The sequence below is a fragment of the Athene noctua genome, chromosome 1, assembly GCF_965140245.1.
Source record: "Athene noctua chromosome 1, bAthNoc1.hap1.1, whole genome shotgun sequence".
Classification (NCBI taxonomy): domain Eukaryota; kingdom Metazoa; phylum Chordata; class Aves; order Strigiformes; family Strigidae; genus Athene; species Athene noctua.
Genome location: NC_134037.1, coordinates 73,089,113 through 73,627,121, shown reverse-complemented (window position 1 = coordinate 73,627,121; position 538,009 = coordinate 73,089,113). Strand labels below are relative to the sequence as shown.

The 538,009-nt window shown below is 40.4% G+C and overlaps 4 protein-coding genes across 8 annotated transcripts; all 4 read left to right on the top strand.

Moving 5' to 3' along the window:
• The first annotated feature begins 41,372 nt into the window (after positions 1–41,372).
• On the top strand, positions 41,373–94,024 carry PPP1R14C (protein phosphatase 1 regulatory inhibitor subunit 14C). Of its 2 annotated transcripts, XM_074924665.1 has the most exons (4): positions 41,376–41,788; positions 81,747–81,830; positions 83,184–83,216; positions 92,724–94,024. In XM_074924665.1, the coding sequence occupies exons 1-4, from the start codon at positions 41,507–41,509 to the stop codon at positions 92,796–92,798; spliced, it is 474 nt and encodes a 157-aa protein (XP_074780766.1). In that variant the 5' UTR covers positions 41,376–41,506; the 3' UTR covers positions 92,799–94,024. The 2 variants fall into 2 exon arrangements, with proteins under 2 accessions (XP_074780776.1, XP_074780766.1); XM_074924675.1 differs by lacking the exon at positions 83,184–83,216 and having other exon boundaries at positions 41,373–41,788.
• Positions 94,025–156,944: 62,920 nt separating this feature from the next.
• IYD (iodotyrosine deiodinase) lies at positions 156,945–172,821 on the top strand. Its single transcript, XM_074924651.1, has 5 exons — positions 156,945–157,125; positions 166,253–166,447; positions 168,477–168,636; positions 170,577–170,733; positions 172,639–172,821. The coding sequence occupies exons 1-5, from the start codon at positions 156,945–156,947 to the stop codon at positions 172,819–172,821; spliced, it is 876 nt and encodes a 291-aa protein (XP_074780752.1).
• Positions 172,822–240,822: 68,001 nt separating this feature from the next.
• PLEKHG1 (pleckstrin homology and RhoGEF domain containing G1) lies at positions 240,823–371,210 on the top strand. Of its 2 annotated transcripts, XM_074896564.1 has the most exons (21): positions 240,823–241,149; positions 253,483–253,567; positions 262,931–263,078; positions 277,587–277,661; positions 323,326–323,864; positions 338,947–339,047; positions 345,150–345,219; positions 352,032–352,078; positions 352,556–352,706; positions 353,705–353,836; positions 356,128–356,310; positions 356,399–356,494; positions 356,604–356,690; positions 358,908–358,941; positions 359,948–360,043; positions 361,261–361,299; positions 361,775–361,797; positions 362,634–362,852; positions 364,375–364,491; positions 365,323–366,997; positions 367,967–371,210. In XM_074896564.1, the coding sequence occupies exons 4-21, from the start codon at positions 277,613–277,615 to the stop codon at positions 369,064–369,066; spliced, it is 4,758 nt and encodes a 1,585-aa protein (XP_074752665.1). In that variant the 5' UTR covers positions 240,823–241,149; positions 253,483–253,567; positions 262,931–263,078; positions 277,587–277,612; the 3' UTR covers positions 369,067–371,210. The 2 variants fall into 2 exon arrangements, with proteins under 2 accessions (XP_074752665.1, XP_074752666.1); XM_074896565.1 differs by lacking the exons at positions 240,823–241,149; positions 253,483–253,567; positions 262,931–263,078; positions 277,587–277,661 and adding an exon at positions 317,990–318,069.
• Positions 371,211–371,440: 230 nt separating this feature from the next.
• On the top strand, positions 371,441–528,926 carry MTHFD1L (methylenetetrahydrofolate dehydrogenase (NADP+ dependent) 1 like). Of its 3 annotated transcripts, XM_074896561.1 has the most exons (28): positions 371,441–371,599; positions 372,775–372,859; positions 375,657–375,707; positions 375,789–375,842; positions 378,458–378,582; positions 379,684–379,784; positions 380,718–380,842; positions 388,341–388,452; positions 393,324–393,403; positions 394,067–394,164; positions 398,626–398,799; positions 407,311–407,447; positions 408,660–408,706; positions 410,992–411,099; positions 411,974–412,048; positions 414,481–414,583; positions 418,045–418,121; positions 421,729–421,869; positions 430,602–430,670; positions 436,888–436,999; positions 460,749–460,888; positions 462,534–462,575; positions 463,644–463,744; positions 464,165–464,342; positions 476,557–476,664; positions 478,303–478,455; positions 522,282–522,390; positions 526,063–528,926. In XM_074896561.1, the coding sequence occupies exons 1-27, from the start codon at positions 371,484–371,486 to the stop codon at positions 522,369–522,371; spliced, it is 2,802 nt and encodes a 933-aa protein (XP_074752662.1). In that variant the 5' UTR covers positions 371,441–371,483; the 3' UTR covers positions 522,372–522,390; positions 526,063–528,926. The 3 variants fall into 3 exon arrangements, with proteins under 3 accessions (XP_074752662.1, XP_074752663.1, XP_074752664.1); XM_074896562.1 differs by lacking the exons at positions 371,441–371,599; positions 372,775–372,859; positions 375,657–375,707; ... (7 more) ...; positions 398,626–398,799; positions 407,311–407,447 and adding an exon at positions 408,098–408,206; XM_074896563.1 differs by lacking the exons at positions 371,441–371,599; positions 372,775–372,859; positions 375,657–375,707; ... (11 more) ...; positions 411,974–412,048; positions 418,045–418,121 and having other exon boundaries at positions 414,490–414,583.
• The last annotated feature ends 9,083 nt before the right edge of the window (positions 528,927–538,009 follow it).

Sequence of the window (538,009 nt, the reverse complement as noted above, 5' to 3'; positions counted from 1 at the left end):
AGTTGCTGCTTTCATATTTTTTTGCTTAAGTGAGTGCAGCCATGATTAGGTGGAAAGACAATTAAATGCATGTAAAAGACTGTTTTATTTCTGAACCTCTATGTTCAAAAATAGCCAAAGACTGTTCATAGATCTTCATGTAATTTTTAATAACAAAAGTGATAGCTTATGGCCTTGCCACATTTGTTTGCCTAGCTATTATTTTGTCAGAGAAGTAGGACCTGATGTATTTTCCTGTTGCAGGCATAAAAATTGAACCCATGATATCTGGAAAGATAAAAATTTTTTGTAGTCCGAAAGTGTACGAACAAGTGTACTCTCTGTCTGGCAGAACCGATCAGATAGCTTGCCCTCCCAGCTCTGAGAAAAGACTTATGGCTTTGGGTCATATTCATAATCTGCGTTTTTTACTTGCATAATTGGAATTTCTAACAGATATCTACAAAAGGAGAGCTGCAATAGAAAAATTAATTCATGTTAATAACACACTTTGAGGTCATTGCATTGAATAATTAAATGATGCAATTAAGAATATTCTTGTCTGGTTTTTCACTCGGTACAATACAGTTCCTCTTTTGCCTGTTAAGCTGACTGTGTTTGCCTTAAATTACTGTATTTGCATTTGTGGGATTTTTTCCAAGCACTCTGACTGTACACTTCTAGCAGTTCCTTTGTATTTCTGGCCATTGTCATGTTAGGACTGCTGTCACTGTTGCAGTGTACGTCACACACACAGATCTCACCAGGTGAAACCAGTGGTATGGTTTAGTGATGCTCCTGCTTTGCCAGTGGTGGAGAAATGCGTGTGATAACTGGCCTGTTTGTTAATTTGTGCTCTTAGATGAGTTTTGTCCCAAGCATTATCCTCATTTAAAAAATCTTTCTGGACTTCAAAGCAGGAGGGCTGTTAAATTAACTTAGATGGTTGAGAGAGTGGGATTTTCTTTAAACTGGGCTGCAAATCACACATTTTGTAGCAAAGCTCGAGTCAAAATGACTTGAATGCAGATAATCGTCCAATGTTCTTCTCAATGTTCTCCCATATGCATCTCACAGGACACATATGTTTCCTTGTAAGTGACAAACTTGGCTAAGCAAATACTAGAGAGGGTGTCAGCATGAAAACTCCCAGCCATTGTGTCTCAGTCATCTATAATTTAAATACAGTCACAGTATATAAATTGTAATGGGGGGATATCTGGATTTTGGTTAGGCTCAGGTACAGATTACCCAGGGTAACTGTGCAATCAAGATGCACTGGTTGCATTAACCAAAAGAGGTTCTAAATATGATACAAACTTTGTTTCAGGAAGTTTAAGTTTCCAATTTTCCCAGTGCTTTGGACTGTATTATTATTTAATAAGTACCCAGAGCTTGAATGCATATGTGAGCTATTGCGTATTAATGAATTTCCAGAACTGGCTGGTAATATTCTTGAAAAATGCTTTTAAAATAATAGTTAGTGTTTTCTTGCTTCAAATGTGGCCTGGAAATATTGTGATCACGAACATCTTCTTGGCGTTTCTGCACTTGGACTAATCTGGAAACTAGCAGTGAAAAACCATTTATTTCAGACCCTTGGAAGAACCCCCTCTGCTGAAGCTCAGTTCTGGCAGGAGGTGAAGATTCCAGCAGGTTCATGGTTTGACCAAACCAGTTTGTCCCTGCTTGTGTTTCTTTTAGAGAGAGAAAAAGGAAATACTTGGACTTGAGCAATAGGAATTTTTTTAATATATATTTGATTACGATACTATATTCCTACATAACCAGATGTCCTTCAGCCAGTACAAGGGGTGGTGAATGAGTGCAGTTTATATGCATTAGGCAGTATGCTTTTCACTCAGGAGGTTTTCTTGTTGCTAATATTGCACAGAAGTTATTTATATGTTAAATTTGGAAACTGTGATTAGAAGCAGCGTAATTCACAGTGAGCGTGTATCTGATTTGTATCATGAAGCCATTTTAAGAGGCTTTCTCTGCACGGTCAGGTTATTGTGTAGTGCATATGTGCTTGCTTGGCACTTCTGGAGTTGAAAGCCTGCCCATATTTTTACATCTCTAGCAGCCACAGAAAAACCAAAGGACTAATCCTGAGACCGTATCACCAGTGTAACTAGTTAGTTCTCTGAATGAGATGTGTGTGGCTGGTAACTCATATTCCTGACTGGAAGTCACAGTTCATATCCCGAAGAGTTACTGAAGTGTTGCTATAGGATATTGTGGTATTACTTGACTGTAAAACATTATTATTATTGCTTGATTATAAAACATGCATACGGTGCAATAGCTCATTTCGATAAAACTACTGAATTTATTTGTTCTTCTATTCTAAGTAAGTCTTGTAGAAGAGATCTTGCTGGATCTCCGCCAGCAGGGCCAGACTTCAACCTCTTGCTATCTGCTGATATATGGTATACAAGCGTTTGCGTTTGAGTACTTACTTAAATGCATACTTTTTGTTTTTCATTCTCAATTCTCTCCGTAAGAACCTAATGTCTTCTCCAAGGGCCAAGAAATCTGGCTATGCATGGAACAAGTATCCAAATGTATTGCTTAGTTAGATCAGCCTCACAAATCACACTGTTAAGCCCATCCAGACTGGAATTAGAGGAATTTTCTCAGGTTCTGTGTAAACTTCCTGCCAGATGGTATGGAAAGTTTGGGTGCTGTGTGGGATTGACAGTTTACTTGAGAGGCAGATTAAAGTGGTAATGGTATGTGCTATAGGGTTTTCTGGTATCTTTGAACACCTCTCGGTAAAGCTTATGTGCTTTGTTTAATGTTGTTTTTAAAAATCTCTCCTTTCATTCTTTAGATTTTTCATTTCTGCCAACAACTTCTTTATTCCAGAGGAGGCAAGAATGTGTTTACCCTCTCTTTTTTCCAAGAAGAGGGACAGGAGAATCATGTAACAATGCTTATATGAATTAGTAATTTAACTATACTGTAACAACATTTTATTTATACAATTGTTACTCAGCTCCTACTTTCAGGAAGAAAACAGGTAAAATAAATTTAAGTCATTTCCATACTTTGTAGAAAATTCTTTCAGCTCCTCCAGCAAAACTCTCCTCTCCTTAGTGGAAATACCATTGTTATGAGTGAGCATCCTCCTGGAAAATACTGTTGTAATATTTTTTCAAGAATGGTGCCATTAGTCAGTTCATGTTTTAGTTACAGTGTGCATGACAAAGAGGGAATGACTTTACTGTTATTTTGTCAGCTATGATATTAGTAGATCATTGCAGCTTTGCTTACTCAGTCTTCATGAGCTGTTGTTGAAATTTCAAGTCTGAGAATCAATTCCCTGATATTACTTACTATTCAGTATGTCCTGAGATGGAATGTCATCTCAAGGTAAAGACTTTTTAAAATCTGGTATTTGACTCCATGATGTCTGGGTCTTCCATGGCTTCCTATGAGACTTGATATTTGCCCTTTGTCTCTCCAGTGGTCTGACACAGAAGGGAGTGGCAGATATATTATACATTTAAGTATTGCTTGAGCATCTGTAGGCTGTTCGGTGAATATATTATAACACACCTACCTGTAGGCAGGCATTGCATTCAGTCAAGATACCACTTAGTCACATGCCTGTTCTTAATGGAGTTTGGGATCCTGCCATATTTTGCATCATTTGTTACTTGATTACAATAAATTTGTCCTCCTATTCCTTTAAGCCATTTCAATTATTTATTAATCTGTGTTTCTCTTTGAACAGCTTAGCAGTACCCTGCATGAATACCCGGTATAACTTTCTCCTGTAACAAAGCTGCCAAATCCTTGCAATAGATTGCTCAACTGTCACCATGCAGCGCCCCAACTAGCTCATGGCCTTTAACAGCCATCCAGCCATGCTAAACCAGGTTGTCTTTCCAAACCCAGAGACACTGAGACCATGCCGGCACAACCCTTCAGCTTTAGAATTTGAGAAATAGCATGTTAATTTTTTGTTTATTTATCTGAATTTTTTTTTCAATTACAGGATTTTGCACTTGTTTCCTTTATGCTTATTGTCTAATATCTGCTTAAACAACTTCCACATTCAACAGTTTAATGGCATCACTTTTTTTCCAAGTGAATTCCCAAGTACCTTTCACATCCTGAAGGCAATCCTCAGTGCAGTTGTTGCAACAATTTTCCTAGGATATCCCAGTTCCAGATCAGGACACTGTGTAAGTGGAGCCTGGTCAGTTGGAAGGGGCTGGCCCCGCACATAGAGATGCAGCTTTAATTTGTAGTATAAATAAATTTACATTCCTCACACCCCAAGTCCACATACTGAACAATTGTGCTCTGTTCTCCCTCCGTAGTTGTATGCTCTTTCTCTCTTGAACAGGACACAAGCCTTCTGTACCTTCTCTCCTTTCCTACCCTGGGCGATATCATACCTCTGCTCTCCCAAGCAGAACACAACCATTTGATTGCCTTTTCACCCTGCCCTCCCTTCCACTGTCGCCCACAGCACATGCCACCTCTCCCAAACAGGACAGAATCCTTTCATCCCTTTTCCTCTGCCTTCCCCTGCACATTGGGACCAGCTCTTCCAACCAGACCACAATACTGTGCACCTCTGATTCCTCTTCCAAGCCTGTAACTGCCAGCTAAATGTGATCTGTTTTTTTTTGTGTTGTGGGTTTTGGTGGGTTTTTTTTTTTAAACCCACCTTGTTTGATTTATTCTGGTTATGCAGAAGGAGGAGAGAGACTTCCTGGGTGTAAAGCCTTTATTATATACAGTACAGTGGTAGGTAAGGGAGTATATTAACATACTTACCAAGGTCATGAAAAGGCTGTTTTGCCTCCTTCCTCCACCAAGGTTCCAGGGGTATTGCACTGTTTGTTTAGCTAAGACAAGTTCCTGCATCCTTCTGAGCTTTGACTACATTAAAATAATGGGGTAAGAATTTAGTAGTTTCATTTGATAATTTGCCATACCTTCTATTGAAACAAATCTTATGATTCATTTGGGGAAGGACAACACAGCACTTTTATCTTGGTCTGCTCTGGAGAGAGGGGAACTCTCAATCTGCTTAATAGACATTACAGATTGAGACCAGAGTCTTCTGCATCCTTTCTCCTGAATAGGATGTGGGTCAGGCTTGCCATGGGGTGGTGAGGTGCTTGAGAAGACTTCAGTTAAGTCTGACCATCCTCAGCTCAGTCAGGCTGAAGGAAAGGAGCTGAAGCAGCTAACCAGGTCTTAAGACTTTGTGCTCCAAATTCACTTTTTTGCACTGACCCATTCATGTCACACAGCTTACCCCAGCTCTGCCCCTTAGCCTGCACCTAAGCATCCCCTACAAATGTGCACAGCCCCACCAGCAAACTTTCACATGAAACCTGCACACTGTGCCCCCGATGCCACCTAGCACTACCTCCACACAAAGCCACCCTGTCCTCCAGCCCACCAAAACACTCCAAGAGCTGGGGCAGCGTTATGGTTGTCTGCACTGCACAGTCGTGTTGTCATGAGTTAAAGTAGAGCTGGGTTTGAAGGCTGGGTGTGAGTGTGACATTTTACAAAGCAATTGGGTTCTCGCTGGGAAGAGAGCAGGTATAGGACCTGATCGGAGACAGAGAGAAGCAGCCCTTCTGTACTCTGAAGGTGAGGGAAAGGAACAGACTCTCTGTTGGTCGGTAAAATCTTGCAATCCCCTTGCTTCCTCTGCAGTTTGGGTGCTGCAAAAAACCTACAGGTTTGGGACAAGATTAAACACCTTGTAATCGTCACCCCAGAGCATGGTTCCCTGAAGCCTGCAGGCAGCCTAGAACTCTAGCTCAGAGTTGTGCCAACCTCTCCCTTTTTAAAAAGGTGTCCTCTTCTCCACGGTCCGTGGTTCTGGCACACAGAGAGTAAGTGCTCCATTACGCTTGATGTGGCTTTTCATTTTACTTTCTTCGTAGTAATATCCAAGCACAAACTTGAAGTGATGGATCTACTATTTGCTCAGCCTCATCACTCTCTGGGGGAAAATTGTGTGTTTGGACTAATGCTTTGTTTCAATAGGGTTTTGTTTTTCTTTTAATAGGGTATTGGTTTTGGTTTATGTGTATATAAACTAAACATACATATATTTGTATGTATCAACCTACATAAATGTACTAACTTTTTTTTTTTCAGAGAAGGCAAGGCTCAAGAGGAATGTCTTATTTGAAAGATAGAGCATGGTAATATTTAAGGTGGTTCTTGGTGGCTGCAGGAGTTCATTCTTTAACCTTAGGCTCTGTCCTGAAAATTCTATTAACAGGTGGGCCTTATCCTCACAGTGGAAACTGTCACTTTATCTCAGGAATGGAGCTGTTAACTGCAGTCCTTATGTCTTACACAAATGCACAAGAAACTATTCTATCCCTCCCATCTGCTTTTAAAGAACAACAAAACCCCTCAGAATTATTGTTAAAAAGTCTATGCCCTTGATAACCATCATCAGCTGGGATGCTGCCAGCGGTCAAAAGTTATCAGTTAGCTCCATTGATAGGCTGACTTGAATCAATATTAGTTGAACAAGTTCCCAAAAAACAAGGCAGATTTGCATTCGAGGCACAAGCTACCTGAGAGTGAGAAAAGATTACAGTAATATTTTAAAAGAAGTGTTTCCTATCTGCCCTCGGACATTGTAATTAACCTGTATGAGGCCAGAACTATGTATTATAAATGAGTGGAGAGCATCCAAGCTATTTGTAGACCAGGCAACTTATCTACATTACCAGCGGTCATGCAGCACGTAGTGCAGCACCTCTAAGTATAGACTTTAAAGCCCTTCATTTTAAACAATAGTTGTGTGATCTGTAATTGCAATATACTGCTATAACCCTACTCTGTGTTACCTCTGTGACTGCTTGTTCCTCAGTGGGCTCTGAAAGAATAATTCAAATTCTTCAGCACAATAATATGCCATGTTACCAGGTTAGCAAACACTCCCTGTTTCCTTTCTTTTTGTAGAAAAAGACTGAACAGGTCCTAGAAGGTGCCTTCCAAATCTTATAGTAGTCCCTGCATCTTCTAGTATTAATAATGTTCCCTGTTCATTTCCAATTTTTTTCTCTGTCAATCTCTAGGTTTGCAATCACACTCAGAGACCTTTTCATAACTTCTGAGTTGGGCGCTGCTTACAATCCACTCCCTTGGGAAGTTACATTTTGTGCATATGATTATGTCATACAATATGTGCATATAATACTTTTATCTCCACGGGAGATGAAGCTGCAGATCTGACCCAGACTGTGTGCACTAACTATAACGTTGAAATTGCTTATCATTATCTACAAATGGAAGTGTGAAATTACAGGAGTCGTAATTTGCATTACACTGGAAGGGCATATAAAGTGGGTGTAAGTGTAATGAGAAACAATAATCAATAGTGTTTTTTCCTTTATGCTTAAGAAATATGGTTTAGAAATACTTTTATTTTTAGATAGGCCATTTTGTATACCATGTTTTGGATAAATGAATGAAAATCAAAAGGTGGCATCTGTACATCTCTGAAGTTCTGGAGAGAAATGATATGCAAAAAGCCCTGCTAGCTTGGGAAAGTGTCACAATTGTGTAGATACTCAGTCTTGTTAGGAATTAAGATACAATCTGGTGTGTAAGGAGCATGCAGTGTGCCTTTGTATCTGCTTATCTGTCTTTCTGTAGAATCCTGTTCCTGACACTACCTCCCTGAAACCCCAAGCCATGCTCATGAAACCCATGCAAACATGTTGCCAGACTGTGCTCTGCCCTGTGGCTGATGGGTTTTGGGAAGGGGAGACTGCAGCCAGAGACAGCCAGCTGACCTATACAATGACACATGGGTTATTTCTTAAGAAGACTAATAAAGGTAGAACCAGATCTATTGCCAGTGAAGAAAAGCTGTATGGTAGGGAGTAAAGAAAGGCTAAACTCAGTCAGAGTAGGGAGCAGATGAGTGGTGAAATGCTTTCATACATAGGGATGAATCTCCTCAGACCCACAAAACTTGGACTTTACTTGGTATTGCAGACTGGGCAGTGGCACACTGGGGTCTGAGGTGACTTCAGGTTCCCATTGTATTTCAATGAATGGCCATGGTTGTATGGGATGAGGTGGCACTGTCCCCCAGGGCAGGTGTGCATGTGTGTCCAGGCAGAGAGGCCCTGCGTGTGCAGAGGGGGGCTTAGGCCGCGTGCACTGAAGGGGCAGGCATGGCAATGGTTCCTGCGTCAGCAGGTGGCAAGGAATCCTGATGGTTTTAGGGGTGCATGTGGGGACAGACAGGGACTGTGCAGCCTCTGACTGACAGAACACCCTTGCTTTAGGGATGGGCAGGGAAAGCAAAGCTTGCTGGAGGTGCTTAGCAACTCTTCCAGGATGCTTCTGTGATTTTAACAAATATAATTGCCCCCAGCACAGCCCCACTGTGTACAGCTGTACATTTGCATGCTGCCCCACAGCAAGATGTGCCCTGTTTCTAAGTTTTTCTTGCATTATCTAGTCTTATGAATCCCACTTGGGTTTCTGAAGACGCCATGGATTTCCTGGAGATCTAGGGTAAGGAAACAGCCCAATTATGCCTTAACCACAGACTTTGCATAACTGCAAAACACTCAGGTGTAGATCAAAGACAGTGATGGAGAGACACCAGACATGTGCCAGTGCCAAAACAAAGGTGAAAAAAACCCTGTGTAAGAATTATGGACAAAACCTGAAGAGATCAGCATCGCCTGTGTCAGTGCATCTCCTGTCAGTACCTGCCATCACAAGCTGGGCAGATCTTGCTCTACAAACCATCTCAGGCACTTTGTGGCTGGTCTGAGGGTGCCTCCCCAGCACAGGCAGCCGAGCCTCCATCGTCTGGGGTGCCAGGAAAAAACACACGGGGCCTCCCCCACAGACAGGCACATGGCTTTCCTTCCAGGCAGCATCCAATGGGAAAAACGCAGATGGGGCAGGCACTGAGGCCTGGTTTTCAAAAGCCAGCCAAGGAAACAATGAGCAGAAGACTCAGCATCTTCCACTAGTGGGTCCCAAACAAAAAGATAAACCAAAGTTTGCAGATAGCAAAGTTTGCATATAGTCTGCAGGTAAGCAGATGGGTATTTGTTCACATCTGCTTGGTGCATGATGCCCTGGATATGAAGGATGAAGTCAGAGACCCCTCTGTTTTCTCCCCCTGGTTTGTGAAAGTGAGGGGTTCATCACAGTATATGAAGTGGCTGAGTCATGAATCAGAAGACTTTAGCAGCAGATTATAGCAATAAAAAAAATAAAGTTAAGCACTTCAAGACTGTTGCCATCTCTGAAACAGGGACTTTCCAGAATGGTTGTGAGTCTTCCTTACTTATGCTGCACAATTAAATATTCAGTATTTCCTGCTAAATTTAGGTTTATTGAAGTAAACAATGATGCATAAGGGCAGAACTGGACAATTCCATTTTTAGGTATTAATAATTCAGAACCATATTTGAAAACAACAGAGGGATATGTACAATACATCATAGAGGTTTTTATTATATCCACCCACTGCCTATCCACCCACACAGAGATCTGGGTGCTGTTTCTACTTGGAAACAATATAGCATCATCATATCTTAGGCTTGTTTAAGTATACAGATATACAGGATGCGTTTACAAGAATGCAGTGTTTTATGTGCAGCCAGATGAGTCATTCTTTTTTTTCCTGCAACCAAATCAGCCTCTTATTCCTTAAACGTGGTATTGACAAACATTCATGCTGAGGATAACAGAAACTGTGTTTATCAGATTACAAAAAATTAGAGAAACTGCATTCTACAATGTGAAAAACACTCTTCTAGGATAAAGCTCTGTCACTGAGCTCTCCATTTTAGTATTATGTTTAAAATCTGAATACTTTTGTTTATCACATTGTTGTTATTTATTTTGCTGTCACTTTAGGGCATGTAAAAAGCTTTTTGCTTTGGGATCTATCTGATAAATTCCTTGTGCAACACTGGGTGTTACCTGTGTGCTCCCTGTCACCGCCTCTGACACCAAAGCAGCCACAGTACAAAGAACTACGTGGGGTGCCTGCAAAGGGCAAGAGAAGAAAAGGAGAAATGGTGTATGCATCTGTTAGGGATATATTTTTACTGCAGTCTAGGGTTGTGGTTTTATTTAAGGATTAATACCTAGCTGGCTTTCAACAACTTCAAGAGCCATTTAGCTCAAGTGAAAGAGGTTTCAATGGTGCTGAGCAATGCCTGCAGAGACATGAGTATCACTCCTGCCTTGTTGGCCTCGGGACCTCTTTACCCCAGCTGCCACCCCCAAAATGCACAGGGCTGAGAAGAGGTGTGTAAGACTGATCGCACCTTCCTGGAGATCAGTCTAAATGCTGCTCCATAGACACTGTATAAGAGATGCAACAAGACTGCTTATAACATAAGGAGCCAAATTCAACCTGGAGGAAGGAGATGAATTTCCAGCAAGTAAATTCCAGCAAGGGGCCAAATTAGGCAAAGACCTAAGATATACCTCAAATGAAAGAGGTAAACAGCTCAGTCCCTTCAGTGACATTGTTTCAGGTTTATCCTGGTGAAATGGAGATCAGAACTTGCCTGGAGGGAGCTTGCTTTATTTTATAGCTATCTAGTTATTTTTTCTGCTGCCCAGACCATCTGTTCCATTGGTGGGTTTGTCATCATTCACACACCCACTGACTGCCAAATTAATCCAAGTCACACAGCTTACACCTCCCTTCTGACTTAGACCAAACTAAATTTTATTCCAGCATAAAATAGACATCAGAGCTAAGTTTGCCTCACTCACTTCCGAGGACGAAAGGGTGAGCTTTGGGGCTGACTCTGATCCCCTAAGGGGACAACCTTAAAACACTAGAACTTTTGTAGCAGGTCCCACCACAGCTCATCAGTACTGGGCAATAACGGATGTTCAGCGGGAAAAGGGATGCAGAAACAGAGCAAGGACACAGCCACACTGCCAGACCCCACTTACGCTCCCAAAATCTGCATCTTTGGGATACTCTCAGTCTTTGTATCCAGTAACTTTCAAATGGATTCCCTTTCCATGAATCTTTTAAGCCCACAGATTTTTTTTGTGCCTGCAGCCTCCTGTAGCAATGAGTTACACAGCTGAACTGTACTTTGAGGAATTACCTCTTTTTGCTTTCTTTAAAACTATCACTATTGATTTCATTTGATGTTATATTGGAAGACAGAAAACAGTTATTCACCATTTGCATCCTTCTAGCCACTTAAGATTGTTTAGACTTTTATCGTGTTCCCTCTTTGGGTTTCTGTTCTCCCAGACAAAGGCTCTTGGTCTTGTTGACCACTTCTCACATCAAAACTGTTCCAGACTTTGAAGAATCTTTGTTTTTTCCCACCCACTTTTTTTGAGCTGGGAGGATGGGGTTAGAACAGCACACCTATTCAAATGCAGTCACACTGTGAATCTGCACGGTGACATCATGATATTTTCTGGCTTGTTCTTCATTTCTTTCCTAACATTTGATTTGCCTTTTTAAATGCTGCGGAGCACTGAGCTGACATTTTCATAGACCTCTCTGTAATAACCTCAAGATTGCTTTCCACAGTGGTAACAGCTATTTTTGAGCCTACCATTGCGTATGTATAGTTGGGCTTTTTTCTCCTATGTGCATTACTTTACATTTATCAATTCAGCTGCCTGTTTATTTCCAAGTCACTCTGTATTATGACATCTGTCTGTAGCTCTTAGCAGTTGGCTTTAAATTTGAATTTAAATTTTAAATTTGAATAAGTCAGTATTGTCAGCAAACTTTGTTACTTCATCTTGTCCCACTTTCTAGGTCACTTAGGACTAGATCAATCAGTGTATTCCTGTGGGACTTCACTGGCGATCTTCCTCCAATGGCTTTTGTCCTTTGTGTCCTATCTTTGAACCATTTATTTCTCTGTGAGAGTGCCTTCTTTTTATCCCATTGCAGATTTGCTTCTTTAGCTTCAGGTTAAGCTTTGTCCCACTGAAAATGCAGCTTAATGACCTTGAGAGGAACTTGAACATTGGTTGTATCCAAAAGCAACCGAGTGGGATACTATGGAGGTAGGACCAAACTGACTCTTTTTTGTCAAAATTCAAAAAATGCCATCTCTCCTAGTGATCATGAAAGGGTGCCTGAGACAAATGGCTGCTGCACAAGCATGCCCCAAGGACATCCGTACACAAACAGAAGATGCACACAGACATCTACAGTAACAAAGAGTGCACCTGTTTGCAAAGATCTAGGTTTGCTCAATGTTTGATTTGGGATTCACAGGGATGTGCTGGAGCTTCCTGACAGTAGAAGAATATAACTAGCTGTGCTCTGGGGAGTGGATTTGTTGATCTGAGTTTATGTCAAGTGTGAGGGAGACTGTGGCCTGCAGAAATGAGGTCACTGAAATGTGTGGTTGGGAGACAGCTGTGGGAGCTGCTGGCAGATTTTCAGACCTGGGAAGAAAACAGTAATGATGGCCTTGGAAAGAAAGGGCAGTGGAGCCAATTACCAAGTGAGACGCTTCACATAGCAGTTTTGCACTGAATGCCAGAGCAGCAGTGATTTAATGTTAGGGGCGGTCAAACTAATGGCAAGAAAAGATATTTAAAAATACGGAATTGTGAAACTAAAGGATAAATGTGTAACTGTCACATAGGACTCATTGTTACAAGATATTACTGAAATGACGATTTCATCAGAGCTCAGATTTAGCGTGGGCTAAATCAGCTTGGCTGGTGACAGGTCTGTCTTTTCAACTGTGCTACTGATGTTGTGAAACAGCTTTCTCTAGTGATCATTCCTATCCGTCCCCCGTGTCTCCCTGCTGAGTCCTAATATTCTTTTTGATATGCCTGTTCATCGTCTAAAGTCTATATCCATTTCTGGCAGCTTTATTTCTTTTTCTTGAGAAAAAAATGTTCTATATAAATTTTAATCTTTTACTTTAAGAACTGCGAAGCATTGTGAGCATTCAGCTCTTTGAGATCCTCAGCTGAACGAGCTTCATCTCCTAGATCCCTGGGTTTATCAAAGTTGGCCTTTTTGCAGGGAAGAACCTTACTTCCACCTCTTTCTCTCTAACTTAAAAATAGGTCACTCTGCTCAAAATATTGATGCATTTAAAATAAAATGTGACCAGAACACACCAGGATTGAACTTCCCAAACTGGAGCATGAGTCAGGGAGGGTTAATGGTGAGTAAGGCAGGTAAAGGCTAACCCATTACTTGTAAATGAGCAGGCGCCTGGCAAGAAGCCATTGTAACCTGTAGTAGAAAGCTTCGAATACAACTCGATGGCTGAAAGGTGGGTTGTAAAGCAGAGACACCACCAGTGCGGAGGCAGGGAGCTCCGTCACGGGTGTGAAATAGCCTCCTGGGGCATGGCAGCGCAGGGTGCCTGTAGCCGAGACTGCCAGGGGTAGACGAGGAGACACAGAAATGGCCCTTTGGGTGCAGCTCTGAGAGGCAGAGCGGTGACTACTTCTGAGCCCAGGAAATGGGCTTTTTTTTTTTTTTTTTTTTATTCAGAGAGTCTGTGCGTGACAAGGAAGGTAGTCAGAAGAAAGCTGGAAACCCGATGGGGAAAAGGCGGGGAATTCCTATTACTGGAGCTGCAGGCGGGCGTGACGCAGCGCACCTCCTCACTGCAGCCCCCACCTCTCCACCGGCGGGGATGGGTGGCTGTGCAATAAGGGAGCAAAATATGTGTGTCTCTGAGAGGTGGCTGCTTCACTGCCTCTAGGGATTGAGTGTGATCCGCAGTGATCAAGTGTGTCCAAGCATGGTCAGGGCGTGCTGAGGGAGATGCAACAAAAGACCATCAAACGTGTCCAGATGAGAGAAAAGTCTCTTAGAACAGCAATTTGATCCTGCTCTCCTCCCCAGCATGGCTCACGTCTGGTGACTGCTGGTGATTCCAAGCTTGGGAAATTTGGTAGGTGTCTGTGGTGAGTCATGGGGATACACAAGGTGCCATCTCACTCTGCAAGAGCTGCAGGGATAAACAGCCATGCCTGATATCCATATGTTGTGCAGGCAAAGCCACAGATCTCTCCTAGAGCCTATGGAGCCAGGAAAACAGTGTTCCAGACTGAGGAGCTGACTGCAAGACACTGGAGTACAGTAACAGGACAGTACTTCAAGAGCAGTCTAACAGCTGGCTGTCTCCAGTCCAAATATTAGATTGAACAGACTTTTTTTGTCAATAGAAAGACAGGTGTTCAGATGTCTAAGTTTTTCACATAAGGCTGAGTAAAGCCTCTTGAACAAAAATATTTGCAGTTATTTCACACTTAAAGTATTTGTGTCCCTTTAGTTAACTACCAAGCTGCGTAAGACAGCAGGCAGAGAAGTTTCTTGGGGTAGACTTTTTGTCAGACCTTCTGAGTGAAACACAGTATGAAGCCATTTCCTGCTGTAAAATGGCCCTCAGCATTTTTTGTCAGCTTTGTCTATTCTTGCTCAGTTATCATCAGTGTTCCTTGCTGGCTGAAAGGATTTGAGAAGCAGATTGACACAGTGGAAGTTCAGCCAAGCCAGATGCACATGCCTGCAAGAGAGGTGATGAATCCTGTGTTGCAGGGACAAATGAGGTCAGGATTATACAAAAGAGAACTGGGTACCACACATCCATGGACATGCTGCCACTCTCCTTTGAGAGTGGTCCTGTTGCACTCTCCTTTAGCTTGAAGATGGTCCTACTGTTTGCTCTAGCCTGGACCAAATGCCACTGGATGTTTCTGGGAGCACGATGGAGGTGGAGAAACCTGTATGCTAGATTTTGCAAAGGATACTTGTTCCTGGAAACCTGTTCTCATCTTCTCATTTTCTTAATTTCATTGAATTTAGATGCCACTTAAAAGTTAGTGATCTCTATTGCCCCATTGAGAAGATGCTTTTTGTTGAATAACACCCTCACTTCCTATAGAAGAAAGCAGCATGGATGGTGAGTATCTTTCAAGCATGAATTCTGTGATTTGAGAGAGGAATTTACAGACATGTTGGAGAACAACATGCAAAAAGGGATTAGGGCCATTTTATGATCAGCGTTGCAACCTAAGCATTAGTCAGCCACTTCAGGGAACTGATCCACAACACTGCAGGCAGCAGGTTTATGTCTCACTGAAGAAGAAATTTTTACGTGTCAGGGATTCTTTGGTGGAAAAAAAGAGAAAATGCCTGTAGACAGAGAACTTTAAGCCCAGGGTCCTCAAAGTTTTATTAAAGAAGGGCCCTCAATGGCCAGAGCAGCTGGCCTCACTAAAGAGTGTGTAGCCTTTATGTTCAATAGATGTAACATTGAAAATGGACCTTGGGAAAGTTTGTATGTAAAATCTCCCAGGGGTTAATAAAGTCCCTTTATTGTCTAGTGATGTTTATGTGCTTCAAAATGGCTAACTGTAGGTTTCATCCTAAGTGATGCTAGACCACTGAAAGCAAGCAGTTCTTCTGCAAGCCTTACATTATCAGCACTCTTGTGCTTTTGGACAGACCAAAAATGGAAAAAGAATTAGAATTTTTTCTTTTTTTTTTTTTTTGTAATAAATGTCTCAGGGCTCTCCAAGCTGATTCTCAGTGGGTGGAAACAGGTAGCAGTGCAGAAAATAATTTCTTTCTGATAAACTGAATGAATGTAAATGTAGATGTGGAGTATAAAGGGTTTCTGGCAAATGTAGATAGAAATGGCGGCACAGCAGAGCAGAGCTGAGCTCCATCCACACAGGTGTGCCATCTCTGGCAGAAGCCCAGTATCAGCAAATTCATCCGTAGGAAGCAAACAGAATAGCTTCTGTCCCTACTTCAGTTTGTGTGTGAACTAGTAAGACTGTGAAGGGGGAATTATGCGATTCAAGCACAATGTAGAGCTGCCTGACAGATTGCAGACAGATGTAAGCTTGCTTTGCCTGTGCTCTGCACTGACTGAAGCTCAGCTAATATATTCTGTTTCTCCGTCAGGCTTATTGCATCAAGCTCAGCATTGTGCTGATAATGCAGTCATGTGGCTTCTGCATATGAACTGGCTTGCTTCCTACCAGCTTGAAGCAAACTTGCATCTGTCTTTGAAATATGATATAGTCATAACCTTATAACAGGCCAGCACTTCTCAGCCCGCATAACGTGGAGCTCGGACATGCTGAAAGCAGGAGGAAAAGGATCAGAGGTAGTCTAAAACTCTTTGACGTAGAAGGGGTTTGAAGATACATGGTAGTACATAGGCAACCTGGAAGGGGTTACAGTGAGTGGGAGCAGATGGTAGCTTGACTGACAAGTGGAGATGCTGAGCATCTAAGTATACTAAACTGAGTCCCTGGAAGCAGAAAATTGAACAGCGTGTATTTCACATAAGATTGTTACTATGGCTATTCCCTGACTAGCAGATTACACCCTGTATGTGATCGTCCCTCTTTATTCCTGTGATGTGTTCCCTATTTGTGATACAGAGCAACCAAGCAATTTGATTACTGCCATGCTGATACAGATGCTTTGAGATCTTTCATTTGGACACAAGATGTCATTTTGTTATATAAATGGAGATATTGATTGCTCCATAAATTATACTGATTATAAGTCAGAGCATAGCAGGGACCAGTGAGATGGCTAGAGAATGACAGAAAGAATATACCTACTTAATTCTGAGCAGTAGAAAATGTAACTCTTATTTATAGTATTAGTCACTATTCCTATATGTACCCACAGTGAACTCCTAAGTGCTGACTGCTTTAAATTTGAAACTTAAAGCAGGAACTCTTTGTTTTAAACTTTTTTTTTTCTTTTTTTTTTTTTTTTAAACTGGAAGAAAGAGCAAGATTCTAATGCTCTTTCATCCTCTAAGTGCCCTGTTCCACTATAAGCCCCATTTATTTTATGTTTGGAAGAACTACCTGTACAGCAGTTATCAAAGAGAAAAATATTGGTCAGACTTGAATTTCCCCATTTTCCTAAACAGTACTCACCATTCCTATAAAATGCAAATGGATCTTTCCACATTAGTTTTATCCTAATATGAAAATGTATATTCTTTCCTATACAATGGAGATGCTTAAGCAAATGCTGTTCAGTGTCAAAACGTGTATATCAACCACTTCCAGCTAATTTTCCAGAGAAAAGGATGTAATAAGTGAAAACATTTATAATCCTAACAATTGATGGAAATGACAACAGCAATTCTTGCTACAATAGAAGTGTGTGTGTGTAGAACCTAACCACCACTGAGAATATTAAATTATTCACTTGAATTTGTATAGTAACAGTGACACAATTTAGCAATTATTTTTATAATGTAAATATAAAGTTGCAAATGTAGTTATTTTTGAGGCCCTATATTTAATCTTGTGTTTATTTTGCCATTTACTGTTTAAAATGAATACCTTCCATGCCTCATAAAGCTTGTACACGGTTAAGCTTTCTCCAGGACCTTCACTCATTGACCAAAATGCCCCCACCCTGGCTTCCACTGTGGCAGGTTTGGCTCCTATGCCTTTTGCTGTTCTGAGATTTCTAGTCTAGAGATGCTGAATGTTTTTACCTCCAGGTGATACTTGTAACCTAATGTGTTGCTTAAACTAAAGGACCATTTCAATGAATAAAAGACTCTAGTGTATCAGACTTCTATGAAGTTAACACAGGTGGTTTGGGACCAAGGAGAGAGCATTCAGGTATAACTCTTGGGTGTTCTGCCAGATTATTACATTAAACTTTTTATCTTATTTCAATTTTTATGAAATTCTTGAAGATAAAGATCTAACTTGAGATAACTTCTCTGAAAACCCAGGAAGACTTCTAAAGACTCTGATGATTTTGCATGCGATATATAAAGCAAAAACTTTAAATTTTTGTTTTAATTTCCTTGAGTCTCTGTTGTGGTGTCTCAAGCATAGTAGTGCAGATTTATGGTTTCAAGACTTCAAAACCACAGCATAATTAGCTGTGTTTACTAACCAGCTGAACAAGTAATTTGCCACCTGAATACTGGAATGATTGTTTTTCCACTCAAGAGAAAGAGTGAAGGGTCCGTAGTTCTGTTGAACAGAATTTTTATCAACCAGTAAGTGGAAAGAAAGTCTCGTGTGTTGCAGCAAAGCAGGCTGCCGTAGCAACATTTCGCTGTGTTGAAGATATGCTCCTGCTTCTTCCTAGGAAGTTGCCATCTACAGCCTGTTGCCTTTCTCAGTGGCAAGAGATGGATGTTCTAGAGAAACACATTTAAACTTTTAATAATCTTAAGTGGAGACAACTGTAAATGCAGTGGATTTATCCCCTATTACTTCAGTTAAGCACTCCACTCCCTCCCCAGTGGATACTCCAGTGTTTAACTACCATTAACCATTAGAAAGATTTTCCTAAAGGTCATCTTAAATCCCTCATGCTATAGCATAAACCCATTACATTTTTCCCCTGTCTTCAGTCACATGGAAATTAATTCATTCAGGTTATTTTGCAATAATGTTTTAAATATTGAAAGACTTCTCACATCCCCCATTTTCTAGACTAACCAGCCCCATTTTTCTGTTTTTCTCATAACTTCTTTTGCCTTCCCTAGACTTACTCCAGATGATCTCTGTCTTTCCTAAAAAGCGTGTGATATGCACAACTGTACACAGTACTCCAGCTGAGTGCTAATATACACCTACCCCTGTCTCTATGAGACTTTCTTTATTCCTGAGGCTTTCAGCTCTGAAGCTACATTAGTAAAATACATACCTACATGGCCTAATATACAATAGATAACAAAATGTAAATAGGACAGCAAAGTAAGGTTCCATAGGAGTCTTCTTTGTAGGGTTTTTTTAGCTGATTTTCTAAAGGGAGTGTAGATGCACAGCTGACATCTTCCAGTTAAACAAAAATGTCACTAACAGATGAGATGTGTGGGAGTGGATGATGTGTATAGAAAAGGTGAAATGTACAAACTGGCTTTGACATAAAGCTGGTACTGAGCAAAACATGGCAGCATGTGGGTAGAGTTATAATGCATTTTGTAAGACCCTGGGGCAGGTATAAGGAAGTAGAATCTGATGTGGAAGACGGAAATGCAGCTAATTAAAGGACGATGAATTAATATGCCTACCTATTTAGTACTCAACCCTTTCAGAGCACTTTTGGTGCTTACACCCTGCAGCATGAAGAATTAAATCCTTTAGTCTTATTCTAAACAAAACTAAAACAGGTTGGCTGTATTTTCATTTTCTTCGAAGTGGGGATATCTAAATACTCAGGATTTCAACCATGCTTGCTGGAAAATAGCAGAGCTGAAGTGTAGAGAATAAGCCTCATGTTGCCTTGCAGCGAGTGTTTACTCCTTGAGACATGTTTTAGAATAAGTGGAGATCCCTGTGGTTCAAATGCTTCCTTGTACTTCATTTGGGTGTATGCTAGGAGATCCTAAACTCAAGATTTCCTGACTCCAAGTCAGGAGGGCAGATTCCTTTCTCTGTCACTGAACACTTGAAAAGAACCAGTAAATCTCAAGTACTTGTCTTCTTAGCCAAGGGGGTGAAATTTGAGCAATTAAGCAAGTGACCGGAGAGAGAAAGTGGTAACAGTGTTCTGAAAGGAAAAAACAGTGGTAAAAGCAAGAGGTAGTCATTTCACTTTTCCTGATTTCTTTAATGCAAAGCTATTTATGGAACAGGGAAACACAGTCTAGCGGAACAGGCTCTTATGCAGCAATAGTTTGCCTGAAAGGAATCCACTGCTTGCTTTCCCCAGTTCCCTTCTCTCATGCTTGCCTGACAGTTCACAGATCACTTCACTGCCATAAGAAATGGGTCATCTCAGCAGCACCGTAGCATATGGGTCATCTCAGCAGCGCTGTAGCAAATGCAGTAGAGTGAGAACTTGGGCTTCTGAGCCTTCCCAGCTCACTCCAGGCAGCAGCGGGCAGCCAGCTTTTCTCCTGGCACAGCTCAGTACCCATTGCTTTGGGGGCAGTGGTGGTTAGAGTGGCAATTGCTGAAGAGATTAATCCCTCCCTGTGTTTAAATGTCTCACAGATCAGGAACCCTTTCTGATTTTACCCCAGCTTCCTGTACTCCCCTTTGATTCACACTGGAGTTGGACTTTTTTACCTCCTCAAAATGGAAGCTTTAATCATCCTTGTGTTAGCTCTCATTGTAATTAGATCACCACAGACAAAAACCGAGCCTTACAATAATTTGACATTGTTACTGACCGCCAGTCAACTGACCCGCTGCTTTTCATTTCTTGCATTTACTCCAAAAACTCAGCAACGATCCAAGTGGTTTTGTGTTTCAAGGGTATGCCAAAGAAGTTTATGTAGACTTGTACCTACTGCCCTGTAATATTTGTCTTTACTGCAAATATCCAGTAGGCATATAGTAGAGCAGCCATAAATGTAATGTTCAATACATATGGCCAAAGGAAGTGTGTTTAGAAAGCATGGTTAATAGTGTAGGGACAAATTCTGTTTTGTTTCCCACAGATACAAAGGCTGACAGACTGTTAGTTGCATGATCATTAGCTAAAGTGAGCTCTACAGCAATGCTTGAGGCAAAATAATAATAATATGGTGGCAGATGCAGCAGGAGCAGCACAAGTCAGCAGCACCAGTTAGCAATTCTTTTGCTTATTAGCAGAACATTCAGATTCCAGCCAGAATTGTTAGGTTGGGTTTTTTTCTTATTTTTTCTTTCTGAATCCTTTCTATCTTCTGGTCTTACCCCTTTATTGACATCAGATTTTCAAAGCAATACCTAGAGACTATAAATTCCATTTTCTTTGAACAAGCATATGGGTGAGAGAAGTTTTTTATGACCTAGGGGAGGCTGTTTGCTTTATAACAGCATGCAGTGTTCAGGTTCCTAATTGCTGTTGCATTTAAAAAATAATTTATGCATGTTTATTATTAGTACTCTAAAATTATGATGTATAAATCTATGTCCTGGTGCCTATCCCTAGGATTGGAACACAAAATTACACCAAAAACCTGCCTGTAAATGTAAAACATCCTGCATTTTGTCATCTTCCTCCTTGACAGCCTGAAAAAAGAGGGGAGGATAATAAGGATTTAAATTCATTCTTCATGATCTGTATTTCTTACACCGACTCTGGTAACACTAATAGATTTTATAGGTTTGCTCAAAGTCAACCAAATGTGAAACAATCTATTCAGAGTTGTGTTTGGTCCCCGAGGGACACATCCGTGAAGAACCATGAAGTCATATTTCATAATGACATATCTGCAATGCATGGTTCAGCCTTCAGATTTCACAGGTGCGACAAGTTATTGGAATTTAATTCTATTTTTTACTTCAGTTCCCAACTGAAATCAGCCACTTCTCCACATATTTAAAATGTCTTCAGATACTGGCTGGTTTCCTGCTGCCCTCTCAAGCCTGAGTTCAGCAGCACCACTGTGACCATCTCAGTGTTGTGCTGCACTGGGAGAGACTTTTAAGACATCCTTCAGAATATGGTTGAAATAGGACTACAGAGCCCAGAAGACTATTCCAGGAGGTGGGTGTGTGCATTTAAATCAGATTTTCCCTTCAACACAACAACTAGATAAGGCACTCTGAGTTACCTAATTTTTTACTACTGCATAGTGCTCATAGATGTTGAGGAATTTTTCCCCACTTTTCTCTTTTAGGAGTGTGCTATTAACCAGAGTGCCTGCAGACTCATCTAAAAGGGCTTGATCACACCAAAAACCCCTCAATTTCTAGACTGGTCTGATTTTAAAGGGATGTCTGATGGAAGTGACTAAATAATGGATGCTTCTTAATTATAATACTAGCACTTGTGATTTCTCTCAAGATGTATTAATAGAAATTTTTCAACCACTCGTGTTTATGTTTTTTTAAAGTTTCTGGGCAATAGCAAGGTGCCAGCTATTTAAGCTTACTAGTCAGTAAGTCAGATGGCACCCAGTCTCCACCTCCCCCAGTCTCATTATAAGCTTCAGTTTTCTGGGGTCCCGCATGCCAGTAGACAGATTTAGAAGTGCCTGGAGGAAGTCTTTGGGATGTAAGCACACACTTCAATACTGCCCGTAATAGGGACGGAACTAGGTGGACACCTGCCTGCTCCCCTAAACTCAGAAATGTGTGAGCATTTCTATCAAGAGTAATTGCTAATGCAAAGCTCATTAACCATGGATGCTTGCTATATGCAGCTTCATAAGAAATGAAGTGTAAACACTGCTGTCAATCAACATTTTAATCACCAAAATGTTTATGGGAAGACAATTCATGATGATATGAACATGTTAAAAGTGAATTCACCCTGAAATTTTGGCACTTCGTTGTGAAAGTTTATGCAGTGCTGATCCGTTTCCACCTGGATTTTTTTAAAACACTCTGGAGCTTTATCATTGCTGATTTTTTTTCTGATTCTAAAATTGTTCTTTTAATAAAAGAAACATGAAATTTGCTGACAGATTTCCCAGGGAGCTAGGATGGGCTGAAACTGCTATTTTAAACACCCTTGTGAGAAAAGTGATTGGTAGTATATGCACTGAGCCCTGATTCAGCAAGAATTGGTGCAGGATCCCTGCTTTGTGTTCAAGCTACAAGAAACATTGAAGGGGAACTCAATTAATGGATAGAAAGATTGCAAGATGTTTGGAGAAGCAAGTTACTAATTTTGTTAGTAATAGCTGAAGATTACTCAGAAGAGTCCAGCTCTAGTCAGTCTCAGCTGATGAAAATGGTCAGAAATTCAATGAATTCAACAGGGTTATAATGATTTTACACTTACTCAGGATTTGATCTGACAACTGAATGTGAATTTATTTTAAACACAATTTAACCACAACTGCTGTCAGTTGAATACCGTTATATCTTGTTGTTTTGCGACAAAGACAAAACTATATTCCATCTTTGTATAATCAGCTGGTACTAACTGGGAAAACAGTGGAACAGGCAGTTGAACAGGCAGCCTAAACAAGGCAGGATAGCCATGTTTTGACAGTCTAAAAGCTACGGTAGATAAGAGACCTCTGAAGAAGATTTTTTTTTAATTTAATAGGTCAACTTTACCTCAAAGTTGAAACTGATTTTGAGGGTGATCATCCAGAATAGCTTCCTAAAATGGCCTGGGAAAGAAGGAGGTTTTAAAGAGTGGTTAGTAGTTGTGGTTACTGCGCTGCTGAGATCTGAAGTATACTGAGCTGAATTAGTTCCATACTTCTTTTCAGTTGAGGCTGGATTCCACTGGAGATTATCTCCTGGCATGGAATGAAGCTAAGTATGATTCAGAAAGACATTTTCTATAATAACTTCAGCGGTTTTGAGCTTACTTAATTTTATTTTGTCAAGATCAAATTAAGCCAATTGTAGTCCATTAGGGAGGTGTGTGCACAACGAGCCTGGGGATGGAGAAGGGGGAAGCAGCCTTCGGACTGTGTGGATGCCAGCCCTGACAACTTTCACACACTCTTGCCGGGAGGGGTGGAAAGAATGATGTAGCACAGCAGATTTTATCTGTGTGTGATACTGTTATTATAAGGGAATTTCAGGGCGTGGAGTTAACCCTCAAAAGTCTGTGTAACTACCTGTATATGTCACATAATATATGTCACGTAAAATACATTCAGCATTCTCTGGCGAGTCTTTCTCTTTGTCCTCGCCTATAATTGCTTTGATCCACTAGTGATCTACCCAGAGCTATTGCAAATGAAGAAGCTTAGGCCCTCTCCACACCCCAGGCTTTTCTCTAGCCCTCAAGAAGCATCTTCTTCAGCATCTTCCTGCTACTCTTGTCCTGTGATATTCCTGGCTAGTTGCTAGTTCTTCCTAAATCTTGACTTACACAGCAGCTGTATACCACTTACGCGTCAGTGTTTCATGATCGGAAGGAGTGCTTTTTGGCATGCATGCAGCCTTCATAGAAAACAAGAGTAATCTGGGATGGAAGGGTGTAAAATGAGCAACATCCAGTACAACACAGGCTTGTTTTTTGGTTTGTTTTTGTTTTCTTTTCTCTCTCTTTTTTTTTTTTTTTTTCACTTGGTTAGGTTTTTTTGTTGTTGTGCTTTTTTTGTCCTCTTAAAAACAGTGTATTTTACACCTTGAGGTATCTCACATGAATAAACTCTCCAGAGATTAAAAAAACCAAAACCAATGTGTGGATAATACCCTGCAGCTTTAGTACAGACTAAATGAGTTCAGCCTGAAAGGGTGTTTGGAGGGAATAGGAAGAGGCAAAGTTTAGTGCTTTACTTCACTGAGTTTTTCTTGCAGTAAAACTGCCATGCCCAGTCTCTCTTGCAAATTTATCACATGCCCATTATTTGCTCCAAAGTAAAGAAAACATCTTTTATTTTCTTGGGAAGTGTTAAAGACAAAGCCCTAGTCTCCCTTTCCAAGTCTGCCTGCCTTTCTGGGCAGCCTGCCCACAGTTCAGGATCCCTGTTTATCCCAGGGAGGGCAAAAAAGCGCAAAAGGCTTTTCTGACATCCGCAGCTTTCCAGGCGTCAGAGGCCAGGCCGTGCCTGAGCAAGGGGGGACAGTGGGAGGCACAGCACCGGGTCTGTGCTGAGCCCACAGCCCACAGCAGACAGAGGGGGTCCCCAGTGCAGCTGTGGGCAGAGAAACTCGCACCAGACATGTAGAAAGTGGGGGAGCAGAGTGCACCCCCCCCACCCCTGTAAAATGGCCCTGCTGGAAAAAAAAAAGAAAGTGTGGTGTCCTGCCTTCAGCAGCACAGCAGAGTCTGGGGTTTCCCTGCAGTCACCTCAAGAAGCATCCCTCCCTGGGCTTTTGCTGGGCAGTCCAAGTCCATCCATGCAGCCTCTTCTTGAAGGCTGTGGCTTACCATCTTAGCTAGATCCTAACTATATGTTTGATTCCGCATGTTGCCTTGCCTGCCAGAAAGTAAAAATCAAACCTCCATTTGTTTGTGGATTATTCTTTTTTTGATCTCTGGAAACTGTAGCCCTAAACTGCGTTTTCAGTAATTGCAAGATTTATTTTTGTGCTGTTGTACATTAATCATATTGGAATGAGTGGAAAGAAAAATAGAGAGGGAAGTGCATAATTATTGAACAGGAAGAATAAAATCAAAACATTCATATCTAATTTTCTAAGACTCTTGAAAACAATGGTGCAGTTTTCAAGAGTCTTAGAAAAAAAAAAAGGTAGAAAGAGCAAGCTGCCAAAAAAAGTACATAAAAGCAAGTTAAAACTGCACAAAAAGGCATGATGTTCCTTTAAAAAGCTATGTGTAATCACCAGGGTACCTGACTAACTGGTACATAACATGTTCGTCTAAGCGTAGTAACTCTCCCACTGAGAGAAACACTGTGAGCCAAACAAGAATATACATGCTTTGGAAATACTTTTCCAGAATCATGATGCTTGTTCCATTAGTCAATCTGGTGCACTTTCAGTGGGTAGAAGACCGCTGAGCCTTAAATGAAACAGTCACATAGAAAATACAGAGAGAAACTGGGGATCTTAGTTTTAGAAAATTCAATTTCTTCAGAGAAGAAAATATGAGGATGAGATATGTTGTTGGGGTCTGTCTTAGATGCCCTCAAAATGCTGCTGTAGTCCAAGGCATAGAAATGCCCACCGTTTATTAAGCAAAGATAAAGCTGCAATAATCTTGCAAAGAAAAGAACCAAAAAGAATAAAGGAAGAACTGAAAGCTGTAGCACTTTTGCAAAGAAATAAGTTTTCATGTCTTTCTAAATATTTTGGGGTCTGTTACGCCTGACTTACTGCTGCCTTTGTCTTTTCTGAAAATGAAGTCAGTTTTTCTGGATAATGTGTCTTAGTGGTGAAAAATAAATCAGCAACATAAAACCCAGCTCTGAGAAAAGGAGGGATTCAGTAAACATTCTGAATTTTTGCTTCCCCAGTAGTCAGTGCCATCTGTAAGCAGGGTGAGGACAGAAGGGCAAGAGCTTCGGCCCAAAGTCTCTGAGAAGCTGAAGTTGCCTGCTCTCTCCATCCTGCCACACTGGCAGGGCCCTTTGCCTTATTAAGTGCAGGAGAAGCAAAACAATCATATGAAACCCCTGTTGCTTTACAGGCCTCTGTGTTTGCAGGGGTGGCATTGTACACGGGGCTGCTGGGCTGAGTGGCAGCAAGGGGCAGCGGGAGCATCTGGCGCCATAACCTACTTGAGGCTTTGGTTTTGCTGAACAGGACTGGCTCCACTCCAAAGCCGCAAACTGAGCAAAATTTCCAATCCCTTTCTGAGTAAAATTGAATGTGTTGTTGATGGGGCCTGAAATATTGATGAACCATCAAGATTTTTGTTTCCCGCACTCTGATTGATTTCTGGTGCCCAGTAAATGTAAGAAAAGCCCTACAAATGTGAAGTGGTTCCCAACTAAATAAATGGGGGAAAAAAAATCTTAAAAGGACAATCGATAAAGGCCTGATACTTCCTCTGCCTAGCTAGCTATAAAGGCTAAATTATCAGGCAAATAAGCCTGTTCAGTTATTAATGAGAGCAGATGAAGTGGACCCAAAACATGAACAAGTGTTACAGAAATTCAAAATCTCTTTCTAGTGGTTGTCAGAGATCATGGCATGGAAGGGCAGATGTGAGTGACCAACATGACAAAGGCCTCACCAAGGGACCATACTGCCACAAATGGAGGAATTGTGATGAACTTACCTACCAAAAGAGCTCCTAACCTGTATATACCCTAAAGCTATCCTTGAGCTGGGGTCTCAGTTATATATTTCAGCAAATGCTAAGTGTTCAAGAAAGGAAACAGCAACAATTTCAAGGATTTTACTAGCTCTTGGACTAGGTAGCTGATTTGACTCTATGTGTTGCTCACTGCTGGCGAGGCCTCAAACAGGGAGACAAAGCTGTAGTTATTGAGGAACGTATTGATGGTTTTGATGATTTCTTCAGCTGAGATGCTTGTTGATTTTTGAATGCATCTGGGTTTTGAAATTATTTCAGTATACCTTGACAATGCTTTTTTTGTGGAACCACAAAGGGGAACTGAGAAACAGGGAGACACTTCATCCATGTTTGTCCTGTTCCTAAATAGCTACAAAAGGAGATGCTCCACTTCCTTGGGGTAATAAATCTGAGTGCTTCATTACCCTTATGAATTCTATAGTGAATCTTGTCTATGACTACTGGAATTAATATTGTGCTGGCTAATGATATATTACAGTCTGTAATGATAGATTACAGTCTTATCTATAACCTAATTTTTGTGAGGTCAGATATTATTCTCCAAAAACACAATGGATACACACACCTGAGTACATGACTTAACGATCACTTTACGTTGACTTAACCACTATCTACTTCCAGAATAGGCTATCTCACCTTTTTCTGCCCCCTGTCCAAATATCTCTGCTTGCTACCTCATGGGTATTCATGCAGCTGCAGCTGTATTGGGGTCAAGTCTTTCCTCCTTCCCTACCTCACCTGAGGAAGGGAAGTTTTCTGGTGGATCAGGTCCCTGGTCTTGATGACGGTGCAGCTGCAGAAGTGCTCACATTGGCACCATTAGCAGACAGAATATGCAGCTGAGTATCTGGAGGCATGGACTTAGCCAGCTCATAGTGAAAATGGCCCTTAGGTACAGCTCAGGTATTTGAATATCACGAGCCAGCTTCTCCTCCCTCTAAGATGCATCACATCAAAAAGAAAAATGGTTTTCTTTTGTTTCTAAGACTTCACACTGCTCAAAAGTTGCATATTTGCTCAGTCCTTTCCACAGATGCTAAGGCTGTGACATTGCTTTAAGAATGAGGAGACCTACTATGTGGCTCCAGGCATTTCATCTGCTCAGATGGAGTTTTGCTTTTGACTTCGGTTGGTTTTTATCCTATGGCTCTATGCTGGGTGTGGAGAAGAGTAGTGGGGTTAGGATGGACGTCTGAAGAACAGGCAATGGGAAGACTTCTACCAGTTGTGCAGTGGCCTGCTTGGGCCTCTGTGTCCTCCAGACATGCCAGCATGAAGTGGGCATAGGTGCAGTATTGTGGGGAAATAGCGATGCTTTGTACATCCGAAGCTGCCACATGGCTCTGCAGACAACACGGACATGACCTGCTTAACTGGTACCCTAGCATGGCTCTGCTCTGACCTTTCCCATGTCTGTGCTGGGAGAGCAAAACCTTTTGGATGTCTGCAGGAACGAGTCAGGAATGAGTTATAAACAGCTGCCCTGGGATTATTTCCTAAATTTCAGAGCCTATTTCTAGTTTTGATTTTTAATTTTTTTTTTTCCTTCCACCTGTTTTTAGCTCAACTTTTCACACTGTTCTCCCCAGGCCCAGCTTGGGGCAACCTCCAGGTCAAACAGGTGATGACACAGCCTTTCATCTCTGGGCAGTAAGGTCCCTCCTGCTGAGGGGAAGACCAGAAAAAAAACTTTCCAGGAGACAGAACTGTACTGTTAGATGCAAAGACAGGTGGCAAGCACAGACATGGATGAACACTGTAGAACTTTAGCCACAAAATCAACATGAAGGTTGCCAAAAAAGAATAGCAAGAGAAAATGGCTAGTCTGCAAAGAAAACCACAGAAACCCAATTTAATTGCCGAATTTGAAGTCCCCTGCTAAATAAAGATAGCTCTGTAATTCTCTAAAGCAGCTCATAACTGCAAAAGGCTCAGAAACACACACACACAAAACTGTGTGGGGAATGGAGTACAAGAGAAAAAGTCCTTGGAATAATCACAGAAATGATTAAATGAGCATTTTTCCGACTTGGGAGGTAAAATTAGAAAATAATAATAATACCAATAACAATAATACTTTGCTGTATTTACTGAAATAACACCAAGCTGAACCAGAAATGCAGCTCCATAGATGTTGTGCTGAGGGATGACATGGCCCATACCCTGTACCCAGTGTGACCTGGGTCATGGAGTGGCTTCAGGGAGTCCCCTGACACTAGGCAGGCATCACTGCCATAAATCTACTTTTGTCTTCCTTCCTGCTATGCCCTCTGAGAAGCAAAACACAGCGTATGTACAGTTCCATGCTCCGAAGCGTGTTATCGAAAACGGGGCTTTTATAATGATCCTCAGGACTCTTCTGGCGTTTTTCTACATTGGATGGGTATGTTACCTCAGTATGGCAATTAATGACAGTTAAATATAAATTGAGAATGAGTAATCTGCCAACTTGATATGATGTAGCCCTAGAAAGCTTTTTAAGCTATTTCCAACAGGAATCATTATTCTTCAATTACAGTGTTTCAGCTTTGTCAGCTAGTGTATAACCTCTGTATGTTGTTCTTCAAATTAAAGAAAAGCTTGACATTGTAACAGAGAAGAAGCCCGGCATCTGCAATAGAAATACCAAAATCCTGGAAGCGGCTCCACAAGCATGAGTATTATGTGCAAAACAGATGGTAGGCAACTAAGCATGTAAGAAAATACAAGAGGTGTGTTTTGTGTAACTGTATTGCTACATTTATTTAAGGTAATTTTTTTTTCAATGCATGCAATACACTGGAATCCCTATTAAAGCACTGGCAGTGCTCTGTAGAACAGGTGCCATTCTTAGCATTTGTGCAATAATTAAAAGCTTCAGAAAGAGAGATTGTTGTGAATTGTAAGCATGATTTGGAAAGAACATGAAAAATGCTGTCTGTTTGGCAATCAAGAAAAGCTTCAGCCACTCCACAGGATGCAGTTTCCAACTTTCATCCTGTGTAATGAAGTGAGCCAGGTTACACATGTGACCAAACACTTACTTAATAAGTGTTATCATAGATTTTCCAAGTGCATTAGTAATCCAATAAAATAATTCCTGTGCTTCAATTAGATATGTGTGTATTTTTTCCTCCCATCTAATCAGGACAAGCTGAATTACATCAGATGGGGCCATCATGCCTGCTTAGGCACGGTCTGGCAGTTGTGAGATATCAGAGCCCTGCTTTGCTCTGCAGGCAGCAGACATTCCCATTGCAGCCACAGGATTATAACCTGTCGAGTCAAAGTCTTAATCTCTTCTCAGTCATGAGTCAGTGTTGAAATGGCAGTCAGCACATGCACAGGCAGCAAGAGAAAGATTTTTTTATGGCCAATGGGAACACTAAAGAAGAAAACACTTCAGCTGACTTTACCGAAAATTCGGAGGACTCCGATATGAGGAACAAACTTTAATGACAGTACTCATAAGAAAATTAGAAATAAACAATTTAGCCATGCTATGAGGAGAGTGGCTTATTTAAAACCTTCTATTAATTTTTATAAACGTACTGTAAATGCTTTGACATAAAATGAAACATGTCATGTCGTACTAATCTATGAACCTAGAGGATTCACAAGTCCCATAGCTAATGTAGGAAAGATGGAGATCGGCTGGGTAAAAACACTATCAAACAAACAGGTGGTTATTGCTGAATTACTTAATGGTAAAATAGTTACTGTCATGAATATCATATCTCTTATAATACTAATATTGTACAGTCTAATATGTTCGTCCAGGCATGGTGCAATATAGAGTACTATCAATACAGAATAAATTCTCCACCTACCTTCAGCCAGTAAGAAACATCTGTTTTTTCTTTCTATATTTTAAAATCTTTTTTTTAAAAGAGATTCCTAAAAATGTAACTCAGATGAGCACTGTGCTGCGTTCTTTTGAATGATGCAGGGCTGTGCTTCTGCTAGCAGGTATGTCAGACTAGAGATGAAGTCAGGCATGTGTTTTTCATGGAAGCATCTTTTTTTTTTTTTTTTTTTTTTTTTTTTCACTAACAGACCATAGCCTCAAATCCTATGGCCCAAAATCCTAGGGGAGAACTGAGAAAGCCTGGCAGGAGACACTGGCTCCATCTATGAAAGAGTTTCAATACTTCTGTTCACTTAAAAACCTGTGGAAAGGCTGTTTGATAGAATTTTTCAAGACAAGTGCTGGCAGAAGTGTTTTAGGGTGAGATGGGGGGTACCAACTGCTATAGAGGTGTAGTGAGCAAATGTTTGTTTTCTGCTGTCTAAATAGCAGCCGCATAGTTAGAGGACTCATGTAGAAAGCTGGAGAGGTTGATTCTAGGATTGCTTCAGAGTGACCCTAAAAAAATGCTTCCTCTAGCCACCCCAGTGCCTGCCAACGCAACCCCTAGGCCTCTGCTGAAGTCATGCTGTGAGAAGCGGGCTATATAAATCCAAAGAAAGTGCTGCAGTGATGCTGCTATGCTGCTTGTAGCTCTCGTTCAGAATCAGCCAAGGCAATTCTGAATGAAGCTCGCTGCGTTGGACTCATTTCAGGCATCTTCTGCAAAAGCAGGAGGTGGATCTTCTTAGCCGCCTCCTGCACTGTGTAGAAAATGTAGCTACCTATCTATGGGCTTGGGATTCAGCTCTGAAAGGGGAGAGCAGTCAAAGTGGATTTATTAACTCTAAAGATGATCTTTAAGGTCCTTTCCAACTCAAACCATTCTGTGAATCTATAGATGTAAGCAAGAAATTCTTCACTGTGAGGATGGTGAGGCCCTGGCACAGGTTGCCCAGAGAAGCTGTGGCTGCCCCCTCCCTGGCAGTGTTCAGGCCAGGTTGTTCAGGGCTTTGAGCAACCTGGTCTAGTGGGAGGTGTCCCTGCCTGTGGCAGGGGGGTTGGGACTAGATGATCTTTAAGGTCCCTTCCAACCCAACCATTCTATGATTCTACCTATAATTGCCTCATTTTGTAGTGCTACAGACCTGTACTATGTATCATTCCAGAAATAATTTAGATGGAAGAATACAAACACACTGTTGCTAGAAGAAATGCAAGTGTGAAGTGCACTTATATATCAAAAAATAGGCATAGATAGATAATTCCACAACAGCATGCCTGAGCTGAAAGACCATTCCACATAGCACCAAATGTTGGTCCAATCTTTTTCATATGCTCTGCCTCTCTATTTTTTTCAGTCACCTTAGGTTTTCTAGAACAGCTGCTTTAGATCCAGCCTCATCATCAGAAAGCACATAATTTAGCAGGTGTATCTTATCAAATTCAATTTCTGCCTGGTTTTTCTTTGATTCATTAATCTCCTTCTCCCATTCTCAGGATGATCCATGGTAGATTGCAATCTTTTCCCATTTACAACATACCAGGGACATTTTATTGTCTGTTCTTTAAAGATGAATTACTAATATACTAACCCACAGAAGCTAGCATATATCTACATGTGATTTCTTCAAATGCCAAGGGTTCTTTCTGAGGTCAATCTAGTGAGTTTTTGAGAATCAGTACAGAGGTGCTTAGGAACAAAAATCATTAGAAATGTCCTAAATGATTAATGATTAATTGAACGTTAGCTAGGATGGCATATTTAAAAGTAGTAACATACTACCCCTTTTTAAGTGCAAAGTTTTACAAACATACCTCAATACCATGCCTTTCACATTGCATAGGTCCAAAATACAAATAGAATGAATAATTATTTTTTCATAACTCACATCTTACATAGTAGTATGTGATGGAGGGGCATTTGCAGGCTGTGGGGCAGATGAAGATTGAGCTATGTATTAAAATTCATGCATAAATTACTGATGGTACCCTATCTAAGGCTAGTATATTGACTAACCCTCCTTTGAACATCAAACAGGTCAGTGTGCTAGGAGGTGACTTATCTAGCTGATACCTGTGGTGTTTTTCTTATGGTGGTTTGAAAGGAAAAGAAAATAACCCTGATGTAGATGGTGTTTTCACTACTGCGAGAAATACATGGGCCCATTTTGCAACACTTCTCTGAATTTCACTTTAGGAAACAGTTTTATGAAGTGCAGATACTGAAACTCTCAGTGGTGTTTAGAAATGTGCAAGGCCAGAATGACTGAACAGCTTTAAAGTTCACTATAGTTAAAAAGAGTAACTTGTGTTTATTGGACCTGTCCATGTTTCACTCTCCTCCCATTACAACAGAGAGTTAAATATAGGACAATACCTGTAGAAAAAACTCCTATATCATCTCTGTACTACCTAATTCTTTGAAGCTTGTTAAATAGAGGCAATCTAAACAGGCATTTAACAGATTAACCAATATGTATATTTGTACAAGAAAATTCAATTTTGAAGCAGACATATCTCTGTATAAACCTTACTGAGCTGAACCTCCTGGAAAATGACTTAAGCCTAAGCAAGGGAGGAAATGCTAAATTCTGCCTTATACTGAATATTACTGCAGACAATCTCAGTTTTACACTTTTAAAAATGTCCTTTATGTTACCAAATACCTTACATGATCATGTGGTTTTAACCTCTGCTCTGTTGTCTCAAACCATACTGTGTAAAGTTTTGGACAGAGAGTGTCTCTTGCTACAGATTTGTAAAGTACTTAGGATAATGGGACTTTCATCTTGGTAATATTGCAATGAATTATTATAACTATTTTGTATTTATTAACATCTTATAGTTACACATGGAATTTTTTTTTTCATATGTTATTTATACAGAGCTGCTAAGTGCAGCAAAATAGCATGAATGCCCCAGAGCTGGATGGTTGTTGTACACATAAAAGCTTATTCATTTAAATTGCACATATTTAGAGAGGGCTTTTAGATTCTCCTTGTTAAAAATAGCTTGGTATAGAAATACCCACAGAAATTAGGGCTGGAGGGCACTTTTAGGCTATGTCTTTATAAGAAACAGGGCAGTGACCTCTTCTTTTGCCCTGAGGACAAATACCATGGAGCAGTTGGCTACTTTTCTCTCTGAATGTGATAGCCTTGTCCATAGTGGCTGTTGGGAACAATCTGTGGAGATTAGGTCCCCAGGACAGTGACCAGTGCAGGGCTGAGCTCCAATACAGACGCCACTAGTGTCAGAGCAAGTAGTTGGGTACCAGTGCATGAGCTTGCTCCTGCTCCTGGAGAGCTTAGGGGGATGGGTGTAGCCTGAGAGGCTTCTGGTTCATCTCCTTGCCTTCAGGCTGGATAAACTCTCCCTGTAGATAAATAAACAACAGATATTTGCCTTTTTCTTTCTGAAACCTTCTGAAGATGTAGATTCCACAGCCTTCCTAGGCAGCATATTTTGACATTTCTCTACTCTTACCACTGGAAATTTTTTCATCACATTTAATCAAAATCTCCTTCGCTTCAGTTTAAACTCATTATTCCCTGCGCTCACCACATGAGATTGAGAGCACATTATTTCCCTCAGCTTTATTGACACCTCTGCATTTCATAAATGAAATATTTCTGGTTCCTTTAGTTTTTCCCTGTAGGTTATTACACAAAGGGCATGTCTTTTAGACCCCCAATCATTCCAGTTGTTTCTCTCCAATTTCTGCCAAAGTGGTCCAATCTCTTCTGGAGTCTCACACTCTTAACAGGGGCCTTACCCACAGAATCTCACACAGTAAAGTTACTTCATGTCTCATATGCATTACACTCTTCTTTATACATCCCACTGCGATGTAGCTTTTTTCACCACAGCATGTTCTGACTCATGTGCAGTCTGTGATTCGGATCCCCTTGGTCCTTATTGGTAGAACTGCTGTCAAATTCACGTTTTCAAATCATGTATTTGTGCAGCTGACTACTCCAGATAAATATGGAGTGTTTGCATTTCTTTTATTGAATTGCATCCTGTAATATACATATAAAACTGATGAACTAGTTTTGCCACTGCTCTACATTTTGCTGATCTCCTTTCTTCAATGCCTGCATCCTCCATGTTTCTTATTTACTAGATTTTGCGTGACAGCTTGGAATATCCTTAAGGTTTGAAAAATGTGTTTGGCACTCTTGTAAAAATCTTCCAGAAAGGCACCTGAGCAGTAGAGCTTGTTCTACTTTTGCTCCTCGTTTTGTTCTCTATTCAAGCCACAGCTGATAGCTTTCACCAACTAGCCCTCTTGACTGTTTATGGTTCCTCCATCAAAATAGCTTTTAGCTTGAAAGAACATGCACTGGAATGGCATCAATTACTTAATGCTTTTAACTATTCTGTGCTCTTGACATCTCTTGTTATAGCCAGAGAGACCACAGGCTCTTTCCATGCTAAACAGCCCGGTATCACTCTTGCTTTCCCAAAGGAGGTAACTAAGGACTTGGGAAGTTTAGCATATCTTTCTTGTACAACAACCAACAACAGTCCCAGGTTTTAGTTACACATTCATGCCAGTTTTTAGACAGTCTTGGGCTCACTCTTCATATATTACTCTGCAGAATGCTTTGAGGTGCAGGGATGAGAGAACATGAGGCAAAGCAGGACTATTGGCACCCAGATTGCTAAGTGATTGCTTTCTGTCTAGCTTTCCCTTTTTCCAGGTTTTTTGGTGTTTTTTTTTTTTTTGTTTTGTTTTTTTTTTTTTTTTCCACAGATCCAAGCACCTGAGTGCCATTATTCACTGCTAATTGCCAAGCAAAATGGGTAAAGCACATCCTGTCCCTCCTTTACAGGCTGGCCAAGCTATGCAGAATAACTTATTATCATTCTTCATTATTTCTTGAGTGCAAGTGAAATGGAGTGTGTAGCAGAGGTGACAGGTACCAGTCTGGGAGACGACTGATCCAGAATATTATTAATCTAGATATTGTGAGTGTTTCACTCTCTAACCAATCCTTTCTTTTCACAGTTTTAGTTGTCTCTTTTTACTTTATCTGTGTCACTCATTTTCTCCCTTTGTATAATATTTTACCAAAGGGTTAATACTTCTATGCAAGCAGAGTGGGATTCAAAGGCAAAACAACAATCAATATTACTAGAGGCTATGGGATGTTAATTGTCCAGTCTTGCTTCATGGTTTGTTTTGCTGTTGTTTTTTTTCAAATCTTTTCCTTTATCGATTCCCTACCTCCCCACCAATCCCTTCCAGAAAAAAAGGAAGGCTGTCCACATCTTTCTAAATACAAGTGACAGCTTGGGTAGTAGTGCTCAGATGAACAATCATAGGTTATTTGCGTCAGGAATTGCCAATATTATTGAGGGCAAGTACAAGTAAACAGAGGTTACCCACTCCTTTAGTTGCTACCTATCCTCAACACTAAGTACCATGACAGCACAGCTTGTGTATGCTCATATGACTGAACAGCATGCACCAGAGATGCTCAGGGATGTTGTACTTGATAGCTGGGAGTCCTCTGAATTTCTGGCTGCTTTCTGAGCCCCGAGGGCGGGAACCCAGATTGCCTACTTTTACAAACTGGAGCCCTTCCAGGGAGACCTCCTGCTCTAAAGTACCTGGCATCCTCTTTCCCTACTGCCACTGCAAGAGCAGCTGGAAGACCCAGAGACGAATGGCACCTGGGTCCCATGCAAACTGCCAAGATGTGCACTCAGGAGGAGCCCAAGGCAGGTTTCTTCCTGAGGACACTGGCTGGGCAGCCATAGACAGGACTGGGGGAAGGAGAGGAGGCTCCTATGGACAGCTGGTATACAGGGGTCCTAATTAGCCTTCTTGTCTGGGAGTGCCTACATAGAAATATTGTGTGGTCCTACACTATGCCTGTAAGGTGAGAGTTTGGAGGAATTCCACTGCAGAGGAATGGCCACCACTGGCAGGCTTCAGGGCATCGCAGTCTCTAGCCACTGCTGGTGTAGGGGAGAAATGAGGCTACAGTCACATCCCATGCTTGGATCTCTGCTCTGAAGTAGAAAGAAGTTGATATTGTGTACACTTACTTTGTAGGAAATCATGGATGTATGTGTACAAATTTATTTTTCCTATTCTTTTTCTTCCTCTCATGTAGTGTTTACCATGTAGCTTGGCCTGTGTAACTCACAAGCACCCAACAATCTCCTCTTGAAATGCAAGTTTTCCAGAATTTCATGATCAGAGAGTCTCAAGCTATAAACAGATTATATCATAAGCAAGAGGGACCAGAGCAAATACTCCAATGTAACAAATATTTGCTTTGTGTCATCATTTTATATTACTAGTCTTAGAATTACTGCTTTGACCACAGGTATTACAGCAGGGGGTTGAGCAATGAGCCAGTTTTAGTTTTAGTTTTAGTTTTACAAGAAAGGACAGAGGAAAAAGAAGCCCTCAGTAGCAAACATTTGTAAGAGTCAGACTCTGAGGAGCTTTTTAGTAAAGGCAGAACAAACAAAAAAAGTAGGGTTTCAGAGAATCAAAAAGATGACTGCAAGAACAAAATGTCAGCAGTGCTGAGAATGACAGGTTGACACAAGCACAGTGTCTTTGGAGTATGAAACATCAATATCACAAACAGATGAAAAGCACTTGAAAAAGAAAACAAAATCGTAATACATGTGGGGACACAAGGAAGTTACCAGTCGGAGGGAGGGTCATTAATTAGGACATGCAAAGAAGATCACTTAGAGACACAAAACCCGTTAACAGCTCATAGCCCCAAGCTAAATTCAAATAGAAGACACAAAAATGGCACTTATAGACTGACATGCACGGGCTAGCACTGTGATAAAAGCAAAGCGTAATTCTGCAGTGGTTTATGAACTATGGCAGCATCCCCCAGAACTGGTTTTGCTTATTGATGTGGAGGATGGCAACACTGATCCAGACAAGGCAATGCACAAGTGTGACCCCAGTACCCCACAACACAGGGGTGCAACCTCCTCTGAGCTGAGTGGGGTGTCAAGGTTTCTCATTGATGAAACACTTTTCTCACACAAAAATAACATGAAATAAATCAGGACAATGTCTTCAGACTCCTTAGATGCAGTCACGAGGCACAAGACAGACTATCTGATTGACGGAAGTTTCCAATAATTGTGCAAAAGAGAAGTCCTGCAACACTGAATTTCGCTAGAGTGCCTGGAGCAAAGTCTCACAGCTCACCAACAAGATGCCATGCAGAACTCTTAAATGGAGGGGTAGCCAGGAGGCAAAGTATTGCAAAAATAATGGAGCCTATCATTACACACGCAGTTAGATCCACTGGCAACTCCTAACTCAAGTATTTTGTTAACAAGCCAATGAATACAAGCGTGAAATTACTCCTATGATTCTGAGAACATGTAAAGGCTAACATGCATTTCAATACAGAAATAAAATCACCAGCTGGTCTGTACTTTACAGTTTTAAACAATTCTGCATTGCTGAAAATCTCCAGCTATGAGTCTTCCACTTGACCATAATCCTGAGCACATCATCATGTGAATCAGAAACCACCAAAATTACATACATGTGAATCCCTTAAAGAGCAAATGCCTCAGGAAAATAACAGATATTAAACTGAATGAAATTTCATGACACATGCTGGTTTATTCAGAGTCCGGCAACTTCTTATTTCCAAAGATGTTCAGAAAGGAGCATGGAAATATCTAAGAGAAGCTGCTATGAAACAGTGGAAAGCCATGGAGAGGAGGCAAGCTGCAGAGGTCCTTCCTTCAAGCAGCCTCCAGGGAAGGAAAACTTGTGGAGAACATCATAAAAAGGGGTCTTGGTTTTGGCCTGTGTAGTGACACAGCATATATGATTATATGACAGCATAGGAAAATGGGGATTGAAAGTATCACTGAAGATAACAAGCCTACAGATGTTTCCTAAATAGCGAGCTTGCCTAGAGAAGAACTTTTAGCCACAGAAATGAGTCAACACTGACATCTGTGGCCACCACTGATGGAAGTGTCAGTTGTTTAAGAAGAGAATATACCTGCTGTCAAACAGGGTTACTGAAGGTGAACAGGCAATTAATGCTCAGGGCCCTGAACCCTGAAGGGTCACTGCATAAGCCTCCTGAAAAATTAGTCCAGATGCTCTTTAATATTTTCTTTGACTGGTAAACAGGTTAGGACCATGCAGTATGTGCATGGGAAGTGAACACAGCTTCATGTTGCCTACATTCACAAGAGATCAACTATTTGGGAAAGGGCAGGTGCTGCCAAGTGTTCTTCTGTTTCCTAATTCAAGTTATCTGTTCTTTACTGATCCTGTCACACAGTACAGTGTTCCCGTGAGAAAGACCTGGGCATTATCACACTGAGAGCAAAATATTTCAGTGTTAGTGTATTTTATCCCCCCCTCGGTTTTATTGATCAGCCATTAGCTTTAGATGAAATGCAGCACTGTGATTTTGATTTAGCTGCTGGAAGATCCTCTCCTATGAAACTTAATCTCTTATGCTCTGAATTCATTCCTCAAGGTAGGTCTGAAACTGAGGCTGAAGGGTTGGGAAGAGTTGTTCCTCCCTCTGCCACTTCAACTCTTGTGTTTGTTATGGGTGTAACCATTAATGTTTCCATTGTCTATGGAGAAGTATTTGTGAGGAAACTTCTCACTCCAAGAAATGCTCTCATACGCCTCCAGACACTCAGGAGTAAAGTAGAGGTTGTGCCCACACAGGCCTGCATTGCTCATTCCCAGGATGTAGCAGATCTAAACGTTTTTGCTCAACTTTGACTTTTAAACAAATAGATCTTTCTTTCAAACGAAGCAAAATCGTTGCAGGAAAGATTCTTGGCAGCACTTTTTGCTCTGGCTTCCTGAGGAATGCACTTGCTTTAAAAACTGAATGAAAAACCAATAGCACATAAAACTGCCTTATGACAATGCTGGCAGTTCTACCAGTTTCTCATCCACCCACGTTTACCAACCACTATGCATTATGTTAGGATTGTAACTTTGAAATGATAACCTCTGAGGACATGCTTTTTAATCACCAGCACCTCATTTTCTACTTTAAGAGTGTTGTGGAAATGCTATTTGAATACAGGTGCCAGCTTTTAGATGCATGCAGTGATCATAATATCCCATTAATAATAGTGTTGAAAAAGTCCTTCAGCTGAGACTTTCTGGATTCTTACACTCAGGGTCAATGAGAATATTTTAGCCATCTGTACACCTGATACTTGCTACAGCAGGGAACAAAAATTTCAGTATTTTCCGGCCAGCTTAGGTCCAGTGTGGAACACCTCAGCATTTTTTGGCTCCAGAAAATATCCTATTATGGTGACAGCTTGGGTATTCCTGCTTTATATCCCATTGAACAGCAAGTATGATACTTGGTATAGCTTTAAAAAGCCTATTGTGCAATATTTACCTTCTTTTGCAGTAATCAATTTTTTCTCAGCAACCGAAAACGTAATCAGTCTATAAAGATGAAAATGCTCTAAACAAGGAAGTTTCAAGTTTTGTGGTTGAGAACGTCAGCACCAGACTTCCAACATGACATGCAGAGCTGAAGACCCAAATTATAGGCCACTCGAAACACAGAAGTTTAAAAGACAGCCGCTCCCCTTTTTCAAAAAGTCCTCTGAATCTTTATGGTTTCTTTAAGAACAAGTTGTTGACGATGGTGTTTTCTTACTGTATTTACCCAAGCCCAGATTTATAAGAGCCAGGCAGGCAGCACTAGCCAGCTGCAGCTGGAAGTTGAGATTTGCTTGGGTAATGGCAGAGAAGACTGCCTGGCAGATAGGACAGGCTCCTTGCAGAAAGTCAGACTTGTGAGATGTGACTTTCTTTCAAGCTCTGCCTGCAGCCCAGGCTTCAAGTGTGATCTACGCTGATGGCTAGCTGCAGTTGATCAGTATCTCTGAAAATGATGTGGTCCCTAAATATGGATAAAGAACTTATTTTATATGCTTTGCTTTGAAAAACTAGTGCTTTTTTAGATGAACATCTACAAGCTATCACACCATTTAAAACCAATAATAAGATTTTATCTCTTGATCACATCAGATTATGATCTCTTTAGCAGCACAAACCGATAGCTTGGTGAGGCTCAAATGCCTCATGCTAGCCTCTTGTTCGGTGGAGTGTCAAATGCGGAGGGCAGGAGGGGTTGAAATGCCACCACTACTGCTCAGGCACGCCAAACAGCAGCAAGGATTTGACTGAAGCAGATATGCCCGGACATTTACGGCCGGTGATCCATGTCCCCTTCCCCTCTGCCCCTGGCTGACTGGAGACATCCTCCCCAGGTCAGCGTGAGCAGGGGATGGTCCCCACAGCCGTACCCCAGCTTTGGGTCATCAGACACTTCCAGTCCCAGGTCTGAATGCGCGGGAGGTTGACTCCTGCCCTTGTCACAGACAAACCAACCTCTTTGTTACCGGGGAGGGTCCAGGGCCCTGCCTTGCGTTGGCGGCTCACTTGCAGCCATCGGCGCGTTCTGGTGTGTGATTTCACTCTGAGCCTCCTGAGACACACGAAGCTGCTGAAAACACTGATGCTAACCGGTGCCTTTTGGAAGGGCTAATGGCTAATTGTTACACTCCCTGCTGATAGCTCGAAATAGTCGCTTTCTATTTGGGTTCGCTACCCTGAAGTCATTCATCCCCCTTCCTGGAGAGAAGAGAATGATCGCATTCAAGCGGTTTACTGCTGCAGATACCCAGTATTTACCAACGCGACGGGGGCAACACTGCATTGCTTTCCAAAACCCAAAAAAAGCCCAGATCCGCCCCGCAGCGGAAGCGCCGGGGAGCGCCCAGGAGGGCCCTGCCGCGGGCACACGGCGCTCCGGCGGCTCCGCGCTCCGCTCCGCGCCGCGCCGCGGCGGGGCCGGGCCGGGCCGGGCCGCCCCTCGGCTGTCCCCGCCCCCCGCCGGTTTGAGCCCAGCCCTCCCGGCGGCGGGGCCGGCTGCGCCGCCGTGCCATGAGAGGCTTTAAACGGCAGGTGCGGGGGAGCCGGGCACAGGCGCAACCGGAGGCTGCTGCGGCCCGGCGGTAGCGGCGGGCGGGCGCCTTTCGGCTCGGCGGGAGCCGCGGCGGAGCGGAGCATGTCGGTGGCGACCGGGGGCAGCGAGGCGGCGGCAGCGGGCGGCGGCGGCGGGAACCGCGTTTTCTTCCAGAGCCCCCCGCGCGGCGGCGGCGGCGGCGGGAGCGGCGGCTCCTCCGGCGGCTCCTCCCGGGAGGACGCGGTGTCGGCGGCGGTGCAGGTCCAGCAGCGGCGCCACCAGCAAGGGAAAGTGACGGTGAAATACGATCGGAAGGAGCTGCGGAAGCGGCTGGTGCTGGAGGAGTGGATCGTGGAGCAGCTGGGGCAGCTCTACGGCTGCGAGGTGCGGGGCCGGGGTGGGGGGTTCCCCGGCGCGGCCGCCGCAGTCCCCTCGCCCCCGGCACCCTCCTCTCGCCCCGAGTCGCGTTTCGGCCGCGGGCGGGGGAGCGCTGTCGCCGCCACCTCCAAATGACATTCCCGGCCCGCCGCCCCCTCCCTGCCGCCGCCCCGCGCCTCCGCCGCGGGGGAGGGGGGAGGCTGGTCCCTGCCCCGCGGGGAAGGGGGGAAGGTGTCCCCCGTCCCCCCCGAGGTGAACGAGGGGGGACCGCCCTTTGGGGACGGGAGTGGCTGCCACACGGCCCCGCACGGAGCGGCCCCGCTCCTCCCGGGAGGCCCCGGCAGGTCCGGGGGTGCCAGGCGGCGCCGGGCTCTCGGGGGGGGTGCGTGGCCGGGAGCCGCTGTCCCTGCAGCCCGCGGGGCGCGGAGGCGCCTTCCTCGGACCGGGGCGGGGGGCGTTGTGGGGTGTCGGTCCCCGTCAGAGGCGAGCGAGGAAAGCGGTCTGCCGGGAGGGGCGGCGGGGAGGAGGAGGAGGAGGAGAAGGAGGAGGAGGAAGGAGCTGCGCGGAGGCGGCCGTTGTGGAGGAAGGACTCCGGTGCGGGTACGGTCCCTGCTGGACCGTGGTCTTGTGTGACCCCGGCCCGCAGGAGCGGGTGGATGCTAGCCAGGACGTTTCAGTGAGCAGTTAGATGATGGTTGGGATGAGAATCGAAAATACTGGGGGGTGTGTGGGGGGTGTTTCTAATCTGTAGACACCAAACCTGTCTTTCTGTTCTTCTGGGCAAAAAGTGAGTGTTGCCAGAATTATTTTTCTTCTGTAGAGGACAGGTGAACGGGAGGATTTTTCAGGATTATTCAGAGGAATAGTAACTGTTACCTTTCTTATATAAATGACAATGTTGTAAGTAAACGAGGCATAAGTACTTTGTTTTGTCAAAGCTTCATTAGAAATGTAGACCTTCTAGTCCCCAGGGGTTCCCACCTTCCTGCCACCTCGAGTATTTAATCGAAGGATTTACAAGGGGTCAAAATGTTAAGTCTAAACTGAGGTCCCACATACCTCCCGTCAGTAGTCTAATTCACTTTTATTAGATACTTCTGAAGTGAGGCTTGTTGAAGCCAAAGGTGAATTTTGCAGCATCTCTGGAGCCAACATCTCACCCCAGGGTCCCCGGCGGTTCTGGAGCTAGGAAGGCAGGAGTTTGACAGTCCGAGGTGTGAATGTCTCGAGTGGATGTGAGGGCCTAAATAACCAGGCCTGAGTATCTAGCATGTACATAATACAAATGCTTAAAGAAACTTCCTTTCATCTCAAAACCAGTTTATCAGCAGATTTGGCAAAGGACTTTCCCTCATGAAAAATGTGCATGTGACAAGTTAAACCTCCTTAACTATTCACATCTATGAATTAAGGTAAGGAAAGATAGAAATGGAAACTCTGGTTAAAAATAAGCAGTTGTTACTCTTCATCTTGGTTTGACGCGCCTCTCCAGCCTCATGATTTGTTAGGCCACATAGCCTGTAGGCTGCAAAGGATTTCTCTGAGGTCAGAAGTACTTACAGCTGTTTGCATGAACTGATGGTTTTGTGTCTGCATGAGCTGATAATGTAGTTAGTAGTTGCCCTACTGGATCTGTTGCCTCTGGTTTGACTCCTGTTGTTCAAAAGCACCAGGCCTGTTTGGCCTGCGTGCTTTTGACATGCAGGTGGAGTTGTTCATTATGTAAGAAAGGATGTAATATGTGGGACCAAACCAAGGTCCAGAGGAATTATTGCTGCTCTTCACAGTATTCAAATAACCAGATTGCTAGAGGGAGAAAAAAATCTTTCATTCTTTCTTATTGTGGCTGCCGTCTCTGATGGAAATGGACCTGCTTTAGAAGGAGGCTCCCCATTAATATGGGGACCATATATGGCTATATAAAAATAACTTTTTTGATTATTTGAGTTGAGGTGACTTTTAGGGGAAAATATGGTTTGACACAACAGATGAAAGTGTTTTTACCTTTGAAGGTTGAGGGCAAAATGTTTAAGTCTTCTTCTGCTCCTCTTTGCTGTTATGCATGAACTCTCTCCCGTGTCAGCACGGATGACAGTAGTGAAAAGGTCAAGCAATGAATATCCTATCAGAATAAAGTTAAAGGTGCATGATGAGTGTAGTGATTAAAGACAGTAGTAATTTAATGTAAGATGTGTTGCTTGAATTACTTTTAGGCTTACAGATGTAGCTCTCAGGCTGAAACTTAATCACCTATGCAGACAGTTAATAACCCTGTCTGAAGGCAGGTTGGGGGGGGTTGGGAATTGCTTGCTTTAACTTGGGTGGAAGGTCTGCCATAGCTTCCTCATGTTATGACACGTAAATTCTGAAACAATCTGAAATCTTCCAGAATGTCAGAAATAGCCATCGAATTGCTAATCCTGGAGGAGCTAACCAGTGTCAGTGTTTCATCGCAGTTCTGATTCGGAGCTCTGTTTCTGAGGAGCAGAGCAATGCACTCCATTCCTGGGAACAGCAGAAATTAGTAGAGGGTGGTTGCAGTGCAGCTCACTGAAAGTCTGCAAGAAGACCTGGTTGTCTCTTTGTGGGACTGCATACATGTAGTGCCTGCTCGCTGTTTTCCTTTTATTTAAAGCTTTCTATTATGTTGAGATTCATCAGTAGGGGGATGCTTGCAGAAAGACTCCCTTTATTGAAAGCTAAACATGTATTCATAGTCTCCCAAGTACTTGCAAGTTAAGTCAGCTATAAGCCTGTCTTGGCTTGGTGACAAAGTTTAGGAGATGCGGTTGGGAGTTAAGGAGACAGGTTTGTGTTCTTTTTCTAGTGGATCTTGTCTTTAGCGGTACAGTTTTAGTTTTAAAAAATGGATGCCAAGCAGGATAATGGGGTTGGGGGAAGAGGTTTAGAAGGAGCTCTCTGAGACTATTTTTAATGCTGACCACAGATCCATGATACAAAGATCAGCTTGAGAAAGGTTACTTCCACTGATATAGACTTTAGGTATTAAAAACCAATGGTAAATGGTTACTAAGGTAGAAAATTTTAGTAGGAGCAGACTCTCAGGCAGGATCTGTTTGGCACCAGAACCTGTCAGGCTAATGTACTCACGTCAAATGCTTCATGTAAGTGTCAGTCTGGCTGTTTGCTCCTGGAGCTACTTCATTAAAAAATGTTTGTTCTGGTTCATATGAATGCTGAAACAAGTTGTGGTCACAGATTAGTATATTGAAAGTGCAGTGTCTTCACTGCAGGATTTGAACTGACTTCAGTGTTGACCTTTACTAAGGATCTTGTTTCTAAAAATAGTTTCTCTACAGATGCTTCATGTTTTGGGCCAAGTCCATTATTGGTTAAGAATTGTTAAGTAATGCTGCACAGAACAACTTACATAATCACTATTCATTCCCTAATGGTTTGCAACTTGTAGTTCAGCATGAAAGTGATGACAGTCTAGTTTTCCAGATGTATGATCTATGTTGTATGCACCTGCCAAATTTGTACAACTTTATATATGGAAAAAAAGGGCACTGGATTTGTCCCCAGAAACCATTCAACTTTGCAGGTGAATTACTGTGCTCAGGGGTCCTGTCTACCCACATCTGTAACATTTGCTATTAATGGCAAAAAGCTGTTGGAATGAGCATATTGAGGGCACACAGATTTTTGCACCGTGTTTCTAAGCAGTGAAGAGAGATTTTGCTTCTGCTATGGGTTTGTTGCTCAGTATCTCTTAATGTAGAGCCTTGTACGTACCTTGTACATACCTTAGATTTTGCATTCTAAAAGTTGAGTATAAGACTTACATTTTAATATGAGATACTGCTGAGCTTAGTTGGATAATCAACTATTTTATTCGAGTATGTCTACTCATGTATGGAAATTGGTGCTTGGCAAAGGATATGACTTTGATCTGGAAGCAACAAGGAATTATGTCCAAGCTTACCTTTTTTCCATTCCAGGGCAAAATACCCTAGAATTCTGTTCAGAAATTAAGTGTACAAGAAAATACAGCTTGAAGAGCTGCCCTTAAAAGCCCCTCAAACGCCTTCTTTAAGAGTACAAAGCCGTGCCAGACGTGAGAATTGTCATATGCAAGAGTCTTTTCCACCTCCTGATATGGGTACTGCAAGGACGAGAGTGGCATGAAGCTCTGAAATGGATAAGGGATTTCAGGTTGTCAGGGCCGATCTATGGCCCTTGGTTTAAAAGAAAGGTATTGGTGGGGTGTGGGAGGGAAGGGAGCGATTTAACTTGGTCCTGTGTGGATTGAGCTCCCTTCCCCCTGGGCGCTCTGTGACCGCGGTGCTGGAGAACACTCTCTTTGGCCGATGTCCTGAAGCTCCTGGGATATGCTCATGGTGACAGCTTGTCCTTAATATAGTGTCAGGGAGTCTGTTGGTCTGTACACATTTCGGTTTGAACTGTTTGGTGCCAGACAGGAGGCTGGAGAGAGAGATCATGAAACTAAAAACTTCCTAGCCTTTCCTCTCCCGCTGCAGGGTGTTTTGGCCTCAGTGGTAAAGCTAGTGACAAGGTGTAAAAGGAATTGAGTGTTGTTGGGAAGGTGAGCTGTCGGTCTTGTGTCAGGCTTTCTGAAAAGGATGGCTTTTTGCAAGAAGGGTTCTAGTCACTTAAGCTTGAGCTCCAAACAAATTAGCTGCCTTGTCTGTATTTTCAAAATATTTTTTCAGTACTGAATCTAGTTGCAGTCTGGCGGCATTGGTAGTCTACCAAGAGCCGTGCTGCGTATGTTGAATAACTGGATGCTGTACGGGGCATCAGTTCCTCTGTGTGCGTTTGCATCCAAACAGGCATGTCCTGCGATCTGATGGACTTGGCTGCAGCTGCTTCTCTCCCTACTATTTGGGACTGCATTTATATGGGGCACTGACCTGCACAGTATGGACTACCTTCTCCAGCCCACTTGCTCATGGGTCAGTGGCTCTGCACATCCCACAGATCCTGTGTGTCTGAGACAGTTGCCATGGTTACCAGTGATCTGTTTTGCTCTGGGTTTGGAAGAATTCTGAATAAAATGGTGCAAGGACTTCAGGGCCAGACGCTTCCCCCCACACCCCAAACATCCTATCCTTTCCAAAACCGCCTGGTCAGCACGCTGCTACGGCTGCCATGTAGTGATGTGAACCCGATGGTATGATCAGGTACTACTTATTCCTCGGGCTATGGTGAGGTAATGTTTGAAATTCATTATTCATTTCTCAGAAAGGCTTTTGTTAAGGAAATCCACTGAATAAAACACTACAGAAACAAGCTTCTGCTGACTGTGACTCTTTGAATAGACTTCCTCTAACTGGGACTAAGATCTCACAAATGGTAGTTGCAGTACGGACTCCTTTCTAAATGGATCAAAAGTGAAAAGAGACTGAGAGGGGTCTGAGAATTAGAGAGTGTCACCCCTTAAAAGGGTGCAAGTCAGTAGAAAGTGTAACAAAGGATTTCTTTCTTCGGGAAATAGAGTATTACAGTCTAGATGTATTGGAGTAAAGTACTTGGAGGTCCATCAAATTGCTTAGAAATGTATTTGAGTTATTTCTTTTGGACAGCTATTACAGATGTGAGATCTCCACACGGTATGGCATGAACTCTGGAGCACTCTCTTGAGGGAAGGAATGATGCTCAACATACCTCTGTTAGTTGAAGAGTTGCTGTGATCAGACTTTCAAAGGACACGGGCAACACTGGTGTAGCAAAGGCTTCTTATTGTAGCAACCACAGAAAGGCACTTGAATCCTAAAAGTAGAAAATGGGAAGGCCCAGATGGCCTATAAAATGCATGTTGCTGTAAAACAACCTTGTAATGCATGCTGCAGCTTTCAGAGAAGGAGCGGGCTTAAATACCTGTGAGGGTGCCAAGCACCTGATGGCCGTGAGGCCAGAGCCTTTTGTCTCTAAATGCACTGCTTAAACTCTGATTTTAGGTTCTAAAGACCCTAATCTAGTAGGAAATGTACCCCCATTCAGCTACCTTCCTCCTTTTTACATGCAAAATTTGAACTACATCTCAAAGGAGTTAAAAAAAATTATTTTTCTACTACTTGTGTTTTGTATAGTCTAGATGTCATTTCTGCACTGGTCATCGTTCACTGTTTTATCTTGAGTAGCAGCAATATTATTGACTTCTAATTTAGAAGCTTTGCAGCATAGATCTTCATCTTCCATAGCAAATCTTTTGTCCCTTCTATCTCCTTTCAAGATTCAACTGGTCTCTTTGCTGAAGCAGTAGGTGTGGTTGTTTTATAACAAGGCAAAGAAATAATTGATTGCTTACATCACTTAAATTTTTATAATTGTACTTGTAAACAGTAGCTTCCAACCGTTGTGGCTACAAAGGCTCTTCTGCCTTTAGGCAAATTGCTTTACTTAAGAGTCAGTGCTTGATTATCCAGGGTAATAAGGGTGGGGAGTGGGTGGAAGAGAGAACATGGATACAATGGAAAAACGGTGGATTAAAAAAAAATAATTGTAAACTATGCTCAAATCATGCAGTGAACGTCTAGTTGAAAGAGGAAGACAAGGAATTGGTCGTTAATCTAGCACTTTTTCCCCCTGAAGTTCATCTCACAAACCCATCTATATTGCTTTTGGACTTCAGTCTAGCTTGCATGTGTCTGTACTTGTAGCACAATTAAACTACAGCATGGATGATCTATCCACAGATAGCAGAGAGCTGGTTATGTGGCTCTTTGTTGAAGACGCTGGGCTGACATGCACTGATATCAGGTCCCTTGTACCCCTGTATTCTGCCAGAGTGGGATATCTCCCATTATTCTCATAGCTTTGCATTAGCTGATCTAAACTGTCCTATGGAAGGAAATGCCTGAAACAAAAATAACCCTGTTTGAATGAGGAAAATATGTGCCTCTTTTTAAAAGACATAGGGAATGTTTCTAAATAGGTGTTGTATCTAAATAAAAAGATGTTCTACTTGAAGTAAGACTTCATTTCACAAGTAGTGTGATAGTTTAGGGTTGTCATGAGAATAAACTAATTCATGCCTTGCAAAAGCTGGCTGCACTCCTGTTTGCATTCTTGTAGTTCTCCCTTTAGATTAGCTTAATGTCTCGCCACTTAAAAGGCACTGTAGTTGGCCCCAGACCCAACCAAAAAACCCCTGAAGTTTTGTAGTGCATATTACTGCACATAATGTGTGAAGCAGTTCTCAGAGTACAGGAGATGCTGATAAAAAAAAAAATGCTGTCCTGTCCTCTAACCTGATTCAGTTAGAATTATAGTCACCTTGTCTCTTGTCACCACAGGTGATAAAGCAGCAGCACTATCAATCCATTCTTCTAGCAGCCTTGTGTTTTGCCTGCAGTATAAGAAAGCTAAGTTCTAATTTTTTCCCTTCCTTTTTTATTTTCCTTCCCTACATCTAACTTCAGAAACTTCTATTTGACAGCACAAATTGAGTAGGTTAGACATGGCCATCCATCTGTGTCACTGCAACTTTTGGCTGCCTGTCATAAAACATTGGCAGTTTCTTTTGCAGTCCCCCCTGTGTGACACATGGAATTATGGAAGTCAAGATTTCTAGAAGCTATTAATGTTGGAGAAGGAGGGGAGAAAATCTTAATTGTATGCAGTCCATACAGCAGCAATATGACTATATTTCAAAGGTAGAATAAATCTATCGTGTTAGAGATCTTCTTGGAACAAGGTTTGGGCAGAGGTGCATACTGAAACAAATGAAATCCTTGAAGTGATAACTGTTTAATTCTGAGCATCACATCTGAATAGCAGAACTGTTACCTTTTTTCCCTAGGGAGCATGACACCTATTCTAGGAACCAGTTCAACACTGTATCTTAAACTATTTTCAGGGAACACACAGATCACAGCTCCAGAAGGCATCTTGTATCTTTTCAATCCACATGATATTTCAGTAGTGCATATCTAATGGATCTAAACCTCAAGAAAAATCATAACATGTACTGTAGTTCTTTAATTAATAGAATGCTGGTAGCTTAATTTAGCATAATACGGTTCAGCATGTGGAGCAGAGCTAGTACAAAAGATGGCATTAGAGTGGCCTAATGGTAAATAAATGGCTAGCTTGTGCAGTGGTGCTAGTCTGGGTGACCCTTCCAGTGGTGACTAAGAAGAGTTTCCCAGTCTGAGTGTGCTGCCAACAAGGGGATCACATGCTTTGGTGCTGTGTGTTGGACTTTGTAAATGCAAATGATGGCACAGTCAATGCCTAATGAAAATCCTCTTATCAGACTGTCTTAATAGGATTACTTTCCAGAACACAGAATTGGGAAGGATCTCCTAGGTCATAGGGTTTGCTTTCTCATTTGCAGATAAGCTCTTTGCATTTTATATAATTTTTTAGTGGGGTAACTCAGTTACATGATGTTGCTTTCCATACTATTTCATAGATTTAAATAGACCTTTTAAACTTTTTAGACACTAGGCTCTTCCCCACCCCCTTCATAAATTATAGAAAGACATAGACATAAGACCAGTGCTTGCTTAGGATGGGCTTGCTTGGACTTTCACTCTGGGATGAAGTTTAGATTGTCAATGCACTTTACTGTCTGTCCTTACTCTGAGCATCATCAGGCTCAATTGATGACCGCACAGAGGGGCAAAAGTATTAACAGAGTGATTGTGCTGAGGTCACTGACTACCTGATAACAAAAATCTGCCTTTTGAGTAGATGCCTGAAGACTCTGGGAGAAATCTGCTGAATTAATTCTATAAGATATTAGTGAGCACTACTTGGAAAATATATGATGCTAGCTGGTCAGGATACTAACTTATTTTAGGACTTGAACGATAATTTCTTTGAAGTAGATATCTAAGTCTAGTGTGGTCCAAATGATTTGTTCTACTTTAGGTGACTGATACATAACATTTTGACACATTTACTTTAAACACAAAGAATGCCTTGAGCTTTTAACACTTGTTGCTTTATATTTTAAAAGATAATACTGGAAGGTCATAGTGCAATTTTTTGGGGGTCAGAAAATAAGTCCAGATGTTCTGGAATAAATTCTTGTGTCTTTTGGGTTTTGTTATGCTGCTAGCAATTATGCCATTTTAGGTTTACTGTCAAACTATGTATTCCTGTTTCAGGTGTACTGAGGGAAAACTGCTGAGTCTTCATTCTAATAAAGTTAACAGAACTCCCTAAATCTGGATTATGGTTGAATTCCTCCTCTTAATACTGAAAAGTGAATCCTTTCTGAGTGCAGAAACTAATGTGGGGAGGAGTGCTGGTGGGAGCTAGCTCACTGGCAGCCAGAAACATCTCAGTTCTTACTTCAGCTGTCACTGCAGTACTAATTTACTGGTCTGCTTAGCTAAAGATTTAATTGACTTGCTTATTTGTATCCAGCTGCTATTTGTTTATGAAGACCAAACTCTTACATGGAAGATTCATTTTAGTGTCTTGAAGTAATTCTGATAACCAAAGAATGCATTTATGTTAGGAAGCAAGGTATCAGTCCTTCACTTTATAATCTGGAGGTTATTTTGTCTCAGGCTGCATGCAACAAAGACTTCCAGGACTTCCGTAAAAGCAAACACACCTAAACAACTTCTCCCCTTTGTCATCTTTTTCAGTAGGTCTCTGAATGCTTTTTCTTGTTCATTTTTTTAAGTTTATATCAGATTTTACCTTTAAATATGTAATAACTACATTTGATATTAGTGTTGGTAGCTCTGACCCTGGGTTAGCAGCTTGCAGTGCATTGGATGTAGCAAGTGGGAGGAGGCAGGACTGTTTGCCAAAATTAACATTTTGGGGAATCCAACAGTGAGAAGCAGCACTGGAATCAAACAAGAGTCCCATACAGTCTTTAGCTCCCTTCTCTCAGGGTTTGTCATCCTTGGTGGGATAGTCATGGCAGATTATCCCACTTCATGAATCTGGAGATGTTTGTATTAATTTTAAAGATACCTCAGGCACTCGATCTTTTGTGGTCTAGGGATTTGCCAGGAGAGTGAAGCTGTGTGTCTGGCCCCTGGGTAAGAGGAGTGTCTGCTTTAAAGCATGATAGAACTCTTGCTGATATTTCTTGACAGCAGTGGACCAGAGCCAAAATGCATTGACTGCTGGTTCCATGCCTGCCTGCTGCTCAAAATTAGTGTCTTGGGGGAGGTAGAGGTCTTGTAGTCATCACTGTGTAGAGTACCCTGCTATGCCCAGGCACTGCTTGAAGGACTTGCTACAAACAACGTGAAGCTCTCCAGATCTCTTACAGACTAAATTTCTTCAAGATTTCGTTGCTCCTAGATTCTGCAGGATGTGAGAGCACTTGTTTTGGTACCACTGAATTTTTTCCCTCCACAGAAGGCAGACTTCTTGTCTCCCGTGTCAAATCTGACAGGACCTAATACTTCTGACTTAAAGAAATACTGGCATTTGAAAACTGTCTCTGTTCCAACCAATAACACTTTAATTGGCTGGTAAGGCAAAAATGTGGTGAGAAGACCATGAGTGTGTCAGATACTTGATGTACCCATGCTGTATGACTTTTATTGCAGAAGTCAGTTTACACGCAGCTTCTCAGCATAGAGAAAATCAATATTGGAGACTAACAGATTATTTTTACAGAACTGCTGAAGGTGAGGTGAGGAGAGGCATTTAAAGGCCTCATTATCTCAGGTGCTCTTTCCTTGTGTTCTTTCAAGTGATCTGATGGAGTAATTAATCCTTGAAGTGCCCAAGAGGCAAAGCTACTTAATTGTACTGCAGTTTAGCCTAAATTCCCAGAGTGCAGAGGACCTGGTGTTGATCCTGTTTGGTTGAAATGCTTTCTTAAAGTGTCTTCCTTGGGTCTTTTTCATCCCTACTTTTAAAAGAAAGCAGTCAGTCTCAAATTTGACCTAGTGTGGAGTGGCCCTAGTCATCAGGGCTCATGCTAAGAGAGCATGGCACCACCATGGTATGAATGAAGGAAAAAAAACTGCTGATGAATCTCAGGGCTCCTCTGAAGTGCTACGTCAGCACTTAGGAATTTTAAGCTAGTGCTGTGTGAGTTTTATTCCTTTCTGAAAGGGAAATGGATTTTTCCAGAGGCTAGAAAGTCAGTTCCAGGCATGGTATGTGCTTTCCAAGTAAAGCTGTATTAGCATGGAAATGCAAGGATGAGGTGTGGTAACTTGTAACTGTAGAAAATGCCCTCTGTGTTCCTCCTGTGTTGTCTAGCTATGGAGCTTGGAGCATATTCAAACTTTGCTTCTGTGTAGTGCAGCTTGCTCTCGCAAGCATCTTTCTTCTTAGACAAGAAGTCCTCTCTTCAGCTTCTCTGACTCACCATTGCCTTCCATGTGGTGCAACAATAGAGTATGGGTTTAGCTGTTATCAAATAATTACGTTCTTGCCATATGCAGAATTATGTACAAATTGCAGGGAAGCAGTCAGTGGGGCTTCTGTTGTTTGGAGTTGGAGAGTGACCTGCTACTGTGAATCAGGCAGATGTAGGAATGTCCTGTGACTGCTCTGTAGAAAGTCATTCCACTGGTGTAATCCTCAAAGTATCACCATTTAGAAAGCTCCTCATGGCTTAACGTCCTGTGCCTATCAAGAATAACTGTGTAACAGTGATTTAGCGTACAACATGTATTTGCGAATGCCAAACTATTTCTGCCCTGTGTGAAAGTGGATGATGACAAAAAACATGACGTGTCCTTCCTATCTGCTCTGGAGTGTTTTGTTTAACAGAGTGACAACCAAGCATAGACTTGGCATGTCCTGTTTTTTATATTGAGAACACAAGGCATTTGCTTTGGAGACAGAATTTGATTTTTAACAAATGTCCTGCTGAGATTGGATCCATGTCATGAGTATGGTTAGGAAGTGCTGAATGCTTTTCTCTTCCTCTGCTCAGTGTAGTTTGTGATTGATGACTCTTCTTCATTTAGCAATTTCACACTCTAGTGATTCCTTTAGACTTCTGTAGAGATGCACAAATTAGACAACAATTCCTTAACCAGCATGTTATGGATATTTTTGGATAAGCTAAAGTTAAGAGAGCAGTAAAATACCAGTATCGGTACTAAAGAAGGCTAAACGAATTCTAAACCTTATTGTGACTGCATGTCAGTTCCTCTGTGCTTACTAATGACACTGCAGTTGCAGAGTGCAAGACTCTTTACTTTCTCTGCATAATGAGCAGAGGTGGGGTTTGTTTTTTAAAGTAAACCTTATGGCTGAATGGAATGCCTGATGTGCTGTATTATTGGCAGTTCTTTTTGGGGAAACAGATATTTTGGTGTCCTAACATTTTCCCTGTAATCATATCTTCTGTGTTGTGATAAAGATAATAGAGAACTGCAGCCATTGTAATGGGGGATTGACTTTTATTGTCGAAGTTTTGGGCACCATGAGGTGTAGAGTTCTCACAGGACCAAATGCCATGAGATTCAGACTTTTATTTCTTGTGGTGCTTGTTTTCCATAATTTAGTAGCAGTGGCATGAATTCAAGAGAACTTGATGCTCTGCTTTGTGTCTTACCTACACCTCCACCTGCTGGCTACATCCCTGCTTTTACTGCCTGTGGCTCCAGTGTGATTTATCTTCTTAGGATGCATACCACAAGGACACATCTCCTGTCTTGAGAACTGCTCTGAAACTTAAGTGCTTGAGAAGATGGATTACTTGGGAACTCTTTTTGGGAACCCTTTTCCTAGAAAGTACAAAGGCTGCAGTTGTTGATAGAGCTCTGAGATGAGGATTTTCCCACCCTTCCTCCGCCTACTTCTCCACTGCCAGCAAGCGGAGGTCAAGTTCTGCGCTGACCTAAACACCATGTCTGACTAGTGGAGAACAAATACTCCTCTCTCCTAGAGCTTGCTTCAGTCCATCTCAGATAGGTGGTAGAAGGGTATCCACTGCCTCTGAATCTATGGGAGGTGTTGGGTTATCAGGGCCAGGTAGGAAGAAATTGGATAAGTGAAGGAGGAAATGGAAAATTGGGTGGACCTGGAGAGGCAGAAGTAAGAGAGAGATGGTAGAATGCATATAGAAAGTGTATGGTAGGCTGCCTGCCTTGTCTCTGTTTTTCCATTTTATTGATTTCACTAATGTGTACTTCTGATCCAGGTATATGGGTGTAGGTCTCCTTGCCTAAATAAACTCTGCTAGCTTGCTTCTAGCAGCAGGAGTATGGGCAGTAGAAACTGTCAATTTGATAAATATAAGTAATTATTCAGTAGCGTGCTTTCTTCCTGTGTCCCTGAGTCCCTGATACAGCTTGTCCCCTTCTGCCTTTCTCCTCTTTGTTAAAGACTCACAGAAATACTCACAATAGTGGAAGAGAGAACATCAGGGGTTATAGGGGCAAATGAGATTGACAGTAGTTTGTAAGTTTACTTCTTTTGCTCTGGACGTTGCTTTTCAGACAAGTGGGTGCTGGAATTTTCTATTTTAGGAAAACTTGTTTGAATAATGTTTAAAGCAATGCCAGTATTGGAGAGTCCACTGGAAGCAGATTAGAAGGAGCAGTAACATGATCACTATCAACAACTGTTGTCACTTCTACAATTAAGTGAGGATGTATGTGCATTAACTCTAAAGGCACACGATGTACCCAAATGCTTCTGATTAATTTGTCAATGTTTTTTGTAACTTGTTCATCAAACTTGAGCAAGTGTCTTCAGGTACACTTGTGCAGCTGCCACCTCACTCCAAGCCTACCACCAGTAGGTGAAATGGTCTTTGTAAATGGCTTTTCCTTAGACTTTTCTGGGTTGACAGGTGTTCAGTAAGATAAATTGTTAATGGCCATAAGGAGTTTCTCATGGAACAGGAACCACCAGGTCCAAATGTCTGAGGTACAGGCTATAGCAAAAATGAAATAATAGACAGTTTTGAGCTGATTTTCTGCACTCTGTGCCTCTCAGAGGCATGTTATGAGGCAGATTTTTGATAGAAGCAATTTTCCACTCGCTGAGCCCAGCTTAACACTTACTTAATTTTAGTACTCCAGCTATGGTACAGTTAGTGTTAGAAAATGATGGCCTTTCAACATTAATCTCAAAGTGACCTGTTCACCCTGTCACATTATGACATCTGCTGTTATTCCAGGCTACTGCTATTTTCTCATCCTTTTGACTTTAAAAAAAAAAAAAATCTTCAAAAAGGCAAATCCTGAACTATACACACAATTATTTCCACAGTGCTGAACAGGAGCACTAGGGATGTGCTTCTGAAACACTGCAGCAGACTGGTTGGCTATGCCTCGAAAAAGCAAGTTTCTTCCTTTCTGATTTTCACAGCTGCAGTGTTAAGCATAAAAGTAGTGAAGTTAGAGCATGTCTGACTCTGTCCTCCCACAATGGCTTGTTTTTCATGTTGAGTCCATCCTGTATGATTGTTTCTTTTAGCAGTCATCCAGGTTTCTGACTACTTCTGCTTTTCACGTGGTCGGTTAACAAATCAAGGTGAAGAAAGTTGCATTAAAACCTAGCCTGGGAATTTCTTGTCCCAAAAGACATTACACAGACAAGGCAAAAAAGAAGGAAAGCCATCTGTGAATTAGCAGAGACTGACTCGTGGGGGGAGCTGTGTGCTGAGCAGGTGGCTTTCAGCTCTGCTGCTGTAGATGATGAGAGTCTTTGCTTGCTGTAGTAAGCAGAAGGGGGTGTATTATAGGAGGGCAATTAACATATGCAAAGACATGACCATTTGGCATTACTCTGACTTAGTGTTTGAGATGCTGAAGAAAATGAGACATGGAGTGGAAGCTGGGGAAAAGGAGTGTGATGTCTTCTCTCCTCTCTCCTAGTTTACAAACCCTTCCCACTCAAATCTTATAGTGCTCAGTGTGGAGCAGCAGCGATGTTGAAGTTGACTTTTGGTCAAAACATGGCTGCAGAGCAGTGGTACTACTGACGAGGCTGTCTGGTGGTGAAGGAAGGAAGACTCAGGCACCCCTGAGAAAGGAGGAAGGTCAGCAGCAGCCCTCCAGCTGGGACCTAGTGCCAGGTGTTTCTTGTTTGAGCTCAGCTGGGGATGCCTGTGCTGCTGGCTGCAAAAGTAGTATTTGGTGAGAGATCTTGCTCTTCACCTTCCACTTTTTGCAGTGGCCTCGCAACGCTGTGTGGGTCCTGCAGGGGCTCAGGCACGGCGTGTGGCCCTGGCCTTGCTGCCAGTTGTCCTGTGTGCTGGTGTTGCACCTGTACCACGCAGGTTGCCTGGGCTGGGCAGGACCGGCGCTGGGGCTGGGCTGAGGCCAGGCGGGGATGTGGGCCCATGGCAAGCAGGGCTATGTGGAGCTGGAGACTGGCCCTGCTGAGGTGTTGCTGGGTGGGGGCTGACATGGGGTGCTGGGCCGTTTGGGAGCCCCGGGGGTCTGAGCGGGGACAGCCAGGGCTGGTGGTGCCCCCGGGGCCCTGGCATTCAAGGGAGCTTGGCTTTGGGACCCGCTTGCCTGTGAGCAGAGCTCGCTTTAGGATATTCTTATAAAAGCCTTTAGTGTCCTGGGTGCTTAAGTCTGCTGGGGACAAATGTTGGAAGTTTGGCCTTGCGGGGAGAGCTCCAGGTCTGGAAAACAGGCTGTAAGATAGGGGTGTGGGTATGCTAATGTGCATTTCAGACTGAGCCTTTGAAGGTGTTTGGTGCAGACCCAGGTGTGTTACTGTAACAAGAGCAGCCCTATGGACCCTGGTGAGAAGGTGCGTGTTGCACCATTAATTTAGCTGTTATGTAAAGATTTATTTTCTGAAGCATCATTGTTCAACCTTGAAGCCCTTTTAAATGTCAATTTCTGAAATGATGTTTCTTCTCTTAATTTCGTCATATCATGACCATTTTATATGCTGAGAGATTCTGGATGCCACAGACTCTTGGTGCTGGGGATGAAATAGCTGTACAAGGCAGAGTATGGTAAAGGAAGGGAGAGGAGGGAGCAGGCCAAGCCCGGAGTCCATGTTGTGTGCAGGGACTGTTGGGGACTGGGGGCTTGCTGGAGCTGTTAAAAGGAGGAAAGACAGTAAGAGCCCAAGTACTACTTATGGTCCAGTATTCCTCCAGAAGTCAGCCGTACAACCTCCTCCTATGACTGTCATGGAAGTGCAGTGGCACATAACACATGATAAAAGGAAGTACAGGAGCTGATGACTTTTCTAGTTGTATCTTTATAATATTCAGAGCACTACCTGACCTGCAAAAATTTCTGCAAAGGCTTATGTAGGTAAGGGAAAAAGGATTCAACTGGTTGGATGAAAGTGTCTTTGTAGCAATGTAGCCAGTCTTGGCTGCTGCTGTGTTAATGGTGTCTTAAAGAAAACTATCAGCCGGCTAATGGCAGCTTTGAAAACAGAAACTGACCCTGCTCCATCCTATTTGTCTCTGAAGAGGTGAACGTTTTCAGTCCTAGTGATCCATTTAACTGTCAGTATTAAACAGACATAATCTCAAGAAAAATTATATGCAATTAAAAAGGAAGAAGCTTGTTAATGTAACATTGAGGCTGTGTGATTGAGGACGGTCAAGCAACTGGTAGACTTTTTAAAAATAGGTTAGTTTTAATTTGACTCTTACAGAATTTTATTTTTCCTGTTTTCCAGGTAAATATTTACATTGCTATAATTCTGAAGCACAGTTGGTCTCGAGTGCTCAAAAGTTAATGAATAAAGCTTCAGAACTAAGGGCTAGCTAAGTATTTCCTCTGTCAGTTGGAAATGATCACTTTGACTTGCCCAATGTCACACAGTTCAAGACCACGCTTCCTTGTGAATCAGACTTCTGCAAGCCCTGGAGAGCAGTTGTGTAGTGTACAATGAGTATGGTGTTTAGTTGGCATGTTTCTTCTGTGTGCAGGATATCTTTGCATGTAAAACACAGCCAGATGCAGAGCAGGTAGGCTAACCTGGACTCTCAGGCCTGGTGCACTTGTAAACAGCATGGATCAGTGTATCTAGGCACTTCAGTCCCATATGCCTGTTGCTAGGACTTCTGGTGTCTTATTCCCATGTTTTTGTTTTTGTTTTTTTTTGTTTTTCTCCAGTAAACTGAGCTGCTCTTTATTTCTCAGTGAATTGTAGGAACTTGTCTGTCCTTGGGGCACGTTTTGAGGGGGAAGGGAGGAAGATAATGTGGGAAAGCATCAAATGACTGAAATAGCTTTAAGGCTGTAATCAAAGGGCTATAATCATCAAAAGGTGGAAGAGTACTAGTAAGCAGCAAGGGGGTTTTTGCCTGTAGCTCCAAATAGGCCAGGGAGTGGAGCCCTGAGTGCACTGTGGACTACTTGCATGTAGGAGCTCATTAGGACCAGTGCATGAGTAAAGGCCAAAGCTGACTTGCTATAAAACAAAGTGTTGAAAGAAGGCCAGAGTAACTTCCTATGAATAAAAAAAGTCAAACAAGACAGATACCATTGCCTTGGCTGCTAGGGCAATGTGAAGATGCTTGGTGTAAAACTGTGGCCCAGTGCTCAAAACAACTCTTAGCACCCAAGCCAGATTGCCAGGTAGAATGTATGGATTACATAAACCACCAACCTGGGTTTACCAAGAGATGAGTAATTTTTAACTGTAACTTTAACTTACTCTCACTTGTTCCTCTGTATATTTGGAATCTTCTTTGTAGATTGGAAGCTCAACCAGGTGTTATTTATCCCTTAGCTCTGAAGTATTTCAGAATTTCACATAAATATTTCCTATTTGAGTGCATATATCCTGAACTCTTCACTTACAAAAAAGTAGTTCTTTTTTTCCTCCGTATGTAATATTTCTTTATTTTTTAAGAACACTACCACATAGGAACTTAAAAATTCACCTTCTTTCCTTACCATCTGCATTAGTAGTCATCCAGAGCTACATTTGAAACCACAGCAGGAAATGAGTTCTGGTCTGTGTAGAAACAGGGTGAAATTTATGTCCTAATTTTTCTAATTAAGTACATAATTGTAATCCCTTTGGATTGGAAAATGGTGTTGCAAGTTTGTGTACTTTGGTTTTGAATATTTTTGTTAAAGTATCTTATGACTTGGCTTACCTTTATTCAGTGGTAGATGCCAAAAGCATTGCATGAAGGCTCTTTTAAAGGGGATCATTTTTGAAGGAGAATATACATGAGTACTCTTTGCACAGTTCATCTTCTGCTTGCAGCTGTAGGTAATGGGGATCTTAAATTGAACATAGCCAATATTCCTTTTAGTGAGTAGCAATGGATTCTGCCACTTTTTTAAACTCTTTATTCCATAGGCCAGTTAATCTTGGGTTAGGCTTTCTTCGTCATAAAATGCTCCCTGGATGCCTGTATTCTGCTGTGTGGAAATGACTAGGCAATGGCTGCTGCATCCATTCCATATTCAGATGTTTATCCTGTGAACTCTTGTAATAAGCAGTGCCCTTCCATAACGAATACAGGATTTATTAGGGTCCTGACTCCTGTGCTTGGCACTGTGTGTGCAGAAGTGGACCCTTTGTGCTTTATCTAAACTGCCTGCCTGTGGGAGTAATATGAGTACAGTGTCCTTTACATGTACCTTCTACATGCTGTGAAGATGGGTTTGAGAGAGTTGTTCCATTTTCTCTCTTCCAAACCATCTGGGTTTGGAAGAATTTCAGGATTAAAAGTAGCTATTTGGTACTTAGGGCAATAGTGAGAAAGTGAGGTCCTCAAACAGTGCTGAGATGTAGCTTCTTTAGAAACTTCTCAACATTTTTCTCTTTATTTTCAGAAAACAGTTCTCCCTCCCCCAATCCTTTATGTTGTCTTTGAGACAGCAGATTAAGATGTATTCAGTGGCCCAATCTGTCCAAGCCCTCTGTCACAGGAAGGAGTCAGACATTTCTTAAGATGTTGCTCTGATGGTGAAGTTCAGTGAAGAGGCATGCAGGGGTGGAAAGCGTGGTTGCTGCTGTTCCTGGAGGAATGTGTCATGTCTAACTACGTGCTCATTCTGGAGACATCCTGGAAGTGGTGAGGTGAACTTTAAACTCTGCTTTCATTGGCCATTTGAATAATTAAGAAGGTTAGCACCAAGTGAAGGCTGGTGGGAAGGAGCTGATGATGATACCACCTTGTGCTGACTGGTATGACCCTGTGTGAGCCAGGTCCTCTTCTGAGCTATGTTGAGAATGCTTTGCCTTGGTTTGCTGGAGCAAAGCTTGCCTTTGGAGGCTGCATGTGTGTGCAGCCCAGCTCCCCTTGGAGGAAAAAGCCTATCCAGGAGGTTGGATTCAGGCTAATTACTACATAAGAAAATTCTCATGCTGCTTCTGTATTTTGGTATGTTCACTCTCTCTGACCGGCTCTTGGAAAAGCACTAGTGTTTCTTTAGTGTTTGAGGGTGTCAGACTATTCTTCCAAACTTTTAATTTGAAACTGAGTATTCTGTTATTAGCTGTAGCCTGAAGTGATTTTCAGAATCCACCTGTCACTTTAGTTATGCTGACTTTTTCCTTGTTTTGTTTCCTTGTTCATTGATAAGAACAAATATTAAAGAAATGTGCATCCCTTACAGCTTGTGGCTAATGTGGTATGCTACCCTATATTAGGATGCCTAAAAGGAGAGTTTTAAAGAACTTTGGTAACATGCATTGGACAAAGAGCAATTGCATGCAATCATGATGCTGCATAGGAGGGTCCTTTAAAGCTCAGGCTTTTCATTGGGGTGGGGGGAAGATGTTTTGAGGCTGCCTGAGCACCGATTCACCACTACCAATTTGAAGAGGGTCCTCTTCCACTACAGGAAACCTTCTGAGCTGGTGCTACAAGGTACTTTAAAAGCTGAGCAGGTTATTTTTATGGGCACAAATGCTTTCTCCAAGCTCAGAACAGCTTGCTGAACCCATTCAAATACAAATCCTGAAAGCTGCTTCTGTGGCCAATACCAGTTTGGAGTACCACTAGAACAGGGTTAGTTGTATTTCAAAGGCACTGAGTGTATTCACTTCCATTATTAAGCTAAAATGTCAGGTTAAAAGTATTTGGCAGAAAATCCGTGTGTGTGTGTCTTCTGCCATGCTAACTTTTATAACACTAGCTTGAAATTGGCCAGAGAAGAAATGATATTGTAGCATGATGATAACTGTAGAATTTAGGGGCCTATTTTCACAAAATTTAGAGCCCCCTGAGTATCTTCACTGGAGGGAAGATCTTTATCTGTTACTAGATGGTAGTGAATCCACACAGGTAAACTGTTATAGCTTTCTGTATATTCTTAATAAGGGAAAAGCTTTATTTGGGCACCTGAGACTCAAGACATGAATCACAGGAAACTCGTGCTTCCTAACCAGTGTCATTGTTTCTGCTCCATGTAAGAACAAACATGAGGAATCCAACCATATATGTGGTACGTAGAGCTCTTTTGAGTAGCTCCTGTCTTGGTCTCCAACAGACCAGACGTAGATCTGCGTCTCATAGCAGGTCATAGTGCCATCTTTTTATTTTTTAAATTTTTTTAGTTTATGGGAGACAAGGTTCACTTTAAAGTGGATGTTGACTTAAAGAAAATTACAAGTAGACTTTGATGTGAAATTTATTTTCAAGCCACTAGTCATCCCTTGAACCTACTTTGTTGATGGGCCATTTCAGTGGCAAAGGGAATCACTGCTCTTTTGTTGTGCCACAATATAAAATTACAAACAAAAGAACAAAACAACCCATCTCAAAATACATCCCCCCTAGACATCCTATATGCTGCCCTGGGAGCTAGGTGAATACTCCCGTCTACAGGAGGTCTTGTGGAAGTCAGTTGTTTTGGGATACATTGGACGTAGTTTATGCTGAAAACTATTTTGACAACTGAAGTCTGTTAAAGTGGGGAACAACAGAAATATGAGACAGGAGCACTATGGAGCTTCCTCTCTTATCTTTTTTTCCCAGGGAGGGAAAGGGAGTGCCTGACTTTGATCTTATTCCCTTCCTTCCACCTGCTTCTGCGTGCGTGTTCATGCAGTTTTGTGTCTGAAAACTTGATTATCGTCTCTGGTGTTCCTGGAATGTCTCCCATTTGAGAAAATCTGTAGGTGGAAATACAAACAGGCCTGTGAGAATCTGAAGGAGTGAAGATTATGGGAGTCTTCCTCATGAACATGTTTATGTCCGGGCTGATCTCTACAAGTGCCTCAAACCATGGACTTTGTATGTTTGTAGGAAAAGCAGACAGGTAAAAATAACTTGATTGTTTGTTTAACACAGTATTATACCTTGAATTCAAAGTTCCTTTGAACTGGCTGTTCTGTATTAAACATAGTCTAGCACACAACTGGTACTTTAAGGATGCGCAGGAGTGCTTCTGGATTCCTTTTGATGGTATCAGTTCTGTGCTGTGACTGAGGTCAGAGTCAATGGAGTTTCTGTTTGCTGAAAGCATGTGATTACTTATGGCTGTAATTTTGTCCCTAGAATAGAAATAGGCTGTTGCAGATATTTGGTGTTCTGGAGTCCTGGGACACCTGAGAAGGAGCTCTACTGAAGGACTTTATTTTGGATTCCTTGGAGTTAGTTCTTTATCTGAGACCCATGGGATAACGATGTTATGTTTCTTATATGTACTTCAGTGCCACCCAAAGACTCTGCATTTGAATGTATATGCTAAGTACAGTGTGTCAGTGAGAACACTGCTGTCCTTTACATGTACCATTTTATTTTAAGTTGCAATGTTTAAGTGCTTGAAATTTTCTTCTCCTGCATTTCCAATTCTATCTTTGTTTTCAAAGGTGGAGTAATGTGAGAAGAATGCAAAGTAGTCAGCTCTGACTAAGGTGTGTTAATGAGAAAAAGTTAAATTGTGTTTAAGAACTGGAGCAGAATGGATGCTCAGATTGTATTACTACTTTTTTTGATCTGGAGGTAGAAAATAATTTTCTACAGAAAAGACTACTGTGCTATATTGAGTAAATTAATTAAAATCTGTCCAAGTTAAACGTTTAACTTGAGGCAGGCTTGGGTTTGTTTGGGTTTTTTTGGCACTGAAATTAACATTTGTTGGGTGGTCAAAGTAGCCAGCTGGTAGTGCCCATCTTTAGAACTTTTGATGTGTCTCATTTGATGTGCTAGTAAAAAGTTTAGTTTTAAAATACAGTGTAACAGATGGAAAAATTAAATTACATTAATTGTGAGTTGTAACATTTCTCTCTTGATGAAGCTGTATGAGTAACACAATCAGCCAGACTTTAAGACAGTCTGTCCTTAGTCTCATGTCCTGACTCAACCTTTACCAAGGTACACTGATTAACTTTATCAAGATCTGGAGGAGGGCATTGGCTCCAGCTCTCCTGGACTACAATAATGCTGTATGTTGCCTTCAGGATGAAGAATAGCCATAGTGAACTTCACCTATTCCTGTAACAGGAGAATACAGGTTTTCCATGCAGGTATGTGAGAGATACATTCATCTGCTGTGAGACAGACTTCTATAATTGTTTGACTCTCCGTTTACAGTCTCCTGTTATTTACTGTAGAAGGATGGCAGTTTTAGAAAGCCAGGTGAGAGAAATCCCAACTTGTGAGTCCTGGGCCTTGGTAAAAAAAGTCACTTTTGTAGCTTTGCTTTAAAATATTGCCCAACACAAATGATTTTGATCAGATGAAAGTCTCATTCTGGAAGATGGCTGCTCCTGAGTTAGGTATGTCTGTTTACATGCTAAGCAGCTTCATATGCATGAATTTTGGTTGTCATGTGATAGACTTGTGTGGTTGAAAGCAGGGGAGATGAAGAAAGGAGAAGACTAACCTCCAAGTGCTTCTGAGGTGCAAGATAGTGGAAGGAAAGTGACACTCACAGGAATGACTAGCTGAAGTGTGAATCCAAGTAAATTCTTTGAATGGCTTCTTGAAAGTCTGCCAGAAGATAGAAACTAGCCAGTGTTGTCCAGAAGGAGGAAGCCCATGCTGTTACAGCCTCACCTGATGCTTGCTCAAGCTGGTCTGGCTCCTTACTGTAAATATATTGTATTGGCTGAGCTCATGATACAGAAATTTTAAGCCTATATAGCACAAATCATGAGATAATTTAGACAAACAAAGTTGGTTTGTCTCTAGACTCCTTAATTTCTTTTGCCAGCAGCTTTTGAATGATGCCAGCAAACTGATGATTAAAATGACTTAGGCTGTTGCAGGAGGTTTTGCAAGATCAAGCAACTTAGAGCCCTACTGTGGCAAGCAGCTGCAAACACAAATGGGGATAGTACTGCATGAAAAATGTCGTGCTTACGTGTCTAGTGATGGTGACTGTAATGCACCCAAGTGATCTGGTGTAGGAACCTTCTAAAAGGTAGTCTGAAGTTCTCATCTGAGGTGGCTGGCCTCAAAGTAGCATGCTAAAGATGAGGGCCATTTTGGACCCTGAAAAGGTTCTGGGTGGCAGAAGGTTTAACTGATAGTATTTTGCTTGTGAACACAAAGGTGACTTTCTAAAAGGATGCTTCAAGAACTTGCCTTTCATGAGCTCGCAGGGACAGGGGCATCAGCTCACTGGACACCCTCTCAAGACTCTCTAGTAAAGTTTGCAGTTTGTCTGTTAAGGGAGACTTTCAATTACTTTAAATATAAATGTTGAAATGCAGTAAGAAATGGCATCATCAAACTAACTTCTAACTACAGTATTTTTGTGACACTATTCCATGTGTTCTGGGGCCTGAAAGGCATGTTTAAGCTTCTAGCCTCCCCTCATGATAGTTTATGGAGAACAGGGCTCAAAGCTTTTAAATCCTGAGCAAACTTTAGCTGCTTTAGGTAGATGTGCTGAAGCAGAAGGAACATCTTGTCCTTGGCCATTATACAGCCAAGGAGCAGTATGTGTAGTCATTACCTGGCTCCCTTATGGCCCAGGGAGCAAAACATGCTGGCATTGTGATAGTTAATGATACCCTACGGATGTGGGGCTGAAGCCTATGGATGTAGATGCATAAGCCTTCGACTGGTCAAAATTTTTGCCTTTAAATATGATAAAGCTTCACTTTCACCTTGTGCTAAGCCAACACCTTCATTATTTGGTTGTCTCTGATTAAGTTGTCAGTCTGTACTAGAGACTAATAGAAGTCAGTTGTTCTTAGTCTCCTGGTGTAGAGGTTCAGCAGCTTTTTATTTGGGAAAGCAGAACTTCCCATCTTCAGGTGAATTGAGACATACCTTGCTTGGGCACTATAGAAATATCAGTCTCTTTATTTGATGCTTCATTTCAGAAGAGCTCTGTGGAGCCCTGGGGCTGTATGTATGTCGTGTTTTGCTGGCCGAGTTCACTGCAGCGGGGACTAGGGCTGTCATAACAGTGCTCTGCTCTAAAATTGCCTGGTGTGCTTTTCCTTGGGTGAAACACAGAAGTTAAGCTTTACCACCTGAAGTCCCTGAAGGAAAGCCTGCTGTCATGGGAGGCGGTAGGGGAGGAAGAGGTATTTTTTTGTCAAAATGTGAACACCTGTCTCTGGAGACACCTCAGAACAAGGCCCCTACATGAATGTCTCTTGGTGAGTAGGCAGAGAGGCTGCTGTAGTGGTAAGAGGTGGATTTTAGCAGAACAAAACAAGTTGTAGCTGAGTGCCCTGCCAGAAACCTTCTCTTCTAACATGGCAAAGCTCATGCTGTTTGCTGAACCAGACTTCAACTCTGGTTATTTGTTCAGAGCGTCTGTCTTTGTTGTGAGGATCAAAGTACCATCTGGAGGTACATGTGAGGTAAACTGTCTGAGATGGTTTCAGAGTTTAAGTGTGACAACAACTTTTTTTGGTGAAGAGCAGAAAATATTTTGAGATTTGACTTGTTAACTGATGTGTCCTTTTAAGTAAGACTTCTGCTGTGCTGGTTTCCCTGTTTGGAATTCAAAGACTGAGGAGTTAATATTCAACTTCAATCCTCACTCTCCTGACTTAAGTGCTACGCTTATTTTTTTAAGATGCAAACCAGCTGATTTCATAAGTCGGTGGTTTCTTAGTGTAGTGCAGGTGATACTGGCTATTCTCAGATTTCTGTGCCTTTTAATAACTTGAGCATCTTTTAGCATGGGGCCTGGTGTGCTCAGAACTTCAACATTGGAGCTTTGGGAAAGTTATTAGTTGAACCTTGATTCTTTTGATGCCAGCTTTATTAGGAGGAGGAACTGAACGGAGGTTGCTAAGACTTATCTTAAAAATTTTGGAACTAGCAGAGAACTGTTTTGTGTCTCTTCACAATAGCTGGCCCTGACAGTTTAACAGAGCTTATTGACCATCTGCTTTGTCTAGTTTGCCACATGGCAGAGTAACAACTAAGCCAAAATACTGGCTGCACAGTGTATTAATTAAACAACTTGCTTGTGAACACTTCTCAAAATACTAAATTGATTGATGTACTTTAACTTGAAGAGTTTTGTCCTTTCCTTTGCTGCAGTTGCTGGGTATTGAACGAAAGAGCATAAGATAAGTAGTGAGAAAGGAGCCGTTTGACTGTATATTGGAGTCCCTATTTGTCTCTTTGCCCTATGTCTTCTGTTACTCATTCTCAACAGATGGGACCCGGAGTATATTACAGTCTTGTTCCCCTGCTGCTACTGCTGACTGCTGCTCTTTGCCTCTTACAAAGCTGGCAAAAGCAACAGCTGCTTCATAATTTCTCTGTTTGAAGAAAGAAATACATCAAGGGGAGGATGGAAGAAATGGAAAGACTAGTCATCTTGCTTGCAAAGGACTAGAGAGAAATGTTCTTGTCTCTTTTTCAAGAGCCAGTATCTCTTCTGAGAACAGATTTCATGTTCTTTAGTGTTTGTGTTCCTGGAAATACAATGTGTCTTTCTCTGAGGTGAGAGCAGAAGTTGAGAGCTTTAAGCAAATAGCATTGGTTATGTCTGCATATCTCTAGCTGGAGGAACCTGACTCTGGGCTGCTTGTTAGTGTGACTAATTCTGCTCAAAGGCACAGCCCCCTGGGAAAGCTGTTATTAAATCCAGACTGTGCTGGTGGCGGAGACATGTACCATGTTCTCTGAAAGGGATATGGCAAGACTTTGGCAGTATCTAACAACTGTCTGCTTGATCAAGGGACATGTTGTAGGTAGCATCTCTGCAGCTAGAAGCTGAATCCTGTTGAGCCCATTATAATGAACAGATGGCGCGTTAATATGCTCTGCTGTGCTATGGCAAGCTGTGCTTCTTCAAGGTCTTGCTACCTATACTTTCACTACAGAAATCTGCCTACAGGTTCTTTTTCTTCTGGTCACTTTCTGTAACAATAGGTAACTGTTCATACATATGTGTATGTAGGTGCATATTTGTGGTCTATTAACATGCTTCTGAAGGGTTAGTGTATATATTTATGTACACTGCATATATAGTGTGCTGTTGGATGGTGTAACATGAAATAGTATTACAATTCAGTGTAACATCAATCTGAATGAAGCTACTGTTTGGCTGTATCTTTAATATACCTAGGCTGCTGGAAATGCTTTATGTTTAGGTAAATAACTTTAGGAGAAAACTGAAAGACTGCTGTACTCATTTAGGTTCTATCTGAAAAGCTGTGTCTAGTTGGCCACAGATAAAGCCCCTTGTTTTGGCCTCTGAAAACTCAATGCTAACAAGAAGTATTGCTTTGATTGTCCTGGACTTTGAGGAGTTGCAGAGGATCTCCAATTTATATCAAATTGCTTTGGATCCCATGTAGTCCTGGTGTGTGCTATCCCACAGAACCAGAATACTATTTAAGAAAAGAGATCTTCCGTATGGATGTGAATTCTTTCCTTTCTGGCATGCTTTACTATTTTTGGTAGTTGAATGTTGTTCCTTCCAGCATTTAAGTGATACTTGAGAATATTACACTCCCCTTAAAACCTTCTTTGCCTCCCCACCTTTTGTTTTGCCTACTGTGTTGATGAACATACTTAAGACTAGTCTAATCAGTCTTTCCTTAACTTGAAAACATGAGGATTATAGCCTTTCTGCTAGGACTCCAACCCAGTACTGAAGGGGTAGGCTTGATGCAGCTTTTAAAAAGTCCTTTCCCAGAGCTGTACTTCAGTCATAGGAAACAGTTTAAGCAGTTGTTTTCTCTAGCATGTACATGGGAACTGTGCTGCTAAGAATAAAAAAAATTGGTGTTCAACCTTCAGCAGCCTGTTGGGGTTCTATCCCTTCAGTTCAGCCCAGCTGCAGTTTCTGTTCTTGATATTGCCAGTCTGTAAGTTCATCTAAGGGTCGTCATCAGTCCTGGACTTGCTCTCTTTGCCTTCATCATCTTTCAGCTATGGCAATTTGTGAGGGCTAGCAGCTGTTGTGTGAACATCTGGAGTTTTTAAGGTTGTGCAGGAAAACATTACCTGTTTGTGTATCCAAGGAGCAGAGGGACACTTCAGTACTTTCGGCCCCATTCTGTTTTGGGCTTGCTAACACTGTCATGATCATGTAGCTCACCACAAGTTTTCATTATCCAAGGTAAAAAGGTCTGCCACATGTTTGCTGCTGGCAAGATAGCATGTCCTGAAAGATATCCTGGCTCTAGCATTTAAAAAGTAAAGCTGTGAGTAAATGAGATGCTTCAGAATTACTTTGGTTTTTTGCTTTTATACCAAGCCAAAGCAACAAATATCTTGCCTTATGTTATACTTTTCTCCTTTAGTGTGCCTTAAATGACTCTTTGGGCTGTGGTTATGGAACCACAAAGTTTGTTTTTCCTTTAAAAAAACCCCCGTATCATTCATAACTCTTTAGTCTTCTGGAATGCCACTGGGAAGAGAAATACATTTTTCTTCAGCCTGTGACCATTTCCAACAATGCAGACGATGAGAGATTGCTGACAAGTCCTGACTCTGCATGTTTGTGTCTCTGAAAAATGGAGGAAAATATTTTAACATATATTTATGACATCTGCTTAAGAAGGATAGATCTTGGAAGTTGAAACAGGAGGAGAACAAGTTTTAGGCAGACCACAGCAAAGTGTGAATTCTGTTGAAAAAGTGCACTGTTTAAGGATTCTGGGAGCTGAAATGGGAGGTCCTGGTACTTTGCAAGGTAGCTAGGCCAGTATCTGTTCTTAAAACAGTTGTTGCAGATCATCTCCAGACTCTGTCAAATGATACTTACTTAGTTTGCATTTTCAAGATGGCAATACCATTTATAAGGTTGGCTGGCTGTTTGCTCACTGCCAAAGAATTACACTGTAAAGGTTTGTTTCTCTTTGGGACAGGTAAATGTGCCCATAGGGATGCAGGGGGCTTCTTAGGGAAATGGGTAGAAAAATAGGGGAGGAGCTGGGACTCAGAAGGGTTTGCTGGAAGCTTGTAATTTAGTGGTGCTTTGGACTTCTTTGCAATGAATTCTTCTCTTGCATTCAGTGCTTGGGTTGCAAGGATGTGCTCTTAATATGGAAATATAGTGCTTCCTTATAACCTGTTTTTCAGAGACTCTCAGGAAAGAGTGCATGTGTGTACTTGTAACTAAATGAATGGGAAGATGTTTTTGCTGGACTTTGAGCTTTTAAGTGGAGGTATCATAAAATGAAGGCAAAAGCCTAAATTCCTTTCAAATGTGCTACATTTGGATATAAAAGGATTTTGGAAGAGTGGACTAAAACTTATGGCAATTAGATGTTAATTAAAACAGGATGAGATGACATATAGGACCTGTGAACACATGTCAGGTAGTGAAATGGAGCTTTTGCAAGTGTGAAGGAGGGGTGATGCTGCAGAACAGAAATCCCAGTTAACAAACCAGCTGTGAAGACAATGTTTCAATTAAAGAAAGATAACTGAATGCTTCTATCAAAAATTCCCTTTTTAAAAGGAATTAATATGCCTGTACCAATGGCAGAAATTATAGCCTGAACTTCATGTTCAGCTTTCATCTTCCAGCACTTATTCTAGCAAACTCATATGCTTCATCTTCCACTGATACAAATGTCTCATCTGAAAAGTTTCTTAAATTATCAAGTGGTAGTGGTAGAGAAATGGAATTTTCCTTGTATATTTTTTTTTTTTACTAGCTTGTGCTATTTTGGCTGTAGATGTTAGGGAAAGATGCCTTTTTCTAACTTAGCAGCTGTGTCTGCCTTGATATCATGATGACTTTTTCTTGTAGACTAAGGCAAGGAATTCCCAGCCAGGACAGGAGAGTACAAAGAGGTATACTGCCTATTTGAGAGACGTGACCATGTTTCTGTTGTACTGGGCAGCTTCATCAGTGTCATAGTTAAAACCAGTCTCATTTTTAAGGGCTGTCACAATTTCTCTGAAGTTATCAAATTACCCATGTGGTAAAATAAGTGTAAATAATAAGCTGTATCTGACTCTCAACTTCCATTTTTCCAAATGAACCAATGAAAGTATTTAAATGAGTGATGAGGCCACAAATGAAGCAGAGATTGCCAAACTGTGTTTTTTGGCCAGCAAGGGATTCAAAGAAGCTGTTCTGTTCCAAGTCAGAGTCTATTTTGGTTTCTCACTGTTGGATGTTTTATGGCAAGTGCTTCCTAAACAGCTGCTCATACAAGAGCTACTGTGTATGGACAGACCAGAGTCGACACTGCAAGTGTGTGACCCCTGACTAGTGTTTCAGTCACCCATTCAAGCAACAGATAAATACCAAACTAAAAATAGCAAGTCCAGGGCCCAGAAGAAGTCTTTTCAGTCGCCTACATAATAGATTCTTTTGACACTTGTTAAAACACAGGATACCAAGAAACTAATTTGCTAAAACCACCACCTGAGTAATGTGTGTATGCATTTTTACTTTTACAAAAGCCCATTTAGCAGAGAATCAGAGAAGTTATTCCTGTTGTTTCTTTGCAAATCACTTCCTTAGCTCTCATATAATTAAAAAAAAGCTGAGAGGGTAAAAATTCTCAGAAGTGAGGAGAAGAAAAGTAAAAGGTTCTGTTATTTATTGGCTGAGGTGCCTGCATAAGCCTCCAGTGCTGTTTATGGAGTTGAAGGCTGCACTGGTACATACCGAGTTACTTCACTGCTGTGGATGGGAGAATGCAGCCAGTGAAATGTGGCAGCCAGCCTGTGCTGACTCTTAAGGGCATTTAAGTAAAAAGGCATGGCCTTCTGAAAGAGCACAGAAAGTCTTCCTTCCAGCCAAGGAAACTTGACGGGTGTGGTGGTGACCAACAGTAGGCAGTGTGTCTGCTAGGCAAGCCTGGCCTCAACTGAGTTGGCAGTGTTTGAAGTCTGATAAAACTTCAGTTTAGCCCTCCTAGCACATTATTCTTTCAATAGCAGCTTTGTGGCTCTGCTAGCAAGCAGAATGGAGAACTGTAGAAAAAGAGGATCAAGGCTGTTTCTGCAGAGACAGTTTTAGAGCGTGGTCTATAAACACAGAGGAGTTTCTGACAGTCGTGGTCACGTTGATGCTGAAGTATACAGTGAGTTTTAATGGCATTTCAAGTGGAGGTAGGCCGGAATTTATACACTGAAACAGCTCATGGAAATTCTGATGCAGTGTCTATTACAAGCTACTAATAAAATGCTAGCTTCAAGTAAATATGTCAACATTTTTTCAACTGCTTGCTCTTTTGTTGTGTGCTAAGTGATACCATGTTTTATTCCAAGCCTTATGTTGGCATAACTGTGTGATACTAAGACAGTTTAGATGTGATGTGCAGCAGAACACAGTAGCAGGAGAGTGGTCCAGATTTCTATTGCTCCAGTTCCAGAAATCTTTAGTTGTATTGCCTCTATATATTGAGTTGTCCTCTGAAATTGGCCCTGCCTCCTTTTCCCTGAGTAACTTCAGTGAATGGTTTGGCAGTACTTGTACCTGTCTCACTGTGCTTTAACTTAAACTTCCCTTTCCCCTCTTTCAGCTGATTTATGACATACTTGACTGTCTTCCTCCACCCCATAAACAGGGCAAAATGTCATACGTGCTAACCATGGTGTGATGTAGGACTTAAGCAGCTGACATAAATTCAGTGTTTGGTCAGCCTGTAGCTATAAGGAGTTTGTCTGGAGGAAATCACGCCATTGTCTTTCTGCCCTCTAGCCTTTGAACTGAAGGAAAGAAACTGCAGTGGCACCTGCAAAGGCAGCAGCTGCTTCTGTTGAGTGTCAATGTAGGCAGGCTTGTGTTCTGGGGGAGGGTGAAGATATTCAGGGAAGCTGGGTGGGGACCCATGCTCTGGACACGGAGGTCCTTTCCCTGTCCTCTTTCACAAAGGCTTGCCCATAAAGGGACCCTTCATAGGAATTGCATTGAGGGATGATGTTGTTATCTCTGCCTATAACCCTGATCCCTCTATGCTGACAAGAGGCACCCCAACTGAAGGAAGGGCATGATAAAGTTGCTTCTCTTCCTATCGCTGAAAGTGCCAGGATTGTGCTGTTGTCCTTTTGTGTGCTATTTTATAATAAAAATTTGGGCTGTGTTTACTGCTTTAGAGGAGCTGACTCTTTGAATGGAACTAGTAATTGGAATAGCATCTGTCCCCTTCATCTGCTCTGCAGACACTGGAAAGCCAAGAGGAGAGGCTGATCTATGGCAGTGCCAGCTTGAAACAAACAACAATGGTTTACAGTCAGTGAGGGAAGAGAAAGAGCCAGCTTGGGTAATGAGATGGAAGAACTTGGCTTGAGTAGGTGTTCTTCCCTTGCTTATTGAAAATATCAGTTGTTGTTAATAGCTTTAATGAGGTTCATAACTAGAATTTTAAGTGTTTTGTGTGTGCTGTATAGTCATTGTCCTGTTAGTGTATTTTTCATTTCCATTTGAATTCTGAAGCTACAGCTGTACCTAATTCCTGGCACATACATGGATATTAAGATGCCTTTATATTAAAGTGTTTCCTAAAGTTGTTTTAAATTTTTCTTGCACCATGTTTTTTTCTTTATAATCATTTCCAAGTAAGGAAGTTTAAGTTCTTTGCTATTGATAAGTAACACTAACATACAGGATTAGTGTCCTGGTTTGTCTAGGGTGATATATGGGGATCCTCCTACTGACGTTATTCTGTCCTGAATTCCCTCGTTCCTCCCACTGCCCAAAACCAAACTGCCAAACCTGTGACCCTCATGACTTATACTCTCTGGGCAGCTTGCAAGAGTACTGACTGACAAGTTACGTTGTTAGATAATGTAACACACATCAAGGGAGCATGTCCCTCTTGTTTGACTGCATCCCTTTAAAGTTTAAAATTCTCTAAACTTGTCATTGTGGATGCTGCTTAAGTCCAAACTCTGGGTCCCTCTCTTGCCAATAAGGCACACATTGCTCAAACTGGTCTGCTACCAGTATAACAGGAAATTATAAAGGGGAATGGTGATGGGTATGGAGGAGGCCAAGCTACTTAGAGGCTGCCCTTATACTTCAGCTATGTGTGTCTTCCTTTGTGTCTCACTTGGCTAACTTTATGCGCACTCATAGCCTTCAAAACGGAATAAGTGATCCTAAATATTCAAAACTCATAAGAGTCCCAGCCATTAAGGAGGCATTCTCACAGGATCCATCTCCTCTCTCTGTTTGTTCCATTTTGGCCAAGGAAACCATTTGCTTCAGATGCACCGTGGGCTAGTGTTTCTTTAACTAGGGTTAACTTCTTACCAAGCCTATAAAAAGGAACCATATTTTTCACCAAAATGCTTGCAAATGGTTTAAATGAAATGTGAGTAAAAGCCCTTCTCATCTCCAGTCTCATTCTCCCTTTGACTCTATATTGCTGTTTATTGGAGAGCATACTCTAGTTTGTTCATCTAGATGAGTGTGTTAAACCAACAGGTTACTGTCACCTTGTCACAGTACAGTTTTGCAACCCTGTGTGCTGCTTTTTTCAATATTTGCAGTTGACAATACTGTGAAAACTATGTGGTTCTTCACCAGGAATAATGACTGAGCTGTTGAAGCTAAAGAAGGAGCTTCAGTCTTCTCTCTTCCTTGCTCATTGGTGGTCAAGAGTGAGCTCCCTACTCTTTGAAGCTTTGACTCACAGGACTTGTGAAAACATGAGTCACTTGCTGATCAGCTGCTTAGTGCTGTGTATGGACATACTGATATATTGAAGGTATGTCTTATACAGAAAGTACTAGTCTGTAAAATGCAAAGGCATCTAGTTATTGTCATATCATCCGCTCAGTGTTGTCCTCCCAGACTTTGCTGACTTTTTAAATAAGGTTATTTCTGCAAATCTGTCTCTGTGTTTTGAAGTGGGTCTGTTAGAAGGGTATTTGTGCTGGGGTAAAACGAGGAAGAAGGAAGAATTCCTAACCCTGCTGTTTCACTGAGGGCTGGCTTGGTGGTGGGAGAGGCTTGCTCTTCCAATTGTCCAAGGAGCATGGTGGTATCCTTTTAACTTGTAATCCTGTGCTTTTTCTCGGTGTGCCTCTGGTTGGGGGCAACACATACCTAAGTTGCATACTGACATGGATCTGGGATGCTATTAGGTTACTCTTTAGACCTGGGAGCTTGAGAGTGTTCCCTGTTTCCCGAGTTCAGACATGAATCTCCAACAGGTCTTCTCTTTAGGATTTCCTTGGAGTAAGGTGTGTTCTTCCTAATATAAGCTTCAGGCTATTTGCCCATTTATCTGTTTAACAACATAGGGTGAACTGGCAGATACAGACAGGCTTTAGCTAGCTCTTTCTTCTCTGAGCCAGGTCAATGTGGGTAAGCTTTGGTCTGGAAATCCGATTGCTTCCAATAAACTATGGCACCTGAAAGTAAATGCTCTGCCAACAGGGTTTATTCTCTTGATCTGAAAGCTGCACTAATGCAGCTGTAACTTCTGGGCCATGCAGTTTGTGCACACTAGCTGAGCAAGCAAGGGTCCAGCTGTATCTGTCTGTATAGATGCTATACTGTGCATGTGTGTCTCTGTCCATCTTTCTCATCTGGCATAATAACCTCTCCCCACAGCTTTGTTACTTCCTCTTTATTGCCAGGCACTGATGATTCCTAGGTAAGCTCCCCCTCTGCTTCACAAGGTGTGTATTTCTCCATGCAGAGCCCCATAAGCATTGTTCTTGGCATTACCCTTGATTAAACAATTGGAAAACACACTTTAAAAATTGTCTAAATTAAAATGATCTGAGCTGAAGACATTTGCAGTAGGTGCCTGACTCAGCTGAAACATCTCTTAAAGATTTTTAGGTAAGAGTTCAGTTATTTCTGATGTTGAGACTAAAATTAGGAGGACAAAGGTGTTTTTCCACATTGCATGAGGACTTTCCACAGCTTAGTTGAAGCTCTAGTATGTCTGATCTTATAAATTTGGGAGGGAGCAGACTTGCTTTGTATTAGATGCCTGTGGCCAGTTTATGAAAGTGTTCTCAGTTTAATCAAGCATCTCCCCTCTGTTTCACTTGTGCTTGTCATGTGCCCAGACTCATTAAAGTTTGGCAATAAGCTCAATGACTGTCTTATGTGAACAAGCTTCTTCTGTAGGCTAGGAGGGGCTGGACTCTTGCTGTTCGTCTTGGCAGGGAGCCTGGCCACAGTGCCTGGGAGCTGGGAGTTACCCCTTTCTCTGCTTGCAGTGATCCTTCCTCTGGCTGTCAGCTGAGGAGAGGGGATACATAGGAAGGAGGTAGAAGCAGTACCCCAAAAAGTAGGAGCAGAAGAGGTAGGGTTTTACAGGAACCAAGCCATGACGGTAGAAGTTGAGGACTGAATTTTTAAGAACAGGAGCAGAGGGAAATGGGTACTTGAGAACAAAAATTGGGACTGCTTTTCTCCAGACCTGAGAACTCAATCTAGATCTCAGCAGACTTCCATGCTCTACCAGCAACTTCAGGGGCCCTTGCTGTGTTTGTAAAGTGTTACCTCCCTCTAGTGGTGTGTGTGTGAAGCTGTGGGCACAGTCCCTTGCGAGCTCCAGTGGTGAGGGTAGATCCGATCTAGACCATATAGATAAAACAGCATGTCCTTGACTTCTTCCCAGTCATTCATACGGTGTTATGTAGTTACAGATGCACTTGGTGTTCCCGTGAGATACTGGGTGACTTGCATAAGACATTATCTTGACAGGTGGATGCACTTAGTCTCCCTCCCTTCCTGGGTATATAACTGAACCCACATGAGGTCAGGCTTGAAGACAAACTCAGCACAAGAGAAGGTTTCTGTAGATAGCCACAGTGCCACAGATAAATCATGATTTTTTTCAGAAACAGTAGAATCATTGACTCAAAATGAGTGGACAAATCTGGTAACTTTGCCTTTAATGTCTCTGCACTTGTACTTAATGAACATAAAGAAGGGTAGAGTTAGTGTTGGTAGAAGAGGCTGCTGCTGTGGTTAGAACAGCCTGGGGGCAACACAGGCTTTTCTAACTCTTAGTTGGAGCCAAGACTGGATGGCAAGTGCTTGGGGCTGTGAGGCCTTCAACTCTGGTACATTTGAGATTTCACATTCAACTGATGGGTTGCTTATTAGGTAAGTGTCTGGTGGGGGAGGAACTAGCATGCATCTGCATGATAAGGATTGTGTCATACTGGGAGCAGCATCCTAAATCTGTTCATTGGTTATCAACTGTGCAAACTGTTCACTGTTGCATGAACTACTTCACCTGGACCAACAGAAATGAGAGTATCTAACATTAGATCATCATGGCTGCTACAGCGTTACTGCTGTTAATATTTTAGGGTTGGAGAAGACATATGGTCATTTAGTAATTGGGCTCTACCACTGAGGATTCTTGTTCCTACTGCAAGTGTCTCTAACCCTGGCCCTTCTGAGTCTCACTGTATTTGACATCCTTTCCTAATCTTCTGTTCCTCATGCCAATCAATAGACACTAGCAGCCTTTTTGTGTTGCAGACAGCTTTATTTTTAGCTGTTGCATTCTGACTCTCCACTTAACTAGGATTATCTTTAAGTCAGAACTTTCTTTGATTCTGGATTCATGATTTTTGATGACTTAAACTATTCTTTTTATTCTCATTTTTATCTACTTTTGCTCTGACCTGTAAGTCCCTCAAAATGATGGAATACTTTGAAATGAGGAACACATGGGTTTTTCCTTTGTTTCATACAAATGACTGTTTGGTAGTATTCTTTTACCTGTACATAGTGTAACCCATTCATAATCCCACCAGGTTGCATATGCAGCCAACAGCTTCTAGTCCTGGTAATTTATGGCACTTACATTTATCATCCTAAGACTGAAACCATTGTCTTGCATTGGGGCAATGCCATACATATCTGCAGATGAACTTGTTTAGGTCTGTGTTAGATGTCCAGCAAATATCTCTTTGCAGGGAAAAAAAAAATCATGTATTAAATGGATAATTCTAGAAGAACTGATCTTATTATTTTCTAGTTTGGTTTTGATCACTTGCCATCTTCAGGACTTTGAGAGAAATCCCTGATTCATGTAGTCTGAAACTTTTTTTTATGTCTGAATTGTCTTCATTCCCTCCTTTTCCTTCATTTTTATCTTGCCGTCCTTTCAGTTTATTTCCAAACTTGCTATACAAATGATGGCTTTAACTTTTCTTGCCGAGTTTAACTACTTTCTCTCCCAAACTTAAAATCTAAAGAAAAGACCAAACCAACCTATTTCATTATTTCCCAGCACTGCGAATGAGATGATACACAGTGAATGGACAGTGAGGATGAGGGATAGCTAGCAGGCTAGTTTGAGAGTGAAATTTATCTATAGGACAACTGTTGCCCTTTTAAATTTTAAAGACTCAGATAAATGTTGGTAAATACTTGTAATGATGTTAGACCTGCTCTTGCTGTGCTGGAGGTGCTGTCTTCGGGGTCAGCAGACTAGAGTGTGTGAGTGTTCTTCAGCTGTCCCTGCAAAATCCAGCCCTTTGGCTTCAGCTGCTCTGGGAGGTGGTTTCAGACCTTTCCCCTAGTCTCACTAAAGGATGCTCACCTGTTTCTGGTCCATTCACTGCTGGGTCTCTGACCACCTCTGTCAGAGGCTAAAAAGTAAACAGTTGGAGAGATTATAATGTCTTGAACTGCTATAGCTATTTACTAGTATAGTTCATGTCTGTGCCCCAAGGTCTTTTGTCAGTAGCCTGCAAAGGATTCATGCAACCTAAATAATCAAAGGCAATCTTCCAATGAAAGGCTGAATTTAAGTTACATTAAATAGCATGGAAACTAACTTGATTTTTTTGACTCCTGAATAGTCAAGAAGAAATCAGCTCATTTCCTACCAACATTGTTAATGCAAACTGGAAAGGGTGCTTAAAAAGAGTGTCCATTCTCTCCCTCACCTGTTTCAAATGATGGGTGTTTGCACCCACAAGCCCCACACCTCTTCTATTTTAGCTTTTCTGGGGGCTGCTCCCTGTCAGCATGCTTCTTGTGGCTTCTTTTTTTTCCCCATTTGCTGTTTGCAGATGATGACCCTGTTTCCCTCTGACAAGAGCAGAATATGGCAGTGCTTTGGTTTTGTTGTACAGCCTCATGGCATTAAGATGACCCTTGCAATACCACCCTTCAGATCTGCACAGCCCCTTTCAGGCTTGTCAAAGCCTAATGTGGATCTAGCTTCTTAATTGTAGTAGGTTCAACCACTTATCTTGCCACTAAAATCGGGCAAAAAAAATCCTTGTTGTTACAGCTGTTGTGTAGTGGTCAGACTCCTGACCTAGGCATATGTTTCTCATGCCTAATTTAAAACTCTTGAGATCGTTCAGGCACAGTAGTTCGATGGGGAAAAAATTGCTTTGATTATATTTGTTCATTCAGCCAAAAATAAGAGCAAGAGTTACCTTTTTTGGCTTCTCCCCTCCATTTGTGTTGTATCAGAGTTCAAATCTGCAGTGAAGTGATGAAGACACACATGAGCTTTTAAAGAAAAATGTAGCTTAATTGAACGGTGGGATGTCAGACAGAACTATAATCCCTCATTTCTGAAGTATTCCTACTTTAGTTTTTGTTGCATCTTTCCTTGATGTAGAGGAGCTGTGTTACTTCTTACACCAAAGCTTCAGTGAATTAGTGGTACAGTTGCCCTCTGGACTGATGGCAGTGTGAACCTTGAAGATGTAGGAGAAAGTTGATTTGAAGAAAATGAGTGAAAAGGGATAGAAGCAAGCATTTCTCCCACATGACTGGTACTAATCAGAGTAAAACAAATATTTCAGGACTGGTCAGCTTCAATGAAATGTGATCATAAAGCATTGTATACCTTCTAGGGAATTCTCCCTTGATGTCACATTTCAACATAATTTCAGTTTGCCAGAATGCCACTGCCACAGGCAAGAGTTCAAAATGCTTATCTGACAAAACATGCATAATCAGCACTTACACGGGTCCATGGATGTGTATTCTGATAAGGTTACAGTATTAATGGTAACTCCAGGCACCCTATCTTAACAGTATTTATAATGAACTGCTTAGATAAAACGTTCAGGAGGTTTACTGTCTATTTGGGGAATTTCTGGTTCTTAATGTGATATGTGAATAGTGTAAAGTTGGAAGTAAGCTACTAAGTGTACTACTGTTAGGGATTAATCTTTATCCTTTCCAATTCTGATGGCTTTTTCTGAATATCTTTGTAGTCTGTGGAAGACTTCTCTCCTCTTCCCTTCACTGCTTCCTAATGAGTGTATAGCGTTATGTTAAAACTTCTTTATTGCCAGATTGTGTTAGAATAACTAGTATTTTTATGGTTCGTCTCGACAAATGCTCGTCCTTTTCTAACTAAAATGCATGCTGAAAAAGAGTGAACCTGCTAATTGGGCAAAAGATGTGCTTCATGTGTTTCATTCATTGGGTCTAACAGAGCCTGCACAGCTGCACTGTTGTGTTCCTGCACACTTTCCTTCAGAGGTGGGGAATGGGGAACTTTATCACCCTACTTCTGCCCTTCCTTCTCACTCCCAAATAAAAGTTGAACAGTTGACATTTTAGCTGGAGTTTCTGCTATAGATAGTTTGACACTTTGATACTTACCTTTCTTTAGATTAACTCAAGCTAATTTCTTGTCTTCCCTGCTAATGTTTGGATTCTTCTTTTATCCAGTAGAGGAGTAATTCTGATGTTACCTGTGTCAGTTGCTATTAGAGTGTCTTTCACAGTTGTTGAAACTCTTGCAAATTGCTGCAACCACCACACTTATTTAAAGCATCTTGAAAAGGTGTTGGTGGGATACAAGAAGACAGCTGGTGCTGGGGATGGTGGTCTTGTTGCTTCAACTTGACTCTCAAATCCATCCTCCCCTTTAGACACTTCCAGGTCTCTGCTTTCATTCAGGAGGTGCCAAGGTGATTCAGTACCAGTGAGATGATTGATGACAGTGTACTTGGGGGAGAGGGCAGCCTTGCAACGCCCATGCGTTGGCTTGAGTGGAGCAGGGGCAAGGGGGGAGTTGTGTGTCTGTGGCACTGAGGCCACTGTGAGGGTGGGACTTGGCGCGAAGGTTGAGACCAGAGTGTTTTGTATGTGCAGTGAGGTGCTGCTTTACCATTTTGAAAGTACCTTTTATGGTGAGAAAATGCAAAGAATGTCCAGCAGAATCTTTTTTGCATAATTGTAAATGCAGTAGGTGGTAATATCTGTGGATGATGAATTCTCATTGGGATTCCAGAGCTCAGGGGTCCTTCAAAATGTGTGGACTGCTGCCCTGACTCAGGGAACAATGTGACTGATGTGCTGGTGATGCAAAGAAAGTAGTGTATGGGTGGAGGAGGCTTAAAATCTTCTGTAAAAACTCCATGCCTTTAGACTTCATACTTCACTGCAGGCACAGGAAATCTGGGCTTTTCTGAAGGGGCATGTATTATCATCCTTGTAACCCAACTTTAAGCAAGGGAGCTCTTCCATAGTGTAATAAAATAAGCAGTCCAGTGAAGATTGTTAGCAAGCCATTAAATTGCTTTGAAGTAGTTCTCATCATCTTCCTCTTCCCTGACCTCTTCTTCATCCTATTGCCCAGTACTGTGAGAATAGCATGACTTGTGCTGCTGGGCATGGGTTAATAACACAGCTCTTGGCTGTGTGGGAAGGGTTGCTGAAGAGCTGTCACCTCCTGTGTGGCCGGGGTTTGGCCTTCTGCTGGCCCAGGAGCAGGGAATCAAGTCACTACCCCTTACTGATTTCCTTCCTGGCTTCAGGCTGCTTTTGAGGCTAGTTAAAGGAAATCTCTGGACTAAGTGGCAATTCTTGCTTTTCAGGAAGAAGAGATGCCAGATGTAGAAATTGACATTGATGACCTTCTTGATGCAGCCAATGAAGAAGAGAGAGCTCTCAAATTACAGGTAATATTATTTTCTAATTTTGAATTGGACTGTGGCTGAATTAATGTATCTGTGTCTGTATCTTGTGTTTGACTGAATCCACTGTAAGTGCAGAATTAGAACTGTGAGGTTCCTAGGTCTGAATTTAGCATAATCTACTGGGCTGTAAAAAGGTAATCAAAATCCTTTAAGGATAAAAAAACCCTCTGGAAGTTAGCTGATAAAAGGCATAAGTACAAAGAATCTAGTAATACAGGGAGATGTGCTGAGACAGATTAGACATTTTAGTTTTTACAAGTATATAAAAGAACAGAAAACATAGAAAAATAAAGAACAGTCACACAGAAAAAAGATGTGGCTGAGGGTCAGTTCTGATGAGCAGATAGTTTGTGTGATTCCTAGCAGCAGCAGAAATATACATGCATGCATATACAGACCAGAAATCTTCCCTTGTCCTTAGGATGCTGGAAATTTTTTCTGCCTATACTAGCTAGAAATTGGAATCCATGGAGTTATCTTGGAGTAACTTGTTTGAAAACTTGTCTGAAAGCTTGAAGAAAGGATAAGATGGTCAGCAACAGGAATTAGTAGGGAAAGTCAGAAGCTGTCTACTGAAATTCTATAATTCAAACCATCTCTAATTCTCTGAATCCTGCTTGAAGTAAAAGTTAATGAATGGAAGAATGAAGGGGAAAGAAAACATCATTGTCTTAAGAGATACATGTATCTAAATCAGGATATAAAACCAATATGAGGGTCTCTGTTTATAATGTTTTCAGATGCACTAAAGGAAGGAGACCTGTCCCAGAGCAGTGGTTTGCCCTCAGCTCACTTCAGGGAGGTGCTTAGATGCACCACATCTGATTTGTAGTGCCTGTTGGTACCCTTTTCTCAGTGCCTGCTGCCTAGCCAGAGACATGGGGCCAGGCTGTTTACACGCCATTATAAATAGCTTTTCTGCTTCTGCCTAAACTGGCTGCTGCAGCTGCCCTGCTAGGAATGCCCGACCTAGCTAAAGTCTGTATTTCTGCATTACAAAGACTGATGCCCTCACAGAGAACTGTCTTTCATATGTGTATTGCTTGGAGAAATGTTCATGGATTCTCTGCTTCTTGCTTTTTTGGAGAGGGACTTTCTAATTTCCAACCTGGAGGAAGAAGCAATTATTTTTCTCCCCTTGAAAATCCTTATGATCTACCCAGGGAGCAAAAGTGACTTGCTATAATGCTCAGTCTTCGGTAGCATCTTCATCCAGTGATTGCTGGCTCTTTCTCCTTTTCTTTCCCCACTCCCTTGCCAGGTTTCATACTGTAGACTTGTTTGTGTTCACTGTTATTCTGTACTGGAACTGACGCTTTCATATTTTGCTTCTAGGAAACTCTTGTAGATTGCTACAAACCAACAGAGGTAAAAAGACTTTTCTTAAATACTATTCATGTGTGGAAGGTGTAGCTATATTCAAGTTAAAGCAACTTTTTTTATACTTAGGATAAAGTAAATATAGGAATATTAATGGGGAGTTGATAGGCTTGGGGCTTTATATCCTAGGAATGTTTGTGCCTGTCACTTGACTACAGTAAGAAAAGGTTTGGGCCCTGCAGAGGAACGGCTGATCATTCTAGCTGAAGTATCAATATTGTCTTCTGTAATGTCCTTACTGACTTTACTAATGCTTAAAGCTGTCATGTTACAAGAGAACTAAACACAGTTCTCATTAGATTGTTAAAACCCAACCATATTTTTATGAAATTTCAACTTGAGATGGATTGTGTACTTTTTCAATGTGAAGCCATTTGATTTGATCTCTGACAGTAAAATTCTTTGTTCTGGAAACTGTTATGTAGATATGCAGCTCAGCTAATTGTTTTTGTGAACAACTTAGAATACAATTGTGGGATAACCTGAACTAGCAGGATTTAGCTAAGAGTACGCAACTTTCAACTCAAATATCCATTAGCATGTCCAATGTCAATATAGACTACTACTCATAGTAAAGTGTGCTTACTAGAAAGAGTAATTGTAACAAAATTGGACTCATTGTAAAAAAAAAAAAAAGTAGTTTCTGGTTCAATTTATAGAGTCAGTGCTTTCCCACCAGTGGCTGCTGTGCAGTATTTAATAGAGTTGGGTGCCTTATAGGATTTTCCTAATTGGGGACCTTTCAGCTGGCATGACTAGAAGCCAGGTGTTTGGGTTTTGAAACAAGGCTGCATATAGCTGGGTTTCTCTTAACATCTGCAGCTGCAGCCACTTAAACTGCTGGGGTTTAAGGATATTCAGGCTGTCAGGAAGAACCACTGTTAAATAGACACTTCCCTGTCCATCAGATTTGCTCTTCAGGGCTTTTCCATTTTTATTGATTTCTATGGCAGGTTGGGAAAATTCTCCAGAATTGCTACTAGTTGTTGGTACTATGTTTTTGACAGTGCAGGGAATTGGCCCAGAAAGATTCACATGGTAACACTTGTATAGCTTGGTCTGTGTTGTATGTTGCTTTCTTTACAGCAGATAACGCACATCTCCCACTATGGAGATGACAGGCCAAAAAACAAGTCTTCAGATGTCTCACTGTAGTAATGCTACACTACAGGTGACCTCCATCAGCTTCCTGCAGCCTTCTCAGCAAGTGCTGTTGAACCTTGGTTCTTTTTCATAAGATGTGTGAAGTTTGGTACAGCATGTGGAGCCTGACATGGTTCTTGTCACAGGCTAGTGAGAGAAAGTGGGGGCCATGAGTGGGTGGAACAGATTGCCAAGAGTTGAGCAGCCACTCACATGCTGACCTCTTACCTCTGTATTATCTGAAGGCAGATGAGGGAGGCGTAGAATCAAATAATTACCCCTCTTCCTCTTTCACTGAACATGTAATACAAATTTTTTTCTCGGCTCTGAAGCTTGACACTTAATGCAAGGACAAATTTCAGAGGTCTGATAAGGGCAAATGACAGATGTGAGTTTTCCACTGGAAACCTTGGTCATAGAACTGCAGGGAATATTTGTGCTGTGCTGGTAAATTAAGTTGACGTGGCAGTTCACAGGAAACAACATCCTAGACATATGTGCCTGCCTGTCCTCAAGGCCCTTGGATCAAGGCAAGTACTTAAAGCCACTCTTCTGTGGGGATATTTGCCAGGACTTTTCACAACAGCAGCTTTTCTTCATCTGTAGCATAAGCCCAGTAATACTCCATGACTGCTAATTTAGGTCACTTAAAAATAGTGATTTTTAACCTGCATGTGTGGACTAAGAAGAGCATTTAATTTGGCTTAAACTTGCTGTATGAGGATCCACACCTTGTCTAAAAAATCTCCAATCCTTTCATATTTGCAGACCATTCAAAACTATTGAGGTAATTGGTTTGTGAACGGGTTTCTGGAAGATTTGTGGAGAATGGATGTGAGCTGATGGAATTTCTCCTGCCCAATCAAATACAGTTAATCAAGTGCACTAGGGATTTTGGCATCAAGAGTTATACAGTCTGTAAAAGGCGGTAATCCCTAACTGGGGAAAAACTTATGTAATGTCTCTACTATTCAGAACATAAGGACAAATAGTACAGACAGAAAGTTGAACTTGAAGCTCTTATCCCATCTGTTTAAAAAAAAACCCCAAACCAACCCAAAGGTGTATTTTTTAGTCAATTTTACTTAGTGTCTTCCACTTAGACTAAAGGTTAAGGAAAGACTGAGGGATTTTTAGATGTATTCTGGATTGGCTTTTTGTCAGAAGAAGCAGTGTTACTCAGGTCACTTGAAAGGTGGAAGGACGTCTCAGCCTCTTTAATAAATTGGCCAAAGATAGTAGCTGACTAACTTAAGAGGAAGTGCTCTGAAACCTTTCTTCAAAGGGAAATATGGCTAGACTGTTGACTGTGGTCTAAAATTTTAAAAACTTTTCTAAGAAGTTACAGCTGTTGTTTTAATTGGTATAGAAATATGCTTAATGTGGGAGCCTTGTTGTAAAAAGTCATGTAATTTACCCAAACAAGGCAACTAAAGGTTAATCAGGAAAGTGAACAGTGAGTGTGATTTTTGGGTGCTATTTAAGTTTATGTTAATGATACTTAAATTAAAATGTTGATTTGCTAATCAAGATTCATATGCAATGTGACTGTATCATTCAGTCATCTAAAAGTTAGTTTTGTAAAATGTGACATAAATGAAAAATAATTTCTTGTTTCTTGAAACTGTTTCAAGTTTCACTGTTTCAACAAACATAATTAAAAAAGAAAACCCAGCAAACCACAAAAGCAGTGGCTAAGAGATACATTTGGTAACTAGCATATTGTAAAGTATAGGATTTTTTATTGGTGTTAATCACTGCAGTATGTAACTTATACTTTACGTGCTTTTACTTGAGCCACAGTCTCCTGGCTCTGTGTAGTTAAGTTGTACCTGTTGAAGAGAAGTTGAGTAGCTGCCTGCCCTCATGTTATAGGCTTTGGGATCTCAAATGTGGACAGTGCTTTGACACATGATGGTCTTCCACCATGCAAAACTAAACAGTGCTAGAAGTATTCTTCAGACAGTCTACACTTTCTCTGCTTCCCCTTCTCTATTCTGTTACTGTCATACCTAGGTCAAAAGCAGTATGTGTCATGTCTTGACATAAGGCAGAGCTTGATGTGAGAGAACAACAATCAATTTCTAGAACTGCATAAACTTAAAGGGTATGCTATCAGCAAAATCAGTGCCATAACCAAATCTTGGATCTGAACCTTTTGTGGTTGAAAAGGAGCGGGGAGCAGCATCAGCATCCTCCTGCATCACCCATGTGCTAGAGCAGCCATTGCTTTGCTCAGTGCTGTGCATTGCCTCTGGAAAATCCCGCTCAGACCTTTGTCAAGTTGTTGTCTTGGTACTGTCTATGTGATGGAGAATCATAATGTAGGTTACAGGGAATTTTGTCTCATGTTAGCAGTGAATGTACCAAATTGAAATATAATTTGTAATCTTGATGATAGGATTTTGATACTTGACTATATACTCATTTAGAATAGGAAGACTGTGAGCATGAAATCAATAAGGTTTTGTCAAGACATGCACTTCAAAAAAGGCTGGCTAAAGCTGTGTTAGCGTATCTATGCTATTGGTAGCAGCAAAACCACCCATTTAGCCTGGGCTTTGGGGAAAATCTGAAATATTTGTGCCTGATATGAACTAGAGATTCTGCTGGTGAGACTGCCAAAGTGATGACAGGAGAAATGATAAGTAGAGTCTTTACTACAGGAGAGAAATCCAATGAGTGGGCAATTTCTATGTTTATGGACTTGAGCTACACAACGTCTGCAGAAAATTTATTTGATTCTCTTCAAAGATTGGTTATATTTGGTGTTTCTTTGCTTCTTTCTTTTCTCATAGAAATAGACGAAGCTTTAGGCAAATGGGCTGGAGATCTCTCCCACTCATGCTGGATTAAATCTGTTCAGACCATCTTGTTAGTATAATTCTTCACTCAGTGCAAAATAGGAGAAAAAGGAGATGAAGTTGCATCTTAAAAGTTATTTTGCTAAGAACTTTAATAACCATTTTAATAAGATTTCCAAATCAACTACATTAAATTGTTGTGCATATTCTCGGAGAACTTGGGCAGAGATTTAAGTTACTTAGGTGGCTGGACTATTTCAGCAGCTTTTAACACTTCCATCTTGAGAAAGGTAGAGATGCATTTGCTGAACTATGTTTCTCCCAGTTTAATTCCTAGTTGGAGCAAATGACAGGGTTGTGATGCAGCTTTTCAGAGTGGTACAGGCACTGTGGTTTTTAAAACTGGAAGCTATTTTTAGTAGTATTCAGACAATGTATATACTTAGTATGCAGACATGAATAGAAAGCTCAATCCTTCTAAAATGGAACCCCTAAATTTTTGAAGCATCATACTTTCTTTGGTCCTACTGTGTTATGAGTTATTTCAAGTTATTGTTACTATTTTTTAAATATAATTGCAAGGCAACAATATGTAGGATACCCATTTGAAGCAATAATAATTAAAGATGTGTTAAAGTGTCAGTGCAGTGTACTGCCTTACACCTAGATGAGCCTAGGAGCTCATAGACATTTATTGTAGCTTAGCTAATGGGTGGTAAATTATCAAGCCACAGTAACTGTATTATGTGTCTGTATTACTTGAAATCAAATAGGATACTTTGTAGAGAAAAAAGTTAAGAAACATGCATATTTAAAAGCCACGCAGGCAGGCATTTTTAGAGAAACATGATTTCTTGTTCATCCATTTGACCACTCTGAATTCAGTGAATTAAAACCATTTATATGCCTGCTGAGATCTGCCCTATATTGTACTACAATGTTGGAGGGAATTAAGCTTGCGTGTTTTAATTCTGCAGGTACTCATGAATACAACTTACAAATATCCATAGCAATAAGAATGGAGGAGCAAATGGTGATTTGACAAGGATAAGTTGTGCTTGTTTACATGCTGTGGAATTGTAGAATACCTGGATTGCAAAAAAAAAAAATCTTTCTAATATATAATTTTATATATATATATGGCTAAGCTTTGTGGTGTGTAGTCAGTGCCTTGTACAGGGCTCAACAAGAAGCTAAATTTCTGTATATTGTTCTTCTCTGGGCATTGATGGTGCTGTGGCCTCACTGGAGAAGCTACACCAGTGGGATTGTTCAGTAAGTCTGCAGAGGTGATACACCAGTTCTTGCTAATAAAAGGCCCCATTCTCTCAAAGCATGTGTGTCTCCTCAGTTCCCTTCTTCCTATATGGTCGGCTTCAAGTTTGAGCCTGTGGAGAAAGGAAGATGTTTGTCAGTACAGTTCCTTTTTTTTTTTCTTCCCATTCAGATAGCGTTTTTTAGCTACTGTTTAGTTTCTTTTCCAGTTAGCTGTGGGGATTGATCTTCAGGCTGACTTTACTTTTTCCATCCAACCAATCAGGCACTCTCCAGGAAACAGCCTTGGACAAACAGTCAAGGAAATCTTGATTTTTGACTTGGCTGCAGGGAAGTAAAGCTGTGGAAGAAAGCTGGTTTAGGATTAATTTCATGCTCTAGTGAAGCAGGAGGACTAGAAACCTTAAATTTTGGCTTAAGAAGTAGTCCTACTACATGTGTACTCTTTGTTGAAGAGAAATCTGGAGAGACAGTCTAATTAGTCTCCAGAATTAATTGGAAGACTTGAATAGGAAGCCTAGAATTCATTGTCTATTAAATGACCTCATTAAAACACTGAATCATACCTCCAAAGCAGAGAGTGATTTCCTTCCCTTTCCTGAATTATCATTTCACCTTTGTTTGTTGTCTTTATTTTTTTATTCTGCATTAGATGAATGCTTCTGCTGAACTGAATGCCTTTGATTCAAGGGAAAGCATTAGAGGAGGGAGAAGACAAATGCCTGAGGCTGAATATAGATGAGTTCAAATGAGCTATAGATTTAGTCTCTGTCTCTCATTTAAATTTGCCTTTAGAATTAGAGACACATTTTCTAGAAACAATGATTTTGTTTGTAAATTAACAGGACTCGGTACTTATATCAAAACTGTATTTAAAGGCGATCTTGCAGAAAATCTGTAAAGACTTTAAACTGAGTTTGTATATATTTTTGCTTTTTCATTTACCAAGGCCCAAAGTGCTGATATGAGATTTTTCTTCTATTGAAAGTAGATGTAGCCTATGTATTTCTGGCTGTAGCCCTCGAGAATAATTCATAAGTTCTTGAATCTTTAGCTGAATTATTGTTAAATCTTCTCCAACTCTGAATTAAGTATTATGTAAGTAGATAATCCAACCTGTGTTGCAGAACTACTTTTAGCATAGAATGGTGTACGCAATCCACTTTCAAGAAATGCATGATGCTAAACTTCAGCATATCTCTTAAAGGGGATTTCAATAAAATGCTCTGTGTAAAAGTGATTGTTGTGATGAGGCTGAGATAGATGTCACTATTAAGTCTTCTGTTAAGCCTTGACTCAAATGTCCACAAGGTATAAAACTGCAATTTTTGAGTGATGTTTAAAGAAAAAAAAGGGTATTACTGTCATAAAGCTGAGTTGGTTAGTTATAAAGTGAAGGCTTACTGAAATGCTGTGAAGTCTGTTTTCCTGCCTCCGAGAGGGAAAATGCGTATCTTTTCTAGAACGTGGCCTTTCCTTGATGGGGAACTGCAAAACCAGAAAGGCACAAGTGCTGGAGCACAACTATGTTAATGACAGCCAGCTCCATGCAAGTGTCAAATGCAGAATGGACTTAAATCAGAAATGTACTGAACCAATGCTGTGGTTTGCATGCCCATGGGATGTGGACAACAGCTCTACTGCATTCTGTAATGTGCCTGCTGCATACAAAATGCTCTTGTTGAATTTTACTGTTTGGTACTGCACACTTTTATTTCAAGCAAATAGTTCCTGAGGGGTAAAGCACTTTAAGTTTTTGTATGTACTTCAAGTGAATACAACTCCCTTCTTCCCTAAGAATAGGCTCTGTTACATCAGATTTGCTTAGGGGGTTGCCCTTGCAGTTTTATTTTGGCAGCACTAAGAAGTTTCTGGGTGATGTGAAACTTGCTTGAAAACCTCAAGCAAATAATCTTGTTTTGCAAAAAAAGGTGCTTGTGATACTGCTTCAGAGTGTAATGGAAGGATCTTTCCTCCCTTGCTCTAATGTTGTATTGAAAAGCAACTGACCTCTGTCTGTTTCATATCCAAGGGAAACTTGCTCCAATCTCTTCTGAGTTGTGGGAGAAAATGGACAGAAATGGCAGAGGTGCCTCTCAAACAGGGATATCCCAAATGAGTACAGTCAGAGTACCATAGATTTCCCTGTCCACTCTGCAGATGCCCCTTCAAGTCATGCTCTTAGCTTTCAACTTCTGTGAAGCAGTTAGACAGTTTTCAGTTGCAGTGTCTTGTTGCTGCCTTGATGGTGAGTGAGGGTAGAGTATTTGTGGCTTTAACAGGTGTAATAAAGTCTTCCAAATGGAAGAAACGAACTTCAGCCTGTTCCTTTCCAAAGCTGTCTTAATCTGATGTTTTGGCATGGGAGTACAGCTTTTTATGAAAAGAGCTGTTGAAAGGCAATATTAATTGCATTAATCCCAAGTAAAAAAAATCTTTTAAGATCACTTTAGAGAGTTTATTTCTATAATGATTTTGCTGCAGGGCTTCATTTAAGTTTGATAGTAAAAAATCCTAAAGTGTATTTATGTGTTTCAAACAGCACCATGCCACATTAGTTTTGGATTATCTAGCAGGTCTTTGCAATGATGAAAGGATAACACAGAACCAATGCATAGTGCATTGAAAACTGTAATTTTAGAGTGAATCTCCTTCCTTTTTCTGACCTCTGAATGGATAAGTACTGTATTCTGACAAGTTTAGAGTGGATATAGTTGCAGTGGCTTGGGCCTATGTGGAAGAAGAGAGCTTTTCTAGGACGGAGGGGAGGAGGATTAGGGGTCTTAACAAAGATGCTTTTCTGATCATCTCCTTAGGCTGTCTAACCAGATGGGAGGTGCAGTATTGATATGCATAGATGTATTCCTGTACCTGATCTTGATCTAGTTAGTTCAGGAGCAGAGGCCAGAATATAAAAGGCTCTTGGTGAGCATGTGTAGCCCTCACTGACATGTCTGCTACCTTGCCTTTGCAGCTCTTAGTTGAAGCCACAGCTAGTTAGTGTTGGTGCAACAATAACCATGGTGCAACAGTATATGCAGTACAGTATAGATGTGCATAACCTGTCAGGAAAGGAAATTGCTCTCCTGGGATGATACCTGCCAGGATTGTAGTCCCACCAGAAAAACCTGATGTCTTTCGCAAGTTAAAACACACATTTACAGGGACTTTTCTTATGCAGTGTAGCACCTGGATAATACATGTTTCACTGACTTTTTTAAAAGGTACTGTGTTCTCATTTAGGTGGTGACTTTGTTCACTGGAATTTTTAGCCTCCAGCATTAAGCTAGGAAGTCATACTTTTTGTCCTTTCACATCAACCTGACTGACTAAATTCATAATTACATTCCATTACATTCCATGTTGATAGCTAAATGATTTCATGGTAAGAACCTTTTTGTAGGTGTATACTTAGTACTGTGGGTAAACATTACTCTCCCAATGTGACAGTAAGGGGGTGATTTAGCTTTTAATGCATCTGCAGTTATAAGAAATTGTATTCCAACAGGATTTCAGATAATGGTGCAACTTCATAAGCTTCTGTCTTCCCACGATTTAAAGAGAGAAAATCTGCTGAAACTGGAAAATACCACTGTTAATAAAGACCTGGTCCATGAATATGTTTTCTTGGAATAGCATTGTTTACCGAGCTCCACAACAAGTTTCACTCAGCATAAGCCAGTGATGCTACTTCTGGCTCCTAGTCCCAGCCCTGTCTCAGACTGGCATGAATGTTGGTGTGGGGCTGAGTGGTGAACCTGGTCAGAGAGCTGAGCCAGCTTGGGAAGTACTGGGGCAAGAGGAAAAACAGCTGAGTTTGTAGCCAGTCAGCTTTCTGTTCCAGCTGAGTATGGAGCTAACCAAAATGCTAGTAGTGTCATGGAGAGGTAAGAGAAACACCTCTTGTGGCAGGAGTGCTGATTTCTGTGAAGGTTAAAACTCTGGAAGTCTGCCTTGACTATTTGCATTGTATCCAGCCATAGATTTTGCTTGATTCAGCAGTTGATAGAAGGCCCTGTGTAGTAAAAGCCTGAAAGATGGCTAGCAACTGAGCCTGAACACTCATGCAGAGGAAAAGCTAGTTGATCATACCTCCACTGTGTGATGAGAGTATGCATATAAGGTTCATGGAGATCAGGCCAGAAAAACTCCAACTTAGCAGTAAAAGCTTAAGTAAAAATGTACAGCTTGCTTTGATTTTTTTTTTTAACTCAAAATCATGGTATTATGGGATCATAAAAATTACTCATATTTTTCTAATCTTTTTTCCTAGGAATTTATCAAAGAGCTGCTAACTCGGATAAGAGGAATGAGGAAACTCAGTCCCCCTCAAAAGAAGAGTATATAAATAACTCGAAGTAGTAGCACTCTGTAAAAGACATGACAAGGGAAATGGGACTTTGAATACAAGACCTTTATTAAAATAGTTGTCTTTCTCCACAACTTTTTTGATTTTATTCAGTTTTGACTCAAGGAATTTCTTTTGTGTGTTTTAAGGGTTCTTTTTTAAGTGTAATTTTTTTTATCAAGAACATCAACAATTTGGATGCTGCTCAACTTTCACTTGAGGATTACTGAAGCAAGTGAAGAATCCAAGAGTTAATGACGAGGGGCAGCAAGCCTATATGGTGAACCAGAAGATCCTGTAAATTTACAGAGCTAGGAGACTTCTTGCAACTAGTTGGATAACGTTTTTAAGTTGGTTGTACATTTAACTCATGGATGTCAAGTTTCTTGTGCTTGTCTGTACATAAATTATAAAGTGGGTTGTGAATACTGTTTCACATGGATGGAAGGAAAAGTTTGTTACAGTAAATTATTTAAATGGTGGTTATTGCAAATTTTCTCCCAGAAGGTACCAATTTAGATTACTAAAATGGGTGCTGCCATTTTTCTAAATGCCCTTAAAGCAGTCCAGTGAAGAATATTATCATATTTCCTTGTTTAGACTGAAACGTATAAGAATTGGGAATTTTAATGGCTTAATTTGTAGACTTTAAATTATTTGACTCTGCTTTGCCAGATCATTTCCTCTCCACCTCATGGTGTCTTGGAACCGTGCTAACCTATAATGAATAAGGGCCTGCAGTGATGCCTAGAGAAATGTCCATCACCATTTAAAAGCTGCTTCACAGTGGAGGAAAGGCAGTGCTAAATTGCAAGCACTGCCTTGCATTCAGTGATGTGGTCTTAATTGAATGCAGATTCCTCTCCTATTAAGGTAGGCAAAGAATATTATAGTCTTTGTTTATGGCTCTGCCTAGAGAAGTGGGGAGACTTCAGAACTTGGGCTCTCTTACTTGTAAAAGCAAGAACAGAAGAGATTCCTACTCCCTTCTGGAAAATGTCCTAACTGAAATGTTCAATAAGCTACCATATGCTGGTAGGTGACGCTAGTCAGGCATTTTATATCAAGGGTGCTCTGAACATATTTTATTTTTCAAAAAAAGTACATGTTTGTGAATTTTATGTATACTGGCAAGCTTTTTTAATGTATTTAATTTTGTAATGTTTATCGATGATTTTATTTACCAGATATTTACTCAAATAAATGGAACAACTTGTGACTTGTTACATGTACACTTTACAAGACTACTGTTGCTGAGTAGGTTGGTAAATGGACTTGCTCCTCAAAGAGAAACCTGTGAGGTGGTAAGTACCTGGGAACCCAGCTGTATAGACCCTAATTGGCTTTTAACCTGACCACTGTCACTCAGCCCTTGCTCAGTATCACTTCAAATTCATGTAACCTGATGCACAGCTTTACTTTTGAAAGTTTTCTCCAGATGAGGCCTTCCTTCCCTGTGCCCTGGGGAATTTTAAAAGGGGGCGGAGGGGGGAAGCCTAGAAATTATTTCAGATTAATGTTTCTACTTTTTTATTTCCACCAGAGGTAAGTGTAGGGGAGAGCTTACACTGAGTGTCTCTCAGTTCTCTACTGAAGGTGTGGCAGACAGGGATCTTTCAGCAGGAGGCACTCTACCTTTCTTCTCTTCTGCAGTTCTGAATTCTCAAAAAATTTGAGCAGCCCTAAGAAAAGACTTGGTTGGTTTGCCTGCAGCATCTTAAATTTAAATCCCATACCTTGCTGAAGTTGCAATTCAGCTCTGATCTCCTAAGGAGTCTTCTAGTAAATTTTTTTAAAATTATGAAGTGAAATCTGTGCTCCAGAGAAACTGGGGGCAGCTTGTGATTTCATCTGGTTCTGTGTTGGGATGCCCCACTGTCATTGTTAATGTTATCAGTGGGATGTCTTTGGTTCTGAAAGAGGCCCACGTGAATGACCTGTCTTGCTACAAGAAGATTGTCTCCTTGGTCTGTGCTCCTAGCAGAGGAGCTGGTGTAGCTAGATCTATGTGACAAAGTTTGTACCAACATCACCCCTTGAAGGAGAGAGTTATAGGAAAAGCTTCCTAAACTCCTGAGGTAAGGGGCCTTTTGTTAGATTTTTTTTTTTTCCCACTCAACTCTGAGGGCAGAAATCAGTGGTGTTAATAAAGAAGTCTTAGTGACTAGCAAACTTCAGATATTTGACTGGGCAGGTATTTTCACAGGCCTTGTTCTGGAAAGCCTGTTGGTTTGTAAACCATTGAGAGCCTTTTGTGAGCATCAAGTTTATTATGTCCAAAATGGGGAAAAAAAAACCTTTTGATTTGAGACTTGTTAGCAATGTTTAGAGTTTTGAACTGGTGTCTGAAATGCTGTCTGCTTATGGGTACTGTTCCCTGACTCAAACTTATTCATGTACATTTAACACATGGGCTGAAACAACTGAGACCATGCAATACACCTTTTCAACTTCTGAGGTGGTTGCAGCTGCCTACATTTTGCAAGTGATATTTAGAAGCAACCCTGAGTCTGAACATTAAAGTTTCTAGGAATTTCCACATTCACAGAGGCATTCTGTGACTTCACTTATTTCAAATATAATTTTTCTCTGTTATAATAATGGTGTGCAAAATCAGAAATGTCAATAATGGTAACTGCACCAGTTCTCTCACCTCCTACAGCAAAATGCTACTCTGAAAATTTTTTCCTTCATGTTAGTTCCCTAAAAAATTCCTGCCCAACTGTGCGCATCACACACTTGCGTCTTTTGTCATATTCATCTTGTACTGAAGTAGCTGTGGAATATAGAAGTCTACCCCTTCTAAAACCAATTGGTTTGGACATACTTAGCAACAATGAAGACTGGGACAGTCCCTACTGTTGTAGGTAGGATGTATGTGGGTGGGACAGTCACTTCTCTGAGGGGCTTTCTCTTCTCTGGCTCTACATGTTTTGCTATCTTAAAGTGTCAGTGAGCAAAAACAAACTCTAAATTTATTTTGTTTGCAGTTGGCCTGATTTTACTGGAGACTTACAGGGTCTCATTCTTGCTATTTTTTACTTAATGGAGATACTCTTGGCCTTTGTGTAAGTGATGAGAGAATCGACCCATTCAATTAATATTTCATTGTGCTTGATGTCTTTATGCTGTGTGGGTGTTCTTGGCTCTGAGCAATGTTCAAGGGGCATATCAATAGTACACTGTTACTGAAACAACCTGAAATTAAATCTTACAGCCCAGGCTCTTCACTGCCTTGGCTGGACAGCTTCAATGAGAAGGGCCAAGTCTGGCTGCAATGAGAGCTTCCTCTGGGCTTTTTAAGTAGCTAATGAAAGGAACTGAAGTTCCTCCTTATAAATATGCAGTGAAGCTGTGGTTTTTGTTTTGGTATTGAAGTGCCTCTCCAGTGTACACAGATTGTCTGCAAGAGTGTATTTCTGGGGTCTGCTTTGTGGCATAACTAGCCTTTGCATGTTTTACAGCAGGAGCAGACAGTGTGATGTCTCCTGTGGTTGCTCTTCCAGTTGGCTTAGAAAGAGGAGGAAAGTGCTTGTAGTCATATATTTAGTGTGCCTTGTGAGGCTGCGGTGACAGGATAGTATATTCCTGTGGCACAGAAGAAAGGAGATGAGCTATTCTTCTGCCAGCCTTGTTGTGTCTCTGCCTTGCATTATTCCTGTGGTGGTTTTTACTCTTAAAGTTGCTGTTCATGCAGGGAACATCTGGGGAAAATGCAGGAGGGAAGCTTTCCCTATTCGCAGAGGACATGACCAAGAAAAGCAGGAGTGAAATATCTGCTCCTTTTTGTGCACTTAAAACTCTGAGTCTTGGTAGGTATAATAATCTACGTGAGATAGGAATTAATCTATTTCTGTGATGGTTTTGCTGATTTAAGACAGCTTTAATGTAAACATGCATCTCCAGGGTAAGAAAATCAGGTGGGTCACATCAACAGAGTGTCTGTTGCTTGAAAACTAGAAGGAACAGGTCTCATTCTGAACAAACAGTTTAACTTAAACTCTTGAAGTGCTGTAACAAAAGGATTAATTGCTGCTTGGCTACATAACATTTGTTATTGACAGCATCATGCACAGATGTTAAGCAAATACTGAATAACTGCATGCAATGCTTTTTAAAGGATGTTGAGATTTAGGGAGGGAGTTGGAAAAGAAATCAAGTACTGGGAAGTCTAGGAAAAAAAAACCACTAAGAAAATTACCTGTTATATGTTTAGCTATTGAGAAAGTTGAGGAGCGTCTTGCTTCGCTGCATATATTTCTGTGTGGGAAGAAAATGAGAGATACAAGGTTTTCATGTGTTGGAGAAAAATATAAGGAGGAGGAATGCCTAGAAGATAGATAAAGGAAACTTGAAGATAGAGCACCTTGCTGATGAGGGTGAGCCCTTTGAGCCTGCTACTGAGGGAATAGGTGAGTTAACCATCTATTAGTATCCCCAAATTGAAATCAGTTGTGTTTCTAGTTAAGTTCTCATTAGATGAGTTATTCAGTTCAATCATAATAATCAAAGGCCTTGAAACTCTAGACATCTGCTTCAAGTTTAGTTTTAGAATTTTGTAAGGTAGAAGAAACAAGTAAGAAACTGATTGATTTGTGTACTGATGTATTGTGGCCATGTTACTGCATGCTTATGTAGTGGTCAAATAAGATTACCAGTACCAGCTACATATATATATATATATATATATATATAAAATTCTACTATTTTTTTCTGGAATTCTATGCTGGTAGTAAGCAAATAGTAAGTGTGAATGTAATTAAAGTTGCTGTTGCAAGCTAGGGAAATTTGAAGTGGAGGAAATGTGCCTAGAAAGTACCTGGTGCAGCAAAATTTGTTATTGCCACTATAGGATTTTGCCATCAGTGTAAATACAGAGTGTTTCTGAAGTCTTAAAATTGGTATTTATAATAATCTTGCCTAGTGCTGATTGGATATTAGTTTTATTTTTTTGGTAGAACTAATGACCAAATTCTGAGGTATTAGCTTGTACTACTTGCAGACTTCTTTGTTTTCAAACAAAAAATGACATTAGCTGCTTAAAGTTAAAGAAAATGAGCTATTTGAAAACTTATTTTTTAAAATGTATCCAAGGCTGAAACTCCTTTTTGAGGTGCAGTGAACAGGTTTTGGTAGTAAACTCAAATGTCTCCTCTCACTGCACTGGTATTTTAGTTGAACTTTTTTCTTCTAAATTCAGATTTAAAAATATCCTGGGATAGCCAGTAGCAGAGGTTTCAGTCTAACTGTTTAATACTGGGTTGGACTTGAAGCATATAAATGATTACTAAAAACTGTAGTAGCTGCTCTACTTGGAGGACAGACTTGTCTGACCACCCCTTCTAGGGGGTGGAGGGGGCAGGAACACAAGAAGCTTTCCTGCTTCCTAAAGGAGGATCCTACATCAGTGTCAGCAGGACTCTTGCCCTGGCTTTTTGGATGGGTCTCTGTCCCTTCACATATCCCATAGTCATACCAGGGCTTGGGAGAATTGGAGCAGTGAGTACTGTCTGATATATGAAGAATGGGAGCATGCAGGTCTATGACAGGATTGTGCTTATCTAGGATTGGTGTTTCTCTTTGTGTTGCTTGACCTGAGACAAAACCAGGTTGGAATAACTTTTATTTTAGTATAGTGATCCTGTAGCAAAGAAGGAATCCCAATAGGAATTAATAGGTTGAAACTCCCATCAATATCTGCTGTCTCCTAATAAGAGAGGCCAATTTGTGACAGTGGTGGCTGTGCAGACCCTGCAGGCAGTTCTCCTCACAGCTCTGAACCTGGCTTTGGGTCAGGACCTGCCTTCCTATTTATGCAGCCTTTACTACCGCAGTAAGTATTGGGAAGCCTCATAAAGCAAATGAAAAGACTTCAGTGGATGCTTCAGACTTGTTCAGCAACCCGTACCGAGTCAGAGCCATGTCAAGACTACAGACAGTGTGCCATGATGGTGATTGAGCCAAAGGCACTAGAATTGACTTGAACTGCCACTTTGGTGGTCTAGATAAGTGGGCTTCAGCTGTGTCCTGAGAGTTGCCATAACAGAGAGGACTTCTGCGTGCTGCTTGTGGGTTGCTTCCAGCGTACCTGGACGACCCTGTGGGCAGAGTGGGACAGTGCGTTGCCTAATGCATGTAGAAATGTAGATGATCACGTCTTGACTACCACACCATACCAAAAATGTTGGACTCAACCTTTTTCTAAAGTGGGCCCTCAGGCAGTTTTGTACCTAGTTCTTGCAACTAGTGATCCTCAATGAACTGCCTTTTCTGTTGTCTCTCCAGCCTTAACTTCAGGCCTACCAAAGCAGTAGTTACTAAATCAGTTTTAGCATCCATTGCCTCCAGTACTGTCACGGTGAATTTGTCTACAGCCTGTGTTAATTTTTCCCTGTTCCTTCAAGTTTAACAGCTTGATTATTTCTATTAAGAACATTTTACTACTTAGTGGAAGTGGGAATGTGTCATCTGGTGCTAATTCTGCCACAGAGGCTCTGCTGCCAACACCTAATCAATTCAGAAGACTAGAAAGTATACTATAAACTTTAGTGTCTTCTGAATTAATGGCCTCATACTGCTGGAGCTTACTTTCTGCCTTATTTCTTTGCTTCACTTTCCCAAGTAAGTCTTTATCAGTGTGTGAATGCAACTTGGCCACATACTATAAGGAGAGAACAAAGTTCCTGGAGCTAATCAAACAATTTCTCTTACGTTGGAGGGGGGGGGGCCGGGGGCCAGTGGCCTTTCAGTGTTTTTTCTCCAAATACCTGGAAAGACACTCCAGTAGTGTTTGCAGGGCTGCACAAATGTTCTTGTTTAGAAACCTGAGGGTGTAGTGCAAGTAATAAAACAAGGAATAACTGGTGGCAGACACACAAACTTGTCAGATGGAGACTCCTTTCTGTCTTTTGGAAAAAAAAACCTATCTGTGTTTCCCAAGTTCAGCACTTGTCAGAGATTAACTACCGTCCATCAGGCTCCATCAGGCTTTGCACTGTGTCCAGGCAGTGGCCCTGTGGAGAGGTGAGTACTGGTTGTTCTGGAGTAATGCTGATTTAAGCACATTTGTGTAATCATGTACCAGCTAACTTGCCCAACCCTGAATCCAGTCTTCAGGCTGCTAATAAGCCAGCATGTCAGGCAGAGTATTGGTAGGATGTAATCATCCTTTTCCATTTTTCAGTGTCTGTGATGTGTGTAGTCTCTATTGCTGCTGCCAGTAAGGAATACTGCAGATTTTCAGCCTTGAAATTAGGAAAAAGCATGTTTTTCGTTTGGGAGGGACATGAGCCAACCCAAACATAAAAATAACTCTGATATATACATATACCTAAAAAGCAAGTCTTTCAAATAGGTATAGCTGTACATACGCTATGACCAACTGTCAGTGTCTGTTTTTGAGAGAAAATGAAGCTGTTTAATGTTCCTTTATCTGGACCCATTTAATTCCTGCTTCCTCAACTCCAGCTGTCCTTTTAATACCACTTTCACAGTCATCATAAATGCTTTAATATATTTATTTGGGGAGCTTTTCTGGTGCTAGTTTAGACTTAAAGCAAGCACAAAATGATCCCGTATTGGAAAAAGACTATGTAAGCTATAACTTGTTTGTAAGATTCCTCTCTTTGTACTTATTCTCAAAGGTATTTCTGTTTCCATATCAACAATGTACTACAGCAGTGCATGTTTTATAATGGTAAATCCTTGGAATTTTAATGTCTACCTCAAGTGTCTCCTCTTTCTTTTGTCCTCTGATGTGCTTTGGTCAAGAGCTGCCACTTAACATATTGTATTGATTATTTCTTCATCTATGAAGCTGTGCATTCAGCTCAGCACTTAATCACTCTGAGGCTGGAATTTCTGTCCTTGGCACAAGGACAACGTGTTTAAAAATATATGTCAACTCTTCAAAAATTAGACGTTTTAATGCCATGGTTGAGTGAAGTGATAATTGCTTAACTTTTCCCCTTCTGGTTACCTTTCAAATCTGAAAATCTGAGCATTTCCTGAAATCAGTATGACTTTTTCAATTCTGATCTTGTTAGCTGCTTCCTAATTAATTTAGTAGCTGTATTTCTTGCAGGTTTTTATTTATGGTTGCAGTTGGTATCTGCTCTAACAACTGTTTCCCCCTCTCTCGGAATTCATCTCTAGTGTTCTCTTCCCTTTTGCGACAGAACTTCAAGTATGTCAAAATTATGCCACCTCTACAGCACCAGCAAAGATAACTAGGCTGGGATTCAAGAAAGATCAAATAAAATCGGAGTAACCCACAATATTGCAGTGTCTTCTTTGCTAAATAAATTAGGCTATCATGCTTAGTCCCAATCTTGAGTTTCACATCTCTTTCATAAAAGCAGAATCACCTCTAGGAGAGTGGGTTTATTTTTTTTCTAGGCAGGAAGCACCTGAAAAAAACCCCAACCTTAAAACTCTGGGAGTTGGTTCAATATCTCAGATCAGGCTCATGTATGAGGTTTGCTTTCTAAACAAATAAGACTGGGACTGTTCAGAGCCTTTGTATCTAATCACTGACTCTTGTTAACTAGAAATTGAGAAGCAGCGGTCAAATATGCATCAAGGATGGGAACTCAGATCGAACGGCAGGTATGGTACAGGAATATGCTGACCTTCCACTTCTTTCAAAGTTTACTCCCCCTCTGAACCTTGCTAGTCTCAAATGCTCAAAAATTATGGGGTGAGTAATGTAGGCACTCTGAGACTATGGAGTCCTGAATCTTTTATAATGCATATTAAATTGTTTGATTGTTTCTTGAGATGCTTTTTCAGGGGTCACTTATAAGTTGCTCAATCTGTTGATGGAGGACTGAAACTTCCTTTCCCATCTGCAGTGATTTCAGGAACAGAAATCCTAGAAAGGATGCTGAGCTTGTGATAAAAACATTAAGGTCAGGGACAATCGGGAAAATAACATTTGTAGATGCTGGAGCTGACTGCTCCTGTTCCACTATAGTGCCCTTCTTGATACATCTGTGGAGATCCCCTTGTCGCAGTGGGACCCCAGGTCTGCTTGTGCACAGAAACCCATGAGGTAGACAAGCTAGATAAAATTAAAATATGCTGGCATCAGTTGGGTTTAGAGTTGATGCCGTTTACCTGCTATGAAATTAAATGCAGGCTACTCATTTTGTTTAACTAGAAAGCAACTGCCTTTAAGTTAGGCTAGTGAAAGGGGGCTTTCATATATCAATTCCATGCTTTGTTGTGGTACCTTGGTGAAAAAAACCCCAGTTCTTGGGTGGGTGCTAGGAATAAACAGCTTTTTTTATAAATAGTTGAGGACAGAAAGAAGCAAGCTGTTTTTTTTAAAACATGTTTAAATTGGAAGTGTGTTGCAGTGGAGCCTAGCTAACACCCAAACCAATTATACTTCCAAATTTTGCCCTTTGGGGACAGGAAAAGGCTGTCAGATGCGGGGCTTTCTGCGAATCATGGAAGTCTTTTGAGTTCTTCTCATTAAGTGCCACTTACTGAGAGCAAACAACTCTAATAAATCTAGTTGCTCAAAATTTGACAGAAGATTTGAGCTGTGTAATTTGGGAGATGGATTCACAGCTTTCTATGCCCTGTGTTTGTAGGTTAGGGCGGGCAAACTAAAATGACAACATTTTCATTATATCCTTTTTCTGCAAATGACAAATTAGGTGTGTGGTTCAGTTACCCACACATCTTTCCCACACAATCTGGTGCTGTTCTACTGCTGAGGGAAAGTCAGATAACCAGGGGTTGCTTTCTGTGCCAATCTTTGGACATGGATTATCTTATAGAAGGGTGTAAGTGCTGCTGGGAGATATTAAAAATAGTATGTTATTCTCCAGTTCATGGGGACACCCCCCGCTTTAGGGTAATGGAGGGAATGGGAAGGGTTCCCAGAGGAGGGACAAGACTGTGGGAGGGCCAGGGATCCCACCTGTTTATCACATGTTGGGCAACTTGGAGCTGAGCAGAGGTAAATGCTTACAACTCAATTCCTTGAGAGTGCACAAAAGACTTAGTTATTTACTTAGGGATAGCAAAGGAGTGAAATTTTATATTCAAAGTAAATACCACAAAATATCTTTTTCCCCTATTTGGCATTAAACTGCACTGAGTTCTCTCCTTAGTTCTAGTGCCCATTCAGCTTGTCACAGCCTGAGGTTTCTGTCCCATCCATCCTGTTCAGACCTAAGTATCTCTTAGTGTCTGCTGTTTTGTTATCTGAATGTCTTCTGCTTTGCAGATTTTGGAGAAATGTTTTCCACAAGAGGGTATAAGACAGCACTTTGCGTTATCCCACTGCCATGACAGAAACGGGCTGTTAATTCCTACTTCTTCCCCTATCCCTACTTGGATCATGACTATGTACTATCCATCACTGCTTAGGGAAAGAAGGGCTCCAGAGAGCACAACCTACCTACGTGTTCCTGTTGAGACTCAGGTAAAACATACAGATCTTCACATGCTCACACAGAGGCTGCCTAAAGTGGTGTCAGCAAGTCCCACAGCGTGGGTAGTGCTCCCTCCTTGTACAGTCTCAGGCAGGCATGTCAACCGGTGCTTAGTCAACAGCAGTGTCAAAAAGCAAGGAGCAGCACTTCCTCTCCTCTTCACGGGGCTCTTAACAGTCAATGTACCAAAAGCTTGTGTACTGGACAGTCTGTTGCCTGCAGGAAGACAAACGTGAACTCTTCTGTGTCTAATATCAGGTCACATTGTCAAAACAGATTGTGGTGATTCTCTCTGAAGAAAGAAAAGTCTTCATCATCTCAAGTCCTGGTGTCCTTCGTAGCTTTGGCAGCAGAGCTTCTTCTCAGGACAGCAATTTCCTAAACAAGATGCTGCTAGTATTTAACTGTATAGCAGTATTTTTTTCTTCCTTTATTCTAGTTTCCTAAAGGAGTGGAATCGGTCCTTTTAGTAGTTGACATGTCAAAAGCATCCACAATGAGACTACAGGAAGCTGGCGGTGACTTGGAAAAAAGAAGCAAATCTGCAGGGAGTATCTTGGCTGATTCGGTGGCTTTCTAACATCTTTTCCTCCCAGCTGGACCTGCCTCATGGCAGCAAAGGCCCTGTCTATGCTGAGCACATCAAAGGCAGAAACAGCACACTGACTTCTTTAATTTCTGAGGATTAATGTGTTTTACTGTAAGATGACCACCTAAATGAATGCTGAGTAGCCTTGTTCATGTTTCTCTTTCTCTATCACCTCTTCACTTGCTCACTGGCAAGAGTCATAAATAATGTAGTATTTTAAAAACACCTTTTGAAAGAAGAAAAATATTATAATTGTAACGTCTGTAGTATAAGATCACTTCTGAGGGTGAGCTATGGTGGATGTAACAAGTGAGAATCCTTGCTGAGGGACTGTTGTTGGTTGGGTTCATTTCAAAGGTTTAAATAGGATTAAGGTATTTACTATTATTAATGGGAAAATATTCCTCCAGAACACTAGGGATACACCTTTTTTTTTAATGCCACAGAAGAGTAGTCTATGGGTAAATATAGAGTTCCTGTAGTCTAAATAGTCTAGCTTGAAGCTTGCTCAGCCTCACCAAAGATTTTTCTCTTACTAACAACACACACTGCTTATTCTGCTTCAAGCTTTTTAAGAGCAAGGGCTGAGACATTCATAATTAACTGCTGATTTGAAGGTCCTTGATTTACCAGTTTTCCAGCATGGGGCACTTTAAAAGGACTATTATTTAAATAATAATGACTCTCTTAACAATGTTTCTCACCTGGAACACAATGAATTTGAGACTCCCAACTCACTGGCCATTCTTGAAAATCTTCTGGATATTGACAAGATGAATGACTAGTATACACCTATTCAAGTAGTGCCTTGTGACTGCTTGGTGCTATAGCAGTAAATAAATAATAAAAAGTCAGGTTTTATGGTTTTGTAAACTGCCTTTTTCTGACAGGATAATGTTAACATCTGATTTGTATAGCAGGCAGTAAGTGCTTTTGTCATATAAAAATAATGGGTTAAAATAAAAACCCCTTCCAAATCATCTTATGTTACATCAACTCTTTTTAAAATGCAGTGGATAACATTGTCAGCTGTTTGTTTAACACCAGCCACTGATTTCTCCTTTGTCCCTAGTGTGTATGCAGAACTTTGTGCTATTTGCAGGAGGGAGATGTGTTTTGGTGTGTTTGCATGACTCAGTTCAGGGCATACGAGATTCTCTGCTGCAGAGTGTGGCCTTGCTCCGCTCCACATGCTGGGAAGGTCATCTGCAGCAGGCTAAGGAAGGGAATAAATCAATGAACCAAGCAAAGGCAGTCACTGGTAAGTAGCTAAGAATAAAGAGAAAGGCTTGGGTATGCAGTATTCACCATCAGTAAAAAGAGCTTGAAATCCTTAAGCCAAATGGTGCATTTCTGAGCTCGGGGTGAGGCTTGGAGGAAGCCTGAGTTATCAGATCTTGGAATGCTGTGGCCTGAATGAAGGTCAGCTTCAGACAATGTTTGCTGACAAGTGCAATAGATGAGTTGCTTCGTGAGCTGGCTTTAATGGACTTGAATGAAATAAGAAACGTTGGATGCTGAGTGTTGTTAAAGAGTTTTGTGTAGGAAGCCATTAACTCTTGGTTTTGGAGCCCTGCTGGTTTTGCCTAGTGGAAAACCCTGGGGGGCTCTTTCTGACCCAGCTGGGAGGGAAGAAGAAACCTGAGTACCTGACTGCAAGGTTTACAGCCCAGTGGGCAGCCTGAAAAGAGCTGGATGATTCAAATGCACTATTAAAACAGTGCAGCTGCTCTGGGAAGGAAGTAGCATGTGTGGGGTTTCTTGGGTGCTTAATCTCTTCTTAGTTTTATGTATTGAATGAAATATCTTCTAAACTGGCTGCTCTGGCTATGTTAATGCTGCCTTGGCACGCCTCCTTTCAGATGTTGCCAGGGCTTGACCCAGCTCAGTAGAAAGGCTAAATAAAATATTCTTGACCTGGTATGGAGCAAGCCCTACGTTGCTCCTGCTGTGCTTGCCCCCTTGGGGCACTCCACTATGCCTGTACCTGTGGCCCCGAGGCTGTGGTGCCTGTCCTTCCCTCCCTTGCCCACACACCGACCCCTCCTGCTTTGGCAGCCCTTCTTTGCCTTACAGGGGAGGGCAGCTTGACCTGCCTCTCTCTGCACCTCCTCTTCTTCCCCAGGGCTCTGTTCAGCTGCAGCATCTTGGTGCTGCTCAATAGTGCAAGGAAGATGCATAGGTCTCGGGTCGAGCTGAGGGCTGGTGCTCACGGCCAAGAGGCTGCACAGCATCACCCTGTGAGAAATGACAGGGATCTCCCAAGCTATGACTTCTGTAATGTACCTGGGGGGTGTTCTGGGCATCTGACCTGTTCAGAAGGGAGGCAGTTGCAATACAGATGAGCTTGACTGCAATAAAGAAAACATGCAGTTTATCTTTTCAGCTCTGCAAACTGGGGTTTAAGCTAACAGCCCCCTGTGTGGCCTAGAGAAATGTCACTTCTGTGCATCAGCCCCCCCCCCCCCCCCTTGCACTAATGGTCCAGAGCTGGTTTTGTCACAGGGGTATTGTCAGGATAAATGCAGCTGAGGCAGGAAAGCATTGTGGTGACATGAGCTGCTTGACTGTCTTGGATCGAATGCAATAAACAGGATGTGTAACTCACACATGTAGTTTCACCTTGAAGTAAATTTACTTAGCTTGCCTCAAAACTGTATTGATATTTTAAATTGGAAAACAAAACCAACCCCAAAGTCCAGTGTATAGAGACAAGAAAGGTTATTTTTAACAGTGTGGGAAGTCCTGTAGTTACAAGGCTAATGCTACCCATGGTATGTGCCTTGTGTTTTGCTCAACAGAAGCAGAGCCCTCTTGGGTTACAAAGCTGAAGGGGAATAGCAAGCTGGTGTGCTAATAATTCCTGTTACTATTTTTAAATTTCTGCCTGTGTTGTTTGTAGTGTTGTTACCCAGCAGTGCCTTTTGATGCCAGGTTACTTGAGGCAAAGTTGGTGTTTCCACTTAAGTCTGTATTAATCTTCTGCCTTCTTGTTTGCTTTTTTTCACTTATGTTGTAGTCTTATGCTATTGTGCTTAAAAAAAAATAAATATATATATATATATATATATCTTGTAGCCAGAACTGAATTTGAGGACTTTTGTTGTCTGGTTCAGATACTCAGTTGTATTTGCAGATTCGCAGCACCCTGCCTTTGTGACCTTAGTTGTGGGTACACAAAATGACTTATATGACTTTTATGTTTTTCTGATGGCTTGATGCTTTCTTGGTTCAGCAGTGTTTGCACATAGAATTGACATGTACAGGCAAGCTGACAGGTCAAATAATTATACGCATAAAGGTTCTTCTTGTGTGTCTGTCCCAATCCCCAGCAGAAGCTTGCAGGGAGTCGTGATCTGCCGCTGTGGGGTTTGGTGAGCCCTCTGCACTGCTGGCAGAGCTGTCTGGGAAATCTGGCTCCCTTGCAAGGGCTCTGGTGATACATACTGACAACTGTGAGGATGCCTGTGGAAGGAGAGCTGCTGAACCAGCAAACAAGACAGCTATTAGCAGTAAAAGCTGAAACATTCAAGAGAATTCCCATGAAAGAAAGGGAATCTTCTGTAGGAGTAGGGAAGGTCAATGTACAGCTTGTCCTCTGCAGTAACTCTGTCTCTCACCCCTTCAGTGCACAGGGAGATGCCTGTGCATCCGATGCCAGTCAGCTTGTGGCACTGTGATAAAGCATCTCTTCTCTGGAGGCGGCAGGACTGCCTATCTGCTTCTGTGTTCCCGCAGTGACAAGCAGCCTTCCCAGGTGTGCAGAGCACGTAGAGAAAGGGACAGCTCAATTTTGGAGTCATGGAGGCAGATGGTGGAGAAGGAGAGGAAGGAGGTGTGAACAGGGAGGTCCTTACCTGTCTCACCGAAGTCTTAGAAGCCTGTTGCTGATGTCTCCTGTGTGCCTGCACACAGAGGTGTAATATAAAGGTTATACCAATGTGCTATTCCGGGGGGGGTTTAAATTATTAATGTGCAACACAGCAACAACTGAACCTGCTGTTAGATGGTACTTTGTAAGACCTTTTAAAATATTTAGTACTTACAAACAGAATGAAGCAAGCAAACAAGAGTGGCTAAATGGTTGAGGATGCACTTAATTTTTAAACAGTTAAAAACAAATTAGGCAACGCTTCAGAGGACAAGTGAACAAAGGCCGTTTGCCTTGTACTGAGTGGTCTGCCTGGCAATAGGGGACCATCTGCCTGATCTGGATTTCTGTGTGGGGCTCACTGATCAGTTCAATGGACAATGCTGTTAGAACGACGATCCTGCAGACTCAGCTGCTTGGCAGCTCCTCGATTTATCTTTTCGGTCAGCCACCATGGGAACCAGGCACTTTCCTTTCTAAACATGCATCTGCTGTGGGCAAATTTCGCTGTGGTATGTCCTTGTAGACCTGAGCTGGAGCTCTTGCTCTGCCAGCTTCCCTCTATTTTCCCTTCTGTGTGGGTGGATGTTGCCAGAGCCAACGGATAGCGATCACACTTCCCCCAGGCAAAGAAAATAAAAAATATTCCCCAGCAGCTTTCTTGATTCCTATTCTGAAGTCCTGTTTATCTTATCAATATTCATGGTGCTCTAGATATTTTCAAGGCAGGGGGAGATTAACTAGGTTCAGGGAAGTGCTGTTCTCGTTAGGGATTGTGAAGCAGATGAACAACTTGCCCGAGCTCGTGCAGAAAGTATGGGGTGGGGGCTTTGCCTCTGAGTTTGCTGGACTTACTGTTTTCCCTGGCTGCTGCTGCAGGAGCTCAGCATGGTGTCCCTCCCGCTGTTGCTGGTGGCATCCAGAAACAGTGAGGGGTAGATGTTTGTGCTGCTTTACAGCAGTTGGGTGGGAGGAGTGGGTATGACTTCCTGACTTCAGTCCTCCAGGAAAGGTTCATGACTTTTGCAGCGGTTAAAACAGTAATCTAGGGTCCCCGCAAAGGGAGAAAAACCCAACAAACCCAGCTCAGGCCTGGATGCAGGAGCAGCTCTGCTTAGAGCATCTCCTTTCTGCCTACTGAAGCCAAGGGGCAGGAATAGCTCTCCCAGAGCTCCAAAAGTCTGGTGGCTCTGTGGGACATGTTTGCACGTGGGGCTGGGCTGCCAAACTCGGGCTGCCCAGGACAGCTGCTGGCTGTGGGGTTGAGGTTAGTAGAGAGGGTGAGGAAGTGAACATGCCTCAGGGAAATGCTGCGCTTGAGCCTGGTCCCTCCCTGCACCAGAAGGGAAGGTAATGTGTGACACTGAATTGTGCTGGAATAAAATGGGTATGAAAGAGAGCTTGTGTGAAGTCAGAAGAGCTGTGTCTGAGAAGAAAGGTGAAGATAGGAACTGATTGTGTGTGAAAGAGATGCAGGGGAGCAGCATGTGTGCAAGGTAGAGGAGGGGAAATAAATGGAGAGGGAGCTTGCGAGGCAGGGAGCAGCCTGAGGTCAAATGAGAAAAAGTGGAACAGAGTACAGGCAAGTGATACTAGATATAATAAAAATCCAAATAGAACACTCAGAAAGGGCTAGAGAGCATAAAATGATGTGTGGCAGGGGAAAAAAGACTAAAATAATGAAAATAAAGTAAAAATTACAAGGGCTGCAGAAATAGCGGGAGATAATTAACATTAAACAGAACAAGTGCGCACTCATTTACTAGGGTAGATCAATGCTATATTTATTTAGGTAGCACAAATACCTTTCAAGGTGCTTAAAAGGATTCTATGGTTCTGGCCACTGCATAGCAGGTGCCAGCTGTAATAGGTGACAATAAATAATTATAGGTGGGAAGGCTAGAGTTACTTATCATTAAAATTTCCTGACCCTGCTCATTATAAGATCCTTGTTTCAGTTACAGCTCTAAGAAGCTATGACTAGGCTGTAATTTTTCCATACCAGCTGTCTGCCTCAGGTTGAATATCTTTGAAAAACAGCATTTCAAGATAACTGGGACAAGACTGGGAGCATGCAGGAGATGGAAGTGGGGAGAGAAAATAAGAGTATAAAAGCATCATTTTTGTGCTTAAGGACAAAATCAAGAAGACAAAAGCCCAGCTGGAGCAAAGACTTGAGACAGACCTTAAGGGTAACAAGGAGGAATCCTGCAGGTATGCTAGCTGCTAAAAGAAATTCAGGGTAAATACGGTTCTACTCATAGATGGGACAGGCAATCTAGAGATGATTGGAAAAGAAGAGGCTGAGGTGCTCAAGGACTTGAAAAACAATGTCAGAGATGAAGGACCCAAATCCCCCCCGCTGGTGCCAGGCAGTATATCAAGGAGCAATGCCCACAGACTGCACCATAGGGTGTTTGGATTGGACCTGAGAAAAAGGAGAGCGATGCTGCATAGGAAAAGGTACCCACAGGGGATCTGGACTGTTTGGGGACTGAGCTAGACAAATCTGCAACTGACCTGGTGTGGCTTTTCTAATTGCCCTGCTGTGAGTGGGGAACTACTGCCTCCCAGCCAGCATCACCTTGGTGCTGTGATGGAAAATGTTGCTGTGATTATTCTGGAAAAAGGTCTGGTGAGTTTTTATCTGAGAGGATTTAGTGTCTCTGTATTTTAGCCTTGAGAGGCAAAAGAGGTCAGTTTTTCTGCTCATGGGTAGAGGACCCAAAGCAGCCTTTATTTCTAAGCCCATAATAACAATCCAAGTTTTTCTCTTTCACTCTTCCTCTGCTGTCAGGAGGCGTGTGGGAAGGCCTTGGGCAAAATGTCCCATCTTCTTCCCTGGTGCCACAGATGATAAAAGAAGCAAACCAGGTTTGGCTCTCAGTTGTGTGTCTCTTTGAAGTGGCAGCAGTCAGCTGCGCATCTAAACTCTGGCACGTATTTTCCCCCATTTGACATCTGAATGTTTCTGACATGCTCAGAGATCTGATAGGGATGACAGACTTGAAAAAAGCAGGAGGCAGTGACTAATTCTTTCTCCAGAGCAGGGATTAAATTGTGTCTCATGCGGGGAAAGGAAGAAACAAACTATTGAATAACTGCAAAGTGAAACCCAATTATTCTGTGCAGTAAATAAGGGAAGAGTCCTGTGGAAAAAAGATGTGGTCACATCATAAAGTAAATGAAAACAACTGGCAGAGGTGATGTTTGTCTTCTCAGGTTTCGGTCACCTGTGTAGTGCTTGGTGTCAGACAGTCAGGTTTAAGCAGGAAAAGTCTCTGCAGCAGTCTTTCACACCAGGCTCTAGTTTACCCTGAAACCAGCATCTTGTAAAAACTGCACTGGTGTCTTTGTAGACCCCCTTTTAATTTAGCAAGCACTTAGTACGTGAAGAGTGGGTGCAGGAAAACAGGCAGTGTATCTGTATGTCTACTGTCTGCGGGGTGGGAACGTTACTGATGTAGTTACAGGAATTCAGAGACGTGGTTTCAAATGTAATGTGTGAGAGAGAGAGCCCAGCTGAACAAGGTGAAGACATGAAGCTTAGCACAGAGTAGGGGATGTTTACTTGCTGCCTCCCTCTTGGCCATCCCACAGGAGGGAAAATTCTTATGTGGGTTTAAAGTCAGGAACCAGGGCAGAAGAAAATGTGTGGTTCTTGCAGCAGAGGAGCTCCTTGGGGGTCTGTGCAATTCAGCAGATTTATATGTGACCTGGAAGAAGGGGGTCAGCTGTGAGCTGCCCAAATTTGCTGATGGCACTAAATTGTTCAAATTAGTAAGGAGCAGGACTAGCTGTGAAGATGTGTAGAAAGAACCTTGTAAGACTGAGTGACAGAGCAAAAATATTACACATGAAATTCAGTACAAATAACTGTTAAGGGATGCACATAAGAACAAAACAATTATAACTCCATATATATAAAATAATAGCGCAGATAAGTGATGAGGGAGCATGAGAATATAATTCAGGAGCTTGATCTGGGGTTATATAAAATACCTGAAAACACTGGCAGTGGTCAGTACTCTGTGATGGTTAAAAAACCCAACACAATAAATGTTAGGAGTTATTAACATGATGGGGAATAAAAGAGAACATTGTGCCACTGTATACTTTTTTGTACCTCCTTAAATTTTCTGTAGTTTTGATTCTTTCATCTCAAACAGGTTATGGTAGACCTGGAAACATTTCAAAAAAGGACATTAGGAAGATGCAAGATTAGAGAAGAGGCGTGTAAGGGTGGATAGGCTAAAAGTTTACAAAATCGTGGGAAGGGTAAATAAGGACAGAACTCAGCTGATATGAGAACAGAGAGGCATCAAGTGAAGATCATCAACCTAGATTCAGAACAAACAAAATCATGGGGTTCTCTAAAGAACAAGTTGCTGACCTGAAGAGCCAACTCTTTACCACAGGATGTTTTGTGGGTGCCAAAAGTCCAAGAGAGACTGAATGATTAATAGGAAGAGAGAATTACTGCCAAAAGGTAAGTGCTCATAACCCTCATACCTACCTGATTCAGGACAAGCCTGAATTGGAACTAGGGAAAAGGTGGGACAGTCACAGGGAGAAGAATCATACAAGCTCATCTTATTACTATGTTTCCCTAGACATTTTCTTATGGTGACTACTTGGAGAGGGGTTCCTGGGCCAGGTGGCTGTTGGTCTGAAGCAGTTGGTCTGATCTTACCTCCTGGAGAAAACAACTAGAAGGGCTGACCGTAGTGCCATCTCAGTGGAGTGTATGAATTTCTCATGTAAACCAACAAACTGGTTAAAGAATTATACTGAGAATTTTTATAGTTATATTTTAAATTTCTATTTTGAAATGTCTTAACGAGCTCTAAACACTCCTGACTCTTAAAAGCACATCTGTGTTGAACACTCATTTCATGACAAATCAAGCTGCATGGCCCCCGTTCCAATGTTATGTAGGCAGCAAATATAGTACTTTTACAGCAAATATTAGTTTTGGTAAACCAGCATTTTCTGCTCTGACCTTCACTAGACTGCTTTCTAAGGCTTTTTCTTGGGGGCTGGATGACAAGTGCTCACTACCTTTTTTGTCATTCCCTTATTTGAGAATGGGAAGGGCTAATACAGGAGGGATTTCTACACGTACACACATATACACCCCCCACCCACCCCCTGGCCTGACAGAAGAACTTGTTTCTCTGTCAGTAGAGGCCAATTTTGCACTGCGTAAAGGAACAATGTGAGCCCCCCAGTAACCACTGTGACGGGGAGCTCAACAGTCTCTACTCTAGTTTGTCTCATCCCAAAGACTTGTCAGGATTCATGTTAATTGCAGTAAGGAGGATACAGGTGAGAACTGACCTTATGGTGAGGTTATAGCTCAGGATGAGCTTAGGAAAGAGTGAGAATTTTCAATAAATTTTTGTGACGGACATACAGCTCATGCGAGACAGCTAGAAATGGTCAGATGTAATAAGGAGTTACTGGAAGAAGAGAGTTGAGTAGCTGTATTGGAAGAAATACTTGGAGGTCATTTAGTCTAACCACTTGCTAAAAGCAGAGTTAACCTCAATGTCAGATCAGGTTGGTCAGGGCCTATTTGTGATTAAGCAGCTGGTTTGTGCAGTTTCTTTTCTGGTGCTCAGCTGTAGGCTAGTCCCAGTGAAATGATCACTATGTGGATCACTGTGCCTTAGTCAAGGTTGTGAAGAAGTAACAGAAATCTGACCTTGCAAGATTCATTTTCTTGCATTCACTCACATTACCTGCTTTGCACTGGGGCTGTGATGTTGGCAGTTCATGCAAGACATTGGGATAAATGGACAATTAAGCTGCTTGTCTGAGTTGGGAGAGTCAATGGCAAATATGTGCTACAAGCAGAGCATTTCTGGCACTCGAGCCTGTTCCACTGGAGAAGTAATTGAGCAAGACTGACCCCCAAGACCCCTTGGCACTGTACAGAGCTGAGGAAAATTAGTACCTTGCCCAGCCATTGGATGGAAAGAGGACCCTGACTGGATCCAAACTGATTGCCTTGAGTGTCTTCTCTGGTTGTCATGGGAGTGTCTTCCCCAACAGACATAACCTCTGAGCCTTGCTGTCTCCCAGAGAAGCTGATCAGTATGTGGGTAGTAGGTGAAACTACTTACTGTGTTGGAAAAGCCAGCTTTTGCCCCTCATGGGTCATTTATTATCATCCTCCATTGCTGTTGTGGTGGCCACTGCTTCCAAGGGTAGGTTTATCTTGGGAGTGAGGGACAGTGTATGTGTGCGTGTGTGTATTGAGTGGGTGTTCAAATACAGTTAACACATGATTGTATCTTAAATACTTCTTCTGGTTGCTTTCTGCATGGTTTGTTGAACAGGATGAAGAAACACAAATGAAATCCAAGTATGCTGTTTGTGCCGTGTTCGTTCCTAGTCCTCCAGCTCAGCCTCCCAGCCATGTTTCTGAAGCTTCTTGCTGATGAGCCCTGGTCTTATGATCCTGAACATTAGCAGGCCAGTGAGCTTGTATGGCAAGGTCATGGCTGTGGATGGGCTGAGGACTGTGGCAGGACAGTGTCCCAGGGAGCTGGGCACAGGGGGCATCCCGCTGCCTGCTGCTCCCCAGCTTTGCTTTCTGCCACGGCTCAAACAGGAGCTTGAGGGCTGGTGTTAATATTTGCAAGCTTTCTGCCACCTGCTCGCAGAATGAAAAATTAATATGCTTATGTGCTGACTAAATTATGCTGTACTCTAATTCCTGAAGAAAATGTTGATAAGAGTGCTTTTGAGAAAGGCTTTTTAATATCCTTTCCAAGTGACTAAAGGAATTCCAATTAGACCTTACATGTCATTTTCATTTCCCTTGTTGCTGTCTAATTCTGAAAAATGCTTCCATCTCTACTGCTTCCATGTATCATCTGCTCTTATTTGTCCACCTGGCCATAATCCTGGTGGGTGACATGACAGCTATTTTCATCGCGAGAGCATTACAAATTCTAATAATATCTTTAACTGAAGTAGCACTTTTATCCCTGGTGGAGGTGTGCAAAATGAAGTTTTATATACATACTTTCACCACTTCATATGGTCTTCTAATCTCACATTGTGCAGCTCCTGGTTACCACATTTCATATAACTTGGACAAAAAACCCTATAACCCTCTTTTTTTCTTTGTGCTTCCGATTTTTTTTTAAAAAATATTATTTGGCTTGAAAGTAGGATTTATATAGTTTTTGGATTGGAAACAAGGCTATTCAGCATTTAAATATAATAAGAAAATGTCCCTTTGTGCTAGAATAGGCTTATTTGGATTTGTAAGTAAAAGTAAAACCCAATCCAATCCCTCTGAGTTTTAGCCAGTCAGCTTTGCATTTTATTACTGTTATCTCATGCACCTTTACTCTGGAAAAAAAATCTTTTTGTGCTGAAACTCTTATATAAAATAATTGTTTTCTCTGCTATTGAAAGGCAACTATTTTTTTTGAAAGACATGTGGCCAGTGCTGAACACTGTGCTGCAACATTGCACAGTAGTTTATGGGATGTGGTGGAGTACAATACCCAAGCATAAGGACAGTGAGGATTTGTGTGGGCTGAACGTTCCCAAGGCACTAGGGTTAATTCTCTCAGCACGGAAGACAATGAATTAGAGATCTTCCTGGTCAAGTGTCATGGCTTTAGTTCAGCACAGATGTGGAGGGAAGGTTGCTGCTGAATCACTAGCACTAGGGTTTTTTTGCAAGTACCTGTGATTTCTTTGTCCTTGCTAATGAAAAATTATGTCTGTGAAATGAAGGACTGATGAAAAAATATCCAATGACTTCTATGGGTGTTGGCTTAGGGCATAAATGATATTTCCTAGACTTCTCTAATAGTTCTGCTCAGTGCCTGAATAAGTGTTGTTTAAATTGGATAACTACTGCTGAAGCCTCCTGTCAAGTTCATTTGTTGAAACTATTCTCTACTACACTTGTTCTTGTACAATACAGGACTCACCCTTGGCTAGATTCTTATTTAATTGAAGTTCATCAGGAGCAATTTTATAGAAGGCAAAAGACTGACACTGCAAAATAGTCCCAAAGAGAACTTAGTCTCCTTGTGCATTACTTAATTATAGTATGCTTGAGAACTAAGAATGTAATTTGAGTCAGTAAAATGTGCAGTGAGTCATTGCTTCATAGCCCCATCAACTTCCCAGGGGTGGCTGTGCAATTTATATTTTGTCTCTGGAGAACCTGTGAGCTCAGTCATGTCCGAATCAGAAGTACTTAGTCATTTAGTCCATATTTAAGTTAATTTTTATTAATCCATGTTTAAGTATGGATTGCCCTGTACTCTGCAGTATTACATAATTTGAAGGAAAACTTTTACTTTTAGTTGTTCTATATATTGCAATGCGTAGCTCTGAATATCCCATAAAGGGGATATTTCACAAGCAATAAGTACATGCATCTTTGGAAGGACATACAGAAAAAACGTCAGTGTATGATGTCTTAAACCACCAAAATGTAAAGTGAATGGTCCATGAAATTCCAGGAGAAATCCCAGCAGGACCTGTCTGCTGCTGTAACTGGCCTTGGAGCTAGACTCCAAAAAAACCCCATGTGCAGCGGTTTAATGAAAAAGGAATTAATTGCACAACATATAAGAGTATGGCACAATGCACTGTGGCACTAGACAATGTCCTTGGTCATGCAGAAGAGTATTTTTGTAGGGAGAAGAATGACACATTTTCAAATTTATATTGTATTTGGAAGAGACCTGCAGAAATGGTAGCTGTTTGAAAAAGCAAAGCAAATTAGATGACACATTCTTCAGGAAGATTGCCTTCTTTTGCTGCTTTTGTGTAGATGCTGAATGCCTCCAAAAGCACAGAAGTTATCCTACAAAGCCCTCAATCAGTATACTGAAAGCTAAGGCTTTGAAGGACACATAATTATGACGTTAGAAAGTTATTTCTGACATTGTGTTTGAGATCCCTTATTTCATGCTTAAAACAACATACAACGTAAAGGTGACTACAAACCTCATGGCAAAGAATTTGTGGCTAATAATAAAATGCATAGCATATAACATCCTTGGTCTTGGGGATGTAAAACTTTCTGGAAATGGGTCATCAAAACTCTGATGTCAAACCCCAGAGAATTCTAGGATTCACCTAGGTTTGGGAACTTTTTCCCCCCTCTTTGCCCTGGTTAGAAAAGCTGATTCCTGCCAGAAGGTGTGTATTGGGTACAGCTCAGAAGAAAGCATCTGACTGCTTTTTCACTGCTATTGTAGGACAGTTTTAAGTTTGTGGGTTTTTTTTTTGTTTTTTTTTTTTTTTTTTAGTGGTCATATCTAAAATCAAATTGATCAAGTTGAATATCTCTGCTCTGAAAGAAAGTGTCTTTGAATTATTCTTTATCCTTAATTTCCTCAGAGGAACTACCATCTATTGTATGCTATAACTAGCTGTGCCAAGGCACCTTTTTGTTTCCAGTTTGGAATCTTTGCTGTTCCAGGGTAAATCTCATATTTCCAAGGAGCTCAGTTTTGTCACTTAAACAACAGGCATCTACTGCTGTTTGAGTGCCTTAGGGTTTATGATGGGTCTTGCAGCACTGGCAGATGTGACGCAGAGCCCATAACCTATGGGAGGTCAGCTGAAGTGGAGTGGTGTGAACTTGGGTATCTCAGGAGACCTAAGGCTCCTATGTTTAGACAGGAGAACTGGACCCACCCTATCCTGGTGTATTCAGCTGTGCAGGTGTCAAAAAAAGGACCACATGGATGGATAAAGCTTAGACTTTTATGAGGACCCTTGCCTTGCAATTTCCATAGGCAAGAGGAAGTTCCCTGCCTGGGTAATAAAAAGAGGAGAGCAAGTAGGGTCACTTGTGGTGCAGTTTTGCAAAGGAAGAGCGGAGGAAGAAAGGGGGGTTGGGTCCTGCAAAGCAAATAAGCTTGTTGAATTTCCATCACATGTGAGCAAGGGGTGTCCTTTGGGGGTGGCTGTGAGTTTTGGGTGGGTATATGGGTGGGTGCTGAGCTGCTGAGAGCTGTTCTGGTTGGCTGCTGCTTGAGGGTTTGGGCAGGATTGGAAAGTGGTCCCTTGGGTGTTGAAAAAGGGAGTCAGCACCTGGGCCTGGAGAGGGTAGAAACAGTAGCCAAGCAGATGGGAAGTGCAGTAAGGCAGTTGCTGCTGATGAGTTTCTCAGTTTAGTGTGATCCCTCATATTCATGTGGGTCCATTTTGCCTGTTGCTACCTATCTTAGGAGTACTTGAGAGTAGTAGTGGATAGAAAACTGACTATGAGCCAGCAATGTGTGCTCTCAGTACAGAGAGCCAGCCATATCCTGGGCTGCATTGAGAGAAATGTGATGAGCAGGATGAGGGAGGGGATTCTGCCCCTCTACTCCACTCTTGTGAGACCCCACTTGGAGTACTGTGTTCAGCTCAGGGGCCTCCGATGTAAGAACATGGAGATGTTCGAGCAGGTCCAGAGGAGGCCATGAAGGTGATCAGGGGCTGGAGCACCTTCCCTATAAGCACAGGCTGAGTTGGGGTTGTTCAGGCTGGAGAAGAGAAGGCTCTGGGGACACCTTCCAGTACTTAAAGGGGCCACAGGGAAGATGGGGAGGGACTCTTTGTCAGGGAGTATAGTGATAGGATGTTGGAGAATGGCTTGCAGAACAAGGTCATAGGTCTGTGCAGAAGCTGATTACAGCCATCTGAGGTAAACAAAGGGAAAAACCCAGGGCACAGTTATGCTAACAAAGAACTGTTATGTTAACAAAGAGAGAAACTGAGGTACACAACGGCCTTGAGTATGATGGAAAACAACCTTGGGAAAGAAAGCAAGCCAGAAGGAGGAAGATGTTGTGGTATACCTGAAATGCCACAAGGGGCTGGGATATTATAATGTAGCCTTTTAAATGTATCCAATAGATTTATGAGTAGTATGCATAATTATTGTAGAGTGCTTATATAAGGTGTGATTTCTTTCAATAAAGTTAAAGCTTATTCTATCATTCACATTGAATCAACTACTTGCTTCCTCTGTGCTCTGAAATAGGATGAGTGGTTATGGTTTTAAACTGAAAGAGGGTAGATTTAGATAAGATATAGGGAAGAAATTCTTTACTGTGAGGGTGCTGAGACACTGGAAGGGGTTACCCAGAGCAGTTGTGGCTGCCCCCTCCCTGGCAGTGTTCCAGGCCAGGATGGACGGGGCTTTGAGCAACCTGGTCTAGTGGGAGGTGTCCTTGCCCATGGCAGGGAGGTTGGGACTAGATGGTCTTTATGGTCCCTTCTAACCTAAACCTTTCTATGATTCTATGATCTTACTCTTGGTGCAGTAAGGTACAGAGAGAGAGCATTAATCAAAGGAGGGAAGCTAAATTTCTGTAAGTGTTCAAAACCAAACAGGCTTTCTTGCTCAACGTGCAGCAAGAAGGCCAGAAAGAGTGGTGGCTTTCCACAAGATTGCACAGGCTGCATTATGATCACCTCCTGGGGCAGCTTTTGTCAGTGTGGGGAGGCCATGGCCCGGGGAGCGTATCTTTCCTCTAAGTCCAGGCTGGAGTGGCTGGGAGCAACGGGGAGCTTCCTAGCTGATGTCTAACCCTGTAGAGTAGACCAGCCCTCTGACTGGCATCACAACTTGCTCCTATACCAAGGGTGCTCCTGCAACCCAGGAGACCTTCAAGGCTAGGAATAGGCAGGTGATAAAAAGCGAAAACCCTAATATGAAGCAAAATGACACCTGGGTCTGTGATGTCTGAGTGAACCATGGTGTAATCTGCCTGCTGTGCACAAAGATAGGGAACATCATGAGATATCTGAATATGTCACTTGGGGGTGCTGGCAGAAGCTAGTGGTTGTTTGTCCCTACTGGTAGTGATGAAGGCAGCGCCCATAATGTCCCTTTAGGTTGAGAGGCAGGAGACTGGTATCCGAGACCTCTGCAGTAGCACTGTCTGAAATACTGCCAGGGCCATAAATAGGGCTTAGGAGGCAGGCAAAGAGCCTCCACAGAGGAGGTGATGGGGCAGAAAGGTAGGATTAAAGCATTTTTGAAAATTAGGAAGCTTCTGAAACAAGAGGGACCTGTGCAGGCTGTCAGGCTATGCCACAGTTAAAATGAGACCAGGCTGTGCACCTCTGAAAAAGCTGGGAGGGAAATAAGCAGCCCAATTGTAATGAGCAAGGAAAATGAGACTGCCTGCAGTCCCCCTTGGCCAGCAAGTCTCAGCGATGGACCTAGGGCAAAACATACCCGTGCTTTTACAGCAGCACTTGGTGTTTTAAAAAATAGGATAGGAGAACAAGAATTCCTAGGCTCAAATGGCAACCCTAATGGAGCAGTCATCCAAGGGCCACGGTGGGAGGAGCATCAGTGTAATATGGTGTTGCCAGGCTACCAACCTTGTAGGAAGAGGAAGCAGGGACATAATGGTGGGGGAGTGATGCTGTATTTGAAGGATAATATGAAGTGTAATGACATAAAAATGTCCCAAGGAAGAGAGATGTGCAGTGGAACCCCTAGTAACAAGGTAGGATTGTACTGACGATCCCCTGTTCAGGATGGGGACTGATCATTGAAACATGACCAGGAAATGTTACATGAGAGGAGCTGCAGTTCTAAGACAGGCAGTAAAGTGGGTAGTTGTAACAACCCTGGATTGCTGCCTTTGTCAAGGTGAGTTGTAGAGGTAAAAAATTTTGACATGCTGTGTGACTGTTTCCTAGAACACACTGCAAGAGAAGATGCTGATCTGTGTTTGGTCCCAAGTGGTGCATGAGACCTACTTCAAGAGGTAGCTGTCTCAACATGATTAGATTTCAGCAAAGCAAGCCAAATGAATTTAGAACATAAATATTCAATCTCAAGAAAGAAAACTGTGAAAATGAGGCAATTTGTCAAAAAAGAAAATAAAACAACCTTGGAAACTAGAGAAAACCAGAGACTTCTCAAAATTGCTGTATTAGAAGTGTAGGTAAATTTTGCATTGCGTTTAAAAATAAATCATAAATCCAGTAAAATCCCTTCAAGACTTAGTTGCGAAGTTGGGGCTATCACAAGGAGAGGATCAATATTAAAAACCAGGATAATTTCCCAAATGAAGAGATACCATAAATTATAACAGGTAAATAAGCAATTAGAAGGACTAAAAAAACATCTGAAACTTGGAGAGCTTTGCAAAAAGATGCTTGTGTTGCTAGTGACAGCTTCTTCAAATGCATCAGAATTGGGACACCAGACATGGAATTGATGGGACCATTTGCTGGCCAAAGGTGAAAGATGCTTTCAGTGCAAGTGTGTGCTCAGTGCATCGTACCCATGAAGCTCACCGTACTCATGTTAGTCTTTGCTGCTGGGAGATTCCTACATCCAACATTTTCTTCACAGCAGGAAGGTTGTAGGAGTCAGATCAGGTTTGACCAAGCAAGTAAGTTAATAAATCCCTTGGACTAGATGGCATCCAGCCTGCACTTCTAAGGATCTGCAAGGTGAAGTTAGTGAGCTTCTGCCTGTGCAACACGTGGTTACAAGTAGCCACTGTGGCATCAGACTGGTGGATAGCCCATGGATGAAATTGGTCTGGAGAGGAGCCAGGATGTACAGAGCAGTGAGTCTGATTTCCACACTTGGCTGGTTAATATAAAAAAGAACAAAGTCACTGAAAGTGTGGATAAATGCAACTTGCTTGGAAGGTCTCCACCACTGCAGTGAGATCTTGTCATTCCGCTCAAGTTTTATATATGCATCAAAGAACATGGATGGAGAAGGTCTAGTTGGCACACTGTAGCTTGGATTTTCCAGGTTCAGCATGACTATTGCTCTAACCCAACTGGGCATTTCTTATGCTCTCAGATTTAAACTCCTGTGAATTTTTGCAAACAGAATTAATTCTATGATTCGGGGCACTGTGCAAAGTGAAAAGCTGCTGTGGGTTGGTGATATGACGTGGCAGTCTTTCTCCTCTTGGAATCTACTTCTCATAATGCAGGCAAATGTTTATTCTGCCTTTGTTCAATTTTGTCTGGACACTGGACAGATGAAAAACTAGACCTGATGTCTGAAAACTTACATCACATTTCCACAGACTGACAAATCGCCAAATGTAATTTCCTTGCTGCTAAGGATTGGCAGAGATGTTCCAGCAAAAATAAATTCACAGAATCCTTCACTGCAGGATGTGTTGTTAAAGGGGTTTTAATTACCCAGACATTTGTTGAAAACAAAAGGTGACAGAATACAGGTGGCTCATCCAGTTCTTAGTGTGCTGGTGAACAGGGCAGTGAAAGCAGCTGGGAGGGAAAGTCCTTAAAGATTTACTCCTTATTAGCAGAGAAAGTTGAGAAGTTTGTGTCGGAGAGCAATTTATATGATGATGATCATGAAATGACACAGTCCATGGTCCTCTGAAAGAGGAGGTGACAGGACAGTCAGAGTCCTGGACAACTAGAAAATGACAAGTGTGATACTGATAATTAAAAAAAAGGGAATCAGGAGAATTATTTTTAACCAATCACTTAAGTTCTCTGAAAATTTCCGAAGCAAATAGTTATGCAGGATTTTGTAGGCATCCTTGAGATAACAAAGTAGGTAGTATTCATTATGAATTTGTCAAGAAATGAAAGTGTGTTAAGCCGGTCTAAATTATTTTCATAAAATGGTAACACACCTTACAGATAGGAAAGAATCAGCAGAACCTGGGATTTGACATTATTTCACATGTCCTTATAAGTAAGCTGTGGAAAAATGGTCAAAATGAAGTTGTTGTCGTGTAGGATTAAAACTTATCGAGTACCCATTTTCTCAGATGGTGTCAAAGGTTTGTAGTCAAAGTGAAAGGACAGATCAAGTGGGGATCTGGGTAGTATATACTGTGTTTTCTTCCTTTTAGGATCCAAAAGCATTTTGATAAATTGAAGAAATTGCTGGGAAATAGTAGGAGACAGTTCAATAGTAACAAATGCAAGGTACTACCCAGAGGTAGTCCAGTGGAAGCAGTCAATATTTGCCCTGAGGCAGTCAGTCAGCGTGTGCATTAGTTGATGAAGGGATGGGAAGGGAGGTGAGTGCCAAGGTAGTAGCCTGCCAGAAGAAGGTCTGGGGCTTACGGAGAAGCACAGGCTGAAGATCGGCAGCTCTGTGTGAAAAAGGTGAACCTTGCAGCTGGTGGGGGGATGAAGGTGAAACATCAGGAATCAACCAGACACACTCTGCTTTTTCTGAATAGGCCAGGGCTAAGATTTGCACCTCATTTTGTGCGGTAAACTTAAAAAAAAATGAGGACTGCCTGGGATGATGAATGTGAAGAAACTGTGAGAATGATTAGAGGGCTAGAAAACATCACCTACTGGGATGAAAGAATGAGGCTGGTTAATCTGGAGCAGGGGGATGTATGAGAACAAGGGACCAGACCTTTAAATATGTGAAGGGCTCTTGCAAGGAGGAGAACACATTTACATAGTTATGTTAGCTAGGGCAAGAGGTAGCAGTTTTGACTCTAAGTGCAGCAGAGATGATTCAAATTAGACATTAGGAAAATCATTGTAAAATAATTATAGCAAAGGACTAGAATATGTTCCAGAGAGGCAGTGTAGGTGATGCTTCATCACTGGAACTGCTTAGGACAGGTTAGCCAAATCTGCCCTGGAAAAGATAGAGGTACAAGGTGATTCTGCTGTGGGACAAAATTGTCCTGAGACTCCATTTTCTTCCTATCCCATATTGTTCTGATTTAGTATTTTAAAATTCAAAACCTTTTCTGAACTGCTTTCCCTTTTTTTGTGCTGTTTGGTGTTCTCTTTGATGTGATACTTTCTTTGAATAGTGCCGCTGATACTTCCCTGCTCATCTGTTTTACCCAATTCAAAATCTTAGAATTGTTTGCATGATGCTTTTATTCCTAGTCTGCAAAAACAATCTGATACTTGATGCAATATTCAGAGGGACACAATTGCTTTGATGAAAAGCTCAATAAATAGTTAAGGAATTAGGAATGTTTTCCAGTGTTTGTTTTCTGAGTAAGTCTTGGTTTTTATAGGATTCTACCCCATGTATTTTATTCTTCATCTCTTCTGCCTACTCCTGTGTATTCTGTTCTCTAAAGCTGCTGTTTATTAGCAAGGCATTTCTTGTTTCCTACACTTGTGCAGTCCTGTTACTTCTCTGTAAGCAGACTTCTTCCCTTAGTGTTGTCCAGGCTAAGTAATGGAGGAAACCCATGTAATTACTTAGTGAGGTTGGAAAGATCTTTTCCATTGGTAACTGGGACTAACTTACATATCTGACAGATTTGTGTCTGAGCAGAAGGAAAGTTAGATGGATAAAAGGCTGCTGTCTGGTAATATTTTTCCTTTGGTTTTCCATGACCAGCATGTGCCCACCGGCTTTTCCTGTCTCTCTTATTAGGAGCAAACAGATCAGTGAGTCAACATGTTTCTGTCTTCTGTGGATAAGTATTATGCTTTCCAAAAGGCTTCCTGTCATGAAATAGGGTGGCGAAGCATCTGTAGCTCTTTCCGTCACCATAACCTGGGAGTTTCGCCTGGAAAAATTGCTTCCAAATCTATTCAGCCATTTGATTCTGCTTATGAAAAAAGTTTTCTACTGTGAGACATGGGGAACTTGTGTTAGAGCCGCCTGTTTACAGTAGACTATCAAAAAGCCATAAAAGCATGTCTCACCACTTCGATGGGGTGTTTTCAATTAAAGAATTAAATATGAGTGGAGCTGCCCATGAGCAGAAAGCACAGGCAGTCAGTACCCTGAAACAGGCAGCAAAACTGCATCTGCACCTCAGCTGCCACAGCTGCGTGCCTGGATGGCTTGTGCAGGTGTTGCAGAATGTGAGTGAGAAGATCTGAGTTGCTGGCACCTCTGGTCACCTCAGCAGCCCTGGAGAGGTCTGACTGCAGCTGTATTTCTGTGCTGGTGAAGACTATAGAAGACAAAATAAATTTGTTGAAAGGCAGATGAAGAGATTATAGTCCTGAAATGCTTGCTTTGACCATCTGTTGGGGTTCCTTGCCTCTGGCAGTGAGCAGGATATCCCTATGAGATTTGGCATAGCTTGTTTGTGAGAGCAAGTGAGGGTGAAGTCACCTCATGCTCTCTGCCGTCTCCAGCACAGAGGTGGTGGGTCCAGGGGAGGACAAGCAGACAGCTGGGCATAGTATAGCCAGAAGCAATTTCTGAACTGCTGAAGGCCATGAAAAAGCTTGCCTCTGTCCTGGATGTTAAATTCACCAGAAAGTTGCCTGATCATTGGTAAATTCCTCTGGAGCCATTGAAGGCAGCCTTTGCCTTTTTGTTTGGAGTGGATGGTTGGTCTTGCCACCCTTGTCCTGGTAAGGCACATTTTATAAAGGTGCACGTGGGCTGGAAAAGGGTTTTATTCTCTGGTTGGTCTGTTTGTTGCACAGCTACACAGAAGGCTGGCCAATAAAAGATTCAGCAGAGTGGCTTTGAATGGGGAAAGAGCTCTGAAGTAGATGTATGGTTGCATCTGCTTAGTCTTCACGCTGCAGTGGTAATGTTCATCAGGGAGTATGAACCAGCTCAGCAGATGCTGTTGTCTTGGAAAGAATAGTAACACTGATGCCTTTCTTATTGCTAATTTTGATCAATGATTTCAGTAATAAAGGAGGAATTGGTGCTTATCAATTAAGTTTCTGCTGTAGAGCGAAGTATGAAAGATAGATAATAGACTTTGATGGGTAGTGACCTTTAGTTTCCTTAATAAATGCAAATCAATTGTATTCCTTATCCAAAGGCAAGCTAACAGATAGCTACCAAAGGAAAGAACTCATATTCTTGCACCGCAGGGTGTGCAGAAAATAAGTTGGAGGTAGAACATGAGCACCCAGGTTACTGCTGGTGGGAACAGGGAACTGTGGGACCAGAATGGGGTGAGTGTGTTGATTGTACCATCAGGATGGGAGTACAGATCCCAAATTGGTACAATTTCTTGTGGAGAGAGGGGGGATTTTTGAGCACTTCTTTTCCAGGAGTTGGCTCTTCTGACTGTGGTTCAAGGAGGGGGGGCAGGGGGGATGATGGCAGTCAGGCAGCAGAGATTAAATTACAGCAACTGGTACAGCAAAGTAACATTTGACATGAACTCTGAGGCTGCGATTCTAATAGAGATCACAGCTGGCAACAAAACGCCTGAGCTTGGGGAAATGAAAAATATTTCTGTGTTGCTTAGTTCTTTGTGACAGGGAGTTTACTTCCTTACATCCTAAAAATAGACAAGACCTCTCCCCCACTTTGAACAGCATAATTTTAGCATAACATATTTCCCTCCACACAACCCTGTTTCTCAATGAATGGGTCTGCTTTTATAGATGACATTTTAAATTTACCATACAAGAGGCATGTTGAAGCATTTTTGCTTCTAACATTCATTATGAAATATAATTTGAACTGACTTAAGACACCATTCTGAGCTCTTTAGCACTGAAGCTTTCTGCTTCTCCCTCACTTTTTTTTTTTTGAGGGGAAATACCCCAGGTCATTCACGTGTTATAAGATGTTCATTCAATGATTTCAGGGAAGCAAGTGCCCTATTCTATGGTTTTGCTTTGATTAGCACCCATTACAATACTTCTATGCGTGAATGCGTTATATCTTCTTCTAGCCCTGGGGAGTCTCATGCTGTTCAGGCAGTGCTGTAAGATAGAAATGGACCTTTTCTTTCAGTGTGTGCATTGAACTAGATAGCAGTGATTTACAGTGTGCCTTAGAAAAAGCAAGAAGTCGAGAGACTCTGTGTATTGCATTCATAAAACCACTGGACTGGCACTTTGTGACACAGTGATCCATTGCAATTCCAGGCATAATCCCTCCTGCTACCAATGCCATCCTGTGCGATTTGACCAGATCTGCTCCTGTGCAAGGCTTACTTATGTCTCTGTTCAAATGGAACCAGGTGTCAGGGGTCAGATTTCAGTCTCAGGAGAGAAAGGGACTGGTGCAGGGTATGGGGCTCTACCTGTGCTCTGGGGCAGAGCCCTGGAGGGAAGCAGCAAGCCACTGCTGGGATCCAGGAGGGATGGGGAAGGGGTACGTGTATGCACATGCGGGTGGATGTATAGGAAACAGGGACAGCCAGTGATATTGTATGAGGACTGATGCACATTCAGAACTTGTCATACATTGACCTTGAGGTGCAGTCTGGAGGCTTTTCCTTCAGAAGAGATAACACAGCCAAGTAACAGAACAGTATGCTTTCTGTATGTTTCCTCACATTCAGACAGATGAATGAGTGAGGTGCTCTCAAACCTCTGCAGCAACTTCTGTCAGCTTAATCCACAAAAAATGATACAGAGCTTGTATTGCCTTGTTAGTAGCCTTTAGCTTCTCCTGTTTAAGTTTATGTATTTTACTTGTTTCTGTATTAAATGTGGTGCTGCGTTTTGCAACCATGTTGTTGGCCTATTCAGTGCATTTTTGTTGTGCACGAGAGCAGTGCTTTAGACTTAAATATCTGCACTGAAGTAATACAAGCTATGTATTGAGTCAATGACTGCTATAATAAATAATTGAGGGTGTAGTTCCCTTCACAGTAAGCGTGCGTTATTCCAAATTCTGCAAGACCATCTGTATGCTGGGCTTCAAGCTGAACTTAGTGCAGAATATGTTTGATAGACAATAGTATTATTAGTTAAATTAAATGCTAGCAGTAGGCTGTCATCTTAATTATGGTAGCTGTCTGCTCTTAAAAAAACAGTGAGTTATTTTGGATAGAAGTGTCTGTGTGATAACCTTTTCTGATTTCTTGCAGTTTTTGAAGTCAGTGCTGCAAGGCAGGAAAATGCCTGTGGCAGAGCCCTGCTCAGATGCCTTATTTCTGGGTTCCTGTTAGCATTTTCTGTTTTGACATGTGGAACAACCATTGACTGGTGCCATGGGATAAGCTCCACAACTACTGTGCCACAGCTCTCTGACAAGGCACTTGGAAATTCTCCGCTATTCAGTTTGCTTGGCTGTTAAGTTTTTGTTTTCTTTTTATCAACCAATTCATATCAGATGTCCTGTGTGTGAGCATGAGGCTTAAATGGAAAAGAAGCAAGTCTTGCAGGAAGCTTCCTGGAGATGGTTTGTACTCTCTGTGGGTACTTGAAAAATACACTTGTTCAAAAGCAAGCATGCATTTTTTTCATGGACCTGTGCCCTGGGATATGTTAACTTCTACATTCAGTTGCATCCCAGTCAAATCCTCCGTCTGCTTCTGAACAGTCTCTTTCCTTGTCTGCTTCAAGGACCTGAGACAGATTAGCTTTCTGGTAGGAATAACTAAGATCTGCAGTGAAGGCCATCAACAACACTGTGTTCCTCAATATGGCTACTAGTATAAGCATATTACACAAGTGTGTTGTATTCTACAGCAATGAGTATTGCTCTAGTTTTAAACTATCCTTGCATAAGGTCGCCTATTGCATTGCAAGACTGGAGTGAAAGCAGTAGCCAAGAGTCACAAAACCTGACTGGAATAGGGTGCTGCACCCTGCGGAGTGGGGAAGGCACGGGAGGCTCCTTCAGGCAAAGCTCTGCCAAGTCTGCTGGAGAAGGGGCTGACCTTGTGTGGGTTGCTGGACTGGCTAGGCAACTATGTGACCAGGCTTTTTTCTGCTAAACTCTCCTGACAAACTTTTATTCACTGACAGTGAGCTATGTGGTCTCTCCCAAACAGCTCTGAATGAAATCTCTCTGTCTTTGCCTCTTCGTTCCTTTTGCCCATTTCTGCAAAAACATTGGGTTTCTGTGGCCTTAGATTTCTCCCTCCTTCACTAGCGTTAGTTACTATGGGAACTGCTAATGGGAGAAAAATCAATGCTTTCCCCAAATACAATATGAAGTAATTTCAAATGTTATGTTCATGTTACACACTGAATATCCAGGTTCCTGAAGGATGGATATGTAAGTGAGAATTGTTGTGTGAACAGCTTGTAAATGCTAAGTATGTGGAGTGTTGTTGCCTTCAGTATATCTGGCTGGCATCATGTTCTAGTACTTTTGTTTCCACATGCTGTGTGCCGTATAGTAGAGGGGTTTCTATATGAAATCACATTTTTGCCTCAGATTCAAATACTTGTAAAATGAATATATATCACTTAATTAGCTGTGCTGGCATTTTTAGGGTGACTAACAAATCTTACTAAGTTTCAAAGAGGTCAACTGAACCTCTTCAAACATCATAGTATTTTAAGACAGTTTCTCCTGTCATGAACAGAAAACAGACCACTATTAGATATCCCCTTTCCCCTCCCAAGCATATTCAGACCTTATCCAATGACTTGTTTTGACCTGAAGCAAGGCAAGAGACAGATTCCCAATGCATCCCTTGAATGTGGTGTCAACTGCTTTTATGTGGAGGACACTCACTGATGGCACCAGGCATATATTCAGAAATCTGAAATTACTTTTTTTTTTTCTTAAGTAGAAGTTGCAGATGATCAAAAGGGATTTCAAATGCCAAATTTCCACTTTTGATCAGTGCATAAGATTTCCTTCCTAGGCGGTAGTGTAACTATAGAGGGCCAATTAAATAAAGTGAAGGAACTACTAGGACAAGTTTTCAGAACAGCCTGGCACTGAAGGTTTGGTATTTGACTGAGACTGCTGGTAACTCTTCTAAGGACTGTGGCTTCCAGGTAACCATTGGCTGTGTTGCCCCTGTGATCTGTTGAAGAGGAGTGGATGCAGCTCTACACCTTGCTGCCTGCTTCCTGCAGACCTGCACCACGCTGCCATGAAGCAAGGTTGAGTACCACCCTCTGTCTTTGGTGCCAAGTTTGTTCAGGTTCAGGCACTGATTTTGGAATGTGGTATGAGTTTGATGCATGCAAAGGGAGTTGAGGAGGAGAAAAAGGGATGTGTTATGGAGTATTCTGGTTCAACCTTCAGTTTGCCCTTGTGATACCTTAGATGTGGGCTTCTGGTCTAAATTCAGCAAATGCTACTTACATGGTTAACATGCCCACCTGCCTCCCCACCCGCCCCCTGCCCAATGTCTCCCAGAAAACACACACAGATAAAGAAAGGAGGGAGAAGTGAAGGAATTAGTACAGAAAGATTCCCCCCCCCTCCCCCAGTGCAACACCTGTATCAAAAAATGTGATTTGGAGCTTTCTTCCATCTAAGCAGAAAAGTATACAAGCTTTACCTGCTCTGCCTTGTTTCAGTTCTATATAGATTTCTTTCTGCTGACCTTTCCCAAGTTGGCATTTATATTTTAGGAGGAGTTTTATATCTCCTTGAATCCCTCATCTTTATCCTGTCTCCTTCTGTCACTTGCTTAACCATCTCTATGTGATGCGAACATGGAGTGCTTTTTACTCCTCAGATTAATGAAGAAGGAAAAGTTGGAAGTCATGCAAAATGCTATTACCTGATTTGAAATTAGTGGAGACAAGGCCCCACAGGCCAGTCTGTGTGGGGCATGATAACTACCTTGAAGGCCAGGAGAAGGGCAGGGTTTCCACATGGAAATGTCTGCTTTTTTCAGGGGGCCTGACAGCTGAGGCTGCAGCATTACTGATGTGGCCATGTCCACTGATGCAGGCTGAGGCGTTGTCCTCAGCTATACTGTGGGGTCCACCTGGGGCCTCTCAGTGTTTTGGTGACTGCAGAGAGGTTCAGACCTTCAGGGATAAAAACCTGCTCCATTCATGCAGAGTGAGTGTAGCCCAGAACTTGCATCTACATTTTCTACCAGTGAAAAGCTGAATTTTGTGAGAGCTAACCCAAATCACTCTCATATTATACATATGCAGTTCCCCTTCCCCAATCCTTTGGTGAATGATGCCAAATGCAGTTCAGCACAGGGAATTTTCACATCCGAAGTCATCCCGAAGCACTAAAATCTTGGTAGAAATATTTCATTTGCCCCTTTCATAATTGGAAGAGAAAAGATGCTCTTGATGGGGTTTTTCCCAGCGTGGGTGATAATTGAGCATATTCTGAGCTAAGAGCACTTTTATGATCCCAGCTCTGCCCAAATGTAGCTAGTTTGAAGGGCTCTTTCAAAAGAACTATGAGAGATGTTTGTGTGTTTTGTTGCCTTTTTTTAAATTGCATCTTGTGCAGAGAAACTTCCTGTTGCCTGCCTCTGTTATTGACATAAAGCTCTGCTAATGTTTTCTAAATATACAGTCTTTCACTTTTTATATATTGAATACTTTGCTTCACTGAACTGCAGATAAGATGAATGAGGAACTGCTGGCTAAGAAAAGGCTCTCACAATGGTTTAGACCTCTATGTCCCTAAGCACTTGATCTATTGATGGGTTTTGTAATGCTGTTATCCTGCTCATCTAGTTGCAGGATTTTACCTCATGCTGCAGAGCACCTGCAGAAGAAAAAAGGAAGGAAGGAGTAGTGGTGACCCAGTTTTTCTCACATGCGTGCGCACCGTATGTCCTGGTTGCCCTCCAAGTCATTTTGGTGGACAGTGTTCTTCACACTGGGGCTGGTCTCAGCGTTCATTACTCCTACCGATCTCCACGAGGAGAAAGCAGCAGGTCAGAGTGGATGGTATGCTCTGTGTTTGAAGCATATCTCAAAGTTTTATTTTGAAATGTCTACAGCTGTGGCCCTTGTATTACCTTGTAGTAGCTGAAGCTGCGTTTTCAGCACCACTTTAGAAACCTCCTCTTGAGGCTTGATGCTCCTTGGTGGGAGCCGTGCAGAGTGAGGGAGAGAAACAATTTTAACAGTTCTCTTTGAAAAATGTGGTGGCTAACCCTTGAAATCCTAATGCTGGAACTGCATTTAGCTTCTTCCAAATGCCTTGTCAAAGTATAAACTTAATATTCACTTGGAGGGAAACCAAAGATATTTTTAACTGGTAGAGACCAGGCTGCAGGGAAGGGGCATTTAGCCTGGGACTACAAGCACTTAGTGCTACTTCTTGGTTCTAGCCTCCCTGAAGGGAATAAAAGGCAAGTTGTTTGCCTTGTACTTGTACCGTTGCAGCAGCACAGTACTCGTAACAATTCCATTACCTCCTAGAGTTCTCCCAGCCTAAATATTTCTTTAGAACAGGGCCAGATTCCGAGTAATGTACCACTTCTTATCAGATATACACCCGTGTGGATAATTTACATTTCAAGTACTCTTATTACACATTTTTATTGTGTGCTATTCTTCATGAAACAACTGAGAGAAAATCCAAAATATTAACTGCTAGCATGATGTGCAAAATCTGTACAAATTATTAATGTTTTGGTCTTAAGAGAAACCTGGCCTCATTTCACAGGCAGGGGCTATACTGAGTCTGATCCCACTGTGCAACATGTGTGGAAAATTACCCATATCTGGCCTAAAGTAAAATCCTGTTCAGGTTAATGACAATCTTGCCATTGATGCCAGTGGGGACAAAGTTGCAGGGGTGAGGTGTAGCTTTCAGTGTCTTCTAAATTATTGGGGTTTTTTTGTCAAATGTAAAATGCAGTTGATACCTACCTCAGTGCCTTCAACAAGTTTTCACAGCTGGCATGTGAGCACAAGTATATCAATTCTTTCTGGTAACTCTGGCTAGCTGCCAAAATTGCTGAATACAGCTACAGCCCTGTTTGAATTTGAACACACATCTTGACTCCTCTGAGATGCTGCTAAATAAGTCATGAGCAATTGCAACATTCAAACTGATATTTATCTACCATCTTGAAAGCAATGCCTGAGTTCTTCAGGACTTCCCAGCACTCTAATTGTGGGTTTTCTGTAGGGCTTCTTGGTGAAATGTTTTTGCAGGGGGCAGAAAATCTCTACACAGTGTAATTCTGAGGCAGTGCTATGAGAGACAAGTATCTTCACAAAACATTTTGTAGTAGGAGCACTGCTTTGGTTGCAAAGCTGCACTTCTTTGAGTGTTCTTTTTTTTTTTTTTTTTTTACTGCTGTAAGAAATTGATGTTATCTGGGCTTAAGGTAGATGGCCAACAAGAGACACCTATCAGGAAACATTGGCCTTCCTGACCTTCTCTTCAGCAGTTGCCTCAGACATCCAGCTTTAGTGGATCAGGACATGGGAGGAATGATAAGAACTACCTGACTGGTCTCCATGTATTGTAGACAGAAATACTTGCAACTAAAATCAGAGGGTGAGGATTGCGAGGATAAGTCTCTGTCACTGGTATTACCTTTACATGTAGTAGCTTGCCTTATTCCCAAGGATATGGATGTATCGTAGCACATAACCAGATATTTGTGAATATATTTCGAAGTTGATGCTTGCCAAATATATGTCCCTTTCTGATCTAGACAGCAGCCTTTGAAATTAGAAAGAAAGCTGAACAAACTTTTCTTGTAAGTGGGACATTTTTTAGTTCCCTTCCATAGGGCTTCCCTAGTTTCTAATTGAATGCATATTCAGCTAGGGCAAGAAAATGTCTCTTTGGCTATTTATTGTGGCTATCTATTTTCAAGAAACTTGAAATAGCTCAAAATTACCGAACCTGCTTAAGAGAATTTTGCTCTTTTGTCAAATTTGGTTGAATTTGGCCTGTGGGTTTAAGAAACCCCTAGCACATACACGCTTACACACAGAGTGTGACTGCACTAGCTGTGTTTCCTCAAAAAAACGGATGAAGAAGGTCAACCTGTGTTTAGCCCAGAGGTCAGACATCACAGATTGGAAAATAAGCCCCTGTTCTTGATATAGTTCTAAATGAAAGATATTTGTTTCTCACTTCTAACAATTCCTAATACTGCTGTGTTTCCCTACTTTATTTAAGAATTTCTGCAATTAGAAGAAAATGAATAATGCAAAAATGGATTTGCAAATTAATGGGCTGACTTTATGGTGCTAAAAATTAGGCTGTATTATGAATTATTCATGTATACCTGGATGAACACTAACTTGTAATATGTCTGTGAGGTCCAGAGATTCAGAGTTTTTCCTCACCGAAATAGGCTTGTTTTGTAGTCAAAAATAACAGCAGCAAAATCACATGAGAATAACAAAAAAAACAACCCAGATGAAATAGGTTATATGAGTCACAGTCATTAAATATGTAGAAACACAATGATCTGTTTTAAATACAAACTAAATTTGAAGGAAAAAATAGTCTAAATATTATACAAATCAGCATGAATGTTAGTCTTTGTAGAAAGGAAATGTTGCTAGGTGGTGTCATGACACTTGTTCAGAAACTTGTGTTAAGAGATGTTTAAAAAGATTCAGCATATCTTATAAAAGGGCAGAAACCCTATTCCTGACTTAAGTGGCTAGGGACTTGTCACTGAGAAATTTAAAGTGTGTTATTAAACTTGGTGAACAGTCTTGATGCTGAAGAAGCATTTGCCTGAAGAGGGCGGCCAGTATGAACTGTGACAATTTTCAGGAAATTGAAGATGATTTGGGATTAGCTAAGGGAGAGAAAGAAATGCCATATGCCCAGTAATATATAACTGTGTCAGAACAAAGGGCACGAATAGTTGAATGAAACAGCCAGGTTTGGGATTCAAGTGCCCTGTGGACATCTACTCAGTACTTAGCTTCTCCAACTCTTCACATTGTTGTCTTTAGCTTGAGGCTCTACAACCATGACAAGATCTGACAGGTGATATACTGAGTCTTTTGACCTCTATCCTTCAAATTTGAAAGGGTAAATATTTAGCACCATAGGAATGTGACACATGAATGTAAATTTACTGACAGACCATCTTTATGTTTATATGTACCAGGTACATTCTGTTAATTAGTCATCAGCTGATCCAAAGGTCCCCACCTCAGGTGCTGCCCTAGTTAGTGCTCTGTTTCAGGGCTCTGGACCCGAGTGACATGGTGATACTATTTCTGAACTGCTGGAGGAGGCAAAAGGCCTAGAGATTTCTCCTCTTTTGCTTTGCACATGTGAAGGACTCTTGAGTTCATCTGTAGAGATCTCAAATCCTATAGCCTTCCAAATCACCCCTTAGGTTGCTCCTATTTAAAGCCAGATCAGCCTTACAGTCCTTTGGGTAGCTTCTGCAGATGCTGGGCTTGTTTAAACCAGTTTCCTGTGATGCAAAACCCCCAAATTTACTATGCGTTTTCTTTCTAGTAAGTAAGTGTCCTCACCTTCATCTCATGTAATCCCTCCCTCTGGGGCAAAGTGACTCACAGCTGCTACTGCTAGCAGTAATGAGCAGACCATTTGGACTGATAAGCACTTCACACTGATCCGATGCTGGGATAAAGAGCATAGACAACTCTCAGGGTGCAGACTAAAAATGTTCTTTACCCAAACCTCTTTCTTCATGCTGATAAAGGGAAAGGAAAAAGAAATGGTGGGAGGTTAAATGCTGTTCTACTTTCAGGTTCTGTTTTTTAAATACATCTTTTTCATTAGTAAACGCCATGCTATTTCACCAGTTATCTATACAGTTGTAACACCCCAGGCTTCTGTCAGTACTGAAGTCCCAGTTTGCCAGGTGCTGGGTAGTGGATGCCAAATTGTTTATAGCCTAATGAAGCCAAGATACTATGAATGGATACAGCAAACTACTGAAAAGAAAGGAGAAGCACGAATGGAGAAAGTAGCCATGGGAACAGATGTATGGTTGCAGGCCAGAAGCAAATGTAACTAAGCAGCTTTGACTGATTTGTAGTACTTCCATACAAATATCACCTCTCTAACTTGCTTTACTCACTTTCTCCCTGAATATCAACATGTGGCACATTGGATGCACTCTTAAGTGGAATTTTGTATAAAAGGACTTAAAGGGACTTGAAAATTATAAATTGGTTACCTCTGGGAGACTGTTTACAGCTGTTCGCACAAATACTTATTGACAGAGGAGTGTTTTCCAAGTGGAGAGAATTTTTGGTTGATGCTGAGTTCTTGCTCTGTCAACATCATGGGGATTTGAACAGCAGCTGCTGGTTGTACTTGAGGCTAGAAGGAGGAGAGAGTTGAGCAGTGTTAGCTCTGGACTGGGAACTGCTGAGAAAAGCAATAATTTCTAAATCACTCTTTTTTTAAAATGTGATGGCTTTGCATTAGAGACACTAACTCATTCTGAAACATCTCTGTGCCTTTTTCCCCTTTTATAATACTAACCCATTTCTGAGACACTGGGCATGGCTTTCTCCTCTCTCTCCCGTGATGTTTGTCAGAGCTTTTGCAGCCGTTGGCAGCTTCCCAGACAGAGCAGACTCCCTGCCAACAGAGTCCCCTCATGGCTCATTTCATAAAGGGCTGATTGCTTTGATGGATGATAAGGCTAAGGAGAGTGAAGGAACAAGTGATTTATCTTTTTTTTTTTTTTTTTTTAGAGAAAAAAAATCCCTTCCCTTGCTTCTGAAAGACACATTGTAAACAGAGTCAGTCTAAACCTTGCAAGTTTTTACCATGAGGGAGCTCATCAGGGGTAAAGGTTTTCCTGTGCTGCTCTGTGTGTGATACTGGGGGTGGGAGGTAGAAATATTAAGGCAGGAGAGATTAGGAAATTAAAAGAAAAAAAATTAAAATCCTAGGCTAAAAGAGGAAAATAATATAGTGAGTCAAGAGAAGAGGAAAATAATCAGTCAAAGGGTAGGGCCAGTACAAAGAAGGAAGAAGTTGGAAAGAAGAGATGGAGTGAGAGAGAAACAAAAGTGGACTAAAAGCAGAAAAGCTGAAGAGAAAGTGCTGGAGGAAAGCAAGGCTGGTAGATAAGCAACTGTGTGTGCACACTTGATTGAGAAAGAGGGAAGAACTGAAACATGGCTGAAAAAAAATTAGAAAAGGTAACATCTTAAAAATCAGGCAATAAAAGAGTGAATCCAATCGGAAATGAAACATTGGCTGAGACAGGAAACATCAAAAAAAATAGTGAAGGACTAATTCCCTCCTTACATCTGCAACCCCTGAAAAATTTACTTATAGCAGTCACTTGTGGACTTCTCCACAGCACCCATCTTTCCCTGCTAAATTTTCTGTGGGTTGCTGTGAGGTGGTTTGCTGCTTCTCATTAATACTAGGGCTGGTTGGGCAGCAACACTTAGTTTCAAGGCAACTTTTTAAACCTGTTTTCATTCTGTATCAATATGGAAACATATTTTTGACTCTGAAAATTCATAATTGTCCTAATTGCATATGATCTTATGCCAAAATTCCAGCTTTTGCATTCAAGAGTGTATTTATCCAGTGAGGGATGAAGGAGACTTGGGTACCAGTCCTTGCTCTCCAATTCCATTTGGAGCTTTTTAAATTTTGTATTCATCAGAGCAGGGATGTGCTAAACCCCTGGGAGTAGGAAACTGTTGCTCTTTTCCTGTACCCCATCTTTGATGAAACCAATAGGTTTCTGCACCTTGTTCACTAAAAGGTTTTTTTTTTCCAAGAGTGCTCTGACTACATCTGATGATGATTTGCATGTGCCTCTCAAAAGATATGTTATAGACAACATGTGCTCCTTGCTGACCTCCGTTCTCATCAGTCCAGCTTGTACCCTAGGAACAGAGCTGGTACCTCTCAAGATTGAATTTAATATTAATGTTTAGCTCTGTGCAGATATCTGGTTGAGCCTTAAAGGCCACAATTATATCCATCTTGTGGAGATTTGCTTCAGTGTTCATAGCTATTGCAGACACAGAACGAAAATACGTATTTTGAACTGGTCCAGTGTTTCCTTCATTTTATGTGTCCTGGTTGGACTCTGATGTCGGAAACTAGTTAAGCTTTGCTTATGTTGTTCATTAGCTGTTCACATCTTAAGAACACCAGCACAATGTGAACATCTCCCGTGGACTGTTTATCACATCCACTGTCTGCAGAAACATAAAATGGCACGTTCCCTTAGTGTACACATGATCTTGCAGCAGCATCAATATGTCACCTCATTTCCTTGATCATTTGAAGAAAACCATCTGTAGGAGTGCAATTACTCAGGACCATGCAAATAGCAGTTTAAGGGAGAAACCTTTACAGAGATCTGGGCAGAAGCAAAGCTGTCCTGTATGCTTGTGTAAAGTGTTCTTGGGTCCCAGTCTAGACTGGTTCATTACATACACCGCCTTTTCCAGAGGCAATGTACAGCATATTAACGGTTACCTTGTTAAGCTTTTTCTTATTTTCTTTTTTTTTTGGTGTTTGTTTGGGGGTTTTTTTAGTCTGTGTTTTTTTGCTTTTTTGTTTGTTTTTTTTTTTCTTTTTTGTTTGTTGTGGGTTGGGTGGTTTTTGTGGGTGTGTGTGGTTTTTTGTGGGTTTTTTGGATTTTTTTTTTTTGTTGTTTTGGTGGGTGAAGACTGCAGGACTATTATTGATTCCGTGTAACTCTGAGAGTCTACTAATAGAGTAATTCTGCCTTCTGGACACCTTTTTCTTCTACACCTGTAGCTATTGGTGGCATGCCCATCCCATTCACATTGACTGCAGTAGCACAGACGAGCTCTCTAAAAAGCATACATAAAACCATCTCTATTTCATGGTAAACTCTCTCTTTCTTTGATACTGCTTATTGCACCCTCTGTTTCCACACAGCCCGCAGTGTTGCCAGTGTGCCTGTGGCAGGCTGTGCTGTAGAGGTTGGCCCTGGCTCTGCCACTTCCCTGCAGGAAGGGCTGGGGGTCCCACTCTGCTGCAGGTGGCTGCAGCCCCAGGAGGGAGCAAATTCAGGAGAGGGGGATGTGGACATGGGTGCACTCCAGGTGACTGGAGGCTAGCCTGGAAAAGAAGGTTTCTACAAAAGAGAGAAACACAAAGTGTTTTCTCTCCCTCTCTAAAACTGGGTTGAAGCAAGCTGTGCTTTTAACATACAGTGACATTCTGACTTGTCCTGAATCTGGAAAAAACTCCCATTTGGTTTTTTTCTTTGGGTGCTGGTTGCACTGTCTGTTACAGTGATTAGATAATGTGTTTATACTTAAGCACAGTTTGACTTTTTTACCCCCTACCTTCAGGGTTTTGCCCCTGTTTTTGTTGTTGATCTACCCAAGTTTACAAATCAGTTTCTTTAGGATACACAGGGGCCTTTTGAGGTTTAAGAAGCAGTTACCTGCTTAGCCACCACTGAGGCTTTGTAGAACATAGGCACTGAGCCAGACTCTGGGCTTTTCAGAACAAGCCCCTGGTTTCTGGTGAACGTGGCAGGGGCTGGCTCACACTTTTGCACTGGAGGATAGGCATTCCAGCCTGTTGTTTGAGTTGCACATGCATGTAGGTCCTTCTTGCCACTGCCTGGGTGCAATAAGGATCATGTCTTACGGGATTATGCAGGCTTCAATTTCAGAAGGGCTTGATATGGCCATCTAGTCAGACCTCCTATACTTCAGGCTTGCTCCTATAGAGTAACCCTGAAGATCATGAACATAATATAAATGAGTTTAAAAGAAAACAAGAGTAGAAGTAAAATTCATTGCATTTTCCCTGTGTTTATTTTGTGGATCTTTGCTTCCTGTATCAATCAAAAAGAGATTAAACCCTCACTTGCTTAATACTTGGTTAAACATTATATAGTCCACTGACTCCAGCTAAAAATGTCCCCAATTACATGGAACTTCTACTAATAGAACTCAAGTTAAACAACAGTCATTGAAGTAAATCAGACATTCCAGTAAAGTGGCCTTCAGCTGGAGTTAGGTACAGTGTAATCATGGCCTTAAGGGCATGTGGCTTGATTGCTTACAGCTTTGCATGTTTCGTTCTATAAGCGTCATTTTTCTAAATGAAAAATGTCTTTTTTTCTGTAGGTCCTTTCAATTCATAATAAAGGACCTCAAGTACTCCTTGAAGCCTCCTTGAGGCAATTCTATATTTACTGGTATTTTTTAAAAGGAAACAAAAGAGAAAACAGGGAGAATTATTGTATTTTCCTCTTGCTCACCAAAATCTAACCTTGTCTGAACTCAGCAGTCAGAGTATATTCAAGCATCAGGGAAGTAGAAAATATTCAAATTTGTGAAATAATAGCCTTAAATTCAGAGCACTAAATATTGAATCATTAGCTGAATGAAATCTCCAGACTTAGAGGGTAGGGACACTAGCCAAACTTCCCAAAGGAAATGAAGCTTGTGCAGATATGCTGTCTTTCTAGGCTGCCTATCCCTCCGCCCCCCAGGAGTAATTTTTGAGCCCACTGATCACTTGAGCAAATCTGACAGAGGCATGGTGTTTCAAAAGATACTGAGCTCTTACAAGTTTTGTGAAGGTGATCGGTTGGAGGAAAGGAATGAAGAGGCTGTGCAGGAGTACAGCAGCTTCTCTATGCAGCACATAGGGCTCAGACCCCCTGCAGAAAGTGCTGCGCTTGCTTCAGCTGCCAGAGGGGAGCAGGATGAGGTAGGGGGACATGGAGACTGCCAGGAGGGTGTGGGGAGGCTCCAGTTGGTCACTGTGGTAGGGGGAGTACGGGCTGGAGGTGGTGTGCTGGGTTGGCAGATGTGCTCGCCAAGCCGCTGTCCATGATTTACCTGAAATCATGGCTGACTGGGGAGATCCCATTGGACTGGAGGGTGGCAAATGTGACACCCATCTACAAGAGAGGCAGGAAGGATGATCCAGGAATCTATAGACCTGTCAGTCTGACCTCGGTGCCAGGGAAGGTCATGGAGCAGGTCATCTTGGGCATATATCATATAATCATCATATAATGGGCAACCAGATGCTCAGGCCCAGTCAGCATGGGTTTATGAAAGGCAGGTCCTGACTGACAAACCTGATCTCCTTCTATGACAGGGCAACCTGCTCATTGGATGAGGGAAAGGCTGTGGATGTTGTTTACCTTGACTTTAGCAAGGCCTTTGACACCGTTTCCCACAGCATTCTCCTGGTGAAACTGGCTGCTCGTGGCTGGGATGGGCACACACTTTGCTGGGTAAAAAAACTGGCTGGACAACTGGGCCCAGAGAGTTGTGGTGAACGGAGTTAAATCCAGTTGGTGGCCGGTCACGAGTGGTGTCCCCCAGGGCTTCGTTTGGGGCCACTCCTGTTTAACATCTTTATTGATGATCTAGACGAGGGGATCGAGTGCACCCTCAGTCAGTTTGCAGATGACACCCAGTTGGGTGGGAGTGTTGATCTGCTCGAGGGTAGGGAGGCTCTGCAGAGAGACCTGGACAGGCTGGAGCCATGGGCTGAGGCCAACTGGAGGAGTTTCACTAAGGCCAAATGCCGGGGGCTGCACTTGGGCCACAACAACCCCCAGCAGCGCTACAGGCTTGGGGAGGAGTGGCTGGAGAGCTGCCAGTCAGAGAGGGACCTGGGGGTGCTGATTGACAGCTGGCTGAACAGGAGCCAGTAGTGTGCCCAGGTGGCCAAGAAGGCCAATGGCATCCTGGCTTGTGTCAGCAATAGCGTGGCCAGCAGGGACAGGGAAGGGATCTGACCCCTGTACTGGGCACTGGTGAGGCCGCCCCTCGATTCCTGTGTTCAGTTTTGGGCCCCTCACTACAAAAAGGACATTGAATGACTCGAGCGTGTCCAGAGAAGGGCAACGCAGCTGGTGCAGGGTCTGGAGCGCAGGTCTTACAGGGAGCGGCTGAGGGAACTGGGGGTGTTTAGTCTGGAGAAGAGGAGGCTGAGGGGAGACCTCATCGCCCTCTACAGCTCCCTGGAAGGAGGTTGCAGAGAGCTGGGGATGAGTCTCTTTAACCAAGTAACAAGTGATAGGACGAGAGGGAATGACTTCAAGTTGTGCCAGGGAAGGTTTAGACTGGGTATTAGGAAGCATTTCTTTCCAGAAGGGGTTGTTAGGCATTGGAATGGGCTGCCCAGGGAGGTGGTGGAGTCCCCATCCCTGGGGGGGTTTAAGAGTCGAGTTGACAGAGCTGAGGGATATGGTGTAGTTGGGAACTTTCAGTGTTAGGTAAATTGTTGGATTGGATGATCTTCAAGGTCTTTTCCAACCCAGACAATTCTGTGATTCTGTGACCAGGAGGTCACTAGGGCTGTAGGACATTGAGCAGTAGGAAACCAGCTTCATTAATCTTGTTGGGTATGGAAAAACTTGTCAATGCTGTGTGAAGGAAAGGAGATGGGGAATGAATCTGTGTGGCATGTGCTAAAATGTGGACAATTTTAACGTGTAGTTCAACACTCAGGAATGCAAAATAATACTTCAGTCCCCCTCAGCCCCTTCCCCTAGTTTCACTAATAACATGCACAAGGAAGAAAGAGGGTTATTAGAGCAGAGAATCAGGGCTGGGAAAGTGTAACCAGGACTGTGTAGGGGACACCCCAGGAGGGCCTGGGCACTGTGGCTCTCCTGCATCTCAGCACAATTCTTCTTGGACACCGTGCCTGTGCTGTGCTGGCCCTGTGGCTGCTGCCAGGGTTGCCTTCTGGATATGGGGGCCACCTGGTTCCACAGTCATGACCTGTAACTGCCTCAGGATTTTCTAAAATCCCTTTTTTTTTTTTTTTTTTTTTTTTTTCAGGGAAAGAAGATGGGATGCTGCTGCTCAGCTGGAACAAGATGTCTTCCAATAACAGCTGTGTCTGTAAAAGCTCTGCCAGGTGCTGTTTTGTTTATCTTCTCTGTGAAGATTGTGAGAAGGGAACCAAAAATACCAAGTGAGCCCTGCTTTAAGGGATAACCTCTGTGGTATCTCTTCTTTTGCACCAGAAATGTGCAAATAGAAAATGACAGCCACCTTTTCCTTCTTTTCTTGCTGCAGTATGGGTTCTAACCTGCCTGGCATACTGATTTGTTGGAGAATCCAGGCAGCCATTCAGTGGAAAAATCACTAACATTAAGTACAAGCAGCCCTTGCTTAGCACTATATCATGACTGGACTCCTGCTACCACTTCATTTTTTATTTTTTTTTCCAGATCTTAAAACACTTCTTGTGTAAAATAGTGTCACATTTCAACAGTGTTTCTTCCTCTTTTCAACCTTTACCCAAGGAGAACGACTGAAATATGGTTCACAAATCATCCCTTGGATGTCTTGGAGATTTTCGTTGTCCTTATGTGTGCCACTCACTTCTTTCTCATAGCATTTTTGCATCCTTGAGACAGCATGTTGCAGTGCCAGGATTTTCTGATTGTAAGGCGCTTTTTTTTTTTTTCTTCAAGCTGAATGGTGCATACAGCTTTGTGGCTATTGCCAAGCCTTAAAATCACCAGGAGATAGCTAAAAGTTGTGAGTTAAATTTGTGGCTGTGCACTTTTGTGTTTGTGCTCTTATTTCTGAACTTGGGAGGTGCAGAATAGGTGTCCATAGGTGAAGACTTACAGAAGAGTCTGAGCAAGACAAGTATGTGTGATACTTGATGCTCTCCCAGCCTTCACCTTTCTGAATTCAGACTTTGTGGCTAAATGTGGTACCTGGGCAGTTCCCATCTGTGAGAGTATGTCCAGCCTTCCCTTGAAGCCACAGAAACTTAGATCATCTGCAGTACCCTTTTTCAAGGCGTTCCTGCTGACCTTTTTTTTTCTTGTTGTTTTGAACTTGGCTCCTATGATCTTCAGTTGATGCCCCTGTAGTGCTGGTACTGTTAGAGAAGCAGACAGCCGGTCTTTAACCACCCTCCCTACACCCAGTCACAGTTTTGCAGACATTTTTGTATACCCATAAGTCGCCTCTTTCACAGTCCTGCCTCACTGATTTGTTCCTTGTACAGCAGCTTTCTCTGCCTTTGATCATCCTGTCTTTCTCTGAACATTTGCCAGTTTTGCTGTAAACCTTTTGAGGGATTTTCTTGCTCAGATGCATATGATTCCTCTGCAGTTCTTATAGTTGGTTCTTGTTCTTGCTACCCTGAATAACTTTGTATTCCTGGTAAGCTTTCTCACTTCACCCTTTTCTAAATTGCTTATAAATACAATGACCAGCACAGGTCCCAGCACAGTTTCCTCTTGAGCATTGAGAAAATGCTGCTATTCCTTCTAACCCTGTGGCACAAATTTTTGAAAATCAAGGCAGTCTGTGCCAACTAGATCACCCTTATCCACAGGTTTGTTGATCCCTTTGCAGATCTCCAGTGTGAGCAAGGCAGACCTTCTCATTAGAAAAGCCATGCTAACTCTTCTTGACGTGATCATCCCAAGTACTTCTCTAGATGCCCACTGATGTTAGCCTTAATTACAACTTCCCCTGATTGCCCTGGTTCAAATATCAGGATATCTTTCCTGTATCTTTTCATGTGCTTTTCTAAAAATTGGTGTCACTTGCACCCATAGCCATGAGTGAATGTTGCAATGCATCCTGAAGATGAAGAGATGGTCTCCAGGAGCTCAGCACCCTGCTGCTGTCCTGGCCCCTTCTCTGGCCAGTTTATGGGGACACATCACACAGTTCTCAAGTGAAAAACTCTGTGTTCAGAGGGAAGGGCTTTACAGGCACATTGTGCAGTGTCTTTTATCTTAAAAGCATAGACAGGGAACGTAGGCTGGCTGCTCACATGGGAGGGGACTTGTTCAGTTCCTGCTACGCTGCAGCTGAGTCTCTGCCTCTCTCACCTGCAAGTGCTGGGGCGTAGTGATATTTTCGTAGCTCATAGGACTAACTAACCATGTTGGATAAATAGACTGCAAACAGTGAAGACCTTATTTGCTACTGGAATTGGTGTATAGTAGAGCCGAAAAAAGGTGGGAGAGTATACATAAAGCACCAGTGAAGTGTCACTAACTTTCTGTGGTGGAGTGAGGGCTAACATGCAAGGAATGTGTGTGTGGGGGGGACTTGGAAAGCCCTGGCTGAGAACAACAGGGTCAGCCTCTCCTTATGGAAAAGGCATTGGTTTCCCTTGTCAAAACATTGCCTTAGGCAGGACTTTTCAAACAGGGTGATTTTTGTCTGACTTCACCCCTTGCATGTGAACTTTTGTGCTCAGCTTGGGACCGTAAACTGATACTTTCAGACATATTGGTGATCAGAAGGAATTTCTTCATGATCTGGAGGTGAAACTGGGATAGCAGAAAGGGCCAAGCCCTGCAAAATGCAGGTCTGGACCATCAGAGGTACACATTGGCTGCAAGTCTGTGAAGAGTAGTTTAAACTGGCTGGCTGGAGTATAGTTACTCCTTATGTTGAGTGACACCTCTAATTTAAACTTCCACTGGAAATTCCTTTCAGCAGGTAGTGATTTGAAGAAAAAAATAATTGTTTTACTCAGTATTATGAAAGATATTACAGACTGTTTGAGACACATTGAAGTGTGTGCTCTCGCCTACTTTGTGGATTGTGCATTAGTCCAGCCACACCTAACAGAGGTATTTGCATGAATAATTAACTGCCATTTCCTGCAAATCAAATCACTTTGAATTAGAATTTAAAATTACTTTACAATTACTGAACCATACTTGTTAGTGAGAGTGGAATGTTTTTACTGTGCTGCATTTAGAAAGGGACAGAGGTTCTTAACTCTTTCAAGAGAGCAATTATTTCTGAAATGCATATTCTGAGAAACACAGCATGCGTAGGGATCCTAATCTTATTTACTTTATGCTGCGAACTACCACTGGAGCTGGTGATGCTGCTCTCACAAGTGAGAAATTAATTTGCTGCTTAAACTTTGAGTACAAGAAAATAAAATATCCATAAAATGTTATATATTAGTGTCACATTTTGGTGACAGTTGTATGGTCTTAAGTACAGAGTTGTTTTTTGTTTTTAAAGTATCCAGTAAGGTTATTCAGGGCTTTTCATGACAGACTGTATAACTGTATGCTCAACTGTGCATATAACTGTAAATGAAGTGCAAACCTCATAAAGTTCAACAAGGCCAGGTGCAAGATCCTGCACATGGGTCGGGGCAATCCCATGCACAAATATGCTGGGCAATGAGTGGAATGAGAGCAGCCCTGTGGAGAAGGACTTGGGAGTGTTGGTGGATGAAAAACTGAGTATGAGTCGGCAACGTGCACTTGCAGCCCAGAAAGCCAACTGCATCCTGGGTTGTGTTGAAAGAAGCATGACCAGCAGGTTGAGAGAGGGTATTCTCTCTTTCTTGCCCTCTCTGTCTCTCTTTTCTCCGCTCTTGTGAGACCCCACCTGGAGTACTCTGTCCAGCTCTAGGGCCCCCCAACATAAGAACATGGACCTGCTCAAGCAAATCCAGAGGAGGATCATGAAGATGATCAGGGGCTGGAGCACCTCTCCTACAAAGACAGGCTGATAAAGTTGGGGGTTTTCAGCCTGGAGAAGAGAAGGTTCCAGGGCCACTATATAGCAGCCTTCCAGTACCTAAAGGGGGCTACAAGAAATCCAGAGAGGGACTTTTTACAAGGGTGTGTAGTGATAGGACAAGGTGTAAGAGAGTGGATCTAGATTAGATGTAAGGAAGAAGCTTTTCATGGTGAGGGTAGTGAGGCACTGAAATAAGCTGCATAGAGCAGTTGTGAATGCCTCATTCCTGGAGGTGTTCAAGGCCAGGTTGGATGGGGATTTGAGCAACCTGCAGTGGTAAGTGTCCCTGGACATGTCAGGGGGTTGGAACTAGATGACATTTAAGGTCCTTTCCAACCCAAACCATTCTGTGATTTGATGTCCCTGTTACCACTTACAGAATCCATTTAAATTGCCAATGGAGTGTTCCACTTATATTAGTGAATTGTATTTCCTAAAAACATTATATGAAAATCTAAAGATGCTGAATTTTCTAATGTCTTGTGTCAAGGGATGATCAGAGAGATCTTTTGTCTTTCTATCTACCTGAAACACAACCAAGTAAAAACAGAGATTACAGGAAAGTGATGAAGCTAGGACATCATATTTTAAAGTTATGCTATGGAGACTTTGGCTGGTACTCCACATAAATGCATTGAAGAAAAGAAATGTAGTTATGTTTCTTAGTTCCTGAAGACCAGATCTTGCATGTAACTTTAATGACTTCCTGGCTATCTAGCATGATTTCACAGAGTCAAAGCCTTGTTATGAGTGTCTGCCTGAAGAACACAGTGCCCTGTTAACTGTTAACAGGAGTCAATGAACCCTAATTGATTCAGTGACCAGGGAGTATCTGATGCTGAATATCATAAAATATTATGAGAACAGACATTAATTTTACTATCTGTTGCCTAGAAAAGGAATGGATTTAGTTAAAAGGAAAAATAAAAGAACAACTTGTTTTTCCATATTGTATAAAAACATAATGATATTGTGTAGCTAACTTGAACTGACAAGAGCAATGAAATGTAAGGTTAAGATTGTTACTACCTCTGATTTTGCTGTGCTAGAGGTAGTGTAATGCACTAAACAGTAATACTGTAGAAACGAGACCAATATAATTGTAAACCTGGGGGCTGGAAAAAGGAGTGTGTGACATTTTTCTTGTCAGATTTATTATCAGAATGTTAAATAATGTTAGGATAATCCTTCTTGAAACCAATAGAGGTCTCCAAATTAACAGTGACAAGAGAATTTAACTTAAGTTTGCCTCATCTCACCCTGAATGTCACTGTTAATTTACCCTATTGAGTTATAGCATGGGTTTAATGGGGCATTGATGACAGGAGAGGCATTTCATTAGTCCTGTCTTCCTCCTTTTACTTGGAGGATGTCTCCCGCCAGGTGGTGCAGCTCTGGGGAACCTGCAGTACTTCCTGGAGAGCATCCATGGTATGGGTGGTGACTGCTGAAGGTGAGCTCCTCTGCCAGTACCTAGATAGCTCAGGTTAGGATTTTACTAACTCTTATGTCTTAATTGGAAGGGAAGGCAATATTTATGCTGTTTAAGAGTATTTGGATGTGTGATGGAAGCTGAAAAGGAAAATGTGTTATCCAGTTGGGCAGGAGAGTATAAAAGGAGAGGGGAGAGGCAGGAGATTGAAGGAAGCAGAAGATGGAGAAGCAGGATAGCACAGGGGGATGGAGTAGACAAGCAGGCAGAGGGTAAATGAGTGGAGCTGCTTCCCAGAAGACGACTCTGTGGAGGAGAAACTTGTCTCTGAGAGGCCTGAATTTACTGCCTTATCCTGAGCTATGACTGCTGTTGTCAGCTTGTGTCAGTAAGTTGTCAGTGTATTCCCAGGAAGGTTTGATACAAGTGTAATGAACAGTGTGGAAAAGAAACCTTTTCTTATGCCACCTACTAGCACAAGAATCTCATCAACAAAAGGGTCATGGTAATTCAAGTCTTTACCTTCCAAAGGGAAGGCTGGTGTATTTTTGGAGATCGTAGTTATCTGCAGTAACCACTGCCAGGAAAGGACTTGGTCTTGAAGGAGATGAGGCTTTAGCATCATCTGAGGCATTTTGTGCCACAGTTGCCAGCATGCTGGAACAGCTGGACCATTACTTGCACCTGCTAGTCTGGTGTCTGTTCAGAGGCTCATCACACAGTTTTGCTGGACAGTTAGCTCCCTGAACCTTCTCTAATAGGAATAATGCTGGGCAGAAACCAGATGAGACAGTGCTGTGCAACACATTTAGACTGTTAAATGGTTAACAACAGAGCTCTTGTTGTAATTCAGTCATGCCAGTGGCATAATGCCAGCTTCTGTCCTCATCTGACACTTTCATACTGCTCAGAAGGAACCGCTGGGGAAATATGCTTTCACGGATTGCTAGTTGCACAGCCACATCCCTCAGAGCCTTGTATAATAAGGCATTGGCTGGGGAAGGGGAAATAACCGTGTGCTGGTCATATACCAGCTCTATTTTTGCTGTCAGCACAACCTCAAAGGCAGCTGACACTGGGTGTGAGGTTGTTGACTCAGGGGTCACCTCAATTAACAAGAGGGCTAGGACAGGCCCCCTGCCTGGTTTCATAGATAAAGCTCTGCTAGTTTTTCATTTACTGAGAAGAATCTGAATAAAATGAGCAACTGGTTTCTTAAGCTGCAAAAATCCACTGGCAAACCCCTAAAGCAGGATCCTCTGTGTGTGTGTACCTGATGGCAAAGCATGTTACACCATGACAGACTACTTCATGGTTAACAGGGGCAGGGGGAGTCTGTAGCACAGAGAAAGCAGTATATAGGTTCTAATTCTTTTTTAATTTTGGAGTGAAATCATGCTGAAAAGCAAATAGTTGCAGTCAATATTGAAAAATGAGCTTGCTTATCTTTTTGGACACAGAAGATGCTCCAGCATTGATTAACTGTAATGGACTGCATTGCACTGATTGTAAGGTAAGATATGATTGATTACTGGGGGGAAGACACTTGGTCTTGGGGCAGTGCCTTGGTGGTCTTTAAAAGAGCATCAGCCATACATGCAGAACTGTTCCAAACTGAACCTAACATGCGATAAACAGGGACTCTGTCACTGGAAGATAATCTGGGATCCTCAGGAGGGGCAGCAGTCTGTTCTGTCACTATATGGGCGACATGTCAAGGTGAGGGTAAGGATGCTGGCAGAATGCCTGGATCTCTGAATTTACTCAGTCATGGTGCACATTGTGGCTTTTAGAAATACCTATTCATAAATTTTTAAGTAAAATAACCTCTGTGGAGTCTGAGCCTCCTCTTCCTTGTACCAATGGCTACAGCCATAATATATTTCTGGTGGGTCAGCATGAGATCTTCTAGACCTTTCAGAAAACACTGATTGTTATTTCCCTTTGTGAAATTTTCCTTTGGTGTCAAGGATCATGATCCTATTTTAGAAGGAATGAGAGAATAATTTTTTTTCAGTCAGAAAGTAAATTTTTTTCAAATGGCTGTCATGGCTTGAGCTTTTATATGGTTTTAATGAGACAACAAAGGGAAAAGTTTCACAGTGGGATGCAGAGTGGATTTTGCCTATGTAATTAGTCTGAGCTTTTCAAAGAATTTAGATACTAAAGATCCCAAGGAAAAATCTTCAGCCAAGCTCATTTCCAACCTCTGTATGCTTAAATCAGATGGAAGCCCTCTGGAGAAACCACATGTAAAATCCACTGTCTGGTGGAGTAGCAAACCTCAAACAGTTGAATTGTGCCACATAACTGTATTTTTTAACAGTCCACTAATACCCAGTTAATTTTAGAGAGTGACTGTCTGTAAGGAAGTCTTAGCTGAGTAAAGTGAATTGTTTGAACAGTGCTGGGGTTTCAAAGTAAGTGTGAGAAATGTTGCCTTTTTGCAGACCAGTCAGGGAGAACTTCAGCTTCTTTCTCTAGGAGGGAAGATGGCAAATATTAATCACCCTTTGGCAATGTGTCAGGTGGTGGAGTGCAACCCGACAGGAGCAATTTGCTGATTAGCTGTTGTGACAGGTTATGAAATATATATTTACACACAGGGTAAAAGTAACAGTAGAGTTGGGCAAGAGATCTGCATCTTCTGAAGTCTTAAGTCAGTGATTCAGGGGAAAAAATGTTTTGCTTTCTGGCCTTAGGGAAAAGAGTGAAAATATCTTTGTCAGGTTCTCTGTGGTGGTACTTTAAATTACTTCTGTGCTTGGGACTTCTCTTTAAAAGGGTGGCTCAAGATGGGAAGGAGATCTATAATCCTGGGTCCCTTGGCATGTGGCTTTCCAGCCCTAGGGCCCCCATGGAGCTTGCAGACCCAACCATGCAGCTATCCCAACCTCCCTGGATATCAATATATTTCACATTATGAGACACTCTAAAAATGTCTCCCCCAGTGTCTAGTGCCTCTGTGGTTTACCTGAGAGCTGGGTCAACATATATCTTGATCTGGATTCCCTGTATGCATGGGTATGGCCATCTTCAATTCCCAACTTCCATTCCCAAGCAACAAATGTTGGAGCAAGGGAGAGGGAAATACTGGAACAGCATCATCCTTGATGCAGCTGAACCAGAGTCACGGTGACAGTTAATGCTTGGCCACTGATGCCACTGATCAGAAGGAAGGGTTTTGCCTGGAGGTATTTCCAGGGGGCTGCGAAGGTCCCTTAAGGAGAGCAGAGAAAGGGACATGCTCTCTGTTAGGCTGGGTGAGGAGCCTGTGTGGCCGATCCACTGTCCAAACAACACTGCAGATAGCAAGGTAGCCACTGGGAAGGAGAGAAGTTGGAAGGGGATTGGAGCTAGGGATGGGAACACCCGCCCCATGGAAGAGAGGAAGCCGTGGATGCCCTCAGTGGTAAGGACAAAGCTTCAGCCTTGTGATGGATTTCCTCAGGAGGCTGGAAGATGAAACTCATTCAAAGCATGTGAAGAACAACAAGAAAAAAATCCACAAAAAAACCCAAACCCTTTGAACATTGCTGTTTATGATTACATAGGAATTCAAGGCTTCCTTCATGTTCATAGCTAGAAACTGCTTTCCTAGGTGAAGTTTCTAGAGGCTCAGATGTAATCAGCTAAGAAACTCTTCAAATAAGCTCGCCGTGTTTTGATTTGGTGCAAATAAGAAGTGAAGTAATAGGAATAGCTATTCCAGGAATAGCTGAGGCTTTGAAATGCTGATTTTAAATGCTGCATGCTGCCATTCAGCTGTCCTGTCATAACAGTATGGAATGAAAGACAATATCCCTCTCCGTAAGCACACAGAAAAAAGTATATTAGCAATTGGAAATAAAATTCTACCTCTGAAAAGTAGGGGGTTTTATTATTTTTTGAACCTTTTGTTTTATTTTTTAAATTCTTTTTTTCCCCTGTATTTCTTCTTTGCATCAAAAAGACAATAGCAATGTTTCTTACATCAGCTACGAAGGATATCCAGTTATCATTTCTCTCTGCTGTTACCTGACTTCACATTGTGATTTGAAAGGTCTGATCATATGGGGCACTGCTTTAAATTCACTGTAAACACTCATTCTTCTGCACCGTGAACTGATGGGGAAGAGAGATCTGTGATGAGTCTTTGCTGCAATCAGAAGCTCAGGCAGAGCACGTGTAGGCTCTGTGCACCTGGGGATGAAAGCTGGAGGGCTGCATCTGCCAGGGTGTTGGCATAGGGAGCTGCTTGAGTACTTGCCTAGGGTCATGGATAAGCTGGTACCTCGTGCCTTTGACGGCATCATGATAACTGTGTGGCTCTGATAATGGAGATGATTCAGGTCTACCTATACACATGCTTTGGCCCCACACCTAGGGCAGTATGGACATACAGAATCTGACTTTTGAATTTCTGTTTCTGCATTTTGCCCCTGCTTTCCCCTCTTTGGCCTAATATGCAGAGAATGAATTTACTGTGTTATTTTATTTTATCTGGAAGAGACTGCTCACAATTGCTGGCTAATGGGAGGGGGCCATTGCTACCCCTTCTTTCTCTTCCCTAAACATCCCTACTCAGAAGAGGTTATAACAGCCTCTATTAGGCCATGATCTCCCACCTAACACATGGCTGTTCAGAAATGGCCCTTTATTTCTTCTTGCTTTCCCCATGGGTTTGTACCAAAGGTAACTCACAGAATAAAATAGATTTTAACATAGCCTGTTATGACTCTATGCCTAAAAGTGATTATAGAGAAATAATATACATTTATGTATTATGTATCTTTATGTATTTACGTATTCCTGTAGTTGGGGCAAATAACTTTCCACGTCTATTATCTGTAGACCCTTGATGGTATTTTCGTGTAAGTTCAGTGACGTTTTCAGGATCTCTGTTTAGAGAGCTGAAAGTTTTAGTGGGTTCATGAAAACTCACTGGTGCAGCTTTACTTCAGTAAGCAGCACTGTTAGTCTAATATGACTAAACTCCTACGTGTTTGTGGTGGTTACATTGGTACATGCAATAGCAAATTGCTCTTTCTGGTATGAATCTGGGGGTAAATTGGTCTCCGGGTTAAAATTTAAGTTATTTTCTCAAATCAGAAATATATTTAGGACCACTGTTGATCATGAGTAATGGTCTATCTGGTTTATTTTACCACAGATCCTAATAAATTGATTATTCTATTTAGAAATATATTAATGGATCATGTTGTCTATTGCTAGATTAATTCTTCTGCCCTGTAATATATAAATACAGGGAACTTGCAACTAAAGGGTGGTATACTGAGGAAAAATGGAAAGAATTGCGCTACTGCATTGTGCATTGTTGTGCTTTCGTTGCTATGAGATGTAATTGTATTACTCACTGTACTGTTAGATTTCAAAAGGCTAGTTCATAAGCAGTAACAACATTTGTGGCAATCTGAGCTAAGTTAATGAAAAAGATAATCAAATCTAATGCTACAGGACAAGATATCTGATATCTCCGGGGGTCATAAAGAGATCATACAGCTGAAGGGGGGGGGGGGGGGGGGGGAGGGAAGGAGGCAGTTGTGTGTGTGGAAGAGGCAAGAGATGGCAGAAAAGTGAGGGTCACCTTGCTCAGAAGTGTTGTGTGCTGGTCGCTGACAGAGGCAGGAGGTTACATGCTAGATGTATCACAGAGATGAAGATGCTTATCAAGCTAATGATATTTTTAGTAATGCCAATACCCACTGACTGTATAAGTTTCAGCTGACCCCAGATATCTGTCTCTATGTGTTGATTGGAAAATTGGATTATATAGTTCATGTGTGTTTCTGCCTTGCCCATAGCAGACACGTACTGAGCTGGGGGCTGATCACGGATGGCATTGGAATAGCCCTTTTTGTTGTTTTTCAGTAAAGCAGCTCCAATCTGAAACTCACTCTGTCCCTGAAGCTAATGTGATATTTTATTGCACCTGTAGGCAATACCCAGTGGTGACTTGTTCCTGCTTCTAACCAGAAACACAGCAAGTTTTCTGTGTGGATACTTTCACCACCACATATTGGTATATCACTTGAGGGTTCCAACAGTGGCTTATGCACTGACTAGTAGCAGAAATAGTGCACATGTGCCTTGTGGGTGTGTAACTGATAATGTTCAGCAAGAGACATGTGCGACAGTAGCTGTAGTCGGCACTCAAAAATGTGTTTTCTCTCACAGACCTGTACTATATTTATTGCAATTACCTCCTTCATCCTACTCTGCTCTTTTATACATTCCCTGTTAGCAGTCTTATTTTTCTACTACTGCTCTCCTTTACACAGATCTGCTTTTGACCAAAGCAAGAATTCTCATACCAAGTCCCAGCCACCTGAGGCCATCTAGTGCCATAGTCTGTGTCTGTACATGGCCAAGGGTAGATGATTAGGAAAAACGAGAAGGCTAAGGACTGCATGAAAGGGTCCCTCCTTCTATACATCTTCCCAAGTCTCAGAGACTTCCTAAATTAGGTGTTTTAGCAACCATACTGTGCATTTGATTTTAATCCAATCTGAATAGATGTATTGAATCCCTTTCTGAATGTCGAGACATTACTAGTTTCCTATACCATCCAATAAGAAACCTTAAGATTTCTCCAATAAAGTACTGATAGAAAAATAGAAGTAGGAAAGACTGTGGGGGGTGATGGTTTTGATTCTGCCTAGATGCTCACAGTTTCTTTCCCTTCTACCTCTTGTGCATTTATGTAGCTCACATTCATTCTATACAGATAATATGTTAATTGATAATTTTTGCATTTAGAGGCTCTCATATCATTTACATCTTTTGTGTAAGTCTTCTATTAGACCCCGTATGCACGTAAGAACTCAAGAGACTTGCCCCAGCCTAGCCACGAGGCAATCTCATAGCAATGCTGTAAGACTCCTCCAAGCAGCATGAGAGGGCTGTGCTGAGGTCATGTGAATGATGGGAAGAACCAGTGGGGAATATCCAAAGCAGAGGTGTAGCTGCATAACTTAGAGCTTATGGCTGGGTACTGAAAGGTGGCTTGCTTTCACACAGTGTATCTACAGTAGGATAGTAAAACAGGAGAGGTAGGAAGTTGGTCCCACAACCCTCAGCAGCAGTCACATGAGCTTAGTGTAGAGCGAACACACTGCATGGTACCATGTAGGCATGTTCTTGTAGCCTATAAATGAGATTTGTTTGTCATGCATTTTTACTTTGAGAAAAATAAAGGCCTCTATTTTATACTTGAGGGTGGTTTTTTTTTTTCTTCATAACAAAAACAACTAGCACATAATGGCAAATATTAAAGAAAGAAATTTTGGTCCAGAAATTTTTAGTATGATGATCTGTATCTTTTAAGAGTGTTCACATGGATTTCATGCAGTAATGCTTGGGTACTTTGGTGTTCTCAATAGCTGTATTTCTATCAAAATTTTCTACCTTCTTTCCATATCTGTCAGAAAAGCTTCATTAATTCCTAGGAGTAGGGTATTTGTAATGTTTCTCCTGACTTTTGTGAAACGTAAAAAAAAAAGAAATCCAGCTGTTAGGCTTTAGGGTTAACAGTAGACTAGAAGAAATAATGGTAATAAATTTGCTTGAATGTGTCATGATAATAATAATTATTTCTATGAAGCTTGGATTGAAAACATCCAACAGAAAAACTGATTAAAATCTACCATACAAAAATTGACTGCTTCCACCCGCTCCTTTCTACAGTTCCTCAGAGCATCACTGCGTTTATATTTTGAATATCTATGGTATGGAGTTATTGAAACTAAATCAGGTTTTAATAAAAAAAGGTATTGTGGGATTTCTGTGGGGCTGAGGTTCAAGCTAACAGCCTTGAATATATAAGACCAAATATAGATTTTGCTTAATACCAAAGGGACTTTTATTTAGCTTGCTTTCTTTCTCCATTCTACAAGAGAAAAATTAATATCTCATCACCTCTATGAAAGCCGAAGTTATTCCATGAGAGTGAGAGATTACAAAGTTCCCAGCACTGCAAACAGAGCAAGTTATTTCAAACAATAGCACTCAACCTTCTTATATTGCTTCTCATTCTTTCAGTACAGACCTGTCTCTCCACAGGATGGATTCTCAACTGCAAAGCATCTAGATCCTAATTTATGTGTATGTGAATATTCAAGGTTAACAAGAATATATTCCCTGTGGGAGAAATAGTCAGTGCCATTCAGACCACATTCCTGTTTTCCTTCCTTGCCGTGGAGTAGGCTGTTGAAAATGTACTTGATGAAACTGCAGGTTCCTATCCTACTCATATGAACAAATTTAATGTTTCTATTTGGGATTAGGTGAAGTATCTCTCCCCATGACTGGATGGCCAGCAGGCGGACAAATGAGTTTAAATATCAGTTCTAAATGGAGAAGAGAGAGTATAAATTTATTTTTTTTTTAACCCACATGATAATTGTTGTCCTTTCTAGTCCTGTAAAGTGAGTGTATGGGGTTTGGGGCTTTTTTTACACTCAGCCCAGGATCAATGACCCAAGCAGGTGTTCCAGGTCATGATTTGACTGGAGAGTGGGGAAGAGATTCATGGTTTGGGTTTTCAAACAGGTTGACTTATTAGCTAGAAGTAGGTGCCTGTCTATTGCCAACTTTATTGGATTAGATTGGAAACCTAAGCACAGCTTTTCCATGTCCTCTTTATTTCATCTCTGATGGATTTATGCAGGCATTGAGCTGGTTCTGGGGATACCCTTATAACACAGATCCCATACATTGCTGGAAGGACCAGAACCTACAGGGACCTGGGGACTGTGTGTTGGAGTAGGATGCACTGCAACAGCAGTGAAGTATTTATTCCATATCTGAGTTGGGCAGCTGAGTGTGAGTACAAGTTGAGGCAGTTTCATTTTGCAGTTTCATTAATCCTTGGCACCCACTGCCACCTGGCATTTCATTATCCAGTATGTCCCACCAGTCCCAGATAAAGACATCAGTTCAGTGCTGCTGTGCTGACTCAGTTCCCAAGCAGCTGGCTGAGGTAAAAAATGGGTTAAGCATTTAGACATTGACCATTCTTGGATTAGACCAGGATCCTAACACTTTTTAATCTTTAATAAAATAGCTGTATCACAGTTTAAAAATTTACTGCAGCATAGATATTCAGCCCTCAAATATTTCTTACTCTGATTCCCTGAATTCTTCTTTTTTTCTTCCCCCAGAACATCCAGAATGAATACAGGGTTTTGTGACTCATCTCATTTATGCTTCATATGGAGGTAATGTTGCCACTTATCTGTTTTATTGACCTATTTACATAGCCAAGGGTGGCACTGCAAGCTGATATTCAATTGGTGATATTCTGATTTCTTGGGATATGTGCAATATGACTAATTTTATGAGTTAAACATTGAAGAGATGCCATCAGTTTGTAAAAGTCACATTCCTACTTGACTCTTTCTCATAATCATTGTTACAAGCAAGATAACTGGGATCGCCATAACAATAAAAATAAGGGGGGGAGAAGGGTTTTGCTTTAGCCTGGGGTTTTGGAATATTTTTTTTTCCTTTTATTTTGCATTGGACAGCATTTATATGTCTGTATATGGTCAGTACATCTGTTTGCTCTTTATAAGCAGTTTCTTCCCCCAGAATATATAAACCTGGGTTTGCTAAACAGCAGGAAAACATCACAGATGAGATTGTGGGGGTGGTGGCTGCAAAGTAGAAGTGGGATAGGGCCGAGGACTGAACCTTAGGTCCACCCCTTTCTGCTTACTGCCGTTCTGCTCTTCTGTTTTCATCCTCTCCTTTTCAAGAGAAACTACTGAACTTGGGAGGAAGGCTCCACGTTTCCATAGTCATGGCACTCTTTTCTTCCCTAACCCCAGTCTTTATAGCCATTATATGTGTTTTGATTGGGGTAATACTGAAGAAGACTAACGAAGGAAAGGACAAACGTGAGACTAAAAGCAAGCCTCTATCTCGCCCATGGGTGGATGAAGATTTAAAAGATGGCACTGACCACAACTTAGAGGAAGAAGGTAAGAAAAATCATATTTATCTGAGCATTTTTGTTACTCGAATTTTATCTGCTGATACAAACAAAGGAGATGCAATCTTCTGGACTTCTCCACAGTGATAGCAATACATAGTCCTTCACTGCTGCTGTCCCCTGAGCTTGTCAGGTCCCTGGAACCTGACCTCATATCATGTCACTCTGAATGTAAATCTCTATTTCCTTCAGATCCCACAGGTCAGACTGCAAAAACAAAATGGATTTTCAAAAAGACCCCTGTCTGTCCCTCTGTACAGCAGATCTCAGACCCATGAGGGACTCTGTGGGCAATGCAGGGAAAGAAAGGAGAGACTGCTGAAGTCTCCCCAGTCTCTTGCCAGGCCTCATTGGTGTGAACAAAGGGAAGACCTGAGCAGAGCATCTGCAAGATGATTTCATAGACATCTCATCCTACTTTACCATCCAGTGCTACATATTTGGTCTCAGCACCTGCAGAAAAGTTAGAAATGGGTTTATTACAGTTATTGCAGAAGTCCTCCATTTGTGACTTCTGAGAATGTCCATAAGAGCTTTAGCTGGATTAACATTGGGGTCATTTGGAAGCTATGCTGATCAAATGTTTAAGAACAAAATGCGATGATGGTGCTAATCTGTTCCCTCAGCTGCATATTTGAGTCTCTACAGAACACCTTTTTTTTTTTTTTTCAGTAGTGATTTCTGATGCACAGCTTGGACAAAAGTCTGAGCCCAAAATGTGCCCGTTCTTCTTTTTGCTTTCTGACTATTCTCCATAAGCTCCCTTTATTTCCTTGTGAAATAAAAATCTGCAGAGTTCTGTTCCTATGAAGTTTTTAAACTTGCAGTTAATAAAGCTTTTTTTTCTCAAGCTGGTTTCAAAGGCTCTTTGTGTAGCTTTTGTCCCATAATGACACATTTCCTGAGTCCACTTCTAGGAATCTTGAACCTTATATTGTTTTTCTGCACATATGCCTATTTCTATGAACCATTATTTCTTTTTATTTTTCAGTGTTCAGTGTACTTTGAGTTAGTGTTGTGTATCAGTTTCCAGAAATAGTTGATACTTGGATCATTTTAAACCATGTTGACTAATTCCCAAATACACAAAATTTCTTTAAAAATTAGTTCATATTTTGCATTGAACAAAGAAGAATATAACATAATTTCCGTATCAAATTACCCCCGTATTTCCTTTGTCACTAATGGCGCACTGGTTCAGTTAAATTGCTGCAAATTAAAATTCCTGTGGGTAGTTCAAGTGATAATCTATGAATTATCTGTGACATCTTTGACTACAGCTGTTTCTATCAATTTAAAAATGTAGATTCTCTAAATAAACAAACCTATTAACTCTTAACAAGGAGTCTGGCTGCCACAGCTCCATATATAAAATGTTGGTTTTTATGTCTTAGTTGTTTTCCCTTTTATTCAGGTGCTAAATTCAAAACTACTAGTTTAAAATTGCTTACAAAAAAATGACAGGTAGGTAGACATGTTTGTGCTGTTACTAAAAGGAGATTGATTTATTTTTAAATAAAACCTCTCTCAAAGTACCATGGCATTCAACATTAAATTAGGTTTTCTTGCTATGTTTGCTTTTAACAACAAATAATCATCTTTCTCTTAATGGTGTGTGATTCAAACCAACATCTTTTCAGAACAGGCATGTTTTTTATCTAAAAAAATTAAAATAAATTCATCATGCTTAGGGATGTTTTTCTTCAGCAGAGGCAAGCCCAGCCTGAGAAGGGAATATGGACACCTTGATAAGGATCTGCTACCCTGCTAATGCTATAATTAAGGATCAAGATATATTCACCTTGTCAGTGTTAAAATTTTCACTGGCTACACTAGATGCTGAAATGAAAACATGGATGTAAACAGAGATTTTCTTAATAGTGAAGAGTATTTTACCTACTGTGTAAATTCTGCTACTTTACTAATAGATCTTACTTTACCAGAAAAGCTCATTTCTATTTACAAGCCTCAAGCTGTCTTGTATTTAAAGATAAAGTTCCTCTGAAGAGAATTTGAGTTAGGTGAGATGAAACATTTTTAAGGCCTTGTCTAAAGCTAGAATCTAGGGTTGCCGTAGGTGAGCAAGCTGAATTTTGAACAGCCCCTTGACAGGAAGGGACAGCTGAAGACCAAGTGTTTCAATAAATGTCCATGACCAACCACAGTGAGGACACTTTGCCAAGAGAGTGAAGTATTCTGTGAGAAAAAGCACTGAACTTACTTGGGCAACATCAGCCCCGTGAACCTTCCCTGAAGTGGCACCAGCAGGGATGTTTCTCCTGAGAGGGGGATACCTTTGAGCAGCAAAGCATTCAGTGTAACAAGCTGAGCTGCTTGGGCAGACACAGCAGAGTCACTTATTGGCAGTGAAGGATGGAAGAGGGAGGGCCACGTGCTCCTGAACTTCTCTGTGTTATGCTTTCAGAAACTGAAGAGATGGATGTTTCTCAGAGCAGCCAGAAACCCAGTTCTTTGGTTAAGTGGAAAGCATTCACTGAGTCCAATTGTTTAATGCCTTAGCTGGCAGTACTTCAGATTTGTTTGCATACCCATCTGTCCTGTCACTTTTTCCTTCATTTATGAGATCCAGAATGAGATATTGTTTTGCTGCAGATTGGTGAGAGTGGTCTGTATGTGTGTATCTGGCCACGTCTTGCATTAGGCCATGTGTGATTACCAGTTAAATACAGATGAAAAAGATGTTTCTTCAGCCTTGTCTTGAACCAGGGCTCTCTTCTAGTGGTGGGCATCTGATCCCAAAGTGGTGGTGCCTCACCTCCCACTGCTTCAGTTTTACACAATTAGATCTAGACTGTTGCAAAGACAAGTTCAGTCTTTAGCCCAGGGAGCTTCTTGTCTACTGGTCACTTTCTTGGTCATATATACAGATCAATACAATTGATGAATAAGGTAAATACAGGCCAAGTTTACAGTGGTGTGGAGGATGAGGTTGAATTTTATTTGTACCCTTGTAACTCTGGGGAACAGTTGCAGAGATTAATAGCAAAGGCATTTGTTACCACATATTTAATTGTGGGGACTTGTGTGATGTACTCTACTTAAGGACTACAAAGCAATGTGCGAAAGCCCAAATGTTCCATTTCTTCTGAAAATACACTGCTCATTGCTTGTGAGAGTTATAATAGATGGCTCCCACTTAGAAGTATTTCTCCTCCCCCCAAGTTCAAAGGCTTCCCATATCTTTTAATAATACTACTGACATGAACAAGGCAGTAGCAGTTTAATTTTCCAATTCAATGACAGTTCATGCTTTGTCTCATTTAAGAACTCAAGACTTACATGAACATGATGCATCATTGTGTTTATCTCCCTGCTGCTCCTGCAGACACTACTTCAGCGTTTGTCATCAGCTGAATGAACATGAAAACTGGTCTTTTTTCACCCTTTTTCTTCAACCTTGCTGGAAGGCTATTCCAGAACTTCATGCTATGGGTTAAAAATCCTCCCCTGTCTGCCCAAACTTAATTAATGCTACTCTATACGCATTTTTCCCTGTTCCACCCTCTTGTTAGCTTAAAGGATAGTTTTCCAACTCTTGGTATATACCCTCCTGTGGCTTATAGACAACAATCAGATTACCTCTCAGCTTTCCTTTTATTAGGTAAACCAGCAAATCTTCTCTTTATAAAACAGCCACTCCATTCCTCTGAAGATTCTGCAACTGTATTTCAGTTTGAGGTAACTTTCACAATGTTTTCATGTTGGTTTCTTTCTTCCAGGGTCTGCCTCACCCAGCTGACACTTCTTTTTCTTAAGATCCTTGACCAGCTCTTGAGTTTTCCAGGATTAGTCTGCTAACCACTATTTATGACCCACTAGTAAGGCACTCCATCTCTTTTAGTTCCCTGTTAGCCACATAGTCAGTTCAAGATTGGATTCACTACTGGGATTCCTGTAGTAGCAAATTATGTATCAGTCTGACATTAATCAAGCAAAAAAAGACAGGTCAGCTGCCCAGCATTTTAAGTCCAAAGATCTGAAAGCTTTCTTTATATACATTTGTTTTCCTGTGCATCATATCTTTACACTGGAAAAGAGAATTGAGAGGAATTCTATGCATGGGAAGCAATTCCTTAGAGAAGAAACAAAGAGTTGATTTGGAAAGCAAACACGTTGGTCTAGACTGAGGTTACAAGTGAGATTTCTCACAGATCAGTCTCAGGACCAAGTGATAGTATTATGTAGTGGTCTTTGCATAAAACCAAGGAGTGTACACATGAAATTTCTTAATGACATACAACTGGGAGCCAGCAACACAGGGAAGTGTCAGTGTAGGGAAAATAAGTGGCCAACAGAAATGAAATGACAAGTCATTGTTCTCAGTGTGAATTTGTTATTAGGAACTTATGGTAAGAATTTTTGCTACAAATTGAGGCAAAATTTATTACGTGTTTGTAGGCTGATTATAACCGCCCATATGAACTGCTGGGAAGAACACAAACATCATCCTAAAGTGTATCTAGAGATGAATTTCTCAGAGTCAGAGAAATAGTACTTTTAAAATAAGATTTCACTTGGGATATCTGAGCCAAAACCATTTCAGATTTGCTTAAAAGGCAGGAAGCCTGATGGCTATTGTAAATGTACAACAGAATTGATGGCAATCTTGAGAATGTGGCTAACAAGATAATAGACTGACTAGCAAGATGTCTGTTGTCCATCAAATGGTGGAATACAGAGATGTAAACAAGACATTTGTAGTATTGTATGACGTGACCGTACAAACAGGAATATGTCTAAACACAGCAATTAAAGATATAGAGAGCATGCACTAAACAGATGGTGCTGATAATGATTTTAGCTTAACATATGGTTAATGTTAACTGCTAAGAATGAATGGTAGACACATGGTGGAAGATAATAAATAATAGATGAATTTATTAAAAAAAAAAATGCCAGGAGAGTTTTGGTTTTGTGTGTCAGTTCTCTCAATTCTGAGTTTTCCTCCTACCTCAGTCAGTATTTCTATTTTGAATGTATTAAGGTTTTAAAGTTTTGCTTACAAAATTTAGGCTTAGATATGGTGATTCTCACACTTTCATTCTCACTAGTCACCTCATTTTTGTGCCATGTTCGAAATCTTTGAAAGTACATTTCTTTTTTCACCATGTTACTATAAGTTGACCCATCTTGATCACAAAGCAACTTCACTTCTCTTCTACTTATATGGGGAAAAAACCCTCACAAACAGCGAACAAACCTCTGAAAAATTAACTTGTCTTGATCTTAGGTAATATTCCAACTTTTATACTTCCTGTCTTACAAGGTCTAGGTTTCTGTGTTTACTAATCTTTTCTTCCATTCCAAGTTGCCTATAGATCATTTAATTTGAGATATTCAACAAGTTACATCTAATATGATTTTTATACCTCTGATTTAAAGAAATGTCAAATCTCTCTGCTTCCTGATCCCTGAATTCTTCAGTCTGAATTCTCTAACTTAATTTTTCTTAATCCCTTATTTTTGCCAAGTTTGTTCTCTTAAAAATTGAAATCCACTGTTATAGACCTACTTTTCCTTACCCTTTCATTTAGTCAGTTAAATTGAATGAACTGATAACCTCAGTTTAAGGGTACTTTTTTTTTTGGTAACTCTCTCCATTCTCACTGAAACCAAAGCTAAGAGAGTGAACTGCACCAAGAGAAGAACGGCTTATTTGATTAAGCTATTGGATGCTTCAGATGGGAAGTCTGGTTTCTAGTATTATCATAATATTTCCTCTTTGGTCTATAGCTGGAAAGCTATACTTCTGCCAGGTACTTCATAACAATGATGTGGTTGAGGCAATATAACTCTCTTAAAGATATGTCCTGATCTAGATGTGAGCTTGGGAGCCTTTGTAGGCTTCCCAGAAGACAATGCAACTCAAAAAGTAACCCTTTTTAAAGCCATGCTACTTTTTTGTTTCTTTACAATCTACCACAACATCAATTATTACCTATTTTTATTGATATGATTCCTGCACAAGTCAAAGCAGGTACTGCTGTTGTTATTGCATCTTTATTCTTCCCTCGTGTCATGTTTTGTTTCGTGTCCTGTACAAACAGTGACAGTTTGCTGTCTACACCTCTGCACTCAGCTGGCCACAAGCAACATCCTCTCTAGATTAAGTACATCATCTGAGTCAGTTGTCTGACTACTGTCCTCATCCATATAAGTAATTTAATCGTGCTCTTCATCCTTCTATCTTCAACATTCATGTATGTGTTGATGGTGTATCACCTACTTGACTTTCATCTCCTTGTGTTTCAAAATCAGGCACAGAGATTACACAAGCTACCTCTAGCCTTTGCTCTGATTTGAAAAACCTCCTTTGTAAAGATTTTCAGCATTTTATAGACTAGCCTTGGTATCTCTGTCTCAAACTGGTGGTTGATAGTTTCGCAATAATAGTAGAAAAAGAGATGACCAAGCAGGGCTTGAATTTGCCTAGGAGCCAAGGTTAGACCATTGATTTTCCTCCATCAGTGACTGAATAAAAGGTACAGTACACTGAATGTATGCTATTTTCTACTTTCTGAACTTTGCTAAAAAGCTCATCATAAGAAAGTAAATAGTGAGAGCACATAAGAACTATTGTGTCCTGAAGGTAGTTTTATTTGACTGTTTCTAGGCTAGAAATAGTCTATCTCTATGCTGCAGGACACAACACTATAAATTTGTGAAATGCATAGCGATGATCACTATAGCATATTGATATAAGCACGAATAGTATAATCTGTCCTGAAATTTTCACCAAGACATTAATTGAACACCTATTTTCAGTATAGACTTCTGGTCTATACTGCCTTCTGACAGACAAGGCACAACCTCAGCTGATTTCAGGAAGTCTTTTGTTTTCATAAGGAAAATATTTCTGTCATTTAGAAAATCCTCTTACATGAGTGCCGATGGATAAAATTAAGATGCATCATTCTGTTAAACCTTAGTTCAGTAATTAATATCTTTGTTGTAGTTTCAGTACTGCTATACGTAAAATGGATGTGGAGAGCAAGAATTAATTTTTTGGACCAATCAGGACAGTTGCAGGAGGCCATCCAGCTTCCAGGCCTGTAAGACCTTTGAGAGGAGCTTGCAGGAGATATTATGTGCCCAAAGCTTGCATGATTTTCTGTCCTATCTATATCAAGGGACAGCTTCTGAATTTCTCTACTGGCCAGACAGTCCTCAGTGAAGTTGGAAAGGGTTGATGAGTTGCCAGCTCCCAACTCCCTGTTGTTTCCCTTAGGGTTTTATACATTTTTGGGTCATCACTTTTTCTCTCAAATCTTCTGGCTGCCAGCCATCATTGTATCAACTTCTGTCTGTGGAAGGTTTTGCATATTGGCTTTAACCAGCTTAACATGGTGGTCCTTGAAGATGGCATCCTATGATACCATGCAGAGTGTGGAAGAGGTGGGAAAGATGCAGAGCTCTAACTGCATCCCCGCCTCCCCTTCCCAGCTACCGTACCATTCTAAAACATGTGGGATGTTGAACACTGGATCTCCAGCAAAAGCTCTTCCTCTCAACATCCTATTGCACCACACTACTTGCTAGTGTAAACATAGCCTTTTAACCCTGTGGTATTCCCTTCACTGAGTGTGGAGGAGGAACAGCAAAAAAGGGTGTGTGAAAGTGTCTGGAAGAGAACATCACCAGAATCCTAGCAAAGGGCAAGTCCTAGTTAGTCGGGTGCTACTGAATAGTAAATAATCTACTTTACCAAGTGTAAACCACAAAGGGCACACTAGAAAGAGGCATCCTCTTCCTTTTTCAGTTTGAGTGTGCAAGATGGCCAAAAAAATAATTTCTACAATGGGTCACAGCTTCCCATTACCCTGGAGCCAGGTCCTTGCAGACTGTGACTGAGAGTGCTTAACACAGGCATGAAATGCTAAACAAAACAAATTTTCTGTGTGACTTCTTTGTATGCAGAATGAAATGTATGTTGTTTGGAGACCAGAATCATTCTGTTTAGATTTAACATATGAAGCTGGATATATTGCAGCTTCTTGCACATGCTGTGCAACACTTGTGAATATTTCACTGCTGTTTATAAAATGAACAAAATATCAGCCTGGTCTCTAAGGCAACTGTATGCTACTAAAACACAGAAATAATTACTGTTTGAATTTTCACTAGAGATTACTATGATCCTGGAATAATAGCCTAATGGTGACTGAAAAAGAACTGGAATATTTTTTTCCTGACTCAGCCCTCTCTAGCAGATTGCTCAATACTATTGACTAGTCAAAATGCAAAATTTAAATGGCTTTAACTTACACATCATGGTTGCAAAATGTTATCCCTGCTGATTCTAGGAATGCCAGTGAGAAAGAGGAGATCTCAGAGACAACAGAAGATGCATTTTGTGGTATAAAAAACCCCAAAGAGACAGATTGCAGCAAAATGAGGAACCATTTTGAGTTCTTAAACTAAAGACAAGGAACACAATATCCTACATTTGATATGTTGTTATCCTAAGTATAGATGCCTGTCATCCATTTCCTCTTATGCTGAAAGTATTGTGAAACCAAAGAACTTAACCACAAAGTCACATTTGTGCAGAGCCTAGACTTGTAATGCTTCTAGTATGAAACATGAATATGGATGAAGCTGACATTCAGGTCTTCAGAGGAGATTTTACACATATTGGTAGTTAAGCCCTCTCCTTAACTTCAGTAATTGAACTGATTTTTTTTCTTATTAGGCTGCTCAGGAAGGAATGCACTTATTCACATTTACTTACTGAGAAAAGTGAGCTGAAATGTTGGCCATCTTTTCACTGCTGTTTCAGCTCGTAATCCGTTTTTAAAGACAAGCTTGCAGACTGAAGTGGAGAAGGCCGTAACTTCTTTGTGGATCATGCTTGCTACAGCCAGCCAGGACTCTCCTGCTTTTTGGTATTTAAACAAGGTGTTTATTCAGTAGCTGGAGCTAGGGATCAATGAGTTGTGTCAACTGGAACCTCAGACTTTGCCTTTCCAGTGGTGTAGAAGCCCAATGTATGCCAGTACAGGACAAAGTGCATTATGGTGGTGAATGCCAAAGATATAAATCATGTTCTCCAGCAAAAAAACCCCAAAACCCTAACCACTTTTATTTTCTTGCAGAGGTTGATGAAGAGTGGCAAGGACTTGATGAAAATGTTGCCCATATCCCCTTCTTTGCGGAGCGCTACTCTGAGGCCGAAATGATTAAAAGGTCACAGATGTTTTACGAGCTTCTTAATAAGAGACGGTCTGTCAGGTTTCTCAGTGATGAGATGGTCCCCAGGGAGGTTATCGATAATGTCATCAGAACAGCAGGTATGGTACTGAGTGGTTCAAGGTCTGATTAAAAAAAAAGGATTTGCACTACTGTTCAACTGTGTAAAAGTGATGTGGAAAAGCCAAGAAAATTGGCATTTGGCTTATGATTTTCCTACATTCATCTTTAGCCATAATGAATGAGCTGATGGGAACTGATTGATTGGAAATTACTCAGCTTGCACAACTGTATGTCAGGGACCAGTTTGGAGCATTCCCAATTCCTTTGTATTTGTAGTGCACCCAAAAGGGTAAAAGAGCATTTCAACAGCATGAAAGAAAACATTTCATTTTCAAGCTTTAAAAAATGTTATTTAAAATAAAATTGATGTACAGTTTAGTGAGACATCTTTCAACTAGAAATATTGAAGTATTTTCTTTCAAAAATGTCAAACCATGTGTACTTCACATGCTTTAAAATTTCATGCATTAATGATGATATTTATCATGTGTGGGTTTTGTTTGTTTGGGGTTTTTTTTCCCAAGCAAATTGATGAAATTTTCTCAGGCATGTGAAACATTTCAGGTGACATGAATGGTTGGGATTTATTATGGAGGAAAAAGTTTCAATCTAGAACAAAAAATCTTTTCAAGTCCTTTCAACATCAGCGTCAGGCCCCTATTGTATATGACTGTAGTGGTACGTTGTGGATCCTGATTGAGATTATTTGACTGAATGTCAGAAATAATAATTTTTTTTTTACGAATTTATGTGTTTCAAATCATCACTGTCATGTCCTGGCCTAATCTCATCTCTGTTTTAGTAACATTGACTTCAGCCAGGAGTGCTTTTGACCCTCATTATTTCTCTTATTCTATGAACCAGCTGCTGCAAGTGTAGAAAATATTCATAAACTGTCTTAGAGAAAAGTTCAGTAGCCTCTAGAAGGATTAATAATATAGAGATTCTTAGCGTTTGAGGTGCATTGTTTTCCCTTTAAAAACTGTAAGCAGCTTTTTTACTGCACTGTGATGAGTCTCCATCTTCCTCTAATTAGCTGGGAGTCATTAAAACACTGAATGTATTTTGGCAAATGCAGTAAAGTGAACAAGTCTAGAGTGCAGATGAAGTACTTCGTAACCCTGAATGCTTTGGGCTGTGTAGAGAAAAAGAAAACAAAGCAAACCATAAATGTCACCAGTTATTACCCCAACCTGAGAAGAGACAATGTTCACAATATAAACACATTTTAACATAAAAGATAGTTCAAGCTGCTTATTCAGTGTTTCTCAAACTGAAATCAGTGCTTAGGTAAGCAAATATTCTATGTGTTCAAGACCTTCAAATATTTTAAAAATGAGTATGAGGGGCTAGAGAGATCTAAAGAGTCTCCTTAACTTATTTATCTGTGAACCTGCACAAATAACTATATTCAGCTTCTGGCTTTCATCCTTTAGTCAGTTAAAATATTCTCCAGTGGTGTTGATGTGTAATGATCAGGGCTGAATGAGCAAGTGCAGATTTAATATGTGCACATCTACATACACCAGCTGTCTTTGGGCTGACAAACTCAAATCTGTATGCTATATGACAGATGTCTGCATTGTGCAGCTCCTCATCTTTGTCAGTTGGCGACAGACTCCTGCGGGTGGTCACTTAGCCTTGTTTTCCTGAAAGCCATTAGCTTTGTCCTTCAGCTAAAACTGTGTCTCAGAGTTGGGTGCATATTCAGATGGTGTGCTGCTTTCCGTATAGTGCTTTGCAATAACATTACTGCATGCATATGTTGCACCATAATACTGCCTTATTGTAAGAATCACAAAGGAATTTTTACAAATCCCTAACTTTGGTTTCCTGTAAAATGGCTGTATGAAAGGACTAACTTCTGTCATTGAATGGGACCTCACATTCTTCAAGAAATAAACGGGATTGTCCTCCACAACTTCTCTCAGTCCTTTTCTTCCCATCTCATCCACTTGCTTTCCCATTGCTCTGTTGGCCAGCCTGAAAGCCCTCAAGGAAGAGCTGATACCCCTTGCTTTACACCTGCCTTCCTGGGTTTTCACCTTTCCCTGTTTTTGTATGAAGGTACTTCTCCCAGCGGAGCGCACACTGAGCCCTGGACCTTTGTGGTAGTGCAAGATCAATATTTAAAACATAAGATTCGTGAGATCGTAGAAGAAGAAGAAGAAATCAACTACAAAAAAAGGATGGGAGACAGATGGGTTAATGACCTGAAAAGACTGAGGTATGAAAAAGTCAATTGACTATGGTGTTTGAAGGGAGCTGTGTTTTAGTATAGAAAAACTATATTGGGAAATTTTAGTAATGTGTTTGGGGACCTTTTTCCCGTTTTTTTCTCCACTTATTCTCAAGATGAAAAAAAACCCAAACAACCCAACCCTGAAAATAATTCAGCTCAATTTTTAGAACCCTGTTTTAAAAATGTTCTTTCAAGTCCATTCTCCTTAAAGTCTCCCCAGTTTTCTGGTGTTGCTCAGGAGGGCAGCGGTAAATATTTCCCCTGTCCTGATCACAGAAAAAGAAAGGAGGGGTCAGAGACTGCCCCAGCCAGAGAGTTGCCAAGGTTGCTATAATGTTGTCCTTTTGCTAGTTTACAGTTGGGAAGAAAAGACTCCTGTCTGACTAAAGCGGAGTTCCAACCCTGCAGGAGCTGGGGGAAAAAAGTACTATCAATATGTTAATTCTGGCTGCCTTGTTCTAAGAGCCAGGTGAGATGCAGCACCCAACTGATACACACAAAAGAAAAACTCACTATGCCTGTGTGCTTCAATCTTACCAGAAGAGAGATGAAATAGACGACTCAGATATTCAGCTCTTTCTTTTTGCACAGCTTTGTCTTGATTCTCAGGATGATGGGAATCTTACTGAAAGCACCACAGTTAAGAAAATTGAAGTGATAGAAGAAGCTTGTCTTGGATCCTTATAGTATCCTTTTCCATTTCTTCTTCCCTTTCACTTATATATATTTCTAAGATTCATGTTTGGAAAGAAAAACTTTAAAATATATGTAGAATTGTGCCTGGGTGGCTGGTTCATAAAATTGCCTCCAGTAAAAGGTATTATATACCAGGTATTATATTCCACCTGGAAACTTCTCCAAGCATTTAGCCCGGTTGTCTTTTTGGTTTGTTTTTTTTTGGTTTGGTGTTTTGTTTTTGAGTTGTGGGTTTTTTTTTTTTCCTGTGTAATCTCTGTTGCAGTAACTCTTGTCCCAGTTTATTCCTGTTTGCCAAACAGTGAAGCTCCCAAAGTCATTGGGAGCTTTGTTGCTGGTTGAGGGAAGCCCCAAGGCTTGTCCCTATGCAAGTGCTGAATTATGCAATATTGAATTGTTCCAAATAACACCCCCACCCCCCCTCCCCGAAGTCTGACTGACTTGCTTAACTTCACACACTGCTGGGTCTTGACTTTTCACATGAAGCATATGTGCAAAGCTTTATAGGGTTGATTTGCCTACAGATTACTGTTTGATAATGTTATTATTTTTCAGGTGCTTGTGTGCTATGTAAACAAATAAAAGATAGTATTCTTTTATATTTTGAGTGAGAACAGTAGAAAGCACACATTTTCTTATCTAAATCCCACATCATAACTGTATATATTGTCATTATAAGAATTTAGAATCAAATGAATTCTAACAGGGCTGAAATAGAACACAGGGCAAAAGAATAACTTTTTTTTTTTTTTTTTCTGTAGAATGTATTTAAGTTTATACCTTAGACCAAGAAGTTTTGAACCTTCCTGCCAGCAGTTTTCCCTGCAATCACAAAAAACGTTGGCACTGCTGGTAACAGGTGGAGCTGCAAGTCTGCAAAATTCCAGGAATCAAATAATCTCAAAGGCAAATGCTCATGAGGCCAGTTCATAGATAAGAGGTCAAGAACCACACCCTATTTTTACAGAATTCCACGGTTCAGAGTGAGCGCATCAACTCCTCAGCTGAATCTGTTAAAATTGAGAACTCTATTCAAGACTACTTTTTTTTTTTCAGAAATGTATCTATTTAAGCTGATAATACTCAATCCTTTACAGTAAATGTTTTAAGCTTTAGTCTGCTGCTGTAATTATTGTGTACCTTTAGTGCCCCTTTGCAGACAGTAAATGTGACTTATAGGAAAACGAAGAGGCTGCAAAATAAATGTCTTAAACACTTTTCTTTTGCAGAACGAACTGGATCAAAGAGTATTTGGACACTGCTCCATATCTGATCCTCATTTTCAAGCAGGTATATGGGCGGCTTCCAAATGGCAAAAAGAAGACCCACTACTACAATGAAATCAGTGTTTCTATTGCCTGTGGTATCCTGCTTGCTGCACTGCAGGTATGTTGACAGAACTGATATACTGGGAGTAATTATATTGGTTTGGATTACCTACCAAGACTATTCTGCCCAAATGAGGGTGGAACTCAGTTTAGATTTTAACATTATCAGTCCTCTGGAGTACTCCAATTCCTGGCAATATGTCTTAGTCTTGAGTTTTAAAGCTATTCTGCACAGGCCTACATCTGAGAAGGTGATTGCTCTTCTCAGTACTGGTTAACAAGAAGAAAAATGTGATGCAGCTTGCTCTTCCCCTAGCACAGGCTTCAACCCCTGTGGTTTCTACCTCTTGCTGACAGTGTCTGCAGACTACCCAAGCATGGCTGTGCAGTGCCATGCTGGCAGCTTCTTTTCAGTAATTCTTTAAAAAATGGCTTGACCCCAAATCATTTTTAGCACACAATGCTGGGAAAAAAAATGGGGACATATTTTACAGAACAGACTGTACCATTTCAGTCTTACTGAGGGATTTCTGAAAGTGAATTGATTTCTAAAGCTCACCATGTTTGACATCAGCCAGTTGGATTTTCTCAGGGGTTTCTCAGTGCTCAGTTCCACTTGTTGCATCTGATGTACTCACACAAGTGTTTAAATAGTGAAGTTACTCCAATAGTTAGCTTGGCCTGTCAGCAGGATAACAGCAAGGTGCAGCCTCTTATATTAGGCTAGTTTCTTACCAGGAAGTGCCATTTCTCCTCCATTCTGTTTTGAGTGACACTTCCCACATTGCTGCTCCTCAGGAGGATCTTCAGGATGGGGAATCAGAGAAGTGAGCAGTGCAGAAGCACATTGCTGGGGTGTTGCTACTCTGCAGCTGCACATTGCTCTGTATTTTCCCTCTATGGAGCTGAGAGCAAAGAGAATGCACAGGGAATGGGGTGTCACTAGTGCCTTAGAAGCAGTAGGAGTGACAAGGCTTCACTTTCCCCTGAGCCAGCCCACCATCAGGTGGGATTTCTGAGGCTCTTGGGCTCCTTAGTGCTGTGTCTTTCCCAGCTCCTAGAAACTAATTGACAACATTGAAGGACACAGTGCCATGGTCTCATAACATCCAGCACTGCACTATTAGCTCTTTTTCTCCTCAGAAGATCACAGAGATTACTTAATGAGACCTATTGCCTGAGCACCTCTCCCTGGCTGACTTTTGCATCTCAAAGCCTCCTGAAATGCTTACATTACATACAGGGAGAGACTGAAATCCACCTGTGCAACTCTCAGGAAGCACCTCAGCTATGTGGTCATACCTTGGATAATGTCAGCTACTTACTATTTGTCACATTATTCAGCTTTTTTCGTGAGATTTCATATGAAAGAAGTGAAATAGACTTGTTTTGGGGTTCTGATGTAAGCCGGAACATTGGCCATTGCGAGAGATGTCAACAGCCTTCTGCAGCAACTTCTGAGGCAGAGCCTGTGTCCCCTGTCCACATGATGTACAGCTCTTGAGCAGGAACAAATGTTCACAAAGCTGTAAGGCATCTTGCTGCCAGCTGCATGGAGGCAAGAACTGAAACATTTATCTGTATGAGCCATATGAACCCCATGGGATGATATTCCAGTGATAGCCCCACAACTGCCTCTTGACTTGACTGTAGCCATGGGTCCCCCGTTACACAGCACACTGCAGGCAGGCTCCTGCTGTACAGCGTACTGACATGTCAGGCAGAACATGCTGTTGCTGTGGTGGAGAAATGCTGTACTTCTCTGTAAGCAAAGCAGGCATCTTTTCTGGTACTGTTGAGGCTGTTAGTACATCAGATATTCTAAAGCCTGAAGCAGAGTCTAACAAAAGTGGCATTTCTGGGCTACTCAATAGGAGAATGTGTTCAGGTCTGGTGGGAATAATGGGTGCAAAGACAGAGCACAGATCTCTATCTCACTCTGTTGCTGTCTGTTTTGCTGCAGAATGCGGGTCTATACACAGTGACCTCCACACCCCTCAACTGTGGCCCCCAACTCCGGGTGCTTCTCCAGCGCCCAGCAAATGAGAAGCTACTCCTGCTGCTCCCTGTTGGCTATCCCAAGAAAGATGCCACTGTGCCTGCACTGACCCGAAAGCCACTGGAAGACATAATGGTGGTCATGTGAGCCCAGCACCATGAGGAAGGAGCACAGCCCTGCTGCCAGCTAGTAAGCAGCAGCCCACTGAAGTTGTCACTGCTGTTTCTGTGTATTGTCCTCCTACATCACTATTGCTCTGGCTGTTTGCACCTGTATTTCTTTTAGTGCTGGTAACCTACTAATAGCACTGAGCAGTCAAGCACTGTGCATTTGACAGGTGCTATTACCAATGAGCCCAGGCAGTTGTTCCAGGGGACACATACAACAGCATTTAAATGACCTTCATTGCTTGATTTTTCTTATGTATTGTAGGGACAAATCTTTCCTTGAATTGGAATGTATATTCTCCTTATACTTTTGTGATTACCATTACACAGTTATTTTCACTTCAGAATTTTAATGGAGGTTGTATTAAAAGATATAAAGGGGTCAAACTCAGCTGTCATATCTTGATCAGTGTGTGTTATTTAAACACCCTTTCCCCTTCACTGTGTCCAGTTCTGCATAGAAGGAAGCTATTTTTTCTCATATACAGTAGCATTTTCCCTACTTGACTGATCTCAAAAACCTTGTCTATACCAGGCTTTCTTAAACTATTGCTGGTACAAGTGTCTTTGGCTGCGGGAGATCTGGCAGGAGCAAGGCATCCAAGTAATTTCCTTGTTACCATTTCTTTATATGTGTTCCAGGCACAGTTAGATTGTATGGCAGCTATCAGTCCTGCCCCTGTATTTGCTGCTTCCACTGGAAGAAGCCCAGAGGGAACTACTATTCTGGTTATCCAGTTTATACTTACAACCATACCAGTTTAACACCCTGAAACTTAATGTGCTTTAGAGACATTGGCACGTGAGAGGTGCTTTCATGTCACACCAAATCAGGCATTTTTAGGTTTGTTTTAAGGCCACTTCCCACAAAAGCAATGCTCCCTACTACAAGCCATGGCAACAGAGAAGACGTGAGTGGGCACCACTGGGTGTTGCAGCACTGGAGGGGTTGGCACTGCTGATCCCTGGGCTGGCAGAGCCCCCTCGTGGGGTTGTGGTTCTTGCCGGCTTGACGGGCAGCACAAGATGAAAACAACAAAACAGAGACGTCCTTCCCTGAAGCTGTCTATATTCTGTGAAATATTTTCCCACCCTGCTGCATGTAACTTCAGGCAACTTCAGACAAATTGGCTTCAGCCTTCCTTGGGGATTGCTCGAGTTAACTTGCTGCACCTTGTCTGAAGTCAGTTCTGTTTAACATGACATGTTGCCGCTGAGCGAGTGGAGGGGATAATATTTTGCAGAGGTATAGCTTTTTGCAGGGTCAATGCCTCTGTCACCCAATGAGAAAAACTATTTTCCTCTTTGGCAGTCCATTTTGCTGGTATTTAGCAGGCATGGCTATGTGTTCACCTGTTTTACTGGCCCTGTTTCACATCCAGCAATGGCAGAAAGGGCGTATCATGTAGCCTTAGTCTGAAATGAGCTTTTATAACTACATTAAAAAGTCCTGTGTCTACACACTTGCAAGGTCTAAAAGCTAGTCAGGGAGAGAGGGATGAGCTGAACCAAGCCAAGGCTGACCAGCTGCAGGTCCCTAGTTATCAACAATACACACTAAAGTGGCCGTAGCAAGTTTTCCTTCTGTGCAGATGCTGTTCTGCCATATCAGGCCCCTTCACAAAGCAGTTGGTACCTGCTGTAAATATATATAAGCCCTATTATGTTTGTTTTAATTCAGAGTTCACATTGATAGAGGACTAAACCTCTGTTGCTTTGCAATCTCTCCTATAGCTACAGAAATAATGGCTTCTGCCTGGTCTCTGTCTGCAGAATAGACAGCATGTTTATTCCACAATGATATTCAGAGAAACTTTACCACATTAGTTCTGTTTCAAACAGCAGGAGCCTGCATATATAAGGCTATTTCTAGTATGGGTTCATAATTAAAAAAAAAAAAAGATCTAAACCACTTTAAAAATATACAAAAAATTTGTCACAATAACAAACAATGGTATGTGTCAATATACCTCTTTATACCAAAGATTAATGGTGGTTTTTTTCCCCCCATGTGTTGATTCTGAAAACTAATATACACATAGCAGCTGAATAAAAACAAGCCCTCACACCTACTACATGGGAAATATTCTATCCAGGAAAGCACTTCTGGAATCACAAAAAAATAAGTAAAAGAAGCATATTCAAACACAAATACTTCAGTGGTATTACAACTGCTGATGATACTGCAGAGTCTTGTATAAATTATGTTAGATCTCCTGTTGTGACAAGCCTACTTGGAATTGTAATTGTTCTCTAATAAGCATGCAGTCTTTACTTAAAACACAAATTAAATAAGAATAAATTTTGCCTTTCTATGCAGAACATTATTAAATAAAATTAAGGTTAGCATTTAAATTGTTTTACATTTAACTAGGGATTTTTCCTTTGTTTGGGTGAACAATGCTTTTCCAGAACAGAACATTCTGGGAGGAATGTCTCCCACACAACTAGTAGGGACTGAATTTTTATATTCCTCCCCTTGTTATGTTTAAAACCAAGATTAAAGGACTTGACAGGGTTAGCAAAAGATGCTGGAATTTGGCATCTCTCCCCATGATATCGTAAGACCATGTCTGTGAAAGGCTCTGGACTCAGTCTATACACCTCTTCTGGAAAATGACTATACCACTCAGATTGGAACTGAGCCCTTTAGAAAACTTGGCTCTAAATGTTACTTTTCTAGAATCACAGAATAATCAAGGTTGGAAGGGACTTCCAGTGTTCAATCTCTCCAAACCTCTGCTCAAATCGGGTCGAGTTAGATCAGGTTGCTCAAGGTCTTGTCCAGTCAAATCCTGAACTCTAAGGATGGAGAGTCTGTAAGCTCTTCATGTAACCTGTACAGTATTTGTTCACTTCCATGGCAAAAAAATATTTTTCTGCTATCCAATTGGAGTTTCCCATGTTTCAACTTGTGTCTGTTGCCTCTTGGTTTATTGCTGTGCATCTCCAAGAGAAGTCTGGCATCATCTTCTCTATCTTCCAATCAGGTAGCTGCAGGCAGGAATTAGATCTCCCCTGAGCCTTCTCTTCTCCAGACTGAACACAGCTCTGTGTGCCCCAGCTCCCTGGCCAGCTTGGTGGATTTTGCTGGACTTGCTCCAGCATGTCACTGTCTTTCTTGTACCAAACAGGCCAAAACTGTACACAGTACTCTAGACAGGATCTCACAAGTGCCAAAGAGAGAGGAAGGATCACTTCTCTTGACCTGCTTGCTACAGTTTTAGATAGTAACGCAGCCCAGGATGTGGTTGGCCTTATTTGCTGCAAGGACACACTACTGAATCATGTTCAACTTGTCTGTCATGTACCGTGGGGTCCTTTTCTGAACAGCTGCTTGCACATTGCTGGCCCCAGCCTGTACAGTGGCACTGGATTATTCTATTCCAGATGCAGGACTTTGTATTTACTTTTGATGAAATCCGTGAAGTTCCTGTCAACTCATTTCTGCAGCCTGTTCAAGTCCTTCTGATTAGCATCCCCACTCTCCAGTGTTACGACCACTTCCTGCAATTTGGTGTCATCCCCAAACTTTCTAAGAGTGCACTCTGTGCTGTCATCTTTTGCCCTCACTTCTCTTCAGGTTATGGTAACCCTCCCCAGGCATATCTAGTTCAAAGTCTTCCCTACCAGATGAAACAAGCCTGTTTCCAAACATACACTCGCCCTGTCTTTCTCAGATGCATCGCATCCCTGTTCAGTCACTCTTGTTCACCAAAGAGAGTCCTGCAGTCAAAAAACCTGATCCCTGTCTGTGATAGCAGCTACACAGGCAAGTGCTGACCCACTGAAGGAGTCCACTTCTGCTCAGGCCTTTCCCCTGACCAGTGCCTGGGCTGCCATGTCCTTCACCCTGCTCCCAGAGCCACCTGGTCAGTCTTGCTTGATATGCTTCCTGTCACTTCTGGCAGCATTAGTGGTGCCTACATGGATAAGTAACAAGGGGCAGCAGCTCGAGGTCCCATGCAACATCAGTCGTCCTGACACTGGCAAGCAGCAAACCTCCTGAGACATCAGGCTGGGTCAGCAAGCAGCCTCCAGGGACCATACTCTCGCCTTTCCCTTCGATGCAGGCCCTAGGCTTGGGCCCCACTATACCCTGATGGTCAGGGCCCCCGGCACTGTATTTCTGCAGCAGTTGTAGATCTGCTGCTGCAGCAAGCACCCTCCCTCCTGTGTCCAGAAGCCACCAGCTGCCAGCCCTCCTTGCGAGTGAGCAGGGGATGTTAGTCTCCAAGATTTGGGGAGGATGGAGGGTAGGGAAGTGTCACCCTGGAGCAGCAAGTGCCTGTGCATGGCTTCCTACATCTCTGAGAGAGGTGCTGGTGGCATTGATAACATTCATAGGCTAAATCCCAGTTCCCTGAGGGGTGCTCAGACAGGGTTGTGTCTTTCAAAAAGGAAATGACCAACTACTGGAGTGAGACAGAGAGGAGTGTTGCCAAAGAGCACACTGTGCTGGGCTGCTTTTTGCTGACAGAATGATGGTGGTAGCCTTCATGAGCTAAATGACTTCCCACACAGCTGGGGGGCACTTTTGGGTGAGTTTGTAGTCTTGTGAGAGTGGACTTGCAGAGGTGAGAAGCGTCACCCAGAAGCACGGGATGCCACAGCTTCTTTTTGCTGTGAGGGCGGATCTAGTGGCAGCACTGATGGAGTTCATGATCTAAATGCCACCTTCTCTTAGGGGTCTTTGGGTGGGCTTGTAGTCCTATGAGAACAGTGATGCTGGGGAAGGAGGGGAGATGCATCAGTCAGAAGAAATAGGCACTTGTACTGGGCTGGCATTTTCTGTCAGGGCAGCAGGAATGTGCAACAGCTTTCATAATCTACCTGAAGGGCAGTGGGGGAGGTGTTCAGATAGGCACATAATCTTATGAGGAGGGACCTGCTAGGGAAGGAAAGGGGAATGTGTAGCCCAAGAGTAGCAGATGGTTGTGCTGGGCTTTCTCTTTCCTGTTGAGGATGGTGTGGGCAGCAGAAGTATGTGGCAAGGATCGTGTTTGAGTGAAGTGATAACCTCTGTGAGGGAGGAGGACTTTTGGCTGACCGTGTAGTCTGCTGTGTAGGCATGGTCTCCTAGATCAGAATCTATCTCAGCAAAGATGCCTGGGGGGTGGCCAAGTCAAGCCATACCCTCTAGCTGTATGATGCAGTGTGTGTCATCTCATCTAATTTTATAAAAAGAGTCTCTTTAACCAAGTAATAAGGGATAGGACAAGAGGGAATGGCCTCAAATTGTGCCAGGGAAGGTTTAGACGGGATATTAGGAAGCATTTCTTTACAGAACGGGTTGTTAGATGTTGGAATGGGCTGCCCAGGGAGGTGGTGGAGTCCCCATCCCTGGGGGTGTTTAAGAGTCAAGTCGACATAGCGCTGAGGGATCTGGTGTAGTTGGGAACTGTCAGTGCTAGGTTAATTGTTGGACTGGATGATCTTCAAGGTCTTTTCCAACCTTGATGATTCTGTGATTCTGTGATTAAGGGAATAAGTATCACATGTTGTTGGAGCTAAGCACCATGGCAGACTGCTCATCTCCTCCCACTTCATGGATGGTTGAACTGGCATTGATTTCTGTATGCCCTTGAATACTGAGCTGTAAACTATGGCAGCTCACCTGGTGCTTCATTAGCAACCCAGCTGACCATGAAGTGAGGCAGGGAAGTGCTACTCCTGGGGCAGCAGCATTTCACCCAGTCCATCACCTTCCTTTCCAGCCAAGTGAGCCAGAATCCAATTGATTCTGCTGGAAAGTACTTATTTTTAAAAAAATCTCAGTGTATCAGAGTGCAAGGCCTGAGGACTCTGTTACACTGGTATATATATGCCCATTTTGTCTATAGCTTAGAACTGGCCTATGTGATTAAGATTCCCATAAGCTAGTTGGGCTGCAGTAACCATCTAAGTGCACTGCTCTCGGTTTGAAGATAATAGCAGGTTGTCAGTATTTAGCTTCTTTGCAAATAAAGCTAAATGCTGCTATCTTGCATTTGATGGTGATAACTGTACCCAAGTATAACTACTGGGTCTGAGCTGGTGCACAGGGATGTATTAAGCTGTAGTTTATCAGCTGTGCATTTGAGCACTTCTTATCCTATGAATTTATGCTAGTACAATAAAGACCTTTAAGCAAACAGATGTGCTGTCAGCATCCGATTGATTTATTTCCATTGCTACGCAGATATCATGGACTCATGGAAAATGAATCTTGAGAAAGCATACAGATCTCACTCCAAGGCAGGATCACCTGTACCTGAATGCCAGCTACTGACAGAACATGGATCCACAGCTCTAACCCATTGCTTCCAGCAAAACACTTGAAAGAAAGAAAAACTCCAAAGCTAATTTTGCCATACAAGTGCCAGGAAGGTTTTTTTCCAGAAGGGCTCAGCCTTAGCTTCATGTTGCTGTCACTGGTTAGACCTCCATGGACATCATTAGGAAGAGGTTGGCTGCTGTACTGTTTTTGAAGATTTCCACCCATCTGAGCTTAGTCATCTGTTCTGCTTTTGCAGAACAGACACTGTATTTGTGACTCATAACTCTCAAGGCATTTCATTATTTCTTTGGCTAACATTACCTATATCAGACATCTAGGAGAGCTATAAACCTCTCAGCCAAGTCTTTGCCCATATAGATGGAACTCCCCTATGCTTGTGGAGTGTAAATAATGAAAGCTGGACAACAAGTCCAGTCAAATTTAAGATGGAAGAGAGTCCTTGAAGCTTGAATCAGCACAGCTCCAAGTTACCAGTTAAACATTACATCCTATTCCAGGTTGTGTGTATGTATAATCACTATTAACCTCAGCTACAAGCCTGGAACTGTGTTGAACTAGTTATGGTAGAAACACAGAAAATGAAGATAGTCCAAGACCCTACAGCCTAAAACATGGGAAAACAATACTGATCAGTGAGACGGGTAATGACCATAACTTCAAGGCATTACTTACCAAGTTTTTTGAGATGTAACATCGAGAGAGGAGGTGTTTGAAGGGTTAAGAGAACTATGAAGTACTTGGAGTTATTTATGAGGAGCTATCCTGGAGCCTGAGGGTAAGTTCTTGTCTCTTGTCTGAGGGTAAGATCTTGTAACTGAGATCACCTGTGACTCCACTTGAAAGGGTGAGTCCAGAGTCGGGCAGTTTTGCCCTAGAATGTGTCAGTGTTGGTGGAGTTGTCCTGAGGAAGCCTCTTACAAATACCAAGTTCAAAGTACATATACTGAGAGTAGGGTAGACACAAGCACAGCTGTGGAGACCCATGACAGTCACAGATGTGCTTGAAAGAGTGGATCTGCTTTAACAGTCTGGCTTATTTTCAACTGGATATGCAGCAGGGACGCTGGTCTGTAGATTATGCACTGGATTTTAATGAAGCTTTTGTGTCATTGTTTTTGTAGTGCAAATGGTACAAATGCCCCAAGGCTTTTAGCATTTTCAGACTAGTCCTTCAGCTCACTCATAGGATGGCAACAGTTTGTGCAGCTTACAGAAGGCTCTTACAGCCAGTTCTCTGTGGGACCAATGCCAAGGTACCACTTTTTGGTAAAGAGAAATATGTTCTCTAGCAACTGGTTGTGAAAGGTATCTCTATGAAAGTAGTATTACCAGGTAGAAGGGGTAACAAAAACTTCCTAGTTTTTCCTTCCAGGGACAAAAAAGTATGAGATGTCATATAAGTCTCATGCAGCAAGTGTTCCTGGTGGTGCGAGGCAATCTATAGAGCTGTTGGGACTTTTGTTTTGTAAAAGCAACCTACTCGATGTTCATGTGGGCCACTTCTCTAACATGGCAACCTAGAAAAGTAGCTTTAGAAAAACAAAACTATAAATTAGTAGCCAGAAAAAAAAAAAAAAAAAAAAAAAAAGAATGGAGGAAATAAACTGAATTACATTTTGTTAAACCTGCAGGAGCCTGTGAGAATGCTGTCCCTACTGTCCCTACAACAGATTGGCATGTCTTGCTGCAATCCCATGGTCTAGCCAGGGTTGATGATACACAGTTAATGAGGGCCTAATGGCTTCAGTGTGAGAAGCTTTTTGTGGTGAAGACGAACTCTGGGAACACTTCACGTTGGTGTGAAAGGTTTTAAAGGGTACTTTTGGTGTCATAGAGTTAATTAGTAATACTCTGTACTGTTGTGATCACCCCTTTTTCAGCCTGAAGATTTTAGGCTTCTTTCAGTAACAATGTAACCTCACTGTACCAGGAAACTTGCTCTTTGTGTTTTACAACTGAGGAAAAAAGAAACAGAGTGAGACAAGCCGCAACTACTAGGTAATTTGTGTAAGCATCCACACAAAGGTGTGAAAGCTGAGGAGAAGATGCTCTGCCATAGCAGCGTGGGTTCAGGATTTGTCATTCTGTTTCTTCCTGTTTATGAGCTGGGATGCATCAAATTTCGAGCTGACAATTTGAGGAGATTACGTGGCTAATGAAAAATCTGTGTCACTCCTGAGATTATGTGTAAATGCTACTAATGAGTGATGATTTAGCTGCTGCCAAGCAGGACAGTTGTGGCACCACTCCTATTTCGTATACAGCCTTTTATTTCTCGGCTTTTTAGGCTTAATACAATACAGCAGCTCTTTCTCTAATTTTGGTCTCCATTTCCCTTTTTGCTGGAAAACGGAGAAGTGGCATATGGTGGGAAAAGAATGGTTTTAAATTCAGTGAAATATAAAAGTTGATCAAAACAAAAAGGTGGTATAATTAATAAGCAGAGTGTTTGACAGTTATACATGACTTTATAAATGTAAGTATTAAGTAATCATGTATTTTACACAGTTTTGCAAAACGGTATAAAGTAAGAGCATCCTCAACATTTAACTAGGGTGAATTATCAATTAACTTTAGTAGGAGCTGTTCCTGCAAAGAGAAGAAAAAAAATCCTTTGGAATGAAGCACTGAAATAGTTCTAAATACACTATTTAGAAATCAGAAGTCACTGGAGATACTGACTCATTTTGATTAACTGCACTTTTGAGAAAGCATGAAAAGAATTGTGATTATTTCCTTTTACTGCTTTGGAGACCAAAGCAGCATATGCAAGTGTAGTCACTTCAAAGAGAATTAGGATCTGTTTCATGCTAAACTGCATTTCAGACTGCCCTTGAAATAAGAAATTGTATTTCCAAGCTGTCTGCTAGCTAGGATGTCAGGCCAACAACTGATCATCTGTATGTAGGATTCCAGATTGTGTTTCAGTTTAAGGGTGTGTTATGAGTTGAACAGGGCTTGTTAGCTCATTTCTGTAGCTCAGTGAGAGCTGAGAGACAAATATGATGCACAAACCTTAAATAAATTGCTTCTTGAACATCTCACTTTGCTACAATAGCATCATAAATGAAAGGTGGTCAATTGATGGTACCAGACAGGGAGATTTCTTGTTGTGACTTCTAAATCTGGCTGTGCCAGTATGTGTAAATGTGTATGTAGAAAAGGTGTATGTATACATAAAAAGCATAGGTGAGGAATGTGGCACAACAGAATTTTTCTTGCCCCATGTGGTATGGATTGGTTCTTCATAAGTGGCTGTAATTTTGCCACTTTCCCAGGAAGGAAATATTAGGCAAACACCAAACATTGCTGGTTTTGGAAGGTACATAATTAAGTCTAAGAAAAAAGCTCTAGGGGAAGAAGGACTCTTCAAAAGTGTCTTGCTTCTTACCAGATGATAGGAATGTTTTACATAAAATCACCTTTAACTACTGCTGCTACGTGGTGCACCTTAAGTGCATTCATGATGAATGAACAGTGGCAAAATAATAGCTGCTTCTTGTTTATCCATTTTCTCATGTTATCTACCTCAACCTCTTTTCTGCCCTTTGCTTCTCATCTGTCACTTTACACTACATTTTTGCCATAGGTACTTTCTGAGCTTTGAGCATGGTGTTCCTTTTCTTTGATAGAAACACAAAATGTTGCAGTAGCATTAGATACTAACCAAATGGTACTGAACATCTCATGAGTTTGATTACTTCAGGGTTTTGGAAGCTCTAAGGCTACTTGTACTCTCTTTTCGGTAACTGGATTTCAACTTGGCATCCCAGAGCATGTAAATTGATCTGGTTGCATCCATGTTGTTTGTATGCTCACAGGCCTGACTTTTCCCTGCCTGAAGACTGTGTTGTCTTTTACTGACTAGATTCAGAACAAGAGCTGACATGGGTAGGTGTTTTCATTCTAACCCTCAAGCCTGTGTGTCTCTCTCTATAGATGCTGTTCTGTAATATTGAACAATACCCGATGGAGTATCTATTGCAAAGAGGACCAGAGCTATAGGATGATTCTCAGGTTTTGTGTGAGGGTTGTGAATGTGGACCTTAGCCCTTTTGCATTACATAGAGTAGCACTTCATGTATTATCAGTCTTCACTATGTAGCAGTCTGCCATGTGTGGTTTTAATGACAGAGTAGAAATGTCAACTTTTCAAGGCTATGGTCAGCCCACAGAGGTAAATGACTTAGCCATCCTGTACTTAACAGCACCAAGGTGTAAGCCATTTCTGGATATATCAACTCCATTAGCAAAGCTGGTAAGTTGAGAGATTCCCATGTGTAACTTATTTCTGTTTAAAGGGTATATAACTTTGCACTTGATGTACATGTGCAGAAATATTTGACAGAAACAAGCGTGAGAGCTGTGCAAAGTGTGTTGAGCTGGCAGAAGAGCTAGGAAAACAGCAAGCACAGGCCACTAGCAAGATCTCAATTTTTGTGTGCTTTTTTTTACTGAGATCTTTTCTCTGTGTCGGTACAGCACCTGAACTCCACTCAGCTATGTAACAAAAAGCAATCCTTGCTCCAAAGTTTGTGTCTTCCTGTCAGCTGAATTTGTTATATTGTCTGTTCATAATTAGATGACAAAACACAAGTAGAAGTACAAATGAGGTAAAAAACAAAGGTTACAGCAAACTGCTGTCAACTGTTGTCTATTTTAACTGCCAGCAGGAAATCTGGCAGGTACCTCCTTTCCTGCAAATAGAAGTGAATAACTCTCTCTGTGAATATTACCTTCCCGTTTCATTTAGTAAATTGTTGATGAACAAATTGCAAAGTTCAAGAATGTAATTATTTGGAATTAGTAGTGAATTTCTTTAGCACATAATTGATATTCTGTGGATCATTTGATTAGCAGCTGAAAACAGTTTGTAATTGATGCTGTAATTAGCTAGCACAGTGCTCACTCCAAATGAGACTGCAGTGTTATAAATTTGGGTAGACACAATTATCCAACCAGAATACAGAGCAATGCAGCTTGACTTCTAACTAACTTACACTGAACAAATGTCTTGTAATAGAGGACTACCTGTTCACCTACAGAAATCAAACATGGAAGACTTGTAACCAGGCCTGGATCAAAAATTGCTTTGGAATTCACTTTTAATTCTGTGCTGATGACAGATGTCTGTGGGTTCCCACTTCATGATTTCATATCTCATGGGGGGGTCAGGGCAGAGCGGGCTAAGTGTGATTGATGTATCAGCACAGAGACTAGCCATGGAGGGTGGAAGACCCTCTGAACAAATGCCTATTATCTGTGGGATGGATGGTCTTTCAGGGCGTGAAGGTCCCTCTTGACTAAAGGCTGTGTGCTTTCACCTGCATAGTCATGCTGCAGACCTGTCTTGTGGGGGGACCTGTTTTTCTTCTGCCTGTTAGATCTAGGAAAGCAGAGTCCTCTTGTGAGCAGCTGAATGGGGAAATACTATTTTCTGCATGAATTATTCAGAGTCAACTGATGTAATAGGAGACTGTGTTGCCTGCAGGCCAGTATCCCTGCCCAAAGTTAAAATACCTTTTGCAGGAAAAAGTAAATAATGTTTTAAATAATCTTTCTTTTTTTTCAGTTAGTTTATGAACTGTGTAACTACCCTGGCACGTCTGTTATGCTTTCCAAGGCCTGGATACATAAATGCAAAAAAAAAAGAAAGGATTTTTTAATTGTATTGTTTAGCTTCTCAGAGTAAATCTAGTCATATGGAATGGGCTTTCCCTTGACCTTTTGTAGATAGAATAATCTTTTTCTCTCCACCTGCTCCTAGTTGGGAAGAAAATAGATGAAGTGTTCCACTACATTTACTGTCATTTTCTGTGGTCCACTAGATGGCACAAGAACACTAGGTAGAAACAGAGGACTTTGCCTGGAAAGAAGTTGTCTCATTAAGTCCACTTCTATTACCTTTAACCGTATTCTGTTACCCAAAACACAGATCTAGGAATATGCATCTGCGAATTAAAACCTAGAGTTTTGTCTGATCAAAAAGGGACGGCACAGAAAGTAAAAATTCGGCATGTGCTTAAATAGTTTAAGAGTTGACTGTAAATGCAAAGGGTGTCACCTTATCCAATCTCTAGTAGGCTTAGATAGGTATGTATTTTCTTCGCTGCAGAAGGGACTCAGCTTTATCTAGTTAACTAGTCACATATTGCTATATGCTTTGTAGCATTACGGACACAAAGTTTCACATTAGTTATCTAGCACTGTCATGTTCACCAGGTCTTTAAATAAGAAAATGGTCAATAATTTTCAGCCATTTCCTTTCATTGAATTAATTCCCCATGTATTTCCCTTTCTCCTCTGTGGGTCTTCATACCCACATCCAGACATCTGCAATCCTGACTAGCCAGCAGTGAAAAGGCATGGCACGCTGGCACTTTTCTTCTGAGGAGCGGGTCCAACTCCATTCTACTCAGAGGCTCTTGCTCATGTGAAGCACAAGGCGCTGTTTGTCCTCTGGGTAAGATGTGTAGGCGTTTAATTTCTGCTGTTTGCCTGAGAGAAGGAGGAGATCACTCCAAAGAAGCTTCTTCCTCTTCAGATATTGATAAGACATGAGTGAATTATGCAACATAAGACTGAGAAGAGCTCAGTGGAGAAAAAGCTTTCCCTCCCTTTTCCCCCAGTTTGTCTGAAGTAAATCTTCATTTATGCTCTACTTAAGTGATTTTGGAATGAGCTGTGTGTGAAAACTAGAACTCCGCTTCCATAAATAGTGTAGGAATTAAGCCCGGGCTTTTAAATAACTTGGGAAGTACAAGTCACCCTATAATACAGATTCTGGTAGCCTTAGAAGCCTAATGTGAGTGTAGAAGGGCAAAAAGGCCTGGGAGTGAAACAGATTTGAAGGCATGTCTATCATGGTGTGTTCAGGCTAGGCCTATTGCTGTGTTACAACAAAGAAATTGCACATACGGGGGAAGGTAGGCTTGGATTTGCCTGCAGGTGCAGAGGAGTTACTTGCTTGCCCAAGCAGCAAGTCAGATGCCAACATCAAATGAAGGAACATCTGATGCATTCCCCTCAGTGAAGATTCAGCCAGGTAGTTAAAGCACAAGACCGGTGCTTCTGCCTGTATAATATTGGACGAATCACTTATTTTTTTTTTCTTTATCTGTCAGTGCATGAACAGTGGGATTTGTGATGATAATCTACAAAGGAAATGAAGGGGAAAATTTACTAGAGCAGCCCATGATAACCTTGATCTGATAATCTTAAATTTGCTGCCTACATCAGTTTTCCAGATTTCATATTCAGATTTTCTGTGATTAAACTTTATCTGTATTTGATCATTAATCATGAATATATTCTTCCTGTAATATTCATGAATGCTGAAATGATACCAGGAAAGTAGGAGACTTAGAAAGAATAGGTAAACAATACAGAAATATTTTTAAACACTGGACAGACTGGCAGCAGTGAACTTTGTGCACTTGGGGAAGCAAAGAATGTAGACTTGAACCTCAAATCCATCTAGGCTGCTGCTTTTAGCATTTCAGTTCCTCCTAAGGAGGATGCCAGGTGTCTACCTCAAAATAGAAAGTGTTCCCAGGCAGGGTTTTCTGTCTGTATTCTGTGTTCCTGTGCTCATGAAGAAGAAAAAAAGCCAGGCACTAGATGGAATACACAGTGTGGGTTTTTTAAAGATTAATTCATACGTGTTTAATGAAAGGCTGCTTACTATGTTGTTTGTATAATGCTTAGATAAATATGACAGAAGTTTCTCTGATTAATGCAATTAATTTGTACTTCCTTGCTCTGTAAACTAATGTATATTGCTTTGCACTTCTGTCACTAGAGGCAATACAGAGCAGATGATGGAGAAGGTGCAGACTTAAATAAAGAGTAAAACATCTTTCCTTTTTACCTTGAAAGAGTTGCTAAAGAGAAAAATTGGAGCAGAGGGAGCACTGCGAATTAAACAAGGAAAGGGTCTTATGAATTCATGGCATATGTGAGCGAGCAGTTGCTGTCTTGCAGATCTGCATTATGTGAGAGAAACCGTTCCACAGCAATCTTACCAGCTATTCTTTGGCATTTTTGTAAATTGCAGCAATATGAAATTATTATCTGTATGGCCCCAATATAGAAACTCCCCATGAAAAACTTTCAATTTGGAATTTGGTAGTTTCCAGGAAGCCTTGAACACACTGGGACCACGGGGGCCCAGATGTGGCCACATCAGCTAGTGCCAGTGCACTGCGGCTCCCTGGGCAGCACGGGCAGCGACCAGAGTGCCCTCTTGGGAGCCGGAGCCCAGAACTGGCATCTGCAGTGCCCTTGGGGCATCCCCCTTACTGGCAGCACCTGGAGCTGGGGAGCAAGCCTGCCTTGTAGCATGGTTATGGCCAAAGTGGTTAAAACGGAGGAGGACAAACCAGGGCGATGCTGAGGACTGCAGGGCTGACCACCGCCTGACCCAGACTAGCCCATGGCTCTTAATGAGCTTGCGTGTGCTTGGGTATCAGGCACCCTACCAAAGCCTGTGGTGGTGCAAGGCAGAAGGAACGAGTTCTCCCACGTGAAGAAAGAAAAGCGTTTGGCTGAAGGAGGAAATAAAGCACTGATCCCACAGTCTTAAGGCTAAACTCCCATGAAAGGCTGAAGCCTTGATTATTTTTAGCCGGGGAGAGCCTAGGGGGAGGGCTTGTCAAATAGATTAAACCATTGTTAGGAGCGGAGCAAAATTCTCCTGCAGCACTTTCCTTTCCATCACACCTGCATCCTGATCTGAAATAAAATGTATGTGTGTGGCGGGGAGGGGGGGAAATGTGGAGGAGGGAAAAGCTGCATTTGGAGAGCTGAAGTGGTAGTTAGTGATGGAGTCTCTCTTTCCTGTCATTGCTTTTACCCTATTAGCTTCTCTTATGCTAATTTCTTTCTGTTAATCCCCAGGATAGCCGCTGAGAGTTGTTTATCATTCTAGGGCAAAATGTTCCAGCCTCCTCTCACCACTCTTTCTTCCTGCACACAGGGGTGCTGATATGTCTAAGTGTCCAGAAGAGCCTGAGGACAGAGTGGGAGGATGTTTTCTCCTTTTTGTAAGCTCTCTGGTCCCATTACTCTTGCTCAGCACTGTTCTAGTTCCCCCTGCTTTCTCCCAGGCATCCAGGCTGTGAGAAGCAGCACTGTCATGCTGCAGCAAACAAGATGCGGCACAGCTGCTGGGGCATTCATTCACGCTGGGCCAGGTGCTGTCTAACCTTCCCTTTTGGAACACATGTTTAAACATTGTTCAAAGCAATCTGGTCACTGTGGGATGGCATGGGTGGGTTGGGCAGGACAGGGTATTATTCAAGGCTGCCCTTTGCCAGCTAGGTTTTACTAATTTCCTGGCTCTGCTGCATGACTTATCTCCCAGACAGAAGGAAAAGAAGGCTGGGAGAGCATGTTTGCCCCAGAGATAGCCGGAGGAGTAGCTTCAGCTAGGTGTTGTGGCAACAGCGGCTGGATCTTTTTATCTGGAACAGGAGCATGAATATGAGAGGTGCCTTCAGAGACTGGGAATTATGGTCTGACCCAGTTTGAGTCTCTCTTCTCTTCTGCCCTTCTGTTCAATTGTTTAGGTCACAGCCATTTGCAGAAGAAAATCTTTTAGGTGGCAGTCATTCACAGAAGACTTCCATGATTCTTTAGTCCTGGTACTGCGCCCTAGTTTTGTATTGCCCTGTAGGTCCTCTGGTTTAGGGTCCAGAAGAGGAGGCTTGTACATAAGACAGTGCTATCTGTTTCCTAAGAACTAAACTTTGGTGGGAGGAACTAAAGAAATATAAAAGCAGATAATCTATGTACAGTCAAGCCTACCTGCTCAAAAGTAGAGGAGGCCACCCAAACCCTCAGCTGTGAGTGTAGGGAAGGTGGGACCAAAGCCTCTCTTTCTGAGTACTTTAGGAAATGTTCCTTTAAACCTACTCAGATGGTCTCTCCTCTACAAGTTTCTTCTTCTTCTTACATAGCAGATTAGCCTGACCTCAGGAAGCTCTTGTACAATGACATGAAAATGTTTCTTGCTTTGTCCTGAGTATTCCTCCACCTACTTTGTGATCTGAAAAGAGACATGAGACCCCTCCAGAGCCTCCAAAGTGCCTCCTGAAGGGCATAGGGGTCCTAAGTGTGAAAACCCTCTCCAGAAGGGGAAATGGCTGAGCTGTATGAAACTCAACTGTGTTCTTCCCTGCCTAATGCAGGCAGCCTGTTTTTCAGTTTAACCCCATGTTTTTATACAGTAAATTGCTTTCCAGTAATTAAACAAAAAGATTATATGTACAATTACAGGCATCTCCAAATCTGTCACAGATGTCCCTGGGGTTTTGTATGCCAAAGGGAAAGCCTTGGCTTTTAAAGATGGAAGAAGCAGGAGAGATGAAAGGCAAGAGGCTAGTTGCTTTCACAGAAATGTGGGAATTATCAGACTAAGCCAGACGCAGACTGTGTAGTTTGTCTTGGATACATTGAGTGCAGAAGGGGGCTCTAATTATCGCTATTTGCACCCACTGGTGAAGTTACATGCCTTTGGTCACATGGGTTGCTGGTGTCTGTGTAGCCGAACCATCTCTTTTTGGAGCTGGGATCCCTGCAAGCAGAACTAGAACTTCATTATTCTGACTGTTCCTCCTCAGAAGGGGTCCACACACTGACGTCTGATATCAACCCATGTTAAAGGACGAGCAGGGAAAGAGGAGCTGTTGAATGACTGTGGAACAGCTGCATTTTGGGATCACTGCCAAAAGTGGGGGAGGAAAACTTCTGGAGTCCTGAAGAGATAGAGAAAGGCAGATCCCTCCAGGTCTGAGGCTTCAACAGACCAACGCCGTGTGTGGGCAGGAGCTGAGATGCTGCGTGGGAAAAATTTGCTGTTTCAGTAGCAGGGGAGTTCCCTCCTGGGTCTTCATGCAAACTGTTTCCCCTAAATCCCAGGCTTTATCACAGATCTAGGCTAGTACCATGGGATGGGCTGCAGAGCTACAGCCTCCACCTCTTTCCACCCCCGGCACCAGATACGGGTAACCTCTGGATTTAAAGATGCACTGCTTTTGGCACAGAGGGTCTCGGAGCAGAAACCAGCAGTGGGGCCATCTGACCCCCTCCTCAGCAGTGTGAGGGCAGGACATTTATGGGGAGTTTATGCTCGGGGTGCAGAACTTGGCAAGTCTGTGTAATGTAGCTGCCACAGCTCTCAGCCTACTCTTTGTTGGGTACAAGATGAGGGCATTCCAGCGGGGCAGTTCAGTAATACAGGCAGTCAGAATTTTTTCTCAAAGAGCTGGCTGTTTGCCATGGAATGTTGAGCATAAAGATCATGCATTGTTTTTACTTCTGGGTGTTTGATATCAGAAAAGCACTTTGCAACTCTGCAGACATGCCTGTGCTTCTGATTTGTGACTTAATTTGGAAGTGTCCTGTCACACCTGCAGGGAACTGTAAAGTGCAAGTTGGGATGACAGCATCTTTTGTACATACAACAGGATTTCCTGGGATTATGTTTGAATTCTTGGTCTTCTTGGGGAGGGGGAGAATGTATTTGGTCTCTGACAAAGCCATGAGAACGCCTTCCGTGTTACGTAATTTATAAGGCTGCTGGCTATCATCTAGCCAGCAACCCACTTCAGATTGAATCATTTAAGGATATTCACATGGTTCTGTTGAAAAAATCCAAATTGCATGGGATACAGTTACATTAAAGTCTTTAGTCAGTCTAAGCCAAGTTTCTGTCATCCTTTTTTTTTTTGTAAGCATTTAAAAAAAAAGTAGTCCAAACTGGCTAGCTATTTGTTGCTTGCAGGAATGTGTCATAGGATTACATTGTGACCAATCTGAGTGCTTTTTCAATGGCTCACAGCTTTCTGGTATATTCTCCATAAAGCTTTCTTCCTTTTTTGTATTTGAAATTTGTTCTGACTGTCTCAACAGGGCAGAATAAATACATCCTAATGAACACTAAAATGAATATGAAGCTACTTTGACAAACCAATTTCCTTTTCATGAATCTCATTGTTAGTTGAATATATTAAATAACGTGGGTGTCCTATTTGAGGGCAAATGCTTCTCTTGAAATTAAAGCCATATTTCGTGAGCATAATGCTTCGCTCTTGTTGAATGGCAATGGATCAGGTAAACCATGCTGTTCCAGCCCTCTTTGGTGGTATGTAAAAGCTTTCTAAGGTACACTTAAAGCATAATATCCACAAATAATGTGTGTAGCTTTAAAATAAGCTTTGGTAAGCAGTCAATCTGGCAGCATTTGACTAGACTGTTAGTGAAGTGCAAGCAGGAAAGGAGGTGCCATTTTGAATTTGCCCTGTCTATTGGAAATAGTCCTTGTGGTATTTGTCCAGTTATGTTACTGAATCCAATCACTGCAACAACTCACAGACATTTTCATTAGTTGGGACAAATACACATAATTTCTGAAATTCTGAAAAGGGGTTTTAGGAAAAATATATTTTAAAGAATAAGTCTCACTTGCACCAATGATTGTGATTCCAGTGCATTGTGGCATAGTTGTTAGTAGCATGCTGAAGTCTATGCTGACAGATATCAGGAGCTAGGAGATAATCAGTATCTGTAGCATTGCCTATACTATTGGAAATCTGTCCTCCTTAGCATATACACTGTCCAAGTCTAAGCAAGGCAGTTGTTTTTGATCTCCTGAGGTTATTCTGCTTCCAAAGTGGAGGGACTAAAGTGTCCCAAGGATGGAGTTCAAGTCATTCTTTGTTTTAAGCAGCCATCAGATTTCAGCAAAGATCAGAAAATTTGGGGTAGCAGACAGGTACTTTCCTGTCTGAGCTGTATCTTTTCTGGCATGGGATGCTAGAGATACAATCTTTTTCAGTGTAGTGAAAGGAACTATATCTTGGTCAAGATTGGTATTGGCAAGGAGATAACATTTGCTTGAGAATGAAAGTGTATTGTTCTAGCACAATATACTGTAATTTAACTCATTCACAATGCCGTTTCTTCTGTGGGTCCAGTCTGTAAACTAAATCAGAAACTGGCATTTTAGCTGGGTTCATTCAGTTTCAAAGTACTGAATACTGCACATAACATCAGCAAGAATTCTTATTTTCTTGCATCATGTAATTTTCATAAGTAGTGCCCTACACCTCTTTCCTACTCCATCTGAATAATGTCTATGACTTTTTTTTTCTTTGTCACTCTGGAAAAATACTGTAATACCATCATGCTGAATATACTTGTCTCCGTTTACCTGGTTTCACTATGCTATTTCTAGGCAGATGTATGAGTGGAAGTTTTGTCTTCTGAGACAGAAGCTGTCTGAAGGTACTTGAAGCTCAATGCTGCATATCGAATAAAGAAAGGTGAATGAGCTTCTTCTGAGGACTCTCCTAGCAGTCTCCATTGAACACTGGAGTAAGGACCGAGAGGACATGAAAGGCCTAAGGCACAAAGAACCGGGATTCAGAAGAAAACTGAATGAGGTGGAGTTTGCCAGAGGTGTGATGATGTTCAGACTTCCTTCGTCTGTTTCCTAAAGAACTCTGCAGGAAGTGTCTCACATTGAAAAAGGCACATGATGGAATGGTGATAGAAGTCCTTTGCTCTGTACCTAGATGTTCAATGAAGGGTAGTTTTCTTCCCTGAAAGCATCTTGTTTAGCTGTACCAGATGAATCATTGTCAGCCTTGCCTTAAGGGGTTATGTCCTTCCTCACTGTAGGTTTAAACCTGTCTTGGGTGTGAGGACATGATAGCAGAATACTGCGAATGTGAAGCACTTCTGTGATGTGCAGAAGTAGGCATCTGAACGTGGGCTTCAGAGTCAGCAGAAGATACGCTGCTCAGGGCATGTGGAAGATGGCCAGGATCCCTGCTTTTACTCCTGCCTGGGAACTGCTGATCTCACGGCAGAGGAAAGGTCTGCTTGTCTCCCTTCAGGTAAGATGACTGCCACTTAGTCCTGCCTACCTGGCATGGGACCATGGGGGCCAACTTCTCTTTCAGCCTGTGCAAGTAGTGATTCTGCTTGTTTGCTTCTCTAACCCATCCCAGCAGAAAGGGAGTAGAAAAGTAGCAAAACAGGCTAAAGATCAGTGCAAAATGAACACAACTGGGAATGTGCAGTTTTAATGTGAATTTTAGTAAATTTCTGTGTCCTTCCTAGCATTTAAGACTAGCATTTGCTAATATTTTAGTTTTCATGAATGGCCTACAGTACATGTGACCTCTACGTCTTCTTGTGCGCTTCTAAACTGAAAACATCTCTTAGAAGAAAGTGTTGTATGAATGCAGGTTCCTTCAGTGTGAGTCAATGAATGGTCCAGTTTACAAAAGGAACTTTCAATCTATGCTTTTTTGTCCCCTTCTCCTCCAAGTTTTTCAAGTGTAGGTTTCTCTTTCACCCCCATCTGCTGCCCATCTTCCACTATCTTTTCCAATGCGTCATCTGTTCTTAGAGCAACGCAGTTTGAATCAGGTGATTCACATATATGCTTCCTCTGCTGAATAACCAACATGAGGCTGGAAAGTTTACCCTCAGACTAGTGACTGCTTGTTTTCTACTTTGCCTTTTTCAGAGTAGGTTTAAATCCACTTTTTAATGGAGAGAAGGGAGAGGGGTTATGCAGTGCCACCAAATTGAACACTGCCTTCACTCAGTTTTTGTGCAGGCTTCTAAAAGTGTTGGAAAACAATATGAGGAGACAGAAACCTAGCATATTTAGCCATATTTAGAGGTTTTCCTATAGACCTGGATAGCACTATTATAGTCCAAATTAACAGACAGCAAATCTGGGTCTCCCTTTTTTTTTGAACCAAGACTTAGCAGTGTTTTATTTCTTTCCTGTGGTAACATTTGAAAGATTTATGGCTGCACCACCTGAAAAAGATGCCAAGGCTAAAATGGACTTCATGTGTCACAAAGTCCATGGGCATCTCTGTAATGTAGATTCCCCACACATCACTGTTCTGCTCAGTGCATGGTACAACGGATTTTCCAAGTAATGATTTTGTGATGGTATAGGAATGGCGAGTGATTCCCAGGTCTTGTGTAAGGAACTGTGCCCCAGCTGTGTCCTGATTCCATTCAAGAACCAGCTTTCACCTCTTCCTCCCCACCCTGAGGCTCCCATGCTTCCAGAAATGAGAAACACAAGCACATAGGCCTGAACATGGTTTTGCAATGTTTCCAGTCAGAAAATTAAGACTACAGGACATGTCGAGGGAAGCCCACAGGCTAGATGTGGAAGCTATGTATTTTTTCCAAGAGGAGTTGTCTCTCCACGTAATTCTTTATTCCAGAATCAGAAACCTTAGGTGCTTCCTGACTGTCATTCAGCAGGGCTTGGGCAGGGTCAAAAGATGGGAGCTGCTGTGCCTTCAGGGAGACGTCTGAGATTCCCAGGGTTCTCTGCTCCCTCTTATGTGTTCAGTGGAGGTGTGTGTTGTGCAGAGAGGCGATGTGCAGTTTTGTCCATATGGGAGTTGAGAGTCTTTTGTCTCTTTGAGAAACAGTATGTGGTTTATCTCTAGTTTGGTAGGGAAAAAAAAAATAATTCTGGTTTGCCTTTCTGGAAAGGATGCTGGGCCCTGACCTGCTTTGACCTGATCTAATTGAGGATTTTGCAAAGCTTATTACATGGGATGTTCTTTGGGAGCACTGAGTGAGCAAAGCAGGCTGATCACAAATTATCATTTATACGTGCACAGAATGAAACATAAAAATAGCTCTTTAAAAAAATATTTCCTTTTCAGTGACATAGAATAACCTTCCTTTAGTAGCCTGTCATAGACCTCAAGATCTGTGTGACAAGTCATCTCAGCTTCCTCGGTTTTATCTGTCTTTCCAGACACATTACTAACGCAAGGTTGAATAATGCAAAAAATGCACCTCCGAATACTAATTTGTTTTTTAAACTACATCACTGGTTCTATAGATGTGCCCATTTTGTGTTTGCCTACCAGGAATCTCAGCCAATATTTACTGATGCACCTGCTTAGCAAAACCACCTTTTACATATACCCACATAAGTATTTCAGGCAAAAAGTATCAGTTACATACACAAAGTGTTTCCTTTGGAAGTGCTCACATGTTGATCAAATCAGTGGTGAAAACGAAGAGCAGAAAACAAAACTTACTTAACCAGCAACACTGAAACACTACAGCTTGAGTATCAATCATCTGTTCTGACCCAATAAAATAAGATTTTTTTAAAAAAATTGAATACAGTTGAATAACAAATACCTAAAACTTGATCTGCTCATAATCTGGCAGAAAATAAATTTCATCAGGTTTGGGCAGAAATCGGTATGAAAAGGTTTAATTTTTTTTATCCTGTTCAGAGGTGAATATGCAGTTGGTGAATGTAAAGAGTTTGATACCATAGTCAAGGGGAGCCATTGAGTATGTAGTGCTGTTCTAGCAGCAGTACTGCCACTGATGGAGAGAAACAGCTGGATGCAATATATATACCAAATGCATCATCAAAATGGCAGTAAATAGTGTCTATAGAACTGATTCTGGGGCATTCCAGGGGAACATCTATCACATATAAACAAAGTTCTCTGTGAGTATTAAACAGTATTAACAAGTATTAAACAGGTTGTTGGCCTGACAGCCACTTGCAGTACAGTTGTGTGAATGGGTGAGACAACAGGATAGGTTAAAAAGGAATGACAGGGGAAATTATGTTTCCTTACAGTTTCTAGACAAAATGTCATTTTTTCAGAAAATTATTCATTAAGCAAAAAAGTTGTTCCACACTCTGAGAAGTAACATTTCAAACTTCTCAATGAAGTCATTAGACTGTAACAGACCTTGGTTTTATTTGAAGAAGCAGTCCAGAAATTCTCCCCTTGTAGCTCATCACCTCCTTGATGACAGGGCTTAGGACAGTCAAAAAGAAAGCAAGTTCGTTAGGTGGCATTGTTCATGAACAATTTTTATTGTCCTCATAAAAATCAAGAGGTGATAAAGTCTCCCAGTGGCTCCCCTACCATTAACAGTCTCCTTTTCCTTGTCCTCACAAGGTTACAGCAAACTGATTGTCATCGAGTTGTATTCTTTTTGTCAGCTCTTACTTAGAAGCTGTGAAAATAGGACAATGGAAGGAATGTGACGTTTTACAGCTATAATAGCAGAGTCACTATTTTACTGACTAAACGTAAATAAACCTCTTGTCCTGTATTCTAAGGCATGCATCTTTCAGGACTGAAGATCTCTGAGTTAAGAGAAAGAATTTTTTTTTTTTTTTTTTTTTTAAGTGAAAGTAAAACATTGTGGAAAGATCTGCTGTAGATCCTGTCTCTTAATCAGTTACAGGCCAGCTGAAAAATACAGGCCTGAGAAGTAACCTTCATGTTACTATGCAGCTATGGACTTTCAAACCTGAGAGAAGGTGGGAGGAAGGAAAGCATCAAAGAAGAGTTATTTTCTGTGTTTGAAAGCTAATGAGACTACAGATTTTCACCTTTATAAGACGTTATTAGCTACCAGACTGAATAACTTGCCAAATCTGTGGAAAAAACCCCACTGATGACTTAACAGCTCTTGAGTCTCAGGGCTCATTCCAGGATTTGCTTTGGTTTTGTTATTTCAGAGGTGTCTACCTCTGACCTACAGTAACTGTGTACTGTATGTTGACATCAGTGGCATTCCTAAGTGTCAGGAAAGGAGACTAAACAATAATTAACGGGCTGCCAAAATTACTAAAGACTGATATGGGAGCTGCCTGCTTTTCCTTTGCCTCACCTTTTTTCTGCCTTCTCTTGTTTTCTGTCTGGCTGTTTCACGTTCAGTTTATAGAAAGAAAAAAGTGAAGGATTACTCATCTAGGATCAATGTAAGATCCAAATGAGATATGGCAATTTCCTGTGAATATGAAGCTTATGCATTGCGCATCAATCTCTGCAATTTCACCAATAAATTCTAAATGTTAACCAAATTCTTTGGGAGTAGAAGTTTCAGAGATGTTATGTTCCTAAAAATGTCTTGAAAATTCTTTGTGAGAAAGAAGACAAAGGGAAAGTTTGAGTTCAGTCCTTATCTTACCCGTATGATCTGCAAGTGTTGCTGTCAGCACTCATGTTCTAAATCAGCCATGACCTGTGCTTGCTCAGTAAAACAGGTAATCTGTATGGCAGGAAAATGGAAGTATTGTGAAAGTCAGGGCAAGGGTGGAGAATATGGGATACTGAGAAACTAGGGTGATTATGTGGAAGAGATTTTGGGGACATAAGAGCAATCTGAGGGTGCAGCAGGAGCTTTGGTTAGTATGATGGGGAAGTAAAAGTCTTTAGTGGCTATAAGGATATGTGGCAGACACAAGAGCCTTGTGGTAGCAGGGGTCATGAATAAATGGTTCCTCTCCAGAAGTGCTGTCTGGATAGCACCATGGATCTGCAGTACAATTTATTTTTTGCTCATTTTCACCCTTAACTACCCTATCCTCTTTTCTCTCCAGCCTCTGCTTGACAAGCTTCCTCACATCACTACAAAGTAGTCATAAGTCAGCTGAGAAACAAGGAACGATTAACTTCCTTTCCCTTGGGGCATTAGCATGCTGCCGCTATGAAACACTCCGGTCACCTGTCTTCCCAGCAAGAGAACAGCAAGTACACAGTGTAATCCAACAACTTCAGTGCGTTTCTTCCCTTTGCAGGAGCCACTACAGTGGCTACAGAGTTGGGTTTTTTTATACTGTTGAGTTCCACTAATTTTGACCTGTAGGAATTTTTCTTCAAGTAAAGTTTTCTCAAAAGCTTCACTTTTTCTTTTATCTCTATAGAACCCTATTCTGTTTCTAAAATACTGCAACACTTCTGAGCTGACAATTGCAAAAAAATCAGACATCAACAGAACTATATGAAAATATAGAAACAAAATAAAATACAGAATCACAGATGAATTCTAAAGCAAAGTGAAAGGAGAGTTCAGAACAGAGCACAGGACCAGAGTAAAGCTGGTAAATGTAAAAAATATAGCTTGCAGAGCAAGCCTGGCCATGAAATTGTGTGGCTCATCTTGGGAGATGTCAGTTTCCATTCTGTGCCAAATTTCACTTAGTTAGGAAAGAGGCTAGTACTCCTGTCTTCAGACATGCAGTGTTGGTGATTTAGCCTATCTTTTCAGAGCATTTTGTGATGCACAGCTAGAAGGCACAGTAGAAATGTAAATGACTGCTTGGGAAGCAGTATAGCTCAGCTCCTGGGAAAGAGTGCACTGAGGTGTCTAAGAGAAAATGGAGTTCATGTCAGTGGTTGGATGAAACAAACAAAGAAGACAATGGCAGAGATGGATGAGAAGAGGGAAGTATGTAAGGTATAAAGAAAAATGTGGATGAGAGACATCTGCCTGAGAAAAAGAAGTTGGAAAGGAATGACGCAGGGCGGTACACAAATGGAAGGGGTGTACACCCCCACACCCCCATTCCCCCCCCCCCCCCCCCCCCCAGCAATACTGTCTACCTGTCCTTGATGGAGTGCAAAGGAGAAGCTGCATCTGACTGCAGAGATGGTGCCAGCTCTTGTCGGAGAGAGAAAGCTCAAAGTTCATTAACCATTGGCACCATGTGTGCTCCTCGCAGACATGCAGCTGATTTGCTCTGGAACAGAAGCAAATTGTTTTACAGCCTTAGGCTGCTCCTGTAACACAGTGAACTTGACGCCACTCTGTTATGGCATTGCCAAGTCGGAGCAAATAAGTAATAGCACTTGTTTTCCTGCCTCTCTAAACTCAACCTGCTTTCCTTCTCCAACTTCCCCAGTAGATATAAGGTAATTAAAAAATGGGCCTAAACTGCAGTCATTGAGACTCATGTCAGACCTTAAGAAAATTTCCTGAATGTAAGCCTAGGTGATTTAGAGAGGTCACCTTTCCTTGACTGGAGGAGTTTTAAGAACATGTTAACAGCATATAAATTAAAAAGGGATTGAAGGCTGCGGCTTTAACACCAATGCCACAGGAGGACAAGCCACTGCAAGATCAGGCAGGTGTGGAAACAAAATGAAAGGGATGTCAGACTGATTAAGAATAAACCACATCAGAAGTGCAACTGGTGAGAGACTTACTCATTCAGAGTCAAATGAGGTAGAGAATATGGTATTCCTTTACACTGTCTCTTGGGTAGATTTTTGTGACCAGGTTAAGAATGGAAGAAGGTCCAGTACAATAAGCTGTGGTCATCAGAGGAAAGATGAAGACTGGATTTACTGGGCTAAATGGGAACAGATGTGGGGACTTCTAGTGGCCAGGGATCTGTAGAACACTCTTCTCACTCCTCTATAGCATACTTTTTTTTTTTTTTTTTTAAATTTCTTCTTTGTCTCTGCTGTGGGAAGTATCTTAAATATAGAGTGGACTAGCTTATATTTGTATTATCCTTCTTTCATTATATTCCACAGAGGGCTGTGTTGTCAAGGAGCTCTAAAACCTGTACTCCACATTTTCAGTATGGAGAACACTTCTATTCGCTGGGCTGACAGCTGCTAAGTAAGCTTTTCAGTCCTTTTTAATCACTCTGCCTTCTGTAGGGAGCTACTGTGAATGAGTTCTTTGGGACTTATTATCCAGACTCCTTCACCACACTTTAGAAGGAACAAGAGGTACTGAAGAAGGCCCCAGGGGATATCCCCTGCCTAATGAAACTCTGCTGTGCCTGTAGAGCCACCGTGCCAAGATGGAGGGGTCACAGCTGGGATGTGTTGTATTCTGGCTGATAGCATGTGAGACTGGATCAGAACAGCCATGAAGCTGCTTTGCATGGAACTGGAAGTCAAGTCAGCTCTGAATGATACCAGGAAACAGAAGGATAAAGTCAGCGAAAGCTTCCTTTACCCATGTCCTTCTCACTTACATGGCCTGCAGTGCTGAAGTCACTGACATGAGAAGTAACTGAAAAGAGGAAGGAAAAGGTCCAGTATCTGCTTTTGGTTGGAGTTTCCTCTGATTCCAGGGAATCTGACCTTAAGAAGCATGCCAGGGCGGAGAGGTAGGGCTCTTCATGAGCAGCAGTCACCCTGATTGACAGAGGGAAATGAGATTGTATGCCCTTGTATCCAAGTGGATGAGGTAATTTACCCAGATACTGTGGATTTAGAGTGAAGAGCTGTCTGACAGATTTTGAATAAGGCTATCTTCACCCCTCTTGCTTGGCAGATGTGGGAGCAACAAAGATGCTCACTTTTACAAAGGAAAAATAATTCTTCCCCGTTCTACTTTGTGGTGGTTGCATGCTGACTGGGAACCTGCTGAGAACAAGTGATACAATATAAGGCTCTTTTCTTCTCCCTCATTAACTGAATAATTTTATTTAAGTGCAGGAAATAGTATGAAACAAGCAGTTATAAAAAATACTGAAACTTCAAACCCAACCCAACCCTCTCCTTTGACAGGAGACACATGCTCTGTTCCAGGTTTTTACTTCAATAAAACTCCAGGGATTTGGACTCATTAAACATGCTAATCCCAGGATTACTTTTTAATTGCAGTTTTTAACTCAGCTGTTCTGTTACCTGTTGCTCTATCAAAGTTGTGCTCACAGGGAAAAGCATGAGAAAAAGAACCAAGGGAGATTTGTTTCTGTGGTCTCAAGGTGTGGTGCAGTTGCTGCCTGGAGCTTTCTCACTGGTTTAAGAATCTTGTAAAAGTGTGATGCTGGACTGAACAGTTACATCTGAACAGACTAGGATGTGAACATCCTTATGAAGATACAGAGGTGCTTTTACAGGTACAGCGTATTCTCACAGCTAGCTGCATCAGTGTGAAGTGTGCCAAGAGGCACACCAGCTGCGCACAGCTGCACCATATTCAGCAGCAAAGCATTTGAAAATGAACAAGGCTTTCACTTCAGTCTCAGTTTTTTCCCTCTCTTCTTGGTGAATGAATAAATCTACATCGTTGCTGTTTATGTGATACAAGTGGGTGAGAATTAGCAGTTTGGGATTACTGGTTTGGGTTATTAACTTGGGTTCATGAATAAGCAGAATGACTAGTTCCAGAGAGTCGTGCACTAATTACCTTTGAGCGTTGCTGATGAAAGAATGATAGAGAAGCAGCAAATATACCAACAGCTTGGTCGGTATATAAAAGCTGCTGTTTTATTATTAATAGTATTGCTAAAAGGAGCAAAAGTGGAAAATCTGCTTTACCTGTCAGACTCTGGACTGTGCGTGGGGCTGCAGTTCAGGGCACCTCCTCTAGAGAGTGAATGACAGATGTGTTGTTACTGGTTTTTGTCACGGTCATTGCAAGCTACTCAAAAGGTGCTTCTGGATCCTCTGTGGAGAGAACAGATCCCACTCTGATGCCTTTTGCCCTGGACATCCACTCAGCTTCCAAAAAATCGGTAACCAGATGTTCATCTTGATGCCAGCTCTGGCAATGAAGCAGTTAAGTGAGACCTGCAGAAAACCCGGGAGAAATGCCCTGATTAAATGCTTTAGTTATCTTCTACTATTCTTCTTGCCTGCTCTTTTTCACCTTCTTCCGGCCTTGGCAGTGTGTACTTATGTGGGTTTTTTTTAAAGCTGGATGGGAAATTAGTAAACACTTTATTTGGTTCAACACATGTTAAGGAAGTGGAAGCAGCTGGGGGCCAAAGGGAGAATGTGGCTGGCAAGGCAGGTTGTTATTTTTATACAGAGCTGTTCAGTTAGGTCTCTTTGTGTAGAGATGACACCCCACTCAGCCCAGTTTTATCCTGATGCCTCCTGTTAGTCCACTTGCCTTTGAGCATTTTGTCTTAACAGTTTGCACACCTGCATGTTTATGCCCTGTGATCCACTGCACAACAGCTTCTCCTTATCTCTCCCTTTCCTCATCGCCTTTCTCTTCCTTTTCCTTTCCTACAGCTGTTGCCTTTGGTGCACACCCCTACAGATACTGGGGGTGGTGGGAGAGGTCTGGCCCAGCTTTGTCTGTCACCTTCCCAGCCCTTCCTCTTTCAGAGGGCAAGAGAGCCTAGGGTGAAAGCTGGTCTGAAAGAAAACCTCTGCCAAGTTTGAAGAGACAAATCAAGCATGAGTTGGGAGGAAATTATTAGGCGGGGGAGAGGATGGGATGTCCGTGGTGTCCAGGAAAATGGTCTCACTAATGTAATTTGCATGAAGTCATAATGAGACAGGACTGAAAACTTCAATTTTATGTGTGTGTATATATTCTACTCTATATTATGATCTATAATTCTATTTATATATTACATTATTATTATGTATTCTAGAGTGATAGGTGACAGAGCAGAAACTCCTTATCACCTGTCTTGTGACAGGAGAGAGCTTTGAGTTACTCCATTAGGAAAACAGAGATGTTACTCTATTAGATGAGAAAAAGGTAATATAGTAAGTGATGCTGTATCAAAGCAAAGAATAAAATTGGCTCTTCTCTTTTTTCTATACTTTCCCTGTATGTTTTAACTCTATTGCCACTTATTTCCAGTAATGAATTCAGCCGAGCTGACTGGCACATTTTTGCCTGTCACATGGAGATCTCGCATAATGTAGGTTAAGCAAACATATTCTTGGGCCTTGATTATACCAAGGCCACTTAATATGGCTAGAGGGATTGCTCTTGGTGTTTGAATAAAAACATCAAAGTCCAAGGCCACTGTTTTATTTTCCTGGTTTGCTAAGGAAAGTGACTTAACTGCAGAGCTCTTGTTGCTGTTTTATTGCTGTTGTGTACGAACCCTTATAAATCCCTGGAGCTGAAAAACACTTCCAAGCAAAACACAGTGTTGATTCTTGGCTTCTGTGTGAGAGTTTTGTAGCCTAATTCCTATGTCAAAGATCACATAAGACTTACCCGGAGACATATGAGAGTCAGCATGGCAAGACAACTTTTTTTTTTCAGCATTGGCTCTGAAACTGGAGCTCAGCAGCCTTGTGCAGAGAGAAGAAACGAGGCCGAGTCACCCCACTCACTGTTGCCAGTTTCATTAAGTGTATCACTAGCAGTGTTTCTCAAAATCCATTTTAATGGCTTTTAATGGTTGTTTTTTTTGAAAGATATTATGTTCTATGGCCCAGAAATAACATTGCTATTTTTATGTGTTCTATCTGCAAGACAGGGTGGCCTCCTGGTTATGCAGTGCCATTAAATGAATAGAGGAACATTAAACCTAAATAGACATGGCAGTTACTTTACCTGATTATTTCCATTTTTTTTAAAACACAATTGAAGTATTTACTTGTTATGTAACTATCATATGCAATAAAATGCTCCAAGGCAAAGGGCAAATATGTTAAACTAGTACAAGTAGAGTTAGTATCAGTTAGTTTGCCATTGCTTTCTCCCATTAAGCTGGCACTGATCTTAGCCCTGATTGGTGTGCATTTTTTTTTGCAGTGATCTATTTAAGGGTCCTAGGTTGCAGACATGCTTTTGTCAGTAATAATATGCTGTTGTTATTGATGCCAACTAGTTGCTTCATTCCTACAATCAGATGTTTTCCATTTTAGAATCCTTTGATTTCCTATCAGTCAGATGGTAAAAAGAAGAGAGAGGTTCTGTAATAAAACTTTCAAAGACAAACAGAAAAAAAAATCTATTTAAAGTTTGACAATGTAATTCTTGCCTTCTTTTTAGTTCAAAGGGACAAATTACCAGTGGCCTCTGAAAAACCAGAACATGTACAAGACTTTATTATAGCCAAAGATTTCAGGAAATATTGACAGATCTACTTCTGAGGCAGAATTTCCTGCTTCCTGCCTTGATGGATAAAATACTGACACACACAGATTCATCTGTTCACTTTGAATATGTGCTGACAGAAGCAGTCTGACTTTCAGAGCGGTATACACTCCAGGTGGACACACTCGGGATGTCCCTGACTTCACAGAGCAAGACTCTTGCATCCTGTTTGGCATCCCTGGGGACTTAGAAAAGGAAATCATAAGCTGTCATGGACTCAAGATGGCAGGGGTATGAAGGTGACACCCAGCATTTTGTGCTTGCAGGAGAAGAAGCATTAATTACCTCCTGCCAGCCTTCAGCCCATTTCTGTCTGGATGAAGAGAAGCTGGCTCAGTGGTTAAACTTTTAAAATGGTAGTTTATAGTGGTTTCTGTCACTTTCTTTACATTTTTGGTCATTTGTTGCTAACTGTCTGCATCCTCCTGGTCTTCTTTCTTGAGGACTAGTTATGACCATATGGAGAGCCTTTTAAAAAAAAATATAAACCTGGCTTCACGGTGGCAGCACAATATACCTAAACATTTATTATTTTTTTTTTCCTTGTGATCCAAATGGTTTCATCTAGTCCTAAAAATATCAGCCAACTTCTTGGTACCAAAATATTTTGTTTTTTCATAAATTTGGCATCATTAGCATTGGTCACCCTTACCAGACTGTCTCACCCCAGGCTGTCACAACTCCCAGCAGTTACTGCACACTGTAATGATGGACCTGTTGGTGGAAACCAACAGTTAAAGCTGAAGTGAACAGGCAAAGAGAGAGATCCCTCAGCAACATTTTCTGTCTTGTAGGCCTTTAGAAAAGCTTAATTTATAGGAAACAATACATTGGCATTTAAGCTGTCTAGACATGGGTGCCTACTTTGAATTAATTTTGATGGGAATTAGGCCCTGGGGTGCTTTCCAAGTGCCCAAATATCATTAAAAAAAAGCTATGATTATCTTTTGGGGGCCGTTAAAATAAATAGCCTGTTCAGACATTGTGCTGACAAAGTATAAAAAAAACCTAGACAGACTTTGATAAAGTAATATACAGTAAATGTTGTTGCATACATCAGGGGGTTTAATGCTAGGGGGATATGGTTCTAGTCATGATCATGGTGGGAGTTGAAACTTCTATGAGAAAATAACATTAAAGAAGCAGCAAAAGTTTGGGGTATGGATCTGGTTGTTGGCACTTGGAGCACATCTAAGCTGTGCATCTGAAAGCCATTCAAAATGCTTGACTTGGACAAGGGTGCCAGGAAACACTACGTTATTTGTAGTCATCCTGGGCAGCTGTTGGCAGACTCTAAAGAAAAGGCAGAGAAGGCAATATATCTTTTGGACTGACAATTCTGTCCTCTTCTGCTTCTGAAACATTGCAAGCTTAAGGAGACTTCAAATAGCTAAAAAGCTGTAATTAGAGCCTTCTTCTGAAACATGCATTTGCTTCCCTGACACTATGCAGGAGAGTTCCTGTTTTCCTGTTGTTTCCTGTGGCATAAACATTTATTTCAAATTTCTTTTGTCATCTGGGTAGATGCTGTCTGGAGGAGACGTGCTTTCATGTGACACTCTTCCTTCCCGCTGCTGTTTTTGTGGCCTCAAAGGCAAATGCAGGATATTCCTCTTCCAGTTCCTGCAATGCCTTTCCTTATTTCAGTATCTCTGATCAATCAATCTGCAGTGATGTCAGCTTTTCCAGAAGACTGATGTAACTGCCTGAAAGAAATGTAGAATAGAATGGCCTTGAATTTCCTAGAAAGGGCTGAAACATTCTTCAAGCTTGTATAGATTACAGAGGATCTGGACAATTGTGTAAGTAATTGTAAGTACTGTAATGTAAGTATTATTTAGAAGATAGTAAAATGAGATGAGGATGAACATCAGATTGGCTTAATTTATCTAGACCCCATGGGGTCAACAACAAGCTTGGCTAAACCAAGGGTTTTTATCAGTTGGGACAGTTTAAATATAATTGACTCTCCTATGCAGGGGCCTGATCTGTATGATCTCCAAGTCCCTTTCTTGCTGTGCTTCTGTGATACTAAACTGTATGACTCTCTAATGGTCTAGCAGATGATGGGGAATATGAGAAAAGTTCAGTCAGCTGCTTGTGTGCACTGATAATTGTATTTGAGATTCTAAGTTGCCTTCAACATATCATTTCTTTACATCTACACAGCACTGATCCATACTGAGCAATCCAGTGGGTAAGCTGTGCTAACAAAGTTTTAATGGGAAATGTCTCATAGGCCCCTAAACTGGGAACTGGAGAGGCCCCATTTTAAAATTAGGACACAGGTGTATTCCTAGTAGAAGTGCTTGGCCTGATTTACCACATGACCTAATGATTCATGACCACATGGTTAAACACTGCTGGATAATCTATCTTAACTTTTTAATAGTTGCAGTAAATCATTTAAGTAAACCTTCAAAAAGACAGGCTCAAAGAAAGAGCTGCTTGGTTGAGGCTATTACAACCTCAGAAAATGCAGAAAACTGACATGGGGAATCCTGTCTCTTGGGGTGACTGGTAAAGTCCACTTTTTTTAGGATTAATAAGGGAAGTGCTTTCTGAGGGCTCTTACTGAAGAAAGCACTGAATTTTCTGTTCATTGGGACATAAAAAGAAAGGTGCGGGGGGACGCCTTGCTCTGTAGAAATGGGCAAGAATCCTACGGATTTATCTCCCACTAGCTCTGGATACCAAGCTCTGGCAGAGGAGGGCAGGGATTTGGGGGTGTGAGTGTGAGCAGTGGGGAGTAAAAGGCTGCCTGCCAGTCTGCATGTTGGTGCTACAGCTCAGGGGAGAAGAGGCAACTGAGGCTGAAGTGGTTTGGGTGGTTGGGATATCAGTGGGCTGTTTTACCAGATGATACCACAGCATCTCCAAGCAGAGCCCCTTCAGTTGGATTAGGTCTTAGTGTTGACAGGTAAAGCAAGACATGAATTTGCAGTGTGGGTGTCAGCTGTTCCTTAGTATCTTCCTGGGTATATGTTCTTACTACGGGATAAATTTTATCTCTGTTTCGGTGGTGATTCACTCTCCCTGGAGGATAATGCACCCTGTATTTACCACAGAGAAGTGGCATGTAAATAAGCAGTTGATGCAAAGTAGCTGGCACTAACATGCTACTACTTATAACCTGAGAAATGTGACTTTTCTGATGAAAGAATTAACTTAGTGTATTTTTCAGTGCTATACTAGTAGAAAGGTGTCTCTTCCCTTCCTTATGAGACTTCTTTACCCAAAGCAGTGGGGTATGGTTTTGCAGTGTGGAATGAGATAGATGAGGAGGCTTATAATCGATGTCAATAAAATTTAGACCAGGAAGGAAAACGTCAACAACAAAGAGTTTTTCTTTATTGCTTCCATTACCAAAGCAGGCAAGTGTGCCATGAAGCCATCAGGTGGCAGGTTCAAAACAAACAGGAGATAACATCTTCACAGACTGCTGTGTGTTTAAGCTATGCAATCCTTTGCCGCAGCATGTCATGGGGTTCAGAAGTTCTCAGAGCTTCAGCAATGGGCTGTGAAGGTTCATGGATGAAAAATGTCTTGAGAGTTAACAGGCACAAAGATACCTGCTGTGGTTTAAGGTGTCTGTCATACATAAATCCCGGGAAACAGGGTACAGAATCTTGCAGAATATCAGTCTGAGCTTTCCATGCTCCTTTACCTCTCCCTGGTATGCATTGCTGGCCACTGTTGGGCATAGAACACTGTGCTAAATGCCATTTTTAATCCGCTGTGGCTTTTTTCATGTTCTTAACCATGATGCTATATGGCACATTTGTACCAGTACTACTACATCTATACATGTAGAAGATGGGACTATCTTGTACTGTTTCAACTATTGTTAAAGGGATCTAGTTTTTGTGTGTGGATAAGGCTGCAAGAGATGTTTCAGTACCAGCACACAGGGTGGGAATAGAGCAATGGGCTGAATCAACAGTCCTTCCTAAGCTCTGGAAACAGAAATGTAGTGGGAAATATTTTTAAGTACAATCTTTAGCAACAAAATGAAAGTCTTACATTTAAAGTCCATATGACAAAGAATACCTCTTAGGCAAAATTGCCATTCTGAATGTTCAATGACTGGTTTTGAGTAAAGAAAAACATTGTTTGGAATTTGAATACTAGGGGAAAACAAACGACATTCAAATTTGTTATAAAGACATTCTTATTAGTCTGTAGATACCAGCTAAGTTAATTTAACTGGGACTTAATTTCCTGTTGTCACAGTTGTCTCAATAGGAGAATGACACTGCTGTTTCTAAAGACTGACTGGAAGTATTATCATTTTGGCAGGAGGTCCTAATAGTTTGCACACTGCAGGCATCAGGTTGCAATAAACTTGGATGAAGATGCTTGCAGACAGAGAAGAAGAGGCCTTCCAGCTATTTTAATCCTGGAGTAACTAGAATGAAGTAAGATATTAACCTTTCTCTGATAGTTAATGGGCTACAGCTTATTTGTTGCACACAAAGAGAGGGTGAAGAGGATAGTTGCTCAGACTAACCTTCTTGGATCCTGTGTTGTGATGCAAACAAGAAAAGTGGCAGGCTTAGCCATGCGGTTGTCAGGTGGAGTCAGTAGCCAGGCACATCTGCCTTCAGGCTGGTCAGCAGGACAAGAACAAACTGCAGACAGCAAGTTTCTAAGATAGGTTATTGAATATCTGTGTCCATGCTATAAATCAGCTAAGGAGAAAGAAGCCAGGGAGGTTTTCCTGGGGCTCTACAGCCCTTCATACCTCTCTCCCAAGACGTGAACAAACACCTTGCTGCTCCCTTGCCTGGTGCTGGGGTATCCTGTGTCCTGATGAGGAACTCATGCAATCCTAAGGAGGAACTTTGGCACCATTGGCAGACCTTCACCCAGCACCTTTCTAAGACAGATTATTGAATATCTATGTCTATGCTATAAATCAGCTAGGAAGAAAGAAGCTAGAGAGGTTTTCCTGGGGCTCTATAACCCTCCATACCTCTCACCCAAGACCTGCACAAACACCTTGTTGCCTGCCCTGCCTGGTGCTGAGGTGTTCTGTGTCCTAATGAGGAATCCATGGAGTCATAAGAAGCAATTTTGGCAGGCATCATTCGCAACCAGCACCCAGCATCTTCCCTGGTACCCCTGTCCCTCTTCTCTAAACAGCTTCTCTACATGGCTTCAAGGCTTCTGTCTGCCAGAATCCTGGGATGGGGTGTTCCAGGAACAACTTCTAACCACAGGGAAGAGCCTCCCTGTCTCAGGCCAATGCTGTTGCTGGTCCTGATTTGTAGCAGGATCATGAGAATACGATTCCACCTCTTTTACCTACGTAGGCAGTAGAGACAAACAGAGCTGCCAGAAAGGAAGCCATGAGTGCAGCAGTGACAGCTGAGGCAGGGTGTTCAAGAGTCTTGCTAGAATGGGAGGGCCATGGGAAGGTGAAGAGTGCAGCATGCCTCTTCAGCTTTTTAAACAAGGCAGCAGCCTTGTTTGAAGCTGATGAGACCTGAACCTATCTGCTCCTGTGTAACACCCACCTCAGCTTAGTGTCCTACCTATGACTCTCTTGGTGGTCCTATTGTTTAAAAAGCTCTGGATGCAAGTGTAAGAAAGAGGAGAACTGGGAACAGGACAAGGTTGAGAGCTGACAGTTTAGGGAACTGTGAGAGCAAGGGGAAGGAGGAGAGGGGAGGGTGACATGTTCTCAGCTTCCCTAAATGGAAGGTTGCTCACGTAGCCCTGATGCTAATACAGTGATGAGGTTCTCAAACCTTATTGTTTTTCTCTCTCTGGTTCAGTAGATGGGCAGATTTAGCACAAAACTACTTGCATTAACCTTGGGACCATACACTTAGAGCCGTAGAGTGAATTGGTGGTGAAGGAAGGCAAAAGAAAACCAGTTTCTGGGCAGGAGGCAATCAACAATTAGGAAGGTGCTTGTGTGCTGTTCATTATCATGGTTCAAAGGAACCATGATGGGAAACGTGGAGGTTTGGTAAACAAGCGGATTGCACTAAGAAAATATCTGACTATATGTCACCAATTTTGACTCCCAGGGGATAGAGACTTCCAAAACACTGTCATTCAGCACAGCTCTGAGAGTCTGTGCTGGTTTTGCTTGGTAAACATTCCCTTACTTAACAAAAGCTATTACCAGCAAGGAAAGAAAAGGCCAGGTATACTCTTGCTGTGAAGTGAAAGCCTGCAGGCAGAATAGCTGATGTTCACTTAAAACCCTATAATTCTGCAAGTGAAGAAAAGAAAATGCATTGAACTGGCAGATGAAATGTACTGTTTTCCTTGTCTTCATGTAAAAGGTCAAGCAGAAAAAAACCCCAGGAGGTCAGAAATAAATCAGGAACAGTAAAAATAGTCCTTAACTGTGGTGTTAACATAGTGCTTTTCTTCCTGTAGCTTGATCTCACTGCAGAGCCAGGAGAAAAAGCCCTGAAAACATGCCAAAGCATTAAAAGCAATACAATTGCATTTTGAAGCGCAAAGAAACAGACTTTGTGGTCTGTGTTTTTCACCTTTCATCTCTCTGGTGGTCACCCGGGGATCTCCTTTGTGATTATAAAGGGTGCCATTTTAAGACCATTTATGTTGCTTGGGAGAGTTATTTGAACACTATCTATGCACTGCTGAGGTAACCTTAATTGGGTTGCTGTTTATGTGATGTAATTAAACTATTGGCCTTCTGATAGCAAACTATCAAAAAAAATAGTCTTGTTTGGGTAAGGGCTGTTAAAATATAAAGTGGCTTATTGACATACTTCAGGTTTATTGGCCTAACCTTCTGAAGTTACCTTTTGTAATGCAGAAAAGTGCCTTTGTGCCTTGCACTCATTTCATAAACTTTTTTCCTCTGGTTTGCCACAGGGAAGATCTCAGAGCATCCTTTGGTCCCTATTTAGTGAGGGAAGGTCCCCCTGGAATTAGTTTCAAAGGAGATTCAGTTCTTCAGTTGAACTATGCCATAGGGTTTCAGTTTTAGCTTACGGAGCAAGCTTTCAGCCACCCCTTCTAGGAGGCTACCCAGGTGAGATGTATGGCATTTGATTCTCAGTTCTATGTAAAGAGTTAACAGCAGTTGTGTTTTTTCCGCATATTAGACATGCATAATTAAAATAGCTTCTCATACAACCTTGCTAGTTTATTAACATGAAGGATTTGTGCATTTACATTGGACGTACTGATCAGACACAGATTATTTTGTAATGGTTTTCTGTTTGGAGTTAATCTCCAGGAAGGAGAAATAGAAGGCTGAGACCTTGAAAGTGACATCAGTGTGAAGAGGGCCTGTCCCTTCATAGCTGTGACTGTCAGAGATTAAGACAAGCTAAGGGAATTGACCTTTTTCTCCCTGTTGTCCATGAGCTACTCTCCAATCTCTGAATTTTGACTAGCTTTTTCTCCATTACCACCCTGCAGATGATGTCTGTGTGTCTGAAACACCTTACACAATCTAGACTGCTTTTGATATCTATCTACCTTCACCTGAATTCTCCACATGGTTCATGTCTGTTAGCACTCCCATGGAGAAACTTGTCTTTGAGGTCTTCTCACTGATAGAGCTGTTTACCCTTTGTGATTTAACCCTTCTCCTTTCTCAAATAGTTGTGGGGTTTTTGTTGTTGTTTTTTTGTTTGTTTGTTTGTTTGTTTGAGACCAGGTGGTGGAGGTTTTCCATCCTTCAGATGCTAGGCATTTCTCTTGACCTGGCTAATCAGTTTGTTTCTTCCCCTGTCCTCCCTGCCCTACCCTACCCTAAAACAACTTTTCTTGATAATTCAGGATGCTTTCTGGCTTCCTGAGCATGCCTATTCCTTTCCCTGTGGGGCAATGAAAGCTTGTCCTACCCAGCCACTGTGAGTAGGCAGGACATAGTTTCAAGTCTAACTTTGAAGAGCTCAATTACAGGAGCTATTTTTTTCTCTCCCCTGCCCCCAAGCTTTAGCTCAAGATGGAAAGGAAATTAATCTGATGGCTCATAAAACAAATTTGCAATTTTAAAATTATATTCTCACCACAACAGAATTTCAAATCCTGTTTTTATCAAATGCATAGAAGTTTTCCAGTGGATCCAGGTCTAAGGTGACTGTCTGTTAGAGTCAGAAACCAAAATGTGGTGTGAGATAGAAACAGACCTTGTCTTAACTGTTGTCTTCCCAGTTTTCTCCCAGACAGTAAGTTCTGTTGTCCTACCTGTGAAACTTCTTGTATGGCTGTTTTTCTGGAGAAAGTCTGGTTGGACAATAGCTTAGCACTTTGTCCTTTAACTTCATGTTTTATCAAATCATTACCTGTGAATGAGGTAAAGAAAGTGTGCTTTTACAACCCCAGTTTCCTGCCAAACCACCTGGCATGAAGCATATCTTCACAGTGACATGTCCAGAGGCCCAAAGCAGTCCCCATGCTCAAAGACTCAATTGGGAGACTATGGACTATGAGATTAGAGAGGTTTTTGACTTGGAAACATACGTAATTTTCCCCGAAAAGCTAAATTATTGGGTAGCACCAGGATTGTTAGGGTTATTCAGCTCTTATGTGGTCATCTTTTATCTTAATCTATGAAAGTATTTACAGGCTGGAATACATATAATTTATACAAAATGGCATTGGGTCTCCAGGGAAAGGTACTACTGTTCAAAGAAAAAAGTCGAAGTAGGACATTTTTCTGAAATCAGTTGAGGAAAACCAGAATATATGTTGGCAGAATTGTCATGAAAGTTTTATTTTGCAAAAATTGCTAGGGTGAGCTTGTGGCATTTAAAAAAAGTAATTTATTTTACATGCTGACTATCCTTGCCTTTGCATATATTTATAGTTGGCCTCCTATGGGGAGAAAGGAGGCACAGGCTGAGAAACACAGTTTTGAATACCTTTCACACTCCCTTTATACAAATCCAGTCAGCACTGTCTGTTTTGGGGTCAGACAGTTGCCTGCAGTAGAAGAAACTGAGGGGCAGTATAGAAGCAGCGCCTCAGAAAGGAAGGAATTAAAATAATTTCCACATAACGTTTCATTTGAGACTTTGACCATTGCCAAAATGGGATTAATCCATTTTTAACAGCTCTGAAGAATTACATGTGCCTGGGTCTGACCAGTTTAACCATAGAACTCGCAGTGCAGAGGGAAGGCCAGAGCTTTGGCACCCAAACTCAAACAAGCAGCTCTGGCTGCGAGTGCCGCCATTCCCAGGTGCTCAGGCTGCTCGAAGGCAGGCGTATGGAGCGTACCGTCCAGATAACGCCGGACCCTGCCAGCGTTCCCTAGCAAAGCACACCTTTAGGAGGCCCTGCCATTGACAGTGCAGTCAGAGAGGGGTCTTCCCTGCCCCGAGGGACAGCCCGAGGGTCGGGTGCTGAGCAGCGGGCCTGCAGGCAGGTGGGCGAGCCCCAGGCTGTGGGCTGCGTGCGACCCCCGCTGGCTCCCGCCCAGAGCAGGGCTTTGTGGTATGCGCGTTGGGAGTCCGGAGGCTGTTTGGCACTGGAAGCAAGCTAATGCAAAACACAGTCAAAGTGCTTTCATGTGAGCTCCTGAGGAGAGGCCACGGCGGCCGAAAAGAATACGTGCAGTCTTGGGTTTGTTTACGAGGAGAGAGAAAGGGCTGCTGTGGGAAATGGCCGCGTCACTGTTCCTATGGTGTTCTGTACCTTGTTTATAGGGTAGTGCCAGGTGGCGAGCACAAACACCCTCATGGCATATCTCGGGAACTGCAGATCCCCCTTTTGATCTTGTTCAAAATCTAAAAAGGAGAGTGGTTTAAATTTGTACTGCTGTCACTGCTATTCAACTGTTTGAACCTTTTCCCACTCTGCCCTCCCATGTTTGCTTCTCTCAGCTCTGGTGAGTTTCTGGAGCACATTAGAAGCATCACAGGCAATATCAGTGTTTGAAATCTATGCTTGTGTCTTTGGGTGGATGTTCTACCACAGAAGCTCTGGGTAGTGTGAGCATAAGTGTATCTGTAGCCACTTCTGTTCTCTCTGATTTTCCCTTCTTCTAACAGCGTGTTCATAAGTACTATTCCAGAGTCAAATAAAAAGTATTCCTGTTCTTGTTTCATAAGAGCTTAGTACATTGTGTGAGCCCAGGAGTGTAAGAACTGCTGGCTTCTCTATCCATAGTTTGTGGAATAAATTTACATTTTCAGATTAGTTTTATTCCCTATAGGTATGTCCTGGACTCCTCTGCAGTAATTATTTTTGATGAGTCCACTAACGCCTACTGCTGAAGGCAGAGGTGATCTATTTCAGACTCCTCCGCTGAATGAATTCAGCCAACAATCCACTCATGACTCTGGCAGATGTTTCTGCTTTCTTTCTTTCCTTCAGGCCAGTAAAAACTTTATAAATCTTCCTTCTACCATTCCAGAAATGTGAGAACTTTCCCCCTTGACACCTAAAACATCTTGCTGACCTTGTCTGCATAAGGCAGAACACATGTTTGTAGATACTGCAGATACCTGAGCTTAAATGAATTAAAAGCCAGTGTTACTCTTATAGCAGGTTGATTCAGATTAGACTAGGCTCCACAAAACTGTGTTTTTCTTAAGAATACTTACTCCTGTTGCTCATATACCCACCATTCAAAGCCATCAAGTTGATTACTGTACCTTAGCAAATTTTATGTTGGTTGCCCCTGCTGTTTATATAATATGGTGCCTCCTGTCTTTAGTATGGACAAAGTAGCCATGAAGTCAATGGACTATTTACATTGATCTCAGGAGATGCTAGCCAAATGTCTATGGAAAATGCATGAGATTCTGCTCCAAAGCAAGCCTGAGGCATGTTCCTAACAATTCTTTCTTTGTCTCCATTTCAATATACTAATGTATTCCTTGGTTTGCTCTCCCATTGAAGAAGACCAGAGAGTTCAAAGAAGCTACTTCAGACTCCCTTTTCAAATATTCTTTAAGGCTTGTCCTGTTTGGTTGGAACTGGAAAGCATTCATATATGTTGATTATTTCCAGGGAAAGAGTGAGGCGACCTGATTATTGGAGTCCAGCTCCCTCTAGACTAGGGGACGCATTATTTTTGGAACTAAGTTTTACTAAGAAGCCAAAGATTAATTGGTTATGGAGACTAAATTATCCTTTCACTTTATAATTTATTAGAAAACGTCATGGTGTTGTAACCAGAGGCTGTTAGAAGCCTTCATGAAGATGAATAATTATGACATGATGAGACATGGCTGAGGAGGAATTTTTCAAATTTCTCTAATGTGAATAAATAAAATAGAGATTAGTATTCTACAAAAAATATGTAAACTCACAAAACTGCCAATGAAGATTGGCATAAACTTTGTACTAATTTTTTTATTGTGAAGTTGGAGTTTTTCCAAAGCAGTAGCATAAGGGTTTTTTGTATCGTATTAACTAATTAACTAAATTGTACCTTTGTGACAGCCACTGAAAAAGAAAATTCCCATCAGGGCAATCCTCTCTTTCTGTTGTCTCCATAAAGCAGTGAGATGGTGACCTCTCCCTTGTCACTCCTATCTCAGTAGCATTCTTTTTCTTCTTCTCCTCAAAGAATCTGACAGTTGTCTATGTAGATTTTACAGTATTTGACTCTCAGAATTTTGGCTGTACTTCTTGAACATAGTATCTCACACCTATATAGGTATTTTGTGCTTTCTGTGCATGCTCTCCAACTGTAAATTCCAAATGCTTGCCTCAGTTAAAGTTTAGTATTTGTGGATCTATGAGATGGATTCACTCAGTTTTTGTGCTGTGCTAATTGAGGAACAGGTATTAGTGGAAAGCTCACAGAAATAAGAAGATAAACTCTTTGCCCCAAAACCCTCCCACCCCACAATCAAAAGGAAGAATAACTTGGTCAGGACAACTGTCAATTATGCTCTTCCCTGCAGCCACAATAGTAAAGTGAAATCAAAAATTATCTCCCTTTTCTCCTTTTCCTCTTTTTGAAAGAAAAGGTTTAGGCCTGTGGCTTTGCTGCAGGATTTCTGATAATTCACATATACTGAAGTAAGCTCTAGATGGAGATGTCTGGGATATGACTTTTGGATGGACTGAGTACCTGGAAATCAAGTTTTAGTTTGCAACAAGTATGGGAAATAGCTGATTCTGAACATGAGCTGCTTTGGAAGACAACATTGTTGTCCCAGCAAATGATGGAGGTAGTAGTAATTCTTGGGACAGCTGGAATAAGAGTGTAATTTGCTTCTAAAATGCTGAAAGATGGAAATAATTACTAACATGCAAAGATGACTACAATGGGATGAGACAGCTATGTGTGCTTATTACCCTTCAACACCTATTTTATTAATAGAATTGCTGTGAGAATTGTGTTTAAACTATCAATCCTCTATGCAGTCTAAGAGCAGAGTGCCAAAGCTGTAGTGGTTTCTCATGTCTTGTAAGTCACATTCTGCAGGACAGTATGCCCACTGGAGGCCACCTGCATAGTCTCCAAATTATCCACTCTAGGCCACCTATCCACATGGCATGATCACCTTAACTCAACTTCTCGGCAACAGCCTGACCACTTCCACCTGTGGTGGGTTTTCCTGTAAGTGACTCGCTGAATGTGAGCAGTTTGATCGCATGTTGGATTAATGGGAGTTTTATCTCTGACACCTATGAGGCAGAGTTGAGGTTTTGATTGTGTATCAGAAACAGTCACCTAGATGTATTGTCCATCCTTGGCTTTTAGGAATTTTTACCTATGGAGGACATGGATGCTCTGAATGCAGAGAGCAGGTATGTAACATGGAAAGGTTCTGCTTCTTTACTTTGCTGAGAACACCCCTTTAATGACTTCACACTTAGAAAAAATGTGTTTACCAACAGTAGAAATAAGTCCAAAGCTTTAATAGCACCTAGGTTTTAGGCCAAGTGTTGTGAATCTCCTAAGCCTCTACAAGTGTTTTTTGTGTCTGTCTGGCATAAGTACCTAGTAATATTCTAGCATTAATATAGTTACTGTAATCCTGTATTATGTGTCCATGTTTTACACAGCACTATTCTGCTCCCTGAGGTTTAGACTTTGGCTAGGGTTGCATTCTCATCAGCGAGGGATGGCTTGTGCATCTGGGTTTTACATCAGGAACACATGCTCTCATTTGTGTGAAACTCATTCAGAAAATTGTCTGAACTGTTTTTCAAAAATGAGCTGGTATATTTTTATACCAGTGGAGTGCCAGAGGATTTAAGTTCATATGGTCTTGTTCCTGGTTGCAGGAAAAGACATCAATACAGAGCACATGTGAAATTCTGTCTGTGTAACGAAGAAAATACTTTGACTACGCTGTTTTCAGTGTAAACTACTGAACTTGCAAATACTGGTTTGCATGGGAGATAAGCCAAGGTGATGAAGTCCAAGCAAGATGGGGAAGCAGAGGGATGGTAAACACATTATCTTCTTTTAAAGGAAACATGTGGTGTAAAGATACAGGGTCTTGTCTTTTATTTTGGTAAGAATAAGCTTAGTTTTTCCTGAGACAGGTGGCAAATTCACCAGGGAAAACATCCGCAAGAGTGCAGAGGTAGGCCAGAGCATTTAACAAAAACATTGTTATTTGTTGTTACTTGTCCTGTTGAAGTCAGTGGCAAAACTAGATTTTTCAATGGCCCAGGAGTTTATCCCAGGTGTTTTGCTACCATAGTGATGATGTTATCCACATGTGTAGAGAACAATCTAGTTTAGATTAAGAACTGCTGTTATCAGACTGTAGTTTTGTAACTAAAGGACAGTTATAGTTAAAAGAATGAAATGTAATTATTATGAAAAAAAAAATTCTCAGTATGCCTTCTAGATGTAGACTAACATTTAACAGGATACCTCAGTCATCACTGCAGTACTTACAGATCACAGTAAACGCAGCAGAAGTATATATAAGAAAAATAAGTTTTACTTTCCGAAACTTATGTCATCTAAGCACATAGACCTCAGCGACCACACCACTAGAAACCAAACCAACTGGGAGTAGGCAAATGCTGAATAAACACACTGTTCATTTATTGTAAAACTATGCCAGGTATCAAAACCAGTAGATTTTCCTGTAGTTTCCTTCACAAAGAGACTGCCTGCAGAAGGAAAGTGTTTGTTCCAGCTTCTTCTATATTGTGGGAAGAGGCTAAGATTTTATTTCTTTGTGTGTTGATTCAACAAGGATGTTCTGAACTAATTCATTCTCTTAATTTGGAACGTTGATGGTTGGCACTGAGAGTAAATCAAGGAAGCTGGGAAATTTTGGGGGCTACTGGTGTCTTTGATATGTTTCTAGCAACACCTTCCATGTTTCTATGCTATTTGAGACTTTTAGATCTTTATTAATGTCCTGCTTTATTGATAACTTGCAGATACATAGTCCCAAGAATATACCTAGCCTACATTCAAGTTCATTTTCACTGAAAGGCAGTTACAGAAAACAGGACCTGACAGGGCTCTCATTCCTTTCTGATTCACAACGATGCAGAACACTGTTACCCTAAAATGATCAAGTCACCTCATGCTTCTGGCAGTGCTCTTTTACTTGAGTTGTTTATAACATTGGTTTCAGCATCAATTGTAGTCCTGTTCCTGCTGCATTTTATCGCAGTACATGGAAAACAGTCTTTGATACTTGAGATATGTGAAAAAATTCAGTTGGGGCCTGGAGAGAAAGAAGAGAGAAAGGAAATAATTCAGATAGAAAATATTTGAGGTTTTGCAGTCAGTTTCAAACCAAAAATCTACTTTTAATGTAGAGCTTATCGTTGCGAATTTGAAAACAGGGATGATAAACCAGGTAAGTACAGTGAAAACTTGAAATCAGAATGAAAATTTTAATTTAGTTTTGAGATGGACATTTAGAGTAATATATTTTAAGATACAGTAGTAATTCAGATTTGATTTTCATGTCTAGCTCTCATTAACGATACATAATACTAGATCCTACAGCACCAGCATCATCTTGTAAAGCCTATGGAAAGTAGATTTTTGCACTGAGTCAGTGGCTGTTCAGTTCAGTGTATGCAAACTACATTTGATTTGTTTGCATCTCATTCATTTTTATTACAGTCAGAGGCATAAACAGGGAAATTATTTTTTGGAGATGCAGTTTTTGTGAGGCAAATGACTCTTATTGACAGATCTGATTCCATATGAGTTTGATTCATAGTGGCTTTGCACATGCCATTTCTGGCTTTCTGTTGCAGTTACCAGGAACTGATTTTTAGTTTTTAGTTGCTTTTTGAGACAAAGAGAGTTATATTTGTTTCAATATTAAAATAAACCTAAAATGTTTATATCTTTGTGTTTACTGCATCATCTGTGAGGTCATTGAAATGTCAATCGTGCTAGGGAGCATAGTGGAGTGCCAGACAAAAATAAAGGAGTATTTTGAAAGATCAATAGAACTTTTCAAGCTCAAAAGCATCTGTTTAATTCAAACCACACAATGTGTGATTGTGATATCATTAAAACAAATATCCCAAATGAGCCATCCCTCACCCTCCATATCAAAGGGCTGACATCATTTCTGCATATTGTATTGATAGTTTTTGGTATTTGGTACAGAGGTCAGACAAGTCAGCTGGGAAAGCAAGCTGTGTTCCAAAATGCCACACCAAGTCCCAGCATGAGCTTTTTACTTTCTCTGAATATAAGATCTTGAGAAGTGAACTTCTAATCTGTTTTGTCCACCTGTTTACTGTAGCTAGGGGGCCTGTTGCTTTCCTAATGCTATTTCATTAATTTAAAGGCAAAATGAGAGAAGATGGGAAAACTCCTAGTAAGGCAGATTGGGTAAAAGGAGTCTGTACATTACCATCCCACATCGTGGTACCTTCCAAGGAGACTGCTGATTGTCTGCCTGGCTAATTTTATACTGTGCTTCCCACTTTAGGGTATGGCTCCTACACTGTCAGTCTCATGCTGTTGATGTTGTGGAAAATGGCATTTGCATTGAAATCAGTAACAGTTGAGTGCATACACTGCATTAAATAAACACAAGCATTGTTTTCATTGTCTCTTCCTTCCTCTATTATGTACGCTAAGCTTCTGCTATTGTTGTTTTTTGCTCACAGAGATAGCGGGAATATCACTGGCAATTCTGTCTTCCAGCTCTTTGAAGGAAGGACAAGGAATCAGTTTTTTATTTTTATGTTTTTAATAGTGGAAGAGTACCAAGTCACTACTCTGAAACTTGTTCCACTATGAAAATAGCCCTGCTGAGAACATAGCATGTCTTTGCTTTGCCATTCCACAGAAAAAATCAAGAACCTGATGAGCAAATGGAAAAATGTTGACAAAAAAGTTATTTCTTATAATATCTTACATATGCTTATGCTTAAAAGAAACTGGATAAGATTGGTGTCTTCGGTTGAGGTATGTCCTAAAACACCTGATTCACTGAACAATAAATAACAGTTGAGATAAATGCTTTTTGCTTTTTTTCACAGTAGCAGCAGAATGCAAAGACAATGCTGGTAGTACTATTTGCAAAGAAGTGTATGCAAATTCAGGCTCATACTGCTTGCCAGATACAGAAGTTTTCTTTATGGTGAGATAAATTAGTTTCCATTTTAATGCAAATTTTCCCGCTTCTTGGCTGTAGAGATCTTCTGTTGTATTTGGAGGGTCTGCGTCTTAAGTGCTGGAGAGGCTTTGCATTATTTCCAGAAATCCTGCTGAGATACGTGGGTGTGTGTAAGGCAGTCAAAGACAAAAATTAATGCTGTTTCTTTTTGTCTTCTCTGTATTTTTTTATTGATTGAAGAAACAATGGGGGGAAAGAGATTTTTGGCATCTCTATCTGCAGCAGTGTGTTTCTCAGACCACTGTTGTTCATACAGCTTTGTATGTAAATGTGTTCATTATTGTGTCTAGCAGACACAAAAACTCCAGCAGAGTAATTTTAGATTGCACTGTGTGGTACAGACCATGAGGGAAAGATGAAGGAAAGTTGTTATGTTCAACACAGAATAAGTTCTTCACTGCTGGAATATTTTATTTTAGGAAATGGTAGAAGAGAGAGAAGAGAGATAGACAGGAATAGGAAGTCTGGATTTAAGAAGTCTGTCACCAGGATTGCCTGTTTATCTAACAGCTCATCTGCTGGAATACTGTCCTGGGATGCGAGTTTATGTTTCTCCTCCTACTGAAGGGGTTTGAGTCCCACCTCCTCAGAGATGCTATCCCTTCCTAATGTTTCAGAGATGAGAGTCCCTTTCCCAGCTGTAGCAGATTCTTGGGTCCTGCCTGCTGGAACTGCCCCATCAGCACGTGAGTGGGAGGGACCTTGGCCTTGGCCCTGAGAAGTGGGATCGCCAGGTTCCAGTTGCACTTCCTAATTTTGGATCGAGTATAGGCTAAAAATTCAGATAACTGTGCCAGATACATCTGTGGTCTGAGCCTTTTCTTGAAAGTTAGAAATACATCTTCAAGTTCTCTCAAGCAGAGGAGGGAACTGGACTGGGGTATTCAGTATCTGGAAGGAGGGTTTGCATCCTCAAGTGAATGGGCAGAAAGAAGTTAATGTGCAGTAGCATGCTCCTGTAATATTCCCTGGCTAGTTTGCAGACAACTGAGTGTTGAATGGGAGACCTGGAATGGGAATCTAGAACAGCTTATTCCTATGTGCCTTTACCATGTGAAAGCATTTATTTGGTATCATACCTCTACCAAACCTCTTAATTTAATAAAGTTTGTGCATTTATAATTATCCTTTAGACTTTTAGCCTATGCTCATTTTGATTGAAATGTTTCTGTAGTCCCCAAAATGTCTGGGAGTGGGAAGTGATTATAGAAGCCTCACTTTCTGAAAAAAGCAAGAAACTTTGCTTCCTCCTCTGCTACTTTTGTTGCTGTAACTCTCTCGCTATTTTTAACAAGCCCTTAGCATTTTCTGGAATAAAGTATTTCTTTGTCTCTGCTGTCCACAGAATTTTAAAAAAATATTCTTTCTTATTTTTAGAAGCTATTCATAGATTCCTCGTGTAGTATTTGAACTGAACAGTATCACAGGGCGATTATTTCAGGGTAACACAGAATTCCTCAGCTTTCTTTGCATCTTCTTTTTTTGATAGGATTCCAACAAATAGTTGTGTTTCTTTAAATAAATTTTACTATAGCTACAATTGTAATATAATCTGTATTGCTGAAAACTCCGTAAGTGATTAGCGGACTATGTTAGATACTACTCATACCATCCCTCTGTTGAATGTCTTTGGAATTCAGTAGAGGTGCTTTATGTAGACAGGTTCAATGTAATCTGGTTTTGTGCTGACATTTTGATTTCTAAAACAATTTGAATGCCAGAGGATATATAATACATATAGCATAAAAAAACACCTAAATGACATAATGTTTGTAAAATGCTATGTAATTAAAGTGCTGATAATTTATCATTCTATGCACTATATTTTTGCACTTGCAGCTTTCCTTAGCTTTTCTTCGATTAAGATGTCCCTTTGGTAGGTGTATTTTTAATCCCTTCACAACTTTTTTCAAAATACAGATTTATTTTTAATATAAGAATAGATATAGAAACCATCTATCAGTTGGATCCTTTATATAAAGTTAGATTTTAAAAAAAAATAAATCTTGGGTTTTGCCAAAAAGCATGCTCCACTTCACACCTTATCGCTCTCTTTTTTATTGACAGTATTTGTATAAATTTACAATTTTTCCTGCAATTTAAATTCATGATTTCCCCCAGACCATGTTGTTTGGGTTTTTGGAGTTTTTTTAGACTGAACCTTGTGTGCTTTAGTAGGGATGGCAGACTCTCCACCATCTCACAGAAACTGGCCCAGTATATGTGGGTGACTTAGTATTCATTTCCTCATTACATATTCTCTCTTCTGAATTCTTTTCTATTTTTTACTGCAATCTACTTTTCATTGCTTCTCCTTTCATTAGAAATCGTAAAGGATACCATAAAAAGGTCAAACTGAACTTTTGATCCCATCTTTTTTTTTTTTTTTTTGTGAAGTCAAAATTAGGCAAAATTAATTTATCCATCCTTAACTGAAAACCTCTTTTTAATACCTACATTAATAGCACTGGAACCAAAAATAGGTTGGAGTTTTAATCTGAAATGTGTTATCTAATGAAAAAAGCACAGTGAAATGTGGAAATAAACAGAGAAGCAAGAGGAGTTTTTTGTCATTCTGTTTTGGGTAACTAGAATTGGCAGAGCCCAGAATGACCATAAAGACTTCGTTGTGTATTTCAATCAAGTTTTAGAGCCAGAAGATTACAAGGCAAATTCATTCTCAGTATACAGCCTCTGGAACAGTGACCATAACATTCAATTAGTCAGATGTGACCAAAATGTCAAGACCCTCATAAAGAAATCATTCACTTATCTGAGTTATTATAGCAAGAGATTTTTTTGAGTACAATAAATATAGGGCGTGGAAGGAATGGACTTATTTATAGTTACCTTCTCATTTCATAGTGGTAGTGCTCACCATCGCTCCCACACAGCTGCAGAGCTCCTTACACAGAAAATATGTAGAAATCACATAACCCAGATCATCATACTTACTACTAGAAAGAAGAAACCCAAAAGGGTTGGATTCACAAGAAGATCCAAAACCAGTTCTGGTGCTCTGCACTCTCTGTGTAATATGTTACCATTACACTCTTTTTGAATGTAATGTTGAAATTCATTTAAGCAAAATGCAGTCACTGGAAACTCACAAAAACATCAGTTTAAGAAGTCCCACGCTGGCTGACCATCCCATTGACCTGTCTCGGACAGTGGCCAGTACCAACAGCTTAGGGAAAGAGCTTAAGAAACAGAGCAATGACCCATTCCTCTTTCCTTTCTTCTAGCCATCAGTGCTGCAGGCATTTCCTCCCCTTGATATTACATTAGGGCCATTGTTTAGTTATCCTCAATAGACCTTTCTGCCATTGACTTGCCTGATCCCATTTTGAACCTGTTTAATACTTTTTGCATTCAAACTTAATTTAACAGTGAGTCATACAGCTCAATTTCTTGTGTGGAGAAGTATTCCCTTTGTTTTTTATCTGGTTTTAAACCTGCCATTGGATAAATTAATTTGTTTATATGGTGAAAAATAATGACTAATTGTTCCTTATTCATCTTCCTGTCCTAGTTATGATTTTATAAAACTCATCTCCCCACACACACAAGTCATCTGAAGCTGAAGAAAACTAGCCTGCCTTAGTCTTTTCATGGGCAGATGCTGAGCCATACTTGCAGTCATCCTCGTCCCCCTTTGGCATACTCCCTACTTCTACTGTATCCTTTTGGATTGTCATCAGAATTATACCAACACACTTGTCAAATGTGAAAAACATAAAAGAACTGAAGGGCTCCAGGACATAATAGGTTTCGAGGCTTGTCTATTGATCTAATGAGTCACTGGTTTGGGAGTTTGGATGGTTTTATCTGGAATAGAAGTGGGGTTTTTTTCCTCTCTCTTTCTAAATGAGTTCAAGCTGCTTTGCGTTTGGACTAAGCAAGCTAGAAAAAGTCACACTTGCTCCAGAAATAGGAATATCCACTCATAGAGGCTATCTGAAGCAGCCATCCATTTAGAATTGTCTCCCTATCCTGTTATATGCAAATATTCATCCATTGACAAACCTCAATCTCAGACCTTTCTGCATTTCTTTTACAGGAGCACTGTGTGGATTAATTAGCACACATTGTGGGTTGAAATTATTCAGTGCCAAAATTTAATAACCCTCAACACCAGTTGCTCCTTATACACACATTGTACATACTGTAATTTTTCATTCCTCTGGGATACACTTTTCATATGGGCTGCACATGTTTCATAAATTAAAATGTGTTGGAGGTTCTCCTTATTCTGGGAAATTTGTGTGGTCTTGCAAACCAAAAACACAAGTAGGAGTTCAAAAGGCTTCAGTAGAATACGGTCTGCTCTAGTAGAGTAGATACACAGGTCAATAAACACCTAAGTTGACACTAACTACTGTCTGTGCTATTTAGACAGAACTAAGAGATTAATTGCCTTCTAGAGTAGCCTTGCTCTGTTGAAGCATGTTCTCCACAGTTTTAACTCAGTAGCAGACAACTGTTGTCCATTCAGTCCTGCACAAATCTGTAACAAAACATAAACAAGCGAAATGGCAAACCCCAGAGGTCTTTCTAGCAAGTGACACTTATGGGATAACCCTCTATTGCCAGAATCAAAATTGTCATTGAACCAAACCTTTTTCTTAAGACCAGTGTGCATTTTCAGTTCACTCGAATGGTTTCTTCCACAGCCTTGACTGGTAAGAGTTATAGACACTACAATATAAACTACTGGAGCTCTTACTAGATCCAGGGTGTTGGGAAAACAGGAGAGAGCTAGTGGACAATGAGCCAGGAGGGCCTCAAGGGACCTGGATTTGAGTTCTGATATTGCTGTCAAACTGTAGTATAGACATGGTTATTTTTTACTTCTCATGATCTTATCCAGTTTGCTCACCTGTAATTTATTTGCAGAAGACAATCTTTGCTAGGTATTTGTAGTCTAGCACAATGCAGTCCTCCTCCTCTCTTGGATGTCTGCTAGTCAGATTCCCTACTGCAAACCAGATAACACAGGGATTTCCTATACTTGCCTGCAGGACATCTCTACCCGCTTTGTAATTTCATGGAATTAGCGAGATAGGACTGTTAGCTGAAGTCAGCAGCAAGCATTCTTTTTAGCAGCTGAGGTGAGTAACTCTGGGACCCCTTACTCTTGGACTCTTGTCATGATGTTACTTACTGAGTAGTGGTTCCTTGGGCAGCTGTGCAACCTATTGGCTCACAGCTGCCAAGATGGAAGTCTTGCCCTTGCCCATGGACATGCCACCCTATCCCCTCCTATTGATTCATTTCCATGCCAAGGGGAGGATAATCCATTAGCCCAGTAGGAAATTACTCAACAGAAGAGCTGGGCAGTTTTCTGCCAGGTTAGGACAGCATTCAGATGAGTCAGATGACAAGTGAGTAGTGTGGGAACAGGGCAGGGGAGAAGAGAGACCAGGGCAGGGTGAGACTTCGTCTTTGTGAACACCGTAGGACACTAGGTTGCTCATGGAACCACATCTTAATAAATTATTAAATTGTCTTGTGGAACTGGAGCCTAGAAGCTTCTAAAACTCTAGGCTGGCCCAATTTCTGTCTTAATTCTGACAGTCTGTCCACTTACTGCTTTTGCTAGAGATTTTACTTCAAATATTCTGTCCCCAATATATCCCTATTAACAGTGACACAGAGTAGTAAATGTATTTCACTGATGGAGCAACAACTATCTTCCATAGAGAGGGAGCAGTCTTATTGTGGCATTCTAGGATGCTGATCTTCACTTTATCAACAGGCTTGGTTTTGCATAGCTGCATATCATGTGACAAAGTTGAACTAATGGTCAGTTTTAAGTTTACTACTGGCGATTTCAATCTTGCAGCTACAAGAGGAAAGGTCTTAGATATTTTTTATTGCAATCTATGTTGAAAATGTTTGAGCATGCCTACAAATAATTATTGTTCCGTAACCCAATGAGATCTTCCAACAAATACAAAAAGCTGCCTGTAGTACTGACACCATGCAGATCTGTTTGCTTGTTTGTTTGTCTTGGTAAACCAGGAGTTTTGTTACAATAAGATGCGTATTTTGGCTTTTGGAATACAGCAAAGAACACAGGAAATCATATGTGCTGACAAAAGGATTCTGAAGTTTTGTTAGGAGGAAACTATTTCAGAGCCTCCACTAGGAAAACTCCACCCATCTTGATATATGGTGTTTTAACTACAATCTGTTTAATAAGAATGACTTACATATTACGAAGACTATGCATGTTTTCTTTCAGAATAATTTTATACTTATTTTCAACCCTTGCTTACACACAAAATTGCATGGATTTAACTAAATTAAACACATTTCTGTAAACGTTTCTGAAAAAAATATTGTACTCTGCTGTTAAATTCTGTATTTTTTTAACATAGACAACACAGTCTTTCACTACGTTACAGAAACACTATTAACTGAAGCTTCAAAAGTATGATAATGATTTCCATAGTATATAGCCTGTAGGTCCCTCCCTGTAGCATCTTCTAATAAGGAGACAGTGTTTCTCAAACAGGCTTAACATATGGTTCTTATTAATCTGTTTTTCTTGAAGTGATTTAAAGACGAAGAACAAAGCACTGCCAAGCGCAGTGGAACAGAAGATTGACTCTCATGGGTGAGGGATGGTCAGGAAGGCTGCTGTCTCAGGGCTGGGATTTCCCATCCATGCTGCATACACTTGGCTGGGCCACTGACCATTGTTTCAATTGATATGCTGTGCTGGCTCCCATGCAAGGTGATTTTTTTCTTTGTCCCTCTTACAGTACAAGCTCTTCTTGGAGGATTCAGTACAAACTCATTGTGGCTTCCATAAATACACGGGAAATTCCTGGTATATGCCAGGAACAAGAAAGTTGAAGGCCTCTCGATGACTGAAAATGAGACTAAGCCCTTGTTGAAGGCGCGTGAACTGTGAATCAAGAGTCAGACTTACCATCTCCCTTACCTCACATTGCGGGGAAAAACTACTGCTGGCTTAGTGTTCTGCCTGGTCTTTTTTCTAGGGCAGTGTACATCTCATGCAATTTGTCATTATACTGTAAAAATACAGAGCAGTCTCTTTAACTTGATTAGCAAGGGTAGTGTTTGATATGGAGTTGTTGTTCCTTAAAGTTTTCCTTATTTTAGAGTGTCTGATTTAACAGGGAAGCTGCACCAATCAAGGCATCCCTTCTAATGTTATACTATTAAGGAAAAAAAAAATGAGAGTATCAAGTTGTTTGAGTGGTTTGGGGCTGAGGCTTCTAGGGGAAGGAGTTGTAGGACTGTTAATTTAGCCAATCTGCTGCTGTTACAGCATTGGTTTTACTCTTAATATACATATAAACAATTTTACTCTTGTTTTACTCTTGTAAACTTGTTGAATAAACAAGTTTTTTTTATGTTTTGCTGTACTCCGAGGAGAGAAACCTGTGTGACAGAAATGAGAAGACAGTCAAGCAACGCGCAAATAGTCTAAAACCTTTGTCTGTTCATTCAAAGGACATAATTGTTTCTTTAATCTCACCTCTAGCCATCTGTTCTCTGTCCTCACATGTCAGATAAACTCTCAGGGGCCACATCTGTCATCTGATTTTGGGGTGTTGATCTCCTAGGATAAGGAGGTCAAACATATAAAATAGAATAAATTGATCAATATAATCGCTGACCAGTGAAGTTCAATTTATTAATAAAAAAGATTGAAACTTGAAACACTCTCCTTATTTTAAGAATGACACTTCCATGGAACATAGAATTCTCTGTACATAAAGGTGGGGCTGCCTCTTGACTTGTTTCCTACTTCCAGATTTCCTTTTTAACCATGGCAGGAAGGTGGTGGTTGTGAGAAGAGGAAGAGGAAACAGAGAAGCATGGTTAGTAGCAGTTAAGTTTTTTCATGTTTAGAAATAGCTTCTGTGTGCAAAACCAATTGTCAGCAGCTTTCACTGATTTCAGTGATGGGATTTGTTTTCTCAGACCTGATCAGCCCCTGTTCACCGGCCTTTTCACATGCATCTGTCATGGGTCTGAGTCTCTCGGCATCCCCACACTAAGCTGTCATTAACCATTCTGCATTCTGAAAACTGCTTATGTCACTCTGTGCTGGGTAGAGTTTAGGTGGCAGAGACCAGCTCTGTTTGAGTTCAGTCCATCATAAGTACACTAAAGTTTTTTTACTGATGTGTACAAGAGGAAAGAGAGGAAATGTAAGTTTTCCCAAACCGTTTGCCATGAGCTGCTGTCAGCCATTCCAAAGATAAGAGAGTCACGCCTGACATCCACTCTCCAGAAGAGGTATGTATAGTATTATCTGGTTTCTGAAGTCAGATGCAACCTTTGTCATGAAGTTCATGACTTGTTGACTTGTAACAGCAATATTAGACAGTATGCAAGCTCATCAGTGGGAAACATGTGGTTTTGGGGTTAAAACACATAGCTAGGAGTCAAGAGGCCAGTGCTCAAATTCCAGCCTGGCTATTACAAACTCATTACACTGTGAGACTCAAAGTTACAATTTTCTATCATTACATCTCTTCTATGGGTGGTGAAAGCTAAACAGCAGTGAAGACTCAACCCATTGTGTCACATAGTGAACCATGCTATGCGGGGGTAAAGTCAGACAATGGAACAGAAAACACATCCAAATCCCATCTATGTTACAGCATCCACCAGTGGGACTGCAATTACACCATGGGATCCTGAACTGCAAGTCCTCTTAAAGGAGCCTCTTAAATAACGGTACCATTTTTTCAGGTTTTTTATTAAATTGGTCCAAAACACCATAATGCGTATCCAGAACAGTAATGCCTTTACTTATCCAGCACATTTCATAGGCTAGTACTAAAAATTCTAGCATTTTAGCTTGTTACGTTCATATCAGAATGACTATCATCTTTCTTCATTCAGGTGCATAAATGTAATTGTATGTGTCTGTTCATATTCTTGATATTTTTGTTGGTAGAAGAATGGTTCTGCTTTGCACAGTTCTGTCCTGCTTGAGGAACCATCCATGACTGTGCTGTGGTCATTACAAGTAAAATGGCAGAAAACAACAGCTTCTTTCACACTCAGATGTAAAGTAGAGGTGAAAGGAAAGGTTTAGTTGCAGTACCCTTTGGCTGCTTCAGCTATCTGCACTAATGCAGGTAAGGTGCTTCAGTGCACCTGCTTTTGCTTTTTTAGTGAGTGCATCATCCTGTCTCCCTTTGGTGCTGGGAACTGGTTTTGCTTTGTCTGTGGGGATTCTGTTTGCTTTCATCTGTAATCAAAAAATGACGTATCACACCCTGGGTCCTGACTTGAGCTCACTTCCATCAGTGCAGCAGACCCCAGGCAGATGAGGAGTTCCTGAGTGTTAGGTGGGAGGGGTTATATCCAACCTCACCTGGTCTGGTTTTAGACATGCTCTAACTTTAATTAATGAACTGTTCTGCCCCAAATATTTCTTGGATGTCTACATTACCATTTTCAATTGTGCTAACTCAAACAAACAAGCAATCAATTAACTAGAATTACAGTACAACCAAAACTGTAGGCTAAACAAAGCCTTAGTGAAGAAACTGGCTTTCAGCCCAGTATCTGCTGATGATGGGATATGAAACAGCCTATTGATTCTGCAGCTCTTGAAGTCTTATACATAAGTAGAAACAAAGATATTTGCCCTTTCAATAAGAAAAAAATTCCATTTTATTCACTATCTCCACTTAGAAAAGGCAAAGTACATTACTGAGCCAATTGTTAGGAGGTTGTACAGAAAGAAGTACTTTCAGCACATTCAGAAAACCTCAGGTTAAACAAACTTTAAGCAATCATAAAAGAAAGGCAACACTAAATTTTAAACTATATTTGTATGTTCATCTGTCAAAAATGTTGTGCAAACTTTTTGTGATATTTTCAGCTTTCTAAACTTCCAGCACTTCATGTAGAAAACCATTTGAGAAGACAGAAGAGTTCTGTCAAGTTTCTATGCTGGTGACTGGCAGTTTATTGCTAATACAGTGATATTTAGTGCTTTTTATCTGGCCTCTAATGACAGAATCTTAAAATGTATGAAGATCTCAGAATGACTTAGAAGTTTCTAGTATTCATGGTTTGGGGGGAAAATTCAGAAATTTGGAGCAAATGCACATAAATGGCTTCAAAAAGAAAAGAAACAGCAACTGAAAACATCATTTTCACAAAGCTCTTCATTTTAATTAATCCTCTGTTCTGGAGGAGCAGTTTTGTGGTTTTTCAATACGTGAGGATTGCTAATACGAAAAGCGTGCAGTAATTGTAAAACTAGCAACCAGTCCAGCTGCATTCCCTGTGCAGAAACTGAGAGGGACAACAAGCCATAAATAGTGGTGTCACCGCCCCTCTTTGCCTCAGTTAAGGAGTATTATTATTTTAAACACAAAACAAACTATTGCTTAGGCTCCAACTGAAAGATTCAAAGCCTCATAAATCTGCCAGGTCAAAGCCAATTTTCACTGGAATTTTGGAAGGAACCTTTTTTCTTGAGAGAAATATCCAGAGCTAATTTTAATTTCCTTTTACTACTTGTTTTAGCAGCACTGTCCAAAACCAGAGTGTTCTGCAAATGAAAGAATACGAATTTTCTTCTGATTAACCTCATTCCACATATGCCTGTAATTTAGCACTAGAGTAGTATGGCAAACTCAAGCAGTGCATCTACAGTGTGTATATATCCCCCTTTAGCCTGGAGGTGCTGAGAACTGTCTTCAGGCAGAGACCGACTTGACGAGTGACTGCACTTTAATTACTGATGGGCTTTAGGTAGAACAGCACTGCCTAAGCTGTCCAGATCTGTAAGGTCCCAGCCAAGGTGGGTACACAACCTGCATGAAGCCGAGTCCTGGAAGGTCATGCTGAGTGGCAAATGGGCGGGATGCAGCACACCAGCATCTCCAGTGCTGCATGATGCCCAGTGGCCCAAGTGATTCAGTGCCATGAAACAAAAGCAGGGCTCAGTGCAAAGTCTGTATGGAGCGGGGAGAGGTTTGAAAACTGCTGGCACTGAGGAGAGTTACTGCCTCCAAAATATGAAGAGGAAGGTTTTTATTACTTGTTTTAATAAAAAGGAAAGTTCTTCCATGAGGGCTCAGCAGACAGCTGAGGCAATACTGAGGGAAGTCTACTCAAAAGGAAGCATGTGTGTATGCGCTCTCTCTCTGATTGCCCTTTGGAGAGTAATATTTTTGTTCTACTTCTTCTGCTTTGAGTATCCTCCTAGGTAGGAAGGCCAGCCTTCCAGAAAGAGATATGGGGCAGATCAGAAATTATGTTTTTTTCCGCCCTTTTCTTAGCCTATTTATCTTCCATCAGTACCTTCCTGCTATAACCCTTAAATGTCTGCCTTCATGCTTTGTGTTCTACATGGAAAACCTGCTTGCAGCACAGTGTTTTCTAGACTTGGTGTTTTATCTTTGTAAAATGTGGTGCTATATGTTTGCTAATATGCCAAAGAAACAAGATGGGTAATGTAAGATAAAATCTGAGGTCTCTTTCTTTCTAGGGACTTTTATTCCATTTTCATGGTTACTTCTGAAATTCTGTTCTGCTTCTATGCAAAAACATTTGGCCTGGAGCATCAGGGAATGCGGTGATAGAATAGTCATGATCAGTCCAAGATCCCCACAAAGAATTTAAAAAATGAGAAAGGCGGCAAAAGGGTAGAGTGAGCGAGATTGTCAAGTTATTTAGTTTTGTGGGGCAATTCTCTTCTTTTTTCCCCAGTTGCTAAATAATTTTCCCCAAGACGGGAACAACCAACTTTAACAAGCATGTGGCTTAATTTGTTTTGTGGAAACATATAATAGACCCATAGATTCAGTCTGTCAAAATACATGGTCCTGGGCTTAAAGAAAGGCAGCATAAAAGTGTGGTTTTTTAAAATGAAAATTAAAGAAGTAGAAAAAAGGACTACTTTACATGGTTCAAGAGATTAAGGTAGAAAAAACAAATGTTCCGCTTCTAATGTGGATTTAAATAAAGATCTTCCTTTGCTTGTTTACTACTGTCAAAAGGGACCTCATTCTGAGAAACATGCTGAAAAAGTGGTTTTTTGTCTACCATGCACATCAGCTGTGTGGTAGACAAAGAACGATCTCTGTGACTCGCTTGTTTTTATACAAAGAAGCAAACAATAGTGGCCGCATCTATAGGTATTGCTTTCCAGTGAATCAGTTTTATGTCATACCAGTCCACAAGAGTCAGAAAAATAATTGTAATATCTGTTGGCCATAACAACACGTTGTAGTTAAAACAGACCTTCACTTTACAGGTAGAAAACAAATTTACAGACTTGCCAGCCTTGTTTAGCTTTTTTTCTTTATTCTGTCAGCTCTGGGACGCTCTGTTTCGCCCCTGGCTGTCTCTGCGCTTTTGGACTTGTTCCTCTACCAGGATATCTCCTAACCTTATTAGCATACACTCTTTTTAAGGGGAGCTCTGTGCAGCAGTATGCAACACTGATGTGGTTGTCTTTTGGGAAGCACAGCTGCGAGGACCTTCCTCCAGGAATAGCAAACCAGATAGTTGTTAAGTATCAAAGCAAATTTAGCCTCCGGGCAGAAGAACTCCTGGTTTTTTTGACTAGATAAACTAAGAAGTCTTGTGCAACCTATAGCAGTGTCTTGTAGGTGAAAAGAAATGTGCAGCTGGAGCGGCGTCAGAGCTTTTTCCAGCAGTATTTGTGTCAATAAAACAGCCTGAGACTTTGTTTATAGCCTTGGCAAAGATACCATAGGCTGAATTAGCCATAGCAACAAAGCTATCTGCTCAACAGGAGAGAATCTTGATATTACAGACTTTTCCTATAAACCTCATGAGGTTTAACAGGAATTACCTTATCTACTAGTAAAATCTGTGGAATTTTACAGACCCTAGAGCTTGGTTTTATTCTAACACTTTGCAGAACCAAGGTGAGATCTTTTGGCTCCTAGGCCCATCTCTCTTAGTTTATTTCCAGTTGCTGCTGCTAACTGTTCAGTCTGCACAGATGAGTCTTTTGCTGGAAGGCAGCAGAAGTCAGGGGAGCTTGGGGATATTGCCTCCTTTCAGCATCTCTCTCAGTACACTTGCCAGGGTGACTGCCTTCTCTTGTTTAGACAGTCATGTAGTTATAATCCCATCAAAAAATTGAACAAGAAGGCAATTCCATGGCATAGTTTACAAATCCATCTGGATTAGTATTTTCAATCTGTTCCAAATTTGTGGACCCCTGTAAAGTGAATCTAAGTCTTCCAAAGTAAACCTCCTTTTATCAGTTAGCTTTCAAGGTCTCCTAAAAGTAGACCATAGGTTGAAGACCACTCATCTAGAAAAAAAAAAAAGACCTCATTTCCAGTTGAAATTTAAGCTATTTACTCAAAAGTTCAGGACATGCTTAACACCCCTTAGATTGTAAATTCTCTGGTGTAGGGACCACCTTTTAATTTTCCAAAAGTGCTGCATTCAGTGCCTTTGTCACTGTGTAAGCATTATTGCAGCATAAATAATAATTATTGCAGTATAAATAATAAATGGCACTGTTATCTGACAGCCTTCAAAAATATCACTCTGTACGTAAGTTTCCGATCGCTGGATTTGGAATATTTGGAAATTATTACTATTAATTGCCCCGAACCAGGATGTGCTTCACGATGGTTGGTAGAGTAGAGATATTAGGTAAACATTGTCATAGCTGACTGAATTTCGGTGGTTGCACCCTAACTTGTACAGCTTTCATGAAAGGAGATGCCAAGACTGAAAGAAAACATGAGAGTTTCATGGAGCACAATTACAATTGTTTATTCAATTATTAGCCAGTCCTGAAATGACTCACAACACAGCTGCTTAGATTTACAGGCAGTTAACAGATGTAAGTGTTTGTTGGCTTTTTTTTCAGTCAAAGTGATGTAGTGGGACACTGTTCTGGGCCAGATGTATCACAAAGTTGAAGGCTTGAGGAAATGGAACAGTCTTTTGTTTCTTTCTTGCATCAGTTGCTTTGTGTGTGACTAGGAAAAAGATATTCTGAAGGTGATTTCATCTGACGTATCTCTAGATAGCACAGTAATCTAGTAACAGTATTCAGTGAAAGCTGCATATTGTTGTCTCTGGGACACTCTGAAAACTCTGGGAGTCTTTGATCTGCTATTTCCAAAGACTCCAATTTTTGATGTGACTTTATTTGGTCACTCTTGCATCTGCAATAATAATACAGCGTTCTGGCTGCTTGACTGGTGAAATTCTTCTTTCAAAACATTGAAAACTGATACTCAGTTATGCCTCAGAATTATCGGGAACTTTTTCTGTTACATTAACATACAAATTTCATATTTTTATATAGATAATTGTTTTGTGACCAGAGATAGAATAATCAATATAGGCCATGTCACATAAACACGTATTTATAAGATGCTGCAATAACTTGCTTTCCTAAATGATGTTGTTTCTAGTTTTAATTTTGGATTTTACTCCTGTACCAGCCTTTTATGCTAACCTTCTACTTTAAACAAAAGGAATTAACGTCACATATCATAACAAATGACTGACCATAGCACTTCAGGGCTCTTTTATTGTTGTTTTGCTTTTTTTCCACTTTTTTCTTCTTTATTTCATTATTTCACTGAGGTCTCTCTTTTGCACCCAACTGCCCTTATCTGAGGTTGAGGTATTGACATTTTTTTCCCCTCTGTTTAAAGTACTTTGCAATTTTAGTATGCTATGTGCAACTATTAAAGAACTATCAAAAGCATCTATCCATACTGCAGGTAGTAAGATCTGCAAAAACTGTAAGAGATTTTCTGTCTTTTCATCAGTCATTTTAGGGATTACATCCTCCTCCTGGATAAGTACTGACCGAGATCAACACACGTTCCCAGTTGGGGGTTAACAGCCCTGATTGTTACAACTCCTGATAAAGCTTTGGGACTTCCTTTTCCATTGCCTTGTCTGCACTAGTGTAGATATGTGCAGAATGAAACCAGAGTGGCTTTGTTAAATCTTTGTTCTGTCTTGGTAGCATGTGATATGCCACCTTCCCCTGACCAGTCTGCAGCGGCTGAGCATGAGTTGTTCAGTGTAATTTAAACTTGCCTGAGGGCTCTGATGAATTATGCCTGCTGCCCATGACCTGATTGGCTTCTGCCACTCCCAGAATTTACTAAAACATAGGCAAGTCTTTCCTCCGACAGCTTTTTGCTGTGCTAGTAGCTTAGGAGGGCACAGGATGCAGCTTTGATGAGGATTGGGACAGCTGGACAGTGGCACAGCAGTTATCTGATAGGTGATTGGGAATGCGTGCTGCATTAGACAGCGATACAGTAAAGGAGATTACAGTCCTCTTAGCTAGCTCCCTATTGCAAATCTGCCCCTCGGGATCCTCTCCGATCTATGCCCAGGGAACTGCCCTTACTACCTGCCTGCTCTGGAGTTGTTGCTCTTTGATGGCAGCAAACCAGACAAGGGAGAATCTTGGTCCAGTTATGCTTGAGAGAAGTAGTCCAGGGACTGGTTGGTGATCTCGGAGCAGTTAGCCAGGGGCTGAATTTAGTTTATTGCCTAAAAAAAAGCATGGTTATTACTCATTACTCAGATGGTAGTTTAAAACAATTAGTCTAATTATCGTGGAGCATTGTGCTTTAAAAGGTACCACTGAAAGTAGAGAACCACAGGATTTTCAGGTAAGTAGTAAAAGTTCTTTTAATAACCTAGATGAGCCAGAAGAAACCAGCGGTTACATGTTTGAAGGAGTTTCTTTTAAATTGGAGTGGATTACTCTAATTGGGTGAGCTCATCTGCCATCTGAGCAACCTGCATTAGCAGTGTTGAAAAGTAACTTGGTTGCTGCCTAAAGGACTCTAATGTATTCTTGTTGTGCTCTTAAGACCTCAGATTTGAGCCTTCTTTTTTGTGTATGTGGACTCACCACAAAGCATGCAGCAAGGAAAAATCCTTTTAAAGGGCACGATCTTGCAGCCCCTAAATCAGACACACAAACCAAAGGCCTCCTCGTGACATGTCTTAACACTCTTACTCTGACTAATCAATTTAAGCTAAAAAGGGATGCTTGCATTTTGAGAAGCAAGCACCTCCTGTGTGTCCAGTAAGCATGTCTGCTATGTGAGTAACTGAAGAGGGAACAGTTGGGATCCTGCTTCTGCTTTATTTTGAGTGCTTTTGAATGTCCTGTCAAAAGAAAAAGAGGTAAGCATCCTGCATCCTGGAGGGGTTGCAGTGGTCATCCTTACCCGGTGGCTTTGATATGAGGAATACAGAACTAGTGGTGACTTTATTCCAGAGTAGGGTGACTGAAGCCCATCCTTGTCCACAAGGCTGAAATTAACTGCTCAGTTCTAACCATATAATCTAAAATACTCCAAAGAAAATTTCACTGGGAAGAAGATAAGCCCTTGTAAGATGGAAACATGTTTTTTGTTTGCAAGGATGTATATGCAAATATTTTCAGGAATAAGCCAGTAGAAAAACTTTCTGGAGGAGTATGGATGGGAAATGTAGAAGGCTGTTATTTATCACAATACTTAAGAAAGCATATGAAGTGGAGGTTGTGCTTAAGGACCAAGACTTGTAAGGAATTTGAGACCTGAGCTGCCAACATAATTGTGCTAGCTTTTGAATTTACCAGAGTCTATTTTGTGAAAACTGCAGCTGGTCTGCATGCTTTTTGTATGAAATACAGTTGCTTTTGTGGAGGATCCAAGCAGTGTTTCTATGTGGAAAAGCAAGTGATCTCAAAGATGTTTACTTCTGCATAGAAGCATTCCCAGACAAAGAAGGAATCAAACCCTCTCCCTACAAAGATTTTCAGTCAGTTCCTTCTGTACAGTATCTTGTTCTTTTCTTATGTTGACAGTCTCTTCATACTTGTAACCACTAAACTTCTTCATCTTACTCCTATTCTTTATGTACACTATTTGTTTCCCAAGGCAAGTGACATGCAAAGTCATCTTGTATTTAAAGTACTTCCACTTAAACTTTGTAGTAAGATTGGGAGTAAGAGACACTTTGAACTTTGTAGTCTGTGATTAAAAGTTTTAGCAGCTGTTGCTGTAAAGACTTAAATATGCTTCCATTTTTTTTTTTCACAGGGGTATCTCATCAACTTGGAGTTAACTGAATACCTACAGGACCCAGGCATAAAGTAGGTATGATAGCATTTTATTTGATATTAATTATTTTACTGGAACATATAATTACTGGAATGGCTGTACTCCTTGGCATTAGTATACATGAAAGACTATGTTCTATTAAACAGTATAGCTCTAAAAAACCCCACACTTAACAATATTGCTTTGCAAAGCAAATGAGTGTACCTGTGCCTGCCAATTAAATTGTATCGTAGGTGGAATAATTAATTTGGACACTAGGCAAGGAGCGCATTGCAGATTTTTTTTTATTTTTTTTTATTGTAGGCAGACTGGGGAGTGCCCAGGTTAAGATTACATGGCATGAATGCAGCTTCTTGCTTCTACAGATCCCCTCCCCTCACCAAACAATCAAATCTGGGATGTGTCTTTTTGTATTTTAAGTGTGTATGGGGGATGTCTTTACAAGCAGTTTTCTGCTACTGTAGGGACAGATTATTTTTTTTTTGGCCAAATTCTAACTTGGAACAGATAAACTTGTGCTTCTCTACAAGCGAATGCTGAAATTCATCATCAGTCAGCAAAACTGCAGTGACACAGATTTCTGTACATTTAAAAGCATTGCTTACAGTTGTTTTGCTGAGTCACAGCCAAAATGAGAAAAATGTTAACATGATGACTGGTGCAATTCAGTCCTGGTGATGTAAAGAAATGCTATGATGTTTGAGATTGTGCGTTACATGTGCAAACCTATTGATAGACTGGTTGATATAAGCAGACTTCTTAGAAAAAAAGGAAAATCCCAAAGGGGAAGATAATGTTAGGTTACAGGTCCCCAACTGTAGTAAGCAAACCACTTTCAAGTGGTACATGAAGGCAAGTCACTCATCAGCGGTGCATGTTCCTGACTGCAGGGGCAGCAGGAGGGACAGAGGTGAATATCTGATGGATGGAGCAGGATTCCACCTTCTGTGTGAGTGGCAGGTGGAGACCCTATTGTGTGAGGCTATGAGAGATGGTGTGAGAGTGAGTAGAAAAATCTATGTCCTGAAAAAGATGGAGGTGGGGGGAGCGGAGGCTTGTCTCTCGCTTGTGCCCAGAAGCGCTGCTGAGGGTGACTGAGGAAGCTGTTTGGGAACCCCCCAATGCATGGTGCTCTCTCCTCTGCCACAGGCCACCTGTTCCACAGGCAATACCCAGGTAGAAGTTTTGCCTGCCTGCAGCCTCCTTGTTGCTTATGCCCTTTTCCCAGTAGTCACCTGGATTGCCTTCAGAGATAAGAGTTTCCACACTTTGTCCATGTATCTAATTCCTCCAAAAAGGGGTGGTTCTTCAGGCACACTGTGCTGTATCACGGTGTTGTAAAGCTGTAGGTTTAAACCTCTATCATCCTTTCTGCAACAACGATTGGACTCTATCAGTCAGTGGACATAAAACTGGAGGTATTTGGTCAGTCCACTGGAACACTATTTTTAGCACAAGAAAACAGAAACCAGACTGGCTCATGATCAGTCCTTTGGGGGAAAGGGAGGTAGAAGGATGAAGAGAGAGGAAGAGACTTCTCCTCTTGAAGATTTTTCCTGTTAGTCACAGCACTGAGAAAAACACGCTCCATATGGAACAGATCATGTAAGGCCTTTAAAACATATTTGCAGAGACTGTACAGTTTCTTAAAGGAACTTGGAATACTCTGTGGTTTAGGGGGGTTTGTTCTTATATTTCCCATTTGGGGATGTGCGTGCATTTTCATTTGTTTTAATTTGGCCCAAGTTAAATGCATCAACCAGTAGTTTGTTTTATTATCATATTTGAAAGATCTACTCATGAAGAAAAAACAGTCCCTGATTCCCCCAGTGGGAAAGTTATGAATTCTTTACTCCCAGTAGTTCCATGAGAGAGGTTTTTGCTGCCTCTTTTTTCTTTTATTAATTGGCATACAAACACAGGCCAAATTTTTGTCCCTAGCAGAAGGTCAGAGAGTAGCGTGCTGAGGCAAGGATACATGCTCGGTCAGATGTTGAATTCAGACATGGAGTAGCCATGCAGTGTGGGAGGTCATGACCAGTGGGCTGGGTTTAGTGGAGCTACTGGTCACATTTGAAATTACTTGCCCTTTCCCAGTTTGCCCTGTTGAATGACTTTGTAGAGCACCATTCCAGAATACTAACTATGGACTCCAGCCTTCTGTGGTCTGCCTTTCCTGCCTGACAGGACAGTGACGGTTCGCAAGGAAGGAGGGGTGCAGCAGGACTTACTCCTTGGTGATAACTGTGCTCTGATTCTGCAATGTGAATAAATGTTATGCATAAGAATGGCTGTCATTAAAACACTTGAGATGTTTTTTTTTTTTCCTTTAGTTGAGAAGCTAATATAGTCTCACTTATTAAATGCAAACCTTCAGTTTGAAATATGGCCAAAATAATTCATAAATGTGTTCATCTTAAAATTCAGGACTGGTCTGAAGCATATTCAATGTACATGTTGGGAAAGAGCTCTGGGTTTTTGAATTAATGGTACAGAAACAGACTTTGTCAGAGCTTTTTTTTATTGATTTTTTTTTTTTTTTTAAGGATTCCAGTGAGAACAGGTAAGATGAGGGTAAACACTGAAACTTCCTGCTTTTCTGAATTACTGCTGTAATTACTTGTTTTGACATCTTAAAATGATGACCTCCTTAATTTCCTCATATTCTACGTACTCTATATTAGTATGAGTAGCAGGAGAAACTACGTTACACAGAACAAAGCAATAGAGCTTTACTGAATGTGAAGTATGGAGAAAGGTTTTACAGGAAACCAAGGATTTTGTTAGGGCTCAGAAGAATAAGGACCACTGAACACGTATGAAAAATTCAGGCTTTATTTAAGCGCGTTCTCTCTTTGTGCGTTTTACACAACATTAAAATAAATAAATGAAAAAGTAACTTTAAACTCACCCTTTCAAAGAAGATGGCCAGGCGGACTGCCAGGAGGCAGGTGTAGTCTCTACAACGTCTTTGAATTTTCTTTTTACGGGCTATATTTCAGGGTGGACTTGCCCTCTTCGCATTTTGGCAATTCGGACCCACTTACCGAAGCTCTCACCGTTTAGTACCAGTGTTGTGCGTTAGGTCACTGAATTTAAAACCCGCTACGAGGAGCCGGGGGAGCGCTCGGCGAGGCGGGAATGGGGCGCCCGGGAGTGCGGTGCCCTGACAGCTGAGGGAGGGAGGGAAAGCCGAGTGCTGGCTCTCTGCATGAAAACAGTAGCTGATTTTTTTTCTAAATTATTTTTTTCTCTCCCCCCTTTTTCCTCCCTTCTTCTTCCCGGGGCTGTAATCCGACTGCTGTCTTTGGCTCGGCTCCAGAGACAAGTCCGAGTGGTTAATCTCTCTTCCCTCCCCTTTCCCAGCCTCCGCGCGGGGAGGAGGAGGAGAAGAAGAAGAAGGGGAGCGGAGTCAGTTGCAGCCCGGCTCCGGGCCGGGCCTCCCTGGGGAGGGGCTGAGGCAGCGGCTGGGCTGCGGGAGCTGCATGGAGGAGGGGAGTTTCGCAGACTCCCCTGCCCGGACGGGAGGAGGAGGAAGTTTGGAGATTAAGCCGCTGCCCGGAGCCCGAGCGCACGGAGGGAGCCGGGGCGCGGCCACGGGCGCTGCGAGGGGGATACCCGGCGCTGCCGCTGAACGAGTTACCGGCGGGGGCGATAGCCGCCCGCACCCCCCGGCCCGCACCCCCGCCCCTGGATTTTAAACGGGAGGAGGGGCGGCGTGCGAGGGCAGAGGACGGCGGCCGGTGAGCGCGGGGGCTTTGTTCGCGCGGGGGCTTTGTTCGCGCGGGGGCTTTGTTCGCGCGGGGGAGGGGGCGGCGGGGCCCGGGGGGGGGGGGGCGGCAGCGGCCGGGGAGAGGCACCCGGTGCCCTGCAACCCCCCGAGGGGGGGCGGCGGCCCCAGCTCCCGGCCCCTGGGGTCTGCGTTTCGTGTCCGCAGGCTTTGTGCGAGCACCGCCGCCCCCCGCCCCGCCGCTGGCAGCGGGCACCGTGCGCCGGGCTCCCGGCTGGGCTGCTGGCTTTGCCCCCCGGCTGGGCTGCTGGCTTTGCCCCCCGGCTGGGCTGCTGGCTTTGCCCCCCGGCTGGGCTGCTGGCTTTGCCCCCCGGTGGCTGCTGGCTTTGCCCGCCGCTGCGCTGCGCGTCCCGGCGCTCGCCGGAGCGGAGGGGGCAGCCGCGCCCCCGGGGCCGCGGCGGGCCGGCGACTCGCCGGGCTGGGCCGGGGGCTGAAGGCTTTTTGGGGAGGGAGGAGGTGTTTATTTTGACATAGGATAAAAGCGCACGGCGTTATAGGTTTTGGCTGTAGCAAACCTGTATATTCTGGAAAACTCTGTTCCAAAAAAAACCCTTAATTTTGGTGGTTTAACGTAACATCAATGGGATTGTGGTGAGCGTGGCCTAAAGGGTTAAAAATATGATTGAGCTTATAGTTAAGCGGCAGGAACGTTTTATTCTGGGGAGGGAAGAAGAGGAAGGGGCAGAGGGGGCAGAGCAGTGTCCTGCCGCGCTGTGGGACCCCGGGTGCGTTTCCCCATCTCCTGCCTTTGCCTTTTCCCCGCTTTGTGGGTTGCGTGTCCCAGTCCTTGTCCCTCTTATTGAACGAGGAGCCCTTCAGAGCTCATCCTTCGGTTAGCGTTGACAGACCCGAGGCACTCGTTTCCTTCTTTCTTCACAAGCCGCAGTGCTCAAAATATGAAGAAAAAGGACCTGAAACAAACTTAGCTGTACATTCAGCTGGCTTCCAATACCGTCTCTCTTCAGTTGGCTTTTTTTCTCCTTTTAATTATTAATTGGCAGGCTTGGAAACAGCTGTGGCCTTGCTTTTTTCCTTTAATGTTTGCTGGTACTTCAGCGATTTAATAATGCTGCCTAGAGAACCTGATGACTTATAGGTGTTTTGAAAGCTGTGTAATAAGAGCCTACTAATAGTCGTCTTTTGCTACTGTTTCATTCTTGGAGGGAACAGTCTCCGCTGCTGGAGAGTTGCGGTTCAAATTTCCACAAGCGTTTGTTGCCCGTGCCTCTAGCTAAATTTATAAAGGAATCCTGTTAGCCTCTACAAAGCTAAATCTGGCTGTAGCAACTCCTGGCTGTGTAATTCACTGTGGTTGGCAAGGCACAATATATAGGTTCCTTGCGATTTATTTTTAATTTTTTTTTTTGTGTGTGTGTGTATGGCACGTAGTTGTCATAATTTTGGGAACTCTTTACCAACGTGTGTGGGTGCTTTGAGATGAAAACATAAGAGTTATGCTAAGGTTAGAAAATGTATTAATAGGACGCTTGTCTTGAAAATATGAGATGGCAGTTTGAAACTGGCCTCTTAATGAATATTGGTATTGTTCTCTGGTCCGTCCAGATGCTTAGCTATTAAACTTTGACTCTCAACTTCTCCTCTGTGGTCTCAGTTGGCAAACTAGAAATGATACAAAGCACTCCAATAAAAGGTTCAGTCTTAAATGTGTTCATTTACAGGAATTCTGGCTTTTTCTCACAGACCTAGAAGTTCTAGGCAAACAGTGTCGACCTGTGGCCGTATGACTGAGTGCATCCCTGCAAAGGCGTGTCATGGTTCCAACACTAGGTGTTAATGTGTCATTTTTTTTGTTTTACTTATGATTTTCAAAAAAAGAAAAAGAAGAAAAAATAGGTGTGTAGTCAAATTGGCTTGTAATTTATAGTCTTAATAACATCTTGCAAAGACAGTACTGACTTGATTTTTAAGTCAGGGTAGGTGTTAAGAATGTGCAGCTTTTGAAATCTTAAAGCAGTGAACTTAGTTTGTTGGCAGCTCTTGTGATTTCAGGACATCTGCTAATGTGTTCTCCTTTTTCCCTGGGCAGGATGTGAGAACACAAGTTAGCTGTCCAAAGGCATACTTGGGGCCTAAAGTGGCTGACTATGAGGCCTTGGTATAAACTGTGCCCAGTAGAAAAAGTTTGGAGCTAATCAACTGAGCTCTTAGTACCTTCCTTTGTGGTGTGGTTTTTTTGAGGGGTGTTTTTGTTTTGTTTAATTTTGTTGGGGTTTTTTGTGGGTGTGTTTTTATGGGGTTGTGTGGGTTTTATTTTATTTTGTTATGACCTAAAAGGCTAAAGCTAGAAGGGAAGTGGGAATATCTGTTTACTTATTAAACAAGTACTGTAGGTATGCAATGAGCGCATGGTACTTTTTGCTACTGATACCTGTATATGTTGGTATGGTTGAACCTTTCACTGATGAAGTTTTTCATGTGGCACTGGTGTTAGTATTTTTGCTAAGTCATTTGGAGCAGTGTGCATGTTTGAAAGCTTCCTCGTGTGTGTTTGTTTGGATAGCCATATACCTGTCATCCTCTGCCTGTCCTATGCTTGTGATTTCTTGGCTTTAACTCAGGAAAGGCTCCAATTCAGGCCCTGCAAACTAGATAGGGTTATAGTAACTGATGAAGGCACATACTTGAAGCTTTATTATCTTTCAATGCAAACTCTGCAGTGCAAAGCTGATCTGTTTTCTTAACCATGTAACACCAACAGAACTGTAATTGTGATTGTGACTTCTGTCATTTTACCTTACTGAAAAGATTGGGAACAGGACTAGCTGAAGCTCTGTGGTAGCATTACCCATGCAACTTGTAGGGTCTGGTGAGTACTTTTTAGATCAGCCCAAAGACAGGGCTAACAAGAACAACAGTTACAAAATCTGCTCTTAGTAATTTTGAAGATTTCCACAGATTAGTCTGAGATACTGCTATTGAAAAAAAAGTTTTGTACAGAGGTATCGTCTCTAAAATATGTGTGTGCCCTTTGCATTTAAAAAAGACCGACCCAAACCAAAACAGTTACCTGGGAAGAATACTAGAAAATGTGAACTCAGAATGGACAGTTTATTTGGTTTTATCTCGTAATTATTTTTTTTTAAAGAAGTCCCAAATAACAATCTTTTAACAGATGTTTAGCACGCTTATTAAAGTATGCCAAAGACTCATTCAACTGTTGTTTTTTATTTATTTGTTTGTTTCCCTCATGTTTGATTGCCACTCCAGCAGTTGCTGGGTACCGCTAAGTCTCTCCCCAGCCAAGCCAGAGCTGCAGCTCATGGCCTTTGGAGCATGGGATGCTGAAGAGTAAGGCGCCACGTGGCTGGGTGGCAGTTGGAGATGATGTTCAGCATGGCCTCCTGATGTACTCCAAGTCATAGGGTCAGATGACTGAGTCAGGAAATAACTGAAACATCCAGTCTGAAGATAAAGGGAGCTGTTTGCAGGACTGAGAAGTGTTTCTCAGATTAGACATCTATGAAGCTGTGGGAATTATAAGTTACTAGTAATGTAATGTCTACTGAAGTAATTTGTAGTAGTAGTGATTGTATATGGCGGTCCTCTTACAACAAGCTGGAATTTTTGCTTGTGGAGGCAACGAAATGTCTTACCGCTTACTGTAAACATTTTGCTTTTGTAGTGTTAAAGGGGGGGGGGAGAAAAGAATTATTGCATCCCCTCAGCAAAGTCTAGAGTGGTGGAAAGATTTGCAGAGGTATTGCTGAATGGTTATTTTTGAGAACTTGCATTACTGTGGTTACACAGTTTTTGTTTGTAGGACTGGCAATAAGGAAAAAAGTGGAAGAAAGCTTGTAAACTGAGAATGCAGAGGACATGGACCCTCTAGTTCCCCCCTCCCCCCCTTTTTTAAAGATGCTTTTCAAAGCATTTCCAGTAGCTGCTCATTTAATAGTTGATTAAGCCTCTCATTCTGGGAGACTAACCAAAACCACCTGAAGAGTTGTGCTGCATCACCAATCCCAAACAGTGTCCTCCCCATCCCAGTCATAGCTCAGACTTCCCGAACTTGTGAGTTTGGTTTATTAACCATTAATCTTGTGATATTTTTCAGTTCCTTTTGGATTTTAAGCCTATTAAAGTAATATTTTTCCAGTTCTTTTGTTGTAACTGTAATGCACAGAAGCTTCTTTTCTGAAAGAAAAGATGAGATTACCATGAGATGTCATAGCTCCAAGACTTGGGGCTTTACAAAAACATCACACGTCAGAGTGAGCGGGTGGAATCACAAAACCTAGGGGGGAACGGGCAGAGTGAGTGAAGAGGTAAAGTCAGTCTTAGGCACACCACCAGTGCAGTGGCAACAGTTATGATTGGAAGTATGGGAGCCTTTTATATATGTGGTTGAGAATATAAGAGAGGAATGTGAACTGATTAAATAATAACTTAAAAGTATCAGCAAACCTGTTTTGTTAATTCGGTTTCTAAAGGGGGGTGTGTGTGTGTGACAAAGTATCTCATAGTTTAGAAGTTTCTCAAGTCACTCCAAGGATAAAGTGGTTGTTTTTTGTTGGTTTTTTTTTTTTTTTTTAAGTTGTGGTGGTTGTATCAACTAAGTCTGTCTAGTCAGATTCACCAAAAGTCGAGTTTATATGAACTTGGCCTAAAATAGGTTTAACTGCAAATTTGATTACAACTGCAGGAAAAGAAAGGGGCCTAGTCAGGGTGGACTGGGGAAGGAAATGGAGGGAAAAGCTACTGATACTTATCAAGGAGGCCTGAAAGAAGCAGCTGCTCAAGCAAAGTTACAAGCTGCTTAAAACCAGTGTCAGCTGCTGACTGAGGTGCCTTCTGAGGGACCTGAATATGAAGGTGGTCACTGCCTGTGTTCTTGCTAATCATGATGCAGAGCATTGCTGTGAAAATAGAAAGGAAGGTGTTGGTTTAAAAACTTACCTAGGAGAGACTTGATGCATTTGACTTGTTCTCTCTCTTCCTTCCATCCTTCCTTGGCATAAACTCCACTTGTCCTGCTTCCTAGTCCTCTACGGGACCATGGGTAGTTATGCTAGTGGAAGCTGCATGTGTGTCTTGTAAGTGTAGTGAACAGGTATGGCTTGGGCTAGCAGCTGTTTCCCATGCAAACTTGTGACTGAAGCAGTGCTAATTAACCTTGAATCCTCTAAGTCTTGCTTGCCTGCTCTGTCATTGAGTTTCAGACTGCAAGTGGTGCCAAGTCTATTCCTGTAAGCATGCATTCTGTAGAAACTTGCATATGAGCCCTGCCCAGATGTTTTAAAACCTAACTTAATGAATGTTAATATTGAAATATTTGAACGTTCATATCCATTCAGACATTTCAGGATTATGCCCCAGGCATCAGTATCGTGCAGCTAATGTTTCCTGCTGATAGGATGCATGCGTCCTCTTGCTGGAAGCACTGAGCAGAGGTGAAAAGGGTGTCACGGGAACAGTGACAACCTGCTCAGTTGCTTACTCAGAGTCATTGTAGATAAAACCTTGATACCTAGCTCAGGAAAGAGCAGGCTGTTTGGATTGCCCTAAGAAGCACTGTCAGGGATGGCTTAACAGCCAGCTTCCTTTAACGGTCACCTGGGTGTGGGCTTCAAGGTCAGATTCTGCCTTTAGTCAGCCCACATGAGTCGTCTCTATCTCCTAGATTTAGTGCATAGGCTCTAGCGATTGTACTTTCTCCCATGCCTCCGCTTGTGTTAGGTGGAGTTATCTGTAAACAGAGGCAAGTTTTCCTCCCTAACCTCCTATAAACTCTCCTTTGTTTACCAAGTATTTACCAATGTTTACCCCCCTGCATGTCCCCTAAGATTAGGTACAGCGTCTGCTGCAGCTTTGTTGTGATTTCTATGTACCAGTATCAACTTGCTGTTTTTCTTTGTTTTTTTTTTTTTTTTAAATTTTATTTCTCTTGCCTATCCTAGTGAGTCCAGGTTCACAGCTGAGGTCTCGGTGCATTTCAGAAACACAGTGGCAGAACGACTTGCTTTCTGCTGCTGTCACTGATCTGTGGTACTTCAGTCTAAAAGTAACATCATGTTTTGTGTCCTTGATACTTGGTATGAAGGAAAAATTATAACTCCTTCTTTGTAAATAATTTTGAGAATAGATGGGTGAAATGAAGAAGTACTTACTATGCAAGTCTGTAATCTTATCATTTCAGTATGCGCAAAGCTTTCCACTTGCTGTTTAAACTGCAACCAAGTTAATATTAGCCGAAACATCGTTTTAACTTGCAAGCAGGTTTGGTGCTGCTGAGATTAGCATGCTTCACACTCAAAGGGTTGTGAAGCTTTGTCACTGTTTACTTTCCAATTCCTTGTCATTATTCTGATAACATACCTTGTGTGGTTGCTCAGAGAGCTGTCATACCTTAGTGTCTGAGTGATGTCATCATAGACTTCAGCCCATTGCAGAAACACTAATTCCTCTGAAGGATCAGCAGTCTTAGCCTATTTGAATGGTAGACAAAGCTGTATTTAACAATGAATCATTATTGAATTTGGAGAGACAGCTTGCCTTCCCTCGTATAGTACCAGCATACGAAGTTTTTAATTTCTCCTTTCCATCAGTCTTCTCTGATAATTATCAGTCTCTCTCGTGTTAGATGACTCTGAAGTCATAAATGTCTGATTTGATCTGTCTTGGCCATTTTCTGCTCCTGCTGCCTTGAGGAGGTTGCTGTCTCTGTCCTGCAGGCAGACAGGCCCACTTGTCACTCTCCTCACTGGATGTAGCCTTTTACAATCCTTGCCTTATCAGGCTAGTTATGCCGTGAAGTCTCTTCTGTCTTGTGGTAGGATGGTATCATCTCTAATATCTTCTCCTGAGCTTGAACTCGTTTAACCTTTTGAGTTTTTCCCAGATTTCCAGGAAAGCCATTAACTTCCAAACATCTACCTGCAGCACCTAGTATCAGGCACAGTGTAGGCTTTTTGATAATCTACTGTGGAATTTTTATGATCTGTTATTAAAGGAAAGATAGTAATTCCTGAGGGCATCAACAACCATGTCATCTCCAAGGTTTCTTTATGATTTATAGGGAAGTATCTTGGCATGCTTCTGCTCCTCCACTGCTTTAGATGACATTGTTCCTAAACTGGTATCAGAGATCTCTATATGCTAGGAGAGTCAGTGCTAGGCAATTTTTTCAGCTGAAAAGGACCAGGCTTTCTGCAGACCTTCCCTTCAGGAATCACTTTCCTCTTTCCTAATGTCTGCCAGCAGAGATATGCAGAATAGAGCATCAGGAAAACCCCGTCTTTCTTTTTGTGTGAAGGACAGAGTGGTTTGCCAAGGCATGTGCCATGCTGACCAGAGTTTAGACCTGATCTCCTGCGTAGTGACTCAGCCTGTGATCTCCATTACTGCAGCTTGCACTTTGCCACTTTATCTGCAACGTCACTCTCTTTGGTAGCATGGCCTGTTACCAACAGGTGTGCGTCCTCGGTCATAGCTGTACACGCCAGTAACATCACTCAAGTTCTTCAATCTCACAGCTAAGCCATCCTGCTGCTCCCATGCACAGTACAGATCCAGAAGAAATGACACTGAAGAGATTCTTTCTGCAACTCTGCAGCAGGGGGTCCTGCCAAAGAATCAGCTCTGTTGTGAAATGCAGACAACGAATTTGGGTCTTGCACCTTCCAGGTCCCTCCAAAGCAGTTTTTTCATCCGAAGTGCCGCATAAGCACTGACTCAGATTCCCACAAGGTTAAAGCAGAGCAGAATAGATATTTTTTTTTCTGCCCTTTGTTGGTGAAGCCTTGATGTGATGGACCTATGATGTGCACAGGTGGTGTATGGAGGAGAAGAGATCTCTTTTGCATGCCACTGCACACTGTTTGGATAGGAGATGTGTCTGCTTTTCAAGGAAGAATTCTGGAAAAAAACACAACTATCTGGTTTGCTGTCTTCAGGAGAAAGGCTGGTCATCAGCCTTTCTCACTGAAAACCTGTTGCTTTCAAGTCTCTTTAATCTCTAGGGCACAGTGCTTCCATGCATACCTGACAGATTCATCTGCCTACTCTGGCTGTGTGCATCAAGCAGCTATTCAAGCTTCCAGAGGGCTATGGGTGCCAGGGCCATCTGAATGCCTCTTCTTTGCCGCTGTCTTGTAGTGATGAAGTTGGCCTGCTATATCGTTCTCTCTTTCCTTTTGCTCTCCTTTAAATCAATGCCTGTGCTGCATGAAGAGTCCCTTTGTTTTTAATAGAGGATTGGTGACGCCCCTCTGGCAATTTCAGAAAAATGTACTGGGTTGTTTTTTCTTATTTGTTAGTTATAAACATTGAGTCATATCAGGAGGTGATTAGTTCTGGTACCTGGGTTAGAGTTACTTGCCTATGCCCATACTTGCCCAACATTGACTTCTTTCCTGGGGACAGTTTGAGATTGTAACAGAGGTGGTCTTGGAGAAGTTCTGGTAACGATTCACTCTTAGTCGCTGACCTTGTGAAATCTGGCCATTGTGTTGTTCACTGTTGTGATTGGGTAGAGCAAAGGAAACTCTAGAAGCGCTCCCTGTACTTAGCCCATGAAATTACTTTAATATGTCTGGGAAAGCACTCTGCATGTTGCATGTGGAATAAATCCGTTTCCTTGGGACGCGGCACATCTTCTGTCTGTTCATCACAGTTAAGTCATGCAATGAGAAGGTGCTACAGTATGTGGCCTTCCCTTGATGCAATAGGCAAGCTGCTTTCCTTGGCCAGAAAAGTTGGGCTTTAAGTATTGGCACATAACTCAGTAAAAATCATTTCAAATAAATCCTTACTTTGGTCCTCGTCACTGGTGATTAAACTTGCACAGTGGTTTGCTGTCTAACACATGTGAACTTCTAAAAATCTTATGCTCAGCTTTTCTTAGAGGACTAGTAGTGAAACTGTTTGGCAAGAGTATGTGTTTTAAAATACTATTTAAACCACCATTTTATTATGTAGAATACACAATATGATCTCAGTTGTAAGGATGTAGTTGTCTGGATGTGAGGTGTGATTTAGTATGGTTGGGGACCAGAGAAGAGCAGGGATGACAATGAATGGAACAATTGTCTTGACACCTTACTTGTAATTTAAGCAGATTCCCACTTGTAAGTTTGTGTAACAAAATTATACATAGTTGGGTGACTTTGGCTTATTCTGGTCTTTTACCCTAGCAGAAATAGGGTAGGGAAGTTCTTAAAAAGCAGAGATTTCACAACTCAAACCCATGGTTTGAGGGAACCAGTTTATTGGAGCAAAGTGATAGTGTTAGCCTTTCACTGAGCATCTCAGTCCAAGACCGTTAGTGTGTAGCATGGAAGGGTTATGTGTCATGCTTTTTAGGAAAACTGAGGTGAAGATGATCTCAAAGATTCTGAAGAGAATAACATAAAGCACCCATCCTCTTACTGAAAATGATTTTGGTTGCCTCTCATGCAGACTATGCCCAGAAAGAGAACCCTGATTTTTACTGAGTTTTGAAAGACAGTTTTCAAGTTTCTGTACTTTTCAGTGAAATCTCCAGGTGCCAGAACGTTTTTCACAGGACAGCTAGTCATACGGTTCAATATCAACTTAAATATCTGAATGTAGGTTTCTTTGGGTTTTTTTTCTGCTTAAAGTGCTATTTGGTTGATGCTTTAGTCCTATATATTTTCTAAAAGTGATAAAGAATGCAAAACTTTTTTATTAGTAGTTGTGATATATTTCTAGAATAACTAAGGCTATTTTGAAACATGCAAATTTTAAAAGCTGAAATAGAAATTGTAGGACAAATGACAGTATATTGGTTAATTTCTTTAAATGGTCATGCACATGTTCTCTTTGTGATGGTGTTTCTAGTGCAAAAGTATGCAATATTCTTACACTGATGTTTGAGGAAAAAAAGTCTATTCAGCTGAATTGGTCAAAACTTTCACAGGATGAACAATTTTCCTTATGGATTGTACTGTTATGTAGTATGATAATACCAAGAAAACTCTTTTGAAAAAGTTAAAGAACGTTAATAGAAGAACACTCTGTAGCATCCAATACCTTTTGCTGTGGTTGATTGGATGTGACTGTAGGACCCTGTCTGAAGAGATCAGTTCAAAGGCTTTGAAAGGTTATTGGGTGCTCTGGGAGTTAGAGAGTATCTCTTGGCTTTAGGCCAATTATTCTACCCTGGAACTAAGAGGGTCTTATTGGTGAAACTCCTATCAAACAAGAGTGCCCCTATAAAAAGTTTAGAACTCTTCAGAATTGTCTGGTTTCCTGTTTTTCATTTCTTTCTATATATACACACATATTGATATGTATGCACACACATGATTTTATATATAAACTTCCATTCACACACATATACATGTATGTGTGTGTATTTAAATGGTTGTGGTTGTGTTACTAGTCTGTGTCTTTCTAGGGTCCTTAAAGAAATGACTTTCTCTAGCAGTTGAAATGGAGTCCTTTGCCTCTGGAGGATTTGAGACTAAGGAAACTTGCATGTACTAAATGAAAAGTAGAATGATAATTACAGCTTGCTTTGTATTTTCATTTTGCTTAATTTACAATCTGAGGTAGGGTCAGGTGGCTGGGCATTTGAATGTTACAGCTGTTACAGTCTACTCACAGGAATCTGGTAAGACTACTCATGTATTTCCTTCTTCAGGTTCATAGAAATGTTAGCGGACATACTATTCTATGTATTCAGTTGTGAACAAAAAGCCCTGAATGCAGTAAATAAAATTGTTATTACAATTGTCACTCAGTGATACCGAAAGTGGAGAAATATGCTGTTTTACTGTAAAATTGCCTTGTAGTGTTGATTTAGTGCTGTAAATACGACAAGTGGGTGATGGAAAATGTATCGATATTTCATTTAAAAAAAGAAAACAAACCCAAAACATCTCAGATGGAATAGTTTTTGTATTAAAAAAACATCTGTAGATGAGCATTATGCCACATTAGCAAGATTGAATTGATTGTATTACTGTGGAAGTTGAAAGTAGACCACTATTTTTAAAACAGATTTTTGAAATATAAAATCTTGCCTGTTTATGATTTGGTTCCCCTAGACCAAATTAACTTGGACGCTCAGCAGGGACTCTATTTATTCTGGCACAAGAACAAGCATGGAGCAGAGCATCCTGGTCTCAAAAAAACTGGTGATGGTAAGAGGCCTCTGCAGTCTCCCCAGCCAGCTGAATGCCTGAGGTATTTTGCCATACAGGAAATCAATTGCAGCTGAATGTGGACTGTTTCCACTCCAAGTATATAAACAGGCCTTATGGTGATACAAAAAACGAAAAAAAAAAAAAAAATCTAGTCTTACATTCAATAGCTTCTGGAAAGTTCGGAGCAAGAACATTTGATGTTCGGTTTCTGTGGATTCTTCACTGTCACCTTTGGCTGAGTCCATAGCACAGAAATAGCTGAGAAGGAGAGGTATATTAATCTTGGGGTCCTCTAGAACAGAAAAATGTAAAGCAAAGGCTTAGAGATTATAAAAAAGGTATCCTTGTTCAGTTCCTGGTTGATGTTCCAGTCAATGTTGTGAAGCTGGGAAGGGTTACATATTCAGCAAAGTAGAGGAGTGCTTTCCTTCATTAGATCAAGAATCTTGCATTTTTTAGGCTTCAAGGTAGGTTAATAAATTTTGCTAGAAAAAGCTGCAGCACAGTGGTATCTAAATAGCTGTTTTTTGTAAAGTGGAAGAAGAAGCACCTTTTTCACTTGGATATTTATCGTTCTTTGTTGACCTTGTGAAAATATCTAGATCAGATGCAGGTACCAGAGATCTCTGAAAGTGACCCATGGCCCTGATTTGCTTTAACAGCTAGAGGTGTGTCCTTCTGTTGCTCACCAGGAGACTGAAGGTTCATTTGGATAGAGGTTTCCAGGCGTTAAAGATAGTTAAATTTAAAATCAGCCCCAACAATTTCCAGGAGCATGGCCTGAAGCTTTTGGGGCTTAGAGCTTGGGAACTCAGCAGCACTTTCCTGCTCTACCACAGACTTCCAACAATGAACTGTCTGATCTAGATTTTAAAAAGATATGTAGGTAGTCACTTGCAGAGGTGGTAAGAGTCTTAATGGGATTTTTGGAATCACATTAGTATCTAATTCGTATTTAAAATCTGACCCTTTAGCCTGTCTGAACCGGATTCAGCCCATTATATGTTTTATTCAGCTACTCTTTACAGCAGAATGGGCAGGCAGTACAGTGAGTGTGTCTTAGAGGGCATAAACCAAGGTGAGCATGGCCCTCTGCTGAACTGTGGAGTTGTGCCCCTTTTCCTCTAATCCCATAATTTCTACCCTCCTTTCTGCAGAATGCCAGAGATTCAACAGAGGAGAGGAAAAGTGACTCCACTTTGCCTAATCTAACAGTGATTTATTTGGCGAGTGCTCTATCAGGTAAATTTTTTTAATTATTATTTTAACTTTTGGGTTTTTTAAAAAAAATGAGATGGTGTTTGTTGTGCTTCTGGCTGAGGTGATTACCATTGAATCCACCATAGGTTGCTGTACTATATAGGCCTGAAATGTTGGTTAGCCAAGATGGTGGGTTTTCTTGATGTGTACACTAGTGGGGTTTTATGCTAATTAAATAAAAATTTTGGGATACCTAAGCAGTTAGGAGAGGTTAAGTCTTCAATTTTAACACCTGTTTCTGTAACCGAAGTTTTGCTAAAGACCAGTAGCAGAAGTTTTGTTTGGTTGCTTGCTTCCATCCTTTTGGAGGTAGAAGTGCCAGTTTCGTGGAGAAACAATGGTCTCTCCATGGGGCTGGGGAGATCTGGGACTTCTGTGTTCTCCTGAGATTTCCTGTATTAATATGTCATTTTGAGAGGAAGTTGTTCTTTCATAGTTCATTATTTTAGGGGTTTAATTTTGTTTATGTACTCTCACTACCTGAAAGTCTTGGGGGACCTGGGGAACTTGAGAGCACAGGAGAAGCAGATTTAGATGCCGTGGAAATGTAACTTGATTGTAATAACTGATTTCACTCATTGGATTATCTGAAACAAATTGACATGCTAGAAATCTTCACAATAGGGCTGGCAGGAGACTCCACAGAAAATATTAGGAAGAGGGCTTTAGGCAAGGTCCCTTTCTTCCTCAGTCCTGGTGCCAACCCAAAGGAGTCTTTTTTTTTTTTTTTTTTTTTTCCTTCTCTGAAGAAAGCAGGCATTCAGTGATGGGCTTTGTGGGAAGCAGCATGGACACCACTCTTTGGAAAAACCTGGTTACTTATAAATAACCTACTTCAATCCTTCCAGTGCTAATGCTGAAACCAGTGTAGCATGGATTAGTGTAAAAGTTAAAAAAACCCAACAAACTCGCACCAAACACCCTCTCCATCCCCCCGCCAAAAAAAGGACATTATGTTAATTACCACTCTGGTTTCTGTGACCTGCAAAGGGAATACTAATATGCTAGATTAGACCACTAATTAATAGTTTATTATTTGTATTTATTTATTATCTTACCCTGCTGATAGTGGGGCTTTTAATATAATTTTGTAGTATACATCGATGATCCAATTGTGTTCAAATGTTTATAAAATCTTAGGAGAATGGCAGCTTTGTGTTGAATCCAATGCTTTGAGATCACATAGCTTTAACAGATAGAGGTTAGCAGGATTGCAAAGCATTCAGTTGAAGTTTATATTAGCAAGATTTTACTTTCCTTTGGATCCAAGGGAGAGCAGTCTCTGTAAGCAGGAAAACATTTTGCAGTCGGAGAGGAAAGACCAGAAATTCCTCTTCAATATTTTCTAAAAATAGCAAGATTTGAATAAGTTTGCATGTTTTAACATACATTAGAGAAAAATAATTGGCATGACCTAAATTCAATACACTAGTTGTCTGTGTTATTTGCTAGTAGTTAATTACTAGCATATTTTTTCATCCACAAATGTGGAGAGACTGTACGTTCCCATGTTCCGCAAAGCAAATAGTTTTATTTATTTAGCTTGAAATTTGTGCGTATCCAAATGCATGTGAAGTGTTTGCCTAGTGACCTTAGAAAGTGAATTACTTGCACAAATTCCCCCTGACTCCCCCTGATTTGCATTTCATTTCAAATGTGCTGCTTGACCTTGGTTTTGAGTTTCAGTGATTTTTTTTTTTTTTTTTTTTTTTAATGTGTTTTCATGATGAACAGAAAAGCTAAACCAGGCCTTCAGACTTGGATAACATCTCTTCTGAAAGCTGAGATAACATGGCTTGTACATGTGTCCAAGAGGCAGAGGATTTCCTAAGATTCTCTGGGATCCATGGCAGACAAGCGTTCACTGTGAAGTGCTTCAGAAAATTGTTTTATCAACAAAACTGGAGTGTGTGGGAATATATCAACTAAGGTGATGAGGACTAGATGCAGTGTGTTTACTAAGGAATTAATTTTATGCAAATAAGGAAGAAACCTAAAATTTGAGGAGTGATGTTCTGTAAAAAGAATAGCTTAATGGTTTGGGCAGGTACAGTTTTGAGGGATGGATGTTAAATCTGTACCAAATAATGAGCAGTAATTTTGCCAAGTTTACTTCACGTGCCAGACTTAAATTTGGAGATTTTAAGCATATTTCCTTAAATATCTGAATATAATCTTGAAAAACTTTGGGGGTGGTGGGGGAGACATTTTATTAAATTTATTTGTATTTTGCTATGATGCATTTGATTTCTATAATGATATTGTCTGGTTTTAATTGTTTAAATTAGTTGATGTTTAGAATACACTTATCTTTGGAAAGACTGAAAATGAGCTTCAGCAGCTCTTAAAATCATGACATCTGTTGTAGCAGAGAAGGAAATGTCCTATTAATATACTTTTTTCTAACAATTCAGGATGAGTTTTAATGTGCAATATGTTTATGCTGGAAGTCACTACACAAAAATCCCTCGAGCATCTGTGCATCACTGAATGCTTTGTTTAGGCCATGTCTTTAGTGGTATGAGGGCTTGCAAATCTGTGTGGGGGTGGAGAGGAATGATGTATACCCACGTGTGAGCTTTTCTGTAAGTCGGTTCTATTTTTGGTATGCAATGGAGCAGAGGTACAGGGCAAAAATAGGGGTTCAGTTGCAATGTGAAGGCCTGTAAAAGCTTTCCTGTTGCGGGAAGCGTCTACCAGGTTCTTGGAGCAGTTGCATTAGTATCCATGGCAATATTTGGTGTTTACTTTAGCATGCTAGATTAGGTCCTAATACCTTAATTAAGGCTAGCAATTTTTAATAAGTTTCCCCTAAATCCTCTGTGGCTGATTGTAGTCAGACTGAAACAGACATAATGTAAAGTGCATCCCTAGGGTTTTCTGTTGTTGGCAATTTTATGAAAGCTGTCATTCTACTTTAGAGTGATGAAACTGACCAGTGAAAGTAATCTTTAACAGAAGGATCCACAGATCTGACTAGACTTCTTAAAAATATCAATCCAACTAGTTTATGCTGGTGACATGTTGAAAGTCTTTAACACTTAGTACCTTTAGACTAACAGTTTTATAAAAATTGTGATAACTATTTTAAAAAAGGCTTTGTTAATTGATAAACCAGCTTTTCCAGATGCGGCTTAATTCTCTTGTCAGTTCACGTGTTTGGGATTTTCTACTGTGAAGAAATTAAATTAATTGAATTAATGAGATTTGAATTAAATGAATAATATAATTAGAATTTTGTATAATCAATAGACGAAGTGATGCAATTTTTAAACATTTGTATATTAAGGTGTTGAATAACATTTCTTATCTTTATTTTTAAAATAAGTCCAAAAAGACAGGCTTACTCACCCCTGTCTTTCCCCCCATGCTTGCTCAGAGTGGTCAGACCTTTCCCGCTGCCATCTCCTATTGTTACGGTCAAATGACCAAGGAAAAGTGTATACTTCCTTTTGTGTCCAGTAGATAGGGGTTCTTAATTGATGACTGCTGCTTGCTTTCTGACAGAAAGGAAATGAATGGGCAGTAGTGATTATAGCACATCTGTTGTTTTCTGTTGAGCATCCTGTACAGCAGTGAAACTGTCTTGAAGACTACTTTTTTTTTTTTTTCCCTGTTCAGAACTAGTTAATAGAGGGGATATGGGGTGACATGTGACAGTATTGTTCCTCTGTCACAGGTGTAGCCAGAGCAGAAAAACAAATTTCATGCTGCAACAGAATGACTTTTTTATATTTAAAATAATAATAATAAAAAAAAAATCTTGCAAAGGCTTCAGGGATATACTACGTTTTGATTGCACAGTAAGTAGGTAATGAGTCCCGTCTTCATAGTATAGTGTCTTCATTGTAGGTGTAATGCTCCAAAATCACACTGAAAATGGCTTCGTCTGGAGAAGGGAGGAAACAGCACTCGTACCAAGGACCCAAAAGCTGAATGAAACATTCATGCAGCTTTCACTACAGTTTCTAGGATGCAGTTTCGAAGTCTGTGATAATGATATTCATCTCCTGCTTGAAGTTGAGTCTTTTGCTTGATGTGTTGCAGCGTAACACTTGGGAGTGCTGAGAAACTCGCTGGGGAGCTCTGTGGCTGCCTCCTGCCCTCCTGGACAGGAACGGCGGACAGAGTCAGAAGCTCCCTACCTGGCTTTATAGACTGCAGAAGGGGAAGTTTTGAGGACAGATGAATGATGAAATATAGGAAAGGGTCTGGTCTGAGAGAAGAAGACATCTTGAAGGTGTGGGAGACAGATGTCTAGGGAAATGGTTGAGAGAGGCCAGTAAAGCAGCTGGGCTGGGTGAAGCAGGTACGGGATGGTAGTGGGGTGTATCACAGCTTGCCCTCTGCATCACGCCAGCCACAATTTTTTCACAAATCGTTTTGTTTCTGTCCCCTCTATTATACAGGAGTGAGTGAAAGTGGGATGTGCTCTGTGCAAATCCAGAGCGTGCCTGCAGGGAACCTTTTTGTTCTCTCTTGCCACGTGCTTGAAAAACCATTCATTGAAAGAGCTCTGTAAATCTGAATTCTTACCACTTACTTTGTTGTCCTTTGTTCCTTCCTTTTGCTTTTATCGTGTTTAATTGCAGCATCTCTTGTAAGCAAGGTGGCAGTACTCTGCTTTTACAAAGACTTAAGTATTTTAGTACTTAAACTGATAGTGCTTATGTTGATCCTGGGTGAAGCTGATAAACTAAAGTTAGCGCATAGTAGTGCTGCCTTCTTGCTTGAGGATTTCTGATGTGTGTTGGATAAAACTGGGATGCTTTTTCAGCCCTTTCTTATCACTTGCTATTCCAAGAACTTCTCTGTCCCTGCCCTCTTAAGAGAGGATCCCCATCACTTAACAAAGGAGGTGCTGAAACGTACAACGTTGTATCCATAAGATGCTGTTTAGCCGGAAGCTTATAGCCTTCCGTAAGCTAAACAGGTTTTTCAAATAACATATACACATGGCCACTAGACATGGGGAAAGTGGACAAGAATATACTGTGCTGTTGGTGAACATCAGCATAGTTGAATACAAAATTCAAGATATCATAAATGAATCATGCTGCAATTAATGCCCCAGTACATATGCCCTTATGGTGTTGGCAAAATGGATGTCAAAGCTGTGACCCTTCCTTTGATCTGCTTTCCACTAGCACTCTAAATTTGCAGACAATGTGAAGTAATCAACTGCATAATTATCTGGCATAGATAAGGTTAAACTTCTGTCATTACTGTTTTCCCTGATCAGATCAAACTTCAAAAAATGAAAAAGCAGGTGCCATATAAAACCAATTTTAAATTGGGTGGGTGTTTTCCCTTCTTCCTAGTGGTAAAGCTGGTCATTTTTTGGTTGTGCGTTGGTTGTTTTGGGGGCTTTTTTTGGTAGGCTTGTCTAAGGGTAATTTAAGCAACGAAATAATCCTTTTGCTTTCTGAGTGTGATACACAGAGACCCTCCGAAGCCTTTTAAACATTTAGCCAATCCCCACAGGATTTCAGACTTATCTTGCATCTGTTGGCAAGCATCATGTTGTAGCTAAATATTAGTCATGGCACCAGCCAAATAATACAGGAAAACCCCACAGAATCAGTTGAAATCTATTTGCTCAAGTTTTTGTAAATTCCATTTTATGGATCTCTTGATACATTATGGTAAGTTTTAAGGAAGATAGTAAATTGTTGATTTGAGATTTTTGCAATTCTAAGCACTAATAATAATACATTGATGTATTATTCTGTACCTCTTGCATGATTCATGAGAAACACTTGAATATTTGTGTGACTTAATGTACTCAAATTGCTGTATAGAAGTTTGCTAAAATGTTTTTATTATGGAATCCTGGCTTTGGGAACAGCTGTGACTTTTTTCATCCTGAGCTAAAGATGCAATGTGTGACTTAGAGCATGACTATAGATTGTTTTACAGAATTTTCAAAGACAGCGTTTTGAGTATTGATGCACTGATGACCATATATACAAACCAAAATCCTATTAAGCATGTAAAAATACTTGGTCTGTTGAGGCAGATATTTGTTAAAGCATGATACGTAGCTGTTTAGGAAAAGAAACTTCAGCAAGAACTTCAGCCCTTGAAAGAAAGATTAGCTACTGCTTTTATCAGCATGGACATCGCTTTGAAGATACTAAACATCTGGTTTCCTTCTGGGAGAATTATGTTTTGTCCACTTGACCCTTTGTAAAAGTAAATATTTTTATTAGTTACATTATGTAGGAACTTGAAAAAAATATTTAATACATGAAAAGAAACCAAACCACTTTGCATACTTAGCTTCAGTTGCATTAGTACATCAAATGCTGTTTTGCTCTCAGTTCAAGTTTCTTTTGTAATTAAAAATTATAGCCAGATGGAATTTGATAGGAAATAAATATTACTTGATTTTCCTTTCTTTCTTTGTTTTCCTTTTTAAAAGAAAATATTCCTCTTTTTTCCTTGCTCTCTTGTCACCTCCCAAGAGTGTGTTTGTCACCCCCACAGACATTTCAGCCCTAACTTCTTTCCTTCAGCTATGGCTGTAAACTGTACTTAAAGGGTAAATACAGCCTGGATTATATTTGTTCAGTAAATGATCTAGATGTGTGAAGTTACTTAGTAAGGATGGTTGTATATTTTGTGTTTGGTTATTGCAGTCTTCTGTGATCAAATGGAAGTTAAAGATTATTAGAGATGTAGCTTCTAATCTTATTTCAAGGTAATCAATAGATTACTTATGAAAAATACCCTCCATACATACAGGTTTAAACACTAATGTTGCTTGTTTTGTGCCAGTGTGAGAATGAGTGGATATCTTTTAAAATACACAATGTAGCCTTTCAGGTAAGGAAAGGCATTGGACTTTATGAAATGTTGCACTTAAATTCTTTTAAAAGTGAAGCCATTTAGGAATTTCTCAGCCAAAAGTATTTTGTTGGAAAATAGCAATTTATTGAAAACAGAACATTTCACACAAACAGTTTCGTTGAAAACTATCAGCAAGAGAAGTGTTTGAGATACAGGATTGTAAGAAAATGTGGTTCAGTTCCATGAAAAAATAACAGTATAATTTAAAACTGAAGTGAGTACTGTATCTCTGAAAAGATTTGTCTCTCTTTTAAATGATTATTTTTATTTGGATTACAGTCCTTCAAGGGTCTCTACCTCTTCCTCACAAAGAACATGGATATTTTTAAAATTCTACTTTTTATTTTTCCATAAGTTGGAAAGGTGGCTTGCTAATTGCTTCTATTATAGTGGTGTTCACTTTTGCACATTTTTCCTATGGAAAAGATTATTCTGTTGTTTTAACACAGTCTGATAAATGTCAGACACAACATGACTCAAGTCATGACAAATGATTCCTTCTATTCCTTTCTGTTCCTCATTTGACCTGTATTAAAACTCTTACTGATGACTTAATTCCTTATTTAAGGACTATATAAGACTTAATTACTGATAACTTCATTGATAAGACCTACTCCAAATTATTACAGATTTAATTTGTCAAACATTATTATTAGTCTAAATTTTGTTGCTTATGTAATAGACACCATAACTGTCTGTCTCTTTATTTGCCAGTTTTGAGGGTTTATTAATCTTCAGGGTGAAGTGAAGCCTTTCAAAAGACTATGTGCCACTTTTAGTCTCTTTTGAACAAGTGGATTGCAGGATAATTGAGGACACTTGTGCCAAATCTGTCTAGAATCTAAACTAAAAATACAGAGTTTTCTGTGTTTATTTTGGGAATAGGTCCATAGTTTTAGTGTGCCTCACATGCCAATATTTATGAGAAATGACATTGAAGTGGACTTTAAACAGCACATTATAATTTAAAATGTTACTGTCTCTCTGAAGCACATCTGGTAATGTAAGATCTAAAGCTATTAATTTGGCCAGGACAATGAGTTCTTTATGAATTGGGACTAGCCCATTGAAATGAGTTTGCTCCTGAATTAATGATGATGATGATGGGTGGGGAATTTGGAGTAATGACCATCTGCTTGGTTGTTAATGTCCAGCAGACTTCAAGAGACACAGTGACGCCTGTGGTAATACACTTGTGCTAATCTTAATATCTGTATTGTTAATATGCATAGAACAAGGAAATAAAAGCTGGATAAAACTATAAAATTCAGGGTTGATTTTTGTTTGGGTTTTTGTGTGTGTGTGAGGACTGTCTTCCAGAGGTGGAAGCTTCTCAATGGGGTGAGAGTGCTCAGCAGCAGAAAAAAAAAAATCCCTACCAACCAAATTTACCATTCTGTGTTATTTTGTGTTTTCCAGTTATTCTCCATTCTTTAGAATGGCTTGATTTGATTCCCCACTCCCCAGGAGAGATGAGGCAAAAAACCCAAATGCTTTTTATTCTGGGGAGTGGAGGAGCCCTGAAAAAGTGCTGTGGTGCAACAAGGCATATGTGATAATGAGATGAATCCCCAGCTCTTTGTCCCTGTTGCTGCTCATTCCATGCACCTAGATTTTAACCCAAGATGTAGTTTAAATGCCTGAAACAGTAATTCTCATAAAGCCATTTTACAGCCTTTGAGTGCTGAGAGTAGTGTACATTTCTTGATACTGTCAAATCACATTTTGTCTTATCAGTACTCTTATCAGACAGAAGGATATAGAAACTTAAGTAAATTTTTTAGTGTAAATAACTGTATAAATGAGGGAGGCATGAAATTCCCATGCATGAGCAACTTCCTTCTCTGCTTGCTTGGATATTAGTCTTCAAGGAGAGCGACACAAGCCTGTTGCGTGCTTGCTGGAAATGCGATTAGTGGCTGGGACTTTTCCTTAAAATGAATTGGCAGTACTGACAGAAAAATGCATACTTCATTCTGCCTATGTGGAAATCATAATGTAAACATACATTTATTTATAAATAGGCATAATACAAATATTATCTCTGTAGTATTGTACTTCCTGCTGTTGATCTTTATCACTAAATGTAAACAAAAATTTTTGCCTTGATGATTCTTAAATGGCAATCTGGGATTGCAGACCTGTACTTTGAAACATACTGTTCATGGTGGATGTCTTGAAGATGCTGGGGTCCATGGTGTTTTGATATGATAGGATGAATTAAAGGGTGTAAGATGTCTAAAGAGTATTTCATACCCTATATAAAGTGCTAGTGCTTAATTCATGCTGGTTTTATAGAGGGTTTTCACTGCAGTCTACAATAACCGGCTCACACTTAAGAATCAGCAGAGCGCAGCCGAGAGGAAAAGTGCGATGTAAAACACTGCCTGATAATCAGGTACTGGGGAACCCACGTGCCAGCCATCTCCTTCCAGTTCTGAATCAGTAGAGCATTTTAGTGTTATTCATAATGCATCTTTTCATTTATTTCAGTTAACAGGTTGACAACATTTACTTCGCTTGATAACTTCTTATAATCTTGCCAAATAAGCACTCTGCTGCATCGGTAAAGTCGATCTTTGATAGAGTCCCTGCAGGGTGGTAAAAAGGAGCAAAACTGCAATAAAAGCCCACAAAACATGTAAGTGGTTGAAATGGACTTTATTATCTATTTCAGTCTTAATACGTGCTTACATTGGAAAAGGGAAGTCATGTTTTTGTAATTACTTCTCTGAAAAGTGGAGCAGTTCACCTACTTAGAGAAATTTACTGAATCTTCAGGTTCAGAGGTTTGAAGCTGGTAGTTACAGGGCATCTATTTGAAATAGTAATTTTTATAACAAATGAATCAATCAAATAGTTGAGTTTGTGTATGAATTTTGCTGACAGCTAACCTTGAAAAAAGACAAAATAATTCTAGACAAACCATAAAAATTATCTTAATTCAGCCCTCCAGGGTTAGTGTAATCTAGACCTTGTTCCTTGGTTTTGTTTGGGTTCTTCTCCTTCCCATGCCATATCTATTTTGTAGATAAAGCCAAATAATAAGAATGATTGACAAAAGCACCACATGGATGTGTGTTTTAAAAGAGATCAAACTTTTCTTACATTTAGATTTAAGACTATCAAAACTTTCAAAAAATACCAGATAATTAAATACAGCTTAAACTGTAGTTATTTTTAAGTATGCTGGGTTTCCATTTTCCACAAATTAGGGTAGATGTTAAAATGACTAACCAATCTTGAAAAAAATGGCCTTTGTTTTATAGTAATTATGGTTCATTCCAACTTCTTCCCAAACTTTAATGGCTTTTGCTTGAACTATACTGGAGGTGGACTTAAAAAGAAAGCCTCAAACACCCAAAAAGCCCCCAGACCACAAAAACTCCCTTCCATTAAGGATCTGCTTCACATTTCATGCTGGCATTAGCCTGCCAGTGTCACAGGGATGCTCAGACTTCAGTCTTATGTTTGGAACAGCCATAAAAGGACTTTTCTCACTGCAGGAGAGCTGGGTGGCCACCCCTGAACTCTCCTTGTAGGACACCTCTTGATCTGACACAGCTGGAGGAGGCATCTGTCAGTTGTTGGCTGCACAGGAGCTCATGTGTTACAGAGAAAGGTGTTCACAGGTACAGAGACAGAAAATGATGCTTCTTTTTGGAAGGTTTGTGTCTGATCCGTTTTAAGGGTCAGGGCTGAAAGGTAGAACCCTGCCACTGCCAGTGGCATATGTGTAAGGGAAGAGTAGTTCAGTTGAATGTGTACTTTCTGCTCTCCAGAGAGTGTGGTTGTCTTTTTTTTTTCTCCTTCCCCCCCACCCCTGTTCTTCTTTTTATGCCAGTGTGTGTCTGTCTGTCTCTCCATTCAGAGTTATTTAAATCTTTGGGGTTTTTAATGAAATTCAATTAAGAGAAAAATGTTGAAACTACATTTCAGCAAAGTGTTTGAGTGTAGGAGGCCTGAGAGAGAAGTCCTATAAGGTTACATCTGTATTAAATTCAGATGGGTCTACAAATGTTACCAGGCCTGGAAGATGGTTTGTGATGGTCATGTTCACTGGTATGATTTTGGGGAATTATAGCTAACCTTCTCCCCAGACAGTTTCCAGGTACGTCTCAGTCCCTAGTCCAGTTCAGTCATTGTTCTCAAGGGGTGGTTTTTATGCATTATCTCCAGTTTGGAGACTTAAGATGGTTCATTAGCACAGTTGTGGGATATTCTGTCCCTTCTTGCTTTTGTGCTCAGGAATGCTTTTTGGGTGCATCTAGTGCATTAATTTAAGAACAGACTTCATGCTTCCAGTGATGAAACTCTGCAACGTGAGCTCAGCCGTTATTCAGCATGAGAGAATCTGCAGGTTGGTCCAGCGATCCTGTGAGTGTCTTCACTTTGGGGAAAATCAAGGGTCATTTTTTATTTGATGTGAGCACATCTCAGTCAGCATTTCTTTGCTGTGTGGACTTTTTAGGGGTAAGCTTGCTCTGCAGTGTTGCTATTATTTATTTTAAAGTGAATTTCTGGATTGTTTGTTTTGTAGGGAAAACTAGGAGAGCTAGGACTTTTTTTTTTTTTATGAAGAAGAAAATAGTTTGGAACTGACTTGATACTTGCTAAATTGACATGCCCTGGTGGATGAGCACACAGTGGCAACTGTTGGGCAGAAAGTGATGGTGACTTGGTGATACTGGGAATACTGCACAGGCTGTGGGGACAGTGACAGGTGGGAGAGAGATGGAGCAACTGTCATCAAAACCTAAAAGGAGCAAATGCTTCTTCCTCCACCTACTCCTCTTGCCTAAATGCATTAAGGCTCAGAGGGCTGCAGGATCTCATTTGCTGATGAGATAGAGTGGTTTCCTGCTTTTTGTGGTAATATACATGGTCCTTTGTGTGTGTTTGAAAGGCAGCAGGGACTTTTTTTCCCCTGTTGCCCTGCTGAATAGGCTGACATCACCTCGGAGCTGAGGCAGGGCCAGGTGGTGTCCTTGCCTAGCCATGCCTCTCACCGGTTTCAGCAGAAACTTGGGATCATTAGTATGCACCCCGTGTGCCCGTGTTCCCTGGAGTACAAAATGTGGGCTAGGCAGCAAGAATGGAGGAATTGGGATTTTTATGTTCCAAGGATGAAATTACATAACTTGAAACAGCATTATTGAAATACCCGTTTGATTTCCCCCCCCCCCCCCCCCCCCCCCTCAGTAAATCAGTACTTAATATTTGAATAAACCATTAAGGTTTATAAATGCTTAGTTGTGTGTCTTGGCAGTGCTTTGGGTTTGTTCCCCAATTACGAAACTTGGGAGGCTGTTTTGCAGAAAGTTCACTTAAGTTATTTCTTCCCTTAAAAGTGGAAGAAAAGGAACTTTCATCTGAATTCATGGTGCTTAGCTCTGAAAATTCAAAAGGCTTTGGAAACTGGCTGAAGCTCTTGGTACTGACTAGAGTAATATCCCCTTGAATATTTCCTTCAGTCAAGTGTATTCAGGGATGCCCCTCCCACACTGTTCTTATTTGCATTGATTTCCAGTACTAGATCAAATGACCAATGAAATACAAAGCTTTGCCTCTTAAAAATAAATTCTTCAGGAGTTTTCAGTCATATTCTTGCATTCTGTTTTTATGTTGTTTTTACATAAATTGAAGTAACTGGAAAGACATACCCATCTCTATTGCGCTGCAGAGATGTATTGCATTGCCAGTGGGAAAATACTAACTCATGAATTTTAGTTGTGTTTGGAACTGTGGTGTTGAAACACATTACAAAAATGAAAGAACTGTGTCTGATGGTTTTTATTGCTATAAGATTGCATGTACAGTGATTTGTGAAGCTATCCTTTTTGCATTCCTCCACGCTTCTAATACAGTGCATAATATTTACATGTCCTTTGAAACTTCTTGACATGATTTGGTGAATTACATTGGTTTTAACCTTCTTAATTAAGGAGAAAAGAATTTCTTTATACATCTGTGCTCTTTCATAATCTTCTCTATCGTGAGAAAGAAATTAAATACTTGGTTACCCTTCATGCCACCTTCAAATGTTGCTGAAGTACACATGTGATCTGTCTTTCACTCTAGTAAAATTTTACTCGACAGGAAGAGAGACATCCCTTTATCAGTAATTTTGACATCCCAACTAGAACAGAGCGAACTTACTGCTGAATGCATGATTTGTTTCTGATTCTCTACTAACTATATAGAAGGAGAAAAAGCTTCACTGTTCAGTGTGGTTAAAATGGAAAGGTAAGAAAGGTGACCAACATCACTGGTCCAAGAAAGTGGAGAAGGTGAAGAGGAGAATTTGGACTCCTTTTCTAGGCGAAAGCTGTCTGTTAGTGTATAAATTTTAAAAGCTTTCTAATCTTAACACCTTGTAGAGCTATAAGGTAAAGTTAATGGAAACCGTTTGTTGACTACCCTTTAATAACCTGTATTCAAACATGATGTTTCACTATCCTTGAAATAATTTTCAGTCTAAAGCACTAAAGGATTTGGGAAGATTTTTCTCCTATCTTATTGAAAGCTACATAAGAGCATGCCGTTCACCAAAAAAAGGTCTGTCTTAGCTCAAGCGGAGTATTACTAGAATTGTTTCAAGAATCTTACAAATCTCTGAAAGACTCTCAACAATTACATACTCTTTTATAAGCTGTCCATGAGGTAATGTCAGATGACTATTTTAGTACAAAAATAGATATTTCTTTGTTTCTGGTTTGAAAGCTAAGTCTAAGTTATTTATTTTCTGAGAATGTGAATGAAGTCCTGTCGAAGTGCACAATGGCTCAGACTCCATGCAGTTGTTGAGAATTACTTATGAACAACTTATTTGTTCAAACCATGCTTCTTTGAGGTAGAAAGGAGAAAAACATTCAGCTGAAGGAAATCACCTTTCCAACTGTAACATTTGTAAGTGATGTTATTTTTTCCCCATGTGTTTTTTCTGAATGGAACTTGTGTTCTCATTTGGGGCCAGTGAAGGTCTGCATTTGGCAATGCAATGTTTAGTAATAAATCCAGCTTTTATAAGAAATTGTGTTGGAGATAAGAAGCATTGTAGATTTATGGTATTACAGAGGGAGTTTCCCTGTCTAGAGAATACTGCATTTTAACCCAAAAGAAATGTTTGTTCAGCAGTTTGTCAGATGCTTCTGTCAAAATGGTCATTCTAATTCCTTTGGAAATTGTGTCAGATTAAAGATTGTGTGGTTTCCCTTTTACCAGTTTTAGTCTCTGAGGCTCTCTACTTATGTTGATCATAGGCTGGTGAAATAATTTCCTTTTTCTTCCTAGTAATATTCAATCTAATATTCCATATTCTTTATAGTGAATATATATAGGCATGTATTTATATTTATGTATATATATATATACTCAAACTTGTTTGCCAGATATTAAGCCTATTTGAAACTAGTTTCTCTATGCTCTGCAGTATGCACATGTATTTCAAAGCCACAAAAGCGAATAGGACTCAGTCGGCAGTTACAGAACTCTGCTGGTCTGGGGGCACGTTACTCAAAGCTAATGTACAGTGAGGGGGCCTTGGCTTCTCCATCACAGCTAGTCAGAGTGTTCTGTAGTGTTCTGCAAACTTTGGCTTTAGAAAATATGTTGTTTTCAAGCCATGCTTCAACAGTTGTACTCTGGAGTGACTTGATAAATAACGGAGTGTTTTTACGGGAAATGTCCCAGTCTGAGTTATGAGGCCATTCATTTGGACAAACTGCAAGTGAATGTGTGCAGCGCTGCTAGTTTGTCTGTTACTAATTTCCTCTTTTTTTTTTTTTTTTTTTCTATGTGTGTGCACTGTGTATATAAAAATTTATATATTTACAGACAGATGTACATATCGTCAAAGCAGGGAGAAGGCAAAGCCAGAGGAGTGTGAAGTGGTCCTGCAGTCAGCTGCCTGAGCCAGGCCTGGGGGGCAGCCAGGTTCAGTGTTCGGGACTGGAATGTGTCAGGGCTCAGAAGGCTTTAACCGTTGACTCTTTTATGCTATTTGCTGTGTTAGCTGCCTAATGTTATATACTCTGTGGTGAAAACAAAACCCCAGAAATTTTCATTAATCATAATTTTACTGTTGTCAAGAACTTAGATGGGTTTTTTCTGATGGTTGTGAGGAAAAAATGTGTTTCACAGAATATATGTAAGTAACTTTGTTATGCATGGCTGTACTTTGGCTAGCTGTTCAAATGACAGTTTCTGGAAAAGCCAACTGAGTATTACTTGTCTAATAATTATAAACTCCACGTCTAAACCTCTAATTTCGGCAGTAATGCTGTGCTTGGGCAGTTGTGGTTGAAGGAAACACACAAATGGGCGGCTTAGGAGCCCTTCTCCTGACAGTGAATCTGTACCCCTTCCTTTCCTTGCAAAATGTTACGGAGTTGCCATGTGTTACAGAGAGAAAAGTAGTGAAGGATCCACCTGTAAAGTGGTAATTATCTGTTATCCTGGTTTTAAGTAGACTTCCCCTTGATGAACAAGCATCAGCAATGCCAAACCAAACATTCCTTTGTATCTTCCCCTCCGCCCCAAAGCTCTCCAAAGAGTTCACAGTTGAGGGGAAAAATATCTTTCTCTTGTTTACTTGGAATTAATATCGTTTAGGAAAATTTTTAGAAAAGTAAATGGACCTTCTGGACAGCACTGACATTTTTTGTCTTCCATCAGTATAATCTTATTTTGGAAGTTCTGTGGGTTTTTTCTGTAATGAGGTTTAAAGCTATTTCTTTGAAAATGTATACAAGCATTTTATGGAAGAGGTAAAACAGCCTAACTGGAGTTGATGCATACTAACTGCTCTGTTGTTAGCAAAATTGGAAGAAAGTAGCAGTGCTTTGAAACATGTGTCATGAGAGAATAAACTTGTGACTTTGATTTGGTGTAGAGCAGCATTTTGTGTTTTCTTTCTTATTTTCTTTTTAGGGAGCTTTCAGAAACATGTCTTTAAGTGTAGAGAAGAAATACCCCTAAAACGTCTGACTTTGAAAGGGACTTGTCTGTGTTTATACTCTTAAAAAGCATTGGGCTGTTCTGTAGCCTTTCAGTATTTGCCTTTGGATGCACCTTATCTCTTTGTCAAGTTGTCCGTGAATGTATTTTCAAGGTTTGCATTAGACACTGGTTACGTGAGTTTAGGAAAATGTCGTTCCCTATCTTGGTGCCTTGACTCTGGCCCTCTACAAAATACATACAAATGTTGTTTGTCCCATAGATACTAGTTTTTCTACTGACCTTAAAAAAAAAATAAAAATCAAGAGTTTCTTTGTAAGAGGTCTATAAAGCCTTCATTTAGAACAAAACAAACCCCAGAAAAACCTTCACTATTATCATAGTCCTGTGATTTCAGGAGAGGCTATCCTGCATAATATACGCAGCCTGATGTCCTTACTAAGTGGATGGCAAGGTTGTTTCCCTTTTTCTATAAAGTGTGACGGTGTTAGTGAACTTTATCTGGTGTCAAGAAATTTCCCATAACAGAAATGGAAATATGAAAAGGAAGTGTCAGAAGGTGAAATGCATGCGGACATGGTAAATGTGTTTCTCCCAGAGTAACAAAATTCTTCAGATACATAGGAATCCATTAGTATGTTATCCATCACCGTAGTATTTATTCAGCACATAGGACTAAATTCATATTAATTTAAGCCTTTGCATATTATAATTTACTTTCACTGTTATTTGACTTGTTTGGTACCAGTGGATTCTTTGTGCTCTGTCAACAGCTTTGCTTCTTTGCAGCCTGTTCTGATTTTACTTCCTCTGCTACTTGAGCCTGTGATGTAATTATGAATTTGCACAACAGTGGTCTTTTCCAAGATGGTGTGTAGTGATGTCCTAAGCACAGGCATCAAGCAAATAGAAAAGTATCTCTTTAAGTGCTACCACAAAACATCTGTAATAGAAAAGCAATTTGGAGGAGACTTAAAGCTTGTGAAAGCAGGTATCAGGTGGGCTCTTTATGTATGCCAGACACAAGTCTGGAGTATTTTTGGTTTTGTTTGTTCTTTCCCATCTAACAGAGAAATGGGATTACAAAATGACTGTTAGGATGCTGGCTGGGTTATTGCCCTTGTTTGGTTGGTTGGTTTTTTAATTGTTGTTGGGTTTCCATAGGGCTTTTTTTAAGTGTTCGAGAGGGGCACAGAGCAGCATCAGCCCTTGCCCTTAATCAGGAATCTAAAGCTGCAGCTGCTGAGCTCTAGAGACTTCAATGTGGAAAAGACTGAAGAGGGAAACTTTGTATGTGTGCATCTGTGTGACTGTTTATTAGCCAAATCAGCATGTCTCCTAGTTGTAGCAAAGTTCAGAACTTTGAAAAGGAATGAGAAAAATCTCATTAATTATGAGATCAACACTGCTGAAATTTTCCTCTTCAGTTTCCTTTCCTTAACTATGTGCATTACAAATCAACTTTTGTTATTGCTGAAGTTTGACAGATTCATGTCCAGCTGGGTTTTTTTTAATTTATTTAACCAGAATTTTTGGCCTAGTGGTGAGGTTTATGCTGTGCACCTCACTAGAATTAAATCTATTGGAAACCAAGACCTAATGCATCTGCAGTTGTATTTTTCTCATGAGAAAAGTTTCAAGAAAAACATCATGTAAGAAGAGGGGATGCTAGTGATCAATGAAAATACTAAATGTAGATTAAAAAAAAAAAACAAACAAGAACAAACAAAAAAACCCAAGTCAAGACACCTACTTGGAGTGTGTATGTTGGATGGATGCATTGTGGTCAAGGCAGAAGTGCTGCTCTAGAGCTAAGGGCTAGAGACTGTATTTGGCTGTAACTCCCTCAGGTGACATGATAAAATGACTTTGTAAGTTCTTACAGTGTTGGAGAATTTGTTGAGGAAAAAGTCATGTAGTCTTTTCTGGCACCTGTCATGGTTTTGTTGATGGTTTTGACTGTTCTAGCAATATGAAAGCTTGTACCCTAAACTCCTTCAGTCTCTCTAGCGCTGTAGCTGGTGTATGTGAATAATGCCTTTTTGTGCTATTTCAGCACTTGGTATGTGCATTACTGAAGAGTCACAGTTTAATGGTACTGGAAATAAACTCTTCTAGTAAAGAAAATGTTGAACTGTGTGCTCTTGTCTGTGCTGAGGCATTCGGTTTTATTTTTACATGGGTTTGTTTCAAATTCCTTTTTCATTGTATGGCTCCAATTAGCACTTAACAGTAGAACTAGTATTATCTAAAAATGAAATCAGAAAACGATGTAATGGTAGCTCAATTAATATAATTAATCTCCATCTTTGTAAATTTCAGTAATGAAAACTATTCCATTAGTTGTTTTTTGTGGAGTAACTAGGCGTTAGTGCATTACATGGTGCTGTTGCTTAAATTGCTCAGAAAATGGTTTGTGTAGAATACATTGCTTGCTTGTTGAGTAGCAGATTTCTTTGAGTAAATGACAGCAGTATTTTGTGATACAACAGCTATACTTGGCGGCTCTGACTTGCTACTGCTGTACTCATACAGTCTGTGCCAGGACTTGCCTGTGAGTCCCTAAATATCTTGGGACTGACCTACTTATCCTACTCTTCCTTGGTTTTCATCAGTGTGTCAGGCATGTCCTGTGCTGAGTGCTGAGCCACCTTACCCAAGTCTGTCTATTTTCTCAAGCTTAGATTCAAAAGAAAGTGTCCAAAGTGACAGGCATACTATGTGTAAGTGAAACACGACCTTTTGATGGATTTTTTTTCTATTTGTTTGTGTGGGATTTTTTAACTTTTGTGAAGACCTGAAAGGGCTGATAAGGTTAACTGCACTGTACAAAGGCAAGAGAGAAGCAATTATATGTTTATCTAATTTGAAAAATGCCCAGTGATTGAGAAAAAAAACCCGTGGTTTATTCTGATGCTAGGAAGTTCTGAAATAAGCTGAGGGTGGCATAGTGGCTTAGCTGTCAGACTATCCAAACCCACGTTCAGACTTGGCGGTAAGCAGTACGATTTGGTTTGTATCTGGAAGTTAGAGGGATTTGCAGCAATTGCTTGTCGTGCTGACCAGAAGGGAGAGGCAATTTCTGCTGCAAGCATTTGGTTTTGTCTGCAAGTTGAGCAGTGTGTGGTACTGGAAGGAGCAGCCAGTGCCACCTGTGGGAGCTTTGCTGGAACAGGTGACTTTGTCGTTCAGAGGTGTGTCACCGTGGGAAAGAGCTGTCAGGATTTCCTAACACCTCAGGAGAGGTGTGAAATAGATACAATGTAGGGCTGATCTTGAACAAAGTTGCATGTGTAAAAGAGATACTTTCAAAAATAGTCATTAACAGTTCATTTTTACAGGAAGAAAAATAACAGTGGTTAATTATTTTCATACAGCCTGCACTGAAATGACTTGAGTTTCAAAGCTATTGCTTCTGCTGAGCTGAGAAACTGCTGTGATCAACACAGAGGTAGTGCATCAGCAGAAAATACATGCATTTCACCTATTAAAACTGACATCTTTCTGCTTAGGCTTTAAACTTACACTTCACAAGGGCATTTGGAGAGCGACAGTCAAGGTTTTGATCCTTCTTGCTCTTCACAGAGACCCTGTGGAGAAGCTTTCCTCTTTGTTTCACTTGGCATAGTAGCAGCATATGTTGTTCAGTAAGGAGTCTTGCAACGTGGTTGGACGCTGACCAAATGTTGAGTACATCTCATCTTTTCAAGTTCATTCCATACAAAGTTTGAGGACGATGATACTGTGTCACGTTCCTTCCTAAACCTTGTATCCTGTGTTACTTTGTAAAATATATGCTGTCTTGGCTTGCAAATTGAAACACAGTGATTAGCTACTGAACTTGGTCTTTTAGTGGGTTTGGAAAATCGTGACCAAAGCCTTGGGATAGCACTGGGAATGGATGCAGAGCTATTGGAGAGACTGGAGGAGGGAGATGTATGCATAGCAGTTAAACCACAGAGAAGCCAGACAGCTCATTCCTTATACTAGAACATTTGTGTTGTTTTTCACATTCAAACATAATGAATTGCAATAAACCAGAATGAAAGTGACAAAGGGATTCTGTGAATTCATCTTTGCTTGATGTGAAAAAGTTAGCTTTTTTGGATTGCAGCTGCAATATGATGGTTAGCTCCAGAAACTAGGCAGAGGATGCTGTAGATTTATGCTATTTTGAAGAAGGGGACAGGAGAGTGATGTTACTATGCCTTTCAACAGCGGGGCAAAATATGCAAAGGAGGTTTTGCTCCTTGCCAACATAGATTAGGTGGTCTCAATTGGACCAGCTCACCTCTTGGTCCAGTTTTCTTAAGTGCCACCTCTCTGCAGAAAAGAAGGTGTAAGGGTGACCTGGTTTGGGAAAATTGGCAAATTGTGTAGCATCCGACAAAAACAAAACAAAACAAAACCAAAAACAAAAAACACCCAAAACTACCAAAAACTCAACAACAAAAAAATCCCAAACCTGGAACTTTTCTAAATGCATTAATGTGCAGGGGATAAAAGGCTGGGCGATTTTTGTGGGACTTAGAAGTAGAGAATTCTCAGAGAAAGGAAACCGTAACTCTCACCCACATCCAGAGCTCTGCTGGAAGGGAATGAAAGGAGCCATTAGAATTCTATGCAATTTTGAAGGAATAAATATTAACATGAAATACCATTTTAATCTTGAACAGGTACTGCTGTTACTTAGAAGGGCTGAGGGATAGTGGTGAATAGGAGCAGCAGTGAGGCTTGATGACATGTAGTGGTTTGTGTCCTCATAACTTCTATCCTTTCCGTCCATGTTATTTAGAGTTTCTTTCAGTGTCATTTCTTGGTTCATGTGAAAGAACTGTGTTAGTGTTAGCATATAAACTTGCTTTTATGGTTTGTGTGACCTGGGATCAAAGCTATTCTCGTGGGGTTCAGAGCAGCAATGCATCTGATCCAGAAGGGATTTTGTAGGCAAACAAATGGCAAAAACTAGATCTGGGATGGATGTGCTTATTCTCTAACAAAGATATCTGCAGTATTTAACAGACAGATGTCAAGTTCTTGTCACACTAATGTGGGTGGGAATTTTGCTGTAGCCTTCCTTGAAGTCTGGAGTTTGTCCTGTAACCTGAGGCTTTGAGTGCTGTTTTTGGGGTGCTGTGAGTGGTTCTGCATTCAGAAACATAACATCCGATACCATTCACCCAAGAAGTGTGGCAGTCTGTCCAGGCTGTGTGTAGGCATCTAAGTGTCCTTGTTTGTTTACAAAATATTTCATGTCAGAAAACCTACCAAATATGCATTTTCTCCCTACCCACTCTAACACTTTATTTTTATTTTTTTTTAATTACAGCAGGAAATATTGTTTAAAAATAAACCAGCAGATGGCTTTACTGTTAACAGCACAGTGTGTCGTGTGGAACTTCAGGGCTTCGATTGTTTTACATGTATTGATCTGTATTCATAAAGCACTGACTATTTAATCTGTAAAAGGCTGCATTTAAAAATGTAATACAGTATTTTAAATGAACATGTATGTTGATTGTGAACAAAGCGGCCACAACAGAACCTTAATATTAATGCTGGTTGTACCTCTGGAAGATGGGAAAGACATGCAGTGTCTGTCTAAGGCACTGTATTTGAAAAGATTTTGAAGAAATCCAAGCAACTTCATTAAATATGATCACTTCCAGCTATTTGAAACAGATGTAGACTAGGGGCCAGGGATTTGATGCAAGGAGGTTCAGGTTAGGTTTTGGTTAGTGATGATCATTGTGCAACATAAATACATAGCTGGACTCCATAGTTACAACTGCAAACAGTCCTATGATGAACAATAGGGGTTTTTTTCAAGCTTCTTGATACTTTTTTTGAGTACAGCGATAAATTGCTGAGAGAACAGAATTAGAACATAAATCTCTCCAACAAAAATTTTTCCATGGAACTTTAAAATTGAAAATATACTTTAATTAATAGCTATTCTGAATAAAATTGGATACCCTTTAATATTTCTTTTTTATCAAAGTACAGTTAATTTAAGAGACAAGGACTATATTTTTCTGTGAAATGCAAGTAATCCATATTTTTCCTGAACATGCTTTTTAAAAAAACATTTTTTAGTTCCTGATGTGCTATAAGTTTCAGTGTTTTCCCATGAATTCAGTTATAGCATGCTATTGATTTAGATCCTGAGTTTAAAGGAACTGAAATATTTTTTTTTTCATAATGTTGAAGTTGATCTGCAATTTTTAGCAGCTCAGGATTTTAAAGGCAAACCAATCTACTAGAAGGAACAATAAATTTCTTCAGTTAGGACCTCCCACTATGCCTGTTTGGGTGGCCCTGGCTGATTATGGCCTGTGAAAATGCACGGTCATACATCTGAATGCTTTTAGTTACTGTTAAGAGTTTTACTTAATTAAAAAATGTAAGCAGTATGACTGTATTTATTAATAAATTATGAATGCATATGTATTTCAAGTTCCGTTACTGGGATGTTCTGTGAAAAAGCGCTTGGATGAGTAAAGCAGTAGGTAGCAAGTTTGAGTGATCAATTCAGAAATACCAAGCACCTCATGGACTGCTAGAATAGCTGAGCCTAAGGTGCAGAGACAATTAAAGCTACATCAGTGATTATATGGTAAGAGTAATTGGAAGGGTCTAATGGGACTGTTTTTATAATGTACTTTATATGATTCATCTTGAAATTAGTAGTAGGTTGGATAAGTGAAGATAGTTTGTATAGAAAGGGAGCAAGAATGACTTCCTTTTACATCTTAGTAGCAAACTTATACTCCAAATACTGCTTCTCTTCTGGATTTTACATGAGTCTTTCTTGGCCTTGCTGCAAAGAGAGTTTTACTTTCCTAGTCCGAGGAATAGTATTTGTCAGAGATTTCTTTCCTAAACTAAAACTAGGAACATTGTAAATACATAAATAAAAGAAGGCTGAAATTTGACTTCTGTTTTTTGAGTAATTAAAAATTTGGTATGTTACAGAAAACAAGAACAGACTTCTGTATTTCTTTAAATCTTTCCTCCTTCCACTAGCTTTGTTATGCCTCTCAGAGAAGATAAGAGAAATAAATATTACAAGAATTAAGTTTATCAGTGTTACATGAAGAGAATTATTGATTACTTGGTGATATGACTAGGAGCAATGGAATAGGCCTTTAAAGTTGTTGGGGGAAAAATAAAAAGCCATTTATTTGTAGTCTCAGCTGTGCTGCAGGGTGAGCCTCAGAGGTCTCCCGTAACTCTGAATCTGATGATCGTCTGAAATCTGCACACTGAATCAGCTCTGTCTCCTCAACATTATTAGAAACAAGATGATTCAGTGAATTCATTAGGAATTAAGGCAGTACTGATGATACTTCCAGTGCTGTGCACTCTGTGTAGAACCGTACACAGCAGTGTGCTGTGTGAATTGTCAGCTGAGGTGAAGTCCCTGCCCTGCTTGGCTCACAGTCTCCTTTAGCCAGAGAATCCTGCTCTTTTTGAGTTGTCTTTTCTTGATGCATCCTATCTCATCTTGAGGCTTTCCTTATGTAAAATGGAATGTCAGTTCAGCTGGTGGTGGGAAATTATTCAAAGGTGCTAGAAAGGAGGATACAAAATCCCAGTCAGTATGTGTTCACCACATGTTGACCATTGGCCAGTACCACAGAGGGTACCTAACACTGCTGTAAGAGGAGACCGGCTCACTGCCTTCCTGAGAAGCCTTTTCTTCTCTGCCCACTGCTGGGATGGAAGAAGTATTGGTGGTCTACAAGGTAGTAAGGCTTTAAGTTAATGGGATTTTATGTTTAATGCAGGCTGATGTGACTGTCTGCATGGCCACTCTTTCATTAACTTCAGCAGTCTGTGAGTGTAAGCAGCTCTTCCATCCCAGTTCATAGGTCTCTCACTAGAAATTCACTGAGGGGGAGAAAATATCCAAACTCATTACATCTGGTGAACTTCTGTCTCAGTGCTTTCATCTATCGCTGCAATTTATTAGAGGGTCCTTTTGTGCTTACCTACCTGGCAGTACATCCAGGTGACAGTATAGTGAACAGTATTGCAGTTAATCTCTAGGTTTACATATCTTACATACAAATATGGAAATTATGAAAGCTGAAAATCCATCCTTTGCAGGGGTCTTGGGGCAGGGGAATGTCCTACAGAAACATACTGCTTTTGATGGACAAAACTTTCTTTGCTTTGTGTCCATTAGGTTTTACTAAGCCTGTGTCTGCAGAGATGCCAGATAAAACACCAGGTGATACAGAACCTGTCCCCAGGAGTGAAGGTTAGTAGTTTTCTGTCTTTTTTATTTTTATTTTTTTACTAATTATTGAAGAAAAGAAGCATTGTGATTTTGTGAAAAATTTTTCAAGTCAAAAAGTGGGTTTCCCTTACTGACCTTAAGCTTACGGGACAGCTGAAATAATTCTATGTATGCATGTTAATTTAAATAGCAGGAAGTTCTCACTTACTTTTGTGTAACCTTTTCCTCCTTCCCTAGCCCATCATTCATGACAGTACTAAAATACATAATGAGGAGGGAGGACCATGGGCTGCTAGTATTTCAGCTTTGGAGATGTTTTGTCCCCTTGTGATAAAGAGGTCTTGTTGACTGAGGCCAGTTTTTCATATAGGATACAGAAGTCTCATAGAACCAAAGCTGACATTTAAGATGTGGGGTGACTAAGGAGGAATTCACTATGCATGATCTCTACTAAAATAAGTGGAATCTTAAAATGCTCAGTCTTTCTGAAAATCAGACCATTTTTTCCTTCTCAAGGTCCATTAACTTTAAATTCCCACATCTGAAAGTTTGGTACTTGGTTTCAGGGAATATTTGTTCCTTAAAAACAATTGTAATCCTGCTAATTTGAGTGCTTCCTCAGAATCACTGCTGAATGTTTCATTAAAATGTTTTATAAAACTTTGCTATTTGTGAGGTGTTTCTGACAGTTTTGTGGCAAAAAACTTGTAGTAGCTCTTGTATATACTTGCTTTCTGGCTTATTGCTGTCCTCACACAAGGGCTGTATTCATTCAAATGTGTGTTTTAGTTTGAATAAAGCTTGCAGCTCAGGCTGGTTTATACTGCTTTCTCTCTAAACCTGAAGAAATACATCTCAAAATTTAGTTTTAAATATTTTTGTTGCATTTGAACCTCAATGAATTTGGAAGGCATCAAGGAACATGCTGCAATAGTAATTTAAAATGCGCATCAATAACAGCAGAGAAACAAATTTTTTTCCTTGTAAAGGGTATTAAGCTATGCGTAATGGCAAAAGGCCTTTCTATTATTTATTTTTAAGTTTGCTGTAAAGCTTAACACACATTACTGTGAGAACAGAACACATGAGGGAGAAGCAGTTACAGCTAGTCTTTCAAAGACTGATCTCTTTCTGATTCACATGCCTCCCTTATAATAAATTCTTATGCTAAAGGAACTGTGATGAAGTCCAGTTAGAACCAAAGCCTACATTTGTGCCATGATTTAGGATGTGGAACAAATGAGTCTTGCTGGTTGCTTCCTTAAAAGTAGCCTACGTGATCACATCTGTGACTCTCCTAAGTGTTAATGAAGTCTAAGTCCGTTAAAATTACACTGATGATATATGTCATACGTATTGAATTTCTTTTCTGGCTGTGGATCGGTGGCAGATATTGCTGTGTTACAGCTCTTCAGCCTCCGAGAGGAGTTCTGATACATTAAGCAAGACATAGGGATGATGTAAAACTTTCACATCAAATCTGGGGAAAACTTGCTCTGTCTGTGACAGGTAACTTTATTTTCTCTTATGGCATTTTAATTTACCACACAAGCAATTTCCAGTAAGCAAATTGTAAGGTTTGGTTTTGTTTTACATCAGGAGTTAGAGAGGGGAGGTCTTTTGACAGCATAGAGCTGTAGATCGGCTGGGGGCAGAGGTCTGGGGGAAGAAAGGGGAGGGAATGGAAAGAGTCCTGCAGAGCATCATTAATGATGGAGTCACTGATGGCATCATGTGGCTGTCAAACAGAGACTGATTCTCCTCCTTAGGCTGGCAGTCAGAGATTGATGCCTGTGAAGTGGGATGGGCGAGGACTGAGAGCTAGCATGTGCATCTGTTAGACACTGAAAAGACAACAGTCTCTGAGGTTAGGATATCCCAGGTACTAGTTTCCAGTCATTTTCCTGCTAGCTCCATCCCCAAATTAGAAGTTTGAAACTGAACACAGGATTGTTCATGCCTAGGTACAGGAGAAGGAGGCAGGGAGCTCCTTGTTTCATTTAATTTTTGCAAGACTCATGAAGCCTTCAGTGTCTCTTTGTTTCTGTAAACATGGCTTCATTTCACCAAAACTGCCAATGCATAAAAAACATGCCAGCAACATTTTTGCATTTAAGCAGGGATCTAGAAAGTGCCCTGAGGATCTTGTTCAGTACTTTCAAGGTTTTTGTGGTTTTTAGTAGCTTCTGAAGTCTGTCTAATCAAGCAGACACATAATACAGTGTCCTGCACATTACCAAGGAAAGTTAAAACTGGAAAGCTTTCAGGACACCAAATTTGACTAGAGAGTTTAGGGATACAACAACTAAAAATCTTCTCCGTGTATGCTTTGTTATACATTTTGAGGGAATTAGTACAAGATTCCTGTGACCTGAAATCTCCCATATACACAGAAGACACATGAGAAATGATTGTCTGTCTCATTAAGAAACTGTGCATGTAAGGTTGTGGAACTGTTTATGTATTCTCGCACATACAATATACACACGTATATACAGATACAGAAATGTGTGTATGTACTTAAATCATGAGATCCTAAGGGAGCTGTTCCTGTGGGTGGCGTGGTGAGTGCCAGCCTCCTGGGATATGCAGTTTCAGAGTTCCCAAGGTAGTTAGTGGGCATGGAGGTGGCAGGATATGAGCTCTGTAGGTTTTGAGGTGCAATGGGTAATTTCAGTGAAGCTTGGGGCAGTGGTTTTCATAACACTGTGTTTCCTAAACCACTAGCATGAGGAACAAAAGCTGAGTAACTACTAACGACTTGAAACACTTTTTTCTAGATTGTAGTAACACATCCTCAAATACTTAGATTACTAGTGATGTTAGAGTAGTAAGAAATTAATACAATAAAATATAGCTAATTAAAATTATGAGATAATGTTGAGTCTTAATTTTCAAACTACAGTTATTGTATTCTGTTGCAATAAGAGTTTATGAAGTTCTTCAAGCAGTTTGAATAAAAATGTGCTTTAACAGATACAATGTTTAGTAGAACAAAACAGTTTAATCTGGATGCTTTGTTTTTAATTGCTCTCTGAAATGAAGTTTTAGATGTTAAAAAAAAAAGATGAAATAATAAATAAAAATTAATCTTTACTTAGAGACCTGTTCTTACATCTTGATGAAAATCTTCTACTAAAGAAGACATGATACTAATGATTTTTCTAAAGATACTAACCCATTAGTGCTGGAAGTTACAATCTTGAGAGGTTTTGTTGGTTTAGTCTCATAAATACTCTTACTTTCAAAGAATGTTATGATAACATTTACTGAAAAGAATTGTCAGGCGTATGCCAGGAGCTGCTCTAGCACTGACTTATAAGATAAACTTCCGTAGTCTTTGATCATATGCATCTCTCTCTTTACTTAGCGTTTATACAGTTTACTATTATGTAGAAATGTTTCACTGGTATGACTGAGTCAGAATTAAGAAGCGAGTGTTTAATTTCTCATGTTTAAAATATCACTGCTATTTTACATGCATAAACATTTACATGAACTTTCTTAATTATTTTCAGACATCTTATTGCTGCTTGGATTTTTTTCCAAGGAAATATTCTTGCTATCATTGTAATTTTTTTTTAGTTGGTGCTTTTTTTTTTTTTTTTTTTTTTTTTTTTAAGAAAGGTGTATTTGTTAAAAAATTCTAACAATTAACCTTTCACATCTATAAGGGTTGAGCTGGGTTGAGCAAAGTGTTGGCAAGGTAACAGATTATCTGGAAACTTTTAAAAAGTCAGTCTTGCCTTAACCTAGCAGTGCCCCTCCCTCACCTACTGACCCACTGCTCCATATACTCCAGTTAAGCCATGAAGCACACAGAAGCAGACAATTGAGAAATGAGTTTCCTGTAATTTACTGTAACTTAGTCCTTGACTCGAGAGTCTCCAGTGAGCAGGCAGACTATTTGCTTTTCTGCCACCTCTTCTGTCAAACCCTTTAGAGTCAACAGGTACATTTATAAATGTCACTGCTTGCTTTGTGCTATAAGGGCAAAAAACCCCAGGACCTGAGGATTTGGTTGTTGCAAAGATGGAAGTGCATGTATATCACGTGACAAATATTTTTCAAGAAGCTTGTGTAGCTATCAAGGAGCAGTATACAAACAAACTAAAACAAAAAACCCCTACCGTGATTCATGTATAACTATTTCTTAACTGTTTTCCTACGGCAAAGCTATTATATTCTATTTACAATGGATGTATTTAGAACAATGTCGTATGTCAATACCAGGAAGTGGATTGAGTGTGTTTCTGTTTTAGCTTGCAAAGGAATTAGCAATTGTTCTGTTCGTTTTTGCTGAAAAGTCACTCTTAAATTTCTAGTTAACCATTGGAAATCAGTCTGTGACAGAAGTACCCCACCCATTGCACAAATTCTTCCTCATTTGCAGAGGGTCTGCTGCTGTGGCTCACAGTGACGGCTCCTGTTGATATCTGGAGCTGGGCAATTGCTCATTTGCAAAAATTTAGGGGAACGATTGTAGATTTTTTTTTTTTCATTATGAATTATCTATCTTACAAGATTAAAACAGTTTTTTTGATAGCTTAACAAAATTTTGATGATACCAAACGGTTTTCATAAAAAAACAAGTACTCCATCACGTGTATTGTTGACTAACTTTTTTGTTGTGATACCTTTGAACCGCTGTTCATAACATAGCTAGGCTTGCTTCAAAGAAACCAGATGATATCTGCCTTTGTACCCATTTGGAAAGCTTCCACACTCAGAGTTTTTGGTGTTTCAGTCAATTGCTACCTTAGAAGTAGCTTTATGCAAAAAACTTAGAAAAGGTATATGGATGTGGGAACCTGCATTAGGGTTCTCCAGTCAGCTTGACTGGTTGTTTTTCTGTGCCTCAAAAGTAGAAAACTTTGAAGAGAAAGTTGTGAGGAAGTTGAATTCCCCCAGACTCTTCTTACTTTCCCCCTTTCCTCTCCATCATCTTGCTTAATGAGAGAGCCATGACTTCCCCCAGCAGGATCTTCCCTTACTGACTTAGTGGTTCACACTTGCATCCTGAAGGAAACAAATGTTACACCTGGGCTTTATAAACAGCCGCTGACAAATCCCACCGGACAACAAGCTGATGTCATTATAAATACCCTACGGTCACAGCGGTGTTTTTCCTTGCATTGTGTGCCTGATGGCGCTAGTGGGAGCCTACCAGCTGTTACTGTTGTTTGTGATAAGACTCATTTAGTTTTATAATTCCTCTGCCTTATGTTTGCATGCTACTTCTGCCGTAATATGTAATGCTGCATCGGAAGAACACGCAAGTGCAGCCATGTAAATGTGCAGACTGCTCAATGGGTCATACCCTTCAAATGCAGTGAAGAAAATAGCATCAGTATTTCTACCCCCAAATTTTGCTAAGACTGATTCTTTCATAGCAGGAATGCCAGGGTATGGTCACAGAGTAATTAGTAAATGCTGCATGCTGCCTTCTGCACAGCACTGTGGGGGCTTTCATTGGGCACATAGCAGTGTACTGTCTTGTGCCGTGTTTATGGAGAACATTGTTATTACACTTTATTTATTACTACACCCCTTTTAAAGGAATACAAAAGTAGATAGGAAAATGAAGCATCTTTTCTAAATGTTTTCAGATCTTAAGTGCACGTGAAATCACAGATAACTATGGTAATAGCGCACACGCAGGCTTAATGATATATCACTGGACTGCGATGGGCACAAAAATATCTGCATGCTGAGGGAAGGTGATTGTATACTTTGTCTACTTGCTCCTGTTCTTTGGAACTAATTTCTTTATTCCTTGCTTCATTCTGAGTTTCCTGCAGCTTCTTGCTGCCTAACTGAAGAAATGCGTGCACTAAACAGTGTATACCAACTGTGCTATTTTGTGGACAAGAACTTGTGGCTATCAGATAACACTAGATGGGTGAGATTCAACATAAAAGGTCTTGTCGATTCATGCAGAAGGCAGTAGACACTGTGGACTTTTTCTGACAAAGGATATTGTAAATTTTTTTATAGTCACAATCACGTGAGTTGAAGGGGAGACCAGAGAAGTCTCTGGAAGACAGCTCCAAATAAATGAGCCACTGCAAACCAAGGAAATCCCTTCAGTTGAAAATGGTTGGATGCTAGAAGAATGCTGGCGAAAAATATATTACATGCTTGCTATGTTCTCGCTGTCCCCAGTAATACAATCTTCCTGTGCTGAGTTATTTTTTCCCTTACTATTCATAGCTTCATTTTTGTAGTGGTTTTTAATCCCCCCCGAAATAATATCTTGAAGGAGGATGTCTGCATAAAGACAGTATCTGAAATTCTTAACCCTAGTGCTTATAAAAGGAGATGGTGGAGCCAAAGCAGATCTGAAATGTGAAATTTGATTGGAAATGGGAGAAAAGCAAGGCGGAAGGGTGATGAAATTGGATATTCTGTCTCTGAGTCCTTGCTAACTTGTTGGCCTCTCTCTACATGCTGTGAGAGGTTGGCACATCTTTCTTTGAAACATTAGTTGTAGGCTGTTGTCATAGTGCATAATGACTCTTGTCATAACTCTCTTGAGAAATCTGTGCTAGCTCCAGTCCACTGAAGCTGAGTATTAGGAACAGTCTAAGCAACTGCTGCTCTGCTGTACTTGCATGGCACTTGCTTTGCGGCAACCAGACTGTTTGCAGCCCCTGTGCTCTGCACTGCAGGTCTCATTCTCAGATGGTGTTATGATGCAATAAACCACAACATGGAATCAATCTGCTTTTTTCCTGAAAGCAGTTTGATGAACTACCATAGTTAGTGTGCCATGCTGCTGGGTCCCACTTTTTTTCTCGGTTGCCAACAGGCTGTTAACTGGATGGCCTTTTAAACTTCCTCAGCTCAGTGGAGTGAAGAGGAGGAGGTAGTGGAGGTGGCTCCCTTGATCTAGTGCGGTGAAGAGCGGCAAAAGGTAGACTGTTCTGGACATTGTGACATGTTTGAGTACAGTAAAGCCCACTCCTCATCAGAAGTAAAGATGCAGCTGCTGTAATGTAATGGTGGTTAAGTCACTGATTACAAAGGTTGGGCTGTTAACAGGTAGAATAACTTGTTCTTCAAGTGCCAGGCACTTTTCTTGGTGTCCTGTCTGGCTGGTATCCCACCAGAGATCAGTGCTCCAGTCATCCACAAGTTACAGAAATCTTCTGTGGCCTAAACTGCTTAAACTTGAGGTTTGGAAAACTTTTGGGTTTTTTCATATTGATAGTTCAATTTTTTAAGAATTACTTTTGCTTTTCTGTCTCAGTAATAATTAATTCTTAGTTCTGAAGCGATTGAGAAGTGTAGCACTTGTGTTTGCACTTTTTTGCTTTTGTATAAATAAAAAGTACATTGTGCAAAATTATGTGTATCATGATTTATAAATAATGTGCGCATATTAAATAACCAATTCTGAGAAGTACAGAGTAAGGAGACTAAATGTGGGTTGCATGAAGTAATCAAATGTGATGTGTCTTGACAAAAAACAGCTAGTATCTTTAAAGCACTTCTGAATGCTAACGGTCTAATTTATTTCTAAATTGATGTTCCAAGTTGAGAGAAACCTAAAACAACTCAAACATTCCCAGAGAAGCAAAGGTTCCTTGTTAAAACAGAGAAACAAGTGGTGTACTAGTTTTCTGTGTATTTTAGTGTAAATATTCCTCTCTGTCGGATGATATTTAAAACTGGTTGAGGATGGCCCTCCACTAACTGTGAACTTTTAAAAAAATTGTTTACGTTTTAAGCTGCAAACTGTAGTTTGACCATCAGCCTGACTTAACACTGAACTTGTTTATCCAGAGTAAAATATTGCCAGTAGAATTTTTAATGATAGAGTTATCAACTTTATCACATTCATGTAAGAAACAACCCCACCCCCAAATTGCTCCACAAACAGAGCCTGAAAGTAAAACACAGCCATGCCATAAATGAGTTCTCAGCATCTGCCTTTCCGATCAGAACAAAAATTTTAGTGGTCTGTTTGCACTGCTCGAAACTGCCAGTGGAGGCAGAGGGCAGCTGCAATGGGACCTAAGCGATGTGACCTGCATGGTGAAACAAGGCAGGGAGCACCTAGTGCTCCCAGCTCCTGCCCCAGCATTCTTCTAACGATGGCTCACCCTCTTCTAACGATGGCTCACCCTTCATGCTCCCTGGTGGGGTCAGAGGGGGGAACGTTTCCCTTCATGGTGGTTGTCCATCAGGAATGATAAACAGTGTCTAATTATTAAGGTTATTAATTTGAGCTTAGCTGGGCATATAAAATACTTCAAAGAAAATGATTGAATACTCCTTATAAATAGCATTTTTTATTTTTGTATCATGCTTAGCGTCTGCCTTGCTCACCATCCTAGCAATGTGCTGCTGGTCCTAAAGAAGCTGTTGCAGATTTAAATACTCTTTTCCTGTTTAAAATAATTTGAGTATTATAATAGTTCTTGGAGAAGACCCTGGACAGAGAGTACACTCTGATATCTCTATAATACTGCAGTCTTAGCTGTGCGTGACCTGGAGTGAAAATACAGAACACTATTGTGTGATTACAGATGTTAGCAGTATACTGCTAACACCTGCTCTTGCTAGGTCAGGAATAATAGCCATGGCTTCTCTTGAGATGATTTTTTTTTTTTTTTAATGGGAAGACTGTCACCAAACGGAACAGTTATTTTTGTTAAAACAACTATTATGTGTTAAATTACTGTTCTGCAGTACTTAGAACACCCTAAAAAGATGCAGTTATGAAAACTGTCATGTTAGAAAACACGGTTTAAGTAGTTTCCTTTGCCAGTTTCATCATGGTTTTTCAAGGTGGTTTTTTGTTTTGGTTTGGTTTGGTTTTTTTTACTATTATATATTCCAGGGTTTTTACTGCTCCCCATATTGTTGTGTGGAAACACAAACAACAGTAAGAACTCCAGACTGCTGCCAACCACTAAAGGGTTAATGTACAGAAAATGAGCAGTAGTAACAGTTAATCTTTCTGTTAGTATTGGATTTTACTTACACTAATAGGGTGTAAAATACATTTAAGTACTGTAAAGTCAACAGTTTCTTAAATGTAAATCAGTGCTTTTTCCTCCCTTTTGAAATTTCCTCCATATTTTATCTTGCTGCTTTATTCTGGTGACATGCCAGAAATCTGTTTTCAGATTCACTGATTTCCCCTCCTCCCCAGCCATATTTCTTCCAAAGCAACTTAGAGGACATCGAAGAATAAGAGGCAAAAATTGATTGCTTACTGCCGTTTAAAGTAAGCTACAACTCTTAAGATAATGTAACTTTGACAATCTAATTTATTTCATCTCGGGCTGACTGCAGCTGTAAAACCAAAAGATCCAAAGTGGTAAAAATAAAGATACGAAGACTTTTTACTCTGAGTTGCCCAGGCATGCAGCAGCACAGTTACCTGCAAGTTATTTACCACTTGACTCTTAAGAACTTCAGCAAGTACTATACAGTTAGCAAATTCAAGCCTGCTAATATTAATTATCACTTAAGAGTTGTAGTGGGGTTTTTTTGTCTTTCAGTCACCTAATTATATGTCTAGAAGTAATTTCAAACTATGCCACTAGCATTAGAAGTGGGCTGAAAGGCCTTGATATATCCTAAATTTAGAGAGATTAATACAGAGGAAAGCTTAGTTATTAGGTTTTGCTTTTTTAATTGGCTCCCTATAGTTTAATTTAGCTTAAAAGAATAGGAAATTGCTGTTTTCTGCTAAACCAGAAGAGGAGCTAGCTTTGATGCTTTATGAGTGATAAAATATTAATAGAAACTTTCTACGTGTTTTGGTCCACCACGTCAAACTATCGAAGTCAGCAAGCTGAAGAGAGCAGGAGGTGAAGTGGGAGGAAAGGTGGGAGACTGCTTCTGTTGCACTGTATCCAGGTCCATTAGTAGTGCATGCTAAAGAGCCTTAGAGAGGTTGGATTTAGCATTCAGGAGGCTTTTATTCTTTAAATCAAAGCCACATTATGTTCTGGTAGCCTCTTTGGTCAGAACATGCTGTAAAACTGATCGTGCAGTTCAAGACATTAAAAGTTGCCAAATCCTTTGAAAATAGTAGCTGTTCTTAGTTGTGGGTTTTGTGGAACAGGGATTAATATAAATTGCATTACACATATCTTGGCAGTGGTCTCTACAGCATATATTTTATAGAATAATTAAAAATGGACACAACATCCAGGTGCAATATACAATTTTCTTCCCATATGCACACAACGTAGTCTGTGCTTCAGATGAAGGAAGGACTGAGAAATTTTTTAAGATGGTAAGTGTTCAAATATAACCTCTCTCCTAGCAAGTCTGGTCTTTCCTTGTTCGGGAAAGCCAGGCAATCCAAGTTATTTGGCTTCTGTTATGTCTAGTTTCTGTCCAGATAGTTACAAACAGTGCTTCCTCTCAATGTCTATGTTTGTAAGAAGGATGGTTATCAGTTTATATATTTGTACTTTTCACTGTATAAAAATTTCATGTTGATGGTTAAGTCTTATCTCATGAGAGGGTATGTCTTTCACAATGGAAAGCAATATTTGAAGAATCAAGTTATGTACGAGGCTAATCATTAGGGAGTTTTGCCTGATGTCTGGCCAGGAGATGGTTCTGTCTGGTCATGTCCGAAGCAAGCCAGCATTTCTAAAGATGGGATGTCCCGTCTTGAATATTTTTTTAAATTTAATATACAGTTCACAGGCAACAGGAAATCCTTTAGGAAGATATGACTGCCACGACTCTCCCAGAAGGAAGATGGCTGCATTTCAAGGTTTGTCCCCAATTAGGATCCCTACCCAGTGAGACAATCTTGGTATCAGATCCCAGCCCTAGGAACTATGTAATCATTCACAGTGAAACACAAGAGAGCCTTCTTTGGGCTGTAAGTATAGATACGTATAAATGGATTTTTTTTCTCTTGTGTCTCATGTCTTTAGCAATTTATTTTTTTCCCCTCAATTGAGTAGTAGTAAACCAAATTAATTTTATTTAAAGACTGACTAAAGTTTTTGGAAATCATAGGCTTTCCACTTTCAAAGAAGTGGCAGTATTAACTCAAGGCACTGGCCTACTCTTACAGCACCTGGCACTCAAATATGAAAATGAAGGTGCCCCAGAGTTGACCTCCTCAACCTGACCACACAAATATTTCCTGACCTGCTAAAACAGGCAAAGTATTTAAAGACTTGTTCCACTGACAGCTGCTAGCTAGAAAATCCTTTCACATGACAGAAAGAAGATTTTCTCGAGTGCAAAGTCTGCCATGAACTTGTTGCTCATTTCTCTCCTCAGAAATATTTATGAAGAATGTCCTAATTTTATTATAAAACCATATTAATTATTAAAGGTATTTAGTTCTGCTCATTGTTATCCCTTCTTGTTTCCACCCCTTGAAAGAGAAAACTCACACCCATATCTTCTCATGTGCATGGACCCACTTCTTCAGACTTTGGTGTTAACAGAGCACTGTGCTAAAAGCCTGGATGGAAGGAGGTGGGTTCTTGCAGTTAATGGAGTAATGGGTGAGTGCAAGGAGCTATGTGGTTGACTTGTGTTGCAGGACTGAAGTTTTAGGTTGCATCTGGATTATATAATTTTAGGATATACAAATATAATTATTTGGTCTGTTACATAATTATTTTTTTTTGTTAACATTGTGCATTTAATGAAGTGCTCAGAAATATTTTAACTGTTTCATAAGAGAACTGCTGAAGGAAAATAATGCCTGCACTTCATTCATATGGCAAAGAAGCCTAATGCCATTGAGAACTTGAGTTCTTGTGTTACAGTTTTGCAACTCACGGCAAGACCTGGCTACAACTGGGAGAGGCAGGGACTGATGGCTTTTGAACAGGTCTTACGTTTATGCCTAATGTTTTCTAACAACAGTGTTTGGCTACTATGCAATGTTGCCAGTTTGGAAATGTACAGAGGGTACTGATTTTTTTTTTTTTTTTTTTTTGCCTATGCCCAAAAAAACTACAGGGACTCATGATGATATGACAAGCTTCATTTGATTTCGATAAGCAATGGGAACTCAAGAGTGCATCCTTCAGTGCTGTATGCTTCTGGGGAAAATGCTCTCGACACTGCTTCCAGAAGCTTGTATGTTGAGTTTAGCTTTCTCACTGACAAAAAATTGTTTCTAAATACAGCTGTGCCTTTGCAGTCTTTTACTGTGACTTAACTTTCATAATATATATGAATGTTGTGCATTTATCACAGAGCACGACTTGCTCATTGCTTCAGGCCTGGCTGGAACCCACATTATTAATACAGCAGCTCCAGACCATTTTGCCACACATCTTTCAGACAGATGGAGAAACATGGATATGATTCAGATCATGCCTTTGGAGCCACTTTGTACTCTAAATCCAACGTCCCAGTGTGTTCCTATGCCTTGTGCTGCGCTGAGCTCTCCTGGCCAGGGAGAGGAATGGTACAACCCTATCAGAGCAGGCTTTGGTCCCAGCTGGGGTTGTGTATCCAGGGCGCAGGAGAGTGAGCCAAAACCACCAGAATTACCATGCATTTTTAAGTGCTGAGCCCTTCCTTTTGTGAACAGACTGAAGGCGGTGGTTGAGACTGTGGAAGGCAGGTAACTTTTCCTGCCTCTTCTCTCCCCCAGCATGACTGGTTTTAATTTTTTTTTTTTTTTTTTTTTTAATGAGCCCTGCTGGGAAGGATCTGACTGAGCTTTTTATGTTCTCTTGGTGTTTGAGAATGTACCTTTTTTTTTTTTTTTAATGAAAAAATGGGGGTGGGGGTGTTTTTTTTTTTTCTTTGCATTTTTCACTTTTCTTCCTCTCTGGGGATGCTGAGCCTGGATTTGGATTTTCATGTTTTTGGAAGATAGCTGTGAGGTGGCTTCTGTGGGTCCCTTTCTTGAGAGGTGGGGAAATCAAAGTTTTGCTGAGAATAAAAATCAGTGTACAAGCTTTTAAAGTGCATGAATTTAAAAGCCATGAAATTACTGCTGTAATGGAAACATACAATACCCCAAACCAGGTTTGCACTTATCTGTGGTGGGAAAATGTCATTGTATTGTCAGTCCTGAATACAGACAAATAACTGCCTTTTTATAAAATTGTCAAAGTTTATAGGCATATTTACTTTACAGCTACTTTTATAAGTGACCCACACCCTTCCCTGCATGTGAATAAAAGAACTAGAAAGGTTGCACTGATAATGTCATACCAGGAAATCTTTAATGTAAAATACAGTTAACAAGGAGGGGAGGAACTTGGGGGTGGGGGAAATCATACTGAAGGTAATGTGCAGAGAGAAAAAAACCCTTCTTTTACTTTTATGTCTTTCTTTTCTTTTGAGTTTAAAGAAAAATTATATAACACGGCTTGCCCCTGACATAAGCCAGCAAACATGTTTGTAAGCACTGATATACAAGGACAATCCTTGGTTCCATGTCTGAGCCTTTATATTTCTTCTAGAATTGAATGTGAATTTTAAAAAAATGACGTCCCTCCCCCCCCCCCCCCCAAAAAAAAAAAAAAACAACCCACAACCCAAACCCATAACATAAACCAAAAAAAACAACAAACCCACCTGAATCTTGCAGAGCTGAAAGTTAGTGCCTGTTGACCAAAACTAGATCCTGCTTGATCTTTTCCTGCCAAGTGAGACATTCTGGCAAGTTTCCTCAAGTCTGGATGTATTCAAGTACTGTATTTGGCAGACTTAGTTTGTTACGAAGTAAAGATATATGAAAATCCCAGTTCAAACACTTCAGCCTTTAGTTGTTTTTACAATCTGTCAAGAAGCACAACTAATTGATATTTCACTTTATACATTGGATATGATTTTTCTTACAGTACATTATGTATCTGGAAGTAGATTTTCCACTTAAATGTCAAGTTCTGCTGCTATGTATTTCATCTGAAACACTTCATAACATGTAAAGTTTTACTGAATATGTGCTCTTTCTACTCAGTGATACACAGTAGCGTCTGTAAGTCTCTTAACAAAAGGTTGTTACCTTTTCTCTACCTTTTTTTCAAATTAACATCTTCCAAGTCTTGGATTCAAAGTGTTTAATTTGACTTTCATACACAGCCTGTCCGTGACATCCTTGTTGTCTTAACTTTGAGTTTATGAAGAACTGCAAAATCACTACATATGAGGCATTCTGTATTTGAACAGGATTATTTGAATACTTTTGATGCTTTTGTTCCTTGCATAAAGCTAAAATTTAAAATGATAACAGTAAAATCAATCAAAACTATATGGTTTTGATTGTAAATATTAATTGGTCTTTTTTCCAAATGCAGTGCTAGATTTTGGTGTCCACAAGCAGTAACTCCGCTTGTCAATTTAAGTATTACCAATTGGATTTGGTTCATGGGAAGAAAAGTCATGATTTTTGGTTTTAAACTAGTTTTGGTTTAGCTGAGGGAAAATATTGTCTACTTTCTGATGGAAAGAGTAAACACTAAATCTGTGCCTGTGGGAGAGGTCACTGGAAGTTTCTAGAGCCTGGAAGGACTGCAATAGGGGTACAAGCCCATCCTCTGCATAATGGGGTCTTTGGAAGCTGGAGACCTGACTTGCAAAGATTTAATTTCTGATATACTCTTTAGAAAGAGATTTAGTCTTAAAAGCAAGAACTTAAGTTGGAGAATCAACCATGATAAAGAGATTTTATCCCTAATTATGCCATCACTTCGGTCCTGTTTCTAGTCTGAACATGTCTGTGTATTTAGCTTCCAAAATTAAACTTCTGTTAGATTGAAGAAATGGCTGTCACCCTCAGACAGGTACTTATGGACTGTGTAAGCCAAATAAATGAAACTTGTTTTGTGTGTCACTGTAACGTAGGGTTTCTGACAGTAAATGATTCTTATGCCTTATTTTGCAGTCTTCACGATTTTTTGGTGTTCTTTTTGAAATGGAGGTGCTAGGACTTGACTGTATTTGAATCCTGCACCTCTTCTTATTTGTCTAGAAGTAGGCATCATTTCCCTACTTCCACCTGATTAAAATGCTTAAGATTATTTGTAAATAAGGCAAAACTGGCCTCCCAACAGCTTAGAATTAAACAGCACAGGCAGAAACTTGATGAGATTAAATATTGCTGTGTTCCTAAAATAACTTGAAAGGCTTTGTAAGAAGGGTACTATCTTATTAGTAGATTACACCGTGTTGCACTGGGGCACCTAAATAAGCCAAAAGTTGATTTTCTTTATTTCTCACAAGAAATCCACTTGGAATAGCCTATTCTGCCCTTGTAATTGATGCAGATGACAGGAATTCTTTTCTGCTGACATGGAATAAAGGCTAATCCAGGTCAGACAGTGCCTTGTAATTAATGCACATTCTTGTTCTTTTTCTTTTTTTTTTTTTTCTGTTCTTTTTTCTCTTGGGTAGGAAGAAAGGATCAATCCCTGGTTTAAAGCTCTGAGCTAGTCCAAAGTGATTCTAAAGCTTTCGAATGGAATGCAGATTAGAGTTTAAAAAAAAAAAAAAAAAGCACCCTTTTTACACATAATGTTTAAATTTCGAAATCCAGAGGGTTTTTTGTAGGATTTCCTTCTTCCCCCTCCCCCCCCCCCCCTTTTTTTTTTTCCGTTTTTGGCAGTTCGCAGAAAAACAGTATCTTATATTACTATGTAAGAGCTATCTCAGGGTGTTTGAAGGGTTAAGGGAAAGGAGGATAAAAGCTACTTTGAGCTTACTTTGTTACCTTGAACTTTGGGTGCTGTTGAATATAGCAGTCATCTGTGATCACAGGTATTTTAGCAGCTGTATAATCGAAAACTATAAATGTCCAGATAGGAAATGATCCAGTAATTAGAGGAAACAGTACTGAACCTGATGACTTAGAGTCACTTTCATTCTTAAATCACACCGTTGTAGCTGTTAGACTTTATCCTGTGATCTCTTCTGAGTACCTTGGCAGAGTACTTGAAAACCCTGATAATCAGATTGGCTGAGAGTTAGAAGGGAGAAGGATTTCTGCCTTGCTTTTTGTAGGTCCCTACCAATGAAGTGCCTCCTGGCTGAGAGGCAGACTGGGAGGAGGATAGAGGCTGGTGTCCTTCAACTAGATGTCTACCTCTTTTCCTTTGTATATGTTGTATTGCAAACATTGACAGCCATGCAAGGGAGGGCTCTTGGGTGGTTTTGTATACATCCCACTGAAATCTAAACAACAAACAAAGCTTGAAAAAGAGCTCAGGTTTTTAAGTTGGAGGGGTTTCAGAAGAAAAAAAAATCGGTGGCCTATTTACTCAACAGATGAGAAATATGTGTAGTTCCTGTGTGTAATACAGCCCTGAATGTTGTTTTTTTGTGGGTTTGTGTGAACCTTACAAAGCCCATTCAAAAGTGAAATGGGTTTGTCTAAAACTAAGTGGGATTTTGAAATTTAGGCTCAGAAGTCATCAGCAAAGTAATTGCTAAAAGTTGTACAAGAGAGCTGTTTTTAGAGACACCCCCCCCCTCAATTCTGTAATGTTGAATAGTTGCTTAGTTATTTTTCTATGTATACACAGAGTATTATCTGCTTCTTCAAAGTACACATGTGGGTTTTTGCATCTTATGTCTATTAGCCTTGTACATATGACTCAGTGATCAAAATAAAATGTTAAAATAATGGCTCATGAATCTGTGTTGGCTTAGTCCTAATTATGACTTATGTTGCTAAAAGTTACCTTGTCATCTCTTCAGGTTCTCCTAAGAGATTATTCTTGCTAAAATGCTGAAAGTCCTCTTTATCAATATTGGATACTGAAAACACTGTTGTTAAACAGTCTGGTGCAATAAATGTTGAACTATACAGTGATCCGCCGCCTTTCTTTACCACTGTGGTAAATAAACAGATACATGGGTTTTGGTTAAAAGTTTTAAGGAAACTGCATTTAACACTAACTTTCTGCTTAAAATGTGTCCTTTTGAAGGACTAATATGTTGCACTGGAGGCTGAGTAATTTAGGCTGATCAGTGGACCACCATCTTTGAGAACAACAACAAAAAACCCCTGAAGAAACTGTATCCTGGAGCAAATACAGACACCCACAAAATCTATTTGTTGTCTGCTTTCGGTCACACTTGGTTGGCCTACAGTCAGTCCAAGTCCTTGCGGTGAGCATCTCTGTGACTCCATACCTGAGGCCTAACCTCCAAATTAATTGTTGGAAACTTAGCCTTTTGTCTTAATTGACCATGGGATGGGTAAGCACTTTGTAAGCCAGTTGAAAACAGTCATCTATGTATGCATATATAGACCCAGCTCTATTTCCAGTCTTATTTTCTCAGACTATGTAGAGGACTCTGAAGGTGCTTTGTGTGGAGCAGGGAAGGTATTGCTGTGGCCCTCTGGTTAAGATTGGGGGCCTGCTTAGTTTCATGTATATTGCTTAAGTTATTACATACTCTATTTCTGCCTTCCTGTATTCAGTAACAGGCACCAGTAGCGCAGCTGGATTTTGGAGAGGTACCATCATGGGCAAGGAGACATCTGAGCTGGTGCTGAGTCACAGCCCTGGCACTGGGGAGGCTCACACCCTGTTTTGGGAGCTCAAATGCTGCTGCCTTCTTGTGTGACCTTGGCACATTGCTTAGTATCGCTGTGCTGTGTCCTCGTATCCACAGTATAGTTGTGACTGGTATCACAGAATAGTCTTCTGAAGTTTTATTCAGTGTATTTTAAGATGCTTAAGATATTACAACATACTTTGTATGTAAATGAGATGTGGGAGGGCCATGTCCAGAAAACATATATATACACTATAGATGCTATTTCTCTGCTTAAAAAAAACAAACAAAAAAACGCAACCAAGAAAGTTTTGAAATACCTCCTGTAAATTGTGATGGTAATAACAGCAATTCTAGCGTTAGCGTGGAGAAAATGTAATTTTAAAGTGCTTATTGCAAGAGAAATCAGCATATTTGGACTCAGTACTACAAAGTTCCCGGAAGAATGCATTTAAGCAAGTAATTAACCTTAAGTAAATTAAGGATTCATATATTTAGAAAGGCTGACATGCTCATCGTGAAGTGCTTGTGCTATGGTTCTCATCCTGTAGGAGAAGAGCTATGCAGATGTATTGCTAGTAACATAAGAAGGAACAGTCCCATCCTCTCTCTAGTTATGTATTCACTTACCTCTCCTTGCTCACACCCATCATACAACCCATGATGTTTCAGGAGCAAGACCAGCAGGCAACTAATTTTTTTTTCTTGATTTTGGGTGGGGTTTATTTTGTTGTTATTTTAGTTTTTTGCATCCCCACTGTTTAGCCATCCCAGAGCCAACTTGCTATGGAGCTTTGCTGCTAATCATCTGTGTTGGTTATAAATATTCTGCAGGGTAAATCATACTTTTTGCAGTGAATTTTTCCAACTTTGTCCAGTGTGAAGGTTGAATTCAAGATGAATTCAGAACTTAATAAGCTGTTCTGCTTCACACATGCTGAAGAAATGACCTTAGCTTTATTTTTCTGCCTACATGGTGCTAACTCTGAGCTAATGAAATAACGGAGCTTCTGGACTCGACCAATACAAACATACTTTGCCTCTGAAGTAAATGAGGAGCTGTTTCTCATCCAGCCAGGGCAGTGTGATACTTGTAATGCTGAGTTGGGAAAGGATGTAAATGATCTTTACACACAGGCTCAGCCTGCAGAGGGAAGGTGGGGTTTTCACTGGCTCCTGGGTGAGGCTTTGAAATCTGGGTCTGTTTATTTCCTTGACTGTAACACTTAAATGAGTCCCTGACTTGCCTAAGGAACCTGATGGGAACTTGACTGTGTTCTAGGCAACTCGTAGGGAAGAATTTCACTTATCACAAGGGAATTTCCTCTTCTTTTTATCCTCCATGGTTAGTAGTTAGTGATGTTTCACTCTGCCCACTATACTTCTCTGTTCTGATCATTCCAGATCTTATCCTGAGGCAAAAAAGAAGCTGTTGCCAATCATGTCTCTACAACATAGTAACCATCCACTGTTGTAAAGCTCTTTAATGCCTGCTGCTCATATTGTTACAGGAGATGGTTGGTTGCAGCTGGAGCAAGGTAGATAACAGGATTGGTGGCTGGGTCTATTTCAGATTAAGCTTCACCCACGCTGTAGCACAGTGAGTCTCTTTGTCAAAACGTTGACAGTTTTGGTTGAGAGAATAAATTACAATGATAGTTACTCTTTGATTATGGATTTACAAAAGATGGTCTTAATATACAAATATAATCTTAAAAACATTTTTACAATGACAGTTGGATACTACAGCTCTCAAGTCCTTATGGGTTTCTTCTGGTTGAATTAAAGGGAAATAGCATCGTTGTGCCAGAATTCAGAAGGATCTGCTCTACTGCAGATTACAATCTAAAATGAAAAGCATGAAACATACTGTTTGAAAAAAATTTAAGTCTCAGTATCATGAGCAGGAGAAAGTCAGGTATCCTTTTACTGACAGATTAAATGGTCCCAGTTTGGAGAAGTCGGTGCACAAATACACACCAAGGAGAAAACCAAAAAAGTCTCTGGGGTTTCCCCTGAAACTGCATCTGTAAAGGGTGGAAGAGACTCTGCCCTTACCTTAAGGATTGGGAAGTAATGCAGAGAAATGGATTTTCCTGTAAAATGCACCACAAATGTGTGGGCTTTTCAGGAGTAAATGCTACTTTTCAAAGTCCTAGGATTGTATTTACCAATGACTTGGTATAATTATTTTGTTGTGTTTAGAATGCAGTGCCTAGACTAGCTTATTTTTTTGTACAATGATAATTAAATAAAGCCTGTGATTATGGTCTGTGCTCTCCAAATCTCTATTCTGTCTGAAGCAGAGCAAACAGGAGCTCTGATTTTAAGGTGTATTCTTGGTGGATTTTCATTTCTTTAACAATATTTGCTCAAAGGTTGGTATAATCCTGTTTAAAAGGTCTTTTTGCTTACTCAAGCATGTTCTGTCTGGCTACCATTGTTTCATCCCTCATTCATAACTGAGTAATTTAATACTGAAATCAGACAGGATTGAGTTTCAAACTTAGACAAGTTTTTTTTTGTCATACCATTTTCATTTTACTTTGTGCAAACAGGTAGTACTTTTGTTGGCTGTTCTGTAGCTAGCAGTCACACTGAAAGCATTTGAAGCCAATTTTTGTACAGAGCAAACATTCTGTGGTTAGAAGGGCTTGATTAGCTCAGGTGCCTTTACTGCTGTTATATATCTCCTTATCTTGAAAGTAGTATCCACCAACTAATCCTTTATTTATGTTGAGCTTTGGAATTTCCCTTGAAATGCCTTTTTGTAACCTCTCCCAGTATAAATGGGAAGTGAACAGACTGTCAGGTAAACAGTGCGGTTGTAGGTAAGCAAATTGATAATACACATGAATATAAGTTTCTTCTAAATGGTAGCAGGTTGGATGCCTGTGATTAACCTCAGGAAGAGGGCCAGTGGTGTGCCTATTCCTGTGATATGGTTTGTTACCTTTTGTTGTACTATTTTACAAAGGAATCTTTTCTTATGTTTATGCAGGGACGACTGAATTTGCTAATCAAATGTCCAAGGCTATGTTTTCAGTGCTCAGAAGAAGGGAATTGTTAAACCACAATAGCTAATTTGTGATAGCAATCTCAATGTGAAATCCTAGTGGGCAGGTTGATTTTTTTCCTCTAAAGCAAGCTGAGATCAATGTATTCTCCAATTCAGCATGAACAAAACAGTAGCCTATTTCCATTTTACGATGATGGAACTAACTCAGCTTTACTCCCTTGGCATAAAAAGGTATCGTTTTAGCTTGGTTTTGGTAAATTCTTAGCCCCATTGTGAAATAGTCTTTCTGATTACAGCATTAAAGGTAATCCTAGAGAATCCTGATAGGGGCAGCTGAAAAAGAAAATCTGTAAAACCATTGTATTCCATTTCTCAGGTTTCTGACTTTATAATAGTATATGATTGCACTGACAACTGGTTAATTGAGAGTATCCCATCTCAGGAGGAGAACAAGGAGTATGGCAGAAGCTACTGCTTTCTTCTCTCCCACATTGAGAGAAAATGCCCAATCTGACACTTTTTAAAGGTAGTAGTGATGGGAAGTTGAATCAGCCAGAAGTAAAGAAATCATAATTTTGATTTAGCTATACCCTGAGTGGTAAAAGAGGCTTGTAGGAATCATCAGAAAAAGCTGCTTTCCTGTTCTTCCCTGCTCCTTCCAAGAACCAAGTAGTCTGCCATTTCATATCAGATCATGGTGTATGCCTTGCCTATAAGAAGAAAATTCTGATTTGGTTTGTTTGGTTTTTCTTATCCAAGATACTGCTGCAGCAGCAGCAGTATTGCTGTTAGTGTGTAATGGAGAAAACTAGGCTAGATTAAGATGTTCTATCTCCCTTGTACAATGGAGGATAATTGCTTCTGTTTTTTCCTTAATGCTCCTTGCATTCAGGGTCTGAAGGAAGGATTATGTATGTCCATATTTGAAGACTGTTTTTTGAGCTTTAAGGGGGCTGGTGGGAACGGACCCTCAGGCAGTTGTCATGGCCATGGGCACAGATGTTTTAACTGAAAGTGATCACCCAGGCTCCAGCTAGCAGAAGAGTGCAAGAAAAATGCTGTTTTAGACCCAATAAAAGCAAGCACTCATGAATATGTTATTTCTGCTATGAGTGTAACATGTAACGGTAGTGCAGAATATGCCTGCTCAGAGGCATGTAACTCTGAATTCAGGGCTGACTTGTTCAGATCAAAGAGGAAACTCAACCAAAAGACTTGCTCGGATTTTGAAAGGTCAACTTTTTTTTTTTTTTTTTAAAGAATGTAAAAATCCACAGATCTGAATGTAATGCTGATCTGCTGTAAGACTTGAGAAGAATGAACCAATTCCAGGGGAAAATCGAAAGTGTAATAGTTTTTGGTATCCAGTGTCTTGTGGAATGGAGTCGGAGATCTTTGTTTTTTATCAGAGAAAGGGTCATAACCTCATCAAGCATTCCCTCCCTTCCTCATGACTCCCCAAAGGTGCAGTACTCTTAATTGCTTTTGGCAGAGAAAAGCTATGAGGAAGTCAGGGAATATGTTTTATTTTATGTTACTGTCATTAGTCTGAACTAGTTCTTAATCTCAAATTACAAAGACATAGTTTATAAGGTTATATCTGCTGCAGTTTCTATTTGTTTCCACTCCTCTAGGTTGCATAAGGCAAAGAGTGACACATATATGCTTAATTTGAAGAAAATTGAAAATGTTGTAAATGTTTAAAATTTAGTAAGCTTCTCTGTGCGTTAGCTTGATGTAATGTAATAATGACTGTACTTATAGTCCGTGTACAACACAGACTATTTTTCATATATTTATACTTGCCGGATCTGTATTAAGAATCACTCATGAGGTGATGTGGTGTTTTTAATCAATATAGCAAGTAAACTAAAAATGCAAAGCTTTGCTTAGCATTTGATCCTAGTTTTTGTAAAAAGAATTTTATCCTTTGTTGCCTTGGTAATATGAATCTAGATCATATGTTTATATTCTGCATCTAGACTCTATTGATAGTAAATGCTTAAATAAGCATTAAATATAGTCCAGCAATGATGGTGGGGACTTGCTGGTCCTGTGGCTGCTCCTCCTGTAAGCTGAGCAGTGCTAAGAGAGCTGGTAGCCCTCCTGCTGCTACATTTGCACCTGTATGTTGTAAATGCATCTCAGAAATCAGTAGTGAAGGTTATCATGTGACTGTACCTGTCTTTTCCTTAGTGCCTTTAATATATTGATCTCTGGCCTTTCTGTTTATTTGGGGGAATCCTTTTTGTGGTTTTACTCTGTAACATTACTCTCTAAAAATGAATACTTAAAAACCTCAAAAATTTCTCTGTAGGGTAATACAGTCCATAATAAAGCTGTGGTATAGACACAGTGTAGGTCAGTTGTGTAATTGTGATGGAAGAGCTTCTAATTAAAAAAAAAAAGAGTAGAAGTGTTGCTCATAAATTAACGGGCATATAACTTCTAAGTAAACTGATGTAGGATATGTTTAATATTAAAGTGAGGAGCTCTGCTTTAGAAGAAATGTGAGATTGCTCTGACCTTCATTCTTTGCTCACAAGAACAAAGTTAAGCATGTGTGATAAAGATAAAAGTGCGCATTGCTGTTTGTGGAATTGGGGCTGTTATCAATATTTGAATGTAGTGGCCAAATCCAAGGCTGTTAAAAATAGGTGAAACTTGGACCTGGGTCAGGTATTACCTGACGGAGGTTGTTTCCTTTTTGATACGCACAGCTGAAATTCAAACCCTGCTTCCTCCAAATTTTTCAGGAGTATTAGGTGCATGAAATATGTCAATTCATTTTTGAACATTTTGTGATATGAAATCCCCAGATTCTTGGATACAGATTACAGTAATCAAAGGAAGAAATCTGTTCCTTGTCGCACAGGAAGGAGCTGGAAACACAAACCCTGTATTTACTTGTTAATTTTTGTTCAGGAAGATGTAGCTCATTTGCTTAGTGCTGCCTGAGGGAGGGAGCTGGAAGATGATTAAATTAGTTTTCTGTTTATTTGTACAGAGGCTTTGAGTGTTATCACTGGGTCAAGTTTATTTTCCTTTTTTGATCAAAGTTAGGTGCAGAACTGAGAAGTTAAAAATTGCTCTGCTGGTGTTGAGAAACAAGCTGCCTGCTTTGCTCCTTCCTCTTTGCTATCCCATTTCCTTTCCCTGCCATCCAACCATAAAACCTTCAATAATTACTTTGATGATTGAAATTATTGAAATGTTTCCAGTGGTCCAGACCTGCCAGGACTAATTAAAGGATTTGACAGTTTTTTCAATTTAAAATTGAGCTTTGTAAAGCCTATCTGAAGACGTGATTTCTGTTATCTCTCTAGGAACCCTGACTCATTTCATACTTTAATACGATTTCTAGGGAGTAAACTTACTTTATCTTTAATTCACACAGCTCTGAAGTTTAAGAAGAGTTAACGAAAACCCTGCCTTAATTAGTCTTTTGCCATTTGCAGCTTCCTTGTTGCAAACTTTGGTCAGAACATGTGAAAGGAAGGACAGTTTGTTTCCTTGAAGCTGGAAAGAACAGGGTGCTGGCTCGCAACTGCGAAATATTTTACTTAGGTTTGTGGGGTGTATTTTAATAAATGCAGGGAAGTGTGTAGCTGGTGATGTTTATAACTGCTGAAGTTAGTTCACTGTATTTGAATTTACTGTTTGGCATGTGGGGAGCGACATATCCACTGTTTGACAAACACTGATGGAGCAGTGATTTGTAATTCATCTTAGTGCTTAGACAGTATATGTATTGTCCTCCAGTACAGCTAGAACTTACCTTTTAATGCTAGGATAATTTCAGGTAATATTTTGACTCTTTATGAGCACTTTACTCAGGTATGCATTGTACTGCCAATAATACAAGCCAGAGTGAACATGACCAGTGACAGTGAGCAATACTAGGTGTTTTAGAATATGTGATAATTGCATCGTCTTGTGCCTTCCCCATTGCATAGCTAATTTATGCTTCTAGAACCTAAACTCTTGTACTCTTTAAAGTTTTAAATTCTATTTAATAGAAAGGTTAGTGTTTAATATTACCATATGTTCAGCAGATGTCAGTGGCTGGTTCCTTATTATGCATGGCTCTGTACCCTTAGCTTATGGACTAATATTATATATGTGTGAAACTACCCTATTGCAACAAACATGAGTCTGTCTTTGCTAGCAAGGAGTACTACCTACTGTGAGGATTTCCTCAGTTAATTTAGATATCATTTTATGTTACAGAGTTAACTCTTTGCTCCAGATTGAGGCTTATATTTAAGTGTTGCTTCTGTTCAAAAGGATGCTTTTGTTCAAAATAATCCTAGAAAAAAGAGACTCTTTCTTGCTTATGTAGCTGTATGACAGTAATGTTTTCTTTCTTTTCCTCTTGTTTCTGCTCTTTCTAAAGATTTGCAAGCTTTCAGTTTTGCGTTAGGATAAATAGTACTTTAATAATAATAATAATTAAACCCAAACAATCAAACAGAAAACAACTCTGTTCCTCCGTAACTGTTTGAAAAAAAAAAAAGCTTATACAGTATTCATACATACCTTGGGGCAAGAAGTTAAGCTGGTACATTTTACTCTGCTTTTACTAAAGAGATGTACACGTATGGGGCCTTTGTGACTTGGTAACTTCAGTAACTCAGCCATGTGTCTAGAAGGGAATAAAGAAAGAGATGCTGTATATGTAAATATGGGCATTTAAGAAGTTTGAGAGGGTTTTATTTTGGTTTTAAATTCTTAGTTTATTTAATATCCAACTAATTAACTTCCTTTTTTGTTGGCAGAAAACAGAATTTTTCTCCCATTTCACTTGCCAGATTATGTCAGTGCAGGTTAGTGATGCAGTGTGTGTGTGGTGGGGAGGATGTTACTGTTTTAAGAAAGTATTTTCATCAGTCCTTTATGTAGTCTGTACAGGGGGGTTGAGTCCTAGTCGTAGTGCAAATCATTTGCCGAGCAGCATTTCCCGAACAGCTTATGGAAAGCAATTCTGGAGGATTCCCAAACTTAAATAATTGAAAAGATAGTGCTTTTTTTTTTTTTTTTTTTTGTAAGCTGTATTCCTCTTTGAGGCCTGCAGTGATGGCAGTTGTCCAGCTGTGGTATCAAAACTGTGGTTTTAAAATTGGAATGAGAGGATGTCTCTTAGGCACTCATTAATCCTGTGCTGAACGTCTCCAAGAGAGTAACCAGTTACACGGCTTCACAGGTGCAGAAGTAATCATGGGGGGGTGTTGAGGAGACTTACTCTGCAGGCGTGTTTCTGGATAGTAGCATTTCTAGAATGTTTGAAAACAGCAGTAGATAATTATCTGATATTTGTTGGGCCAAATGTGAAGTATAGTTATGGAGTTATACCTTCAGTGAAAATGAATCTGCATTTGCTGTAGGCCAAGTTTTTGGGGTAAGCCTTTCCTTTCATCTTATCCATCTTTCTCACTTTTGTCTTTTCCTCTAAAAGTTTTTATCAATATTTGGAGTTCCTATAAGACCCTAAAACCAGAGAATCTTCTATTAAAAAAAAAAGTAATGTTGTTCTGTAAAAGTATATCTGGCTTTTTTTTTTTCATTTGTCATTTTTTATCATGAGCCAGCTATATAATGTAATCTAGTAAGCACTTAGTGACTGTTGAGTAATTAAAAATAGGAAGTTTGCTATGATACTTCATCTAGTTTCTAAGGTAACTTTAGTTTCCAAGAATGAAATAGCAAGAAAAATTACCCATACTGATAATCTGTATTTTCATGCCAAAAATTTTCTGAGGAGGGTTTTTCCTGAATTGATTGAGTCTAGTATAACCAAGTCACTTTGGCCATCGCAGCTTGTTCCTCTCAGTATGCATGTGTTCTGTCATCTCAGTGATGTACCTGAATGTCTTTAATTCACTACCTGACTGGCAAATATTAAATGCCGTGGGGCTGTTTTAATCAGCAGCATAACTGCATTTTCTGTGGATTGACATAGCTGAGTAAGAACAAAAAGCTATGTTACAACACTGTCTTATTCCTGGGTATTTCATTTGCCATTTCTCTTTGAGATGGGGGGAAAAAAGAGGGGAAGATACTGAGAGAAACTGCAGAGTTTGAGCATTTCAGATGTATGTTATGCTGAATTTTTACAGAAACCATAGAAGTACCAAGTCGTGTTTGTTGTTTGGTTGGGGTTTTTTTGTGTGTGTGTGTGTGTCAGCATAATATCTTATTCCTGTCACTGTTAATATTATTTTATCTCTAGCGATTGATTTGTGGAAGTGTGTTGCACAGGGGCATGTGAAAGTGTAAATAGTTGTCTTGTTTAGTCAAAGATCAAGCTGATCACAGTCTCAAAACCTAATCTCTAGTTTCATTTTGGGATTGGAAGATTTGCTTTCTCTAAAAATTGCTAACTATAGGGAAAAAAAGTTATTGATTAATTTTACTGAAACCTTTGCAGAAGCATTCTCCCTTTAACTTGCTGGCTTTCAGAGAAAACCAAGTTCACTACTTTACCTTTCTGTGGTACAGAGTAAGTCACTCTTATGTCCTGTCATGCTCTACAGAAGATGGGTTGAAATGAAGTTACAGTTCTTGTTGTGGGAGAAAGTGGGAAGAAAGCAAAAGGGTGCATTTGGCACTGCTGAAAGGAATTAGCTCTAACAGGAGATACAAATCTCCAAACCGTAACTCTGAAGCTACTGAGGTTTACTGCAACTCAGTTTTGTTTTAATCAGCTGATAGGAAGTGACATCTATCCAGAAACTAATGTGTTGTGTGTGTACTTATGCACACACAAATATGTTGTTAGATTTAATGAATCCAGTTAAATCAATAGAGTGCATGCCTGAAGTTAAGCCTATATTTAAATGAGGATAAAAAGACGATATGGTCCGTCAGACTGTCTGGCATCAAGTTCTTTTCCCATGCTTTTTAGTAGCCCACAACACCTCCCCAAAGGTCCTTGAATAGGTAGGGGAACAGGCACGTATTCTAATTGTACCTGCAAAAAATAGGCATCTAGTCTTGGGGACAGCTATGCCTGATGGTTTGTGCAGGTACCTTTGTTCTCCCAGAGGTCTCTAAACACGCTGGTGCAGGGACAGAGGGGACAGCCCTCTTCTCCCAGTAGCCCCTGGACCACATACTCCTGGCACTCCCTCCCTCTGGCATGAACAGTCATGCGGCTGCTTAATTTGAGCAGAAGCATGATGCAGGTGAATACTGAGCTGAGGGGTCACAGGACATTACTGCTGTTGTGAGCACTAATGGGGCTTCAGAGTATGTGATCCAGAGCGAGAGGAGAGAGGCAAGCCCACAGGTGGGCTTAACAGGGATTTAGAAGGACTCTGAAACAGTGCCCTGAGACCAAACCGGCCTGAAAATTAAGAACCTAAATGTATTTTGATCACCATCTGTGATATCCTCATATTAGCATTTAATCCTCTTGCAAGGACTTTGACTAGCATATAAACCAGATAAATATTTTATTACAGCCTATCAAAAGGAGTAAGAAAATATTTAAAGAATATTCCCTCCCAAATTTATATTTTTAAAAGGTATTTTTCCTGTGCCTTTAGAGAGGGCAAAACAGCAAATGGAAAAGACATTATATGAATGTTTCCTTCAGGGATTAATCTCTTGAATGACAAGAGCAAATATTTGGGGAGTTATGTTTTGCCCTCTGTGGGCTTATAAACATAGTTTAATTGTGTTTGCTAGCAATGTCAGGATACCTAGTGTATTTTCACAGCCATGTTTGGGTTTTGAGAATGGTCTGGAGAGTATATGGCCAGTTATTACAATCCTGGACAGCTTTTCTAAGTAATTTATTTTTATAACCTGGGGCTTTCCACTGCATTGAATACTTGCTGACCTTTAATTTCATTTACTGAAGGGTGGGGAGGAAAGAGGAGAAAAGAAAGGCCTTAGGAAATCGCTTTCTCCACCCTGCCAAAGAGGTACCTTTCCTTGTAAGTGGGTTTAAAGGGTGCAAGCAGAGGAAAAAATACAGATCATTTTGCATCCTTCATAAAAGCCAAATGTTGAAAGCAAAGTATCAAATATTTAGAAGCATTAAAAGTTTGATACAACCTCTGTAATAAATGAGTGTGTCAGGTTTATAAAATGTTTATAGTCCCTGCTGAACAACCTTTATTTTGGTACACGATTATTTCTAATATACTCTATTTACTATTTCAATAACGTTTACTTAAACTGGGTATTTATTACAGTGGAGTTTGCTTTGCATTCATAATGTATATACTAAATCATGTACTGTTAGTGTGCTTTTCTTCCTACTTAGATCGTCCAGCTTTCTCAAATTAAAAGTATTCCTTCATGTAGTTGCTTACTTTTTAGCTAGATTAAGTTAATTCACTCCTTTATTTCCATTTTAAATCAATACCAGACATTTGGTTTAGTAATGCCTCTCTCCTGTGATCTGGAGGGTTGAGTTTGTCAGCTACTTTTCTACAGCTGGAGAAAATCTATTTGTTCATTCCTTAACCTTTTGACACGTCTGTTTCTACAAGCTCGGCTGTTTTTGATGGAGTATAGAGTAACAACTACAGAAGGAAACATCTTTTGTTATGATCAGCGTGTAAACTGAGCCTAATGCAATGAGAAGGGAGCATGCTTACATAAAAGATTTTTACACACACACAAAAAAAGGCCAAGAGAGGCCCTTCTCTTCCTCCATAGGATTACCTGCTGAATTTTGATGTGCTGTTAATAACAGGTGATTTTTTGAAAAGTTTTATTCACATATCCTAGACATATGACTGTAAAAATGACTTGAGATTAGTTAAACTGCTGATTCTTCACTATAAAAGTAGGTTTAGTAGAGACTACCCTTTCCTTCTGTTTGTGGCAGCAAGTGAGTCAGATCGGAAAAGTCATGACCACTGACCTCTGTGTGAAGATCCTAAGACACCCTTACCATTGTAATAAGTAGGGAAATGCAGGAGTTTAAAGTATTTCAGAGAGGAATCAGTTTACAGGATCTGCACACTAAGTGTTTTCTGATGGCGTGCTGTCTTTGACCCCAAGCTCAGAAGAGTCCCAAGTCACTGGTGCATGCAGGTGCTGAAGAAAGAAGTAGTCTTATCTGTCTTCTGACTCAGGGTATTGTATCCATCAAACCTTTAGGCTTCAGCAACTTAACACCAATTCTACTTTTCTCACACTTGGAAAGCATAACACTATAGCAAAACTGCTTAACTTTTTCCGTATTTTCCCAGTAAAAGAGGAGGTTTGTAATAGTCAGGTGTGACAACAGGTCAAGTTTTCATCCTTTTTCCCTCTCCCTCAAAGCAAGTTGCGTCATCTGGCAACAGAATGTATTGTTAATATATGCATAAATATGTGCATAAAGTTGAAAATTTTTTTCTCTCTTCTTATGTCATTAAAAAAACACGTCTGAGTATGTTGCAATGTCAGAGGACACCACAGTGATTGCATGTCATATAAACACATGTGAGAGAGACCTTTATCTGTTCCTAAGATTAGTGTAGATTCTATCTGCTGCAGCAGCAGTATCCGAATGGGCATAATCCTGTTCCTGACCTTCCAGCCTCACTAGCTGAGGCCTCTGTTGCCAACGGGACCAAGCAGCTGTGCTGGAGGAGAACCAACCATGCCCGAGTGCTGGCAGAAGCTGCAGCATCACCCCTGGGCTGCAGTAACACGGTAACCACTCGAATTAGAAGGTTGAGAACAGCCGTCTATCTAAATGCATTTGGTGTGTCAAGTAGACAGACTTGTACAAACAGTGTAAGGAAATAAACTAATCTCATATTGCAAAAGAAAGCTCCACTATAGCAAAGTGGATCGTGGCCTCTTTAGTCTTCTGCCTAGCAAGGCTTACGCCTAGTGTTGTTCCTAATGTGACAGATGAAGACCTATGGCAGATGGAAATTGCACTCTGCACTAAGCAGCCATTTAAATTTCTTTGTCAGCTGTTAAAGTCAATGAATTATGGTTGTTTTCACAAGTTCAATATCTGAGTTCAGAGCCTGTTTTCTAAAGTTACTGTGCTCCTTCAGCTTCCCCTTTCCTGAAGCCCTGGGTGCTTAGCGTTGACGAGGGACATCAAATCTGGAAACCCTCAGCAAAGGGCTGTTCTGAAAATTGGGGCCTTTGCTGTGACATAGAGCTCTAAATGAGAGGAATGTCAAAGTTACCAGACTAACTACAGTGATAACATTTCATTATGTATAGTCTCTGCCTTCACTGTGAGGCTTTATTCCTATTTCTTAAAATTGTATTAAATGCCTTCCATTTCAAGTGCAAATTTCTGGTGAGCCATATGGCTGCCATCAATCAATATCAGTTTTCCAGTCAAGAGCACATGTAGTTGTGGCATCAGATAATCCAGAGAAGCACAACTGATAAGTTTCTTCCTCACTCTGGGTCGTTTTTCATCTAATGAAACTCAGGAGATGGACTCCAGAGTATTGGCTGTAGTGTGAGGTTTTACACTCCTCTTGCATCAACTCACTTATTCCGAGGATGGGAAAGGATCAATCATTCACATTAAGGGTTCAGAACTTACATGCATAAAGAAAATGTGCCACATCCATTTAACTTTTATAGCAGGTTAGAATATAACTCCTTTTCCAGAAACTGTTTAATTTTAAGACTTTAGATGTAAATAGTAACGAGATATCAACTGAACCTTTTAGGTGGCCTAAGCGTGTGATTGATGCGGAACAGCCCAGCTTGTCTTTTCAGTGAGTAAAAAATTATTTTCTTGGGCTACTGATACCTAGTCAGTAGTGAGAAGTGTGATTAATGTTTTTTAATATTAGTAGGATAGCTATTCTGGTTTCTGATTTAAATACAATAAATATTTCCTTAAAACTCATATGGGAAAAGTCCATTGTAAGCACTCTGGAAATCTGAAAACTCCAGTGTCCCACATTCAGTTCTTTGGCAAGTCTGAAGATTTTTTTTCCTCTCTTTTTTTTTTTTTCTTTTCCTTAAAATGAATCTATTTCAGATAAGAATGTGGAGTTGCCTAGTGAATTACCTTTATTTAAACTAACAGTATAAGCTGTCACTTCCCATGCTCATTCATCTCTGTAACAAAAGGGATAAATGGAGAGGGCAAGTGGGAGTGCTAAGGAAGGGCTTCTTAGCTACATCACTATGTGCAGAGTAATATTACAGGCTCAAAGCAGAAATGCCAGTATCAGTGATACGTTCCTGAACCAACTGTGTTAGTTTGAAAAGAGAAAAGCAAACATAAGAGAAAGGAATGTCAATACAGGGGAAAAATGGTGGGCTCCAGTGTAACACACTCAGTGCATACTCCATAATTGTTTTCCTGTTTGCTAATGGTGATTATCAGGTCTTTTATCTTAAATATGCTTCTTGCCACCTTTGGATGCGAGAGACAGAGTGCTGATATAGTGGGACTTTGAGTTTGAATTATCCTTTTCAGGGTATATGGAACCTGATAACAAAAAACCCCCATGGTCCCTCCGGTAAGAAATCTGGCAAATCCCTATGATATTTGTTTTGCTCCCATCCCTGTATGTCAATGTTAGCATGTGACTGCTAAGCAAATTGATAAAATGGAAGACCACAACTCAAAATCCTATCAACTGGCAGTGGCAGCTGGGTAAGAGTATTGAGTGGGTAGGACTTCCATTCTAGCTTTCCTAGGCTTTCATCCTCCCACATTCCTCCGCATGCAATATTCTTCCAAGGTATAGCTATTGCCAGGTGAAAAAGTATTAACAACGAATTATCCACAGCATCAGGACTTTTTCCTGAATACTCTTCAAACACAGGAAATCCTTCTTCCCCTAGGCATGAATAAGTTATATATAACAAAATCAACATACATTAAATGTAGTGATTAAACTGGACTAGAGTTTGTGCAATCTTCTGATAAACTAGATGACTTTCCTGTAGAAACACGGTTTGTGTTAATGCTGTTCATCAAGTCCTAAAAATGGCTTTATATTGTTGTACCTTAAAGGGCAAAGGGGAATACTGATGTTGAAGCCCCTTTTTGATAATTTCAGTGGATCTGTGCAGTGCTTTTTGAGAGATGCTTTGATCCTTACAGCTGTGACTCTGGTAATTTTGCCACTGAAGATCTCTCACCTGTGGCGATCCATTGGCAGGTTCTCTTCTGTCCATCAGCGTACATGTGAATGTCACAGTTTAGCTGTGGAATTCTTTCAGTTTTTGATGTTGCATTTTTCTGAGTCAAGGTCTGCTGTAGCAATGGCCATGCAAAAAGGCAGCAATATGACCACAGTTTGACTCTTTCCGCTATATAGTGTTCAGGCCTTCGGTACCAGATGCCTTTGTCACTGTTTTCAAATAACTTTGCTCTAATTTAATCAAGAGGGGGGGAATGTTTCTCCCAGATTGTTTTTCTGACCTTCAAAATATTTTGCAATGAATTTCTAATTGGCAGGGTCTGTGAATAGTTTAAAGGTTTAAAATGTTTTAAGTCCTTTAGTTGTAGATTATAAAGAACATGTATTTCCTGAAAAATCATTGGACTGAAAATTTTAATATCTTTTGGTGCTCTGTTAAGCAATGCTGATCAGTTGCAAATGGGACCTGTTTTCTGCTACTTGTCTGGGGGAAGAATATAGCCATTCTTATGGCTTACTGTGTTGAGAGATAAAGGCTTTTCAATGCAGAAATAAGTATAACTCATTTAATCAGTGACTGTATATAGAAACTGATGCTGTGGAGGAGAACTGCCATCCTTTTGGTTTGCTGAATAAAATTAATGAAATCAGCTGCAAGCCCTGGTTCAGTTCTAGTATCCTACTAAATAGTCATGGCTGATCATGTTTACTTTCTGTTACTGATTTAAATTACACAAATGTCACAAATCTTTTGCCAGAATCTTTGTTAATAAAACATTTCAATATCTATAGTACTTCTAAATAACTGTAAAGGTAAGATGCTTCTTACTGATATTCTGCCTACATGAGTAATATATTCTAGGTGATGTCAAAAGAGGAGAGTAGGAAACTGCCCAGCTAAACTTCTTTTAACCTGTGCCTCTTTGTAACAAAATAATGGTAGTCAGGGTTTCCAGAGAGATGGGGATTTGAAAAGTGAGCACGCCAGCTAATAGCTGTGGTAACAGGCTGAACGTAGTGGAATAATACCAGTGTAGTGGCCTCTCGGTGTGTCTCTGTGCCTCTCAGAGCTCAATAGTGAATGCGCAGCATTGTTCTGCCATGAAAAGTCTTGGAGCTCTTGGGATGTCAGGGCAGACCGAGGGAAACCGATTTTCAGCTTGTAGCCTCCTTGTAACAGGGCTGGAATAAGCCTAGAGACGCTTAGCCATTCCTCCCCGCTCTTTCGCTATATCAGTTTCATGCTTGTATGTGGCGAGTCCCCTGCAGGGATGTCACAGCCCAGTGGTCTACCTATGGCAGAAGACAGGAGAGAGGGGAAGGATTTTTTCCCCTCACCTCTTTGTTTGATGGGTTTCATGGTTGAATGTTAAGGGAAGGCTTTCCCTGGGGGAAGTTAGAGGGCAGGATCTGAATATAAGGAAAAGCATGGGCATGACAGAAGATAGTTCACTGAGGATGTACAGTTTAACGTTCTTAATCTGATTGCAGGTTTTGGAAGAAAAGAAATGTTTTACTGTGTGAGGTTTTTTTAAAATAAACCGAGAATCTGGGTAAGTCATGAGAATGGCTGTTAAATGCTAAACCACGCATTACCTTGTAAATTCTCATGTGTATAGGGTATGGAATTGAGAAACCTTTGATGTTCTCTCTAAAAACAGGAACAAAAGGAATTGTTTTCCAGCACAGCTTTTTGGGAAAACCCTGCAGTTTCACTACAGAGTTAATACATCGTCCCCTCCTCAGCCCCTACCCTCATGCATTTTAGACCACGGTATTTGCCTTTGTGGCCAAGTTTTTCCAAGTCCAGGCTGTGTGTTTTGGATTTCAGATTTTGATTTGGATCCCAGCTCTAATATTTAAATAAGGAGGGATTTGCTACTCCTTTCTCACAGAAAACAAGCAAGTAGAAAACCCAAACAACAAGAAAAGTGGTGGGATTGAATGTCCCTATCTGGAAGAAGGATACAGCATGAAGGAGAAATCTGAGAAAAATAACTCCCTTAGCTGTACTAACAGGATTTAAATAGGAGTCTAAGTTTCTGTTTTCCCCACCTCTGATCTAAACACTGAGAAAGCTCATCGGAGTTGTTTACTGAATACCAGCAGTTGTTTGGGCCACATGGATAGATTTAGATGTTTGTTATAGTTAACAAGCAGTCTGAAAACTGGCCAATGTAAAAGTGTTTCAAGGCTGTAGAAGAGAAGTAATATGGTACTGACTGTAAAAGTCAGGAAAGCAGGGATGGTAGCAGACAGTTGTTATCTGATGTCTTTAAATTTCTCCTACCTGGCTGTAAAACATGTAGTGGTACATTTTTATGAATGAGGTTTCATGCCACTCTCTTGTTTGTCAGGTTTTTTTTTCCTCCAGATTGACAAAAAATTGCATAATAAATCAAATGATCAGTAGAAATCAGAAGATCCCTTTTCACTGATTTTCTTTGTAGAAAGTTATGTATGTATAAAATTCAATTAAAATACCTCTGAATAAGAATGTTAGAGTATTTTAATACTTTTAAATCCACAGGATTATTTTTCTGTAGCTGATAGTAAAGAAGGCATAAGAGCTCTGCAATATATATAGCTTTAATAAAATTTATTTCTTTCTGGTTCAAATTAGGCATGTTATTGTTCTAATAAGAAGAAAGTGCAGAGAAAGGCTTATGACTCAGTAAGTCAGTCGCTGTGAATTATGCACCAAATGTTCACTGTAAGCAAGTCCAAGCCTCTAATCTGTTTGCTTCTTGCCCTGTAGCTTCTGAAGTGTTACTCTTGGCACTGTTAATCTTGAATACTGATATGTCAATAAGTGTTACAGGCATTAGCACCATCTGGACATGGGTTCAGAGGCTGCACTGCTCTGTGTACTGACACTGCAGTGATCTCAGTCTCCGTTCCTGCTTTGCTTCTTGCATACAAAAGCTCTAGGGAAGGTATTGCTTGTTTGAGACAGGAATTTTCTTGTTCTCAATGCTTTGTCTTCACGAATAACAGCTCAGAAGTAGCAGGAAGTATTGCACATATGGCAAAATGGCCTTAAAGCAACTTTGAAAGCACTGTGAAGCCACTTCATCACAAAAAAGGTTCTATTGAAGCAGCCTTTACAGAGATACCTTAAAGCCCAATGCCAAGGAAGGGATGGGTAGGGAAGGACCAAATCAAGGTAAGCAGCAGTTGGGATGTGATAGGATCATCAGTAGAAAATAAAAAATAAAGATTTGGAGTGACTGTGTTTTTACAGATCTCTTGTATGTGGCAGCAGTTAAGACACCTTGATTTTTCCACTGTGACTAGTTATTTTGTCGCCATTTAGCAGTCTTAGTCCTCTTGACCTTATTTATGTAAAATACTGTACTTGGATATAGAAGCAATATAGTGAGGAGAGCTGTGGTATGTTGTACTGCTTTGAACTTGGAACACCTGCTTGGTTTCTTTTTATTTATTTTCATTTAAAGTGCTGTGAGATTTCAAAATACTAATCAGTGTATGCTGCAAAAATCTGCCACAGTTATTTAAGTCCTGAGTCCTTTAACTGTCATTGAATATGTTCTTATTGAACTGGGAGTTTGAAAGAGCTTTTACCTTACTGTTATAATGCCACCTTAAAACAAGGCCTAATATTCCCTTTTAGCAGGGTGGGCATAAGAAAATCACTGATGACTTGAAATGCCAGAGCCAGTCTGTGGTGGAGCCAGACCATCAGTATGTCTTAGTTCCAGCCTTGGTAGAATTCAAGGATTCTTCTGCCCGAGATGTAAACATGAATACTGCTTTCTGCAACTTTTATTTTTATTCAAGAGAGGAAGCCCAGAAGAAAGTTTTTATTTTATTGTAAATGTGAACATCTGTTATTATGAGTCTGGTGTTACTATTCCAGTTCTGTTTCAGAATTCTAGTTGCTAAAATTCCTGAGGTGCAGAGGAGGTTCCAGTAAGTGTCTTCAGTTCAAAAGCAAATGGGAGAAATAATTTAGCTGGATTTAAAGAAAAACATCAATTATATAAAGCTTCTAAAACTCACTTCTATTTGGCATCTAACAAAGTCAGCTATTCCAGAGAACTGGCTTTTACAAAATGTGGGTTTTTTCAGTCAGGATTTTCACTGGAAAGGTTTGGAAGTCAGCAGAAAATTCAGTGGCAGAAGTGAACAACAGACCATTAAAATGAGTTTAAAAGGGCTAATCTGTGAGTTCTTGTTAAATAGGAAGAGATGAGTTCTATGAAGATGCCTTCTTTGTGGTCACACAATTAAATTTTTCATTGTAACTAGTGAGAATGATTCCTAGATCCTGTGTTTCCTTCTACTGAAACCATGCATCCCTCTCTGAAGCTTATTTTGCCTACTTTACAGCTATGAGGCACTTAACACTTTTTAAAAACATCCCAATGTACTTGGTGAAGCAACAATCATTTTGTGCTTTGTTGGGGATGCTCTAGTGTTCTTGTGCTGCAGTCGGCTTTGAAAGGTCGTGAACTTCAGCAGCAACTTTAGCTGGGTTAGATAAAGTTGAAAACTTGCTTAGCAGTAGCATGTTGCTATGACAGGATATTTGCTTGGAGCAGTAGACTAGTCCAGGAAGAGGTAGAAACAAGACCTGATGTCCAAGCTCTGTTACAGTGCTGTAGTATAGGATGGAAAGACAGTAGTAATATGCTAGCAGCAAGGCCTGATCCTGTACAGTGCTGAGTGGAAAGAAGAGTCCATGTGGATTTTCATTCAGGTCATGGCCCTGAAGTTTGAATGGAAAAATACTAAAGCAGCATCATGTTGAACAGTTACTGTTTACTCTTCTTTGCTAAATGCCAGTATGGCAGAAAAGGATGTAAAAGCTTTGATGGCATTATGATTTAAGGTATTATTTCTCTATATGCATTTATAGCTACACTTCATTGTATTTTCATTTGCTCTGGTTTAGAACAGAACTAGGCTGTCTTTTTTAAAAGAGGAGAGAAGCAACACTTCAGAATTCACAAGGAGATGAAAAAGAATCCTTTTAAAAGGCCTACAAATGGAGCATTGGATCCAGATGCTCTATTTGTGTTGCAGTACATCAGTAGCATGTGATGGCTTTGTTCCTTTTGTTAGGTGTCTCTGCAGTACTGTATACAGATTAAATAGCTACTGCATTGCAGGGAGTTATTAATACATTACATTGCACTTTCAGTGAAGATGTCAGTGTGTCCTTAAGCCTGAATGTACCCTGTGGTTGAGTTATTGTTGCTTTTTAAATTTTGCTGGGGATAATTTATTTCTTCAGTAAATCCTTAGCCGGTTGGGAATTATAGAATAACATCGTTCCTAACCTCTATAAACTCCACTTACTGTTCAGGTTTAGAAAAATCAAGGCTTTGTTCCAAAATAAAAACAGGTCACCCTTCTCAGTATCCTGACGCATTAATAATGTCTTATGGCACTGTGCGTACAACGGGACAGAGCAGGAGATGTGGCAGAGAAAAGGATGCAGTTCCTAAAAGATAATGAAGATAAACAAAAGACCAACTCAGGATAGAGTTTTTCATGCTAGAAAATCAGCGGTGGGGCAAACCCATTTTTCTGGCACATCTGTGTGCTTATTCATTGGTGATGTGCATTAGACAGTAAAACAGAAGGCATTTGAGTTTGATAGCTCTCAGTGCTGTCTATGCACGTTTAAAGTGATGGGGGGTGAGGGACTGTTCTTGGGGAAGTCCTCATGTAAACTTCTGCTGACATATGTGGGGATGTAAGGGAGAGCTAATGTCAAATGTGGATGTGCAGAGATGAAAGAGCAAGGCAGGGCAGATGAAGGACCTCAGCTCGGTTCCCCTCTCCCCACCCCCACCATGGTAATGCTCATAAGAGCTCGCTGTGCCAGTACAGACCAGTGGCTGAAGCTCATGCTGCATCGATGGAGCCCCTGCTTACACCCAGCCCGCTGAAGCATATGTAGGAAGGTCTCTGTCACCGCCTGCCTCTGGGTCAGTCACCGGGCTTGTTTTGAGCCTTCAGAGTTCAGGAGACTTGTCGTTGCTAAATTCTGAAGCTGCTGGTATGGTTTGTACATCATAGGACTTCACAGAAGTGACCAAGCAATGCCCTGTAGCTAGTTGATGCTCTACAGGTCTGCCCAGGAGTTAGTTAAAACCTCCTGCAGAGGTGATAAAAGCTCCACAGGCAAGGTGAGCACAAGGTGTAAGGAAGCAGAGGTCCAGAGGAGTGAATCATTAGCTCCTGACAGAAATACGTGTGAATGTGGAGATAGGAAATGTATAGTAAATCCACCACATTCGGCTTATTTGATTGTGTACCTGGGTGCTGCACTGTGGATGTACTAAGGATGTTGGGACCAGAGTTGGCCATCCTGTGCCTGTGAGTGTGTTCAGGACTTTGAGATACATGGTGGTTCTGTCTGAAGTATTGCACAGGTCTTGTGAAAAGTGTGCATGTGTATGTGTATCTTTTAATGTAAATAGGTAAGTATTTAAAAAAAACCTCAAAACCCTCTACAGGAGAATGTATGCGAAAGAGAGAGCATGTCTCAATGATTCCAGACGTGGCAGCATGGCAACAGGTTGTAAACACCTGATCATTTAGCCTGGGTAAAAGGGACTTTCACCCTGACAGCCCTGACGTTCAGATCAAAGTGTTTCACAGCTTTGTGAATGGTCTCAAGGCCGTCTTTGCTTCCTTTTTCTACCTCCTGTTTCCTGCTGAAAGGCGTTGTTCAAGGACTATGCTCTTCAGGAAAATTCAGAATGAAGCCGAGGCCATGTTACATACAAGGAGAGAGGGAGTGAATTTCAAGTATGATTTTAAAGATAGAGTATCTCTTTGCAGGTTGGGTTTGAGCACACAGCTGTGAGAGCACACCTGGAAAGTGGTGCCAACAGCTGGGAAGTCTTTTGACTTCTTTTGCCTTCCTGCTCCAAGATAGAAATGCCATCACCCCTTCTGCAGGCCAAGAGAGACATCAGCTTTCCCACCAGTTAACACCACTGTATATCCATTTTTCTCCTTTTCTCTGTTTCTTCAACTTTGCTTCTGTTTCTCTTCTTAGGGTCCCCTTCCCTGCAAAACTTTTTTTTTTTTTTTTTTCCTTTTTTTCCTTTGCTTCATTGTGGTTTATCACAGAGCACTCTGGTTTTGTTTTCACATTTTCTTCTGAAAGTCTTTCCTTCTTTAAAAGAAAACACTGAACCTTTGCAAGCACCCTGCAAAATCCTGTTTCTGTTTGTTATACCCGTATATTGCTGAGGATCATCCTATTTAATTGCAGGTTCATGAGACTTTCTAACATAAACACAGAAATTTCCTAATACCAGCAGGTGATTTATTTGCTTTACATGCTTATCAATATTGTCTGCAAATCAAGGAGCAAAGCATAGTAACTTCTGTGGAAGTGGAATCTCTATTTGATGTTTTCACAACGTTGTGCCTGGAAAAATAGAAGTTAGTGGGTGTTGCTCAGTGAAGTGTGCATTTTAAAGTTACCCACAGTGATGCCTATTGTCCTGTCCCTGAATTGCATGATGTCATGTTTCATTTAAGGCTCTTAGCGATGCCGAAGACTGTCGGTGCGCTGGGAAAAAGGCGGTGAGAAAGTTGTGAATCAGGTTTCTGTAAAGCCTTTGTGTTTAGGGTTTTGATAGATAAAAGCTGACTCATGCAATATTTCTGGCGAAGGAGCTGTACAGACTAGTAAGAGCTTCTCATTTTACCTGAGTGCCCAATGAGGTAATTCGGGAACAGCTGAAGGCAGAGCCTGCGCGTCTTCTCTGCTGCACAGGTAGGTCGTGGGTTGTTCAGAGAGGACTGGAAAAATAGAGAGGGCTTGTTCGTCCTGGGTGCGAGAAGCCAGAGACATTCCTCAGTGGTGAGATACTGTCGCAGAGGATTTTCCATTGCAATAATGTTCTCGGACATTAGCATGCTTGGTTGTGACAGAGGCTATTTTACTTTAAATATTGGGGGGGGCTCTGTGTGTCGTAATTTCACAGACAGAAGCACATTAGTTAGTGACTTTTTTTGTCTTTTAAGATGTCTAATAAATGGGATTTCTGTTGCTCAGAGATCAGTTAAAGTACTTGGCAGTGTGTTGTTCATGACAGTTCAGAGTGAATTCATAGTATGTAGAGGTCTAATCCTGAAAATACTGTAGCTCTCTAATGGGATTTTGTTTACAGAGGGTGTTAGTTTTATAAATTTTATGTGTTCATACACATGGGTAATATTCAGAGCAGAGGATATGGGGAATGTATTTAAAATCATGTTGGGATTCTTGTAGTGAATGTCTTTTAATCTTTCTTGGTCAGACAGCTGTGTAACATCTTTTCTCAATTTCAGTGCTGCATTTGAATGTAATACTGAATGTAGAAATTGTACTAAGCCAACTTGCTTTATTGTATCTAGAGTATAAATGCTTTATTTGAAACATGAAAATATCTCAAGGAAAATACAGGAAGGAATTCTTGTAGTCTCATCACTTTTATGTAGCTAAACATCCAGAGGATGTGAAGCCTGTAATTTCTGTTATTGTTGTCTTTGTAGATAACATCTGAGGTGCTCTTTTTCATGCCAGGAGAAAGGCAACAACAATACTAATTATGAATATAAATTGGCTTGTAAGTTTTTAGTCATGCAGTATGTCTTAAAATGTCATATGCAGTAAACAGCTTGGAGGAATAAACACCTATATTTAGATAGGGCCTTGAGGATCTTTGTATTTAAATATAAAATTGACTTAAAGCGATCTATCTCTTACTGTACACTAATGTTCTTAAAGTAGCCAAAGCTGCAGAGATAATGGAAAACCATTTATCATTATCATGAATATAGTTACAGGAAGGAGATATTTGTTGAAGTAAGTGGTAGAAGTGTATGCATTTTTGGTGAGAACTTGTTTATGACTGCACCCTGAAAACCTGACATATGCCAAGATAGTTGCTTTGCATGTGCCTTTAGTGTTGTAACTAATATTGCAGTTGCCTGTTGGGTGGAACGTGGGTGTTTCTTGCCCTTGCACCACTGTAGAGTAGGGATGTGGTGTTGTTCTTGCAGGGGGGTGCTCCGGGGTTGTGCCATGCCTCTGTATGTGTGTGCATGCCACAGAAGGAGGGAGGCAGGAGGGTGCAGGGTGGCTGCAGGGGCTGGAGACGGGGAGAGGCTAACTCAATGCATGCAGGGGCACAAACAAGAAATGACCTTGTTCCGGGAGCGTGTTTCCTTGTGAGTAGGGACAAGTAGTAATTATCCTCCTTTCAGTGCTGAACTAACAAGTAATTACTGTTACTCCTTAATTAAAGTATGCAAATGGAAGATTTTTTTTTTTTCCCCTCCCCAGACTGAGTTAAATACCGTTATTCACAGCTCACAGAGTTCTCAATATTATTTTGGTTCATCATTGAAAAAGTTCAGTAAACAAAAGGCGGCCTAACAAAAAAAGCAGTGAACCAGTGCAGACGTTGCTCAGGGCATACAAGACTTGCTCAGAGCGTGTGCTTCTCTGAGGGTCTGGGAGTATCTTCCATTGCACGAACTACAGCCTGAGTTTTGGTGAGTGCACCCACCTGCGGGTGCTGCTGCTGGAACTGGTGGCTGGTGGGGAGGGGGCTTGCACATCAGTCCTGCAGGGTATGGGAGAAGTGAACTTCCTTTTTATAGTAAGCTTGTATCAAAGATAGAAATTTGTAAATTGCAAAGACACCAGGTCAGTTAGGATACATAGAGAGGAATCTTGGGGGAGGCTGTTTCCCTTTGCCCCTCACTCATGAATTCACTTGTGAATTTTTCATCAGGCAGTCAGTACAGACCTTAGGCAGCTGACACAAGAGTGAAGTTGCTTTTTGGGAAAACTGCAGAGTAAAACTGTACCAGAGCTCTGAAGAGCCAATGACAAGAGAAAAGAGGATGGGCATGTGGCTGCGGCAATGAACAGGATTGAGCTGCTGCCTTTTCCGATGGACTTGTGACTGCAGAAATCATCTAAAATACCTGCCCCTGATTTCAACAGTCCTGATTGCTGCCTAGTCTCAGAGGGGTTTCTGAAGATAAACCTGTGAAGCCTTGGAAGATTTACAGATCCTGTGTTATTGGGAAGGGCTATGGGTTTGTAACAACTACTTGTAGCTGAGGCAGAAACTGAGGGCTGGGCAGAGCCAGGGCTTGTCTCCAAGCCCTGACTTCCATGGGCAGGGTGCAAAGTGTTTGGTACAGGACTTGCCAGCTGAGGAAGCAAAGCTGCTTCCTGGTTTTGTGCCAGGCTGAAATCCCAGGTCCCATGTGTCCTGCCTTTCTGCTGGGGTCACCAGCTGCGTGGGTGCCTGGCTGCTGCTCTGCAGGAGCACTGGGCATTGGTGTGCCATCTGTGTGGACCCCAAGAAATGTGTTTCACTGGTCAGAGACGTAATGGGCAAAACTGTAGCAAAAACTCTCCACGGAGAAGCCAAATGACCAATTTATACCTGGCTGAGAAAGGAGTAAGAATGAAGTAAAAGGTAACTTTTGAAGCTAGCAGTCAGGATGAGGCCCTGAGGAGAAAACTGACCAAGATTCCCACATACAAAATAGTTTGCTTGGTGTAATTTATGTAGAAACATACAGAAATAGTCATTTGTGTAAAAAATGGAGGAACTTAAGTCAACCGCGTTACATGCAATTAATTAACCAGGTCTAGCAGGTGCCTGGGGTTCGCCAAGGTTGGTGGGAATACAGGCATTAAAGAGCAGCAAGCCCATCCTTACTGGCTTTTTAATAAGCAATGACACTGTCATTAAACAAAAAAATAGGGGGATTGGTTTGTTTTACTAAGACATGTTAAGATCTCCCAATGCTTCTGGCTACAAGTATGTCTTATGAAAAACTACTTTTAACGTTTATTCGGATTCCCAGTTTCATTGACCTGAACTGTGTGGTTTGTGGTTTTTTTTTTGTTTTGTTTTGTTTGTTTGTTTGTTTTTTCTATTAATGAGCCTGACAGTGTTTCTGAAGCAGATATTACATATTAATGCCTTTAAGTTATCTGAGAGGTAGACTGCAGATCAATGATATAGGAAGAAAAGAGCATGGAATAATGGAATGTCACATTTTCCCCACTAAATACTGCTAATCAGGTGTTTCTTTGTCATGTAATTTTAGTAAAATATTTTGGAGTAAGTTAGCAGAAGGGTATCCCTGTTATCTTGTTTATCCTGTGTGTTTTTCAAGGGGGTTCACATCTGCACAGCAACACTGCTTTCTCACTGAACATGAAAAATGATCCAAAGCTGATAACAAAAATACATTCATCCTTATCAAAAATGCATACTTTCTTATCACAAGCAATAGGAAGGCAAACATCTTTGTCCATACCTGTTTAGAAACAAGAGAACTTCACTGCATTCTTCAGTTTTAAATATCTTCCTGGTTTATTGCTTTATATTTTATTTTGGAGTTTGTACTTGATGTGGTTTATTCAAGAAGGGTAAGAAAATACATTTCTATGCTGCAAAACCAGAAGAACCTGGCACAAAGAAAGACTATAGATTTTTAGACTTAAAGGTAAAACCAGGGGTACAGAGGTGCCAAATTAGGTTTTCAATCTAATGGCCAATTTCTGACCCATGTAATGAGCAAATTACTCTCAGTGTTAATTCAGTGTGTTACCTTGAGGGCAATACTTTCTTTAACAGAAAACTAATACCATCATCACTGAAATGGCAATACTAATTACTCATGTAAAATAAAATCTTACGCATTAAAGATAGGCCAAATAAACATTCTTCTCTGGGCTGGCTTGCTTACTTGTTTGTTTGTTTGCTTTGGATTGGAGGTTTTTATTTTAAAATAAATAGTAGTGTTTGATTTTGAAAAATGAGAGAGTGGCTTTCTGCTTTGAATTAAATTCTCCCTCCCACCCCTGTACCACCTCCCCAAACCAATTGCAGCAGGAGTAGTGTCCTGGAGGTTTCTGCTGGTAATTGCATAGCAAGTCTGCCTCAGTTTAAGAAGGGCTGCCTTAAAGGTTGGGTGGATTTAATTTGCAGTTTACTGGCTTTATGGTTTTTTTACGGAAACTGCTGTCTAGAGCTGTAATTGCTGGTATGATTTTTGAAAAATGAGGTTGCAGTAAAATAAGGACTAAGCTACCACTGTGTGGGTAGCTTCAGTATTGCTTTTCTTCCTAAATTGTCAGAAGATTCCATTTTTCACAGGACAAACATTCTGACATTCTTTGAGTTTGAGGCAAGATTTTTTGGGTGGACAATCCTTACTGAAACAAAACCCTTAAGTATTGAATTTACCTGCAGCTGCTTTTGCATGTTCTCATGGTGGATCACACACAACTTGTCCAGAGAGAAATCTGCATTTCATCATGGACAGTGTCTTACAGGGCATTTTGGCAATAAAAAAGAAAGTAGAATTGAAATGCTGACAGGAAGACAGACATCTTATTTTGTTGTTGCACTGATTTGAAAAACAGCTTTTGGTCAGTTCAGCAGGGGGTAATACTCTGGCTTAAGCTGAACAGTTTTGGAATGACTTATTTTCCCAGCAGAAAACTAAATTATTTGGCTGCACTCTTTCCTGCGGGAACTCTTTTTTCAGAAGCTACATTACTTTCATTGGGAAATCATTCCGGTTTTCATATTTTTGTACAAGCCATGGAGCTGGTAATTGACAACTGCTTTTAGTTTTTGTTTGACTTTACAGTATTCAAAATGAAAGACACTGTCTGGTATCATTGTGTGATTCTTGAGTTTTCCAAAGCTTCCAAAGCAGGGTCAGTGTTCAGCTTGGAGACAGCAGGGAGTGCTCCTGACAGAGTTTTTTTTAACCTTAGGGAAAATCTTTATTTCTCTCCTGTGCTGAGCCTGGGCAGCGTGTGTGCTAACACCAAGCCCAGCATACTGGCACAAGAAGGATGTGCCAGAGACATACATGTCATCAGGAGGTATGTGGTGCCTTTCTAGTAGCCCCCAGTGGGGGATCCCCACCACCTAAAAAATCTTAGGCCCCCAAATCATGTTGTTCTGGTTGTCTTTTAGTTAAAGTGGCAGCTTCGTATGCAAGAAGTTTTAAAAGTATCTGTTGTCAGATTTTGTATTATGTGGAGCAGAAGCAGTAAACCCACTTTTTCTGTTTATTTTTTTAGATGACTTCCACTTACCTCTTGATGTTTTACCAGCTGTGACAGAGGCCCTTGACTCCAAGACAAAAGGGGAAGATTTGCACCAGGACAACAGACCTTTCCGCTACTGTGAAAAAAAAACCATGGACCTGTCAGACAGTGACCGTCCCGTCAGCTTTAGCTCCACTTCTTCCTCTGCTTCCTCCAGGGACAGCCACTGCTCCTTTGGAAGCAGAATGACCTTGGTTTCAAACAGCCACTTGGGCTTGTTCAACCAGGATAAAGAAACGGGTGCCATCAAGCTAGAACTGGTCCCAGCCAGGCGATTTTCCAGCAACAAGCCACGCAAAAACTCGCCTGCAGAGCAAGAGGAACCCGAAGAAAGCCTTGAAAAAAGGCTAAGCATGCCAAGGAAAGCAGAACCAAAAGGAGCAAGCAAAAACTGTGCAATGTCACTGGTCACAGAGCCCACCAGTCCCAAGCTCCTCTACGTAGACAGAGTTGTCCAAGAGATTCTGGAGACAGAGAGGATGTATGTGCAGGATCTAAAAAGCATTGTGAAGGTAGGAGTCTTGGTTAGGATGGTGTTAACTGTTCCATAATGCTATTTTTTTGCATTGTTTTGATTTCACAGCAGGACAGATGGACCTGACAATGGAATTGGCATTTGCTGGTCTTTATAAATTAGTGTAACATCTTTGTTCTTGTGTGTTTCTAGTTTTTATTTGATTAGATAAATCTAAGCTGCTACTATGAGTTCATGAAGAAATAACAGAAAAAAACATTCTACAGCTGACAGCAGTACAGCAGTAGTGAACAAAGAATGGTAAACTCTTTGCGATAGTGTTTATTTACCAAAAAAAAAAGTGAAGTGCTCTATTTCCTAGAATGTATAGCAAGAAGCCCCTTTAAATACTTTATCTGAAGGGTCTCAGTTATTGATTCCCACCCTCCCCCCACCCATCCACCCTCCCCCCCAGTCCTAGTCCTGCAAGTTCTTTCCTGCCCTTTTCTCTCTCCCTTTCATGCAGCTCACAGCTGCAGTCTTTTCACTTCATGTCATTGACCTGCAGTATTGAATATGTCATGTGTATTTGCTGGAAAACCCTATTGTTTGGCTGTTATACTGAGGAATTATGTTTTCTTTAATACCAATTCTGAATGGGTGGTGCTAATAAATGTGTGTAACAGTGAAGTTTTTGTCCAATCCACAGATGAACAGTATCTTCCATCTTCCCTTTCTGCTACAGGGAAAAATATGGATGAGTTCTTCTGGATTGTTCTGCTTACTCCATGTACTTATAACTGTGCCATTAGAGTCATGTTATTTTGTATTTTTGAAGATGACAAGTCCCTTGGCTATTGTTTGTAGTCTACATACTTAACCTATGTGTGTATGACTACCCACAAAGAAGGATTTCTTGGGAGGTGCATGTTTTATGTGCTGTTTATAGAATATATAGCTTTAGGTAGCAGTATGAGGTCATCTGCAAAAGGAAATATCAGCCAATGGAGGCACTCTCCCCACAGTTCTAATCTCCTTGGTCCCCCAAGCAATGAGCAGGGAAAAAAGACCAAGGCTTTGATAACACGAATGCACATCGTGATTAAACACTCCCACCGCCCAGAGTTCTCACAAAGAAGGCTTTTTCTTCAAGACTTTAATGGTTTCTGTAGCTGCTGCTGTTTCTCTACGTTCAACTGTTGCCTGAGTTTCGTTTTGGAGTGCTTAAGGTTGTCATATGCTACAGGAGCAAGCCAGCTTCTGTGCGTAGTCACCATTCACTAGGCATGACTTCTGTGGTTTTGGAAACCTTAGCTCTCACTCATCCTCCTGTGCTGTAAACTATACAACTTCAGAAACTGGAAGCTATCATTAAAATCTTGAAACAGATTTTCCATTTACAAGTAGGAAAGCCAGCAAACACTTGCTAGAAATACTTTAACCATCACTACAGTAGATGTAGAGTAAATGTGGCAAATGCTCTTGAAGTTATGAAAGAACTGGATGAATTTATGTGTGAAATACCCAAGTGTTTTTCCTACAGCAACTAATAATGAATCTTAATAGCTTTGTGTGGTAATAGGCAGCCTATTTGAGAGATCGAATTGTTGGCAATGGGGCTTTTCTTAGGTAGGTGTTGAGGATCTGACGGCTTCAAAGGAGCTCCTTCCCAAATGGTGAGGATGGTGGGGAACGAGCTACCTCAAGCTGTGCATGTTCTTTCCTTGGTCTTAGGAGAGGAAGGTGTGACTAGAAACATGTTACAGAGGAGCCCATTTTATGTGTTTCTTGGGATTCTTTTCTTCACAAGTTACCTTAGAGATGCTGCAGTGGTTTACCTACTCGAGGGTGGTGGTTTTGAGAAGGATGGAGAGACTTCGCAGACATTTGCAGGAGTGTTGCAGCCTTTTTTTGTTATCTGGGCCTCTATGACTTGAGTCCATTTAGTTTAGCAGGCAGATGACTGGTGCTGAGTCAAACTAATATGAAGGGAAGCAGCTTGATCTGTCTTATTTTCCAGATAAACATGGGTCACATTTTAGCAGCTGGTTAGGAAATGGGATGAGAATGGGAAAAAGGGAGCTGGGGTTGGGACAAAGGACAACTGCTGACTGAGGAGTGCGTAGGAGCTGAAGAGACACATGAAGGTGGGAGCTGGTGGAGGAAAGCGTAATCAAAGGAACTAGTGCTAAGTGGAAAGAGAAAGTCATTAGAGGGAAAACAATATGAGGAAATGAGAGAAAACCCAGGAAGTGTGAAGTTGAGGTGAGTATGAAATTGGTTGGAACTGGAGCTCTCTAGCAAGTTTTGCAGATGACAGCAATACAGCAGCTTATGTACACAGACTAAAAATAGTAAGGTATTTTATTTTGGGATGTTGGGGTTTGGGTCTTTTTGGCAAGGGAGGGGAGAGAGGAAGAGAAGCAGGGCAACCCAGGTACAAAGAGCTAAAAGCCAGAGATATCAGACTGAGGATGGTATAAGTACAAAAAGGATGAAATGAATAGGTACTATTTCAATCACCCTCTACCTCCAGTTGAGAACTGTCAGTACACAATCTAATCTGCTTTTTGTCCCCTGGTAGTGGGGATTTGCTGATGCTACATTCTCTGTAGACAGTGGAAACATATCTTAAAAGAACATCTTCTTACTGTTGTTTCTAGCACTTTCAAACAGGTTCTAGAGCTAGAACAGAGAGGGTGTCAAAATTCATGTCCATAAATCCAGTCTCTAAATTTCTGGTGTAAAGCAAAGTGTGCTTGCCTATGATGAAGTAAAGCTTTTTTGTGGAGTTATTTTTATGTTTTTTGGGCAGGGTGTTAGTGGTTGGGTGGGTTTTATGGTTTTGTTGGTTTGGATATTTTTAATACATCAACACTCTTTCCCATCATCCAGATCATTAATGAATATCTTAAACAGGACTGGACCCAGTATTAACCCCTGGGGTATGCTGCTTACTTAGGGGCCTTCAGCTAGATTTCATGCCTTTGATCACTACCCTGAGGGCCTGTCCATTCAGCCAGTTTTCAATCAACCTCACTGTGTACTTATCCAGCCCATACTTCATCAGCTTGGCTATGAGGATCTTATGAGAGACAGTGTCAAAAGGCTTTCTGAAGTCAAGGTAGACAATATCCACTGCTTTCCATTCATCTACCAAGCCAGTCTCATTCCATTGTAGAAGGTATGGTCAACTTCCCCTTGGTGAATCTGTGCCGATTATTCTTGATTACGTTCGTATCCTTTGTGTGCCTCAAACTGATTTCCAAGATTGGTGGTACACAAATGTAAAGAACGTACACAGCCATACACAAATGACCTGTTAACATGGAGGGTATAAAATTGCATGTAGGATCCTGGTACTATTCATCATATCCAAAGTCAGCTCATTAAGAATTAGCCTAGCATAGTATTTTGGGCAGTGTCCTTTCAGTCTATGTTATCCTTAGAACAAGTTCTCATGCTTGACGTAAAAGACTGTGGAGTGAATGGGGGAAAATAAAATTTCACTCTTTTTGATGCTTTTATTGACCTAATGCTGTCAGTTTGTTTATAAAAATAAACTGAAAAGGCATAACTTCTGTTGGCTTTTGAGTATCTGAGAAGTCTTTGTTCTTAATATTGCCAAAATGCTAGACAGGTGTAGAAATCAGCTTCATAAGACATGGCTAATGTGATCTTTTAACTGATACTGTAGACCTGTTGAGGTTCTCCAGTTTTCCTTTAAATTGCTGATAAGAAGTATTTCATGGGCTTGGGATAAGTGAGAGGAGGCTGTACAGGCACTATTTGGTTCCTTTGCCCCAGGATATGCTTTAAAAACAACCGTTTTTCTAGCCAGTACAGCCATTTCGTCTGCAACCTGGAAGAACAGTTGAATTATGATTGTTTTGAGGCATGCTGCTGTGATGCTTGCACAGGCAAGCATTGTAACAAAGATAGAGCGAACTTTTCCATTGTTTGGTATGTTTTATCAGATGATCTCTTAAGTATAATTATAGTTTTGAATTAGTACAGCTTGAAGCGTGTTTTGGGCAAGTTTGTGATGAGAAATCAGATACCTCTACTTCCTGCTTGTGTCATGCTGACAGGTGTACTGGCCAGGGCAGAACCAGCAGACCTTCTCCTCGTAAGGACCCAACCTGACTTTTTCAACCAGTAATTTAGTTAGAGAAGGCATAAAGTTCAGTTAGAGTAACTTACTGAAGTAACCTTTTTTTTTTTCCCCTGAGTAAAACGCTGTCCCTGAGTTTATAATAAAAATGTGTTAATGTGTTTTGCTCTTGCAATTCATAGGAGTCAGAAGCCCGTATTCATAATGCTGTAACTGTAGAAGATGACATCCACATTTGCGTTTGCCTTTGCAAGATGAAGGAATAATGCAAATGCACTGTTAAGCCCGAGTTAAATGTACTGATGAGTGCTTTTTATCATCTGCATCATCACTACTTCAGTCTTATTTCTGCTAGTAGCATTCATAAATTTCTTTCATTCATCATGTTCCCAAGTATTTGAAAAACACAGAATAAAACATCATTGCTGCCTTATGCTTTTTCCACCTGTACTTTGCATCCAATTCTTATTTTACAGCTAGACTGTAGGGACAGGGACTATCTTTGTCAGGGGATCACAGAGCTTCACCGTATAGTTGGGACTGCATATGTTCAGACAGCACAAATATATAGCCATAACTTTGTGTTTGTTTTAAGGTCAGCTCTGTGTTTGGACAGCACGAAAGAGTGAGTTATACTGCAGTAATAAATGAGCTGTCTATAAATCTACAGCGAGCCTTTCTAAAGCTTTGGGTGGGAGAGAAGTGGCAGGGAGGGTGGCTGCTCTTCCAGAGAGCTGCAGAATTGCCGCCTGCCACTGCTCTTGTCATCCCTTTTCTTGAAGCAGGGCATAAATCACTCAACTGTGCTGTTTGCAACCTCTTGCCTGCTTTCTAAATGGGAATGAGGATAAATAAAAGCATGAAAGTTAATTTTCTGTTCCAGAAAGCTTTATTCTTTTGAGAGGGGGGAGGCAAGGGCAAGATGTAGTTAAATACAGAGTGTGCCATTTGAGAGAGCTGGTGCTGGGCCCAGTGCTCCAGGAGTGAAACTTTCCTCCTGTCACTGTACTGAGGCTGAAGTGGAAGGCTGTGTCCCTCCTTAGTGGGATGTGTAGAGCCCTTCTGGAATTTAGAAAGTAACAAAAGAGGTTCTGTTCACCTCTGCCTTCTGGCTAGCAGTTGCTCATTGGCAGAGGATGAGGAGCTCTACAGAGCAGAGCAACAGCTCGGGGAAAGCAGCAAGTTTGTAGGGGGTGGACAGCAAAACTGGGAGGAATAGGTCTGAGAGTTGAGAGGCAGGAGAGAGGAAGCGCAGCTTATGCTGTGACGTTTTTCGGTAAACGCTTAAATGTTGATACATTTTCTGCAGAATGATTGCGATTTCTGTGAAGAAATTTCAAAATTTGAAAGTGGTATCTTCAAGCCAAACAGATTTCTGCATTTCCAGTCAGACCGTAGTTTCTGCAATTTTATTTGTTTATTATATCCATTTCCATTTTGGTCCACAGAAATATTTGACCACTTTTAAATTTGTTATATCATTGCTATTAAATACTACTTGTCAGTGAACAGTATTCTTCTAGTAATCCATGACCTTTAAACCTGAAGGCTTAACAAACCACATAGCAGTCTCTCTCTCTTTTTTCTGCTCTTACCACTCCCATGGATTAAGGTGTGGAGGTAGCTGCTATTTTTTGTGGTTTCATGAGAAAACCGTTTTGCAAATAAGACACTTTTAAAAAGTTTTTACTTGTAAACCACCCACTACTATAAGCTTCCGTTTCATTGCTGTACATATATTAATAATAAAAGCCACCCATAAGTCTCTGGGAATCATGTGCCTACTAAGTTTAAGATAAATGTGTGTTCAGGATGTGTGCAGATTTTCTCCATTATGCTGGGTTTGCATTTTCATTCTTTGGAAAACAGACTTTCAGTTTCACTTCTTGTGTTTTAAAATAAACATTTCTCTTCTGGAATGTCTCATTTAACTTGTAAGCATATCAAGATCTTTAAAAAAATGTTAGCTTTCATTTGCCTTACAAACTGAGGAAAGTTTATGTAACAGGGCAAGGTTTTACAGCACAAGACTCATGTTCCTTTCCTGGGTGATTCACACATTCAAAGGCTAGATATGCCTTAATAACTCTCTGTGCTTTGTTTGACTATGGTTCAATAAGGTTGTAATCAGACCAAATTAATTTATAGATGTCCTGATGAACTTTTAGATTAATTTAAAAATTATTTATAATTATTAAACATTTTCAGCTGGTACTTTTAAAAAAAAAGCTCTAGGTTATTGAATGATGATGATGACTGACATGGATGTCAAGCCTCAGTTGCAGGCTTAGATTTAGAAATCTTTAGAGCATTTACTTCATTTGCCTAGCACCTCAAACTATTTGACATCCTAATTGCTGTTTTTTCATTTGGCTGTCCTCATTATTGTAGTTTATTTCTTCTGTGATTCCTCTTAACTTTAGAAAGTCAGTTAGGTAGCTCTTTAGTGAAATGTCAGTAAACTACTGATAGCATTTGTTATCATCTCATGATCTCCATCTGCTTTCTGAACTTTCCTCTTAACTGCACCTCTGAGCAGCGATTCTGAGTGCCAGCTTCTGGGGAAAATTCCTGTAGCTGTGATTTAGCAGTGGGTGCTGGCTGATACCTGAAGATAAATGTGAGACACAGTTTTAATCAGTGGGTTACAACTTTTATAAATTAGTGTGCTGAAGCATCTGAGTTACATATAAGTTTCTATTCCCAGTGATTTATCCATATCATCTTTACAGATGATGGACTTAAGGGGTCTTGACTGTGTATAATCCATGAATCCCAGTTCCAGTTTATGAGTGCTTTTAGAGCATCTCTATCAAATTACAATTTGATTTGACAGCTTGCCTTCCAAGGTATGTTTTTAAGATGGGAGATTTTATCATAAAATTTCTGCAGTCTAACAAGGGAATGTTATTGAACTTTGATTGTGTTTCATTAGAGCAAAAATCCACTTTAGCAAAGAAGGCAAAAATCCATGAAAGCAGTCCATCCAAGCAGACTGGTAGTTCAGTGCTAGCTGGTGGCAAGCTTTGACCCTCCAGAGAGCTTTGCAGATACAGCATTCCTGCTAATAGCTCATGGAACAAAGACAACACAAGAAGAAAGTAGTCACTGGGCAAAAACAAAGGACGTGAAACCCTGGACAGGTGGAGTAGATGTTGTAGGACATGTACCTCCTTCCACTCCAGTTCTAGGAGGGAGCTGTGAGGCAGTACTGGAAGCTGACATGGGCATCCCCTGACACTGGGGCAGGTGCAAAAGGGCCTGCAGAGCCTGCTTTAGAGTCTCAGGCTCTAAAGCAGCGAGGGAGAACCCGCAACTGCAGAAAGATATGCTGCTACCTCCCAGCTGTGCATAGTGTCAAGGCTGTTCTCCTAGCCCAAGAATCCTATGGTGCAATAGCCTAGGGAGTGTTGAGGGACCTCTCACTGACAGTTTTCCAGGGCAAATACTTCAGTTCCTGGGACTAGCTGTGCTCTGACAACTTGAAGTCCTGTGACAAGGTCTCCTGACTGTTATGTTGTTTACATTGACGTGCCCTAGAAGTTTCTGAGTTTATGTACAACCCCATCTGTGCTCATGCTTTACCCAGGCACAACTGTTCAATGGCAGCCTAAACTAAAGAAAGTGTGCATTTTAGAGGTCTAGGGCATAGTGTTAGGACTCAGGAATTCCTCACTGTTAAATCTGGGTGACACATACTCCCCCAGTGGCTTTCCATGCATGTGGATGAAGCCAAGGGCACCTGTTAAAGCTCACTGCTTCCAGTCCCTAGTATCTGTAAATGGGGCAGTGTTTTAACATCTATAATATAGGTGCAGAAGTCATGCTGATTATAGAAAATCTGTCACTCAGAAATAACTGTATTTAAAACAAAAATACATTCTTCCCTTTCTTTTTTGTAGGTAAAGTTTAAGTTAATTCTGTTAACTTTGACTTAACTAACTTATTTGCATATAGGGAGAAGTCTGTCACGATCACCTTACTCTGCAATGGTAAATAGTGGAAAGAAAACAAATATGCTTCTCTATTTTTAGTCTTTCTTCATACCATGTTCTCATGAGTACTCTCACCATCAATCGTTGCCCTTTCTCTGTGCAGTCAGCAGAGTATCATCTTACTGTATCACAACACCCACTTTGTTGCTGTTACCCACAGGCTGTGTGTGAACAGGCTGAAAGTGTAAATTGGGTAGTTCTGAGGAAGCTGGTCATAAGCACAGGTGAGCACAGTGTGGCTTCCTCCACCCAGGCTTGGGGAGAGGGCTGATGCCAGCGAGGTGGCCTTCTGCCAGTTCAGAGACTCCACTCTGGGGCACAGACATCAGAGAGGAAACTTAATCACAAGCCGCATCTAGTAACAGATTGTATAAAGCATACGGATTACTTTGGCCGTTCCTGTTTGGAGGATTGCTGGCTGTCAGTGATGGCAGGTGTTCTCGCCCTTCTCCCTTGATGGCAGGATCGTGCTCTGAAATCACATAGGTGGGTGCTTCGGAGCCCACAGCTGGGGCCTGACATTGCTGAGTTTCCCACAAGGACAGAGCTTTGCCGGCACTGACAAGTGGCAGTCTTAATGTATGTAAAGCGAATGGAAAAGGGGGGTAGGAAGCTCACAGAGCCCAGAACCTTTCTGCTTCTGTTGCTGAAGTGAGGAGAAGAGGCTGCATCTCCAACTCTGTGTTGCCCTTGGAAAGACCAGAGTCTGGCTTTGGCTGCCGGTTGGTGGCAGGGCTCTGCTGTGCCATGCATAGCCCCAGATAGGTGTGGATCTTTCGGACCTGTTCATGCTTTGGCTGATGTGGTGGTTTTCCTGCTTCTGATGTCTTTAAAAAACCCCCACCAAATACCACCCCTCCTATTTTCCACGAGAAGTAGAAGGTGGGAAGACACGCTCACAGAAACTTCCTTCTTTATTTAATTTTCTGGTTTTATACATAGAGAAGCTATATTGTGGAGAGCACAAGCATTTTCTGAGGTTTGATGTACTGGCATCATTAATGTGCAACACGTGTAGCATAAATATAATATGGTTCTGATTTTTATGGCTCTTAAACTGCATCTACAGTTTAAAATATGTATATTAGTTAAAGTATTAAGCTGTATTAGCCTACTGTATGACAACATGATTGTGTTACCTGCAGCCTGGGTTAGTGGTTGTGTTACTCACATGGGAACAAGAGATGCTTGCTGCTAGGTAGGAAATTCTCACAATCAGAGGAAAGAGCGTTTGAAAAGTTCCTCCCCTCTCTGTTGAATCACTACAGATAAGACACTGAAGCACAACTGCTGCCACTTCTGCCTCTCCTGTGGAGGAGTTTCAGAAGTTGGAGGTTAAGGGCACTAATTATCTTGACAGACACGGATTTCTGTCTGCCATGTGGGAACATGCCAGGCTCTCTGTGGAGGGCTGAAAATGGCAAGGACTCTGACATGGAACAGAAGATGGGAAATGGTTTTAAGAGCAATTGGGCAAGCATTTTCACTCTCAGAAGGGAAGGATGGTTTCAGTCAAAATGAGGCTGCCCATAGATATATGACTGGGTTTGACTGGTTACAGAGACTGAAGAGGAAGAATATGGAAAACTGAAGATGAGGGGAGGAAAGCAACCAGAAATGTGTCAAGTTTGGCAGCATGAAATGTTTTGCTACAGGTGTCTCCCAAGTAAACCACTGTGCAAATTACAGGAGACATACACTAAAATAGTGGGCTTGTCTTCTTCCATCACAAAAGGTGTCGACGGCAAAAATAATTATGTGTTTTAAGGAGAAATCCTGACAAAAGGGTTTGATATGGGAAGGAGGTAGGTTTGATTTAGGTCTCAGTCAGTCCTTGGTCTCATATAGCCAAAGGAACCAGAGCAAGAAAGCAAAGTATGTATGGTTTACAAGTGCATCTTCGCTTTGCAGGGTGCAGCTGTACTTTGAATAATTGAAAAAAGCTGAGGTGAGCTGCCTTGACCAGAATTCAGCATTCATGGCCACCTGTTGTGGATAGTACACTATTTTTTGACCCACAAGGCATTCAGAGTATGTGCTGTATATAACAGATAAACCCATAAATAAAATAATAAGAAAAAAAATAGAAAAAAAAATCAGGCAAAAAGAGAATTGGTACAGATTAAAATTACCTATGTTAATTGGCAGACTTAGCAGTGGGGGTAGCATTTTGTAGTGGTTATTCTGTTGTACAACTGTTGCCCAGCTTTCTCTTTGGTTACAAGTATGTAGATAGATTGGTCAACATGGCTCTAGCTAGCAGGCTACAAACAGGATCCATTTTGTAGCATGTTTTCCTTCGGGCCTGCAGCCTTTTCCTTGAAGTGGTGTGGAAGTAATGCTTAGGTGGCCAAGGCTGCTGAACCGTTTTGGTGGTTCGTCTTCTGCATAGCCATCTGATTTGGGCCATGTGCATCTGTGCTGAGTAGAGGGGAGTCAGGCAAAAATAATGCCCTTGAACATGGTATAACATCTAGGAGTAAAAGCTGCCCTACTAGTAGTACAGATCTTGGGGAGTGTCAGAAAACTGGGGTCTAAGTAATGTTATGGCACTGCCTGGGTTAGGTCCTGCTTGTTTTAGTATCCCATATTCTTACTCAGGCTGCAACACTAAAAGTCACTGGAGTTTTGGTAAGTACCTGGTTTTAAGCATTTTTTGGTCAGAGGCTGAGTTTTCCTGATGTAAATCATCAGTTCTTGAGCCAAAGACTGTGTTACTGAAGTCCAGAGGCATACAGCAGCTTGGCTTTCTCCTGCAGCCTGTGTTTAGGCATTGAAAAGCAAAGTTTCCTGGTAGGTAGAATCCTTTTGGGTTTTTTGTGTGTTGTTGTTGTTGTTGTTTTGTTTTGTTTGTTTTGTTTTTTTTTTAAATTGATATTAATTTGATATTAATCAAGTTTTCAGTGTCTTGTGTGCCTGCCTCTTGGTAAAGGTGTACCAATGCAACAACACTGCTCTTCCAGCAATTTGGCTTATCTTTGGTGATACCCATATATGCACAGTCCTGCCCTGTAAAGGGATTACTAAGAACTCCTGTAGTATATATGTTTCTCGCAGGGCAGGATAAAAATTGATTCCTGTTTTACGAGGCAGTGTGGCTTTTACCCATTTTTTTTTTTTTTAAACATTACCATTAACATTACTCATTCTAATGTGCAATTTTAACATTGCACATTAATGGCTGACACTATTTATTATTGTTCAGCCTGTGGTCTGTTTTTAAACCTAATTGTGTGTCTGTTTTCAAAGGAAAACCTGGGTAGCTAGATGAAAATGTCTCACTAATTTGCATTTAGCTTCTAAAATTTGATCACGGAAAAAATTAGTTTGATCAATATGTGAAGATATTTTTAATAATTTTGTCATTTTCTCGGCAGTTTTCTCTCATTTTCAATTCATACAATTATTTTTTTTTTGCCTCTGAGGTTAATGTTGTCATCATTTTCTTCCTCTAGAGATCTTTCTTGTGTGATTATGGAGGAGGAGATGGTAGTCAGGATATGCATCTTCTGGCAGACATTCCTTCTGAGGGATTCAGTGTGATGAAAGACAAAGAGGGAGAACATCAAAACCAGCAAGGAAGGCAGAGCAGTCTGGCAAGACTGTTCTGGTTTTTGGAGAATTTCAGAAAATAGGAGGGAAAAATTGTGCAATACCATTAGAGCAAACCTTGCTCTGTAGATCAATCGAAGGAGACTGGCATTTGTTCACTTTTTTTTTTTCTCCTATGAAGTAAGTTAAATGTTTTTTGCCATAACTGCAGAGAATTAGAAAAGGCTAGTGAAGGCAAAGGTTATAAACAAATCATTCAGTGCCGACAGAGGGTCCATAGATGCTGACAAGAAACAAATAAAGTGACTAAGACCAGTACTCTGTTCTGATAAATTTCATTGATTTCTGCACCATGTCATTAGAGTTGCAGCCTGTCCTGTTATTTTGTAGCTCCAAACCTTTCATTAAGGCTTCAGATGATAACAGCTGTTGATATGCTGCAGGAGGTTGCAGTGACTACCATGGGGGTAAAGTAACATTTGCTAAGAAATAACTAGGATAAACCCCATGGCTGGGTAGCTTTGATCTGCTTGTGGTGGTGTCCTTGCAGAGGACATTATTTGCCAATACTGCATCTGTTTCCTGGATGAGTTCACAAAGCCTTTACTAGAGCACACATGCTCTATAAAGCACTCTAACCAGAAGGGTCCCATGTGCTGTGTCAGCACAAGCGCTGTGCTGCTGTGCTGTGCCTGGATTTCCTCAGACTGCTGTGTGAAGGCTGTCCAATGTCTACCTCTTTCACATAGACACTGGTATCCGAAGTTTTTTGCTGTTGTGACTACCCTATTGTTGGTGCCACATTAGGCAGTGTCAAGCTCAGGTATCTGCTTACTTACACATGTAACAGCAACGTAAACATGTCTGTAGCTGTCAGACTTGCACAAGCCTCAAGTCAACATTATTAACAAAAAATAGAAAGCTAAAACATGAAAGCAGTCTGCAAATCCTGTCTGATTTCCTAACAGTATGAGGTGAGATACAAGATACCTCTGAATCCCAAGCGTTTTAAGGAAATAACCGTCTCCCTTTACTATTGCTAAGCACAAACCCAACCATTAGTTTCTGGTTTGTTTCTGATCTGATGCTGGGAGGAGAAGGGGGCCTGAAGTGCAGTCTTAAGGAACATTTAGCAAAGGAGAGCACAAGCTGTGGGTGTGTGGTATAACCTGATCCTGGCACATACTACGGGAATGCTGGAAAACTGCCAAAGCACCTGTAGACTGCTGCTTGGCAGGAACTTTAGAAAGTACTTGGTTCTCTCTTCCTTGCTAAGAGTTGGTAAAAGACTGAGAAGAGTATGCAGAAGTGAAGGAAAACTGGGGTAAGAGGACAAAAGGAGCACAAACCAGGTCATGCTTGGTAGCACTGTCTACAATACTGGAAATAACTGTGGACTGTTTGTTATTTTGAAGAAACCCAAGTTGCAGCTGTGCTGAGATGAATGAATTTGAAAGGAACTCCTCTTTATTCAATAAAGATGCTGTATGGAGTTACTTGTTGTAAGATTTCCATTCCTCTGCAACTCACCCCATCATACCAGCTCAAGGTGCTGCAGCATTCCTGCAGAGGATCACAGTTCCACTGGAGCTTTTCTGTTCTTTGCTTTTATATACCAATTTGTATTAGTAGGCAGAAAGGGTTATTTATTTACTGCCATCCCTAGAGTACCCTGAATCTGTCACCTACTTCTGCCTTTGATCTAGCGTGCTGCTTGCTGCAGTCCTCTCTGCCTCACTGTCCTGAACCTTTTACTCTTCTGCAGCTTCTGAGTATAAATAAAAAGCCAAGGGACAAGTTCAGGGAGTCCCAGGGATGCGGTTCCAATGACTTACTGCACAAATATATTTCAAGGACAGGCTTGGACTATGACTCCTGTCAGCTAGGAGAGAAGGTAGCATACACATCATAGGTACCAGCACAGGAGAGATGACTCTCTGAAGGCCTGCCTCCTTGCCTACCCACTGCCACTTGTTGCTCTTCTTAAAGAAACTGAGGTTGCCTTGGAATAGGCTTGCTTGCTTTCCCTTGGCAAAAAAATACTGACTTTTGGGGCTGATGAGCAGTACCTTTGACTGGAGAGGATAAAAGACTGGGGATTATTGAGCATTAATTAGGGTAGGGGGAGGGCACAGGAAAGCCTACTGGTACCTAATCCTGAATCTCGGTTAGTCCTGTGACTCTGCTGACACCATTTCAGTTGGAAAGGATATGAAGGTGGAGGCTGAAGCACTGCAGTTCTTAACCTTCCTTATGAGGGTATCTAAAATCCAAAAGTAGATCCATGGTTGATCCAAACCCTTTGTCTTCATGGGATTTATGCAGAGAATAAATCTTGGCTAATGTATGTGTTTTGTAATACTTTTTTCTTTACAACTCTAGGACACAGTTATGCCTTTGAAGTTTTCATGGTCTCATTGACGTTTTGCAGGGCTCCTTCCTTGCAGCGCTGCGGAATGCTGTGTTGCTTTTGGGAGGTTGCCACACCACGTTGTCTAGCCCCAGGCTAAAGGATTTTATTTGTTTTTATTTCACATTGTTTCAGCTGTTTTCACTTTTACTTTATTTTCATCCTCCATCAGAATTTCTTCATGAATGTGGCACATTGGGTATCTTGGTTTATGAGTTACAGTTAGTTAAATAGCCTGCTGGATTTGTTTGCCCTTATCTGAGAAATTTTAATACTGTAGCAGCAACAGAATGAAAGGTGACACCAAGAGCTGAGCTCTTATCAAAGTGAAGAAAGAGATGGGAAAGTTGTTCTTCCAGAACACCGCTGATCTGAGCTTTTTCTAGCTGTCTTGTTCCTATTCAATTGAAGTCCCAGCATGAGACACTGTCACTCTTCTAAATGAAAAAGGAAATCTTTGCTGGAGTATGTTACAGTGTAATTTGCAGGGTAACTGTATGTATTAAATTGCATACATGTATATACATTAAATTGCATACATGTATATACATTGAGATCTGTCCTTTACAACCTTTGCATTCTTTTCTTAAGAATGACTAAAAAATATATATTTTTGTAGTGGTTGCTCTTCTAGCCTGTGTCGCTTGTATGCGTTCTGCTCTTCATTACATAGGTTTTCTGTTACTAAGACTGCATTAAACGACATTCTTCATCTCTAACTTTTACATTTTTTTGTCTTTGAGCCAGTTAAATGCTCAGTTAAACTGTCATTGTGAATTAAATCTGAACACGGTTGTAGATCAATAGCAAGAGAAAAGTTGGCTGTCCTGTCTAAGGGCTATAACTTAATGTTCAGTCTTTTGTTATTTTCTTGGTTTCAATGAACAGGTAAGTACTGTTACCTTTCATAATAGAGTGACTGTTCGCAGAGGGGCTACCAAAGGCTTTGCTGTACTAATAAGGTGAAACTGATATGAAGAGACTCATCTTGTACAATACAACATAGCTCTGTTTACTGATCTAGAAAAGGAGGAAATGTCTGAAGGTTTCCTTCTCATTTCTCTTGTAGGATTACCTTGACTGTATCACTGACCAGACCAAGCTCTCCCTGGGGACAGAAGAGCGATCAGCCCTGTTTGGAAATATACGGGATATCTACCGTTTCAACAGGTAAATTCATATTTAACTAAGTGAAAACAGTTCCATAGCCTGCATTAACAAGGAGGGAGCAAGCCAAGCAAATGCTCTTTTATCATTTTAATACAGCCAAGATACATAAATTGAGAAATGGTCTACTTTTGATTCTCAGCAGGGTTGGTTTACTGAGATCAGATTTTTTTAAACTGTTTGTTTTATGAATAAAATGTGGTCTCCTTTTACTTTTTTTTTGTTTTCATGCTGGGTATTTCCGTGAATTTAAGTCTAACCTACTCTGTGTCCTAACTGAGCCGAATGCAAGACCACTGTGAATAAAATTCTTGCCTTATGAAAGAGACATCATTTTATTCCTGCTATATTGGATCCTTTTGTATACCAATATACATTACCCAGAACTGGCTTTTGTAGTGTTTTATACTACTAGGAACTCCCTGAATTAATTTCTCAAAACTGTGTTCACGTACCTTTCCATTTTTTGAAGGCTTATCACAGAATCACAGAATTGTCTAGGTTGGAAAAGCCCTTGAAGATCATGCAGTCCAACTATTAACCTAACACTGACAGTTCCCAACCACAACAGATCCCTCAGTGCTGTGTCAGTCTGACTCTTGAACACCTCCAGGGATGGGGACTCCACCACCTCCCTGGACAGCCCATTCCAATGCCTAACAACCCCTTCTGGAAAGAAATACTTCATAATAAACAGTCTAAACCTTCCCTGGCACAACTTGAGGCCATTCCCTCTTGTCCTATCCCTTATTACTTGGTTAAAGAGACTCATCTCCAGCTCTCTGCAACCTCCTTTCAGGGAGCTGTAGAGGGCGATGAGGTCTCCCCTCAGCCTCCTCTTCTCCAGACTAAACACCCCCAGTTCCCTCAGCCACTCCCCATACGACCTGTGCTCCAGACCCTGCACCAGCTGCGTTGCCCTTCTCTGGACACGCTCGAGTCATTCAATGTCCTTTTTGTAGTGAGGGGCCCAAAACTGAACACAGGAATCAAGGGGCGGCCTCACCAGTGCCCAGTACAGGGGTAAGATCCCTGCCCTGTCCCTGCTGGCCACGCTATTGCTGACACAAGCCAGGATGCCATTGGCCTTCTTGGCCCCCTGGGCACACTGCTGGCTCCTGTTCAGCCGGCTGTCAATCAGCACCCCCAGGTCCCTCTCTGACTGGCAGCTCTCCAGCCACTCCTCCCCAAGCCTGTAGCGCTGCTGGGGGTTGTTGTGGCCCAAGGGCAGACCCCGGCATTTGGCCTTATTGAAACTCCTCCAGTTGGCCTCAGCCCATGGCTCCAGCCTGTCCAGGTCTCTCTGCAGAGCCTCCCTACCCTCGAGCAGATCAACACTCCCACCCAACTTGGTGTCATCTGCAAACTGACTGAGGGTGCACTCGATCCCCTCGTCTAGATCATCAATAAAGATGTTAAACAGGAGTGGCCCCAACACCGAGCCCTGGGGGACACCACTCGTGACCGTCTGCCAACTGGTTCACTGTCTTTACACCCTTCTCTAAAATTGCGCAGATGGGATTCTAGTGTACATGGGGAGCCTGAAGTAAAATTTCTTGCTTCTATAGCTAGTGCCACGTTGTGTGGGACCTGCAGTATCTGCAGTTTTAGGAGCATGCTACTGCTACTTTTGTCTGAATCCTCTATTACTATAAAAATAATGAACTTAATCTGCATTTAAGGAAAACTTGAATGTTTAGTTGATGCAGGAAATGTATTGGCATAAAGTTCCCATGTCTTCTATATCCTATTACTCCTGTAAAAGCTCTCTTAGCTGTGCTATAGTTGACAAAACACCTCCCAAACTACTGTGTTCTTTGAAGAAAAACAGATAATTGTATCAAAAGAGGATTCTGTAGTGGAAGACTAGTGTTAAAGAGCATCTTTCAGTGTTCATTCAATGTTTTTCCATCATCATGGGAAGCTACTATGTGCTTTAGCTGCTGGGATCGCTGTTCAATATCAAAGGAAAGAGTGGGGACAAATCTATTCAGAATTTATCGACAAACATGAAACCTAAAATCTCTTCCTGAAACTTAAAACAGCTGCTGCAGAGTAATGGAAATACACTTAGCTGAAGCAGGACACGGCAGCTTTCTAGTTGCAGCTGACTTGACTGAATGTCTAACATGGTGGAAAATACATAGCGGTAGCCTGATCATGTGTTTTAGAGCCATGAGACAAAGATTGTGAGCTTACAGCTTCCTGGTGGTCACAGGATGGGAAAAAACAGTCCTGGTGATTATATTTTCTGATCCTTCAAAAGCTAGAGAAATGGCAGACTTGGTAGCAAGGCCACATTTATACCAGCATCATTGCAAATATTACCTGATAGAAATACCTTCAAGTATGATCAGTCATTATATAGAATAATTGAGTTGAAAAAAAAAGGCAATTTGGGGCAGTTTCAGAGATAGATATATTACAGTGGTTAAAACTCACTGGAAAGTTGTCCAAAGTCTCTAGTTAATTACTGATGTATTTCAGGCCTTCTAATTTAAAATTCTGTATGGAAATTGTGAGCTTTTAAGACTGAACATTCATTGTAGATCCCAATATAGTTTCAAGGATTAAGTTCCCTCCTGTGAAACTTGGCATGTAGCTTCTGGGTCCTAAACATACTCTAGAGCCTTTTTATTTATTTTTACATTTGAAAAATGTCCATTTGGCAGTTCTGTGTTAGTAGTTTCAGATGCTTTTTGTGAGCATGATTTTATAGTTTCAGAATTACCTTGTTTTTCTCAGCTTTGAATTTTACCATTAATCAATGATCAAAGCTTTTAGTCTTGGGTTTTTTTTGGACTTTGTATAGATCTGAGAAATTTCATTTCAATAAATGGGAATTTCTCTCAGCTAAACTGCTTATGATTTTTAGGTGTTCCACTGAATGGCAGAAATGATGGTCAGGATGGTAACTGCTAGTCCTGTGACTATGATCTCTTTTTGGAAAGCTATTTATTAAAGCAGAATCATTGACTATATACTGGTCCCCTGGCCCTGCTCTGTCTCTTGGTAAACGGTCCCCCACTATTCATTTATTTAGAAGGGGGTAATGTTCTCCAAGTCAGCATTTTTGGCCTTTCTTCCCTGGCTTCTCCTGTTGAGATTCAGTCCAATGTCAGTTTAGGATAAATTCTTAACCCAGTACCATGACTCATTTCTGAAATGGGAACTCTGCAGAGAAACGTGCTCAAGGTCAGTACTTCTACCAATACCCAGATGGTCTTAGGAGAGGCCAGGCTGAAACCTCTGCTGCTGACACAGATCATTCTGCATGGTCCTTGTCCATTGGAGACTACTGAAGCACACAGAGCACAGGGCCATTTTCTGTAACTCCTGTATTCAGCAGTTTCTGTGCTCTGGGCTGCTGGCTTGTTGTCAGGAGGAGCCTTCATAAAACCTGTAAGAGCTTACCTTTAATGGAAAACTTTTTTTTTTTTTCCGAGTGGAAAGAGATTAGTCTTGGCCACAGGATTTTTGTGACAGTGTAGTTGTATCAAGGCTAAATTCTCTTGATTGTTGTTTTAATTTTACTGAAAGTCTGAACTTTTCAGATTAATTTTACAGAACTTTACATGGTGAAGGTATCTGCCATGAAGACCAGATTGTGCCTGCTATGTCCATTTTTGTTTTGAATGCTGTACTCTGTCAGGCATTGAGAGAGTGAAGTTTTTCAGAGGTGCTGTTACTTCCACATTTATGGCTAGGCTGTGTGGTACGTGGTCATCAACTGGATTTTTTGGTCATGAGTTCAGGACAAACCATACTGTTTCCTTCCTGCATCTTTCCATTCCTTCCATTCCATCTAAATGGCCCTGTCACTAGCATCTCTCACTCACTCCAGATCAAAACAGAGGAGAAAAATACTTGCGTCTTTTTTAGATTTTATTAATTTTATATCATCACCGTACCATTTTAAAACAAGTGCCTTGCCTGAATTGTTTGTGCAGATATGGTGATTATTTGCAGACCTATAAATGTGTTTATCTTGCTCCTCTTGATCTCCTGTAGTTAAGAGCTTGATACTAACCTGCACTTTGTCCTACTGAAACTCTTCATGCACGAGGGCAAAATAGGTGTATTGTCTTGAAAATAATTTGTATTTCAAAAAGTGAAAGCATCCTAAATTACATTGTTATGAAACTTTTATTCATTTGACTTGAAAAGATAACCAAAGCACTGCATGAAAAATTGTCAGTCTCTTTATGCTTACCTCTTTCATCCCAAGGGAGTTAGCATTAGCTATTGATGATGGTCATACAGATTCAGATTTTTCCAGCCCATAATAACCCCAGCCATATAAATCAGTACATGGTCTTAAACTTGTGGCCTGCTTCAGTCTGAGTCTTGTTAGTGATTCAGCTGCAAGAGCGTGGAGCTCCTCTGATGGTGCTCCCTTGTGCTCCCTTCCTGCCTGGGTGACTGGCACAAGCAAGTCGCAGAGGCCGAGAGCTGCAGTACCATCTCTGAACAGCGTCAAATCTCTGGCTAGTCAGGTGAAAGGAACTAATGCTTTTTTCTGTTGTTTCTTCTGCCTCTTGCCAGGTGCTTAGATGTAGCCTATAATAATAGCCCTGCTTTTTTACATGTCAACTTGGTATTATAGGGATTTATTTAAGTTTTTCAGGATTCCTGGGCATGATAGATTTGTTATTTTTACAGTGGCAGGCTGTTCTCACCAATCTAATTTTTACCAGCCAGGTGAGCCCAAAGAGAGTGCAGTATAGGTGACAAAATCTTTCAAAGCACAGCACACACTATGGGCTTGTGCTGAAGACACAAGCTACTAGCATATTTACTACATAAACTTGGACTCATTGCATGAATATATGAAATCTTTAAGTGTTGCATTACTGTAGCCTGTAGGAGAAATAATGCAGTATTATAGGAGACCAGTAGGAGTAAAATCTCAATCGAAGCGCTACATACTCTAAGCCATCAGGAGAACGTCTGCCTGCTGCACAGCAGGAATCTGAGCCTGTTCAGAGTGGTTGATGTTATTTCCAAAACTCATGTGTGGAACACAGTCAGTCATAACTAATGGTTATGATCAGAGTTGCTACAGCTTGCTGCTTTTGCTGATGTAAAGGAGCTTCATGAGTGTGGGGTATCAAGCAAGGGTCATATTTTTATTCATATTCATTTATCATATTTATGAGGTGTGGAAGTTAAATTGTTGCTGTACAGAGTAGCTTAGTGACCACTTGAACCTTAAGTCTGTATCTTTGTTCCTTGTGACTGATTGCACGTTTTCTCCCCTTCCTTCCTCCAGTAATTAAAGAAGGAAAGAACAAGTCAGGAAACTTTTCTGGTTTACTCATTTTCTTGCTTACAGAGGGAAATTGTGTCTGCTTAGAGGGGAAAAGGGTAGTTCTCTAGGTACAGGCTTAGCAACTCTCATGCAGAACTCATTCGGGGAACCAGCTGTGAACTGGGAAAAAAAGTAGCCCTAAATGGAAAATCATCTGATGAGAAGGAGGGGAGGAAAAAAAAGTTCTATCAGAGAACAATTTGGCAGAAAACTTGGTTTCTTCTCTTGTTTTTCTGAGTACATCTCTCAGTAAGACTAAAGACGATTTGGGTCAAGGAGAGACCTTTGAGGTTTTCTTCTGCTTAAACTCTTTCTTTTGCTGATTTGGCTTTCAAGAACTGAGTCTCATACAACAGTGAACATGGTCCCTTATTGCTTTGCTCCTGTTACAATGAATTCATTTCCTGCTTGGCATGTCAAGATTATAAAATACTCTCAGTGAAGTTTTATTTTTATGCGTGTAGAATTTATATCTTTGCTTCCAGAAAACTTCTTCCAGGCTAACCATTTTTCTTCAGTGAAGAGACCCACTAAAGGTAGACAAATTGTCCTGAGTGAGCTTATTACCATTCTTCTTGTATGTGTAATACATCCCTGGTTCTCATCTGTGTTTTTCAGACCAGCTTCTCATCTCCTTCAGTCAAGTAAAGCTCCTAGAATGTATGATGTCTTTATAGGACAGGGCATGTGCTTCAGTATCTTTCACATTTCATGAGTTTTAAATTGTGTTAGTTGATATACAAGCTACCAAGGTGTGCCATAACTGTCTTTCCTTTTCCTGTTCTTTGCTTTAGTGAACTTCTGCAAGATTTGGAAAACTGTGAAAATGATCCTGTGGCTATAGCAGACTGTTTTGTTTCCAAGGTAAGTGGCTACTGCACAAGTCTGCAGCACACCAGTTGCAGAGTGATACGGGTGAAATAAGATTAATTTATTAGCTTTTGAGACCTAATTCTGACAGCTTCTGTGACTTCAGCCAAGAAAAACTAGCAAATCCATGGAAAGGGAATGAATTTCTCTTAGTACGTGGTAGGGATATCCCTCTGATTTGCATTTTTTAAAAAAATCAAGAAAAAGGTGTTATTTTCTTCAATAAGTGTATCTGAACTGGAGGAGCTGTTGATCTAGGGTTCATTTTTAGATCACTTTGATGAGTATTACAGGGATTATTTTTTTCCTCCTTTTTTAATATAGGTGATCAAGTGGTATTCCAGTTATGCGTTATCATCTTAAAACCATCTAGAGAATACAACTTGGCTTCATTTTTAGAAAAGGCAATAACCTTAACCTACTTGTGGCCATGCTGTTTTCCAAAATACTTTTTTTTTTCCTGAATCCAGCAGCTATACCTTTAATTTTCTTTTTAAACGGGATGGCCTAAAGCCTAGCTTTAAGATTCAAATCTCATTCTCTCCAAAATGTTTGAATTTTCTGAACATTGATCTGCCATCTTCATTCTGTTGGGCAAGTCTGAACCCCAAAGTTATGGAGAAGTTTTTGTTAGGTGCAGGAGAAACACAGGGAACTGAAGTAGGTGTCCTTCATTGTAGGAAACCCAGAGAGCCAGTCAGGGGGCAGGGGCATGGCTATAATGGGTAGGACAAGAGATTAAGTAGTTTGGGCTACAGAGGACTCTAGTTCACTGCAGACTTCACCAAAGAACCTACATATGCCTGGAATCTGTAGAGCCCAAAGGTGTTAAGAAATAATGTCGTCTCCATGGTATTTCTGGGGAAAGAGGAGTGTAAGAGTGGGCATGTAGTTATTTAAATTTGGATAATCTCTCTGTAGGTTTGTTTGCCTTTTTCCATTTAAAAAAACCCAAGCCACAAACACCACCCCCTCACCCCAAAACCAAACCCTGTCATGTTTTGTACTTTGTCCTGATCTCAATATTGCTAGCACCAAGCATTCAATGTAGTAGGCCTAACACAAGGATTTAGGATTAACTGGACCACCCTCCTGTGGTGGTCCAAAAATTTGTTTGGCACTGTTGTGACACAAGGGATTTTACTGTAAAGGGGAGTGATGATACCATCTTAGTACTGCTGTTTTGCCAGATCGCTTGCTTGAGTTGAGTTTGAGAAAGTTATTACTTATCTAGTAATTGATCTTTTGAAAGCACTGAGAGATCTTAGTGTTGGCATCACTGCTACAAAAGCAGGATGTATTTTTGCCCCATTGAAATGAGGTTTATGGCATGTTGTTATCACTCTAAATAGCCTGTATTTAACTGAAGGAGAGAGAATGGGGTAAGAGTGAGTGCAGAGTCCTACTTCTGGAACAGAATAACCCCATGTGCATGCTGGGTCCAGCTGACTAGGAAACAGCTTAGCAAAAAAGGATCTGGGGTCTTGCGGGACAAGAAGTTCAGCTTAAGTCAGCGGAGTGCCCATGCAGTGAAAAGGCCAATTGTGAGGCCTTCAGGATATTTACAGATAGCACTGTTTGGAGCTGGTAGATCTTTCTGCTGTATTGCTTGCTTATAGCTGGGTCCACTGGGACTACTCCTGGCTGGGACATGAAACAGAGGTGGTGCAATGATAATAGCAAGTCCAGGAAAAACTTGGTCTCTCATTCATATTGGCCAGCTGAAAGGAGTTTTCTGGTAGACTCTCTGGCCATTAGTTCCAAAATCCATCTGCATATCATTGCTTATGCTTTTTGTTCCCTTGTCAAATGCTTTTAGCATTTGTATTATTGGCAGGCAACTGCCCGATGGCTCAGAAATTGCTAGAGATTGCAGTCCTAACAAGCATTTTTTAGCTTCATCCAGACAAGTGCAAACACTTAAAAGCAAAATCAAACAATACTAAAATATCTCACAGTTCTGGTTTTGGCCGTGAAGATGTCATTACAGCAACTGCTGACTGTCTTTAACAGACTCCAGTTGTCCATTCTTGGTTGCTTGTATCTTCCCAGCATTGAGTAGTGGAAATAAAACTGCCTTTTTTGGCAGTACATGGTCCTTCAAGTCTTACGGGACTTTGGCCATTTATTGTTTGATGGCTTTGGGTGTTCTAGATCTTCACTGTGAGTTAAACCCGGGGATAGTATCATGCTGAAGTCATAGCTCACAGCCTTAACTAATGGATGTTGCTCTGCTGGAGCTTCTTTAATGCTTCCAGTGGAAGTGGGCTTAGGTTACACGAGCTCTGGATCTAGTGCCATTTTTTTCACCCTACTGGTTCAGCTGTGAATACCGTAGGTGTTGGGAATTCAACGTATACTCACGTTTTCACTGTAGGTACTGTGTTTGCTTTTTTGCCTTTCATGAAGTTCAGTAACTGCATAAAGTAATAGCCATTTCTTTCTTCAGGACTCATGTGAAATGATGCAGAGTTGGTTTGCGTGTATAACAGAACAATTATGGTTAACTCTGGAGCTTGTTGGAACTAAAATATTTGGTATTTGTGAGAACATGTAGGGAGCTTAATTTTTTAAGGTCTGATTTTGGACTGTGTTTGATAGACTGTTTCTTTGAACTTTGTTACTTGGTTTTGCTCATAAAATTTGTTGGATAGCGTATTATACTTTCCTCACACAATCATACATCACTGTTTCCTGTGTATAATTTTCATGCTTGAGTAGTAAACAGCCTTGCAACTTTTACTTTTAAGGGAGATACAGTAAGGATTATCAAATCACATTAGCACACTTTGAAGAAAAACTCATAATTGTGGATTTGAATCTTTATCTTAACATTTGTTGTGCTGAGTGCCCAGAGTAAATAGTTCCTAAAATGGCAGCTTTTATTTGTTAACAGACTTCAGCAAGATGTCTTTAGTGTAAACTAGCCAGTGACGTAAAACTCAGTAACAGATAAAATAACCATCCAAAGCTATGACTTCATAGAAATATTTAATAACGTTTTATAACATTGTATTAAATCCCTCTGCTTCCAGGTATTTTCATTCATTAATAACTCACAGGGAAATAGACACAAATGTGGAAAAGCACGCTTTTTAAAAGCATGTCTGGTCATGACCTTTCTGCACCAAGATGCAGATGATACACCGTGGTATTTGTTTAAACAGTGTGAGATGGCTGCTTCATTAAATAACCTGCCACTGAGAGTAGCGATGGACTAGTTTAGTTTCTACCAGCTCTGGTTCTGTCTCTTTGTCTAGAGGAACTGTATTAACTCTAGTACATTAAATGTCTTGGAGACATTTTGCTGGTAACTAATCGGAGGCTGATAAAAGGGTTTCAGTGCAAGCTTAGCTATAGCTTAATTATTCACATAAAAGATTGTTTATAAGTTTTTCTTGCCAACCTAGTCTTTCCTTTTCATAGTAATGATGCCAATGTTAATTAGAAGATTGACTTCAGTATTTCACACATTTACATTTAAGTGAGTTGTTGTAAAGGAGAGCTTAACTTTGGCATGTCTCTTTTCTCACTCAGCACCCCAGAAATTCAGAACATGTGTTTTCTGAAAGACACACCAACATCTTAACCAAGGAGAAAGGGAGAATTACTCTAATCTAGCATCTCATTAATAAAGAGGAGATTCAGGCAATTGGCTCCAGCTTACACTCTGACTCAGCTCATCTTCTCAGCCTCCATTTTCTTTTAAAGTGCCTTTTATGGCTGTAAAAAAGCACAGTGCACCAGGAATTGGGAGAAGATCAGGGCTGTAGCCACGTGCTTGGCACTTAATTTCTTGCAGAGGAGACGCGCAGTGAATTGATTCAGCAGTGGGGGACAAGCTAAGTATAGCTGGGATCTGCTTATTCTTGGCTTTGCTTTTGAGAGGGTGACTTGTAGTCAGTGCAGAGAAACTCAGCTTGGGTCTCAGTTTTTGCACCCTTTACCACAACAGCTTTGGGCCCCCAGATTAAAAATGAACACTAGAGCAATTCCAGTCTCCCTGCAGAGATCATTTTTAATGTGTTTTGGAGGCAGTAGAGGTGAATGAAACAACTCTCAAGCTGAGTAAGTTTAAGAATGTCCAAAGAAATACTGATGAGCATAATTGGCATTTCACTTACATTGTGAAAGTATTGATAGAAATATGTTAAATCCATCTTAGTCTTGTTTTTTTCTGTTGCTTCTGAACATACTTGCAGCATTGGCTTTAGCCTGCACGGCTTGTGCCTGATGTACTCCCATTAATGCAGCGCTCCCTCTGGGGAGTCTGCAGTGGAGCTGAGAATGCGAGCTGGGCGTGTGAACTAAAAGTCCCTTCTTTGACCACTCAGAAGTGCTGGGTCACCAGGCGGGCAGTGGGAGAATGGCCACCCCAAGTTGTGTGGCTTCTGCAGGCTGAGGAAGAGCCTCTCTTGGCCGCTCTCCCAGTGTGTCCACGTGAATTCTGCTGAGCCTAGGCAAGGTGTATGATCTTGATTCACACCAGCTTCCTAAGCTTGAATGCATATCAACGATCTCATTCTGGAGGCAAAATACATGTAATTGACTTTCTACTGGCATTATGCTTGCATAACTTGGTAAAAGTAAATGCTCTTAGTAAAAGTAAATGCTTTCTGATGGTTTCATGTGATGAAATGAGCGTGGAGCAATGAAGCGAGTACACATGTAAGTGCAGTATGAAATTTGGCATCATGTCTGTTCAGCAAGCAGAGATGATTGTGAAGCCATTCTTAAAGTTTTTAGAGGTGTTCAAGGCATGAGAAATTACCTTTTTTTTTTTTAAATAAAAGTTTGTTCCACTTAATCTAGACTAAAATTCTTTTAAAACCAAAAATCCTGTTGCAAGTAGTTTTGACCTTGTGTAAAAAACCAAAACTAAAAACCAAAATAGTGAGAGTGTGAAAAGGCTCCTGGGGATTTCAGACTTGCTTTTGATTTTGTGGGGAATGTGCACTCAGACCACTCTGAAACCCTGAAGTGTTTGGCCTTGTTTGATTTACAGATAATGCTTTCACTTGTTAAAATTTCACAACAGGTATTATTTTCTTCTTGCTTTGAAGAGCAGAACAATTGTGACTAGATTTATGAGCAGAATATATGAATATATAAAAACAAATCGGCATAAAATGTTCTGTACTTTGCTTATGAAGTAGTTCTATAAATTGCATTATTCTATGATTGTAGCCATGGGAATATATTACAAATTATACCAAAATCCTCTAAACAAGAACCATGTATTAATATATGCATATATAAACTAAATTTTTCATCATACTGAATTTCATACTAATACTCTCTCTTAAGCACCTGACTTATGAGTGCTAGCTCTTTCGGTAGTGATTGCCCAAGAAAATTACACAGTGTTGTGTCTGCAGTGCTCTGAGGTTTGTTAGTTCTTTGTTATTTTTCAGAACAATTAATACTGAAATCCGGTAAGAAATACTGAAATGGATTGTAATGACTTGTACTCAAGTGGAGTAAAATCTTACTTTATATGGCATCCTTACGAATCACTGCTCACTGGAGAAGTGAATGGCACAACGTGCTTTACCCCTGCAAGACAGGGAAGGGAGCAGTGCTGTTGGAAGTGGGGAAGGCTGCTGCCTGAGCCGGCTCTTTCTGATGAATGGCCAAATGGCCAAAAAAACCCCAACCCCAACAATGAGAAACAAAAGCCACAGCCTGAGTCAACTCTCTCCCCAAGTGGTGTTGCTCCTCAGAGCACTGTTGCCTTCTGTGAAGGCAGGGACTTGATCTCACCATTCACCAGTGACCACCCCTTGTGGAGCACAGCTGTTGTGCTGCAGAATACCAGGGTCCATTCTGAAGATGCTTCGAGTGGAAACTGCGGTCTTGTTTACTACTGGAGGATTGCTTTTTATTGGTTTAGGGCTCAGGAAAGAAAAAGTAATTGTTTTTTAGAAGTACTTTGCTGTTCTGCAGTGCTTTCTTATTCTTTAGGATTTCAGCAATCTGCAGAAATTGCGTATTATTTAGGATAGAAGTTGATAGGCAGATGTCAGCTTAAAGCACATGGGAATGTTTCTGGAAACCTGTTTCTGCACAGAATTAAATGATGGTGATTAAGAAAAAAATCTGAGGCCAAAGATGAAAAAAATTAAACTCAGGCTTTTGCTCGAAGAAGCTTGTCAGCATTAGGTGTAGGCAATTTCACTGTGACAGACAAATGTGAAAACCCACCAAAATCTAGTTACAACTTGTTTGGGTAATAATTGTCTGCTTTCACAGAGTCATAATTTACTTTTTTTAAAAAAATCCCTTTGCGGCTTCTAATTTTCACACTTAGACTGTGCTTAAATGTGAAAGTATTTGTAGTTGCTTGAAAATTTCATACGAAACATAACCTGCAAAACTTACTTCTCCTAGTAAGCAGTTGTGCGCTGTAGCACACAAAAAACTATGTATGTGCAAGTCGCCTGTTTGAAAGGGAGGTTGGGTTGGTGCTGGTGTTCTGTTTTGTTTTTTAAGATGTATAGATTGTCATAAAGGACCTTGGAGGCTCTGTTTCTAAGCCATTTGTTTTATCTCTGTGTAGGTTTCATTATTTTTCCTTCAAGAAGAGGAAAAAATCTTCCTCCTCCCCCCCAACCCCCGAAAATGAAATTCAATAAATAGGTCTCTGGTAGTGTTAGGACTGTCACATTCTGTCACATTGAAAGTAGAGAATTCATTGTTCAGCAACTGGAGGAGGCGTTGTCTCGATGTCATCATCTTTATCTTGCACATGTATTAGCTGCTAGTTTGACAAAATCTGAATATATAAACATTTTCTCCCCGTGCAGAGTGAAGATTTCCACATATATACGCAGTACTGCACCAACTACCCAAGGTAGGAATTCTGGGTTTCCTTACTTCATTTGCCCGTGGCCAGTTTATGTAATGCAAATTACAGTCTACACAAAAAAATCAGCTTCTCTTCTTCCCAAACTGGAAGAAGGGTCAAAGAGTTTACCTTTTTTAAAAAATTTTGTTTTACAAAAAAAACCATACCAGAACGAGATATGCTCATCTGAAGTTTTGTTCTGATTGTTCTTACCACTCATTGCTATTATCCTCCTTTAGAAAATTATGGTCTTATTTTGCAGTGCTCCAAATATATAATTCCCAGTAAGAAAGAGTGGTTGCATGTGAAGGGAAAGCATAACTGAATGCATGAATAACTTAAAAGCCAAGCCCAATAGAAACAGCAGTGATTGGATTAGGAATTTGCTGGCCTGTTTTACAAGGGAAGAATGAAAGAATTCTTGACTTTACCTACAGACTTACAGAGACGGTGTGTCTTAAAGCTCTGTATTGATGTTTCCAGGTCGGTGGCTGTGTTGACAGAGTGCATGCGGAACAAGGCGCTGGCCAAGTTCTTCAGAGAGCGACAAGAAGCGCTGCAGCATTCTCTGCCCCTGGGCTCCTATCTCTTGAAACCTGTCCAGCGTATCCTCAAGTACCACCTGCTTTTGCACGTAAGCATCCATTAGAAATTTATGTAGTTTAGGGCTACTGCACGTCCAAGTTCCTGCCTTTCGTACGAGGCTTGATGATTAGAAAGGTTCTGGGTTTCCTTAAATGCTCTTTCTTTTGGGGATGTTTGATTTCTACATATGGAGACTTTTTCTGTCTTCGTCTCTTCACAGTATATGCATATATTTGGAGTGGGGAATTTATGGTAATTGTCTTAGACACATTGAATCAATCTGTGCATCCAAATAATTAGCTTTTTTTTTTTTTGAAAACTGGTCTGTAATTCTGAACTTCTTTGGAAGATTCTTTTAATGAAAAAACAATTTTGTACACAAATTTATCGTTCCAATGAAACCCAGCATTTTTCCACATGTTGCAATGCTGGGGGTGGTTGAAAGAAGGACTAAAGACATATAAACACCCTGATTGGTAAGAATTTTGTGGAGAGGAATGACTGAGGAAGTGGGGACTCTTTCCATATTCAATGAATTGAGTTAAGCAAGTTTCGGAAATTCCTGCTTTATTGTTAATGTTTTCCACATCTGTTTCCTATTAGAGAGTCATAGTCTAGTGGAGTGTAAAGACACTGATCCTTATTTAAAACGTCTGATGCTTTTCTGCTCTCCAACTGTAAAATAATGCCTAGAGTAATTCTGTTGGGGTTTTGCAAGTATGTAGATATGTCCTGTGTTTTAAGAAAGCTGTTAAACTCTGTCTGAAAAGGTCTCCTTGCCAGCCTGCTGTGAACTTTCTGTGCGTCTCTGCTCACATCGGCTGCTTGCAAGTATAGTTGCTACTAAACTGACCATAAAGGCTTCTCTTTGTTAGTCATCTTATGTTAATTAAATTGATAACAACATGCAATAGTAACAAAAGCAGGAACACCGCATTTGAGTAATCGTAACGCAAAGACAAAATAGTGCAGATAAAAACGTAGTATTGCGTCTAGCTGGGAAAATTAATCTAGAAATGACAGGACTTTTTTTCCCCCCTGTCTCAGGAAATAGAAAACCACCTTGACAAGGACACTGAGGGCTATGATGTGGTGCTGGATGCCATAGATACAATGCAGAGAGTGGCGTGGCATATAAATGACATGAAGAGGAAACATGAACATGCCATCAGGCTTCAGGTGAGTTCCCAAAGAGATTTTTATGGGTGCCTGTGGCTGTTTTTGTCAATACAGGTGCCATTAATAATTTTTAGTTTATCTTTTCTTTTAATCTTTGTCTGTCATAATTTAGACTCCTGTTGAGTATGCCTGTGGCTGTTTGATCTTAGAAACCATGGTCATAGCTGCTGCAGGAAAATCTCAGACATCTCTACCCTACAAGCAGCATCCTGTAAAGCATTTATTTTGCAGTAATATGGAACTTAAGATAACTTTTCTTTCTTCCAGGGCATGGCTTTGTTCAGAAATCCTGTGGTTTCCGATTTCTCCCCTTTGTGCTGATTAATTTTGTTTGGAGGTGTTTCTTGTGCTGCTTCTTGTTTAAGTACTTTTCTCTTGGGTTTTTGAAGACTCATTATCAGTTGCATTGTGAAAAGTATAAACCTAGAAACATGATAGTTAGAAAAAGTTTAACTTCACTTCAGATGAAGAATTTTTGAGGAGAAAACAAAAGCTACACCCTGATTAACTTTTGGCTTCGAGAGCAAACTCTTTTTACAGGTCTTTTTGTTCTGTTTCAAATCTCCCAGTGAATCACGATTTTATGTTACATTTTCATCAGCAGTATTTATATTACTTTAAGAAATCTGGGGGGATTTTTTAGTTTATAAAAGGGAGTAATAGGCTGATATCATTCCAGAAATCTACACCATGTTATTCTTTATCCCTTTTTTTCTTTTTAACATAAATGCAACTTATTTGCCCTCATTTTTTGTGGTTTGTTTTTGTTTATGCATAGGGAGAATAGAGTTACATTTGATAACATCTTGCCTGCAGCATCGTAACCTTTGCCACACATTGCTGGAAATGCATGCTAATGACTTTTAATAGCAGTCTGCTATAAATCTGAGTAATGATAACCAGTAATATTTGGCAATAAAGAGAGTTAAATGCTTTTGGAAAAAAGCATTATCTTTTTTTAATTTATTGAGCTCAGCTGGCAGATGTATGGGGTTGTGGAAAATGTTTGTGTTCATAGTTACCCTTCAAAAAAAGTAAAATGTTTCCACAACCATAAGGATAGGTCTTCTGTGGGCTATCGAACTGCTGTTCGGTTTGTAATGCTGCAAGTACTGCGGCAGCAGTTCCTGTGCAAAGTCCCCCTCAACAGTGATGGACTTGATCCCTCTGCTATACCCTGACTTATTTACAAGTTCCTGGAGAGATCTGATAAAATACAACTTTTTTCATTATGTTTAAATTTTTTGTTATAACAGTCTTGTGTATAGTCCAAAGTGGTGCTTTGGTGTTTTCTTCTTGTGAATGCTCTAGGCTGTTTCTGCTTCAAATGTACTGAGATTTTTACTAGCTGAATGCTGTATTAAAGTGTAAGGTCCTAGAGAGACCAGCCTAGGATGAGGAAATCTGTCCCTGCTTTGCTAATGCTGCCAGGTTTAAAGTCTAATGGATGTTTTTAAAGACTTCCCTAGTTAAGGTTTAGTTTGCTTTTAGAAGTTGCCGTCCCATCCTTAAGTTCTATGTCATTGCCACTGATGGAAAAACCAAGCAACCCAAGGAAACAAGAATAGCCATAGCTAAGTGACACAGGCTTGTGAAGATGTTCTTAGCTGTTTCTCCAGCCTTTTTTTTTTTCTGAAGTAATAAAGAAGGTGAGAAATATCTATGGTATGTATGCAAATAATTAAAAATACAAATGAATCTTCATCTTCAAATGATCAGTTGACCAAATCACTTCTGGTCCTTTAGTCTTCTAAGAAGCATCTCTTTAGTCTGAACACTTCACAGAAGTGTCTTCTGTGATGGGCATAGAGGACATGGACACAGCATTATAATTCATCCAGTGGCGGACCACACAACTTCAGAAGAATACCCAGGGTGAGAGGAAAATGTAAGGAGAGATTGGTTAGTGACATAGAGGGGAGAGGAGAGCAGACACAAGAGAAACTGATGGCTGAATTACAGACCATTTTCCATCTCTGCAAGTCTGAGGATATGAGGTTGTGCAGTTTCATTATAAGCTGACCCAGGAGGCGTAGGGCTCTTCGATGAGTCCACACACAGGCAGTAACCAGTATTCAGGAGGGCATGTTTTAGTCTGGGATTAGCCATAGGGCTCCAAGCACCTGGTTGCAATGGTGCACATAACCTAGCAACTTAGTGTATGGTGATTTTTTTCACTGTTGAATGCTGAATGTTATATAGGAGAGTAGAAATGGCCTCAGCAGATTGAGTCTTCGTTTCAGTAAGATCTCAGAAATAAATGTTGGTTGTTCTTCTCTGATCTGTTGCAGGAGATACAGAGTTTGCTCACTAACTGGAAAGGGCCAGACCTCACGAGTTACGGGGAGCTGGTGTTAGAAGGGACATTTCGCATTCAGCGGGCCAAAAATGAGCGCACCCTGTTCCTCTTTGACAAGCTGCTGCTAATTACAAAAAAGAGAGATGAAATGTTTGCATACAAAGCTCACATACTGGTATGTCAGAGAGCAGGTGGTAATGTGTTTTCTCTGCATCTCCCCAAAACTCCTCTGTGATTCACGTCATTGCCTCTCTTTGTTACAGTGTGGGAACCTGATGCTTGTTGAAGTAATACCAAAGGAACCACTTAGCTTTAGCGTCTTCCACTACAAAAATCCCAAGATGCAACATACTGTCCAGGTATCATAGAATTCCCACTGGATAACCTCACTGATGACCATATGCTATTCCTGACCCTGCATAGCATAATAATACCTTTTCTCATGGTGCTACAATTTTTTTTTATCAGGCAAAGTCACAGCAAGACAAGCGCCTTTGGATTCTTCACTTGAAGAGGTTAATTCTAGAAAACCACCCTGCTAAAATTCCTGCCAAGGTAAAAATTATAAAAAACCCCACAAAACACCTCCTTATACTAACTTAAAGCAATCTTGTTCACTGCAAGATGCATAGCAATTTACAGAAAGTTTGGACTCCAGGAGGTTAATTAACATGTTGTTTACTTATGTCTTTAAAGTTCCTCAAAATAAATGGGAAAGCTCCACTGTAAGCATCTACAGGGCTTGGTACAGGAGTGGAAGAATTTAACTGCTTTAGCAGCATTGCTCTCTGTATTAGCATTTTCCCACTAAGATATGAGTAACCAGGGATGTAGTGTCAGAAAGCTTGACTGTAAGAGCATACCCTAGCTTGCCTGTCTGCACAGCACTGAGGTGCTCTAATTGCAGCATGTGTAGACATTACCAAGCTAATTTTAATCTGTTTTGGCTAAATATCACAGCAGTGAAACCACTGGCAGCACCCACTTCACTTTACAAATACACACACCCATCCTGACCCATGCATCCTTAGCTGGGACATCTAGGCCCTTTTTGGTCAGATAGCTGGCAAGCTTTATGCCAGAGAAAATGAGGCACTGATATCATATTCATAGCTGTAATGTCTTGGAATAGGGAAACCTGGTCCTTTTATTTATGAAATCCTGTATTAGAGCTCCAGGTGATATTTCAAAGTGTAACATGTTTCATCTCTCAAAGGGTGTTAACCGTCATTAACTCTTGCCATGACACAGCAGCCACTTACTCATGTGGAAGCAGGATTTTTTTTTTTTTTCCACTGAGTTTACTGCCTTTATTTTCCTAGTATTAGTTTCACTGATCAGTTTCCCTGACTCTTTTTTTCACACTGTAATGGCTAAAAAATGTTACCTGTGACTGATGTACATGGTGCTGTACTCTCATTTTCAACAGTTGAACAAAAAGATTTATGGGAGAAAAAAAAGCCCTAGCCCTATTACTAATTCTCCTCTTTTTGTTGACTGAGTTTACTGAAGGTATAATGTTTATGCTAGTATCCATGCTTACAATGTAAATACTCATTGCAGTTTATTAGGTTGTAAAAACAAATACTACAGCATGATCTCAGCTTTTCTATCAAGATTTTTTTCTTACTTCTTAATGAATTTTTTTATCTGTGGAAAAAATGTGTAACCAAAAATATAACGCCATTTTCTGCTCAGAGAAATAATTTCACTTGAGAAAGAAAAGTCTAGCCAAATAAATCTCTGAGGTTGTCTGCCTTTTTTTTTTTTTTTTTTTTTTTTTTTTAAACAAACCGGTTGTTTCTTTTCTCTGCCGTTTTTGGAGAATTTAATAGTAGTCCACATATGACGCCTGGTGGAAAATTACAGAATTGCACCTGTAGAAGGGCAAGCAGGTTACGTAGGATGTTTTGTTCTAGTTTATTTTCTTATTTATTAGCCAATACGCTTGATAAAACATCCAGATTATTTTTTCTATTAAGAAAAAATGTGAAAAATTAGATGCTTTTTATCCTGGTTCAATCTTACTCAAACCAAATTATGATTTTTTTATTTTTTTTTTTGGTCAGCTGTTCTTCAAGGAAACTCTTAAAACAGGCAAGGTTGATGGTGTTTTCTGCGCCAACAATTTCAGAATTGAAAAACAGTAAAGGAGTTAAACTATTTGATTTTTAGGGAAGAAATGTTCTGTGAAGCACAAAAAACCCCTGTGATTCCCAGGTACTAGAGCCAGTTTTGTGCCGATCTCCGCAGAATAAGGAGATGCATATCGACAGCTCTAAGTTCTGGGACCTGCAGAGAGATCTCTGGAGGTTTGAGCCTCTGTGGAGGAGACCCAGGACGTGCAGAATGATCTCAGCACAGCCCAGCCCCTGTCTTTAAAGCCAAAGTAGTTTTTGTGGTTGGATGTGCCATCACTCATCCTCCAGAAATTCCTTGCACCAGTGGGTGCTGTGGGCACATGCTCCTCCCCCTGTGCTGCCAGAAGGGAGGTGGGCACACAAGACAGAGCTGCCGGGTGCAGTGAGCAACAGGGTTTTTTTGTGAAACCCTGAAGATAAGCTCTGGTAAGCTCCTGCCAGCAAAATTATTCTTTGCATATGTAACATGTCCAACACACAGAGAAAGACAGAAAATAATGCTGCTAACCATATTTCTTAGTTCAAAAATTAAACTTGCTGTTGTTTACATATAAACTCACTACTGTCTGTAATATGCAATGTAATTTGTCCTTCTGCTTACAGTTTAATTTTCCATTTGTTACTTTTTCAGGCCAAGCAGGCAATTCTAGAAATGGATGCCATACGTAAGTTGGTTCTTTTTCATCTCTCTTTAAAAAAATGAATAAGCCAACTTCAGAAGTTTGGCTTTAACTGTTGGTTTCATCTGAGATGGAAGAAGGCCAGGCTTATGTTCCTTGAATTATGACCTTTCTGGAAAACCCAAAATTGGTTGCAGATTCCATGGAGCTCTGTAGGCATTGGGCTGACTGATCTGCAACCAACAAGTTATGTCTCTTGATGAGCAAGGAAGAGGCAGATGAGACCTTCTGTAAACCCTGGCCATGCTCCTCTGCTTACTCCATGCTGACTAAATGTATGACCTTTCCTGTGTTGTAGCATAAACTCTTTCTGGCTAGTACCCACTGAAGGGCTAGTAATGAGCAAATGCAGCTTGAAGAAGTATGTAGCAGTGTTACGACTTTGTGCTGGCAAACCTACAGCTGGAGGACAGTGAGGCTTGGGCTTATGTCTGAAGAGTTTACCTGTGTGCATCCCAGGAGTCGGCATTAGAATGCACGTGTGATGCTGCTGTCTACACTCTGAGTATAGTCCCATCTGCATGGTCCCTGCTGTTGCATTTTCGGCTTGCTGCCTTTGCTGGTGCAAACTGCGTTAGCTCTTCGTGTTGCCAGTGATCCCTCACAGTGCAGGGAAATGAGAACAATAGTCCTATGTTACAAATGCCAAGGAAGTCTTGGAGTAAGGCGGGCTTGCTATTTATTGACGTAGTTGTTGTAGAGAGTTGGTCAGGAAGGCTCTGAGAAACTGGCAAATGTGATCATGGTGGATAAATGCTGCTGGGTTAACCATCTGGAGCAAGACACAACTGAAGTGTTTCTGTGGCTGGGTGGTTAACAGCTACGCTACACCAGCATATCTTGCTTGTGTTGCTTCAGGCTCTGATGAAGCATCACTATATCAGTCATCAAAGGATGATGGATGGCACTGCCTCCAAAGAGAGCTGCCAAGGTGTGTGAAGCAGCACCCTTGTCACTGTCTTTATTCCTTGTGCCTCTGCTTGTCTCACAGATCACCCAGGCTTCCACTATAGCCCTGAGGGAGAAATGAAATCATCCTACCAGCCTAAAGAAGGCACTGCTCCTCACAGAGTGAGAAGGAAATCAGGTGAATAAACTCTTCAACCACCAAGATGGCAAAAGGAAAAACAAGCAGGGTTGTTCAGGGTTGAGGGAGGCTGGGCATGTGGAAGTGGTCTTTAACCTGCACTCCATGCAGTTTTAACATGGCACAGCATCTCTCAGATACGGGTGGATCATCTTACTAACCATTTGTGTTTATGTGATTTATTTTTTTATCCACTGTTTCATTTAATGTCATGGATATGCATTCCTAATGATGGATGCATAAAGAATGGTTGGTACTTTCTAATGGATAAAATAATGCCTATGCAAGAAAGCCAGTCTGACATATTTCCCCCCCTCCCTGAAATAATTTCTGTCTCACAAGTGGTTACATCCTGATTATGATAGGCTTGTTATTTCAAACATGATTACTATCTTTACTTAGTGTAATGTCTGCCTTATGGCTAATAGAGATTTGAGAGGTGGTTATGCTGACTTCAGAGGTTTTTTTCCTCTTAGCTCAAACATACATCCATAATTACTGTTAGGTTCTTCTTGAAGCCATTACCAATGTCTGTGTAGTTGGGAGATTCATGTTGCAGTCACTGTGTTTCCCTCTTCAGCTACTTAAAGACCTTTCCAATTTGGAGTATGTAACATTGTGTAGGGAATGACATAAACAAGGTTCACGAGAGCATTGATGTAGTGGTTTATCATATAGCAGCACTTGTGTCTGAAAAACAACCAAGTTTTAATTACTTTTCAGGCATCTTCCTTTGCTTCTGAGGTGAAGGATTGCATTGGTGCTGCTTTGCCTGTAAAAGGAATAATACAAAATACTTATCAAATGACCTCCTATGTAATGTTCAACTACTTACGCTTCTAAGGCCCTGCTAAGCTGTTGGTACCTCGTACGTACTCCTAATAGGAAACCTCCAGCAACTTAGAGCAATAACAGAGCTGACCAAGGCTTTTGAAAGCAGGAATCTTAACATGGAATAAAATTTTACATGTGGCTTGTTGTATGGAGCGCAGCTGCTATTGCATTCAGAAACACCTACATTTTTGGTAACAACTGTAGGTTTGACACTTCAAGAAATACTTTCATGTGAGGAAATTGGTTAAGAAATTAAAATCTGACTTCCCTGCATGGCATCAGAAGCTTATATTTTTAGTGTCTGTGTTATAAAAAGTTGGCCAAGATGCCCCTGTCTTTCTTTGGGATGCTGGAGTGCTCAAACATGTTGTTGTCTTTTTCAGAACCCTCGTCTAGAGTCCATAAAGTTTTGAAGTCAAATGGTAAGTTACTCCGTCTACTGTTTATTGACCCAGTGCTTCTGTACTTTGTAGAACAAGTAAAGATGGATCTTTTTCTCCTATAACTTTCCCTGAATGCATTGGGGGGTGGGGGAGACAGGGAGGGAAGAGAAGGAAGTGTGCAAAGAAAACAAAACATTGATGTTTAAATCTAATGTCTGCTTTTCCACACTTGGGTTCTGGTCCTATAAACATCCTAGAAGCTGGCAACTGAACACAGTGTCTTGGCCATTGTGAGTAGTTGCTCATATCACATCAGTGTTACAAAACCAAGACCTCAAGTGGAGGTAAAGCTCATGCTGTCTTTGTTTTATCAGAGACCCTAGATCTGCTCAACTGCTGCTGCATTTCCCTTTTGGGAATTCATAACTGGGATATTAGAGTAGCATTAAGATGGGCGTAGACTGACACCAGTTTGATTATTCCCTTATGATGAAGTATATATTTCTGTTTTCAGATATAAGTCCAGATATGCAGAAGGTAAGTAATTTCTTCTATTTCTTGGTTTACTGCATTCAAAATACTTAAAGCACAGTATTTCCTGTAGAATCCGCATCTTCTTGGTTGTGTTGATTTTAAGAATGGAAACAAACCCATAAATGTTGTTTAGCATCTCCAATAAGGTTACTGGAATGAAAGCAATAGAAATAACAGCCAACTATTTCAGGAATCTAATAACGAAAAAATGACTGATGCATATATTGTTGTACTTTACAGTATAATCAATTAGTAATGCTGTTGGGTACTTAAATACCACTATAATCATGGAATTGCTGTGTATAAAGTTAGTCTTTATTCTTTGGAGCATATTGTCTTTGCATTCCTTAAATAAGACTGGAAAATTTCAGCTTATACTGATATATGTATCATAAATATAAATCATGATATAAGACCAAACAGAGCAGATGCAGCTTAAGGAGATGGAAAGGAACATTTCTAATTTTTACATTTTCTGTAAGAATTTCTGATGAAGTTCCCAGTGTAGTTTGAATGTGTCATGTTGAATTTCAGGTCCTGGGGATGGAAGTTAAAGTGTGTGTGTGTGTAAGACAGAGTACATTACATATGACTTCACTGGGATGCCATAACACTGGAGCCCATGATTGGGGTGGGGGGTTTTGCATATATTTTTTCCAAGTCTAAATATTTGATGGAAAAATACCGGTTGTTTTACTTATTTCCTTATAAATCTAATTTCAGTGCAACTAGCTGAATGTGGCTTAAACATTGCCTGTAAGTCTGATGTAGAACAGTGTCTTACTAGAATATGTAGTCTCTATAAACTTCTAATCAAAGTTTTGTCATGTTTTTTTAAGCGGATCAGTATCGAAGGAGCCCTGTTATCTCAAGCTACCAAACTAGGATCAAATGAAGCCTTGCTAAATTCTAGGAAGAAGGTTTTGTTGGAATCCAGTGGGCTGGAGAGCCAATTTCAAGAATCTATTGAGCCTGCCTACAGCAGCGATCAGGATGAAAATCTTCAGACTTCTGCTACAGAACAGATTGATGCTGATGATGAAGAAGAGTCTGAACAGGTAGGAAAAAGAGGGGAAAAATAAAATCTTTTTTTCCTGTGGAGGATGGAAGAGGGATTAAAATTATCTGTAAAACAGCAAGGAGGCAGGAACGTGTTAAAGGTGTTTACAACTTTCTCTCCTTAGAAATATTTTTATTTAGACCTCACATGACACACTGTTGCATTTTACAGAGAAGATGTAAAATTAGCCCCTATACAGAGGAAGAAATCCCCACAGCTTGAAAGAGATTTTACTTAGTCCTTTGCAGTCCTCAAGCCTAGTTCTGACAGAAAGCTTTTATCTGTTGCACAAAACTGACTTTTCCTTTCTTCTCCAGCTGATGACATAAAAGGAACCTTTTTAGGCCACATGTGGAAGCAATGCCTTCAAGTCTCCAAAGCAAGGACTTGAATAGTAAATTAAGACTGTGGCGCTACCATGTGTGGTGTGATGTTTCTTGACCTGTGAGCTGCTGGCAGTAGCTAGGAACATGTGAACTTTAATATGAGAAGTTTTGAATCAGATTTTTGAAAATGACAATCTTTATATGTTACTACTGCACAGTTTTCCCGACTCTACGTGATGTTTACACACATATGTAGTACTTCTGAAAGACTTAAATCCCAGCTTTGAAATGTGGCTGTATTAAAGAATCCAGATTTTTCAGTTTGTTTGGTTTAGTTGATGCTGAGGTCCTATCCTTGTGTGGTCCATTTATTTTGTGAATTATCCTAAACCCATTATTGAAATTATTTTTGAAGTTTACTGTGCATTTCATTTTTGAAATTACACTATTTGCACTGTAAATCTTAGATAAAAATAGTATCTCATATCAGTGTACTGCAGTGTCTTGTAATTCTCCCTCTTCCTGACATGAGTAAGAACAAAAGAATGAGTAAGTGTGTGAAATAATACCACTGTAAAAACGTGTAATAGTAGCTTAGTGTTTAATCGTAGGTGTGGCAGCAGTACCTTCTCAGATTCCCACCATGTGTGCCCTTCAGTCTGAGTTAATTTGGACACTGCCCAACACGTAACATTCTGGCCTTCTGTTTGTTTGTTGTTTTTTTTTTTCCTGGGAAGTTGGATGACAGTATATTTTTTTAGTTTAGACCTCTTTCTGGTTTTCAAGACTGCAAGTGATAGTGAGACTATCCCCTCCCCTTTTTAAAAGTGAAAAAATACTTTGAAAATTGAATTTTTATGTGACCACCTTCTGTTATATAGCTTTGGCTGGGAGATTAAGCCCCTTTCCCTTGTCCAATTTCTGGGTATTCTTTTACATCTTTATTTTTATACACAGATTCTGCTTTCAGCCCCTTTTGACAAGCTGTATGGATTGATATAAATTTAATTGGTTATTGTAAAGGAAGTTTAATAGGCTCTGGATCATTCTTGTGGCAGTGCTCTGACTACTCATGAGCATTTTGTCCTCCCAGAACGGATACCTGGCCTGTTCTAGCTGCTAATAATTCTACTGAACAAGACTGTACAAAGAACTGTAGATTTTATCACCCCTCCCTTTTCTTTTAAATCACAGGGAGTGCAGCAAAACTCACTGCAGAAATCAAAAGGAGGAAGAAAAAGACTTAATAGTCAAGCTGCTGAAAATGTTGAAAAACGGAGAAGTGTTAATCTCAACAAGTGTGAAACACCGGTATATCTTTTTATTTTTAGTTCTATTTTGCTGTGCATCATAGAGATGTCAAAGAAATCTGTATTTTTCCTAGGTAGACAGATAAGTCATCTTCTGTTTATGTCATGTGTTAATATTCATATCACTGAAATATTCATCTGTATGATGAAGGATGATTCTTTTTGGGACAGGTTATAAAAACAACTGACCAAACCAATCGGCATTAACTTAAGCCAAACAAAATTATCTTTCCCTCTCTTTCCCAACCTCTGGCCGGGAACATCTACAGCATCCTTCACATTAGCTTTAGGTGGCATGTGGCCTTGCTGTAAATTAGATCTGCTGTTGGAGCTGGATGAAAATTTACTCCGAAAAGAAAATGAAATTTTTGGTGGCATGTGCTAGAGAGCATGACATACCTTTCTGCTAGGGTTATAGGCAAGGGGAAAGGGAGGAGAACAAAACTTTTGGCACAAACCCAGAGTCAGATCAGCTTAATCCAACTGTGAAACTGCAGAGTTAGCATAAAAGCTTTAATCTAACTCCTGCCAAACAAATTTGCCTTTAATTACTCATGCATTAACATAAGCCAATGTCTTGTATTTGAAGTAAGATGTTATTAAACACCAGGAGGGAACACGGAGTTATGGTAAAGATTAGGAGGCCAAGCAGTCTGGCATTCCCACCTTGCCTCCCTGGCTCCCTAGCAAGAAGCCTGCTCGCCCTGCCCATGTCCACCTGACTCCATACTGTGGGACACGCTGGTGCTATGGCAATTCTATGAATGGAGGGAATTGCTGTACTATCGCAGGGGATAGGCTAATGTTACCTGTGTGTTTCAAATCTCCACAGAGCTCCAAGGACCCTTCAGATGAAGAGTCAATCCAGTTGAATACTAGTCTCCCATTTTCGAGCGCAGCCGGACAGCCACCGTCGCCTAGACCATTCAGTACACCCCAGAGCAACTCACTAATCATGAATATCCTGGGGGGAGGTACATCTCTCAGAAACATCTGGACTGACCATCAGATCAGGCAGGCATTGTTTCCCAGCCGGCGTCCACCTTATGAGAATGAAGATGACGAAGATGATTATCAGATGTTTGTACCATCAGTGTCTACATCCAACGCTAGTTCAGCTGTGGGTGGAGAAAGGAGGGGTTCTTCTGGGCGTCCATGCAGCTGGCATTTGGGTGTAGTGCATCAAAATGAGACTTCCAGCCCCACTCGCCACAAAATTGTTAGGCGAGCCAGTAGTGCTGGTGAAAGTAACACACGTCCAGCCAGTGCAAGGTATAAAATAGGGGAGCGAGGTTCTCGAAGGGAAGCGAAGAGAGCAGAGGTGAGTGATATGAATGTATATCCTGAATCTTCAGAGGAGCTGACCATCGATGATATTGAACATGTTTATGATAATATAAGCTATAAAGACTTAAAGCTGATGGGTCTGACAAGAAGGGAGGAGGCAGACCGTGGTCCCCAGAGATCTGCTAGAGACTCTCTCTACGAGGCTGATAACAAAAGCATCTTAGATTCACCCTCCAAAAAGAGGACAGCAAATCAAAACAGGGCCTCCATTCATGCAAGTAGGGATGAGATGCTACTCAGTAGAGAAGCACCTACTTCAAGTTTGGATGAGCTCAGGATCGTTGAAGACAACATCTATGACACTATAGTGCTTCCAGAAACAGCGCTATTGAATTTTAAATGTGACCCCTTAAAATGCTCTAAAAGGAGAAGTTTTCTGGGCCTGGAAAAAGACTTTGCACGTTGTGACAATCTACGGCAGTTTGTTTCTGAAGAGAGTCTCCAGTTCAGTGAAGATGAAAGTCCTTACCATCGTGTTCCTGTTGACAATGACTATTTGAGCTTAGTAGATAGCTCCTCCAACTCAGATTCACTGTCCCATAAGTCTGCAGCAGATAAACTCTCGGAGGAAGTAGACGAGATTTGGAATGACCTGGAGAACTACATCAAGAAGAATGAGGAAAAGACAAGAGACCGTCTCCTTGCAGCCTTTCCTGTTTGTAAAGATGATATACAGGAAAGGCTGCATGCTGGTAGTACACCTGAACTGAGTAAAGATGTAGAGTACTCGCTGTCTACTCTGTCTCTGCCGGAAACTCCTATTTTCCCTAAAACTGTGAAGCCCAGGGCTGCCACCATAAGTGAGGCTAATCTCCGGCTTGAAGACACTACACCATGCAAGGAGAACTCTTTTGTGAGTCTGAACAGGTCTTCCTTCTCCAGTGAGATGCCTTTTGTAGATAGCCCGTACGAATCTGCCAATAGTGTTCTGTCCAACGCACATGCAGAGGGCATGGAAAATGACTTGGCTGTTGTGGATAAAACGAAAAACAGAGTTTTTATGATGGCAAGGCAGTACAGTCAAAAAATTAAGAAGGCTAACCAGCTTTTGAAAGTTAAAAGTCCAGAGCAGGAACAGCCAGCTAGCAGACAACAGAAACTGAAACACAAAGATCTTGCTGCTATTCTGGAGGAGAAGAAACAAGGAGGTCCTGCTATTGGTATGTTAAAAGTATTTCTACACCGATATATTTCTTTAGTAACTTTTAGTGAAATTTGTGTACTAAAATGGAAGATTATTAATTTTCTATACCTTGTTAGTTGAGTATTTTATTTCCTATGTTACTACTGAAATGAGTTCTTGGTGACTGCTTCTAACGTGAATAGTGCTTTATATCTCAGTTCTTGTCGTTACTTGATAAAATGGGAAGAAATAGTGGGTAGTCTCAGGAAAGATCAATTCAGCTGAGGCTGAAAATAGAAATCATGCCTGAAGCTCTATTGGCCTCTTTACAGAAAAGCAGTTATTTCCTTTAATAGTGTGATCTTCAGAGTTTGCCTAAAAGGTGTATTTTCAGGTAGGTTCACCTCCTAACAAGTCATGTGCATTTGCTCAGGTACCATCCACATCATGCCTATAAGCCTAAGGAATGGGGTCAGATAAGAAAGAGCTGGTAGTCATGCTTTATCTAATGAATGTGTAAAGACGTGGATAGGCAACAGATTTGAAACTATTTTTGTCCGTGGTCAAGTGAAACAAATGGAAGAATGGAGCCAGTGGACTCCACAGATTAGAATGTCATTCTTGCCTTCTTGTGATATTTATAAAAGTCCCTAAATATCTTATTTACCAGGCTATTTTCAAAATGTTCTTTTCCATTTTAACATGAAACAAGCAGTGTATGATTGGAACTATGTGCTACATTGCATCCGGCATGACTGTTCAGTGTTGCAAGATATTTTATGCTTCTTTTTCTTAATACAATGTACTGAAATGCAATGCAGTGCATGGCTTTTCCAGCCTCTGTTGTTTCCCGTTGAGGCTGAAGATACTGACACAGCTGTAAACTTTTCTCTTGACCAATAAAAAGCATTTTGAGATTTTTAAGTTTTTTAGATTTTAAAATTTTCACATGACACATTTGAATGGATTGATTGCCTCTGCTAATTTAATTCTCTCTCCTTTCTAGGTGCCAGAATAGCTGAATATTCCCAGCTTTATGACCAAATTGTCTTTAGAGAAAGTTCACCTAAGGTTCAAAAGGAAGCCTGGGCCCCTCCTCAGGAGCCATCATCTGGGAGGTTTTCCACGCCTGTGGCTGCATCTCCTCCCCGTTCCCAGGCTGCCAGTGACTGCTCAAGAGCAGAAGATTGGCTTTTGCATTCTACGTACAGTAACGGTGAGCTTGCTGACTTCTCTCCATGGCCTGAATCCCAAGACTCAAAGTCCAAGATCTCGTATGCAGAAGCCGGAACAAAAAGCAATTCAAGGCAGTTGCCATCAGCTGGCTCGGTGCCTTCCCTTCAGATTTCTAACCGTTTGCATGTCCCGGCGCAGAGGTGGAGTGCCATTATAAGCCAGCCGAACAAAGAAAATTTACACCAAGATCACATCTATAATTCCCTTGGGAGAAGAATAAGCAATGTGAAACCACAGGCATACAGCAGGTCACAGTCATCTTCCTCAATTGTGGTCAACAGGTCTGGAGAATCAATAGTATATCCTAATGAAACGGACAGGAAAAAGCTCCATTCGAACAGGACCTTCCGATTCAACAGCCATCAAACGCCGGGTATTGCTTCAGGATGTACGGGGCCTGATATGAGAAAGCAGATCACTGAAAACTGTTCAGATATGATTCTGCAGGATTCTCAAAAGGTCCTGAGAGTGAACAGGGCCTCCCCTCTGACGGCACAAATGGCCACCCAGAACTATTTTTCGAATTTCAAAGATACTGAAGAAGAAGGGGATGATGATGACTATGTTGAAATAAAATCTGAAGATGAGGGATCTGACTTGGAGACTTTTCGGAACCAAACAAGGAAATCGGATCCTAAACTGTGTCATGCAGATGCTGCTCCTTCTGAAACACTCTGTGGCAAAACTGTCTCTTGTACTCCTGCAAAGCCTGCCGGCAGCAAACACGCACTTACCCCGTATCTGACTGCATATAACGATTCGGATAAACTGAACGACTACCTGTGGAGAGTACCATCTCCTAATCAGCAGAATATTGTCCAGTCTTTAAGGGAAAAGTTTCAGTGTCTCAGTTCAAGTAGCTTTGCTTGATGCTTTCAGTAATTTCTAGCTGTACTGCCTTATCATGACAGAGTATATCCTAGGACAATCAGTACTGGCATCATGTATGTCCATAATATTACACCATCAGGCATTGTATCACAGTAATATTGTAAATAGATGTGAAATGTATCTCTTTTTTTAAATGGTTTAGAATTCTGGAAGTGAAAAAGGCCATGTGTGCGCTGTCTGGTGTCTCACGCCATAGTGCAGGTGGACTTCTCATCTCCTGTTTAACCTTTGCATTTCTTCCCTTGTTAGGTGTGATGATACCTTTTGATTCTTACCATCGAACCAGGTGTGATGCCATTTGATTCTTAAACCACTTTATCGTGTGGAAACCTTTGTATTTGGGCTTTTGAGTTGGTGACCAGCGTTCTGTGTCCAAAATACCCACGTGATTCCTCTGAATATGTATGGGAGCATTTAGCTGAGCAGCTACTCCCATGACTCTGCAGATTTCTGAGCAGGGTTCTGGTAATTGCATCAACATGCTACATGTGCAATCACACATACTTTTTGCACGTTACTTTTCATCAGACAGTTTCCAAGTCTGTGGGACCAACGCATATGCTACATTACTTTAGAACAGGCTTCTTACGTTTTAAACAAAACCCAGTCCTAGTGCTTGTGAGAGATGTCAGACTGTGGTAGCTCTGTGTCTGAAGCCTCTTGTACTGACTGTAACTCACGGCAAGCAGAGGATGAGCAGTGGCAGCTTTTTGTGTGAACCTGTGGACATAATGCAGTCCTTGCCTGGAGGATGTTTTGGGCAGTAGAAGGGGAGCTTTGCTGCTTGTGAAGATGAGTAGACCAGGTTTGGTACCTCCAGTGGTGGTGGTGTTTGTGACCTGCAGGCAAAATTTGAGTACCTTGTAGCTCAGAACCCAGCAGCTGAAAGCCACTGTGCATGAGTTTGCAAAGTAGCTGTGTTTTATACGGAGTGGCCTGCAGGGCCTGTTCAAGTCCCAAAGTCCACAATCCCAAGAGAGAATGAGGCTTGGCTAGATGCTTGCGTGAAATACTAATCATGAGGCACGTTTGGCCCATAGGGTGCTGCAGTGATACTGCCGGCTGACTGACAAGCTGCCTTCCCCGGGGGAATGTGTTTCCTGTAGTAGGTAGTGACCCTTCCAGGCAGAGAGAGGTAAAATATGTATTTTGCAAACCAGGCAGGGCTGATTCTAATCCAATTTATGTACAATAGAAGTAGCTTAAAAAATGAGAATACATTCCATTCTTTTGCATATAATGTGTAGAATAAATGCTGCCATTTAGAACAAGAACAGGCTTTCCAATACAATGCACACTTACTCCCCTTTGTAACCTTTGTTGCACGGCTTTGGATTCTGTTACTTGAAAATATTGTACGTAAAGGAAAGCCTGAACACGTCTACGCTGATCATCTTGTGTGACTGTTGTTCTTTTTTGGTGCTTAAATTCTTCGGATTTCATGGATAAAGCCAGTACCAAGTAAAACATATCAATAAATAAAGGAGTTGCATTGAAATACTATTTTTACTAACCACATAACACTCCCCTCAGCTACAGAGCACTGTACTTCTGGAACAGCTGACAATTTACTATACAGTGGTTACTGTGAGGAAAACCTGAAGTTGTCAGTGTACAGCTAATTACTTGCAGACTAAGATTTAAGGACTTGAATTTGTTAGAACGGATTAAATTATTTGCCGCACGTTATCTTGCGTTGGCTAGAAATCGTTCTTTTTGCGGGCTGGTTGGTCATGGTACTTACTAGCTCGTACCACAGGGATACTTGTTACAGTCAGCATATCCACTGTGATAGGACCCGCCTCTATCTAGTAGAATCTGAGTGAGAAATAATGTTGTACATATTTAAGACGCCGAAGTGTAGCAGAGCCTGTATTTATTTAATATAGCTTGTAAAGTGTTGTAAATACGAATAGAAGTTAAATCAGTGCTTCACCCGCGCACGTCTACATTTGGTTAAACAGCTAGGGGAACGTCGCTTAACTCCCATCTCATGCAATCAATAGGGTTGGGAGCGGGGGGGAAATACCCCCCCCGTTAAACCAACAAGCAGAAAAAGGGACTTCTACTAGCGTGTAACTTCTCCCAGGGACCATTTCATACTATTTTTAATAAACGTTGAGTATGCAAAAGCTTTGGAGTTCCGTTTATTGAGGGCGATGGAGGGGGGGAGATGGTGGTTTTTGTCGGTCGTAGGTGATGCTTGGGGGTGATTTGGGGTTTTTTGGTGATGTTTCTTTTCTGGCAGGCAGGCGGAAGCGAAAAGTCGACAGCACCGGGGACGGGGCGGGGAACGGGGAGAGGGGGAGGGCGGTGCAGAGCACCGCCCTCCCCCTCTCCCCGTTCCCCGCCCCGTCCCCGGTGCTGCCTGCTTGCTGCCGTAGCCCACCGGAGCTATGAGGACCGCGGTGCTGCGGCGCTGCCTGGCTCCGGTGCTGCCCGCCGTGCCGCGGCCGCCGAGCCGCCGGTTGTGCGGGCGGCAGCCGGGGGGCACCGAGACGGCGGCGGCGCGGTAAGAGGCGCACGTGGGGAGGCGGCTGATGCAACCGGGGGGGGGTGGTGATGGTGGTAAAGGGGATTTTGGAAAGAGGATGTTTCCTCGCTGGGTGCGTCGGGTTGGGATTTTGCAGCGGGGGGTGGGTGAGTGCGTGATGCCCTGCCGGGGAGGGGAGGCGACCGCGTGGTAAAATGTGTACCCCCGTCCCGTGTCCGTGTGTCCGTCCCGCCCCCCCCCCCGCCCTTTTTTTTTTTTTCTTTTTTTTTTTTTTTTCTTGTGGTTTTTGTGTGACGGCATTTTGAGGGCGAGTAGAGACGTGGCGGTAGTGCAGGTGAGGATGTGTGTGCCTGGAAAACGTGTGTGTGTGTGTGTGCGCCCCCCCCCCCGTCATCTGAGACAGTTTGTCTGCCACGGCATTGACCTGAATTGGCATTTGGCTTCTGCAAGGGGGAGGGTATGAGGTAGCAAAACCCAGCTTTAGGCTGGGTTTTCCTCTCTGTTAGTCTGCGTGTGGGGGAGAGACAGACAGACACATCTTTCAGGGGGTCTCCTCCTTCCCTTGCTGGGTAAGTATCATCTGCATGTGCAGAAGGTAACAGAGGAGAGCCAGCAGCCACTTAACCAGAAAATTTTTCCAGAAGGCATTCCCGGTGCCTGGCTGCCACTGGTTTTTCCAAGAAGCAGGGTGGCAAACAGAGCTCCTTCTGTCTCCCTGCTGCCCACAGTTTTGAATAGCATCCACAAGAAGTGTTAGGGTTGCCACTGTTGGTGCTGGTGATGCCTGTGCTAAGCTGTAGCGGTCCCAGGTGTAAAGGCTTCTGTCACCACCTGGGCCAGGGGTATGGACATGAAGGACCCACCTGAGCCGAGGGCTGAGGGTAGTGGTTCCCTGCCACTGTGCTTCCCGTGGTGGGGCTGGACAAGCCTTCTCATGAAATGGCATAAGCTGGCTATAAAGTTTTGGGCATGTTGGAGCAATGATGCACAAAGCTGTAAAACAAAAGTGTTTCGGTCTGTGAAGGCTTTCTGTACTGGCCTGCTGACTGACAGCCTTCACAGTTTACATGCATAAGCAGTTTTGGTGATTAAAAGTGTATGTGCCTAGGCATTTATTCCATATTGCTGACTAACAGGTTTCTGCTGGCTGATGTTATTTTGCTAAACATTTGTCCATTATTATTGTGTTGCAGTAAAATCACCGAGAATGCAAAGAAATCCTTGGCCTCTCTTAAGAGAGAAAACCCTCGGCTTGAGCCAACACTTGCCATTATTCAGGTAAAGTGTGTTTGTATGCTCACTGGCTGTGAGAGATCCCCTTCTGTATCGTTGCTTGTCTAAAACTTCAGAACCGTATGACGCAGAAAGTAACTTTTATTCGAGCAGAGCAATAGGAGGAGGTAATGCCACCAAACTGCAGATGGAGGGAGGAATCCCAGTCTCATAAGCCCTTCTCCAGGCCTGAAACAGCCACAGTAAACTTCAGGCTGTGGGAGAGGTTTGCAGAGGAAGGGAGCGATTTTAGCCCTTCCTCCCTTTGCTGACACTGTCTTCTTCCATGTTGTGAGTACAGGATCGCCTTTTCTCACGGGTTGTCTAAGTTGACATACTTAAGTTTTTCTCAGCCTTTGCTTAGCTAGAAGCTTTTGTTGCAGTCCTGAAAAAAAAGTTTACGTGCCTGAAAACATGGACCTCCCTTCACCTTCCACCCCTGAAATAACATTGCCGTGGTTAAAGAAAGACCCTGCTGCTTCCTGCCAGCCTTTGTTGCCTTTGGGCAGCTGTAGCTTATGACTGCATTACTGCTGTCCTAAGGAGAGGGAAACCATGCTGAAAAGTCCCAGTCAGCTCGAAAGGGCCTGTGTGAAATAAATGGGCTGTGTAAAATGTCAGTATCCTTTCGAAGTCGCCGCACTTTCTAAGGTGAAGCAATTGTGTAGTAAGGGAGAGCTCTTGTATTACTAACCTGTGGAGAGCTTTCCTTCCCGTCCCAGTAGTGCTTCTATCTTTGAAACAGGCAAACAAACTCATAGATGAGGTTTGCTTTACCTGCATACTTGAGAGATGTTCCTCTTCAGATTTCATCAGCTTTGGGCCAAGAAACTGGGGATGTTTGTCATTCAGAGTGGGACCCAGAGCTGTGAAGTCAGAAACATTTTTGTCCTGTTTCCTAGGATGGTCCTGTTGGTTTTGAGTCGACACACACTGAATCTTTGACCCTGTAGCTCTGAGTAACTCTAAATACTTTTGAAGTAGTGCTAGTGAATCTAAGAAATAATGCACCAGCTTTATTTCAGTAGATTTTCTAGAGAGGCTGAGTGAACAAGCTCTCCCATCTCTTACACTCTCTGGGTAATTGCTGTTAAGTGTTTTCAAATAGTCCTCTAAGGCTATAAGTTTAAGGACTGCTAGAAAAGCAGTGACCTGTTGTTTCTCACTCCTGTCTTGTCTCCATCCAGTTGCACCATGACCTTGATTGATCCACTCTGGGCTGGAGGCATCTGGGGAGGCTTCTGTTTAGCCACGCTAGTCCCTGAGTCTGGTTTTCTGCGGGGCCATGAGTGTTTTATGCTGGCACATGGGAAGGGACATTGTTAGGGTGGGAGGGAGCATTGTGTAAGGAGGGGGAGGTGCCACAGGAGCAGGTAAATTACAGGTGGTACCGCTGGTGGCTCCATCCCAGTTAAACCTCTCCAGCAGTCCTGGTGTTATCATGTCCGTGTGAGGACACAGTTCCAGGTTTACTGGCACAGGGGAGACGCTGCTGAGCTGACCTTAGTCCCATCTCTTCTTCTCTCGCCACAGTGTGAGCTCCACATGTGTTCTCAATGGAGCAGCCTCTGTGCTGCCCCTCACCCCCACCTGCCAGATTTGGGGAGTGGGAGACTGGTAGGGTGGCACCAGGGATGTAGGCAGAGCTGGGCTGGGGGAGGGAGCTGGGGGGTGGAGGCCAAGCCCTCATGCTCTGAGGAGTTGCCATTCTCTTTTTTTTCATTGTCAGCTGTCTTCAACCATTTGGGATTAACAGGTTGGTAAATTAAGGGCTTGAACCAAAATAATTTTGGGTGATGGTAGTGACAGTCGAAGCCAGCGCTGGCAGCTAACCAGGAAATAAGCAGCTCAACTCTTGACGGGAAGTCACTGGCACTGAGTCTTGTGGAAAAAGCTATGTAGAACATGTTCATGAAATTGTAACAAACTTCTTTAAAATTATTTGTTTTGGTCCTGTTTTCTGGGTTGGAAAACAGGTTTTATATATAATCATATAGCTGTGAGAAGTGTTTTATTAATTTTGTTATGAGGCCACTAACATTTTTGAGTGTGGAACTTTCACTGATCTGTTAGTAGGAGGTTTCTAGTTCTGGATATCGAATTCTCAGTTTTATTGTTACAATATATGAAAATATTTGAAGAGCCTCCTAAAGTTCAGGAGTAACTTGAAGAGTAAAATTCAATTGTAATTATTATGATTAAATATTTTAATATATATGGTGCATATAAGTATAGAGACCTCAGGGAGAACAGTTCCTGGGTGAGATGGTCTCCCAGGTAAATCTTCCCAGGAGATGCTTCTGTCCTAGTGCAGGTGCCTGCTGGCAATTGGGAGGAGCTGATAACTTCTCTTGCTTCTGTATTGACAGACTCGCTGTAATATATGATGATAATGATTCGCCTCATTCTTGGTAAGGCAAACCGGTGTTGTTAGGTGGTACGGGGACATGGCGGGAAATGCAAGTGCTGCTGCTGCCTATTTTATCCTTGTTACGTGACTGGGTGGAGAATGGTATCTTCAGATACAGACCGGTACCTTTCTTATATGGTGAATTTACGTTAAGGAAATGGCTCCTCTTGTCTATAAAAGCCAAGCTAATATCAACACACACTTAAACCAAACCAAAATAAATTTACTCGATGCCCTTCTCTTTCTTAAATTGCTAGGCTTTTTATCTGTTTGAATACTAGTAGACACAAACATCCTCTATATGTTTCTTTCATAGACCTGTGCATTAGTGCATTTGCATTTTTAAATGTAAATTTATTATTTTAAAACATAGTTTCTGTTTTGTTCCCTAAGGCACATAATGATAATTTGATTCAAGAAATAAACAAGAACTTTGCCGAAGAGGTAAGCTTTACCCAGTACACTTGTTATTAATCATGAGCTACTTGCCTTTGGTAACTGTAAGTATTTATTTTCTTTTGGCAGGTTGGTCTACGTGTTATTCACATCTGTCTCCCTGAAGGCAGCAGCAAGGATGAGGTAACTGCAGTACCTGAAGCACTCTTCCTTTTTCCACTTTTGTCATAAACTTATACTTATTGCTGACAATCATTATTAGTTTGACTGACCTCTGTTAACCCAAATTAGGATTGGGACTGCCTTAGTTCAAGTAGCACTTATTATCCCCCTATTGGCACATGTGAGTAAAAAGGGAATTAATGGGCTTGTCAGCTGTCCCCAGCAAGGTGAAGCAGAATCAGCAGAGTAATGTTTTGTTTTCATGTCTGGTATTTAACTGCAGTGATCCCTCATACTAGCACGGGTATCCCATCTCCCACAGTTCTCTTGTGACTGCACTTGATTCTTGCCCAAGTTAATCAGGGAAATGAAAAATTAATTGATTTAGAGGGGGAGGGAGTTGAATTTATCTGCCTGTTTATTGATGTCGTAATGCTTAAAATATGTATTAAAAACATCATCCACCCCAAATCACTAGAGGGCTAAATTCTTGCCTTGTCAAAGTCATTAGGTTGGAGGCACAGCACTGGTATCAAGTATGTTTTAAATATAGCAAACCATATTAATATACAGGATCCTGAGGCATCTGAAAGTAAAAAGGGAATGTGTAGTAAAAATATGCCACCGTTCTCAGCTGGCCTCCTTGTGCTTGGTGAGTTTGATAATCCTGCAGACTTGTGGGTTTTATGTACTGTTTGTGTTTGGTACGCTTTGTTTTTAAAAAGTTACTGACTTGCAGTGTAATCTCAAAAACAGCTTTCAGATATGTTGAGAGGAGCTTAGTGTGAAGATTTTTAGGAGTCCAGTTTTGTGGATGATTGAATAGTCAGCTACCTGTTTAAGAAGGGTGGGCTTTTGAAATGAAAATCAAATACACTTTGCTGTTGTTAAATTCATTTTATCTGTTGAGTAACACAGTAGGAAATAGGTAAAGTATAATGAGTATGCAGCACTAGTTGCTGTTACTTTGAAGTAGTATCTCAGGAAGCAGCTGAGCTGTGTATGTAAAGAGAAAAGTGGGGTATTTTTGTTATTTGAAGAAAGTTACTTTCAATAAAGTTCATAAAGATTTGCTTACTCTCCTGATTACTCCCTACGACAAAGGATTTTTTCATCTGTTAAAGTCCATGTGCTAGCTTGTATTCTCTGGTTTGGGAAGGTGGGAGGAATTTCAGTACCATGCACTTTGTGTTCTGCCATAACTGCCTGTGTACAGGCAAGTTAATACAAGATTGCTTTACCCTGCATGAGTTGTCAGTATTTTAAATGCTGTGATGATGGCAAGCTGAATGCAAGTAAAATGCAATGAAAATACAGAACTGAATTATTTTCCCAGGAAGCGGGTATATAGTTCAAACTTCATTCGATTGAGGCTGTTTATGAACTATGTTGCCTTTAATTGCTGTGTAGGCCCCCAACATTTTGTAGAATCTCAAGGTTTTTTTAAGCAAAATGTGGATGTTTTCACATCCATATTCAGGTGTACACTCATCCTTACTTTATTTTAGAATGTATACCAGCCCTGTTGCTGTCAAATGGCTCAAGGTTTTAATATGTATGCCTGTTTCTGTCTCAGAAGTCAGCCAACTAACTGGGCATTTCTATACTAGTCACATGCTTGCATAATCTTTGTCAACATGAATGTAGCATGTTCTGTTGGTTCAGAGTTGGAGCTGACCTAACCCCTACCAAATTTCCCTAGCTTAATATTGATTGCATATCAACTGTTTGGGTAATATCAGTTTACATTAAAAGCATTTTAGAAAGGCATGATATTAGCAAAAAAAAAGAAAAATCTTATAATCATTTTCTGTTGGATATTAATCCAGTTAAAGTACATGGCTTTGTGGTGGTTGCACACTGATCCTATTTATATGATGGAAAGAGGTGCTCGCATGGCATTTCTCACGTGAGAAAGTGTCAGCATGTTTTCCATTGTATACTTCCTAGTCACAGCAGAATAGCATTGCACTTCAGAGATGAAGCAATCAAGGGTAGGTAGTACAGTCTCAGATGTCAACTACGACCAATTATAAAACATTTGAACTTGCATCTGGTTCAGTACTTGAAATTCCTAAACTTTTGTGCAGTACCTTTTCAAAATAACAATTCTTCATGACTGTCAGCTCTTAGAATCAGCGTGTTTTGAGAAGGAAAGTGGGTAACAAAATATGTTGGTTTAATAAAATGAATTTTTTCTTGTATGATTGTTTTTTCCGGTATTACAACCTTTTGTCCATGTTCTGTGTTGGGACGCGATCTTGTCCTATTTTGAACTATGTTTTAACCAAGGCTTCTTATTTCTAAAAGCATCTTCTGAAGCCTTTACAGTTGTTGAGCTTTTGCTGAGATTTGGAAAGGTGAAAGATAAAATGCTTTTGGCAGCGTCATGTCACGTAATACGTGTTGGCTCTGCAAAATGTTTAGAATAGAGTCAGGGTGGCTTATTTTGGTAAGCCGTGGAAATATAAACCAAGGAAAGCAGGTTATTGTTTTTTCATTTAGAAGTTGCAGTAATATGTGAGGAAAGCAAAGGTGGCCGTAACGTAGTTTTAAAATACAGGTTCTATGCCTTTCTAATTAGATGATGCTTTGCCTGTTGTTCTGATCTTTAATGCTTTTTATTAACTTCCTAGATTATCAATGAAATCATGAGACTTAATGAGGATCCTAATGTGCAGGGCCTTGCTCTTGACCTCCCAGAAAGCTTATGTAACAGTAAGGTATTAAACGCTGTGAAACCAGAGAAGGATGTGGATGGGTAAGTGGAACACTGGGAAATAATATTAGCAGACATGAGGCTGATGGCTCTGTAAAAGCAATTTTCCCCTGTGCTTTTCATTAATGGATTCCTCAGTCAATGTGTCTAGCTGTGCTATTGAGCAGTGATAAATGATGCCTCTGAATCAATGAGAAGTCTTTTGCTGCAGTCATTTTCATCATTATCTTTTTAATCTTTGTATACTGTATATTCAGCAGATGGTCTTTTCAAAGAATTCAGAAATTAAGTTCTGATTTACTAATGATACTTAAGGTATTTCAGTACTTCGGTAATACAACTGGTAGTCACAAAGTATAGAACACATATCCAAAAATTTTCACAAGAAGGATTGATGGAAAAGTTGCAGAGAAGGTTTTAACTTCCTTACAGCAGACTTTCTTGCAGTGAGAGAGTAGGATGTAATAGCTTGGACCCATTAGCACAACTTTCCAATCAGTCTTGAGTTGCACTGCTCTTTGGAGAGGCCACTGGCATAATTTACGTGTCTGGGCTGCCATTTTGCTGCTCTTGCAGCCTTCTTTCAACTGTAGACTTACATACCCCCACTCCCTTTTTTTTTTCATGTTGGGGAAAAAAATCTTAAAATCTTGCAAATTAGTTACTCCATTACCTGGAGTACTGGAGACTGACACAGAATTCAGCACATCCTTGTGTATCAAAGAGAGCACAGTGCAGCGTGGAAACACTCGAGTGTCCCCCAGGCAAGCCAGCCTGAGCCCAGGAGGAGGTGTTGCCTCCAGCTCAGCTTAGCCCTGGTGGCGCTGATCTGGGTCCACTGCAGTCACTGAAGTGTTTTGGTCCAATGTGCTTTGAGCAGCCCACTGCAACGAGTGAAGAGCTCCCTGTGTATGGTGGGCTTGTGTTGCTTGTTTCAACTCACAGATCCTTTTTGTGGCCTCTCTTGAGGCTCGGTGTTTGTCTAAGGGTGATGTGGGATGATACAAATTAGCCACAGTACATGACTATCAAAGGAGTCACTTGTACAAAGAGTGTTTAGTTTTGGGATTAGCTGTTAGCCGTGTTACTGTGGATTTATGTTACACAAAGTTTTTTTTTAATTGCCATATTTTTCCTCTGCAGATTATCTGATGTAAACCTAGGACGCTTGGTACGCGGTGATGCCTGTGACTGTCTGGTTCCTCCTACAGTATGTGCTGTGATGGAGCTTCTTGAAGATTTAGGTGAGACCTTCTATCATAGTTGTTACATTAATTTTAGTCTAACTAATTTACTCTGTTTCAGTCCTGATTGAGACAAATATAATCTCACCTTGTTGTGTTTTCTGGTTAGTGTTGTTTTCCCACCTGACATATATCTGTCTCCTGCTAGTGAGGAACCTCAGTGAGATCTGAATGTAATATTTGTAGAAATGGGTCTCAGTCCTACAGATTTTGGAGACTGTGCAGGGATTACTTGCCATCAAAAGGTTTAATCTCACTGAAGCCACTCGAGACATGTGAGTCTTCAAAACTGAAAATATAGGCATCACTTAAGGATTTCACTTGACAATTCTGATTAGTGTGAACAGTTGGAGAAATCCAGGTCTGCCTGTAAATAACTGCTGAGCAAATCCTTTGGTTTGGGTTGTGTGCTGTAAATGCTAACATTGAAATAGCAGATTTAAACAAGTGGCTTTACAGTGTGTGAAGATGCTGTTAGTTTAAGGCAGTGTTTCAGAAGTAGTCTCTCTTACAGTGATTCATAATTGCTGAGACAAGGATTTCTGTAACAGAACTGTGAACAGGAGGTCAGATGTACTTAGTAACAAATATGAAATAAAGGACTTGTGCAAATAAAAGACCAGAAAACCGGAAGAACAGTATTTGCTTACTGGAGTTAGAGAGTCACCAGGAAACAACTTAAAACCTGTGGTCTGTGTTACTGCATGGGCTCCCAAAGGGTTGCCCATAATACTACAGCGCTGGGGTGGTGTGGGCACATAGCTCTGTCCTGTCATGAGCCGCTTTGCTGGCTCTTCTGGAGAGCTACAGTAGCAGGTGCCCCAGTAAAAGAGGGGAGTTCTCATAGATGCTCCAGCTCTATGGCCCAGCGGAGCCCGGTGCTAGTGCCTTTGCAGCCAGGGGCGGCTGAATGACTTGCCTTGTGTCACCTAGGTGGAAAGAAGGTGCTACTGGTGGGAGCCAGCGGGGCAGTGGGTGCTGCCTTGCAGTGCATGCTGCAGAGGGAGGGAGCGACGACTCTGAGCTGCCAGTGGAAAGCCCCTGAGCTGCAGACCAAGGTGAGTGCTTTACTGTCTGCCCAGTGCCTCAGGGCTCCTCCTGCATCCCTGTCATCCGGGCATCCCTGTCAACTGTCTGCGTGGCACTGCTCCCCTTTGCTACCATTCCTGAGAGGGAGACTTGTCGTTGCAGCCACAAGTGGCAGTGGGGCACTGGGGCTTGCTGGTAGCCAACGTGAATTAGGATCTTTCCTCTTCTCCTTTCTGCTTGCTCAGCTCAGGCAAACAGGGGTCTCTACCAGAATATTACATACGTAGCAGCAACTGCTGTAATTTCATTATTTTACACTGGTAGCTGTGAGAGAAAGAATTCAGGGGTACGGTTTAAATCAAATGTATTAGGTCTCCCTTTGTCTTTCCCTCGGTGCAAGAGAGAGATGCCCGCTTTCTTCTCATCCTGTGATGTAGTCACCTGTATGAAATTACTTTAATCGAACTGGTGTCTTAAAGGTTTGCAAATGCTGCCTCTTTTGGGACAAGGAAGATCACTGTCTTTGAAGAGAACTGTAAAAAAGATTCAGAGAAATTCAGGAGCCTTAATCCAAAGGATTTAAGTTGCGTGGTCTTTCTGGTTGCTTTTTGCAGATCTCTTAGCAACAACTTAGAAGTTGGTATGATTTTCTGTTAAACTTCCCAGTTTGTTCCTTAGTCCCAAATTTAATGGAATAATACAACTGGGCATGTGTCCTTTGGGCATGTGCCGAGGGTTTCAGGTATTAGCTGTAGAAGAGGTGCATGTACTCCAGGGACTGTTTGCAAGTCGCTGTAGAGGCGAGATGTGAGGGGCAGCTCTTGTCTTACGTTTGATAGCACATGCCACAAGGTGGCAGCCAATGCAAAATGATGGTATTAAACCTCTGGGTTTTGAAGGCAAGGACAGGAGGAGGAAATAAGTTTAAGCAGCTGTGATAAAGTTCTCTGGCAAACCTGTGTTTTCACAGCTGTGGATGTTTTTGTCAGGCTTGTCTCAGCTCTGTGCTTTAAGTGACAGACAGCACTTAGGAAACATATGTGTGTCTCAGATGGGAGCACTGTGAACTTAATACTAGCCATGTCTCATTCTTTAATTATTTCTTATTGCTTGGTGTTGTGCTAGAAGGCTGCTTTGGGCTGGATGGGGTAGGTGACAGGTTGGCCAGAGGTGATTCCACTGGTTCACAGCAAAAAGACTTGAACCAGGCCAGAGCTGCTTGTGCAGTGCTGTCGATAATGCTGGAGAGAGTGCTATTTCCTTCCATACAGATGCTTTCCCATAATAGTGCTTTGCTTTTTGGCATTCCCTGTAGCTTACCTTTTGCAGCAGGTCACTGATGGGAAGCAGAGTAGGAGGCCTAAGGAGGAGGCTGTTTGAGGCTTTGCACATCAGTCTTCCCAAGTTCATTTTTAACTTTTGGCAGTAAAGGAGTTTCTGCTTTGCCTGGAGTACTAATCAGCAGAGCTTGGGGGAAATCTACCTTCCTCTTCCTTGTCTGTAAGCCTGGGGCAGCGTGTCACCAGTAACCTTCAGAGGGATGCTGAACCTGGTTGGATGTAACACTTACAGTTAACTAGCTTCTAGGTAAAATCTAATGCTTATGGGGAAAACTATCCTGTTTCATACTCTCAAAACTTGGAGAGTTAGAAACCAAGCACAGATTTCCCGCTGGACAACGAGGCACTGCTGTCTTGTGGCAGCTGATATTTGAAGCACAATGTTGTCAGACAACATGATTATAGCTGATGATATGAATTTACTTTCTCTTGTTTGTTCAAAATGCTGATTAAGTAAAAGTTTAAAGGCTCACAAGGTTTCTTCTGAGTTTTTAAAAATTTTAATTTCAAGTAAGAAAATGTGTTAATTGGTGTTGAGGATTTTCCAAGACTTGGAAGAATTAATTCATGTTTTGTTTTTACTGCACAGTACGCTAACTTTAGACATGGCCGTACACTTTTTCTCCTTCTTCTGAATATCATATCTCTACAGTAGCAGTCTGGGTGCTGTTGTTTGGAAGTATAACCTGAGGTAGCATAGTAACTTCACTTATGACATGAGGGATGAAGTTACAAAAAGTATAAACTTCTCATTAGGATGCAATTGTTTCGCAATATATACCAGGAAAGGAAAAATTGATCTTAAGGGTAGGTGTACCTTACTTGTCTTAATCCATTGTCCCGGCCCATTTGCCCTGAAGCACTAATCCCAAACTTTATGATGTAATGCCTTTCTTAAGCAGGTACTGCATTACCTTTGACTAGCTCTGCTGATTTGTTCTTCTTTTTAAAGGATAGCATAACAACAAGTGTTTTCTTTAGAAATTCTGTCGATTTAAATGAGATACACAACACTAAGGTCATAGGGTTTTTTGGATCAGGTTTTGTATTGCCACGGACTTGTTATTGCTTCTTTTACTTGTGCACTTTTGCAAAAATATTTTGAAAATGATCAAGAGGAAGGTATTTTTTAGTCCACCTTAGGAAGTCTAACAATGTAGAGGTATTATAGCTCTGCTGACAAATAGCAAAATACCATCTACCATCTGACTTAGTGTACTCTTTGAAAGCAAGTCTCTTCTATCCCGTGGCAGGAAAAGGGAAAAAAAAAAATAATGGTACATATTAATTTCCTTGATTTGACCTACATGAATAGTGAACACACTTTGCATGTTCTTTTCCCTCCCCATTTCATATTTTGTTAAGGTGAACGATTATTAATGTTTCTTTTTGTTCCATTTTGGGTTTGCTTGACTTGAGTTATTGAAAATAATCATCATAGCACAGCCGAGCCATGTCCTTCCACACTCTTGAGCTTTCTGGGTTTTCAAATAAAAATGAAAGCAAGCAGTGTATTTCAGAAGGTTCTGGCACAGTTATGCATAGTTGTCATGAAGAAATGCTTTTCTTTTTGCATTGATATGTTTGATGTAAAATAAATTATGAAGTCAGAGAAAGAGACTTGAGCATTTTGGTGGAAATAGGTATGGTTTTATCATTCTGTTAAGCTTTATGTAGATAACTCTTCAAAGCACAATCATTGCAAAGTGCCTGAAGAATGACCTAGTGACATACTTTCAGGAACATCTCAGTCGTTGTCATTTAAAAATGGGACTACCCAAAAGTCAATTCAGCATTACAGGTGAAGAATGGGAACATGCTTAATCCTTTATTATGTTAGAATTGGGCTTTCTAGTTTGAAAAGAGGTTATCAAATAGATTCAAATGGAACAATGCAGATTAGTTTCTTACCAAAACATGGATATGACTTAGTACCTGTGAGAAAATGGAATTTTGTTTCAATCATCTAAATTCAGTCAGTTATGATTTCAGTACATCATCTTAAATGTAGTCTGTATGTGAACCACATCACGCCTGTTTTAAGAGAGCTACTATTCTACAATTTTGTTGTAAAAGAACTGAAAATTGGTCTATCTAGGTATAATTAGGAATGAAAAACTTATTTGTAAAAGCCTGGTGGAGAAGTAGGAGAGGGTTCAGCAGGAGTGCATGAATGGGGGGTGCCTTTTCAGGCTGGATAATAACTTCTTTTGGGCACAGTCTGCTTTTCCTTAGAGCCAACACTGAAGCTTCAGACTGTTAGACATCTCTTAGTCTTTTACTGTCTTGTTTTTGCTGTCTTGAAAAAACAAAAGTCTTTTCATGTTGTAAGCATGTAAGCAAGTGTAAAAGAATGTGAGATCAGGTATATGGATCCCATAAGAGGAGAGGAGAGGGAGGCTGCATAAGAGTTTCTAATCATGATGCTGTAGACAAAGTATTTCTACTTCAACATTTTATATGCATCTGTTCCTTGCAGTTTGAAATTTATCTCCCTGTCTGTGAGCTAGAGGAACAGGTGCTAAAGCATGCATCAAAACGGTAGGCTTGAGCTCGCAGTAGAGATGTCAACCTAATTTTCACGTGCACTGTGTAGGGTAAGTGCATTCAGGCTGATGTGGTAGGGAAGGAGCTGTTGGCGTCTGGGCAAGAAGACGGTAGCAGGAAGCTGGTGCCTGCTCACTGCAGCTCATCCCTGAGGACCGCGGCCAGGGCGGGAGAGGTCGGAGCAGACCATGCATAGTTGTCCTGCTGGGTTGCCAGTGATTTGCAAACCTTGAACCTTCCGAGGTACAAATGGAGCTGGCAGAAATCATGTAAGTAGAACATGCCTGGGTGGAAAAAGTACCTGGGACTAGTCATTGACATAAAAAATTTTCAGGATTTCAGAAAGTAATTAGAATTGCTGTGATTGAAGTGGAACCTGAGCTGTAAAATGATTTTTTTCATAATGAGAGTTGTGAAAAAACTTTGACTCAGTTTCCTATTCCTCATGCCCTCTCTTAAATTTTAGCTGATTGAAGGTTTTTATGTTTCAAATATTAATTTCAAATATTTTTTTTCTTTGATCACATATTTAAAAATTTCTTTTGTAGCAGTCATTTTTAACTACAGGGAAATGAAATTTTTATGCAGGCTTCATGGTAAAATGGGTTTTTGGTTTTCTGGACTATACAGCTACTTTACACCATTATCATTAAATACTTGGCTGGAAAGTCTGTATTGTTGTTTTAACATTTGGTGTTCTGTCTTGGGAAAGGGTGGTGCTCCTTAATCTGCTTCTACTTAAATCTTGGTGGAGAGTGTCATATTTTGTTATGAGGTAAAGTTTCAGATTATTTATTGGCACAGCTCTTCCCAACTGAAAAAATATTTACTGGTGAGAAGGCAGGGTACTACTGGAGTATTAGCTTACTTTGACTTCAGCCTGTTGCCTAGTACATTAAGGATGGTTTGGCATGATGCTTGTCATTCCTCTCTCTAGCCTGCCTGACGGGACGCAGCCTGCTGTCCAGGGAGCTCCGGGCAGTCGGTCACCCTGTGGCCGCACGTTCCCCCTCGTGGGTATCTCCTCGACCTTCCAGCTACGGCTGTCTGTAGCATCTGGTTCCTGTCAGACGCGTCCTTTGTCTGGGGACTGTGCGGTGCGTTTGCTAGGGAGGTTGGATGTGATGATTTCATAGATCTTTTCCATCTCTTAACGCCTATGATTTGTTTCTGATGTAGGAGATAAGCCTGCACATGCCTCCCAAGGCTTGCTGCTTGCTCTAGTGATTTACAGGCAGTCAAAAGAGTAGGTTATGTCAAGATGGGGAAAAAAGCAGGGGAAACATGTGTCTGACTTCTTGCAAGTGAAACCAAAATGCCCTGATAGAGCTCACATAAATCTCTTCCAAGGACACCCAAAATTCTGTAAACGACTATTTTGCTTTCAGTGGACTCACTCGCCTAGTCAAACAAGTTTCTGGATATAATTTTTTTAAAAAATACTCACAGGAGAAAAAAAAATTGTATAAAGTGTTTGTCATATATACTTTATTGACTCCCCAGGAACTTTGTCAATAGTTGTATGTCTTGCTTATAGCAAGAGACTTACAATTGTATCTGTGCCTTTTTTTTTTTTTCCTTTATATTTACTTTCTTTGTGAAATAAGGAAAAGGAAATCATGGTGGAGGAAGGGACTGAGATCAGTGTGTCTTCAACTCATAGGACAACTGTTCACTGCCATGTGATACAACTTTTTTCATGTGAGAGGTGGGGCAGAGCAATGAGATGAAAGGTTCAGCTGGTTTTCTGATACATTTATGGGTTATATGCAACGTTAGCCATCCAAACTAGTGTTAATGTTGGCTACAAAAATGATTGTGTTCAGCTGTTAAGAACATTTTTGAACATTATGATTGGTAGTTATAGAGATGAATATTTGGTCAGCTCAGTTGTTTTCTGGCATTATAGTTACATTGGATCGATTCTGTGATAAGTATGTTGGCTGAACATTTGTCAGAATTATTACTTGTTGCATACAGCTCTCAACTGGATCATAGTTTCATGATGCTAAGCACTGTGCAAAGCTCCTAGTACTTGTCCCAGAGGCTTTGCATGGGAAGACATACCTGACTCAGTATATGAATTATAACTTCTAGAATATGAGTAATTTTTTTCTTACCAAAAAAAACCACCTGAGTTTATGTAACTGGGAATAATCACTGTTTTTCTCTGAGTTGATTATGTTGACTGTTACAGTAGAGACTACCTCCTTTTGCAGGGGAAAGTGTGTCTTCAACATAGTATTCTTGGCATAGAAGTCATTGCAGCATCTTTTTATCCAAATTTGCTTGCAGATTCCTTAGTATGATTTGACTTGGAGCTGATCAAGCGTTATGACTTACATGGCCTTCTAGGAGTGGCATGTAAGTTGATATTTGCACCAGATTCAGGAGTGTAAGTAATTTGGATAATGCTGAATTACTACTGAGACTGCACATTTGCAGGCAATCGCAGGAGTGTTGCAGGACTTCTGGCTGAAACCTGAATCAGCTCATTGCATTAGTCATTTGTCAAGCAAGTAAATCTTCTCCCACACTTTTGGCTTTGTTTCTGCATGTGGCTCTCTACGGACATTTAGGCTATCCTTGTGTCCTCTGAGGAGAAGATGGAGCTTTTTTCACTTTCTGCCTTTTCCACCACAGTTGTGCTTTTCTCCCTTCCTGGATGCTCATCTGTGCCAAAAACCTGCTATCCTGACAGGATTTGTAGCTGTTCTTTCTTGGCAGGAGTGTTGGGCAGGGTTGCATCAGAGCACTTTTGGCCAAAAAAGAAGCTGGAATGCTTGTCAGTCGCAAATCAGTTCATAGACTCATGGAGTTTGTGACACTTGGTATTAATTTACATTTTTTCAAAGCATTCCCAAAATGACTGCATCTCTGAAATAATTTTTACATTCAGGTTTGAGGCAGTGCTGTGCCTGTATTTTGCTTTTTTAGTGAATCATTATACATCAGCCTCTGATGCTGTCCCTTATCTCGCGGTGATTCCAGTAATTGGTACAGGGCCCTGTTTCAGAAGAGGAGGGAAAAGGAAGACACTTATGTCTTTGATTGTAAGAATTTTTGTAGTAGCCATTTTTGCTCCAACATCTGTCAGGTTGAACTAAATCAGAGGCACTGATTAGCAAACATGAACTAAGATAGAAAAAAATGCTTTAATTGGTGTTCTTCAAAGGCATTGATGTTTGCAGATCAGGTCATCTTGCATTCCTGTCAGCTGGCCTGGTTTTCTACTGTCAGATAATCTGACTGTGCTCTTTATAGTTGCCTATTTACCGTCTTTCAACCCTTCTCTTCCTTAAGTCTCTCCAAGTTATCTTATTGGACAGGACTTTGGACAATGATAAGATTTTTTTTTTTTCTTTGAAAGTGTGTAATCTTCATTAAATATTATTGGTACTGTCTCTGACACCACTTGCCTGATTTCACAATTTGCTTACTTGACTTAATTTTAAACGCTATTGCTCTTAAATTTCATGTGGGTTAAGAATCAAGCCATCAATTTGGTTTTTGTTGTCTGCAAATACTTTGCTCAAAAGACTATTGCTGTATAAGTCTGAATATAAGATGCATATTCAAGAATGTACTTTAACAGTAAATGCTTGTTTTGTTTCTGGGGGGTGTTTTGGGCTGTCCCTAGCTTAATCATGCAGATGTGGTGATAGTTGGCAGTACAAAACCTGATGATGTTCCTGTGAGCTGGATAAAGCCTGGAACCACCATTATCAGTTGTTCTCGTGACTTGCTGTCAGGTAAGAGACATTAAAAGATAACAGTTCTTGAAAGTGATGTACGCTGAGTCTTTGAGATAAGTGTGTGTCATATGGGTAACAATGCAATGTGGTTAAAAGCTACATCTTTAGGAAAGGCCCTTTAAAAGTGGGTGTTTGTTTACAGGGGATGTATACGTGTCTCTGATGTATAAATAGGAAACAGTTGTCAGGTGATGGAAGAAAAGCTGGAACAGATTCTTCCTACCAGGATTGTTAAATAAGTGATGATCCTATGGATTCAAAGAAGTCAGAGGGAAGACTTGGGTCATCAGATGAGCTGTTATTTAGTGCTGTTTTGTACAGTGTGTTATCCTGTGACTTCTGTGGACTCACCTGGAACATGGGAAGAGAAGAGGGGCAAAGATAATCAACTGCAGAGTGCTGTGGAGCTGTGTGCAGAGAATGGTGTAGGAGGGAGTAGAGAAATCATGTGTAGCTAAGAACAGGCAGAACGTCTTCTGCGGTAGTTACTCCTACAAAAAGAGTTTGGATTCCCCTCCCTCCTCCTCCCCTGACTGGTTGGGGAGGGGACATATGTTCATTAATTTCTCAGTTGAAAAATGCTACAGAATTTTATTAGGAATAGAAAGCTTCCCAGAAGTTACTCTATTGTACTGCTAGAATTGCATTTCCTGTCAAATTCCTTAAAGTCCTTTGAAGATATCTGAATATTTTCTAGATTTTTGATATGTGTATGAATTTGACTGTTTAGTGTTCAGATAGGATTATGCTGTAAATGAATAGGAAAATAAGGAAGTACATGGGTAGTGTGATTGGTTATTGTGTTTCTCTAAATCTATCACAAGTGTGCTTATTGACATCTATTGATACAAAGCTGGGGCAATGGGCATAAGGCCGAGGAAAACTAATTGTATGGTTCTTAAACTGGGGCTACTCTCTAAGGACAAATTAAGCAGATGCTCTATGTAGAGCTAGTGCAAAACCAGGCTTGTAATAAAGCAGCTGCTGTTCCCATGCAAAGCATGGCCTTGGCAAGAGATTCCCTGTGTTATCCTCTTGACTCGAACACACACTTGGGTGTGGGAGATCTGGGTTATTATTCAGTCAGTTGTCTGAAGGCATTTGAACATACATCTTCCACCTCCCAGAACAGTGCTCTGATCCTAATGAGGATCTCAGGGGTGGGTGCCAAGCCTTATCCCTTGCTGATGCTGCACAAGTTGTCCAAAAATAATTCATGCTTTCCATTTCCTAGCCTAATGATTAGGAGAATCCTTGCATCTTTCATGCCCACTTATTTTGCGTAGGGATTGTTGGATATAATAAAGTATCTGTGGGCCAGGACTTGGGAGTATAGGTCTCTTCAGCAGGTACCCAACCTACCAGTAACACTTATGAAGGAGGAATGGGGGAGAAAGGGGAAAGGGGCAGAGAAGAGAGGGAATGGTGTACAGCAGCAGCACCTGTAAATAAATAAAGGAAAAGGAATGGCCCCTCCCCTTTTTAATCCTTCTAAGCAGAAACCTCTTAGGTGTCAGACAGGGTAGAGGTGCAGGACTGTGAAAGGCAGGATGGGGCTAACCCAGGTAAGCCAGTCCTTGCAGTCTTGAGTGGGCACTGCTAATGACTAAACTCTCCTGGCTCTGTGTGCAGCCTGGTGTAAGTCCCACTTTCAGATACCTGGTTCCCTCCTTCCGTTGCAGAGGGAGTCTGGGTCTTCACAGACCTGAAAGTTACACAGTATAACTGTATGCCATGTCTTGAGACTTAAGTGTCTTCATGCCTTAGTTGCTCTATAGAACTATAGGTAATATTAGTGTTTCCTTTCCCTAAAAGAGTGCAGTTAGGAAAACTGCATTAAAACATTTGAGTGGTGTTCATGTACCACAGCAACATTCTTTCTTAAGGCAGGAAACGTAAGATTTGGCATAAATAGATTTCTTTGCGTTTTTCAAGTTGTAGCAGTAGTGTGTATCAAGTACAGTATTTCTTTGGAAAGGCAGCATGAGTTTTTTAGCAAAATAGTTTAAATAGAATTTGTCTACCAAATGTCCATCTGTCTTTATGGCTATGCTTTTGTGATTGTCAGAATCTTGGAGCAAGTCCAAAAGAATAACAGAAATGCATTTTAGCAGCTTTAATAAATGCTGTCCTTAAGACTTTCTAGAGAGGTACATGAAACACAGGTGTCTGTTTTACAGGAAGAATGCACTTAGTTTAATTGCAAGGTATTTATTAGAAGCCTATTTTGGAGCAGTTGTAACCTTGGAGAAACAATCAAGTCTTACAACTGACTCTTCACTTCCAAAATGTGGTGGAATCTGGCTGAGGTGCTTGGAAATTGTTCTGGGTTTTTTCTTGCTTTAGAGATGCCCAACAACATCTGTGGGGTCAGGAGCTAAATGAAGCCTGAAAGCAACAGTGGCCATGAAATAACTTCTATTCTTGCTAGATGATGGCTAGATTTCTATTTTACATGGGTGTACATGTAGTCTAACACTCTTGCATGTTTTAAAAGCACTCAAAATTTGCAAGGACATAGCTGAGTTGGGCAACTGTAATGATGTAAGCCAGGATAGTAGAGCTAAAAGTGCTTGCTTCAGAGCGACAGAATTCTTTTTCAAGTATTTCTTTATCTGATCAAAGAATTTTAAATTATCACAATTTTAAAATGTTCTACAATTGCTAGCAGTGCAACATCTTATTCTGCTGCACTAATGATTTTGGAATCAAGTTGGTGCTGGTAGTGTCTTTCAGGCTAATACTTCATATGTAAATGTAATAGAAATTAATATCAAGTTTCTGAGCAAAACTTAAGGATGCCAAGATATTGGGATTTGATGCCCAACTCTTCTGGGGTCACTTGAAAGCTGAAGCCCATGTGGTTTAAGTATGTTAGTGGGAAATTCAGCCATTTCCCTACCTCTTCTCTGTTCTAAGCTGCCTGAGCAGACAGGTAGTGCATGACTGCAGCTCTCACCCCTGTGTACAATAGGGCGTGAATAGATGGCTGGATGGGCCTTCCTTAGGGTGAGTCAGAGGAGGGAGCACAATGTCTGCAGTTCAGCTGATCTTCTGGCCATAATCCAAAGCAGAGTGTGCTATTCCGGCTCCCATCTGGAAAATTTATCCTAAGAGAACTGTTGCAGTCCTGTGATTGTCTTGCTAGCTCATGTGTGCATGACTTTCACCTCTAGATTCCCCTTCACCCCTGTAAAAGCCTGGTTAGTCATTTGTGGGGTGAGTGTGTAGCATAAGCAGCCTGAGAGAAGTAGTTTATTAAAGGGAAATGTCTAATTCTGATATGTATTTACACACATGCTAGCTCTGCCCTGATAAAGAAGTCCTATTAAGCCAAATAACATAAAACCCCAAAATGTTTCTGTAAAGCACAGCTGTCTGAAAGGGGATTTTAAACTTCATTCTTCCTACTTCATTTGTCTCTTTGGCAGCACTCCCAGCCCAGTCTCAAAGCAACAACAGTCAATTTATGACTGTGATAGACTGTTCCAGTAAAACTCCTCTGTCTGAGTCTAAAACTGAGCATCTCCAGATTTTTTTTTTTTTTTCCCCTTTTAAATGGCAAGTGTTAATGCAAGTAGAAGGACTTTTCAGACACTGACACTTTCTTAATTAGAGTTTAATGTCAGGACTGTCACCTTCTGCTTGGTTAGCTTTGTCACTGATCTATACATGCCTGCTGGCAAGAAAGTTTGAAAAAGGATTAGAAAACATACTGAATGAGGCCGAGGGTGTCTGTGGAAAGGGTCTCTTCCTCTCTCCGTGATGGCTGGGAGAGAGTGGGCTGGAGCTAGGCGTGGGGTGGTGGGGTGCTGTGCTGGGCCCTTTTGCCTGACCCTCTGGCTCCAGCTTGTGCTTTCTGTGCCCTGCCACCACGGAGAGGTAATTGTACAAGACAACGTGAGCATTTTACAATCGGTGGAGATGGGATGAGTAGAGTGAGGGCTTGACCAGGTCAGGGTTTGCACTTCAGTTCCCCTGTGGGGGAAAGGTTAAAGCTGTCAGCATGCAGTTGTTTTTTATTACAATTTTGTCTACGCCCTTCAGAATGTGACTTGGGCCTTGATATGCCCATGGAGGCTAGGATGTGAATTTTGGAGAAATTGTGTCTAGATAAAAGTCGGTAAGCAACAAAAGAACAAGCCAAAAGAAGGATTAGAGGAAAATGACAAAATAATATGTTTAGTTAGGGTAGCTAATGTATGAATATTGTATGATATATTGCCTCTAGAAACAATTATAACTGTCTCTAAGTTGGAGTCAGTCTGAATTGTGTAGACTCTTCAGAACATCCACTTTCCATGTCACATGGATGAAGATAAGTTTTGCTGCTCAAAAAATTTTACATATTCTGATTTCAAGTTATAAATCCCATTGGATAATAATCCTATATAGTATTTTGTGATCATTTCATTGTTTTCTCTTGCTGTAATGGGTGTGTCAAAAAGAAGAGTCTTTACCATTCTCATTTAGGTGTTCTGTTTAAAAATACATATATAACTTTTCAAATCCTCACAGCCATCTGTCTTTTTTTTTGTCCAAAAGCAATTAAGCAATTATTTGGATCCTGGAATTAATCTTTGTGTTTCCTTTTTTTTTTTTTTTTCCAAGTATGTGTATGCTTCATCATATGCGTGTGTGAGTAATATGCTTCAGAGCACAGTTGCTCTCTGATTTTCACACTATACCCATCCTCCTGGGTGATTTCATTTGACGTATTAAAGAAGCCACCTGTAATTTTGTCAGTGACATTGTTAAATTTCAAGTCAACATTCAGAAATTTTTTGTTTGGACGTAGCTTTCAATTGCACATGGTCCCACTTAAAAAAAGCTTTGTGATTTATTAGTGCAGCACTTCTATTTTACAGAGAAACAGAACTATGGTCAGCAAAACAACCATGCTGCTGAAAACGCTGTTCGTTCTCTTGCAATAGCAATGCGAATGCAGGTTAGTGTTACTTCCAACATTGTAAACTTGCTCTTTCTGTAAATTGTAGGAATTGCTTCTACAGTTTAGATCTTAATTTTTGATTTGCTCTTTTGAACATCTTGATTTCCATTTTAACAGCAACTCTTAATCAGTTAGGATGAGTCATGCCTGTTAGATTTAATTAGAGAAAGGTAAATTAAAAATCAAAAGCTTGGCAGAAGCGCTTGTATCAGTAGACTAATGTTACTTATTCTGGTAAGACAGTAAAGATTAATTATATCTGCACACATTTTTGTGGCATGATGGATAGAGGGTCTGAAAGTTTGTTGTTTTATGTGGAAGCAGCATGAATCAATCAGTGAACAATTAATATGTTCCATTATTTTTAAGGTGTGAGAGAAGAATAGTAATTCTCCATTTTACCAGAATAAAATGTCTTTTCTCTGCCACTTGCATGTTAATGGTCTTGTTTCCTTTTGAAATGTGGACAAACAATAGGACAGTAATAATGCAGTGTTTTTTCTTTCATCTTAAAGCCATGAAATGGAAAGATTTTTAAGTTTGGTTTTTTTGTTAGCTTTTGCCATAGAAGTTATTTCAACATACTCTTGAGATCGTTTGAAATTAGTGTTCAGCATTTATGATGCAGCTGGTGTGTACTGTTTTCTTGTTTAAAAACAGAACATGGTGAAAAACACAGAGCGATGGATCCAGTCCCAACAGTACAGGAAGTGGGACCTCCGCTGCTTAAAGCTGCAGCTTCTCTCCCCAGTGCCCAGGTAATAAGTGCTTTTTAAAATTAAAAATACAAGTAGACAAGTGTTAAATGTGACATTGAACCTAAAAATGGCCCGTACGTAATTAATTTTTAATCTGCTTATGTGGACGGTATGTTGTGCCGTTGTGTTGTGTGCCTCATTGTGACAATGTTGTTCTGTTTCCTGTCAATTTCGACTTTTATGACATGCCTTGGGGCCAAGCTTTATTTAATGAAGCCCTAAAGCTGGAAGGTTTCATTGACGGAGTGAGATGAAGCCTTGTTGTAACATCAACAGAAATACAAAATACAAATTCCTAATTGATAAACCCTAATGTAGGAAGGTGTTTACAGGTTTAGTTGAGATCCAGTGGTTTCAATGGCATTTGGTCTTGTATTTATTTTCTTCCCTCAGTTAAAGTACTTTCTTCTGCTTAGACTTTTAAATTCCTGTATAAATGTGAAAAGCTGGAAGCATGTTTATTCTCATATCCAGAATCTTTTCAATCGGTTCCTGTCATTCTCCTCCCAAGGCCCATGCCTGGGCTGCAGGGATTTTAGGTCTGCCTTGACATGATTGCTGATATCTCTGACATTTACAGCAACCTGAGCTCTTTGCTGTGCTAAAGTGCTTCGCTATTGTGCGTTAAGTGTGTTGGGTGGTAGAGAAAGGAACCAAGGACTCGGAGTGAGGTTCTGTCATGTAGGAAAGCACTGATGTATTTTTTGTGCTTATTTGTATGCCTGCTTCTGGGCCATGCAGATGCTGAATGGACCTCACATAGGAAGAAAGGCTGAGCAAGCTGGGACTGCTCAGCCTGGAGAAGAGAAGGCTCAGGAGGATCTTACCAATGTGTATAAATACAAGGGTGCAAAAAGAACAGAGCCAGCCTATTTTCAGTGACAGGACCAGAGGCACAGGGCACAAACTGAAACACAGGAGGTTCCCTTTGAACATCAGGAAATACTTTTTTACTGTGAGGGTGACTGTGCACTGGCACAGATTGCCCAGGGAGGTTATGGAGTCTCCCTCCTTGGAAATACTCAAAAGCCATCTGGATATGGTCCTGGGCAACTAATGGGCTCCAGGTGGCCCTGTGTGAGCAGGGAAGTTGGACCAGATGACCTCCAGAGGTCCCTTTTAACCTCAGCCATTCTGTGATTCTGTAATTCTGAATCCCACTGCCATGTTTGTGGAAAGCTCTAACAAAATGTCTTCTTTTCTAAGCATTTTGATTTAGACTTTTACAACAGTTTAATGGGAATGGGTGCAAATGTAATTTAAAATGGAGATGCCAGAAGAATGCCTTTTTTTCTTGTACCCAGGGGCACAAGGGAGAAGAAATGCTTGATCTTTTCCTGGGCCTGTATGTAACATTTCTAGAGTTAAAGCCTGAAAAATCTGTTCTCAAATAATACAGTTAAAAGGTAGATTAAAGCACGTGATGTCACAAGTTTGATGGTGAAAAAACTCTCCAAAAAAGTATTCCCAACCCTTTCTATGACATTGTGTGTTTGGTACAGAAATATTTGTGTAATTAATATATTACAGTGTATAATATAACCAGTAATAGGGCTTCCATTTATTTCATAACTCTGTAGCTTTATGTCCTTTTTTCTTTTAAATGTAAAATAACTTATCAAATGGAAAGTATCCTGGAGTAAAATGTAATCTTACAGTAATACACCACATTGTGTAGAAACAGATGGAGTTTTCATTGAAAATGAGGCAAAGCTGCTTAAGCACTAAAACTGGGAACATCTGCTTTTTGATTTCTGTGAGATCGGAGTGTTAATTGAAGTATTTCCAAAGATATTGGAAATGGAATGCAAGATTTTCTTACAAATACGTAGTAAAAAAAATTCCAGCACACAGGCCAAGTAGATGTAGAGCCAACCCCCATCTTATAAATTTTCATGTATTTTGTAAACGATGACTTACCATTGTCAGTGGTGGGCTTCTTGCTTAAAAATCCTCATTCATGTAGAAGAACCACGGTTGCATGTTTCCAGCAATACTGGATGCCGTAACTTAATGAATAATTCTGGTATTTCCAATATAGAGAATATATTGTCAAACTAAAAGAACTAGCTACATATGTAGACTCCTAAATGCTAGTTATAATCAAAACTTCAATTTCCTGTGTTTTGGAAAATACTTTTACCGGAAATAATAGACTAGACGTAAACATTTCATGTGTTGTTTAGTCCCAGTAGACTTAAGGTATAAATGTCAATTCATTATGAAGTTATGCCTTTTATCACTTTTATTGCATTTATCAGTGTGCAATCTGTCATTAAAAGGTTTCTAAGTTGTTAAAAGTCTAGTTACCTGGAAGGTTCTTGAGGGAATTTCAGGTGATAAAATGTGACAGCAAAGATTTTGCCTACAGAGTACTGTTAGCATCCACTGTCAATTTTGCTTGACTTCTAAAAATATTAGTTATTTTATTTATCTAGTAATTCATTACCTTTTAGTTTATTTATAAGCGTATAGCTTCTTAGTTTTGCTTCTTCCATTTCTTACCACCCTGCAGGGTAAAAAAGCCTCATTGTTTCTTCCAGAACTCTGAGGGGGAGGTGTTTGAGGCCCAAGAGATCAGGGAAATAGGAAGGGCTGAGTTTGCTGCAAGGAATCTTGATAGTGTGGCCTGAGATGTGAAAAAATAGCTTCTGTCTTTTAGTAAAAAGGCTGATATTTAGTAGAAGAAAAAAAAAAAAGGCAGATTAACTTTCTGTCATATTGGTCTACATTCTTCTTCCCTTACCAAATACATCAGTTGCTTTAATAGGAGAATAGTCACCCTACAAATTTTCCTTGCTTAAACTTTTAAGGGACCACACTGTCATCAACTTCCCAATATTTTTCTGGAACTCAAGTTTCTATAGAGAGCTTTGAATGAAAACTTAAAACATTTTGTCATGTGATGTTTGTAAGCCATTCCATCTTGTGTTCTTGATACATTTTTATGGCTAGTTGTGTTTGAAGTAATGCATAAGAAAGCCAAAGATATATCCTTCTCTGCGAGAGGATGCACTTAGTATCTCTTTGAAAGAAAGCAGATTCCAGATTAGTATGCGCAGTGAAATGGTCTGCAACTCAACCATTGAGTTCTGTGATTGAGGAGCTTGTCCTGTAGTACTGGATTGTGTCATTGTTTGGATGGACGATTTCTGGGTTTCATTTAGCTGCTGCAGGGTGCAAAAGTGGGATACCTGAGAATTACAATTGAATAATGGTCCCAGTTTAGGATATCCTCAGAGAATTTAAAGCAATTAAGTTAGCACAAACTGATCATTTGCTGGTGCATGCAGAACAGACAAAGTCCACACGTGGAGTTGAGATCTGGCCGTAGTTCTGGGTTCATCTGTGGATATTTGAGGTCTTGCAGACTGTTTGAAAATTCAGGACATTAGCTTTGATGCCAGTGCCAGATTCTGTCTTAAAAGTATTGTAATCGACTGAAACTGCAGGAAGGAATTTAGCCTGGTTAGGTTGAAAGGAATTAATCTCTTGGTAATGTTTTAACTTGCTTTTGTGACGATGTGAGCAATTCAGAGCTGAAGGAGACAGCTTCTCAGATCTTGTGTGCTGCGCCCTGGACTTTACTGCTGCCAGAGTTCACAGCTGCTGAACACTTATGTGGACATAAGGGGCAACTAAGTCAAGCTCACAAACGAAAAATCCTTGGAGTATTAAATCCAAAGACCCCAGGTGGTCTAGGTCAGGAATTGCGGATACAATAGTGTGCCCCAGCCTACAGCTGCCTCCATTCAGGCAGTCTACCATGGGTGCTTGCTCCATGCTTGTTCTCTTGCTTCAGCTGCCACTCACAGTCCTTACTGGAAATAGTTTATAAACTCACTGGTTAAACTCCTGCTATGTGGCCATTTTCAATTTAGCTGTGTCTTAGAAGTGCACATGTTGAGCTTCACATGCCTTGTTTCCTTTGGTGCCCTCATGGGGGAGTAGCAAGGCTTGTCTTGCTTGTCAGTACCCTCTGATGAAAGGCCCTACATGCACAAGCATCAGTGGTTTAGCTAATGTTTTTGTGACTGTTGGCCAAGGAATGTATGTGCTTTTTAGTAAAGTGTATGTGCTGAACTATACCGGGAGGGAGGAGAAGAAAAACAAAAACAGAAACATCCATTCCAGTGGGACTGGAATCCAGCTTGATTGATTGGGGCTTGAGCATCCAGCAGACGCATCTCTAGCTTGATATGAAAGCATTATGTAATATTTGGAATCGGATTAAACAAGAGCACTCTGTGAAATTGTAACAATTAACAAACACTGCACATGATTTTCAATGTTATATTAGGTGTTAGCTAATATTTAGGTTTGGGTAGTAAAATGTGAGAGAAGATTGAAAAACTGATTACAATAACCCCATTGTTGGAGTATTTGCTGTTGTTTTGTGCTCTGTCATCGGCCACCTAAGCTGAGAGAAATCTCCTGGCTCCTATTTGTTTTCTTTTCCAGTGATATTGAGATTTCCCGAGCACAGAGTCCAAAAGCTGTTGATGTACTTGCCAAGGAGATAGGATTGCTTACAGATGAAGTTGAGATCTATGGCCAAACCAAAGCCAAAGTACGTTTGTCCCTGCTGGAAAGGTTAAAGGATCAACCAGATGGAAAATATGTTCTAGTTGCTGGGTAAGAATGCACAGTAATGTCATTAATGTCTACTCTTTCCACTCATATTAATATAAACATGCAGCTTACATTGTTTTAAGACACCGCACAAATAAGAAACCTGAATGTTTTCGGCTCTATATTGCTCTCTTCTGAAACCAAGCAGTTTTTGAAATGTTTTGAAGTAACACAACTTTTCTTCCAAACTGTTATTACAGTTAAGTATATTTTCTCAAAGGTAGTTTGTTCTAAGCTTTTTAAGTGTTATCTGTTCGTGTGGGGTTTCTTTTTACTGTTTTATCAGAATTTTAAATGTTTACTTGAATATTTAAGTCTGTGTGTATTGTGGCTGTTTATAAACAAGCTTTAACAGAAGCTACATGCTAATCTGTTGATATTAACAATAAATACGTTTTTTATTGAAGAATAGATTACAAAGTTTAAAAAGACATGGTTTTTTTCTCTGAAATGTAGACATGTCTCCAGGCAGGCTTATCCTGCTCGCTGTTCCCACGATTATAGCAAATGCTATGCTCAGCAGGAATTATGCGCTTCTCTTCTGAAGAGCTACGGGTTTTGTTCTGCATTTGGTGACAGAACATTTCTTCATTCACCCAGTTTGCTAAGTGGAAATGTCTAATTGTGAACAAACATGAAGGTTTTAATTAATATTTAAATTGCAGTGTGTTCTTTATGTTCTGAATTAGTCTGTCTATCCTTGTATGTAAACCCAGTAAGGTTTAAAATACAGATTTATGCTGACTGAGAAGAGGAAGGCTGTTCTTAACTGCTTGATCTACTGAATCCTCAGCTGAGGTAGTGTTTCACAAACTGTTTGCTTTACTGTCTTCCCACAACCTGAGGTTACAAAGCTGAAGCAGGCAAGTTAGGAAGCTGTCTTTAAAGCTGTGTGGTAAAACTGCAATGTATAAAGATGTTCCTGGAGGACATGGGAGCAGTTGTTTAAGAAAAGGAAATAATAGCTGGTTCAGCTTGGTTTCATTCGGTAGAGTTTTATTTAGTATTTTGCTGCTTTGGAGAAAGAAAAGTAGATTCAACATTTGGCTGTTTGAAGAAAGGTGCTACCATGTACTTTCAGGCTCATCTATCAGGTACTTTCAGGCTCATTTGTCAGCTACATTAGTTGGGTGCTATGCTGCAGACTGTGTCAGGCTTCTCTAGCTCACAGAAGCAGAGGTTATTTGGAAATGTCTGGAGGTGGAAGATAGCATGATGCAAAGCCCCATTGAGGTGGATTTTAATTGTGTCAGGTTGTATGCACCAGTGCTTAAGCTTTTTCACACCACTTTGTCTCTCCCAGTCTTCAAGGAAGGTATTTCAAGCAACTGTCTAAATGCTGTTTTGTCAGCACAGATGGAAGTATATATACATGTGGAAGAAATGGAAAAGTTTGGACTAGCAGGGTGAAAAGCTGGTAACAAATAGAAAATTCTATCTTCTTAAGTTCATATAAGATGTATAAAGACTGAACTTCGATTCACAGACAAATGGCTGAATTTGGTACCTGTACAACTTGAATATGCAATTTCTTGCTATTTGTAACTTCTCTGAAGTTGCAGCATCTGGTGGAGTGAGTACAAAACCACATCTTCTGCCCGGGGAGTGCCTGGGCAAGGTGGCTACAATAGTGGGAGTGGTCTTTTCTGAGACAGTTTGACTTTGAAATATTAAAAATACAAAATATATATATATATATATAAAGAAACTTGTGTTTATGTGTTCTCAGCGGTTCTCATTTGCTGAAATGATTGTGGCAGACAGTGATTTTAAGAAAAATGGGGAGCTGCATCTGGTGTGGAAATGTTCACTATGATCAAAACTGAGGATCACTCAAGTGTGGATATTGGGGAGTGAAATAATATCCTCAGTTGCCTTCTTCATCCTCTCCCTGCCAAGGCAAGGTCAACCAAAACCTGCCACTTAGATTGTTATGCTTGTTCACAATAACCAAAGATATTTAGAAATTCTTTTAGAATGATGCAGTATAGGTCTTCAGAAAAAGTTTTCAGTGCTTCAGAGGAAACATTTAAGATATAAGCTTATACTTCAGGGTATTTGGACTGATGGGAATATTTATTATGTGTGATGTGAACTTTTTATATGTGAAGGGAGTTAAAAGTGTGTGTGTATTCAACAAGCTGCAAAATCTCCAACCTCCATCCATGACCATGATGCATCTAGTGACATTTGTGCCTGTAATTCCACAATCGGGTTTAAATGTTTCATGATGTCTAACAGTTATATTTGCTGCAAATGTCCTTCTAGTTTATTTCTGATGTGCTCAAGACTAAACAACTTCTGAACAGCAAAATGCGATCAAATGTACCTTTTTATCTCTAAGGAGAGCTGTATTTATGACTTTTTAAAAAGTTGCTACTAACTAGAAAATCTTTGCACTTTCTGAATGCACACAAATATGTCTTAAGTGCCTTATCCAATACTTACGTTGTATGCTGGAAAATTGCCATTTGCTTAAGAGATCATGTCACTCAAACATAGGTTGAAGACTTTAATTTCTTCATAACTTCCATTTTCTTCTGTGCGGAGAGCATTCTTCACTTTTTTTTTTTTCCATTCTCACTTTTTTTTTTTCCCCGTGGGCTTATGTTAAGACACCTTGGGTCAGAGCCATGAGTTACCATGGAGTAATTAGCTCTTGGGTATCAACTGTCTGTATACAGGCTTTTAGTGTACTAAGAAAAAAAATATGTTGCAGGTTATGTTAACTCAAATTGCCTCCTATTCATTGCAAGCTGAGAGCATGTGAATGAACAAAGCTTGTGCATGATCTGGTAGCTAAGTTTAGTGCCTAGGGTAATTTAATCATGCATGCAAGCATGTAGATAGCATATTCATAAACACAATATGAAACTACATCTAAAATTTGTTGGACTCTATATATTCCAGCATTGTATTTTTTAAATGCTCCAGTGCTATGGCTTTTACCAGATAATTCTGAAAACTTGTTCACTTCAAAAATGCAAGCTGAGGAGTAATAGAATGTGGAAAAATTATTAAATAAATGCTACTTTTAGTAAGAAGTGAGTTGGATTTTGAATGCTGGAAAATTTAAAATCAGTACTTTCCGCCTAATATTAATAGATTGTTTTCTGATGAACTACCTTTATGGTAAGATAAAATAGAGGGAAATAAATATGAACTTAATGGATGTACAAGTTGTATGATGGTAAGTATCTTAGGGACAGAATTTTCAGATTTGGAATTGCATTTTACTTCTAATGGGTATGTATTGGATTGTATTTGGACCACAAGGTGCTTAAAAGATAAGAAAAGCGGTAGACATTAAAAAAATGGAAAAATACAGGGAAGAATGAGGGGAAAATACCATTGTGTTGATGCACTGAAACATCTGACAATCCAAAGCAGTCTTGGCGAGACAGTTTATTGTGTCTTTGTCATGTCATTTCACAGCTCCTGACTGGGATTGTCTTGGATGGGTCTTCACTGACTTTTGAGAGTGTTTGTAGTTGTGGATTTCTCAGTCCTGTTCCTGACTTTGTTCAGTCATTTTAGCTTCACAGTGATCACAGTGCTCTTGTATCTGGAAGCTCCAGTCCCATTTTGAGGATGCCACTGCAATGTTGTCATAATCTCATCTCAGTGAAGTGACAGGAGTTGAAACACTTCTGTGTTCAAAAATACAATCCTGTCAGTTGTAATCTTGGATGGGAGATGTATGTAGGGGAAGCTGTCATTTATGGGAATTCAATTGCCCATGCCTTCTGTAGGTGGGCTTCACAGGCTTCCATGTGGATCCAGGAATGGTGAACTCCTTTAAAGTCTTTGAAATCACCGATACTGATGAATTGAAGATAGAAAATTTGAAAGAGGAGAATTGTCATGTATCCAGTAAAGTTCCTGCTGGAGTCACAACGGCTGGGGTGGCTGTGAGGAGGTTACAGCTGGTGCAGTGTATCATCTCACTGTTTGTTTATTTTCTCTTTGGGAGACCTCATGTAGCTTTCCCACAGAAACAGCTCCACTGTAAGCTAATGTGATGTACAACAAACAAACAAAAAGTCTGCATATTCTTATCTTTTGTTTTGATATACATAAAGAGAAAAGGCGTTCCAATGTTATGGAAAACACTTTGCCAAGGAGCTGGTGACTGCTTGGTAGGTGGCAAAGGAGTTTTGAGGAGGAAAATGATTGTGGGGTTTCTGTGTTTAGATTGAAAACATACTAAAGAAATTTGAAGAATAATGCAAAGGAGTGTAAAAGTCTCTTGAAGTTCATTAAAATTTACTGTATTTTAAAGGAGATTTTTTCCTAGATTTGCATATGGTCAAAACACAGCATTGCACAATTGAGCTAAAGTTAGTTATTGGCAGTTGTAATTTTATACTCATGTGAGAAGTGACCCTAAGTTGCAAGAGTGTAGGCTCAGTAGTCTAGCCAGCAAAAACATCTCAATGTCCACAAACCAGATTAAGTGGATTATTTGATTTATAAAACCTGATCAAAGTAGGCCAGGTACAAAAGGAAAGATATTTAAAATAAGCTTTCTAAGGAAATTATTGCAATAGAAGTTTAATTTCAGGCTTTTTTTAGCTAATGTTCAAAACTGAGGTTCTGCTAACTATTGAAACTATGAAATAACTGCTTGGCTCTTAAGGTTCATCCTGTAGTCTCCAGGCTGCTACTGAGCCTCTGAGAATCAAAGGTGTCCTGCCAGGGCATCTCATATAACATGAGAAGTTGGGTATAGCTAATTGAATTGTCCAGACCAGTCTGGTTTCACTGAATAGCGTGATTTGCTGAGGCCTCACGTTTTTTTAATTCTGATAGGTGGAAAGAGACTGAAAAGTCAGGTTCCTGGTTTTGACTTCTCAGGGGTGTGTGCCTATTCCCAGCTGCTGTAGTGGATGAGGTTTCTTGGAAGAGTGTCACCCAAGTGCTGTAGACCGTTTATGGAAGCCCAGTTGCTGGTTTTCTTCCTCCATTGCAGCTGCCTTCAGATATTTTGAGCCTTTAGATATTCATCTGAGTAACTCTTGTTCCAGGAAAACTAAGGATCACAGGGCTTCTCAGAAGGGAGAGAAGAGATTAAAATGAACAAACCCATCTGAGGAACACAGTGAGAGTGTAGGCGGTTAAAGCCAAGTAGAGTTGATGAAGTAAAGGTCCTGTCAGCAAAGACATATATTTACTGCTGCAAACCATTGTGCGCTTGCTTGAGTACACTGCTGAAAATAAGTTTGCTCTAGTTCATTTTTACCCCCACTTTTGTGGAGGCTGGTTCTCCCAGAGTACCTATCACATTCTCACTAGGGATGTGGCTGGTGCAGAGTATCAATGTACTGAAAATTCAACAGAGGCAAGATCTGTTCCTCCCAGTTTGATCAGTGAGCAATAGTGTGGTTTTCTTTTTGTTCTCTGGAAAAAAGTCTTTCTCAGAGAAAATGCCCAAGTGCTTTCTGGCTCATTTTACATAGTCATTTTAGAATAGGCCAGATGAGTTACCAGAGCATTTTAGTAATGTGGTGCTTGATTGTGTCTATCTTCTCTCACAAATAGATGCAACTACCAACATACCTTCTGGTTATATATTTGTCAATTCCAATTTTCTTTGTTTTACTAAATAATAGGCTGCATCTTTGATTTTGCTTGTTTTGTAAGAGTTATAAAGAGTCCCTGTGCTGTGGTGCGTGCCAGCTCAGCCTTCTGCCACTGTTTGGAACTGCACTCTAGTAAATAACCTAGTGATGATGTCTCTGAATTCTCTCGAATGTGAACTTTGTGTGTCCAATATTCAAAAATAGAGGTAACCACCAACAGGAAGCACTGCAAATACAAGGTTTTTGTTAGCAGTGCAGCCGTTGTGTACACTAAGTTTTGGGGGGTTCTGGGAAGTCCTTTACTGGTAATTTCCAGTAAACAGTTACAGGTGTCTTTTTCGTAGCAGAATAGTTTGCTTTTTGGTGCTTTGTTTTTGTTTTTAAATAACTAATAGCTTAAAGAGTTATTATCTTGTTAAGTCTTAGAATGAGTGCAGTAATGCCTCAAGATTACTCATATATTCTTTAAATCTGGCTTTAATGCACAGGAATAAGAGGATCAAGTAAATGAGATTAGAGCAATAAAAAAAAGTGAATGAAGACAGTAGGAGAGTAAGGGGCAAGGAGAAAGCATACTAATAATGATTTGAATGGGTTTGGGGCAACATGTGTTAGAAGAATAGTCAGGAGGGTGAAACTGGTAGTGCAAGTGGGTTAACCTGGTGGTGGTGCTCTGAAAGAAGCATCTTCGTGCAAAAGTAAGGATCCTGGGACAAAATGGGCATGGCAGAAATAGTGATGGGAAAAACAGAAGCTATCATTGTAGCAACAGTAAAACCGGGAGGGCTTGCTGTCTTGACAATGTAGAGATTAAGGTATCCCTTCTAGGAGCCACAAACCCAAAAGTAGAAGAAATTAAGTATCATTCTGTGTCCAAGCGGTAGATCAGAAGGAACTAAGAAGGCAGAGTATGGATAAAAAGATGGAAGAGACCCAAGCCACTTTTAAGTGTAGATAAAATAGATTCTTCTCAGGATATGCTCTAAGTCTCCCACCTTTTGTTGGCTCTGCATAGGTATTTTGCTAAAAATATGTGAATTCCCCTTTAAGTCAAGGGAGGGTATTTCTTGGAAAGCAGGATGAAGAAGTAGTCTGGATAGGAAGTTATTGATGATGCTTTAGAATCTGATGGTTGGCAAACATGGTATTATAAACATGGGAAAAATTACTAAAACCAGATGTCCAAATGAAGTAACCCATATACTACATGGTCATATAAGAGTAGTTCAAAGCTATCAGTTGACAAAATACTATTTCTGAAGAGTGTCAGTTTAGGGAATCTCTTATAGATGTACAGAACCCCATTGATTTCACCGGAACTTGAGTTAAAATATTAGTTTTCTGAATGGGAAATTTTTTTCCTAGAACAGTATAGATGTTCATTTGGTTTGCCTCCTATTACCCAAAGTTTTCTAGATGTACCTAAGAAGGATTTTTTTAACAAAAAGCCCAGGATCCTATGATGATGTAAAATATAGATTTGTGACAAGTTAATGTTTTTCATGTGTTTACATTTTGTGGGACAAAAAAGGGCTTTTGTCAATCTGTGAGCTAACTGAACTAAGCTGAATCTTAAAGGCAAGGAGACAAAATGGATATCTCTCCTTGCATTTGATGATTTTACTAATGCCATTTGAATTGTGATCTGGGGATAGCAATATCTTGGAAAATTACTATAGTTGGGAGAGGAAGTATTTCTAATTAGAGCTAGATGTTTTAGCTCAAGTTTTGAAGAGGTCATAGGTTAAGGATAAGGGTTCCTCTTTGACAGGGATACATGTGCACCCTTGGGAATGAACATTAGTTCTTAATGTCAACTTCACAAAGGTACTTACTTGGCAAAGATATGAATGGTTACACTTTGTCAAAAAGTAGTACTTGTTTGAGGGGAAAAAGGACTGGGGCTTTCTTCTTTTGTCAGCGAGGAGAAATGTGCCTCAAATGAATAATTTGAATACATTTTGGAGATGTGAGATGTGCTCATACTTTTAAGGAAGAAAAAAGAAAAAGGAGAAAATCCCCAACACCCACCCAACCCACTTTTAGCATGGATAATAAACAAATGTCCTGACCTTGAAAATAGGGAGGACATTACTTAAACTGAGATGTCTCTCATTCATAGATGGCTGCTGGTGTTTTCTACTTGAAAAATCAACTTTCATTGTCCCTTCATTAAAGGGACAAGAATAGAATCTTTGAATAGAGGTTTGAGATTCATGTCTTAAATTCTGTCCTGGTTCAATCATGGTCTAGATGCAGGAGCTGTGGCATGGGGGTTTTGAGCTTTTTTTATGTGAGGTTGGACTGTGATTGTAATTGTCCCTCACCACCCTTAAATCTGCAAAAATATTACAAAACCTAAGTGTAAAAAAAATCATGTTCAGTTGAATATAGTGATTTTTGTGTCCTGTTTTATTTAAAAAGCAGTGGATCTGTCATTGAGGGTTATGGTGACGTGGAAGCTGAAGAGGGATGATTGAGCTCTACAAACAAAAGTGTTGGTTATTTAATTTAAAATATTCTATTTCATTCAGAGTTTGAGCAGTGGGAATAGAACGTCTCATGCATTACTACAGAAAATTATTAATACATGCTCAGAGTATCTTGATGGATGGATTGTTAATGAAACTGGTGAGACTTTTGAGCTCTAATAAAAATGTTTAAATTCAATATACTCTTTTTAGAACTTTTGCCAAAATAATCTTCTCTTTTTCTGCTATCATAGTAAATCGCTTAAATGGAAGACACATGTATATTAGCATTCCAACTTGAGCTAGGGGCTAGCATTGTGTCAGTATTTTTGTGAAGATAAAGTAATCTTATTGAAATTTGCTGTACAAATATTCTTCATTGAAATCAAAAGCTGTAAGTTCTGATAGCCAGGCTGACATCAGCAAAGAATTTGATTAATCTTTTTTTCTTGTTTTGCTAGAATCACCCCTACACCCCTAGGAGAAGGAAAAAGCACAGTTACAATTGGTCTCGTTCAGGCGCTTACTGCACACCTTAACATTAATTCCTTTGCTTGTCTGAGACAACCTTCCCAAGGACCTACTTTTGGAGTTAAAGGTACATGATATTTGCACTCTATGACCTCTTTCAGATTAAAAGGAAATACTGCGCTTTTTTTTTTCTTCTTAGTTATTTCACTAATTTAGTGGATTATCTGAATGGTAGCATATTGGATTTTTTATAAATATGGAACTAATAGATAAAAGTTTCTTGTACACATCATTCCATGCAAGGTTCATATCTATGTCCATGTACTGAATGTGTATTGATAATGCAGATAAAGGCCAAACATAATGAAAGGCATGGGGCTGTGTTAGCCAGGAGGAGTTTTATGCAAGTACAGCACAGTACTTGTGTGCTTGGAGACTCTAAATATGTCTTTAAATGTTACTGTTTAATTCTTCCTTGAGAAGGAGTCCTAAATCCACTCGTATTGATTGAAATATCCAAGCTAAGATGCTTGGCAGTTATGTGTAGAATTGAGCTGTGTCTGCATCATATGTTTGGCTAGGTCTGAACCTCTTCTTTCTGTTCTTCTGAGTTGTTGCCCCTAATAGTGGGTGGCTGCTTTTTTGCCTAGAAACCCATTAAGAGCCCGAGGGTCAGGTAAGAGGCAGCCAGAGTTCAAGCCTGTCTTCAATGCTGATAGGAAGTAATGCAATCTTTTTTTTTGCCATTTCTCAGCTGAGATTGGTGCATAACTGGGCAAGCGCTCCCCATCTGCTCTACTTTGCTTTGCTGAAGTTTAAGTTAGCAAGTTTGATTTCAGCTGGAAGGCTCCTGGTGCTTGGTGCTTCTCAGCCAAGACTGGTGCATGTGAGTGCTTTAATCCTCCACTCAACTTGTGCATAGGCTACAGTGAACTTGTTTGCCTGTACCCTGAGAGGCAGTGGGGAAGGAGCATTTAGGCAGGGGCGTGAGGGTTTCATTCTGAAGCAGTGCTTGCTCGTGACTGCTACATCTTTCCACCCAAAAGCTGCATGTGCATGACTGTGTCCTAAACCTGGGCAGGAGGAGAGGCTAGCCCTTACGTAGCCAAAGTCTGGGCCAGCTTGCAAGATCAAGAATTCAATTTTTACTGCCTGCTGAAAAAAGCCAGCAACGTTTAAGGAAATCCTGTTTATTTGGGTGCATCACTGATCCCCTTATAGAAATCAAAATGCTGAGAAATTTTGTCAACGCTCTATGTTTCACTTCGTGTGTTTAAGAGTGGTTGGTTTTTTCAAAAACCTGTGTAAGTCTGATGTGACCATTTGCTTCCCTGTGCAGGTGGAGCAGCTGGTGGTGGATATGCTCAAGTGATTCCCATGGAGGAGGTGAGACAGCAGGGGAGGCAGCAAATCCCTGTCCCTCTGGGAGGGGTGGACAGGCCATGGTGGCCATTGCAGCACTTGGTCAGAGGCAATGGTCTGCTTGGAGAATTGGGATGGTCCTTGCCATCATTGTGGGCCTCCTGTGTGATGTGGAGGGGCTTGTGGAGTGGGGGTGCAAAAATGTTGCACAGATACTGTACATTTGTAACAGCTATCCTTCAGGTGCTTCCTGAGAAGAAAGCCTACGATCTTTGCGTAACATACAAGACAAAGAGCTGGCTACTGCTAATATTTTTGCTTTTATATCCACATCTATTGCAAAAGAGAATGGGAAAGTATTACTTTTCTGGTGGAGCAGAAAAAGGCAGAGAGGCCCAGGGCTGGTGGGTTGAGGAAATTTTTTTCAAATTAGGAAATTAGATTTAATAATTGTTTTTAGCAGAAGTCACTGAGTGTGACAAAGTGGACTTGTTTTCAGTCAGGCCGATCCTCCTGTGGTAGTGTGAGACATGCCCAGAATATTGCAGAGGGGTGAATACCACAACTTCTGCTGGATAAATAAAAGGAGGATGGTTTGGCTCAATAGCAGTGATGAAACAGAGAAGTCTCCCGTGAAAAATTGTTTTTTACCGGTGCAGACTGTTGGGAAGCTGCAGCAGCTGGGGCTGCCAGGGCCTGTCCCACCTCCCCGCCAGGAGCTGGCAGCCGGGGGCACTGGGTCAGGCTCAGCCCAGGCATTGGGCACCTCCACGGGAACAGGCCAAGGCCAGGATGGGATGTGGGCCCGTGGGTGGGCCTGGCTCGGTGGGACCCATGGCTGGCATGGTCGGGCTGTGGAGAGATGGAGACCAGCCCTGCTGTGGTGTCCTGGGGCTGGGGCTGACAGCAGCCAGGGATGACCCTCTGGGTGCTGGGCAGGGACAGTCAGGGCTCGTGGTGTCCCTGGGGCCCTGGCACTGTCAAAGTGAAAGAATTGTTTTCTTGCTCCTAAATTGATCTGTAGCTTTCCTCTACCCACAAGTAAAATTATTTCTGTTGAAGATGGAGTCACCCCTAGCTCTTTTTGGGGGCTTCTGAAAATCACTTGCTGGCTTTGGAAGGAGCCGGATGGGTGCATGCCTTCAAAATACTCTCACTGTGAAAATAGCGATGCTTTGACTGAAGTGTGCACCCTTGCCTAGCACAACATTCACAACATAAAGCTACGTGATCCACGTTTATGGACAAGCTGGGTCAAGGGCAGAGATGAAATGTAGACCATGTGTAGTGTTTTTTGTTGGTTGGCTGCTGTTATCCAAGCTAGGTGTCTTCCTTAGCCTCCCTTCTTTGTCCTTAGCAGGCTTACCTGTGAACCCAGGGGCTTCAGCATGCTCTAGTTGATAGTGGGGTTTTGCATTGGCTTCCAGAGTGTAAAATACAAGCAGATTCTCTGGAAATGGGGCATGTGAGGATAGTATGGCTAAGCTTATGTGTGTATTTGCAGTGCTTGTTTGGAAAGGCACAGTGGTTTCACCCAAAATTGTCTAATTTAGAGCTCAACAAAACCACTCCATAGCCCAGGCTGGTGAAGTACCCCTTGAGAGTGCACAGCTGGTCCAAACAGAACACTAATGTGGTGCTTAGTTACAGTTGCACGTGAGGGTGAGCACAGTCAAGGGCTTGTGTCAGTGGCTGTCAGTGTTGCAGCGCAATTAAAACTGACCTTATGCCTCCTTCTGTCAAAGATATATACAAAATACAGGACCTACGTAACACAAGTCCTAATGTAATCTAAACTGCTGATTTCAGATTTTTCCACAAAGCTGTGTTGGACAAACTTTGTATCAGCAAAGTTCATGCCTGACCAGCTACAGGCTGTTCTCTTGTGACTAGCGGAAAGCTGGCATACACCCCCAAAGCCAGCATGCATGGTGTGCTCCAGGGGATTCAACAGAAATCCACACTTCTGGTCCAGGTCAATTAGTAAACCCTGACAGTAAACAGATTCAGTATTAATGATGTGGAAGCGTAGCCCTGGGCTTTTAATTCTTGGATCATTTAGCAAAGAATAAAGAGTTTGTGGCTTTTTTTGGATAAACTAAGGGTAGTTTACCTCATACTCAGGTGAAAACAAGTCCTTCATATATATCGATGTATTTTCAGCCTGATAATATTTTATATACACTGATGGGTGACTAATCAGAGCTGCAGACTCAAGGAGAGGGCACCAGCGGTTGCTGCTAATCTGTCTGAAATTAACAGAGTTAAATAGTTTCTTATAAAAAGATTTTGTTGTTTTCCCCTTCTAGTTCAATCTTCATTTGACTGGAGATATTCATGCTATAACTGCTGCAAATAATTTGCTGGCTGCTGCTATTGATGCTAGGATCTTGCATGAGAACACTCAATCTGATAAGGTGAGAATTATTTTTGATAGCCACATGGCATTTTTTTATTTTCAGTTTTTCAATAAACTACATTTCAAAGCAAAATAAGATTATTATCTTTTTATATTTTCACCATGTGAACAGAAACTATTGCTGAAGCCATTCTATGTTCTGCTGGAAAATTTTGCTTATAGAATGTATTTTTCCAGCAAATAGCTGTCATAACATATTCTTTAAGATAAGGATCTTATGCCCAGAACAGTCAGCTATTTCAGACTGTACTAAATAGTCTAATAAAAGATGTTTTCTCTATATATAATATTTTTAGTAATTTGTATACTTCTTTTAAAAATTACATTTTTGATATATATTTTGATATGGTGTACCTTAATAAGAAGGGGTTGTGGGGAAAATCAACTAGATCCTCTTCTCTAAATCTGTTATGACCTTAACACAAATGCTAACTTGAGTCTTCAAGGGGAAGGGAGAAAGTAAAGGAGCCTCCTTTTTTTGGCTACAGTGTTAAAACTGAGCAGTGTTGTCATATATGTTGTACTTGTAAAGACACAAATGTGCATTTAGTCCTGTTTGAAAATGATAGTTACAGTTTGAAGGGTTCCCAGTAGTTTGAAAGGGTTCCCAATTTCAAAAACAATACACTTTTTTTGGTAAAATATAGAAACAGTGATTTTGGTAATTAGACTGTTAATGCATAGGCATTACTCTAAAGCCTACCACCTTCTCAGAATTGTTTTTTAAATAGATAACTAGAAATCCACAATTTGTATGGTTGAGAAATTCTTACTGAAATTAGTGTGAATAAAATAAAAACATTACCGTTTTATTTAACTAGTTCCTGGTTGTAGCTTTTTCTTTCATTAACTTCTTGTGTGTTTTTTTCTAGGCTTTGTACAACAGACTGGTTCCAGTAGTTAATGGTGTGAGAGGATTTTCTGCTATCCAGCTTGCCCGTCTGAGAGTAAGTTGTTAATGTAGTCTCTCCTCAATTACTGTATCTCTTCATAAAATATACTGTCTTACACAACTTGTTTAAAATTGTTTGATGTATGGGACCAAGTTTGTATGAACCTCCCTCATGAATTTATCAAGTCCAGACTTTTTTCTGAAAGCATTGCCCTTGAAGTAATAGGATCTGGGTCTGATATTATTTTCATAAGTAACATTTTTGCTATTCTTTTCTCCTGAAATAAACCAATAATGTTTTTAAATGCTGTGTCTTTCCCAATGAAATATTAAAGTTAGAGTTTTAAAAATATTTTTCCTATTATGGTAAAGTCACGTTTGAAAGCTCACATTCTTTGGTTTTTGTAGTATTTTCTAGTTTTGAAAGTTTATTATACTGTATACTTCTGGGATTTTACTGATGTCAGTTTGACAGTGTTCTTCCTTCAAGTGTAGAAGTACATCTATGTTTCTCATAACATTTTAAGCTTTTGAATGCCAGTGAACTAAAATGTGGATGATGCCTGCTTGACTGTGGCGGAGTAGATCTCTCAGAATTTTCCATCAGAATTTTGGAGTATTTTCATTTTGTCCCTATTTACACTGGATGTGGAGGAGGAGGGGGAATGTGTTGGTTATGCGTGACATACCAACTATCTGCAATTGAAATGAATTTCTCTCTCTTCACATAAGCTGCAACTCAGTAAAAAGAAGTTTGGCTTTATAACATTCAAATATGTGCATCATAATCCAATGTAACTGAATTATTTTGCTGTGAATTACTTTTAGTATAATGATTCCTTATACTTAAAAAAAAAAAAATCTTATGGGATGGGATTGGATTTTCCAAGAGAGGCTTATTAAGATTAAAAATTCTCCCTTATATGTGTGGTTTGGACTTGTAATTACAGAAGGTCCCATGCATATTTTTTTCCCAAACTCCTTGGCTAACATCAGTAGCTTCCTTTCTCATTCCCCTGCTCCTCAGCTTTTTTTCTCTTTTCCCAGTAATTATTTGCCTATGACCTCTTTTCCTCCTCTCTTTAACTGCTTCTATCCCAGTCTTTCCTTTGTCTCCTTTTCCGCATCAGCTCTGTGTCTTACTTCCTCCCATCTGCATCCAGATCAGCCAGCTTTTTTCTTGCTGCTTCGATCCAGTATAGACGTTGTTGAAACCCTGAGAGGGAAAAGCAGGTTCCTTTGCAGTCTCAGTACCCAGCCCTCCGTGCAGCAGTTGAAAGTTATAAAAATTACAGAAAATTTTGCTGTTAGCCCTCTGTGGAGAAATGCTCTGGACAAAATGCTCTGGAAAAATGTATCTGGGCAAAAATGTCTGATACACAAAGCAGGAGGGATAAACACTGAACTCTGCCATCCCTCAGTAGAAATGCTAGTGGGATATTGCTGCTTTCTCCATCTGCCTGTTTTCATAGAATTTGTAAGAAACTATCTCCTAACTGTGTCAAATGGGTTTAAAATTGGCCAACTGATTAGAAAAATATTAATACAGGACTGGCAGTTGAGAACATAATCATTTCTTCATTAAAACTGGGGCGAAAAATTTTAGGGTACCAAGTGTCAAACCCTGCAAGCTATTTTCAACAGCTTTTTTGCCCTTCTCAGTACAGTGGGAAATGCTCCCAGTGCCTGCATCTGGATTTGAAAGCATCTCTCACAGTCTGAGAGACCAATCCTCAAAAAGGAGCATTGCGAAAACAGTTTTAATGCTCTCAAAAGGATGTCCCCAGCTTTCCAGAAATAACTGTTGGTTTAGATAGTGGTAGCTATTTGAGTATTTTTAGACTTAAATTTGCTTTATTTTTAGTCCTGAAGTATAAGCATGTTGTTTAATTCACTGAAGAATGCTTTCTAATGACAGAGAAAATGAAGTTTGTGTTTGGTTTTAGTTTTTTTTTTTTTCCTTAAAGACTACAGTTCTTAAACGCAGCTTTCTGATTCATCTTTATGTAGATTCACCTGAAAAAAGGTTTGGCATGCTGAAATAGTGAACCTGTAAAAGCCAGGATGTTTATGGATGATGGGCTTTTAAAGCAGAAGCTTTTGTTTCGTTGAAAGATGATTCACACAAGACAGCACATGGATCTTTCAAAGATTTGCACAAACTAGAGCAAGCAATTATTTTATTAGTAGCTGATAACGTTGAATTTTCTATTTGGTTTACATTGAGTTTCCTCTGTGTGAGAAAGATTGTTAATTTAATGGTCTATGAGTATTTCTCCTTTTTTTGTTTCTTTTCTCCATCTACATTTGCCCCTATTTTAGTTATAGGTGATTTCCTGTGTAGTTTTTATTTTTTAAAATAGTTTTCGTCCTGACATGCTTCTTTCCAAAATGCTTGTTGAAAGTGGGGGTGATAAGCCAGAGAAGCTATACCTTTTGAAGCAAAAAAGCCGCTTCATTGCCTTTCTTTAACTTGTTTTTGTGTAGAGGCTGGGAATAAGCAAGACTGATCCTGGGTCTTTAACAGAAGAGGAAATCCACAAATTTGCACGCCTTGATATTGACCCATCTACCATAACATGGCAAAGAGGTATGTAGTCAGGAAGTCTCACTTCAGCTTGGATTTAATCATAATTTATTTCCTAATTTGCTTAATTTTACGTAAATCAGAGTTGTTTCTGCTCTCTGACTGTAAGAACAACCCATTTGCAAATAGGAAATGGGTATGCATAACAGATTTTGGTGCAGTATGTTGCTCTGAACTTGGTTAAATATCTGAAGTAACTCAAGAGACTTTCCTAATATTCTGAAGGATGGGTTGCTCTGACAGTTTAAGTACATCTCTTGCCTTGATCATATTAGATAATACATCTTAAAACGTATGAAAGTGGCTTTTCTGTGTATTCTACAAATCTTAAACATTCTTTTCTTAACCGTGTCTATTATGGCTTTAGATTATTTGTACTTACTCTGCATGATTTTGGTCCCTCATCCTCCCCAGCTCAGCAGCCTGGGTAGCTCAGAGACTAAATATACCTCAGGGATAATGTATTTTTTTAAAAGTATTTTGCGTTGTTTGCTTTGTTAGAAAGAAGAGGTGAAAGATGTGGTACAGTTTCAACTGTGTATGCCAAGCAAACCAGTATCTACTCTGACCCTCAGACAACTTCTCTCCGCATTTTGCAGTTCTAGTGCTGTTAAATTTCAGTGTTTACCTCAACTTCTGTATATATTTTTTTTTAAGCAAGTAAACACTGCATAACATTTTAAGCTCAGTTCCATTGGATTTAATTTTCTTTGTAAGTTCTCAAACACCACCAAAGTTATTAGCTCATAATCATTGTTGTATGGAATGTATTGTGATGGTCAGAGAAATAACGTGAATCTATAGAGAAGTGAAGAGTCTTAGCCATGCTTTACTGCGTATTTATGCACTTTCTGTGCATACCATCTCAGACTTGGGATATTTTTCTCAAGATAATACTGTGGGATGTGACATAAGATGATTTTTTATTAGTCACACAATGTGTTTGCGTAGAAGAGACGTGTATTAGGATGAAGGAATTATTTAAATATTTAGTGTAATACGACTCTTCATCTTTTATCAGCATGGGTTTGGGAATAGGCAATGTTACTTAACTGCTGTTAACCTCAGTTGAGTTATTAATTCATCTCAAACATGTTAGTGAAACTTTTGTTCCACACAGCACTATGTGATGTACGTATCTTAAACATTCCAGAAAAAAATTGTTTTCAGGATTGTTTCAGATAAGCTGGAAAACGTTTTATTTGGGACTGTTCCTGCTATCCATATGTCAGTGAAGCTTGTTACTTACCAGGGAATTTATAGGGCAGAAGAGAAAGCTATCAGATTGTCTGAAAATTAATGTTAGTCAGGACCTGTTTCCTTAGAAGTGTCACAGGCTTAAAGTTCATTGTCATCGTATATGAACTTGAACAGGTACCACATACTGAAAAGAAGGAAAGCTTCCCCCTACTTACCCTTCCCCTGGTATTCAGATCCTGTTTATATCTCTAGAGGATAAGGAAGTAGACACATTAAACCTAACACTTGGTTGAACCTAAACTTCCCTGAAATGTTTACTTTGGGCAAGAAAGAAGGAAAATTTGGAGAAGGAAAAACTGGTTTTGTGACAAAACCAATTCTTTCTTATTTTGCTACTTCTAAGTGCAGCTATTGGAATCTTCTTGGGGAATTAATCCTGACCATGGTGAGAAAACCATTGTGTCCCAGAGACCACAAAGATTTGCAGGAGTAATTATAATTTCATGGTAAGGGTGTTCAGGTTACATAATTTCACTAAGAAGGACCAGATAAAAATCAGCCCACTGGCTGTCCAAGCCAGTGGGAGGGCTAGTTCCTGCTCTCAGCAGTGCCTGCCAGGGTAGGCAGAAAAGACATTTAGGTCTGCTTAAGGCTGCATGTGAGTCTGTGCTTCCTGAGAGGCAAAGGGGTAAGTTTGTGCTTGAGAGATCAGCTTGCCATATGGCTTCACGGTGGCATATGGTACCACAGCTTGGTATGGGGCTGCTGCTTCCACGTACCGGGCTCTGTTCTGCAGTTTCTGCCGGTATTTTATTTTAATATTTTAGTATTTTATTTTTATATTTTAGTATTTTAGAGTATGACTCTATATAAATAGAAACCAAAAAGAGTTAACTAAATCTGTGTTGCACCATCCCTTAAATGGAATTCCTGAGGAAATTAGGGGCCTAAATACCATGTAGTGGGACGAAGGCACATATGGTATTTACAACACCCTTATGAGCAATGCCCAAGGAGGGGAAGGACCTTAAATCTTGCTTTTCTCCCCGCTCAATCACAACCCTGAATTGGGTTTGTGTAGGGCTGAAATTCAGTGTCTCTCTTGTTCTTCAGTAATTATGCTGTCCTTTTCTGTACAGACAAATTTGTTAGTCTCCAAAAGCAGTAGGAAATATGGGACAAGGTGATTTCACTGACCTTTAGTAGAGACAGCTTTTCCAGAGGTTTCTTTTGTTCTCTGCCTCTAAATAAACAGGGCTCAGATTTTCATCTACTGGAAGATTGACTTGATTGCCAAACTACAGGCTGAACTGATCAAATATCTTCCACCCTTTCCTTTAGGGTTGGTGCAAATTGGAACATTTGTAGGGCTAAAGAGCCTGTAAGAAAGAGGGAGCCTATTTTTGCATTCTGTAGAGACTGCCATTCCTGGGAAGGAGATATCTTGGAATTTGGTCACATTTTCTAATAAATAGAAACATCCTGTTCAGTTCTCAGCAGATGGGAGAGCTCTTCTGTTATTCTCAGTTTTGCGTTTTGGGTCCTATAAAAGCACATTTGAAGTTGAGTGTTGTCAGTGCAGAACTGGAGAACTTGGCTCGTGATGATTGTTAGTGAAATTAGCAATTCCACAGTATGGTTTGGACATGCCCTTGCAATACCAGAAGTGTTTCCAGGTTAGAAATAAAATTGTCTGAAATTGAAGTTGTGTTAAATAGCAGATGGTTGGTCTTGGCAGTTGAAAAAAAACTTCATTTGAATACTGTGTAGCTGAATGTGGAGTTAGTTACCATGATGTGCAAGAAAGTGACTTGTCTGGAAGAGCCAATCTGACAACATAATCATCCTTTAAAAGGGAAACAGACCACATTTAAGGTACATCATGCAGTCTTAAAATTGATTCTTAACAAGTCAACGGCAAAGCAGATGATTTGAGGTAGGTCTGAGGTGCATTGTATCTACTAAGAGATTTTTCTTATGTAGGTAAAAATATTAAATTTGTATGTTAGAATATTAAAAATCTGTTAGCTTAAAATACTGTTCAGAGAAATTGTATTTGAGTTACTTCAACCTCTCATCTAATAGTATCAACCAGAAGGGAGAAACCAAATCAGTCTGAATGCTAACATGCAAGAGTGTGATTGTCTGGTTACACTCTTCAAGTAGCTGAATGTTACATGTATAACAACAGGTATGCCTGAAAAAACATCAAGATCCCTGAGTCCTTGTTAACATGTTTTGCTTTTACTATGCCCTCATTTTAGTGGTGGATACAAATGACAGATTCCTGCGCAAAATAACAGTTGGGCAGGCAAATACAGAGAAAGGATTTGTCCGTCAGGTATGTAAAGGCGGTTAAAATGTTTCATTCTGGACAGACTTTGCTTTAAAGTCTGAAAGATGTTTCTGTAGTTCTTTCAGCATACTTCTTTGAATTGCAATGCTAACATCTGTTGCTGTTGTATAGTATTCTTGCAGTGAAACGTATTGTGTTAATGAGTAACCAAGTCTGAACTTTCAGAAACAGAAACCAATGCATATTGCAAAGTGCGTTGAAAGCACTTGAAAAAATTGCGTATGTTAGGGGTTCAGCGTTGTCATCCTATGAGTATAAAAGGTAGCCTTATGCCCTCATAAGGTTAATTTGTATGATGTTTCCTCCTATAAGTCCATCAAAATATTTATGTAGTATTTATGTAATTTAAATGTGATTTAAATTTAATGTTAAAAAATCAGGGTGAGGGATGGGACATGTGTTGTTGGTCCCATTGGTGAGGACTGAAAATGGCCATTAGCTTTTTTATTCAGTTTTCATTTCCCTATCATGCATCTCAGCTTTGGGACCTAAACTGTAAGAACTTTGAGCTATGCTTAATTTTTATATGTGGGCTTGAAGGGATAGTTCAGCAAATGAGCTTGTGTATACTTTTCAGCAGTATAAAAAGCTAACCTACATTACTGTAGGAGAGCTTCTGAAGTACTTACTAGTAAATTCGGAAGCCAGCCTTTTCCAGCACTATCTGAACAAGTGTTCCTGGTGTCATGTGGGTAAATCCATTTCTGAAAAAATGCACTGTGGAATAGCAAAGCCAGGTGGAACAAATTCATTGTGATGATGTGGAGTAGCTCCTAATTCAATGAAAGTACTGTAATCTAACCCTCTGGATCATTAAATTCATGAGGTTTTGACTATTTTGAGGTGAAGTACTATTGTGGTAGAGATAAGGCTTTCATTCATTTTGGATATCCTGTCTTTAAGTTTTCTTTATCATTTTAGACCTCTTCTAGGCTTTGTGCCTAAATAAAGAGACCAAAAAATAGACCTGATAGTTTTGTTCAGTTCAGCGGGTAGAATAGTCACATTGGAGAGAAGAACTTGAGAGAGAAGTCAGAACCATGCAGTGGTTTGGGTTGGAAGGGACCTTAACATCTAGTTCCAACCCTCCTGCCATGGGCAGGGACACCTTCCACTAGAAGCGATCGCTTGTTTTTTGTTTTGAACAAAGAAGGTAGAGACTTTTCTGCCTATAATTTGTAGAAAACTCAGTATTAGCTAATACTTATCTCTGATAATGGACTGGAACTGCAAAATATTGTACTTGGTACAAGTTCCTTCAACACTTGAGACATTTTCCTGTGTTTAGGTTTGTTTCAGTGACTCAGTGTGATTATTAGCTTTGAGCCAGGTTCTGCCAGCCTTATTGTGCAGCATTTTACCACTGTAATTATGCTGCTGAGTTAAAATATGGGGTTGTTTTATTATGGAGTACTGGTTGACATATGGCAGTCCAATGTTGCTTCTCTACTCTTTTGGCTAAAATGACCTTGATGCATTCAGTTTTGATGTGTTGGACTGATGCATATCCATTCACATTTTAACGTGGAATTGGTGGCTTGAGAAATAGAGAACAGTTAGGGAAACTCATTTCAGAGCCTAGTCGGAGATCCAGAGAAAACAGGACTTCACAGTTAACAGATGCATTTTATAAATAGTTGGAGTGATGTTCTAGCACTCTTAAAATCAATGACACCTGTGTAAAATGGCACATCACAGCAGGCACAAAACTCTGCATTTTAATGAACAGGGATGCTGTGGTTTCTAAAGAGTATTACATGACTGATGCCCTTGATCCTGCAATTGAATCCATGTGGGTGGATCCTTTCATCAGTAGAGAACTGACTTTATGGCTAAGGCTTCTCTCAGCACTTCATAGGTTATAAAGGTTATTAGAGTTAAAATAGCACCTGCCACCACAGTGTTTTAGACTGTTTTTTCAGTTAAATATGTCACTGTTTGAGCATCCACCTGAGATTGTTTATCAGGAGACAGAAAAAAAAAGTTTTTATTATCATTGTTTCTATATAAACCCAAAAGGACAGGAAAAAACATTCTGATAAAGTTAGATAGTATTCCAGTATATGAGTTGGTCATAGATTTCTCAGGCTTATTTCCTAACTTACATATGCTGCAATGACTTACTGGGGGCATTCGTAACTTCAGAAAAGATGGTAGCATCCATGTCATTGCAATGCTAACAGTGTTCATTGTGTACCCAGGTATTCTGTTATGTATAGAACTGCTTCCAGGGAATACGGAAGACCTGCTTTGCAACTCCAGCATTTCATTTGAATCCCTATGCTGAAAACCTCAATTACAGGGTTATTTTTTGTTTTCTATGGTATATATCTCTCCCTATATATGCCCAGTGCAGAAAAGTGCTTGGGTGTCTTCAGAAGTTTTGACTAAAAATGCAGGTACATAGCGGTCAGCCTGAATAGGGCTGCTCTATGCTGTAGCTCTCAAGACAGAATCTAAAAGCAGGAACATAGGTTAAAAAAGGGCAAAAGCTGTTAAAGTACTAGCAAATGGGTACGACCGGTAAGGTGTATGTCGAACAATTCTCTATGTAGATGCTTCTTAAAAACAGGCAAAGCCCCCAGTTTGAACAGATTCCTATGGTATTAGTCAGTAAGGGATATATCTGGTAAAAGTCTTACATAGAAACAGTCCTGGGGCTTTTTTACATAGATAACAGTAGGATATCAATTACTAAACTTTTGTATAAACTTCAATTGCTGGAGATGGAGAGATTACTAAAGAAGCTGCAGTTTTATTTACCCCCAGCATTGCATTCCTATCACATAATACATTAGTGACTTTTTCTTTCTTCTCTGTTTACGTTCTGACACCATGTGGCCTGAGCTTTACTAATAATCGATTAATACAAATACTTCCAGTGTATGCTGCAAAATCTTAAAGAAAAGTAAGTATCACAGCTTACATTGTGCTGAAATACTGCACAGCATGAATGTATTTCTACAGGAGCAATAGAATTGGTGCCACATTTAGTTCTTGGGGTTTTTTTAGCTTATATATTTGTTCTTTTTTTTTAAAAAAGGGGGATGAAGATATATTTTACATTATCATAGGTCAAGCACAAGATCTAGCAGCATAGACTCTAAATTTTGAGTTTATATAGGAAAAAAAGTGATCAAACATAGTAAGAATGTTTTTGAAACCAGAATAAAAAAACTTTTGGAGAGCATTACAAAAAAAACCAACCCCCAAACCAGAAAACAACCCACAGTGCTGTGCTTGTGCCAGTAAAGTTCAAAACACATCTGGTGATTTTCTTTTTTGCCACAGAAAAAAAATTCTTGGTCCTTCAGGGAGCTTGTGCTAAGGATAATGTGAGCCAAGGGGCTAAACACTCTACAGGACTGGTCCCCAAGTAAATGAAGTGTAATGGAGAACAATAATGAGAGAATATAAACAAAGTGTTTGAAGTTGCTCTAGTCTGAGTAAACTCAAAAACTGTAGGTTACAATTTGGAATTTGTTTGAATTCCAGTGTGAAATCTGTCTTTCCTGAGTCTATTCCTGACAATTCCCTGTGAGTGTTTGACCTGACTTTGATTTGGTTCATGATTCTCATTTCTGTTTTACAGGCTCAGTTTGATATTGCTGTTGCAAGTGAAATTATGGCCATCCTGGCACTTACCACCAACCTTCAAGATATGAAGGAGAGACTGGGAAAAATGGTGGTGGCTAATGACAAGAAAGGAGAACCAGTAACAGCGGAGGATTTGGTATGTTCAGTGCTGTAGACCTGTGAATAACCTCTGATGCGTTTGTTTTGCCTCTTGAAGCATTAAAAAGGCAGGTGTGTGCCAAGGATTTTGCTTTGAACAGCACAGATATCAAAGAAAGATATTCCTCTGGGCCAAAACTTGCTCACAATGAGAACAAGATGTAGAACTCATTTCTCCATCTATCTGGTAACATGTGGTTCAGGAAGTTTCTGATCTCCATAACCTGCTTAGATAGTTTTCATGCAGTTCTTAAGGCAAACAAATTTGGTGCTGGAGGGAGTCAGAGTGCGAGCTCCTATTTGAGAGAGCTAGTAATGTTTGCTACTGTACTTGTAAAGTGTACTCAGATGTTACAATGATAGTTACCACATGAATGCTTATACCACTGAATCAGAATGGAAACAAGCTATTCTTAATTCATAAGTTGCTGATAGTGCTTAAGACAGGGTTATCTCTTCACATCATCAAGACTTTTCCTTCCTTACGTTCCTTGCTGTTTCCTCATTCCCTACTTCATCTTCTGAAAGAAGTCAATATAATCTTCCTTAATATCAAATTCTAGCCCTTATAGCCAGGCTGCGAGTCAGTAAACAGTGTTTGGAAACTCACACTGTTTGTGCATGGCAGGTTCTGGTGCAGCTAGAAGCTACCAGTTAACCCTTGCAATCCAGCTGTATGTCAGGAATAGGCTCACTGTGATTGGAACTAGTTTACTGTAACATTACATTACTTGAATTCTGAAGCCTAATTGCCAAATTAAGTTCATATATTGCAGATTGATAGCACACCCTAAATACAATAAATATGGTAATGCTTTTCTCTTATGCTTTTTTTGTCATCTAACTATGTCTTTATAGCAACTGTGATATGTCTTGAAGCCATGCTTTCATGTTACCCTGCAGGCAATGACTGCCTGTATCACACAGACTATATGTGTGTTTTCTTGTTTGTCCCTTTTATGTGGACATCTGCACAAACTTACTGCGTTTTTAGAATGAGCAAAGGAACAAGTATCCTGCCTGATCAGCAAAGATAGCAAATCCACAAGCCAGGAATACTTTCACAGCCTTAATGGATTCCAGTTTAATAAGGAAATGAAAACATAATATCTAACTTGCCTGGATTTAAGATTGAAATTAAGATAAGGGTACCAAAATTTCTAAGTACTGTCATCATTAAAATTCAGAGCAAATCAACTACTCCCAATTATGCAGGAGGCATGAAGAACTGCATTTAATATTCTAGCTGTTGAAGTTTTGGTTTTCCTTTTCAGTTGCATAACTCGTCTTGGCCAAATAGAGGGGAGTGGGGAATGAGTTGCCTTAAATGCATAGGCAAAAACTTCAAAATAATTAGAACTACATTTGAAATGTGTGATTTTAATCATGATGCTGCTTTTGTATGAAGGTATTTTTAAGGTATTAATATTACAAAATATTTAACCTGTCTTCAACCACTTAACACTAACAGCTTGATGAATGAAAGCAGTTACTTTTCCGTGTTTCATCTATGGTGGAAGTACAGTGTTAGTGCTGGTATTATGAACAATGCACAAAGAATTTTAAAATTTTTCCACTATGTCCCTAAAATGAAAATAACGCTCAGCAAAATGTCTGTTACTAATTCAGTTTTCTTTGGCCTTTTTTTAAACAAACTTCCTATGCTTAGCGTCTCAATCATTTGATAGTGTCACTCGTGCTGCACATATGTTTCTAGTTCTCCTTTAAAGCAGTGTTCTGTATTCTACAATAGAAGAACTGCCCATAAAAAAAAAAAAAAAAAAATCATCACAGTGCCAAGGGTATGTATTACGACCATCTGCAGCTATGCTGCTGCATTCGTTTTCTTCTGCAGGTACTCCATACCATGCACAGGGAGGTTGGATGCATGTCATGATTGTGAAGTGCTGAAACTCCTACCTCCTTTGTTGTAGAGTGTGTTACAAATGAGGATGATAACTATGGGAAAAATAGGAATGTGATTTCATGGTAAGGCAGAAGAATGCCTTTTTGGAGAGTTGGATTCTGTTCCTGTGTTTTTCACAAAGCTTATGTGTGATGCTGTGTCCATATAAACTGATTCTTACAGTTTATGAGGAGTTATGTGTTCCTCTATCTGGCTTGATACCAGCTAAACAGCTGAAATCTATGGGAAGAGTGAGACACCACCAAGAACTTTGAACCAGGAGAAATTATTTTATGTTGTCTCAGGTTGAGCATCCAAAATTGGAAAATACTTTTGAGTTTGATCCTTGTGTGTGCTGGTTTCTCTTCTGAAAACTGGAACAATTGTTCATTTCTGCAGAGTTACCTATATTAGTGAAGAAATCAGATGCTGTGGTGTTGGGATTTAAGAAATGTCAAAAAAAATCAGTAGTGGGTTTTCTTACTAAGATTGCTTTATCAGATTATATACTGCTTTATCAGTATATTTATTATATATACAAGGGAAGAGCTTATGAATAACCGTACTGCACTTGGGAAACTGTACTGTACAAAGTTGAGTTCTCTGGAAACAATAGCAGGAGATGTATAATCACAGACCATACCATGTCATAATTCATATGCACAAAGAAGATAAATTTCAGCTCTATCAGGTAGCATTTAATTTCTATTCCTGGTTTCTTCCCACTGGTGGTCAGTATTTGAACTACTTGCAGCTACCCTACTCTTTCTGGACTTTAAATGCAGTAACTGTTCTTCCTCCTGCTGCTTGTGCTGCCTGTGTTGTTACTATTCTTCTGCAAGCCCAGCTTTTGGCCCCTCTTCATTTGGACTGCACAGGTTCTATCTCTCCCTTGTACATGTTAGAAGTGGATTCCTGTAGGATCCAGGAGAAGAGATCTTTGCCTGTGGTCCAGGTGTCCAGACCCAGAGCTGTTCCAGCCTGGTGCAGACTGTAGATACAGTTGTTACATCCTACATTTCAGCTAAAGCTTTCTGGACAGGACATGGCAAGGCTAAGCATTCATTAATGAGTATCTGTGAACTGTCATTTTTGGTTTTGAGCAGATTTTCAGATGTGTTATGAGGTGTGATGTGAAGCCATTCTCCTCCTGAATTTTCATTCTTCTTTTGAGTTAGGGTCACAGAGGAGGTAAAGCTTTATAGCTCAGAAAGGAAAGATCTCAAGACAAGTGAACACAGAAAAATCAATATACATGGTTATCTTATGCTCTTAATCCAAGAACAGTTCAATCATTTTGACTTAAATTTTCATAAAACAAAATCAAGTTTTAAAAGCTTGAATCTATCATAACCACTTGACATGGAACATGTTAGCCCAAAGAACTGCAATTGCGTATAGTTTTAACAAATTTTACAGACAGCTTTGTCATGGGAGATACCACACAACCTGAATAATGGGTGCTGCTCAGTCCTATCTGTCACTTATAAAAATTCTGGGGTTCATATTTTACATATACTACTCAGATTAAATTTATTCAAGTTTAAATTTTTGACAGTAGTCTTTAGTTCATTGAAATCTATTTGAACCAAAACCACTAAACCCTTCTCTGTGATTTGTTTCCAGATGTACACACAATATACTTCAGAAAACACAATTGCTCTTAATTTTGACTTTATATGCAGTATATTTATAATAATACAATAGTAAAACCTAAAATACACATTGGCAGATATAAACCAGATGCAGAGGCAGGTTAGGAGTAATAGAAAAAAGATAAATTGAATATTTCATGAATTGAGAAGACTCCTTCCACAAGTAATGGATTAAATATCTATCCTCTGTAATGGAACATACAGAAGTCTTTGCCAAAATGTGGTGCTCATTGTACAGTATTTTGAAGAGTGAATTGCTTTTTGGCTTTTACAGTGTAGTAGAATTTTGATGGACACATGCCATATCTTTATGTGAAGTTAAATGGATATGTATGCCCCAGATCAGTATTTCAGCAGCTATGAAAAATATTAAATAAATGTCACTATTTTTTTAAATAAGACTTCTTCTCAGTTTACTTTCTCTGCCATGCTGTTAGATTTCAATAATTCCAGGACCAAAAAAAATAGCATCATATTTACTTTTATAAATGATCTGTCAGCTGAATATATTTTGTTCTCTGGTTCATCAAAAACCTTGTGTACATACTTCACTTTTAACACAAGTAGTTGCAGTTCTCAGCTTACAGTTTATGGTTTAGTTTTTTACAGAACTGATATTGCAGAAAAATATTATCATTTTGTTAGAGACTATAGTTTCAAACGAAGGGAAGTTACAAGTACTTCATTATTTTTCTTATAAAGGGTTTTTCTCTGCCCGTCAGTCTGTGTAACCCTTATTCATTTCACAGTAGTTACTCTCAATCACCTTCCTTGTCATCTAGTGCTGGCTTTCATTTCCACTCATGATACACTTCAGAGACCACTCCACTGGAAGTTGCTTTGAAAGTATTTTGGTTTTTCATCTAAGTTTGCCTTTCCTGTGTCACATGTATAGTTTATTTTGTGCTCTATGATCCTTGCTGTCCTGGGGAGCATACCTGCCCCAACAGCTGGTGAATAGATGGAGGGGGTATTATTTTCAGAAGTACTTGGGATCAGTTCCAGGAGGGAACCTGGGAGACTTGAGTGTCCATATACATTTGATTCAGAGTCCTACTTCTTTCTTCTGACAGTGAGTTAGTGAAAAGCTTATGCTCTTTGGACTCTCACATGCTTAATTGGCATGTAAGTGCCTAAGCCTCTAATTCTTTTATAAAAAATTATCTACCTTCTCTGAATTCAAAATGAGAACCTGATTCCTTAAATAGCTTTGAGAATCAGATCCAGGACTTTGAGCTGTGTGAATTGTTTGTTAGCTGCTTGGAGGATTTGGGAGATATGAAGGAACGAAAAACTTATTCTGACAGAGTCATGTCAGATAAATATGAAACCTTTATCAGCTGTTTGGTTTTTAAGGACTGTTGTTGACACCAAACCTGTCTAAGAACCATGGAAGGCAGATAGACATGATGTAGACTAATTGGAATCCTTGCATCTTTTTTTCTTTGCTTTCAGCTCCAGATACAATGAGTTGTTGTGTCCAGAATGCATATCTTATATGGATGTAGCTTCCCAAAAAGTTAAAATGCGTAGGAAATATTTTTTGCTTCACTGTTACCATCAAATTGGAGAGCTATCAGAAAGCAAAGGAGACAGGATTTGAACCAGTATTGTCTAGGAGGGGGAGGCGAGAGAAAAGTATCACAATTTTATTTTTCTTCTCCCCCAAAGCCTTCTTTCCCATCAATGTGTCTTGGGTCAGCAACAGCTATTTGCATGCTTATTTTGAATGAGCTGGTGGTCTCATCCAGCATGAAGTAAACAACAGAAACACCTAATGGGATAGCTACAGCTGGCATGAGTTAACCCTTGTCAGTCCTTGGGCAGGATTCCCAAGAAGAGCATTAGGGCTTATCTGTGACTGCTCAGATAGTTAATCTTGCTACTGACCAGTTGGAAGATCTGATGTAAAGTTTTCCATTTCACTTTTTTTTTTTTTTTTTTTCCCAGAAAGTTGAATAGCTGTTAGAATTGCCTTTTACATGGTAAGATTGTATGCTATCTCAGTGTTCATGTACTGAAAATTATCAACAGCTGTTTCTCTTTTAGCATAATGATGAATAGCTTATGCTATACAATGATGATAAAACTAAGATACAGGAAGCAAATGTAAAATTAACCAACTTTTCCTTCAGCTATTTTGATTACCTGTTGCTTCCTAACTGGTGTGTGTTTGTGGTTCTTTTTTTCATGAGACAGAAGATGGACAACTTAATTAACTGTTACAGTTTTGTGTTGATAGCAACTTGTGACAAGCATCATTTCCTTCAGCTAGGGATGGAAGGGGAAGAATTGTACATCTGGTCTGAGAAATTCTGTCCCAGATGGCTGCTGAATTGTTCAAAAAGCAGGAAAAAAACAGGCTTATAGATCTATTCAATAACTATATTGCAAACTGGTTTTATTTTTTTAATGAATTCAGATTATGCACTACAATCAACAGAAAGAAGAATGTAATTGTTTTAATAAATTAGGATTAAAAAACAGGTTTAATGAAGAAATTGCTAGGATTGAAATTTGTTCCTTTTCATTTTAAATTGTTAGAGCTGGGACTGGGTATTCACTATTCTGATTTGGAAGTGAATCAAATCAGTTTTATAAAGCAAATTGTTATATTGAACAGATTTAACATTTAATATCCTAAGAAGCACACTCACTTTAGAAGGACTTTTACAAATTGCTAGAATACAAGAAATCAAAGTAACAGTGGCAGTTATTTTTAGATGGTCCTAAAAAGAAAACTCAAAGGACTCACAGAATGGTTTGGGTTGGAAGGGACCTTAAAGATCATCTAGTTCCAACCATGGGCAGGGACACCTCCCACTAGACCAGGTTGCTCAAAGACCCGTCCAACCTGACTTTGAACACTGTCAGGGAGGGGGCAGCCACAGCTTCTCTGGGCAACCTGTTCCAGTGTCTCACCACCCTCACAATAAGGAATTTATTTGTCATGTCTAATCTAAATCTACCCTCTTTCAGTTTAAAACTGTTACCCCTTATCCTATCCCTACACTCCCTGATGAAGAGTCCCTCCGCAGCTTTCCTGCAGCCCCCTTTAAGTACTGGAAGGTCACTATAAGGTCTCCCCAGAGCCTTCTCTTCTCCAGGCTGAACAACCCCAACTCTGTCAGCCTGTCCCCATAAGGGAGGTGCTTCAGCCCCGGATCATCTTTGTGGCCACCCCTGGACCTGCTTGAGCAGGTCATATCCTTCTTATGTTGGGGGCCCCAGAGCTGGTTGCAGTACTCCAGGTGGGGTCTCATGAAAGCACAGTAGAGGGGGAGAATCACCTCCCCTGACCTTCTGGCCACACTTCTCTTGATGCAGCCCAGGATAAGGTTGGCTTTCCGGGCTGTGAGCGCACATTGCCAGGTCATGTTGAGCTTCTTGTCAACCAACACCCCCAAACTCATTTATGGATAAAATATTGAAGTATTGAAGTTACATTTCATTCTAAAAGCAGAAAATTTATGTGGTACTGGTTAAATGAAGCTTTACATTGTTTGTTGAGATTTGTTTTTGCATTTTTAAGTTCTTTATATAACATAAGTAGTTTATAATCTTACCAGTTAAACCAATTTTTTAAAGCTATAAAGGAGCCTGTGGAAGTGAAAAGCATTAATAATTTAATATTTTAAAAAAACATATTTTCCTTTTCCTTGTATTTAGGCTGTCACATTGGATTCAAACCAGAGTAGTTGGGTGTAGGTACAACATAGCACCAGGCTGCTTCTATGGAAGTGATGGAACCTCAACCATTCTGACAGAGAGCTGGCACACTAGTGTTTGCTTGTGTTTTGATTCTAACTTCTGAAATTAACATATTAAGAAACAGAAATTTATTCCTTACTGATTCAAAATAGGGAAAAAGATATTGGTTTGCTACTAGTTTCACTTATTACTTCTTTGTGGGTCTATTTGGGCTTGTAGATAGTAAAGGTTTACAAAATGCAAGGAGCAAAGAAACATCATTCCTCCCTTTCCTTTTCTTCATTCTTCCCCAAGGAAACACTTGATGTGCTTTTGTAAAAAACAGTTTTACTATTTTAGTTTCAATCCATTTTTATCCGAGGCCAAATATTCTGCTTAATATTCCTCTGAAATCTGTGTTCAGATGTGATGCTCAGAAAGGGGCGGCTTGAATTTGTATAAAATACTGTACTTATGAATGACTGCATACTTTTATTTCTCTTATCTGTCTGTCATTCTGATTTTCACACAGTTTGATAGTTCAAACAATCAAATGAGCCACTGCTTATATCACAATTTTTTCTATCCATGATCTAATTCTTTCAAAACAAAACACATTTTCTTCTCAAAATCAAAGCAGTTTAGGAATAAATTGAAATACATGCTTGTGATTTCTAGATAACACTGCATATAGTTTAATAGTGCTGTGTGTGCTCTATAGCACTTTTTTTCTAAAACGGGCATTGGGTTTTAGTGTAGAGGGATTCCATGACTTTCTTTTATTTTTAATTCAGTCAGTGTGAAATTTATACCTAATATCCAGCAAAATTTTTAGGGAGGAGTAAGTTTTATTTACAGCTAAAAAGCAGCAATTCACACAGCTCCTTTTGTCCTCATCATCACAGTAAGGCACCTCTAACTTTTAATCTTGTGATGTATTCATTATCTACGCCTCATCAACTCTGTGTCTGCTTTCATCCTGTGTCTATTACATATGTATTTGTACAAGTGTAGAAAAATACCCTTTCTGGTTGTTGCTAGCTGTTGATTCATGCTATTGATTCTGTCATGGAAGAAATACCTCTGTCATTTCTTCAAGCAGTTTTAGCAAGTTATTATCTTCTTGCTTTCTCAAGTCTCAGTGGCCTTTGTTTCAGCTTTATCTTTTGTTCCCATGAACATCTTCATGCTGATCACTTGATAACTGTTTCTGGTTTCTCCATGAAATAGGAAGAATATTTACCTACTTCCTTTTAAGTGTATTCAGAGCAAATCTCTATTTCTGGCACATTCTGTAAATACAATATATTAGAAGTCTTGGGTTAACATCAATTTATTTAAATTCTTTATACAACACTGTAATGCTTTTTCTCCTTTGAAGTGTAAGGTTTTTTCCCTGTTCTAACTAATCTTAAGTGTAACTCAGAAATGTTGCACCTTAGAACTGACTTCCTTAAAATGTGGACTCTTGTTTTTTAGGGAGTAACGGGTGCTTTGGCAGTTTTGATGAAAGATGCAATTAAGCCCACACTAATGCAGACATTAGAGGTGAGTATGGTTTATGATGCTTATGCTTCTCCAGCTTTCACATTCCATATTGTGCTTGTTGTGCTTCTTCAGCGACTGCGCTTAACTTTCAAGGTTCAAGCCACGGTCAAATCCATAAAGGCATCTCAGCAAATGTTCATTTGTGTATGTTAACTAATCAACTCTATCTGCATTTATAACTTTATGGTGGTTTTTTTCCTTTTTTTGAGACTGGCTTTAGTCATAATTTTGCCTAGTGTTGCAAACAAGCTGCAGTGCACTGTTGAACTGCTTCTGAGCACACTGGAAGGCAAGTAGGGCTTCGAAGTAATAGACTTCCTTCTGTTTCCCATCTTGCTGTTCTAGGGAAGTTTTCTTTTTATATATTTTTTGTATATGTGTGTTCCTACAGCCCTGCATTTTGAATGGAAAATAGATGCTTCGCTGAGGCCATTCTATTCTGTATTATAATTTGTGCCTTTTAGAAACACAGGAGACTCCTTTTGCCTGTTTATGCTTTTCCAAAAGGTGGCTCCCAGATACTCTGTCTTGCCATAGTGCCTTCAGGGACTAAATTAAGCTTTGCTGGTCTATGAGAGGAATGTTTTACACTTACCCTAGTGAATTTTCTTCCAGCAGCTCAAAGAACGCAGAATTAGTACTACATAACTTTGTGTCTGAGCAGTCTAGTATTGCCTTTTCAATAGTAAGCTGAATGATGAGCAATATATATGGGAAGAGGGAGGAAGAAAAATGGAGAAATAATTAAACAGTTTTGGAAACAAATGCATTTGGAGAACAGTTAATGTATATTATTGGAAGTTTGGCCATCAAAGTTACAGAGCTGGAATATTTCATAACAAATCTTTCCTGGTATGGTGAAAATTTGAAAAAATGTAGAAAAATACCAGTGCAATGGTAAAAATGTCTCATTCTCTACAGCATGTCAAAATAACTACCTTTTTGCTTTTGTGTTTGGATGGCGACAGCTTCCTGCTCTCAGGGGATACTAGAAAAATGTTATTTTAGTCTATGTTATTTTACTATAACCATCTTAATTATTTTCTCCTGCAAAGAACATCCATTCTTTTATGTGGCTATATGAAGAATATATGTGTGTGTCAGAATTCAATATAACATCCAGTACCTGAAACTGGAGGTCACATAGAATCAAGAATGTCATGGCAGAACTGTGTATTAAATCACCACTTGGATGATATTGTGCATGTTAAGCATCAGTGACAATGTAGCTTTGATTCTGAATATTTGCACTTTGTATATCTGTTAGAAAATAACATGATTTTGTTGTAGTGTTCTAAAAGACAATTATAAATATCAGAAGAATTTCTTTTGATCAATAGGCATTTAGTTCTGGGACCTTCCCCCCCCCCCCCCCTCCCCATTTCCTTATATTCACTTTTCTATGCAAAAAAAATCCTGCCTTTTATGTGGTATTCTTTTCTAGTCTAATCTATGCTATGACTGAAACATCTGACAACTTTCATTAAACACTATTGCTTGTTAGGAGGACCCTGACCCACACTACCCAAGGATGTTTTTCCCAAAAATTCTTCTTACAAAGTTATTTTAAAAACATCAAACTAAAGCAGCTTAGAAGACTGCTTCATGCTCCACTCCCACAATTTAAGTCTTGAAGACAAACTTTTGTCACCCCTTGAATACTTGTTGGCTTGCAGACTAATTTGAGTCACCTATCTAAGAAAGAAAATCTCCAGCATACATAAATCTTTTCCAAGATAGTGCTGTGCTTTGTCTGATGTTTGCCTCCTGGACTGTGTCATTGCTCTTGTGTAGAGATGCAGTGGCCTACTCTTTTACTGCCCATGCTGTTGTTGCTGTTCTTGAGCATCAAGCTTGTGTCATATCCCATTTTGTGAATAAATACCTTTCATTACTTTTAAGAACTGCTAATTTTAATAGCTTCAGGGGTTTTTTTAAAAAAAAGGGAATGACGTGAACAAAGAAGATATTTTGCCTTGCACACTTAAATGTAGTGCAGTGATCCACCTGTGAGTTTAGAGCCCTCCAGCATGACAGATTTTAAGACAAGCTAATCCTAGTGTACCCTGAAGTGGTGAATGCAATAACATCTCTTCTGTTTCTGATGTGTATGTGAATTGCAAGTCTTTATTCTCACAAACCACAAGTGAGGAAGACTGAAGCCCAAATCAAATAATCCTAGTAAGTAGCATCCAAAAGAAGAGGGGCTTCTTAAATTTCCAAAGAGGCTACCGATAGTAAGTGGACAACATAATCCTAATCCCCTCAGGGAGAACAAGTTCTCTGTACGTATAAAGTGTAAAGACCTGTAGCAACAGCACCATGACTTGATAACAGTAACATCAGAAATGATCCTACAGCACACAGGTGGTGGAAAAACTGAACTCTATGATTACACAGAACACATGCAGCTCGGACTGTGATGTCAACCTGTCCGACAAGTAGAGATAAAACTGTTCACCAAAGCAGGTCTTCTAGATCATTTTGGTATTGGGCAATGGCAAAAAGACTGTCTGAGGAGGGGGAGCGGGAGATCTTCTGGATGACTTCCAGCTGATGCTGATAGATAATTTGGCATAATTTGTAAATGATAGTGTCTGTGGGTAGCAGTGGCTGAAAGTAGGCATTGAAGAGATAGCTGCACTCTTCTGTGATCTGGTGAAGAGCCTGTAGATGGGTATTGTGTTAAACTGTGGAGGTCTGAGGAGTTTCTTCTAAGGGCCTGTGAAGGCAGAGAAGAACGACCTACCTGGTGGATTTACACCAGCTTTATATGGGCATGTGCATGCACTGGGGAAGAGATTTAGAAGTTAATATATCAATAATGACCAAATGCCAGTCTTGCATGGAACTGCGGTGGCAACTTGTGTCAGTGCTTTTTTTCATATGTGAATTGATGTGTGGTTTTTAATTTGCTGATTTTTAAAGAGGTTTCTCGGTGGGTTGATTTCCTTCACAATCCTGCTACTCTGTCACCAGAAATGCTGTCTCAAGGTGTTAGTGATTGAGAGTGTTTTATATGTAGGCATGACAGTAAAATCTCAGAATGGGAAAAGTCTCAAAGTGGGGCACTCCACCTGCAATAAATGTATACTTCAGTAGAATTTATATCCTGCGCTGTAGAACTGAGATGACTTTGTTTGAAAAGTACGTAATGATTTCCTAGTGTTTATCCATGTTTCTCTTGACAGATTTGTTCCCTCGTGAACTGATCCCTCAATGTTTAGCATTTATTTATACCATGCGTAACAGGGCAGGCTGCTCTATGGGACAACTCTTTGTAGTTGAAGGCTGGCTGCTCTGGGATGGTCTGCTCATGTTACATTTAAAGTGCCACTCACAGTAAAGATGAAGGGAGGATGATAATAAGTATTATAAACATCCTTCTAGAGGCCAGATAACTTCAGATATTTATTGACATTCAGGATTTATTTTCTTCTACTGAGACTTGGATAATAAAATTTCCTGTACTGAAAACAGTTAGCAGAATGCATCCCTGTGCCACTGTTTGTTTCTCCATATAGTTTATTAAGAGCATAACAAAGATAAGTGGCACTCTGATGTGGGTTGGATGGCTGACACAGAATTATTGAAGCTGGCTGGAGAAGACGTTGTTGTCCCTGTTCCAGGGTGTGCCTGAGGCTCCTGAGATCCTGCTGGAGTTCACTCCCTTCAGTACCTAGCCTGTATTTTTCATTCAGAATTGTCCCTGTAAAAAGACTATTCCAATAACTCCTCCTTTTCTGGTGGATTTCAGAGCTCCAGGAGAGCATCTGTCCATGCCAGTGGTTTAGTAGTGTGTTTGGATTTCAGGTTAGTGGCAGGAGGTCTCTTGACTACTGATATTCTGGATGTTGGACCCCACAGTCCAAATTTTATTCCCATCTGTGTTGTGTGGATGAACTCTTGGAAGCGCAATTGCCCAGGGAATGTTGTGGGAGACCTTTCTGGCCCCCTTTGCATAACTGTCACAGTATGGGCTGGGCTGTCCTCTCATCATCCATGTTTGCACTTCCATGCATTGCATCTGCACATGTATGTGCTGAGCTCTAACAAAAGCAGCCCTATAGTTGCTTGCCACAAGAAATTAAGCGTTTGGAAGAATAAAATTAAACTTTGTGAGTAATAAAACACAAACCAGAATAAATTCCATGGATTTTAATCTAGTATCTGAAAACTACAGTGCTTATTTGAATGCCAAAAGGGTAAATATTGGGTATAAAGTAAAAGTAAAACTTAAGGAAGTAAAACTTAAACTTGGTGGAAATGATTTGCATTTTATTTTTATAAAAATGCAAATCTTTGGGATAGGAGTAATATATTTTGCACAGCATCTCCCATTAGATTAATTCCTAGATACTGTAAGAAGCTTTGAAGGTGTACATAGTTTAATTTTTTTTGCATAAATATGTAAAACCCCAATTAATATTGCAGTATGTGATCATTAGGAGATAGAAAACATAAATCCTAAGTAAACACTATGAAGTCGGTGTGTTATGATGCTAATCTACATAATTCCTTTTGTTACAAGGTATGATTTCTGGTTTATTTACATCTTCAGCTCCTCTTCCACTGTTCCTTCTCTAGCATGTATTAGGCAGACTTGGTTTTGGATTGTAGCTTAATTGTCCATTTTTTTGGAGAATATCCCCTGCCCATATGTATTCATATTTTCCTTTTCCCACTCTGGATTTTTTTTTAAAAAATCCCCTGCTTTATTAAAACAAACCTGAAGTCTGATGTGCCAGTGGATAAAAAGTTGCTCGTCTTTTTTCTGAACAAAACAATTATGTGTAATTATTTCTAGAGGAAGCAATAATAACAGATGCTTTTTGTTGATATATTCTATATGGTTTGTAGTCAGTGTTACTGAAACACGAAAATCTGTTTTCTATAGTAGGAAGTATTTCACTACTGTAATCCAATTGTTCTGCTGCTTTATGGAAAACATGAAAATTTTTGTCTATGTAGGTTGTTTTCTTAAGGCAGCGGTGAGAAGGGAGGGCAGAAACAAACAACTTTTATTGTATGGTAAATAGTTTCCAATTTGTGGTTCATGGGTCTGTTGGATGTGGCCTGGTGCTGATCTGTGGAACACTGTCCTCCTTAATTGGTATTTCTCGTCAAAAATTAAGGAAGATTGCCCAATAGCTTGCCTGAAATTCTGAGGGTTGGCAGTAACTCCTAATACAGAATATGTGAACAACATTGATGGAGATAGCCTGAAGTTGTCTTTTACCTTTTCTTCAACCAGCTGAGGAATTTTAAGAGCATTAACATGACAGTAGAGATTTGTTTGCGTAAGTATTTTATAGAAAGAAGCTGAAGTGACATCCTTCCATCCGATTGTATATTCTGAGAAATAGTGGAGAAAAAATAGCAGTTAATATATCTCACCTAATCCCTTTATATAAATGCTAATTTTCTAATTTCTCCTTTCGGTAGGATGCCTGCAAAAAAGTAACAGGAAGCTGAGATTTGCTTGCTCTCTGACAAATTTCCCTATGCCATTACTTTGTTAACTCGTTGCCTATCCTTTTGCTGTTTTAGATTCCTCCCTGCTACAGAGTCTACTTTCCTTGTATATACAGTGTCTAGTGTAGGGCAATTCTGCTCTGCACCTGAGGCTGTCAGACACTCTGCCAGCAGTAGTGAATGCTTTTTCTATGTATATCAGCATTCCCACCGCACGCCAGCCATGCCGCTTCCCTTCTCTCTCTCCAGCTCCTTAACCGTTGACTTTGGTCCCTTATTGCTTCCACTGGCGACTTTGTCTGCGCAGTGTTGGCAATTACAGCCCATGAGGAAAACAGGAGCAGTAAGAGATGGAGTAGAGCAGGAGGTGGGCTCAGTTTGTGTACAGTCTGGGGCAGTACACTGAGTGCTGGTTGTAGTACATATGCCAGAATAGCACGCCACAGCTTTAGGGTAGTGAAAATGTGAAACATTAGTACAAGATTGGGCAAGAAGTTGTGTAAGTTACCTACAGGTTGTGCTGCTGTCTGTTACCTTTCTGTGAATGAGTCAGGTTCTGGTATTAGGCCTGTCAGTGAACAGGCTCTCAAGCACCTGAGATGTACCTAACCACCTTGAGTTATCTAACACTGCTTACTCATTATATGTGCTTTTGATTTACATACAGTCTTGATTAATCTGCAAGAATATTGAGCTTGCGTTCTTCCCTATCTGTTAATGATATATATTTTATATCATTCAGGGAACACCAGTATTTGTTCATGCTGGACCTTTTGCTAACATTGCACATGGAAATTCTTCAGTTTTGGCAGATAAAATTGCCCTTAAATTAGTTGGAGAGAAAGGATTTGTAGGTAAGTAATTGTTTTGTTTATTGTATTATGGTTTGTTGGTAAGCTGGCAAACAATGATGTAAGTAACTAGATAAAACAGCGGTGAAAGGTAAGAATGCTATTTCATTTTATGAAGATATTAATAATAATCTTAATGTATAAAAAAAGTCCAAAGCACTTTTCTCACCCTGCCCTTTGTCTCAAGCATTCCTGTCACCACCATGTTTGAGATTCCACAAGATGGCTGAAATAGTTGAATGACTCAATTGCATTGAAAGAAGTGTCCTGTAGTTCCTTGTATTGGTATTCACCTGACCTATCTTGATAAATGGGCAGAAACCATTCCCTTTTCCTGCTGATTTATTTCTTTGCCAGTTGAGCAAACTCAACCAAATCGGGGGTCACTGGTCCCTGAGCCAGTGCAGAGGAACAGCAGAGGAAAAGTGGTAGAAGGAGTAAGACTGCCTTATTTTGGTGGCAGTGAGCCATTAGGTTGGTCCAACTGCATTGTGAAACCTCACCATGAGGCCCTCATGTTCCCATGAAAGCATGTAGGTGGGCAGACTCTGTTTACATTAAGAATTAAGTCTGCACAAGCAACAATAGACATGTAGAACTTACGGTCCCAAGCAAAATAAACTTGTGGTTGAACAGTGAACTAGTTTTTATAAGAAAATGTTGTGTGTGTTTAGAATTAATAAAAGGAAAGGGATGTTGCTACTTTGCAGTAGTAATGCCTTTACACTGGTGCAGCTATTCTCTTCTGTGTCCTGAACACCCAGGTTAGCTTATGTTAATCCTAAAGTTGAACTTTGAGTACTTTTGGAACAGTGCTCTTGAGGTTGTGGTAATGTGAAACATGACATTTCTTATGCTAGTGCCCTTAAACTAGCAGAGAAACGTGTACTTACATGCTTATGTCATATCTACATATTGCTTTAAATTACATAGAGAACCAAATTACTTGAAAGAACTGTTTCTAGTTAAATTCATTGGTTATTGTACAAAGGATGGGGGAGCTGTTTGCATTGTTATAAAATGTGTATACTTTTTTTTGTGATACTAATCAACCTATATATTCACAGATAGTAGAAAGGTTTCTTATACAAAGTTTTTAACTAGTGAACAAGAAGACAGAGGGATATCTTCTTACAGAAATACTAAGATGTAACAAATTAATAACAATAGAAAATAAAGGGTTGAAACACATTGTAGTTCATACTGACTTTGAAAAAAACCCAGACCTATAAAAATATGTCACTTCAATTTCTGAATAACAACAAAAAGGTTGAACAGGTAGAAATTCTGTTTGTGTTTTCCATTCTCCTGAGGGCTTTCTTATTTTTAAAGAATATTTATTAATTTTCTATTTTCTCATTTTTGTTTGTTCATCTTTATAGAAGTAAGTTTCTGATCTTGCTAAGCATTCTGTGCCTAGAAGAAATGTTCATCTTTTTTTTTTTTTTTAAATGGAGCAGCAAAGTGCACAGAATTATTTTTAGATCCTTGTTATGGTATTAACAACATTATTTCCTCGAGTCAGTTTTGTTAACCTCTGCCCTTCTGATTCAATGTAATTTGCAAAGATTGTTAGACATTTCTATGTAATATTTTGCTAGCAAGAGCATTCTTGGGAAAAGTTTGATTCAGTATTCTGCTCTCACTTCTTATGTTTAGGTAGGAGTAGCTAGGAAATGCTGACCTGTGTAAGAAAATAAGGCATTGCAGGTAAGGTGGTGAAACAAGTGGTTTTCAGGGTAGTCTGGACATGTATTGTGTATTTGTATTTCCTTTTTAAAATTAGCATGATTATATCAAGGAAGAGGGTTGTTCTCTCCAGTGTTACTATTGTACAGTTAAAGGGTCTGTTCATTTCCCTCAAAGAAAGAACATTTTGCATTCTGAATACTCTTATTTAATGATAATAGAATCAGTATTTTGTTAAAGCATGTTTGTTGTTATATGGCTTTGTGGAATGAAGAATTTAGGGTAGCTAACTTTCATAGGCTGGGTGAAGTAACTTTGTTTCTGCAGTGAGTGATCTTTTCAAGTGGGAAGTGTGTTTTGTATCGTTTGAATGGAAATATCTTGGCAGCAGCCTTGAGTCTTGATCCAGGCTTTGGAGCCTGAAAAGTATCGCCTTGAATTTGGATTCCCTTCCATTGACTGAGAGCATATCCTTGCATTTCATGCGGTTTTTGTTGGTTGGCTTGGGTTGTTGTTTTTTGTCTTATCCACCTGTTTGTCTTTAACACTCTTTTTTTCTTTGTTCATCTTTGGCCCCAGTTTCTCTGTTGGGAGACAAAATGCTGTAGCTGCAATAGAGGAAAACCTTTGTGTGTTGCCAGCTAAAGGCTCTTGTTCAGATTTTATTCTATAGAACACAAATCCCCGTGAAACTGGCTTCAAAATGAGACAGCCTTTGCTCTGCAGAGCAAAGAAATTCAGCGTGATTTTTAGATGTGTTAGATTATTAAAACTGGTAGTTCCTAGAGTGGCCTACTTAAATGTTACAGGTAGTCACAAGTGTAAATGATTGTAATTACTTTGTAATGGTTGTAATTTGTGGTTTAAAAAAAGTACATTGTTTCTGGTAACCAGTTAGAGCACATGAGCAGAGACTACTTGCAGCATTTGCTGGTTTATTAAATGCTATCCTACCCTACACAACTGAAATCTAAAAGGTGTGCCACAAAGTGTGCACCAGTTCACATTGAGGCTGTTATGTCCATACAGGCAGAGAGCCCAGCACCTTGTGAAGCTGCACGGCAAAACAGTTAGCAAGAAGCTCCACCACATTCTGCTTGGCGTGGTGTGTGCCTGAACCCTATACAGCCGTTGAAACTTGGTGCGAAAGCTGATCCTGTAGCTACTTCAGACAGTAGGAGTGCAGGACAGCTATGCCGCAGTTCTCTAACTAGCTGAACAAGTTCAGTTACTCTAAAAGTAAAAATTTTCACTGCTCCACGTTTCTTTTTTGTCACTGTTCTCATACAGTTCATACTTTTCTCGTGTTGGATCTGACACTCATTAGATTCTTGTGTGAGCAAATGGAGTTCATGTTTTGCCATGTGGCTTAGTTGCATAAGCTTATGGAAGAGTCCAAGAGGAGCTGGAAATACCGTAAGGTAAGTGGCAGAACTGCATGGCTGGGAGAGGCATTTTAGGGACCATGAGCTATGAGATTGGCTCTCAGCCTTGTGCAGCTGCATCCAAAGCAGGAACATAAGAAATCTGTGACAAGGTCTGCAATTACAAGAATTTCCTGTATAGTAGAATAAATATCTTAATGTGTGTATGCTAACTCGCCATGAGATGGGATAATGAGAGCTATATAATCTACATAATATTTATATATATATTACTTTATACATTTATTATTACATAATTTTTATTTTAGTTATAATTATTTATTATTTTATTCTTTACTGAAACTATAGTTACTTTAGAGCAGAACCTCCTGCTAAGTGTGTAAGTGTGTAGACAGTACTAAAGAGAATAGCGTGGCCTAAACTTTTACCAGTTTCACAATACAGATATTTTTTTATTTTCTGTTCTGGCTTGAGCAACCTCCTTCCTCCAGCTACTTGTTTCCAGTCCTGTGAAACACCTCACTTGTCAGCACACCTGTTTATAGAGCCACATGATAAACTAAACTGGAGAGTTGGTCTTGACTGAAAACAACTACAACAGAAATGCTCTTCCGTCCCCTCACAGACAGTGGCTGGGCAAATGTTTATATGAGAAGATGAGATACTGCCACATAAGATGGTGTTTTTGCTGAAATGAATATTTATAATATTATAGTCTCATTTGGAGCTTTGAAGTGACAGTAAAGCTGCTGTGGATGCACTATCTAATCAGACTGAGTCTTCATTACCAGAGCAGCTAAGCCTGTCTCCTTTCTCTGCCTGTACTCAACTGTTTTTGCATGACATCCCCACAGAAACCTATTGCACTTTTTGTTGGCTTAGTTTTCTGCTGACTTAACACAGAAGCAGTTCAGCCCAGAGTCACAAAAACACTGGAGCTGGTGCAGGGGAGGGTGAATTGGGACAGCCAGCAGTGAAAAACCAATCCATTGTGTAGATCCCACTGTCTCTGTGACCATGTGCCACAGCCAAGGCAAAAAAACCCAAAAAACTTGCAAAATATTCTTTTCAAATTTATTTTTAAACCTTACTTTGTCTCTCTGGTCTGCATTGCCTGTTTCTCTGCTTGCTCTGCAGCTGAAATTGCAACGTGCTGTGCCTTTTGAGTAGTATGTATAGAGTCTGATTTAAAAAAAAAAAAAAAAAAGATTTAAACAAAGTTTAACCATTGAGCCCTGTTGTGAACTCTCAGAAATTGAAGGCATTCCCTGCTTTGGTTTCAGGTATCCAAGTGAATACAGGTCCTCGTTATGTTCGAGATAGCGTAAGCCTTTTAGCTCGGCCTGTCCATTGCCTCTTCCCTGAGCCTTGTTGCTACATACTGACAACTCACATACTGACAACTCGGTCTTTTTCTCTCTGGTTTTGAGTTCTCTTGGTAGGAGTTTTACCACTGAACCTGTGCTATGAATGAGTGAGGAAATATATCTGTATTTAGGCAATTACTTCTGTTGGGTTTTGTTTTGTGGTGTTAAACTCTTTAATTCCCTTTTTGTTCTTCATTGCTGTCCTCTGATGTAGGAATGTCAAACTCTTGGCTCACCCACAGAAGTTGGTTAATAGTGAATGCCATGCCTGGTCTAAATTGCAGCTGAAGTTTTTACTGGCATACCTGAGGATGAATTTACCACTTATGTAAAGCTTTAATTTTACACAAATTTCTCCTTGTGCTTGTGTTCTTATTTCATGGTTCAGGGGAGTGTATTTTGATTTGCTGGAAGTCCTCTTCTGAAGTGACCTCTGCCTCATCTTTCTTTCCTCCAGTTTCCCACCATTACTTTGAGGAAGTTTTTAATTGTTTCAGAAGTGTCATGGCAGCGTCTGCAAACAAGAACACTAACCAGGTTTCTGGATGTCTAGGTTGTTGCCTTAGGTGAACAAAAAATTGTATTTTCTCTGACAGCAGAAGTCCCATGTCTGGACCAACACAGTGTATGGTGTATATGTAAAATGCTTGATTTTAAGTATTTAAGGAGGCAAGTGTTCTTGATAATATTTTGCTACATAAGATGCTGCAGTATAGGAAAGAAACATTTCACAAAAGAATTTTAGATGTTCTTACATATACACTTTCTCAAGGATTTGTATGGGTTCCAGCACACTGTAACTGTTGCCACTTAAGAGTCCCAGTCCATAAACACTGCATGCATGCAGAACAAAAAATCAAGTCTTTGTCCTATAAAGACTTGCTAGTTAGAGGGCAAAAGGTGACAAGAGTCTACTGGCAGGTATCTGGCAAAGCACAGGAAAATGTGCCTTTATCACAGTAACATTGCCGTTCTGCTCACCCAGCAGTTTTCTTTTTTGTGATAGTTTCCAAGTCTTGGTGTATTTTGCAAGTAGACAAATAGTGAGAGGTTCTGTAGGTTTCAGAAGGCACATCTCATGTCAGGGAGAGCTGAGGAAGGCGTGCAAAGAAACATCAATGAGATGGAATTCATGTCTCAAATGTCTTGCTAGGGACGAAGGTTTGTTTAGAGAGAGGTGCCTTGAATTGCACCTAGAAATGGAGAGGACTGGACTACAGAACTCATACTAACTTGCCACCCTTCAGACATGCCATGAGGGCAAAGTGTTTTGCAATTCTTACTTACTCCTGTGGGCATGTGTGCGGGCAGCTTTGCTAAGAAGGGAAAAGAGATACCAATAAAACCAAAAAAAGGACAGGAAATTTTGGTGACTTTATCAACATAGAACGCAGCTAGTCACTCCCTGTGATAAGTCTGGTACTCAGCTCAAGAAGAGGTAATCATTTAAATATCATCAGAGCTTCTTACATCACATCTCTCTGCTGCTCATTCCTCATCCTGTGTTGGCTTAAAGCAATAGAATACTTCGTAAAATTCCAAGTTCCTTTTCTGATCAGTCAGATTGTTCCTTAATACTCTGTTAAGGTGAATAGAGACGATGAACTGTTAGGGGTTTTTTAGTCAGTGAATGCAGGCTGCCCAAGAGGTGTTTTTAAGGCTTAAAGGATGAAAGAGAAAGAAGAATGAGCTTTCCTGAGTCATAGTTGTCAGTGTGTCAGAAATTATTGCAATAAACAACTCGGCAGATTGCCCCATCCATCTTTTTAATCCCTTGAAGGTGTTTCAGCTGAGGAAAGAGGTTGTTGTAAATAAGAAGAAAAGTGAAGCATGAATATGTTTTTGGAATCCAAAATCAAAGTCTTGAAGTTTGTTTTTTGAGGCTTGGAGTATATGTTTGGCAGTTACTTTCCTTCCTACTCCTAATAAGCATGTCCCATTCAGTGCTGAAAGCGCACTGTGCTAGGCAAGGTCAAGTGTCTTTCCTGGTGTCCTGTCAGGTGACAAGAGGAGGCTTATTGCAAGCTGTTAGTGCCTTTCTTAAGAAAGGTTTGCTTTCTGTTTCTTTCTTTAGTTGGTGTACTTGGTGTAATTGGAAAGACTTTGTCACACATTTTTAATGGTATAAGCTCAAGTAGAAGCAATAAATTTTTATAAGCTCAGTAATTGACTTTTTATTGTGTGGGTACTGTTGTTAGAATAAACTAATGATGCTAGGTGCTCTATCTGTTTAGTACATACAAAGTTGTATTTGAAAGGGTATCCATTTTACATACTCTTGAGCAGACATTGTATAACACATTTATAAACCACCATGTGAAAATTGTATGTGTTTAGTACACTAAGTGAATAATCTTCAGTAGGTTTTTTTCATGTCATAAGACACTTCAAACTTTTTTCTTACTAGTAGTCTTTTTCCAAAAAAGGAAATAAAGCCCAAATCGTTCATCTAAACTTTTGGCACCAGTACTACATGTGATATTACTACATTTAGATGTTGAGTTCAAGGATTTATTTCTTGTTGCTCGATACCACTAGAAAGGGGTTGCATGCAGTGATCCTCCAGAGAGCTTTAATTTTTAAGATTCTGTCGAGCATCTTTCTACCCTGTGTTATTTCATCTCTGACTTCTTCACTCCTTATTTTCCCAAGAAACAAACTGTACTGTGATTATGTTCCAATATTTTGCTCTTTGAACCAATGTGATTTTTCTTGCTTAAGTATTAAAGCAAGGCTAAGTTTTCATAGTACAAGTTGCTTGACAGCATTATCAGCATAGGTGTTACTAGCCTACTCTGGAACATGTGTGCTACAAACTAGATAAGGGATGTTCAAACCTTCACAGTGTCTTCTGTGATCCCAGTCATAGTGCAGCTGCTCAAGCAGCTGTGCTTAGTGCAGCTGTGCCAGTGGAGTATTGGGAAGAAAGGTGATACTGTGCTGGTATTGCGGCAAGGCTCTTAAAATCATGGTCTAAAACTACAAGGCACAGTGGTACCACAAACTGCAAAATAAGGTACCATTATTCCTAGAAGACCTGCGAATCTTTGTCATTCACTTGTGAATGGTGATGCCGTTCACATCCCAGGTGCCCTTTTTATTTCCTTCTTCACATTTGCTGAAGTAAAAATAAATTCCATTTCTTTCACCTGTTATAAAGTGGAAACAAAAAAAATCTTTTCCTGTTCCCCTTTGCTTTTTAAAATCTTGGCAGATTTTCTTACCAGTAAGCTGGAAAGTCTTCAGAGACGGAATGTTGCGCAACACATTTTCCTTCACTGACAGGATGTCAAAGCTCATGAAAGCTGAGTCTTGTCACAGATAATCTGGGTGCAAATCGTGCATCCCTTGCTTATGGATTGCTGACACTGAAAGTCAGGTGACAGTGATTTAAATGACTTTCTATTGCAGAAAATGCTTAAAACAGTCTTGAAATAATTTATGAATTATTATGACAAGACAATAAACACTTTTCTTATATGTTTGTGTGTTTGGAGTCCTTGAGAAAGTTCAGAGTGACCACATTTTCACTGCATATCTCTTGAAACTTTATCTTCTGACAGTTCTGATCTTTAGGATACATTGCAAAAGAAAGCTTTTCAGAAGGAGATTGGGTAGAAGAGAGCTGTCCTGAATGTTTTTGTGTGTCAGGAAACATTCTAACATTGATGTTGGTATCATGTGTCACTGTATTTCAGAGTTAAATTAATTTGGTAGTTTGTAAATTATGCAAAGCTAAACTCAAACAACTGAAAGTTTGTATTGATTGTAAACTATTGAATTAGGTCTAACTAATAATAAAGTGGTGTTTTGCCCAGTAAGGAAGTGTGATGCTATTTTGAAGAGAAAAGCTCCCAAATTATGGACTGTCTCATAGTGAGATTTTACCTCCTTCCCTTTAAAGAAAAAATAAATCTGGAAGTTCACTTGGCATTTCCTTTCTACAAAGCATATTTATGTTCCCAAATCTGTTGTTGATATCCAGAATGATGAGGGGCAATTTACAGGAATAAAAGAACATGCGATTATAAATCATGAGCCATTTAGCTGAGATTTCTGCTTTGTCTGACAAGCATATCAGATGATCTCCTTCATAAACTGACTGAGCTCCAGTTTGAAACTAGCAAAGATTTTTAACTCTTACAGCTATTGCTGCTAAATTAGCTGTTTCCATTGCCAGTTTGGTCTCATTTACTCTTATTCTGTAATACTGTTTTCCAGTTTAGTCTTCTCTTAGGGGGTAATTTTTGCACTGTCTGTCTAACGAAACAAGCACAGCTTTTATAACCTTTTGTAGTGTTAGGCTTGCCATTCCTATAACACAGCCTATCTCCTTTTTTAGTTTCTGCATCTGTTACAGTATTCACTTTCTTCAACACAGGCGCATGCAAAAAGCTCTGCAAAGTCAGTCTTACCTTGCTGGTGTTCATCCTGAAATCAATCACCTTTTTTTTATCATTTTCCTTACATCACTCATTCTGTCATTGACTTAATACTGCTAGGCTCCCAGACTCTGGTGTTTGCAGGTATGAAGTAGCCAAACTGTAGATCAGATTTTTGTCATTAATCTCCAATGGCAATCACTGTTTACTAATAACTTTCTGGTTTTCGTCATTTCTTCCCAAACCCCACAGCAGCTGTGTGATTTCCAAGTTCCTCTCCACAATGGCATTACTTTCAAACTTTGGTATCGCCAACAAACTCCCATCAATGTTCCTCAGTCTTTCTGCTGAGATTGTTTAGCAAATAGTAAATGAGAGCCCTCAGACTGCTCCTCTCCTGTCCCACAGTTCTCCGACCATGGCTGTCTATTCTCTCTGTTAATCATGTAATCATCAGGTTTTTTTTCTAGCCTTGCTAACACAATCCTAAGTATTGCTGTTGCAAGTCTTTTTTCCTGAAGGTCACATTGATGAGATGTTGTCACATTGTTGTTACTGGAGACAGGGTTATATCTGGTATAGCCTGCCTCTGGTAGACAAAGGTTATATTTCTTACTTATCTCAGGTTTTTAAAAAATAATATTTCCTTAAAAATCTGTTTGAAAACCATTAAGCCTGTAGTCACTCAGATTTCCCTCCACTCCTCTTACATTACTTAAATACAGGGTTTGGTGTTTTTCAGGTACAAGGCACCAAGCGAAAAGGAACTTATTTAAAATGCTGAACAAGCTTGACGGTGTTGGGGTTTTTTTCTTCCAAGATTTTGAATTCTCGGATGCACTCTTTGTTAAGAGTAGTGCATTCAGCTTTTATGTATCTTGGGTTTTTTTAATTCTGTCTTTAGTACATTATGTGACTTCATTTTATTAGCTTCTACCTTTTAATTTGTGTGGCTGAAGACCCTCACAATTTGTTTTAATTTCCTTTGCAGTCTCTGACACTCATTCTCTAGTGTAGCAACTCTGTCTGTCTTTTCTTTTTGAGCCAGTGTAATTAACAGTTATGTATCTTCTGTTCAGGAAGTCCACCCTGCAGGATAACACTACTGTGTATATGACTGCCTTTCCTCCTGGTGACCAGGAGTTACCACTGTTGTCAGGCCAGATGTCATGTAAGAGACCAGACATTTTAATTAGTACATTTAGAGGAGTTTGAATTCATGGGTGAAGTGATTTCAGCAGAGGAAAGCAATTTAAAACATAACAATGACATGATAGAAAATAATGAAGAGATTGCGTGGCCTTGCATGGTTGTTTTTAAGATTATTTTGAAACTTTGCTGTGGATGAATGCTGTTCTGTGCCTCACTGGCAAAGGAATTCAGTGGTTTTCTCACAGACTAAGAGCTGTGAAGTGGCACGTGTATGTGTTGGTCGTGTGCTGAATAAAGCGTCACACTGTAACTGAGATGGCTAGGTCAGAAGCAAGTGGACAACTGGACATGCACAGATTATTTGAAAAAGCCATACTTTCTTCTCTTCCTATGGGTTTTCAGAGTAGGAGGGAGATGTAGTGAGATGATATTTGGGTTAGGATTGTATACCTGGGGGATTTGCCATGATGATGATGGGGAGGCAGGAAGAGCGGTGTGAATGTTCCTGCTGGCGGGCTCCTGAGGAGCTGGTGTCTTGAGAAGACTGGTCCTTCCTCCTCTTTCTTGCAGTAAAAGATGAGAAGACAGCTGCTGAGTTCATTGCTTGTCACCAGCAGCACACGTTCTCTGACTGAGAACTCCTGGGCTGTCTCGTGGCTGAGGCACTATAGTGCGTGTCAGGAGGCGTACATCTTGTTACCACCTCCATCCTTGATTAGCCTTGTAACTTTAAGCAAGTAATTTCTGCCTCCATGCCTGCATAGTAATCCCATCCTTCCTGATTTGTTTAATCAGTTTATAAACTTTTCTGAGGGCAAGAACTGTCTCACCATAGCAAATGGGGAGATGCCAAACACTATAGTAATAGGAACTTTAAGGTAGAAGGGCTTTTGTAGAGCCATGGCAGCTGCCAGTACTTAAACATGCATCAGGAATTCACTGACAAGTTGACATGGTATTTTAGTGCCCTGTATACTGACCTCTTCTGCAACATGTTAGAGCTTAACACAACTCTTTCCTCTGTCAATGATGTTCATAAATTAAAAGTATGGAGTGTACAACTGTTAAGGGCTATTCATTATTCTCTGTCTCAGGACAGTTATCCAGAGGTAAAAATAGATAGGAAGGATCTGTCATTCATTCAGAAAGTAGAGGCACTGCCCAGTTCCTAATAAATAAAATACCATTCTACTGAGTAGAAACTGATGACATTGCAACTTCTGTCCTATTTATTTTCCCTTCCTTCCTCAAGTTAGTGATCTTCCCTAGTTTTAAAACACCCAACTCATCAGAAGCAAATAAGCAGTTCCTTTTGTTCTTTTGTTGCCTACTGGTTGTATTGCTTTTATTTATAAGAAAAAAAGAACTAGAGGTTTAAAAAAATGCAAACAGTAAAACATCGTATATGCTAGGAAGTTCTCTTAATTCATCACTTGGCAAAGGAAATAAAAGCAGGTTCCCTGGCTAACAGCATTACTTTTGCTTAGGGTTATTTGGCAGAAAATCCATCATCCTCTCTCTGTTTGTGAGTATTTCATATTGACTTACACCCTCTAGCAAGGGTCAGCAGGCCAGAGTATGCATAAAGAGTTCAAGTCCCATTTCAAAGGCTGAATTTTAATTTTAGTGGATGGTTTATTTTTAATATCATTTGAAAATGATATTAGATTTTTTGTTTGTTTTACTGGCTTTTTGATACTGAAATCTAATGTTGTTTTTGTGGACTACTTGAATGCAAATTAGGTTTGTTCAGACATTTCCATCAAGTTGGAGAAACCGTTGGGTTTGCTTTTTATTTTCCGAGCCATTGTTCTGAGTCTGCAGGCACAAGTGCTTTGTTTTCTGAAAGCTTTTATAATTAAAATTGTTAATAATGTACAAATACAGAGGGGGAAATGTTCATTCATTTACTTTTTGAACTGTTCACTTAAATCTTCAAGGCTCCAGAGAAGTCAATAGAAATGTGAAATGTGGTAAGGATATAAATATATGTATTTCCATTTCTGATTATGGTAACTTTAGTTGGCAGATTTTTAATATAATCTAGTACAAGTTTATATTTAGTAGAGTTGATTTTTTCTTTTCCACTGGTATTCCATAAATACATGCACACTAAGAGCTCAGTTAATAGGCATTTCAGGGAGAATTGTTCAAAGCTGCATCGTTGTCATTGGGATCAGAATTCTGAAATGTTTTCTTCTTGTCCTGTGCTGCCCTCTCTACCAACTCAACTGAAATAATGTCATGGTTTGGAGAAAAGGTTAAGGTATGTCTTTAGATGTTCTTGGAAGAAAAATGCACATGCAGAGGGTTCCTGAGATTTTGTGCTTTGTTTTGCCTTTAAGATAAGACAATAGAAAAGAAAAATACTGTGATTTCTCTGAAAGTATGCTGACTTCAGATCGTTGAGGGTTTTTTTTAGTTTTTGAACAACAAACCATATGTGTTATTGTATGCTGAAAATTTCTCAATAATTTTAACAGATAATAGTTATTTGTCTTGAAAAACAGAAGTTAGGTTTGCTTACATATCTCATTTTATGACCTAGTGGGATTAGCTTTAAAGAAAAATGTCAAGAATTCATGACTACGGATATAAATTTATTTCTAAACATGTTAATTAGGTTGCAAATAATGCTAGGTTATGTATGGTCAGTATTATTTGTTAATGGGAAGTGTTGCTTTGGCAAATAGCCAAAGTGCTTTTGAAGGTCAGATGTTGACTATTTTCAGTGTTTGGAGACTGTTCTCTGATTCTATGAAATAATTACATAAAAGAAGAGGCATGTCCTAAGTGGTATATCAGGGTCAGTTTCCTGCTCTGATCTTGTAATTTTATTTTCACAGTTTTATATAACTGCTGTGTAATTAATTTGATTTGATTGAGAAAACCGTTTAGATTCAAATACAGTAAGAGAAAATGTGGGTTACAACCATTCTTAAATTTCGGGCAGCCTATCTGTCTTCTATATGGTGGGTCTTTTTGTTGGTCCCTTTATTCTTGGTTTGCTATGCTGACAGCTTTATTGAAGCTGACAATCTCAAACCCTTCAACTTTGCTTCCTGCAGTAATAAGGCATATGCTTGTAATGTATCTCCAACTTAGCCCTGACTGCAAGCTCTGAGTGAGAGTGAGGCTTCAGGGACAAAGCAGATGCTTTACATGCATGAGGACACTGCATCTATCTGCTGCCTCCATCTACTGCATCTCAAACAGAGCTCCCAAGAGGCTGAGTAACAGCTTCATAAATCAAGGGTTGCAGGTTCAGCTTTTCCTGCAGCCAATTAGGAATTCAGTGTACGGTTTGGGGTACTTCGCTGCACAAGCAGCTAGAAATTACAAAAATGCGGGGGAGGGCCAAGGACAACAGAGTAGCTGAGATGACAAAATGATGGGCAATTATGAAGAGGAACTGAAAAAAAAAAAATTAATAATTTATAATCTGTAGTAAAGGGGGTTCCACTAATAATGTACAAATATTTCAGAAATGGTAATGGGTAGTTAGCAATGGCAATTCTGTTGCCTTGATTACATGAATTGCAGTTAAGCATAGAAATTCACAATAGGTATTAAAGAATTGGCTTAGCCATGAGCAGCTGAAAGGATTTGGCTTGTAAACTAGAATTAGGGTTTGGTTTGGTTTTGGTTTTGGTTGTCTTCTTAACTGGGAAATCCATGTAGGAATATCCTTCTCCTTGTGGGATTTGTTTGCGTGTGACCTTAGTACCTTCTCTCTCCTCAGTTTGTAATTCTTTCTATAAGATAGATTACACATATGCACACACATATGGTTTAACAGACACAGTTATTTTCCACAACAATTTTAACCAGCTGAGTCCTTTTTCTTCATCCAAAAATTATAGAGAAAACTGTAAATACGTATTAATAAGTTTGACACAAGCCATTAATCTTCGACTTTGAGTAGAGGTTCAAGTACTGATTTTGTACAGTTTATTTTAAAAATATAGGTGATTACAACCAAGCTAATGCCTATCTGCAAAAGGTATCGGAGGGCTTATATCTGAAAAAGCTTCAACAGTTCCCAGAGTTGCTCCTGCTGCATTTCTCCATGCATGTGGCTATTGTACAAAGTCTGTGCAGCACAGTGGGCTTTACATGCCCGATTCTTTCACTTTCATCTGCTCCTCTGTGGCTTATGCTGCATGTTCTTACCACTAGGCATTTTTTCCCATCTCTTAAAATACTACTAACAGTGTCTGCCACTTTCTCTTTCCATGTAAAGTCTTTCCACATATTGATATCTTAAATTCTATATGTGTTTGATACATGTATTGCACCCTTTGTAGAATTTCCACCATCAGAGTGCTCTCCAGCTAAGCTCTCAGGATGGTCTTGTGGAATAATTTACAGCGTTTGCATCACATGTTTCACTGGGCCATTTTTGCAATGTAAACTGCTAGTACAGTGAAATACTCTTCTTCCTGGGAATACATAAGAGCAGGTGCCCTTTTCCATGAATTTCTAAAACATGGCTCAGGAGTTTTCTCAAGAATAATGTTGTTGGTGTTCCCTCCCAGACCAGTCCTGAAGGGAAAGCATTCTATCTCCTAGCAAGGACTGAGTGGAATGAAATAAAGCCAGAACGTGTTCTTCCTCCTAGGAGGAGGGTTCACCACGTGTATGGCGCAAAGGCAGCGCCTAAATCATGGGCAAAATTATTTTTAAGCTAATAAGCAAGCACTGCCCAGGACTTTAGAAGGTCAGATTGGGGAATACTTCTCTAAATGTGTGCCTCAGTAAAGAGTCTGGGGGAGTTTTCACAAGGAGGCAGCCCAAGGCGAATAGTTGCATGCATTATGGGGTAGGCTTACACCGAAGTGATTGATGACTCCGTGCCTGGCATGCCTCGGGTGATTGCGCCAAGTGACAGGAGCATTGATCATCCTGATTCAGTGCTGGCTCTTTGTTCTGTGGCATCCGCCTCAGCTGACACCACTCTCCTGCCATCCAAGCATGGGCGCTTTTGTTTGATTTCCAGGCCTTGCTGCCTCCTGTAGCCATGCCCACCTGAAGGCTTGCAGGGAGTGCATGAACACCCACAGCCCGGTGTGTGGTGGTGGTTGGTTAAATGGATTTTGTTCTCTTGAGTTTTGGTAGGCTCTGAGGGTACTTTGGCTAGAAAAAATAATGTATTCAGTATGCCCTACCTATATCATCACTTACTGCCTGATGGTATTTCTCCTGCTCTTTAGAAAGTATGTCATCTTCCAGGGCATATGCTGAAGTGGTGTTCTGCCTCAAGAATAAGATCCTTTGCGTCCCCTCTTTCCTTTTTCATGAAGCAGTGCTATATTGGTGCTAGGACAGGTGTTACTTCATGGCCATTTGATGAAATGGGTGAAACTTTTCCAGGGAAGAGATCTTCAGGCTCTCTGCCTGTCTCTTGGAAGCCAGTGTTTTCCAGATGCTTGTGACATGACTTCTCAAAGCATGTTCAAAGTTCATTTTCCATATCTCTTCCGAGGGGAGTAGCAGGAGCCAAAACCTGAGACCTCAACAAAAAGCAGCTTTAGTTTGATGGAAGGTGTATTTGTGGCAGGAGCTTCAGCCAAATGGATCTTTTAGAAGTGGAAGTAAATGAAAGTCTGGTAATGAGATACACAGAGGGAAACATGGTTGAGTGTGAGGAAATTTATTTTAAGCACTTAGGGTAATACTGTGGGCACCATAAGTTAATATACTCCTCACAGTTGGGATATTGTAGAAGAATAGCCTTAAATGAAAATCCATCAGTGCTGCTAATTATTCCTTCCATGCAACTCCAGATAGAAAAGTGGTGAGGTTTTAATTTTGTAATTACTAGATGGCTAATAATTCTTTGCCAAAGGCCATGATAATCTCTTTAAGTATGAGATAACATAATTGCCTTATTCCTGTGCCATTAGTTGTGCTCCATTTTAAAAATGTGGTCATCTGTCTTATGAGCAAATGATACTTTGTTACCTCAAAGGAAACGTGCTATGAATGGTAAAAGGATGCAGCCTAAAATTTACAGTTATTTTGTTTTATTTTTTTTTCTAGTTAATATTGTCACAGAAGGAGGTTAGAAAAGGGGGAGCTGTGTATGTTTGATTACTGTATTCAGCTATGCATTACAATTCATGTCAGGGGCAAACACTTAACCAATGAGTTATAGGCCTTTACATAAGTATAGGACACCAGAGTTAAAAGAAAGTGGCTGTAAAACCCAGCAGGCTTAGCAGAGAAATTCAGAGAAAGACATAGCCCATGAAGCCATGTACAGCTCACTTTATTTCTATTAGAATTAATTGTTTGTTGTTTGTAAGATGTCTTCAGGTTTTTAATCTCCTGTAATAAATCTAAATAATGAGCTCATTACTAGCAAGCTGCAAGAAGATGTCAAATTTTACATTTGAAATATCAGAGTATGGTTTGACAAGGTGACTATGGATTAATGAAGTTTGCCACTGTTGAAATGAGTCTCCCCCTGCTTCTGCTTGTCTGCTTCTGCTGCTTATTTGAACATGTTAAGACACTTGTCTGGTCTCACTTCAGCCGATTCAGATCTAACCCAGTGGAAATAAGTTGGGGGGTTTTGTTCTGTTTTTTTGTTTGTTTATTTTCTGGTTAGCAAATTCCAACAGTTTACCTCCCAATTAAATGAGTGCCAAAACCTGGGGGAAGTCTGAGCAGCAGGGAGGGAGGGAGCAGAGGAGAAAGGTAGAAAACGTAAGAGGGAAGAGGAATTGTCCTTTCAGCAAGGCAGGGTGCTCATTTGCTTCAGCCACAGTGTAAAACCATGCCCTAAATTGGTGCTTTGTAGGCAGGAATCACTGCAGTTGCACTTCTGTATATTTTCAAGAGGGGGAGGCCAGCAGAGCTGAGGAGATTTGCAGAGCATGCTTTCTGTGACACAGTGCCATTCCCGTCAGCTCCTGGAGTTTTCTGTTTGATTCCCCCCCCCCGCCCCCCCCAAATTTCAAATCCAGCATCTGCAGCATACGTATATAAGCAGTTCTGTAAAACCCACAAAGAGGAATTGTACCCTTAATTGTGAGAGAATCAATATTTTAAAGTTATCTTCAGCTGTCTGGCTTGTAGCAAATAGTGAACTTTCTGCTAGTTTTTTGTCTGTAATCTGGGAATAATCTATATGAGTTATTATGACTATCTATTTGTTTAATGTATGGGACACTCTTGGAGAGTTAACAGCAATTGGTATTTAAAGTGAATACCTGTGAGAGGTTATGCTGTAACCTTTAGTTTCTCATTTAAAGCTGCTCTGCATTTCAGTGGTAAAATTAATCTCTTACAGGAAAAAAAAAAAGTTTCTGGGCAAAAGGTGGAAATAGCTTGTTATGGGGTCCCAAGGGAATCAGCACTTGAATGAAGTGTGTTATAAATAAATTTAGACTCACCAAGACTTCAAACCAAATTCCAAATTTGTTGTTTGAATAGAGACAAGAAAACAGCGCTGGGTGTGCCGGGAGTCTCTGCTCCACCAAGACACACTGAGTTCTAAAAAGCAGCATCTTTTATACTCCTGTACCACCGTCTTAACCAGTCCCCTTTCGTCAGACAGTTGTCCTGCTCTTCTTCCATTGGGTCATTTGAGTTGCTGGGGTACGTGTCCTCCTCCTATTGATTCTTTTGAAAGTCTTCGAGGCCTTGGTCTCTTGGCTCACTTTTCTCCTATTGGATCTTTTGAAAGCCTCATGATCCCATTTTTGGGTGGGCTTTTTCAGGCAGCAGTTACATATTATCTCAAGGGGTGTGTGTGTGGGGGTGTGTGTGTGTTCTGAGAAGCGGTTACATATTATCTCTAGGTCGGGAGGGGGGGGGTGGGGGGTGGAGGGTGGAGGGGTGGTCTGAGAAGCAGTTACATTGTTCCAGACGAATGGCACACTTTATATTTTATCCAATTTTCAAACATTCATCTTAATTATAATATAGGTTATAGTGATTACAAATCATTTCAGATTCACACAGGGTACCATATTCTATTTTTACAATATTTCAAACAGTAGGATGTTATGGTTTAACATTTACAAATCATTCAAGCGTAATGTACCCGCCTTGCTTAACTTAGCAAATTAGTTACAATGGTTTATTACAAGTGTATTCCTAGGAATCAAGTTCCCCGTGCAGCCTTTGGTGCTGGGAGGCAGTGAAGCTGGCTGAGGCCTGAGACTCTGGGCCACTGGAGGCAAGTGTCCTTGGGAAGAAGGCAGCATGAATTGAACTGCTACTGTCATGGGGTATGATGGCAGGGTACTTGAATGTAAATCTTTGTTTTCGGGTGACATATTTTGTTTGTGTTGGGAAGTTGAAAATTTCCAGGAGATTTTTTTTTCCTCCAAAGAAATTTTTATTAGGAGAGGTTTCAAGCTCTAGAGCTTGAGTATTGTGTCTTGGAGGGTAAGCTGGTGGAATCAGAAACCAGGCATTTATAGTGTGTGTCTCTGAGGGTGCTCATGCAGGGGGGCAGCTTTCTGTCTACATTTGGAGATTCCACGCAGAGAATCTTGAGTGAATAGTAATCTACTGTTGAACATAACTTCATATAATCTGCTTTCTGAGAATAAGGTTTATTTTGGTCAGGACTTCCTTTGGAAGAAAACCTATTAATAGCTGTTAAAACTATGATCCTTTTGGTTTAAGAAGCCAGGACTGCCATATCTGCTGATTCAGTCAAAAGCGTCGTTTGGGGGTTAATGGTCAGAAATTTCTGGTGTCTGTACCTCTGCAGACCACACATAATGCCCTGGCATCCTTCTTTAGCAAAGGGTGAAAAGTATCCATTACTTCCAATGAGCTTATGTTCTGTTAAACTAAGCGGCAAGTATTTTTCGTATTACCTTTTCTCCTAGGCCTCACAACAACAACATAAATCTTTGATAGCCAATGCGAACTATTTTCTTCATGACATGAAAAATGTTCAGCCTTTAATACATGCATGTGTAGTTTTCTGCTGGACTTTGTGTCCAGCGGTGGTAGCAGCAAGTCCCTGTGTTGCATGCCATCTGAGAATGCACTGGAAGAAAAATGAATAGGAAGATTTCCTCTGTTAGGAAAAAGGGGGGAAAAAAGAAAGAAAAAAGAAAAAAAAAAAAGTATCTGTTACATTCCAAAGTCAGTCATAATAATGGAAGTTCACATCAAATAATTGCCAGAGTAAGAATGGACAAACATCTGGTTTATCCATCCCTAGCTATACTAACAAAAATATGATATCCTGTTAGAGAAATCACTGATCATCCGAGTTTATCTTGGCGGTTGTGCACCTTGGTATTTTTTACTTAAACAAGAGCATATCAGTACTTTACAGTTAGCATGCCTCCAGCTCCAGGTTCACAGTTCATGTGCTTCTGTGACTTTGAACTCTTTTTTTCCTGAGTTTACCAGCAGACAGCTGCACTAGAACAGATATGTTTACATGTGGGGAGTAAATGGCAGCTTGCAGCTCAGAGTTTCCATTTCCTTCTACATTGTTCAGGAATCCAGGCTCACAATTCGTGTCCTAAAGCATTGCCTCATGTGTATGCATCTGACTTGTCCCTTTATAATACAAATGTTTTATTTTGACATTGATCTGTTGATAGAAAGGGCTGACTAGGGAAAAGCTGCTTTCACTAGAAATTACCCTCAGTTTAGATGAAGTTCAACTATGGGTGAAGTATCTTCAAAAAAAATTTCTAAACATCACTTTCTGTAAGGCTTTTCAGCAGTATGTAAATGTGAGACTAATGTGGAACCACTTTATGCAGCTATAGCATGATAGATGTATTTTTAGACAGAGAAAAATTACATTTTGTATTAAGCATGGCAATGAAATCTGATTAGCTGCTTAAACCATGACACTTTCTATTTAAGCTATTGTCATGTGTAGGTGATAAAATATTCCCAGATGTGCTTGGCAAGGCAGTAATTCCGTGAAGAGGTTCTGGTAATTCTAAACAAGAAACAAAACCATCAGAGTGATTTGTTCATTTGCCTGAGCCCTGAAGTGGATTTAGAGACTTCAGTGAAGAGTGTCAGTTGTTCTTGACTTTATGCAGCCCGACAGACTTCTTGTCATCTCTGTTGCCTAATTCCACATTTATAAGCTTTTCCTTCCCCTTTTGTACCTGATTTTGATATTTTTGGTTCTTGCTCTGAACGAAAGCTGTTTGTTATTTGGTATTAGTTAATTGGTTATTTGGGTAGCTGAACTGAGTGAAGTAAATGTTAGGTAAATGACCTCTAGAAAGACCTGTAGTAATTGTGTTGTGTTTTGACTACTGTTGTTTTGAAACAAGATTCCCCAGTTGCCCTGATGTGTTAGAATGTGCCTAGCTTTTGGTCATCCTCACATGGATCTTTTATAAGAAGAAATTATTTGAACTTATTGGAGTATTTTGATGCCGTTTACTTCAGATATATGTGTATATTCATTGCTAGATTTGACCTATGGCCCACTATTAAAAGTCATGTAGTGGTAATGCACTGCTGATACATGAAATTTTAATTTTTAATCTTCATTCAAATGTTTCTTATGATACTTGGACTATAAAATTGAGGCATAAAATCAAACACAGAGTATTTGTAGAATTAAGTTTTGCACCATGCAGTGAGAGTATCCAGAGAGCTATGCTCACTGAAAATTACACCCAGAAAACAATGTTTTAGTATTTGTCTGGATCATTGTCCTGTCTTGTCAGTGCAAGAAAGGGATCCAGAATGCAAAGCAAGGCCTGGGACTAAAATCCCTGATCTGGGTTGGCATATGTTACCATGGAGTTGTGTTCTCAGACTAGAAGTGCAAATACCTGTATGTTTTCTGTGAGCTTGCTGAAGGCGAGTCATTTACCTCTTTCATTAAAACTGCTGTGTTTGTGCTAGGAAATCAAAGCAAGCATCAACATCATGCTGGCATCGTCACATCTGTTACAACCCCGCTACCTGCTTACAGGGCAGCAGCCCAGGTAGTAGTGATTCATAGGGCTGGGAAATGGCCACTTGGAGGGGACAAGGTGAAGAGGCTTTTGGGGAGGGGAGTGGAGTCTGGGTAAAAGACTGTGTAGGCAGGTAGTAGTGGTTGAATCATAAATTTTCCTCCAGTTGAGGTACAGTATACCACATCTGCTTAGGGTAGATATTTGTTCCCCAAAATCTTCCATCATTTCACCTGTAATCTGTAATTGTCTTCTTTGACAAACCATGTATGAGAAATGATAACTGAAATAAATGAACCCATGTATTACTTTAAATTTCCGTTGTTACATTTAAAGAGATTAGCTGGTTATCTCATAATCTCTAAATGTAGACTAGCCTGAAACTTCTCATTCATAGTCTGTTTTTCATTGACACTTTCATTTAAAAGCAGGAAACAATCTGAAAGTAATTGTATGAAGCGTTTCAGCACAAAGCTTTTAAAATAGAATAGCTTGGCATATTACTCTGTCTTCTTACTACTCCTTGGAGGAAATAAAACGGAGTTGCAACTTGCATCCAGGCAGCTTTCCTACTACATCCTGTTTCCTTCTGCACACTGGAGAATGCACCAATGTTCCTCTCACCTTTGCTTCAAATGAAGAAAACCCATTCTCCATGTTGTAGCACTCACTCCAGTGAACACCGGTATTCAGTTAGCTTTTCAGATGTCAGTATAAGATTTGGGTTGTTTAGGCAAATGTGCATTTTGCACTCCCTATCAATGGAAAGCATTGCAAAGAATAGAGGAATATGCACAGCTACCCAGGTAGGTGTCCTTGCACAGCTTTCCTGGGAGTTTGCCCTGGCTGCTTGAATTGCCTGAAGGGTGGCTAATACCTCCTGAGAGCTGTGAAGTGGTGTGTGAGCAGTTGCTGTGCCTGCTGGAAGGCTGACATCTCTGCTTTTCTCCGATTGAAAGGTAGACTTTCAATCCCCCTTTCTCTAAAGAAAACTGACCCTTGAAAAGGCTTGGCATGAAAAGAATTAACTCCCTGGAAACTTTGTTTGGAAACGTTAGGAGACTGCTATGTGTATATGCTGGCAATCTTTGTAAGAGACAAATTATTTTCCCACCCTCTCAACTACTTGGTAGTTTATCTGTTGTTTATATTAAAGATTGATCATGGTTATATATTCCTGACTCGGAGTTCTCATTAATCATACTGTGCCACATAAGAGACTGGAGAAGAAGAATGGGGGTTACTGGAAAACAGACATGTGATCCCTGGCTCTGCTTTTAATATGACTTATCCTGACATTAGCTTTGTTCCTGTGAATTATTGTGTTTGTGTAAACCTCTTTTTTATTTTTTTTTCCATGTTTGGTATGTCTTTTTCTCAGGGCTATTAAAAAAAAATTATATACTTATTATAATGATTTTGGAGAATGTTAATCGCAGCACTTGCCATGTTACTGTTTCAAGAGGTCCCTGCTCCTTGCCACATGTCCAGCCCCTTGTTTGCTAGCTCTTGCTTCCTCCCCCAGCCCCAGCAGCCATTTCCTCTCTCTGAGCAGAGCCACGCAGGCAGTTGTTTCAGCCTGCGCAAAATGAAGAAGAGGTGAAAAGGAACAGTGGGCTGAGGACAAATGCACAAAGGCAGGGACTTCCTGAAGCATACTGGCTGCCAACAGAAAGATACCTTCTCTCGTAGCAGCAGAGCGGATCTGTACCTCCTCCTCATTGACCCTGCTGAAGGTTTCCAGCCCCAAATTGTTCAATCAGCTGTTCATGTTCCAGCCCTCCCCTTCTAAGCATGAGAGTCAAAATTGCAGGAAAGAGGGAGCGAAAGAAGAGGGAATTTACTAGTTTTTGCAAGCTGATTTGGGTTATGAGGACATGTTACCAGCCCTGCTTAGAGTTGGGTCTGGAAGCCTCTGGAGCAAGCTATTTTCCCACCCTAACTTGTCTGGCTGAAAGTCCCTTCAACATCATCCAGAGGCATGCGTTGAACTCGGCTCTCAGTGTGTTCTGGTGGGAAATAGTTACATTGGCAAATTTTCAACCAAAGGGAGTTTTAATCCCTTGATCTTTTTAATTGCTGTGTGCTTGTGTTTATCTAATAAAAAGAAATTATTCAGATTTTAAAAGAGGCAATTGAAATAATTGATATTTGACAAATCAGAGCAAATTAACTTTGAAGAAACTGACATAATTTAATACAGATTATCTTCTATTTGTAGCTCTCCTATAAAAATACTTTTGCCAGGTGTATCCTAATTCTGCATATTTTTCTCTTGAGGCATGTTACATTAACATCTATTTCTTTGGTGCGAAATCCCCTTACAGAATTCACTGTTAAATACTATCCTGAGACATGACTTTAGCTGTTAGTTTGTGTTTATAGTTAAACATCCTCTCCACAAAAGTGAGAAATAACAAGAAGTTCTGCAAACGTATGAGAATTTAGATCCATCAGTTGTGATGAAAGCACATCTTTAGTGAAATCAAGGGAGGAGGAATAATGGAGGGAGGTTTCATGTAAGAATTTGCAAACATTTTAAATAAATGTAATTACATAGAGGGCTGAATGTTTTTAAGACTTTGATTCAAGCTGATTTGGATTGCTTGGGGTTTTCCCCCCATGTGACTACTTTTGATGACATATTGTACATATCAAGAATAAGATAATTTATTTCTGAGTGGGGAATAGTTTTTAATCAGACTCAGTAATGTAAATAGACCTCTATTTGAAAGTTCATTCAAAACTGAGTACTGGTGTATATTTAAGTGCACTGTATGCTAAAGTAGAAATATCCCCCAGTGTTTAACCAAAAGCATGTTTTATGTGTGGTTTTGTTTTGTTTTTTTAATGTTTAACAGTAACTGAAGCTGGCTTTGGTGCTGACATTGGGATGGAGAAATTCTTCAACATCAAATGCAGAGCCTCTGGCTTGGTTCCCAGTGTGGTTGTACTTGTTGCTACAGTGAGGGCTTTGAAGATGCATGGAGGTGGGCCAAATGTAAGTTTTTGCACCTTTCTTGGAAAATAAAATTGTAGCTAATATTTGAAATAAATAAAATACCTTGGTTTAAGAAATATTGGGGGTAGTCTATGGGGCAGTATTTAGATATCCCTCTCAAGTTACTGCATTATATAGATGTTACCTCCAAAGGTAATACAGGAATGGAAAGGCACAAATGAAAGAGCTCTGAAGAAGTATGAAATTTTGCTGAGGGATGGAAGTTGGTTATCATTTAAAAAAAAAAAAAAAGCTATAATTTCTACATACATTCTTTTCCCTGCCTTTTGAAATAGCATTTGGAAGTGCACTGAAGTAGTCACAGGCTGAGAAAGTTGGAAGTAAGGAAGAATGAGAAGAGTCCGGGTTGCAGTATGTGAGTGGAAGTAAAGAACATTGTTAGTGATGGTTTTGAGATTTCTTTCAATGGAGACCCTTTCTGTCCTTCTAATCTGCTCAGGTTAACTGTCTCAGGGATGCTGAGCTAACTGATAAAATTTTGCAAGTGTTTTCCCAGTGTATCAGAAGTCACTGTATCATTTTTTGCTATTTAGCCATTGATTGCTGTTTAGTCCTGATTACTGATTGTAGAAGTACTCCTCAGTCATACAATCAGATCAGACTTTGCTAGCCAAGCAGCCAGACACTTAACATTTTCATCTGACCAGCAGGATGCAAGAAGGTGATGCTGCCAGGGAAACAGTCTCACTGGGTGAAAATAGCAGAGCTGTTTCTACATGGAATGCATGGTCTCTTTTACAGCTAATCATCTCTTAGAGCTAAAGCTGAACTGTCCTTTTTCAGTCTTTCAGGTTGACATAATTATGTAACTTTCTATCATTTTAGTCCACTTCTAATGCAAGTTTTCTTTATTTTTAATTATATTACTCTGTGCCTGTCAAGGCTAGTATATTGTCACGTGTCTTACCATTCAATCTAGCAAAAGCAGGACTTGAAATATGTCCTAATAACTGACTGTATCTGTGTCTGATCTGTGTCTTTAGAAGTATAAAGCTTTCACTTGGTTACATAATGCATCATAGAGGCATGTAGAATACCAGATACTATTACTGGGAGGTTAACTATAAAATGGACCAAGACCAATGCTTGAGACAGAAGTGACTAAGTCCAGTGTCTGGTATCAATGTATGTGGTCCTTGGAGACTCAGTATAGTACCCTGGTGATACTCTTTGTCTCTATACCTTTGTGCTTTCCAGCAAAGTAAATTATTTGCGTGCAGTTCCTTTCCATGGGCTCTAATTACAGGGCACCCAAAGATGATGTTCCTCTTCTAGTCATCTTTGATACTGTTACTCCTTCAACCAGCTGTTGGAGGTTGCTGTCAATTGTCTTTCATTGCTGGTACACTGTTCAGCATGTAGAATGGGATCCAATTACCTCTTCTCTAATAAATCTTTTACGGCTAATTGCTGAGTCACTGCCTGCATCTTGCCACCCAAATACAATAGGAAGTGTTGCTATTCTCCTTGTGACAGTGTAACTTGGGACAAAACAGAAGCTGCAGTCAAGCTGTGATGTTGTGCACAACATATGTGCTGACTGGCAGTATAGAAAGTAAGCAAAAGTGCACTTCTGACCATTTAGGATTGTGACAAATGTTAGTGTGTGATGACTTTGTTCCAGGTAACTGCTGGTGCCCCCTTGAAGAAAGAATACACAGAAGAGGTAAGAGGAACTTTTATAAAACTTGAGGATAAGTTTTTGTTTAAAGGGACAAAATGATATGTGTATGGAGAATCAGAATTTATCATTCCTGTCTGGATAGTGTGCAGCCTCAGGTTTGACAACAGCACGCTCGAACGCTGACATTCAGTGAATACCTGTAACAGGCATTGCCAACAAGTACAGATATCTCATCGTCCCCCAGCCACATGGTGTTATCCCTCTTGTGTGTGCTATGTATGTGACTGCATGGTAGATTGTACTGAGGAACTGAGCTAGCTGAAAAATCTGTCTTTTTCAGTAGTTTTCCCAGGACAACTAAGTTTTCAGACTGGTCAGCTCTTCATTCTATTCCATCATACAGGCATTTATGGACGCACAAGAGTGCAGGTGGTGCAGGGGTCAAAACCACTCTCTGAAATTAATGATAGCTTAACCTGTTCATTAAACAACAGGTTTAATCTGTCTGGTGTTGGATGGCACTCCTTCAAACAAGAGTGGATTCTAACAGGTTTGCTTTCTTTGTCTCTTCTCTGTACACAAATTCTTCTGGTTTGGTTTTATCAGGCTAAGAATATGCGTGTTGTTGCAATTAAGACAAGGCCTACAAAGTGTGATGTAAAAGAGTAAATAAGGAAATCCAGTATGTGCTTTTGACTGGGATATGTCTGTATATATAGATAAGACTATGCATCTAACACATCTGTATGTCAACCCCACCCCACAACTGTGGTTTGTTTATAAACTTTGCAAACATGAGACTAACGACCCTTTCACAATCGTGACAGCCAACGAGTCATCAGCTGCACTGTATTCTTGTGTCCCAGAAGAGAGCAATGTATTAATGTACAAATTTTGGACACTGCTTAGTTACTTAAATAGTCTGTTGCTTATTAATTGAAATAAGTATTAATAAGAAGTGCCAAAATATTATTGTCTGGAAGCATTTCACTTGCCTGCAACTGTCATGATCAGCACTGTTTATGTTCAGTTTAATTTATGGAAAATTCTCTGGCTGAAGAAGACTTGATGTATCTTACCATTTCCATTAATTTTTATTTAATTGCACAGAACCTCCAGCTGGTAGCTGATGGCTGCTGTAATTTACAGAAACAGATTCAAATTACTCAGCTCTTTGGAGTTCCTGTTGTGGTTGCTCTGAACGTCTTCAAGTAAGTCTATTTTTTCATTACTCTTGTGAGTAAATCCATAGTTCAAATTTCACACTTTTTTTGGTTTTAAAATTAACCAGTTTTGGCGTGAAGAAAATAAGCTGTTAGAATTTCCTTTTTTCATCATGAATATAAAGACCTTTAAATCCTTAGCTTGTTCTTAAGGTTTTAAAACCACAAAAAAAAAGTATATACTGTTACAGAACTATTAATCTTCCATGATAATTAGCTGTAACAATTACAGAAAGTGTTCTTGAAACATGTAAATACATATGCTGTATATAAATGTATTATATCTGTGGCGCAGTTTCTATACAGACATACTTTACAACTGCTGATGGTAGAATGAGGCTAAGTATATAAGGTTATAAAAAAGAACTAATTAAACAAATTAATGAGATGGAACTGTTTGGTTGGCAGAACTGACTCTCCTGCTGAGATTGATCTGGTGTGTAAGACTGCGAAGCAATCTGGAGCATTTGATGCTGTACCCTGCGATCACTGGTCGGCTGGTGGTAGAGGAGCAGTAAAATTAGCTCAAGCTGTGGAAAAGGCAGCCAATCAGAAAAACAGTTTCAAATATCTCTACAGCTTGGAGGTAAGATTTAAAAAAAATTTTTTTTTAATGAATGCATGCTGTATCGGTGTTGGATTTAAAACAAGAACATTGCAACAAAGCTATCTAACATACTTGAAAAGGGGCTTGGCTTGGCTTAAAATCACAAAAGCTGTAGAGACAACAGTCTGTGGCTTGTCTAATCAGAGGAACCAAGTTACTTGCTGGTAATGCCCATTATTTAGTGCATTGAATTATGTTTCTGATACTTTCTCGTTTAACATGTAAGTATGTCTGTAGATGGAACATTCACAAATTATAGTGGGACACTTCTCCACAAAGATCTCTCAGTCTTGATGTTTGTCCTGAGAATCAGCTAAAATGAAGTACAGTTACTGTCTCACAGTCATGGGATTGCACCAAGTTGTGGCTTCCTGAAGCATTCACTCTTGGTATGAGAAGGATGTTATACAGGTAGGATGTGCATGCTCAAGCTACACGTCTGCCTAGCCAGACAGGTCAACAGAGAGAGAAAGCACTGCCTTTACCAGCACCTACTTACACACCCACAGCCCTCAGACAAACATGAAGAGCACATGTGGCCCAGTCCTGTTTCTTCTCTCACGCTGATTGGTATTGGAGTCTGCTAGTGCAATATGGCACACACAATATGTGGGTCACTGCTGCTGTTGGCTTTAGATGCTCAGTCTCTCCAGGAGCAGCCCTAAGTGTCCCTGCCTTGCTCCAGTTGCTGGCACCAGCACTCACAAGCCCCTTGAGGCTCACGGCTCACTCCAGCTGCTGGCACTCAGACCTCTCCTTCTGTTCTCTAGTGTTCATACATACACATCTAGAGCAGAGAGCACACCCACACAGAAGGTAATCAGAAATCAGATTTAATGAGAATAGAGGACAGACTGTGGTCCTCAAGCACAGAGCTCAATCAGACAAACTACTGATCAGACACCTTTACACTCAACTGGCTCCTTCTTCCCCTCTATTTTTTCCCATACTTGTTACTCTTCAGTCTTTGATTACTCCCTTTCCTCGTATTTGGTCCTTCCACTAAACGTGCCCTAACAATCCTTACACATTCCCACAATCCTCTTCAAAAATCCCATTATGAGTTTTGCACAGTCCCAGAATGCTCTTTTTTCTACATCCCATAATGAGTCCTGTGCTGCTGCAGGGTATCACCACCTTTTGTTTGCAAAGCTTTATGATGAAAGAGTTTCCCCACTGACTCACCTTGGTGCATTTCACACCAAGAACAATGGTCTCATCTTTCGCCTTGGATGGTCTTAGGAAGCAGGCAATTCTGTGTGCTCTAATTTGCACTGATTAGGTTGTTCTACTGATTAGGTTTTTCCATTTACTATGGTTCCTCCACCTATCATTGTTCCTCTGATCCTTGCTTGAGCTTCGTGTTTAATTTGCCTGGCCCTTAGTCAGATAACCTAATGAAGGATAGTGTGGCCCACGTTTCAATCCTATGTCTACCAGAGATGGTGACTCTTTTTCCATGTCTTGGAGACTTTGTTATTGCTGTCATCTGCAAGATAACATCACTGCATCGTGAGCTGTCGAGAGGAGCAGCTTACAAGGAAGGACTGCTTAGACCCCTGAAAGCATGATGCTGGAGTACCACCATGCAGGCAGAAAGATTCAGAGGGATGTAGTGCTGAGGAGGTTATACAAATGATTTCTCAGGATCTATCTGACTATCGAAATGTGTGTGGGTTAAGATTTGGGCAGCAAAATAGACTTCTCTGGCACCAAGGAAGCCCTTATCAAATTTCAGATCCTGTGCCCCAGTTGACAATGCTATTTTAAGTTTCTTTCGAAAATGTTTGAATGCAATTTTTTAGCAGCAGAACCTCAGCTTCATTCTTTTAAATGGCTGAAAGTTCCTGTTTCGATTTTTCTCTCCAGAAAAAAGTTCAGCCTGAGGTAGATAAACCTTACCGTTGTCTTTCACTCTCTCTCTTCTCCGTGATACGTACCTTGAATCTGTTGCACCCATTTTATTTCTTCTTTCCACCTGCCCCACTGTTTTACCAAATGTCAGTAATCCAGCCAACTACTGTTGGTATTAACCACTGCCTTCACAGTATAGGTGGAAACACCTTGGGAATGGAAGTGCTGCAACATCTATTCAAGGTGTTTTGCCAACAGAACATTTTTACAGCCAAAAAATTGACGTTATTTGCCTTTATGAGTTTGTCTCTAATGAGATAGATACTCTGGAAACGGAGGATATCATTTTATGGGTTTTGTGTAATAAAATGAGAAAAAATACTTTCAGAAATACATGTAATAGTTTTCCCCATGGGACACGTGTTACAGAGATAGCACATTAGCGTTTGACGACTGCCATATTTAAGCTCTGATGTTACTATGTTCTGTGTAGCTTTACAATCCTGTGGTATGAATGAATAGAAAGGGTTGGTAGGGGTAGACTCTGCCTCTATGAAGAAAGAAAATTGAGATTGATTTCTACTTTAATGTCTTTCCCATACACATTGTTTTGTGTTGTGTAAGTAGCATGAGCTTAAGCACAAAGGGTATGAATCACATCTTTACATCAACTTAATATCCCGTAACTTAATACAAGTATTATAAGCCTCAAAAATATGTTGAAGGGATTTTATAAAAACATATAAAGATTTTTAAATGCTGTAAAAAGGTACATTCAGGCCAACAAAAACAGTAAAGTGTAAAGTTCAGGCTTCTGTTTCATTCTTACTGTGCAAAGGATGGGGACTAAGGCAGTTGGAAGTAGGAGAGTGAAACAGCCATGCTGTCACTTGTCATTATGGTAGGTCATTTGGTCACTGGGCTCACAGAGACATGAAGGAAAGCCACCTTTTTCAAATGAGCCTACCCACATATTAATTAAGGTTGTAATAGGATTTTTTGATGTAGCAGCTTTGAGAACTGATTTCTATTGTTTGAAGTGGTAACTATGACAGAAAATTGAGAGATAAGAGGTAGTAAGATGGGATTCAGACAGGTAATTTCACCGTCATTGAGCCTAAAGGGGATGTAAGTAAAGGACGTAGTTCCATCCTTCATCTTCCTAGTGACTGCCAGATTTGTCCAGTTACTTGAATACTATTAAGTCCTAGTTGCCTCGTTTGAAGGGGTTAGCTTTGGTGTGGTGTGGTTTGGGTTTTTTTTCCTTTCCCCTTTGGAAGGTCAAAGGGGGAAATATTCTGCATAAAACCACTACCACTTCATGCATGTCTCTGTCTTTATGAGATTACTCTGTTCTTCCCTTTAATTCATGTCTCCGTTTAGTCCTTTAATGTCTGTGCATTTTGTTTTCCTCACTCTGGAAAACTTCATTAGAATTTGCTTCCAAAGCTGGCTGTAATTAGAACAACTTCCAACAGCACAGACCTCTGTAGGCATAATAGGTTTATTCAACATTTTGACATTTTGTCAGAAATCATTACCCGGGGGAATTTTAAAACGAAACCCAACCCCCCTGTATGTAAAATTGGTTTAGATTCTTTTTTATTAGTTAGACCAAAGTTTGCATCAAACTGTATTGTTAGTGTACAGTCAGACATCTGATTAGAGGATAGTCCAGATCAATTGGGCTCTCTTTGGCTTTTTTCCAAATGGCATGCCTCTCTGCAGTGCTTTATGTAATTTCCAAATGTATATCTGAAAGCAAAGACTTCATTGAAAGGTGTTTACAAATAGGTGTAATGTGAGAAGAACAAGAAAGTCTTTTTTAGATCTGTCAAATACTGGTAAAAAGTTGAGGATCAGCTATTTTTTTTCTAAATCCTGAGGTATGTTTATACATTTATACCATCTTGTCCAGTGATACACAAGCATGTGCCAAATGAGCAATTTTAGACAGTGGACACAACACAGTTGTGTCAGTTCAGGACTCGGGCTCAGCTAAGCAGTCCTGTTGAGAATCATAGGAAGCTAGTCTAATTAGAAGACTGTGCTAACGTGGTTATATTCCTTGAAGCATCTCATTCGGTCTGTTTAAACTTCCTCGGGTGTCTCTACATAACACAGTGTTCTGTAGTCCCATTTTTAGATTGCTTTTCGGGTTCTCTTTGTTTCTGTAAGCAAGCAAGATTTTGTTTTTATCCTAGTAGCTGATGCTTGTACTTTTTATTTTTTTAATACTTCTTGATTCTAGCAAGGGTTTGTTTGACATTTGGTATTAGATGAATGAATATGTTTTTCAGGAATTGAAGTGAGAACAGAATAAGCTTCAAGTGTTTTTTGAGGGCAGTGCAAAAAGTAGCTGCATGTATGATTTTGGGAGTGCATATGTGTGTCAGTGTCAAGAAGTGACCTCTGACAAATAACACCAGCACTGTTGTCACTTTAAAAGGGTAAGAAAAAGATATTAACAGGTGCAGTGTACCATGAAATTCTTACATTATAAAGAATTGCACAAAGCAAGGGGGGTTCAGGAGCAAGGATGTGTTTTCATATGATAGGCTCCAGAGTTTATAACATAGTTTAAAAGATTATTGGTAGTAGTTGTAATAAATACTACAGTAGCATGTGGTTTTAATATGGATTTTTGCCCCCATTCACGCTAACTTCTCTTATTTTACTATTGAATTGGTTTCTTGCTGAGTATTTCTCTTCAGTGTTTGGAGGATGGGTTTGTTTTAAAGGCCTCCTGAACTCTCTATGAAATAGTCTGTGGGGTTTTTAAATATATATTCTTGCTACATATGGAAAATATCAAAGTATCAACTCTCTTATCACTGTTCACTTCCCTTCTGGGTTCACTTTTCTTGAAGTATGGGTCTTTAAGTTGCAGCAGAAAGCTATTACTCAAAATAAAGTTGACTGACCCATTAAAAGCAAGTTTAGATAACTAGGGGGAGGATAGGAAAGGATGGAAAGATACGCATCCCATCCCCAAATTTCTCTGGCTTCAGTGCCTGTTCTTGACAGGGTAGAGGAACCTGTATTCCCCACTAATGCATGCCTGTTGAGTAACCTGCCTTCTCTCACTGTCATAGTCTCTTCTCTTCTTCTGTGGTGAACTCTCCCTTGACTTATAGCAGCCCTTCTCAGCAGGGAGAGGGAACACAGGTCTGAATGAAGGTAGGCATTAGGTTTTTAAGAGGTGCGTTGCTGGTTCCTTCAAGGCACCTGGAGCTCAGTGGGCTAACACTCCCGGAGACAGAAGAGAAGGGAAGGACAGCCATGTGGCATGAGGCAGGATCAGCATCACCACCTAGGCAAAAGAACAGAGGTATGTTGGGCTGATGTGACAGCAGACACACAATGGATGGCTTTTCATGGTTTAGTGGCTTCATGGTATTAGTGGAGGAAACAGAAAATACCCCTGACATCTGCCCCCATTCAGTTGAAAAGATGACCAATTTACAAATGAGGAGAAACACTCTGCCTTAGGTCATTCCCTGGAGGTCAGTGTCCTCAAACCCATGCTCCATGAGCCCTTCTTGACTCTGCCTTCCTCTTAGAGCCACTCCCCTTCTCCTAGTACATGCACCAAGAAGCCTTCTTCTCCACTGACCAGTCTCTTCCCTACTTCATTACTTGCAGCTCATTCGTGTTATTGGAGACTGTGGTCAGAGCACAGAGGAGAAGATAACGCACAGAGAACCACTGCCAGCAGAGTTTTATGTTTTGATGCTAGCCTTAGACCCCTCTGAGATACCCATAGAGTTTCAGTCACGTATGGACCCAATGGAAGATCCTTAGGCACTGCTGGAGTAGGAAGAAATAAAATTATGCTCCTTACTGAAACTTTTCCTAATAAACTACAGAGACATTTCTCATCTTGAAATGCAGGCTGTGCTGTCCTCCAGGGTATGCTAGTTTTTAAACTCTTTGCCCCCACCCTACTGCTAGTAAGCCATCTAGCAGTGAAGCCACATTAAAGAGGAATTCCACAGGGCTGTACCAGCCTCTCCTCCCACTCCCATCAAAGAGATTTTGGTGGAGTCTGGACACTTCTTTCACTGAATTGGGTGTTCTAGGGTTGTAGCTATCTTTCTTCCACTTTCTCTTTTTTTTTTTTTTTGTGGATACAAGCTCTTGACAGCACTGCACTTTTATGTTTGTTTTCATTATTTTCATATTCTTTGGGTGAAACCATTTTCTTAGGCACAGCTGGGGTTTCAAAGTTGGGGAAATGGAAAATAAATCTCTAAGGCCACAGGCTTAGGTGTTGATTCATGAACAGTTTAACTTGACTGAATGTGCTTTTCCACAAATTAAAAAACAAACTCTTGTCTTGTGCCAACAAAGGAAGAGGAGTGCTAAGGACTTGGGAATCCTTTTGTCAGCTCCAGATCTTCTGGAACCAGAATATAGACATACTTTAATAAATGTGGTTTTATTTTATCCAGGGGAAAAGCTAGAAGTTCAAATGTGCAGAGTCAGCTATTGTTTTACCACTGCACTCTGTCACCCCACACAGCACCTTCAGCCATACTCCCATCACATGTTTTCATTTGGCAACCTTCCCAAGAAGAGGAATGAGTGATGTCTGCATACTGTTTCACTTAGCCAACCAGAGATTCTTTATTATTGCTTTCAGTGAATACATAAGTTAATTTTAAAAAAGAAAAAGTGCCACTGCCTTGAATTTTAAACTATTTTAAGAATTTCTGTTAAAACACAATCAGGTTAGCAACAATAAACCCAGTGATTGTGACCTCATTATTAAACTGATGATCTCATAATTAAAAATAAACAATGAGACTAAAGTGGATGTTTAAAGAACTTGAGGTATTAAATGTCTAAGTGACAAGTGAATAGTGCTTTTGTATATTCTCTGGTTAAATGCATGTTTTTCAGCAGAATCTTAAGTTTTCTCAGAGATTAATAGTTTTAAATATTTATGTTGTATTACTGTGTTTTTTCAGACAGTGCTGCACTAACAGGTGTTCACTTAAGGTATGCAATTTAAGCTAGATAACACCAGTTCTTCTCATAGTAGTGTGGTTTAGCTGCAACCTAGTGGAATGAAGTATGACTATGGATTTACTGCTTTTGACTCTGGCTTTTTGGAGACATTTTCTGTTGGACTCTCTTTTGTTGAGGAAGTCAGGGGGAATGTTTAACAGCAGAAGAAAGGAAGGAGGAAAGGAACGGGGATTATTTTAAGCAGTCTCAGGGATTGGACGTGATGAGTTAAAAAGATGAACTCCTTTCTCCAGTAGCCAAAGAGCTCAAAGTCAGGTGTTCAGATTAGGATACAAAAGGTGGGAATCCTGAGCACAGTCCCGAGCCAGGTCCCTGGTAATCTGCATGTTTCGTTTCACATGATACTGACTTTTGGCAACAAGGCTGATTTCAAGAATCTCAGCCCAAGCCACATGTCCCTGTCCCAACTCACTGTTTCTGCTGGTACATACCAGTGATCAGATTTTAAGTTTGAGCAATTCTTTATGTAGAGATAGTATTTAAGCCATCTCTGTCTCTCTGCTTTATACTGGCTTTGTCTTTATGGTAAACTAGATGTGTGAACTGATCTGGATTACTTTCTTTTTTTTTTTCCCCCTGGATCGCTTTCTCTGGTATGTGCAGCTGCACAAACAGCAGTGCTGCCCTCTCAGTTGCACTGGCACATAGATGAGTGTGAGCAGCAGAGGAAGGGAGGATAAAGGAGGGTCTGTTGAAGCTAGTCTGCTGTCCATGGGAATCCTCATCAAGCCTCTCATGGAAAAATGATAATCCACAGTCTGCTGTTATAACTGAAGAAAGAGATGAAGAGTGAAGAAAATATGAGGAAAGGCTAGCAGAAATAAAACACTGTTAAATTACATTTTGGTAAAAACCTTGCTGTTCATAGTATTGGAAGAACGCTCTGTAATAAACAGCACCAATTTGCACTAACATCACATCTTGCAGGGTGGATGGCCTGGAAGTAGCAGTGTGGCTGGGTGACACTGGTGTGATTTCATCTTGGATAATCAATTCAGTCTTGGGAATGACAGGTTTTCCTCTTTAGCAGCGCTGATTTCTTGGTTTAATCGTTCTCTGTCAAGTAATGAAGTGTACAGCCACACAGATTTGTGAAAGCAGTTTGTGCACTTTTGCTGTAGCACTTGTTATGCTTTAGCCAAGGAGATAATCCTGTTTATGGTGTGGGTGCTTGGCAGCCTCAACAAGCACGTGTGTTTGTGCTTGCCTCAGAAGAAGCATATGGCTTTGGTAGCTCTTGAATGTGTGGGATTTCAGAAACACACATTATATCTGGCAGGGATGGGGAGGTTGTTTGATTCTGAGAGAAGCATCAAAGCTACTTAACTGTCAGCAGCTACTTATACTGTGTGGCCCCATAGCACCTTCTTATGTTCGGTATAAATTTACATTGAGTATTTCATACTATCATTTTCTCTGAAACTGCTGCAATTCTTTCAGCATTAGTACTAATACATAGTTGCACATCTATAAAAGTCAGTTTGGGTCTAAATCCATACTGTCTGTTGTGTATCTGTCACCTGTTCTCCACCTAAATGTACTTAGTTGTGTAACATTCACAAACTTACATAAGAGAAATTAGAAGAACAACGGCTTTTATTGCTGATCCTAAATCTTTCATGCTTTTGACATTCTGCACGTTTTATAATACCATCATCACTGCAGCTGTCCAGATAGCAGAGGTGCTGTGAAACTGAAGTTGCTGTTCATACAGGTGCATCAACACACCATTTGGATGAGAGTTCATCCTTCTTTCATTAAGATTGTTTTACTGGTGGCCTGCAAAGAGTTCCATCAGCATACCTGAGGGTGCCACTTTGTAGTTTGCCAGTGGGAATGAACAACTGGTTCAGGAATATCCTAGGCCATTGTGGAAAATTCTCAGACAGAAACAGTGGAAGATGTGAAATTACTTATTTTTTCTAGGTCTGACATTTCTGCTGGCAGATATTTGACCAAGGTGTTTACGGTACAAATAGGTAACTCTCATTATTTTTTTTAGAAGAGTCTGGTATCAGCTGAAGCAAAAATCCAGCTTAAAATCCCTTAATGATTTAGTTAATTGTGCAGTATGCCTCTTATTTTTCAGCCCTTTTGAATTCAGCCAAGCACTTTTCCATATGGATTAGCACTGTGAAGCGCTACTACATATGGTCGATGCCTGTGCCCATCAGTTAGAGTATTTCCACAGTGATGTGTTGAAAACCTAAAGCTAAACTTGCCCTAAAGACCAGATAAGAAAAAGTAAGAATTGTTCCTACAAGTGTCTTGTAAACATCCAGGCTTCTGCTACAGCATATATGTAAAAAGTCTCTTGAATTACTAGAGCTTATTTTCTGATAAATACCATTATGTTTTTTTCAAGGAAAAAAAAAAATTCCCATGTAAAGTACTAGGTAACTTTTCTTTGGAAGATACTTCTTTAAGTTAAATTAAAATGAAATTTCCCAACATTATTAATTGATAATTGAAACACAGGAAGCTTTTTAGCTTGAAATGCTGTTATGTTGTGATTCTAAATAGATAATTCCCTTAAAATCCTACTAAATGCTAGGAAACAGGTGGATCCTTAGCACGGTGTAGTGTACTCCTTTCCCTACTCCCGAGACTTTAGGATAGAAGCATGTCTGATTGTGTGTGCATGCATGGGCTGTGTTAATGTGTAGAGGGCATTCCTGCCTCCCTCCTGGTTTCTGTCTGAATTGGGCTCAGCCAGGACTCATCTGTCTGTGTTGTGAGATTAAATAGGCTGAAATTCTCCTCTGAGACCGTGCACATTGCCCTACTATTTGTATGCATGTGCCTTGCAAAAATGTGTGATGGTCTCAGAAAACCACTTTTGTTTGCCATTCAAACTCCCACAACTGCTGCCCCGCTGGTGAGCCTTCTGAGGTTACATTTGCAAAGTTTGAGGTGTGGGTACTGGCCTGAAAAATATCTGAAATTCTGGTTAAAAAAAAAAAACCACACAACAATAACCCCAAACAAAACCAAAAACATAAGTCTGTAGGGATATTGTCTGACTGTCCAGCTCGGACTGAGTCATGCAAGGTGTTGCACACATCCCAGGAGGAGCAGACTGCCACCACTGTCATTAAAGCAGTGTCCTCTAATGTTAGCCAGAGCCCTGCTAGGTTTCATTTGGAAACTACAGTTATGGTCCCTGAAAGGAGACTAAGGGCATAATAATTATGCTGCTGTCAAATTAGTTTGAAATATTTTGACACAAATGCTAGTTGAATCTAAATTAACATCTCCAGCTCAACGAATTGACAGAGATTTATTTAACCAGAAAGCTGTTAGTTTTGATGTTGGCCTACTGAGAACAGGGAGTGGAATTTCTTTTGCCTTTGCTGTTGCTGTTAGTCCTTGACTGCAAGCAAACAGCACCTAAAAGGCAAATTAATGGACACATTTTGCATTTCGTCCACTGCGTTCAAAACTGCTGTGGGTATGAACATATTTAAAAATCAACCTGAAAGAAGTATCATCGTGTGATGACTATCCATGTCACTGAGTATTCCATTCAGCTTAATCCTTCCAGGAATTATATCAAGGATATTTGCAATGTGTTATCTCCAATCCTCATTAGATTTTTTAGCACTTCTTGGATTCCTGTAAAAAGCCTGAAGTCAGGAATGTGACATCATTCCACCCAATTAAGGTTCAGTAATCATATAATCAGCATGTTCAGAAAATGTCTTGTGGAACATCTTTAAACCTCACTTTGAAATTTCATATCTGAGGGGGGATTTTATTTGAGCCTTAGTAGCTCTTAACTGCCTTAAGCTACTTGAAAGCCTGGCAAGGTTCTTTTCTTATGATGTCTCTGTTACTGGAGTTCTTTATTAATGTGAAGGCAGACTACTTTAAACTTTAATTTTTCTAAAATTCAGTCATAAATACAAAGAAGGTCAGTCTGTCACAAACCATTCAACTGATGTATCTTTGCAGGAAAACCATTACTTCTAGACAGGCATTACAAAAATGTGATTAACCGTGGAACTTCCTATAAATGCACCAGATTGAGTTTGTTATTCACAAACCGATTTCTTGCCTTTGTTGGAATAAAATGAAATACTGCTATTTTGTGTTCTGGTGCTTTTTGTATTGCTTGAGATTAGCAGGTCTTCTTCCACAGGTGGTGTCTCTTTAGATTTTTTCAACACTTCTTCCACATGTCTTGTTAATTAAATATGCTAGAGTACAAATTACTGATGGGGTGTTCCCTGAAGTATTGCACACATCTCTGGCTGTCTGTGGTCAGCACTGAAGTAGCTGAACTGGTGGTATGATCCTTCTTCCATCATCCTGTTGCTATTGAAAGAACTTTAAGAGGTTGGCCTGTTCAAACTAAACTTTAGGAGTCACAATTGCGGTCTCCAACATCATTCAAAACAAAAGGAGAGAGAAAGAGGAAGGAGCTGTTCACTCGAAACAAACAGAAACGATGGCACAAATTGTCGGTCTGATCTGATCTGATCTCAAAAAACTGTCTCATTAAAATCTGTGAAAGGATGTTTAACAGCCCAAATGGTGGGAGAGTCTGCATCTACCTTCAAAATGTAGAAGTCCTAAGGGCATAACACAAGTTCAATTTGAGCTGAATGACATGATGTGGATACACGTGGAGACTGGGGTTGAACTTAGTGACTTGTGATTTCAAAGTGTATCCTAGAATGCTTTAATATTTTAAGTGCCCAAAGTGCTTTATCGATGCTACAGTTCAAAATACATATGTTAGGAAGGATAGGAGGTGAGAAGAGAATAAAAAAAAAAAACAAAAAAAATTGCAATCAAAGGAGCAGTTGATGGGTTAGGAATTTTGTGCTACAAATCCTTGCTTCTCAGAGGAACCTTCCCTGGCTGCCTGCTACCTTGTCTTGTCCACTCGTTATACAGATTGTCTTTATTGTGAAATGAAATGTATTTCTCTAGTGATCCCTGTTAACCCAGTGAAGCTTGCCTCCTTGTATCTGCAGTGTGTGTTAGCTCTTGATTCTTAAAACTACATGGCAATAATTTTCTTCCCCCACTTTAGGCAAGAGTGTAAGATCATGTTGTTAACTTTGTAATGCACAAATTGTGCAGTTCCTAAAAGATGGAGTGGCTGAAATCATGACTGTGATTCATGTACCTGTAGCTGAATATCAGATCCATCACCAGTGCCCTTTGTTTCGTGCTTCAGCAAGCCTGATTAACAAGGATGAATCTAAATGAGAGATTCAGATTTCTCACTCGGCAAACAAGATCCTAGTTTTTCTTGGCTAATGTTCATCCTTGTATTGTTTCCTTGTCTCTGCAGCTTCCTATTGTTGAAAAAATAAGGATCATTGCTCAGAAGGTGTATGGAGCTCAGGATATAGAGTTGTCTCCCGCTGCGCAGTCACAAGTTGATCGTTATACCCGGCAGGTAAGAACACCAGTGAATTATGCAGTCAGGTACCTGCTGGATGAGAGTCTTAGGAAACCTCAGGGTGTAAAAGGTTCTCAGATCAGAGTGTTTAGTCAAGCTTTGCTAAAAGGCGTGAGCTTACCCATGGTGCTAAACTGTGGAGATCAGTATGGATTGGTTTAGATTAGATAGAACAGAATGGTTTTAACCTTGAAAGCTATCTCAAATAAGATACATACGGTGTTTGGAATAATTTTGAGATTGTTGATGAAACTCTATACTTTCTATGCAGAGCAGTAATTTTGGGTTACTGCCTTAAATGTGACAACTGCACATCTGCAAAAGTAGCAGCTAGTGAAGGTGCCCAATTTTAACATGTGTATTTGTAACAGCAAAAAACAAGTTTGCAGACACAAAAAGACTTGTGCAAAGCTATGCATATTAAAAACAAAGCTCCTGATACTTGTAAAATCTTTTGTTTTTCTTCTGTTCAAGGGGTTATAAATCCTAGAAGGTGAAATAGATCACTGTTCCTAAAGCATGTGGGAGAGGGCTTTATTATAGACTGAAAACAGTTTTGAAACTCTTTTCATGTGGAGAGGTGAATGTATATTCTGTAATGGAATGGCTTCTGCACGTAAACATGACTGGAGCCTTTCTGTCGGAACATAGAAACCATGGATGATGTGTCATGGAAAAATTCCTGAGAGTGTACTTTATCAGCCTGGTCACACAGACAGAAGTATAGCTGTCTTCTCTATAGTGCAAATCTCCTGAGAATTAATTTGATTTTCTAGATGGAAGAAAAGCTTACTTGGTGTACTTGAAGAAAATAATCCAAGTCTTTATCTTTTCCTGCTGTGATTCTCTAATCCATTTTTTAATCTAAACATTAGTAGTATTAGGATATATTTTCACAATGTCACTGAAGTATTGCCATCAGCACTGACCTGCAGAGGCTGCAGTGCCACCTCTCCTCCTGGCCTTGTGAATTGCATCTCTGTTTGTCAAGGAATTGAACAGAAGAGTGGAAGGTGCGTGACTCAAGGTTACTCAATAACCTGGGAGACAAATAGTGTGAGGGGTGATGCTGAGAGCTTTCCCCTGATTTTCTCCCACTTTTTGAGTAACTACTGCATTGTCATTAGTGAAGTGAGTGCCATCACCTCATGCAGTTTTTGTCTTGTTGAAAAACAGAGCAAAGCATCATTACCCTTAGAGAGTTTTGCAGTATGAATCCTGGTCTCAAATAGGTATCTAACTAGGTTGTTAAAGCCCAGAGAGAAGCACCATACTGGAGTTTTACTGAGTTGCTGTAGGTTTTTTGTTCAGTGTGGTACGCATTGTACACCCTTTCTGAAAATAGCACACTCTAGCCGTTATGTAGGCAACTTCTGCACCTAACTCTAGATTGAGAACCCACTCTAGAAACTGGATATCACTACAGCAAGGAGACAGAGGCCTGAACTGACAGAGAATAGCATGTGAAACACAGTATTCTGTCCATTTCTGAAATATTAATTGCTAAGAAACTGAGGGTAACTATTGCTATGTGGATTTTAGGGTTTCTAGAAGATACTGATAACAAAGTGAAAACATATTCTGTCTTTACTGTAATATTGAAAACATTTTTATTTTATTTCCCTTTTTTGTTAGGGATTTGGAAATCTTCCCATTTGTATGGCAAAAACTCACCTATCCCTCTCCCATCAGCCTGAGAGGAAGGGTGTTCCCACTGGTTTCATTCTGCCGATTAGCGATGTGCGAGCCAGTATTGGGGCAGGATTCATCTACCCTTTGGTAGGAACGGTGAGTGCAGAGTATTCAATTCAATCACTCCCTTTGACCCAGATTGTCAGGGAAGTGGATTTCCCGTTTGACTCTAAAAATAATGTGTAGAACCAGGTGAGTTTTGGGGTGTTTAATAATTTATCCTCACACTTTTTGTAGCTCTACATTGATAGGAAAAGAGAATTAGGAAAATGTAAGACCTTTGAGTATGGGGTCTGGAGAGAATGGCTCTTGTCGTTGGTTCCTTTTCTGATGTTCTTCAATTAGTCTGGGATACTTAGGCACCCTAATGCTGCAGGAAAATGAATTTACAAGTCCATTGTCTTTCCTTATCAAATTGCAGTCTGTAAATAACTGTAGTTACGTGATTGTATTCTAAATATTAAATCTTTCATCCATCGTTACAAAACATTCAGTAATGTATTTAGATGAAAGGAATCGTGTTAGGAAAAAGTGTATGATTAAAATTATTACTTTTCAGCTGATGAGCCTGATCTATTCCCAGTCCTTGTGAACATCTCTGCTGGTTCTGTAAAACTAAGTTATGGTGGGAGGGGATAGATTTCTAACTGCAGAAGTTGTAGCTCATTCTTTGTCCTTTCTAGAGATTTAAACAATGAGGTGATAAAAAGAGGCAATTGTCATCCTTTCCTTCTACCTGTCCTTAAAAGTACACTCAGATTAGAAAGCTCCTGATATTTTCTTCCCTGACAAGATTTATCAAAGTAGCTGAGAAGCTATTTAGCTCATGCCTTTTGCCAACCATGTACATCTTACTCCAAACAGTAGTTGAACTGCATCTGACATCTCATAGCATGAATTATTACTTACATGTAGCTGATTCATGGGATGGTGCTAGAGAAGGGATGCAAAAACCATTGCATTTCCGAAAAGAGTACTCTCCCAATGTTATCTCATCTTCCCAGATCATGGCCTGATTTCCTTGTGTAGCAGTACACTTAGGAAAGGTTGAAAGTTTCTAATCTATTGTTTTGCATTCCCCCTGAAACAATCAAGTGTTTGAAACAAGGAAGGAAGTACTTTCTGACCAGGAGAGTTCCTGGAGTTCAGGAAGCTGTGTCACGTTAACTCAGTGGACTTGGGGATATGCTTTCCTTCTGCATGGCCACACTATGCGCATCCACCAGACGGGAAGCACAGCTGTGTATTTAAATTGTGCAAGACCAAATTCTAATTGCTGGTGACATAATAAAATTTGTCAGAAGTTCTAGTGTCTCCTTCATGGCCTGGATTCAAGTTTGCACTGGAAGTTTTATGTCATAAAGTTGTGAGAAGGAGTGAATGTGAAGAATGGACAGTAACTACCCAAATCCATGAGGGAGCTATTCTGTAGGATGTCAGAGTAAAATGTTCTTGGGTTGTGCATTCTGAATGAGTCACACTCTTCACACTTTAACAAAAACTAGCTGTAGTTCAGCCTCATAAATCCATGGGAACTGTCCATAGGAGCAGTATAGACCAGTTGAAGGATTACCTCCCACTTTCAGTTTCTGCCTAGAACCAAAAAATACGGTTCTTTTATGAAGGACATTTTATATATGGGCTTTCTTATGTGGTGAGAATGTAAAAAATATGTCAAAGTTAGTTACTCTGATTTTGGTGAGAGGTCGTATAGCCATAGAACTTTCAATATCAGGAACTGTATAGGCAGTATGCTCTTAGTGTTATGTATTCCAAGAGAGTTTGTGGGGCAGGATACTATATAAACATAAGATCCCCAAGAGCTAAAAATATAAATAGACATGGATTGGTTGGTTGGAAAATTTTGCTAACACTCAGGAATGTGGGACAGAATACTCCTTGGAACTATCGCAATTGCTACAAATCAAAATGAATGAGTGAATATGACTGTATTCCTAACATCCTTCCCATGCAATTCTTTCTCTAGAATGAAATTCATGGCAAGTGGTCCAACTTGCTGCCTTTCAGAATTGAGAGTTCTGATCATCAGGAAATAAACTCTATAATAGAGTTGTACCACTACTTTTGAGATCACTTTTCTGTTTTGCCATATTCCGATTTTTTTGTGTGCGTTGCTGTCAGCAATTAAGTCTTAGGGCTATGGTACTTTCTAAGTTGTGCAAGAAGGAATATTTTTTGATGTCACATTCCAAAACTGAGAGTCTTCTGTTGACAGCTCTCTTACTAATAAAGCTATCTGAAAATTGTCTACAAGAACAAAGCAAGTATAAAAGGACATGTCTTGAAGGCTTAAAGTGGCTGAAGGTCAGATGCTATGAGCAGAAGGATTACAGAAATCCTGGTGACAGCATATGGTGAAAGCATCCGGTCGTGACCGTGGATTATATTTCTTTATATAGGAAAAAAGGAGTAGCATGTATTTTTTCCTTTCATTACTTGCTGGCTACTTGTATTAATGGAAAAGGATCATTAATACTGAAGCTGCTTTAGAGCCTTCTTACAGCTAAGACCTTTTTGATAGCAGAATAAATGCTATTGGGCAATACCTTTGTTAAAGTTGTTGTGATAATTCTGATGCTAATTAGATGTTGAGCTCCATTCTCAAAGCATACTTCTTACTGGATGAGCTCCTTGCACTCTAACCCAGCAGAACTTACCATTGGTAAAGCAGGTTGTTAGAATTCTGCTCCAGTTTAGTCATGAATAGTATTACAATGAAAGAGATAAGTATCACTGAAAGATAAGTTATCTGCAGTAAATAGCATTTGTAGTTTAACCTTGTCATTAGCACGTGTAAAATAATGAGATTTGTATTTGCCCCAGCACTGATGGGCAAATTTTGTTTTTTAAACTAAATATTAACATGTTGTCTTCATATTCTCTAAGCAATATTTGTTTTGTATTATGGTTGGCTCTGGTTCCTTACAGCATGGAAGTCTTTCCAGGAAAAATGAGCTGAGCCTTATCGGAGGAAATCAGCAGTGAAACAAGAGGTGAATTTAATTAACACTGGCACAGCTTTTATCCAAGTTCTCTGCGACCATGACCCAGAGGGCTACATCACTCTCACAGGTGGACTGTTGACATCACTGCTTGGCTCAGCAGAGTGATGGCAGGAAGGCTGCTGGAGTATATGTAGGAAACCAGTGAGGTCATTCACTAGCAATGCTTGGGTGGAGAATTATTAGATTTTTGTAGTATGTGTGTTTCTCTTCACCCCCACCCAAAAAGCCATTGCAGTTTGGTGCTTTCTCACATTCAGCCACATTTCTGTTCTCTTTCATGTGATGTGTAAGAATGCAGGCTGGTCATAGAAGTAAAACCTGTTGTCTTTTGCCTTTGTGAAGTGACTGGTGCAAGTTACTGGTGCAAGTAATATATCTGTGTTTGAATCACAGTGAGATTTTTAAATACATACTACTCTTTTCAAGCCATACACTTTTGTTTTAATGGATTAAAATTACAGGCAAGGTCCCTTTGGAAATGTGTGGACCTTTGGAGCCACACCAACTCCCAAATTCTCACAATTAACTGACATCCGTCAGATATCAACATATCTGAAGAAAGGTTGGTATATTACAGAAGTATTATTTTTCTCCCCATAGAGAAAGCAGTTCAAGTCTCTGGAACTAGTTCTGAAACTATATTCTCTGGGAAGGAACTCTTAGGGTGAGCCACTGTGGTTTGAAATCGGTTTATTGGAGCAATAAAACTCTAATTTGCTTGTAGGTGAGAGCCAGGACTGTTCTGCTAAAATATTACCTGAATATTGTAAGAGGGAAGAGACCCTGAAAGTAAATATTTTTATGAGTACTTTTAGAAGGAAAATATTCTTCCTTGTTGAATGAATTTCTTCTTTCATAGTGGTTAAGAGCTTAAGTTTTGAGGGTGTCTGTTGAACATAAGATGGAGTCCAGGCCCATCTGAAGTGGAATTGCAGTTTCCTGGTGGTGCATGAGGCCCGAGTTGTCCCCTGTCATTTTGTCACTTCTCTCAGGCTGTCTTATGGGACAGCTGAATAATTACTGGTGGATTGCCTAATTCATCCTGATGATCTCTGTAACATAGGGTGATTTTCAAAAACATATGATGGTGAGATATTTGCCCTATAAAGCATTTAGCTTACAATGCAATTTTATATCATTTACAAAGGAGTAGTGCTCTGCTACGTATTCTGAACTCCCTCAGTCCAAAAAATCCTTGTTGATGTGGCATTTGGCACCTGCCTCTGGTGTTGTGTAGTTGCTCTATTGTGGCAGAGCTCAGAAGTCCCCAAACAGTTAGTTGTAAAAAACAGCTACCTAGTTGTAGCTAGGTGCTCACAGACTCCACAAGCTGGTTTTGTGATAACTACAGTAAGTGTGGAAAAAGCAACAGAGAAGGAAAGCTATGAAGTTAAATTCACGTGGGAAATGTAGGTTAGCAACTGTGTAGTTCTAAATTGAAAAATGCTAACAGGAAAAGAAAAGCCCACGCTCTCCTGTGTTAGATGATGTGCCTTTGCATTTATTACAGTTGGTGTAATGTCTCTTGGGAAGGAGGAGAGGTTTTCTGAATTACACAGGGCACATCGTTCCTGTACAGTGACCAGGTGTGCACATGCAGAAATGCTGAATGGAAAGCTGATGAATTGTTCAGGGTAGGATTGACGGGGCAGGGGGTGAGCACATAGGTAAAATCAATGGCTGGAAGTGAAGGTGAGGACAGCCAGCTTTAGTTTGTTGTGTTTAAAAGCTAGAGGCTGAGAGATGGTTAGTGTAATAACAGCAAATCCACCTGTGTTCCTTGGTGGATTGCATGAAGTGGGTGTGGTGGTATTGGGTTGGCCAGAGAGGGTCAAAATAGGCCCAAATGAATGAAGGGATGAGGAAAAAGTTGTTGATAATGATGAAAAGGGGTATATGGCAGCCTCTGGGAATGTCCCAGGTGTGTGAACTGTGAGACAGTTAAGCTTCAAGAATGACTACAGCCATTTGTGGTGAGAAGATGGGAATAGAAGATTGAGGGGAAGATTGGAAAGATGGGGTTGGCTGGAAAGGAAAATAAGTAAGTTAAATTGAGAGCTATACCATTGGGAGGAGATACCTGTGAAATGATTTGAAGACACATCCAAGATGTACATGGAGAACTGGGAGAGGGTACTGAAATAAAAGCCATGAGGGTAAAAGAGATTTGAAGATATTCCAAAAGCGTCAGCTGAAACAATGACATGATCTAAGATCTAGCCAGGAAGAAGTCATGGGAGTAATTGATGGATGTTACAGGAGAGCAGAACATGCCTTGCTGATGACTAAGGATTTTTTTAAATTGCAGAGGAAAGGAGTAGTGTTTAGCTGGCTTGAAAAATTTATTATTGTCTCTGTAATACCTCTTGAAAGTACATAGAAAATAATGTATTTAAAAGATAGTTCAGAAATTTCCATATGCTCTGAGCATTTGCTGTTTATTTCAACTGCTTTAAACTGATGTGCATAAGCCAGTGCTTTTTGGAAATACAGAGTAAATATACTTTGGTCAAATCATTGCACCTCCCTGCCATAGCTATGACACAGACAAAGGATCTTAGACCCACAAAAAAAGAAACAAATGAGCAGCCTTTTTTCCTCCACTGGCATTTGGAAATATCTTGATAATGGAGTCAAAGTACTTAGATGCTGTGTATTTCATGCTGTGTCTCTTGACTGCTCTGTTTGTTTGCTACTAAGCATTATTTAACCTACATTATAATATACTACAATGTATTGTCTTTTCCAAATGAAAGACGAGGTCCCATTGCTGGCCATATCCGCAAAATTAATTTGCAGTTTATTACAGCTTCCTTCAACCTAGCATTATATTCCTCCAAGTCCAGCAGTTGTAGTTAGCAGAACTGTTTGCTATTAAGAAGAAAAAAGAAGTTCTGTAGGCATGTGTGTTATTTCAGCAAACTGAATAGCTGGAGGAGGACTTGTTGTTTTGGGACAGGATGAAACCATTAGACAACATATCAGAAGAAAACAGACCCTGTGGTCTGGTAAGCTATTTAATGTTTAGATTAGATGATATTTTTCTCAATACAGCCTCCATTATAAACAATTCCAGTATGACCATTGTAAAATTTGTTCTTTTTATTCAGACTGTCCACGTTATTTTCCCATCTTAATGTATTTTAAGCCTTGTCAGAGAATTTTTTGATGCAAATGTTTACATTTGGCTCTAAACACTTGAAAATTAACTTTTTAGTAACAAAAATGAAGCTAGTTTATTTCTGGTATTAATCAGGTCATATTTTCCTAATATATTTATATTAAATAAATCTATAGAAATGTAACACTGTATTCAAGCTCTTAGACTTAAATAATAAGAGTGTCACTGTTCACTTAAAATAGTTTATCTAAATAGGTCCCTTAAAACAGATGCTTATTTACAAGTACAAAAAGTGACATTCATGTTTCACTTTAGTGATACCCTGAAAGCGCACTTTGATAGCCTGCCATCCCTGGTAGAGGGAATTTTACCTAGCCTCCTTTGCTTTGCATATAAAGGGGCAGAGGGCATGGTCAGCTGTGCTGTCTCCATGGAAGGTATGGTAGGTCAGAGCTGCTGCAGAGGAATTTTTGAAACTGGTATGCCTAGATCACAAGTGCTTTAGCACATGTTTTCAGTTAAGATTAGCTGACTTGACACATCAGCTCAGGCAGTATGGATTCATTGATCAAGGGTAGTGCCTGGCTAGTGTGGACAAGTTTAAGTGATGCTGGAACAAAGATAACTCATTATGCTCTGAAACAGTTTTCTTCAGTGTGTTTGTTAATGTCTTGCCCTCATCAGACCTGTGAAATTGTATGTAATGAATTCAATGCAGCTGTCTTAGGCTTGCAAATGCCATTAGTGTAGGCAAATAAAATGAGAATCACCTGTGGCGTGCATGCAGCCAAAGGGGGCACCTCTGTGAAACCATAGTTTGCTCAAGGCCTATAGAGAGTCTGGGAGTCATTAAGATCCTTGCTGTCTGTTCCAGTAAGACCTAACCGTAAGTGTGGTTGTGTTTTCTATCTGTTTCATTGCTTTGTCTCTGATTTACAGTCCGTGATCCCAGGCAAGAATAGATATAACTGCATCGGTTAAGAAAGGAAGAAATCAAGAGACTGCTATTCCATATGGAGATAAAGGCTTTTTGAACGATGTACATTAGCCTATTTGCATGGGACTTGCTATTAACAAAGATGTATCAGTTAAAAGTGGAAAGTGCCACTTGGACAGACGCCAGCAGCAACTTTGGACCACTGCCCTTAGATTTTATGCATGACTTCAGACATGAAATAAGGATGTTGCAGTGGAAACACAGGCACGTGCGAGTTTGAGCAGTTAGTTAATGCCTTGCTGGGCGCTCTTCATGGCAAAGAGCGAAGCAGGTGGCTGAATCATGCATCTCATAGCAGCTTCTCCATGGTGCAGCAGTGTCTACCATATAGGCATGAAATAAAATTATGTTTCATGCTCCCTATTTTTGTTTGTTCATCTTGATAAGCTTCCTCTGGTGAAAAAAGTCACAGTTTCTGAAAAGGTACTTTGTGGTTCAGATGGGAAATTTAGAGATTCAGTCATTCACTAAGGAAGAAATATTTACTTTTTTAAAACTCCTGTCTGTATGCATATTTTTTGAGAGGCTATCTTATGCTTACTTAAAGAAAAAAAAATTCTCTTCAACAATATTCCAGATACGCTTTTCAAATGCTGATTTGCAGAAAAAGTATTGATTCCTTGGTAAGAAGCAAAAAACTTTACGGTTTGGGTCAAATGACTGAAATTTTTCCACATTGTTCAGTAAGACAAACTATCTACCAGATGTAGATAGCTGTATATTTGAGTTTGGCAACTTAGTGTTATTGCAACTCTAAAAGTGATTTAAGGCTAATAGCAGGAACCTAGCTGGAGGCTGCAAGTCTGTGTTTGAACAGTTTTATTGAGTTCTGGATAAATAAGATGAAAGATGTTTTGAACTTAATAATGTTCCCAGCAACTTGCTTTCTTTCATTAATTTTTGAAATATAGGATGAATAGTGTGCTAATTAATAGGAATGAATATTTGTGCCTACTGGTCAAGGGATTATCCTTGTTAAAACAGGAAATGGACTCTGATTTCCTGTTTTAAAGTATTTTCTCCATAAACTGCATGAAAATGCGAAGTTAAAAATAGGTTATTCTTTTACATAGTAAAATATACATATATTATTAGATAACAAATAGTTTATCTATGGAAAGAAGGACATTTTCCTCATTGTTTTATATTGAAATAAATGCATCCTGCACACACTTCACAGAATAGCAGTTATTGAGAAATTAAAATCTGAGTTCCTCTAATTTATTACATTTTGACATGGGCTTTATAGAAAGTATAATACTCAACATTCACATGATATCACTTTGCATTTCCATTGGAGTAGGCTGACTTACATTCTGTGGATAACACTAAAGGATAAGGTTATATTGCTATTCCTTCTCTACTCCACTCACCCACACAGAAATTCTAAAGTATTTCCTGAGGTATTCCTCATGTGTCCTTATTTTTTTTAAAAAAGAAGGTACACATGTTGGCATACTGTATTTTGCCTTTGATAAGTGGTAATGGGTTTACTTTGAAAAGACCAATTTTCTTCACTTTTGAAACTGAAATGTCATAAACAGAGTGTTACTTTTTAACTGTAATTGTGGAGAGGGTTGCATAAAACCACCTTGATACTGGGTTATAGATCAGGACAGGTCTCTCAGGCAAAATCCATTTAAATAAGTATTCTCAGCATGGCACAACAGTGACTCACAGGCTTCTACAGATGCAGCATTTTGGTACTTTGAGAGACAGCTTGACGCTGCCATGTGACTGTCATCATTTACCCAATGTAATGCTACAGTCTTGGGGAGGAGTGGCTGGAAAGCTGTCTGGTGGAGGAGGACCTGGGGGTGTTGGTTTACAGCCAGTAAAATATGAGCCAGCAGTGTGGCCAAGAAGGCCAACAGCATCCTGGCTTGTATCAGAAATAGTGTGCCCAGCAGGACCAAGGAAGTGATCATCCCCCTGTACTTGTCACTGGTGAGGCTGAACCTTGAATACTGTGTTCAGTTTTGGGTCCCTCATTGCAAAAAAGACATTGAGGTGCGGAGCGTGACCAAAGAAGGGCAACGAAGCTGGTGAAGAGTCTGAGAACAAGTCTTACGAGGAGCAGCTGAGGGAACTGGGGTTGTGTAGCCTGGAGAAAAGGAGACTGAGGGGAGATCTTTTTGCTCTCTACAACGACCTGGAAGGAGGTTGTAGCAAGGTGTCAGTCTCTTCTCTCAAGTAATAGGATGAGGGAAAATGGCCTCAAGTTGTTCCAGGGGAGGTTTAGATTGGGTGTCAGGGAAAATTTATTCACCAAAAGGGTTGTTAAGCGCTGGAACAGGCTTAATCACCATCCCTGGAGGTATTGAGAAGGCGTATGGTGCTTGGGGACATGGTTTAGTGGTGGACTTGGCAGTGTTAGGTTTATGGTTGAACTTGATGATCTTAAAGGTCTTTTCCGACCTAAATGATTCTGTGATTCTGTTTGTCTTCCCCTGTCTGCTCTTAACCTGCCAGCTTGACTGATCTTTTCTCCCTACCATTTTCTCCTCACAATTTTTAGAGTAAGACTGTATTCAGTTTTACATCAAGATTAAGCTTCTCCAGTTTAATGCCTGTTCCACACAGCTTTGGGAAAATTCTGTTTAAGGCTTCCTTCTCTTTTACATGGTAAAAGCCAAGAACATTATTTCTTGGCCTGGAACTGGACCCCTAAGACCAAACCTTTTCATAGGCCTGTGAAGAAGAAATATGATCAGGTCTGAACTAACAGTTGGGCAGATAAGGCAAGAAATAACTTTATCTCTCCTCACCATTTTGTTACCGCAATTACATAGGAAAATGTATCAGTATGAGGTATCTGACCAAACCCAGTGAAACCTGTTGAATGCTGACTGTGATGCAGCAGCTGTGTTACGGTATATTTTTGTCATAGAGGAAAATTACGTTAACATTATATAGCTCCCAGAACTCAGCAGCAGCTACAGCCACCTCGGCACAGAAAAGTTTAGGCTGATGTGGAGCCCAAGCTACAGTCTGCTTATTTTTCCTCTGTTTGGAAGATGTATGTTAGTTAGATATTCCCAAACTGAAGTACAAGGGGCTGTGTGAAGACGGGCTTGGCTGTGGTGGCTCTTTAAAAGTCACTATCTGACGCAGTGCTGAAATCGTGGGTTTGGCATGTGCAGGGCTGTGTTTAAGACCCGTCTTTTCATTTGTGTGTTTCCCAGTGAAATGTGCTGGGTAGTGGTGCAGTATGGGACAGCTGCAAGAAATCGGAGTGAGATGCAGCACAAGATGTGTGGGTGTTCACTTTTACAGCAATGTTTGACTTGTTTTAAAGGTTTTAAACTCTTACCTCTGTAACCATCCAGTGGATGATAATCCTATGCTAGCTGCACCAGTGCTTTTTACAGGTTAGTGTCTGGCAGCTGGACATTCAGTTTTTGCTTGAAGTCATATAAAAATGCCTAATATAAATGAAACATCCTTTTAAACTGATTTCACATTTTTAATAATGTTTTTCTAATAACATGTCAAAGTTTGGAGCTAGTTGTAGGCTGAACAGTTTTTCTCCAGGGACTCAGGATTTTGTGAAGATAAAATCCTGTAACTGCATGATATTTTAGGCTGGAGTGCCTGACCACAGCATCTTTATTTAATAACCATGTTTCTTTAGACAACATAAGGAGTTGGGCTTTGGGCTTAATAGGAAAAGGTGGTGACATGAAGAACTTCAGAATGAGCTATTCAGCCATATATAGGAATGTTACAATTGGAAAAAAATATTTTGAAAATGTTAAAGATCTACGCATGCTGTCCTACTTAATACTCTGAAGACCTTGAGTCTAAACTTAACCTCAGAGTACATGCTTTCAGAAAAATTAGTGAGAATTAGGTAATCAGGTCATGGTTCCCTTTTCTGCACAGCCACCCTAAATTCATCAGGGACTATTTTTTATGTCACTTTTATAGGCTTTTACTTTTTTCAGTTGGAGACCACATGTCTCTATCAGCAATTAAAAAAAGATGATTGGGTCCAAATCAGCTGATTCTTGTTTCTGCAAATATACAAAATAGCATAAAAGATACTCACTTTTGATCATCATATAGCAGCCAACACATCAATAACTAAACATATGGAGGCTTGTGATAGTCACAGGAATATCATATCCCTTTCAATCTTCAGATAATCTCTTTCTGATTCTCCTTAAATTCTGGTTTTATAATCTAAAACAGTCTATGAATGAGCACTGAGTGCGTGTTGATGAGAAAGCTGCATTGATGCATGTTTAGGGAATGTGTCTAGCAATACCTCTTACAGAGGTGACAAACTTTTTTTATGTAGTAAGACACATAGCAGGTTAACATCCTGCAATACTGAATATTAGGTGTGTTTTGAGGTAGTTTTCTGGTTTCAGTGTTGCAATCAAATAAGCATACCGTGAATGAAAGCAGCAGAGGAATGTAGATAACGTGTTTGCCTTTTAGTAAATCATCAGTAAACTCTTATGCTGAGATGAGCTGGTTTTGTTACTTGCTCACTTAATAAAACCAATCAGTAGACTTAGGTCAGAACAACTGTGACAGTTTGTCACCTATAGAAGCTAGTTGTACTGTTTCTAGTCTTTTTGAAGCTTCTCTTAGATAAAAGAAAATAAATCTCCTGACCTCATTGTACTCGTCATTTATCTTTTCCACAAAACTGCATGAAATCCAATACCACGTAAAGTTCATGCTTGGCTCCTTATTTTCAGTCTGCTGTGAGGAGCAAGAGTGCTGCTGGAGAAGTATCCTTGGGGACATCACTGAGGCTGTTGTACTGTAACCTAAAATGTGCTTCACAGAAGTACAGTGTTGAATCTCAGTGGTGTTAATTTAGCGTTTTTGAGAAATGCTGATAACATGGTGTAAGAAAATCTTATATTATGCTTTTTTCTTTTAGTCAATACTATACATATCACAATGTAGCAAATGCACCCCCAAAAGTGCCAAAAAAGAAGTAGTAAACATCACATAGGTGGTATCACTGAGTTGTTTTTCTCCAGTTCTATTTGCAGCACTTGCCTCTTGGTGCTTAGAAGTTTGCAATGCATGTACACTACTGCCAAAAACTGACAGTGCTCAGAAATGAAGTGCTAATCTGGGAGTTTGTCAAGAAAGCTGTACAACAAAAGGTGTGACTTTTACCTCTCTTTAATCTATGAAATAAACCAAAATACAAGGGTCTGTGGTTGTTATGCTGGAAAAAAATGCTGGTGGGTATCTTATGCAGTACTGTTCATATTATGAGATGACGAATGCCCTGTTTCTCTGGTCACAGAGAAGTTCTCTTGCAAGTATCTCCAGTCTTGGTTTAGTCAGTGGTTGTTCAGAAGGCTGTCCTGCAGATTTCTCTCACCATCCAACTCATGCTTTTGGCCCAGATCCAATTTCTGGTTTCCAAGAGTGTTACTACTGTGTAGGATGTGTGCCTGTTTGAAAGCAGTGCTTTCATAGTGCTTCTGCTCCCTTGTCTTTTTACTATTTTGTAACTGCCCACACAAATCCAGCTCTACAACGGGATATTCAGGCTCTTGTATGCACCGTATCGATATCCAGAGGAAATGTATTCAGTTCCTACTCAGCTTTGCCATTGACAGGCATTTTGAGTGGTGTCTCTTTCTTGTTGAAAGTGTTTTAAGAATGGCTGTGTATGTGTTGAAAAGGCAGTTTTCCACCCATCAGTTTATACATACTTGACTCAATCCATGTTATTGCTGGAGGTGGGATGCAATGAATGGAGGAGTCATCTTTTGATGTAATAAGAATTTGCTTGTAAGTACAGAAGATTGTGAATTGTAAGAATGAATTTGTTGACAGAAGGACGCATCTAGTTTGATCGTCAGGTGTTAGTGGAAAATTTCTCTGTAACTAAACAAGAGAGATTTCTGTTGAACATTTGAGAGTATAAAGAATCATCATTCTGTTGTTTATCCCTATTTTGTTTGGATTATGGACTGCATTGAAAACGTGTGCATTTTTTTACCCATTGCATTAAACCATGCATTGTTTGTCTTAGTTGTGTTCAATGTTACTATATTGCAACAAATCGATGTAATTTCATAGATGGTCATCAGCTCTTCATGATAGCAGTCAAAAGCCTGACTTTTTTCCTTTTTTTTACCCTCCTTTTTTACCCCGCTCCGTTTTTTTACCCCTGCTCTGGTTTTCCACCCCCCTCTGGTTTTCCACACCCCCCCTTTTTTTTTTTCCCTCCTCCTTCCCCCCCCTTCCCTTCCTTTTTTCTCCTTAGAGCTGTTTTGGCAGCTGGAGGCAGGTTTTATTTTGATACATTTGACATAAAGGATGGAATGTGTCCAGTTTGGGAAGTAGAAAAGCCGGTGGAGGAAAAAAAGAAATTCCATCATTGTACAGAAATCAAGAGTAGGCTTTTTCTGGTCCATCAAACAGAACAGTTTTTGCTTTTAGCTCAGGATATGCATGAATATAAATTGCAATTTAAGGACTTTTTTCTTTTATTTAAAGGGGGAGAATTTAGCTATGTTGTTGGCACAATAAAACTTAGCATTTTATGGAAAAAAAATGGAAAACCAAATTATGGCATATATTAGAAACAGAATGTGTAACTTACAGCTTTGGGGATCTGGCCAAGAGGAAGCTGTATATTAAAAAACCCAATAACTACATATATGCTCTTATGTGGATCAGTCCTGGACTAAGAGGTGTACATGTCTAAATGCAGGGTTTTTCCTGTATGGTCAAAATTTCAAAATGAGCCTGCCATTGAATTGTCCTGAGTTCATTCAAAGTATGTAGGTGTTTCCAAGTTCCTGCAAAGCCTGTGCAGAAATGTGGGAATACGCATACCCCCAAAGCATGTGTGTAGTTATCTCCTTTCTTGTGTCTGTGCAGTTGTAAAGGGGAGCCTTCCTGGGCCTATCTCTGTGTTGCTCAAATCCATGTTTTACTTCTTGCCTATGAAGCGTTACATCCTTTTGCATCAGTGTCACCATGTTTTGTTCTTCCAGGCTTAGCAAAAAGGACAGAGGGTCGGGAGGGATGGCAATTAGAGTATTTCTGGCTTCTTCCAGGGGGCAGTGAGCCAGGGAATGTACTGAATGAAAGGTGTGTTCTTAAGGCTACTTGCTTGAGCAGTAAACAGCTCATGCGTCCTAAATACAATCTCAAAAGCACTGCACCCTTCCTGATCTTCAGCTCTCTGCCTTAGGTCTCCTCCCATACTGTTTATGGGCTGGTGTTGATGACTCTGTATTATCTTCAGGCATAATCTCTAGAAACCATGACAGTCTGCAGTATTGTACTCCTGGCAAATGGGACCCCTGGAAAACATAATTTAGCCTTTGTCACAGAATGAGCTTCCACTTGTTAACATTGTTGGATAAAATGTACTTTGCCTTCCAGTAAACTTTATTCTGTAGTTTTGGGGAGGAGGGAAAGAAAAGTGAAAGGAAATTGAAAAGGCAATCTGTGTGAAGCCTCAAGGAATTTTTGGGGTAAATTCAGAGAAAAAGTTGAGAAATTAAGGGTAAATTTGAATAAAAGATTGACAATTGCAGAGAATATATTTGCTTTAATTGTAAAATTAATTCAAACCTTCACCTAAAACCATTTCAACTGAAGTGTAAAGATCTCTCTTGTATTGGCCAATGCTGTGAGTGACCTGTTGAATGTGTTGCATTAGTGTGTCACTTTGTATGAGCAAAATTACCTACAGGATTGTATTAAGCTGAAATTGGAACGCTCATTTGTAAAGTAAGGAGAAACCATCAGGCATTTAGAGGCAGACAATCTGAGTCTGTTCTCACTTGATGTTATGCTAAGTTCTGCTTTTCTGAAGAGATGAGTTAATGTGATCATCACTAATTGAAGTCATGGAGAAACCTTGCCAGGTACTTCATATCAGCTTTGTTCCATGAAGTAAGTCTGATGCAATTTGCTGCAGCAAGAACTTCAGAAGATAAATCTATGTGGAAGTATTAAAAGCAGGTGCTATAGGAGGGCAGTTCTCTTACAAATTATGAATGCAGTTGCAGGAGCTGTTGTAAACCAACAGAAAACCAACAAAACTCAAAGAATTTTTGTAGTTTTATGGAAAACAGTCAAGATCTAATTGACATTTTAGTGTTAAAGATAAAATGAGAAAGAACGTGTTTGTTTAACATCAGTGCATCTTGGACCCATCCTTTTCTGTTTCATGTATCTTGTGATGTATTTGAGCCCAACTGTAGAAGAAACTGTAGGAGGACTAGACTTATAGAAAGCTGCTGAAATGTGTTTTTTTTTAATCTGTAGAAATAATGGAAGAAAACTATTTCTTAAAAAGGTAAAAAAGGAAATTAGGTCTAAACGTTTCTGCCTTTTCACTGCCTGTAAAGAGCGATATTTTTCTTGCACAGTTTTACCAGCTCTATATATTTTCCATGGAATAGAAGATTAATTACATTTAAAATTACTTGGCTTTGGATGCAATGGCATATTGATTCCTATTTCTATGGAGAATGAGTTTTAAGATGCATATGATAAATTGTTAATAAGTAGTTCCTTACTGCTGTTTTAAACATGTATTTCTCAGAAACCCTCGATATCTTAATATTCCTTTCCTTGTTTGCTTTGGCTATTTGGACTTGGAGGTTTTCAAAATGGGAATTCTAACTAGTTCATAGGCACCAGGGCAGAATTGTTTCTGAAGTTAAGGCTACTGGGATGAATGTTGCTTATACCATATTAGAGATAATATATGTTCTCAGGTCTTGGAGAAGTGTGATTATAAGGACTGTGTAATAGCATTACTGCTGCTTCGTTCTTTCCATCTTTTAGCAGTTTTCTTCTGAAGTCACATCCCTCCGTTCTTTGCATTTTGCTTATGATATCTTCTGCTATTTGTCTGTTAGTTCAGCTAGTCCTTCCTCTGCTCCTGCTGGTTACTTTTTCACAAGTGGCTTTGATACCGTCCGTGTTTGCACAAGACGTATTTTCCCCTTGGATCTCCAGTCCCTCTCATTCTCCTTCCTTCACTTGTTTCTTCTCCCTGCACTGTTTTCCTGTCTGTCCTTCAGAGCAGAAATTGGTTTTAGAAATATAGAGAATAATGTTGCAACAGTGTAGCAAACAAGGCAAAACCAGGAAGGGAAACAAATACTGTTTTCAGTCACTCTGGCTGCAACTGCCACATACTTCCAAGTACCAAGACACGCCTGTGTGGGTGCCTCCATTGTTTGCGTATCAAGACAGATGTGCTTAGGTGGTCTGCTCAGGCCTTCTCGCAGTGACAAATCTCATCACCTCTTTCATTAGTCGGCATCATGTGTTGGTTCTGGATGTGCTGTTTTATACCATTTGACAACTGACAACAGTCTTTTGCCTCTCCATCCCACTGGCATCTGAGAGTCACTGGGATTCACAGCTTCTAGTTGTTTCTCTTGCTGTGAAGGGGCCCTTACTTACCCATTTTGTGTATCATTTCATAGATGGCATATTATTTTCTGTCCTGTCTTCAAAGCCATATTCTTCTCAATGCCTTTTTTTTTCTTCCAGCTGTTAGACTTCAAACATTTTGATTCCTCTGTTTAATAATTTTGCTTTACCTCTCCAGTAATTGAAATCAATAATAATTTTCCAAGCAATATCTTTCTTGTCTCCTGAAGTAAATTTTTGTATTCGTTTGAATGGCACATACATAGCTATTTTTCAGTCTTTCTTGTGCATTCCCTTTGGATTGAGTCTTTTCTGAATAATACCTTTAGTTGATAGCCAGGAACTGTGGATATTTACTGCAATTTGCAGACTCAATTACCTAATTGTAGAAGTGGTTGTTGATTTCTTAGTATGCCTATTTATGCCTTGAGGTATTCATGAAATATAAATAAGGTATGTGGTAAATGACCTTACAGTAAGGAAACTGGATTGGAGCTGGTTTTGTATTTTGGATAGTATATTTAACTTATATCATAAATTACTTCACATACCTTTAGATAAAGTGTGTGAAAAAATGTATTGTGGAAGCTGTTTATTAATTGATATAAAATTTGCTGTCAATGGGCAGACAAGATGGCAGGCAGTAGATGTTTACTTGATGGCAGGCAGTAGATGTTTACTTGATGGCAGGCAGTAGATGTTTACTTGCACTATGGACATCCCTAACAACTCCCAAATGGACTATTAAAAATCAATTTGCAGTGCCATTCTTCCCATTTGATAGGATATCATGTATTTTCAGTAACACGCCACGCCTTACACAAGTGCTTTTCAGCAGTAACTTTTTGAAGTGTCACAGAGGAGGCGCAAGTGAGGTACAATCCCTGTACTCAGATAAGAACAATATTGCCCATTGCAAGCAACAGAATTGGGAAATTACCTGACTTCTGTGGAAATCAGGATGGTACTGCTAGCAATAGTACGTGTTGCTTGGGCATTGTTTGAACGGTAGTACATAGTCTTGAAATCCTTTGAGATGTTGAAGCTTGTTGTATTTATTCAAAAACATTTCTTAAGCATTGTGCCAGATTAGCACATCCCTTCCATTTAGTGTCCTGCATGTTAACTGGCAAATGCTATAAATGTGAAGATACTGGAAAGCTACTGACCTGAATGGTGTACAAATTCAAGCTTATTGCATCAGAGAAAGATTTCCCAGTCCCTCGTTAGCTTACACAGAGCTAACACAAAGCTCCTGCAGGTCCCACAGAACCAGCTGCTTGACCATGGATGAGAAATGCTCCTTCCAGGACGGTGCTGCAGACTGCATGTGAATACATGTGCTTTTGCCTAGGGGAAGCCCATCCCCTTCAGACTGAAGTCCTCTCCTTCCAGAGCAGAGACAGGCCTGGAGCCCCTGGGCAGAGTGGAGAGTTAAGTACAGGGTAGGAAAGAGAGCAAAGTGAGGAATGCAGAGTTGTGTTAATTTTTGCACTGAGGATCTATAATACTGGTTTTCAACCTGTTTATGTTAATACACATGGGTTAATCCTCCCTGGTCCCTTCTGTTCTCATGGTCTTGAATTTTGAAGTGCTAGGAATGGTGTAAATTGTTGGTTTGGTTTTTTGCTTATTTTTAATAAAATAACAAAAAATTCTGATTTTTTTAGAATCAAGCAACCCCATAACAGTAAACACAACATGCTCCCCTCCCCACCCCCTTAAATTGTTCATAATTTGAAGTTTAGATACTTTTCTGCAACCCCTTGGAGGGATCTGCCAATGTTTTAACAAAATTGAAGGCAAAAGCTTTGTATTTCCCAGCAGAAATTTTTAATAGCATCTGAGGTATTTGTTTTACTTTCATTTTGAGTACTGATCCCATGATACATCCTCCAGGCCAAGCAGCTGCAAAGCCTGTTCCTGAAATAGTTTATGAAACACATCTACAGTGTAGATGGTACATTATGGCGTAATGATGCTCTCTGTTTTAGTTGGAGTATCATCTCTGACTCCTTGCCACTTATTTAGTGAAAACTAACTGTTTTTCAGATGTCTGTTTCCCCTTTTGGCGATTGTTCTTTAAGGGTGAGCGGAAGGTAGAGATAGCTGGTAATTCAGCAATATCTCAGAATTTTGTTCTTATGTCTCCAGCAAAAAGAAAGGTTTTTGTTATTTTTCATCTGGTTTGGAGATGTTTGGAGTGTCACCTTTCCCACTCTAGGTACAGAGTATTTGGGGGAGGTAAAGTAGGCTCATTTCTGCTAAAACTTTTTAGCATTCACTTTTGAATCAAAAAGCTGCCAGTGACATGCTTAGAGGGCTTGGTCCTGTACTGACGACTCAATGGAGAACAGACCCTGTGTGAAGAGTTATGGATATAGTTGAATTGTTGTTTAAATATCAAAATGAGAGACATTTGCTAACTGACTCCAGCTGCCTTAACAGCAAAGATAGAGAAGTATGAAGTCTTGAGAAACACAGGTAAGCTGAAATGTGTGTGTTTGCATAACATCAATTAAAGAAAATATTGCACCTGTTTGTTTTCAGGACTAATTAAATGAGCCTTAAAGCTTCTGACGATAGGTGAGACATTCCTTTTTAATTCCAAATAGGAATTCTGTTTGGAAACTTGATTAGAATTTCAGCAAACCGCATGTGCCAGCAAAGCTTGCTGTTTCAATAACCTGCCCATATTTCATTTTGTATTTTCAGATTTCTCTCTGCCAAAGCACATAATCACCTCATGCTGCCAATCCATTTTGGTGTTGGAAACGTTTAGAAAGCTTTGCTTTATAGTGAAGATTTGCCCTTCTTTCTAAAATCCCTCTCTCATGTTTTCTGTCTTCATGACTATCCATTTAGCTTTCATTCTTGTTCAGTTTCATTTCAGTAACAGGAGGCCTTTGAGAGGTGCAAAGTGGTGAGCCTTTTCTTTCGGGGAGAAGACCTTCTGAAGAAAGTTAACATAGAAAGGAAAAGCAAACACTTTATTGTGTATGTCAGTGATTGGAAAAGACCAGTCTGTTTCCTGATTTCAGTATAACTTGGATAATTTGATTGGATTGCAGAGTTGTTGTTTTTCCTGTATATTGACCACATTTTGAGTTTGGTGTTGTATTGCTGTAGAGTGTGCTCTTTCTTAACAGAAAGTGAAGAGCAGAGGAAGATCCAGAGTTTTGCAATGGTAAGCACATGGAGTTTGAAAGTTGAGTTGTCATGTTGGCTTGTCATATGGACCAAGTCACATATATTTAATAGGCTGAAAATCAGAACATCTGTTAGACTGCTGCTTGAGAACTTGATTCAGTAGCAAGAGTCGTAGTGCCACCACTGTCTCATCAAGTTTCTTTTATGAGTTACCGGGGATGAACAGGCATACAGCAAATGCTGCTTCCATTCACCTCAAACACAAGCCACGCCACGTCTGTGGCTGATAAACGTGCAGAAATCGAATGTGTTTGTACTGTGCATAAGAAAACGTAACCCCAGGTGGTGGTAGTGATGAAGATGTAACTAACAGTTGCAGTGCAAGCTGTTGAGGGATTCTGGATGTGTATGTGGCTTATTAGTTCCCACTGAAATCTTCATGGCTACTGTTGCACCTGTTGTGTAGAAACTCACACACGTATGCCTGCCATGCTTCTGCTAGGCATTGGGTACGAGTCACAGCCTTGTTTTTGCCATGTAGGTCTGTCTTACACTATTTTAAGTACAGCTTTGGAATTAGCAATTTTACCTAATCAAAGCCTTTGGCAAATATGACATTGATTTAATTTTTTACATACTTTTTTCCTAGTATCTAATGTCTTATGCTGAAAGCAACATGTTTTCTTCTATGCTCTGTGTAAGCTCCCTTTTATATGTCAACTTTGCTTTTATACAAGCCTTCTTTTGTAGAGTTTTGTGTTTAGTCTGTCTTTGGTGCTATATGTAAGATTGCTTGTAAGGTTGCTAACATTAACTTGTAAGTTCAAGCTGCTGAATGAAGGTATTTGCTCCCATTCCATTTCAGACCATGTGAAAGGATTGATTTAAAGTGTGCCTTGCAGTCCCACCCACATCCTCCTTGGAAAAAAAACAGGTTCCAAACTAGATTATCAATACCAAAGTGAAGAACCGTGTTTGTCTTCCGTAAAAATTTTCTTTCTTAATAAATGAATATAACATTTACTTTTCTATCTTACTCTGGAGATTACAACATTGAAGATAAATGTTACTTACAAGAGCGAGCACAACAGTACTATCTGTCTTGTTATCCTTCCAAAAAACACGTGGTGACTAGCCAGACAGCAAGCAAATGCTTTTTCATACACCTGTATGCCAGATGTTTTGCAGCTGTGCAGATACTGCTGATGCTGAACTTATAATGAGTGCCATGGGACATCTGATTCAGGAAAAATATGAATTTTTCTCTTGGGATGGGCTGAAATGACAGTGAAGGAGACAAAGCTGCCCATTGAAGGAATTGCATAACACAATCAAGAAGCACATCTTTTGGCATCTTGTTTGGGGATATCGCTGACATTGAGAGTTGGGCAGATTTCCTGTGGCTTCTTCACAGCAAAAATATTTTCCATGGAACCTCAGTGTCTAGTGAAGTTTAAAGTAGGAGTTGCTGAAGTTTGATTTGGTAACATATAGGTAAACTGATTCTAGTAATGAGCTGCACAGAGTGAGGTTTTACAAAACTAGATAGGAATTAGGGACTGAAAAGTCCTATTATTTTTAAGGGCAGCTGAGTGTTTGAATGTCAGGAAGCTTTGAAAATCTTTTCATTATTGAACTTCTTTTTTTATTCCCCAAATGGGCCTTTTTATTTCTTAGTTCTTAAAACTATGGACAGTTTGACGAAGGAAATCGTCCTATTATCACGATCTCAGCCCATTTTCTTTTCTTATGACTCCTATGATTATTCTCCTTCACAAAATACTTTGCAGAATTGATTTGAAACTTGCAATATTTTGTATGGAAGTGGGTTGATTTTGCTATCATGTAATCTTTTATTTATTCAGCAATAATAACACACTGCTTTGTATGTCAAAATGGAAGTTCCAGAGCTGATATGATGCACATGGTATTTGTAGCCAGATCCCAGTGTAGTTTCAGCTGGATTCTGTGTCATATCTTTAAAGAGAGGAAGGAGCATATCACACACTGCTCTGGGAAGGGGGCCAAGGTATTAGACATGAAAGTGGGCAGGCATATGTGCCTTTATGGGGAGAACGGGGGAAGGAGTGTCGTCCTGGAAGTCTGTATAGGGATGGACATATTTTGATTGCTTCAGAAGCCAACTCAAATTTTGGATTAGCATCTGTAGTCTAGTCACTGACCCAAAGCTTTTAAGGCTTTTGATGAAAATCTGTTTTTAAGGTGGTGATTTCAGGAATTTGTTTACTAGTGACCTCCCAATCTGGCAATGGAACAGTGTTTTCTGTTTGGTTTCTTACTTGGCTTCACAGCCCATGGAGAGGTGCTGCAAGCATATGATGTGGAAAAGAACATTATAGCCACCACTATGATCTAACTTGATTTTGAAATGCAGAATTGAAGAAAAATTATGTCAAATTAGCATGATAACTCAGTGTGAGAGACATCTGTGTTTTGAGAGGACATGGCCAAAATTTTCCTGCTAAAACACAAACTTCTTTGAAGCTCTGTGTTTATGCTTACTTAACTCTTTTCATCAATAATTTTTTGGTGCTTTTGAGAAGCATTGAAGGTAGCACTTTTAAAGGTTATGGAGTGTGTGTGTGAGGAACCCGTCACACACTGTGATGTCATATCATATGGCACAGTGGGCATGGGAAGGTCTACCTATGGTTTCAAAGTTGATAAGATGGCCATTGGCAGGGCACTGAATGCATACCCTTTGGATCACTGGCACTTTCATCTAAATTTATAGCTAACTTTTGCTTCCAAAGATACTGTGGGTTGCTAATGTGCTTTTCTGCCTTTACACTGTGTTGAGCTATGCCCTGTCAACATGGAGCATAATTAACAAGCAGGGAGCACAGCAGTCCTGGACCCACATACAGCCAGGCACAAGTCTTCCCTCTGGTTTGGGGGAAATATTAGCTGTGGTGCTGAGAAGGTAGCTCACACTCTCCGACTGCTGAATGGATATTTCTGCTTTCACATCATGCTACGAAGTTCATTTATTTCTTGTCTCGGGCATAATATACTTTTAGTGGAGGGTTTTTCCCCTGTGGTTGTTTCCCGAGTTAGATCTTCCTTCACTTTGGAAAAGATCTTCCTTAATACACAGTCTCATCAGCAGTTATTAGTTTCATATGACTGGTCTGTGAAATACACAGGATTATTGAAAGCTATAAAATTTGTGTTAGCTGTTTTCCTACATCATGATCTGAACAATCTCAATTGTGCCTCAGTGGGTTTGATCATATAAATTTATTGCTGGTTACCCAGAGCAAACCAACAAGCTGCAGCTGTGCAACTAGAGCTCAGATGAACTTATCCACTTATACCCAAAGCACTTCAGGGAAAAAACAGCTGTAAATTAAGTGTTAGTTTTAGTAACAATTTCTTTGGTTATAATTGTTTTATATGTTTTTGTAATTGTTATTTTCAGTCATATTTAGTCAATTTTAGTAACATTAAATTACAACTTAATTTAATCCTGTTTTTAACCCAAACAGTGAAAATGTTGATACTCAATATTGCTTTATAGTGAAGTGGGAAAAGAAGAGTTATTGTGGTACAACACAGTGTGCTACTAATAGCACCTGATGAACTAGCATAAAGTATTACATTATTAATTGATTTAATGAGTCCTTAGATCCTGTGATACTTGAAAGAAGGTTAATTGGTTGCTTCCAACATAACTGGAATGGACAGTGTTTAAATGCACCATTTTAGTCTAATTTTCTTAAAATATTCACTTAAGAGATTTTCACTCCCCCCTTCACTTCCCACCCCCAATATTCATAGCTCCTCTTGCTCTGAAGCATTTTAAGAGCATTAGCACAGTGTTGCTTCCAGACGTTTATGTCCCTTGAGGTTAGGTGTGAATGGGTGCTGTACAGGGCACAATCCCCTGCTCTAGCTAAGCAAAAACATGCCCATTTTGGCTGACGGTTCAGGTGGCAGGCAATGTTAAACAGTACTTGTCTGAGAAGCGTGATCAACTGTAATTGGTTTGACACATTTATATTCTGTATTAATTTTATCTTGTTTGTATAGACCATATGAAGAGCCGTGTGGAAGCATTGTGATTTTTTCCTTTTCTATTTCATTCTGTAAAATAAATTCACTTTCATCTCTTGAGAGGACAAGTGCCAGAAGGGCTGCTCAGCTTCCCTGAAAGGCTGTGTTTGACACGGCCTTGCTTTACAGGCAGGTTAAATTACTGCAGCTGGATGCTCTGGAAGGCCCTGCCATAAAGGGAAATGTGGTTGCTGAAACAGCCGTGCTGTAAGTCTCAGGAAGGCAAGCTGGGGCAAACGCAGCCCACGCACTCCGTTCTCAGTGCTAACCCTGCAGAGTTCCTGAGCAAGCTTACCCAAGGCGTCTGTTCTAGCAAGACAAAGTGCTGCCTTGTGTATTGGAGGGAAAGTTTTAAGGTGTTTGGCTGCATCCCCAAATTCAATTTATAGTGCTGGAACCTAGAGGTGGGGCATGCATGGACTCTGCAGCATACACTGTGACTAATGTGCTGTGAACCACAGGTACAGCAAGCCAGAAATGGTGGGACCATTGCAACATAGTCGACCTTGTCAACTCAGCCTGTCAGTCATCATTTTGCTTTGGGATAGCTGATACCATAAAGAAAGAAAAAAAGTAAAAGTCTCATGTAAATTCAAATCATAAACAGAACTTATGTGTACAAGGAGGAAAAACTGTACTGGAGATTTTGAACAAGAACTGCAATACAATTATTGTCAAACAAACTATTTTAAAAGAAAACATTTCCTTCATAGGCACTCAGAATAGCGGAAATACATATCGCAAGTATGGGCATAGCTACCCACCTGTACACCTACACACACCCTTAGTGGCAGGATGCAATTAAGGATGCTTCCAGTTCAGGAATTTTCAGAATAAATTAAGTCATTTAAATCAAACTTCAGAAACATTGACAACTAGGTTACATTGTCAACAATGTGTATGCTTTGACTACAGTAAGAAGCAATTAATAAGTATTGCCTTGAAGGATATGGGAGTCCAGGAAGGCTGGACATACTTCAAGAGAGGAGTCTTAAAGGCACAGGAGCAGGCTGTTCCTGTGTGCCGAAAAACAAGTAGCTGGGGAATGAGACGGGCCTGGCTAAACAGGGACCTTTGGCTGGATCTCAAGAACAAAAGGAGAATCTATTGCCTTTGGAAGAGGGGCCAGGTCTCTCAGAAAGACTATAAAGATGTAGTGAAGTTATGCAGGGGGAACATTAGGAGAGCCAAGGCACAGCTAGAGCTCAACTTGGCCACAGCTGTTAAGGATAACAAAAAATGTTTCTGTAAATTCGTTAACAGCAAAAGGAGGATTAGGGAAAATCTCCCTCCTTTACTGGGTGCAGAGGGAAACATGGTAACTAAGGAAGAGGAAAAGGCTGAGGTGCTCACACCTACTTTGCCTCAGTCTTTAGCAGTGGAACTGGCTGTTCCATGGACACCCAGCCTCATGAGCGGGGAGATGGGGAGGGGAAGCAGATTGAGGTCAGCACAGTTGAAGAGGAGGTGGTCAGAGACCTGCTGCACCACTTGGATGCACACAAGTCTGTGGGACTGGATGGGTTACACCCAAGGGTGCTGAAAGAGTTGGCAGATGTGCTTGCCATGCTGCTGTCCATGATTTACCTGAAATCATGGCTGACTAGGGCGGTCCCACTGGACTGGAGGGTGGCAAATGTGACACCCAGCTACAAGAGAGGCAGAAAGGACGATCCAGGAAACTATAGACCTGTCAATCTGACCTCGGTGACAAGGAATGTCATGGAGCAGGTCATCTCCAGTGCCATTAAAAGTCATATAATGGGCAACCAGGGGATCAGGCCCAGTCAGGATAGGTTTGTGAAAGGCAGGTCCTGCCTGACAAACCTGATCTCCTTCTACGACAGGGCAACCTGCTCATTGGATGAGGGAAAGGCTGTGGATGTTGTTTACCTTGACTTTAGTAAGACCTTTGACACCATTTCCCACAGCATTCTCCTGGTGGAACTGGCTGCTCATGGCTGGGATGGGCACACGCTTTGCTGGGTAAAAAACTGGCTGGATGGCCGGGCCCAAAGAATTGTGGTGAATGGAGTTAAACCCAGTTGGCAGCTGGTCACGAGTGGTGTCCCCCAGGGCTTGGTTTGGGGCCACTCCTGTTTAACATCTTTATTGATGATCTAGAGGAGAGGATCGAGTGCTCCCTCAGTTTGCAGATGACACCAAGTTGGGTGGGAGTGTTGATCTGCTCGAGGGTAGGGAGGCTCTGCAGAGAGACCTGGACAGGCTGGAGCCATGGGCTGAGGCCAACTGGAGGAGTTTCCATAAGGCCAAATGCCGGGGGCTGCCCTTGGGCCACAACAACCCCCAGCAGCGCTACAGGCTTGGGGAGGAGTGGCTGGAGAGCTGCCAGTCAGAGAGGGACCTGGGGGTGCTGATTGACAGCCGGCTGAACAAGAGCCAGCAGTGTGCCCAGGGGGCCAAGAAGGCCAATGGCATCCTGGCTTGTGTCAGCAATAGCGTGGCCAGCAGGGACAGGGAAGGGATCTTATCCCTGTACTCGGCACTGGTGAGGCCGCCCCTCGATTCCTGTGTTCAGTTTTGGGCCCCTCACTACAAAAAGGACATTGAATGACTCGAGTGTGTCCAGAGAAGGGCAACGCAGCTGGTGCAGGGTCTGGAGCACAGGTCGTACGAGGAGCGGCTGAGGGAACTGGGGGTGTTTAGTCTGGAGAAGAGGAGGCTGAGGGGAGACCTCATCGCCCTCTACAGCTCCCTGAAAGGAGGTTGCAGAGAGCTGGGGATGAGCCTCTTTAACCAGGTAACAAGCAATAGGATAAGAGGGAATGGCCTCAAGTTGCGCCAGGGAAGGTTTAGACTGGATATTAGGAAGCATTTCTTTCCAGAAGGGTTTGTTAGGCGTTGGAATGGGCTGCCCAGGGAGGTGGTGGAGTCCCCATCCCTGGAGGCATTTAAGAGTCGGGTTGACATAGCGCTGAGGGATCTGGTGTAGTTGGGAACTGTCAGTGTTAGGTTAATGGTTGGACTGGGTGATCTTCAAGGTCTTTTCCAACCTAGACGATTCTGTGATTCATGGGGATAAAATTTCTGTGCATATACGCACATTCATTTTGATTGACAGGTAAGTTAGTCATACTTCACAGTGGCTACCTTCCTGATCATTAGGCTATCTTTCATCCTTTCTCCTTCTTTCTTCCCTTTTTGCCCCAACTCAATATATTGGATGTGCTGGAATAGAATCCAGTACAAAAGTTGCATTGATATACAGTGTAATGCATTTGAAGACTTTTGCATCTTTGCTGGGAAACAAAACACTTTGGACAGTAGGGGAATTATTTCTCTGATGAAATGTTACAGCTTTATTTGTTTATTTATTTGAGCCCTCTTTTGGCTGTCTTCTTCCAAAGAACATAGTTTTTAACCCTCATTTGTAGAATTTTGACTTATTTCTCACCCTTGTTCCTCAAAAAAATGCCAAGATGTTCTTTTCATTAGGAATAAGGAGAGGAAATCCAGGATTCAGTACTTGCATCCATTTTTACCTTTCTGCTTTTTCTTTTTTTGGTTGTCCTCTTGTCTCATTTAGAAAGCAGCAGCTGTTTCACATTGTGTATCACATCCCATACTTTATAACAAGAAACTTCAGAGCATCCTTCCTCAGTGTTTTGAGGGAGGCAGAAGGATTTACCTGCACTTTGCTGCTTTCTTTTCATTCCTCCATCATGAACTTGTAATATGTCATCTACATGGTACTGTTCTGTGTTGTCAGAGGACTAATTTAATTAATTTTCATTAACCATCCCTTAATTGAATTCTTGAAAGACAGATACAATTACAAACACAGCACAGGAAGAGCATAGGAAGAATGTCTGGCACAGCTATACAAATAGATGTATTCTTCAAGTATTTCCCTCCTGGTGAACAGGACATGTAATCTGTAAAGGATTATGTGTGAGAGGGAGGAAGATACTCGGAGTGATGCTGAATCTTATTGAAGTGGTCAAAGCCAGTATAAAAGAAATTTTTTTTAAAAAAGCCTCAGAGACATCAAATCACATGGGTGCCTCCAAACTGCAGCGGCTAGTCTTCCCTCTCCCAGGCACTCAATCAAAAAAGAAATAAAATTATCCTAATGCCTATGCTCTGGCCATCGTTTAAAGAAAAAGAGCCAAGGTGGCATTGCAGCCCACAAGCTGGCATCCCTAAAAGGTGAAGGTTTGCCTTCCACCATAGAGGTTGAACAGAAGCACAAGCACTGCAAGCAGCTGTGCATTTTACCAGCTGAGTTGAAGTCACTTGGGAGTAGAAGGAGAATCTGTGTTTAAAAGCCATAGGAAGCTCATTTTGAAGCACTTAATTTGTCTTTCCTACATGGCAAGGCATAAAAAAGTGGAGACCACAAGTCCACATGAGGAAATAAGGCTTCTTAATAGCTTGGGTTGGTCAGTAATGTGAAATGCTCATGTTGCATAAGGATCATCAAGTCCCTTAATTTTTTTTCCTCTGAGCTGGAGCTCTGTTTCCATTCCTGAGTTGCCAGTTTGATTGAATGAACTAATAAGCCAAGGGATAAGACAGGCCACCATTCGCTAAAAGGTATACTTTAATGGTATTGTATCAGTGTATTTTACCAGCGAGGTATCCTAATTTGAATGTAGAAAGGCCATCCACACAAGAAGCTGGTAGCTGAGCAGGCTGTGACAGTCAGTGACCACGTTTGCTTATATTCCTGATAAATGTGCTGCTGCAGAAGTTTGTAGTAAGAACAGATTCTTTAACCTTTTTCTAAAGTAAATGTCAGCGATTATTTTAAATCATTTAAATGCCTTTTCCTAATGCTTTACATGTGCTTTACAAAATGGGCACAGTTGGGAGGCTCACTTTACTCTCTAGTCAAAAAGAGAGAAACTGGGATGGGAGGACAGGTGAATGTATACATGCCCACCACACACATGCACATGTGTCATGCTGGAACTCTAGGTACTGTTAAAAATTAAGCAGAATGGCTGTTTTAGTACACCTGACAGTGAACATTCTTATCCCAGGATAAAAGTGCTTTTTTCTGGGTAAACTTGAGTCTGCTCTGAAATATTGCCAAGCCTTGCAACTGGAAAACATTTGATATGCTTTAAAATTACATTTTCTAAAGGGATACCAACTTTTTTCTTTACTGGGGTTGTTCAGGCCAAAAGGACCATTTCATTAAAGATATGTTCTGAATTCCATTTCCCAGATACAAAAGCCATGATAATCCAAAAATGTGCTTTCCTTTCAATATGATTTTCAGTACAGTTAAAAAAAAATAAATAGTAGTATACAAGATGAATCCCAGGTAACCCGTTGTAACACCTAGTGGTTTCATGGGGTGCCATTTTCCAGGGATCTGTTAAAAAAAGTTCAGCTTTAAGGGGATAAAGTCATCTTCATTTTATGGAGCAATTAAAATCTTCTGTTTTGATGTCGTCTCGTGTCTTCTCTGGGACTGATTCAGAACCAAATACATACTGTAGAGGAAAATTTGGCATGACAGTTTGCTGCTGGCATTCTTCATGAGGAATTGCAGTATTCTCCCAGATGGGAAAGAAATTTACAAGGGAGTTGGATTTTTTTTTTAATAGGTCTATATTATAGCTAACCTTTCTTCTACTTAGCACTGCAGGTACATGGAATATTGCCTCGTTTTGGAGTCTTTCCACTTTAAAAAGTACAAAGTTATAGTAATATTTTTTGACACTTGAGTAAGAAAAATTCTTAAATTTTCCCAGATTCAAGACAGCCGACTGCCCTTTGATTCTTTCCAGACGCATATTTATTATCAGTCACAAACGTAATATAGTATGAGATTTAGGTTTCTGACAGACATGTGCCTGCAAATGAAAATCATATTGCTGAAGCCATATCAACCCCTGACTCTCTGAGGGATGGTGGTGCTCTTGAGTGCAGGGACATCTGATCCGCTTGTGAATCAGCTCCACAGCAATTATAGTTCATTATATTTAGTGTTTTGTATGTAAGCTTCTGTCATTTTTGGTTTGCCTTATATCACTCCATAAACAAAGTAGTTGTCCAGATATTTGGGCAGCAGGAGATGAGGGAGCAGAGTGACAAAAGTGCCTGTCTTGTCTCTTGCTCCAAGCCCCACTGTTGTTGCTGATTAATCAGGGTCCTAAATCTCACACGGCCTCTCAGTCAGCCGGAATGTGGCCACGGAGGCAGGGTTGCAGCCATGTCTCTCTTTGCAACAATTTGGGTGCAGGTGCCTGTGCTGTAGAAGCTGTAAATCTGTGCTGCCTTGGGGAGGAGCCTGGGCTCCTACACCCTGCATGCCACAGCCCCCTCTCAGGGGAGAGAGTGCGAAGGGCTGCCTTTTCCTTGCTGAAGGCCTTTAAGGGGTCTTCACTAGAAAAGAGACAATAAGCCTTAAATATCGAAGTGAGCTAGGCAAGGTTCAAATTTTAATGAGAGGAAATGAGTAATAAGCTGTCACAGAGTGTCTCCTGGGTTATTTGGAGTTGTGCCCTGGGTATGTCATCATTTTCCCTTTTCTCTCACTATGTCTTTTTTTTTTTTTTTTTAATAGTAGCCTTAATGACAGTGAAATGGATCTGAGTACAGTACCTGTTAAATGCCAGCTTCCCCTTGTGTGGCATCCATCTAGAAATGCAATTAGAACAATCATCTGCTTCCAGAAATTACTTCCTGACCTGTGTTGTTTTTTTCAGTGTTTGCTAGGCTTCTCATCACCCTCCCCAGTAATACCAGCAGATCCACAAAAAAGTAAAGATCCTTATTCATGTGACATTGCAACCACTTCAGCTGGCTTGTTGAAACTCAAAAGTTATTAACCGGAGGAGCAATGCCATACTATTCACAAGAAGAATTTTCAGTTTTCACGTTTGTTAGGCATGCATAACTTGGGTTACTTCTGCATTATAACCTGGATAGCACAAAAACGAAAATTCATGTAAAGTGTCTTTTTCAGCTAAAATTTGAATTAGTGGGTAACTAGACGGTAATCTTGGAAAGCAGAAGAATGTTAGAGACTATAATACAGCCACACATTAATATGTAGGCATTTCCTTCTTGAAACAGGATACTGAATTCAGTTTTAAACATCATCTTGCACAGTTGTAGTATTTTGTATAGGCTTGGTAACTTAAAATGTGTGCTTAAAGCTAATTACTGTTATCGCAGCTCTGCTGTTATCCCCAAATCAGTTTGGCAATAAGTTCATAGCCTTTAGCAATTTGACCATTTTGTTTCTCTCCGTTTATTTAAAGCTTCTTGGATCATTCTCAGTTTCTTCACAGAAACAGTTTTAGGACTTAGAGACAGTTCAGAACATGTTTCTAATATTTGAAATACTGAGAAAGCCAAGAGTTTTTAAGTTGCCATGTTCATATAAAATTTGTATCTGTAACAGCTCAAGTCTTATGAATTTCATAGACTTGTATTTATACCTGTATTACGTCCCTGTGCAGAGTGTAGAGGTTATTTGAAGGTGTCTCCATACTAGAGACTGGAAACTGGAAACCAGTTTTTCTTTGAAATATTTCTTTGGTCTGTGACATTGCCAGGCATCTATATTAATACCGCTACAGAAGAAGGAAATACCTTCTCACGTGTGATTAAAATGTGGAAGTCATTAACACAGGAAAGCCACTAAGGCCAAGAATTTAACAAGACTCCTAAAAGGTGATAGCTATCAACAATATGCAAGGTTGTAATTAATATAATTTGGAAAAAGTGCTAAGCATAGTGTTCAAGGATTCAGTTTTCAGCTATCAGGTCCCAGTGTTGGACAGAGATTGCTTTGTCAGCCTCCATAGTTTTAGCTTTTTTCCATAAAGCATCTGGCACCAGCTGCTGTCAGACAAAATCCTGGGACACGCACATTTACTCTGACGTGATACCGTATGCTCCCTGCCTGCCTTCTAGCTGATTTAAGGTGTTCAACTTCTGTATTAATTGATCACACTGCACCACTTTTCCATGTGTGTACAATGCCCTGGTGCTCTGTATGTGCAGAAAGCAAGGTGCTAGGAGCTTTTGTTACTAGACTGAAACAAATGAAGATAAAAGATGATGTTTCACAACAAATGCAGCAAAGTAGATACAGATACTTCCCACCTGCCCCTGCCTTTGATGACTTCTTTCCATTCCTGTATTTCTTGGCTGTGGGCAGGCACATGCTCTGCACTGTCCTGCAGGCTTGCACCCAGTTGCAGCAAAGTAGCAGGAGCACAAGGGAAAGAGAACATAAAGTGGCACACAGGGAATAGAGGAAAGCCTTTTTCGTATGCACCAGAGAGAAACATTGTGCTGCTGGCGCTGCATGTGCCAGGTTTGCTTTTCTGCCTGAGACCGAGAATGAGCCTTGCTGACTGTAGAGCTCTGATCCAGGCTGTAGTAAAGAACATCAATGCCATTGTATTTGGCATCTGTAGTAAAAATGTAATGCAGTGAGTAGACACGGAAACCAAGTGCTCTGCAGGTAATCTGTCCAGAAATAGGATCAGGCACGTTTGTGACAGCACAAATAAGCTCCCTCCGAGTTTGTGAAACCCTGTGTCTCTTTACTTTTCTCTGGGAAAAAGAAAAAACTCAATTCCTTAATAACTTTCACCAAAAATTTGATTTAAAAATAGCTTCACAGTCAGTATTTAAGCAGTCTGACAAAGGAGAAATGTAATGTGGAAGCAGAGGCGAAGCAGAGTTTTCCTGCAAATAAACAAGTAATTTTTAAAAAAGAGTAACTACAGGAATTCCAGGAGGGGAGGGTGATAATGAGACAGCAGCACAATCCGTGGCTGCATCCAAGGGAGAGCCCTCTTGCTCGCCAGCAGCCTCTCTTCAAGGAAGGTACCCAGGCAGGTGGGCAGCGATACGCTACTGGGGCATTGCAGCTCTTCAGGTGGGTCAGTGTGCCATCACGGGGGGCCTTCGTTCATGGGCTCACCGGGAGGAAAGGAGGCAGGCTGAACGTTAGAGGATGTGTTGCGGGTTGTGTTTGTTATGCCTTTGGCTGAGAAATGGAGTTGTAAATGGTTTGTTTGCCAAAAATAAAAGTTCATTATAGACTGGCCTTGTTTCGATTAGGAGGAGCCAGGGAGGCTATACCATAAGAGTAAAGCTTATGACTTTGTCTGCTAGGTTGTTCACTTTGCCATTAGAGAGATTATATTCTAATTGGTTTTTCATTTCCGTGTCATTATTTTATTTTAGTCTTTTTTATTTATTCTGTATGTGCAGAAATAAACTTTCTGTGATGATGGCACTTTTACAAATTTTGTAATGCTTGAGGAAGTTCCCATAGATCGTTCCTGTACTAGACGTTTGTCAAAGCTCAAAAGAGAGTTACCTTGTTTTGTGTTGGGATGCAGAAATTCATTATTGGCTTCCATGGGAAAAATACTGAATGCCACCCACAAAACATCTGTCTGGGGGTTGGTTTGGTTTTCAGACTAAAAAAAAGAGTGTGTTTCCAAATATGTTTGATCTTAATTGGACAGTTTAACAACATTTTTGTTGATTATATGAATATATTGTTATCCTTTGTTGTATTGCAGAAACTGGTTAGAAAAGTGACTGCAAGTTCATACTGAGCAAAGTGTACGAGATGGAGAAAGTTGTATTTCATTAAAAAATACTGATACAAAGGCTTCATTATGTAATAGAAAAAGATGTTTCGTGCAATGTATCTATTTAGTATAGTTATTTTTGAGTTTCAGTTATAGGAGACTAAGATGAAAATCAGAGTTACCAATTTCAAGTTCCATTCTCCTGGCAGCACCTCAGCTCCTTTTGGCAAATCATTTAACTTTTTCTGCCTCCTATCTCACTCACCTTTTAAAACTGAGATCTTATTTAATTTGTTTCCCAGATGTACTTAATGTATTTCATTCATATTTGTAAATACTTTGAAAATAATTTTATTTATTATAAATATAAAAATATAAATCTTTATTATATTATGTAAGGAGACACATTTGTAGGGTAAGGATTGTGCTCTTACCAGTAAACAAAATTTTGTCTGGTTTCCTTTGACAGTTAAATCTATCTGACAGCTTGTTAACTTGTGGTTCTCTCAGTGAACAGAAATTAGGGGTTTAGTATCTCCTTAGAAAAACTTTGAAAATCAATATTGCTGTAAGAGAGTTAAATCACACATTCATGGCCAGAATTTTTTCCTTTCTCCCTACAGCTATTAGTGCAGTTCAGGCAATTTGCAAAGAAGGTGGCTTTTCTGAAGACACTAGTGCATAACAAGTCAGTGGTTTTCAGCCTTTTTCAAAGCATATCTATGCTCCTCCATGTTCCAGGAGAAGTGTGAGCTCCAGCATAGGTTATTTAAGGCTCACTTTTCCTGGCAGCCTTTTGGAGACCTCTTGAAGTAGTGGTCTGATAAACTGTAGGATGAAAATTGCTCATCTAAGTAGTATCCTTTGAAGGGAACTGCAGTGCATTCTGATATGATTTTAGAGGAGACACTGTATTGAATAATATGAACTGCTAGAGGTCTGTGATGGACTTGTGACCGAGAATATCTGCTTTACACAGTTAGTTTAACAGTTTAATGTCTTCATGGTCCAGCCAAACTGGATCCATTCTGGATCTTCTGAGTTAGGAGCAAATAGAAAGGAAGAGGTTTTGAATTCTTCAGTGCAGCTAAGAGAGCATTGATCTGGCATATCAAAAGAGTAATTTGCCTGGAGAGAGATGGGATGAAATTGCGTATGGTTAGAAAGCAGCCACATCCAGAATTATAATGTAAGGTGCTTGTTTGTAATTGTCTATTTCCTGTTTGCTTCAGTCTGTCACAAAATAATGTGTGTTAAGGGCTACAAAGAGCAAAGCATTTAAATTGTTTATCCAAGCAACAAGTGACATGAGAAGGTAAATCTAGAAACATGAACTAACGAGATTAGACGCGCTCACAGATCAAGGTTGATATATGATGATGGTACAGTGAGTGATAGTGATTGATGCTGCTGCTGCCCACCACAGTTGATCATTCTTTGGAGACAAGCCCCCAGGCTCTTCTTTCCAACATTTCCCATGATAACTACAGACCAGAAAGTTAAACTGCACCTGTGAAGTGTATATCCTAGTTTTTATTGTTTCCCAGTACTGAAAACTAGATCGTGTCTACTCAGATGGGATTAGCAAAGTGTAGTCATCTCTCACTTTTATATTATATATAGTATATATTATACTCCCAAAATATAATCACCTTCCACTTTTTTCAACTCCTGATACTTCAGGTGTTTTCCAAAATTGTCATATCCTTTGGTATTATAAAGGTCACCACTGGCACTTAGTTTAAATCAAGTAATGAGGCCAAGTTAGTTTGGTGATTTAACAGTTTAAAATAACTCATTTTAAGGGGTCCTTTGCCATAATCCCTTTATGTTCTTTAGAAGCGGTTCTTCCCATATGTGTGTGTATATATATATATATATATATATACACATTATCTTTGCCTGATACAAGTTTCTTAGGAAACTTTACTTACTCAGATGTCAGTGGACCTAGTTAATTGTAACCAAGAGGACTAGTATGGCAGCAGTTAAATGTGGTTTTATTTATCATAGTTACACAATCTTTTAGGATTTCTCCATGTTGTAATTTCATTGAAATGACTGGATGGTGCTCCTGATGCTCTTCCTACTGTGGCTTACTGGGAAGGGTAAAAGCTGTTGCATGTTGAGCAGACATACTTGCTTTACGTAGTCTGCTGCTGCCACCATCTCCAGTTTCTGGGCTGTAACTGAGGCTCTGTGCTTTCCTGTGTTAACATGTCAGGCTGTCTGACTAGCAAGGCAAGTCTCATACGAAGCTTTTAAACAAAATGGCATAGTGAAGATCAAGAGCACAACATGGGACTTGTTCCCAGTATTTGAGGAATGGCCCTTCTAGAGAAACAATTGGTACAAAATAAACAGGTTTCAGAGGAAATGAAGGGTGACCAGCCCCTGAGCAAATGCAGGGCAGTTGGGATGGGCCTGCCCAAGACCTCTCCTCACCAAATACCACAAAACCTGCTCTGCTTTCAGCAGAATCTGAGCTGCTGGCACAGCTTGGACACCTCCTCCTCACCAGGACACCTGAGCACTGGACAAAGCAGGAGGATTATATACCCATAAACATCAGATACTTCAGATATTCCTGTTGCTGAAACAGCACGAGAGGAACGCCTTTATCCTCTGCATTTGTTCCCTCTGAGGCGTGTTTCCAGCACTATCTGATATATTGGACACTCGTCAAGAATGGGAACAGCCCTGGGAGCCATTGACATCAGGAGTGAGCTGGATGGAAGGATTTCTTCTGGCTGAGGAGGTGACTTTGTACAAGAGGCAGCAAGCAAGAATACTCTGCCAGGGATACTGTTGAAAGCCCAAGGAGGAAAGGAAAATCAGGATGTAGGCTTTGGCCAAAGGAGCAGTTACTCCTGGAAATGGATTTGAGTGGGCTGGGATGGAGGGAAGTGTTTTGGAACAAGTCAGCCCCGTTTTTTCTCTCCCCCTTTATCTCCTCCATGGCTGGTTGTTTTGGGGTTGGTGCATGGGGGGGGGTGTGTGTGTGTGTGTTTGGCTTTTGTAGCTTTCATTTTTGTAGTATTTTGTTTATAAATTAACCTATCTAAAGCAGAAAACAGCTGTGAATACCCTGTGAAACATGCTGTGTTGTAGATGGTATGAAAAAATAGTACACTTGAACTAATACCAGAGAGATGTATTTTTTGAGTAAAATTTAAAATATTAATTCCATTATGCTGTTGTTATGAGGACCATTTTCTTCTGCTTCAAGTATGGTTTTATAAATTCTAAGGTGAAAATTAGTTGAGATAACTCTGCTGAGAGGAACTGCAGTCATATATGTGACTCACAAGTGTTTTACTTGTGAGGGGAAATTGCTCATTCTTTTACAGATTCTTTTACAGATTGCATCTATGCCTAAATATTTTATTAAACGACTAGCAAAATGCTGTTCCTGAGTCTTCAGTGCTTCAGCTTGCCACTAACAGAAACATTTGAGTTCCAGTGGTATTACCCATTCACAAAGAACTTGGCCAACCAAGCATTGACCGACTCCTCACGTCCCCCTGCTCCTTTTGGGATATGCACTCACAGGTCTTTCCGAAAGCTGTACTGGACAGATGTGGACTGTTGTGTGGGTTTTGTTTTTTTCCTTATGGTACCCAGGAGATCGCTTTCGGATTCAGACTATTTCTGCTCAAGATGAACAAATTGGAGTGTCCTGGTAATCCCTCAGAGAATGTAACAGGGCATAAGCTCATTCTGCCTCACTAAAGCACCTGGCAGCAAGGTCAATTAGGATTGTATAATCAATATTCAGTACTTGCATAACTTCATCCAGCTGCTGGTAGCAGAAGAGCAATGTCCGTGCATTTTGTTATTGTAAATTCTTTCACAAAATCGAAAAATTGCCAAGAATGTGGAAACATTAAAGTAAGAGGCAATTATAACAGAATAATTGATGACAGATGGACTTCTGCACCTGATATCAGTCAGCATACCAGTGAAACAGAGCTGTTTATTGCAAGAGATACTAAGCATATGTCAGGGTAGTATCAGCATCTTTTCAAACATTATTTTGATCATCCTGAAACCTGCTAGTGGTTGAGTTTCTTACTGTGATTGTTCTTATACATTGCAACAATATCCCTTTTTGTTAAAGATTTCCTGAGAAGGAAATAGGAGCTTCACTCTCCCTATTTCCTCTGGCTATCATCAGATTTGGCAAATTTTCATTAAAACTTACCAAGTAAATCGTTATTTAAACACTAACTAAAGATCGTTGCTTAGCTGCTTTTAGAAATCCTTGTTATTTTCAGGCAATGAAAAATAATGAGATAATATGTTTTTAAGCATTATGTAGCTATTAAAGTAGATTTTTGGAAACTATTGCTATTTCCAGGGCTAATTTTATTAGTTTGTTTTTAAAGGTTGACACTTTTCCAAGGAAGCCCCAGCTTGCCTCCACTATGCATCTGCTTTTCCTAATGTGAGAGTTTGAGATTTGTTTGCTTTTTGGAGGTGGTAAAAGTTCACTTGGGCATCAGTTCAGTCTTTAGTATGGTGGTGTTCCCCTCTCTAATACCTGGCAGGGTGGGGTGTGGACTATATTGTGCATATTTTGTTTTGGCCATTTCATTCTATTGTATTTCTTTTCATTAAAACAAACAATACTGTTCTCTTAATTATTCTTTTCTGTCATTTTCATGTAAATTTTTTTTTCTTCCATCATTCTAAACATGAGCTACCTCTAAAGTGATAGATCTCTGCAGAGTGGTGGAATTTTCCAGTTTTGTGGAACAAACTACAGGCTGATCCTGGAGATACTTAGGATATGCTGCCTAATTTTTGTGCACTAGCTTTGCTCTTCAGTGCACACTGAGTGCCAGTGTAGGACAGTCCAGTTTGAAGATAAAATAGGTGGCCACTTATTTTAAGCGTATGCACAGTCACATGCTTCAGAGTGCTGTAGTCTTACCACTTACCCTCCTTGCATGGATAGTCTCATGAAAAATTTTGCAGTATAGGTTTAAAATGGAGAGTGCAGGGACCTTAAGGCATCCAGTAATAGGATCGGCACTCACTTCTCCAGTCATACAGTGCAGTGAGGCGACTGTTAATCTCTCTCTCCCACTCCATGGATTGCAATTCCCCTGGTGCCAGCTTCCAGTGCATGGCCAGCACCACAGGTGTCAGTGGAAGTAACCTGACAGACAAGGTTGAAGACCTGGAGGGATTTCTTCAGAAGAAGGAAGGAAAGCTCTTCCTTTCAGCTTCGCATCTGTTGAGAGTGACAGATGCACTGCAGGGGAGCAACTTTCTGGTAGTGAACTGTCTGTCAGAGCTCTAACTCACACTAGGAAACATTACTGAAACCCTGAAGTGTAGCTACTTCGTGCTGCGCCTCAGGATTCCAACAAGTTCTGGCACGTTGAACATAATGCATGCAGGTTTACAGTGCTATTTATAAATCTCTTGAGTTTCCTCTTGTATTGTTTCTTGCTGAGGGAGTGTGGGATGTGCAATTCACCCCATCAGATTTTATTGAGGAGTTATCCGCAGTCCTGTGTATGCTAGATTCTCTTGAGAAAAGGCATCTGTTTTCTGCAGTATTTCAAGTTTGAAATGGTTGTGTGTTGTCTTAACTTGTTTAATTAAGAAAAGGATACAATTAGATAATGTGAATTATTTGTACCTTTTGTCAAATGCAGCATTAGCTCTATAAGCCACAGAATAGGGAGGTTTCCTCAATAACCTGTTTACTGATTTTTTTTTTTTTGTATCTTCTAATTGTCTATTTTCCCTACTTTGTGTAAGTACAGATTCCTCTGGTTTTCTTTCTCTATTTAGCAATCATGTTATGCCTGTAAAACAGACACATCTTGTGTTATAGGTGGAAAAGACACTATACATGAGTTGGATGTAGCCCTCAGGACTGTCTGTTTTGTAAATCATGCCATTGCGCTAACCCAGTTAAGGTGATCTCAGGTCGTGATAGTTTCATATAGATAAATGAAAAAAATAGATAGAAGCTAAGCAACATAGTTCCTCTTGGGACCATAAAAATCCCAGCTAGCAGAGTCTTACTGCTTGACTGTGCAACTACACAACATAGACCTTATGGCCAACTAAAATTACAAGTCAACACATAACTGTAATTTAAATGAAACTCCAGTGAAACTCAACTTAGTCACTCTTGCAGTGACAGTGGATGTGTTCTTGGAGAGGGTGTAGAACAGCACTTTCCTATAGCTTCCTTAAAAATAATTGGCATCCTCCTTCTGTAAGGAAGCTCCTTATGGGTTTTTTTGTTTAGTCATGTAAGTAAACTTCTGGAAGATCATAAATGCCTAGTATAAATAACAGTAGCCTTCAGGCTTTCTTAACTAAAATTGTCTTTTATCTTGCACCAGTTGCGGATTTCCAGAAGCATAAATGACCCTCAGGGTAGCTGACTCTAAGACCTCCTGCTTTTGCCTCCTAAACATAGAGTGCCATAGTAATAAATAGGCACTGTATTTTCACATCGTCTTTCTACAGTTGATTTGCTCCCATGGATGTGTAGACAGTTGCACAGTTTGTGAAGAAAATGGTTGATTACAGTGAGTTCCTATAAAACTAGTGCCTATTAATTCCTAAATGATATATTATAGGCAGCAACTGGATGAATTCTTCGTAAAAACTCTTTCTGACCCCGCATAAAGCATTCATATGAATTGCATTGTCTTAAGGTGCAAAGTTTATGCATTATATATTCCTTCTCCTAGGGGAAGTGTGGTAGTAACAGTTTTGGTCAAATTAAGTACTGATTATTTCAGCTACCTACATTCAGTTCGTGGTCTTAAGTGGATAATGTGTTTGTCATTCACTGCTTCTTACCCTGCTCTTTTCTCACAGCTAGGCTGTGTGATGTTGCATAGCTACCAATCTATAACCCAAATATTATTATATTAGAGTGGAGAGTTGTGCTGATCTCTGTGCAATATATAGAGGGTGTATATTGTATGAAATGTCTAGCAAGCTGCTGTCTGGCTGTAAATTTCTGTGGGTTTTTTTCATGCTGTACATACTTGCCAGTTACCTAAGTGATTAATGTTTTAGGCGTATTTTCTCTTTCATTGTTCATTCTCCTTTTTTCAAGTTTTAGAAGTAATTTGAGTAAGTAGTTTTCTCAGAAAGCCTTGGAGAGGCGGAGGTAGTCTGTCGGCTGCTGTGCAGGTACAGTGTGTGCTGCAGCTGAGGAGCAGGTTAGCATCCCCGGCTCTGTGCACAGAAATCCAGGCTCCAGTTGCTTAAGGTGGGGAGAAGGATGCTTCTGGGTCATGCCTGCTGGACATAAGGCCAACCTGTGAGCTTGCTCACTTAATGCCTTCATTCAGCATCATGGAAAACAGTGAGAGGGAAGAGGATCATTCAGAGCCCACAGCCGTGTGGAAAGCCAGTCAGCTGAAGCCTCGATTCAGCCTTGCAACTGACTGAACCCTCTTTTTCCTCCTGCCTTTTTGGCTGCAGGAAAGAAATGGAGGGCTGGAAAGGGTATAATCGGTAGTAATCTCCTCAGCCAGCCAGCCATCTCCTCCTATTGACCTTGAAGTAATGAAAAAGGGATAGATTCTGCTGCATGTTACCTCTGTGTGTCCAAATAATGAGAGCGGAGAGAAATGATCGTAAATCTACGTGGCCTTGCCTGTTTGGAAGTCTGGGCCATGGGGAAAATGACAGGACATGTTTTATTTTCACTCTGTAATTCACATAGGTATTTGTCCCAAAGTGTTTCCTCTGTGCGTTTTTTTTGCCTTGTACTTCATTTTACGCAGCAGTAGTTTTAATTCAGATGAACTCATTCCCTTTTGTTGACTTAAATTTTCAATATGAGAATAGTTGTATTCCCTGAAATGGCAATATACTGGGTTGATATTCACATTTTATAGATGTAATAGATTTCCATTAGTTAATACAGTGGAGTTACACCAGTGTAGAACTGGGCCTATGAAAAAAAAAAAAAATCCAAAACACATGTAGGACCTTTTTTTAACATTTCTTTTTAAAAAAATAACTCCCCTAAACCGATTCTTGTTTTTATTACAGAGGGAAAATGAAGACTGGCCAAGCTTGTAGATATATTTCTTTTTTTAAAAAAAAGGGGGAGGGGACGACGACCTGGAATTTGGGAGTTTACTTTCAGATGTAGAACTGCCATACACAGAAAGTTGTCTTTGGCAATTTGTTCATTCCCCTCCCAGTGAGATGTAATTCATTAGTGCAGTTTCTTGTCAAGCATTAACTCAGAAACTGGGATGAATCTGAGACAGAAAATAATTGAGTAACCCTAATGATGTAGTAGTCCAACTAGTATGGATAAAGAATAGTAACAAGGTGTTTTAGTACTTAGCCAAGATACCAGGGTAATGTCAGCCAATAAAATGATGTCATGCAATCAGTGGTAGGGTTTGTTCAATGCAAACTGTCAGTTTTGGGTTTTAATCCTGCTGCATGCAATAACAAAAGATCAGGAAGGACTATATTTAAAAACAGAGGAAATGTACTGAGTCCACTAGAAAAGCTCACTGCATTGTTTTTTCTCAGAGCTAGATCTCAAATGAGGTGATGGCTGCACCAATGCTGAACTCCTGGAGCTCCTTTTCCCCTTCCTAATGTGGGATTAACCTCTGAAATGACAGCAGAGCTGGGACTGTGGTAGAGAGATCTTACAGTTTGGTTGTATTCCCACGATGGAAACATTACACAAGCATTTGGAATGAAGCTGGAGCATAGGGGAGATGCTAACTCCATCACTGAATATGCAGCAGAACAGGTTGACATAGAGAAATACAGCCTGCTCCAGCCCAAGAAGGGCCCGTAAATCTGGCTCTCTGGAGGAGCTAGGCTGGTGGGCATGTATTTTTCCTCTTTTGAGGCCAATTAGCCTGTTAGTGCTTGCCTTTGGCCAGAGAAAACACTGTATTTGAGCTGTGCTCCTTGGGGAATTAGGGAGGACAGAGGGAGGAAGCTGCCCAGCCCTGTGCTCTCTGCTGGGAGGTAATGGCTGGCCATGACACGCTCTGGCTACTCCTGTGAAACTGTCCCCTTTCAGCAATGGTTTTCAGCTCCCATCATGAAAACATACCCTAATCTGACCCTTTCTGTAGGTTATTTGGAGTGTTTCTGGTACTCAAGCAAGTGTACAATTTTTTCTACATGGCCATGTTTGAAGGTTACCTTCTGGGGTCAGGTTAACCACCAGCTTTAATGAGCTCTGCTGACTTGCCCCAGCTAAATTTTTTTTCCTCAAAATCTAGCATCTATTAAATAAGTTTTAATGCTTAAAGGCTCTTAGCCAACAAACAGTCAAGCTAAGTTCAACTCCAGGTTTGTTTCCAGAGATTGTAAGGTATTTCATCTCTTTGGGTATTAATATAGGGCCTAATATAGCAGGGCTATCCTCCACCTCTGAGGTTAAGATATCAAAAGGGTTTATGGAGTCCTTAAGCCCAATTACTATTTTCAGAGTGCCTTGAATTAGTGGAAATATGGTGAGATATTCAGGGCTTCTAACTGTCATCTTAGGAAGACTTAGGTTGTGAATCCAAAGTAGTTCGGTGATTCAAACTGGTCCTGCCTTAAAACTGCCCCACAGTTGCAGCCTTTACCCTGTGCTAGTGCTGGCATCGGAGATGGGAAAGCCCTTCCCTGGCTCAAGGTGCTGAAATGGGTGAAGATGAAGCAGATCGAAAAAACAGCATTATTCTGCTGAACCTGCTCTGCAGACATCTCCTTCACAAGGGAGAAGGGGGGAAGTCCTGAGGCAGGGGAGGTGAGAAGCTGGGGTACCTCTGATTTAAAGTGGCTTAAGCTATTGTGCACCAGCACTTCAAGATTTCCACATCACCCACATGTCTTTAATGCTGCTGAAATGCCAATTGTAAATAATAGTATAAGTAGTATAAGCAGAGCTGTAGCTGACTGTGTAATTTATGTCCATGAAACTATTTACATGTTTAAAAGTATGCAGATGGTGGTGTCTTATGCTAGATCAGGATCTTAATTATGCATAGTTTGAGATAATTGTGTAGCTTTAGCTTCATATCTCAACCTGCTAATTCTAACTACTAAATTAGGATTCAGCTACAATCCATGTATGTTTAGCTGAACTATTTCAATTTGTTCCTTACATTAAGTAATCAGTGATGAAAGTGTTGCAATTAATTCTGCTCCTATATTCTGGTTTTCTGTGGGAGAGGTCTGAGTTCAACACATTCATATGACCAGGTGAATTCAGGCAATTATGTCCTTGCCCTTTGCTGTGTTATTTTTTTGCAGTAGATATAAATGGATAAATGTTCTGGATAAATATTCTGAGGAACAAATAAGTCCCAAAGTATCTTCATTTTTTTAAGGAGTTTATTCTTAGGTTGCTGTGCTAGCCTGCATTTTGTGGCTTGCATTTTCTCTTTCCTGTCTTTTAGAAGCATGCACTTAAAAATTAATTGAGAAAGTACCGAACTTGACATTTGAAACAAAAAATGTGGTGAAGATCACATCTGCAGTTGAGTCCATGATGAACAATCCAGCCTTTCTCTTAATCTAAAGTTTACATGGGTGGAGTGATTATCTGCTTACAGGTGCAGGAGTTTAACTTTGTTTTATTGTCCCCACAGATGAGCACCATGCCAGGACTGCCAACAAGGCCATGCTTCTATGACATTGACCTTGACCCCATCACAGAGCAAGTGAAAGGATTGTTTTGAGTGTGACGTGCAAATTCAGGTCAGTCAACAGCCTCTATTTTCCTGTTTCAGCTTGGAGGAGGATGTTTGTCTCTAATATGTATATAAAAAAGGTTGTCAGGAGTTTATCTAGGCCCTAGTTTCATTGAGGATTTCACACAGTTTGGGGGGGTTTGAGGGAATATTTCATAGATGTGCACTTTATCACATGGGTTTCTTGTTTACTGCATGGTGGCTGGCACTTTGCTGGTGTACACTGATGGTGCCTTTTGGATTTCCTGGCTCTGTCAGTTTGGCATGAGGAGGAACTGGGTCTACAGTTGTACCACTCTTGGCTATGGAAAAAGTCAGTCAAGAAATCATGTCATGTTACTCGCCTCAAAATAAATAATCTAGTTCATCTCTGATATTATTCTCATGTGGCAGCATGTTTCTGTCGTTACCTAGATATCAGGGGAGATGTTTCTCAGCTTGGTCATGAGCTTTGCTTTGCTTTGGTTTTTTTCCTGATTGCTGTCATCTCTCTCAAATGGTAATAAGCATTTCAAGAATACAAATCTGTCCTCTTAGACTGTCTGTTTTTCATGCTGTGTTCTCTCCCTTTTCTCTCCCAGTTCCCCTGCCACCTCCTTCCCTTCTCTAAGCACTTAATCTTCTCGGTGTCCTGCTTTAATTTTGTGTAGCATATGTTCCTCTCTTAAAAATCCAAGTTGTCATGAAAATATTCCATACTACTCCCTTTTAACCTTGTAGCATAAGTGCAGTAAGAGAGGATGTAACCCTGACTGAAACAAAGCGTGCATGGCTGTGATGGGACTCTCTCCCTTCTCCCAGTAAATCAGTCTGGAGACTGAAATGGTTACTTTTACCCAGAACAATATTTCTGCGAGCTAATACAATGGGACCCCAGATTGGCCACAGCTTTGAGATGGATAGGCCCAGGAGCTTCAGTCCTGATCTAGCAATCCTTGCCTACTCTAGTTCGAGAGAAACAGCTTTCATTTTCTGATTCTGTGTTTTAACGGGTAGTTTGGAGGTGGGGAGAGGTTTGCACAACCCAACAAGATCACTGTTCAGACCAGATTAACTGTTCACTTGCCCATACTTGAATGTCACAGCATTCACATAACATCTGGTGAGAGCAGATTCTGCCATTTCATGTGTACTGATCAAGTGAAAAGCAGTTAGCTTGAAAGTTAACCAGCATGCGCAGGTAATTACTAGCTTATACACAAACAATCATGGACTATTCTGTTGTTGGGAAGTGCTTTGCATACCGCTTCTTGGCACATATCCTGTTCTTGTTACTGATATGCATTATATGTCTGATGGCTTCATGCATACATATTGATTCATCATGTGTCAGTGATATAATTACTTATGAATCAGTTGAAATGACTGTAGAATCCTAATGTAAAAATCTATATCCAGATTCACATCACCTGCTCAGTTGGGTGTTTACTGCCTAGTCTTACACAAATCCATCCAAACCATGCATTGGTGAGTTTTGAAGAACAATGATGATTAAGCAGATTAAATACTCTGTTCCAACTGTGAAGGTCTTTCATTTGAAGTTGTGCATGAAATGAAAATGTTAAACTTGGCTTTTAATCAGTGATGGTGTTTTCTCAGATATAAAAAGAAATGCTAACAAAGTCACAAAAACATAATAGTCAGGTAGAAAATAGTGTATATATCCAACTGTTAGTAAATAATTTTAATTTCATTAGGGAGCTATTGCTGGCATTAGTCAGATGAATCAGTAAGTTTAAGCCTTTTAAAGAAAAAACAGCTTGATCATATCTATTTTTCCTCAATATAGGCACATACTCACCTGCGTTCCTACCTCTGACAATCTAAATAAATACCTTGAGAGTACTGTAATACCCATTGAGAACTATACAAGGTAGTCAGTGTTCATGAGCTCTAAAATTCACCCAGTTCATGTGTTAGATTTGTACATTTCTCATTTTGAATAAAGAAACAATATGCCCATATAATCCTTACTCCCAGCTTTCTATAGAGAAGTTTAGTATTACTCTTTGCTTTCACATATTCACTGAAGTCAACCCACACTGTAGCTGATACTATGCTTTGAGGTATTTGTGGGTTTGTTTCTATGAGGGCAGATCGAGGGATTTTACTTTTTTTTCAGCTTGGCTTGAATTATTTTCTTAGGGTTTTATTGTACAATGTAAAATTTCTGGTAATACGATATTGTGCCAACTCATTAGGACTGATTCAAATCTTTAAGATGTGGTAATTGAAAAACATCTAGAGATTTGTGGAAGAGCTGCAGATGTTACATTATAAACATGCGTGCAGAGCTGAGAACCGTTGTTTTAGTGTGCAGTTTGTGTTCTCCTCTGCACTGCCTGGCTTCATGAGTCTTGTGAAAGAGATACAGGCAAAAGTTCCTGCTGCTAGGGTAGCTGTGTGGGGCTCTTTCTGAGCTGAGACACTGGATGTTGTTAGCCTCTCTGATGTTTCTCCATCACTTCACTGTGTTAATGAAGCAGATGCTAGTTGTCACAAAAATTTGCAGAATACCGGTCATTAGAATATACTCTAAAAAGTCATACAAGCAAAAAAAGTAATCTCTGTTTTTTTCTTTTGACAGATAGCTAATACACAAAACATGTAGGAGCTAGTAGGGACAACATGCTCTACTAAAAAACTGAAACATTGATACCTGGACATGAACCCAAAGGAAATCTGGCTAGTTCATCACTGGCCACCATCCTATTTAAATTATACCGCCCAGTTTATACACTAAAAGTTGAAATTATTTCTTTAGGAGCTCTCTGTAGATAACACCAGTCAGAATAAGACTTACATGGAGACAAGTCTGCCAGTAGGAATAAGTATTAAAAAAAAAAAGGGTATCATTTGCACAGTAAGGATAATTTATAAACCTGACCCACTCTGCAAAAGTAAAGTCCGCTAAGGACCCTTGTGAGCTCTGAGGATCTCTCTGATTTAATCATCAGCAGCAGGTGCCTGCTCTTATTGTGCCAGTTTGGCTTTGGGTGTTTGGGTTGATGTTTTCCTTGGTTGGTTGTGACTTTGTAAGGCCATGCCTGTCCACAGTTGCAGATATATTCTTACACTTGTCTCCTGTTCAAAACTGGCAGAGCATCAGAATGATTGTAATACACAACACGGCTATCTTGCCACTCTCAGAACTTTTCTGAATGTGAGAGGAATCCCAGAGCTCTGACAGTGAGCATTTTCATGGCTGTAAAGAAGCCTGTGAGGGGAGGACAATGAAACTGATGTCTTTAAATTGCAAACTACTTGATAGATGTTTTCATCTTAAATTCATTCATATATGGATAGAAGATGTCTGAAGACTTTTCCTTTACATCCACAAAACTGGTCCTATGAAACAGAAATCTGACTTTTTAGTCTCATTCCACAGTGCTAGGTTTCAGTCAGCAGCAATTACTACAATTAAGTAGAGTCTAAAGTCCATATTTTACTGGAATATGAGTACTGATTTTTGTTTCTCACCTAGTAGAGTTACGCAAATAAATAAATGGGAGGTGCATGTGGCATAACTAAACACTTTTGTTTGTTACGGTTAATGCAAAAATACTTAATTTCAGTAAAACACTGCTTTTAGGTTGTGATGCTTCTATTTTTTTTTCTTTAAAGAAAGAAAAGGTGTGTCTTGTTTCAATGCATAAATTCTTTATCTTTCTCATTTCAGAAGCCTGGAAATTAAGAACTGCAACTTTCCTGTTTCCTGCAAGGAGACAAAAATGAGTCTGAAATATTCCTGTTATGTGTCTCTGGAGGAATGTCAAGATAGACCAAAGAGCAAAAGTTTACTCTTTCTTCAAACTATTTTTTATGATGAAATATAGCTGTAAAGTTAAAAAAAAAAAAAACAAGCTAAAGTTTTTCTCACTGTAGTGCAGGAAGCTCTCTGCTGGGACTTATGCTTATTTGTGGATAAAATGACATTAAAAAGACAGAAATTTTTCACCTTAGTTTTCATCGTTTCTCAGAAGAGTTTACAGAAGTATTTCCTTTATCTCGGCCATCTAAAAGCTTGCATAAGCATGATCAAACCTATTTCTCTCTGAAAAATACGCTTTCACTCCTGGAATTCAGGAGCTGAAACTACACACAGATTAACTGCACATTTTTGAGTTATCATCAAGTGTTGCTCTGGATGCATTTGGGCAACAGCCAAGCTTCAAGCAAGGAAGATATTAAGCAGAGAAAGAACAGAACATGTATTTTGTAAAAGGTTTTTGATATATAATTTGTTTCCTTGTTGGGCAAAGACCTTTTGAAACACTTAAGCCATAGCTGTCTCATATCCGTAGGTGTCTCTATCCAAAGCGTATGTTACAGGCTGTCCAACTGATTGTGTGCTGCTTGTGGTGAAGCTGGTGGTTCAGAGAGGGCACTGCTCCTTCTGAAGCCCTGTCTTGCTCCTGTTCCTGGCTTATGGAGCCTCCTGCTGTGCTGGCTCCCGACCTAGAGCTTTTCTCGTCCTGTTCCTGGCAGTACACCATGCCCAGTAACTACAGAGTTAGTCCATCAAGTAAGGATGCGACAGGGCAGAGCTTTGTTCTCCTTCATTTTGCAAGTTTTAACCACCATACTTGTAAAACTGGAGTGTGTTTCTTTTTGAAGGGGGTATTCAAACAAGGTAAATCCTAAACCGTGTGCTTTAATTTACCTCAGTAACTTACCTTGTTTGGTTCTTCCTCAATCTGCAGCAAAACAAGCCTTAGGCACAGGATATTGCATTTAGCTTTTAAAGCTGCTGCTCCTCAGGAAACTCTCACTGACTGTTGGTTCCTTCAATAACAAAAAATGAAACAGAACAATAGGTTGAATTAAGACAATAGACTATTGTTTTTTTAGGTAAAAAGCAGTGAAATAATGATGAGAGAGTTTATTTTCCTGGTGATGTTTTCCATCCTGTCGCTTTGCTCTGCTTACGCACATCTGTATGTTATGGGCTTCTGCAATGGAGTTTTGGTTCCCTTCTACACAGTCACATTTGGAGACTTAATTATCTCAGGAACTGTGCTGTAGTGGAGGGGTTTGTTTTAGTTTTTAAGATCATGCTTTGTTATTTATAAACTTTAAACTATAATTATGGACAGAAGAGCAAACTGGGGGCAATTAAAATAATTATCTGTGCCTTCCCTGGACCTAGCACAGAAATGTCTGCTGACTGCATTTCAGAGCTATTCTATTCATAGTGTGGTCCCCCAGCACCAAGAGGATTGGTGTGAAGATAAATTTAAGTGTAAAAATAGAGATATTTGATATTTCAGCCTGATTAGATGATAGAGCTTGTAACAGCCTAGGCTGTGGATGCTTTAATTATACTGGGGCAGGACAAACACGATCAGTAGAAAGTACGATTCAAATGTGGCTCTCACAGCTACTGGGGAGAGAGATTTCTGATGTTTTCTATTAATTGTGCCCCAAAATACAACCATGCTATTCATACACATAATGTGTTTTAATTTAGTCTTGCACACACACTGAGATATCTAGCCTAGAAAAAGCCAAAGACTTCTGGGAGAAAATAAGTGTGGTTTCCAGCCCCAGTTTTCCTAGTAGTATCCCTACAAGAAAAGGAAGTTAGTTTTTCCTTCCGTCTTGTCCAGAGAAATTCAGAAAACCGTAACCGCGCCTTACCATCAGCCACTGTGCGGGATACTAAACGTGGCGCTAGCTGGCCACCTGGGAAGGTTCCATATGGATATGGATGTCTGAGCAACAAGTTTTAGAAGTTACTTCAAACTGCTGCTTGATACTCACACACCTGATACAGTGTGGTCTCCATATTGTCCCTTCAGGCCACGCACACTGGGACTCTTTATGTGACCCCATCAGCATCTCCCTAAAACACCCTTCCAACTCAGTTGAGAGTTGGCAAATATCCTGTAATTTTCCCCACCCTATCTTACCAATTATCTGCAAACTTCTTGAGCTATTACATTTTTGGTCCTTCGTTTTACATTTTAGTAGAAGATTTGTTAAAAATAATCCACACTGCTGTGCAGATTCTGTCTCATGATCCAAAGGGGATTGAGCTGTTGGCCATCAGCTGAGCTGCAGAAACTGCCACAGTACGTTCCCTGGGACCACCCTGGCGGTCAAGAAGGGTTTAAAACGAAAACTGTTTCGAGTAAGCGTTATTAGTAGGTGTGTCGCTTGTTGTTACATGGATGCAATTGCAAGTGTGGGACTTCTTTGTCTTTGCATCTGCCCTGAAACATTTTGTGTCATGGCAGAACCACAGCTTTATAAGGCAGCTTGCCATACTTATCCCTGCATTTACAAAAGCATGTTAAGAACCATACAGTTGTTTATTGTCAGAAGATCTGCTTTTTGTAGTGACTGAATACTTTGCTATTGCTACTGCTGAACTACTTCTGTAATGACATTGAAATACTTCAGACTACATACAAAAGGCTTCTTCATTTGTATTTAAAAATGCAAATCCCAGAATTTCAGTTGCCATGAAAATAAAGTGTATGTGTACTGATGTTCAGTTTGCACAAGTGGTGCCTGTCTCCAGTCTGACTTCATTAATAAAGAACATCCGTTATTTAATATTGTTCTCCATCTACCATCTTGTCACTTTAAATAGTGACTTTTTTTTTTTGTTATTCCACATAAGACACATGTCATGCCCCTGTCTCCAGCTAAACACAACTCCACCAAGGAAGGAAGGGAGCTCAGCCATGTCCTGGTCAAGTGCCAGATGCGAGCAAGGCTTGAGGCTCTTTTCCTGGGTCCCAGGAAGCCAGGAATGTAGTTGGTCCTTGGTTGTTGCCACAAAGGGCCATGGACCAGAGGGCCATCCACAGGATCTTCTCTATCAGTACAGTCCTTTTGAGGTTGATTTGTGTTTGGGGAGGGACACACCAGGCTGACATTCTGTTCTGGTCCCAACATACCTTGCTGTTGCCTATGGTCCCTGGTGTGAAAGGCTGGGTCAGTTGGATACTTTCCACTTCTTGGTTAGCAGCTGGATTTGTGCTAAGCAGTATTGGATACAAGAATATATATCTGTGAGCTTTTTGGGGTGGGGTTTAAACACAAGCAGTGCAAAAACTTCAGGAACTATGGTCTGTTAAATCAATTGAACCGTAACACAGCAGAAAGCATCCCAGGAACAGGAATAAATAAAATGAATAGGTGGGAAGAGGGGTAGGGGAAGAAATTGAGCATTTCAGGCACATACTGGACATTGCTCATGTTTTCTAAATAATGAAATGAAGTCTTAACCATATGATTTGGATTAATACTGGGTTTTTAACATGCTTCTCCTGACTAGGCTTCCAAACAAACAGCTTTGCTTCTCTACAGTGTTCCAGTGAGGAACTCACCCGTACATAACAGGTCTCACACACGAGGCTTATGCTCCAGGAGGTACTTAGGTCTGCCCTGCTGATGGCCACCCAACTAGCCAAGGCAAGCACTGGAGCCAGGGGGAGGCTCTCTCCACTGACTTACTGGGGTGGGGAGGGAAGGCAACTGGTTTCACCCCTTTTAACATGCATTTTTTCATAGAATATTCTTTTGAGAAAATATTTCAGAGAAAAACGTTAAGGCCAAGCTCAAGAGGGTTAAAATGGAAACACTGACAGTACCTTCAAGCATTTGCTCCTGAGAACAGGACTGCTGTGCTATACATGTTGCCATACCCTGTGGGTTTAAGGCCAGAGTGTTTATGTAAAGTAAGCTAAATTCAAATATTTCTGCAAGTGTGGTTATAATAATAGTTCCTTGCTCCATACACTTGAGTGTAATACATTACATATACACAAGCATGAGGAGTGCATGCAGTTTTTATGTAAAATCTTCAATATTTGCTCCTCAAGTAAGCTTTTTAAACCTGTAAGTAGTGATTGGGTAGAGCTAGACTTTTATATGCCAGCATAGGCTCAACCAGACAAGACCCTGAAGAACCTTTTAAAGTAAGTCCACCCTGCACTGTGTGATCTCCAGGTCCCTTCCAAGGTAAACTGTTCTGCACATCTATGTGATGCTAGGAGAAAAAGTGCTGAGGAAGCACAGAGCCCAAATACCCACACACCATAAGAAATTTTCTATGCAGAATACTAATAAAAAACAATGTATCAAACACAAGTCATGCTCACTTCTATGCAAGACACTAAATCAAGGTTTAAGTTTTACATTTTAAAAGATAAGTTGTTTCCCACTGGACAATTCCCATCATGGTATCACAACTCAGCCACCATCAACATCTGGTCAAAGTTAGATTCCAAATGCCAAAGACGACTCAGCTTTTCAGGACACAGTCTGTTTTCTGCACATGGAACACAGCACCTGCGTGTTCCCATCACACACAGTTTATTCTCAAAAAAAAAATTACAGCTGTATTTGTACCAAACATGTATTCTATGCATGACATAACTATGCCACTCAATTTAGGATGTCTCCTTCCAGTTTCCTTTTTGCCAAAAGGCTTAAAGCAAAATCTGAAAGGGGAGAAGCAAGCCTCATGTCTGACTTGTGGCAGCAGACCAGCTCCTACGTGGCTTTCAGTCAGCTGAAGTCTCTACAAGGAGACAAAGTCCCTGTATTTACTGTTTCCACTGCTTTGGTGTTACCATACTCCCACCTGGCTCCTGCTCATCCAGAGCACGTATCACCTCAGTGTCTCCACTGCAGTCAGAAAAAGCTATGTTTTCCAGCCTGTTTTTTCTGGTATTTTGAGGTAAGGGAACACCCCTTGAGGAAGGTTTTTGGGAAGAGCAACAAAACCAACATCTCATAGCTGCAATCTGCTCTTTATGACTTTAGCTAAGGTAGCAGTTTAATGAACTAAGCCGTTCGCATCAACTCCATAGTTGTTGATTTTTTTACTGTTTAGAGAGTTCAACCCACTGTTATTCAGTGCCTGACAAAAGCTTGTTGTTCATCCAGAACAAAACCTGGATCTAGATCTGCTTCTGGAACTACTGAAAGTCAGACACACTTTAGATCACAGTTTTTTAGTTACAACCAAGTATGCAAGTTATTTAATTTTTATTAGTGAAAGGAAAATGGAACAGAATAAATAAAAGAAAAATAATGAAGATGGGAAATGAAGGAACAAAGCAGAGGAGTCAAACTGACTTTTTGGGGACAGAATTGCATGAAAGCATCAGATGTAAATCAAGATGAGTCTGAAAAGATATTTCACTAAATCTCACTTGAAAAATTCCTTTAAATTAAGCAGTATATAACTTACCACCAACAGTTTTTTGGGTTTTTTACATAGCCGCCTTCAAAAGTATATTTAATCTGCACATTCCTACTGAAAAGTGAACACATGCTCTTACAGAAGCATCAAAGCTTACTTTTAATATTCATTTGGTTTTAAAGAGAGACACTAGATTAGCACAATGTAATCAAATGGTGCTAAGAAATGGTAGAAAGAGAGATAAGCAACAAGTGAAAGATGTCATCAATTAAAAAAAAGAAGATCTAAATTATCTTCTGAAAGAAGAATATACTTAGACAGTTAATACTAGTGGGGAAAACCCAGAGCCAATAATTTAATTCATAGCCAGCATGTTGTTTTCCATCAATTCTTCCTCACAGAGTTGGCTACCAGATCTCCAGAGACAAGAGGAAGATCGTATGTTGAGCTCACACCTGGCATCACCCATAGCAGCTTCAGGGAATCAACAGGGTGGCAACAACTACCATGGGTCCGGGGAATAGGCACCAGTCTCAGAGTCCAGCATTTACTGAGCTCCTCGCACATGCCTCCTCTGTGGTGGGTCACTGCAACAGATAACCTCACCTTCTGCTAAATTCGGACACCTCTGTCCCGTGACTGCAGTTACTCGGCAACAAACAAACCACCCACCAGCTTGGAAGCAGAAATGGATGAGTTATACCCGGTATGACTGTATGATTTAAGCGTGTCTGGGAGCTCTATAGACAACCTGCAATTATCGAAGTGAGAGTGTCGTGAGCTGTTTAAAAGACAGATTGTCTGTTTTTCAAACCCTTCAAAAAGGACAAACACCCCCCACCCCCAACACCATGCTGGGGGAATGAGTATAGTACCTGTGTGGAAAATGGTTCCCTGAAGTACTACTTTTCTGTTAGTAGTCTAGTTTTGTTCCTTTAAGCTCCGGAAAAAAAAAAAAAAAAAAAAAAAGCCAGAAAACTCAAAACCTCAGTCTCTCCCAATTAGAGGATTTCATCAAATATGTTTGTGTATCTGTGAATGGATTCTTATCCCAAGCATCTTTAATGCTCAAGTTTTTCCACTGTTTGAAGACGAAAAGCAGTAGGAACAAACCGACAGGAGAATATACTGTTTAATCCTGTATAAGGGATGATGAAGTGAACCTACAGAGCCATATCCAAACATTTATAGACACAAGCCTGGATGCACAAGAGCAATCCCGCTTGCATACTTGGGAAAACATATTTGGGGAGGACCTTCTCAGTTCCTAACTCCAGCAAAATTACTACAGTACCCAGCTGCGGGTGGAGACAGATGCAGGAAAAGCCATACCTTACTCAGTGCGTCTGAAATGGAAACCATCCAAGTAACCATTTACTCATGTGCATAAACTTCAATCTTAAATTTAGCAGCATTTCGCCTTTTGACCTTGAATTTCACATTGCCTTAACCAGCTTGACTTGAGCCTGAACAGCTACAGAAATGTTTACAGCTGCAGCAAGATTAAAGAAAGCCTCACATGGATCTTGAAACCAATGTCTGGGGACCTTTCAGGCACAATTGGCACTGGAACCAGTTCGACTGGAGCTTCCTCACTGCAGACATTTGTGGTGGTGCCTCCAACCCCAGGACTGCCCAGAGCACCCTCCCTGCAGCATCCCACCTTACAAACAAGGCAAATCCTGTTCCCCACAGCCCACCACCAGGTGAAGAAGTATGCTTAGTATGTGGAGAGACATACACAGCAGATTTAAAAAAACAACAACAACAAAAAACAAAACTAAAACCAAACAAACATCAAGGAAAAGCCAAAAAATCCTCTCCCAAGACTTATAAACTTAAAAGCTGGACTCAAAAAAAAAAAAATCAAACACATATTTTAAATTCTACATGCTTTGTTTAAATATCAGTGCCCAGCAGGCAAACAGACGACAACCAGAATTTATAACATACAAGTACCAATACGAATTGGTTCAGCAGTTCAGTTTTGTTAAGCCCCATACTGGCTATTATCAGATTTACACTTGGGTTTTAATTCATGTCTAAGTAGAAACTTTGAAGTTGTGCCAGAAACTTGTAGTCATTAAACTGGCAGGTGGGAAAGGGGAATCCCTAAGCACTGCAGTTTGTTCACTAACAGTCACCAAGAGCCACCTGGCTCTGCATCCTGATACCCCTGTTGTGAATAAAGTCAAGGTTCATATAACCCCTGCACGTATCCCTGCAATGTACTTAGTGTGTCACAAAACACTGATATATAAACATTATCAAGCTAAACATCAACTATTTCATGACTACAAAATGAGTTGCTTTCCCTCTTCAGCAGGGCATATATTCAACAAATACTGTATTTTACCTATTGTTATACAAATGTTAATAAGTGGAACACTCATATATTCCCAGAGGAGACAAAAATGTTTTAAAATCTATATAAAGGAGGTAGTGTTCTAAGATCTGTTTGTATCAAACATGGTTCTTATTGAGGTAAACAACTTCTAAAACTCCCAGTTATTAGCTATGCCCTCTATCTCCTCCTTTGGATGCCTGTGCAATGTTGCAGATCTATTCTCTAGTATGTAAACATTCTCAGGTAGCTCCAGATAAATTCAAAACAAATTAAAGAATTATTTTCAATACAGGTAAAGATTCCAGAATAGAGTCAGCAGGTTATAAGTCTATATTTGTTCTAATGAAAACATTTTAGAATTATTTTAAATATTAACCTGTAACATCCATTCAGATTTGTTACAGATGCTGCCACTAACCATGCTGTTTATGCAGAGCCCTTCAGAATGGAAACGGCCTCTGGAGATCCCCAAGTTCCACCACACACTCAAAGTTTTATTTATTAGTAAACAAAATTTCTTCAAGCAAATTTTGACTGTCACACAACAGATTTAGGGACAAACGTGACAAAGCTAGGTCACACATTGCAAGGTCACTTACTAGCTGTAAATGGGAGATCTCACTTACTTATTCACGTGAAGTGCTGAAAAAACAAAGGCTTGCCACAAAGATTTGATGGTCAGAATTAACACAAGTAAATAGTCCAGCCACTCCCCTAGGCCACAGAAGCATTACAGCTATTTCCCTACCACCTCTCTAACGAGCAACATTAATAGCACTAACCTGCTCATTCATTTGAGTTGTCATAGTCCAAGCAACATCCTGCAGGCTTTAAGAGCACTGAGCTAGTCTCTTATTTCAAACCACTAGAGGGGAAAAACAAAAAGAAAAAAGTCAAAACACCTGAAGGAACCAGCTCTCACTCCACCCCCTGAGTCCTCAGGTGGTTTAAGTTTCTCTAGATCAATGGAGGTCTGGCAGGTGCAGGTATTGCCTTCCCTCACAGGTCCTCACCTCTGTCCACAGCTCCTCAGGGATTCTCACAGGGCTGATGAAAGGCTGATTTGCTCTTTGTAAGACTCTCAGTAAATCTCGTGCAACTGATTTATATCCAAATGCTGATGCTTCAGTGCTGATCGGCGATCAGAGCCTCAGGGAAAGCTCTGGCATATCACAGCAGCAGGAGCAGCTCATCCCCCTGTGACAGTTCAAATGAATTTTCAGCTTGGAGCCTGCAGCCCACCTGGGATGGAGACATAGGTCCTTGCTCCTCTTGCAACCCCTTTCCCCAGGGCATTAGCTGTGGATGAAGCTGGAGGCCGAGCCCATCCCACACAAGGGACTGGGCAGTTGCTGGGTGCCCTGAGCTTGTCTACTCCCCATTGGGGTGAGGAGGGCAGTGGTGCCAGCTTTTTGCACTACCCTAGCATTGCTCTTGTCTGATAATGTACTGTCATATTTTTGTGTTACTCTTTTTTTCTAAAATATCCCGAACTCTCCTATTGCATAGAGCTTTCTTTTTGCGTTTTTGCCATAGGCCTTGGACTCCACTTGTTAACTTGCTTGCTCCCGTCATCTACAAATTTCCAGCCAGTCCAGAGTTCAAGTCACCCTTGCAACAAGGCTTTTATCTGAAACACTACTTTCTCCTCGTGGTTGTTAGTCCCACGGTTTTCCCTCTTCCTCCAATGCAGTGTCTCCTCAGCCTGCTCCTGCTTCCCCTCCCCAGAGGAGCAGCCACTGCCAGCTTGAAGCCATGCAAGGATCTCATGCTGGTGCTGGAGCAGCCTGTGGTCACCAAAGCGTCCAGCAGCCCTGCCCGGGTGATCCAGCAGCTGCCAGCGTGGGGCCAGGCAGGAGGAGAAAGGATGGTGGTGGGACCCCTGGCTGGCTCAGGGAGGGCCAGATGTGGTTTGGGGGCTGCCAGCTGCAGGGCCACGTGGTGAGAAGAGCTGTCCTCCCCAGAGCTGTCGTGGGAGAGAGGTTTTGGTTTCCCAGCTGTTTGCCAGGGGTAGGCTGTTGGCTCAGTGGCCAGCAGTTACCCTTGCTGCGGTGGAGTCGGCAAAGCTGTGGCCCCTCCAACAGCCTCCTCCTGCGAAAGCAGGTGGGTGAGTTTAAACCACCACCTCCGGGTGCTTCAGCCCATGTGGACGGACTCTCCCAAAGCAGGTGGGAGAGAAGCTGCGGGAAGCGCTCCATCGGCAAGGAGGATGGTGGGGACAGCCGGTGTGGCTGAATCCTGCCTTCCAGCCAGCTCTGCCTGCTGTGCCAGCACTCCCAGCACCAACAGCGCCATGGTGCCACGAGCCACAGCATCACACGTGCCTGGCATTCCCCTGAGGCTGACTGCCCCTCGGCCCAGCCCGGTCTGTACCGCTGGGGAAATGGCTCACGGCTGCCTGAGGAGGTGGCTGGTACCTCAGGAGCCTGGGCGGCATTTCAGCAGTGGGTATCAGCCCTTAGAAATCTAGCACCCGACCTCAAAATACCGTGACCTGGCATACAGGTGTTGTTCATGAAGGTGCTCCCATGTCAGGACCTACGCACCACCTGCCTGGTTTGTGAACATAGTGACTGCTGTTATTTCAGTATCACTTACAGCCTGTTCAACAGCCAGTGGTGCCCAGTAACCAGCCCATGACAAGCACTGCTCAGGGCTCGCAAGTTCAGGGAGGGGAGCAAGGAACGGGGAAGAAAACCGCAATTTACTTGCAGTTGTGTGCTTTTCCTCTGAAGTCGTTATTCTACTGCCAACTCCCTTGGTGTTCATAAAGTGTCTGTGTTTAATCCCTGGTTCTGTTCAACATGCAAAATACCTTGCCTTGAGAGTCTCATAATTTAATCTCTTTTGGAAATTACTACCGACTAGACTAATAGCCTGCAAAGGTCAAGTCACTGGTTATTCAAAGCAGGATTTCCCCAGGTTTACAAAAAACTTCTGCTTGACCTTTGACTTGTTGGCTGTAGCACGTGATTGTTTTCCCAACTGGTAATTGCTGCCAGGTGAGTGTACACGTATCTGTGCATCTGTATATACACACACACACCACTTTCACATACATAAATGTGAACTGGAAATGTCCATTTTATTCAAACCAGTGACATATGATAACACAGATCACCTCCAAAATAATGTTAAGTAAAATTTATATCCCTCCATTGCACTTTGTATACATTTGCATATATTAAATTATTCTAAGGCTTACTAAATAGCGAAGAAAAGGAGCCTTATCTTTCTCAAGAAAATTGATTTTATGTGGCCATGATATTTTTGCATGTTTGTCCATCCCCTAATATTGAACCTGTCCCTAAACAGTTATACAATAAATTGACAGACAAGCAAGTTACTACAGATTTCATGAAAGTGGGTAGCCAGTGGGAGAGAAAGGAATGCAATGGAGACAGCGGAGAGAGACAAGAATCTTTCCATAGTGAGATAGAAATTTATAATGAACAAACTCTTCCCAATTCATTACATGGAATATTTTAATTATCATATATTTCTACCTGTAATTCAGTTGGTTTATTTTAGAACAAGGAATCTTACTGACAAATTTGTAAATCCATTGCAAGACAAGATAATGTTCATAAAATCCTAAATTGCTACAATCCCACCTGTGAGGGCCTTTACTCAGCCCTGAAAATGGGTCACGACCAATGAACAAGAGATAAGCCAGCTGGCCGTTATTGCATCTCATTAATAGAAAATGTTCAAAACAGAGAAAACTGACTTCACTGATCATTTTTCAACCTATACAGACTGAAAGGCTGCAAAAATTTTCTTCAGAGGAGAGGCTTAAGCTCAGGACCTCAATGCTTACTCTGATAGTTAAATCCCATCAACTTCATTACTGAGAAACTGAGTGCAATAACAAGTTCTCCATCAAGGTTTAAACAGCACATAGAAAAAATCAGTTTCCAGCCATTCATTGCCCATACTGTCAGGAGAAATTGAGGACTTCTGTTGCAAGAGCTTGGAAAGACACTAAGAAACTATGGTTTCAAGGACCAATAAGAAAAATGAATCTTGGCATCATTTTTCAAATGACTGTATTTTCCCCACACCTGCCAGGAGCCTGCCACAGAGGTATGACCCCCTCACCTTCCCAGACCCTCA

What these genes read in the sequence shown, in the direction of transcription:
- PPP1R14C (XM_074924665.1), top strand. Translation starts at nt 41,507, where the DNA reads ATGTCGGTGGCGACCGGGGGCAGCGAGGCGGCGGCAGCGGGCGGCGGC. An exon ending in GGCAGCTCTACGGCTGCGAG is followed by an intron (nt 41,789 to 81,746) that starts GTGCGGGGCCGG and finishes CTTGCTTTTCAG; the next exon opens with GAAGAAGAGATGCCAGATGT. An exon ending in AGAGAGCTCTCAAATTACAG is followed by an intron (nt 81,831 to 83,183) that starts GTAATATTATTT and finishes TTTTGCTTCTAG; the next exon opens with GAAACTCTTGTAGATTGCTA.
- IYD (XM_074924651.1), top strand. Translation starts at nt 156,945, where the DNA reads ATGGCACTCTTTTCTTCCCTAACCCCAGTCTTTATAGCCATTATATGT. An exon ending in CCACAACTTAGAGGAAGAAG is followed by an intron (nt 157,126 to 166,252) that starts GTAAGAAAAATC and finishes ATTTTCTTGCAG; the next exon opens with AGGTTGATGAAGAGTGGCAA. An exon ending in TCCTGCTTGCTGCACTGCAG is followed by an intron (nt 170,734 to 172,638) that starts GTATGTTGACAG and finishes GTTTTGCTGCAG; the next exon opens with AATGCGGGTCTATACACAGT.
- PLEKHG1 (XM_074896564.1), top strand. Translation starts at nt 277,613, where the DNA reads ATGCCAGATAAAACACCAGGTGATACAGAACCTGTCCCCAGGAGTGAA. An exon ending in CAGACTGTTTTGTTTCCAAG is followed by an intron (nt 345,220 to 352,031) that starts GTAAGTGGCTAC and finishes CTCCCCGTGCAG; the next exon opens with AGTGAAGATTTCCACATATA. An exon ending in TAAGTCCAGATATGCAGAAG is followed by an intron (nt 361,798 to 362,633) that starts GTAAGTAATTTC and finishes TGTTTTTTTAAG; the next exon opens with CGGATCAGTATCGAAGGAGC.
- MTHFD1L (XM_074896561.1), top strand. Translation starts at nt 371,484, where the DNA reads ATGAGGACCGCGGTGCTGCGGCGCTGCCTGGCTCCGGTGCTGCCCGCC. An exon ending in ACAAGAACTTTGCCGAAGAG is followed by an intron (nt 375,708 to 375,788) that starts GTAAGCTTTACC and finishes TTCTTTTGGCAG; the next exon opens with GTTGGTCTACGTGTTATTCA. An exon ending in TGCATGGAGGTGGGCCAAAT is followed by an intron (nt 460,889 to 462,533) that starts GTAAGTTTTTGC and finishes ACTTTGTTCCAG; the next exon opens with GTAACTGCTGGTGCCCCCTT.